Source organism: Limanda limanda, chromosome 17 (genome assembly GCF_963576545.1).
Source record: "Limanda limanda chromosome 17, fLimLim1.1, whole genome shotgun sequence".
Lineage (NCBI taxonomy): Eukaryota > Metazoa > Chordata > Actinopteri > Pleuronectiformes > Pleuronectidae > Limanda > Limanda limanda.
In genome coordinates, this window is record NC_083652.1 from 13,505,344 (window position 1) to 13,980,729 (window position 475,386).

Sequence of the window (475,386 nt, forward strand, 5' to 3'; positions counted from 1 at the left end):
GTGAAAAAGGACTGGACTGTTGCTCAGTCGTCCAAAGTCCTCTTTTCAGATGAAAGTAAATGTTGCATTTCATTTGGAAATCAAGGTCCCAGAGTCTGGAGGACGAGTGGAGAGGCACAGAATCCAAGTTGTTTGAAGTCCAGTGTAAAGTTTCCACAGTTGGTGATGATTTGGGGAGCCATGTTATCTTCTGGTGTTGGTCCACTGTGTGTTATCAAGTCCAAAGCCAACACACTTTATGCTTCCTTCCACTGACGAGGTTTATGGAAATGCTGATTTCATTTTCCAGCAGGACTTGGCACCTGCCAACTCTGCCAAAAGTACCAATAGCTGGTTTACTGACCATGGTATCACTGTGCTTGATTAACCAGCAAACTCGCCTGACCTGAACCCCATAGTATTGTCAAGAGGAATATGAGAGACACCAGACCAACAATGCAGACGAGCTATAGGCTGCTATCAAAGCAACCTGGGCTTCCATAACACCTCAGCAGTGCCACAGGTTGATCGCCTCCATGCCACGCTGCATTGATGCAGTAATTCATGCAAAAGGAGCCCAGATCAAGTATTGAGTGCATATATATATATGAACATACTTTTCAGTAGGCTGACATATCTGTATTAAAAATCCTTTGTTTTATTGGTCTTATGAAATATTCTAATCTTCAAAGATACTGAATTTTGCGTTTCATTAGCTGTAAGCCGTAATCATCAAAATAAAAAGAAATAAACGCTTGAAACCTTTAACTCGGATCTATATAATATATGAGTTTCACTTCACATCAAAATAAATGAACTTTCCATGATATTCTAATTTATTGAGATGCACCTGTATAGTAGGGGGTCCCTGCTCCATCAGGTTGGGGTCCTTGGCCTGAAAAGCGTTGAAGACCCCTGTACTTTGTTATAGAGGGGTCAATGGGAGTCTGCCCCTTGCTGGTCAGTATGGTCTTTGCTGTGACACGTACACACTCAGCCAAACTCACACACACACACACCGAGAGAGAGAACATGTTTTACATATCAGAGTCACTTTATTTATTTCTCATCTGAGACAGGAACTGCCTCCGGCCCAAGATGGTGTTTCCAGATGCACTCTTGCCACTTCCTGCTTTTCCCTCTCAGCCTCCATGGCATGACACCAGGGTCCATGAGCTCCTCCTTATCTGCTGAGGGAGGAAACAGAGATTTTGAGATAAACTTATTATAGATTACCTGCAAACCCTCCATCGCCTCCACCCCCTGCTGCTATTTCTCCTGGAATTACACAAAAAACAGTGAAATCGAAAGTACCTCTTATAACAGAGGAACCTTCAACAAGTTTACAGAGAGAACCATTTCCCCAAATCAGTTTTTCAGAAACATCCATGTCGTAAGTGCAAAACTGCTTCAGCTAAGGGCTAGCTTAGACTCTGAGCTAGCCCTTAGCCCCCAAAGAAACTTCCAACGCACTAAATTAAGCTAACTCACATGTAGCTAACACCATTGCTGCCATTAGTTAGCTAGCGTGTACGATTTGCGATTGACCTCTCTCTGCTTCCTTGCCTCTTTCCTAGCCTTCCTCGCCTCTTCCTCTCTCGACACTGCCTCCTCTCTCCTCATCCCTGCCTCTCTCCCTGACATCTTGTCTTTTCTGTACTAGAGATGTTCACCCAGAGCAGTCTGGCCGGTGCTGACTCCTGCTAGTTCCTCGCTAACCAATAAAAGAGCAAAGAGGAGACTGACGAATGAGTGAATACTAACAGCTGAGCCACGCCTGCAGAGCTCAACGTTACCTGGTTAGCTCAGGCTAACGAGCAGTTGTTAACCCTTTATCACTGTGTTATCACCGTTCGTGTGTCAGTGTCTCGTTTCCAGAACCATCCATGTCAAGTTAGGGTAGGAAGTTAATCCCCTTTCGTGAAACACTTAAGCTAAGGGCTATTAACTAAAGCTGCAAATCCAAACTGTGGGCGAATCCGCTGGGACAGATATATTAACATGTTCTTTTGTGGTCCTGTTCTTTCTCCTCATTCAATAACTTCCCATATTTGGTTGTGGCTCCTCTTTCAATACATAATTTTAACGTTTCTATCTTATTTAATCACAATCCTTGCTGTCGCTAAATACTGGAACTTCCCAGTTCTGCCATAAATCTACTAACACAGTTTACGTGGCACCAAGCTGTTGTTTTCTAGGAGAAGTTCCTCCTGATCGACCTTGTACGCAGCACCGACAGCTTTTTGGTTTTATATTGGGTTGAAATGTTTGTAGATTCCAACGAGCGGACACGTTGAGACATCTCACACACACACACACACACACACACTCGCAGTTTGATTTTGATTCATGTACATTTTGTGTAATTCATCCTCAGGCTGGATTTATATTCTGCTAATAAATCAGCTAAACTTCTTAGTCTAGTGTTTGTAAACATATGTTAAAGCTAAGATAATGAAGATGAGGACTCCACCAACACTCAGTGATGAAGGTAGCGACAGCAGTGATGATGGTTTTCACAGAAATGGCTTCACACTCAGTCAGGAGTCTGTATCAGTGTCTTGACTGTCATCACATCTGACACCAGTTTATTCTTCACACTGATAATCAAGACTTAAGTTCATCAGAACAAGAAAGAAACTCACAAATCACAAAGAATATTGACAAAAAGTCAATTTGTGGATGTTACGAAGTTGTAATAACAAAATGATGGATCACAAAGAATACATGAATGTAGACAACTCAAATAAACACTAAGGAAATAAATAATATGGAATTTGATATGGAAGTTAAAACAATCACTTTTTATCTTTACGAAAGTCACAGTTCAGTTATAAAAAAAAAGACAATATGTAGACTTCACAAAGTAGTAATAACAATGTAATTTATTACAAATACAATACATGGATGTGGACAACGTGTAATTTGATATGTGAGTTAAAACAATTTCTATTTATCTATACGTAGTTCGCTTCAAATCTATTTTATTTGAAGTAGAATATAAATAGATAAATATATCACCTAAGTAAAACAAAATATAATATATTTATAGATACACGGTATCATGAATGATAATATATATAAATAAGTTCATTTTTATTCACAGTTATAGAATTAAAGGACCACAGTGGAATAGACAAGGGGGAGGAGTCTGTGAGAGGCAGCCTTTAAATAGAGGAGCCCTGATTCTCCTCTCTCACTCCTGCTCTGAACGTTGTAGTGGAAGGACCTCACAGCTCAGATAGAAATAGTTTGCTTTTTCAAATGCCTACTAAGACCTGAAGAAGACCCAAGAGGGTCGAAACGTCGTCGGGAGGCACGCAACAGTCGTGTGTTTTCAGTTTTTGAATTTATTTTCAGTTTGTTTTTTTGAGTTTTTGATTTAATTTCATGCAAAAAAACAATGGTTCCAAGTTACATTGTGTGCTTTGTTGAGTATTCTCCTCACAACCCCTGAGTTTTTTTCCTGTCATGCGGGCAGAGCCATCAGTTGTGATACTGACGCACATGTCCCAGCTTAGTCCTACTGAACTCAAATACAAGTCCACGGAGCTGAAAATGTCCTCTGCATTCGTAGTACTAGGAGGCTCTCTTGTGTAGAGAAATTGTCCCTGCAAGTCCCTGTCCCACACATGTTTCACGTATAGCTAAAGCTGCAAATTCAAACTGGGCGAATTCGCTGGGACAGATAGATTAACATGTTGTTTTTGCGGTCCGGTTCTTTCTCCTCATTCAATGACGCCCTGCACACACGAAATTTACGTTATTTTATAAAAATGGCATCCATGACAAGATCCTCAGCTCTCCATTGTATCTGACATCCCTACTAGTTTACCTGCAACGAAATCCACCAATTTTCCCCCAAGGGAAGCCCCACCAGCAGCTACCAAAGGAACAGTGATTCCAAACATTGTCCCGACTGCCATGCCCTGTGCTCTAGCAGCTAGAATGATTTTTACTTTCTCCAGAACCTTAGCAGAGAGCATAGCCCAGGGTTGCCAGTTCCGTTGCCATACCCCCCCCCTCCCAACCCGAAATTTACGTTATTTTAAAAAAATGGCATCCATGACAAGATCTTCAGCTCTCCATTGTAAACTATCACACATGGAGATACAAACAAAACAGGACGAGAAAAGTCATTCAAATACTTTATATTCTTTAGTGCTCATTTGACTGAAACAAAACTCATTAACACTTTTCATATATACTGGCAGGTGAAACACAAAATAAAACACAAGCCAGTATCAAACTTTAGGATTTAAAATCCTGTCTAATACATCAAAATACATACATGCAAGATGAGTCACAACATTAAAATAACCGATTCATATAAAAATGTGCTTGGAATATCACTTTTTCCAGCGCATCTCTAAAGATGAACTGGGTTTAACTGCTGGAGAGTTGATGTGTGACAGTACAGGTCATCTCCATAGTCAAGCATTCAGATTGATGGAGACGGACAGTATTTCATCCTGTAGAGCAGTGGTTCCCAAACTTTTTACAGTCCCGTACCCCTTCAGACATTCAATCTCCAGCTACGTACCCGCCCCCCCAGCGCACATATACAGCCTATAACACTTGAAACTGTGAAATTGTCAGGGATTTCAGGATAAACTGGCAGGTGAAACACAAAAAAACACAACCAAGTACCACACTTTAAGATTTAAAATCTTTTCTTATACATCAAAATACTACAAGATGAGTCAAAACAAGATGAATCACAACAAAGAAACTGATTCATATAAAAATGTGCTTGGAGTATCACTTTTTCCAGCGTATCTCTAAAGATGTTCTCAGAGTGAAGTGTTTGATCTGTTTTTGTGCAAGATCTGACTAATTCCCTCACAACTTTCACTACCAGACCCACAGTATTGAGGCTTTTTGCTGCTGAAGCTAATCCCCGTTGAGCTGCAGACACTTTGGTCGGATCTACTGATGCCACAAGGGCTGCTCCCTTCAGAGATGGACCCATTGTCACGGTTTGGATGGAGAGATGGACCCAGATGCAGAGATTTCAAATGAAAGGGTAATTTAATTAAATAAGTACTTTAAACAAATAAACAAAACATTAACAGGTAACAAACAAAAGGAAGCTTACACGAGGCTCAGGAGATCAGGAACGCAGGAATGGAAAAACAGGACCAACAAACACCGCAGGAAAAACAGACAATCCGACAGAGGACAAAGGGAAGACAGAGGGTTAAATACACAGGGGAGGCAGGGGCAATAGAACACAGGTGTAACACATGAGGGCAGAGGAAGACAATCACCGACAGGAAGTGAAGACAGAAACAACACACAAGGAACAGACTACAAAATAAAACAGGAAACAGAAACAGTGCAAACATGAAAACTCAAAACAACAGAGAACTCCCAAACAGAAAATACTTTTACAATTAACTAAAACATGCACTAAAGTGCCAGATCCTGACACCCATAGCAACCCCAGCTCCCAAGGTTACTCCAAACAGTCCTGCAATTGTTGACATACACCACTCTTCACACACATACACACACTTTAACGTGTAGTCAGATACACATAGCGTAAACACACAAACATAACACATAGTTCTTCTCCTGCTTCTCAACCTCAGAATGTTTCATACTCCTTAAAAAGGGAGTCTGGCATAGCGGACAGATAACAGGTTTTCAAACCTCTGGCTTCATGAATCACTTCATTATATTAGTTCTGAGACTCCCTCACACACACACAGCGGACAGATTAGACTAGAGGTTTTCATGCCTTTCTCACAGTTTTCTATGACCTCACTTCACTTCACACACACATAAAATAAGCACACACACGAGGCAATATGCTCATGAACTCTAGTAACCGCGACACGGCTTGCACGTCATCACGCAACGCCAGGAGGAAGACCAAACGACGCCAGGAGGACGACCCGACGAGATCCGACCAATCCCAATCCAAGAAGAACCTCTGTCATGCCCAGTATCAATATATAAGCTTTCTGCGTACTCTGCCTCAGCGCCATTTTTCCTGTACAGGATCAGTGGACCATGCATGATCATTTGCTAGACACCGCAGTTTCCTGACCTGTGACCTCTGAATAAACCTGCTTAATTTTAACTTGAGAACGACGCCTCCTGCCTTTGATTTCCACACGCAACAGTTTCATACAGTTGTGAGATAGTACTTTTGCACCTATAACACACTGTAGCCGAGTAGATGAACCAGTACCAATACAAGTGAACCCCAAAGCAATGTAGTTCTCATCATATTTGCGTCTTTTTGACGTGTGCTTACTCATGTCAGGGGGTCGAAGATCTGCATCAGACTCACTGTCACTGTCAGTGGCCAAGCTAGTAAGATTAGCTTGGCTAGCAACAAATGTAATGCTGCTTGCACCCTGATCCAAGGACTCGTAAGACCAACCCGGGTTGCTGGCACCGGCAGGTGCATCCTCGATTGTAGGCCTACTGGTAGAAGCCGATGCTGTCTCTCTGGACAGGGGATTAACTCTTTTCAACCACTTGTCCATGTTCGTGCAGCAATCAGAACGAGCTCCCTCCCCTCCACAGGGCATCAGCAAGTGCAATTCTGACGAAGGAGCTAACCGTTGTGCCAATGTTTTGACTAGGGACCGGCAAATTGTCTTGATCAATTGTCGGGAGAATTAACGATCGATTTGTGATTAATCATTAATATATTTATATTAAAATTCAGTATTTATAGGCTATATAAAAATGCAGTGATAATAGAAAAAACACAGCGTGTTTCCTCTTTGAGATCTTTATTACAAGATGAACAACTCTTGTGGCACTTAAACGGGATCAGTTCAATGGTTACACTTGAAAATATGTGCTGCTGTACTCTCAAGCCCCGCAGAGAGCAGCTAGCAGCTGAGAGCTAGCTGGATTTGATGGTTCTCGACCTCTCAGTCACACCCTCACTCCCGGAACCCCTCACCCAGAGCTGGCTCTGTCCGGGTCCGAAGGGGCTATCTTTGGATTCTAGATCCGGAGGCTAGCTGCGGAGCTCGGCTTCATGTCTGCACACGGACCCTCAGTCCAAGGGGAAGGGAACCCGGACAGAGCCGGGTCTGGGTGAGGGATTCCGGGAGTGAGGACGTGACTACAATTGGACTGAGAGGTTGAGAACCGTCAAATCGAGCTAGCTCTCAGCGTCTAGCTGCTGCTCTCTCAGCGGGCTTAAGAGCATACCTCCGGGGTGCTTTCTCGTGCTGCTAACATCCTCACTGCGCTGCGTTCCAGGCAACTCGGATATTCCGACCTCCTACTTGAAGAAGAGCAGTGGACTCCTCATGCGCTCATGAAGACGTATAGCTTCGCAGTGTTGGCAGTGAACGCAACAGAATTACGTCGATGACAAAATAATGTCATGTATTCAGACTTTTTAATATTGCATGATTATTTATAGCTCAGTTTGAAAATGTAATGGGCTTTTTCACTTTGAAAACGCAAATAAAATGTTCTCCCCGCGTACCCCCTGAACCACTTTTTGTACCCCTGTGGGATATGTACCCCAGTTTGGGAACCAATGCTGTAGAGCCTTTGCTGCACCACAACTATAAAACACAGATAAGACAAGATGTACTGACATTTAAAAATTTATAAAAACAGGACCAGAAAAGTCATACAAATGCTTTATTGTCTTTAGTGCTCGTTTGACTGCAACAAAAGTCAGAACACGAGTGAACTGGTGATACATTAACAGCAGCTGGTGCTGGATGTTCAAAACTAATAAACACTTTTCAGATATAGTGGCATGCGAAACACCACCTTTACTCTGTCCAGGACTTTAGGAGAGAGCACAGCCTCCTGTCTCATACGAGTCAAGAATGAACGGCGAAAGTGTCGCCTGCTGCTGCTGCTGTTTCCCCCTTTTTCTTCCACTTCCCCCTCGCTTCCTCAACATCCTTTTCTGCTCCTCCCTGATGGCAGGATCCGCCTCTAAACACATTTCGTTGGTACAAAACCCTGTGGTGGTCTGCCTCACCATCATGTCCACCTTCATCAGGAGTTCTTTCACTTGCTCTGAGTAACTTGGGTCTTTATTGTTGAGGACATGGTACCTGCTGCCACACCTGTCAATCAGAGCCTTGAGCCCGTCAGGCGCAGTCTTCTTCAGGAACTCTTCAAACCCCATCCCCTCCAGGTCATCACCTCTGGTAAAAAGAACCAGAGTGTGGTGACGGAGTGCCTCCTCCCCAAATATTTTTGACATCTCACCAACAGCCTGGTTCACGTTGTCTGTGAATCTTCCTAATGGCACCACCAGGAGGAAGGCATGAGGCCCGGGTCAGAGACACACACACACTTGGCTATTTCTTCATTAATCTCCTCCCTGCTGAGGTGAGTGTCCCCAAAACCTGGCATGTCCACCACCGTGACTCTCCTCATCTTCCTCCATGTGTCAGCCTGCTCCTCCTCCTCCTCCTCCAAATCCTCCCACCCCTCGTCCTCCTCCTTCTCCTCCTCCTCCCCCTCCAAATCCTTCTGCTCCTCCTTCTCCTCTGTCTCCAACATTTGGCGTCATCCTCTGGAAACAGCTGATGCTACATGTTTAGCTGAAACTCCACCAAAACAATAACACTGGACTTTATTATAGAGGGTTCAGTGGGAGTCTGCCCCCATTGTGGCCGGTGTGGTCTTTGCTGTGACACACACACTCACCCAAACTCACACACACACACTCTCTCTCTCCAGAACACACACATCGACACAATCAGAGTGGGGTGAGGTAAAATATTTATAGATATTTGACAACCACCCGTATTTGAAGCAGTTTGGACACATTCAATCTAGACCAGACACAGAACACTGGGGGGGGTGCAAAGTTCTGAAGCTAAATTTATTGAAATTTCTTATATTCCAAAGTACAACAATACTTTAATCGTCAAGTTATCAAAAATGTGTTTACCGTTTTTTTAAATTTAAAACTGAAGTGACTGGATCCTGTGCTGTGTGTAGTGGTTTTAACAACAGAGCTTTATAGATGAATAACACCAGATGACCGTCTCTGGACGTTTGTTATGACGTCCATCCAACCGAGTGACACTCAGAACAATGGTGTGTGTGGGACTTCTGCTTTGTGATAAAGCGTAGTGCACTGGGATGAACTGGGTTTAACTGCAGGAGAGTTGATGTGTGATGGTACAGAACATCTCCATAGTCAAGGATTCAGATTGATGGAGATGGACAGTGTTTAATCCTCTAGAGCCTTTGCTGCACCACAATTATAAAACACAGATAAGACAATAGATGTACTGACATAAAACAAAACACTAAATACAAAACAGGAAGAGAAAAGTCATTCAAATGCTTTATTGTCTTTAGTGCTCGTTTGACTGCAACAAAAGTCAGAACACGAGTGAACTGGAGATACATTTACAGCAGCTGGTGCTGGATGTTCAAAACTAATAAACACTTTTCAGATATAGTGGCATGTGAAACACCAACAAATCCACCACCCACTGTCCCCCTTTAGGATTTAAAATATGATTTAATACTTCGTTTGTTCTTTTCTTTATTACTTTAATAAGATTCTGTTTCCAGCAAGGCCTTTAGAAAGGCCAAAAGAAAACTTATAACATTTCTTGTTCTAAACCAGCCAGCTGCAAGATGAGTCACAACATTAAAACAATCCATTCATATAAAAATGTGCTAGGAAAAAATGAATCTCAAGTGTTTAACTAATATCCTTCACCTGTCATCACACCAGCCTTTCACACGTTTAACACCACAAAGCTCCAGCTACTGAATATTTTAGGTGTTTTAATAGCAACACAGACTGAAGTTACTTTGATGTGCAGGATTTCATCAGGAGAAAATATAATTATACATTTATTAACTAGAAACAGCTCCACTCTCGGGCTGTATTTATTTGATCTAATAATGCTCTTGCAGCAGCACCATGAGGTTCTACATTGGCCAGCACATGCTGCCCTACTGCTGAATCTAAACCACCCTGAGTTACAGACGCGTTGGCTGCATCTACTGCTGCAGTTTCAGCTGCAACAAGGGCGGCTGTGCCAACAGTTGCTCCCTCTAGAACTGCACCTAGAGCAGCCGTAGCTCCCGAGAACGCTCCGAGTCCTGCTGCGATCCCCACAGCAGAGGCCCCGAAGAACCTAACCAGCTCCAGGGCATCCAAAGCACCCTCCATTGAACTGGCAGCCCCAGCACCAACAATGGCTCCCACAGAACCGCCCATGGCCCCACCTGTTGCTGCTCCCAGTGCCAGGGCCGTTTTCCCTGAAGCTGCTGCCACTATGGCCCCCACAGCTTCCCTAACCCCTGTGCCTCCCGCTACAGATATCCCTGCTAGTTTACCTGCAGCGAAACCCACCAATTTTCCCACAAGGGAAGCCCCAGCTGCAGCCGCCAAAGGGACTGCTATGCCAAACACCGTCCCGAATGCCATGCCCGTGGCTCCAGCAGCTACCATGATCTTTACTCTCTCCAGGACCTTAGCAGAGAGCACAGCCTCCTGTCTCAAATGAGTCAAAGTCCCCCCTCTTTCTTCCCCTTCCCCTTGCTTCCTCAACATCCTTTCCTGCTCCTCCCTGATGGCAGGATCCGCCTCTAAATACATTTCGTTGGTATAAAACCCTGTGGTGGTCTGCCTCACCATCATGTCCACCTTCATCAGGAGTTCCTTCACTTGCCCTGAGTTACTAAGGTCTTTGTTGTTGAGGACATGGTACCTGCTGCCACACCTGTTAATCAGAACCTTGAGCCCGGCAGGCGCAGTCTTCCTCAGGAACTCTTCAATCCCTGTCCCCTCCAGGTCATCACCTCTGGTAAAAAGAACCAGAGTGTGGTGACGGAGTGCCTCCTCCCCAAATATCTTTGACATCTCACCAACAGCCTGGTTCACGTCGTCTGTGTATCGTCCTAATGGCACCACCAGGAGGAAGGCATGAGGCCCGGGGGCAGAGAGACACACACACTTGGATATTTCTTCAATAATCTGCTCCCTGCTGAGGGGAGTGTCCCCAAAACCTGGCATGTCAACCACCGTGACTCTCCTCATCTTCCTCCCTGTGACAGCCTGGCCCTCCTCTTCCTCCTCGGCTGCCTCTTCCTCTGCGAGCACGACGCTCCCGATCTCACAGATCTTTGTGACGGATCTGCCACTCATCTTAGACAGGAACTGCCTCCGGCCCAAGATGGTGTTTCCAGATGAACTCTTGCCACTTCCTGTTTTTCCGATGAGGACGAGCCTGAGCTCTTGGCTCCAGCTGGTGTCACAGTCATCACCTTCCCTCTCAGCCTCCATGGCACAAGGGTCCATGAGCTCCTCCTCGTTTGCTGAGGAAGGAAACAGAGATGTTGAGATAAACTTATTACAGATCACCTGCAAACACATAGAAACATGCACATGGACTTCCTCATTACTGTAGCTTCTAGATGGCTGATGAAAGAAACAAACTTCTATGTGACACGTGACGAGCCTGATGAGGTGGTCAGAAAGGTTCTGCACAGAAATACACGTGAACAGCTCTTAACTCCATGCAAGAGAAATGAGGATCTACAGTTACACAGTTCTAGTGCTGCAACTAACGACTATTCTGATGGTCGATTAATCTATCAATTATTGAAACGATTAATCCACTAATCGGATTATGAATAAAAAATTCTCAATTGCTCTTATTTAGCCATCAGCTTTTAAATTTAGCTTCAGATTGTTCGCAGCATGTGATGATTGAAGATAAAGACAATAAAGATCGATACTTCACTCAAAAATGTCTTTTAATAAACTTTGCTGCATATAAGTTAACTATTGATACAAAAACAAAGAAAAATCAAGATTTTGTCCATTTAAAACCAAGGACAGGCAAAGTGCTAATTAATTTAAATTCAAGTTTCACTTTTTTCCTGTGAACCAAGAAGAGGCCAAGTGAGGATACTAAAAATTATTTAAAAATCAGGTATCCATTTTTCTGAAAACAAAAGACAGGGAAAGTATCAGCAATAAAAACATCACCCAACAAAACTATGGTCTTCTTCGGACTGCAAAACGGTGATTAAAAAAGATGTTGTCAGGCAATCGGATAACATCACGCATTTAAACTGGTTAAAAAAAAGTTCCAAAAATCTGTATTCAAACCATATTTGTGTAATGGATTCTAGAATCCTGCACATAGGTATTGAGTGAGTAGATCAGTGGTTCTCCACTGGTCTGGCTTCGGGACCCACCATCATCCCTTGATGACAAGCCGCAACCCAAATCAAGGAACATGTTCCACTTCTCAATTTTTATTAATGGAAAGATAGTGCAGTTTGAACCTGAGATAGCACAGAATATCACAGTATGCCAGCACATTAATACAAGTTTAATGATAAACCAAAACGACCAGCAGGTGGCGATGCTGGAGAGAGAAATATTCCCTTTTAAACTCAAGTAGCTGAATTTTAATAAAGACCAAAAAGTGCATCTTAAGGACACAAGGTAATACAACATACATAACAACTCAGTAACTTCAGTCTTTTTTAACAGACTCAACAGTGCTTTCATGCACAAACATGAAATGAAAAAATTAAAAAACTACTGAGAAGTAGCTTTAAAAAGACTCTAAAAGAAGTTATGCAGCTTTAGCTGAGAACACTCACTCACTGAATCTATGACAACCAAAACTGCACTATGGACAAAATTCAGTGTCTTGAGTTGCAGCTTTTATCCACAAACTCAAAATGAAATAAACAAAAATTCAATTGCAATTCAAAAATATTCAATTAACTTTTCTTCTGATTACCTTATCCCTTTTAAACTCATTTAGCTGCATTTTAATTCAAAACCAACAAGTGCATCTTAGAGACACAAGGTTATACAACATGCTGATGGCACTCCGCTTCATAAAAATTCCTTCAACGGACGCTGACATTGTGCAATGTTATGTCATGTTATGCACATGCGCCACTTTCAGAGATAGGAAGGGTGCGAGATGACTCACTCCTCAGCTACTTCCATCAGCACTTCCAGTAAAACGACTTTTAGCTCGGCAAGAAAAAAGCGCGCTATGACGTAACCAACGAATCATCGGCGACTACTTTTGTTAACGATTTTGGTCAAATAAGTCGATTAATCGTTGCACTCCTACACAGTTCCACAAAGTTATTTAAAACAAATAACGACACAAAGACAAAGCAACACTGAAGGATCAAGTATCACGTTTTAACCCTAAACACCTCGCTGTCATTTATAAGCCGACGTTAGCAACTAACTTTAACTTTGACTGATTACCCTTTAGCCAGCTAGCCTTAGCATGTTGCTAACTTATAACCTTATGACAGAAACGTCAACAATCACGACATAAAGAGTTGATCTCACCAGACTTGATGTTGTTCTCTGGTAGTTTCAGTTCAGCTGCGGGTTCCTCAGACTTTAACTAAAACTCCACCCAAACAATAACACTGTACTTTGTTATAAAGGGTTCAGTAGGAGTTTGCCACCTGCTGGTTGGTATGGTCTTTGCTGTGACACACCCACACACACTCTCAGACTATGACTAAGACTAAGACACACGCACACACACACACACACACACACACACACACACACACACACACACACACACATACCGAGAGAGAGAGAGAGAACATGATGTACATATCAGAGTCACTTTATTTCTTTAAATCTGATAACAAAATGGCTTGTTCATTCTGCAGCAGTGATATTCTGTCTCTGAATATACATATAGTCTGATAACAGTCGTTAAAATATTTTATTACCAATTTCCAGCAAAGACGAAACGATTATGATAAAGAAAAAGAAACAGAAACGGTAGCAGGGAGCCGCAGCGGGTTGAGGAGTCACACAGCGTGTCGTTTACGGATCTTTACAAAAAGAAAATCTGATTAACTAGTGATTAATAAAATAACTGCAGGGATTGGTCTGAAAATAAATCACAAATAGAATCGATGTGAAAAGGAAACATGGCTGATGATCCACTCAGACAAATGTAAGAGACATGATTACAACTCGGAGCAGCAGCAACAAATCTCACTTCAAAGAAATGATGACAAATGTCAATAACATCTTATTCCATCAAACTGAACCTTTTCAGAAACAGGCTGCATTTCAATGAGCTGAGGTCAAATATTTATAGATATTTGACAACCACACGTATTTGAAGCAGTTTGGACAAATTCAATCTACACCAGACACGGAACACTGGGTGGGTTTGCAAAGTTCTGAAGCAAAATTGATTGAAATTTCATATATTCCAAAGTACAATAAGGTAATCCTCAAATTATCAAAAATGAGTTTCCTGTTTCTTTAAACTTTAAAACTTTAAAACTTCTGTTTAGACATGATGTCTAAAGTGAAGAAGTAACTGGATCCTGTGCTGTGTGTAATGGTTTAAACAACAGAGCTTTATAGATGAATAACACCAGATGATCGTCTCTGGTCGTTTGTTATGACGTCCATCCAACCGAGTGACACTCAGAACGATGGTGTGTGTGGGACTTCTGCTTTGTGATAAAGTGTTGTGCACTGGGATGAACTGGGCTTAACTACTGGAGAGTTGATATGTGACAGTACAGAACATCTCCATAGTCAAGGATTCAGATTGATGGAGACGGACAGTGTTTAATCCTGTAGACTAGAGCCTTTGCTGCACCACAATTATAAAACACAGATAAGTACTGATATAAAAAAAAAAACACTTAAAACAAAACAGGACAAGAAAAGTCATTCAAATGCTTTATTGTCTTAAGTGCTCGTTTGACTGCAACAAAAGTCAGAACACGAGTGAACTGGTGATACATTTAGAGCAGCTGATGCTGAATGTTCAAAACTAATAAACACTTTTCAGATATAGTGGCATGTGAAACACCAAAAAATCCACCACCCACTGTCACCCTTTAGGATTTAAAATATGATTTAATACTTCGTTTGTCCTTTTGTTTATTACTTTAATAAGATGGTGTTTCCAGCAATGTGTTTCTTTAAAAAAGCCAAAAGAAAAATTATAAAATTCATGTCACTCATTAAAAATACCTTACAAGACTTTTTCAGCAGCTGTTTCCAAAAGAACTTTTCTCTTTGATATATTTCTATAAAAATACTTAAGTTCATGTTCTAAACCAACCAGCTGCAAGATGAGTCACAACATTAAAACAATTGATTCGTTTAAAAATGTGCTTGGAAAAAATAAATCTCAACAGTGATTAACTAATATCCTTCATCTGTCATCACACTGAAAATATCACTAAACTCTCGCACCAGCCTTTTACCCGTTTAACACCACAATGCTCCAGCTACTGAATATTTGAGGTGTTTTAATAGCAACACAGACTGAAGTTACTTTGATGTGCAGGATTTCATCAAGGGAAAATATAATTATACATTAATTAACTAGAAAACAACTCCACTCACAGGCTGTATTTATTTGTTCAAGGAGATCTCATAAGTCTGTTTCTCTGAGTAATTTGTTTCTCCTGTTTGTGTGTCAGATTTGACTTTTTCCTTTACCACCTTCACTACCAGACCCCCAGTCATGGCGATGCTTGCTGCAGCCTTGCTTATATCAGCCACTGAGGACAAAATACGAGTTGTTGCCCCCACAGTTATCAAAGGGTCTGATGGGACCGTGCTGGCACCTACTGCTGCAGTTTCAGCAGCACCCTGAGGTGCTACAGTCATAGACAGTGCTGCTGAAGCTGAACCACCCTGAGCTAAGACTGCTCCTGCAGCAGCACCCTGAGCTGATACAGTGGTAGACAGTGCTGCTGAAGCTGAACCACCCTGAGCTACAGACGCGTTGGCTGGACCTACTGCTGCAGTTTCAGCTGCACCGAGGCCGGCTGTGCCGACAGCTGCTCCCTGCAGAGCTGCACCTAGAGCAGCCCCAGCTCCCAAGGACGCTCCAACTCCTGCTGCCAACATCACAGCAGAGGCGCCAATGGAACTAACCTGCTCCAGAGCATCCGAAGCACCCTCCCTTGGACTGGCAGCCCCAGTGCCAACTATGGCTCCCACAGAACCGCCCACAAACACACCTGTTGCTGCTCCCACTGCCAGGGCCGTTTTCCCTGAAGCTGCTGCCACTATGGCCCCCACAGCTTTCCCAACCCCTGGGCCTCCCGCTTCAGACATCCCTGCTAGTTTACGTGCAACGAAACCCACCGAGTTTCCCACAAGGGAAGCCCCACCTGCAGCCGCCAAAGGGACTGTTAGGCCTATTATTGCACCGATTGCCACGCCCGTGACTACAGCAGCTACCATGATCTTTACTCTGTCCAGGACCTTGGAAGAGAGCACAGCCTCCTGTCTCAAATGAGTCAAAGTCCCCCCTCGTTCTTCCCCTTCACCTCGCTTCCTCAACATCCGTTCCTGCTCCTCCCTGATGGCAGCTTCCGCCTCTAAATACATTTCGTTGGTATAAAACCCTGTGGTGGTCTGCCTCACCATCTTGTCAACCTTCATCAGGAGTTCTTTCACTTGCTCTGAGTTACTTGGGTCTTTGTTGTTGAGGACATGGTACCTGCTGCCACACCTGTCAATCAGAGCCTTGAGCCTGGGAGGCGCAATCTCACTCAGGAACTCTTCAATCCCTGTCCCCTCCAGGTCATCACCTCTGGTAAAAAGAACCAGAGTGTGGTGACGGAGTGCCTCCTCCCCAAATATCTTTGTCATCTCACTAACAGCCTGGTTTTCGTCGTCTGTGTATCGTCCTAATGGCACCACCAGGAGGAAGGCATGAGGCCCGGGGGCAGAGAGACACACACCCTTGGCTATTTCCTCAATAATCTGCTCCCTGCTGAGGTGAGTGTCCCCAAAACCTGGCATGTCAAGCACCATGACTCTCCTCATCTTCCTCCGTGTGCCAGCCTGGCCCCCCTCCTCCTCCTCCTCCTCCTCCTCCTCTTCCTCCTTGAATGCCTCTTCCTCTGCGAGCAAGACGCTCCCGAGCTCACAGATCTTTGTGACGGATCTGCCGCCCATCTGAGACAGGAACTGCCTCCGGCCCAAGATAGTGTTTCCAGATGCACTCTTGCCACTTCCTGTTTTTCCGATGAGGACGAGCCTGAGCTCTTCGCTCCAGCTGGTGTCACAGTCATCACCTTCCCTCTCATCCTTCATCACACCAGTGTCCATGAGCTCCTTCTTATCTGCTGAGGGAGGAAACAGAGATGATGAGATAAATTTATTATAGATCAACTGCAAACACATAGAAACATACACATGGACTTCCTCATTACTGACAGTTAGCATCTAGATGGCTGACAAACTTCTATGTGACACGTGACGAGCCTGATGAGCTGGTCAGGACGGTTCTGCACAGAAATACACATGAACAGCTTTAAGCTCCATGCACGAGAAATGAGGATCTACAGTTACAGTTCTAGTGCTGCAACTAACAACTATTCTGATGGTCGATTAATCTACCGATTATTGAAAAGATTATTCCACTAATCGGATTATGAATCAAAAATTCTCAATTGCTCTTATTTAGCCATCAGCTTTTAAATTTAGCTTTAGGTTGTTCGCAGCATGTGATGTCTGAAAATAAAGACAATAAAGATTGATACTTCATTCAAAAAGGTATTTTTATAAACTTGTCCATTTAATACCAAGGACAGGCAAAGTGCTAATATAAAAAAAATTAATCTAAATTCAAGTTTCCCTTTTTTCATGTGAACCAAGAACAGGCCAAGTGCCGATACTAAAAATAAATCAAAAATCAAGTAGGAAATTAGCAGCAATAAAAAAAATCAACAAACAAGACTATAGTCTTCCTCAGACTGCAAAATTGTGATTATTATGAAAATTATTTGTCAGGCAATAGGATAACATTATGTCTTTCAACTTGTTAAAAAAAGTTCAAAAAATCTGTATTCAAACCATATTTGTGTAATGGATTCTAGAATCCTGCACATATATTATTGGTATTGATGGAGTAGATCAGTGGTTCTCCACTGGTCTGGCTTCGGGACCCACCATCATCCCTTGATGACAAGCCGCAACCCAAATCAAGGAACATGTTCCACTTCTCAATTTTAATTAATGAAAAGATGGTGCAGTTTGAACCTGAGATAGCACAGAATATATGTAGCTTTCACTGAGAACACTCACTCACTGAATCTATGTCAACCAACACTGCACTATGGACAAAATAAAAAAAAATTTAAATAAAATAAACAAAAAGTGCAATTCAAAAAGATTCAAGTATACAAAATTAACTTTTCTTCTGATTACCTTATCCCTTTCACACTCATTTAGCTGCATTTTAATTAAAAACTAACAATCATCTTAGGGACACAAGGTTATACAACATGCTGTTGGCATTCCGCTTCATAAAAATTCCCTCAACGGACGCTGACATTGTGCAATGTTATGTCGCTATTGCACATGCGCGACTTTCAGAGATAGGAAGGGAGCGAGATGACTCACTCCTCAGCTACTTCCATCAGCACTTCCAGTAAAACGACTTTTAGCTCGGCAAGAAAAACGCGCTCTATGACGTAACCAACGAATCATCGAAGACTATTTTTGTTTACGATTTTCATCAAATAAGTCGATTAATCGTTGCACTCCTACACAGTTCCACAAAGTTATTTATAACAAAAACCGACACAAAGATAAAGTCACACTAAAGGATCAAGTATCACGTTTTAACCCTAAACACCTCGCTGTCATTTATAACCCAACGTTAGCAACAAACTTTAACTTTGACTAATTACACTTTAGCCAGCAAATCTTAGCATGTTGCTAACTTATAACCTTAAGACAGAAACGTCAACAATCACGACACCAAGATTTGATCTCACCAGCCTCGATGTTGTTCTCTGTTAGTTTCAGTTCAGCTGCGGGTTCCTCTCAGACTTTAACTAAAACTCCACCCAAACAATAACACTGAACTTTGTTATGACACACACACACACACACACACACGCAGACACAGAGCAAGAGACATTGTTGTACATATAAGAGTCACTTTATTTCTTTAAATCTGATAACAAAATGGCTTGTTCATTCTGCATCAGTGATATTCTGTCTCTGACAGTGTTGGGGAGTAACGGAATACATGTAACGGCGTTACGTATTTAGAATACAAATTATGAGTAACTGTATTCCGTTACAGTTACAAATTAAATAGATGGTATTCAGAATACAGTTACATTGTTGAAATCAGTGGATTACATGACGGTACTTCTCTGTTTCACGAGTTTAATCACTGTCTCGTAAATCCACCAGAGACAAAGCCCCCAGGAAGCAGCTGGAGCAGGGGCTGCCGTAAGAGCGCCCGGACCCCGGCGGCGTGAAGAATCCTCACTGCGACCGGCTCGGCACCGTTACAGGCCCGGGACCGTGGCTCTGAGAGAGTTCCGTCGCTACCAGAAATCTACGGAGCTGCTGATCCGCAAGCTGCCCTTCTAGCGCCTGGTGAGAGAAGACCGACCTGCGCTTCCAGAGCTCCGCTGTCATGGCTCTGCAGGAGGCCAGCGAGGCACGCCGGGTTCACACCGGACGCTGAAGCGACGCTAAAATAATATCACCCGTTGACCCAGTAGTATAAAAGCATATGGTCACTTGTTGCTCCAACATTAACTGCAACAGCGTCCCAATTTAATGTCATCCATCTTCAAGAACTTCTCCGCTGTTTGCTCCGTTCAATGTCGGGTGTCGAGGGTAAATTACGTATTCTCCGCCCCCCCCCCCCTCTCTTTTTATCTTTATGACTGCTTGTGTGTCTGTATGGAGGGGGGCATTTAATAATGTGATCGGTCAAATTGGTAAATTTAAATCTCCAGGACAACAGAAGGGGAATACAAACTATGGGATGCATGCTTTATCATTTATATCATATAAAATATGTCATCAATATCGTTTAAAATCATTTTTCAGTGTGTTTCCTGGAGCGATATGCTCGCGTCAAGCGCAAAAAATAGACCCGACGCCGAAACGATCGCTGCACGATGCGAGGCAGCCTTGGCGCAGGGGGGGGTTCAGCCTCCGGTGGGACCGTCACAGAGGTGGGAGTGGATGGGAGCCGGACATCCAGCTGGCCCGCAGCATCGGTGGAGAGAGAGTTTAAACTGCTGCTGCTCCACTGACTATAACAACGCCGCAATCATACACTTAAAAAATGCAATACAAACCGGAAGTATTCCAAGTATTCAGAATACGTTACTCAGATTAGTTACTGTAATGGAATACGTTACAGATTACATTTTTGGGCATGTATTCTGTATTCTGTAACGGAAAACGTTTTGAAAGTATCCTTCACAACACTGGTCTCTGATAATACATATAGTTTGATAACAGTCGTTAAACTATTTTGTTACCAATTTCCAGTGAAGACGAAACGAAAATGATAAAGAAAAAGATAAAGAAACAGAATCAGGAGCAGGGAGCTGCAGCGGGATGAGGAGCCACACAAAGTGTCGTTTACGGAGCTTTACAAAGAGAATCTAATTAACTAGTGATTAATAAAATAACTGCAGGGATTTGTCTGAAAATAAATCACAAATAGAATCGATGTGAAAAGGAAACATGGCTGATGATCCACTCAGATAAAGTAAATTATTCAGAATGATTCAAGCAAACAAATATAAGAGACGTGATTTACAACTCGGAGCAGCAGCAACAAATCTCACTTCAAAGAAATGATGACAAATGTAAATAACATCTTATTCCATCAAACTGAACCTTTTCAGAAACAGGCTGCATTTCAATGAGGTGAGGTCAAATATTTATAGATATTTGGCAGCCTGGCGTATTTTAAGTAGTTTGGACAAATTCAATCTACACCAGACACAGAACACTGGGGGGGTTTGCAAAGTTCTGAAGCTAAATTTATTGAAATTTCTTACAATAAATTAGTACAATAATGTAATCGTCAAGTTATCAAAAATGAGTTTTCCCGTTTGTTTTTAAAACTCCCGTTTCATCTTTGACCCTTTCACACCACGTAAGATTTTCCGATTACAAATGTGTGTGAGAGCACAGCGACTCGGACCCTCGTCAGACTCACATCCACCTGGGTTCTACTGTGTTGTGTCACATCGAGGTTTCCTCTCTTCTTCACAACAGAGCACCAGGCTTGTGAACCAGTGACGCGGCTTTTATTTCCGTCACTGTCATCTGAGTCTACAAGTCAAGCTGTGTGGACTGTGCGGATGCTCCTTCCTCTCCTCCTCCTCCTCCTCTTCGCCGCTCTGCACAGGCGCCGAGGTGCAGCGCTATAGCTCGGTGCGAGAGCGTGATATACGAGGCCCTTTCCTGATTTCTTTCCTCTTCTCTTCCTTCCTCCTCCTCTTCTCCTCCTCCCTCAGGATCTTCTGGAAAGCCTCGGCTGTGTGAAGCACCTGCAGCACATTAGAAAGGATGAGAGAGGCTGTGTGGGACAAAAACAAATCCATCTCACAATATATTTCCATTACAGGTTGGAAGGTCCTGACCAGGAGAGCGTACTCACATCGTCTCTCTCTGTGTGGTACGGGTTTAAATAGTCTGGCGTTTTATCGATTATTCCCAGCTCCTGTGACATCTGAGAGAGAATTTGTACAGACAGAGGACGAGAAGAAGAGGGAGAACGTCATCATTCCATCAAGAGAGAGACGTGGAATGGAAACAACACACCCTATCACTTATTCTACAGCTTTAGAGAAATATGATGAACTTTGGCGAGCAGGCGCAGATAAAATCTACATTTCCTCTCATTATCACCACATATTTCCTTGTTGATGCTTCAGAAAGCGTAGTGAAAGTGAGAGTTAGGTGACTGAGGCACAGAGCGAGGGCAGGATGCACGACTTCAGGGTTCTAACTGCTTCCAGTCTTTGAATTAATCCACTGTTTAATCCTCTGGGCGCGTTGCTGATGTCACAGATTAATCCTGCAAGAGTTAGTTCATCAATTCCCACTTCAAACAGGGAGACCCGACTCAGCTGCTTAGCTTATTCTTTTGAAGGCAACAACCCTTTGTGGATAAATGTTACGATGACTTGACACATTCTGCAGCGATGAAAGACGTATGAGCTGACACTGAGAATTTATTGGACACTGACATAACAGAAGATTGCTCTACAAATCTACGCACCTGTCACATTTACCTCACCTGTGATCTATACCATTTAACCCCCTGCACTGAAGAGTATTTATGTATTTCAATAAGGACATATGTTGAATTCTGAACTATAACTATTCTATTTGTCAATGATTCGGTTTAGAGCCACAAGACCAAACTGTGTTCTGTTGCTGTAATAAACATTTAAAATGTTAGTTATTTGACTGTACTAACATTTTGCTCTGGTTTTAATTACAGAGAAAATTGCTATTATTGTTATAATTACTCATAAATCAGACAGCTAAGACCTATACTTTGATCCTCAAACCAAATTAGCCCTTAATTGTGTTCCGTATTTTCAGCTGCTTTATCCCGGCAACAACCTTTCATCGTTGAAGAATTCAGTGGATTGTGATAAGTCAGTGTCTTGTCTTACGAGAGTGAGGACATGCTGGTGGGCTCCTCCGGTGAAAACCCCCGTCTGGTTACAGAAGTTCAGGCCACAGCGCAGCAGGTCCCTCCAGTCCGAGTTCCGGTCGTAGTAATGGTGGACGATTCGGGGGAAACGCAGCGCCACGTCGCCGAAAAACGCCGTGGGCTTAATATGAAGAAATGAAACAGGAGGATATTTTGATTGTGAGATACATGTGTGCATAGAAAACACAGAACATGGTGATAGTATAGTATATTTATTCCAGAGATCTTCTGAGCATGGTTATAAAATACAGTGATATTTTGACATCTTAGGCGTGATGATTCTCAAATTCTCAGACTCTTTGAACACTATCCCAGGTGTTATTATTTAGCTCTCTCCCCCAGAGAATACTCTTTTGAACTATAAAATGAAGAAGCCTTACACTACAATATACTAAACATGTCCTTATTTAGGTAAAAGGCACGGTTGTGTGATGTCATGTTATCTCTAGTTTTGGGCTCCCACCTCCCCCATAAGACTCCTTGTCCTGCAGAGGCAAGGCAGATTTTCACCATTTGGCTGTGTGATGTCTCTGAGTTTCTAGAGCTCGTACTGACCTGTGAACTTCTTGTAATAAACATTGTATAGTGGCAGGACAAGGAAAGGCAGAGACGCAGGTACTGTTTACTGTCGTTTATTCCTACTCAGGAAGAACAGACACATGTTCCCCATACGGGAAGTATATATAGCTACAGCCTTAACATTACCCATCAACCCACTGGGTGAGAGGACACACCCAAAAGTGCACGCCACACAGCCCCCCCCCCCCCCCCCCCGAACACCCAGAGGGAAAAAAAATAAAATGGGACAAAAGTCAGTACCTCTCAGGGGGTTTAACGAGGCAACCATAACCGCTACGCCGATCCCCGTCCGCGAACGCAGGGGTGGAACAAGCAGAAGGGACATCATTTACAACAGGCACAGGAATCAGGAGGCACAACTGGAGAAAACAACACAGGGGCCTTAGAAGGGGGGCGACCACGACGGGGAACCCGGGCCGGTAGCACCTCTTCGCCGGCCAACAGATGAGCTGGCTTAAGTCTGTCTAACGAAACACGCTCCCTGCGCCCGCACCCTGCCTGTCGTTTGTTCTTCCTGACTTATTCCTAGTCAGGAAGAACAGACACATGTTCCCCATACGGGAAGTATATATAGCTACAGCCTTAACATTACCCATCAACCCACTGGGTGAGAGGACACACCCATAAGTGCACGCCACAGTATACATGTAAGTACTGGGTCTGCGGTCTCCTCTCTTCAAACACCGACTTCGACAAGACATTGCGGCTTGAAAGACACGACAATAAACAGAGAAGGAAGAGGGATGAATAAACCTGAAAAGAAGGTGAAACTTAAAACTCAATATATTCCGGAGAGAGCTGATATTATTGGCCCCAAAAGAGGATGAGGTGACAGAGGTGGAGCTTTCACAGACGAGTAACAGACAAACCAATCAGAGGTGACAGAGACAGAACCAAGCGTGTGGGAGAGACGCTGACCTACATCAGCAGAGACCCAGAGAAAGGGGAAACGATGAAAGTGAGGTGTGAGTGTGAAGCAGACCTTCTTTGATCTTGCCGTCCATGGGGAAGGGGTCGTCCGGCTGCATGTTGGCCGTGACCAGGATTTGCTTCGAGTCCCCCAACACCTTATACAAGAGACATAGAGATGAGAAGTCAGGTTTATTTGTTCTACGCCGGGAATTCAAGTTACTGTGGTGAGGACGGAGAAAAAGAGAGTCAACACAGATGCTATTTCATATCTCATGGATCCTGATGGGACTGACATTTATGAGTGAGTGCCACTGAGTGCAGATCTAAATATAAATCCAGATTTGTTAGATTTAAATGGGGTGTGTGTAAGGCGTTGGTTGTTTTTGAGCCAATGTGGACAAACAGGTTGAGGCAGATTGAGAATTTGTTCCACTTTCTTGAACAAGCCAAGATAAACTCTCACCCTGAGCAGAGGTGTGTGCTCTCTGGGCTCCTACATCCTACTGTGGCACTTTGCACACCACTTTATGTTCACTTAGGTAATAAGGTTTCTTCTGAGAGCAGAGATTTCGCAGTTTATGTTTTATATTCCAACAATCATGGCTGAGATCAGAGTCAAGGTCTGTGGAGGATGAATAAAGAAGCCACATGGGCAGAAGCTCTATCTCTCACATTCACAGAGCGGCACAAGAAATGCTGACAAGGTGATTCAGCCTCCGAAGGTAGACTGTGCTCGTCGTCCTCGTGAGAGACGCACAGTCCCCCCCGCCCCCCTTCCCAGTCAAGTTATGATTTTACATTCAAATGAATGCGAGGAAACATGCTGATGAATGTGATCGCTGGATTTGAAGCCTTTGATTCTCTTATCCTTCTATCTGCTTCCAGCACGAGAGGCTGGAGCTGAACTGGAGTTGTTAAAACGTGCTGGATTTCACTGGTGGCCACACACACACACACACAAACACACACACACACACACACACAGGTCCTACCTTGAAGAGTCCTTTGAGCATGATGTCTATGATCTTGTACTGCTGGTTAATGTCGTTCAGCTCCACCAGGTTCTTCAGCGCGTTCAGCTGATCCTTCCTCTTGGTCTCAAACAGCCACTTGTCTGACAGGGGGAGATCAGGAGGGCACACACTCTTCATGAGGGCATAACACACACACACACACACACACACACACACACACACACACACACACACACACACACACACACACACACACAAATGTGTTCATGAGCATGCATTAGTTCACACAGACACACACAGACACACACACAGGCATGACTGTGCACCGGGCAGCAGAAGGATACAGATCTCCAGGTGGGAGTCATGTCTGTGTCTGTGCGTGTCGGAGTCGGCCGAGCTGAGGGCGACAGCAGCAAGGGCCACGACCACGGCACAGAGACTCTGCATGGTCACCAGGGGGCGGCAGAGAGGCACTCTACGAGACAGATGACAAGTCATGAGACACATCTATCATCACATTGTTAAATCTCAAATTAGTGACACAGGATGAATGAGTTCAAACCATGAGGGTGAATATCACATTTTCTTTTGATACAGAAACAATCTCGGCAGAAAACTAGACTTCCACTGAAATGATCTTTTTCTTTCAAAGCTGCTTGGAAAGGTTCCGTCCCCTGTGATGCTTGTGGAATGTGTGAAGTAAAGGGACATGCCGGGGATGTGTGAACAATATGGGCTCCTTATGTTCCTTCTAAAAAACACATCAGAGGAGCATTTACAGTCTCTGCAGCAGACTGGCTCTCTGCTCTTTGCTCTCTCTCTCTTCCCCCCCACCCACCCCTCTCAATCCAGAGCAGTGGCCGTCTTCAACCTTTTCCCTCAGAGGCCGTTTTATTTTATACATTCGAAAGGGAAGCATGAAAGCACGAGGAGAGATACAACAGCTAAAAATAGGACCTCATCAAATTAAAATTTGATGAAAGCCAAATTTTTAAGAAAAACATGAGTGGAAAACAGGAGCAACTCGAGGGAGGCAGCAGCCAAAATGTTGATGAAAAGCTACAACACATAATTCACATAATTCATGCATAATTTATCAAGAGCTCCATCAATACACAATCAGAGGGGTGCAAATGGGGGGGCACGGACGTGGAATGGGAGGAAAGGAAGAGTCAGATTGTGAAGCAGGAGGAGGACGGGAGGGAGAGGGGCGGGGGGGTGGAGGTTGGGAAATCGGCGAGGAGAACCTGCAGGAAACAACAGCTTTCCTGGTAAATATTTCATCTACTTTTGCTGAGACAAAGCGATGACAACAGAAAGACACACAGAGAGGAGAACAAGCGGGAGGATAATGAGAGGGACTTGATTCTGCTATGATGAAATTAATCTTTACAAGCTCTGCGGCCAAATCCTGAAAGCTGCCGGATGAGGAAGTGAGCAAACCTCGCAGGGAATGAATGTTAATTTGTCCGCTTAAGGATCTCACTCAAATCAGAAATATTGAGAAATATCATTCAGAGCCTGAATATACTGAGAACAAACTCCCTGACGTTTGCAGAAACTTGAATTTCGTCTGTTTGTGGTCGTCAAAAAAAATCGACTTTTAGAGTTTAGAGTCAGCAGAAACAAGTGATGTCCCGAAGACAGCTGAGCGAGGACAATGTTCGATTAAAGCCAATTTGTGCATTCTGGGAACATCTTTTGGGTTTTGTTAAAGGAGACATATTATGCCCATTTTACCACAAGTTGATATGGTTCCTTGGGGTCTTAATGAAATGTCTGTGACATTTTTTGGTCAAAATACCACAAGGATCATTTGAAACAGCAGTCTTTTTACCCTGTCTAAAACAGCCCTCCTCACATTGACCTGTTTTGAGTGCCCCCCCCCCCCCCTCTCACCACCCCGCCCCCCTCTCACCGACCTGCCCCCCCCTGTCACTCACACACACACATACACACATCCACTTTCACGTCTTAAATCTCTCCTTAGCATATTTAAGGTTGTTAAAATAATAAGTCACTGTCCTTCACATATATTTCTGTATTTGTTTGTTATGTTTCTTCATTGAAACTACAATTTTCAAACTACTACACCTTCTGATAAAGATGTACATTTATTTAAATACATGCATTAGATATGTGTGTACAGTATATAATTGCAGGGTTTCCCCCAGAAAACTTGCTAAGCCTGGTGGTAGGGCTGCTAGAAGGCACCCGCGGGGGGGGGGGGGGGGGGGTTGAGTCGGATTTTGAGCTGGACACCATTGTTTCTTATACTCTATTATTACTCTATTATCTTATTTTGATAAGGGGTTAAATAGAAACTTTGATATCTTTTTGAGTTGCACTGCTGACTTAACTTATAAGCCCTCTTTTTTATTTATTTTTATCACGTTGGAGTTGCTAGTTTAAACCTACAGTTTTGCACTTTAATATTTGAGCCTTTGTTTACATTTTGTTTTGTGCTGCATTATATGGTGACATACAGTTTGTTGTTATCAAAATAAAATTAACTGAATTGAAATGGTCAATTTGATTTTTTGGAGGAAAATTAATCTTTAGATTAATCGACTAATCGATAAAATAGTCGTCAGATTAATTGATAGAAAAATAGTCGTTAGTGGCAGCCCTACTTAATATTAAAAAAAATTCAAGTTTGCTGTGAACATAGCAGTCAGGCCTCTTATTTCAGAAACAATGAACCGTAACAGTTTGGTTACCAATAAAAGATAAGCGTACTACTTCTTTGCTTTCAGCCAGCTACTCAAACAGACAAGCAACAAAATAACAAACAAACAAAATACACAGGGAAGTGTCGGCCTACTTTGAAATAAATTAAACACAGAACTTTGTAGGGCTATTTGAGTCCTCCTCATATTTGTGGAAAATGTATGAAATAAGAAGTACCCTATTTTTAAATAAATAAAACCAAATAGCTGCAGCCTAATCGTGTAACGGACTAGGTTTATGTTTATGTTTGGTTTTGACTTATGTTCAGTAAAACACTGTGTTGAAGGAGCGTTCTGATGTCTGAGGGTCAGTGAAGGCGTCTGGGTGGGACATGTGACTGTTTGGACCGATAGGATGGTTGCTTGGGGATCGGGGCTCAATGAGGAAGTGAAGTTGATGTGTGCGAGTGACGGATTTTTTTTTTTTTTTTAAATAAAAAAAACATGCGACGCTTAGCCTGGCGGGGGGGAGAGTAAGGCCCGCCAGGCCTATACAGCACTGGGGGAAACCCTGAATTGTATGTGTATATTTATTCATACAGGGCATATATTCTGAGCGCGCGCACACACACAGACACACAGACACACACACACACACACACACACACACACACACACACAATAGCTTTGGAGGCTAACACTGCTGCAACTTTTGCGGCGAAATGCACTTAAAACCCTGGTATGAGTCTATTTTAAAGCGAGCGACGGAGGCGGCAGTGAGCTGCTGGTGACCGGCACCGGTTCGTGGAGCTTGGGCCGCGTGGAGCAAATCTGTACGAGCCACAAAAGTTATAACACACAGCGCAGCTCTCTCCACCACCCCTCCTCCGCTTCGCCATCCGGGCATCACAGGAGAGGCTGTCCGCTGAGCGAGCGCCCAGGCACGGGTACAAGCCCGAGACCGGGGGGGGGGGGTCCTGGAACACGTTCCGGTGCTGTATTCTGACAAAGACAGACACACACAGAAGCTACGAGTCAGGTTAGCCTCCGAGTGCATTGTTTTCTATGTAAACCTGCTGCATGCCCGGGCCGCCACACACACACACACACACACACACAAGCTAGACTCCGAGAGCATTGTTCCTCCACTCCCGACCCTGGGGTCTCTCCCCCCACCTCCAAGTCCAATGCTTCCAGGGTGGGGGGCCACATGCAATACTGCTGTAAATACGTTCACAAGCAACCATTCCAGAAAGTGCTGCAACTCTAAACACAAACTAGCAGCTAGCTAGCATTAGCTCCCTGCTGATACACGTAAAGCATCTAAGTGGCCACAGCGGCAGAGACACGGTCCCCAACACCGGGACGTCCCCGGAGCTAACACCTCCACGTCCCCGGAGCCGACACCTCCACGTCCCCGGAGGTGCACGTAGGTGCCGGTGCCGGAGCTAACGCTAGCAGCAAGCTAACGTTAGCTACCGACAAAAAGCTGTTTTCTATTTATACATGCCGCTTCTACCGGGGCAAAACACACACACAGAAGCCAGCGTTAGCTGCTGCTACCCGTAAACAAACACTGACACACCCAACAACAGAGGCGCAGCAGTCAAACAGAGTCACATAGTGAACAGCATCAACACAGCTCCGCAGCTCCTACCTGGAAAAAACACCAACAGCTCACGGTGTCTCCCGGCTCCGTGCTCTCGTCTCCCGGCTCCGTGTTCGCGGCTGCAGGCTTGCGGCTGCCGGGCTACGCGGCTCCCGGGCTACGCGGCTCCCGGCTACGGTGGTGGCTGCCGGGCTCCGCGGTGGCTAGGTGGTGGCTGCCGGGCTACGGTGGTGGCTCCGGGCTCCGGGCTACGCGATGGCTCCGGGCTGCGGTGGTGGCTCCCGGGCTCCGCGGTGGCTAGGTGGTGGCTGCCGGGCTACGGTGGTGGCCATCATATATGAACTCAATCCATCTCAAGCTAGTGTCTTCTGAAGCTGGAGTCACATGAAGAGTTTTGTGCTGATTTGTGCAGCCGAGCACTGAGCATCTTGGGTGAGGAAATCGACTCATGTTGCTAGCTTGCTCATCCAGCTGCTTCCAAGGCTTGCAAGAATTTAATGGCGGCCGGCCGTACACCGATGCACTGAAAAAGTGGGTGGGTCGAGTGTTGGTTCGAGTGGTGGTGGGGGGCGTACTACATGGGCATTTTTATCTATTACGTAATAGTTTGGTGTATTCCCATTCGACGCCATCTAGAGTATAGTTTCTGACATAGAGGAACCACAACAAATCGCGGGAGTTGTTTTTTTCCAGAGTTTTTGGGACGGTAGACACGCCAGATACCCAAATTAACGTGTAGAAGTACTACAAAAGTGGAATTTTCATAATATTATGATCTGTATTGTTTCATCTGCATGGCATTCGGTAAGAGAACTGATAACAGTCTGTTCATCAGTGGAATGTCAGATTGGAGGCATATACACCAGCGCACAGAGGAGCACGAGATAAGCAGTGCACACAGAAACTGTGCTGAAGCTTACCTCTTGAAATCAGCCAGTGCTGATATCAGCAGTGTGTTTGATGGCAATCAGAGGCGGCAGGTTTTGGAGCGCATCATAGATGTCATACAGGTTCTTGGGAAGAGGGGGCTTGCATACAGGAGGTCAGAAAATGAGGCAGTATATACCCTGGAAGACCACACAGTTGATCATGGTAATTTTTTGGAACTCATACTTCTACTGGGGAAGAATGATTTCTGTTTAAAAGAGCACCTGGACAGCTGCATTGAGAACAGCAAAAAGTTGCATTTGTCTGGTGGCACAAGAGGCAGAGGCTCCCTTGTAACTTTACTCTCCAAAACCACAGTCAACTCAGTGATGGATGCAATTCACCATCTGATTCAAGAAAACTTCTCCTGTGATATCAAGAAAGCAGGAATGTTTTTAGTTCAACTGGACACCACACAGGACATAACCTCTCAGGATCAATGCTCTATAATTGTGAGGTATGTTAGTGATGTTGTTCATGAGAGGCTTGTTGCAGTGCTGAAGTGCAGTTCATCCACTGGACAGGCCTTTGTCGACATGCTGTCAGAAGTTCTGGACAAAATGGGCCTCAGCAAGACCATGTGCATTGGAAATGCAACTGATGGGGCATCAAACATGCAAGGCCAATACAAAGGATTCTCCTCACTGCTGTCTGCACAATCTCCAAACCAGGTGCATGTATGGTGCTACGCACATGTACTAAATCTGGTGCTTGCAAACACAACCCAGATTGTTATTGAGAGTGGGTCCCTGTTTGCGCTCCTCAATGGCATTGCAGTATTTATCAAAGAGTCATATCAAAGAATGAATGTTTAGGAAGAGACAGGCAGAAACAAAAGACGTAAACGCCTTGCTCCTATTGGCGAGAAACGCTGGTGGGCCAAGCATGAGGCACTGAAGAAGGTGTTTGGCTCCTTTGGAAAGCCGGAAGATGAGCTGTATGTTGGTGTGCTGTTGACATTATCAGCTTTACAGAAACAGGCAACAGTGAAACCATGTGTCCGTGTCATGGCCACAGGATATGCAGAGTCATTGCTCAAGTATGAGACGATCATGACGGCTCAAATCTTCATCCGCATATTTGAACATACCTCTCCATTGTCTAAATACCTTCAGACGGCAGGATTGGACATCCTCTCTGCTCACAGAATGGTGGCAACGACACCGCTGAAAAGCTTGGGAAGAGATTTTAAATCTGTAAAAAAAGCAGCAGACACATTTGTCAACTGGACAAACACAGAAATTCAAGAGAGAGATGACACAGACATTGAAGTGGAGGCCACACTGCCACAAAAGAGGGGAAGGAGGAAGAAAGTCTTGCCTGAAGAGATGGCTCAGGATGAGACCCTGGATGATGCAGAAAAATCCTATGAGGTGAATGTGCATAACCGGATCATGGACACAGCAATTGAAGCCATTCATAGGCGCTTTTTAACACACGGAATATATATGCTGACTTGGCATGTCTGGATCCCAGAAACTTCCCTCAGCTCACCAGTGCTCTTCCCCAGTCTGCCCTTCAAGACTTAAGCAAGTGCTTGCAAGGATTTGACAGCAGGGCAACCAAGGAAAATATGCAGGCTGAGTTGAAAAGCTTTGCACTCCAGTGGAACAGGCTGAAGGCATCCCCATTGGCAGAGTACAAGGCAAGAACAGTAGAAGATGGATCAGGTGGTGAGGAGGACAACACAGAAGAGGTTGAGATAACTCCCATAAGCTGTTGCTCCTGCAAAGATTGCCCTGTGTGCTGCTACCAGATACTTCGCTGTTTCAACATGCTAACAGATGCATACCCTGTCCTAGGCCTTGCTTATAAATACCTGCTTACATTATCCCTCACGCAGGTGGCTTGTGAGCGCACATTTTCCACACTAACTAACTTAGTTTGCAGAGATGCAACATTTGCTCAAGTCGTCTTTCTTCTTTAGTCCCGATCACCGGTGTGTCTCAATCTGAATTCGTTTTAAGGATTTGTGCGTCACAGACTTATCTGTTCAGCCAAGACTCTGCACTGTTTAGACTTATTGCTGTTACAAACAACATTTGTTCATTCCCTTGATTAACATTGCTTTGCCGTAACCCCTCATTGCCTCCCAACAACACTACACATATTATTTTTACCTCCTTCTCCTCTCCGCACACTCAAAATCTATATCAATAAACAGAACTTGTTTGTTTTTTTTAACAATCTGTTTATTGAATTTTTTACATAATTAACAAACAAACAAACAATACTGTTCCATCAATAACAATTACAGATGTGATTTAAACATACCACAGAACAGATACTATCTCCCCACCCCCCTCACCCCGGCACCTAGCCCCAACAGATGAGCAAATATAGTTGAAAAATAAAGAATTGAAAAGAATAGATTACATAAAACATAATAATAACAATATAATAGTAATACTAAAAATAAATGAATGAATAAATAAATAGGTACATATGATCAATACTAAAAAAAAGTAAAAAAATAAATAAATAAATAAAAGAAACACAAGTTCAGCAAGGCAGTACTTAGCACACAGCGATCCGACAGCTTGTGCTATTGACATAAGACAAAAAGGGATTCCAAGACTTCTCAAAAGAAACAGCCTTACCAATCAAAGTCAGTCTAATTTTTTCTAGTTTAAGAAAATAAAGCACCTCCTTAACCCAGTGAGTATAGGTGGGTGGGACTGGGGATTTCCATTTTAGCAATATCAACCTCCTGGCCAGCAGAGTTGTGAATGCTATCAAGTCCTTAACAGCTGGGGAGAGAGTAAGTGGGAAAGGCCATAAACCAAACAGGACCGTTAAGGCATTTGGAGACACATCCTTTCCAATTACCTTGTATAAAGTACTAAAGATCTCAGACCAAAATCTCGCCAGAGAGGAACAGCTCCAAAACATATGTGAATAATTTGCTGTGGCTTGTTGACATCGATCACATAGGGGAGACACTGTATCAAATATTCTTGCAAGCCGAGCTTTAGTGTAGTGAGCTCGATGGAGGATTCGGCATTGCATAAAGCTGTGCCCAGCACAGATTGAAGATCTATGTACCATCCGTAAAATCCCCTCCCAAACATCATCTGAAATCACCTCTCCAAGATCTGTCTCCCAAACTGTTTTAAGTACAATAGAAGAGCCTTGACGAAGGTTATGAATATTTAAATAAATAGAGGAGATTGCCCCCTTTAATGAAGACAGAGGCTTCAGAAATGCTTCGAGATCTGAAGACCTAGGAAGAGCAGGGAATTGTGGGAATGAGCTACGGACAAAGTTTCGAACTTTAAGATATCTAAAAAAATGTCCTTTAGGAAGCAAAAATGTATCTGTCAATTGCTGAAAAGAAGCAAAAATAGAATCGACATATAGGTCTCTAAGAGTTTTTATGCCCAGCTTAGGCCATATAGAGAAAGTGCTATCCAATAACGATGGGGGAAAAGTAGGATTAGCTGCAAGTGGAGCACCAATAGAAAGTGTTTGCAGGCCAAAATGACGTCTAAATTGAGTCCATATTTTAATACTGGAGGCCACAATCACATTGTTAGTATAACCAGAAATAGAAAAAGGCAAGGGAGAGTACAGTAAGGCTTTCAATGATACCGGATGAACAGAATTTGCTTCCAGGATCAACCATGATGGAGGGACCTCAATATCTTCATAATTAACCCAATAGTTCAAATTTCTAATGTTTGTTGCCCAATAATAGTAAAGGAAGTTTGGCAACACCATTCCTCCCAGAGCATTGGGCCTCTGTAAGACTTGTAAACGCAACCTAGGAGTTTTTCTGTTCCAAATAAAATCAAGAATAAGACTATCTACTTTACGAAAGAATGAAAGAGGAAGGAAGATCGGAATGCATTGGAATAAATATAAAAAGCGCGGGAAAATGTTCATTTTAATTGCATTGATTCTGGCAGCTATGGAAAGATTAAGTAGCGACCATCACTCAAAATCTTGTTTAATTTTGTGAGCAGAGAGAGATAATTATTCCTATAGAGATTAGCCAACGTTTTAGTAACATGTGCTCCGCGATAGACAAAGCCAGAGTTCACAATCTTAAATGGTACATTTTGGAGTTGAAGTGAATCGTCATTAACCTCTCCATTAACAGTAAACATTTCACTTTTGCCCAGATTAAGTTTATATCCTGAGAATCTACTAAATTCGTCTAGGACTGAGAGGGCTGCAGGAATAGAACGTGACAGATGAGACAAAAACAACAAAAGATCATCTGCGTACAGCGCCACCTTCAACTCTACACCATTTCTGGCTATACCACATATATCAGGATGAGACCGCAGAGCAATTGCTAGAGGCTCCATCACAACGGCAAATAAGAGCGGACTTAAAGGGCAACCCTGCCTTGTAGAACTATGTAACTGAAAATATTCAGAATTGGTGCCATTTGTCCTGACCAAAGCCTGAGGAGAAGCATATAATAACCTGACCCATGAAACAAATTTTTCCACAAAACCAAATTTCCCTAAAATAAAAAAAAGATAATCCCACTCTACCCTGTCAAACGCCTTCTCGGCATCCAAAGCTATCAGAGCTTCTGGGAGAGCGATTGGAGAAGGATTACAAACCACATTAAACACCCGTCTAAGATTAAAAAAAGAGTGTCTGTTACGAATAAACCCAGTTTGATCCAAAGATATAATTGAGGGTAGGACAACTTCTAAGCGTCTGGCCAGTAACTTGGACAACAATTTAAAGTCAGCATTCAGCAGGCTAATGGGACGATATGAACCGCATGAAAGTGGGTCTTTACCTTTCTTTAAAAGCAAGGAAATGCAAGCCTGGTTTAGGGTGTGGGGAAGTGTGCCTGACCTGTAAGACTCAGTGAACATCTCTGATAGGTGCGGGGCCAGCTGTTTCCAAAATGTTTTATAAAACTCGGCTGGAAAGCCATCTGGGTCCGGACTTTTACCACTTTGTAATGATTTAACTGCCGCTTCAAGTTCAATTGCTGTGATGGGACGTTCCAGTTCCTCAGCAACAACCCGATCCAAAGAGGGAGTGTCAAACCTATCAAAGAAGGAGATCACATCCGCAGAGGTATTACGACAATCAGATGAATATAGTAATTTATAGAATTCCATAAAAGTTTTATTAATTTCCAAAGGATCAGATGTTACACCCGCGCCAGTCTCAATTTGAGGAATTTACTGAGATGCAGAAATTTGACGTAGCCGGTGGGCCAAGAGTTTACTAGTTTTATCTCCCTGTTCATAAAATTTAGATCTTGAATGTAGCAAAAGTTCAGTAGTGTACTGTGACATGACAAGATCATAATCAGCTTGTAAAGTAATTCGCTCCTTATAAGTATCTGGCAGTTTTGAGACTGCATATAAAGAATCTAGTAGTGTAATGCGTTGGGATAGCTTGGCTAACTTATCTCTTCTAGATTTCCCCTGATGGGCCTTATAAGAAATAATCTCCCCCCTGATAAAAGCTTTCATTGTTTCACATAACCCAGAGGCTGTTATTTCTGGAGTTTTGTTCAGAACTTGTTTTAACAGGTTATCTGCTTACCTTATAGTTTGAGTATGTGGAGAATCAACAGGAGCAGCCTCGACCTTGGGGTCTCCGGTCTTTCTTGTCAAAAGATTCTCTTCAGGATTACGTCTTAAAGAGCTTCTCTTAAAGAATCACGTCGGGGTCACCAAATTGTTAAAGCGTGTTCTTTTATTCTTTAAGAGAAGTAGAGCCGAACTCAGTTTAGTCAATCAAAGTATTTATTTAGGTGAGCAATGAACAGGTTACAGCAAAAGCAATGGGCTTCCAGTACATTAGTTGTATCAGAGCGCCATGAACATCCGGCATCTGTCTATTTTATAGTAGTAGATCTTCGTTCCTCCTCCTCGGAAGTGCGCAGGCGTAGTCCATCCTCCTGGCTTTTGGAATACGGAAGTGAAAAGGTAGACACTCCCAATGATGCTATAGTTGCTTGGCAACCTGTTTACTTCAAGAAAGGCCTTGAACTCAGCAGATGCAATGTGGGGCAAAAGTGTTGTCCAGCGAAGCAAAGAACATTATGTTTCAGCTATATCAAAACAAACCCAAAGACTGTGTAAACATTCGGATCCTCGAAACCAAAGCAACGAAACAGAATTAAATCAACAACGTCACTCTGTCTGACCTCCTATCAAGACAGCTGTGAGACTACAATATGACGCACACATTTATAATTTGTAGATTAAACATTAGGAAGGAAAAGGTTATTATTAAATCATTTGTACAAGGCATAATGTCTAGCTAAAACTACTCCTATCTTTATTTGGTTAAAAGTTCAGTCAGACACACACTATAGTTAAAAAGTTTTTAAATTCCAACAGTTTCGTCCCAGCCTTCTGAGAAACGCTGCTCTAAATATCCTTAAGTGCCGGTGGAAAGCCTCAGTATTTCAACTAAATATATACAAACGTAGCTCTGACAAATATTTATGAGCAAAGAGGTTGTCGTCGCCGCCGCTACGATTTAATGCAGACATTATATTTCAAGCAGATGCTAAACTTTTCATGTGGCGAGGAAAAAAGTGCTGAGACCTTAAGAAGCAGCGCGAGGACGTTAAGGAGAGGATCAATCATCTAATGCATCCATTAACTGTGAGCAGGCCAACCTAATTACACCGGCTGATCGCTGTAGGAAATGAAAGTCAGAGGGAAAGCCACCGGTGGAGCTCTTGGGTTTGAGGATCAGGTTTCACGAGGAGAAACTCTGACAAACGAGATGATACCAAGTTCCACGTGAACCTCCTCCTGGGCTGAGAGGGAAATAAAGAAGGGATTTGACTGATTAACCAAACATCATCACTTCATCCTGTACCTTTCCTCAGACACACCAGTCCAGCTCACTCTCCATCAACACAGGACATGTCCTCTCATAATCTGGGGACAGACTCCCCATCATGTGTCCCAGGTTGGGGAGGGCCTGGTTCAGATCTGGCTCCATCACAGGGGCACTCCGGTTGGGGGTGAAGGTGTATTCGCCGCAGGGAGGAGGTCTGGTGAGGAGCTGCAGAGGGGATGGAGGAGATGTGCAGGAGGGGGAGGGATCCAGATCTCCCTCAGGACTCTCTCTCTCTCTCTCTCTCCCTCGGTATCGATGGTATGTGTGGGACTTCTGCTTTGTGATAAAGCGTAGTGCACTGGGATGAACTGGGTTCAACTGCAGGAGAGTTGATGTGTGATGGTACAGAAGTTCTCCATAGTCAAGGATTCAGATTGATGGAGACGGACAGTGTTTAATCCTGTAGAGCCTATGCTGCACCACAATTATAAAACACAGATAAGACAATAGATGTACTGACATAAAACAAATCAGGACGAGAAAAGTCATTCAAGTGCTTTATTGTCTTTAGTGCTCGTTTGACTGCAACAAAAGTCAGAACATGAGTGAACTGGTGATACATTTACAGCAGCTGGTGCTGGATGTTCAAAACTTATAAACACTTTTCAGATATTGTGGCATGTGAAACACCACACAATCCACCACCCACTGCCCTCCTCCTCCTCCTCCTCTTCCTCCTGGGCTGCATCTTCCTCTGCGACCTCGACCCTCCCGAACTCACAGATCTGTGTGACGGAGCTGCCGCTGATCTGAGACAGGAACTGCCTCCGGCCCAAGATGGTGTTTCCAGATGCACTCTTGCCACTTCCGGTTTTTCCAACGAGCCTGAGCTCTTCACTCCAGATGGGTTCCAGGTCATCACCTTCCCTCTTAGCCTCCATGACACCAGGGTCCATGAGCTCCTCCTTTATCTGGAAACAGATAAAAAAAAAAACCGTCACTCGCACACATCAACAACACTTCACTTCCTCATTGAGCCCCGATCCCCAAGCAACCCCATCCTATTGGTCCAAACAGTCACATGTCCCACCCCGACCCATTCACTGACCCTCAGACATCAGAACGCTCCTTCAACACAGTGTTTTACTGGACATAAGTCAAAACCAAACATAAACATAAACCTAGTCCATTACACTATTAGGCTGCAGCTATTTGGTTTTATTTATTTAAAAATAGGGTACTTCTTATTTCATACATTTTCCACAAATATGGGGAGGACTCAAATAGCCCTACAAAGTTCTGTGTTTAATTTATTTCAAAGTAGGCCGACACTTGCCTGTATATTTTGTTTGTTTGTTATTTTGTTGCTTGTCTGTTTGAGTAGCTGGCTGAAAGCAAAGAAGTAGTAGGCTTACCTTTTATTGGTAACCTAACTGTTACGGTTCATTGTTTCTGAAATAAGAGGCCTAATCGATTAATCTGACAACTATTTTATCGATTAGTCGATTAATCTAAACGATTAATTTTCGTCCAAAAAAATCAAATTGACCATTTCAATTCAGTTAATTTTATTTTGATAACAACAAACTGTATGTCATCGTATAATGCAGCACAAAAGAAAAAATGTAAACAAAGGCTCAAATATTAAAGTGCAAAACTGTAGGTTTAAACTAGCAACTCCAACGTGATAAAAATAAATAAAAAAGAGGGCTTATAAGTTAAGTCAGCAGTGCAACTCAAAAAGATATCAAAGTTTCTATTTAACCCCTAATCAAAATAAAAAAGTTAGGTCTGCATATTAAACAAAGTGCAACATGTTTAGAGTATAAGAAACAATGGTGTCCAGCTCAAAATCAGACACAACCGCAGGTGCCGTAGCTGAGGTGACCGCGAGAAGGCTTCTCTAGCAGCCCTACCACCAGGCTTAGCAAGTTTCCTGGGGGAAACCCTGGTCAGTGTCTCGTTTCCAGAACCATCCATGTCAAGTTAGGGCAGGAAGTTAATCCCCTTTTCGGGAACCGCTTTAGCAAAGGGCTATTAGCTAAAGCTGCAAATTCAAACTGTGGGCGAATCCGGTGGGACAGATATATTAACATTTTGTTTTTGTGGTCCCGTTCTTTCTCCTCATTCAATAACTGCCATTATTTGGTTGCGGCTCCTCTTTCAATACATCATTTTAACATTTCTATCTTATTTAATCAAAATCCTCGCTGTCGCTAAATACTGGAACTTCCCAGTTCTGCCATAAATCTACTAACACAGGTTACGTGGCACCAAGCTGATCGACCTTGTACGCAGCACCGACAGCTTTTTGGTTTTATATTCGGTTGAAATGTTTGTAGATTCCGGCAAGCGGACACGTTGAGACATCTCACACACACACACACACACACTCGCATTTTGTGTAATTCATCCTCAGGCTGGATTTATATTCTGCAAAGAAATCAGCTAAACTTCTGAGTCTAGTGTTTGTAAACATTTGTTAAAGCTAAGATGATGAAGATGAGGACTCCACCAACACTCAGTGATGAAGGTAGCGACAGCAGTGATGATGGTTTTCACAGAAATGGCTTCACACTCAGTCAGGAGTCTGTATCAGTGTCTTGACTGTCACCACATCCGACACCAGTTTGTTCTTCAGACTTATAATCAAGACTTAAGATCATCAGACCAAGAAAGAATCTCACAAATCACAAAGACTATTGACAAAAAGTAAATTCGTGGATGTTACGAAGTTGTGAACAACATGATGGATCACAAAAAGAATGCATGGATTTAGACAACTCAAATAAACACTAAGGGAATGAATAATATTTAATTTGATATGGAAGTTAAAAAAATCACTTTTTATCTCTACGGAATTCTCTTAAAATCACAAGTCACAGTTCAGTTATAAAAAAAAAAGACAATTTGTAGACTTCACAAAGTAGTAATAACGTTATTTATTACAAAAACAATACATGGATGTAGACAACGTGTAATTTGATATGTGAGTTAAAACAATTTCTATTTATCTATACATAGTTTGCTTAAAATCTATTTTATTTGAAGTAGAATATAAATAAATACATATATCACCTAAGTAAAACAAAATATAATATATTTATAGATACACGGTATCATGAATGATAATATATATATAAATAAGTTCATTTTTATTCACAGTTATAGAATTAAAGGATCACAGTGGAATAGACAAGGGGGAGGAGTCTGTGAGAGGCAGCCTTTAAATACAGGAGCCCTCATTCTCCTCTCTCACTCTTGCTCTGAACGTTGTAGTGGAAGGACCTCACAGCTCAGATAGAAATAGTTTGCTTTTTCAAATGCCTACTAAGACCTGAAGAAGACCCAAGAGGGTCGAAACGTTGTCAGGAGGCACGCAACAGTCACGTGTTTTCAGTTTTTGAATTTATTTTCAGTTTGTTTTTTTGAGTTTGAGTTTTTGATTTAATTTCATGCAAAAAACAATGGTTCCAAGTTACATTCTGCGCTTTGTTGAGTATTCTCCTCACAACCCCTGAGTCTTTTCCTGTCATGCGGGCAGAGCCATCAGTTGTGATACCGATGCACATGTCCCAGCTTAGTCCCACTGAACTCAAATACAAGTCCACGGAGCTGAAAATGTCCTCTGCAGTCGTAGTACTAGGAAGCTCTCTTGCGCAGAGAAATTGTCCCAGCAAGTCCCTGTCCCACATGTTTCACGTATAGCTAAAGCTGCAAATTCAAACTGTGGGCGAATTCGCTGGGACAGATATATTAACATGTTTTTTTTGTGGTCCCGTTCTTTCTCCTCATTCAATGACGCCCTGCACACACGAAATTTATGTTATTTTATAAAGATCCTCAGCTCTCCATTGTATCTGACATCCCTGGTAGTTTACCTGCAACGAAATCCACCAATTTTCCCCCAAGGGAAGCCCCACCAGCAGCTACCAAACAAGACAGTGATTCCAAACATTGTCCCGACTGCCATGCCCGTGGCTCCAGCAGCTACCATGATTTTTACTTTCTCCAGAACCTAAGCAGAGAGCATAGCCCAGGGTTGCCAGTTCCGTTGCCATCCTCCCCCCTCCCAACCCGAAATTTACGTTATTTTTAAAAAATGGCATCCATGACAAGATCTTCAGCTCTCCATTGTATCTGATGTGTGATAGTATACAAATAAAACAGGACGAGAAAAGTCATTCAAATACTTTATATTCTTTGGTGCTCAATTGACTGAAACAAAAGTCAGAACAAAACTCATTAACACTTTTACTGGCAGGTGAAACACAAAAAAAACACAGCCCAGTACCACAGTTTAAGATTTAAAATCCTTTCTAATACATCAAAATACATACATGCAAGATGAGTCACAACATTAAAGAAACTGATTCATATAAAAATGTGCTTGGAATATCACTTTTTCCAGCGTATCTCTAAAGATGTTTTCTCAGAGTGAAGTGTTTGATCTGTTTTTGTGCAAGATCTGACTAATTCCCTCACAACTTTCACTACCAGACCCACAGGATTGAGGCTTTTTGCTGCTGAAGCTAATCCCCGCTGAGCTGCAGACACTTTGGTCGGAGCTACTGATCCCACACGGGCTGCTCCCTTCAGAGATGGACCCATAGCAACCCCAGCTCCCAAGGTTACTCCAAACAGTCCTGCAATCAACACAGCAGAGGCCGGCGATGATGCTAACCTGCTCCAGGGCATCCAGAGCATCCTCCCGTGGACTGGCCGCCCCACTGCCAACAATGGCTCCCACTGATGAGCCCAAGGCCCCATCGGCTGCTGCCCAGAGTGTCAGGGCCGCTTTTCCTGCAACTGCGATGTCCACTGAATTTTCCAAGAGGGAAGCCCCTTGAGCAGCTACAAGAGGGAACGTGACGCCAAATACAATCCCAAATGCCATCCCTGTTGCTCCAGGGGCTAGCAAGATCTTAAATTTGTCTTTGGTAGAGAGCACAGCTTCCTCCTCCTCCTCCTCCTTCTCTTCCTTGGCTGCCTCTTCCTCTGCGAGCACAGAGATTTTGAGATAAACTTATTACAGATCACCTGCAAACACATATTAACATGCACATGGACTTCCTCATTACTGACAGTTAGCTTCTAGATGACTGATGAAAACAACAGAGCTTCTATGTGACACGTGACGAGCCTGGTGAGGTTCTCAAGAAGGTTCTGCACAGAAATACACCTGAACAGCTTTTAGCTCCATGCAGAAGAAATGAGGATACAGTTACACAGTTCAATTCTAAGTTATTTATAACAAACAACGACACAAGGACAAAGTCACACTGAAGGAGGAAGGAACTTTTGACCGATTACTTTAGCCGGCTAGCCTTAGCATGCTGCTACCTTATGATGGTAACGTCCACAATCAATGAAATGAAGACTTCGATCTCACCAGCCTCCATGTTCTTTGTGGGTTGTGGTTGGGCAGCAGGTGTCTCTCCCTCTCCAACATGTGGCGTCATCTTCTGAAAACAGCAGGGGACCATAAACACGTCGTGGTCAGTTATTAGCAACCGTTAGCAACGAACTTTAACGTTTGACAGATTACCCTTAAGCATGTTGCGAATGTAGCGAGCTGGAGACTATGGGTAATATTTTGTTGCCTACAACGCCACCTGAGGAGTCTCACCTCAGGAATATTATTAAAATGTGGTGTGCGTGAAACAGCGCAGGTTCGGTTAAATCACTGGGCAAGAGACGTGTTTAAATCAATATAAAACTACTTTAATAAACAAAAGGCATATAAACAAAAAACAATAAACACACAAAATAAACCAAACACAGTAAAAAGATATATAGTCTTTGGACGGGGCTGTGACTCACCGCGGCGACGAAGACCAAACAAAAGGGGAAAAAGGATTAAGAAAACAAACCACCCGTGACACAGCACACCAAACAAAACGGGTCGTGAAGAAACTCCCTCCACCAGGAATTGGGTCGCCGCCTCCGGGCCACAGCACCTGGCCACAACAAAACAATGATTAAAACAAGTCAAGGTTTAAAAACGATATAAACAAACAAAAACAAACAAAATAACACTTACAAAACTATCTAAAACACAGTAGTCAAAGGTTAAAGGATATTAATAAGATGCGGGCGTCCCCCTGGACGTGTTGCTCTCCGCACACCGTGAAGGTGTGGGGTGGAGTATATTGTCTTGTATTCTGTTCTTTATTGGTAATATTAAAACACAATATTAAAACCGAAATCCTGAAGAGGAGTCCCAAATTCCAGGTTTCACCAGAACAGCAGGTTAGTCGGAGATGAGGCACGTGGCTACTGGTGTCGATGAGGGGGAAGGGCCTCACCCACCGTGTCAAGCCAAGGGTGCGTCTCCGTGGCCCGGAGGGGGGATATCCTTAGCGTTTTAACCGAGTTAAGTTGTACCGCCCGCTGGCGCGCTACTGTGCTCGTCTCTCCCGGCGGAGCGATTCCGTGCCGTTCGTCGGAGGTGTAGGAATTACCGCAGTGGATGAGGTGAGCAAGCTGATGTGCACACTAAAACCACGCTAACCTCCGCTAGCCAACCGAAGTCCAGGAAACAGGCAAAGGGCCGGGGAGAGAGAAAGAGGGAGAATATGCTGCAACCTTAAACAGGGGTGCTAGCGCCCCTATTGGCGGGGAGGACGCATGCAGGTACAGCGCTCCTAGTGGCATTCGGCCACACTAACTTATACGCTTATGACAGAAACATCAACAATCACGACATGAAGTTTTGATCTCACCAGACTCTGTCTTCTATAACTAAAACTCCACCCAAACAATAACACTGAACTTTGTTATAAAGGGTTTAGTGGGTGTCTGCCAATAAAAGAGCAAAGAGGAGACTGACAGTGAAGACTGACAGCTGAGCCATGCCCACAAAGGTCAATGATACCTGGTTAGCTCAGGCTAATGAGCAGTTGTTAACCTTTTATCACTGTGTTATCACCGTTCGTGTGTCAGTGTCTCGTTGCCAGAACCATCCATGTCAAGTTAGGGCAGGAAATTAATCCCCTTTGGGAAACGCTATTAACTTAAGCTGCAAATTCAAACTGTGGGCGAATTCGCTGTGACAGATGTTGTTTTTGTGGTCCGTCTCTTTCTCCTCATTCAATAACCCCCCCCCCCAATGAAACGTTCAATGCACTAAATTGAGCTAACGCCATTGCTGCCATTAGTTAGCTAGCTTGATGGCTAATTGCCCTGCACACACGAAGATCTGGACTGTGGCAATCATAGCAAAAGACAGAAAAATACAAATTAGTTGAAGCGTTTCACGGACTTATAGCATGATGTATATTTAAAGCAGATGTATGATTTATTAGCTCCTTGGTGGTCGCCTAGTGCCGTCCAGGTGTCTTCTCAGCTCCTACTGCTGGAGTTTAGGCCGTGTGCAGAGCACGCACAGCTACTGTGCCCAGGGTGGCCAGTTCCGTTGCCATCCTCCCCCGTCCCAACCCGCAATTTAATACAAAATAATGGAACTTCCCAGTTCTACAAACACAGTTTACGTGGCACCAAGCTGCTGTTTTAAAAAAAAATTTAAAGCACTTTTCCAGGCCTGAAAATAAGCATTTTACAATTCCATGACTTTTCCAGGTTTTTCATGACTGTAGGAACCCTGTCCTGAATATTTGAGGTGTTGGAATAGCAACGCAGACGGAAGTTACCGTGGAGTGTAGGATTTCATCAGGAGAAAATATAATTACACATTTATTAACTAGAAAACAGCTCCACTCTCAGGCTATATTTATTTGTTGCAGTAGATCTCATAAGACAGAGTATGTCTTATGAAACAGAGATGTTGAGATAAACGTATTATAGATCACCTGCAAACACATATAAACATGCACATGGACTTCCTCATTACTGACAGTTAGCTTCTAGATGGCTGATGAAAACGAGGGGGTGCGTAGCTGGAGATTGAATGTCTGAAGGGCTACGGGACTGTAGACGGCACTTGTAACTTAAGTGTGGTTTTAAGGGCGGGTACGTCAATGGGCGCGTTGCTCTGAGAGCACCGGAGCGTCCACGTGACTGCCTCTTGTCCAATCGTGCATGCGTGATGCAATCTACCCACACTTCCTTTGCGATTGTTGCGGGTGGAAATCAAAGGCAGGAGGCGTCGTTCTCAAGTTAAAATTAAGCGGGTTTATTCAGAGGTCACAGGTCAGGAAAATGCGGTGTCCAGCAATTGAATCATGTATGGGCCTTCAGTTCTACGCAGTTAAGCTGCACAGGAAAAGAAAAAAGGCGCTCAGACAAGTGCGTACATAGTTTATATATAGATATACTGGGCGTGACAGAGGCTCTTTTTGGATTGGTCAAGACTAGACGGAAGCTGCTGCATTTACACGGGGCAGTGCCTCGTTGGTCGGAGCACAAGGCAGTCCTGCCCTCTTGGCTCGTTGGGTCGTCTTCCTGGCATCGCGTGATGATGACGTTGTACGTGCACGCCACTGTTGTGGCCACCAGAGGTCATAAGCATGTTGCCTGAGTGTATGTGCTCAGTATATGTGAAGTAAAGTGAAGTGAAACCAGAGGTCACAGTGTTCCGGCCACAAAGCATTCCAAGACTGATACAGGAGGGAGGATGTCTCAGAATTAATACAATGAAGTAATTCATGAAAGCACTGTGAGAGAAAGCCTCCCCTCAGTCTAATCTGCTGTGTGTCCCTGCTGATAGGAACATGAAGTTGAGAAGCAGAAGAAGAATGTATGTGTGTTTACGCTCAAAGGACATTATGTGTATCTGACTACACGTTAAAGTGTGTGTATGTGTGTGAACAGTGGTGTATTGTCAATACGATCGACCGGTTGATCGCGATCGACGTATTGGGCACCCCTGATCTAGAGTTACACAGTTCAATCCTAAGGTATTTATAACAAACAACGACACAAGGACAAAGTCTCACTGAAGTATCACGTGTCAACCCTAAACACGCCGCTGTCAGTTATTAGCCGCTGTTCGCAGCAATTCAAACTTTCGACCGATTACCCGTTTAGCCAGCTAGCCTTAGCATGCTGCTACCTTATAACGGTAACGTTGTAAAGGTCACCGCAGTGCACTTTATGGATCAAAAAAAGTTACATATGTCATTGGTCAGACACCTTAAAACTATAGGAATGAGGAAATGGATCTATGTATGTATTTGTTTATTATTTGTGTGATTGTTTATTATTTGTGTGATTATGTAAATATGGGGTTTTTGTAAAGGAAATGTGTTAAATATGTGGAAGTGACGTCCCGTCGAGAGGGGTGTGTTTTTTTTGGAGCTGCGGGCGGGCGGTGCGGCCAGTGGTTCGAGGAACTGGATATATCATTTACAACCGAAAGGATTTTTTCTCTGGAACGGGATTATTACCTGGGAGATTTTTGTAATGGCTTATATCGTGGACTGAACATTTTCTGGGCACTGGAAGGGGGTGAGAAAGCGTGGACTTTGATTTGTTTGCGGCACTCACCTCGCCACACCTGCAGACATTTTTGTTTTGGACGTTTGTTTGGGGATTATGTTTGGACCTGGGGTGGGAAAATATTGTTGTTCGAGTGTGTGTAAATAGCTTGTTTATGTTCACGGGTCCGCCAATGTTTGCGGGCACGAGCGCGGGGGGTTATTGGTGTTTTGTGTAAATACAGTATATAATAAGCAACCTGTTTGAGTGTTTTCCGTTTATATATATATTTAGTTAATTTTTGGTAAGACCGACAAACACAGTGGGTCGGCTCCACCCGTGTCCTTTAAATTTAATGCGTAGTAACTTTGCCCTGGGGTTGAAACAGGGCGATTTGTTACAACGTCAACAATCAATGACATGAAGACTTTGATCTCACTAGCCTCCATGTTGTTCTCTGGTGGTTCGGCAGTGGTTTCAACAACAGAGCTTTACAGATGAATAACACCAGATGACCGTCTCTGGTCGTTTGTAATGACGTCCATCCAACTGAGTGACACTCAGAACGATGGTGTGTGTGGGACTTCTGCTTTGTGATAAAGCGTAGTGCACTGGGATGAACTGGGTTTGACTGCAGGAGAGTTGATGTGTGATAGTATACAAACAAAACAGGACGAGAAAATAAATCACAAATAGAATCGATGTGAAAAGAAAACATGGCTGATGATCCACTCAGATAACAAAAATTATTCAGACGTGATTACATCTCAGAGCAGCAGCAACAAATCTTACTTCAAAGAAATGATGACAAATGTAAATAACAACTTATTCCATCAAACTGAACATTTTCAGAAACAGGCTGCATTTCAATGAGGTGAGGTCAAATATTTATAGATATTTGACAACCACGCGAATTTGAAGCAGTTTGGACACATTCAATCTAGACCAGACACGGAAAACTGGGGGGTTTGCAAAGTTCTGAAGCTAAATTAATAGAGATTTCTAATATTCCAAAGTAAAATAATTAGAGCTGTCAAACGATTAAAATATTTAATCGTGATTAATCGCATTTTGTCATAGTTAACTCGTGATTAATCGCAATTAATCGCAAATTTGTATCTATTCTGAATGTTCCTTCATTTATTATTTTTCCATAATTTTACTTTCGTTTTAATGCTCTTATCAACATGGAAAAGTGGATTGGCTTGCTTTATGCAAATGTTTTATATTATTGAAAAACAACATTGCCAAACAGGGCGGTACAAAATAAGATTATAAAGTGCACATTTCAGGTAAACAAGGACTCTCCCTATAGTGCAGTTAAACCATGGCTTAATATTTTCTTTTTTTCAAGTTTGCTGTGAACATAGCAGTCAGTCCTCTTATTTCAGAAACAATGAACCATAACAGTTAGGTTACCAATAAAAGGTAAGCCTACTACTTCTTTGCTTTAAGCTAGCTACTCAAACAGACAAGCAACAAATAACAAACAAACAAAATACACAGGCAGGTGTCGGCCTACTTTGAAATAAATGAAACACACAACTTTGTAGGGCTATTTGAGTCCTCCCCTTATTTGTGGAAAATGTATGAAATAAGAAGTACCCTATTTTTAAATAAATAAAAACATATAGCTGCAGCCTAATAGTGTAACGGACTGGGTTTATGTTTATGTTTGGTTTTGACGTATGCTCAGTAAAACACTGTTGAAGGAGCGCTCTGATGTCTGACGGTCATGAAGGGGTCTGGGTGGGACATGTGACTGTTTTAACCAATAGGATGGGGGGATCGGGGATCAATGAGGAAGTGAAGTGTTGATGTCTGCGAGAGACGGAGTAACAGCGAGAGGTGCACATGTTCGTGTAGAGGAAAATACCAGTTACTAAACCACGAAGAAGTTCCGTGTCCTGTGGGACGCTACAATAGCTTTAAAATATATATTTTAGGTGGCGAAATATTAAAACAAAAAGCGAGAGCAGGTCAGACTGGAGGCGAACACAGATACTGAAGCTGCAGTTGCAGCTCTGCTTTAACTCGAGTTAAAAAAATTGACGGCGTTAAAATGGGTTTGCGTTAACGCCGTTAATAACGCGTTAAACTGACAGCCCTAAAAATAATGTAATCCTCAAGTTATCAAAAATGAGTTTACTGTTTTTTTTTATTTAAAACTGAAGTGACTGGATCCTGTGCTGTGTGTAATGGTTTTAACAACAGGGCTTTATAGATGAATAACACCAGATGACCGTCTCTCGTCGTTTGTAATGACGTCCATCCAACCGGGTGACACACAGAACAATGGTGTGTGTGGGACTTCTGCTTGTGATAAAGCGTTGTGCACTGGGATGAACTGGGTTTAACTGCAGGAGAGTTGATGTGTGATAGTATACAAACAAAACAGGATGAGAAAATCATTCAAATACTTTATATTCTTTGGTGCTCATTTGACGAAACAAAAGTCAGAACAAAACTCATTAACACTTTTCATATATACTGGCAGGTGAAACACAACCCAGTATCACACTTTAGGATTTAAAATCCTTTCTAATACATCAAAATACATACATGCAAGATGAGTCACAACATTAAAACAACCGATTCATATAAAAATGTGCTTGGAATTGCTGGCACCGGCAGGTGCATCCTCGATTGTAAGCCTACCGGTAGAAGCCGATGCTGTTTCTCTGGACGGGGGATTAACTCTTTTCAACCACTTGTCCATGTTCGTGCAGCAATCACAACGAGCTCCCTCCTCTCCACAGGGCATCAGCAAGTGCAATTCTGACGAAGGAGCTAACCGTTGTGCCAATGTTTTGACTAGGGATGGGCAAATTGTCTTGATCAATTGTCGGGAGAATTAACGATTGATTTTTGATTAATCATTAATATTTTTATATTAAAATTCAGTATTTATAGGCTATATTAAAATGCAGTGATAATAGAAAAAACACAGCGTGTTTCCTCTTTGAGATCCTTATTACAAGATGAACAACTCTTGTGGCACTTAAACGGGATCCGTTTAATGGTTACACTTGAAAATATGTGCTGCTGTACTCTCAAGCCCCGCTGAGAGAGCAGCTAGCCGCTGAGAGCTAGCTGGATTTGATGGTTCTTGACCTCTCAGTCACGCCCTACTTCCCGGAACCCCTCATCCAGAGCCGGCTCTGTCCGGGTCTGAAGGGGCTTTCTTTGGAGCTAGCTCCGGAGGCTAGCTGCGGAGCTCGGCTTCATGTCAGCTACACGGACCCGGACAGAGCCGGGTCTGGGTGAGGGGTTCCGGGAGTGAGGACGTGACTATAATTGGACTGAGAGATCGAGAACCGTCAAATCCAGCTATCTCTCAGCGTCTAGCTGCTGCTCTCTCAGCTGGCTTAAGAGTATACCTCCGGGCTGCTTCCTCGAGCTGCTAACATCGTCACCGGGCTGCGTTCCAGGCAACTTGGATATTCCGACCTCCTACTTGAAGAAGAGCAGTGGACTGCTCATGGAGACGTATAGCTTCGCAGTGTTGGCAGTGAACGCAACAGAATTACGTCGATGACAAAATAATGTCATGTATTCAGACTATTTAATATTGCATGATTATTTATAGCTCAGTTTGAAAATGTAATGGGCAAGTAAAAATGCAAATAAAATGTTCTCCCCGCGCACCCCCCGAACCACTTTGCATACCCTTGGGGGTTATTGACATACACACACTTTAACGTGTGGTCAGATACACACACACATCTCCAGCTAGTTGCAAGATTGAACATTCTCATGCTCCGTATCAAACAGGGAGTCTGCCACACAGCAGATTAGACTGAGAGGAGGTTTGCATCTCACAGTATTTCATGAATCACTTCATTATATTAATTCTGAGATGTCCTCTCCTGTGAAATTATCAGTCTTAGAATGCTTTGAGGCCGGGACACTATGACCTCTGGTTTCACTTCACTTCACACATGTAATGAGCACACACTCAGGCAATATGCTTATGACCTCTGGTAACCATAGCAATGGCGCGCACCTACAGCATCATCAACATGCGACGCCAGGAGGAGGACCCAACGAGCCAGGAAGGCAGGACTGCCTTGTGAACCAGCCAATGAGGCTGCCAGTATATCAATATATAAACTATGTGCGCACTTGTCTAAGCACCATTTTTCCTTTGCAGCTTACTGTGCAGGATCAGTGGTCCATGCATGATCATTTGCTGGACACCCCAGTTTCCTGACCTGTGACCTCTGAATAAACCTGCTTAATTTTAACTTGAGAACGACGCCTCCTGCCTTTAATTTCCACCCGCAACAGGGTACATGTACCCCAGTTTGGGAACCAATGACGTAGAGCCTTTGCTGCACCACAATTATAAAACACAGATAAGACAATAGATGTACTGACATAAAAAAATTTAAAAATTTAAAAAAACAGGATGGGAAAACTCATTCAAATGCTTAAGTGCTCGTTTGACTGCAACAAAAGTCAGAACACGAGTGAACTGGTGATACAGTTACAGCAGCTGGTGCTGGATGTTCAAAACTAATAAACACTTTTCTGATATAGTGGCAAGTGAAACACCAAAAAAATCCACCACCCACTGTCACCCTTTAGGATTTAAAATATGATTTAATACTTTGTTTGTCCTTTTGTCTATTACTTTAATAAGATGGTGTTTCCAGCAAAGTGTTTCTTTAGAAAGGCCAAAAGAAAAATTATAAAATTCCTGTCAAAAACCTTACAAGACTTTTTCGGCAGCTGTTTCCAAAAGAACTTTTCTCTTTCATATATTTCTATAAAAATACTTAAGTTCATGTTCTAAACCAACTAGCTGCAAGATGAGTCACAACATAAAAACATCGATTCATATAAAAATGTGCTTGGAAAAAATAAATCTCAAGTGTTTAACTAATATCCTTCACCTGTCATCACACTGAAAATATCACTAAACTCTCGCACCAGCCTTTTACTAGTTTCACACCACAATGCTCCAGCTACTGAATATGTGAGGTGTTTTAATAGCAACACAGACTGAAGCTACTTTGGAGTGCAGGAATTCATCAGGAGAAAATATAATTATACATTTATTAACCACTCTCAGGCTGTATTTTATTTGAGCAAAGACTGCTCCTGCAGCAGCACCCTAAGCTGATACAGTCACATGTCATTTTGGCTGACGCTTTCGTCCAAAGCGATTTACAATTAGTACACTCAACTGAGGGGCCATTTTAGGGGTTCAGTATCTTGCCAAGGACTCTTCAGCATGCAGATGGGGAAGAGTGTGTATTGAACCCCAAACCTTCTTGTTGGAGAATGACCACTCTACCCCCTAGGCAACATTGCCGCTAGTATAGTAAAGAAAAATAAAGTCATAGACAGTGCTGCTGAAGCTGAACCACCCTGAGCTAAGACTGCTCCTGCAGCAGCACCCTGAGGTGCTACAGTCATAGACAGTGCTGCTGAAGCTGAACCACCCTGAACTGAGACTGTTCCTGCAGCAGCAGCCTGAGCTGATACAGTGGTAGACAGTGCTCCTGCACCAGCACCCTGAGCTGATACAGTGGAAGACAGTGCTGCTGAAGCTGAACCACCCTGAGCTAAGACTGCTCCTGCAGCAGCAGCCTGAGCTGATACAGTGGTAGACAGTGCTGCTGAAGCTGAACCACCCTGAGCTGATACAGTGGAAGACAGTGCTGCAGTTCAGCTGAACCACCCTGAGTAACAAAGGCTTTGGCTGCACCTACTGGTGCAGTTTCAGCTGTACCGAGGGCGGCTGTGCCGACAGTCGCTCCCCCCCGAACTGCAACTATAGCAGCCCCAGCTCCCAAGACTCCTCCAACGCCTGCTGCCACCCTAGCAGCATAGAACCCCCTGGAACTAACCCGCCCCAGGGCATCCAAAGCACCCTCCTTTGGACTGGCAGCCCCAGAACCAAAAATGGCTCCCACAGAACCGCAGACGGCCCCACCTGTTGCTGCTTCCAGTGCCAGGGACGTTTTCCCTGAAGCTGCTGCCACTATGTCCCCCACAGCGTTCCCAACCCCTGTGCCTCCCGCTACAGACATCCCTGCTAGTTTACCTGCAACGAAACCCACCGAGTTTCCCACAAGGTAAGCCCCAGCTGTAGCCGCCAAAGGGACTGCTATGCCAAACATTGCCCCGAATGCCATGCCCGTGGCTCCAGCAGCTACCATGATCTTCACTCTTCCCCTCGCTTCCTCAACATACTTCCTCAGAATCCTTTCCTGCTCCTCCCTGATGGCAGCTTCCGCCTCTAAATACATTGAGTTGTATAAAACCCTGTGGTGGTCTGCCTCACCATCATGTCCACCTTCATCAGGAGTTCTTTCACTTGCCCTGAGTTACTTGGGTCTTTGTTGTTGAGGACATGGTACCTGCTGCCACACCTGTCAATCACAACCTTGAGCCCTGGAGGCGCAGTCGTCTTCAGGAACTTTTCAATCCCTGTCCCCTCCAGGTCATCACCTCTGGTAAAAAGAGCCAGAGTGTGGTGACGGAGTGCCTCCTAGCCAAATATCTTTGACATCTCACTAACAGCCTGTTTCACGTTGTCTGTGTATCGTCATATTTGTACCACCAGGAGGAAGGCATGAGGCCCGGGGGCAGAGAGACACACACACTTGGCTATCTCTGCATGAATCTGCTCCCTGCTGAGGTGAGTGTCCCCGAAACCTGGGATGTCAACCACAGTGACTCTCCTCATCTTCCTCCCTGTGACAGCCTGGCCCTCCTCTTCGTGTGACGGAGCTGCCGCTCATCTCCGACAGGAACTGCCTCCGGCCCAAGATGGTGTTTCCAGATGCACTCTTGTCACTTCCTGCTTTTCCGATGAGGACGAAACTTGAGCTCTTGGCTCCAGCTGGTGTCCTTCATGAAACCAGGGTCCATGTTCTCCTTCTTAACTGCTGAGGGAGGAAACAGAGATTTTGAGATACACTTATTACAGATCACCTGCAAACACATAGAAACATGCACATGGACTTCCTCATTACCGACTTCTAGATGGCTGATGAAAACAACAGAGCTTCTATGTGACACGTGACAAGCCTGGTGAGGTGGTCAGGAAGGTTCTGCACAGAAATAAACCTGAACAGCTTTTAGCTCCATGCGAGATAAATGATGATCTAGAGTTACACAGTTCTAGGGCTGCAACTAACAACTATTCTGATGGTCGATTAATCTATCGATTATTGAAACAATTAATCGACTAATCGGATTATGAATCACAAATTCTCAATTGCTCTTATTTAGCCATCAGCTTTTAAATTTAGCTTGAGGTTGTTCGCGTAAGTTGATGACTGAAGATTAAGACAATAAAGATTGATACTTCATTCAAAAAGGTAAACTTTGCTGCATATTAGGCAACTATTGATACAAAAACAAAGAAAAATTAAGTTTTTGTCCATTTAATTCCAAGGACAGGCAAAGTGCTAATATAAAAAATTAATTTAAATTCAAGTTTCCCTTTTTTTCCCGTGAACCAAGAACAGGACAAGTGCTGATACTAAAAATAAATTAAAAATCAAGTAGGAAATTAGCAGCATAAAAAAATCAACAAACAAAACTATAGTCTTCCTCGGACTGCAAAATTGTGATTAAAAAATACATTTGTCAGGCAATAGGATAACATTACGCCCTTCAACTCGTTCAAAAAAAATTCAAAAAATCTATATTCAAACCATATTTTTGTTTTGGATTCTAGAATCCTGCTCACAGGTTTTGAGGAAGTTGCCAAAACAACTGTGTTTATAAAGCAAACTAGATCAGTGGTTCTCCACTGGTCTGGCTTCGGGACCCTCCATCATCCCTTGATGACAAGCAACCCAAATCAAGGAACATGTTCCACTTACCTTATCCCTTTTTTAACTCATTTAGCTGCATTTTAATTAAAAACCAACAAGTGCATCTTAGGGACACAAGGTTATACAACATGCTGTTGGCACTCCGCTTCATAAAAATTCCCCTTCAACGGACGCCGACATGTTATGTCTATTGCACATGCGCGACTTTCAGAGATAGGAAGGGAGAGGGATGACTCACTCCTCAGCTACTTCCATCAGCACTTCCAGTAAAACAACTTTTAGCTCTGCAAGAAAAACGCGCGCTATGACGTAACCAATGAATCATCGATGACTATTTCTGTTAATGATTTTCTTCAAATAATTTGATTAATCATTGCACTCCTACACAGTTCTACAAAGTTGTTTATAACAAATAACGACACAAAGACAAAGTCACACTGAAGGATCAAGTATCACGTTTTAACCCTAAACACCTCGCTGTCATTTATAAGCCGACGTTAGCGACTAACTTTAACTTTGACTGATTACCCTTTAGCCAGCAAACCTTAGCATGTTGCTAACTTATAACCTTATGACAGAAACGTCAACAATCACGACACCAAGATTTGATCTCACCAGCCTTGATGTTGTTCTCTGATAGTTTCACTTCCGCTGTGGGTTCCTCTCAGTCTTTAACTAAAACTCCGCCCAAACAATAACACTGTACTTTGTTATGACACACACACACACAGATCAAGAGACATTGTTGTACATATCAGAGTCACTTTATTTCTTTAAATCTGATAACAAAATGGCTTGTTCATTCTGCAGCAGTGATATTCTGTCTCTGAATATACATATAGTCTGTTAACAGTTGTTAAACTATTTTATTACCAATTTCCAGCGAAGACGAAACGATAATGATAAAGAAAATTATGAAGAAACAGAAACGGGAGCAGGGAGCTGCAGCGGGATGAGGAGTCACACATTGTGTCCTTTACGGATCTTTACAAAGAGAAAATCTGATTAAATGGAGCTCAGCGTAAGTTCAATAAGGAAGACTTAACCTGCATTCAGATCAGCTAACCTGCGTCTGTCAGCTGATCAATCAATCATCCAATCAGGCCCACGCGGGATCCTTCAGCCAGTCACACAGCAGCTGTCAAACTTTAAAAATCCCTTCTCTTGTCTTCCTCAGCAGTGTCACTTCAGCGACGAGCACTACTACGCGACTCGCTAAACAGCAGGCTTGGTAAAACCTACTTATTTTGCTGATCACCATCATGTCGGACTCCGACTCCAATGATTCCCAGGAGGTCTTTGATCCTAGCGCGGATCTGCTCCTAGAGATCGCCTCCAACTCATCTGGCGGTTGGCGCAAGAGCCTCCGCCTAGCCGAACAACATCCCGGATCCCGCACAGACGAGGCTGACATGCTCATCGCACAGCTACGGGACCAAGGCATCACACCAGCCCCAGGCCTGCTTCCTGCCCAGCTTCGCGAGCTAGCAGACTACATGTCCCTTCAACCTGGTCCCAGCTCCGTTCCATCTAACCCAGCCGACTTTTCCGCCGCGCCTGCCCGCGGGCGCAAACGAACCAGAAAAGCGGCTCCATCCAAGGCCCCCACGGCTAAGATAAGTAACCCACCAACCCGTTCTCGCGCGCCGGCACCCACTGCAGCTCCAGGCGACATGCTGACAACCACCCTGCAGTCCCTGGCCTCAACTTTACAAAACATCGACAACCGGCTGGAGACGCTCGAAAACGCGGCACATTTCGCCTCATCCTCAAACACCAGCGCTCCGCAGATCTCGTTAGCACAAACAGCCACTAACGCTCTCCCTACCCAGCGAAAACACCCAACACACCTTGGCCTCAGCTGTCCCAGCCCCCGGTATAGGTAGGCCGTACATCCCTCAGGCTGCAAACATTTCAGCACGCCTCCGATCTAAAATCCTACAAGGCAAAGACATAAACTTAGTCAGCCTCATCCTGCCATCGCCAGAGTGCGATAAAACAATTGCAACAGGAGAGAACCTAACCGCGGTGTTCAAAACCACTGATCCACGTCTAATCAGAGATCTGTCAATTGGACAATTCCTTATTGCCTTCAGTATCTTCCGCGACACCATATGCTCCGTCTCCGGCTCCGGAGAGAGGAATTAGACGCCTACTTGGTGCTAATCAGCGATCTTAATTTAAGATACGGGAGGAATGTATTTTTTCAATACCACAAAGCCTTCTCCAGCAAGGCCGCACTATACATAGCGCAATACAATACACGCCTCAACTGGTCCGAACTGGACACAGAATTGCTCCTCCTGGTAGCCGGAGGCGCTCAGGCAATTGCTTGCAATTCCTGCGGAAATATGGGTCACACGCAGCTCTTCTGTCCTTCAGTTCCATTTCATAATAACATTTTCCGTCCATCCGCATCTCAGCATTACGACAGCCCGGGCCAGCAGTATCTGCAAAGAAGCACATTCCAAGTCCGTCTGCCCCAGACCCCAGATCCCATCCCGGAACCCACCTCACATGCAGAAACATCGTGGCTGAAAGCTCTTTTGAACACTCATCCCTCCACACCAATTAACGTACAATATCTAGCAGCAGAATTGCGCACCCATCCCGACTCCGTATTCGTGAATTATTTAATCACCGGACTTTCCCAAGGCTTCCACGTGGGGGTCCCGTCCTCTCCCACAGTCACATATGTGGCAAAAAATCTCCAGTCCACAATTAAGGAACCAGGAATTGTTTCTCAGTTGCTCGAGAAAGAAGTGGGAAAAGGCTACATCATCGGTCCATTTAAATCATCTCCATTCGCAGTGTTTCGCTCAAACCCCATAGGCATAGCCACACGGAAATATTCTGGAAAAAAGAGATTAATTTTCGATCTCTCAGCCCCCCGATCCGGCCCCTTCGCAAGCATAAACAGTACCATCCCGATAGAACAATTTTCTCTCAATTACGCCACAGTCGACCACGCAATAAAATTAATAAAACTCGCAGGGCAAGGAGCCTGGCTTTCAAAAGCAGACATCACAGACGCGTTTAAAATCATCCCCGTACATCCCTCACAGTGGAATCTGCTCGGCGTCCGATGGGAATCTAAATTCTACTTCGCGGTACGCCTGACTTTCGGGTGTAGGAGTAGCCCAAGCATATTTAACCACCTGTCCGAGGCGCTGTGCTGGATCCTGCTGAACAGAGTGAGAGTCCCCACTGTTCTCCATCTCCTGGATGATTTCTCCTGGTAGATCCCCCGCAAGACAGCTCAGGCGCGTCTCTCCTTAAATTGAAATTCTGTTTTCAATCACTCGGTGTACCCCTGTCAGACGAAAAATAGGCCCAGATACACGGCTGGAATTCCTGGGCATCACATTAAATTCCATCGATATGAAAGCGTCCCTCCCATCAGAGAAATTACAACGCATTCGCGAAATCGCAAAAACATACAGCGACGCTAAAAACATTACCAAGCAGCAGCTGCTCTCTCTCCTTGGTCACCTGAACTTTGCAATGCGTGTAATTCCCCAAGGACGCTCCTTCATCTCCCGTCTTCTGGAAACAGCAACCTCCGTTCCAAATCTTCATGACAAAATATCGATTGACGAAGGATGCCGATCCGACCTGCGGTTCCAGTCCCACCTGCTCGACCATTGGAACGGCGTCACTTTTTTTTATGAAGTCCTGGTTCACTCCTCCGACTCATTACAGTTATTCACGGATGCTGCCCCATCCGTGTTTTTTTTTTTTTTTTTCCAAGGTCAGTGGTTTCGCCAGCCGCTGGCCTCCCTCCTTCCCAACACACAACTTATCTTCCGCTTTATCCGAAATCTACCCCATTGCCGTTGCGTGTCACATCTGGGGACAGCATTGGGCACGTAAGCAAATTTCGGTCCTCTGTGACAACCAAACGGTGGTGAACATAATCAACAAAGGGCGGTCCTCGTGCAAAGTCATCATGCCATTCATGAGAAGTATCACGTGGTCTGCCGTTACACATAATTTCATTTTTAAGTAATTTCATAATTACTCATAATTTTCAGACATTCCGACGTCTCTGTCCAGAAGCCTGCTCCAGCCCAATTCAAGTTCCTCCTCTCCACGTTCTCTCTCTCTATTAAAAGACGAACCCCTGTTTAAATACCTCGAATCAGCAAAATTCTACATGAGAAAAGGATTAGCAACATCCACTATAAGAATATACGATTTCGCCTGGAGGACTTTTTCTTTGTTTTGCATCTCCGTCCACATAACACCTAAACCTATACTTATAAATGTAGTGTGCGCATTCATCTGCTACTGCACGGACGTTCAGCATTTCAAACCATCCTACATCCGAGGACTAGTAGCAGGAATCCAGTTCAACGCTAGATGTCACAATCCTTCTTTTCCCAGTCTATTTTTAAATCCAGCCGTTAAATTAATACTTAAAGGCATCACAAAAGCTTCTCCTCCCCTGCCAGACCGTAGACAACCCATCACGCTTTCTGTCCTGCACAGGATGCTGTCAGTACTGAGAAACGGCGTGTTTTCTCCCTAAAGAGACTTACTTCTAGAGGCTGTACTGGAATTTTCATACAAAGACAAGCAAAAAACTGCAGTCGTGGCTCAAAGCTCATACCACGGTGACAGATATGAGGCAATGGCAATGAACAATGGGAAATGCATACATTTATACTGGTTTGACTCCTCCTCACACATCAGAATACAGCAGACCAATCAACTCTCTCCATGTCCTGACAGGATGTTCAGACATTCGGTCTCTGGCGGTCTCTTTGAAGTTTGAACAAGATGCTAAACGCATCTTGTTCCAGACCCGTTGAGTTACCCCTGGTCTGGGAGATCTCTCTCAGAGATCTCCTGTCTCTGCAGGTCACACCTAATAACCTTTGAAGCTTCCTGCTGCAGAAGACTTAATTGGCCCCTGTTGAGAAACCTTTTGTTCACACTAGACTGAGGAGGCCACATCTAAAGACTATGAGCTCTGAACCACATAAATACATCTTTCAGTAAACTTCTTTCTATATAAATGTAATCTTTACATTTAAACATGTCCAAATTCAAAATTCCCATCACAAGGCTGTATGTTTACTAGCTTTTTACGGATTTCTAAGGATTGGGGAGTTTACTATATGCTCCCACACGTTTAATCCCGACGTCGACATCTCTCTCAACGACCTAAATTTCCACTACGCGCACTACAGCCTCCAGCTCAAACACTCCAAATGCAAAGGCGCTTGTTCCATCATTGTGACCCGCAACGATTCATTTTTTTGCCCTTTTCAGTCCATGATTAATTTTCTAAAAATCAGGCCACCAGCCCTCTCGGGCCCCCATTCCTCATCCCCGGATATAAACACCGTCCTTTCAAATCAAAGATCTCTGAAACCTTGATGTCGGTAAGTAATTCATATAACTAGTGGTGGTTCATTTTTTGCCTCACTTTCTGAGTCTCTAAGCTATTTATAACTTTTCATTTAATATACACATCCAGGAACTCCACTCACACACTGAGACACGGTCTCAGCCTTGCACCACATCTGGTCGGAGGGACCCCATACGTGCGAGTGGCGTATGTGCACCCTGTATTTTACTTTCGGTCCAGCGGACCTTATTTTCAGTTCGTCATATGACTTAATTTCTGTCACGGTGGTCGTGCCGATTTGATTTTTGTTGACATTTAATTTCAGTTGGTCCTGGACCTTATTTTCTTTGGTCAAATGACCTTTTTATTTATGTTTGGTCCTCGCGACCGTTTTTTAAGTTTACATTTTGCACTCACCATGGCTTGAACCCGGTCAGTGGACCTCCATTTAAGTTCGCCAGGCCATTTAATTTCTGTTGACGATGTGCCGAGCCGTTTTAATTTCTGTTTGTCATGAGACTTAATTTCTGTTACGGTGGTCGTGCCGATTTGCATTTCTGTTGACATTTCATTTCTTTTGGTCTTGGACCTTAATTTCATTTTGGTCAAATGACCTTCTACTTAAGTTTGGTCCTAGTGACGTTTACTAAGTTTGACATCTTGCACTCACATGGCTTAACTCGGTCCAGCGGACCTTCATAAGTTTCGCCATGCCACTTTATTTCCTTTGATGGTGTGCCGAGCCGTCTTAATTTCTGTTTGTCATTTCGACTTAATTTCTGTTGCGGTGGTTGTACCGCTTTACACTTTCATTGATATTTTATTTTATTTGGTCTTGGACCGTTATTTAATTTCGGTCTAATGACCTTTTATTAAGTTCTACATTTAAAACCTGCACCCACCACGACATTTCACTTTCAGTCCAGCAGACCTAATTTTCAAGCAACCAAAAATTTCGTAGCGGTTGCTTATCGATACATAATTACTAGAGATGAGCCGGATACTCGGCTGAAACGAGTATCCGGTACGGATACAGCACTTTTGCTGAGTATGATTATTATACGAGTAATCGGAGTCATTATCTGTGCTCGGACTGAATGAAAATCCTCACACAGCGTCACAGCGCTCCTTGCCTTCACACACCGCTGTGCTCACTCACTCACAGAACAGCTCTCTGTCTCTCAGTCACTCAGGTTCACTGCGCATCGGGACTGTTCCATAGGCTCAGTCAAGGAAGCAGAAATGATTCGTTCATTTCCCGACTGGGTCTTCGGGTACGAGTCTTTGGAAAATTTTTCACGAGACCTGCATTGGCTCAGTAGAGGAGCGCTGGAGATGCGAGGGACGTTCACTGTCTCCCGGAGAAATGAACACTCTGTGTTTTTAGTATATAAAGACGTGAATTATATTTGTTCACAAGTCATAATGACTGGTTTTGTTATTTTCACTTTACATTTACACTTACTTTACAGTAAAGTAAACCTCTATTAAATACAGTACAACATGACAGTTTGTATGGTTTGAAATTGTCATTTATTATCACACTGGCATTTAATTATCACGGCAAACAATTACACTGCACTAAACTTTAAGTGTTAATGTAAAGTGAAAATAACAAAACCAGTCTGTATGATATAATTCACGTCTTTATATACTAAAAACACAGAGTGTTCATTTCTCCGGGAGACAGTGAACGTCCCTCGCATCTCACTCACACACACACACACACACACACACCTGGTGTGGAAATAGATTTAAAAAAAATAAAAATAAAAAAATCATAAAAAAAAATTCAAAGTTAAAAAAGAAAGTTATGTTGAACCAGCCCACTTCCGGGTTAAATCACACCCACTTCCGGGTTAGGCCCCGCCCACTCCGAGTACGGATACGGATAATTCATATGGTTAACAGATACAGATACAGATAATGCTGTACTTGCTCATCCCTAATAATTACTGTCATCTATTATTGATTTAATCATGTTCTACATTCTAGATCCCTGATTATACTTGCACAAACCTTTTTCTTTTTACCTCTTATCTCGTCCACTCGAGGGTGTAGATGCACTCCAAACGAGTCATCTTCATATTCTACTAGATAAATGTATAAACGTCGTTTCCAAAGCATGTATCCTCTTCTAGAATACTACTACACAAGGTAAGACTCACCAGTATCTCACTCCCCCTGATCTATACATTCCTCTTGTTTCTTTTGGGGGTGTTTCTGTGGGGTGCTCTGCTCCGCCCCCCTCTATCCCGATGACATCACACTGGGGTCTAGGATGCCAAACACTATATATTTTTACATTCTTGTAAATTGTAAAAATAAATTTGTTAAAAAATTATCAAGTCTCTCCTGATTGAAGTGGAGCTCAGCGTAAGTTCAATAAGGAAGACTTAACCTGCATTCAGATCAGCTGACTGCGGGCAGGCTTAAATTTCGGGAACGCCCTCAGAGGGCTTAACCTGCGTCTGTCAGCTGATCGCGGGCGTTCCCAATCATCCAATCAGGCCAGCGCGGGATCCTTCAGCCAGTCACACAGCAGCTGTCAAACTTTAAAAATCCCCTCTCTTCTCTTCCTCAGCAGTGTCACTTCAGCGACGAGCACTAACACTCCTCCAACCCAATCTCCTCCAGTCAGAGAAGATCATTCCTCACCCCTTCCGGATTCAGATGACATGGATCACGGGCCAAGGCGGCAACTACAGCCTGACATCACACCGTTACTCGTGGCATCCATTGCACTTCTGTCCGTCCTGGAAGAGGGATCCCTTGCATGCGGCTCTTCCTGAGGTTTCTGCGTTTTCACTTCAAGAAGGGTTTTTCGTAGTTTTTCCTTACTCTTGTGAGGGTTATGGACAGAGGATGTCACACGAGGACAAAACCCATATATGGGCCATCAAATCGACGATGAACCACCACCAGTGTCTAGACCCGGGGGGGGGGGGGTGTTTCTGTGGGGTGCTCTGCTCCGCCCCCCTCTATCCCGATGACATCACACAGGGGTCTAGGATGCCAAACACTATACATTTTTACATTCTTGTAAATTGTAAAAATAAATTTGTTAAAAAATTATCAAGTCTCTCCTGATTGAACTAGTGATTAATAAAATAACTACAGGGATTGTTCTGAAAATAAATCACAAAAAGAATCGATGTGAAAAGAAAACATGGCTGATGATCCACTCAGAATAAAAATTACTGTAGAGCCTTTGCTGCACCCCAATTATATAACACAGATAAGACAATAGATGAACTGACATAAAAAAACAACACTTAAAACAAAACACGACGAGAAAAGTCATTCAAATGCTTTATTGTCTTTAGTGCTCGTTTGACTGCAACAAAAGTCAGAACACGAGTGAACTGGAGATACATTTACAGCAGCTGGTGCTGGATGTTCAAAAATAATAATAAACACTTTTCAGATATAGTGGCAAGTGAAACACCAAAAAATCCACCACCCACTGTCACCCTTTAGGAATTAAAATATGATTTAATACTTATTTTGTCCTTTTGTTTATTACTTTAATGAGATTCTGTTTCCAGCAAAGTGTTCCTTTAGAAAGGCCAAAAGAAAAATGATAAAATTCACGTCACTCATTAAAAAAACCTTACAAGACTTTTTCAGCAGCTGTTTCTATAAGAACTTTTCTCTTTCCTATATTTCTATAAAAATACTTAAGTTCTTGTTCTAAACCAACCAGCTGCAAGATGAGTCACAACATTAAAAAAATTTATTCATTTAAAAATGTGCTTGAAAAAAATAAATCTCAACAGTGTTTAACTAATATCCTTCATCTGTCATCACACTGAAAATATCACTAAACTCTCGCACCAGCCTTTTACCAGTTTCACACCACAATGCTCCAGCTACTGAATATTTCAGGTGTTTTAATAGCAACACAGACTGAAGTTACTTTGGAGTGCAGGATTTCATCAAGGGAAACTATAATTACACATTTATTAACTAGAAAACAACTCCACCCTCAGGCTGTATTTATTTGTTCCAGGAGATCTCATAGGTCTGTTTCTCTGAGTAATTTGCTTCTCCTGTTTGTGTGTCAGATTTGACTTTTTCCTTTACCACCTTCAGTCGATGTCAGAGTCAATTTTGTTTACCATAGAAACGGTCAGGGCCCCGCCTATTGCTGCTGCCACTATGGCCCCCATACCTTCACCAACCCGTGTTCCTCCCTTAACAGACATCTCTGTTAGTTTACCTTCAACGAAACCCGATGATTTTTCTACAAGGGAAGCCCCAGCTGATGTTACCAAAGGGGCTGCTATGCCAACTATTGCCACGAATGCCATGCCCGTGGCTACAGCAGCTACCATGATCTTTACTTTCTCCAGGACCTCAGCAGAGAGCACAGCCTCCTGTCTCATACGAGTCGAAGTCCCCCCTCGTGTTTCCCCTTCCCCTTGCTTCCTCAACATCCTTTCCTGCTCCTCACTGATGGCAGCTTCCGCCTTTGAAAACAGTTCATTGGTATAAAACCCTGTGGTGGTCTGCCTCACCATCATGTGAACCTTCATCAGGAGTTCTTTCACTTGCTCTGAGTTACTTGGGTCTTTGTTGTTGAAGACATGATACCTGCTGCTACACCTGTTAATCAGAACCTCGAGCCCGGGAGGCGCAGTCTTACTCAGGAACTCTTCAATCCCCATTCCATCAAGGTCATCACCTTTGGTAAAAAGAACCAGAGTGTGGTGACGGAGTGCATCCTCCCCAAACATCTTTGACATCTCACCAACAGCCTGGTTCACGTCTTCTGTGTATCGTCCTAATGGCACCACCAGGAGGAAGGCATGAGGCCCGGGGGCAGAGAGACACACACACTTGGCTATCTCTTCATTAATCTCCTCCCTGCTGAGGTGAGTGTCCCCAAAACCTGGCATGTCAACCACTGTGACTCTCCTCATCTTCCTCCCTGTGACAGCCTGGCCCTCCTCCTCTTCCTTGGCTTCCTCTTCCTCTGTAAGCACGACGCTCCCGAACTCACAGATCTTTGTGATGGAGCTGCCGCTCAACTGAGACAGGAACTGCCTCCGGCGCAAGATGGTGTTTCCAGACGCACTCTTGCCACTTCCTGTTTTTCCGATGAGGACGAGCCTGAGCTCTTGGCTCCAGCTGGTGTCACAGTCATCACCTTCCCTCTCAACCTCCATGGCACCTGGGTCCATGTTCTCCTCGTCTGCTGAGGGAGGAAACAGAGATGTTGAGATAAACTTATTATCACCTGCAAACACATAGTAACATGCACATGGACTTCCTCATTACTCACAGTTAGCTTCTAGATGGCTGATGAAAACAACAGAGCTTGTATGTGACACGTGACGAGCCTGGTGAGGTGGTCAGGAAGGTTCTGCACAGAAATACACGTGAACAGCTTTTAACTCCATGCAAGAGAAATGAGGATCTACAGTTACAGTTCTAGAACTGCAGCTAACGACTATTCTGATGGTCGATTAATGTACCGATTATTGAAACGATTAATCCACTAATCGGATTATGAATCAAAAATTCTCACTTGCTCTTATTTAGCCATCAGCTTTTAAATTTAGCTTCAGGTTGTTCGCAGCATGTGATGACTGAAGACAAAGACAATAAAGATCGATACTTCACTCAAAAGTTTAATAAACTTTGCTGCATATAAGTTAACTATTGATACAAAAACAAAGAAAAATCTAGATTTTGTCCATTTAATACCAAGGACAGGCAAAGTGTTAATTAATTTAAATTCATGTTTCCCTTTTTTTCCTGTGAACCAAGAAGAGGCCAAGTGCCGAAACTAAAAATTATTTAAAAATCAGGTATCCATTTTTCTGAAAACAAAAGGACAGGGATAGTATCAGCAATAAAGACATCACCCAACAAAACTATAGTCTTCTTCGGACTGCAAAACGGTGATTAAAAAAGATGTTGTCAGGCAATAGGATAACATCACGCATTTACACTGGTTAAAAAAAAGTTTAAAAAATCTCTATTCAAACCATATTTGTGTAATGGATTCTAGAATCCTGCACATAGGTATTGAGGGAGTAGATCAGTGGTTCTCCACAGGTCTGGCTTCGGGACCCACCATCATCCCTTAATGACAAGCCGCAACCCAAATCAAGGAACATTTTCCACTTCTCAATTTTAATAAATGGAAAAATGGTGCAGTTTGAACGTGAGATAGTACAGAATATCACAGTATGCCAGCACATTAATACAAGTTTAATGATAAACCAAACGACCATGAAATAAACATGAAATAAAGTCCAACTACTGAGAAGTAGTTTAAAAAAGACTCAAGTTATGTACCTTTGGCTGAGAACATTCACTCACTGAATCTATGTCAACCAACACTGCACTATGGACAAAATAAAAAAAAAATAACAATAAAATAAACAAAAAGTGCAATTCAAAAAGATTAAAGTATACACAAATAACTTTTCTTCTGATTACCTTATCCCTTTCACACTCCTTTAGCTGCATTTTAATTAAAAACTAACAAGTGCATCTTAGGGACACAAGGTAATACAACATGCTGTTGGCACTCCGCTTCATAAAAATTCCTTCAACGGACGCCGACATTGTGCTATGTTATGTCGCTATTGCACATGCACGACTTTCAGAGATAGAAAGGGAGCGAGATGACTCACTCCTCAGGTACTTCCATCAGCACTTCCAGTGAAACGACTTTTAGCTTGCCAAGAAAAACGCGCGCTATGACGTAACCAACAAATCATCGACGACTATTTTTGTAAATGATTTCGTCAAATAATTTGATTATTCGTTGCACTCCTATACAGTTCGACGAAGTTATCTATAACAAATACTGACACAAAGACAAAGTCTCACTGAAGGATCAAGTATCACGTTCTAACCCTAAACACGTCGCTGTCAATTATAAGCCGACGTTAGCAACTAACTTTAACTTTGACTGATTACCCTTTAGCCAGCAAACCTTAGCATGTTGCTAACTTATAACCTTATGACAGAAACGTCAACAATCACGACATGAAAATTTGATCTCACCAGCCTCGATGTTGTTCTCTGAGTTTCACTTCAGCTGCGGTTCCTCTCACTTTAACTAAAACTCCACCCAAACAATAACAGTGAACTTATAATATATATAAAGGGTTTAGTGGGTGTCTGCCCCCTGCTGGTTGGTATGGTCTTTGCTGTGACACACCCACGCACTTACACACGCACACACTGACGCACACACCTAGAGAGAGTACATGTTGTACATATCAGTCACTTTATTTCTTTAAATCTGATAACAAAATGGCTTGTTCATTCTGCAGCAGTGATATTCTGTCTCTGAATATACATATAGTCTGATAACAGCCGTTAAACTATTTTATTACCAATTTCCAGCGAAGATGAAACGAAAATGATAAAGAAAAAGATAAAGAAACAGAAACAGAAACGGGAGCAGGGAGCTGCAGCAGGATGAGGAGTCACACACCGCGTCGTTTACGGATCTTTACAAAGAGAATCTGATTAACAAGTGATTAATAAAATAACTGCAGGGATTGGTCTGAAAATAAATCACAAATAGAATCAATGTGAAAAGGAAACATGGCTGATGATCCACTCAGATAACAAAAATTATTCAGAATGATTCAAGCAAACAAATAACAGAGACGTGATTTCAACTCAGAGCAGCAGCAACAAATCTCACTTCAAAGAAATGATGACAAAAGTAAATAACATCTTATTCCATCAAACTGTACCTTTTCAGAAACAGGCTGCATTTCAATGAGCTGAGGTCAAATATTTATAGATATTTGGCAGCCACGCGTATTTTAAGCAGTTTGGACAAATTCAATCTACACCAGACACAGAACACTGGGGGGGTTTGCAAAGTTCTGAAGCTAAATTTATTGAAATTTCATATATTCCAAAGTACAATAATGTAATCGTCAAGTTATCAAAAATGAGTTTTCCCGTTTGTTTTTAAAACTCCCGTTTCATCTTTGACCCTTTTACACCATGTAAGATTTTCCGATTACAAATGTGTGTGAGATCACAGCGACTCGGACCCTTGTCAGAATCACATCCACCTGGGTTTTACTTTGTTGTGTCACATCGAGGTTTCCTCTCTTCTTCACAACAGAGCACCAGGCTTGTGAACCAGTGACGGCAGCTTTTATTTCCGTCACTGTCATCTGAGTCTACAAGTCAAGCTGTGTGGACTGTGCGGATGCGCCTTCCTCTCCTCCTCTTCGCCGCTCTGCACAGACGCCGAGTTGCAGCGCTATAGCTCGGTGCGAGAGCGTGATATACGAGGCCCTTTCCTGATTTCTTTCCTCTTCTCTTCCTTCCTCCTCCTCTTCTCCTCCTCCCTCAGGATCTTCTGGAAAGCCTCGGCTGTGTGAAGCACCTGCAGCACATTAGAAAGAGTGAGAGAGGCTGTGTGGGACAAAAAAAAAAATACATCTCACAATATATTTCCGTTACAGGTTGGAAGGTCCTGACCCAGAGATCGTACTCACATCGTCTCTCTCTGTGCGGTACGGGTTTAAAAAGTCTGGCGTTTTATCGATTATTCCCAGCTCCTGTGACATCTGAGAGAGAAGTGGTACAGACAGAGGACAGAGGACGAGAAGAAGAGGGAGAACGTCATCATTCCCTCAAGAGAGAGACGTGGAATGGAAACAACACACCCTATCACTTATTCTACAGCTTTAGAGAAGTATGATGAACTGTGGCGAGCAGGCGTAGATAAAATCTACATTTCCACTCATTATCACCACATATTTCCCCGTCGATGCTTCAGAGAGCGTCGTGAAAGTGAGAGTTAGGTGACTGAGGCACAGAGCGAGGGCAGGATGCACGACTTCGGGGTTCTAACTGCTTCCAGTCACAGAAATTAATCCACTGTTTAATCCTCTGGGCGCGTTGCTGAGGTCACAGATTAATCCTGCAAGAGTTTAGTTCATCAATTCCCACGTCAAACAGGGAGACCCGACTCAGCTGCTTAGCTTTTTCTTTTGAAGGCAACAACCCTTTGTGGATAAATGTTACGATGACTTGACACATTCTGCAGCGATGAAAGACGTATGAGCTGACACTGAGAATTTATTGGACACTGACATAACAGAAGATTGCTCTACAAATCTACGCACCTGTCACATTTACCTCACCTGTGATCTATACCATTTAACCCCCTGCACTGAAGAGTATTTATGTATTTCAATAAGGACATATGTTGAATTCTGAACTATAACTATTCTATTTGTCAATGATTCGGTTTAGAGCCACAAGACCAAACTGTGTTCTGTTGCTGTAATAAACATTTAAAATGTTAGTTATTTGACTGTACTAACATTTTGCTCTGGTTTTAATTACAGAGAAAATTGCTATTATTGTTATAATTACTCATAAATCAGACAGCTAAGACCTATACTTTGATCCTCAAACCAAATTAGCCCTTAATTGTGTTCCGTATTTTCAGCTGCTTTATCCCGGCAACAACCTTTCATCGTTGAAGAATTCAGTGGATTGTGATAAGTCAGTGTCTTGTCTTACGAGAGTGAGGACATGCTGGTGGGCTCCTCCGGTGAAAACCCCCGTCTGGTTACAGAAGTTCAGGCCCCAGCGCAGCAGGCCGCTCCAGTCCGAGTTCCTGTCGTAGTAGTGGTGGACGATTCGGGGGAAACGCAGCGCCACGTCGCCGAAAAACGCCGTGTTCTCCACCACATGGGAGTAAGCTGCAGGGAGGAGACGACAGAGAGGCAGGGGGCTTAATGTGAAGAAATGAAACAGGAGGACATTTTGATTTGTGAGATACATGTGTGCATAGAAAACACAGAACATGGTAATAGTATAGTATATTTATCCCAGAGATCTTCTGAGCATGGTTATAAAATACAATGACATTTTGACATCTGAGGCGTGTTGATTCTCAAATTCTCAGACTCTTTGAACACTATCCCAGGTGTTATTATTTAGCTGTCTCTCCCAGAGAATACTCTTTTGAACTGTAAAATGAAGACGCCTTACACTACAAGATACTAAACATGTCCTTATTTAGGTAAAAGGTTGTGTGATGTCATGTTATCTCTAGTTTTGGGGTCCCACCTCCCCTACAAGACTCTTTGTCTTGCAGAGGCAAGGCAGATTTTCACCATTTGGCTGTGTGATGTCCCGGGTTTCTAGAGCTCGTACTGACCTGTGAACTTCTTGTAATAAACATTGTATACATGTAAGTACTGGGTCTGCGGTCTCCTCTCTTCAAACACCGACTTCGACAAGACACTGCGGCTTGAAAGACACGACAATAGACAGAGAAGGAAGAGGGACTAATAAACCTGAAAAGAAGGTGAAGCTAAAACTCAATATATTCCGGAGAGAGCTGATATTATTGGCCCCAAAAGAGGATGAGGTGACAGAGGTGGAGCTTTCACAGACGAGTAACAGACAAACCAATCAGAGGTGACGTAGACAGAACCAAGCGTGTGGGAGAGACGTTGACCTACATCAGCAGAGACCCTGAGAAAAGAGAAACGATGAAAGTGAGGTGTGAGTGTGAAGCAGACCTTCTTTGATCTTGTCGTCCATGGGGAAGGGGTCGTCCGGCTGCATGTTGGCCGTGACCAGGATTTGCTTCGAGTCCTCCAACACCTTATACAAGAGACATAGAGATGAGAAGTTACTGTGGTGATGAAGGAGAAAAAGAGAGTCAACACCGATGCTATTTCATATTTCATGGATCCTGATGGGACTGACATTTATGAATGAGTGCCACTTGGTGCAGATCTAAATATAAATCCAGATTTGTTAGATTTAAATGGGGTGTGTGTAAGGCGTTGGTTGTTTTTGAGCCAATGTGGACAAACAGGTTGAGGCAGATTGAGAATTCGTTCCACTTTCTTGAACAAGCCAAGATAAACTCTCACACTGAGCAGAGGTATGTGCTCTCTGGGCTCCTACTTGCTACTGTGGCACTTGACTTTACACACTACTTTATGATCACTTAGGTAATAAGGTTTCTTCTGAGAGCAGAGATTTCGCAGTTTATGTTTTATATTCCAACAATCATGGCTGAGATCAGAGTCAAGGTCTGTGGAGGATGAATCAAGAAGCCACAAGGGCAGAAGCTCTATCTCTCACATTCACAGAGCGGCACAAGTAATGCTGACAGGATGATTCAGCCTCCAAAGGTAGACTGTGCTCGTCGTCCTTGTGAGAGACGCACAGTCCCCCCCCTCGCCCCCCCTCCCAGCCTACAGTGTGAGAGAGTGGCACCGTGAGCAGCCGAGTTTCGATTTTACATTCAAATGAATGCGAGGAAACATGCTGATGAATGTGATCGCTGGATTTGAAGCCTTTGATTCTCTTATCCTTCCATCCGCTGAGAGCACGAGAGGCTGGAGCTGAACTGGAGTTGTTAAATGTGCTGGATTGCGCTGGTGGCCAGACACACACACACACACACACACAAAGACACACACAGGTTCTACCTTGAAGAGTCCTTTGAGCATGATGTCTATGATCTTGTACTGCTGGTTAATGTCGTTCAGCTCCACCAGGTTCTTCAGCGCGTTCAGCTGATCCTTCCTCTTGGTCTCAAACAGCCGCTTGTCTGAGAGGAGGAGATCAGGAGGGCACACACTCTTCATGAGGGCATAACACACACACACAAATGTGTTCACGAGCATGCATTAGTTCACACAGACACACACAGACACACACACAGGGGTGACTGTGCACCGGGCAGCAGAAGGATACAGATCTCCAGGTGGGAGTCATGTCTGTGTCTGTGCGTGTCGGAGTCGGCCGAGCTGAGGGCGACAGCAGCAAGGGCCACGACCACGGCACAGAGACTCTGCATGGTCACCAGGGGGCGGCAGAGAGGCACTCTACGAGACAGATGACAAGTCATGAGACACATCTATCATCACATTGTTAAATCTCAAATTAGTGACACAGGAATGAATGAGTTCAAACCATGAGGGTGAATATCACATTTTCTTTTGATACAGAAACAATCTCGGCAGAAAACTGGACTTCCACTGAAATTATCTTCTTCTTTCAAAGCTGCTTGGAAAGGTTCCGTCCCCTGTGATGCTTGTGGAATGTGTGAAGTAGAGGGACATGCCGGGGAGATGTGTGGACAATATGGACGACCAGAGGGGATCCAGCAGTTGAAGAGGGGCGGGGGGGGGGGGGCTCCTTATGTTCCTTCTAAAAAACACATCTGATGTCTGGCACTTGGAAAACCCCAGAGGAGCATTTACAGTCTCTGCAGCAGACTGACTCTCTGCTCTTTGCTCCCCCCCCCCCCAATCCAAAGCAGTGGCCGTCTTCAACCTTTTCCCTCAGAGGCCGTTTTATTTTATACATTCGAAAGGGAGGCATGAAAGCACGAGGAGAGATACAACAGCTAAAAATAGGACCTCATCAAATGAAAATTTGATGAAAGCCACATTTTTAAGAAAAACATGAGTGGAAAACAGGAGCAACTCGAGGGAGGCAGCAGCCAAAGTGTTGATGAAAAGCTACAACACATAATTCACATAATTCATGCATAATTTATCAAGAGCTCCATCAATACACAATCAGAGGGGTGCAAAGGGGGGGGGGGGGGCACGGAGTTGGAATGGAAGTAAAGGGAGAGTCAGCTTGTGAAGCAGGAGGAGGACGGGAGGCGAGAGAGGAGCAGACGGGTGATGGAGAGGTGCGGGGGGTGGAGGTTGGGAAGTCGGACGGCGAGACCCTGCAGGAAACAACAGCTTTCCTGGTAAATATTTCATCTACTTTTGCTGAGACACAGCGATGAAAACAGAAAGACACACAGAGAGGAGAACAAGCGGGAGGATAATGAGCAGCAGGGACTTGATTCTGCTCTGACGAAATTAATCTTTACAAGCTCGGCTGCCAAATCCTGAAAGCTGCCGGACGAGGAAGTGAGCAAACCTCGCAGGGTATGAATGTTAATTTGTCCCCTTAAGGATCTCACCCAAATCAGAAATATTGAGAAATCTCATTCAGAGCCTGAAGATACTGAAAACAAACTCCCTGGTGTTTGCAGCTTCTTTAATTTTGTCTGTTTGTGGTCGTCAAATAAATAGACTTTCCGAGTTTAGAGTCAGCAGAAACAAGTGAAGTCCCGAAGACAGCCGAGCGAGGACAATGTTCGAGTAAGGCCAATTTCTGCATTCTGGGAACATCTTTTGGGTTTCGTCCCAGCCTTCCTAGAAACGCTGTTCTAAATATCCTTAAGTGCCGGTGGAAAGCTTCAGTATTTCAGCTCATAGCAGCTCATCGGGTGAGTTGATGTTCCGAGCCGGCAGCTATATACACACGTAGCTCTGACAGATATTTATGAGCAAAGAGGTTGTCGTCGTCGCAGCTATGATTTAATGCAGTCAACATTATATTTCCAGCAGATGCTAAACTTTTCATGTGGTGAGGAAAAAAGTGCTGAGACCTTAAGAAGCAGCGCGAGGACGTTAAGGAGGGGATCAATCATCTAATGCATCCATTAACTGTGAGCAGGCAAACCTAATTACACCGGCTGATCGCTGTAGGAAATCAAAGTCAGAGGAAAAGCCACCGGTGGAGCTCTTAGGTTTGAGGATCAGGTTTCACGAGGAGAAACTCTGACAAACGACACGATACCGAGTTCCCACCGTGAAGCTTCTTCTGGGCTGAGAGGGAAATAAAGAAGGGATTTGACTGATTAACCAAACATCATCACTTCATCCTGCACCTTTCCTCAGACACACCAGCCCAGCTCACTCTCCATCCACACAGGACATGTCCTCTCATATTCTGGGGACAGACTCCCCATCATGTGTCCCAGGTTGGTGAGGTCCTGGTTCAGACCTGGCTCCATCTCAGGGGCATTTCGTTTGGGTGAAGGTGTATTCACCACAGGGAGGAGGTCTGGAGGCAGAGTGGTAAATCTCTTGGTCGGAGGAGATTTTCCTCTCGGCTCCAACGGCACTGTCCTGCGGCACGGAGGCTGAAGTTTGATTTCCTGTGTGGCAGATCCAGTTTCCAGCTTCGGGCACCGATATCTAATCAGGGTGAGACTCCACGCTGTGAGAAGGTATCTGCATCTCCTCTGCCTCCAAAAACACAAACAGAACAAATCCAATCCGCTCCCTGCTGCTGACCGACCGACTCCGAGGGAGGAAGCGGCGGAACCCTGGGTGGGAGAGGAGCTGCAGAGGGGATGGAGGAGGTGCAGGAGGAGGAGTGGATCCAGATCTCCCTCAGGACGCCTGCTGAGGAAGTTTGAGGTTCTCTCTCTCTCTCTCTCTCTCTCTCTCTCTCTCTCTCTCTCTCTCTCTCTCTCTCTCTCTCTCTCTCTCTCTCTCTCTCTCTCTCTCTCTCTCTCTCTCTCTCTCTCTCTCTCTCTCTCTCTCTCTCTCTCTCTCTCTCTCTCTCTCTCTCTCTCTCTCTCTCTCTCTCTCTCTCGCAGAGTCAGAGCCACGGGCATGCGTAATGGTGATGATGGCTGAGTGAAGTCTGGCATGTGCACCATCAATTACAGACATGACTTGATTACACGTCCCCTGCATGACCCAGGACCCCCCCCCCCCTGCAGACACCTCGTCCTTCTCGTTTCACATCCCATAATTTCACGTTCATTCACGCGCTGTGACGTGAGACACGTCCTCAAAAGCTGACGAGCATTAATGTCTCTCAGCGTTATTTTATTTTTTACATAAGGTTTCCTCCATGGGGAAGTGTTCGTTCCTCCTTCCCTCGGCCAGCCCCTCACACCCGACCCGGTGGTGGTCGTGGATCAACCCGCGGATCACTCACCGTGTTGCTGCGGAGAAAGGGGCACGATGCACGGCGGCGATCAGCCCGGTTCGCCCCTCTCTCTCTCTCTCGGTCCCTCAGGTGGAGCTGCTCATTCACACCCGGCTCTCGCTGCTCCAGTCCGCCCGCGACACGATCTCTCCGCCGGCTGCGACCTGGACGAATGACGGCGGAGCACGGAGGAAGGATGTGGTTTCCGCACGGAGGGTTTAGAGGGGGACACACAGGCAGAGCGTGTTTCCTCTGCTGCAGGAAGACTTGAAATACAAAAATATAAACATGTGAATATTAATATTAATATAAAAGCGCGTGAGCTTTGAGGCTGAATCACCACCTCAGACCTGGGGCTGAGAAATATACAATAATATATATTATACAATAATAATCATCATAATAATCACAATAATAAGAATAACTTTATTTGTGTAGCACTTTTCGGGAACAAGGTTACAAAGTTCTCACAATGGGGACGTTTGCAGTATTACAGCAGCAAGAGTCAAAAATAGGTATCAGTAAGTAATACTCAGTAACATGCAATACCTAAGTGTAAGGAATATATACAAATATGAAGATAATATAGAATATATAGAGTTTAATGACATGTACAGTTAAAAGACTGCACATGAACCATTGTTATGCACGGACAGGTGAATATAGATCAGTTAAGAGAGTAAAAGTCCATAATAGGTGCATGTAGTTTTACTGGGAGCAGAGCTGGTTGTTCAGTCTTGCTGCTGCAGGAAGAAACGTCAAAATCCTAACGTAATAAGGTCAAGACTTTAAAATGTATAGAGAGGAACCCAACAGAGAAAAAACTCCTCATTAACTGGAAGAAACCTGTAGAACCAGACTCAGTGTGGGCGACCTCTTCCTCGACCGGGATAATAGATGTCACATTATTATTTATTTTACATTTAAATACATTTTTTTTCGTGCTTCTAAACTCTTCCTTTTTGGGCAGAGAATGACCAGCGCTTGCTAAACAATAAAACACTTTGGTATTATTATTGATCTTGTTTTATTGCCCAGCACTACTTGAGTACAAATTAACTCCCTTTGTTTTCTTTCATGGAAAGCTGCCAGGTAAATTAAAGGTCATCTAATACCTCTTGCACCAATATATCTGTTTTTTATTAAACGTGGGCAAACCTGCTTAAATTGAGTCGTTTCCAGTTTCCAGTAGAAACGTTTGCCAGTTTTTCATCATGTTCAACGTACCAAATGCACCGAAAGCTGCGGCGCTCTCTCACCTCGCTGTCTCTGCAAATTAACACGTCCGCTTGGGTGTCAAGTTTCTAGCACCGGAGGCAGAGCCGGATAAAAACTTGTGTCAACGGCAGAGTCAAGAGTACAACCCCCAACCCTCACTGGGATCAAACCTTCCCCCTGGGCACAGGACTGGCGTATGGGGTGAAGCCAGAAGCCAACAACTGTAATTACCAAGTCAATTACTTCTTTTGCTGTTCTTTCATTTCATGTGTCGCATGAGTCACAGAGATTCAAACGTGTCCCCTCCTCCCCTGCTCACAGCCCCCGGGGACCCGAGGGATTCAGCAGAAAAACAAGCAGTATTTTAATTTGACAGCTTTTTATTTCAATTTGCCAGAAAGGCCACTTAACAGAATCCATGAACGAGACTTGGTACATTAACATTGATACAGTAACGGCAGGTTTGACCTTGTGCTGTCACTACGCAGCTGTAAAGTTATATATTAAGCAACATTTTTATGAAGATCGTGTCCTTCAGGTGGTGAAGGAGAAGTAGAGATCGTCTGGTTCGGTGAAATTAATTGTCATAACATTGACGTCGGCCTACAACAAAGGCACAAACTAAATCGGACAACGACAACGAACAACTCGTCTTTAACAAAACCTGTAAATTCAAAGTACTTTCAAAGAAAACAAGTCAAGGCTGTGAATTATGTCACTGTGGCACTACAGCTAATAACGTGCTGCTTAAAGATGAGAACAGAGAAACACGAGAAGCATCAAAGAACTGTAGGGATCAAAGAAACTTAACAATAAATTAACAAACTGTTAAACTCATCATTTATAAACTCCATGTTTAGGTTCCCTGGAACATCAGCCGGTGGTCAGAGTGAAATCCGACAGGCAGACGAGCACATCTCCAACGTGTCTGCAGAGAAGAGTCAAGGAGACAGAGGAAGGAGAAGGTGTTTTCACTTTTCGGAACTGGCACTGAACTGTCTCAGTCGCAGGCGGTCGGGTTCTGCTGGTTTCTTGTATTTGTTTACTATAAATATCATACGACAATATCGTTTTTATATATCACGAAGCAGCAGCTGTGCTAATATTAAACTGTGCTGACGTTCACAGAGTATATGAGAGTGTGTGGGTGGATGACAGGAAGAGTGCATGCCTGTGTGTGTGTGTGGGGGGGGAGGGAGGGAGTAAATCAGGATGACGAATGTAGAGCACCTTTAAGTAGTGACTCTGAGTGAAATACAGTTAATGACTCTGTTGTAAAACATTGAGACTAAGTGAAAAGCACAACACACACGATAAATCGCCAGAGAAAATCCATGGGGATGTTCTGCTGACTCGGAGGAACAGAACGATTGTGATGATGACGTGTTGCTGCTTTAATAAAAACCCTGTCAGACGTACAAAGGCACGTTGGAGGTATTAGCAGAGTGTGAGCCGGAGTTCCAGTACATGTGAGAGTCAGTGTGTGTGGTTTCTACAGATAAGAGGTTGTTTCACTTCAGCTGAGGGATACAGGACGTTGCTGGGCAGACTGGGAGAGCAGCTCTTTGCTGGTGTCTGGACGCTGAGGGCCTCCATCATGTTCCTCACTCTCTGCTTGTGCTCCTCTGTGGGCGGCGGCTGCAGGACGCTGCTCTGGACCTGAGTGGACGAAAGAAGAACGAGGGGTTTATTCTGTGGTGTTCTAAAGGAGAGGAGAGGCCGAGCGGTGTGAGGAGGGAGAGATGAGTAATGGTTTGGGAGGTGAGAGGATAAAAAACCCAAAATACTGAAGAATAGATTAAATAAAATGTCTTCAGAGAGGAAATGGTGTTAAAGTCCTTTGGCTGGACCAACAGCTGACTGAGTGATGAAGTTACACCATTACTCAGCCAGAACTTTTCAAATTAACTAATGAACTAACCCTAGGCACATTTACTCACTTTATAAACACTTCAATCTACTTTTATTGGTATTAATTTCCAATAAAAAAGCGTGTAGCTACAAATTAAGGATAGAAAGAGTCATCACCTTATCAGTCTAATAGACATTAGGATCTTGACCTTCGACCTGTAAAATCAAATTACTTCCACACATGTTTCCACCACGTACAAGCTTTTGAACTACTACATTTTTAAATTTAACCAAAGAGCCATTTAGAAAACATAAGACCTGAACCCTAACTACCGCTTTCCAAAGCCTTAACCTTATCTTACCTTAAACTGGCCTCACAGTAACAGTCAATGATTTATGGAGTAATACAGAGACTAACTTCAAACGCACGCCTACACACAGGGGATTTACAAAGTGCTGAATGAGGAAGCAAGACAGGAACCGATTCTACGGCAAAAATGAAACAATTTATTTGAGCTGTCAAAGGCACAAACAAGAGATAACATGTGTGCAAATGGAGCTGTACTGTGGATGAAGCTGTCTACTTCCGACAATAGAGAACAGAGAACACGTGCCATACGCAGCATAAAGGAAATGAAAATTGTTTTCTCATGGAGAAAACAATCAAACGACCAGAGGAGGCTTTTCAAAAGGTCACAGATCTCGGACGGCAGCTATGAGCAGCAGGGGAAGCAGAATCTGAACTCAAGAATCCCCCCCCCCCTGCATGAAGGTCACAGACTACCTGAAGGTCACCTAAAAGCACCTGCATTCGGACAAAAGAGTGCATTCGGACTCCTCTTAATAACCACTCAAGGGGCTTTTCAGTAGAGTCGACATTCACTCATTCACACAGCACCTCCACATCCAGCACTTTGTCGGTCACTCAAGCGACTCAGCCACATGCTGCAGGCAAAGCCATCAGGAGCAATCTGCGGTTCAGCGTCTTGCCCAAGGACACTTAGGCAAGAAGACTGAGCAGTGTGAATGGAACCAGATTAGTGGAAAGACAAGCTGAGCCACGGCAGCCTCCCTTCACACCTCCCTGTGATCTTCACATCCAGCCTGAAGATCTGATCCAGTCTGAGATGAGTGAGGATCAAGAACATGGAAATAAATCTGCTTTATGTAGGAAAAGAGCAGAAATGAACTAATAAATGTCCTGGAGGTCGTCATGAAGGTCGTCAGCGTCTGTTAGGAATCACCGAGTAATAAAAGAATACAATATATAGATACAATACTGTTGTGAGCTGCATCAGCACAATTATTGGTATAATAATGTCACCAGTTTATCATAATCCTCTTCACGGTCGTTATAATGAGGCAGCTGCACTGACGGCTGCAGGGATCAGAGACTGCTGGTATCTCTTGGTTTGAACTGGTGCAGGATTTAAGTTGGAGTGCACGAGAGCTGATGGTATTACAGAGGATAAACAAATAGACGGGATAAAGGCTACGTGTGATTACATCAGGCAAAGTACTCACCCACACCCCCGGAGTCAGAGCTCACTCATACGACTACAACAAGAGCAGTTTCTGGATCCAACAAGGCTGCAGCAGAAGACTACAACAACTTACATACTGTTAATTCATCATTAAGAGAGAAGCAGCATTTGAGATTAACACCTGAACATCTGTTTTTATTTAGCAACATCAAGCAAGTGAGTATTTTGAGGACAAGGGGCAGAATACAGAAATGCCTCCAACACTGTTCAGTAATTGAAAATAGCCAAAGGGGCGACAGGAGGTGAATGAAGTGGTGTTAGTGGGGTGAGAACAATTTGCAGTGCAAAGAGAAGCAAGGAAACAGGAGGAGAAGTGAAAGGTTGGGCATTATTAGCAAAAATTAAAGTCATGGCTGAAACATTCCCTCAGGACTGGGGGGGGGGGGGGGGGGGAGTTATTCGAAGTCAGCAAGCTTTGGAAATTATGAGAAGAGGTTCTCCCCTTTAGATCAGCTGTGATCTGACAAGCTACAGTTTGTGCAGAGCAAGCTGCAGCAGCTTCACTCCGGCTTCTACTCAACACCGGATCAGACTCGTCCAGTGAGAGAAACATGCACATGTATTCAGAGGCGGAAATACCCAGAGGCTGCGAAAGCAAATGATGCATGTGTGCTCCCAGTGTGAGTGTACACACACATACACAGCCTCAGATGGTGGTTGTGTCAGAACTTGGGGGGGGGGGGGGGGGGGCAGATAGTGATGTGATACTAGCTCACTGACAAATGTGCTCAGATAATGTCGCCATAAACTGAGATTTCACTTCAGCGCAAAAGCAGTTTGACAAAAGCCATGAAAACCGTGAAGTGTGTATGTGTGTCTGTGTGTGTGTGTGTGTGTGTGTGTGTGTGACAGATTGAAGCAGAGGATGACAGGAGAGAAAAATCATACTGTCAAAAATGTTGGGAGAACATTGAACCCTGCCTCTCTTTAACTGCCTCAGACACACACACACACACACTCACACACTCACACACACACACACACACACACACACACACACACACACACACACACACACACTGACACACAAGCCTTCACACAGTGCATGACTCCCTGGCACACACCGCACTGTGAGCTGCAGCCATCATTCTGTCACTCCTCTGATTCTGAGCCACTAGCAGAATACTAAATGCATTTCTGGTCCTGTACGTTAGGAATCTGATGGAGCTGCTGCTCTTCCGTCTGTGTTTAACGATTCTTTGAAGCAAACCCCGAAGGGCCTTTATGCATTCGCTGCAAAGCTGCTGTAGGTTGAACAAGAAGGACACAAGCAAAGAGCACTTTATCAGTAACAACTGCACATCTGCTTATTCAGAGAAGCCAAAAACATGTCAACACTCCCGGCTGTTGGTGATGATCTAATAGAGCGGGGGAATGTTTTCTTGGCAGACTTTGGTTTGAATGCCAAAGTCCATCTGAGTGTGGTTTGGGACCATGGGCATCGCTGTTTGATGCCAGGGCTGCTACGGTTGTGGATTTGACTGGTGTTACACAGTGTTCAAACATGCATCCACTATATAACAAGCCCACTTTATATATAAAACTGATACACAGAGTAGAGTTTCATGATGCGAGGAAAGTTCACCCACTGACGGAGGATTTGGTGTCAAAGCGAAGGGAAACTGAAAACAGTAATGAAGCAAACCTGCAAACATTGTCTAGAGAAGCTGGCAGCATCCAGAGGCAACACTTCTAATCAACACACACTTTAATGTCAGGAGTGAGGCTGCCCACAGATCACTCTTATGTTGAAGATCAAACAGAGCCGCCTCCAGATACTGAACCGACAAATCTATCCTTGTAAAAATGTCTGGTGACACGTGGTGTGAAGATTTCCACTCCGCTGCATCTCTACTTAATTTATTTTCTAATTCATTCATTCCAGGAGCTTAGATATTCATAGCTGCCAGACAGAGGCCTGTTGCTGGGAGAATCTACACAATGTCCTCAGTATTTCATGTGTGTTTGTGACCCTGCATGTGTGTGCACAGTGTACCTGGGTGAGGAGGAGCCTCAGGGCCTGTGCTGCTTCTCGGCTGAGCTCATTCACCCCCGTCCTCTCCTCCGCCTCCATCACCTGAAGCAGGTCAGGATCCCACAGGACTGACGTGCTGCTGTGCTGCAGGAGCTGGAGAAGACACAAGCACGTACACACACACACACACACACACACACACACACACACACACACACACACACACACACACACACCACACACACACACACACACACACACACACACACACAGGTAGATATACACATAAGAATGCACAATCATGCACAGATGCAGTCACAAGCAACACACAGGAGAATTAGAGTGAGGATGTGAGAGAGGAGATGCAGGTAGAAATAAATACACACAAACAAATCACACAAACATGTTCATCTGCTGAAGTAATTGTTTTTTGTCGTGGTTGATGTTGAAGTCAATTAAACCTGCTTTAATTTTGTGAGAAAATTAAAATCAAGAAAAGGTGCGGAGCTGCATTATTGACCAAATCCCTCAAGTGTGGAGTAACGTGTTTTTGACGTATTCATTCCTGCTCACAACCATGTCCAAGATATCATATTCGATTTGAGTGGCATGGGTGTGACGGTGTGGAAGTTCTCACGAGTTTGATGAGTCCTAGAATGGCAGGATGCAGAAGGCAGCTGTCTCCTGAGTTGAGCAGGCAGTAGACGAGGAATCGAGTCCATGGCTGGCACACCGCATGTTTCACTACACACACACAGACACACACACACACACACACCCGGGGGAGAAAAATGACAAGTGAGGATCCCTAATTCAGATGAGTGCTGCTTAATTTGGTCTATTCCTCCGCGTGCAATTAATAAAAATGTTTAATGACTGAAATCTTGCCAAAAGCCACAACATCAAGACATTAGGAGCACGTAGAAAAACAAACATGCATCCTAATGTGTTGCAGACAACAATAATATAAAAAGAGAATTAAACACAACATAACAGACACAGCGCTAACACTCTGGAATATTATTTTAATTTTGTCTCTGTGTCATTTACACGTGTACAGATACCGACACTGTCTCCCTCTGTCCTGATACCTGAAGTATCGCTCTTCCTCTGAAGGAAGCCCAGCAAGGAGCTTAGACAGTTGACAGAAGCTCTCAGCAACAGCTCGTGCTTCTAAAGAGAAAGTTAACACATGAGAGCAAAGATGAGTGTTCACACAACAAAAGGGAATCTTAAATGTCTAAAATGTCAAACCATTGAGTCACAGAGATGTGCCTGTGTGGATTGTCGGATTTCAGCACAAACACAGCAACAAATGAACAGAAGAAGACATGAACAACCCCCATCCCCCCACCCACAAACAGACACACACACACACCCACGGACACATGCTCGCTAATGGACAGAGATGAAGGAAAGAGAACAAGGGGAAATAAGCCGGAGAAAACTCAGATATTTGGATCACGCTCGTCTGTCTCGCAGAGTCGGTGCTGGCAGTGAGAACAGTGTGGTGTCCAAAAATACTAAAGTAGGCCAGGGAGATTTAACAGAGGACAGTGGAGAGTAACAATCTGATCTGGAGGCAGAGAGGAGATGGGAGAAGAAAGGTTATGAGTGGGAGGGGATGAGGGAGCAATGGAGGTGAAGTGGCTGGAGGTCGGAGGAAGGACAGACGTAAAGAGGGTGGATGAGCACATGCACATTAAAAGGACAGGTTTTAATAAGAGAATAAAAAAGAAAGTGGGACAGAAAGTGAGGAAATAAGGAGAGGAGAGGAAGATCCGCTGTGATGATTCCTCCTGCTACCAAACCAGAGGATCAAGAGAGCACAAAAACGAGGAGAGAGGAGGGAACTGTTCATCATATCAGCTTCTGCCCAGCCGACGACAGAGCACTGAACCATAGAGCTGGAGCTCAGTTCAGCACTGGTTTTAAAACACAGAGGAAATGCCACTGGTCTGGAACCAGACGCTGTAGCACAGGCCGAGGATACAAGAGAAATTCAACATGCACAACACCCAATTATACCAGTTTAATGTTTTATCCAGAGTATTTTTCAGATTGTCAGAAATGTATTTATTTTGTAAATATATATATATTATTTATATATATATCTATATATATATATACATATAATATTCCACTTCTCAGAATCTGGCTTCAAATACACAAGATGGTGGCGTTTGCCTCTGGGATATTTAGGTTTTATTCATGGATAGTTGGAGGAAGTGGAGATGCTTGGATCATCTTTATATAGATGATATATAAATACACAAGTTTACTCTTGACCTGTATCCAGACGACCTGTGAACATCAGTCCTGGAACTGAGCACCTCACAGTATGTATCTCACTGGCCTTTTAGGTCAAAATGTATAACCACACACCAGTGCTACTCCTCCTGCCTTGGAATTCATTGATTTAAAAGATCTTTGCTTCATTCATAGACCATTAACTGATGTAAGCAAAGATAGGATTCAATCTGCTTGGTTTGTGTGGTAGATCATTTTAATGTCGCACTGCTATGAACTGTGTGTATGTTCACTGCACAGCTGACGCTATGAGATAAGATACGTTATGATCTATTCAATAAACAGTCTATAATCTACCTTATTTTCTTGGACCTATATTTTGCACCATGTCTTTCTCTGTGCTGGTTTTCACCCAGAAGAAATGTTTCAAACTATCAAAGTCAATAAACCAACTACATATTATTACATTTTCTGAGACACCTGCTATTGCTCTGTGTGACATTCCGTTATGCTAACTGCTAAATCAATTGCAATCTAGTTTTCTGCAGAACCTTGTTAGTGAAAGGCAGGTTCAATGTCATGCTGTCGAGATTCTAAAGATTACCTTTTGAATGTCTCTGCTGCAGGAGACATAGGATGGAGTGAACGCAGAGAAAAGGAGAAAAAGACCTCCTGGTATCGTTTAAGGCTGCAGCTCTGTGAGCAGATGGTTGTGTTCATGTATTTGAGGAGAAATTGATTGTTATTTACTTTCATTAGAGTGCAGAAAGTAGTATTGGTTGTTCCTGCCTCCTACGAACAGGAAATGTGGAAAACGTAGACTCAACATTTTCTTTTGATGCTAAATAAAACATTATGTTTAAGAGCGTTCAATATATTATATTATAACCCCAGAAGTAGTACAACCTGCAATAGAAGTCCAGTGAGAGCAGTTGAGAGGCACTGGACCCCCCTGGAGCTGAGCGGGTACAACGCTCTGTCTTGGACCCCCGGGGGTTCAACCAAATCAGAACCGGTGCTCACACATACGATTGCTGATACCAGGTCAACGTCAAGTAGAGCCTGCAGCAACCTCAGGCCGCTGACTGGAAAGAAAAGTGAGAGAAGAAGGTGAGTGAAATGATTGGAATCAGAAGAAAATGGAATGCATAAACACACAGAGAGGAAGTGAAGAGAGCTAACGAAAGTAGAGGGCAAGGCCACAGAGAAAAAAGGTGCACAGCAGAACAGAGGGTATAAGTGAGAGAGTGAGTGAGTAAGTGAGTGAGTGAGTGGGAAGTGGAAGTATGAAATAGAAAAAGATATTAAAAGCCGGCAGCAGAGGGAATAGAAGCACAGAAGAGCGGCAGAATCACAGATGAAAGGAACTGAGGGAGAGTTTTGAATAGAAATGTGACAGAAAGGGAGCGAATGAAGTGAAAGAACCCAGAGCCGAGTGTTAAGAGTGTGTGAGGTGGTGAGAGACGGGCTGAAGGAAGGGCAGCAAGGCTGAAGGATCAGAGTAGTGATGGAGATACAGAGAGACGTGGCCCAAGTGACTGCTAAAACACAACTACTTGAATTCCACTTATGCCGTGTACACTGAGATTAGAGGTCACTGAGGGACGGAGGAGTCGATTAGCAGCAGCAGAAGAGAGGAAGAAGAGGCAGAGCATAAAGCAAATGATTAAAAAAACCCAACAGATAGAAACACAGAGAGTAGACGAGGAGGCAGAGTGAAGGAGTGAAGAGAGAGAGACAGGCAGGCAACGAGAGGGGGAGCCAATACATCACAGCGATCGTGACAGGCCACTTATCCAGCTGACAGATGGAGACACAGGAGCAGCAGGGATGATCTGTCTGCGAGTGCTGCAGCAGGATGTGGGCCACTTTATGTAATGAAATTGTGTGTAATGCAAGCCCAGGGTTTTTGGGTTACCTCCCGATGCATAACATTAACAGTCCCTGTCCCCACGGAACATAAAAACCAAACAGTGGTGAATCTAATTAGTCTGTCCTGAGGTTTGTGCACTGTATGGAAGGTGGCTTGCTGCAGTAATCAAAGCTGCTTGACTTTGCTCAAATCCGAACCCAGCTGACGTGCATTGTGGTTTAACACATGCGCTCGTGTGGCTGCAATAGAACGGAACAGGGGGGATTACGTGAGGAAAATACTATAGAATATTTAAAACAAGACAAAACACAAGCTGCTGGAAAGTCACGGAAGTATTCTTAGGTTACACGTGCGTGCTAATCAGTCAGCATGATGAATTGTTTCAGCTTCTGCTGCCAGCATGAAAAGAAAGTCTTTCAAAAAATAATCATCAGCTAAAAAATTCAGAGTTTTGTCACCCAGCAGGAGATTGTCTGTGTGTCTTTTCCGAAAGAGCAGTCGCTCCACAGCTGCGTCCAGACTCCAGCTGACGCTCTTATGGACCTTTAATAATGACGAAAGATCAAAAGGAAGCAGACGGGAGAGAGGGGACAGTAAGAAGAATAACACAATTAGGCAAAAAGCTTCAACAGAAGTAAGAATTATTATGTCTGCAGTGCCAGCAGAGAGCCGAGAAGAAAGTGCATTTTAAACAGATCCAATTTGTGTTTCATTCTGCGCCCCACATCTGAATCTGTGCTCTCATTTATAGGTTCTGTGTCTCGCCCTTGACTGTGGGAAGTTTTGTCCTGAAGTTGTGATAAGAGCAGAGCTGAGCTGCAGCGTGTACCTGAGCTGAGTGAACATGCTGCAAGGTAATGAGGGAGGACAGGAGGAGCTGGCTGCAGCACAGTAGGGAGGAAGGAGGACAGGCTGATGGAGAGAGGGATGGAGCAGAGGAGGAGGAGAGGACTGTCTGCAGCTGGTCCATCAGTCCACTGTTGGAGAGCAGCATGGAGACAGCTGGGGAGGAGAAGGCTCTATATCATCACACTTTGATGGGATCTGCACTGGTGCAAGTGTGCGTGTTTGTGTGTGTGTGCGTGTGTGTGTGTGTGCATGAATAGCAGTTGGTCTGGTATATACGTGGTGACACACTCCAGGCAACCACTCACATTTATTATCCATTTCTGTGGCACCTGAGACACCTTTGGGACGTATGTCAACTTTGGAATGTGTGTTAAGCTTGTTTAATATGACACACACACACACACTCTCACACACACACACACACACACACACACACACACACACACACACACACACACACACACACACACACACACACACACACACACACACACACACACACACACACACACACACACACACACACACACACACACACTGACACAGGTGCTCAAACCTGAATGCAATGACTTTCTCACTTTCACTTTATACTGCAACTGGAGTCTGGCACCCCAGCCTTAACCACACAAGGAGCAATATACACAAATATATGTACAGCCGCCAATTGTAAGAATTGTAGAAAAACTACAGTTAAGTTTACTATCTGACTGTTTGCCTTGAGTGTGAGAGACTGAAGAACGACAGGGGAATGTGTTGCTACTCTGGTGCAATACACCAACAACTATCCCGCCCAAGGTTGAACCCCCCCCCCCTGCATAAAGCTCACCACCAGGGATGCAGATGGTGAACAGAGGTACAGGCTGCAGCAGAGGCAGTAAAACGATGCTTTGGACCTAATTATCTCCACCTCCCAGTGACACCACTGCTCTCTGGCCACTGGCCCTATTAACAACAAACGCAGCTCAGTAACCTCCACTGAGGCTTGTTCTTCTCCAAGTCGGCGCCGGCAAATCATTTAGGGTGTAATAAAATCAGTTCCAATCAAAACGCCATGTCGTATAATTGATGTTGTTGATATGAGGCAGTGGAGCATGTCTTGATTCATCGTGTTGATTATGTTGACGGCAGCTCAGGGTAAATTATTCATTAGCGAGTTCCACAGAGGAGCCATTTCTTCTGTATTTCGGCTCATTAATTCCAATGTTGTGTTTGTTGGATTCTGTTTTGTTTCCCCTGGAACAGACATGTGTTAAAATCATAAAACCTTCACCTGATAGATTCCCTTAAAGTTCCTGTTTCTGTCTTATATGCTTAAAAGAAAAATGTATAGTTTTTGTGCAGCGTTTATACAAGACATATACATCTACTGACCATGTTACTGCACAAGTGTCTGTTTGTCTGTTTTTGTTGTTTTGTCTATGTGTATACAGTTGTTAGGTCTATCAAGGTGTCAACACATCTGTGTGAGAAGCTTTCAGACATGACTGCAGAACTACATGTGCACAAGTGCATAAGTAATGTCCGGGACTGAGCCACAGCCTGTGCATCATAAAGATGTACAGCAGGTGTCAGCTTGTGTGCTTATTATTTCCTCTGTGTCTCAGTGCTGCACATTGTCCAGGGTCAGCCGCTCACCTCTGTCAACACAGGGCAGGAGAGAGACGCTGAACCGGGGGGGACAGAGGGAGCGAGACACAGACACACACACAGAGGGTGAAGAGGGTTTGAAAGATGTCAGGATAGTAAGGAGGGTGAGACAAATATGTGAATCCAGAGAAGAGCGTGTCTAACCTCTGTCAGCGCAGTGTGCAGGACAAAGGCTCAGGCAGCAATACAGGAAGCTGAACGCAGGCAGCAGGCTCTCCACGTTGGTCGGTGTCAACTTTCCTGCAATATTACTCACTGAAACACAAAAACAAAGAATTGTAGAGTCCAGAGGGTTAATGAAGAGGGTTCTACACTTAGAACCCGCAGCCCGTTTGGACCTCACCATGGTAGAGCAGCTTGAAGTGCAATTCGTCCGTCTTTCTGTAAGAGGTGGATGAAGACGAGTCACTGGCCTGCATCACAGAAAGCAGCTTCAGCACCAGAGGGAGCGAGTTCACTGCTGAACAGAAAGAGACAAAAGACAAAGTTTGAGTGTAAACAAAAAATTTAAACTGAGACAATGGTGTGAGAGATATGAAATTATAAACTCGAACAAATCAGCGCAGAGGAAGAAAGCTGAGAGACAGCGGTGTGTGTGTATGAGAGAGAGGAAGACGAGGGTGCAGCTAAAAGACAGACACTCATCCTGAATTAACCTTTTATCTCGCCTCATTACTGAGACAGAAACCTGTGATCTTCCCCGGGTAGTTTTTAGACATTGTCCAAACTGACACTGCTGATTTTCGGAAACAAGTGAGGTAACATGAGTTGGCTTGAGCATTCGGGACAGTGTTCATGAGGAAGAAGCAGAAAGAAGAAAACTGTTTAAAGGTACAAGTAGACAAAGTGCACGGTTACCCTAACAGGAAGGAGACTGGAGAAGGATCAGGCAGAGCATTCATCTACATATCCCTTTCACTGATGTAGTGCATTGCATTAAAACATCTCCCCTCGGGATGCTGCTGCATTAGACACTGATATAAAGTATATATTAATGCAAATTACAGAAGGCTCAACTGGAGCACATGCAGCCGAACGGTCTGTAATCCCCACAGGGGCCGGGGATGAGCAGAGAGCATGCAGAGGCTAACCACTGCAACAGATTCTCATCCCAAGCCAGGCTCACGGGTGTTGTGCCCTTTAGCTGCGCTCATTAACCTCCTCGAGTAAACAGATAGAACGATGACACCCCGCCCAGAGGCGTCATATTAGAAGTTCTAGAGTTTTAATGTGTGATATCTTGAAAGTTTGTTAATTCTAGCAGGCAGTAAACAGGAGGCATAGCTAGTTAACAGTGTATACCCCTTGCATGCACTATTTATACACACAAATATGGCAATAATAACTTGTATTTTAACAACGCCATCTCATAACCATGTCAGCACAGTGTCAAAAAAGCTGCCTGGTTTAATGGCCCGACAAACATAAATTGTCACAGGTAATTCTATTTAATGATCCAGTATATGTGAAGAATTACTTCTAATTTTTACAAACATATGAGGTTTATTTTACTAATGAAAAACTTTCCAGTCAATATGGAGACACTGGCATCTGAGACAAAAATAGCTTGGGTGTGTCTGATGAAGTTGGCTCCTTATAAAACTGAGATTTAATTAAGTAACTTTCAGAGTTTGCTGTGTGGGGAGAAAAAGGACTGGCAGGCTGGATTTGTTCTGCTGCGTCTCCCAGTGCAGGAGCCCAGTGGGAAGACTCATATACCCGCGTGCCCCCGTGGGTGTACTATTGGTTTTGAGCTCGTACAGAGTCGAGACAATTTCATTTAAAGCTTCCGTTTGCTAAGCAAAGTCTTAACGTGTTTGTCTGAGGCACAAACACACAGAGGAGGAAAACAGAACAACGTGCGTCACATCAGAAAAAAAACTCAGCCGAGTAAACAGCCACATCTATCTCAAGTGAAACAAGCTGAATCTGGTCTTTAACGATAAATATATAAACGTAAAAATAGAACTAATGTTCCAATTTTCATCTCCTCTGATAAAAACACTGCCTGAATGATTATGAAATGTCCTCATGTCGCTCCTACAGGGTAATTGCATTTTTGTCTCAAATGCATGCAACAGGAAATTCAATAACTTGTAAAGAATGGAAAACTCCTTCTTGCAGTTAATTGTCTGTTACCTTGTGTGGTGTGTCCCTGCCCGAGCCCATGACCCTGAACCTCCACACTGAACCTCTGCAGTGCCTGCAGGAGCCTGGGTTTGGCACACAGATCAACCTCGTAGTCTCGTTGACCACCCAGAAGCACTTGTAGCACCCCCAGGGCTCGCTCGGCCAGGGGGGGCTCCCTGGTGCACAGCATGTCCTGTACTCATACAAACACACAATCAAACACAAAGACACAATTGCTAGAAACGAAAGTGTGTTTCTCACCAGAAGGGTCAGAACGACAGTCGGGTACTTCAGAGTCAGAAGCTCCACGGTTTCTATGTCTGGCTTCTGTTCCGGCCTTTCTCCTGCATCACCTTCTTCACCTGCCTAGACCCAGCAAAGAATTCCAACCAACTCTTCATCAGTTCAGAAGAAACTATGAAACAAATTCTAAAACATTCTATGCAACACAAATGAACATGTGAAACTCAAAGTTCTGTCTGAGACAGAAGTGGAACGACGGCCCCCTCACCATTGACGTCCTTGCATCCGCCTGCTGTGTTTGCTTGGTCAACCAAAGTTCCAGGACCAAGGCCCCGAATTTCTCGGCGAGCTCGGGATAGCGACAGATGAAGTGGAGGAGTGCAGGATGGTGAATGTAGAGGGAAGAGAAGCTTTGGCACGACGACAGCGCCTTGCTGATGCAGCTCAGAGGAGCCTTTGAGTAGGTTGATGAAGAGAGATGGATGAGTACTTTATTTCAGATGACCCCCCCCACACACACACACAAGCACATTTTTTTCACAACTCCAATGTAAGACTGCTTTCTCCGTAGCTGTGAAAAAGGTTGATCTATAGTCATCTGCATCACAATTTATTCTGCATCAAAAGATAAAGATGAGTCGCCTGGGTTTGATTCTCAGTGTTGGGTGGCCTCTGGTCTCAGCACATGATGTTCTCGTCATCAATGGTGAACACCTTCATCTTCACAAAATCTTAAATACAGTTTAATGTCTGTAGGTAAATGTGTTGCAAAGAATATGGCAATATGAGTACCTCAATAAGTTCAACAAAATACGTGAGGCTGTGATATTGGTAAGTGTGAAAGATAAGGTAGGAATAGTAAACCAGTTCAAAATACTGTTAATCAATGCAAATGTATTGATCCCTGAGGCATCAGAATCTCTAAAATGGTAATGCAGGTGGCAAGGTTTTACTGAAAAGCATAGAAATCAGTTCAAACTTTTTCTAAACTGCACTTTGATACTGCACCAGTTTACACAAGTGACAGAATGAGTTCTGTTTGCTGAGCTGCTCAGTTACCCTGTCCAGGCCGGGGCTCTTGTCCTGTGTCACCGCCAGCAGGTAGAGGGCAGAGCGGAGCACCGAGCGAGGCAGGACGCAGCTGCCCTGCTCCTGCACCGACTGCAACAGCCACAACACGCTGGAGAACACTGTCTGCTCTGGGAGGAGCCTGACACACACACACACACACACACACACACAACACACACACACAGACACACAAGAATGATGACACTGACTTATTTCCAACACTCATACGTGTGGCCAAACGTTTACATATGAATGTACACAACCACGCAGACATAGAATGTACTTGAATGTCAAACAAGCATCAGCAGACACGTCGGGGGTGTGGGTGACAATGTGGACAAATATACAAACTCTGTGTGCAAAGCAAAGAGCTACAGGTGCGTGGTGATGTCACAAACCTCATATGCTCTCACGCACACATACATACACAAACACAGTGAGTTGGAATGTGTACCATCACACAGACAGAAAATCACCACACTGATGCTGCTTCGACTTTCATGAGCCCAGTCTCGTTATTTAATAGCCACACGTCGTATCCACAGATCTTATCTCAGACCACACGTCAGCTACACACTCAGTCCTTTGATGCTGTAAATCTCAGGCCACGGCTGCCACTGATCTTGATGAGACCAGATAGTGGCAGGGAGAAACTTTCATCGCCTCCCAAAAGGTTAATGCAAAGCCGAGGTTACACTGAAGGACAGATGAAACTTTCCAAAGAAGCTGATGTATCTCCGAGGTCATAAAATAAGTACTTTTAGTAAATCCTCACAGGGCCGTTGCGCTGCTGCTAAAGTAGGGAGAGAACAACAGCCACATGCAAAACCAACTAGTTTCCTGGTAGAGCAAAGTGTTATCAGAATAAATAGATGCTGTAATATGTCAGTGCAGCGAGTCTCTCATTCGCACTGTGGACAATGTTTTAATCAAGACATTCAGGTCCTGTGGCATGCAGAAACGATATGGGAGTAGTAGCAGTACAGGGAGCAGTACAGCTGAACACCTACCTGTCTCCCTGCTGCATGGCAAGGTGCAGCATGATCACCACACAGTACTGAGTGGCCCTTGGCCCTTTGTGTTCAGACAGCTGGAGTCCTGGGGCCTCGCACAGCAGAGAGGGCCAGTCAGACAGACGCCAACACACAGAGGGAAGGTTGTATAGCAGAAGATTCTCCACCTCCTCAACATCTGGGGGAATGACTGAAGAAATTCACGAACGGAAAAGAACTGACTTTAATCGACACTAGTAAAAGGAGGAACAGGACAGAGTTATAGAAAGAGGGAGAGAGAGAGATAGGAGAATTAAGCAAAGAGAATCTGGAGGAAGGAGAGAGATGAATGATATAAAGTAAAACACAGCAGAAGAGTCCCTGAGGCCTCATTTAAAAAGGACTATTACTAATCAATGTTATGTTTACGACTAAAGCCAAGCCAAAGCCGTGGTTATGAAAAATTCATATAAGGGCATAGTACACTGATTTCACACTATTCCAGTTATCTATATTATAACCAAACATAAAACCAAAATCCATCATTAACCAAGCTATGACTGTCATGGACAACTCAATTAAATTGGAATATTCTGAGCAAATGTACTCTAGGAAAGTTAGAAGAACATTTCTTTTTTTCTTAGTAAATGAGGTCCCTGAAGAATAGGAAGACAAGATGAATAAAGCACGTGGAGTGATTTGAAGAAAACAGTAAGAAGGGACGTGAAGCTGCGAGGGAAAGATGAAGGAGGGACGGTGATGAGGAGGGCGTGGACGTCTTCAAGGACGGGAGGAATGAACGGCAAAAGACAATTATGTGAATAATACGATATAAGATGGGAAGAGAGAAAAAAGAGAACGACAGAGGGTGGTCTTTGAGGAGAGTGAGGGAAGCAGAGAAGAATATGAGATGCAATTCAGACCGAATTGAGAGAGAACCAGGGAAAATGGGGCTGTGCAGTGAAGTCTCTTGCAGGAAAAGACAGAAATAGTAAGAAGGAAGGATACAAATGTAGTGTACAGTATGAGGGAATAGAAGTTAAGCTGGGCTGCAGCACTGAAAGGAGTCACACAAAGAGATGAGTCCCTGATGCATCACTACACACTGACTGTAAAGCCAAAGCTTGGTCTGTGGGGAGTGAGACTTCTAATCAGCCAGTGAGGAAAATACAGTATAGAAGGTAATTGGAGTTCAAGAAAAAGAGAGAAAGCGGACAGGAGATAAATATAGACAGGAATCGAACCGGGAGATGGCCGCCTGGCCGGCTGCAGATTGATGGCAAGACAGAGCAAAGAGGTCTGGATCTCCACTGTGGAGGAATAGTGGGAAATAAATGGCACTGAATAGAAATCTAGGGACCTTCTAGGATACCAAAGTGGGGACTAAGAGAAGGTGAGGGGGGAAATTATAAATGGGAGGAGAGGAGAAGCATTTTCTATAATATTCATAGAGCTGTTACGGGCTGCAATTACAGAACTAATTAAATAAATCCCAACAATGAATTAGCTAAATAAACATATTAACAAAACCCAGAATCAGAACACTGACAGAGAGGCTTTTGGTTGGCATGGCGACCTGCCGCTGTCCGTGATGACGTACTGGATTCTGTCTGAGCTTCGCTTCGTGACCAGCCTGAACTACCGTCTCCTTCTGTGGTTTTAAATACAACCTCCACAGGTGTGATGTGAAAACTGCCGGTGCACTGAGAATAGACTTTTGTAGGTGACTTCAAACCAAAGTATTGTTATTTATTAAATACATTTCTGGATGGGATCTTTAGGCTATTAATAATATATGATTTAAACTTCTGACCTGATATTCTTTCCACAAAACTGTTTAACCTTGATAATAATCAGCAGTTTCCTCACCACAGCCGCCTCAGGTTAGTGGTAGCGTCACACAAAACTGACAGGATTAACAGGGTTTTCACTGGTGCAGCATGTAGCTCTGTGTGTGGTGCAAGAGAGTGTTTGTGCATATTTGCATACCAGACTGGTAAGAGCCAGAAGCAGGGTCTGACTGGGAAAGTAGACACATACTGAGTTTCTGTAGAAAACCACAGCAAGACGTATTCAGATCTGGGTTCCTGCGAGACGGAGAGAATAAACATGAATACAAAGAAAAGACAGACAGATGTGAGCAGGAACACTGAGATAAAGAATAAATGAGGACACCTGAGACAAATACAACACAAATCCACCACAATTCACGACCATCAGAAGGAGAAAAGAACTGTGAGACCCGGGATAAGCTCCGACTTAGACCTTTCAAATATGAAACAGAGACACGGCACAGTTCAGTTTCATTACAGCTCAGAGCAGAGGGGCTTAAAGCCTTCAGAGGCAGCCACACTTCTGACCACACTCACACACACAGAAGGACAAACAGACACACTAACACAATGCAACCACAAAAGCACATTTGCTCACATACACTTAACAGTGAAATCTAAATACATGCATAAAGAGAGACGGTGGCTGTGAAGCTGCAGATCTGAAGCTGTGAGACGAGGCTCACCGCTGAGAAGACGGCTTACTGACAGATGCCACAGTTGTGTTATCTGTCTCAATGTGCTCCGACAGAGAAGGATGAAAAGAACTTAACTCTCACAGTGGTTTAACTCACACACTGACACACACATTTTTTTTACACAACAGTGCTTTGTTAATTTCCGTGTAGGGGTGCGTCTGAGTACGTGTGTGTCCCTCGAGGTTATCCTGTTACAGTTACCTGTTTCCCGCACAGAGCAGGCCTTTGTGTTCAAGAGCCAGCCGGAAGAAACCAGAGGATGCTGCAGGGAAGAGGAGGAGAAGAGCAGAATAAAGCGAAGGGGGGGTACGGAAGAGGAGAGAGACAGTTAGATAAAAAATGTTATTTATGTAACACAATGTTTGAAACTCCTTCACAGTGGAAAGGAAATAAAAACACGACAAAAAATGTACCTATTGTAAATCAAATTCTGCGGCTGAATACCAGAATATTAGGAAAAGCACAACAACAGTTCAGTCTAAGGACAAAAACAAAGCTTGGGTTCGACGACTCAGTGATTTTAAATCTAGAGGAAGAAGATGCCTCCAGTGAGAGATCAGCCACATGATTTAGTCTCAGATCGTGACCCCCCTAGAACGTCACATTTTGATTTTACACAGGTTTTAATGCATCTTCCTACACACATTAATTCTAAAAATAGACTAAAACATCAAATAATAAAAGCTCATCACATACATCACAGTTAATGGGACATCCTGTTTTAATTCAATGGGGAAAAACCATGTCATAAAACTGTATTTAATGCCTTTTAGTGCTGTAGTGAGAGGGAATGAAAATGAAAGAGAGAGAGAGAGAGAGAGAGAGAGAGAGAGAGAGAGAGAGACAGAGAGAGAGAGAGAGAGAGAGAGCGAGAGAGAGAGAGAGAGAGAGAGAGAGAGAGAGAGATTTTTAATCTCATTAAGCTACTAGCTCACTTTCTTCTGGAGCTGTGTCAAGTAGCTGCTCAGTCAAATCTGCAGAACACTGTTTTAGCGCTTGCAGCATAAATATAAAGATTATGTTTCTTTTTAATGCCGCTACACTTCTTGTCTAAACGCCCTGGGCAACAAGTTCCCTGTCAATAATTCAGGCTCTTCCAGTCAACTGCCAGTTTTTTAGAGAGAATTGCTTAGTGCGATGTTACATTTAATCAAATTATTACCTTTGATGAGAGAAGGATCAACTGTTGCTGTTTTGGAATAAGTTCTAATTGCACAAAATATGGATTTTACTTTTGTAAACACTAGCGAGCAATAGAAACAGAACGGTTCAGTGGCTCAGAGGAGAACATTGTGTGATGATGAAACAAATGAAATTTACTTCTTGTTTGCATGATTACATTGGAACTGAAATTGCTTGGGGGTTTTTCATTATTTAGTTTAGTTCGAAATTTAAAATTAAAAAAAAAGCAAGCAACATGCTGAACTGAAAACATAAATCTTGTTTAGATGGACTGTGTGTTTCTCTGAGGTATATATATGTCGCTGGATAGCCCCAGTTTGTGCTTAGCCAGCAGTAACAAGACAGAAAGTGGGGCCAGTGTTCCAGTCATCTCAGATACTGGTTTCATGAATCTCACCACAGTTTAACAGAACTCTATATGTGTGATTCTAGATTTAAAATTCAAATCATGGAATACAGCGTTTCTCACTCACCTAGCTTATTTGCAAAGTCAGGCATGAGGGGCGGGAGGAGGGTGAACTGGGAGGACAGGATGGAGTAGAAGTACTGCAGAATCTGAGCGTTGGGTGCGCGCTCGTACATCCTCTACACACACACACACACACACACACACACACACACACACACACACACACACACACACACACACACACACACACACACACACACACAAACACACATATACACAAACATCAAATCACAGACAAATGACCAGGACTTCAACTGTAAACTAACATTTTTCATGTCTGATAGATTTTGGCTGGAAGGGAACAAAGAAAGACTCAATGATCGGTGGATCAAAAGTCCCCTTGTACAAATAGCTAATGAGAGCAGAGTCTGTGTGGCTGTGTTTATTAATACAGTCGTTTAGAGGAACAGCCGGACAGAGCGCGATAATCACTGTGACCTATTTCTCAGAAAGGAGAGGGGGGGGGGGGTTCCAGTATACATTTCTCATGTGTCTGGCTACACTTGTGTGTGTGAAGTTTAAGGTGAGATGATGAGTTGGACGTGTGCACGTGTGAGTGTCAGACTCTCACGGTGACAGTGGGAATCCAGATGGAGTCACAGCAGTGAAGCAGACAGCGACACAGAGACTCCAGTGAATCCTGAGTGGAGCCTTGTCTGGACGGAGCAGTGAAGGCGTTCTCCTTCAGAGCAGGGTCTGAGGCACACTCCTCCGCCAACCTTGGATACACACACACGCACGCATGTAGACACACACGCACACCGGTATAAATTCAATGTCCTAACTAGGGCAGATTATAAACCTGCCTGATAGAAAAGGCTGTTCTTGGCCTGTGGTGATGCTGGTTTCAGTTTTCTTTCAGTAACTGTAAAAGTGACCTGCGGTAATTAAGCCGCAGCCAGTAAAGACCGGCAGCTGTACCATAGAACCCTGAAGCCACGCCCCCCCCGCTGCTGCACAGAGAGCTGTTCACCTTTTTATTTAATGTAGGCGAATTAGAGTGTGTGTTTTGATATGACAAAATAAATCTTTAAATCACATATTTACAACTTCAAAAAAGGAAGATCTACTTTAATAATCAATGAAGAATGAATAGACTGAACACTAAGTAGATCAGTTTTTTTCGCTTCTGAACTTCCTGTTTAACTCCTTGAACATGTGACTTGACAGCATGCTGACCTGCATGCAGCCTGAAAACAAACCAGGGCCTGGAGCAGAAATCCCTCGGACCTGGAAGCCTGGCTGCTGAGGCTTGACCTCCTCACGATCCCCTGGAGAACAGCAGAGAGAGACGGGAATGAAACAGGACAGGGGGGGAGAAGAGAGCAGAAGTAAGACGAGACACGAGGAAATATGATTACATCATCGAGGAAATTATCATTTTATCAAAGCATATCATCCAAAAGATTTCCTCAAGGAAATCATTAAAGATTTATCTAAAACAACAACATTTCTTTCTTGAGACCAACACCAAGAAACGCTGAAATCTACAGTAAGTATCTGCCTTTTGGGTCCAATTAACAGCCAGTGAAGCTTAATCTTTAATCTGCATTATGCCTCATTATAAAGTGAGTGCGATTATAGAGAAGCCCATTTTTTGTTTAAAGTTCAATGATGTCAACCAGGCATATCTTGATAGATACATAACTTTCCTGTCACGAATGCAACTGTCTTCCAGTTAAGAAGACTTTTGATAGGTATCAGAAAAGGACATTCAGTCAAAATATTAAATGTTAACCACAGGAAACAGTATTTGGAGAGTTTATGCATGAGAAGGGAGCAAACAGACATTTCTTTTCACCACCAGTTTATGAATGCTGTTATCTGCTGACTTACAGAGCTTCTCCGCTGAGTGGAGGAAAGTGGGGACAGCTCAGGGAATCTGTCTGTGATGGCCTCCACCAGTCTTCCTACCTCACTGTACTGTACTGGTCTGGCCTGGTGGTTCAGTCTGGAGAGTTCAGAGCTGATTGTTTATAAAGAGGAACAACAACACATCATTGCTTGAGTGTCCTTGACAGTATGTGAGTCAGTAGGTGTGTTTGTGTTCACCTGAAGAGGGCGGAGGCAGCGCTGACTCCCTGTGTGGCCACCAGGAGGCAGGAGGAGGAGACTCCGGCTGCCACGGCCTCTGACGCCGCCACGAACCCGGGACCACTGGGGAACAGACGTACGCTCGGTGGCTGCCTGTTCACAAACACAGATAGACACATTTCAAAAATCACAGTGCATTAATTCAGAGATCATTAAGTGCATTGTTGCTGCAGCCCAGCAGCAAAGAAGAATATATCCTAGACAAGACAGAGAAAAACAGTGACAAATTCTACAAGAGCCAGTAAATATGTAATGTTAAATAGTGTTGTACTGTAATGACACTGTAAGTACAAAGAAAGAGAGCTAACTTTTAGAGAGTTTTGCTGATGAATGTTTTCCACATTGACGTCAATAAAGGCCAAAGAAAAAGCAGACAGGCTGTTCTTCTGCCTGATACCTGTCATTGTTTGGCTTGATGTGCCAATACCAACAATGACAGTTTGCTGAGTCCTGTTGAAGCCTCTGTCTCACTCACCTGCAGAGAGACAGACACTCACTCTCTCTCTTGCACTGCAGGTTCACATAATAAACAAATAGTGCTGACCTATTGGCGTTACAAAGATCACCAGTTTATGTCTCTGGTCCATGACGCAGCGCTAGAACATCTGTTGTGCGGTTGTTGTGCTGACTGGCTCGCTGTTGCCACAACACAAGTTGCATACGACATCTTAAATAACACATCCATGCACATAAAGGTGCGCGCACACAGACACACACACGCTGGTTCAGCACTTTAAGAGCTCTGGTCGAGAAACATTTTCATTGTTCCACTCAGCGTAAAGGACAAATTTCTCCTCGCCATTTGAAATCTCTTATCCTCTGTATCCTTGCCGTGTGCCGGGTGGAACATGCCATTAAAATGATGTCAACCTTGCAGAAATATGAGAATGTTTTACAGGCTTGTGATATACTTTCATCTGTGAGCCAGCAGACAGTTAATTCAAATCTAATTAAACTTGTAAGTGCACCATATTTAAAATATAACTGTGTGTCAGTGAAGCTGAAGCTGTCCACGCTGTTCGCTTTTTGTATGAAATGAAATCATCATCATAAATGTGTGAGGTTTTGTAGATATTATAACAGATAATGCTGATTGAGTCAATGGTTCACTAACCACTGCAAAATCAATAGTCTACATATTAACTCCTTTAACATATGATCATTATTCCAGATCAACAACATAACTTTGCAGGGTTCAGTTTAATTTCTTTGCTCACTGACTGAAAATCCTGTTTTTTTGGAGCTGCACATCCATCGGAGTGGAATCACTGTGGCAGTGTTCCAACAGACCGGTCTCACCTCTCCAGTATCTCAGTCAGGAGCAGCAGACCTTGTTTCTGCACCTCCAGGTTGGGCAGCCGCTGAGCCTCCTTCAGACTGCGCACCAGGGATTCAATACCTAACACACAAACACACAAACACACAAACACACACTGCGTCAAATACATTCTAATAATCAACTTTACACACAACCAGACATGCGTCCCCCTCTCCAAACACTCACATTAGTCTGATCTTGCTCAGTGCCAGAGTTATTAGAGTGGCTTTACTACAGTGGAGGCTACGGCAATTTCCCATCTCAAAATGAATGACATGCGCATGAATACAAATACACGCACAAAGGCAAACCAACACACACAATAATGCACGTTTAACAAAGTGGCAGTGGTACATGTTTCTCATTATCTGTAACACAAGGCTACACAAGATGCACTGTTTCCTGGTAAATTGGCTCTGCACTTCAAGTGTGTTTGATAATTTTATTGAAGTTGAGGTGCTGCAGGATTAAAAAACGCCAGTGGAACCTCAAATACAACATCTAATGCAAAGGTGCACAACAAACACAAAAACCCACATAACACATCTGTGTGTCAGAACAATGTACATTATGTTTTGTTGGGAATGATAATCACTCTTTGTTATTGTTATGTTTTGTCTCATTTGTTGGATGTGTCAGAGGTGTTGCCCAGCAGCAGAGTTTACATGAACCCTGCAGTAATAAAACGTCAGAGCAACACAACTCTAAAAACTAAATATTGCAGTAAAGTGTGAAACAGGAGCAAATGACTCCACCACCACCTGGAAGGTTTCATACAATTTTATGTTACTGATTCAGACTTTTCTGTGTGAGCTATAAGTCAGCAATAGTTTCCTGAAACATAAACCGATATACCACCAAACATAAAATGTACGTTCTATTGGGAGACACACACACACACACACCTACACATTCACACACACACAAACACACACACACACACACACACACACACACACACACACACACACACACACACACAAACACACACGATGATGCCTCATGAGTGTGAGATCTGTCTGAGTTCTCTCACCATAGACAGAGTGACACTGGGAGAAGAACAGCGGGTCCTCGGTCAGTAACACCAAACAGCTGTAGACTGACCACAGCAGCATCTCACTGTTAGTACTGGCCAGACGGTCAAAGAGAAACTCTGTGAGTGAAAAAGAGAGACGGACAAAAGAGAGAGAGAGTTTAATAAGGGATGACAGAGAGAGGCAGCTGTTGGATGTGTGTGTCTGTGTGTGCACATCACCAGGTATGTCCGCCTGGATGAAGGGGGCGCTGTACTGACTGGGAGAATGAACCAGCACAGCGGCAATACACTTGGAACTGGTCACCTGCAACATCTCATCCCCACTAATCAGCAGCTGTAAGGCAACACGATTCATGGGTTTAATATGAATCCACCAATCAACTGAAGACATGGTTGCATTTAAACAGTGTGCCAAAGTTTCATATTACTAATGACAGACATGAAGTAAATGGAATCTGAAAATTCGTTTGATTTATATCATTGCTTAGTTTTAATGTAGAACTGTTCTTTGCCTTTGCAACTACAAAACCATTTCATTTTCTTTGCCAACAGTTTATAATAGCTTGTAGTTTTCCGGCAGACTGATTAACAGTGTATTTATCTGGTGGAATGGATCCTAAAGACAACATGTTAATTATGTTTTAGGATGTAACTTAGATTTGGGTGATTATTTAGTCAAGAGTTACTGATCTACAAAAAAAGAGACACCTCCCACGTCATGAGCTCTGCTGTAATGTGAGTCATGACCCAGATAATCTAACTACACGTGGATTTCCCAGACATGAAGAGCAAATATTTGTCCAAAGTAAAACCCTCCTAAATCCCCATTCAAAGTCCCATTAATCCAGGATCTGAACTTCTTGTTATGATTACAGTCAGAGCCAGAATGCAGGTTTTGGGAGTGGGAGCAGGATGTTTAGACAGAGACCTGTTTCAGTATGAGAGGCAAATGGCAGCAGTCAAGAGATTGTTGCTCTTGGTTTTGGCTGAGGATCTGGCTGTTGTCGGTGTGGACGCTTTGGTTCTCATGGCACATGATCTGACTGTCAGTGCAGTTCATCAGAACCGACACAGCCTCTGCCAGCTGCACCAGCAGCCACAGCAGGCCTGAGAGATCAGAGACAAGGAGAAAGAACAGCATGCATGTTCAACCCTGGAGAAACTGAAAATAGGTACAAATCCTAACAAAGTAAAATAAGGTTTTTCTCACCAACACAGCTTCTGATGAGCTGAGGGGAGCCTGCATTGGTCAGGGTCTGCAGCAACAGGACACACAACCTGTCTCTGATGGCAACGGGCAACGACTGGGCTGCAGATCCCCTGAACAGTTTGAGCCACACATACAGGACCGAAGCCTTCAGGCCTTCATCTGGATAAAGCAAAGCTGAGCACAAGCTCCCCAGCAAGGACCCTGGTGGACAGAGCGGGGAAACAGATAAGAGACAGGTAGAGGTAGAATGGCGGAGTGAGTAGAGGAGAGGAAATCCAGAAGATGGGAAGACCGGGAGGGAGGAAAGAGGAGATTGGTAAAAAAGTGACATTCAAGTTCAAACTAGAATCGCCATCCTGCAGTTTTATGCCTCCGCCAACAAACCTTTGACCTCTGAAATCGAATCAGTTCATCTGTGGGTCAAAGTGACAACTGGTCAAAATGTTAAGAAATTCCATAAGGGCACACTTGAGATTTCACCTTCAAGATGCCACTGGGACTTTGACCGACATGGATTCTTAAGATCGCGTCCCCAAAAGGGTTAAAAGGGGTTTGTGATGTCACAGTGAGCTCGAGATTAATTTGACCTTGATACAAATTAAAGTAAATTAACTTATAAACAATATCTGTCTCAAAATAATGACGAAAATACCATAAATACCATAGTGAATGAAAACAGGGGACATGACAACCACATACACAAAATACAGATCAGATTATAGACCTGTACTGATAAACTGCATGAATATGCAGCCGCACAGAAGGAAGAATAATTTATAACCAGGCTCTTTAGAAGAAGTATCTTTACACGAGTGAAATAACCTTGAGTGTTCAGATGGCAATTATAAAAAATAAACTAGTGCATCAAGCATTAAACTTATTAGATTCATTAGAAGCCACACAAGATGGAAAGTGAGCCATGAAGACAGGAGGCTTGAGAGAAGAGAAGGCAATGACTCAATCAGTATAAAGGAGTGACTAAATAAAGAATGTTTATATTGGCAGGCGGCACTGGAGCTGGAAGGAGACGGAAGAGACAGAACCAGGAAGACATGACAGAGTAGGACAGGCGAGCCCGAGCCCAGCTGCCCCGTGAAGCAGATGAAACCCAATGAGAGGCAGGAGAGGCTCCCAGACATGTTTGATTAAACCCAAATGTATGAGGCGGCCGAGATGAGAGCCGGGCGTACAGAGAGGAGGGAGAGGAGGAAGATAAGACCTCCACAGACAGAGGAGGGAAATGGAAGGACTGCGTAAAAGTGGTTAGAAGGATGGGTTGGAAATAAAAGCCTTACTGTTGTTTAGCACCACATTAAATGACACTCACATTCAAACACAGAGAACTGAAACATAAAGATTAAACAATTTAATGTTCCTTTCTTTGAAGGAGAAAAACAAACAGCCCTCTTGATTTTCACCCTGCTTGGCAAAACCCCTCCGTCTCTTCTCAGCTTCCAGTGTATATATTCTTTTGACCCACCTGAATACATAACCCCAAGTCCCAAAACAATTCTCTACGTATTTATTTTCAGTCTCTGCATAGATATATAGTTTCAAAGTACAGAGGGATCTGTTCAGAGAAAGAAAGTCCTAATCACTGATCTGGTCTTCCTGGCTTTATCTCTGTCTGCCTTCCTCTTTCTCTATCTCATTAAATCTTCATTCTGCCTCCCTGCCTCCTCATTTTGTCTGTATCCACTCCTCCGTCAGAACCAGAGGGAGTGGGACACCAGCAAGGCAGAAGCAAGAGAGGGAGGGTGGAGGAGAGAGAACGAGAGAATGCAAACAAATGCAGGCAGAGGAAGGATGGTTTGAGACCAGCAGAGGGGTTAATCAGTTTGATAGGCAGACAGACAGATCGAGGGAAATGCACAGGGTGCTCTGGGCTCGTGTTGTCATTGCCGCGCTGCTGTCGTTAGTGCAAACAGCCCTTCAGAGACATGCTGAGTGACAGACCACAGACAGGTGCACACAGTCAATAGTGGCCGCCCGCATCTCGCATCAGCATCACAACAACCCGCCGCTACCTGCAGCTGCTCGGGGGGAAGCATGTAAAAATACATGGGAGGTGGACACACACAAAGCATACTGAAGTGAGGCCGGCTTATTTGGCATGAGGCTCACAATTACTCTTGCCTGTGAAGAGAGGCACTCAGGCATGGCACAAACACAATACAACACACACAGACGCCTGCAGTAGTGTAATGGTTCAGTGAGGAGACAGACATCAGGCGGCTGTGGCAGAGATCAAATCGGCGAGTTTGCGTGAGAGGGGCTCGTTAGGGTCACCGTCGTTCTGCCTCACCACACCTCAGAGTTATACACAGATCTATAGACACACTATACATATGTATCTATGTAGTGCGTGTGGGGAATTCAGGGGAACGGTTGGATGAGTGTGTGTTTGTAACTTTATATTTTTCTATGTGGCGGTGTGGACAGAATCTTAAGTGAGCCGGAGTGAAACTGAAAGGTTAGAACAGCTCGAGAAATTGAATTGAGAAAGTTCAGTGCAGAGGATATGTAAAATAGAGTTTTGTTACTTCTCATAATTTCACAGAATCAGGGGGTCTGGAATCAAGTGCAGCCTACAGGAGTGTTCCAACTGTGCAGTGGATTCTGTTTCTATGCAATTAAAATCTAAATATGCTGTATTGTCACATATTGCTGGATCTCAGCGTCTGAGGTGAACGGACCCTGAATTAACTTTGATTTGAGGTGTGACAGCTTGCTGAGCATCGGACATGAGCTGACATTGTGTCACAACTGGATTCTTTCTGTGGATCATCTGTCTTCCCTTCAAGGCAAATGTATGTGCACAAGGAAGTCAGAGATCTGGGTTTGCTACAGAGCAGTCGGCTAAAAACTGATAAGGTTTTCTTGCTAAAAGACGATTCATCGAGGTAACTGCAGCTTAACCTGGGTCCATTATTCAGTCTCCCCACTAATAACATCAGTTTCTTCATCCATTACGGAGAAAGTTAACAAGGCATGGCTGTGGATGCGGAAATCATTTGCAGAGTTCATCAGCTGAATGCGCTGCATATCAACTACCCTCAGTTATTGATATGAGCTTTAAAAATTCTAAATTCACATGAAAACACACTAGTGTTCTTGTTGTACATCAGATGCTATATGACTGAGACGTGATTGGGTGTCTGCTGCATCGTCTCACCGTACTGAGTCACCAGAATTTGGGCCACGTTGCTGCCGGCTTCCACCAGGGTCCCCAGGAGGTTGAATGTGGGCTGGAAACCTTTCAGGCTGGGCTGGTCACTTAGCTGGACAAAGAACGCACACATTTAAAAATCAATAACAACAGACGCACAACTCTTTCTCTCTCTCTAGTTCTTTGTTTGGGTTCAGCTGCTCTTGTGTTATTTTCTTTGTTCGTTACACTTCATCAAACACCCACTCAAACGCAACAATCCCAACTGTTGATTGACATACTTTAGTTTGATAGGTTTCATTTAATTTCTGTTAAATAAATCAAGATTTCAGATTCTCTAGATGGATGCAATCGATCAAATCAGATACTATTTGAGTCCTAGTGAACATTTCTACCAGATTTGAAAGAAATCCCTCTGCTGCTGTGTTCCCAAGACCAAACACATGTCCAGTAAGGTCACAGCGACCTTGACCTTTAACAAAATACAAAAACTAATACAAAAGAGAACATTTCTGCTACAATTGAAGAAATTCCCCGAAGGCGTTCTTGCGATATTGTGTTGATAAGAACGAGATGGACAGACACGCTGACAGATGGAAAAGCAGAAAACATAATGCCTCTGGCCTCTGGCTCCTGCCGGTAAGGAGGCATGAAAATGTGCTTTCAAGGGAATTCATTATTTCTTGTTTACTATATGTTGACAACAAATGCTGCAACTACTTTAACCATCAACTCCAACACTCCTGTTTATTCTGCAGGGCCACTCACTTATTGAATTCACACTCTCTTTGTAAGAGCTCAGAGGACAAAGCTGCTTCTTTTTCCAGCTCTCAGTCATTAAATCTTCGTGGAGTCGATGGAGGGTTCTTTAAATACATTTCCCTTAGAATGGTCTAATTAGGCTCTTTTCTAGTAATGTAAATGAGACTTGTCGGCACCTGTACTTGGTCCTACACCTCTGTCATCATCAATATACAGAGCCCTACTGTTTACCACCTGCAGCATCAGCTGCTAAGGGAAGCTTTTCCACTACTCCCCCAGAGGTGTCACAACAGCAGCAAGAGGGGGGGGCACACGCTGTCTGTTTACTAAACAGCCCTCGGAGGATACGCTGCTAGTTACACAAGTGCCATTAAAATTTGAAGATGTTGAGTGTGTTCCCGTGCCTGTATGTGAGGATGGTGTCTCTCCATGTGTCTGTGAATGTCTCACCTGTTTGTCGATCTCGTCCAAAACAAAGCGAAATGACTCCTCGCTCTGGAGCTCTAACAGCAGCTGGACCAGCACTGACACACGCATCACAGACACACACATCAAACAGAAACACACACATAAGCATTCATTAAATAAACATCTGAGTTTAACACAGTTTCACACTTCTAGGAAAACCTCTGCAATCTCCTGAAAAGCAACACGACAGTCTGAGGTGCATATGAAATAAAAAATGATGAGTAATCAGTTTTTTAATTTTTGTTTCATTTAAGGATTTGTTGAGTCAATGTTATGACAGGGACATGTGTTTCTTACTGACAGTTACTGTGATAACATGTGTTGCTCTTCACAACTTCTTGGCCTCGTCCTGGTGTTGTTAATCTGTATGCTATCAACAGTTCATATTATTTATTAACATAACCACTGACGTCATCATCACAAGCACCAGGTCAATCCAGGTAAAACCACACATCTCATTTTGCTCACTAACTGCTTTGGCTACTTCATTGATTCTCAGAAAGCGTCTCCTCACACACATAGGGATATTAAGACTGCATTATTTATAGAGCTCAAATTTGGTTCACAGTATGTTCTTCCCATGCACATTAACTGTGCATGAATCAAAAACAGAGTCAGATTCAAAACACTGAACTAACTACTGCAGCAAAGTGATCCCTCAGGCATTTTAAAACAGCTACCATAAAATCATTCTGTCATTTGACGACTTGTTTGCTGGGAAGCCGACATAAAGAGAAGATAGAGACAAATCTGCACATAGCAGCATAGAGAAAAGTAAGTACTTCAGCTGTGCATGGCGCAGAAATGGAAGAATATCAGCATGAGAAAAGGAGGTCAAAGCCTTCAAAAAATGTAATTTTAGATAATGGTAGTTTGGAGTCAATGCAAAATTACCTTAGTTACCAGCAGCAACCATTATCCCAGTCACAAAGGGTGTGTGCGTGTGCAGGTCTCAGAAAACGACCGGGTGCATGTGTGTGCACTTTCAAATGTCTGCATCTTATATATTATCTGCCCAGAGAGTCTGTGCGTGTGAATGGAAGAATATGAGGAATGTCTTCACCTTGCTGAACTTTCTCCAGGGCGGTGACCTCCTCCACGGAGTGAAGCATCCCTGGGGACAGAACAAGAAGGACACGCTTAGATTTAAGCAGCAGGCTTCACAGACACATTGAAATGTACAGAGGTGCCATGGAGGTATAATAAGAAAAATTAGGTTACAATACTGATACAGGAAAAGGGGGCGAGCAGTAGGGGTGTGGCAGCTTCAGAGGATGCAAGGTACAGACACATTAAATGGGGAGGGATTTAAGTTGTGGAGCTTTGAGCTTTAACTGATCCTAAAGAGTCCTAAAACTACAGTGTGTGAAACAGCTGTGTGAGAGTCACAGATGTTACATAGTCGGTGTGTTGGATGAGATTTAGACAAAGCGAGTTCCCTGCAAGCATGTAAACAAGTATAATGTGTAGTGGGGGGATACAAGCGATATTTTAAATTGGATTACGCTGCAGCTGAGTTCAGAACAACATCCCACAAGCACTTTAACGGCTCTTTTAATGTTTTGTCATATTTGGCCAGAGTCTTTACAGACAAAGCGTTTTACCCCATATTCGCTCATTGCACTAATTTGATTAGAAGTAAAATTGTATTGGCCCAACTACTTAATGCAGCAATAACGTAGAGAAATTCATCAAGTGACGGGAAAGTATCGGCAATGTCCTCTAATGATGCCAAACCACAACAAACGCACTGTGGAATAATCACAGCAGCGGTGGAGAATGAGTTCTGTACTGATTCATTCCCTGCGTAATGGCTTAATGTGATGAGTTTTATATAAAGACTTTTTCTAACTGTGCCATCGGCAGCGTATTCAAATGCATACATAACAAGCACAAAGAATAATAGCCAATTCCTCCCAAAGGCTTTCAATTTATGTTTCAATTGAATTCCCCTTCTATTCTATTTCTAGACTTATTTCGGTTTTATTTGACAGTCGCTGACATTTTGTGACAGAGTTCCACAACTTTACTGTAGCTTCTTCAAACATAAGATTATTACTGATAACTTTTATAGAGAAAAGCATTTAAACACAAACAAAACATGTCCATATGACTATAATCCACACGAATGATTTAAGTGGGTCGGTTATTATACTAAACTATAGAAAGGCAACACAAATTCACCTCAGATGTAATGAAGCTGTCATAAAAACAAAGTGTGCTACCCAGTAACTAATGAAGGCCCAAATATCAGTTAAGTCCTACCATGATAATGCCCATTACATGGAGGAAACAGTACATTTCTTTGTTATTCATCGGAATCTTTTTTCTATTGTTTTGATAAACTAGAATTACATTTAATATTGTGAACAACCCTGCAGCTTAGGCTACTGCTCAGGTAAAGTGATAAGACCTATCTGTCGATCTCTGACCTGGCAGAACAGCAAGGTTCCAAGAATGAGGTAGAGATCCAAGAAGACGGAAACACAAGCCACTGAAAGGTCAAGGGTCAGATGGAGAATCTGTGTTTCCTGTGTTTCCTGCAGATGCTTCTTGATTTCTAACTAATAACTGGTTCTCACCCATTAGAGAGGCTGTGAAACGCATCAGGACTCGCTGGTCCTGCTGCAGCAGCTCCCTCATGGCCCCTGGAGAACACTTCAGCACCTCAGTGATACCAGACAGGGCGAAGGACTTCCTCACTGACTGGACAACACAGACACACAAAGAGAGAGAGTTTAAATAAAACCAGTACAAACAAGTGACTGGGAGAGGACGTGTTAGTGGACAACAATCATATTTAGCTTAACATTCACCATCTGGCCAAATGAACATAGTGGAGTGATACACTTATATGTCAATAAGACGAGCCGGGCTCTTACTGCCGTGTCGTCACTCTCGATCATCTCCATGACACAGGCCACACAGACCAGCAGCGCCCCCCCCTCTGCGGTCTGCAGGCTGCGGCTCCATTTGGGATCGTGTCTGAAGTGGATCTTGTCATGGACGATTTCCCTGCTCGTCATTTCTGTCCCGTCACCTGAAGGAAGGAAACGCACAACGTGGCTGATCAACACATGTTGAAAACTTACACAGGTGAAAAACAAGCTAGCTAGCTAGCTTGCTACTGTCACAACATCACATGGAAGCAGTTTGTTTGTTAGCTCGCTAATTAGCCGCTGATTAGCAACTTACCTGTCCTGCTTTAGAAAAGTTATGATGACACCATCAGCTACGATATTTCAATTTAATTTACTTAATTTGTTTGATGGATAAATTTATGAAGATCAAAATCACATGAGTGATGCAAAATGGCGCCATTAGCCTACAATCCCCCTTTTCAATCAAAACTTTATTGAACACTTTTGTTTTGACAGAATGTACAAAAAAATATATCTTGAGGGGTTAGGTAATGATATATGTAGGCCTACATGCTGTATATTTTTTTTACATAATTTGAAAGTGATAAAGATGGTGCATTCAGTCTTTGTTCTGTGGACCTCTTCAGATTAAAAGGTTAATTAAAGAGCTAAACTGAATGAGGAGGAATGTGAAGTTGTTTCCAAGCCGTCAGGAAAGATTCAGAGAATATGAGACTTTTTTATTTTCTTCTCAATGGTTTTTTCTTCCACTGCAGAGTTCATTTATTTATGCAACAGTAAAGTGGAGCAACAGTTCAAGGGTAAAGCTCGTTATCTCACATTTCAGCCAAATGTTTATATAATTCACGTCCAAATAAAGTATCAGCACCAGTTTATACTCTCTAATGAACGTCAGGGGTGAATAATAAGCTGTGAGTGTGCGGTGGGATGCATGAGTTTGTTTTGCAGTATCATTTACTGTGAAAGCCACGATTCGGTTATCGCCATGACAACAAAAGCCTCTCGGCAACTGAGAGACAGTCTAATGATACGAGTGTGGGGGCGAGTATCAGCCACGACCAACATGTCAATGTATCATCTCTCTGTGCTTAAACACAGTTCTGTGCAGATCAAAGCTGCGCACGACATGAAACGAAGCTCGGTGTGAGTGTGTGTGGTGCAGTGTGTGTATGAGTGTGTGCATGAGTGTTTGCATGAGTGTGTGCACGAGGCTAAACTCTCATAGTTCTTCAGTGTGTGACATGAGTTGCCTTTGACAAAACGGCTGTGCTCCAGCAAACCTATTCAAGGCGCAGTGCACTATGCGTGTGCAGGAAGTGGTCAAAGGCTTGTTGGGCTGACAGAGAAGAGAGGCAGACCCCTGACAGCAAGGGGGAAGATAATAGCTTCTAAAGTCTCCATTTGCACTTGGACAGGAGCTAAATCCATCAGACTGTGCTGGTTTATTGGCCCCTGAGACAGAGAGAGAGAGAGAGAGAGAGAGGAACCGACAGACAGAGAGACAGACAGAGAGCCCTCCTCAGAGCTCAGGTGGGAGCCGATGCATATATCTGTCAGCTTTATTTGACAAGCGTTTCACACAGATAACTCTTCAGGGGCCAGAGCAGCACATAGAGAAATGGATTCAGCTTCGGCCCGAGCACAAGCGGAGACGACTTAATAAACCGTAACATGCAAACATTTTCCACTCCATTGCTGGCCCACTGATTTCCTGCCATTTCACTGCATATATCTTAAAGCACCTGAGTGTCCGTCCCTACACAGTGCACTAACACACACACACACACACAGACACACACACACACACACACACACACAGAGACACACACAGACCCCGAACAGTTCAACAACAAACTTTAAAACCTCTAAACCACACATGTTCATCACCGTGACCTTTTAACCGTCCCCATGTAAACACAGAGCAAGAAGGAACCAAAAGCAAGGGGAAGGGAAATAAGAATATAAAAGTTATCCAATAAAGTACACATGCATACTTTTATTGTTCCGTAATTCTTTTTTATGTTTTTTCATGTATTTTTAGGTTTTTTATGTATTTTTACTTTTGTTTTTATTTGTGACGCACTTTTTAACAATGTTTAGAGATGTGCTATATAAATAAAGATATTATAGATATTAATAGGATTGTAAATTCCTTCTGAGATATTACAGAACTGAATATACAACAGTAGTATTAGTAGTATAGTATGTATATAAAAACAAGTATTAAGTTGTAATAAATAAAAACAACATGTCTACAGTAACTAAGGTTTCACAAGTTTCCAAGAAGAAGAAGAGAAAAGTAGGAAGAGGGCGGGACAAGGTACGTGCGAGCGCGTTCATGCATGTGCGTGCACGTACACATACGCGCGTGTGTGTGTGTGTGTGTGTGTGTGTGTGTGTGTGTGTGTGTGTGGAGGCAGTGAGTCTCTGGTGCTGCGTTCAGGTGCGTTTCACCCTCAGAGGTGAACACTCCTGAACTCGGGACGATGGATTAAATCCGATCTCAGGTTTTGATCTCTGACAGAAAACAACATCGAGGGAAAGTGACGGTAAGAAAAGAAGGAAAGTTTCACTCAGTATTTGACTTTTCAGGGCGAAGTTTTATTTCCATTTAACCTGGTTTTACTTCATTGTATTTTCACTCGGTCTTAGTTTATGTTAGTTTATTATTTGTTAAGGATTTTATGACGTAACGGTATTCACATAGCATTCCTCAGGACTACAATGATTCAATTTGTTCCAGGATGTGTTGTATCTTGTTTCTCACTTTTGAGTTGTGTTAGTTTGTTGTGTGTGTGATGCTAAATCATGCTCTTGTTGGTTTAATGTAGAAAGAGCATCTATGATAATCTGTTTTTTAATTGCTTTAATTTATTTAACTGCAGATACAAGTAGGTTATATTTTCCATAATCCTTCACACATATGGATGTACTGCATTATTTCCTGGTGCATTCTTAGAATTACTCATCAGATGTTTCCAGGCACAATTTATGAGAAGTAGCATTTAGCAGTGATAAAAAAAACCTTCACCACAGTGTGAGATACTGACGTGCAACAAAAACCACAGTGAATCAATGAGTCTATTCATATATCAGCTCAGTTTCTTTTTAATTGTCCACATCACCGCCCTGCTCTCGTGGTTGTTATTCACTCAGCTGCAAACCCTTCTCCTCTCAGGTGTTTTGCCTTGTCACCTTCTTGTGTTGCCTCAAAAAAAAAGCTAAACACTGAAGCTGATCTCCTCTTTTCAAATGTCTCGTCAGCACTTTCCACGACTGATGTAAGACATAACAAACAAACAGGGCATAACTGCACCAATAACACGGGCTGGTATTACCCCCCATATCCCAGCATCCCCCCTATAGACAGACACATGCACTCTGCAGGCCTCTGAGTCACACAGTGAGGTAGCATGTGCAGTGGTAATGTGTCACTTGTGAGATGTGGCGTCATTGTGGCCGGAGACATCTCATTGTGTCCTCAGATGGCACCAGCAGCCAGGGGACTATTCAGTCTCACTCAGGGACAGGGCACCACTCAGGGTCCGGACTGGACTTGATAGAGGGAGGAAATTCTGAAAAAGCCCCCGAAATTTGAGGCGATCCACTTTCCCCTTTGGATTGGAAAGAGGTGACGAAACAGAGAGATGATAGAGTTTTATTATCCTGGGTTGTGAAAAAGATGCTCTTCAGATGTGAATGCTTGGGGTGTCTGTTCTGAAGGGCTGTGAAAAGAGAGTGGGAATGAGAAGGAAGACAAAACATGAGAGAGGACACTTGTTGTCTTTGTTAAGGAGACTAAAAACTGTTCCACATTGATACGCTTCACGTGTTGAATAGGAAAAATTGTGAAATGTGAATTATCACAGCAGTGAAAATGCAATGGAATAGTAGTTGTGAGAATGTCTTTTTTATTCATTATATGAAGAGATGCCATTTATTTGACTTTGCTACATGAGAAAGTTTATGTGGGGTTGTTGGCTCTGTGGCACGGAGAGATTCCATTCAGAGCAAATAAAAACCTGGGCCACATCATAGAAAAGTAGAGAAAAGGAACAAAAGGCAAACTAGTAAATGCTTCAAGGCGTTTTTTCATCTTGCAACTTTTATCCATTTATCCACCCACACAGCAGCTCCCCATGTACTCGTCCTTCAAGTCAGTTTGCTTTTAATGTAGAATAATTGGTGTGAGTCTGACTGTATATTTTGTGCTTTTTTATTTCCTTCATTCTACCTCTCGTTTCATTTTCACTCCTCTAGACTTGTAATGACTTTCACCTTTTTCCACCACCCTCCAGTCTTCTCATCTCGTCTTCCCTCTCCAGTCCTTCTTTCCATGAACTAACAATCCGTCACACCTTCAACTAGTTCTTCATTCTCTCCAGCGTTTCTCCATTGTCCTCTTCTTCCTCTCCTCTCCTCTCCTCTTCCTCTTCTGTCATGTCTGTATCCATGAGGAACCACCCACAGCGGCGGCGCTCTCTGGGTCCCGTCTCACCTAAACGTTTATACAGAAACCTGTCCGTCAGACTGAGGGGTGGAGAGTCATCTGTTGCCGGGGAAGTGGACAAACTAAAGCTCAGCAAGTCTGCAGACGCTGTAAGATATATTTTAATTTTAATTTTGAGGGGAGGTGCAGTGTCTGAAAGGAAATGTCATGTCCTCTTGACTGGGTTTTCATTATGGCTGAAATATAAAGTATTAATGTTATATCCCAGGCGATGCTTTGATTCATGATTTGATTTATGGTTATATGTCCTAATTACTGTCTCAACCACTCCCTCCTCCTTTGGAAAGTAAACCTCCTTCCTCTCCGGTAAAATAAATCTATGAACCCTCTCTTTCTATCTGTCTCCCTCACCCTGCCGTGTCCTCCACTCTCTCTCTCTTGCTCCCTCCTGCTCCCCATAAGTACACAACCCTTTGGGAGGCCGTGGAGAACGAGGACACTTTGGCTGTACAAAGCCTGCTATCCAGAGACCACATCAGCAATGGAGGAAGAGGAGGAGTAGCAGCAAGCCTGTGGGAGAGGGGAGAGAGGAAAGAAAGGGACTGGGAGAGAGAGCGGGTGAAGGGGGTGAACAGGATGAGCGAGCAGGGCCTGGTGCCTCTGGACGTAGCGGCCCTCACGCACAACTCCCCTCTGCTCCATGTGCTGACAAAGGGCGGCGCAAGGCATAACCCCGTTTGTAAGTCTTATAAAATACCAAAAGTAACCAAAACTTCTGTTGTTGAATGATGTCACAAGTCCTTGTTCAATGCAAATCATATTCAGATCTTTTTTTTCCTCTCAGTGTGCCGGCCGGCCGAGTGGGCAATTAAGCTGGACTCTCTGGTGGCACTGGCAGGTAAACGGGTGGAGGAGCGTAAGAAGGAGTTGGTGAGGAGGACCAGCACCGGGCCTCAGGCGCAGGCGGACATCCAGAGACACATCCGCCTCTGGAGCCTCCGGCTGCAGCTGTACTGCCGCATGAGAGAGAATTTCCAGAACACAGGTCAGTGGTGTTGGGTCAGCTGGTGGAGTTTCTGGAACCCGGGGCTTCAGACACAAACTTGGTTGTTTTCTTTCTGTCAACACACAGTGATACAAACATTTTCTGTCCTCCTCGAACTCTGTCTCAACAAGTTAGAGCTATTATTTTTCTAAAGTCCTGCATCACTGCTGACAAAACCCGCAGTCATCAGGTATTCAGCCCAACGACTTTCTTAAGTTTCAGTGACTTCTCGACTGAACTCCTCGGTGGCTTCTCGAAAGTCTCACTTCACCTCTTTTCACCTCATTCAAAATTCAGCATACTGCCTTGCTTCAACCTTTCTAAACTCTTCCAGGCCCGATACACCTCCTCCACCAGCTGCCTGTGGCTACACACATTGAATAGCTTGTTGTAAGTGTATATACACAGTCACACACACACGCACACAAACACAAACAAGTAAAAATCCCCCTCTGCCTCCAAGAAGAGGTTTGATGCAACCTCTGTTCAGCTGTAAAAAGCTCAACAGGGTGTTTCCAGTAGTAAATATCCCATTAATTATCATCAATAATATTATAACCATCCAAGGTAGATTTACCAGATTGTGAAACGATGTTAGCCGCTGCATAGAGACCGTAAGAAACACTACACTACCCATAATCCTCAGTGCAATAGCAACATTTGCTGTTACCATGGAAATGTTTACACGAACAATCATGTTTGCCACGATCAGACCCAGTCATCGCTTTGCGTTACGAAAGAGCAACCAGGATTTCCCATGATAACGAAGCCGGTACCACGCTCCATTGGGCCTCTAGGTTTCCCTGCTCCAACCGGCTCAACTCATCTCTCCATTGGTTCAAACCCATGTTTTGTTTTGTTTTATTATGTGATAATGTCCCCCTCTGCACTTACTCTAATTGCTCCGTATAAACATCTCTGCTTTGCTCTTATTTCATTTCTGGATAATGCACTTCCAGTTTTCTTCCCTGACTGCTTTATGATGACAGCGTTAATGTTGAGAGGCGGCTGAGCACAATAGCTGAATGGCTGTTCACCATTAATTACTTTAACGACCAATATAAACGTGTCATCTGTCAGATCTGTGTGAGGGCAACTATTTAATAATCAAATAACAACAGCGGTTGCCGCTGTTTGAATCAGGCAGAGTTCATCTGCTGCACAGTTGTCGGCGGTTGATAGTTGATACAATTCATCACCGCTCAGTTTGAACTCTGCTCTGTCTTCTACATGTCTCACCCAGAGCTCCCCGGCCCCCCCACTCACGTGTCCATCGTGGTGACCAGCACGTCCTCCTTGTTTGTGACCATCAAGGAGCCGGAGGGTGACACTATGGGGCTCATCACACGCTACAGAGGTAGGTGATTGATAACAAGAGTTTTGATTTACAATGGAGGGATAGATAAATGGCTGCATTGAGCTTGAAAGAAAACTACCAGAGAACAACCCAACCTGACCCAGGCCCCCCCCAGACATGTGCATTGCTAAGAAATCCAATAATTTCAAAATTTGAGTCTGAACATGGTCCCGATCGAGTTAAGCCGGAGAATAATCTGTCCGTGTGTTCACAGTGGAGTGGAGCACCTCAGACAGCTTCAAACGTATCCTGTGCTCAGCCCAAGTTACAGAGACCAAGAATCCCTCCTATAGTGTCAAGGGACTCATAGCGGTAAGTCACGCAGTACACAAACACACACACACACACACACACACACACACACACACACACACACACACACACACACAGGAAAGCAAACAGCAGGGCATCCACAGATTCTAGCTGCAAACACACAAACACACACACAGATATACAAACGTATATTTAAATAGTTTGGTGACATGTAATTATACACACACACACAGGATAGCTCACACACTGTATTTATCTCTCCAATCATCATCCATTGTGCTGAACCACTGAGAACACTTGTCCCTCTCAACTTAACCAGATGAATTCATAATGAGAGCAGTGTGTGATTTGCTTTGTCCCGGGAACGGAGGATTCATAAGGTTAATGCATGGTAATAATTTGGCGGTCTGGTGCTTCTCTAAATGCAGGGAGTGCATTACTTTGTAAGAGTGAGTGCCTACAATGTGAAAGGATGGGGTCCGCCTCAGTGCTCCGCTCCAGCCAGCGCTGCCCCCTCCAGTGAGTATACTGAACTGCAAACTTGGATGAATGAGTTTCCACCGAGAAGGGGCTCCGTTCTTTCTTCTCTTTGTCCCTGTGTCATGAAATCATTTGTGATGTGATTCCACTCATGGCTGCTAGATAAATAAATTATTAAAGGTGGCTTTGTGAGTCATTGGGCCTTGTATCCATGACACTCAGAGTCAGAATTCAGCTCATAATCTTTCTTGCTTGGCAACTTTTGAAATTGTAATTTCATTTATATAGCACATTTTATTTACAGAAACTCACAAACAAACAAGAAAATAAATATACAGTTTATATAGAAAAGCAGATGTAAAGGTGTATACTAAATGTCAGCCCCTCTTTTTTATTGCATTACTTTCCTCTTTATACTGTGATTTGCTGAAAGACATGTCGCATGATATTCTTGAATTTGAGATAAAGACAAAAAACGTTAAAATAAGTGCAAACATTAGTCAGAATTGAGGCACAGTAGTGATATAAGTGATGTTCTGCATGTTGCACTCAGTTAAAATAACCTAAATCTAACTGGAAATTCATGTTAAAGCAGACAGTCTCTTGGATAAATAAAGAGTCAGCACTCGCCTGCGGACGAGTTCTTAATGTATTGGATGGTTATGACTAATTGAAAAGATGATGAAAGTAATGGTTTTTCTCTTGCTTCCCCTGCAGGTTGGAGGGAGTGCACCGGTGTGAAGTCACAGTTCAGAAACCACGAGGGTCTAGTGAGGAAACTGCTGGAAGATGCCAGAGAGCCACAATACAGAGGATACTGCATAGGTAACACTGGGTCCTCAGATTATAAAGATCACTTATATCTAGGTTCTGACTTTATACCGTAAACATTCATATTTGTTATTGTTGTAGTTTTACACTATTTGCTGTCAGTGTAGTATCACTGAATACAACAATCTTAGTTTGTGTATTTAAATCTATTACACTTCTCTGTGCACTTTGCCAATATCTCAAGTTTCTAAAGGAAAATGCATGAAAATATAAAAGTCAGATGAGCTTCAAAGTGTGAATTGACGCAAGTATTATCACCGCACCAGTGTGTTTTGTCCTTGTTTTGTCTGTACATGAATAAATGAATACACTGAAATGTCAGAAAACATAATGAATATCAGGAACATTGCAGCATATTTGTTGTGATATTCCTTATATGCTAATTGTATGGCAGTTTACTGTACAGAGCTTTATATACATGTTCTCCATGTGTCAGCTCTTCGCACTCCAGAGAGAAAACCTTTTCACCGCCCTCACCCAGTCAAAGAGTTTGCAGTGAATCTATTTTGGCAGATTAAGTGATTCTCCTCCCATGTGATCCTCCTCTCCTTCTCTCCACAGAGAGCTCGAAGCCCCAGAGTCCCAGCAAGCGTCTGTCTGTGTCTCGAGGCATCAAACAACTCTTCCAGTCTGCCACCAAGTTTGTTCGCCTCCTACAAAGGTAGCGCTCCATCTGTCTTACCTGCCCAAATGTGCCGGGAGGGTTTGGGGGATTAGGGCATTAAGTGTGATGTGATTACAGCAGGAAAGTGAGTCCCAGCTTCGAATCTGTTCAGCTTATTGAAGAAAGAGCAGAGGTGGCATTGAAGTTGCTGCAGCCGCAAGATTGATGATGATGATGAGTCGCAAGTGACAGGTCAAGACTGAACTGTCACTTACTCTCAGTGGAGAACACTTAGCACGTCACAGTAGATAAATGGGACGGCTCTGACGGAGGAGACGGGAGCGCAGCTGTTATAGAGAGAAACTACAGCAATGCTTTAAATCAAGAATAAGTTAATAAGACACACGTGGAACTAATGAAGATAGGAAAGGTAATCAATATAGGTTAGAAACCAGACAATAAAAGAAAGACCATATTCAAAATCAAAGTACAGACATGAGCAGAAATGAGTCCAAAAAACATAAATTAGAAGTCCAAAAAGTCTTTATTCAGAATATGGAATTACCTAATTAATTTGTCTGTTGATGATTTTATTTCATCTGTGTGTTTGGTCTCTTCTCATTTTGATCGGTATAGGGGCGTGTACTTGGCAACTGTGTTCTACCACAAGGAAAACATCCTGGTGACGGCTGAAGATCAAATCCCACTGGTGGAGATCCAGTGTTGCTCCTCCTCCATCACACAGGACTTCCTGTGGTTTGCTAAGGTGAACTCTTTGTGTTATCTACTCAGTCGTTTTGTTATTTGAATTGCAGTTTAAAAATGATGTTAACTGTACATTTCCTCTTGCAGTTGTCCTGTGCCTGGCAACAAGTGCCCTGGCTCCGGCAGGCTCTGTTCTCTGCACACTCCTCCCCCTCCTCCCTCCTCCAGAACAGGCACAACATTTTAAGAGCCGTTTCCCAGCTGCAGGTAGGAAGTTAAGCGGCTTACTCGGCACGATAAGAATTATTACAATGGGTTAATTGCTTTTTTAATTACCTCTTTACATCACTTCGTCTACTCTCCCGACCGCTGCCTCTATCTCCGGCTGCGAACCTGTGCCCCCCACAACATCAGATTCACTGCATTAATCCCTGATATCCTCATTTCTATTCATTCATTTCATCCTCATGCTTCTGTTTCACCTCCTCACACCACCTATCTCTACCCTCAGTCTTCACTGGGAACGATGGACCTGGGCCAGGTGCACTACGAACCAGTGAAAGACCGGCAGGGCAACGTACTCCTGGTGACTCTGAAGGAGTTCCCGAGTCTTCCCAGGTGAGACTGAGCCTTTTGTTTCATTATGTTAATCCCTCAGCTTTTATTCCCTCCACATAGAGCCCATGAGAATTCTAACTCTAACTCTAACTCCCCTCCCAGTCCTCCCGACCCTCCGCTCCACTGGATGCCCTTGACCCGTCTGGAAAAGAACCGCAGCAGAACTCCCCTCCTGCCTGAGCCCACCGCCATGGACATGCTCTTCGAACAGCTCAGGGTGAAGCTGGATATTTTATTTGTGTTTGTGTATGTGTGTAAAACGAGAGCAGAAGAATATATTGAACACTCAATTCACTTTGTCTGAGTGTTTTCGCCACTATATTATTCAGATATGTTTTTGCACAACTCAATCAACCCCAGACATGCACTGGAATTAATGAACCCACAACAAAACAAAACGAGATGAGATGAAGGAAACAGAAAGGCCTCTCAACACTACATCAGAATAATGTATTTTCAAATCAGTAACAACATGTTTCTTTCTGTTGTGCAGGAGAAGCTGTCCCTCCACAGGCACAGCATCCAGTGGGCCCAGCCGGGTCTGTACGTGGGCATCCTGAAACTGTGCAGCTCGGTAGAACAGATCCGGGTCCTGGTGCCTCAGAGGCTGCCCAATCTGCTCTGCCACACGCGAGTCCGACACAACGCCCACGTGTCCAGGTAACACCAGCACTGCTGATCCCATCCGAAGACCTCTGGTGCAAATCATACTTTTATCATTGACTTGGTTCTCCAAAGCAAACTGTACCAGGGGTGTAGAAAAACTCACATGCTTTAAAAAGGATAGTTTAAAGTAAGTAGTTGTGAAATTACAAAGGAAGACAGCAGCCCCCACTCGCATGATAAAGGCTCAGTGTGTAGGATTTAGTGACTTCTAGTGGTGAAGTGGTATGTGGCAGCTGAACACCCCTCCCCTCACCCTCCCCTTCCAAACATGAGAGAGAACCTGTGGAAGACTCAAAAGGTGTTTAGTTTGTCCAGTTTGGGCTACTGTAAAAATCATGGAGGCCTCCATAGAGAGGACCCGCTCCAGATGTAAAACTATAGTATTTAAATATAAAAGGTATTTTCTATGGTGAAGAAAACAACAATTTTTACAATTGAATATGAATTTTACCCTTTCACCTAAATCTCACACTGGACCTTAAACATGTGAAAATGTGATGAATAATACACAAGTTAATGGGCCCCAATGTGAAGAATACAGATGTTTTCTACCTTGATCGTCTCACGAGTCACCTTTGGTCTTTTCATACTGATGTTTAATTCGCTGCATTGTTGTGCGACAGAGACGAGTGGGCGTGGCTTCAGAGTCATGTTTACACCACGACCAGTGGCAGCAACCAGAACCTGTTCAGCGGCGACGACGAGAGCCTAATGGAGAACAGTGGACTGGTGGAGTTTGTGAGGTCCCTGAGAGCAGCCATCACTCATCTCCTGACCAAACTCAACATCCCCCTCTACAGGGTGAGACTCCTCTCAAGCAGCCGCCTTCTACACGCTCCTTTATGCCGGCATGTTGATATACCGTTGTGCCGTGTCCCCCACAGGCCTACCAGTACGGCGTGTTCACTCGCGAGCTGCTGGAGTTTGGAGAAAAACTGTCCGTGCTGCTGCTGCTGCCTCCAAGTGAGGACTTCAGCTCCAGTTACTGGCCCCTGATGGGCACCAAGGAGCCCGGCCTCACCATGCCTCTGCAGATCTTTGAGCTCGGTGGGACAATCGACCACGGTCCATAGATGGAAGTTTTCTTTGACTCGTTTTCTCTCCTTTTTGATTTGGAGATTTCTCTTTCTTTTTCATCCCCAGTTCACTTCTGGACGTACGAACGCGACTTCCTGTCCCAGTACTGCCAGGTCTGGGTGAGGCTGGAGCTGGACACACATCTGGCCCAGCAGGCTCTGCGGGAGGCGCTGGACACCAAGGAGGTGCAGGAGGCCCGAGAGCGGCTCAACCGCATCACCGAGCTTGCACATGTGAGATCATGAAAGTGTATATAGCCTCAATGAGGGAGTTTAATAAGAGATAAGGCTTTAACTACGTTTGACCAATCACTGAGGCCAACCAATAGATTAAATAACCTGTGTCTTTTTGCTTTGTCAGCGTCTGGATGTGGTGTGGAGGGACGCCCGCTGGATCATGGACTGTCTTCAGTGCGTTCGGTCCAAGCAGTGGGTGGGGGCGGTGCCTCTGGGTCTGGTGATGGGCGGAGACCCACCGCCACGTCCTGATGGTGAAGACGAGGAGGAGAGTTTGACCGTCAGACTGACGTGGCCCAATCGGATGCAAGTACAGAGAGCCAATACAGGTACGATGATGATGTGGGTGTAGATAAGTCTTTTATAAGACTAGTGTAGAATATTCATATTCCAGCACCACGTTAGAGACTGAGGCTGGAAACAGTGAAATCATATAATCTCTTGCTGCGTTAGACTGTGGAGACAAACTCCAGAGAATGTTTGTGTGAATGTTTGACCTTGACCTGAATGATGCTATAAATCCAAGACTAAGACTTTTTTCCTGTTTCCCTTTCAGAGAGTTTAGTCAGTTCAATTCAACCAAACCTCGTCACTGCTGAAGTTTCCCCTCCAGCAGGAATCACGGTTGCTACTGAAGGGTTTGCCAAACTGGCGTCAATGGAGGGCGTGGCAAAGGGAGGTTACCCTGTGGACATCACCGGCCAATCAACTGCGGACTTGACCAACATTGGCCCGTCTGAAATATGTGCAACCACTTTAATCGAGTCTGGACTGGAGCCTGGTGCCGTCGCACAGATGGACGTAGGCTTCACGGTTCTGGACGCGCAGGAGGCCTACAACAATGAACAGGACTTTCCTTCCAGCATCACTGAGGTAATCCGGCCGATGGAGATGTCGGAGTTAGTGGACATCCTGCCAACACTGAGTCTCATCGAGGAGGAGACCTCCAGTGGTCCGCCCACACCATCAGTCATGGACGTGCTGCAGAGCTTTGGGCTGGGGATCGATGAAAACAACACGTTGATCGACTTGGGGAACTCCGGCTTGATCAGCGGAGCCGGGACTCTCTCCGAACACAACCTGCACTGTAACAACAGCAGCGGGGGTGAGGCCCACGGTGAGGACGTGGCGTCACAAGAACAGGATGCGTCGGCTTCTCGCGGCGTGTCCAGAGCCACCGGTGGTGACTTTCCAGTGAGAAACCAAGTGGAGTGGGACAGACCCTCCAACAGCTCGTCCTGATATCGACTCAACCAACAACTACTTTGAACTTGTGTCCTTTTGAAATGACAGTGAGCTGCGCGCCACTGGTTGGTAGAGAAAATAGAGTTTTAGGTTTGGAAATTGCTTGGATCAGTTCCAGTTTATCTGGATTTCTAAGGCCCCTTTAGGCTACATCCATACTACAACGTTTTCCTGTGAAAACTCTGCTGCAGTTACACCTGGCGTCCACACTACTCCGGAGTTTTAGAGCCGCTCAAAAAGAGAAGTTTGGAAACACTGCTGGCGCCTTTTTAGTTTAAAAACTCAAGGGCTGCATCAGAGTCTGGACGAGCAGAAACAGAGATGTTCGGAGAAAGAAGTTGTAGACATAACTTGCTGATTGGGTCTTTTCATTCACTCCATCCACACTACTATTATGAATAAAACGTGGTAGTATGGTTGTTGCCGTAATGAAAGTGGAATTTACTTGATCATCATCATCGCCTTCCTATAGCTCAGCAGAGGTTTTCTTTTACTAATTCGTTAACACTTTTTTTTACACCCTCTTTGAAAACAGTTTCTCATGCAAAGACCAAAAATCTCCCTTTTCACCTGTGCTAGATAAAAGTAAAACATCTGTTCACAGGTGTATGCATCTCTGATTGAACTGTGTGAGGCTCTTTTGCAGAAGTCTTCAGTCACTCTTCATCCACCTGTTTTAAAAGATGCCACGTCTATGCTGCTCTTTGAGAACATGGAACAAAATGCATTAATGCAGCACCAAAGCTATATTCCAAGTCCACAATAGTCTAACTTACATCATATATACAGTGACTTGTCTTAATAATGGATCCTTAACAGGGATTCAGTGGCCTCCAGGGGTCTTCAGAGGTACTGCCAAATTACTGTCTAAACATTAGAAAAACTAACTTTGCTTGTAAAGGCAGAAACTGGTCAGTTATATTAAATAGTAATATTTAAATTTAGATTTTGTTTTTACTTTGCATGTAGTAGAGGGTCCCCCTGGCCTGAAAGACGTTGTGGACTTGAGGTCTAGATGCTCAAAGACATGGACACACGATGACCTGCAGACAAGATTCAAATAAATAAAACTTATTCAGAAAAAATCTCTGTTTTTATTGTTTTCAAGAGATGCTCTCGAAACTGTGTAAAACCTGCAGGTGCAGAACAGCAGGGTCACATCTCAAGTTATATCATACATCTCTTCACTGTGATGGTGAAACATGTAACAGACACACAAAAGAAGTCTGAACTTCTTCATGTTGATGTTTTGTATTTTGTTGTTCACTGTGTAACTATTGATTGAAGTGAAATTGTGATGTTTGATATTTGCTTTTGTCGCAGGTGTGGACAGCTTGTGTTTCTCTGTGTTTTAAACGTCTGGAAAAAGGGACGAGTGGACAAAAGTGTTGAAGCAATTGAGAAAAAATTGTTACAGGAGGAAAATCCAAGTGTATCTATAGAGACAACCTCATCTAACGCTTCGTCACAGCTGATCTGAAAATGGAAAGTGAAAAGAGAAAAACGCTGTTACTCGACTTATAATAATAATATATGTGGTTTGAACTTCTCTGGACCTGTAGCTGATCGTTTCTAATGTCAGACTTAAGTTCTAGTGGCAGTTCTATCACATGACAATCCATCACACTCACTACAGCGTAAGGGGGGGGGGGGGCACGTTACAGATTTTTGGGGCTAGTAATAAAAAACAACTCAAAGATGAAACACTGTGATTGTGATTTGTTTGACTTCCGTGAGTTTTTAATTGTTAATTGATTTTTTTAAATCCTGCTCATTAAACAGTGGCACACACAGAGTTAGATTATACCGCCCTCCAGTGGTCAGACTAGAAACTGCAACAGCCAATTCTGTTTTCTTATAGCAGGACGTATATTTCACCTACGTGAGATTATCAGAACTCGCAGTGAAAAGATGAGTGCCCAGTTAGTCACTGGTGCAGAAACCAGTCTCCTCTAATCAATAACTTCTTTGGAGTTGTAGTTTTTAGGTTTTTGTTTTGGAGGCGGAGTGGAGCATCTCTCTCTCCTCACAGGACTGCGACAGATGCGTAGCTGCTTCTAGCGGTTTGGTGAAAATAGATGAAAAAAAAGATAATTCAAAGGAAAGGTGCATCTGAAAACCCACGAGGTATTTTATAGTCTTCGAATCGGCGTCAGGACGAAGGTTGTTTTTTTTAAATCAAAGCTCGTCTGCTGGGATGTCGTCATCTGGAAATGCTGCGTCACATGAAGGTATGTGGATTTACTGTCATCACTGTCATTAAGACTGGACTGTAAATGATGACAAGTATTTAAAAAATACATCATACAAACCAAACAGCATGTAGTCCTTAAAATGTCAAATAAATAAAAATAGCCCAAATAACAAATATAATAATAATCATTGAAAATGTACTTATATAAATATTTACAACTGAAATCTAATCCCTAAATCCAAGTGACAACTGATCAACATGTAAAGATAAAGGCTGACTTGAGATATCGTGTTCAAGAGGCTGAGTATATGTTGTGTGAGGTCACAGTGACCTGGACTTTGACCTTTGATCACCCAAATACAAATCAGTTAAACCGTGAGACTAAGTGAACATTTGTCACATTGACCTTTGACCACCAACATCTAATCAGTTCATCCCTGAGTCCAAAAGAACATCTGTACAAAATTTGAAGAAATTCCCTCATGACATTCTTGAAATGGCCGGATAACCTGATAACGTCCGAGCACTGTCTGTCCCCAGAGGCATAAGCACATCATCCATGCTATAACCAAAACAATGATTATTATTATTTGCCCCACAGTCTGTGCAGCATCATCCCCAGCACCAGAGGCCGAACCCCTGAGGCTCGTCCTGCTGGGGAGGACGGGGAGAGGCCGGAGTTCCTCGGGCAACACCATCCTGGGCAGGTCGGCGTTCTGGGCCAACGTGTCCCCCTCTTCTGTGACCTCACAATGCAAGAAGGAGACTGGGACAGTGCACGGGCGCAGCGTGTCTGTGATCGACACCCCGGGGTTCCTCCACACCCGGCTCCCCCCTCAGGAGGTCATGGCGGAGGTGGGGCGCTCTGTCCTCCTGTCCTCTCCAGGGCCTCATGCCTTCTTAGTAACCCTGCAGCCCTGCAGGTTCACAAAAGAGGAGAGGGACACCCTGGAGTGGATCAAGGCTGCGTTTGGTCCTGAGGTCTGCAGGTTCACCGTGGTGCTGTTCACCGGGGGGGACCAGCTGCAGGGAAGACACACCGGAGACTTCCTGAAGGAGAGCAAGGAGCTGCTGGAGTTTGTCAGCAGCTGCCGTGGAGGGTATCATGTCTTCGATAACAGGGACAAGACAACAGAGTCACCACAGGTGGAGCAGCTGCTGAAGAAGGTGGACAAGATGGTGGAGGACAATGGAGGCGGTTGCTACAGCAACGGGATGTTTAGGGAGGCAGAGAAGGTGATCAAGGACGCACGAGAGAGGATTCTGGGAGGACAACTACTGGGGTCTCCTCAGAAGTTTGCGGAGGTCAAAGAGGAGCAGGGACTAGAGTTAGAGAGGAGGAGGAGGAGGGAGGAGGAAGAGGCGAGGAAGAGGGAGGAGGAAGAGGCCAGGAAGAGGGAGGAGGGACTTTTCTGGTGCGAGCTGGTGACTGCGGTGGGGAAGGGAGCTGCAGAGGGGGCAGGAATCATGGGGGAGGACGAGGGGAAAGGGAAGGTCGTGAAGAAGGTGAAGGTGATGGAGAGGGCAGCGGCTCTGGCAGCGTCGCCGCTCTCCATCACCTCTGCTGCCAAGGTGGTGGGGGGGGCCGTGAGGGAGGGAAGCAAGGTGTTGTACAAGCACCGGAAAACGTTCCTGCACTGAAGGAAACTGGACTGCATTCACATGTGGGGGGGTTATGGTCTTTATTCAACAACTCACTCATTCCACTGGGTGTCATACATCGGATTTGTCTTTAGAACGGATGCACCAGCACTTTCAGCTCACACTGCCAATGCATGTGTGTGTGTGTCTGTGTGTGTGTTGAGGGAGTTTACAGAAAGGTAAACATCCTGGTGAGTTTAAGTCTAAAGAGCAACACCACACCCTTTAGTTGACTGAAGTCATGTGTTGTAATAAAATAAATGTCATAGCAATTGTGTGCAATTCGCCTCTGTGTCAGTAACACGCTCTACAGACATTTTACAGAAATTGAAAACGCTTTGATGCCCGTTTTTTACCCTCAACACAACAGGACAGTCAAAGACTCGAGAAGGACAAAAACATTTGTTTCACTAAAGCGTCTCAGCAGCTGTTGGTTCCATCTTTGGTTCCATTGAGGAATAATTACAAAAGAATTAAGCCCTTTTTTCTCCCATGAAGAAACTTTACATGTTTGATACAAAAATACAACGATGACAAAAGAGGAAACAGTCAAAGTTAACATAGTTGGCAATAGGAAAAATGATGCTTGCACATCATGGTTAGTAAATAGTGTGTAATCACATAATCAAAGAGGAAGACACTTTATGGACGATTACAGGGTCCACATTTACAAATACGATAATATGTGTAATTACTGCAAATCCTCAGGAAAGACCAGTGGTGTCTAGAAGTGTTTGGGAACTCTCCAACAGGAAAAACTGGATCTGTAGCTACACTGTGTGGAAACTAAAGATCCACGTAATGTGAATCTGAGAGCTGTACAAAAAGGCTACCACAACTTTCAGGCACATTATTTTGTGGATTATCTCTCTGCAGCTAAAGAGGGGAAACTAAAGACCGACACACGGTTTACATAGTGTTACTCTTCTCAGGGACACAGCTCAGGTGTCACATTTCCATCTTACAAAAACAAACAAAAGATACATTGCTAAGTTATAAACACACACACTCGCAAAACGCACAGTCGCAAACACAAACTACGAGTCGGACAGAAATTCAATTTCAAGAGTTGCAAAACTTGTTTTGGTCTAGAGAATCAGGGCAGACCTTTAGTCCCAATATTGAAAAACACGTGTACAGTTAAATGGCTGTGTCGAAACGCGGCGCCGTCGCAGGCACAGATCGGTGGCTCGCCGCAGACTTTGGCTTTAAATCGGCATCGGGAGGCTCATCTTCCCTTTTCCTCGAAGTACTGCGCGCAGGGTGGGGGGGGGCAGAAAGAGAGGACAAACCAGTTAGGATTAAAAAAGTGGAACTCTTCCTCTATGTGCTCGGTTTAACAGTTGAAATAACACCCAACACTATTCACACTCATCTCTTTATCTACTTTGTAGAATGAAATATGACTTCCTCAACTGGACAATCAGGATTAATAACTTAACAGCTCACAATAGACAGACAATGCTATTCACACATTATAACTCATTAATCAACTTTTACAAGTACATTGACAGTCCAGGGGTGATTTATTCTTAATATCTTAAATTAATCAAAGGTCAGGCAATAAAACATAACAACAGAAATTCAGGTAAAAGCTTCTAGATTCCTATCACTGATCTGAAGGGACCACAGCCACAAGCCTCCACAAAAAGTCAAAAGTGTTTATACTAAATAATTAACATTTATATATCTACTGACCTCTTGTGACGTAAAGGTAGAAGAAGTCGCAGTAGAAGATGGTCTGCACGACGCCGGACACCACCGCAATCTGGTCGATGAAGCCCTCCGTGTGGTAGCGCCACACCCAGTTGGCGATGTAGAGGGCTCGATAGAGGCCCAGGAAGAACAGGTAGTGGGTGGTGATGGACTCCGCCTCGCCAGTTTTGGTGATCATGAAGAGCTGTGGCATGATGGCCACCGCCTCCAGGAAGATGGAGAAGGTCCAGAGGATCTGGGTGGAGGCAGCAGGAGGGAGACACGTGAGTTTCACTGTAATCGATCTTTCAGTGGAGGCATTATGAATAAAATGAAGACATAACTGTTGATTCAGCAGAGTGATTGTTTACCTCCATTGGGGTGAAGGCGTAGTTCTCCAAGAAGGACAGTCCGATGACGGGCACCAACAGGAACTCGATGCGGAACGTGTCATTCTCCGCGTCGAACGTGTTCCTGAAGCGCATGTAGATCAGGTACACGGTGGCGTAGGACATCGCCAGGAACACCACCTGAGACCCGGGGCCACATGGAGGAAGCCACAGTGAAACAGTGAAGCCGACACATGCAGACATATTCAGGTTCTTAGAGTCAGCAACTAACTTGTAAACTTTAAATTGAAACCGTGTGTGTGTGTGTGTATGCAACAAAGGAAAGAGTTGCAGTTATCGAGGTGACTTCTGTTTTTTTTTAGCTGCTGACATAAGAATTTCTCACTTTACTGTCTCCTAAACTCTTTGTTCCCCGTCGGGATCCTGTAGATCAATGACTCAGGTTACCCAGCGATCTGAGTGTTCAACAGTTTAATCTTTTATCTCAAGGTTACCATGGTGATTTACCTCAGTAAGAAGTGAGCCAACTGAACACTCTGACTTAAGCCTGAAGCTACCCTGATAACCACAAATCCTGCTTCATAGCACAAGCTGGTGGTGAGAGTCACACACAGAACAAATCTATGTTTTCCCCGGGGTTGTTTTAGGGACAGGAAACGTGTGTGTGTGTGTGTGTGTGTGTGTGTGTGTGTTTAACTGTGTGTTTGAGATCTCCACACTTACCTTCATGACAGTGTTGTAAGGAGAAATGAAGACAGTCAGTAGGTCGAGGTACCTGGTGGTGAAAACCAGAGCAAACAGCACCTGGGACTTCCCGGAGATGCCTAAAGATAAAGAAAAGAGATTATCCATCACAACACAACCTCTGCAGATGACATGAATCTTTCACTGCTGGTTTCTGGATTGAATCAGAGCAGAAAGCAGCTGAGATGCAGACTGAGTTTGTTTTAAGATGAAGTCTGATGTGTAGAAGCTGGAGCAGGCAGCAGATCGCCTGGTTAACTTTGCCACGTCGCTTCCACTCCTGCAGAACTTCTACAGATCGTGCAAACACCAAACAACACACACATCTGCAGCAGGTGTGTAACGTGCATAGTGTGTCACATGTGCACATGTGTAATGTGATGCAAATCCCAGTGATACCAGTAGTGTAACAGAGGAGTGGGGGGTGCTGCTGTGGTGTGTGAGGCTACCTGCACAGGACCTGGACTTCCATATCTTCAGGAGCAGGAGGATGATGGCCACCAGGTGCGACGTGTCACCCGCCAGACGGAAGACGTTCATGTTGTTTACGTTGTACTTCAACAACAACAACAACCAGAAAAAGAGTCTGGATACAACAACAACAACAACAACAGGCCTGACACGTCCCCAGGAGTTAGGGCAAAGTTAGTTAGCCTCCACAGAAACCAGGCCAGCTAACAGGCTAGCAGGACTTCCGGTTCGTCCAGCAGCGAACACGTCGATCCTCTGGAAGATAAAGTGAGAGACGGTGGAGGTTCGGAGGTTTCTGGACTGAGAGGCAGCAGGAGGTGCAGAGGAGAGGAGATCCAGAGGAGGTGACGTGGCTGACAGCTCACACAGCAGGAGCTAGCATCAAGCTTACCCGGATCCGGCATGCGCGCTGTGGTTCCGGCTCTAGTTTTTCAAAGTAAAACTCGCGCCTGGTCGTTACGTGCACTTGCATTTGTGGGTTTACCTCCACGCGTCTTTCTGTAAATGTGCGTGAGTCCCAGGTGAGCTCCATGCGTGTTTAGTGCCAAAAACAAGTCATAGAGGGGTTTTGTTAAATTGTGATATTGTTGTATTTTGAAAAGCAAAATCCCTGCGTGTCCGCCGCTGCTTGATCTTTTTCCGGTTAACTTCAGTCATCTTCAATAAGCTGATGGTAACAGCAGGTGGCGCTAGACTGCAGGCAAAAAGCAATTAGAAGACGTTTTCAACAGGAGGTACTTTATTCTATCTATCTATCTATCTATCTATCTATCTATCTATCTATCTATCTATCTATCTATCTATCTATCTATCTATCTATCTATCTATCTATCTATCTATCTATCTATCTATCTATCTATCTATCTATCTATCTATCTATCTATCTATCTATCTATCTATCTATGTAGATAGTGAATGTACTTAATCTCAGATAATAGATTCAGTGGATGACATCAGTGTCTCCTGGTAAATGATGAACAATCATCAGTAACATGTAAATATCTCCTCATGCACTCAGAGGTTGACTTCTCTCCAGTGACGACGTGCAGCATTCATGATTTCCAGTGTTTTAAAATACTCTCTGTCTCTTCTCCTGATGTTTCTCCACCCACCTCCCTTTCTTCCAAACCCTGCCCAGTGAATCACCATCAGAAACCACTCTCCCTCCATCTGTCATCACCGTGGTGTCTCCCCTCAGATCCCACCTCCTCCCCTGTCGTCCTCCTTCTCACAACAACCTACAGGTTGGTGATTCTGGGTTTGCACACATCCCACCGCGCCTGAAGCCTACTTTCATGTTTGATCCAGTAGAACCGGCACAGGGCACCTGAGGTCACAGAGGAAACGCTCTCAGCCTACTCAGAGTGCATGTGCGGTGCATGGTGCGGAGAAGTGAGGGGGCACCACACAGCACCGGAGAGCACCGGGCTCCTTCTCCACTCCTGAAGCTTCTGAACACAGAGCCTGGGCCCTTCATCTGCCACTGGGCTGCTGTTCCAGCAGAAGTGTTCTTATCTTTTTAAAGATTCCGCTTCATTCGGCTCCTATTTGTGTTTTACTTCAGAAGAGCATGTGGCTGAAGGTAGATCAGCAGACAGGAAACGTGCTGTAGAGAACATCCTGTGGACAGAGCTGACCCATATGTGCTGTAGTGATGAGGGTGTTCTGAGCAAAAGGTTACGGGAACCTAATCTGACACCCAGGCCTGATTAGTAGCTATTAATACACACACACACACACACACACACACACACACACACACACACACACACACACACACACACACACACACACACACACACACACACACACACACACACACACACACACACACACACACACACACACACATATATGTGGCCTAAGGAGTGTGTCCTCCTGGTCATCTCCTCCCTGGACTGGACGACCGTCTGAAACCTTCCATCTCCTCTCGTCCTCTGACACAACCCGTCTTCACCTCTGCTGAGGAGATTCAGGTTTCCCCCCCTGAGCGTTTGTTTGCAAAGCAACATTACACAAAAACCTCTGAACACATTCGAGGTCAAGGAAAAACCCATTATATTGTAATTAAATTACATCCCTTTCTTAATCATTGATAGATTAGAATATTCCGGCATATTTACAGGACTGAAATCTAGGAGTGTGTGAAGTTTCAATTGAAGCGGATTGGTGCCATGTCTGTTTGATAATCAAGCAAAAATGACCCAAAATGACCTTGTGCATCATTTTGATTTTTAAGGCTCTATATTCTCTCAATTCGCCGCTTGATTTTTGCATAGATCTGATTTTATTATCAGCCTTTTACCAGTGTAACAATGAGGAAGCTGTTCAGATTCACACCGTGGATTTTCCTCCCCTCGGGGTCGGCTGCATCTACAAAGACACATTTTCTTCTCATCTGAGAAAGAATTTAGAGAAGCCGCTCGATAACGTCACCACCCTCCTCTGTTGTGGGTCGACTGCTGAGTGAGGCTGAGCTGCACCAACCAGCAGACGTCTTCAGCCGTCTGTCCCAAGTGGAGACAGTGACGCAGACCGACCTGAGGACAAGGAGTACAGGGCTAAAGGGGACAGGCTCTGTGAGACTGGGTTCATATTCATATTCATATATTATACATGTGGATTCTGGATGAAGACGCTTTAAAACCACACCAGTAAATGTGAGAGATGACAAAGTTGTTAATGTAATTTATGACACTGGTGGAGCTGCACTAACAAAGAGTTGAAAGGGAAGGAGAGAGGAGACAGTTACATTCTGTTAGTAATTAACAGTGGAAATATCCATATGTCTAATGATGTTATCAATAATACATAGATAGAAGAAGTAGTAGTAGTAGTAGTAGTAGTAGTAGTATCAGTCCTGCCTGGTACAGTAACATGACAGTTGTGAGTACACCTGACGTAAAATACATTTGTCACATGACTATTGTCTGACTGAGAATTTGTGTCAGTTCAACAGCAAAACATATAGATTGTTTTTTTTTTAAAGGATTTTATTTCACATCAGGGAGTCTTTGTGTGATATGACATAAAATGAACAAGTGGCTGAATGTTTATTTTCATTTTTAATAAACACACAGAGAATAACGTGAATGTTATAATTTGGTTAATTTTATGTGCAAACAATTATTATATTGTACTTTTTAAATAAAATTGTGTAGAGGAATCACAATTTACTCATTTTACATTCTACGTCTTTCTAGGTTGTGTCTATATGCTCATTTTCAACTTTGCAACTCTTGCATTAAATTGTAGATTTTGCAATCCAGCTCTGGATGAGAGGAAACAGCCTTTAGTGCTCACAAAGCTGTGGGACTCTGTAATTTTCACTGTGTTGTTGTTTCCATGCAAAGCTTCATCGAGATCCCTGTATTACAATCAGTGTTTTTAAATAACGTTGGCTACTCAATCCCTTCATTTCCAAAATGTCATATTTCCTTTGTCTTCCACCTCGTCTGCTTCATGACTCAATGGAGTTCTCACTGGCTTCCACATCAGGCATCATTCAACACCTACACATGCTGGGAGAGCACAGATAAAGTGGCAGCCCCTCTGTTGTCTCATCTCCTTTTTCTTTTCTCTCCTCTCCCTCCCTCCAAAACCCAATCTCATCTGCACATGGAAGATTGACACAGCATTTACAGCTGGGGGGGGTGCATGAGTACGCACAGGAGAGTGCTCACAGACAGGATTATATCAAGTGAAGGAGGCGGCGGAGGACAATGCAGGATTAAAAAGAGAGAAACAGCCGGGATGGAACGATGAATAAGCAATGAAGGAGAAACTAGAAGGAGAAAGTGAGGGGAGAATCGGAGACAACAAACCGTGAGGTGTAAGGATGTGGGACCACGGCCCTGGACTGTGAGGGGGGGGGATTTTGAGACCTGCCAAGGAACTGGAAACACAAGCGAGTGACAGAAAACCACAACAAACTCGAGGGAGGTAAGTATCATTTATAACAAGTTTTTTATTTGTTGATCAAAGTGGATTTCCTTACATCTCTGCTCTCCAGAGCTGTTCTAACTTTGCACACAGACAATCGTCGATTTCCCAGATTCCACAGTGAGATAAGAAGCTGCGTCAGAGAAACTAAAGCTCAGGCATCATGGAAACTGCTGAGTCGTGTGTGATCAAGTGAACAGTCACACTATTCCTTCTCATACTGTAAATCTAAGGCATGACATCACCTGGAAGCAAATGAGGACAATATTCAGACAATGGTGCTGATTGTGATATGATTTGTTACATAAAAATAACTCTCCTCCCACTTTTCCAAGCTTTTGGTCGGTTTGTTTATTAAAATTTGTTCGTCATGAAATCAAACCAAAAATAAATATCCTATCTCAAGGTGAAGCCTCATGATGCCTGAGGGCGGGAAAATAACAGATAATAACAGCTTCTTACACAACGGATTAAGTTTTGAAAAGGGTTGTGATCTCAGTTTTTGGTACAAACTGTATACAATACCTATAATTCACAGAAAATATGCTCAAAAAAGATTATATTTTAACACGTACACTATAAGAGAGGAGCTTAAAAATGTGCCAAGTGTTCATTTGAGAGCATAGCGTAAAGAAATTCATTGTTGAGGGTTTAAATCCCCCTGACCTGAAGTTGTCTTGCATTCAGATACTTAACACTGACGCATTTAACCCCAGAAACTGACCAATAATACTCATAACAGTGCGTAGCTGCAGGTTAAAGCTGTGACGAGCACAGATGAGCTGCAGATGATAAGATGTAATAGGATGTGGTGGGATGCTTTTAAACCTGTCCCTGATAAAGTGATAAAAAGTGAGCATGTGGTCCGACCGATATAAGCAACTGACCTGTCACCTCCCGGGGGGAATACAGTTTTACAAATATGAAAATAGGACACGCTGGAAAAAGACAAAGTGAAGTGAAACCAAGTCTGAGGTTGTCTGGGATGTGATGATGGTGTGGGAAAGATGGGCTGCTCTGTGGGCCGGCCCATGATGAGCAGAGGTGAAGCCGTGCAGGAGAAGTATTGATCTGCTCTCACGTGTTTGTTTAACACGGTTTTTTGACGCAGGGAAATGAACAGGGAAGTGCTCAGGGGAATGAGGATTAACATATCTTCACTAATGATTAATAAAGAGTGTTAATCTTATCTAATTTTGTGAGAGGGATCCTCATCTGTGGGGAATTACATCACCAATGTTCTTCCATTAAGAGAGTAAATTAATTTTAGAAGCTTATTCTTTGCTTTTAATTAACAGAAGGACTAAAGAGTAATTAAGTCAGTAAGTAAACGATTTAAGACAAACTTGAATGAAAACAGGAAAGAAAACAACAAATAATATATTAAAAACAAACTAGGAACTACTGGTAAATGTGGTAAATCTCGTCTCCAGTGAGAAAGAGAAAATGAGCCGATCCACTCGAAGCCACATCTGTGCACAGAGATCAGGTATTTACACTGGATGCAAAACTTGCTGATGTAATCGTGTGTCATCAGGCGTGATTACCAAAGGCTTTAGGGGAATGGACACTTCTTCATCTTAATCCCGAGGGATTACCAGTCAGGAGATGACCCCCACTTTCTTATTTTAGTGTGGGAGATTATTAATCTGTGATTTACAAGGTTAGGAGTCAGTCATGCAGAGAAACAGTAAAAGAAACTGCAAAGTCAATTGTTTTTTAATTAAAAGAAGACAATTAAAAGAACAAACTAATAATGTTTTTCAGTTAAATTCGGACCGAATCAGTTGGAAAAAATCTTATAAAGCAAACAGACATATTGTCTCTTTTCCTCATTTACATTTCTACTCAGTGAAAAACATAGTCTCCATTAACTGTCACCTCTCCCCCCCCCCTCCCATTTAAAATCTACTTTAGATCGAATGTAGATGTCGTGTTGCTGCTCTCGTGCCCTTTCAGTCCCACCCCCCCTCCTCCCCCCTCTGACTCATGTGATAAGAGCACTTAATACTCCATACTACCCCCCCCCCACACACACACACACAAACACTGTGTCTGTGATGACTCCCTCCTCTCCATCCCCCAAATGCCACGGGAGACGGGTTCCCATGGAAACCAGCTTCTGTGAAAGTCCAGTTTTACCTGGTGACCATTTACTGGTTTGCATCGTGTGTCTCATCTCTGCTGCAACAGAACCGAGGCCACTAGACCCGGATTTATATCTGGATCTGCATCACCTTGCTCTCACACACATAGATAGATACCAATCTCTTTAAATAATGAAGAAAGTCCTGAGTCCTGATCCAGATCCGCATCAGAAGTAATGATGATCCGTTCTGTAGCTTTTGCATAAAACTGTTAACAATCCAACGATCGAAACGTAATAAACCTGTTGCTCCGACAGTGAATCATCCCCCGATGTCGGATTCTTCACTGGTTCCTTTTATAGACACAGCCTGAAGGTGGAAGATGCAGTTTCACAGCTGAGGTTGTTGGTTGGAAGCCGAGCTCACCTGTGAGGAGACACACACACACACACACACACACACAACACATAATTATATAAACCTCATACACAGTATTCATACATAAAGATGCAAATTGTTTTAACCTGAGCACATTCATTTCTTTGAGATGATTTTAAACACATGTGTCGTAGAGAGAAGTGACAAAAACAAACAGCGACAACCTAGTTGAGTTTGTATTTACCGTCTGATGGAGAGATTACGTGAGAGGATTTTCTTTGTATATCTGGACAAAAATAAGTCCTCAGCTCGACTCGTGTTATTTAATATCCGGGGTCGTGCAGGAGAAACGTTGTTACGCAGTTTGTGCTTGTGTGTAGTGGGAAAGTTGTATAGTTGGAATGGAATCTAATGATATTTGGGTTTTTAGGTGTATCATGGAGCATATGTGTCACATGAAATAGGCTCAGATGCGTCAGCGGAGCGGGAGACGGTGACGTTTACCATGTTTGTGCAGCTTTTACAATCAAAGTGCACTAGCAGATGAATCACACCCACACACACGTGCAGGATTTCAGCTCCAGTACATTTCTATCTCTGTTGAATAACACATCGAGACTTAAGACTTATTATGAAAAGATAATCCTTTCATAGCTGTATGGTTTCTCAGGGTCAGACAAGGTCACTGCTCCTTAAGACATTTCACAGAAGCAGATCAGGATTATGTCTTAAATCCGCATATTTAATTTAATCAAATAACACAACACAGGCCTGCAGCCTGATGTTTAAACACATCATGAAACCAGAGTAACATCAGGTTTAAAAAGAGTTCAAGACAGTTTTGTTCTCATTAAACCTCTGGAATTAAATAATCCCATTTTTCTGAAGCTACTTGTTCTTCCTGTAGTTGTCGGTCACTTCACAACCAGAAGGTTCTGGGTTCCAACCTGACGGCATCAGGGTCCTTCTGTGTATGTGCTTCCCATGCAGGTTATTTCAAGTACAAGTGGTAAAGAACTGATATGTTCATGTCTTTCTCCTCAGTGGTCTTCACACTGACTCCAAACCCCCCTCGGTGCTGGAGACCTGGTCTCTGGGAGCAGGACAGAGTCTGGCCTCCGACCCTGCCCCCCCCAAACCAGTGATCGTTGGTGCCATGGGATCAAGTAGGTCCAACAGGTGAGGGATTAGGATGAGGTCAGGATTCTGTCCTGAACTCTCTAGCTGATGATGTGTTCCTGGTGAGTTTTATTAAAACTTGAATCTGGTCCCGACACGATGCACCGGAGGAACACAGACATATAATGTGTTGGAGGGACACTGTAGAAATAAAGCTGCAAACTAAATACAAAATCAGGTTTGCAAAGACTTAAATACTGTTCCACCAATCTGAAATGTTTCAAAATGTTATTATTATGTTAATTTTGGAAAGACGGACACTGACTCAGATATAATCCAGTAATCTGTGAGGATCCTTCTCACAAGGCTAAACTGAACTCACCTTCCCAGCAGGTAATCCTCTGTGTAAAGGAGAGCGACAGGTTTGTTAGATTCACATCAGGATCAGTCTGAATGAATGTGATTGGTTATCAATAACCCTGAGGTCAGAGTGGAGCCTCCCTAATGTCAGGGGTGGAAGACAGGATAGGTGTCTAATAAAAGACGACCATAAACTGCATATTTCTACCATTTCTTAACTCCTCCTCTCTGCTGTTGACAGGTACAGCATTGTGTCAGGCATTTTGCCGGTGGACGAGCGCCAGAGGATCGCCAGCCTAGGTCTCTGCAACGGCCACAGTTCCACCAACATCCAGCTGCGCCCAGTCTGCGACACAGAGACGGACGACAGTCGGAGGAGGTCAGGAGAATCTGTGGTGTCCAGCACGACGACACACGGAGGGATGAACAACTACAACGGAAAGATTCTGACAAGGGGCTCCAACCAAGTGCGGAGCAGGTTTGTTAAGAAAAATGGACAATGTAATGTTGTGTTGACCAACATGGAAGACAAGAGGCAACGCTACCTGGCCGACATCTTCACCACCTGCGTGGACATCCGCTGGAGGTACCTGCTGCTTATCTTCTGCACCAGCTTCATGGTGTCCTGGCTTTTCTTTGGCCTTATCTTCTACACCGTCTCCCTGGCACATGGAGACTTTGAGGAGCAGCCCACAGGGAAGGGAGATGGGCTGGTGGCCGGGGGCTTGCATGGACCCGCCCCTGGACACACAGCTGGAGGGCCGCCACAAAGGATGCCCTGCATACTTCATGTACAGGGATTGGTTGGGGCGCTCCTGTTCTCCATGGAGACCCAGACCACCATTGGTTACGGCTGGCGCTGTGTAACCGAGGAGTGCCCGGCCGCGGTGCTAACAGTGGTGGTCCAGTCCATCGTCGGCTGCATCATTGACTCTTTCACGATTGGCACCATCATGGCCAAGATGGCGCGGCCAAAGAAGAGGAATCAGACCCTCGTGTTCTCTGAGAATGCCGTCATCTCCCTGCGCGACGGCAAACTCTGCCTCATGTGGAGGGTGGGCAACCTGCGGAAGAGCCACATCGTGGAGGCTCATGTCCGAGCACAGCTCATCAGGTCGTACGTCACCGCTGAGGGAGAGTTCATCCCCTTGGAGCAGATGGACCTGAACGTGGGCTACGACGAGGGCACCGACCGGCTGTTTCTAGTTTCGCCACTGGTTGTAGTGCACGAGATAGATAAGGATAGCCCCTTGTACACTTTAAGTCGAGCTGATCTGGAGTCAGATGACTTTGAGGTTGTGGTGATCCTGGAGGGGATGGTGGAGGCCACGGCCATGACCACCCAGTTCCGTAGCTCCTACCTGGCTCGAGAGATCTTCTGGGGTCACAGGTTCGAGCCTGTGATCTACGAGGACCGCGACCGCTACAAGGTCGACTACTCTCGCTTCCACAAGACCTACGAGGTGCCGTCAACGCCTCACCTCAGCGCCAAAGAACTCGGCGAGACCGCGAGTCGAGCCTCCTCTGCCGCTTCTCACGTCCCCGCATGTAGATCCACTAAAGACTTGATTCCCAGGACGCTGAGCGCCTTCTGCTACGAGAACGAAGTCGCCCTGAGCTGCGGGGAGGACGAGGACGACATTTTCGACTCCACTCAGATCGTAGAGAAGGAGAGGCCGGAGGAAAGGCGGAGCTCAGTTTCAGTAGACTTCCAAAATATGTTCCAGGACACAGCCAACATGACACCAGGCAGTCACAGCGTCATGTGTGTTCTGGACATGGACAACAATGAGATGGAGTTTGACATCATGCAGACGGCCATTCCTCTCGACCCTGTGACCTACAAGGGAGAGCAAGAGATCTGAAGAGCGGCGGGGGGGTGGGGGGGGGGGGTGGGGTTACTGTCACTTGTCCCTCTTCACCCAATAAACTGGAGCTGCATGTACAGATATTTGAACCCCTTTGCCTTTCCAGTGTTGTTTTATATTCGTATTTTGCAGACCTTCCTCTGAGAGCCACAACAACCAATCAAACTGATTTATCAAAAACTGAAAATGTGCAGCAACTTGAATCTTGTTTTAGACTCTACGCTAATTTTTCATAGTTAGAAACATACTTTAGTTAATGTCAATGTAAACATGAGATTCTATGATAGCAACAGCACTTTTGACGTTACTCCCTTATGAAGAGGACTGAGTCAGGACGAGGTTCAATTTATAAGACTCTTTTATCAAAAGTGGTCCATCAATGCTTGATAATCTCAAGTTGTGTGTGTATTTGAGGCTCGTCCCGCTCTGCAGTAGTTCTATGCAACGCCTGATTTTTCAGCTTTTATTTGCTGGTCTGTTTCGTTCAATCTTCCTCAATCGTCCCTGAAACTCGCTTACTTTTATCATATAAGTTTCTAAAGTTTCGAACTTGATATTAACTTGCTTGACTGATCTTGTTTGAAGGATTTTGAGTGGCAGTGAACAACAGCTGGTGTTGAATTGTGTATTAACTCGACCTGACAAGAGGAAAACGATGTTGGTAAATGTCCCTTTGTATAAAACACATAGTCGTTTGTTTTCTCTGCTGCAAAGTCTTCCTGCTTTGTATAAATCAGAAGATAAACCTCCCTCTGATCAGTGATTAAACTGCCCTGAGATCCTAATTGAAAAGCACTGGAGAGAAAATGATCCAGAACAAAGCACTTGACTCTTCCTTCTGTTGATGCAAATAAATATTTCTATCATTTTGTCTGTTTGTCCTTTTGTTTCGGTAAATTAGTCCTGATCAGAGAAACAGAAGCTGTGAGCTCATCTGGAGCCACTAGGTGCCTCTGCTGCCACTTCTATCACAGCAGGGTTCAAATAGAGCAGTGAACCAGGCCGAGACATTCAAACCTGGATCACATGTCTTGAGTTTCTGAAGCTAGATATCAATGTCCCATTAAAATAAAGTGAGTTTGTTAATAATCGTCTTTCTGCAAGCTCGAGACATCATCTCTTGTCTTTTCACAAATCCTGGAAACTTGTGTTCGTCTTTTACTTCATGTCAAGAGATGGAAAAGTCATTTTAAAGAACAGGTAGTGAGGATTTGTCTGATCTCTTTCTGAACTATGAATCTCTTTTAATCATATCATTACTTATATCGGATCTTTGACTGAGGAGAAGTTGCATTTCACATTCAGATAAACACTCCCGTGTCATTTCATCTTGATTTACAACGTGTTTATCCTTATTTCGTGTCATTTTCACCAAAACATCGTAATGAAAGGATTCACAGTGTTTACAGGCAGATTGTTCAGGATCTCAACATAATACAGAACTAATTGATACTGTAAATATCACCATTTAACATTTCATGACAAATCACTAATCTCTCAGTGCCACTGATAATTTTGTCTGTGAGCGATGATTCACAGTCGGTTGTCTGTTCTGCTTTGTCACTGTGATGGATCAACTGTGCAAAGCGGCTGCAGGAGCCAGATGAATATCAGCAGACGCAGTAAAAGAGCTGTTTGAGAGACGCAGCTCTGGTCTGATTGATATGCTCTGATGACCTTTACGTTAACAAAGCATTCAGAGGATTTCAGGGGAAGAGCGAAACCGCAGGAGCTCCGAGAAGAGCAGGGAACACTCCGTCCGTCTTCTCCTCCACTTTGGTGTTTCTCATTCCAAAAACCATGCGTTTAATTAGCTGCTAATTCAGGTCCTGCACACTAACAAGGAGGTTTTAATTTACCAATGTTCCCAGTTGAGTCAATATCTATAATTTTCACGATAAATGTCACATTATCATTTCTAATATGTCTTAGGATCAGATTTTTGCTCCTGAGAGTTGGTTGTAGCTTTAAACTCTTCTTTATGGGCAGAATATGACAAATAAACTGCAAAACACTTAACATATCTGAGGTTTATCAATTATATGTTTTACTCCTACCTGTGTTTGATCAATGCATAGGCAATATATCAATATATCTTGGTATTTTGTAATATTTCTATCTAGATGTTGTTTTATTGCCAAGCCCCACCCGATGTAAAATAATGCCGGAACAAGTGAAGACACAAAAAAATACAGAAGCACTTATTGTTCAATGCTTCTGCTTTTAAATTAGACAAAATAATCTTGAATTTAATTCATATAATTAATGATAATCTCTTAATGTGCTTGTATTTTGTCCATTTGCTTGTGTCTTGAGTTTCAGTGTAAAAACATAATTAACAAAGGAGACAACAAGAAAAATGGACGACTGCAGAAGTCGAAAGAAACCAAAACTAGAATGTGACTCTGAGAACTCAGGCCAAACGGTTCCCTTGAATTCAAGTTGCACCACACTGCTCCCATTCACAGATATTAGTTCCCTAAACGTGCTTTGTTTTCTTCATCCAGTTCCAGGAATTATTCTCTGAGAAATCTAAAAAAAATGTCAAAAAACATTCCTGGATCTGCACCAAAACATAACGAGTTCTCCCCTGACCCACATCACGTCCTTCCTCCCAGTTTCATGGAAATTAAAGAAAAACAGATCTAATCTCCAAAACAGACTGAAACACATCGGGTGGGTTTTTTATAAAATTCTACATTTTGTACATGAATTATTTTTTTTAGTGAGACGTGAGTTGACATTAAATTCACAAACTTGATTTATGATTGTACTGATGGAAAACTTCCACACAGGAGGAATCCACGCCGGCGACATGCAACACATCTGGTTTTGAGTCTAGTCTTTTGGGAAACTCTCCAGATGTGTTGACATCAGGATGAACTGGTCATCAGGGCCTGCAGAGCTAATGCAGGGGAGGTCAGTGCCCCCTGCTGGCCAATCATCAGGAAACTGATATAGATCACAGATTTGAAAAATTAGGTCAGATTTTTCTTAATACTTTGACGGTGTAATGTCGAAAAAAGGAGAAAAATAAAGTGTGTTGTGTGAAAATATATCTTTTAGCATATTTAATTATATCTTTTATCATATCTTAACTATATCTGATCTCTGACTGAGGAGAAGATGCAAGTGATGCTTGGATGAGTCTTCACAAGCATCTTGTAAATTCTCTATTCTAAGGTTGTCCTTTTTTTCATAGGAATATTGTACATGTCACAATTTAACACTTCATGACAAATGACAAATAATAAACTACAGTATAAAGGTGTAGTAAGGGTTGATGTTGTACTGCTTCCATCAATCTGATCGCAATCTGATTTATTTTTCATTCTGTGATATGCAGCTTTTCAGACCTGCAGGGACACGTGTTGAAGTTTGGATAAAAACAAGAAGAAAAATAATCGCAGAGGGAGAATGTGTTAGATTAATAAAAACATTGCAAATCTATGGCGCTCAGGGAAATATAAAGTCTATGAAGTGCATAGATTCTGCAGGTTCCTGGTTGTTCAGGGAGGTTAAACCTCAGTGCTCATCACCAAAGGGTTCCCATCATCTCTGACATAGAGTTAGTCTCATCACATCGCCATATTAAAGTATTTCACTTCTTCATGCCCTACATGTTCCTACACTCTTATTAAATAATTGCCCACCATCTCCGCTTTGTGTTGTCCGTCTAGAATTTAATGAAGTTAAAATGACTCACTAATAGTGTCACTAATGAGAGACTTCCCCCTGTCAGCCCTCTTCCTGGTCCTGTCATGAATTCAGCTTAATTATTAAGTCGAACTTTTGCCGTTCCCACGCACGAGAGGCCGACACGTCCGGAACCTCTGAACCTGCAGGAGAGACGATCCTGTCGGAGGATGAAAGGAGGACAAGGGGGGGGGGGGACTCAGTGGCTGCAGGCCTCGGGGCTATCATCTTTTCATTAGTGGGCCAGAGAGCAAATGAGTGAGTGTGATCGGTGGGACGGTAAAGGAGGAGAAGTCGTGCTGGGCCACATCAGCTATTAGGGTGATTTGGGGGCTTCCACTGACTCCTTCTGTGTATTGTCTCCACACAGAGCTCAACAGTGAGTCTTTGTGTGGGACATTTAACTGCCTGTTAGCATGCTAATTATGGTGTGTGTGTGTGTGTGTGTGTGTTCGTCATCGTCTGGTCTTTTCCATCCCTCCATCTCCCTCCTGAGCTGTCCTCTCCTCCTCTCCTCCTCCCCCTGCCGCACCGCTGATCCCTGTGTTACGGCTCTGACCTCTTTACCAGCTCCTTCCCCTCGGTTTTGATCTGGGATCTTGATTCCTCAATCTGTGTGTGTTCTCCCCAGTGTCCTCTTTGGTCTGTGTCTTTTCTTTTTCATAATTAATCAGCTGCTTCTGATTCTGCCACGCTCTGATCGGTTTCGCTTTGACTCTGATGTTTAAAGATTCGCTCCCTCTCACAGGACATTTTCCTCGCATTTAGTGATGGAACAAGCTGATTTCAGACATGCAGCTCTTTCATCAGGGACAAAACTCTGCAGCCATCGCTGAGCCTGTGCTTCCTTTCCACCTGACTCCTTGCTGCGGGATTAGAGGTGTGCGATTACAGATTCCCGAAATATTTCTGGCTGTAGAGGACCATCCTAGGAGAGTTGATCACAATATTAGAAAAACCTTCGTCAAGTGAAAATAAAGTCCTCAACTCTCGCAGCTTACGATAACTTTCACTCAGTCACTCAAACAAACCGAGTCTTATTTCTGAATTGTACTTAAAGACGTAAAATTCACGATTTCCACTTAACAGTCTCTTGCATTGTGAGATAAAACAACAACAGACATCAGATCTGTTCATTTCATCTCCTCCCCAGTAGGGTTGGGTACCGAGAACCGGTTCCAATATGGAACCGGTTCCAATACAACCGGTACCTACCCGGACCGAAACGCAACGGAGATTTCGGTGCCTCATTTCGGTGCCTGAGCCAATGGAAGACTGAGGTCTCCGCTCGTCCCGCCTCCTCACACTTCCGCTCCTTCCTTCACGGGAAGCGGCGGCTCCCGCCGGGCCCCGCGGCTGCCGGTGGACAGACTCTTGTCCCCGCGCTGCCCGCACCCCGCGTGCGTCAGGACTCCCGTGCAGGTGTGGGGGGGGGGGGATCTCCTCGTGAGACCTCTCCCCCGCGCATTTCCTCCGTGGCGGTGCGCCGCGACCGGGCTCCGGGACCGGGCTCCGGGACCGGGCTCCGGGACCGGGCTCCGGGACCGGGCTCCGGGACCGGGCTCCGGGACCGGGCTCCGGGACCGGGACCGGGAGGAACGAAGACCACGCCGAGAAATGTTTCATAAAAGCGACCGCATTTTAGGGGGACGAAGGCGGGGGGCCGAAGCCTGCCTGCGACAGCCCCAGCCGCGGAGACACGGGGGTCTCCGAGTGATGGAAAAGCGACCCTCAGTCTTCATTTGGCTCAGGCACCGAAGGCAGAGTCACGAGTCAGAGTGTGTGTGTTTTGTATTTATTTTTATTTATTTAAGTATAGTGTAAACTTTTGTTAACAGTTCGTATGTTATTCATAGTTTTGAGTTAAAAAGGGTTTTGTATTTATTTATATTTATAATCTACTTTAAACAGTTAATATATTTGGCAATAAAAAAAGCCTTTCTTAGTCAAGCATCGTTTTGTGCACTTTTTTGAAAAAAGTATCGGTTCAGGCACCATTTAGGCACCGGTATCGTTTTAAAAGTATCGGTTAGGAACCGGTATCGGATAAAAACCAAACGATACCCATCCCTACTCCCCAGTGATTGTCCGTGTCAGACGAGCGATAATTCATACTCCTGCTCTTCTTCTGGAGTCGTGTGTTGATCAAATAAAATCAACAGGCCCTTGATGTCGGTGGAATAGTATCATCACAACTGATCATGAGGAAATACCATTGAACACTGAGCAGCAACACACATTTCTCGCCGACATCGACAAGGCCGGCTTTGTTGGACGGACCAGACTCCGACACTGATGTTATATCTGATATGGACGCTCCTGACTCAATGTGAGCAGTGGAGCTGGAGAGAACGTCCATCACTCAAGACGACATGAATGACAAGAACTCTGCCTTTTCAAATATGTGCGTCCATTTTCCTGTTGGTTTCACTGTATATGTTTACATCTGCTGCATGTGTAGTGTGTGTGTTCTTTTCTGTCAGGCCCTTGAATTGAAAGATCTTCTCCTCAACTGAACTACAACTGTCTGATCATACTTGTGTCCATTGTAGTGTTACCAAGGAAGCCTTTGAGTGTTGTGCTCTGTAGGTCGCATTAATAACTTTAACATTGTGTACACTCTATATATAACAGTTTATTATGAGTGCAGAGTTTGAGCACAGCCAAGAGAGAAGTTCTAGAAGTTTATTGTCCCTGTTGACCTCAAATAGCAGCTTCAATGGGGCAGTAAAGTTTTTGAGTATTTGAATATTGGCCGGATTTGTCGTCCATAGTGTGTGTGTGTGTGTGTGTGTGTGTGTGTGTGTGTGTGTGTGTGTTCAACTGGACCTATGGATGATGCACACACATGTGACTGACTGTGTTTGTGTAGCTGTAAGTGTGTATATGTATTACCTTGGTATAATACCCTAGTATTATATCTGTGAACAGTATTTTCAGCACATATTTTCAGATTTCTGGTAGTTTCCAGGTTTTATTTAAGTGCATGTTTGAGGGCATGCGGACGTGTTCATCCACGTATGTACTTCTCTCTCTGTGTGTGTGTGTGTGTGTGTGTTTGAGTGCATGCGAGCAGCTGTGGGCCCTGTGTTTGAACTCTAGCTCACATGGGCAGAGTGAGGGAGGGCCGCAGGGCGAGGAGGCGATGGGAGAGGGACTGATGCCCGACAAACTCTCCATCTCCCTCTCCCCTTTCATCTCCCTCTCCCGGCACCAAACAACAAACTCTTTCATTCAGGCATCTTTGCGGCCAGCCGCCCCCAGACCCTCCAGGCCCCCACCCCTTCACGCTGCTTAATTCAATGTTCCGAGAAAAACTCATGATTGGGAAGTGACTTTTCTTGTCCTCCCATCTTTCCATATCTCCCCTTGAGAAGCATCGCCGGTCGTCTTCTTCTCATGAAGTCTGTTTTTAATTTTCATTGCAAAACAGCTCCTGTCCTGAAAACAGCCCCCCCCCACCCCCCCTGAACTGGGCAATGCATGATGGTAGATGAGCAGTCAAAGGGTTCGATACACCTAAGACAGCAGAACATTACATTACAGGCAAGGTTATAGTACTTGCTGTAGTTCTTTGAATGAACACCATTCACTCACAGTGATTCCAGACACAATGAGTTTGTCTGTTGAGTGACGAGGACGTAAACGAGTGAAAATCAGCTCTTTAATTTGAACAATAACGTAACTCAGAGACAAACGTTTTACCGTCCGGCTCCCTTGATGTACAATCAAATTAAAAAGTGAAATAATTCATTTTCGACTGTCAACTAGTAAGATGTCAGATTTAACCAAACAGAACTGGTCTCTGCTCTATTTTTACCTCCATGAAGGAGGATGTGTGTTCACCTCTGTTCTTCATTTCTGAGAGTAGATTCAATATTAGATTCTCTCATTGCTCTCTGTAAATATTGCAACAATCACAAAAGCATATTCCTCTAACTTAAGCCTGAACTGAGCCATTTGCGATCAGCTACAGTTTATTATATTTAATTTATATGTGCAACATTCACGGCCTAAGGTACATACAGATTATTAATACAGATATTTGGGACGTGCACACATTCAAGCCTACTGCAGTTGCAAGGAATGATAGAAAAGTTTTTAATTTACTCAAATATATATGAATGTACCAATACATGTACTCAACTCATATCCAAGAAGGATCTGAAAATATAAAAGTACTTATCCTGCATGATTCAAAATGCAATAACAGTAATGTTCGATCATGTTCAATGATCAGCTATGTGTAATGTATAAGATATATAACATATAAAACATAACAACTGTGAATTGTATACTACATTGTATTTATCATGAATTGTGCATTAATTGATAATGATATACAGACATATATATATACTGAGTACATTTACCCATGTGCTATTTATATATAGTACATGAGTAAATGTACTCAGTAATATTCCATGAGTAGGTCTCCATAGTGTTGTGCCTGGGTGCCAGAAGTTAAATTAGATGTTTAATGAGAATTTAGTTTTAAGTCCAAGGGGAAAAACCTCCGGAGATAGACAGAGTGAGATTGAAGAAGATCTGCGAGAGGCCCATCAGTGCTGCGTGATGATGTCCCGGACAACACGCAGCCAGACAAGCTGCAGCAGCGTCCAAACAGAGGACGCCATTGTTGCCGGGCCGAATTCTTGAACACCATTTTCTGCATTTTCCTGCAAATGACTCAATCTCCTCCTCCCTCGCCTCTCATTCCGCTCAATTATCATTTCTCAGGCATGTTCCCTTGTCCTACAGAGACGGGCAGTTTGGGAGTTTCCAACTCTCACCGTGAAATCTGCTTATATGTTTAGAGATGTGCTTTAGTGCCAGAAAACCACACACATGTACACACACATCCAAAGTGCATGGCAGACGAGGAGGACGCTGAGGGTAAATGAATAATGTGACTGATTTTGCTCGGGGTGGGGAGACAGGGGACAGTTGAGACGGATACAAGGCACCATTGAGGATTCGCTTTCTCTTATTCCCCCGGCATCATCCCCCCCATTTTCCTGGTGCCTCTTGCTGCTGTCACAGCTGCAGGGTGCACGCCTCAGAACGCCGCAGCTTTACGGCCTCGACACAAAAGCCTGTGACACACGACAGTGTCGGCTCAGTGCGGCCTGAATATATACGCACAACAAAAGTACATTGATGCAGAGCCGAGCATAAAAGTCCTGCAGCTGAAGTATTAATGCAGCTACGATGCATCAAGACATTTTGACATATTCACAACTAGTGACACGTGGTTCAAATCTGATTAAAGTCAGTGACTTGATAACAAGTGGCTTCAAAGTGTTGTTCAAGCAGAACCCCAGCTGTAGATCTGACAAAGTCGTGTGACAGGCTGAGACACAGTGGGGCTTTGAGCTCAGTGCTAACTTCACAATGATATCATGCTCTGGATCGACTATATGGCCTTGCTGACTTTAACTAGATATGATTTTTATTTTTGTTTCTTCGTCTGCTGTAAACACAGACTGACGCTGATGAGATTTAAAATCCATTTTGCAGGCGTTTGGTCAAAAGACAAAGTTTCAGCCAGACTGAGGATGGGACCTGGTGTCGGTGATTCAAAGTCAAACCATCACCAACGGCAACAGGGTTCATCCTCAGAGAACCACGAATATCTGTATGAAACTTTGAGCCAATCCTGGCAATGCTGAATTAGCAGGGAGGGTGAAAACTTATTAGAGAGTCAGAAATCACTTAGGTATAACTTTATTTACTCTCATTTCCAGTCGTTATTTCACTACAGGCCAAAGATGTCAACCTGCTGGTGGCCCCAGAGTAAAAGGGATTCATCCTCTGGGGACCATGAGTCTATGGGAATCAGCCTGAGGCTACATCCATGTTTTCAAACTAAGTTAGTCAGGACCTCAGCAGCCATGATGTTAGTCTAACTAAAAACCACTCAGAGATGTGTGTCCAGATCATTTGTACCAACTCAACTCAACAGTTTGAAAAATAATCTCTGAATCATTTTAATGTTGTTTTTTCAGAAACTTACTGAGTCAACACAACTAAGGAGGAAGAATTAATAAGCTCAGAGGTCACAGCTTCCACCCGACACTGAAATCAGGACATATGAGACACCTTCCGAAAAACAAGCGGGAGTTTGATTCCAGAACAGCAGCAGAGCTCAGCCGCAGGTAACTGAACTCTCCATCCCACCAGGGACCCTTCCTCTAATACCCCCCCCCCCCCACCACCACCACCACCAACACCCGCTCAGCCCCCATATATCAATTTCCTTTAGATGTCCCCCCTCACACAATCGAAGTAACTAGATTCTTTCCTTTGGCTTGCAAGCGGAGATATGAAGCAGAACACACAATGGGCTATTCATTAAGGTAGCCACACACACACACATACACACACAGACACACACACACACACATACCCAGAAGTTCTTGCATATAAATTCACATACACACATTTAACACACAGCCGGTACCCCGACTCACTACCCAGCTGCAGGGAGAGCCAGTCCAAGCTCTTACAAACCCCTGAAACACAGACACACACACAAACACACACACACACACACACACACACACACACACACACACACAAACGCACACACACACACACGCACACACACACGCACTAACACCAGTCACTCAAGGACAGGCTAACACTAAAGAATAGGAACTTCGATGCTTTGAGCACAAAGGCAGGATTCTCAGATGTTCAAAAGGGGGACCTTTTAAAATGTAACACGGCTGCGTTAATTTACTAAGGAGGAGGAAGAAGAAAAAATAAAGCATCAAACAGTTAATTATTTTGTTGCCTGTTTTAACTGGATATATAATTCATAGTAATCACTGCTGAGGGATATTATATGAATTATTGAAGCTTATACATTTAAAAGGGCTGAAACTTCAAAATCTCTGATTTGCACTTACGCCCGACCTTCGACCTCCTGGAGGAACTCAAGCTTGAACAAGGCTTTTATGGTAAAACTATGAGACAGAGTTGATTACATTCATAATAACTTAATAACGGCAATAACAGCAGCTCCACCGGATCCTTGTGCAAGCTTGACCGAGTCACTTCACTCAGGGAGCGGCGACAACACCTGCTCTGTCCTGCACAGGTGCATGCAGGGAAATGAGAGAGGAGGAGGAGGAGGAGGAGGAGGAGGAGGAGGAGGAGGAGGAGGAGGAGGAGGAGGAGGAGGAGGAGGAGGAGGAGGAGGAGGAGGAGGAGGAGGAGGAAGAGGAGAGTGTGTCTGGGATATTAACCTGCTTTTAAAATGATATTCACTGAAATAAACACATGCAAGAAGACACCAAACTTCAACTTCAACACGTGCATTTTGAACTGAATTTCAATTCTGTCTCACAATCCAACAAAGAGGGAATGGAAATGAAAAATAAAGATAAAAAGGTGATTTCTGAATAGATTAACTTTTGTGAAGAGGATTTTTTGTTGCACTGAGTTCGTCCTCTTCCGCAGCTGCAGCCTCAGCGCCGCCATTTTAGCTCAGATACAAACGCTGTGAATTTCAAATGAGCTCTTGGCTGTCAGCCTTGTGACACAGATGTAGCCGCTAGCAACCGTTTCCAAATCGAGTGCTACAGACGCATCCAGGCCAAGATGTTCTCATCGATTCAACAGAAAGTCTCTCCAATTAGACCGTGACGGAGAAACTCCTTAAAACAGAACAGGGGAGAAACATGGAAGAGAGGAAAGATGTGATATAAGAGTTTCATAAAAGCAGAGCACCAGTGTTTTTAATCTAGTTAAGTGAACTGTAGGGACTCAGCTTGGTGACCTTTCCGATCAGGGATCAACCATCGACCTTTGTATACCCCCCAGTCTTTTGCCAGGGGTCATCTGTATTCTCTGACCTCTCCCGTCTGCAGGGCAACATTTACACAATCACATATTTGGAGATTTATTTTATTCTTGCCCCATTCGGACGCGTCCCGGCCTCCTATGGGTCAGCAGGAGTCACCACGTGGGGGGGTTTGCCTGAACCAGAAAACAAACAGGGCGCCGCTCCCTTTGCCGAGGAACGCCGGGCCTCCATAACACACACAAAGTAAACCCGGCTTCACGTCGGACAAGAGCATACATCCCACAAGTATACGTTGGACGTTATACAATACTCAAAATAACTATAGCAAGTAAAAGGAATTGTTGATTATAAATGTAATGACCAGCTCCTCCTATTTCACCTAAATCCACTGTGCCTCATGTTAAAGTTGTTGAACAGTTGTGTATTGTTCACTTCTTGTCGATAGTGATGTCATCGGGCCGAGGTCAGCTCAGTAACGTCCTGTCCTCTGTGGGTTCACACAGGATTTGAGTTTCAATTTTAATCTGTTTTTTGTTCTGTGACTTGATTCGTTTTTTTCCTGCAGCGTTGTGTTATCATGAATCTCCAGTGATCGAGATCGTCTCCTACAGAAACAGAATCTGTGGATTTGTGACATGTGACCTGAATACATGAAGTTAGTGTGTTTACGGATGTGAGGTGACCCAGGCGCCCGTGGGGGGGGCCCCGGCCTCGTGGTCATGTTGGGCTTCTGCAAACCCACAACCTGCTGACCGTTAACTGTCACTCAGGCTGTTGTTCGTGTCTGTGTGTGTGTGTGTGTGTGTGTGTGTGTGTGTGTGTGTGTGTGTGTGTGTGTGTATGTGTGTCCAAGTCTTCTTCAAAACAAACTACATCATCTCTGTCACATGACAGGTTGTACCATGTTGTTCCTGTGTATGTGTGTGTGTGTGTCTTCATCTCTGAGTTTGTCAAAATAACACAATTTGTCCTTTTCTCTGTTCTTTTTTTTTATTTTGTAATTTTTTATATTATACATAGTTCAGTCAAAAGTAATTATTGTCTCAAATTATAGAAAATTATTTACTTAAAAAAAAAAGTTTGAGGGTCAGCAGTTAAATGGATTTTGGTAAATCTAATTTAGATAAAATCCTGCTTGTTCTTATGGATTTTTCAGTATAGTTTTCATTTCCTTTAATAAAGTTAATTAAAGATACTCAGTGGCAGCAGGTTACTAAAGTATGTATCTTAAAATTAATATAAAGCCCTGATGTTTTTGTTTCATTTTTTGACACGGTTACAATGTTGATTTATCTAATTTAGTTTTTAAGTTTATTGGAAGTTATTGAATTATTTTTATAAGAAACCTTAAGTCAAATGTTTAATATCAATTAGTTAAAAACATTTCTTTTACTCTAATTTCAGCAGCTGCAGAACAAGTTAAATAACATTTGTCCCATTTTTCATCAACACAAACAGAAAACAAATTAAAGACTTTAAAAAAAGTCTCGTTAGTTTATTTGTTTTTTAAAAAGCTTCATCTCTGTTTGATTAATTTCTGTATGATCGAGCTCTTGTAATTATTCGGACAAACTGAATGTTTGAAATGAAAGAGCAAGAATAAACTAGATCTTATTTTTCTCAGTTTTCCCACTGAAAGTTCTCATAAAAAAGAGAAAGTCTGAATAAAAAATATTTACATTTTTGAATTATCAGTGTAAATTATTTCAATAAAGATCAACACTTAAATAAAACCTTCTCTCTTTACTCTCTTTTAAACTCCATCACTTGACTGTAACTCAGTTCGGCCTTTTCATACCCTTTACTTTCTCTCCACCTTCATTAATTGTGCACACACACGCACACACACGCACACAATCACACACACGCACACACGCTCCAAATCAAACACTCACGTCAAACCGAGGCCCGGGCCGTAAATCCTCCGCGGCACAGGGAGGTGAATCCCCGGTGTGTCTCCCTGCAGCTCCCCGGGTGAGAGCTCCAGGAGGCGGCCGCTCCTGGAGCATTTCTCTCGGTATGTCAGTGTGTGGACCCGGGTGAGAAGTGGCCGTGCAGGGGGAAGACACGAGCCTTTTTGCTGCTTTTTCTTTTCTTTTTTATGTGCACAAAACTGCTGTTTGTTCCCCCCATCTTCTCGTTTCAGGGGGGTAGGGGGGGTGCTCGTTGTGATCACATGATTACACTTCACCTGAGATCTCCTAAAACAAAGGGCGCACAGAGCAGGAGGGGAGAGGAGGACGGGAAGAGGCCGAGAGGCGGACAGAGAGATGCTCTCATGGCCGGGACGCCCTCATCACAGTCGACATTCATGGGTCGGGGGGAAAAGTGGAGATTTTTCTTGGGATTGGGCGCCAGTGTGTGGCATGGGGGGGGGGAAACAAGGGGTCATTGTTGTACAGAAAAGCGTGTGTGTGTCTGTCTCCGTGCGGCCCGATGTCCCCTGTCCTCCGGAGCTGCTCAGTCCGAGGAGAGGATCCAGCTTCATGCATCTCCTCTGAGACCTCTAATCCATAGTCTAAATATTACAAAAATACAAATCAATATAAATCATCCACCTGTAAATTGATTCGTGCCATAACTACTTTAAAAATACCTTATATCTGTTTTTAAAATATTGGGATTTGAGACTGGCCTGTAAAAAATCGACATTTTTACATTTCACCCTTTAAACAAAGTGTAAAACTCACTTTACACTTTTCACTTCTTGGCCCTTTAGTAATGTTTAGAGATCATTCAAATACGTAAAATCTGCACACCTTTATTACAATGTGATATTTTCTCCTCTAAGCACATTTTATTTGACACCAACACAATTTGATAATTTCTGTGTTTTCAGACTTCAGCTTCTGATTGACTCCGAGGCTCAGAGCCCCCCCCCCCTTCTTCTCTCAGGCCTCTATAATCGAGTTCTCTTGATTTTTGTGGATCAATCAGACAGAATCTGGTGCTGCCTTGTTCCAGTTTCTGGAATCTGAAATTTAACTTTTATTTTCAGCTGAAGTTCAAATCTGTCGAATAGATTTTTTGGTCTTTAGAGGCTTTTTAAAAATGCATTAAGATGCTGCAGGCACAGGCTGCAAATTCAATGGTCATGACGTGATTTCAGAGTTTACATTTAAATTACGGCCTTAAATAGTATTGGTGGCCCTGCAGAGCTCAATGATCTGCAACTAACACAATATTTATATATTATAATTCTCATCCACCCCTCATTGTCCAACACACAACTTCAGTGACTTCGATAAAGTCACAAATTGTGTGTCATCCCTGGATTGTGTCCCCGGGAAAAACTTTTATCACCTTGCAGGGAGTTTGTGAATTTGGATGTCGTGCATATGTGTTGTAGAGTTCGTTCTTTAATTTTGCATTCGCTTGTGTTGTCTGTGTTGTGTTGAGCTGTGTCGAGCTGTGTTGAGTTGTGTTGTGTTGAGCTGTGTTGAGTTGTGTTTAGCTCCCTCAGCCACCATATAAACTTCCTCTCAAGTTAACTGAGGCCTTTACTGTGGAACTACACAACCTCAAATATATCCTACACATGTTTAGTTAAAACTACAATGAATATATATATATACATGTCACTATATGGAAAGTAACCACAGCAGGGATTGAATCTTACATAGCTGGCTTTGTGCTGCTAAGTGTTTCTTTATCATATTTTGTTATGTTGTTGTCAGTGTAGTCAAATAAAAGAAGATTTTGTGTTTATTGCCGTGTGTTGTGCTCTCTCCGCACCATATGAACACACTCAGTTGTGCAACTACAACAACAACCTGTAACAGAATATGCATTCAGCTGATGTGTGGATTCCCCCTTTTGTAACACAACCACATGCAGCAGGCGATGGTGTTAAAATGCATAGAACACAATGTATGAACACTGGAACCTCGTGTTCAGCCTCAAACCAATTTGAGAAAAAACTAAAAATTTCCTTTAGATATTTTTACACTTTTCTTTTAGAGAGAGAGGGAGAGAAGGGAGGGGGGGTGGATGGATGAGGGGGGAATTACATCCCTCAGCCAATCAGAACTATCAGAATCTGCATCATGTCGTTGTACTGCTCCTTTAAGACAATTTTTTTCAGGTCCCAGCCTCATACAAGGAGCTCTTTAAGCCCCGGTGCGACACACAGAGCAGGCATTCATACCCGGCTGGGGATCGAGCGTCACTTTGGAAACTCGGGAACTCACGGATTCTCGTGCTGAACCGGCGACCTCCTTTTCTCACTACTGAAGTAAGGCGCTTAGCATTTCCAACTCTTTCCTCTCTGCTGCCTCTCACTCCGAGGGTTTGATGAATGAAGCCCGGCTCAGAAATACACCTTCGCCATTAGAATTATGATTTTTATTGTTGTTGTTATTGTTGTTTCAGGGTGTGTGCGTAAGGGGACTGGAAAATTACTAATTTGTTTATTGTGAAACTTCAATGTCAGATTTTGGGATCATCTGAGAATAACCTGTTGCTTTCACAGTTTTTTAAATGTAAAACAAACTCTTTTAAATTTGCTTTCACTGTTTTTTATTATAGCGAATTTGCCATGAGTCGATTTCTCAGATGATTTCATTTTGATGTGTTGCTCATCATCATTTGTCAACACTGACGATTTTCCTATAACCACGGATCTTTTTTCATAGGATTCAGCCAAAGCAAAACTTATTAGTGGATGAAGAGGTTTTTACAAATTTGAGGAGATTGATAAACAATCTACAAACAAACTTTGCGCTGTTGTAAAAAAACTAATTGAAATAGGAAAAGTTTCTAACAAGCAAATTAAGGCCAACTTATTGTCAAATCGAGCAGCGGTAATGAGTTCACAGAGCCGGAATTCATTACACACAGTAAATATGCTCTGTAATGAAAATACTGGAACACAAAAAACATGTCTTCAGATAATGATTCACATCAGATTCGCTTTTACAAACTTTATTTGGTGAGTTAAGCGCAGAGACGAGTCGCTATTTTACATAATTTCAGAAATAACTAAGTTAACAATATATATGTTCAGTGACAAAAGGAAATTACCACCACTCAGTCCATTGACTGTTGACTTTGCTCTTTTTCATGAGACGTAATATGTGATTACAACTGAGTCTTGCAACCACAGAAAACACGTGCGTAAAAAGGCGTTCGGTGCCAATTGCGCACGAGGTTTTACGCACGGTGCCTCCGCGTTCCAAACCCGATGACAGCCTGTGACGTGTCCACGTCACAAACCAGGTGGCGAGCGACTGTCATTTATCATTAATGCGTCTCAGACAGAAGGTGAAGCTTCGACCACACGAAGCTTAATTAAACAGATGTTGGACTTTTACTTGTTGGAGCCACTGAAAAATCATTGGTTCGTTCAAAAGAGTGTTTTTAAACCAGTAGATGAAACAGAAATGTAGAAATTAATAATCATGTATGTTCATGAATGTTTTGTTAAAAGTAGATGACACAAACATGTAGAAATTAATAATCATGTATGTTCATGAATGTTTTGTTAAAAGTAGATGACACAACCATGTAGAAATTAATAATCATGTATGTTCATGAATGTTTTGTTATAAAGTGGTGAATCCTTTTTTATCCTCAAATATAAAAAGATGCCGTGTGAAGTGAGTGAGTTCCACCACTGAACCGACACAAGAAAACACAAACTCGGTTCTGTTAGTGTCACTGATTCCCCTGCAACATGATCCCGGAGTGGGGGGGCGAACCGGCGCCGCTGGTTCACGGGAATTTCGCTGATTCACGTCCAGGACGTAAAGCTCAGGGCACCGGGTGTTGATTTAATGGGTGAAAACAAGGACGCATTTTGCAGCCGCCGGTATAGACTCGCTCCTGTTCCACAAACACACACTGTGTGTAAGTCACACGCACGCGCGCACATGCACGAGGTTTATGTTTCCAGCGCCAGGTTGTGTTGATCCAGGGACTGAGGGGTATAAATCCAACTCTGTGCTGCCCATTACAACACCTGGTCCCCGGGGAGCCTGGGATCACTGCGGGCCCTTAAACAGTAGCTGTAAAGGGGGGGTGGGTGGTGTTGGGTGGGGGGGAGCTCTGCAAAGATCCAACTTATATAAAAAACCCAGACACTGAACAAAAAAATTGGAAATAAACTGTTTTGAAAAGGAGTTTAAACAATATTTTGCATTTTACTCACACATGCTGGATTTGCAGCCGAGGCCTCAGTGGAGCTTTTGTTTCCTTCCTTATTTCAGAGGGTAGTAAATGTTGACATTTAAAAGAAAACCACTGGAGACTCTTCTCATGACTGCGTGAATGCAACAGGGAAAATAATACAGATGCAAAAGTCCCTCAAAAGGCCAATGGGTTAAAACATCTGGGGTGGGGCCATCAAGTCAGTTTTTTGGGTTCTATTCCTCTGTGGCTCCATCCCTGATCCCACTGATCCAGTGATCCCAGTGATCCCAGTGATCCCAGTGATCCCAGTGATCCCACTAACCCTCACCTCTCTGCTGCAGGTCTCTGCTGCTGAAGTCCACTCGCGGGATCCCCGGAGGAGAGAGAGAAGGGGAAGTCAGGAGGGAAGCGCGTCCGTGCGGGTGAGTTTGGCGCAGAGATCTGTGCATCAGCAGGTAAACTGGGGTCCAAGGTGCGCACTGAGCCGCCTATGATACCAACCACCCGGATGGAAAGAACTTTAATGTGGAATCCTCACAGAGTCTTGCAACGGAGGCTGAGAGTAGAGACAGACTGGCAGTTTATATTATAACTTAGAGGAGCCAGAGAAGAGACAGGTTCAGATCAGCAGTCAGAAGACCCTCCGCACTCTGTAGGACCACCAGCAGCTCCAGGGACCCGAACAGCCACAGATCAGCTTTACAGGACCAGGCCTCTGCGCCCTCTGCGCCCCCTGGAGGTGTGTGTGTGTGTAGGAAGATGTCCAGAGACGAGCAGAGCCTGTCCGAGGTGGAGCTCAGTCCCGGCATGTCGGACGACAGCCGGTCCCTGTCCCCGGGGGTGTCCTCCTCCGGGGCCGCGGGGACAGGGGACTCGCAGCTGGACGACGCGTCGGCGGGCTGCTCCTCCGTGAGATCCGAGGACGAGGACGACCGGTTCCCCGCTGGGATCCGGGAGGCTGTGAGTCAGGTGCTCAACTGCTACGACTGGACCCTGGTGCCCATGCCCGTGCGGGTCAACTCCGGGGGCAAGAGCAAGCCGCACGTCAAGAGGCCGATGAACGCCTTCATGGTTTGGGCTCAGGCGGCTCGGAGGAAGCTGGCAGATCAACACCCGCACCTGCACAACGCGGAGCTCAGCAAGACCCTGGGGAAGCTGTGGAGGTGAGGAGGCATCTTTACTGTGATGGGTCACCTACTGTCCCCTTTGTGTGTAGCTAGGAGACGAGGACTGGGGGGTTGGAGGAGATCAGGACATGTAGGGGACAGTGGAGCTGGAGACACTCAGATATCTACCACATAGGCTTTTATACCTCTAATAAAAAGGGCTATATGAGTATTTTGGGGAAAGGGGTTCAGGAGAGGTAGGGGTCAGAATATTAAGTATAAACGGACAAAGCGTCTCTCTTGTTGTCCCCAATATTTCCCAGAAAACATGTTTTCCACGCTCTGAATAGCAACTCGATCATCTGATCTCTACCACCTCACCCCCCCCCCTTCATCATCCCCACCTCAAAATATCACCCCCTCCCTCACATGGATTTAACTTGAGGCCAGCATCGTGCTCGTAGACTCACACCTACACCGTGGTGATTAAATAGATTTCACAACTGCAGGCCCTTGTGCACGTGGAATATTCATTCCTCTACTTTTGTCTTAAGTCTTTCTAGTTTTTTCCTAATGTAATGATGGCTGTCATTTTCAAAATGAGTGACGACACAACACCCCCCCCCCCCCCCCCCCCCCATGTAAGTGTATCTGCGGCATAATGTTTTCTGTAAAATGTATCTGCTGTAAATTACTTAGTGTGACTTCTGAAAGATAAGTCTGATTTTCCTGCTTTTGGACACGGCTCAGCAGCTGAAGAGCCAGAGTCTATGTAGCTGCCGTGGTCACATGTCCCCGAGTCCAGACTCATTTCATACAACGTTTACTTATTGGCCATTTGAATGGAGCGACTGCGGCTTCCTGAGGGAATAAGAGTCGTTTTCAGAGACGCTCGGCTGAAAGTACAGCCTTCACCTCTGAACGTTAAAAGCACTAGAAGACTTTTCACATTATTTAAACTCCAATTTTATATTTCAAATATTCCCGAGTCAAGAATCCAACTGAATGTGTAAACTTCAGTCAGAACTCTTTGCTTCAACACTCACCATTTCCTCACCAGAAAGGTCAGAGAGGTTCAATTCATGAGCGTTGTGGGGATCCAGCATTAATTAGATGAAGACTCGACCTTGGGCTCAGGCCTGATTGGTTAATTGGCTCAGAGCCACGATGAGCAGGGAGGCTGAGGAAGGTCGGGGGGTTCTCATGCCATCTCCAGCCATCAGTGGTATTAAGTAGCTCAGGTCAAGTTTTCAGACAGGAAGCTTCTATGGCCTCATTAAGTCATTAGTATCCAGAAGTCAAAACCCCTGAGGCTGACATCAGATACAGCTGTGAAGAGGCGACCTGCTGCAACACGTACTGCAGCAACTACATCAAATAAAAAGTTGTAAATGATTAAATCCTCCTGTTTAATACTATATTTACAGCAGTGTGCGGCGTGTGTTGAGTTTTCTTGTCTTATGTTAACAAACGCCTCCATCTTGGTATCTTCTCTCCTCCACAGACTCCTGAATGAGAGCGACAAGCGGCCCTTCATCGAGGAGGCTGAGCGGCTGAGGAAGCAGCACAAGAAAGATTATCCCGACTACAAGTACCAGCCCCGGCGCCGCAAGAACGGAAAGCTGGGCTCCGGGTCCGGGAGTGAGGCCGAGGGCCACTCGGAGGGTGAGGGCCCCCACAGCCAACCCCGCTACAAGGGCCTCCACCTGGATGTGGCCCTGAGTGGGGGGGCCCGATCCCCTCTGGCGGACGGGCACCACCCACATGCTTCAGGTGTGTATGAACCTGGATGCAGCTGGGCAGTGGTACTCAGACATTTAATGCTTTTGTCTGCCAAGCTAAAGAGCTGTAACTCCATCTGTCTTGTGTCTACAGGTCAGAGCCACAGCCCCCCCACACCCCCCACCACGCCCAAGACAGAGCCTCAGTCTGGGAAGGTCGGAGACGGGAAGAGGGAGGTTAATGGGAACGGGGTCTCCCGTGGTCCGACCGGACCGGAGGGGGGCTCGGGTGCTCCGGGGTCTGGGAAACCTCACATTGACTTTGGTAATGTGGACATTGGTGAGATGAGCCACGAGGTCATGGCCAACATGGAGCCGTTCGATGTCAATGAGTTTGACCAGTACCTTCCCCCTAATGGGCACCCGGGGGTGGGGCAGGGTGCTGGGGGGGCTGCAGCTGCCACAGCCCCCCCAGCCTCAGCGTACACCTACGGCATCTCCTCCGCTCTGGCGGCGGCCAGCGGACACTCGGCTGCCTGGCTCTCCAAGCAGCAGCCGCCGCAGCAGCATCACGGCTCCAGCCTGAGCTCAGACCCGTCCAAGGCCCAGATTAAGAGTGAGGCTGGGGGGGCCGGGGGCCACTTTGCAGAGGCCGTCACAGCAGGGTCCCATGTGACGTACGCGCCCCTCAGCCTTCCTCACTACAGTTCTGCTTTCCCCTCGCTGGCCTCTAGGGCTCAGTTTGCTGAGTATGCTGATCATCAGGCCTCGGGGTCGTACTACGCCCACCCAAGCCAGGCCTCGGGGTTATACTCCGCCTTCTCTTACATGGGGCCCTCCCAGAGACCCCTGTACACGCCCATCAGCGACCCGGCCAGCGTGCAGCAGTCGCACAGCCCCACACACTGGGAACAGCCCGTCTACACCACCCTGTCGCGGCCATGACAGATAACGAATCCAGAGGGCACAGGTGCAGGTTCGGTCCCCAGGTCAGACCCACGGAGCTACGGCGGCCACAGCAGCAACAACAGCCGAGCTGCTGGTGTGGACGGTCAGAGCGCTCTGGGCTCTGGGGAGTGGGCCGGCACCGGAGGAGGAGCCTGGGGAGGCCCGAGGGGAGGAACCCCGTACGGCGCATCCCCGGACGCAGAGATGCTGTCGCAGCCAAAGTACGAGCTCGGCCCGTGGTGCTTCCGGAGCGTGGTCGATTATTAGGGAGGCGGACAGAGTAGAAGTTAGAGTGTGTGACTTTGACGGAGCAAAGTAAAAAACAAACACTCACCGAGCACTGCAGAGTTTCAGGTTAGATTCACAGCAGCACAGCCTTTGGCACAACAACACACAGGAAGTGGTCACAGGTGTAAAAGGTCATTGGTTTGTTGACTCACTGCGAATCAGAGGAGGCAAACTGTCCACCAGGGGGCCGGCAGGGACAATGGACCCCAATGAAAAGTACATCTGAAGATGTGATGAGGTCAGAAGCTTGACCTTCGTAAAGTAGAGTGGACTGTAGGGGGGGGGTCACTCTCATCTACATACAAGGAGAAATGGGAGAGACACTCATTTGACTGTGGCCCATTAACTTCTCCTTCATCAAACAGATGTAAGTTTGGTATTGCTTTTGGAAAACAATACAACAAATACATTCTGTTGGATTCTGAGGAACATTTGTCCAGATTTTATTCAAGTTATTGTGCCGTGTTCACTTCAAAAGACTTTTGTGCACGATAAACTTACATGGAAGAAAAACGCTGAAAAACCATGTGAACTTTTGTGAAGTGACTATTATCAGGATAGTCGATAAAATGTACTTGAAATAACTAATGTACGTGTACTGATGCATACAAATATGAAATATTTGTAAAACAACCAAAGTTTTGAAACCAAAACTTCATAATTAGAGAAGAAACTGACGTTAGAGAAGCTCCTCCCAACGAGACACTTAACACCACCTGACGTAGCTTCTTTCTTAGATCAACTTCTCCAACCTGACGGATATAAAATTCTTTAAAGTCTTTTGGTGTCAAATATTCCTGTTGCTTTTTTATTTCTCCCAGAAAAGCACTGATGACAGAGGATTCAAGTTTGTATTTGTGGAGAAGATTCATGGTCAAAACAATTCTATTTATACTTTGAATCATGTTTTCACTGATTGAAATGTCCGAATTCAGATTATATGATAGAAGCTTTTGCTTTGTTTTCACTTTTTAGACTGTGAAGATGCCGTCAAACGCTTTTTGCCATTATTATCTCTTTCTGGAATCCTGCACCGCTGCTTTCCTCTGCCACAGATACACTTCTTTTTTTTAATGTCACATCTTTGTAATACAGTTTTTGTATCTTTAGAAAAAGCTATTTTCATACAGTTTCAGTTTGGGTGATACTCAGCCAACACTGAGAAGCAGTTGCCAGAGATTAAAACCAGCAGAGTTTAAACGTTTTAACACGGCCTAATATTAAACATAAACTGGGCCTTGTCCTTAATAAAACTTGTGACTAACACATTGAGCAGTGAAGAGAAAAACTGTTTTTGTTCAATCCTGTTTGTGTCTTTTTCTATTTTTCTTTGTAAACCATTAGTTAACCAGTTTTTTTCCATAATGTCTTTTATAATCTCTCTTTAATCTCTACAGTGAATAGTGTGTTTCCAAGTATAATGTCTCTCCCTCAACACAGACGTGTTCAAACAACATTTATTTGCCTTGTTTTCATGTATATCAGATATATACTTATTAATGGACACAGATGTAAACGATATGCATGCAGCACTGCTTGTTTTTAATCACAGTCCATCGGTGCTATACGCTCATGTTTATTTAACCATTTACCTCCAGCACAAGTAGCCATTTTCACATCTGTGTTGTTGTAATGTTGCTTTGGATTCGACATTTTACTATTTGTATTTCTTCTGTTGCTTTGTGTGTGTGTCAGTTCAATGTTTTTCTCCATTTTGAAGAAAATATTTGACTGTTTCTGCCATTTTAGTATCTAATCTTTTCCTTCTTGTATAACTGTCGCCACAACTTCTAAATAACAGCGGGACCGCGAGCCGTATCATGTGATGATGACTAACGATCTTTTACCCTCACTTGCAATAAAGCTATTATTTCTGCTTTCATACGAGTCGGCCTCTTGAAACCTTTGCACAGTGGAACAAATACACCTCAGCAGCCTGAACCACAACTGCAGTACGACAACAACAAACAATAACCTGAACAAACCCCATTTTCAAACCACTAATTGACCCCATTATAGAAATATTCCTTTTGTTACAGAAGCCCTGGTCTTGTCGTCATTAATCACACAACAGAAGCACATGCCTCCGTGGCTCAAAGCTCTGCTCACATTCTCAGAATAATCTCTCGAGCTAATGGGTAATTCACTTTAACTGCAACTCAGAGCTTCAGCAGTCCACCACTGACCATCAGCAGTGTGTTTGTGTGTGTCTGTGTGTGTGTGTGTTACATTACAATAGCAGAGGAAGTCTTCATATTCACGTATTGTCGATCGCAGTCGTTTTCTGCAGATGAAAAAGTTCCCCCGACAGAACCTGAGCTAATATGATTGGTTCTACTTGCCTTTATGCATATCTCTAGTTAGTTATAGTGTGCATGTACGTGTGCGTGTCGCAGGTTAAGCCCGACTCCTAATTCCCTCCCTGTAATCAGCTGTGTGATACTTTGCAGAGACAAAGAGAGCCATTGAGGGAGAGCTGGGCCGGGAGGGGGGGGGGGGGGGATCAGGGCAATGAGGCAGCCTTACCCATAACTGCCTGGCCTGTAGCTTCACTGGGATACAAAGGGACTCTCATACACTCCATGCACATAGACCCTGCTACCCCCCCACCCTCCTCTCTCCTGCACACTCACCCCGTCCAGGGAGAAACACACTCTTCAGGTTGGAGCGGCAACGAGATTCAAACATTCCTCAGCGAAAGAGACCTGGAGAGAAGACGCAGGTCGAAGCAGGTGTCGACATCGATCGTCAGCGCAGCACCGACCAGGGCAGATTCCCAGCTGTGTGTGTGTGTGTGTGTGGGGGGGGGGGGGGGGGGGGGGGGGACACTGACACATTGAAGGCCTTAAAATCTGGTTTGCATACAGGAGAATACTCAGTTGATCCAATTCTGTAAAGTGATACGCTGGACAGTCGGTTCTGACACAGACCCAAAGCGCTGGGAAGCAAACAACTCATTAGAAGCATGAGCAGACATTCTGCTGATGGAGAACTTTATGAAACCATAAGAAAAGAAAGTATGTCCTCAAACTTATAAATGTACCCATGTCCCAATGCATTTTACTGCATTGGGAGTCATTATTCTCAGCTTTTCTCTCTCAGAGATACAAACCAAGGCCCTGAGCTCATATGTAGAGGAAAACAGCCTCAAAGCTGGAATCATAATGGACCAAAGCTTGTAAAATCTGTAAAGAAATATACAATATGTGTGGAATCATAAGTAAGAGTCCACTTGATTTATCAGAATGTATCATGTAGCTGGAATCTGATGTGAGGAACTGTCAGGGCTCAAAAGGTAAAAGAACAGAGTTGCTGGAAAAAGACAGATCATAAAGTATTTGTGTGAAAACCAGAGTTTACAAAAAGATATTATGATATTAAAAACTAAAATCCAATGAGGTAGATAGTAAAATAAGTCAGAAACTCAGTCAAATCCTCAGCAGGGTTAAGATCGACCTAATGCTGGCCTCACTGTGGTGGGTGCTGCTGAGTGTCACATGGGCCAGCCCCCCCCCCCCATCCCGTGAAAGGAGTGTAACGCCACCCTCAGGCTCTGTCTCACAGATTAAAGCAGTTTTTTTCCAGAAATTACTAACATGACTGTGGCTACACCCAATTATAGAGACCAGTACGAACTGGCTGTTTGATAACGATGTTTTTCATATTTGTGAGACGGGATGAACACGAGATTCAAGCCTCCTGCTGCGTCTTTATCTGCCACCAACTGAAAACATCAGATTGTATTTCTGTTGTGATGCCTTCATATACAAAGTGTAAACACTGAAAGTATAACACAGAGCATCATGACAGCTGTAACACTTGATCAGATGCAGAATTCGTCAGGCTGTCACAGTCACTTATGCTAATAAAAGACAGGGTTGTAAATAACAAAGAGGTTTGAAAGCTCATAAAATTAGTTCTTATTTAAGTAAGAAACCAGTATTTGACCTGATTAAAGCAGAATGGATTCAAATCCCCGTACATCGAAGATCAGTTTGCAGAGTTTGATGTGACAAATACAAGATATGTGGATTTTTGACATTAGTGTCGTTATCTGTTTTCTATATAACAGGAGTAACATAAATAGCTGCTGTTGAATCTTTGAGTTTGGTTGTATAACACAATGTCCACTTGGAAATACTGTGAAATTATTTCATGTAGAGCTCTAAAAATCACAATAACCAGCCCTTTTATCAGTATAACAAAAATTTAGGTTGAAAATAAATAAATTAAACTTCTACCTCACATTAACTTCTTATTACCAGATTTTACCGTTAACTCCTGTGACACAGAGAAGAACGAGGAGTGTTAACTTTAAACCGCAGTGAGTGAGAGTCGAGTGTCAATGAATCATGTGAATAACACAACGTTTTTTATACAAAAGTGTTTATTCTAAACTATAAAACAGTTTTTTTTACACAAATCACATCTTGTCTTCAAAACAACAAGTTACAACACAGGAATATTTTTGTAAAACAAAGTAAAAATTTGACTTGAGTTACATTTCCCCCTGGTGGCTGTTAGTCAACACGCAGCTGATATAACAGATGGAATCTAACTGAATTTCACCATCGGTCCGATCGTGAGATTTCCAACCTACATTTCAAAGGTTTTTATATCAACAGAGTCACGTTGAAACGTTGTGGCTCTTATGAAGGCACGAGCGACCGATGCATCAGTCTAAAGCCTCCTGGGGGGTTTGAGCAGCTGACTGACCTGGAGGGTTTGACTGGATAATTTAGTTTAATCTGTTATAATGAGCTCGTCACAGCCCCAGTCCTCGTAACTCCCGTCAGGAAGATACCTGCGGATGATGATGGGAATCTTTCTGCATCTGTTGTTGGGGGGGGACGATAAGAAAAGTCAGGGTGAGACACTGAACAGTGGAGAGGCGCTCAATGCTCTGATCTTTACAGAAAGATAAATTGAAACCAAAAGGAGAGAGAGATATTTTAATTTAAACAATGGAAACGATCACTTACTTTAGTTCTTTCATGGCAATTTGCAAGGGGTCGGTTTCTCCCTCCAGCTCCACCATGACTGGAGCGCACATCCTGTTGGAAAACGTTCATATCAGTCAAAACAAACATCCTGACCATCCTGCAGTGCAGCGACGGCACAACAATAAAGATATCAACTTGAATAAATCATGCACTTGATCCTTGAGTAGCTGATACATAAGACACATAAACTGTTTATCTGATCATATAACATAAACTGTTTCCTATCTGCTGCCTTGTTTAACATCAAAATATCTTTGACCAAGCAGCTCAGTATTTACATACACATATTTTACATGATCAAATTAAGGGATGGTTATCTGAGGTTTTGCAAGAAATTCACACACAAGGTCTTTTTCAAAACATGTTAATGTAAAGTGAATATGACGACTGAACATTTAATTTCCTGAGGAGTTCATTTCTTATGGCTTGATGAAAATGATGATTTTATCTGCCGTGCTTGGGATAAAAAAGCTGAATATTTCGTTTCAGGCCAAGTTATGTTGAAGTAAAAACACAATAAGTGTGTAATCACGGGTTCTGTGACACACAACACTCACGCGATCTGAAGCGCCCGTGTCCCCAGCACTCGGGCCCTCTCGTACTTGGTCATGTACGGTGTCGTGATCCTCTTCAGGTTCGCCAGGTGTCCGTCTCCGGCCGGCAAGATCTGCACATGCTCCCGGTCCTCCTGCACACATAGATAACAGGTAAGGCTCATGGATCATAACAAATGGGATTATGGACCATAACACATGGATTATGGATCATAACACATGTGGAGCTGATGGCGACAACAAACTAAATGTACTTTAAGTTGCCTAAGTTACACAAAAAGCAAATATCAGATTAAAATATGAGAAAAAACAACTATTATCTATGCTCTATTCATATTTTCACATTGTACTCATTACTTATTGGTCGTTATTGTATATTTTTGTACAACAGAATTGACTTTTTAGCACCAAACACCAAAACAATATGTGACACATCTACTTGATCTGCTCCAGGACTTACGTCTTCCGGGTTTTCCAGATCATCTAACCCCTCGTCCTCTTCGGCGTCATCGAAGTCTCCATCATCGAAGCTACACACGTGACAGAAAGTTTGATAAGTTAAATATCTCAAGATCCAGGATGACGTGAGAAACACCAGAGCTGCTAGCTAACAGGCTACACGTTAGCCAACAGGCTACAACGCTAGCTAGCGATGACATACAGCGTTGTGTTAATACGTAAATACATGAAAATAAACACATGTGTCGTTACTCACTTGTCTTCGTTGTCGGACATGTTTGATGTTGAAGCTCGTGTGTGTCGCTGTGAATCTTTAAACTGCGAATTAGCGAAGAAACTGTTTGTTGTCAACACGAACCCACATGAGCGGTTGGACTTCCGGTGGCTGAGTGCAGCGGGGGAAAGTTCCGGCCGGCAAAGAGGACACGTGTGATTCGTTCCGCTTGTTTTCCAGTGTGATCAGCTGTGCGTCACAATATAAAATGTCTCATGTTGTAAAATAAAACTAGTCTGATTTTGTTTCTTTGTTTCACAACCTTGATATCTGGTGTTAAATGAGCAGATAGGAATATATATATATATATATTTGTATACACAAGAGAAATAATTACTAGTCTTTATTTCAAACCATTATATCGGAACTAGGGCTGGGCAAGTTAACTCGTTTAATCGAGTTAACTCAAGTGATGAGTTAACTCGATTGTTTATCCGCCAATTATTTTCTTTTTTCCTGTTCTGCAGCAGTCAGCAACAGACTTTCACAAAATAAAAGCCTGACTTTCACAATAAAACAATAAATAATCAAACCTAAGTTAATGCGAGATAAAATAATTAATCGAGTTAACTCATCACTTGAGTTAACTCGATTAAAACGAGTTAACTTGCCCAGCCCTAATCGGAACCAAAACCATCTAAGAGCAAAATAAAATATTATCTGCTATTAGGAAAAATGTTGTTTTTAGTCATTCAACTCAATACAAGTAGTTTTTTCCTGTTCTAAGTGAATAAAAAAAATCACCTTTTTTAGCATAGTTGATCTCTCATTTCTCTAAAAACAGAACGGTTTGAAATAAAATAAAGTTCTTTTCCATAGACAACACACAACAGAACTTTCTCAAATAAATATTTTATTGCTTACTTCTACAAATACAAGTATGTAACAAAATAAAGAAACATTATTATAGGCTGCATACAGCAACATAGAAAATGTACACTGATACAGTTAAAAAATTAGCAGAGATAGAAAATTAGATTTCATCTTGTCTACACTACTGAGCTGCTCTTCTTGACATTACTATATTATTATTATCATATTTCATATGATAATCATCGTCTGCGGTCAAAATAAATATTAACACCTTCATAGTCTAAAACCATAAAATGACTCTGTTATTTATGAGAACTTTGTATCTGTAAAACATTTCATGTTTGTAAATCAGCTCTTTTTGTCCGTGGAGCCCTTGATGCTTTCTGCTTTATGGTTGAGCATCTTAAACACATTTGTGGGCTTGAACTTTCCTTTTGACTTCTTCAGATCCTTCAGCTCCTTCAGCTCGTCACTCTGGAGCGCTGAGGAGGAACAGCAGGAAAACACAGGGGCGTAAGAGGAACGGGGGAAAAGTTAGAAACTTAAACTTCACAGTTGTTTTCTCACCTTTGTTCTTCTTCTTGTCCTCAGAAAGTTCATCTTCTTCTCTTTCCCTGTTAAGAAATCTAGAATTATATTTGGATCTGCACCAAAATGTACACACTCCTCTTTACCATTAGCATTTAAAAATAATTCCCCTTCATTTAAGTTTCATGTGAACCTGTCTTACGTTGATCCTTCTCACTAACAAACAGGCAAACTCAGATTAAAATGAGTATGATAACACTGTGTATCGTCTTTTATTTCCCTCTGCACCTCTGCCTGTCCACATCCAAGCTGCTGATGATCTGGTTCCTCTGCTCGATGATGGCTACCAGCTCGTCCATTAGCCGCTGTTCTCGCCCCCGGTCCTCCTGACTCCAGTCCGTCTCTGAGGGAGCAGGGAACAGCGTGTGAACGTTCAACCGACAGTGATATAATAACACAACATACATCCCCTGTTCAAGGTTAAATCCCTTACCTAACCCTAACCCCTTAATAAAACGTAAATAGCATCATAAACAAACCAGGTCTATTCAGGATGCATCTGAGCTCATACTCCACATCCGCCTGTCTCTCCTCTAACTTCTGCTGCTTTGTCCTGAGGAAGTTCAAAACAAACACAAATCAGGGAAATCCCCTTTACACTTCTGAAGAATAAGGCACAAATCCAAACCAGGTTTAATTTATCTACAAAAAACACATTAATAATCTGAACAAAACAAAGGCTCCTGCTAAAGGGGAAACAGCAACATCCTCAGGGGGCTAAAAATAAACCACTTGACTTCTGCACTTACAGATAAAGCAGCTCGGTATCTCTGCGCACCAGAGCTTGTTTCTCATGGAGCAGAGAGAACCACTCCATCAGCATTCGTTCCTCCTCTTTATCTGGAATAAAAAATGGACAAACACAGTGAGTGTTTACGCACAGTGCATCACAATAAGAGGGATTTTGTGCCGGTGAATAATTGTCTGCACCGTTCTGGCAGTCTCTCAGATTCTTCTCCAGCTCCACTCCTCTGTGCTGCAGAGCCTCCAGACGTTTCTCCACCTCTGTCATCTCAGTCTGCAGCGCTTCTGTAGAAACATGTTGATCCGACTGCACCTGTCAGCAACAACAACAACAACAACAACAACAACTCAGGAAAATCGTGCAGAAAGAAACCTGCAAAACCATGTGTGAATTTACATTTTGTCCCTAAAGACTGAAGCTTTCAATGAGAAACATTTAACTTAATGTTGGACGCATCCCTTCTATCAAGAAACTATACACTTTTATCAAGTATTATTATTATCAGCTGCCTTTGGAGGTTTTTCATACCTTCCTCTTGATGAGAGGGAAGCCGTGTCCAGGAGCCGGCGCCCTTTGAGACGGCAGCGCCTGGAAAGTCTTCGATTTGATCATCGTGGGATTTCGATCAAAAGGATTTTCTCTGCAGGCCGGCTGCAGACCAAAGGGATACATGTGATTATCAAGTTGAGATAACATCACAGAGAATTATCCCCATCTCCTCCAAACCTGTTTAACCTGATGTGTTTACATAGCATTAACATCCCATAATAATCCATGCGCCGTGTAGCCTGAGATGACTGTTACAAAAACAAAGTGATCGTGTCTGTTTGTCTTTCCGTTTTTCTCAGCAACCTCCCATCTCAGGAAAAGTGACAGTTACCTCCTTCTCCATTTATCTACCACTATGTGCTGCGCTTGCCGTTACCATGGTAACCACATGGGAGTTGAGAAACAACCCTTTGATAACGTGATCAGTGACATAAGAGTAATAATTATCGGTGATCTCTGGTCGTACCTTACTTTGCCAGCCTGAGGCCGATTCACTCCCTAGACCGGCCGGCAGCGAGGAACCTTGAGAGTGGACCGACGTGATGACGGGAACAGAGAGGCTTCTGGGTAAAACGGGACTCTGGCCCTCATCTGGTGCAACATGTGGCCATGCAGCTGCTTCGGTCACATCTGGGAGGGAAACACCCGTCTCTCCATTTTCTCCCACATGTGTGGAAGTGATTTGACCTGAGTTTGCAGCTGGTTCACTGGACATCTCCACACTCGCTCCCCCTGGTTGAGCCTCGTTGTAATCTGGTGTCTCAGCTGGAATGTCTTCATCCAGCGGGTTTACATCTGATTTAGTATTTTCATCAGATAGAACAATCACCTCTGTGGCTCCGATGATCTTTACCAAACTGCCCTGACCCTCTGAAAGGAGCACCTCCACCGAGGGCTCAGGTTTCGGAGCCTCCTCCTCCTTCATGTACTCTTCAAATGGATTGGGGGGTGTCACTTTGGATCCGTACCAGGGACCCTGCCGTTTAAACACAGACTTGGTCCGAGGAGTGGGCACCGGGGGGGGAGCAGGAGGCAGCTGGGTCCAGGGTCCTGGGTGAATGATGGTCATCCACGGATGGCTGGGTTTCAATGTAGAGCTGGTTGTGGTCTGGGAGGTTTTGGTCCTCGGTGCAGGAACAGGGACCACGGATGAGTCGGACTTTTCTCTCGGTGCTGGAACCTGCCAACCGCTTCCTTCCGTCACTCGTACACACGGCGAGGAGCGCTCAGACGGCTGGTGAGTCTCTGTGGCTTCTTGTTGAGTCTCGCCATCTGTCTGAATAGGTGCAGCTTCATCTTTTCCAGCCCCTGCGACCGACCCGTCACTTGGTGGAGGAGGACGAGGTGGAGGAGGATGAGGTGGAGGAAGATGAGGAGGTGCTGGCGTCTTCAACATGTTCTTCAGTCCAGCAGCTGAGTCTCTGTTATCTTTGCATTCCACCAGGCTGCTCCTCTCCTTGGCCTCTGCTGCTTCCCAAACCGGTCTGTCCTGTGACTCTGTTGTCTCAGTGTAATAAGGGACGCTGGAGACAGCCAATCCACACAGAGACACATAGCCTGACTGAAGGGCACGCCTGGGACGGTCTTCAGCAGATCCACTTTTCTGTTTGAGGTCAACATGAGTGTTTTTACTGTCTGTGAAATGGTCGCTGCAGATGAAGGAGACAGCGTCACTGCCCTGTGTGTACGACTCTGGTAAGAGAGTGCTGTGGCACAGTTTGCACCTGGAAGACAAACACGTTGTACTGTGAGAGTAGTTTGAACACAGAACTCTGACGTGCACAGATGTCAGATAATCTCACACGATGATAACTCAAATATGCTGAAGAGAACAAAGTGAGACTGGCAGTCGACCTTCTATCCATCAAGATGCAACAAATCTCACACTCATACATCTCAATTCTCTAAATGTGCCTGATTAAAAAAATAATCTGCATCTATAAATGACTCCCTGGGAAATTAGAGGAAATAAATGCTCCATCTCTCAATGTTAAACCAATTGAATCCTGGATCTGCCCCCTGTTTTTGCTTATAATCCTCGCAGCAAACAGACGAAGAGAAATGAAAACATAATTCTGCAGAGGTCATAGATTCTCACGTCTGTCTCTCCCAGGTCTAAAATAAACACTGGTGTCACAGTGTCTCACCTGAAACAGCTGCGGTGAAAAACCTTCCCGTCGATCAGATGTCTCTGGATGAGGTGGACGGGCTTGAAACACAGATTACACACCGTCCGAGGCCTCGTGGATAACCGATCGGTTTCCAGATGAGTCAAGCTCTGAAACCAGAAGAGGAACAAGCAGCTCAGACAGAGAAACCCACAGCTGAGGCGACCAGGAGCGTGTGAAAACAGGATCCAGGATGATTGTGTTGAAGCGACGGAGACTGATTTACCTTCAGGGGTTTAAGACCATCAGGAGTTTTACTCTTGTTGAAGACGAGCGATGATCTCGAACCAGAGGAACCTGCTGCTCAGTCAAGAGAAGACAAATGGAGAACAGCACAGTTTGATACATGAGAAGTTTTACATGAAAACGTGTCTTGACCTCGAGAAGACGTTTGAGTCCCACTGTCCCCCCCCCCTCAAGGACTCACAGACTTTCAGGCGTCTTCCTCCTAAATCTGAAATTGTGAAGTATGTGAAGGCTCTCAGCGTTGGGATTCAACCACTGCATCATCCTACAAACCTGTCAGAGACCTTCACCCCCTATCTACCACCGAGTCAGATAATAAACCTGCTATCAGATAATACTGCTGCAAGCTACTCTAAATAAAGAAAAGGTCAAGAGCTGAAGGTCTGTAGAAAAGTACAAACCCTGAGTGTTCCTGTTGAAGACGCAGTAGAAGTATGAAAGGTACGAGATGATGCTCAGACAATCAGGGACCCGGGTGGAAACCAGTTCTTTTGGGTCCAGCAGCGCAGGGATGCCCAGCTTTGTTTCTGCAACTTGAAACGCCTGGACACCACGAATAAGGAGACACAGACAACAACAGAACATGACTGATGCAAAATAAGAACTTCATAGGTTTTAGCTTTGGTAAGAGGACATAAATACGAATCACATAGGTGAGAGAGACATTCCAACAACATGGAGGTCAATGACTCACCAGTTTGTGATTGAGATAAACATCATGTTTGGAGAGGGAGCGGAAATCTCTGGAGAGAGTGGAAGGGAAAATTCAGGGATTGATTAAATTGGGATGAGTAAAAGCAAGCAAACTAAACAGATGACTTTTAATAAATCGATGCTTAACAAAGCAAAATGGAGTTGAAGATCACAGATTAACTTGTAAATGAGATTAGAGTCAGGTTCAACTATTGTTTCTAGGAGGTTAAAACAAATAGACTAATCCCATTTAAAGGCCGAGGAGGGAGACAGAGAAAGATTAAGCAAATAGGAGCAGATTAGTCTGAGTGAACCGGTTGTCACTCTGCTGCAGATTAGACTGTTAGACAGGAAGCAGGCTCAGGACAGAACCAGTCAATTCAATTAAACTAATAATAAAAATGTAGAATTAAATTTTAACAAATACAGAGACAAAATGTAAATGAAATAAAATAAGAATTTAATAAATTGAATCAAATAGAATGTAATAAATTAAATAAATAAACAATCCAAGTCTGAAAAAAGTTTGAAAAAATATTAAAACGAAGATAAAAATAAACATTTAAAATAAAACAACAGATCGGGCCTCACAACGAGGTGTGACTGAACTGGTCTGCAGCTCTAAGTGAAACGTGTGGTCCACTCACATCAGGTCCGGTCTGTGCTTGTGGATGATGGCACAGAAAGCGAGTCCATCTCTGAACGAGGTGGACATGTTGCTTATGTCCACGGAGGGGTAACTGGTGCACGTGACTCTGCACCAGTCCAGCAGAGTCCTGGGTGACGGGATGAGCTCAGACATGATGTCTGCACGGACATGGCACTTGATGATTCACTCAGATCTGTGCAGCTCTGACTCTGAGGAGGAAACAGGAAGCTGAGCATCCACCACACATGCAAATACTTTTCCTGTGCAAAATAAATAAATAAATAAATCTGCAAAACGTGCGCATCACAGCAGGAAGGACTTGACTGGTGTTAGATTAAAAAACACGAGGGTTTTTACATCGCCTCATTGTTTCCATCCACAAAGAGTCGCACGGATCCTCAACACAAAACAGCACGAACCAGCAAATCACTTCCGAAGGAGACGTCGATCATCCGCGTCCCGGGTATCCTGGAGTGGATTTGTTAGAAATAAAAGTTTTTAAGTTTTAGAATCCGTTACTTTGCTGCCCTGTGGCTCCTGGTTGTGCTGCACTCTGTGGGTGGGATGCACCATAGCTGCCGCTGGAGGGCGACACCGAGCTGCTGCTCCACTATAATTAGGAAGGGAGGAGGTTTCCGGTTTCAGGCACCTGACAGAAAAACTTAGTTAAAACTTTTTTTAAAATAGTTTTTTCTGTGATTTTAGAAGTGATTGTTGTTGAATTGTATTCTTATTCAAATTTAAATTGTATGCAATATATGATCGTGTATATCTTGGCAGGTAGAAATTCATATGAAAGTATTAAAGTATGATGAAGACGATGAAGACGTTCAGATACTTTTTCTCATCATAATGTATTCATTGGTTCAGTAAGAATCACATTAAAAATGTTTTTAGAAAATGTCAGGTAAAATAATGTAGAATAGTAATAGTTTGAAAATTATGCTTTTATTTTGTAAAAGTATTTTCTGTCCACTCTTGTTCAACGTCACATCCGCCTCTACAATCCCCCTCGCATTCTCTCGCGAGACTTCCGCTCCAGTCAAATCTCGCAGTGATGGCTGCTCCTCCCGACGCGGAATCGCTGGAGTCTCGGATCAGTGAGTATTTTAAACTTGTGTCTGCGGGCCTGTGGTGGGTTGAGCCCCGGGTCCTCGCCCCGCGCCGCCCGGGGGTCGCTGTGGAGGACCTGACAGCCCGCTAGGGGGACCGGGCCCCGGCGGAGGGGACCCGGAGCCCGCCGCTACATCCAGGATGCTAACCTAGCTAGCCTAGCTCCCGGAGCTGGAGCTGCTGCTGTGGCCGGCAGCTGTCAACACAACCCGGGCTGCAGGGCTCCGGCTCCGGCTGCACAGCTCCGGCACACACCGGGGGCCGGGACCGGTGTGGAGCCATCTGAACCACACAGGGTCGATTTCCACTGGGTTAGGGTTAGAAAGTCCTAGAGACACTTAGCAAGCAAGCAAGCTAGGTGTGTGTGTGTGTGTGTGTGTGTGTGTGTGTGTGTGTGTGTGTGTGTGTGTGTGTGTGTGTGTGTGTGTGTGTGTGTGTGTGTGTGTGTGTGTGTGTGTGTGTGTTTAAAAACAGAGATATTCTAAACTCATTATTCACATCTATAAAAAGAAAGTACTACTGTACACAGTGTATGAATATTGTGTAACACTTTGTACTTGTTGTTGTAGATGAGTTGAACTCGGGGGCCGGGGTCGTGATGACTCATTTCTCAGAGGAGCTATATGAATAATTCACAACTCGCTGTGATATAGGTCACCATGTTTTTGTTGAAACTGCTGATACATGATGGTCCTGTGTGGAGGCTGCAGTTTGTGTGTGTGTGTGTTGCTTTACTAAGGCCGACACAACACGCACAGAGCTCACGTGTATTAACAAAGGCATTGTTAATGTTGGGATCAAACATTAACACTTATGAATACTATACCTCTAAAGGAACATGAATCAAGACAACCAGCATTTAGGTATATATCCTCTATATGCATTTTGTTAAGTGATGAAACTAATCTTTAAATTCATTAATAAACCTTTCAAAAGAGGACTTGAACTTTCTCTGCTTACTGCAATGAACCTTGATATTTACCCATAAGGATTAATCATGTTAACCATTCTGACGTCCCTTCACTCACATTTCAGACACAGCTACCAACCCGCTCAACAAGGACACAGACTGGAGCAGCATCCAGGCCTTCTGTGATCAGGTCAACAATGACTCAAAGGGGTAAGACCGATGAGAACTTCCTTTCTGATGCTTTCCTCATTGATCTTCTGGTTGTTGCAGATTTCTCTCAACAGTTATTTTAGGCTTCTCTCCAGTCATTCACTGTCGTCTGTATCTTGTGTCACAGACCCCAGCTGGCCACCAGGCTCCTGGCCCACAAGGTCCAGTCTCCACAGGAGTGGGAGGCCATGCAGGCTCTGCTGGTGAGTTCACATCTGATCCAGAGTCAGAAATATCCATATGCATCCCGATCCTACATGGACAGAATGAGCTGTTAGATTTTCTTACAGGTTCTTGTTCCTAATACATTATATTGCTTTGCTTGTTTCCCCTTTTTTATTCTGTTTCCCCACAAGGTTCTGGAAACATGTATGAAAAGTTGTGGGAAAAGGTTTCACAGTGAAGTCGGCAAGTTCCGTTTTCTGAATGAACTCATCAAAGTAGTTTCTCCAAAGGTAAGACTTTACTCCCTGTGTGCTTGTATATGTCATTTATATATTTATTTGTATACGCTTGTGTGTGTAAATCCCTGTTGTCGTCCTCCATCCTTCACTCAGTACCTGGGCTCACGGTCACCAGAGCCAGTGAAAAACAAGGTTCTGGAGTTAATCTACAGCTGGACTTTAGGGTTACCTGACGAGGGAAAGATCACAGACGCTTATCAGATGCTGAAGAAACAAGGTGAGAGGCCACTTGTCCTCAGAGGAACGGAAATATAACTTCTGAAGTTGTTGGGAAGCCCTAGAGGAGAAGCTCCGATCCATTCTCAGCTAAACTCTGATAACACTCTTTACATGGTAATAAACTCTTTGTCTTTTTCACATTGTGTTTGTAACCAGGTATAATTAAACAAGACCCAGAGCTTCCACCTGACAAACTACTGAACCTTCCTCCACCCAGACCCAAGAACCCCATTTTTGAGGATGAGGAGAAGTCAAAAGTAAGATTTTTACATATAACTGTACAATTTGCATAAAACTATCTTTTGCAGTATGAAGTCTATATGAGACCTGAGCCGCTTTCTCGATCTTCTCAAGATTTCTAAAGACTGTTGACTTATATTTCACTGTCTGAACTAAGGCTGTTTCCCTTCTTTCAGACGCTGGCTCGTCTGTTGAATAGTTCACATCCTGACGACTTGAAAGCCGCCAACAATCTTATCAAGGAAATGGTCCAGGAGGTAAAGCTCTTTCCATCTCCTTTATACTCCTTATAAGCCTTTTCGTGTGAGTTTAAGAAAAGGAGAGTAAAATCTGAACAATGCACTCATGGCAGGAACATACGCTCAATAAGGAAATGGGTTGGCTGCCCTGAGGGGGGGTTGTGTGTTGCTGGCAGAGTGACTCAGCAGAAGTTGAGATTAAATTAGTCCTGATTTAAAGGGATCTGCTCTTTGCTCTTATTGCTGATATTTTCAAACGATCTCTCCCTCTGACTCTGGCTGTTCTTCTGCATTCCTGCCATTCCTGCACGCCTCTGTGGCCACACCCCTCTGTTGATGAATGTATCTCCTGCCTCCCTTAGGATCAGAAGCGAGCAGAGAAGGTGTCGAAGCGAGTCAACGCCATTCAGGAGGTGAAGGAGAGCGGCGCTCTGCTGACTCAGCTCCTGCAGGACTACGACAGCACAGCGAGCGATCCGAGCAACGCTGAACTCGTACAGGTGATGTGTCTGACATGTGCTTTCAACCTGAAGGAGATTCCAACTGCTCCTTCTGTGTTTACAACTGTGGCCTGAGCTGTGGATCAGAAACTCGATTGCAAGCTTTTAATTCTGTCTGTGTGCTGTGTGGTCAGGACCTGTACCAGCGCTGTGAGAAGATGAGGCCGACACTGTTCAGACTGGCGAGCGACACAGAGGACAACGACGAGGCTCTGGGTGAGGGTTTGTTCATCCGTCTAAATATCAAGCGAACAGGGAAAAAAGGGATGAGCCTCGTTACTCAGTCATTTCCTCTGATTGATATCCACACGATGCAAAGGATAAGGAGGATTTTCTTGTGTGTCTCTGCAGCGGAGATCCTCCAGGCCAACGACAGTCTGACTCAGGTCATCAACCTCTACAAACAGCAGGTGAAGGGGGAGATAGTAAATGGCAACAACACATTAAACATTCAGAAGCAAACAGGTGGGTGAAGCTTCAAAAAATGCGTTTCATCAATTTAGCTTTTCCTGGTTTCAAGCATTTCACTTCTGGCTCGAACCCATTCTCCACAGCCCTGCTCGATCTGTCAGGATTGGACACGTCGCCCCAGTCGCCTCCTTCCTTCCCGGAGTTTCCCACTCCGACAGACAGCTTCACCGCCCCCACACAGGAGATGGGGATGAGTCTCCTTGACGACGAGCTCATGTCCCTCGGTAGGAGCACGTCAGGCCTTTTCTCTTGAGTGTTTATTTGAACAGCGAATGAACCAATCTGGGTTTTAAGAGCAACTACTGAGGATTGTTCAGGTTTAAATTGAAGATGAAACATTTCTGGAAACCCTGTTATTTTATTTGTGAATAATGCCGCCTTGTGCATCCCACAGGTTTAAGTGAAGGAACACACACCTCCAACCCTCCCGAGGACTCCACAGCCTGGGACTCCTTCCAGGTGAGAAGAGGGAGAATTAGAGTCTTATAATGTGAATGTGATTAATGTCGTCTGTAAAACAGATTCTTCTTCTTCTTCAAGTCTTCTGACAGCATAGAGGCCGACATCCCTTCAGCACCAAGTCTCCTCCTGAGTCCGGACCCCCCCTCCCACCCTCAGCCCCTGTCATCTGGCTCCACCCCGGTTAACTCTGCCCTGGACGAGCTGGACATGCTGGGGAAGACGCTGATGCAGCAGTCCCTGCCTCCAGAGGGGCTGCAGGTCAAATGGTATTCACCTCAAATTATACTTACACCTTCACATTGCTGCTAAATCTATGGAAAACAGTCTTTTATTCATAAATAAGCGGAGATTTGTGTTCTTCCACTTTCTCCTCTGTCTTGTGTTAGAAACATTCACTTTCCGTCTGTGAATCCTCCAGATAATCTGCTATATTTTCACATGAGCTCACTCTGACACCATCCAGGGTTTTTACTGGGGTTCTAGCAGGAGAAACTCCAGAGGAAGTCTGCAGCACCTGACTCAGACAGTAATCCTGAGTTTAGTTTTACAGATGGTTTGAATATTTCTCTGCTTTCAGGGACAAGCACCAATTAAAACCAACACTAAGAGACCTCCAGAGCAAGTCCGGGCCCAACATCCTCCCAACCCCAATCCCAGTGTTCTCTTCCGAACATCCTGCACCGCTCCTCAACTCCCCCATCCTGGGAACGACGTTGCTGGATCTTCTACCAACTCAAACAGAGACGCCTCCTGCTGAAATCACCCTGACTGATGTTTTTGTACCATTAGAATCCATTAAGCCCAGTAAGTAAACAGAGGTCACTTGACAGCTTGATGCTTCTGCTATCTGAGAACATGTTTATGGATTTATCACATCTGCCCTCTCTCTCTCTGTTCCTTCTCTCTACAGGTAGTCTGTTACCTGTGACCGTGTTTGACAAACACAGTCTGCGGGTTCTCTGTCATTTCGCCCGTGACTCGCCTCCATCTCGACCTGATGTGCTGGTGGTGATCATCTCCATGCTGTCCTCGGCCCCCGCCCCCGTCACCGATATAAACCTGGAGACGACCGCTCCAAAGGTCAGCCCTGAGAAAAGCTGACTGCCTTTGTGTCCTAGTGTGAAAACACTCGCGTCACCAGCTGATTTAGCACTTTACATTTACTTATTTTTTATTTTATTCCCTGTAGTCTATGGCAGTGAAGCTGCAGCCTCCATCAGGAACTGAGCTCCCGGCTTTCAACCCCATCCTTCCTCCTGCAGCCGTCACACAGATCCTGCTGCTGGCAAACCCAAACAAGGTGGGTCCGGATTTTAACTGTCCAGATACAGGATGGTCCATTTCAAAAGAAACTACGAATTGAGTCTGAAAGTCACAGTTCAGTTACTTTCAGTCAGGTGACACCACAGACTGTGTAGAAAATAGACAACGTGCTGCATTTGATACCATTATTAGCATTTCAACAGAAGTTTTCCATCCAGCTGAGTGTCACTGGAAGTTTAACAATCTCCTCTCGTGTGTGTGTGTGTGTGTGTGTGTGTGTGTGTGTGTGTGTGTGTGTGTGTGTGTGTGTGTGTGTGTGTGTGTGTGTGTGTGTGTGTGTGTGTGTGTGTGTGTGTGTGTGTGTGTGTGTGTGTGTGTGTGTGTGTGTGTGTGTGTGTGTGTGTGTGTGTGTGTGTGTGTGTGTGTGTGTGTGTTTTTCAGGAGAAAGTGCAGCTCCAGTACAGATTGACCTTCAGCTTGGGAGAGCAGCAGCACAGCGAGAGCGGCAGTCTAGAACACTTTCCTTCTCCGGACACGTGGGGGAACCTATAGCATTTGAACGCAACCAGACAGACTCTGCCTTCACACTGAAGCTTCCTTCTAAAACAAACCCGACACTCAACTTTTCCTTTCTGCTGACTTTCTTTGCTTGGTACTTGATTGTTTTCCCTGGATCACGCTCATGCTCAGTCTGTTTAACGTGCGTTTGCTTTGCTCTAAATGAGTCTTGTCTGTTGTTTGTTGCGGATTCAAAACAAACCTGGAACCGCTTCACCCCCTGAAGCTGTTGCAGTCTTGTTATCTTTTTAACAAACAGTGCTGAGAAAGAAGAAAACAACAACGTGGGGATATTTGACAACGTTGTTTTTGTTTGTTTTCTTTTTCAGCCAAGGCACAGAGTCAATTAAAAGTTCTGTTTACGTTTCTCTCTGCTTGTTCTGCAGACACAATGAAACACACAATGCTTCACACAATCCAGAACACCAGGAGGGAAGTCATGAGCTTTACATTGACGCAACTCCACACAATCACACCTCCTTCTTGTGACGTCTGTTTTTGTGATGAGTGAAAAGTTCTGAACACTTTTTCATTTGCACAGAGAATGTTTTTCTTTTTCTTCTTTCTTTGCTTGAGATTATATGTAAAGAACAAAAAATACCTTAACATCAGAGTTGTTTATTATCTGCCACATGTGCCTATTTTTCAGTTCAAACTTTAGCGTTTAGTCATTTGGATGGATTCATTTTTTTCCATCCGTTACTTGTCAGTCATATTGGTTCTGTAGTTTGTCTGCAACTTTATAACCTTAAATTGTTAATATATTCAAAGTGTTCAGTGATATGAAAGTCAAATTTAGTCAAATCTTTACTTTAGCTGGAGATTGAGGTTTATGATTTAAACATATGCAAACTGAGCTGCAAACGGGTGCTTCTCCCGCTCAGCGTCTCAAACACCAACTCTCTGCGATGCATGTCGCTGAACACCCCCCCCCCCCAGCTCCCCCAATCACGACCCACTTCACTAATCTCCAATATGACGGCCTTGTAAATACCAATGACAGTTCTGTTGTGTACAATTGACTTGTGCAAAGTGCAAGAGTATAACAATGGTAAAAATATTCCAAATGGCTAATAAAGTTTTTTCTTGGTGATCGGACTGCCTTTTCATTTATTTATCCATTCCATCCACCTCAAAGAATTTACACTGACACATGTTTATATTGAAGAACTTTATTAAACATGAAAAACAAACTGTAAAAAGGACTCACTATTCACTAGGAAAATCTCAAATATCACTGCAGGAAAAGACCACACTGGTGATTAACTGATTAAGGTTTGTTAGCAAGCAACCTTACAGAATGTGAAGGAGCAGCTCATCTACATGCATGTGGCTGCACAGTCAGCTCTGAGGCCTAGATTAATATCTATGTCCTGAAATCACTAAGACAAACGTCAAGAAAATGTTCAAATGGGAAAAATCACATCAAGAAAAAAACATTTTACCTTTTTTCAAGATATATTTGGGATCCCCCATTTTCTTTTTAGACTCAAATGATTGTGGCTTACAAAAGCTTCACATCCAAAAAATAAAGATATTCAAACAAAAACAGAATAAGCTTTAATACAAAAGTTGACCTACCTCTGATTAACCTAAAGAAAAAATAAGATACCAACTGGTAGTATAAGAACTCTGTAGCAGCTCACAATACAAAAACATAATTTGTATAAGACAATTGTTAAGTGACACAGAAAAGCTTCAAGCTAAATAAACTAATCCTGATTACTTTGACTTTAAAGGGTCAAAATTTACAAATTGTGTTGATCACTTAGTAAAAAATCCAGGCACCGGTCTGACTGTTTTTACAACTGTACTGATACTGAAGATAAGAAGTCATTTTAAACACAGTGAACGGACGGGATGCAACCAAACAAGCTCATTCTCTAAATGTTGTAATATAGACATTTCTGACTGTAATGTGTGTGTGTGTGTGTGACTGTGGTGCTCAGATCACATTACTTTCTACCTGATGGAGGAGGGGGAGGTGGAGGAGCAAACTGGAATGGCGAGTGCCCCATCAGGCCCATCATGGGCTGGGGGGGGTTGAACTGCTGGGCCATCAGAGGCTGGGGAGCTGATGATGCCGTGGGGCTCTCCCCTGAGCCAGTGGCGTTCCTGGAGCTGCTGGTGTTGTTCTGGTACTGGTCATGTGAGTTGGAGCTGGAGCTGCGTCCTCCGTCCCTGCTGCTGCGATCTCTGTATGAGGAGGAGGAGGAGGAAGAAGAGCGGTCCCGGTCCCGACCGCTTCCACCACGACTGTCTCGATTGTCGCGACTGTAGTTGCTGCTGCTGCGACTTTCCTTGGAGCTGCCACCGCCGCCGCCACTTACAGAACGCATTCTCCGCTCACACTCGTCCTGGTACATCAGGTTGGGATTGTTAGAATTTGACGTGCAACGGAGACGGAGACGGCCACCTGCAAATGATGAGAGAGGACAGAGAAGGTAAAGAGGGGGAATTCATCTCACTCGAAAAAAGGTCAATAGCATTTTACTGTATGATAGATTGATCTGCCTGAATCCACCTTTCACAAAGTAACAACTGATGCCACATTAAATCAATCCTAATCTTATCCAGCAGGATGCGTCACACCTCCTCCTCCACGTCCAGTGTCCACCATCTGCAGTAGTTTGGGGTTGATGGCCTGTCGGGCCTCCTCCAGCACCCGGAGCAGCTCTCGGGCCTGGCGGAGGTTCCCTGGAGTGAAGAAGGTGTAGGCTGTGCCCTTGTTGGTGCTGCGGGCTGTACGGCCGATGCGATGGATGTAGTCCTCCGATGAGTTGGGATAATCGTAATTGATGACAAACTTGACATCCTCCACATCTTGACATTGGAGGCAGCAGGGGGGGGGGATCAGTCACAGGGACGGAAGAGATAAAAAACAAAACAAGTCAGAACAGAACTAACACTTGCTGAAAACTGAGTCAACCAATTGAGTTGATTCATGAATCTTTAGGTTTTGTGCTTTTGAAAGTTAGAGCATTCAGACAGACAATACCTGCAAGACCCCCATCATCTTCTGAAAGCAACACTTACCTGTACAGTCAGCGGCTGTTTGTCAAATATACAATTAGAAAATGATTTCACTTACCATGCCAATTAGTACTGGGTCTGGTATAATTATTAAGTACTTGCAAACAGTGAATATGTTACATGCAGCCAAAGCTCCTGAGTTAAGTGATGCTGAATAATTTAGAATATATTAAGAGAAAGTTTGAGAACCTAGTGGTCCAAAACTGAACAGCTGATTCTTCAGTAAAGGTTTTCTAAGCAGGTGATGAGTATTGGCTCAAGTATCAGAATCTACTGAGAAAGTTCATTTCTTTCTTTGAGGATAAAAACAGATCAGAGGTCTGTTTCTCGTTTAGGTCGACAAAGGTCTCAGAGCAAGCTGATTAGAGAAGAAGACTTTGTTTTGGAAGCGTAATGATGACGACTGGCAGAGGAGAAGATGGGGAAAGGTGTTGAGGTACGGTACTTACCCTGGATCAGAGATTTAGTGATTTACAAAGTTACCGCTCTGTTGCCCGAGCCATCACCAGTCCTGGGAGGTCTGCAGGGGAAGGAGGAGAGCGCACGGGACAAAGCAGTCCCTTTTCCAACCTCCTCCACAACACTCCCAAAGCTGGAAACTGTCAGGGCCAGAGCTCCAGCTCCACTGGGCTGGGATGGGGTTCTCTTTGTACATATTCATGTCCCTAAGCCTTCTAGTGACCTGGAGACGAGACTGCTGGAAATGGATGGGGAGGACTTTACTGAATTATTTTTATCTGAACTTAAAAGAGCTCAAATCTTTGTCAGACACTTATTCTAGTAGCAGAGTTGCTCTTTGAGGAGTTTATGGTCTTTCATTAGTTTGGCTTGTTCCAAATGTCTCCCAGGTAACTTCCAATAGATATAGAGCCCAGCTGTTTCGAGGTTAGTAAAAAGAAACAGACACCAAGAAGAAGGCATGAGGAAGTGGGATTTGAGAGAGGGCTCTAACATGGACATTGTGTCCGTCCTTATGGAGCAAGTCCTCAAACGCTGGTGAGTTATTCACAGACATAACCAGTGGTTTAGTATGATGTATACTAAGAAAAATTTAAAGAGGGACACATGGTGGATTTCGGGACAAAAGGATCAAGAAAATAACAAGAAGGAGGAGAGCAAATGGCAGGCGGTTAAAGGGAAAGGGTGGTAGAAAGAGAGGAGAGGAATGAGAGAAAGATGGAAAACATATAAGAGAAAAGAGATAGAGAGAGTGAAAGACAGGACAGACAGGACAGACAGGACAGACAGGACAGACAGGACAGACAGGACAGACAGGACAGACAGGACAGGCAGGACAGACAGGAAAGAGAGGGAAGTCGATTATAGAGAGGTGGCTCCTCCAGGCCAGGACTCCTGCCAGCCAGGACCAGACATGACGTCCGCAGAGGGAGAGGCCGGCCGGCACAGCCAGTTGTGGGGGGGGGGTGTCAGGGGCTGGCATCAGGGGGCAGTTTAGAGGGGAGCCTCCGGCACAGCCGTCCATGTCCGGCTGCTTTCCATCCTCACTTCCTGGCAGTTGTGCGTTTGTCTTCTGGTACCACACCACTGCATTTCACTTTCACCCAACTTAAGCATCATCTCTTTGGGTGTAATATCTGCACAACTGATTTAAGTTTAAGAAATTTAAAGTATCTGGGATACTTGATCAGGAGAAATTGCAGATTTTGAAAACTTGTTGGGTAAATGTGAGTTGATCTAATCAGGAAATGCAGTGGTGTGTCCCTGTGATGATGGCATGGCCGAGGGGAGTCCAGCCTCCACCGCACCCCCGTCTTTGCCCTCTCACCTGACAGCTGCCCCCGACCAAATTTGGAAGCCCAGCAGCAGCATCCCCCACTTGACCCCTCCCCCCGACGCCCAGGAAGCCAGTGTCCTGGAAGGGGGGAGAGTTTTGTTTGTGGGCACTGTTTTGGGTTTTCAGCAGGGATGGCTGTGTCTGGGATTGATTAATCAGGCCGTCTCTCTCCCCAAGTCAGCTTTCGATTTGTCATGCCTAGGTCCGGCTGCAGGCTCCCGAGGGCCTGTGTGTGTCTAGTTGCCGGAAGAGAGACTTGGAAACACAAAATAAACAAAAACAAAATGAAAAGAAAACAAATGAACATAGAATTAGGTTAAAGGTCGATAGCCATCCTGCAAGGGGTAACTTCAGGAGCCTCACCCCTTACATCTTCATTCAACATCATTCCTACGCTCAGTGTACCTCAGAGTTTTTCAGTAGAGCACAGTGGATTCAATCTTCACAGGAAATCCTGCTTCAAATATGATTCACCTTTTAGATACACCCTTAATCTGAGAAGTATTATATGTTCTATGTAAGAAAAGCAAATATTTATGTGTTTGTGGTTGAACAGGAACATGTAGTGTAAAGCGTGTACTCATCATTGCTCATATTATTCTACACTTTAAATGGTCAAATTAACCGTATCAGTGAATGGTTATACTGAGGAAGGTACACATGACATACCCAAACCACGTGAGGCCACATCAGTAGCGATGAGGATGGGAGCTTTGCCGCTACGAAACTCTGTAATACAAGAGAAAGACAAAATGATTGAGAGCAAAGAGACGACGTGCAATCACTGATGTTCACATGTCGGTGTGTTTGTTGTACCTGTCAACACCCAGTCTCTCTCTGGCTGGCTCTTGTCGCCATGAATACACATCGCTGGCCACCTAGAAAGAAAAGAAATGTGATTTTAAACAGCTTGATAAAAACTGCACAATCTAAACGTTATGGAACCATATTAAATCCCTGATGACCGGATGAGTTAATCTAGTATTAGTCTCAGGAGCTTGTTGTTCTCACCCATCACGTCTCATCCTGCGTGTGAGGTCATCACATCTCTTCTTGGTCTCCACAAATATGATGGTCTTGTTCTCTTTCTCAGCCATGATCTCCTCCATCAGTTGGATCAACCTGAGGGAGAAAAAAAGAATCACTTAAAAAAGAGACAAGCAACAATAATCGAATTCAAGTTGACAGAAAAGAGAAACAGTGAACAAGAAAAAGTACGAAGAGTTAAGAAAGAAAAAGCATAAGAACACAACGCAGGAAAAGAAAGTTCTGCTCTGTGACCAGCCTCTTACTTCTGGTCCTTCTCATTCTCCATACAGACATCAACTATCTGCAGGATGTTGTGGTTGGCGCTGAGCTCCAGCGCTCCAACGTTAATCTGGACATAGTCTTTCAGGAAGTCCTCTGCCAGCTGGCGAACCTCTTTGGGCCAGGTAGCACTCCACATGAGGGTCTGTCTGTCCGGCTGGCAAAGACCACATCAAATACACAGCAATTCATGACAGATACATGAAATTCTAATAAGAATAAGAATATGTATCTGTTGCTAAAACACAAGATTAATTGTATAAAAACATGTTTTCTACAGCCCTAATGTAGCTTTACCCGAATCTGATCCACAATTTTGCGGATCTGTGGTTCAAAGCCCATGTCCAGCATGCGGTCAGCTTCATCCAGAGCTAGATACGTGCAGCGCCTCAGATTGGTCTTTCCAGCCTCAAGGAAGTCGATCAAACGACCTGGAGTAGCGATGCAGATCTCAACACCTCGGAGACATTAACGGGAAAGTTATTTATGTCACTGTCAAAACTGTGTTTGCACTAATCCAGACAGTGGAAACTCCTCACCTCTCTCCAGGTCTCGGATTTGCGGTCCCTTAGGAGCACCCCCATACACACAAGTGGTTTTGATGCGGGAGGACTTTCCATAGTCATGTGCCACCTGCTGGACCTGCTGTGCCAGTTCTCTTGTGGGGGCCAGAACCAAACACTACAAAGAATACAAAAGTCCAATGTTTATTGTGTTATACACTTAAATTATATGACAAGATGATTTTGAAATATTAACGCAGTGTATTTGGTTTCTCTTCACGTACAATGGGCCCATCTCCTCGCTCCAAGTAGGGCTGATGGTTGATGTGAACAATTGCAGGCAGAAGATACTGAAGAGAGAAAAAGAGGAGAGCTCAGTGGATTGTGTTGCTGTACAATTCTTAAGTTAATGATATATTAAGATGTGCATCTCACCGATAAGGTCTTCCCAGAGCCAGTCTGAGCAATGCCCACCATGTCTCTCCCACTAAGGGCCAGTGGGAAACCTTGTGCCTGAATGGCTGTGGGTTCCTTGAAGTTCTGCTGCATCAGCACATCCATTACGTACTCTTCATGAAGTGAGGAAGAATAAAGCATTTAAATATTTATATTAGGAGTCAGCAGATGTAATTGTTAATGTGCTGATGTAATTCTGCACAGGTCTGCAGATGTACATGTCAGGTGCTTACGGGGGAAGTGTGCCTGGTGGAAGGTGGAGACCGGCCTCGGGCAGCCTGAACCTCGAATGGTGATTTCTTTCTTCCTGCGATACTCCTCAAGATCATACTGAGAGCAGAAGAAAACAAACAAGGATTACAACACTGAACATTACTCTGATGTCTCTGTATCAGTGTTACAAGTTGTATCAGAAGATCAGACTGTGATAGTACCTGGGTCATTCGCTGCACTTCAGGGTGCTCATTGTAGAAGTTCTTCTCAAATTTGGGAAGCTCCTCCAGGTCCCACTTCTTCTTTCGTAGACGCTCCCCGGGGTTCCCAAACTTCTTCCCCGGCGTTGGACCACCTCTGCTGGACCCGAAACGAGGGCTGCTGCGAAAATACAGAGACAGACTTTGTATGGGATAGTTTTAGGAGCACTTCCTTGTTTACATCACATCGCACCTGTATTATTGCTTTTACATTTACTCCAAGTTTGTACATAGCTTCCTGAATTTACTTGAGGACCCAGGAAAAGGAGGCTATAACTGCAATTTGAACTCTGTCATTGTTTAATACCATCGTTATTTAGCTGTGTCTTTCTGTACTTTCACAGTATTTTGTTTTATTGTCGTGAAGCACTTTGTACTTTGTGTTGACAAGTGCTCTACATGTTAAGTTCTTATTGTAATTATTATTCTCCTGAATTTTGCGTAATAAGTATTATTATTATGACATATACAATACATTAATGCAATGAATATGAAGTAATGGTAATATTTAATGTAACTATTGGCTTTTCCTTGTTTACACTTTTGACTAATTCACCATAAAACGCATCAAAACAATTCATATTGACAATATCGTAGCCATTAGCCAGTTAGCATTAGCTCCCATGCTAACTGGCTGTGGTTCTTACCCCCTGTCCCGGCCGCGGTCTCGGTCTCTGTCCCCGTTCGAGCCTCTCATCCTGCGGACACACGGACCAGCTCCTCTCCGCAGTGACTGTCCAACAGCCGGAGCTTTTATTTATCTTAAATATTTAATAAGGAGCGTTTTGTCTCTTGAGGCCTAGCTTGAGCACGACGAGATAACTGCAGCTGATGCGCAGTGAACTCGGAGGGAAACTAGAGAAACTGTCGCTTGATCTCAGGCTTGTTGAAAAGCTAAATGTCACGTTGAGATGAATATTTCAATTTGGAAATATAAAACTTCAGCTGAATTAACTGACAAAGCAACAAGAAGCTACAGGCTGAGATGTTAGGTTGTTGTTGTTGTTGTTAGCATGGTAGCCGTGACAGCAAGCCGCTCTGATTCGCTGACTGCTGGAAGGCCACGCCCACACGTATGAATCACTTCTTCCTATCAATATTATTAATAATATTATTTTAAGTGTGTTGCAGCTATTATACTGTTTGAGTACTAATTAATAAAGCAGTTACCAATTTGTAGGAAAATTAATCTTCACAAAAAATATGGATTATATCGTTTGCTCATCACACAGGCAAATATACTGTTATTTTTCACAGGATTGTTGCTATTAAATATACTAATATATAAGCAGCAGTTAATTTACTGTTGGCCAATTAAATTAACATGTTTATGTGCAATGTACCCCATATGGTAATCATAATTACAACTAGTGGACTACTGGCAGAAAAAAGGTCTCTTGTTCGATGCTGGTTCAACTCCACGGTTCGACTCCACGGAGTTTCAACAAAAAGTTACCTGGATGGAATAACAACAAAAAGACGGACCTGGATCTGTCCAAAAAGAAGACTATTCTCCCTACCCTGTCTAGTGCCCGTGAGCAAGGCACCTTACTCCCCCAACTTCTGCTCCCCGGGCGCCGAACATGGCTGCCCACTGCTCTGTGTGTCCTGCATCAGATTGGATAAAAGCAGAGGTTAAATTTCCCTCAATTGCAGTAGTGTTATCTTAAAAGAATATATGATACTACAATACCATAAAAACCTTTCATATTGTTGTGTCAGTGGTGTTTACATTGATGCTAAGAATCAAACTCTCAATAACAAAACCATGGCAGGAATGTCTTGTTTCCATTTGTCTTTTATTTCCTTGTCAACACCAACAGAAAGCGATAGAGCATCAAAACACAAGAAAACGTTACCAATATACAAATGAAAAAGTACACAACAGAAATAAAACAGAATATATGAAAAACTTAAAATATGAAAACACAAAAAAAATATGAAAACAAAGCACTATACCAGGCAATGTCATCTCAGTCATCATGAATGTTCCGCAGTGCCTAGTTAAACTATATTTACAACATTCTTTCCATTCTGGAATAAAACTCCTGGTTTAATATATTCAGCTTTTAACATCCAGCTTTAAAATCACAGAGTATCAAAACTATCATCTGATAGTGTTTTGAATAAAGACGCTTGAGTTGGACAGACTTGGTCCCTAGAGGTTACAGCATAAGGCAGTGAATGTCACTTTTTTCAATACCATTAAGTTAATGTTAAGTAAATAGAATAAACTGACGTATTTAACTGCAGGCTCAGCAACGAATAAAGTGAATGCATTAATTACTGAGTATAGGAGGAGTTTGGAAGGATTATGGCTCAGCCGTCTCAGCCAGAGACCCACTGGTGGTGGGTTCCACCATTTTATTATATTTCCATTTTAATCAAACACAATCTTCTCCAAAGTAAACGATTGTGCACGGTTGAGGATGAGCATGGCTGTTAGTTTGTTTAGTCTGACTACATTCATAACTCATGAGGGCTGTGTTGTACTTTGTGTTTACCTGCAGTCGATAGAATCTGTTTGGATTCTGCTTTCAACATAAACAAAAAACGCCAACGTACATTACGTCACCATTACACCTGTTACACCAGTGTCCTGCGATCAAGGAGTCTCGCTCACAACCTCATCATCACCAGTCAGTGCTAAAACACATTAAACATAATCTGATAACAGCACAAACCATCAATTCAAATACAGTTTCTTTTGTCTTTAAGTTAAAGACAGATACAAAACAAATAACTGTTCATATTCTCTTTTCCCAAAAGAAAAAAGAACAAGAGAATATCAGACAGGCAGATCATTTTGCATTTTCCAACTTGTAATGCCCATATGTTCCCATTTTAAACGTGAGTTCAATCAGATTGAATGCCTTTACATGTCCTTATCTGTCTGTTGTGACCAGTGTCCTGACTCACTTCCTGCTGCTATATCAGGGATGCCATTATAAGCAGCACCAGCAGAGGCAGGCCTGATCTGCACGGCCTCTAATGCCATTAATTAGGGAATATAATCCACAGCACATCACAGCTGGGCGGGCTCTGTAGTGTTGTTTCTTCAGTAATCTGTAATCTGTGTGGGTGTTGCCCTTCCGTCAGTCCCTATGCCCACGCTCAAATCTCTGCCACAGCTGTTCACTCCGTGTTCCACACACACTAACACTGAGCAAGGAGCCACACTGGGCCAACAGCCGCAGTTACACTAAAACCATTTAGATTCGCTTGTGCATGTGAACCCACAGGAAATCCAGACATACACATAATGTATATATACACACACAACAGGTTTCCCATCGCTCTCGTCTTTAAATGAGTTTTACCTTCATCAAGGTCATAAAGCATTTAAATAAAAAAAAATTTTGCGTTTCAATTGCTTTATATATTAAAACGAAGCACTGCAATTCCAAGGCTCCTTTGTTATCTTGACTATAAATCAATTCTGAATCTTAAGACATTGTGTCTCAGTGGCTGAAGTACAGGGGGCTGGCTGCTCTCCCTATTTGGCAATGTTTCGGTAAGAGGCAGAGTTGGCAGAGGGGGGAGGAGGAGTATGGTTTAAGAAACAGTATAAAAACTAAAGAAAGGAGGAGGCCGTGTGTTTCAGAGGAGGATGGCACTTTGTCTGGCAGACACCTTATATTGACATCTAAAGTCTAAAGTGTAGCATAAGCAGGCATTGTTAATTGCACTAATCCATAATCAGCAGATTATTGGAGATACTGTATGTCTATCAGTTTTGGGCCTATATAAATAAACACAAATTCCCCACCTCTCTCCTCCTTTACTTTATAACGACACACTCGTCTTTCTTCAAACTCCCGTTCTCCCCTTGTTTCCTCCTATTCCTTGTAAAACACCCTTTCCCCTGTTGGAGTCTGCTAATCACAAGTGTAACATGAATCTGATCTTTCATTTCTCTCAAAATGTGATAAAGAAAAGACAAATACCAGAATCTAATCTTCCACATTCAGGCTGAAACAAAAGATCAGATCTGTCTGTCACACCTTCTAACAATTCAACAGGGGCTACAGGAGTATCGTGACTTTCTGAGTGTGTGTGTTTGAGCTCTAAAACTCGTCATCTGAGCTGAGCAGCAGGGTCTTTTCATTATCCGCCCGGGTGCTGAGGTTACTGTGGCTGCGGGAGAGGGCTGGCCCCCCACCTCGCTCCAGCGTGGACTGCTGGGTGTACTGTTGATAAGCTGGAGAGAAGTTGTGGATGGCGTCCTGTACCATGTCGCCTGGATTCATGGTTTCCTTCAGGCTGCTGGAGATGCTCTTCATTGGGGCACAGCGACCTGGAAGGGGGGAGGGAAGGTGAAATATTGATAAAGAGACATGAAGCAGTACGGAAGGTGAGTGAGGGATGAAATGACAGAAACTGTTTTCGTCAAATTGTCAAGTGAATTTCCAGAATAAATATTTGAAGTGTCTGCAAAAAAAAGAAACTGCTTATGCAAAATTTAAAATCAGCAGGATGGAAGCAATAAATCTGTTATTAATGGATTATACAATAAAGCAACTGCAGTTTCATTAGCAAGCAGTGACTTTCCTTTTTTTACAAGAGAGTGGGGAACATACAAAACACAAAATTATGCCAGAAGAAACAAAAAGGTAAAACGTTCATAGCCTGATTTCACTGACAAAAAATGAACACAAGGAAACAAAACAATAAAGAACAACACCAATGAGTCTAGAGGCATCAACTGAATTCATGTTGAAAACACCAATCAGGTTGAAATAATGGATATTTAAGCACAATGAAAACACAACAATAAAAAGCACTGGAACAAACTAAACTGCAGATACAGAGGAAAGGCAGCTGACATCAGACCTACCGTACTGTCCATAGATAGGAAATGAGCCTGTCAGTGCAGCACAGTGAAGGAGAAGAGAGGAGAGAAGAGAAAAGGGGGAGACGAGGAAGACAAGAATGAAGAAATAGAAAAACAGAGCAGAAGAAAAGAGGAGGACTAAATATTAAGATAGAAATCAAAGTGCAAAGATCGAGGTCACTTGTGAAAGAGTCAGACAGTATCAAGAGTCCTGTAGGTTCAGATTAAATTGAATATTCAAATAAAAACACTAATAAGTAAACAGTTGTTTTCATTATTTACACAGTTAAATTTACCCCACAAACACAAGCACACACACACTTCTTTTACCATATGAGTCCAGTCTTTTATCCATGTAGACTTTGTAAGTGAAGGCATGGCGCAGAGCCACAGCAGCAAAGAACATCTCGATACAGATGATGAAGTTTTGGTAACCAGCAGCAACCGTTCCCTCGCCCACTGAAAAGTCGGCAGAGTTGATCTGAGGGATGGCGCCGCACTTCTCCAGGATGGCCAGCAGCATCCCTAACTCAAAAAAAGAGGATTGGAGTTATGGCAGGGCAGCATCTCAAGATGAGTCATTAGCTTCACAGCACAAAACATAACAAATTAAAAGAGAAATTGAAGCAGCAGCAGTGTGTGTGCGTGTTTTTTCCTCACCTTGCCAAAAGGAAAGAAAGATGACAGACTTGACCATGAAGAACTTGAGCACGGGGTTGTACGGGACCAGAAGTTCACGTGTGGCAAAGTAGAAGAGGAAGAGAGCGTAGAGCGACAGGCTGACGGAGATGTTGTAGATGATGGTCACATACAGGTAGCCGCTAGCCACACTGGAGGAGAGAGGGATTCCATTTTAAAGAGCCATAATCAGCACAGTTAAGAAGAGACTTGAGTTTATATCTTTGAACAAAGATCAGTCATTACTTTAGCCTTAGCATAAGATAGCTAAGTTTCTGTGGAAACATACTTGAAGTCTCCATCTTTGTATTTCCCAAAGGCTTGAAGAATGACAGTGATCACCGCCACCAGAGGTTTCACCACACAGAACTGGAGAGTGGCCTGAGGACAATGAGAGGGAATGAAGACATCAGGAGGAAGACGGGGTCAGCACAAGGCAGCAGGGATACAAAAATCCTTCGCTCATAGTGTCGTTTGATAAAATATCTAAAGCTTCTGTCAACATCCAGTTTTCACTCAAAGATCTTTGTTAAGTGCAGGTTATTATGAGCCATGATGGTGTTTGGTACCTGTTTGCAGAACCTGAGGAAACCGATGGAGTAGGTCTTTCCCCACAGACAACAGGTCCCATACATACAGCTCGACCTAGAGGGAAATAAACAGGTTATACAGGTCAGAATAGATTAGAGAATAGAGGAGGAGAAGTATAGGAAAGAGGACTAGGAAAGAAAAAGAAGAAAGAGGGAGGACAATGGGTAGAAGTAGGAGGAGAAGAACAAGAATAACAAGAAGTGGAGCAAGAAGAAGGAGAAGAAGAGGAATAAAAAGATAAGAGGAAGAGGGGGAGGAGGAAGGTGAGCAAACCAGACTTACTCAATAGGTTTCCCTCTGATCTCAGCCATGATGGCACTCTCTCCTCCCAGATACTCATAACACAGACTCAGGAAGTTGTAGATGACAAAGGCTGCAGGGTCACACATAGAAAATAATGTGTTTAAGGTGATGAAAACACAGGAAAGTTATGATTTGCTGATTCTGGTTCAGAGCAGCTGACTCGCCATTTCAAAGCATACAGGTGAGTCATACCCATCAGCAGTCTGGGAAATGACCGGGTCGTGGTTGTGAAAGAGGAATAAGCCTGAGCACATAATGATGAGGTATGGTTCTGTAGTGTTGAGAGCAGAGTGGAGCGGTGTGATCACAGACAGGATCATGAGAGGAGGGCAAACGCTGGAGAGAGCTTGAGTCACGCTGCCACACCAGAGTGTCACATAATACCAGAGAAACATTTTCACACAACCAATAAGGGTCTTACACAAGTGGACTACACATTAAAGTGGGGCTTTAATTATCCCCTCATGTAATGCATTGGATAACTACAACTAATGAAGAGTCACACAAAGCTTCACGTGTGAATACGATTCAGATCTTTATCAGCATCATGGGCCTAAATGTGAAGCTACAACAGGTGTGTCCCTAATCCCGTTCGGTTTTATCCACTGCTCAGATCTCATATGTAATCATCCTAATAAATGTGGCCAGCTACACCAAGCGCTTTACTATGACACCTGACACGCCAATGGGAACAACACATCTTTTTCAGATGGAGTAGTGTGCACTTTAATCTGCTGATTGTTTTTATAGCATTAAAGAGCCAAGTAAAACAAAACTTTAACAACACTTGAACAAACACCAGCATGATAAGAACTATCTCAATAAATTTGGAGAAAAATCTAATTTGACGTGTACTTTGACTTTATTTTTTGTTCCATGTCCCATCCACCAACATGGAAAAGGCGGGTTTATGACCTGTACTGCTGCCCCAGGTGTTCTCAGCTCAGGGTCACCCACAGACAGCAGCTCCCAGTGCCCCGGCTCTCGTTACTGTTCAAAGTGACTGAGTTTAAAAGGTAAGCCTCTTATTCCAGCACTCGGACAATCTGAGCCAGAACAGCACAGCACAGCAACGGCTTTGTTGATGCTGCATTATAACAAACACTGTATTTGACTTATCTTAAAATTCTTTATAAGACCAACAGTTCAAAACCAAAATGTGTTTATTCAAAAAGCAGCTTATCATAATTTAGTAAAATGAGGCAGATTCACTTCCAGTTGCACTTCAGCACCAAATACACATACAAGCAGTTATTAAGCTCATTTGACAAGGTTTTAATAAAATTAACTAACAATAGCATGTTTTGGCATCATATTTAACTGCTGGTTTTATATTTCTGCGAGAAAATCCAGTAACAGTATTTGCATTATATGCTTGTGGCTTACAGAACAAGGTCCAGGTTTATCTTCTCACAAGTGAGATGCTTTAAAAAAAAAGAAGAAAATCTTCTCAGGGATTTGCTCGTTTTCATATAGTTGCTAGGAAACAAGTCTCCCCCTCCCCTGCAATCCCAACAGGCCAGGAAGACATGAGAACAAAGATGGCAACCTTTGTAAATGAAGACACTGCAAAGGCCGCCTGCCACTGGGGTATCACAACACATAAATTCTCACAGCATTATTTCTACTGGGAATCGAGTTACACACACTGGAGCACAAAACGCTCACTCTTAACACTGTGGTGAATATTTGCCTGTAGTGTGCATGCAAAATATGTCAGAGTGCAATCCAGCCTGCAGCAGAAAACGTTCCTGTACCAGATGATTGCTTTTCACTCGTCTGTCCACTCACCTTCGTAGCAGTCTCGCACCGTGTCAAAGTAAACGTAGTACTCCTCATTGGTGAAGAACAGAAGGCTGAGCCAGGAGTCGAAGGCGTAGATGGGGACAATGAACAGGATTCTCACGATGTGCCTCTGTTCATTTGGAGAGCTGTAGTAACGTAGGTGCATGTAGATCTAAAGAGGAACAGACAATCAAATGAGATCCATCAAAATAAGTGATAAGGTGAGAAATATGAGAACGTTGTGCAAAAAAAGTCACAGATTTCATGCAAAATCAGCCTGAAAGTGATGCACCTCATGACAACATCACACTGGTCTTTTCACTTGACTTCTAGCTTGTCTACAACATCACTCTTCTTTCTGTTGCTGCATAATTCTGCTGACAAACAAACCAACCAACCGACACACAGGCAGGTGTGAAAACAACCAACTGGTACCTCATGAAACCTGTTTGTGTGTTATCAACAATGCAGCCAGTATAAATGGGCCTGAGTTGGATACTGGAGTACTGGTGTGTTTGCAGAGTGTGTTGTGTGTGTGTGTGCACCGACAATGGGGTTGCCACAGGTAATGGATACTGGGCTTTTGTCACAAAGCAGCAGAGAGCAGGAGGAATAGGGGGGGGCCTTGTCAGCAGCACCTCTGTCGGCACTCTCCGGATCCTTTCCACTTACACAATACCCCACCTATCACCTTTCCTGGTCTGTAAACAGACACACACCTGGGCTAAAATAACAAAGAGTTGGGGACAACACACCAAGCCAGATAATGCACTTTGCTCATAGAGCTTGTTGCTATGGTGACCCTCATCCCTCCCCTCTCTCTCTCTCTCTGACACACACACACACACACTCCCTGATCTTTGACAAGGTCCTAGTGAAGCCAGAGGCACCTGTTGCCAGATTGACAGCCGGCTCCTCTATGCATGTGAAGGGCATCAGAGCACAATTGGAGACAAATCATTAGCCCAAGCATCAAAAACTCCACTTTAACATGGAGGCTGACAAATTGACACAAAGGAGGGAACAGCCCTGATCCTCTGTGCTGCAACACTCGAACTAACACACTGATGGTTTTCAACTCAGAGGTTTATGACGTGTTACTACGCAGACAAGCAGCCGTTAAGGAAGCGCTCACTGAGGTCCTGCTCCTCTGTGTGTGTGTCAGGGGCATCATCGAGTTCAGTCAATCAAATTTGACATAAAAAAAAGAAGGTGAACAGTGCGTTGATTTGAAAAACCCATGTGGAAGAATTAGGTTTTGTACTCCAGCTTAACCCGTATGCCTGAAGGTTGGCAGCAGGGCAACAACCAGATGCAGCCTCAGCCTCATTTAGACATTGGTATTAAGTCTTACCCAGAGTGACACATGACCAAGCACATAGGGCTTTAGCATCTTGCTTACAGATACTTAGACTGTTCAGACTGATGGTGCAGAGTGTGAATAAAACACATCCTCATTCATGTTAATATGACTACAACAAGTTGTCCCATGACACAGGGCTAGAGCAAATCTTAGGTGTGGTATTCTAGCCTCCTACCTCCTAGATCATCATCATCAAAAGTACAAGTACGAAAACCTGAATCCTTGAATTTCTAATTTAAGTTTCAACCCTCTGACGATTTGACGACCTGCATCCACCAAACGATAGGAACCTCTTACCTGATGACATGTGATGAGAAGAGCCGTCCAAACAAAAAAGCCTGATACAGTTTGGGCAGTGGCGGTCATGAGGAAAAATGTCTGTTCTGGTGTGACGACTGGGGCCACCGGTACCAAAGAGGAGTTGGATCCTTGTGGGGCCACAGTGGCGGGCGACCCCGGGGCGAGGCCGACGGGAGAGTCATTCCCCAACCTCTCGGACAGGGGTATGTCCCGCTGCCAGAGCTGACTCATCTGTATGAAGAAAGGATGAAGAGGAGATTCAGCTGCAGAACCCTGTGATGCAGATTGTTTAAAGCCTGGATAATAATCACCACAGGTCTGAACAGTCAAAAACCTAAATCTCTATCCAACATACGCTGATTTCAGAATGAGAAAACAAAACCAGACACAGAGCAAAGTAGGACAGTGCACAGCTTAAGTGTTAAAGAGACTGTGTGGAAAGACAGATAAAGTGAGATCAAAACAGAGGGGAAGTGAAAAGAGGAGCCATAAGGTAGGTGGGTGGGGAGAGGCTTATAAAGAATGAAAATAAAATCAAAACACGCCAGCACTTGTCCGGGGCAGAATCACTCAAACACAGCAAATCATAGTGACGGCAATGAGCTGAGCGCTGCTGACCCAATTTCTCCTCAATTCTTTCTCTGTGATATACTGACGAGGGATGAAAGAAGTGCAGTGTGGCTGAAGAACGCTCTAAACAAAAACATGTACGTTTCCACAAATCAGCACAGTGCATGAGAGCTCTGCATAAGCTATAGATGTGAAAGATGTGAGAAACTGTGAGACTTTAAGTATCATATTTATGCTCTTTTCTCAACATTCATTATCATAAAAAGGAAACTGTACAGTACTGGATAAACCAGTGAGTTGTCTTCAGCACAGTTACACTGACAATCCTAATATGTGCACTGCAATTATGCCACGTCAGCAGAATGGGGAAGATAGCACACCCACTGGAAAACCTTGAATTATCAACTATGATCAATAAGAAGAGTAAATAAGACAAGTGGGGTTGAACACACAGTTACTCAGCAGAGATTTGCAAACATTAGGAAATGAAGACAAGATTCTCCATGTGCCACCCGACCCCCCCCATCAAATCACTGCAGGTCTCTTGAGTGCTGTCATCTCTCCGACTGCGTCACCGTCGAGGTGTGGATTCCAGGAAGACGATAATCGAATCAGTCACAGTGAAAACTAATTTCAAGAGGACTTTTCAAGCTCCCCAGTGCACCGGCTAAATATAAGCTGGCGCACCGTCTGATCATGGATGACTCATATTGCTCAACCAAGGCCTCGGTCACTAGTTAGGAACACATCAGCATGTAACCAAGGCAATTACTTAAGGGCCGTTGGAACTCAACTTTCTAAATTAATCTCCCTTTTAGAACAAAACACCAGGAAGACAGAGGTGGTGATGAGGCCAGAAGAAAATTATACAGATAAAGGGTCCATATCAGTAAATATTGACAATTATCAATATAAATATCACATTAATATTTTTGGAACATGTAAAGACCGATTTGTGTTCGTCCGTGAATGTTGTGGTTTTAAACTCTTCTTTATGGGAAGAGAATGAAAACCAAAGCATTTAACAAATTTGAGGTGGATATATTATATGTTTTACCTCCTCACTATGCTGATGCATATATATATTATATGAACATATTGGACCTTTTATTGTTATTAATGAAAAAGATACTGCAACAATTATCAATACAGTTGTATTGCTTTGCCCTAAAGCTAGAATATGAATTGACTATTTTACAACATTTTTAACTGATGCAATTAAGGGCTAAAGAATAGAGATATTCCCCCTTTCATATGTAATACAAAGAAATCCCTTAGTGAATCATCTTGCACTATGATTTCTAATGCAGCAGTTTTAATTTACAAGCATATTAAAGTGATTAACAACAATTGGACTATTCCACTTTTCCCCCTTTTGCCTCATCTGTTGAATTAAAAATGGCACTTTGCAAATAAACAGTTCTTCTGCCAACCATAGAGTTAGACATTAACACAAGTTAGTGAGTGAGGTGAGGCCTGTGTGTTTAAACAAGCACCAGGTTGCACACGCACACACATACACACAGACAGACACACAAAGCTCATGCATCCCTCAGGGCCGCAGACAAGAGACAACTCATCAGTCCTGTGGACAGGTTTCAAAACATGCTTTGTACTTCGACCTCAATCGAACCAGCTCTTTGTGAGAGCCCATCATAAGTGCACGGGGGGGGGGGGGGGGCATATACAGTAAAGCATCAGTGAATTGAGGTCGTGTTCAACCAGAGACCACAACACACTCACACTGTGCTAAGTGAAGCTACAACAAACCCTCAATAGGAGAGAGGAAGGGGGGGGGGGGGGTTCAACCTTTAGAACAGTGCACATCAAGCAGTGCTGCGTTTTAAACAGAGGGTGACATCATCATCATCATCATGTTTACTGGGAATTTAGCATGGAGGATATGGATAAACCCATTTCCCAGTGGTGGTGCATCACTCACCTCTGCAGTTGTTAGATCTGCGCTGGGTTAAGTCCAAGCATCGATTTAGATCATCTTCTAGTCGACAGTAAAAAACCTTTTCGGGAGCAGCTCAGCAAAGTAAACACGAGCGGGTGTTACACTCCAGACATCCAGGGACTCATCTACCCGGCACCTCGGTGTGTGAAGCCCCGGGAACCTGCCTCCTCTCCCCGCACACAGCTGCTGGATGTCTGCAGCTGAGCTAGCTTACCCGGAGCTAGCTTCGTTAGCCTAGCTACCCTGCGTGGTGTTAAAACTAAAAGTGGAAGAACAAAAACCCGGATCTTTCAAGCAGCGACGCTCCGGTGATGGACCGATCAACTCCACCCGAGGAACCCGGAATTATCTGCTCCCTTCCCGGCCACAGCTACCGAGCAGAACCCGTTACTTCCTCCACATCAGCAGCAGCTGCCAGCGAATACTCGGCTCCCGGCGCATGCGCAGTTCCGCCGCTCTGATTTCCCAGGGTCGTGATCATGATGCAACTGAGCAGAAGAAACCACCCCCTCTTCCATGAATAACAAAACAGCAGCTGCAAGGTGTGAGCAACGTTATTCATTTTTATTACTTCATAAAATATACACAAATACTGTTGTAAATAAAGTGTGTTAAAGAACTGTACAAGCTATCAGTACACAATACATAAAGTGAAACCCCCCCCACCCACCCCCATCGCCTCGGCCTCTTCCAGACCGACAGTTACGCCGCCACTGGGTCACGGTGGCCTGTACAAAGTGATTTACACACAGTACACTGCTATTTACACATCCCTGCAATTGCATCGGTTATGTAGGTTTTCTTCTGAGTGACATCATCGAGGCTGCTGGAGGTCAAAATCCAAAAGAAAGGTGACATCAAACTAGCAGTATGTGATTTTTTTTTGCAGGAGGAATATTGAGAGTCCCATGCGTCGTGCTGGGGCGGAACAGAAGAGCGAACGTGATCGGTGGAGGAAAGAAACAAACGGAACAAAAGGTCATTCTAATAAATTACAGGAGGATGAAATGGAACAGAGACGAGAGAATAAAAACAAAAGGTTGTTACAGACAGATAAAATAGTTTAACATAAATAGCAGAGAGGACAGAGATAAAAGCAATCTGCATACAAAGACAGAATGAAATTGTGTTTTCTTAGCAGGGATTTTCTGTATCATAATTATCATCATCTCTCACACACACATGCACACACACACACGCACAGGATGACCCAGCTGGCAAAGCAATAGTAGCCCATCCCACCATTTTAGTACTTTAAATACCTAAACTTCTGAACCCAGCCCCTACTTGTCAATAGTATGCATTATTCTACTTTACAGTATTAAAACAAAACCACATTTTGCCTTTACATCAAAATAAAAAAAAAATATTTACAGTGGAGTAAACATAAAAAATAAAAATCATTGGATGCCCCACCCCCCCACCCCAATGCTAATCCCTATCAGATCCTACCCCCCCCCCCCTCTCATGGCCTCCAATAATAAAAACAATAGAAATAAAAAACAAAGAAAGGTAACATTAAGAAATATCATAAAAATTGCAGCCACTATTTGTTAGCCAAAACGGGCAGCCATGGTCTCTGGTCAAATACAATGAGAATTTCCTGAGGAGCGTCCCTCAAGACTTGGGAGTGTGTCTTTGCAATATCTATGGTCATTCTTCACCTTACCCACTCGCATTAAAACCCAAAAGAAAGCACACAATTAAGAACAGGCAAAAATAAAAAAGGGGTGGTGGAGGTTTTGGTGGCCGAGTTTGAGGAAAAGAACATCGTCACAACATGGATGGATGAAGGGCAAGCAAGGACCACTTCCTACTTCACCAGAAACGTTACTGTACAACAGCTAAAACATCACTTACTTGTCCTTTTCAAAGTTTCCTTTCTTTATGTGCTCTACCCCTCTCCCCGCCTACCTCTTCATCATTTAGCAGTTACCTCTTTGAAAAAATACACAGAACGTAAACTCAAAATAAGGTTCAATTTAAGATGTCTTCACGAAAGAGACAACATTCATTTCAAAGTTGTTTTTGCTGATTGAACTGAAAAGGATAAATCTGTACTAAGCCTATATCATAACATGCGTGTGTCCCTGATACCATTTTGCTTCTTTGATGCTAACAGTTCACATTTGTCAGACAGAGGGTATTGAGGGAATGCTTTGAGGAAGAGGGGAAACAGGTAAGAGCGGGAGTAACAATGGCTAAGCACTGTCTTTCATTTATTTAGTTGTTTTTTTGTATAGTGGTGGTGGTGATCCAGGGATCAGCAAAAGGGTTCATGAAAGAGTGCATGTCGGATGCTGTAATGTACTTCTCTGGATCCTTTAAAAAATTACTGTCCTTTTCCAAAGATCCACGTGTCCATTGGCAATCATCTTGTAATAAGACAAGGTAAAAAACAAAGGAAAAAAAACCAGAGCGATGGACTCATCTTGCAGCCCTGCAACAACAAGTGGATGGTCAGTTATTAAGAAGGCCATGTCTTGGTGAGAAGTGAAAGTTTGCATTCAGCATGAGTGAAAGTAGAGCTTACCTGTCAATTCCATGTGCATGCAGAGCCAAAATAGTTCTACTTCCCCAGGTGCTCAAATGGCACACTGACCTGCAGAAGAAACAGATTTAGACTTAAGAGGAAGAATTTCCTGTCTCACAAACCTGTGACACATTTTGCAATGATACATCTCACCCAATGAAATTATTGTTTCGATAGCTTCATACACGACAAAAGGAGCAGTGCGTTCTCTCACCTGGGAAGTGGAAATTCTGGACTGGTCGTGACGGGCCGTGAGGTCAGAGGACGATACGTTGGCAGGAGCTCCACGATGGAGGCGCATGCTCACCTTCCTTTCCCTCTCTGCACGAGAAATTGCACGTGGCGACGTGTTCCCTGAAATGATAAGTTGAGTTGAGAACTGACCGTATCTGATGCTCAGAATAGAAAACACATCTGCTACAGTCTTTTAATAACAAATACAGTTTATTAAAAGACAGACAGGAGATTGAGACCCGGGAAGAAAACTCACCAGACTGTGGGACCCGTGAGGCTGGGTTAGAGATTGCCTGTTCTGGCCCATTCCTGACTCTGTTGGGAGCTACTGGGGTGGGCCCCGGGGGAAGGCCTCGTGTTGCAGACCCCCTGGGGACTCCTCCGATCCGCTCATCCCTCTCATCTCCCGGCCTCCTCTCCCGATCTCCATCCTCAGCTGTCCGACTGGCACCCTGACAGTTAAAACGGCCTTATTAAACCTTTTCCATTGACAAAAATAGCTTTTAATTATCTGTATTACATCATAAGCTGTTTAGAATTGAGACTTTTGTGCACTGATAAAGTAAATAGAAGCTTTGCATCTAAACAAAACAAACACAATTCAATACACCTGATGTAAACTTACAAATTTGAGCATGTTCCAGTCAAAGACATAATCATAGGAGAAGCCCTGTCGGTGGAACAGATTCCTGAAGAGCTGTCGTAGGTAGGAGTAGTCCGGCTTGTCATCAAAACGAAGTGAGCGGCAGAAATTCAGGTATGTGGAGAACTCAGCTGTAGGAGAACAAATCAGAGGATCAACATCACTGAATGGATTTTAATTAGATAACATTTGTTGTTGCACAAATACATAGAGGTAACACAGAAACGTCACTTACAAGGGTAACCTTTGCAAAGAACCTCAATAGGTGTGGACATTTTCTTCTCGCTGATTCGTTCATACTTCTGTCTCTTGGTCGCAGCCTTGAGGCCCTGCCAGGGGAGGGAGCCCAGGTTGAAGTACATGAGGACATAGCCCAGAGACTCCAGGTCGTCACGTCTGGATTGCTCTGTGGACAGAACACGAGAGAGAGGGGAGAGGAGTGAGTGAAAGAGCTCAGGGATGTCTGACTAGTCTTACAAGTCACAGTTTAGAGTGCTTTGAAAATTGGCGCCATTAATAGTCACCAATGGGTCAATAAAATACAGCTTATGTTGTCTAGAAAGAGGACAAAAGGCCAATGAGTTCCATTAAGTAACTGGGCTTGGAAATGTGTCACAGCCTGGCCAAACTATTTATCATGCTCTGTATGACTACATAAACCTCAAAAGAATATGGTGGTTACTACATTAGCCATATGTGGCTCAACTATCTTATTCAGCATCAGTGGTTAACCAATATCTACATGGGACAGACAATGGTGGTGTGAGGAGTTGTGGGTAGTTTGTAGTTTCACTGCATGTCAGCAAATCTCTACTGCATCAAGAAAGCATATTTCCACGACCTAATATGAATAAAAAAGGTGTTCATGTGGCACTTCTTACTTAGAAGAAAGCCTTTGTTAATAATTTGTGTATTTCATTTCATACCAAGATTAAGATTAAATATTAAAACAGTGAAGGTTCTAGCCCCAAATGTTTAAAAATCTATCCTACACTCACTACATTCATCTCTCCAGTTGACATCTAACCTAAAACCAAAATACATAGCAGATAAATAACCTACTGAATCTACAACTGTTCAGCTAAAACACTGTGAACCACAGACTATCTGATAAAGCACGAGATGACAACAGCACAACATTCCATCCCAAATGGCATTTCCTTCATTTTCCATTCTCGTGAGAGCTATTCCCTTGCATCCTCCAACCTTAAGAGGGTGTGTCAACAAAGAAAGGAGGAATTTTCAACATTTAGGAGAACAGATATAAAAGTTGTTCAGTAAGAATGAGTTAGACGATTTAAAAAAAAAATCATCCGTAGGGAGAGGGGATGTTACAGATTTAAGTAAAAGACTTCTAAGATAAGTGACGGGTATAATCCAGCCCATAATACAGTGCATTACATCTCCATGCTCGGGATGAGCTCTGAGTAGAAGCAGATATCATCATAAGCCAGCTCTGATGAATCACATTAACATGATGTTTAGAGGCAGCTGATAAAGTGGAGCGAGGATAAGACCCTGATGGAGCAGAGGACACCTCACCATTATGAATGTTCCTGTATGAATACAAGTAAATGTAACTCTAATTGGAAATCCCTGAACACGTGGCATCCTGCTGTATTTAGGTTTGATTAAAACATGACTGTTACACACAGGAAGTCAACACATATGAATCACAACAAGTCTAAGTGAAGCTTTCTTGTACTAACAGGACTGCCTGAGAACATGGTGAGTGACACGCTCAAGTAGCAACACGAATGAGGAGAAGAAAAGGGACCTTACCGATACCAAGATGTGTGTTGATGGAGGCGTAGCGTGCCGTGCCAGTCAGGTTCTTGTTCTCCCTGTAAGGGATGTGCTGGTGCGTGCGGGCATCACGGTATTTTTTGGCCAGGCCAAAGTCAATGATGTACACCAGGTTGCCTTTCTTGCCGAGCCCCATGAGGAAGTTGTCAGGCTTCACATCCCGATGGATGAAATTCTTGGAGTGGATGTACTCAATGCGGCTGATCTGAAGAGCACAGGGGAGACGAGGAATGTTGAAACTTTGGTTTTCTGTATATATAAAAAGGATACACAGGAGTTTCATGGTGACATGAACACAAGGTCACTATCACATTAACATGTCGTTCAGCCAGCATGTGAAAACCGGACACCAGAAGGTGATGATCCCAGGCTAAACGTGGAGAGTCAAACCGCCACACAAAGGCCTGACACAGCAAGTTGGCTGCTAGAACAAAAGGTGAGATGAATTCTGCTTGGGCGAGCAATCCATGAAATTAAATATCTAGGCCAGTTTTGTCTAAGCAGAGGCCAGAGTTGTTCGGTGCAGTGGATGCACCAGATTCATGGAGACCAAGTCATCTACAGTCTTTAAACAAGCCTCAAGGGATTTGTGTGTGATGTTTATATACGAGCATGCACCAACAAGCAGAATTCATTGAGCTCAAGCACATGACCTAGATCAGAAGTTTTACGTCTGTGCCTTCTGCTCGTGAACAGAACAGCTCCACATGGTGAGATATTAACTGAGACTCCGTGAAACTGTCTTACTTCTATTACCCCTGACGTTAGAGACATGACGTACCATCTGGTCCGCCAGAAGCAGGACGGTCTTCAGGCTGAACTTTCGGGAGCAAAAGTTGAACAGGTCCTCCAGACTGGGCCCGAGCAGTTCCATTACCATCACGTTGTAGTCTCCCTCCGCACCACACCACTTTATAGATGGAATACCGACTGGAATGCAAGCGTACGTACACAATATTAAGTTTGTGAATAACATCTTTTGCATTTTACACAACATAAAAGTTCCTTTTGAATTGTGAGGGCTCAGTTATGATCGATTCATATTGCAACAATTTGAAAGATAACAGTCCGTCAGACTTTTGTGATGTAAGAATTCAATTTGTTTTCAAAAGGGACGTGACGATGTCAAAGCTGTATTCACTTTCTTACCTCCTCCTTGCATCATCTTGTAGAACTTGCTTTCGATGTGCAGTTGTGGGTGTTTGGTCTTCACACATTCCAGCTTGATGGCCACCTCCTCACCAGTGGCTATGTTGGCACCTTGGGGGAGACACCAAAAACATCACATACGTAAAAAGCCATGGCAAATTCACCACTATCAGGGCAGACAGGTGATTAGAGGAGATTTTCCAGTACAATTTTTTATCAAATTTCACTTACCAAGATAAATGTCACCAAAGGAGCCACTTCCTATCTTTCTCCCGAGCCGGTACTTGTTTCCCACTCTCAGCTCCATGGCTGCAAGTTGTGTCTGTCACAGATAAGACAACAAAGCTTGGTTGAGAAGACAACACATGACACATGACACCAGGCTCGTCTGTGCGGCACTTCTCTTCTATCACCACCGACCCTGAAACACTACAGGATGAGCCACTTTAAACTGAACATACAAAACAGGAATAGAAGTATTTTCTCATCTTCCCAAGTGACAGATGAGGCAACAAATTCCGACCAGAGACGGCAAGCCACTCACATGATGATCGTCAACCCCAGACATGCAGAACTGCCCACGTGTTTGTGTGAGGATGTAACCGGAGAAGGGCTTGTTGATCAGCAAACAGCTGTCTGGCCTCCAGAAACACACGATTAGATTTGTAGGATAACTGGGAGGGGGAGGTGGCTTCACTGGGATCAACAAACACAGGAAGAGAAGGAGAAAGACAGACAGCAAAACGAAGGCTACACACAAACGCCAGTTGCAACTGAGAAGTCGAGTGGATCAGAATCAGCTGCTGCAGACTTGTCACACACACAAGGAAGTGAAGTGCATCTTCTGAGCCGAGCCGCACGTGACGCTGGGGCAGGATCATCATTTATTTAGCACTCGCTCCACCACGCCACATTGTGCAGCCACTGCAAAAGCAAAAACTAAGCTCTCTACTGTTCTGTGCCGGCTCTGCCAAGGGAGGGAAGGCATGAGCAGCCCTGCGGAGCGCTGGCTGGCTTTATGTGTGTCAAGGCCCTGAGACAACTCCACAAAGCAGAGTGCCGCGCAGAATGCAGCAAAGCTTTCATCACGCTGATTTGCTTCCTAACCAGTAATTTGGGAACGTCATGTAAACAAACTGTGCTCTTTATAGAAACACTGGACCCCAGTTCCAAATGTAGCACTGGTGTGTGTCTTCAAATAACCTTTCCACTCAGGCTGGGAGTTATTATGGGAGTTCATGTCATGTGCCCGGTTGGCAATTCAATAGGACAGTACGTGAAATTGACTGTATCATCAGTATGGATTCCTGCGCTCCACTTCGTGTGACCTCGATCTACAAACTCTATAGGAAACGTGAAACAGTCTCATGACCACCCAGAAATCCTGGGTTGATGACTTCTGCTTTTCAAACAACACAGTCATCTAATCTGCAGAACCAGTCCCCTGTATCGACTTTGTTTCCCAACCGAACATCCTTTACATCAACAGAAATCCCCTCAGAGGTTACAGAGCTGCAGGCACAAGCCAGTGACTTTCAACAGTTATGTCTGCTATGCTGCCAACGTGGATCACCTGAGCCTCCAGAGAGGAATCCAACACAAACAAGTCCTCATTTCAATCCTCAACATACTGGAAGATAAAGGTGAGCCATAGAAGTACAGGGGTAAAAGTTATGAATAAGGATGAATTTGGGTTTAAACCATCGATATGCTTATGGCATTGTGAGTGATGACAATTGATCAGCCTCAGACTTTTACACTTTGTTTGGCTGTTTATCAAGAGTTTGACATTCTCTGCTCATAAAGATTTTAAAACCACAACCTGCACTAAAAAGCAAAAATCCTGTCTTTTACACTTGTACGTAACATGACATGTAGTGCAACACACAACTTTAAACCAGTGTTGTCATTACATATTTGTTAGTGTCACTGGGCAAACACACGGAACCTCAAACGCCCTCCTGGTCATCCACACAACAAATGTACTTTATTCTAAACGCATATTGCAAAATGCATATTGTCAAACTGGGATTGCAATGCTACTGGTTTTCATATGTGGGCCAGTGTGTGAAGGGACTCACACTCCATGTAAAACAACAGCATGTGCCCTGATGGTAGTAGTCTCCCACAGGAAGCTGGCTGCTGGACACAGGATGTTCCCCGTGCGAAATAAAACGTGTATTTCTTGAACTTGAACACAACCACTGGTGCAAAACATGACACAACAAGAAGAGGAAAAACACATACACACACACACACACAAGTAGCCAGAGGATTTCACAATCACAGTGCAACGCCTCTCACACTGTGGCAGCTGTCACACACACACACACTCAAAGACACAGAAACACACACTCAAAGACGAATACACACGTTAACACAATATCTTACGTTAAAAAAAATACACCTTACGGTAGAAATCACACTGTGGATCGTGTGGTTATTAACGTAGCGGCAGGTGTACGCAGCTTTCCGTGGTTGTAATTCGATGAGAAGAAGAAGAAGATGGAGGAGGAAGGCTTTGAACAAAAATCTACGTTAACAGCTTTAATATGAAGTTTAAATAAACACGTTAACCGCGGTGGTGCTCAGGAAGCTAACTGGGTTTAATGGTCACACTGGGAGGAACGTAGGTTGAAGCATAGCAGCGGGTAGTGGGGCGCTAGCGGCTAGGAGCAAGCTAATGGAAAGACCGTGAATATTCATGAAAACGGGTGAAATAAACCCGGGGAATGAGTCGTGGTGTCCCGGGCGGACATGTTGGACGGTTCCCCTCCCGCCGCACCCAGGTTCGGATCCCGGGCGGAGAACCAGGCTCGGTGCTAGCCCCATCCCCCCCTCTCCTGGAAGCCGTGATACGAGCCTCTCCCTCGGCCGGAGCGGGCCGCTTGTCCCCCCCTGTTTCCCCGGTTCCCCGGACCCACACTCACCCGATACTGGGTTCGTCCGAGAGCTGCTTCCGTGGCGGTGCTGATCCGGCGGTTGTCAGTGGGACTCGGGTCCGGGCAGCGGAGGATGGGAGCGGATTCTCGCGGCGGTCATACCCCCGGCTCCTGGCTCTGTCGTCGGCTGCTCCCTGCTGATCGTCCCCGAGAAAAAGCAGCAGCGGGCGGCCCTTCTCCGGTCGAGCCTGTCTCCTCCCCCCGTTACGTAACAGCAGCTGGTGATGTCACCGCCCGCATGACAGGGCACAGGCAGCACGTCACCACGCAACAATAATCATAACACAAAATATTAAAATTATTATTATTATTATTGTTAGTATTAATAATATTGTTGTTGTATTGTTCAAATATTCTCACACTGTACATATTGTTATTATTATTAAATGTAGGTCATTGTTGGCATTCTTATTATATTCATATAATTGTTAGTATTTTTATTATAATATTATTAATTTGGTTCAATTTGTTAAATTGTTCTCACACTGCAATTAGTACTTCTTGATTTTATACTCGTTTTTATTCCAGTCATATTCATAATACAAAAAATTAATATTATTGATATGATTATTGTTATTAGTATTATTGTTGTTGTATTGTTATTGTTCAATTATTCTCACACTGTACATATGTTGTTATTATTAAATGAAGGTCATGGTTGGCATTTTTATTATATTCATATTATTATTATGAGATTATGATTATTGTTTAATTTGTTAAATTGTTCTCACACTGCAGATAGTGCTTCTTGTTTTTACACTGTATATACTCGTTTTTATTATTATATGAAGGTCATTGATGGCATTCTTATTATATTCATATTATTGTTAGAATTTGTATGATATTATGATTATTATTGTTCAATTTGTTCAATTGTTCTCACACTGCAAATAGTACTTCTTGTTTTTACACTCGTTTTTATTCCAGTCATGTTTTTCTCATTACTTACTCTGACCCTTGCTCCTGTAATACTGCATATTTCCCCATTGTGAGACTAATATAAGATTATTTTATCTTAAAGCCGTAATAATTCTTATATCAACACCTCTTTGAGTTAGTGACAACTGTATCTTATAATAATTTATTTAAACTTTATTTATGTAGTACCTATAACAAACACAGGTACAAGGTGCTTCACATGTTGTCCTGTACAGTTTATTTTTATTGCAGATAGTGGTTGTGTTTATTCTGCTAGTTTCTGGTAGTCTGATGTTATTAGTTTGTTTGTTTAAGTTCACTGAGCTCAACTACAGCAGAGTCAAATTCCTAGTTTGTGTGCTCATGTCTGGCAAGTAAAACTGATTCTAAATATTTAGAATTTAAATAAAACAAAAGGGAAATTAACAAAAATGTTACAGATGAGAGTAAGATGGAATAGCATCATTGATGGGTGTTCTATTTGTCCTGCAGTGTTTTTAATTTAAAATGTAATAACCTCTCATTTCCCAGATGACTTCCTCAAATAGTATTTAATTATTTCCAGGTTTAGCAGCGTCATGAGGTTTCTGAGCCGATCCATTCCAACCCAATTATACAAAGTATCAGAAAAGATGCATTATTATTTATTTTAAAATTCAAAATATCCGAATTTTCACAAGTTTTTATTCAGTTTATAGCCATTCACACATTCATACAGTGAATCTATTGTGCAGCACTTTGTATTATCTGATGCACTGATTCGTGTCTGTCACAGAAACATGACAAATTTCTTTCATGAATTCTTCTCTGAAAAAAAATCAAGGAATATGTGAAAAGAAAACAAATCCCTGGATCACTCACCAGTATTTAATAGATTCTTTCCTGACCAATACCACATCCTACCACCAAGTTTCGTAGTAATCCGTTCAGTTGTTTGTGTGTAATCTTGTTTACAAACCATGGCAGTTGTATATATACACAAACCCTCCCTCTTACATAATGGTTGTTATTATTGAATCTGATGATTGTATTATCCCTATTGAGGTTAATATCTGTGCTGAAATACCTGATATCCAATTTCTAGGAGTATATTTTTGAGAATGGTGCCATCACAGTGTCAGAGCTTTTATTTCTGGACATTCGTGGTTTATTAGATTGTTTCTGGAGAGTCACGTCCACTTCACACAACGACAGCTCACAGTCATTTCATTCAGTGAGCAGTGGCTTACTGCAGAATGACGTGCACGTTAAATAGGATTGGTGTGTGGATGGTAATGAGAGGTTGACAGATGGACACACTGGCTTGTTCCACCCTGGCCCAGTCCTCGAGCTGCCATTCCACCTTAATGTCAGGCTTAGGTTTCACATTTGCATTAAAGCAGATTGTCACAACAGAGGAACAGATACGAGGCAGTTTGACTAGTTCAGACTGGAAATTACTCCACCTGAAAAACTCGTGGGTCACTTTTAACCAAACTCCACGAACTTGACTTTAAAAAAAAAAAAAAAAACAGAAATTATCACGAGGACAAATGTAGAAGCCAATACTTTCATCTTTATTAATCTTGTTCTCATTGTTTAAATAAATTTTTCCTTTGTAAAATCTCAAAACGAAAACACTGAACAGGAGTGTTAAAGCCTGTCTTAATTTAAAACGAATACACAACAGAATATTAAAAACGTACGGTAACTCTTACTCTGCATCTGTAAACAACCCGTCCCACCCTTCCCTCCCGCTCCACACAGTTGATAAGATTTGGCATGTCCGTTTTCTCAACTCGTATGCCTTCAGCTCTTTGTGTCATTAAAATGTTCTTTTTTTTTTTTTATTATTGCAGGTCGGACAATAAAAAAGACAAGTCTGCTAAAAAAACAAACAACTTCAAATGAGAAAAAAAGCATTAGTGCCAATATTTCTTAACACAGTCAGCAGTATACCGATAGCACTCAAAAAACATTTTTGTATAGACCTTCTGTATAGTAAGCAGCCTTGCCCACATAACGACAGGCATTAACATGCACACACACATTTTTCTCACATTCACACGCACGCACACACAAACTGCGGTGGTGTAATCCACTTACTTGGTCTCAGTCTCACTCATACACATGTCAATATCGTGTGTATGATACTGCGCGCAGCATCGACACGTGGAGAAATGCAACATAGCCGCAAACTGCCAGCAATTTAACATTTATCACTGCAACAGTAACAAACATGTTCAAGAGAGTATAACAGAGAAAGAGTGCGTGAGATACAACAGTAGGAGGTCAGCATTTTGAAAACAGAACAATGACATTTTTCAATATTTTCACTGTTCAAAAAATTAAAACCATACATACAAACAAACAGAGAAAAAAAATAATAAACTGAACATACACAGTAAGATACAGTTCTGCTGTCAGTCAGAGCTGTTTGCATGTGTTTGGATTCCGTCTCCGTCTTTAAGGGGACACGAATACAAACTGCACTTTAACCTCACATCATGTAGTAGTTTTAAGTTCTCTTATACGATGAAGGTAATGCTGTGTACAGTGCCCAACTGTCTGAAGGCTTGTCTGTATTTGGTGTGTGCATGTGTATGTAAATCTGTCGAAAAGTCCCCTATTTACTAAGCACATTGCAATCCAGTCAAGTCTTTCAGACCAACTGACTTTTCATTCTTTTTCAGGTTTCAAGTCTAAGCAGTTGAAATCTTCATCTGTGGAAAAAGGCTGTATACACATCTAACAGTCCCTGCATTTGTTTATATAATAGCTTAAGTCTGGCCACAAGAATGTGTGTAAGCATGTCTCACATTTCTGCTTTATGTGTGTGCATGTCAATATGCATACTGAGTATATGTATGCACATGTGGTATATGTGTAGTACATTAATTAATATGCATACCATGTAAATGTGTTTGTGTGTGTGTGCTATAGTAAGTACATATGTAACCCAGTGTATGTTGTATCAGTGTGTCCAAACCTACACATACAAATGGAGGGGCCTCATCAGATGGAGTCAGCTCCTCCCCCCAGCAGGTCGCCAGGCAACAATGCAGCAGGGCTGTCCATTTGGTGCCTTTCCTCCATTTGTGGTGCCCCCCACATGCTGCTGCTGGGGTATCCGGCAGACATGCCACCCCAGAGGCCAGACCCCCTCCCACCCTCACCTCCCCCGACACCTCCTCCCTCCCCTGACCCATTCGTGCTCCACTGGGAAAATATCCCTAGCCCGGGTCCTTGGGCTGAAGAGGTGTCTGAAGAACTGCCAGTACCATCGAGACTTTGCCAGCCAGACCCGGAGGACCTCACACTACCTAGACCCGCTGTTCCACTTTCCCCGCCTCCTCCATTTCCACCTGAAGTTGTACCCGCTGGCGCCCGCTCACTCCCGGGGGAGCTCCCACCACTGTTGGCCACAGAGGTGCCTGTACCAGACGAGCCCTGCATTCCACTGGCCGGGGGCCCTCCTGAGCCGGCCCCCTCTGTCCCTCCGGCCTGGGAATGTGCAAAATAGCGAGCAACTTCCTCCTCACTCACAAACTCCGCCAGGATTGTGGTGTTGCCCAAAACACACCTGAGAAGGAATCACAAGACAGGGCTCGTTAGATCAACAGGAGAATGATCGATTTGAATCATGTCTGTATTAGTGAGTGCACAGGTTAACCTACATGTGTAGTGCACCCTGGGCCTTCGCTGCTTCCTGCCGGCTGCTGTAGCGAATCAGAGCGCTGCCCTGGGTCAGGCCAAGATGGAAGGTCAGCAGGGGGCCATGCTGCATGCAGATAGTCCTCAGTGTGGAGCCATCAATCTACAGGGAACCAAGAAGGAAGGTTACGTCTTAAAGATTTAGAGAATGTAACGATGTAATGATGCTGGAGTTATTGTCTACAATCTTGAGTCATCAATTACAGTTAGAGTGAAATGTCAGAGCATCGAGGGGATTACACAACCACAGTTATGTGTATGAAGAATCCAGACTTAATAATGTGGTGAGTCTTTGGCTTTATTGTGTCAGAGTCTGCCACAGTTACTCTGAGATAGACTCGTGCACAAGAGCACTGACTGAGGCCTAATAGGTTTTTATAAAAAAAAAATCTATAAGGCACAAAATTATTGTGTGCTTCGACTTATAATTAAACATTTTCATATCTAGGCTCGTCACAGAGCAGTGAGACGCCAGTGTCATTTGCGCAGACTCTAATTGATTAAATGGCTCATCCAACTTCACAATCCAATTACAGATGGGTCACGCATCATTCTGTCTAATTTACATAAGACAGACTGAAGGAGAATACAGATGAATGAGCACAGACGTTTAATGCTTCGGATTCTAAACCCTGACCACTCTGTCTGGGCAGGTGTTCTACTTCACAGCCATGATAAACTCTGATAAACTGAGTTCTACTTGTTGCACATCACACTCACCCTTCTACATATTTTAAGTGTACAGGTTTACTGGTGGTGAAACTGTAACTGTCTAAATTCAATGTTTTCTTATGTTTACATCCTTACCTGCGGGGTCAAGTTGCTCAGCAACAACCAGCAGCTGCCCCTGGAGGCCGTGCCATCGCTCCAAGCTGAGCCTTTAATGAAAACAGACAAGGAGGGAGACAAACCGAGAAGACGACAAGGATCAAACAATTAGAGGGAATGTCTTAGTTGACAAACAGAGATCACACTGAAGAGAGCGTATCCACATGAAGAGAATGTGTCTGCTAGGATTCATGATATTTTACTTAAAGCAACATTTCACTGTAAAGAAGATCTTCCTCTACGCAGCTTATAATTGAGAAGTAAGCTGACAAATTGTTGTGAAATAACAAGACTTTCGTCTGTACCTGGCCCATATCTCGACTCTTGATTCATCCCACCTCCTCCCCAGCTCCGGGCCAACCGTGGGCCCCCACCGCCCCATGGGGAGGGCGAGGCCTGCTTCTGATTAGTTAAGCCAGGAGGGGGGCGTGGCAGATGCGAGCTGTTGCGATTGGTTTTCCAAAACTTGTTTTGTCCGATGGGCTCTGGGGGCCAGCTGGGCTTGTACTCCGAGTACTTTCCTGGAGAGGAAATGGAGAGGGTGGGAGAAGGAGGGGGAATATGAGTTTTGACAAAGAGACCACAGAAATGGGAGTGGAGACGACATAGTTCAGCCAACTGCTTAGGCGTCTCTCCAAAAAAGACATAACTTGTGCACCAGTAAAAAAAACAGAGATTATGAGATGAAAGTGAGTCTAAAGGTCAAGTTACGAAAACGATATAAAGAAAATAAACATTTACCTGTGCTGTGTGCATTGCTGATCAGGCTGTCTGAGGCACTGTAGGGCCAGGCACCAGGTGAAGGCAGTGAGGTGTTGAGGGAAGGGTTTGGCCCTAAAAAACATTACAGGGTTATAAACACATTCTGTGATAAACAAGACAGGGCATCCAAAGTTCAGCTGGACAGCAGACAGATTGTGAGGAACAAGACTTTGAGCCATGACTTACAATAAAGCCACAGGAACCAAACGTAGGTTGCACTATTAACAATGCATATAGTTTAAAATGTAGCAGAAGTTAAAATAACTTGAACACAAAGTGCACAAATACCTATGTTGTCTCGTAGTAACTGGTGGTCAGAGTCATTGAGGCTTGGGGGTCCTGGGGAGCCAAGAACACTACCAGGAGTCATGTAGGGGTCAGACTCAGGGTCTCCACCACTCGGGATTCCCTTCCAGGGCACACCAGGCTGGAACTCTGTGATAAGACAGGAAACTTATTGAAATTATGTGTTGTCATGGTTATGGCCTTGTTTATTGTTCAAAATGTATTAAGGAACAATTTAATAATATAAGGAGCAAATGTTTTGCAATTAGTTATTTTCTTTAGATTAGGTAAAGAGCTCTTGTCCAAAACATTTGTCCCATGCTGCATATTATTTGTGTTGGAATAAACGTTTTCTCTTCATTGCTTCTCCGACCTGGACTCAGGCAAACTCACCTGGAGGCCAGCTGGATGTGGCAGGTTTGTTCCCCATTTTACTACCGGGAGTTCGATGCCAGTTGTCTGCAGGGCCCTGTGGGGGAATCCCTAAACCATCACCACCCAGCATTTCATACTGGGAGTAAGGGGATCCTCCTCTCCCCTTTATAGAACTGGGTAACGGGCCTTCAGAATAGAACACAAGGGAGAAATCAGGTCAAACAGATTCAACTGACGGTGCTTCATACAGATACATTATGATTGAGGGTGATTATCAGTTCAGTCAACAGCAGACGGACAGAAGCCCGAGAGGTGAGCTTCCCTGAAATGTGAAATTTGTCAGCCCACCGTTCTTATGAAGGTTTGGGTTGGGTGGAGAGGGAGCTGGGGAGTGTCCCTCCATCATCCACTTGAATCTGGACTGCTGTCCTCCAGGGTCCTTCATCCCTCCCATCATGGGACCAAGCTCCATCCCTGACATGTTACCACCAGGGGCAAGCCCTGAAAAGAGATCAGTGTTTATAGAGAATACACATCTTCAAGTTGCTGTTATTGGCTCACCTAGAAGATCACACAGACCTGCCACCAGATATACTTTTTAGCACTAACCAACTTTATTAACAGTTACATTTACAACAGACTCGATTAGTCTAACTGCTAAGATTTTGCCTGTTGGACTCACCAGAGTACATCCCTTGTGTTTTGGCATGATGGTCTGATAAGGGCCCCCCCATTCCAGGATGTGGAAGGGAGTCAACCATGGGCTGTTTGGAGAGGCCTGCCAGGTGAGAAGGGGACAGTTTGGAGCCCCCTCCTCCTGTTCCAGGGCCACCAACCCCACCTTGCTGATGCTGCCTCTGCTGCTGCAGAATAGCCATAATCCTCGCCAGCTGAGGAAGATACAAGAAGATGTTTCTAACATTGTTGACATGTAGTTTCAGCAGAGAAATACAGAATTGTTGAAATCCTGATGACCCTGAATGTGGTATAACAAAGATTGTGGAATATAAACATGTTCACCTGCTGTGGGTCAGCTTGCTGCCTGAGAGGCTGAGGCTGAGGGAACTTCCTCTGGTTCTGCAGGAGCTGCTGTTGTTGCTGCTGCTGCTGCTGTTGCTGCTGCTGCTGCTGTAGAAGGAGCTGACAAGCCTGTGAGGCGGTGGAAGAAAAGGACATGAAGACATGAAGGTGAACAGCATATGTAAGACTGTGCTCACACAGACACTGCAAGTAAGTGAACAGTTGGATTACAGTTAACCATCTGTCACTAAGATATTATGCACAAAGGACAGTATATTAAAATGTCTAGTCCATGAGTCAATCCATCAATTAACAATCTAAGATTGAGGCACATACCAGATGGAACTGCTGCACATGGGGGTAAATGTTGCTGAGCATTGCTAGCTGCTGTGGGGAAAGTTGAGGAGGGATCATCCCTCCACCAACACCACCGACCCCGCCGACACTTCCGACGCTGCCGGCACCTCCCACTCCACCAACCACTCCACCCACACTGCTACCAGGAGAAGGCATCTGCTTCAGCATAGGACCCGGCACCTGCACACCACAGGGATTTACTTATATAGAGCTCCACTTAATGGAGGAGGAGGGACACTCCATTATTCCAAATAAATGATTGACTTCAAATATTCAAATTAAATTATTTTTAAACCATGACGTCTTATTTTCTGTAGATCGATATAATTTTAATTATCTTGTTTTTACAGGCTTATATTGTTGTAGTTAATCTTGTTGTGGTATTTTACTTGTTGATGTGAAGGATTATTTAGTCGCTATTATGCTTTTTTCCATTTTTACCTCCACAAAGGTTGATATGTTTGTTTGTAAGAAAGATTTGGCAAAAACAACTTGATGGCTTTCCACGAAACTTGGTTAAATTATGCGGTATTCGTCGTCAGGGAAGAACCAGATACATCCATGAAATCCTGCTATAAAAATATCAGGCCAGAGTGTGTGCAATTTGCTGCAGATCCTGAAAAGAAGATGACACCACATTTTGTGATATGTAACCCACAGGTAAACTTCTCTTGTCCCATGTTCCAGGCCTTTTTGTGATGTGAGGATACTTTCTATAATATTGGTTAATAACCAATTAGTACTTACTTACCCAGAACACAGCGAAATGTTCATTTTTATATTTGACCTCAATTTGTATGCGCCCTGGAAAGTGTGGTAAGTGCCGGACCAAAAGGCAATCAGGCAATAAATAATTCATTTCAACAGCTAGCAAGCCCAACCAACAACATTCACGTCTACAAACCAAACCAACATACCACTACAGGCTTCAATGCATATTGCTTTGCCTCCAACTATTTAAGATTAATATGAAATATCATAAAACCAAATACAGCTGTTAGTGTCCATATAGGCTCTCAGGAGACCTTCCAGCTCTCATCTTAACTTATAACACCTGCAACTGAAGACAACAGACCTGTGCAGAGAGGAACTGATGAGGCACTTGAGCACGAAGCCCCTGGGGGTTCAACGGATGCATGCCCGGTTGGTGCATCCCTCGAGGTGGAGCCATCCCTCCGCCACTGCCAGCAAACCCTCCATGGCCACCCATCTGAATTGCAATGAAAATCATAAAAAAACAGAATTGTACTACTGCTGAATATTACTACCTTCAGACCTGAAGTTAGTGCATGGAAGGTCTGTGAAGTGACTTATAAACAGACTCCTACCTTTTCTCCATATGGCCCCATGTCACCGGGACCCATGTCTTTGGAACTAGGCATGCGGTAACCTCCTCCGCCTCTTCCTCCCCTACGCATCTCTCCGTTATAGTCACTCATTCCTCTCTTGTCTCCTTCCATCTTTTTGTCATCACTTGGATCATCACCCTATGAAACATCAATATAATTTAGTGGCATTACATAATGATGCTATCGATATCATTCATTACAACCATCAAATAGACAACTCACCAGAAGACCCATGTTTGAAAACTGACGTGAAACTGGGTTCATCCAGCTGTCCCCAGCTCCACTCTTTGGGAAAGAAATCAAAATATTATACTCAGTCAATAAATTTATAATAAAAGTACGTGAAATTGTTAGTACTGAGGAAACTGTTTTGTCTATTTTGTAAAATGAAACAAGAGAGACTATAGATCAACTGAATTGTGTCCAAACTCTAGTTTCCTACCTTCATGTTGCCTCTCTTGCCTCCATGACTCTGACCCCAGCCTCCAGAGTTGTAGGAGGAGCTGTTGCCCTGGTTGGTGTTGGTGTTGTTCCAGACCCCTCCACCACCATCGTCTTCCTCATCCCAGCTGGCATGACGGGAGGCTGCAACGGAGGGCTCTCCCTTTCCACCCCAGCTTTCCATTGACTTGGGGCCTGCTTTAAGAACAAAGCAGATGGTTATGATGTTAGACCCTTTGGTTTGAAAAATGCTGAATACCAATCAAACTGAGAGCTGAGTGAAAGTTCTTCTCTGTAGTTCTTCTGCTCTTACCAGGTTTACCAGGGTTGGGTGGAGGGCCCCCCCAGCCAGAAGATTTGCTGGGTTCCTCTTGATCCCCCCAGCCCGTTGATGCATCCGGCGCCTGGCCCCACGTAGTGTTACCATTATCCCCAGATGGTGCACCTCCTCCCCACATACCCGGACCTGGAGAATGATGAAATTGAACAATAGACTTTAGAAATGTGCCGCAGAAAAATATCAAAATGAATGTGTTAGGCTGAAAGCAAGAGATTGATTTTAATGTATGAAATCAGGAACATAAAAAGATAAATAAGATGCTGATGAGCAGAATAAAACTTGTAATACTTGTAAGAATTTAAAGCCGGCTGTTTTATCTACTTTGGTCGTGACTTGACAAATGCATACTTATTATTCTGCTTACCCGCTGCAGCACTGCGAGAGTTTGGGTCCCTGCTGTGCTGCATCCCTTGCTGCCTTCTGGGGGGTTGCTGCTGCTGCTGCATGCCTGGAGGCGGGGCCTGCGGAGCGTGGCTTTGACTAGGGGGAGCACTGTTCTTGTCCCACAAGTTCACATTCTTGCTTTTGTAGCGGACAGGGTCTCCCCAGGCAGAAGTGCCATCATCGATTTCCATCTTACGGCTGATGGACTGAGGGGAGGGTTCTTCCCAGCCACTGGTCTCCAGGGCATCCCCCCCACCTCCAGAGACTTGGGGGATTGGGCCAGAGGTCCAGCCCGAACTTTGGTTCTGATTCTTGGATGGTGGACCTCCACCTCCATCTCTCCCTCCAACATTGGACCGGCTGTTCCACCCACCTTGCATGGGACCTCCTGGTGGCGGCTGGCCCTGTGATTGGTGCTGCTGTTGATTTGGGGCTTTCATTGGTGCCACTTGGCTGTTTGGTATCTGTGCTGCTGCTGCTGTGTGGGGTTTGGCACTCCCCCAATCTTGGTGGGATTTGCTTGCACCCCCATCCCCCCCTTCCCATCCTCCTCGCTGAGACCCTCCCTCATCCATATTACCCCAGGAAGATCCCTCATCAGAGTTGCTTCCACCTCGGCCTCGCCCATCTCCTCGCCCATCTCCCCACCCACCTCCAGGCTTGGAGTCTCTCTGTCCCCAGTCTCCTCCCCCTCCAGCCTGTCCTCCCCAACCACCTGTCTCCCCTCTTCCAGTCCCCTTCCATCCCCCGGTCCCTTTTTCCTCTTGACCATCGGTCCACTCGCTACCCTGATTTCCAGTGTCTCTCCTGTTCCCTCCTCCTCTGTGATCCCTCCATTGTTGTTGTTCGTCAGTCCCCCATCCTTTGCCCTGGGTTTCGGGTGGAAGATCACCCCAGCCTCCAGCTGCCTTCCCTGGGTTGCCCTTGATATCTTCTTCTGGCAGTCCTGGCTTCCTTATAGTGCTACCATGCACATGAGTACCACAGGTTGACTGTGTGGCATCACCATCGCAGCCATCCTTAACTGGAGCAGGCCCAGAGTTTAGGCTGGCTGTGTGGCTGCCAGAGGACGGATCATTAGTCACTGAACTGGTATTAGAGGGGTACCCGGGACCACGACTGGTGGTCGTGGTTGCTGATGAGAATGCAGAGGAAGATGAAGTACTTCTTTGCTTTCGGTTTCCTCCTCCTCCTGCTGCTGCTGCTGCAGCATCCAGGTCCCAGGCCACATTCTGTCGAATCTGGGTCTGCCCCCAGCCCGTGTTAGACAGTACTCTGGGGTCCAGGTCAGATCGATTGAGCATGCCAAGTAAGGCCACTTCAGCATTGGAGGTCTGGGGGGAGCGGTCGTCTACAGGTGAGGCTTGGTCCTGCTTGTGACTGCCACCAGCCCCTTCTCCACCGCTTTCAGCTGTGGACCCTCCTCCGCTAGAGGATGAAGGTGCTCCACTTCCAGTGCCTTCCGGCTGCCCCCCTCCCCCTCCTCCCCAATCACAAACTGCTTTGTCGCCACTCTCCACCCCTGTCTGATTGTCCCAAGCTTTTGTCATAGTTTCAAACTTTGGTGCGGCAGAGTCCTGCAGAACACTGCCACCAATACTGCCTCCACTACTGCTGCTGTTGCTGCTGCTCACATCTCCCCCTCTTCCACTTCCTATTGCTAAGTTAGTCAAAGTTACACTGCCCCTTGTTCCAGCCCACTCTGGTTCTGAACTGCCTCCATCCCATGCTCCCTGAGATACCACTGGGGTATTTGAACCACCGTCATTTCCCTTGCCCCAGCCTGCCTTCTCTCCCTGGCTACTAAAGCCCCACGCATTCCCTTCCTGCCCCTGAGCTCCAGAGCCTCCCCCACCCCACCCATCGGTCGGTGACACGCCTGCACTGAGGTCAGAGGACACTGGTGGCATGGATCTCCAAGAAGAAGAGGCAGGTAAGGAGGAAGACGAGGAGCCAGAAAGATTACCACTCCCTTCTTCCACAATACTAGCAACCCCACAACCTTTCTCATCACCACCTTCTTGATTTGGTCCTGCTCCTCCTCTTGCTCCCCCACTTGAACCCAGCTCCAGGTTTCCTAAGTGCTGCGGTTCTCCACTTCTGGCCGGAACAGCTATCTCAGTATGCTGCTGATGAAGACCAGTTTGATTCACAGATGAAAGAGAATGAATGGTGATGGGGGTGGTGCTGGCAGAGAACGAGGAAGCTGAAGTAATGGACGAGTGCAGTGGAAGGCCTTCGCTAGCCGAAGTTGATGTCCCACCTTGCACCAGGGCAGGCCAGGCAGAGGGGTTCATGTTAGGGTTAAAATTGGCACCAGGGACACTGCTGCCACCCACAGGGCTCTCCTGGGGCCCAGGTAGAAGATGGGAGACTTTGGAATTGTAAAATGCTGCTGATCCTAACCCTGCCTCCACCTGAGAGGAGGTGGAAGAGCCCCACGCATCACTTGACTGAACACATTCATTAAGCGAGGAAGAGGAGGAAAGAGGAGGAGAAGAACGAGGTGGGGAAGGATTGTCCATTTTCCCTGCTCCTCCTCCTGCCGTTCCTCCCTTCTGCTGGATGCTTCTCTCACTCCATGAGGCACTACTGTTGTTGTTACCGGGGCAGTCTTGCTCCTGCACCCCTCCTCCAGCCACGTCAGAACTCAATTTGGCCCCGCCTAGGATGCTTGGCCAATCCTCCAGGTCAGTCCCATCCACAATCACCGTCCCGCAGCCCTGAGAAGAGGACTGGCTGCCAGAGCCCGCCCCCCATGTGGAATTTGCATAAGTTGAAGTAGTAGTAGTAGAAGAAGACGACAGAGCAGCAACACATAATGAAGATGAGTTGGGGGGTGAAGGGGAGGATGGACCCAGGTTGGAATCTATAATGACAAAATTAAGAGCATTGATATGATTTGCAATTGAAAATAGTACATCAATTCAATACGAACAACATGTCTAACTGGTGATACCAATTCTGTGACCTTTTGGTCACTACAATACATGCATCTCATTGACCTGAGGAAGTTCACAGCGGAAATATTGGTGATATTTATATTGTAACATCAACCGATGGGTTGTGCTGAGGAGCTACCCACTGAACGTCTTAACTTCTTTAGTTTATTAGCGGATCAAAAGCCAAGATTCTTTAAACCAAGCATTTTTATCTTCTTTACGGTCAGTCAATGTGCAGCTACCTCCGGAGACATTTTGGTCAAAGTATCTGAGCATCTTAATTAAATTTAGTCTTTGACTTTTGTCATTGTTTGATAGTCTAAGTCAGCAACAGCCCTTATGGACTGCTGTTAAATCTGTTCCTTGTTCCTCCAAAGCATTGTTATTATTCTAAACATTATTAAGTTCCTCAACTGTTGCTGCGTGATGGCAGGAGATCACTTCTATATGTGGCATGTGACACAATTAACATGAAAATCAGTTTTGTTCTTTGACATTGACGAACCTGCGCCTCCAGCTGTGCTTGCATTGGGGTTATCTGCTCCCTGTGAGGACATAGGGGGGGTGGCTGCCCAGCCACTGCCTCCTCCTGTGCCTCCCTCCCCTCCTCCTCCTCCCCCCAGCAGCATGGAGGACAGCGGTGGCTGGCCTCTCTTCAGTAACACTTTGTGGTCCTGCTGGCTGCGAAATCTTGGTGGAACCTCTCTGGACATGTATCGCTGCTGCTGGGAGGTCTGGCTTCCAGAAGGGGAGGAGGAGGGCTGTCCGTTGGCCACAGCAGTCCGCTGCTTTGCATTGTTCCCACCACCAGTAGGAACTTGTGCAGAAACCCCAGCGGCACCAGGACTGGGGGATGAGGGGGCAACGGGGCCAGGGCTGGGGGACACGGAGCCTGGGGTGGCGAGCGGCTGGGAGCAGGAGGGTTTGGCTGATTCTGGCACTAAAATACACAAATAAGAGGTATTAATCACCAGTAGACTTCAGTGTAAAGACAGTATGTGCTAGGTAGGTTCAGCTACAAACATGACAAACCAAATAAACAAACGTACCTTTGATTTTCTGATCTGGCCCCTACAACAGAAAGAAAAATTAAGTCAGGTATTTGGAAGAACTGGTAAGATGGTAAAGCAACAAGACAATATCATTAATCCATTAAGACCTACAAGTTTACTCTTCCCAGACTTTATTCTTGCTGCTGAAACTAAGGAATACATGAGCAAAAAAGAAAATCTACTTTTGATACTCTTTCCTAAATCAGTACAAGAAGCTAAATCTTTAAAAAATAGGTTCGAAATGGCAAATTATTTCTAACATGTATCCGATCCAATTCAACTTAAAAGAAAATCCTGGTTAAATGATATGGAACCAGGAATGTCTCTCGAATTATCTGCAAAATGCAAAAAATAAAGCACAATCAGCTGTAAATATTTGGTAGTTTACCTTCTGAGAGGTTTCCCTTTTCTTCTTATCTTCTTTCTTCTTTTTCTTGTCTTCCATGAACTACTGTTCCCTTTCTTGATTCTCCTGTCTGTGGAAGAGAAAAGTACACGTTTAGTTATTTGCAACACCTCAAGTAGTACGGAAAGCAACGCAATGCACGCAGACACACACACAGATAACATGCACTTCATCAGACCAGTGCCAAGTTCTACTCCCACACAGTCCAAGTTGTAAGGGCTGTAACGTTAACCAGGGGCAGACAGCTTGACAACCGCCTGTGGTAGCCTAGCTCCTCGCTGCATAATTCATTAACCAGAAAGCGATTGCAAGTCCAACCAAGAGACAAACAGCGGGCACACAAACTGAGAGACTATGACCCCTCTACTACTCTGGAAACTCCAGATTCTCCTGTATTTCAGTAGATGAGTCTGTTTAGGTAGCATGACTCATAGCATGATTTAGAAGGCTTCAAGCTTTAATGTGATAACTTGACCCCCCTACTCCATTAACCCCATCCCCACCAAAAGTAAATATGTGCATTGGGCAAATGCACAAGTCCCACGAGGCGGTTTCTGTGGAAAACAAAACCTGCCACACAGGAAGCTGAGGGCAGAAACATGGACAGAGTAGTTTGTAGGAAAAGTCTGTAAACACCACAGGGCCCCGAGCTAAGCTGTGGATAATCAGCATCGTGTCACACAACGCTAATGTGAGCTAAGTGGACAACTCGCCCTGTGTTGCATGTAAACACAGCAGCTGACGTCCCAGCTCACAGCCAGCTGACGTGTGGCCACAGGTCCAGATGTTTGCGTCCTGCACGATGAGCCCCCGACCCGCATTTCATCTTAATAACAGGCCAGCGAGGACCAGCTGTGTAGCTGCGAGGGGCCCCTGAGCTAACAGCTAACGTATGCTAGCCGCCTGTGGAGCAGCGGGTGACCCGGGGGGCTAACAGGGGGCCAATACGCACGTCACCTCGGATAAACACATGCCCCTTATCCCTCGAGCACCATTTTCCATTCACAAAATTTCATGTGGCGTTTTTTCGTAAATGCACATTTATAAATAAAACACGCAAAACACGCTACACGAGCGGTGCTAATGGTGGACGGGCTCCGAGCTGGGGTTACAACTTTAATAACGCTTCGTCCACACAACAATCGGGAGAAACACACAACCGCTGCACAACGACAACACACATTAGCATTAGCATTAGCACACACGGTGGTAGTGGGGGAAAGGTGCCCGGGGCTCGTTTTCACGCCGCCGCTCGACAACACTCACCTCGGGAATCACGCAGGACATAAAAGTGCGTTTGTGCAAAAAAAAAAAAAAATCTCTTGCAGAGCTAGCGCTAGCTGGGGGCTAGCTGGGAGCTAGCTGCGGAGCTAGCCGAGCGAGCGGGTTCTTCGAGGCTTTCAAGGCTGAAGTCGAGTGAGAAGTGACATCACCGAGCGGCGACGTGTGAGTCGTAGAAAAAGAATCCGAGGAAAGGCGAGTGTTCGTTTAGTCCTGGATCCGCAAACAACGCGTGAGCCCGGGGTGACTGTCAGACGCTGTGTGGTCGCTTCGTTTACTGGCGGCCATTTTGCTTCTGAGCTGTGAAGCGGATGAAATCACCAGGCTGCGATCACAGAGAGGGGAGGGGGGGGGGGGGGGAGGAGGAGGAGCCACCAGAGGGCGCCCGAGCACTGGGGACGTGACGTCATGCACACGCGAACCATGAAAGTAGTAAACAACAGCTGATTAGAACAAGAAGGAAAAAGTGACCTCCAGTGTTTCCACGGGACGACTGGTTCTTCACGTCATGTCCAGTTAACCTGTTAATATTCACCAGTGTCAAGTTTTACATTAAATTATTTGTCTTTAGGTCAAACTTGTGCATTTGCCTTTTTTTTTATATGTCCTCTTCCTGTTGTGTGTTGGAATGACCATAAAGTTCACTTTGACTTTGACTGCTGTGAATATGGAGAATATGTGTCATTTATTGTGAAAAAGTGACATCCACATGAGCTAAGGCTGCGTTTCAACACTTATTGTTCTTACTGTATATCGTTGTTTTATGTTCGATTGTTGTTTTATGTCCAATGCACAAACCACACCAAGGCAATTTCCTGTATGTATAAATATACTTGGCAATTAAAATAATTCTGATTCTGATTAGGCCGGTATTTGAGTATTTGTATTTGATTCGGTGTTTGGAGAATTACAATTCGTGAAGATGGGCAGACATGCAACTTGTGTAACTGAACGCACCTACAAAATAACATTGACTAGAAGAAATAGTTTGTCACATAATGGAGAAGTGTGTGAATGTTTAAAGTATTTATACATAAGAAAAGGAAGGGAGCAGCACAAATGAATCACAGTATTGCTTGCAGATGTAATGCTACTTCCAATACTTCTACTAATACTAATAACATATTTTTATCGCGCCTTTCAAGGTACCCAAGGCTGCTTTATGTATTTAAGGACACAAGTGAAGTAAAACTCAATTTTTCATTCTTTTATTCTTAAACAAAATGAAAATGTCAGTCATATAGATTCATTTTGTCACAGTGAAATAAAGCTTCTGTTGTTGTGTAAATAAAAACACGGCACTCGCTGACCTGCAGTCTTACAAGTTTTCCTTTAAAAATATATTCATATAACCACAGTTCATCTGTATACTTTGACATGATCTGAAATATGGATTTATATCCTAAAGATTATATCAGCAAAAAAAGGACAGTTTATACAAAAAATTCAAAGTGTGGACGAGAAGATTTTTACCCTCCCTACATCTGTTCCTACAACAAACTCCTTCACTTGAGCCTTCATCCTCTCTCCGTCCTCACAGCTTCACTGTCTTCATGACTTCTGATGCATGTGCTGTAAAAATTAGCACCTTGTGTGATCCTCAAATCTAATTTTGAAAGTGCATGTTGGTTATATATTATAACTTCACATGTTTGAGAAAAAAAAAAAGAAACAATACATAATTCATGCTGATTAAAAACAACTGATCGCAGATATGTCTGTCCTAAGAGATAATTACATTTTTCAACTTTTAGACAATTTAGACAGTCCAGCTGGGCTAAATACATGCACCTATGTCAGTTTCACTCACTTAGAATAGTAAGGAGATCTAACAGCTAATGTTAATCACTAATATTAATCCTCTACAGAGACTTGACTGTGGTTTGCTGCCAGATTCTTTATTCAAAGACAGGAGAGTCTGCTTGGCACCGGTTTGAATCCTCAGCACACAGTCATCTCTCCTCTACTGCAGCCTGTCCAGCTCCACCCATGCTACTGCTTTCTGCTGGCTCTGGATGGCGTTGCAAATGGCTGCCAGCAGCTCATCGGTGCAGCTCCAGGAGCTGGGCTCCAGGGTGTAGAAGAGCAGGGGCAGCGTCTCCAGCTGCAGCTCCTCCGCCTGGCACACCTCCTCCATCATGCTGTCCTCCCCACAGCGTGGAAAAAACTTCCTGTGTCCAGTGTTGGAGAAAACTAATAGTTAGATATTTTTTAAAAAACAGGTGGTTTTTGAATATTTGGAAGGTATGAACTAGATTTACCATCCTGTGGTTGTATGCCTGCACTAGCAGGTGCAGTTTTCAGTCTACATGCATTTTTTAGATTCATATGAGGTCACCCTGACCTTTGAGCACTGAAATCTAATCAGTTAATCTTTTACTCCAAGTGACAAGTGACAAATTCCCTGAGGTCAGATGACACGATTACAAGGCAAAAAAAGTGTTTTGTGAAGTCCCTGTGAACTTGAAATTTGTGTGTAAGTGTTTAGTAAACCTGCATGAGCCTGAATGGAGTATTATTCTGTATAATAAGGATCTGATGCATGCTTCCTACTTTCAAAGGATCGAGCACTTACCTCAGCTTCTTGTTTTTTTTGTTCTTGGGGCGGATGTGGATGACAATTGGGTAAATCCCTTGTCTCAGTAATCCCTCGACACTGGTCAGCCCCAGCTCCAACAGACAGTGCTTATCCTAAAACAAACACACAGGGAGATTCTTCATAATACACAATAATCTGCATTCATTAGTTTTACCACGGACATCCTCTTTCTCCATATACGTGAAGAAGTGATGCAGGTAATTGATATGATGGGTTATTTATTTCACTAACAAACACCCGTCACACTCTCCCCTGAAGGAGAAAGATTGTTTGACCCTGTTTATTGAGATGAATGAGACAGTGATGTATTACCTGACTAATAACTTCCTGTATTGACTCCAGCCGTACACCCAGAGCCTGGTCTGGACTGCAGGAATCCAACAAGAACACGCTCTTGTCTTGTCTCTCTGACTCCTGGACGGGCTCTGCAAACCACAGAAAACACAGGAAAGAGAAGAATGTGTTGGGCAAATGAAGAATTGTCAACCATTTTGTTCAAGCTTATCAGTGTGCGTGTGAGTTTGTGTGTATGTGTGTGTATACCTGGCGGACAGGTGTTGAAGCTCAGACCAGAAGTCGCTGGCTGCAGCAGCCGCTCTATGAGACCGCGGGAGAGCAGAGAGGGGGAGAAGATCACCGGCCTCTTGGTCTGAACCTGCACCGGCTGCACTAAACTATAAGGGATCAAGTGCTCGTCGTGACCTGAGGGGACACGTGCAGATACGTGCACATTAATACAGAGTGAAATATGACTCATCACACAGATTTGGTGTCGCTCTTTGAGAACACGGCGCCCGGGTCTTACGTTTGCTGAGTGTGTAGAAGACCTGCTGTGAGGAACCGATCCCACGACAGCTGGGGTTCACTGCTTTGACGAGTCGTACACGGCCGCACGCTTTCTTTGAGAACTGAGTGTAGGAATAAAACATGAAATGGTTTGGTTAACTCTGGGAGCCCATTGTGTAAGAGTCTGGATACTTGCTGTTCTTGCAGACTTACCATCTTCCTCTTGAAATCCTTTTGCTCCAGGGCCATTTTCCGGAGCCTCACAAGTAACAGCTGTTGTGCCCTGATATAGAAAATAGTTCAATTCAGAATATTGACTCCAATCTACATAGTTAGAATATGTTCCCCGGGGCTTATTTTTTAACATAGACACACACTACACCCTATTATCTAAATCAGGCTAATATTGTTTTTTCAGAGCTATACAGTCAATATTTCTCGAAGGCCAGAATTTGAGGCATTTTAGATTAACAGTCAAATCGAGGTCTGATTGACATACCTGTTATAGTTGGGCATGGATCCTTTCTGCAGGTGCTTGGCTGTCTGTGGGTCCACGAGTGAACAGTTCCAGTGGTATTTCCCCTTGTACCTGGTGTCTGTGACGTGTATGATGTCATCACAGGCCACGCTCAGAGACGGCGGGTCACCGTGAGCTTCCATATTCAGATTCACACGCACGTAGAAGGAGTCGGCGCCAATAAACGTTGAGGACTGGAGCTGGGAGCACAGCTTGGAGTAGGCTGATGACAGGAAGCAGAGAAGGGGACACGCGTAAGTCTCTTCTGTCGGAGTTGTGAGTTAATATAACTTCTTAAAAATACAGTATTAAAGTTTTATATTTTATCTTAATTTCTCTGAAATAGACTCACCCTCTGGGTTGACCTGGTGTTTGAGTGTCAAGGCCTCAGTCCACCACTGCAGGGAGAAGTGGGCGACCTCAGCAGTGCACTGGCCGAACTGGACACTGCCCCCCCCGAACAGAACCCGCTCCAGCTGGACGACACAAGGAGTAAAGACTTGATGTTACAACCTTATCTTCTTCCAGCACATCTTTCATCTTTCATCTTTCATCTCCCTTGTTCTTGTTTTTCATTTCCACTTTCCCTCACTTGCAAAAAATGCACATCTGCAGACTGTTGGTCCCAAGAATTCACAAATCTTCATGCAGCTCACAATAACACAAACAGTCGTCACACACCTCCAGCAGCTCACTGCCCTCCTTCAGTCCACACTGCTCAGCTGGGGAACCGGCTCTCACGTAGCTCACAAAGATCCCCGTCTGGTTTCCGCCAACTATCTTGATGCCATCAGCCAGACTGGCACTCCCGTGGTTCCGCGAGGGGGGGGGACTTGAAGATGGCGAGCGAGGGGGTATCCTGAACGACGGCGAGGACACACAAAAGCGTACATTAATTAAACAAGTTTTACAAATGGGATTATTCATCAATCATTTAATAAATGTAAACCACCCTGTCTGTTTGTTGGCTGGTTTTAATGTTTGTGTGTTTTTTCGTAGGATTACACAAAAAAAGACTGGACTGATTTCAATGGAATGTAATGGAAGAATGTTGTTTGGGTCAGAGAAGCATCCATTGAATTTGAGTTTACAACGTGACCTCAGCAGAAGGTATAAAACAATATTCCCTTTCCCGTGTGCTCACTCTCATGTATTTGAATGTGTTGTGAGTCCATCTAAAGATGTGGAATTAAACCACAGAAAGTGGCCTTATCGGCAGGATCACTTGTACAAGGTACTCTATGCTGCTGTGCACATCTAACAACAGAAGTCAAAGCTTTGAGGCTGCACCTGGGAGCTGTGGGACTGGGTTGGTGTGAGGAGGCTGACGGCAGGTTGACCAGGTCTGGGGGGAAGAGATGAGATTGAAGCGAGTTCCAGGAATCCCACAGGGAAGGTTCAGTCTGCTCACCTGTAAAGTGAAATGGAGACCAGACAAAACCTGAGCCACAGTTTGTTTCTGCTGCAGAGGAGACACTGACGGTTGCTTAATTTAAAAAACATGTCAGAAACAAATGTACCTGTAATATTCTCATTCTCATCACTGCCCCACGAGTCCAAGTCAAACCTTGGCAGAACAGAAAAAACAAGTTATCACGTTAGAATAAGCAAGAGCTGGAAATGTGTATTGACGAGTTTACGGCTGATCCACTCACTCTGTGGTGGCTCGTCGGTTGATGGAGTTCATACAAGGAGGGAAGGGGAAGGTGGAGAGACGGTTTATTTCCTTTTCATTGTCTTCCGTCTGAGGATATAAGTAAATAAAGTGTGTCTTTCGTTCCATATTTCTTTCCTGTGTTCATGAGTGAGTCCATCTTTTATAACTCACCGACAACAGGACATTCTCCTCTGAATTGGAATCTGTCCAGGAGCAGAAAGCAAAGAAGATATATATTTAAAATGTTCATTCATTCAAAGAAATCCTCTTCCGGCTGCCAGTGCTCACAACTTACCCTCAGAGTTTTCATTGGTTTGTCCTCTAGATGGCATCTGTGGCACAGGAAGGACGAGTTAATATTGTGGGAGCTCACAGCTGCTGAGAGGTGTTGTGCAGGTAGAAACTCGCAAAGAGTTTCATAACGATGTATTACAACTTCCCATAATCCCCACTACAATAGACCTAGCTGTAGGAATGCCCCTTGTAGTCAAAAAAGCTACATTCCTTGCATAGCATCATTACAACATGAGAGAACACATGAGTGGTGCACAAGCCACCTGGGAAATGACAGAAAGCAAAGAAGCAGCTACAGCTCTTATGAATGACAGCAGGTCCTCACTCCTACAGCGAGAAGCACTGGTTCTGATTCTAATCAGTACGAGGACCATGTGTAAAGCCAGCGCTGACCTTTCGCCGCAGCTTGTTGGTGCTGTTGATCCGGGGGCTGAGGTCCAGGCCGAGGGAGCAGCAGGGGCCATAGCACTGGTCCTCACTGCACAGAGACAGGTGGGACTGGGGAGAAGGGTTTGCATGAAATACTCTGTGGTTACAGTGGAAATCGTCAGACTCTTAACGTGAACTCACACAGTGCAGACAGTGGTCGCTCTGCTGCATTTGCTCATGGCTCCTCTCCCTCTCGATCTCCAGCTCCCCCTGCTGCTGCTCCAGGTTGGCCTGCAGCTCCGCAATGCGTTTACGCAGCCGGTTCTTGTCCAGCAGACAGTCGGTGTACTCCAGCTGCAGGCTGTCACGGCTCCGCATGGCCTGCAACCAAAAGCACGGACGTTAATGTGACACATGCTGATGTGAGGGAAATTAAATCTGCAGCAGGCTAAACACTGACTGGGTCAACTGTAACCGAGCTGACTACAAAATACACAACTACCTCAACAGCCTGTAATCATGAAGATGGCTACACACAGGGGCATTTAAAAGGACAGGCTAAAGGGTCCCGAGGGTCCCTACATCAAATTAGGAGTTTAAAGGTAGAGCTGGTTTCACACTGACCTGGTCTCTCTCCTTCTCCAGTTCCATGATCTGGTTGAAGTAGGATACGCTCCTCTTCTGCTCAGTGTCCCAGTCCAGATGGAGAGTCCTCAGTTTCAGCTGGAGCTGCTCACACTGCGACTCCAGCTGCAAAAACATGAACGATAATGAAAACAACCCCTATCTGCATTATCTCTACCACTTATCCTATGAGGGTCATGGGGGTAGATGAGCAGGGAGGGATACATCATGGTCTATTCATAATCTCTTTTGAACCTAAACCCAAACTGCATTTCTTTGAACTGTGGGAGGAAGCCGGAATATAGTTTGATGAGTAATCTGATTACCTTGTCCCTGTACTCCTCAGAGCTCTGCACCTCTCCCTGGAGTCGAGTGATGATGTCGCAGAGCTCCTCTCGCTGCTCTGTGGCCTCCCTGCGGTCCTGCTGCAGGATATCCATCAGAGCCTGAGGTCAACAACAGAAACCACATTTACACAAAGTAAAGAAAAGACTACAGTAACTTATGTGATGGGAATTTTGTATTTAGACATGTTCAAATGTAACAGATTACATTTATATAGAAAGAAGTTTACTGAAAGATGTATTTCTGTGTTTAAGACTCATAGTCAGAGTTTAGCTCAAGTTAACACTATGCATAATACTCTTGAAGGGCCTTATAGACGTGGCCTTCTCAGTCTAGTGTGAACAAAAGGTTTCTCAACAGGGGCCAATTAAGTCTTCTGCAGCAGGGAGCTTCAAAGGCTAATAGGTGTGACCTGCAGAGACAGGAGATCTCTGAGAAACTCACAGGGTCTGGAACAAGATGCGTTTAGCATCTTGTTCAAACTTCAAAGAGACCGCCAGAGACCAATGTCTGGTCTTCCTGTAAACGACATGGAGAGAAGCTGATTGGACAAATGTATTTTACTGTGGAGAGGAGGGATCTGATTGTATAAATGGAGTGTACTTTTGAGAGCTCATCGCCATTGCCCTCATATCTGTCACCGTGATGTTTGAGCTCTGTGCCATTGAGGTCAAGTCTGTTGTCGTGACTTGACCTTTGTAAACCGTCCGCAGACGGTTTGAATTAAACATCCAGAATTGATAATTGCTTGTTGTGTCATGATATGTAATAATTTTCCATTACATTTGGCTGTTGTTGGCAGTGACATCCACGTGAGCGACTCTGGCTCTCGGTGCTGAGGGTAGGTAATTGCGCCGGGGCAGTACGTTTGGAACTAAACCTTTATTATTTCAGTGGGCCTGATGTTCTGAGAATCCGGAGTGCTCACTGAGGTGGGCTAAAGAACCGACTGGGACAGGCAAGCAGTTTCATTCTGGTAAAGTATAATTCTTGTTTTTAGATCTTTTAAGGAAAAAGGTCCAAAGAAATTCACTCATTCAGGGAAGTGAGTTACAGACGTGTATATACTGAGGAGGTCTTAGAGACCGGTATAGGATTCACAATAAGCTTAATAGGTTAAGATTCTTTTCAAAAAAAGATCAAAATGTTAAACAGGGTTTAGCGAAAGAGTTTAATGCTAAATTACTTTAATATTGGGCGCTGCGGCATGCTCATAGTTATTGTAAACAAGCAGAAGAGTAGAATATAAATATATAATAGTATTATTATTTTGAAATGGAGGAAAAGCTGTGACAGAGAGACCTAGGCCAGGTCTGTATCGTCTCAGCATAATAATCTGTTTGAAAATCTGATAAATTCCCATACATTTTATACCTACATGTGTCTTGTTTAAGAGAAATGTGAAATGAAGTTTTCTCTAAGGCGATTTGATTCATGCAGAGTTTTAGAATTGTATTAGAGGAATTAAAATTAAAACTTAGTAATTACAAGAGGTGATTACAGTGGCAATATTATAACTGAAGGGGTTTTTCTCATTGTCTCTTAAAAAGTGTTTTGAAGGTGAAAGGTTACTATCAACGTTACACAAATGTTGATGATTTGATACAAGTAACATGCATGATTTGATGAGACTAATCTGAGAATTACAGCTGAAAAAGAAAAAGTGAGGAGTGAGTGAGAGAGGATTTCTTGGAATTCTCAACACTGGAATAAGGTGAGTATAATTTCAATCATATTTGGGATATATGTGTAAGTTTTAAAGGCTTATATCAAAAGAAAAAGAAAAAGATTCAGATCAATCTTAAAACGAATTTGAAAATAGACGTTTTTTAAGAAATAGGAAAATAATTGGCTTTAGAAATTAATTCTGAAACATTAGGGTCTTTTCCATATCAGTAGAACTTAAATTCCCAAAAGATTCGTATTCTACTGAATAAATCAGAGTTTAAATTGATAAACAACCATTACAGAGATGAATTTACCACAGATTTCTTCTCCTACAGTTCAAGATATGGTTCTGAAGTATGGTCATTATAGTGTTACACAGTTTGGCTTGTGGGTAAAAAACTATGATTTTCCAAACACAGGGAACATAACTTTAAATCAGTTGAAGCAACTTAAGATCAAATTGCTCATTGAACAAGAACGAAGCAAAGAAGCAACAAGAGGGAGAGATGTGGAGCTATTTGTGCCAGACTGGAGAGCATTTGAGTGTTGGTTGACTGAAGTCAACATAAGAGACAGAATACAGGATGCTGTAACCGAAATAATCTCCAGGTATCAGTCTCTCCAAATAGGTTCTGATCTGGATACATTTCCACTGAGAGGGAGATCATGGAGACAGAGCAGCCATCAAGAGCAGACCATGATGGAGAGAGAGAAGTTCAACAAAACTTCATATAAGTAAGAACACAGCTGCAGACACCATGTGAATTAATGTTACACATAAAGCATATGGTTAACATTATTATAGTTAAATTAGAAATCAATAAAACTAATTGCTAAAAACACACAAATTAAATCTATTTTTAGGTTCAGGAACTAAAAGCACCAGTAAATATGTGTGAATAGTGTGATATTACTCTTAGAATGAATGTTATATAGCTCATAATGATAGAAAAACATATGCAAAAGTTGTAGATAGATCCATTTTTATCATTGGGGTTTAATAATGTGGTTAGAGGCTAAATGCAAGACAAACATTTATCTCTGTTGTCACTTTACTGCTGGGTAAAATTTAGGGGGAAGATAGAATAGTATGCTAAATTTTGAAACAGCAGGGCAGTAGTGGAAGACAGAGTTGAATAACATCTGCATTTATTTAAACGAGAAAGGGGGATCTGACACAAGCGTATCAATGGATGATCCGAGACAAATTTCTCACCTCTAAATTAACATCCTCTTGCAAAGAGCAAGGGGAGAGATCAAATTAGAGCACAAATGGTATTTACTTAGATTTATCTAAACACTTGGTAAGACAAATTTAGTTTAAAAGGTTATATAGTAAGTAAATTAAGGATAAAATAAGTTTGGTTGCATTTAGAATAGTAAATACGGTGTTGTCTCAGTAGTTTTTGATAGATACATTGGCTATAAGAAAAGAATATCTACATTTAATCAAATTAAAAGATTTTAAAAGGAAGGTTTAAAGTTAATCGCAAACGATTTTCTTTCATGCTAAATCACATTGGGGTTTCTGAACACATTTCTGCATGAAAATGTATTTCTTTGATGTAATTGATTGACATTTTTAGTTTGTTGTAAACATTATTGATTTTTCTGAGTTGATAACAGGTACTATCATGTTTGTGAAACGGACACATATATGATTTTGGTCTGATCAGAAGAGCAGACGCAATAGAAAAGAATATCTGAAATCTTCTTGTGGAATATGAGTAATCTTTTGTTTAAACAGAAAAACTTTTTCCTTTAGGGGAAAAGCAACAGATGCAAAGTTTCAAGCAAGTCTCAGAGCAATGGCAGCTTCTGAGAGAACAGAGTAATGTGATATGTGTGATACTTTGAAATAAGACTCTACTAGTGTCATATGCTGTAACAATGATATTTGCTGGAGAAAATAACGTTCACTTTTCAACAGCTAGGAGGTTCAGCTATGATACAGTATTGTTTTGGATGATAGACATTACTATTTACAAATAGAAAGTTTTTAACTAGGAAACTCTTAACTTTATCAGTAGAGCAGATTTAAATGGTTAACAGCTGATTACTGTGAAACTGAAGTGTTTGATGACAGGTTTTCAGCATCACAGTGTGATAACGAATGACAGAGGGGTTTTACGACTCTGTTTGAAACAAAGGAAAACCGTCCCCATCATTACATGCATGAACCAAAGAGATGCAAATATGCTAGTGGCGAGAGTGTCAAGATTTACACTGATAGCTTGTTTGCATGGGGGTTCTGCATGTGATTTGGGCTGAAGAAGAAATTCATGAGATTGACTTCACACCATTGTCTTGCCTTGACTGTGTTACTGGTTGCAAACAGTATGCAGTCTGTAGAGGACATGGAAGGCATTTGAATGATTCTTAACACTGACATTTAATGTGGGTTACAGGAGCGGTTAGCAAGACTACATCGAACTAAATTTTTTTTAGAATGCAGATTTGGGTTTATTAGTTTAGGAATTAAGTAGTCTTGATAGACTGTGTTTTGTTTGGTGGTCGATGGACTTTTGATGTGGGATATGGATGATTTTGTTCAACCTGTGTATGTTTTCTCATTAGGTTGGATTGACACATGACTGGAGTCAGTGTGTCAAGAGAGAGGAGTAACATATGCTGGATATAGATGAATTGGGTTATTGGGTGTACACAAGAAACACTCTAAATAATATTCAATAAAACTTTTTTAACAGAGTTATGTAATTTGAGTTACAAATAAAATAAGGACATCCAGATTCTACAAGATTGACATCCACCTCAAAACAAACGGTTTAATCATTTATAGAGAGGTTTAATAAAGATTAAGTTAAATAAAGTAGGTTAGGGAAATAAATAAATACTGTTTTGTTTTATGACATGATTTCTATGCAAGCAGAAGTGTTTCCCAAACATCTAAACAGGATTCTCCAGCGGTGAAACAGATACTGTTCGGAGAACTCATTCCATGATGGAAGATTTCAAAAGGATGTCCGCTGACAAGGGTAACATATTCATAAGTATAGCTTTATGGATACTGGTGAGTATGAGTATCAACACAAGGCAACATCATGCCACATCCCGCCAGGGATGGGACAGTGGAGAGAGAAGGAAGTAAAAAACAAACATAACAAACACATTGAAAAACACATTGAAAAACAAACTGGTAGATATTGTTTTAAACTGTTTCCTGTACTCTTTAAAATCCACAGGCAGACGAGGAGATTCTATCTAAATCCATGGAGAGAGGACTGCGTGACCTGAAACCAGGAGACTGGATTGTGCTTAAGGACGTGTCGATGGAACGAGTGCAAGCCAAATGCCTCTCAACACAGATGACAGGAAGGTCGCAGAGGTCAACCTGGAGATGAGGGCCAACGCAGGAGGATTTCCAGAGCCAGGGGTGGATCTACAGGACGGGAAGTGCTTTGTGCCAGTGTGTGAGCTTCAGTCTGAAATTTTTAGGTGTTGCAAGGAGAGGCAACACATTTGAAGAGCTACACGCTGAACACAACCGCACCAACAGGAGATCAGCAACACATGATTATACGACTGAGAAGCATTCAAGGGAAAAGAGATGGTTTCCCTGCTCACGAATGCTTGGCAGGAACAACATCAAATTTCTGATCATCAAAGTCAGAGCATACAAGATGTCTCTGAAACAAGATGTTCTTCAACAAGGAGGTGTTCGACACACGATCAGGACGAAGTGTGGCACCAATACAGTGAACATTTTGATAATATGATGATCATCATTTTAATAATTGTAAAATACGTTATTGAAGTTTGTAGAAACTGATCATTTTCAATTGTGTAACTCTGTTGTATTGTTTTTGCGCTAAGACTAGTGTTACTTCTTTAATTCACATATCCTGGAAAATTCCCAATCTAAATGATGAGATGTTATAAAGATGTTGATCCCAGATTGATAAAAAGGGAGGAATTGTGATGGGAATTTTGTATTTAGACATGTTCAAATGTAACAGATTACATTTATATAGAAAGAAGTTTACTGAAAGATGTATTTCTGTGTTTAAGACTCATAGTCAGAGTTTAGCTCAAGTTAACACTATGCATAATACTCTTGAAGGGCCTTATAGACGTGGCCTTCTCAGTCTAGTGTGAACAAAAGGTTTCTCAACAGGGGCCAATTAAGTCTTCTGCAGCAGGGAGCTTCAAAGGCTAATAGGTGTGACCTGCAGAGACAGGAGATCTCTGAGAAACTCACAGGGTCTGGAACAAGATGCGTTTAGCATCTTGTTCAAACTTCAAAGAGACCGCCAGAGACCAATGTCTGGTCTTCCTGTAAACGACATGGAGAGAAGCTGATTGGACAAATGTATTTTACTGTGGAGAGGAGGGATCTGATTGTATAAATGGAGTGTACTTTTGAGAGCTCATCGCCATTGCCCTCATATCTGTCACCGTGATGTTTGAGCTCTGTGCCATTGAGGTCAAGTCTGTTGTCGTGACTTGACCTTTGTAAACCGTCCGCAGACGGTTTGAATTAAACATCCAGAATTGATAATTGCTTGTTGTGTCATGATATGTAATAATTTTCCATTACACTTAGGATGAGAAATCTTTAAGGATAAAATCACAAATTTGAGAAAAACCTACGATGACTCCATTGGCAGGAGCTGAGTCCTTCGTGTGAGTCTCTGCGCTCGGGGCCCGGTGCGGTGGCTTCTCTGGTAAAACAGGCGGAGAACCATTGACTCCATTGGAGAGCAAACAGTTTATTTTGACTGGCGATGAGTTCTCCACTGCTCCGAGGGTTTGGTTCTCTGCCTCTGTCAACCTGGACTTTAGCTCCTCTACCTGGATGGAGACAGAGCAAATAAAGACTTAACCTGACACAGACATTGATTTGAATTATAAATAAAAAGGCTAAAACCTAGAGTTGAACGTGTTGTACCAGTACTTTTATTTTTTTTTATTTGCTTTCTTGCAATGCCATCTTGTTTTTATGGCTTTAATGTGTTTCTGTTTTCTCATTGCTTTAATTTATTCATTATGTGAATGCATTTTTGAGTATCCTGTGTCTGTCAATGCACTTTGTTAACTCTCTTTTCAGGGATATAATTTAGTTAAGCATAAAATAAACCACAAATATTTACAGGTATTTAGAACGAAGTGTTTCAGTGGCAGGGTCGACATGTTTTGACAGCGCACAAACTAAATACAAAAGGAGGCTGATTGCATCTACACAGATGGTCTTGAATACGGGTTTGAGCTTGGATGTTGCAGCTTCATGCCCGCTGACGTTCCACTGTAACCACCCGAGGCACGCCGCCCAAACATGTAGAAATGTAAACATTTATTTTCCTCTCACCCTCAGTCTTATAAAACAGAAAAATATCTCTCCCTGTCTCTGCATGAAATCACAGAAATGTTTTTCTAGCAACAATTTCTCAGAAATGTCTGTTGCTATCGATTTAATCACCAGCAAGTCTTTCTAGGTAGAAAGGAAACGACTCATGGTCAACAGTTAGAACCTGTTTCAGAGTTTCTCAGAATGATTGTGCTGGAAAAACATGTAAAAAAAAATACACAGTAACTCTTTTAAGTTAAATTAAGTTTAAACAAAACATAAAATGAGAGTTCATACCCACTGTCACTTATAAAACCACACTTAAATTCCTTAGATCCAGATCTTTATTTGGATCAGTACCAAATTACACACACAGTCCCCGTCAACATTATGATCCAGATCAATGATTCATTCTATGAGAAATTAAGGTTCTATCAAGCAATGTTAAAGAAAGTAAACAACATTTCCGGATCCACGCTCTGATCCCTGACCCAGACCACATCCTCCCACCCAGTCTTGTGGTAATCTATGCTGTAGACGGGGGTGAAAACATAACCCCCTTGGCAGAGTTCTGGTTTAATCCCCCCCCTGCTGCAGACCGACCTACCTGCCTCAGCAGTTCTCTCTCTCGGGTGGAGGCCTTCCCTTGCTCCTCCAGGGCCCTGGAGTACTTCACAGCCTGCTCCAGGTGTCTGTCCTTCAGGTTTCCCAGCTCCTTACTGGACGACTCCCAGTCCTGACGCAGCCTTCACATCACACAACATCCAGAGGACACATTCTTACTATTTCTGATTGATTACATCGGTAGAAAGACACAATAAACAACATATGGATGAATTGTTTTCTTTCTTCCTTCTTCATCTTCAAATAGCAGGATTCAAACTGGGAACCAACCTCTCCAGTTGCAGTTTGTTCTGACATAGCTCCTGCGCTTTGCGTTCGGCGCGGCCTCGTTCGTCCTCGGCCGTCCGGCAGCGCTGGGACATGCGACGCTCGCCCATACGGCTGTTTCGAAGCTGCTCCCTCAGTTTACGCACCTCCAGGAGCAGAAACTGGGTCAAACCCTCCGGACCTTCCTCATCTGGGGAGAGAGAGGCAGGAGGAGGAGGTTACTGGTTAATGTATGGAGATGGTAAACATGAATCTTCATCTTTGTCTCAGAGGCCGTAGAGCCAAATATCAGGCAGCCTTCATTATACTGTGTTTATTTAACATGCACTATAGTGATTAGATGCACTTGAGCATCAGTATAGTCAGACAGTCAGACTGTATAACCAGCTGTGACCCCATTAACACACAACACAATATTTGTAATTTAATTTATTTAATTATTTAATTTAATTATCTAATTATTTAATTGTATTGTTCAGTTGTTCTACTACTTACTATTTATTTGCTTATTTGACTGTTTACTTTTTCTTTTTGCTCATTGTTGTTTTTTTGTTTCTTACTTTGTTGTTTTGCTCTTTCTTTTGTTCTTGTTGCACTTTGCCTGCGCTGCTGATGTAAAACCCTCAAATTTCCCCACTGTGGGACTAATAAAGGATTCTATCTATCTATCTATCTATAACTTTATCATAGAACACGTGTGTTCGAGCACTTAACGACTAAGTTATTTCTTTTTAGCCTACGTCTCATTAGTGTTTGTTATGTAACGTGTAAATATAAACCTTTTCTCAATCCACAGTTTGAATATCTTGGCTCTAAGTGTTTTAACTGTGTTCCAGTAAAGAGACAATCACACAATTATCAACGTAGGCGTCCAGCAAACAGAGGTGGGGCCAAGGCATTGTTGCAGATGTAATACGTCCCAGATCCTAAACTTCTTATTTGACTTTCAAATTTAATGCAGCTTTTCATTATGCAATCATTAGCACACATTGTTGTTGGTGGCATTTTGATAACATTAAAAAATATTCCATTGAAGAACGTGGAGAAACACGATGGAAACACTCCAGAGAAAGTAATTTTTCCCATCAAATCCAAGTTTCATTCAAAATCTGCTACTATCGCTGTCTTTTGTCTGCATACCTGCAAGTTATTGTCCCAGACACACACGCAGACAGACAGACAGACAGACAGACAGACAGACAGACAGACAGACAGACAGACAGACAGACAGACAGACAGACAGACAGACAGACAGACAGACAGACAGACAGACAGACAGACAGACAGACAGACAGACAGACAGACAGACAGACAGACAGACAGACAGACAGACAGACAGACAGACAGACAGACAGACAGACAGACAGACAGACAGACAGACAGACAGACAGACAGACAGACAGACAGACAGACAGACACACAGACACACAGACACACAGACACACAGACACACAGACACACAGACACACAGACACACAGACACACAGACACACAGACACACAGACAGACATCCCTACTGACCCAGTATGAGGGAGCATCGATGTGTGGGCTGCTCCCCGGTCAGCTGTGTGTATTGCTCCGGGTGGTAAAACTCAAGCGACTCCATGAAGGCCTGAATCCCTCGCTGGCCCTGACCCCGGAGAATGTCCAGGAGACGACCTGTTCAACAACAGACAGAAACATGGTCAGAACTAGAACTACCGCCCTGCAGATGTAGGGTCAGGATTTGTTTTGTGAGGCTGCTGTGGCCTTTGACCTTCGAGCACCCAAAATCTTATTCAGCAAGGTGAGAGCTCCTCAGTTTTCAGTGTGTTCCAGATGCAATGTGGGAAAAAGGAGAACTCCTCTACCGGTGATGGGAAAGGAGTCAATTTATTTAGCCAGATAAAAAGAAAACCTGCGTATACTCACTAATTTCACTAGAAATATCATTTTTAAGGTCCCAGTGACCTTGACCTTTGCCCTTCAACCACCACTCCATCAGTCCACCCCCTAGTCCACGTTCATAACCTACAAACAGGATGCCTCCTGTGTCTTGCTGTCACTGGTGAGGAGCAATAAAAACTGTAATAATTCTCTCCAGGACACAAAGCAGCAATGTTTTTTTTAAAAAGCAATAAACTCTGGTGTCATAGTTTTGGTTATGTAAACAACCACATCTGAAACAGAGAAACCTCAGAATAGCCTCCTATTTGATCTGAGAGTCTTTCCCTCCTATGTCTGTATTTCAAACATGGAAATGATATGAACAAGCCTGAACTCAGACACTGGCAAAGAAACGACACTGAACTGGACCAGCTGCTCGTCCTCATCCCGTCTTTAACGTCTCTCCTTCATCTTTTTCTTCTTTCCGTCCGTCACACTCCCCTCTACTTACAATCGTCTTTCATCTTGCTCCTGCAACATTCATCTTCACCACACGTTCCCCTCTGACAACCTGATGCATGATCATTCAGACATAATGTCACTTCTTTAGGAAAGTGCTATGTAAAAGAGTCTTATAGATTTGCTTCCTGTCTTCTTCCCTTCTATCTATCTATCTATCTATCTATCTATCTATCTATCTATCTATCTATCTATCTATCTATCTATCTATCTATCTATCTATCTATCTATCTATCTATCTATCTATCTATCTATCTATCTATCTATCTATCTATCTATCTATCTATCTATCTATCTATCTATCTATCTATCTATCTATCTATCTATCTATCTATCTATCTATCTATCTATCTATCTATCTATCTATCTATCTATCTATCTATCTTGTTTTTAGGACACCATCTTGACCCTTTCACCTCTTACAGGATATTTGCTTCTTTAAACCTGATGAATTAGCTTGAGGTGTTAAATTCTTTTGATTAATCCACGTTTTCAAATGAATTCTTCCTCCTCTCACCGGCCTTGCTGATGCGCAGCGGGTACTGTGTGGAGTTGAGCACCTCGTCCTCATCCTGCTCGTCGATGACCTTGCACTGCCGCAGGTACGGCGTGACTTTAGCCGGGTTCAGGATGCGCGTGAGCTTGTGTCTCACTCCTTCCACGCGATCCCACAGCTCCTCGCAGTGCTCCTCCGTCCAGGGGGCCACAGAGCTCACCTCCTCTGGAGCCATGTCCCCATCGTCCATCCAAACGGTGACACCTGCAGGAGAAGAGCCGTGTCCAAAGATAAGACGTCAGGAAGAACGATACTTTGAACGGACGCACTTTGTTTTTACTGATAAATCTTATCAGTGAAGAAATGAGAAGATGCTCCAGACTGGAAACTGTCCAAGGCATCTAAAGAGATAAACCCCCTATAACATAAGATCATGACACAAAATTTGGAGAGACCACAGATACAGAGTTGAATGTAAATCAGGTAAAAGCTGATACATGTCTGCATGAATGAACAAGTGTGGTAGCAGCGGTTTTCGTTGTGTTATCTTAATTGTTGTAGAGCACAGGGTCTGATGTTATGAGGGTCATAAACCAGTGGGAAAGACACTTTGTGGGCTGGTGCCTCAGAGCCCAGGAATGAAAATAGCGGCATGACTCATACTGCGCACCCAAAAATCACAGAAGGGGACAACAGACAAAGACTCTTCTTGGTCCCATTCACTTCACACTGGGGGAGACGGGGAGAAAGTGAGTAAACCAGACACTGCAGGAGTCATAGTCCTGTGTTATAACAAAATACCAACTTTCCAAATCAGCAACGCAAGCCCCCCCAAAGCTGAGGCCCGGTCTCAATTCTGTTGGTTTAACATCTGTTATCATCACAGAGGAAACCAGGTCACTTACCCTGGACTGCAGTTTCATTTAATTTATAATTCCGTGTTTTCTGAATGTTAAGAATATGCAAACACATCTGGGCTCGTAACAGTGATCATATTTAAACTAAAGATAAAATGAAAATGAAAATGACCCTACAAGTATTTAACCCCAGTGTCTGTAGGTAGAGTGAGTTTCTGCCGCTCGGGGCAACAGGCAGGTCAGGGCAGGTCTGGAAGCTCTGGAATCTCAGTCACTACCTTTAAACAGTCTATTGAGCCATTGTACGGAGGTGAGTGCCTCTTCACTCCCACGCCTGAAACTCAAACCATGAGTTCTATTCTTAATCTACCATCACCTTTTCCTAGAAGGTTACTCATAGCACCTACGCAAAACGAAAGATAAAATATATAACCAGAAATAAAGAGCCGAGAAACACAATTCCACCGAGATGAACGTCAAAAGCTGTTGACACAATACAATATCATTGAATGTCATTTCTCACACATGGTACAGTGTGTGATGAATAATCTCTGTTTTTAATCTCTACAAGGTTGTATGTGTGAAGCATAAACAAAATATTAGATGAATATTTGTATTTGGCAAGGCTTTTTAAAATTTACCAGGACTCTAGATTATTGTGTTAAATGTTTTGAGAAATATTGGAGCAATGCGCAAAATCAAACAGTAGAATATATTTAAAAAGAAAAGAACTCGAATTATGGTTTTTAAAAGTAATATCACCAATAATCACTCACAGGATCCTTTATATCGAGAGGAAAGAAGAAGACATTATAATGGAGACCCACAGGACTTCGTTTTGTTGACCCAGGGATAATCTGATATTGACCAGTGTAAAGACCTGCTGCCTTATAAGGTGCAGTTAAATAGTAGTGACTGATTGATAGAACAGCTGCGGGTCTAGACCGTTTATCCCAGAGAACCACTCAGCTGAATGTGCCCTAACTTTGAAAAATTAGAAAACAGTGATTTACCACTCATGCCTCCGACCTGCGTGGATCTCCTGTGACAGTGACGTGCGTGTAAATCTCAGTGTGGTGAAGTCGTCACATCCCGCTCCGCTCCACGGACCGAGAGAGACTGAGGAGGAAAGAGAGTGGGCGACACCTGACTGGAAACAGCAGCTCCACCTTTACGCACGCAGCTCCTCCACCCTCAGTCAACAGCAGGCGGCCAATCAGTGTCTGAGGGAGAGAAAACAATCCACACTTATCACTTCACCACTTTGAAAGAGCGATGGTTGACCAGCCTCCAGCCAATGGGTCGAATACTTTATATCGAGTCCTCCAGCACTAGAGGGCGCTTTCAAACAAGGAGTGACCACACCGGCTATAAACAACCTTTAAACTCAATGAAAATCTCCACTGCTATAAAACTAAATCCAAAGTTTCAATACTGTTAAACTGAATAAAGAGTTCCAATACTCTTAAAATGTATAAAAAAGTCCCATTACTATTAAACTAAATATAAAGTTTCGATACTATTAAACTGAATGAAAAGTTCCTATACCATTCAATTAAATAAAACGTTCCACTACTGTTAAACTGAATGAAAAGTTCCAATATTATTAAAATGTATAAAACGTTTCAATATTATTAAACTGAACAAAAAGTTCCAATATTATTAAAATGTATTAAAAGGTTCCACTACTATTAAACTAAATTTAAAGTTCCTATACTATTAAACTAAATAAAACGTTTCAATACTATTAAACTGAATAAAAAAAATTTGATAATAAGCTCAACGGCAAGTTCTTATATTATTAAACTGAGCAAAAAGTTTCAATCATGTTAAACTGATTAAAAAGCTCCAATACTGTTTAACAGAATAAAATGTTTCACAACTCTGAAAAAGTTACAATACTATTAAATAGAATACAAAGTTTGAAAGAAAATCCAAAGTTTCAATTAAACACCGGATTGAAAAAGTTCCCCTGCTCACCCACAGAACTTTTTTTTAGATGTCAGAATCTGATTAGGATGATGAAACAAAAGAGAAAATGACTGAACTGAGTGACTCACCTTCCAGGTGTTTCCCTGCAGTCGAGCAGAAAAGTGCTGAGGAGCTTGGTGTTGTCAGACTCTCGGGCCCTGAGGGCAGCAGGTTAGTCACCACGTTCCCAGGAGAAACCCGTTGGACCTCATCAAAACACAGTGAGTTTCATATTTACAATTAAATATATATATATATATATATATATATATATATATATATATATACATATATATATATTATTTCCAGTAAATTGTAAACTATCCTGCACCTCCCACAGGATGGATGTCTGTTAAATCAAGCTCAATATGTGTCTCAGCTGACTCACACTGATGACGTAAGTAAAACGATCAATTCACTCATCCCTTGCTGATGACTTCCAGAGAATAGAGATTAAAAAAAGCTCCAAAACGTTACGGTCATACTCAGAAACCTATGGCAACAGATAATAGAGATGAAGGCCCTGATAAAGAAAAAAGGATGTTATGTGTCACTTGAAAATTATGTTCAAATTAGTGTATAATACAAATAAATAATTGGTTTATTAAGTATATACTCCTCCTCCTCCTCCTCCTCCTCCTCCTCCTCCTCCTCCTCCTCCTCCTCCTCCTCCTCCTCCTCCTCCTCCTCCTCCTCCTCCTCCTCCTCCTCCCGTGTGGGACTGGACGGTGTTTGCTGTTGTGTGAAATGTGTCTTTCACTACAGTAAGAAGCCAGACAGGAAATATGAGGTGCCCGGCAGAAGAATAAGTCTTTTTCGTGGCCTGTGGACAGGAAATGTCAGACTGCCCTCTGTCTGTCTCGGGGCCTCCTCCTCTTCCTCCTCTTCCTCCTCTTCCTCCTCCTCCTCCTCTGAACGAACAGGGTCAGAGGTGAAGATGCTGGAGCGAATGTCCTCACATTAAATCAGTGGATATAAATATAGTCTTTAACATTTAGTGTGTGGTGAGCTCTACAAAAATAGTGTTGGTGATGTTATTTTACACAGTCAGTGAAGGACGTATAGTTGTGTGTTATTAAAGTAACTGTGTGTAACTGATCTGTTCATCTTCTGGCCCATTTTACATTTGAGTATTTACAGACAGGAAATGTACAGTACAGGTAATAGGAATAATTCAATTTCCACATCTTTCTCTTGCTCTTTCTTCTCCTCTCTGTTCTTTTTATATTTGTTCTTTTCTCCTCTCTGCCTCAGTGTCTGTTGTTTACTCTCTGCTGCTTCGTCTTCGGACCGAACAGTCCTCCCTCCAACAGTCGGTCAGCGGAGGGAGGGAGGGAGAGAGGGAGAGAGGGAGAGAGGGAGAGAGGGAGAGAAGGAGAGAGGGAGAGCTGCAGTGGATGAGCATTCCTGTTGTTTCTGAGGTGACAGCGATACAGAGGGGCCATTGAGAGCCACACTGGACCCCCACAGTTGGCTCATGCTGGAATGTGTGATGTCGTGCCGGCTCGGCCCAACAGAAATAGAACGTGCAGAATTTACTCAAATGCATCATCCACTTTCATTATTGAAATCTTTTTTTCACCTGGATTGATTTGTGAAGAGTGTGAGCAGGTTTCAGAAAGATAACACTACTGAACACTTTAACTGCTGTAAGGGACGGAGAGTCAAACCAGTGGAGAACAGAGATTTGGCTGAATGATGAGTCTTTCGATCCAGTGGCTGTTTCACCTGCAGCTTCAGGGCAACAGGAGCTGGTTGGGACTGAAATAAACTTAAATCATTCTGGGAGAAAAGCTTTATGAAATCAGAAAGCTTGCATAAATGTCCACCAGTGTCTGTGAGCTTTGTTTCTATGTTTGTTCCAGTCCTCTCCTGCCCTGCACACAACAGGCCGGGCCCTCCACCCGGCAGCTGACCCCCCATGGCTCCGTCTATGACTCAACTCTGGCGGCTGCACAGAATCGTCTCTCTGTGTCCGTGAAGAATGTGTCTTTTCTGACCGTTATTTTGGAAAACAGAGGCAGAGAGAGAAAGAGGAGGGGACGTCAGTAAATGAGACATGTTATTCATTCTTCGTTTGTAGGACATCATCTTCCACTACTCATCAGACTGATGGTCCTAAAAGTAAACTCCAGATATTTTTAATGAAGTTGAAAGTTAAACAGTGTCGTCCCATCCCCAGCTCTGTGTCTGTGTCACGTGGGGCAGTGAGTCTTAATGAGATCTTGTAACTATCCCAGAGTAAAACCCTGCAATTTCCTGTTTAACATTGAATCAACTTTAATAACATCATGACGGTCGGGAGTGAAGAACCTAAACCTCAGTGAAGCAAACAAGAAGCTTGGAAAAACAACGACTGAGACAAATTGTTTCAGAAAAATCAAAGCGGAGGCCACTGAAGTGGGAGAGTTTATTTATTGTATGAGCTTAACAAAACTTTTTCACTACTCTGTGTATTATCTCTTAGTCCAGAGCTGCTTTTGGATATTTAAGTTTCCCAAGCATGCACGCCCCTCGTACAGGGAAACTTGGTAAAACCGGGGACAACCAACAAAAATGAGAAATCAACACCAACACTCAGTGTCCCTGTGACTATGGACCACATCCTTAGTGGGTGCCCTCTGGGTCCCATTACCTCCAATAAACACCTGAGGGAGACATAGATTGGATACGGCACTGATGTGATAAGATGAGATGATGCTGAGGCCTGAGTCCTCCTGTGTTGGCTGTAGATTTAGATCTGACCCGGCCCTTTGCAGCGTGTCCTCCCTTTTAATAATTTCCCAATTTAGGATAAACATCTATCTTTCTTTCTTTCTCCACATTTCACACTTGAACTGACCTGTTAATAAGGTGAAAAGCCCCAAAAACATGCTATAACCCACAAATACTTATTTTTTAAGTACAAAAATGCATTTGAGTGCAGACACAAGTCAGCTTTCGCCCAATAAGCCTCTGTCTCCTCAACGTCGAAGCGTGACATGTGAACTGTTGATTGAGTCGTCAAACTGCTTCGACTCTGTGTTTTTCACATCGGGACACACCTACCAGGCAAAAATGTGCCCACATACACAACTTTGGGTGCCAGTGAAAACTGAGGCCCCGGCCCTTCCTGTCACTCTCCCTCCAGAGCGGCGAGGCCTGACTCCATGTTTGAATTACAGGGTGGAGCAGAGCTGTCTAAATCTGAGCTCCACCACACACTTGAGCTGCAGACATAGACATTTAATCAACCACAGCACATCAACTTCCAGATTCATAAACAGTTTTAAAAATGCGTCCATTGCCAACTGCACACTAAAAGTCGCCCTAAAACAGAAACAGGGTCACGTATAATGTTAAACAAAACACTTCAGGCCTCAGCGCTCCACATGTCTGAGTAGTTTGTGTGTTAGGTTAATTTAAGTTCACATCTCAGCACATGTCCTGGACTGCGGGTGGAGGTTTGCACTAAAGTGAGATGACCTCCACGTTTTCAGGTGAGGGTCACGTTGGCCACACGCCTCCCTGCCACTGCTGCTGCTTCTGCTGCTGCTGCACATTCCCTGGGTTTTTAGGGATTCCGGTTTTAACTGGCACCAACTACACAAACATAAGCAGGAAAACCAGCTGTCTGCAGAATGAGCACGATGAAATAAGAGAATGAGACACTTAAATAACTCTGCTATGTTTCCTTGTTGCTTGTCTGTGCTGAAAGTTCTATTTTTTATGAAGTATTTTCCTGGGAACTATTCATGGAAAAATATAGAGCTGAAGGGAAATCAGCGTCTGTTCTGGATCGTCAGTGATTTTCTGAAAAACCTCTTAAATTCAGACCAGGCTTCTTAAGGCAAAGAGTCGCTGTCCAGTAACTGTCAAAAATAAACATTACAGTGTGTGTGTGTGTGTCTTTATTGCAGCCTAGAAAGCACAGAGCTCTGGCATTACAGAGCTCTATTGTCTCCGGGCCAACACTCAGCATCCTGGTAAAACAGGAGCAGGATCCAAACAGAGACTCAGAGGTCGACTTCTTTCATGTTGCTCTGGACCCAAACCTGCACATTTCAGCGTCAACACATTGATCTTCCTCCAACTTCAACTCCTCAGCCCCATTTCCCTGAACCACTGGTTTTTGAAGTGGATTCATCTTATACCTACTTGATGTTTTAAAATGTGTTTTTCAGGGACGAAGCTTTTTGGTGTGAGAGGCATTGATGATGGTGATATTATGAGTATTTTTTTCTGACCTTTCATCCTGTTTCCCTGCTTTTCTTTCCTCTTCTCAGCTTCATATTTTGCTCCTTTGGTTTTCTTCTTATCTCTGTTCTGTTGGTCACTGAAATCCAGTTGAATAACACACAGTTCTCACACCACGCTCAACAACAACAACAATATTCCTAACACTGTATCTGTGTGTGACTTCCTGTTATTGCTCTCTCCTTTTTTTTTATCTCTTCCTCCTTCCTCTGGTTTTCTTTTCCTCACCCCCTCATTCTCTGCTCATCACAGACCGTCTGATACTTTGCAGCTGTCGACATCAGGAGCTGCTCGTCCTCCCAGAGTCACATATAGACCCATCACTCCATTTCTCATGTCCTCCTCTCCTCCCCCCCCCCCGCCTCCCCCTCTCCCTCTTCTCTTTTATCTCACCTCTATCTCTCTCTGTCTTGTCTTATTAACTCTTTTCACATGCGGCACAAGAAATTCATTTTGGCTTTCACAATAAAAGATTCCTGTTTCTGTCCAAGCTGCATCACAGATGTTCAGTTGGATGTTTCAGGCGTCGGTTCGAAGGATCACTGTCCTGTGTTCATCCTGGAGAATCTCTTCTTCCACCTCCTCCTCCATCAAGTGAAACCACAGATGCACATGGATCATTGGAACGAACTGGAAAACTCACATTGGGGAACTGAAGTTAGGTTTAACATGTTCATTCAGAATTTTTGGAAAAGTTTTTTCTGTTTTACTAACATAAATGTCTGATGTTCTAAACATGTGAGAACAAACTTACTTTGGTATGCTTTTATATTTAGTATTATTACATTTTTTCGCTGGTTTTATATTTATATTCTGAGATTTTTACCTTTTAAACCTGTTCAGTACTTCATCATCTGTGGCAGTTTTAAACACAGTCTATAAATAAACTTTGTACATGTGTGTGAAGATGCTCACGCCATGTCATCATAAATCTCTGACAGGTGGAATGACTGATGTGAATGTCTTGTCCTGTTGTGCACATACATGTGTTACACACACACGCACACACAAACATACACACTATTGTTGCATGCCCAAATGAAAGCCGCAGTGACAAGTCTATTTTCGTCAGGAGGAGGTCAAGAGGGAGGTGAAGAGCGAAGTGAAGAGGGGTCCCGGGGAGAAGAAAGGTAGATGAGACCCACAGGAGCTTTTAAGAGATCATGTTTAAAGAGCTGAGCATAGGTCAGGGATAATGTCTCTTTTTGTGTGTGAGTGTTTGTGTGTGTGTGTGAGTGTTTGTGTCATCATTCCATCATTTACTACATGTGCAGGCTCATGTTACACAATCCAAGTTGCTGCCCCATCTTCTAGGTTCCAGAACAACCCGCAGAAACAACAGATCTTTAGTTGGAGACTTTTGTCAGGCAGCTTCCTTCTCCATTTCTTCCCAGACCTCTGCTCACTTCTCAGAGATGAACTTGCAGCAGGATGTTGCTGTTGGCTTCAGCTTCATCCATCATTATTTAGCTATTCACGTTTTTCGAGTCCAGCCTCCTCCTCCTGTTCCTGTTCCTGTTCCTCCTCCTCCTCCTCCCCCTCCTCCTCTTCCTCTCCATCTCCCTCCACTTGTCAGCAGCAGCTCGGAGCCGCCGCATGTCTGAGCGGAAACGTCCGACTCAGCCCGAAGAGGATGAGAGCAGAGAGAGAAGCAGCTCGTCTGGAGTTTCCTCTGGGGTGAGGGTTCGTAAATCACTTTGTGTGACGCATGTTTCTTGAGATGTGAAAACTGTCAAACGTGCGTGAAACCGACAGCAGCAGATATTCATGTTCACTTTAACTCACCGCACAGTCTCAGTTTAATTCTATCTTCTAGAACAGTTCTGCGTAAAAGGACAACGAGAGTCTCAACTTTTTTACGCGCGTACTTTACGCACCGTGCGTCTCCGTGCGGTTTATGAATCTGTGTTTCTCATATTACTGCAAATACCCGGTTAAAAGTTAGTTCGCGTTTCTCTTGAGCATTTAAATAGTGTAGATAAAGAAAAGAAAAGTTACAGAAACTTTTATAGTCAATGCAATGTACTTGTATATTGTATTAATACACAAGAGCAAATAAATGTGCGTTTCAGAAATAGAAGAATCTTAAATGTACAGATCAGATGCATAATAAAAACATTAATAGAAACAGTAGAAATAGTATAAAACCATAAATTATATAAAACAGGAAACCTCTAAATGGTAAGATTAAGTGATTCAATTAATGCTAGAGAAGTTTTTAAAGCAGCTTATGGTTGGATCAGATTTTGGGATCTGGTTCCAACACTGGCACCACAGTGTCTGAATTCCATTTTAGTTTTAACGTTGGGCACAATGAGCTGAGCAGCTCCTGCAGATCTGAAAGACATATAAACATCAGACATTTTAGAACTGTGTTCATGCCTCTGTAGATAATGATTATCAAGCCTGAAACTAACTGGAAACCAGTGTAAAGACTTGAGGATTCGATGCATTTTATCGTGAGGATGTCATCTGAAAGCTTTTGAAAACAATCAGAACTCTGAAGAGGCCAAACTCTGCTCATATATGTTCATACGTTAGAACACAGCCTCATTATTCAAGATAAACTCTGTGAAAGTGAAGAGACGAGTAGAAAACCAGCTGCGTCGTTGTGAATGAAGAAGCTTTTCAAAATGCTGCAATTTGGAAGCAGCCGGTGAAAATCAATTGGTCACTGTGCGTCTCCAGTGAAACCACAGAACAACTGTTTCAGGGATCAGATCAGTGGTTTGTCCGCTTGTCAGGGAGCTGACGTCACAGAGGGACACTGTCCTTCACCCGTCCCAACATCTGGCTGGCTTCAGCAGCTTTGTGGCTCTTCAGTGGACGGATGTCTGTCCCATCTGGATTTCAAACAGACTTTATACAATTCACTGTGAAGAATAGCTTCCAAATATGATTCTTTTAAAGAGGTGACAACTATATCACTGTGATAATACAACCAAATTAAAAATAATGAAAACGTTCATTAGATCTTTAAAGGTCACAGAGGCCGTGCCCCCCGCCCCCCCTGGCAGCTTCTCCTTTGAACAGCCACTTTTATGTTTCATTAACAGCACCTCCCTATTTGCTTGGTGGAAGTTTGGAGAGGTTACGTTTCCTTATGCTCTTTGTTCAGCTCAGCTTTGAAAGAATTGAGATATGTTTGCACTTCACTGTTGCTCGGCCTCATTTCCCCTTTGCACTGTTGACCCGAGTCCCATAACACAAAAAAAGGAATCTGTGAAACCAGTGGATGAGGTTTTAAACCTGACCACAGAGATTAATGTGTTTGCTTCTCCTGCTATTGTTTTGCAACCTTTTCTTTCAGATCTTTGCACGTCGTATAAGAAGCCATTGAATTAGCTGAAGAGTTGTAATGTGCAGTGAAATCTTATCTGGAATGTTTCCTCTATGAGTTAATCTGTTGACTCTGCTGAACATTAAGGAAAGTGTGAGAGTTAAGTGGAAGGTAGTTCACAAGTCACAGAGCTCATATCTGTTTGCTCTGATACCGTGAGACACCATCACAATCAGATATCTGAAGATCTGTTATCTATCCAGGGTGGGTGAGGATTGGGTGAGAGGGGCTCCACATCCTGGACAGTTTGCAAACAACCTTTCACACTCATTGTCAATCAAGAGTCTCCAATTAATCTACCTGTCTTTGGACCGTGGAAGGTGAGAACATGCACATTCCACCCACAAAGGCCCGGGATTCGGACCTAAATGATCACAGTCACATCTGTGCCAGATGGAGTGGGCAGGCCTCGGCGTGCTTTGCCACGTTGCAGCAGCAGATCCTTTAAAGTGCGAGTGCATGTTGTGTTTTGTAGCCGGCACAAAGGTCAGGGTGTTCCGACCTCAACCACAGTTCTGCTAGTGCCGCGCTGAAAAAAGGACTGTGGCCTTCTGGTCCAATGGAGGAAGCGACTTCAGAGCTGAGCCACTGCAGCATGGCCTTGTGTACTGGTTTTTGTGTCCTCACTAGGACCTTTGTTAGCATAAACACAGACCCTGTAAGGAAGAGTGGACCTGACAGGGACCAGATCTCGGTCCTGATGATGCAGAACATCATCTCTGATGTCCTGGTTCACTTCAGTAGAAGGGGGTGACTTGTGGTTAGGTTATGGTTTGGGTTTGGAGTGAACTGGTTAAGTTTGGGAGAAGGTTTTGGTTACGTGTTCGTATGTGTAGTGGCTCATGTTCACATGTATCAGCTCACTTTTGATTGAGCGCCATCACCAGTGTCACCGGAGCCTGATCCTACAATTTGTGGTGCCGTGGCTCCAGATGTTTCACTGAGTCTAAATCTTCTCTCAGCAGGAAGAGTAACAGCGTGTTTCACTCTGTGTGTGTTTGTGACCGAGGGAAAAACAGAGATATAAAAGCCTGATTGAGGGAAGAGTCAGAAATAGAAGTTTGGAGGGAAAAACACTCGTAAAAACCGGAGGTAAAAATGTGTTTCCCATCAGGGTCCACAGATCCTTTATTTGATGGCCATAGATGGCGTCCGGTCTGCTCTCTGTTCCCACTACACTCTCCAGCCCGTCTGTCTCTGCAATCAGTCGACCTGCTCACGCAAACAATCCTGTTTGTGGACGTCTGCAGGTCCAACTTACAGATAAATAACTTGCTCAGCAGATCTAAAAGTGTCTGTGTGCATCTAACGAGGCAAAGTTCTTAATGTGCACGGAGAGATTCGAGTTGAGCCTCATTTACTGCTCAATAAGAAAGAAGAAACCAGAGTAAAAAGACTGATGTGGGCGTGGAAGCTGTAAAAGCAGAGAACATGTCAATTACACCACGAGAAGCTGTGACATCAAACGGGACAGATGAAATAATAACATGCTTTTAAGGGATTTAGGGATGGAAACTGTCTCTAAAGTGAAATGAAACTTGGTTCTGATAGGATCTGGTTATAAACCCAGTGGCTGTCATCATCACACACGGTGGATATTTGTGTCCCTGCTCTTGTTTATCTGCCTCTCACCTTCTCGTGCCCCACAGGCCCTAATCTTCCTGTAAGCTACGCGTTACGAGCTGAGGGATCAGCAGGCGACAGCCACGGTCCAGCCCCCCCTCCTCCATATTCAACGCCACCTCTAAGTTGATTACTCCTGCTGTCACACACCCACACCTTCATCGTGTGCTCCTCTCCGTCAGGTTAGGCAGTGAGTGACAGCCCCCCACAGACAATTGCCCTGGAACTGTTGAAAAACGGGGATTAGTTGGTAGATTTACCGATGGTAATCTGAGGCCGGGATGCTGCCCGTGCAGAAAGGTTGGCACCACATCACCTTGCTCAGGTTGTTATATCACACGTCCAGATGGCCGCGGCCTCGGAGAGAGTCTCCAGCCGCCAGGGACATTAATCCAGAACCTGGCTGTGGTTTGAGAGAGGTCACATGTTCGGTGCTTACTGGTTTTCCCTTGGACCCGGGGTAATTTCCTCAGCAGCCGGTGGTCCAAGTGTATCCAGGAAACACAGACAGGAAAAACTGTCTCTGACACGTCACATCATGCAATCTTTTTATTAGATTAATAGAAAAATTGAATGTCTAAATCATAAGAACCAATTTTCCTGAAATCTTGTGGAGGGATGGGATATGGCCCAAATCCTGGAGCAGATGCAGGTCTTTCTTGGTCACTCTCTATTTTCATGATGAGATAGGGAATTAGCCTCGGCTGCGTTACATTCTCGATTATTGCTCTTTTATTTTTATATTTTTGATAAACCAAGCAAATGCTCGGTCTGTTAAATGTCAGAAAGTAAAAAAAATGCCAGGCACAGTTTGTCAGAGTCAAAAGCACAAAACGTTTGTGTGATGCAGAAAGAAGCGGTGGAGTCAAGTTTTATTTGACATGTTCGATCCCCTGAGAAGCTGCTGACTCCTCTGGCAACAGAGAGAGAGAGAGAGAGAGAGAGAGAGAGAGAGAGAGAGAGAGAGAGAGAGAGAGAGAGAGAGAGAGAGAGAGAGAAGGAGAAAACCTCCCCAGCATCACTCAATCCCACATTAATGTTTCCTGGGTGCTCCGGCCTCAGACTCTGGCCCAGTGTGTAACTCACATCTCTCTCCCTCTCTCTCTTAGCTGGCCTCAAGTGAACTGAAAGAGAAGAGGAGAAACACAGACGCCCCCCTCTTCCCGTGGACGCCATTGGAGAACTAAGTGGATTGAAGAGGGCAGAGAGCAAGTGAGGGAGTCGGGAAGGTGGGGGGGGGGAGACAGAGGAGATTATCAGCTAATCCAGTGCGTGGACAGTCTTGAAGGAGCCTCGTCGTTCTTCCAGGGTGATGCAGAAAAAACCGTTACTGGATTACCCCTCTTCTCTTTATTGGCCTTTTTGAGAAGGAGTTGTTCTTCTTTCTTTTTTCCTTCGCTCAGATTGTTTTTCTCTGACTGGTGTCGGGACCGGGGGGAAAGGGGGGGGGCGCAGGACAAAGAAGTTTGGGACAGAGCTGGTGAGGTCTACAGGCAGCGTGGTGCCCACATGGACAAATCTCTTTAGAGCGAGACGGTGCATGGTGGTGGAGCCCCCCCACCCTGTCTCCCGTCCCTCCCTCTCTCTCTCTCCCTCTCTCTCTCTCTCTCTCTCTGCCTGAACCTTGAGGAAGAACAACTCACCGGATGAGACACAAACAAGCTCCTGTCAGACGCTGGTGAACACAGGAGGAGCCACGTCCAGTAAGAAACACTGTGTTGACCCTCGTCTTTTATTTGTGTTTTACTTCCATTTAAAGGTTCTTGAAGGTTAAAGGAGAAAACTCATGATCACTGATTTAAACTCTTTTTAAATTAATGTTTCAACGTGCAGGTGTTGCATCCCCACAGCTGCACACTTGTTGGATGCTGAAGTGACGTTGACAACCACAGAACTGAGTATCTAAGAAAAAGCTAAAACAATAATGAGAAGAGAAAACACGTTCTTGTGAATAAGGGGCGATTATAATGCAATTACATTTCATATCACAGAGTTAGTTATAAACCTGCAACGAGCGTCCCGTCTTTAAAAAGCTTTGTTTACCAGGTTTAGGTCAATGAAACAGACTTTGGTTTCACACGTCTTCCTGCAGAGGTGATCCTCTTAGACTGAGGAGGACACATCCCTGCAGGTCTTACGTCTCGATGTATTCTCTGTTTTGCGGCTGGATTCTGTTGCTCTGCCCCAAAACTCTCCGGGCACATGAGCCGTGGCAGCCGGAGGAAACCGAGTGTGACCTTGTAATTCATCTTGTTTGTTATTTTGACTGAAGGCCGTTGCTGTGCAGAACAGAGACAGAGTAGAGAGAGAAAAGAGATGCAGACTGGGACTCTCCATCCATGCTGGCGTCTCTCAGTGTAGATCCAAGGGAAGCATTAACCGATGAATCGTTGGCTCCGGTCGTGTGGAGAATGGATTATTCGCACATTCCCTGCAGACTAAACGATCACATAGTTGTCTTGCATGTCCTCACTGTCATCTAAATTTGTTCTTTCTCTCCCTCTCTGGTTTCACAGTGGATTCAAACCTGACAGACATGCACCTGTACGCTCCCATTTGAATTAAAGGGAGATTTCACAACTTCTCTGCCACCATGAGTCTGGGAAAACTGCCAGGGATTAAGGGCCTTGTGTCCAGCTCGCAGGGGAAGAGCCGGTTCAAGAGCGACCTCTCTGTGGACATGATCAGCCCTCCGATGGCCGACTTCCGACACACTATGCACGTTGGCCGCGGCGGAGACGTGTTCGGTGACACTTCCTTCCTCAGTAACTACGGGGGCGTCAAGGAGCCTGGAAGTCCGGATTCCACGAGCAGCTCCAAGACGACGGGTTTCTTCACACGCACCTTCAAGCACGTCCGGAAGAACTCTGTGCCACGGCCGCCGCGCAGGGGCTCCCGAGACCTGTCCCCCCCGCCGGACATCTCACCCATCATCAAGAACGCCATCTCCCTGCCCCAGCTGAACATGGACCCCCCCAACGGGTGCATGAAGAGGATGATGTTCCCCAGCTCAACAGAGGACTCCCTCTGCACATATGGTGAGATATCACTTCCAGAAGGGGTTTATAAAATAATACTCAGAGTGTGTGTGTGTTTGTGCACAGATCTTTACCTAACAGAGCAGTGAACACACCAGTTAAAGTTCAAGTTAAAAGGAAACATGAGAAACATGAGCAAAATTAAATCAGGATATTGGCTGATTTCCATGACAACAGATGAGTCTGTACTTTTATCACTGCTCAACAAACAGTTTGAAGCTTTTTTAAAGACGACCTGGACTGATTTATTTCAGCGTTGTCTTTAGAAACTTTAATAGATTCTTTGGGTCATGTCCCGTCCACAAACTTTCATTGAAACTGATTTAGTAGTTTTATAACAAACAAACAAGGTCAAACTGTCCCTTTATGAAACCTCATTTAAAATCACTAGATCCAGATTTTTATTTGGATCTGCATCAATCACACATGAATTATTCTCTGAGAATCAGTGAAAACGTTGAACATCTTCCTCCCAGACAAACATAGAACATAACCTCATTGGTTTCAGGCTCAGGACGTAACCTTAAATCAAAAGGAGCATTTGTTTCTGATGTGGTTGAAGAGCTGCAGACTACAGCCAGTACACTTTCTCTTCCAGTAAACCAAGAAGCAAACACAAAGACTAAACACTCTGATGTGCAGCCATTCACCTCCTCATGGTGCTTGTGTTAGTCAGCAGGAATCAGGAAAACAAAGACGACCTGGTACAGTGAAGCATCGGCCCGGCCTCTGTTCTTACTCTTCTCTCTCCTGCAGACCAAACAGCAGTAAGAGCTGCTGAAAAGACTCGACTATAAATGTCCGTGGACACATAAATAGAGCGAGTGAGGTTGTCCTCCTTTCAACATCGTTCCCACATTCCTCCAAGACGACCAGCAAACACACACGGCTTCTTCTGAGTCGTCTGGGATCACCTAGGAGACACCTGTACAAAACTAGGTCGACACACACACAAACACACACAGCTGGTTTGAGAAGGAGAAAGATACTTAGTGGGCATTTCCTGTTGTGTGTGTGTGTGCAGCGGCCTGGATGCACAGCATAAATGCACCATTCATTATAATCTGTGGACCAATCAGAGCTGATGAAGCAGCCCAGGGTCCCGGCTGGAAATCCCCCTCTGAGGCTCCAAATTCTTTACCCAACTCAGGAGGAATGTGCCCGAAGCCCGAGGGAGCGAGTCGGTGAAGTGAGGGAGGAGGCTGGATGCCAGTGGGTTTCTCTCTTTGCCACATATGTCATTATGTCATCCCGCCCACCTTTTTACAGTCTGCTCATCCAAGGGCCGATTTCAGTCTTGGAATGTAGGTCACGAATAGAGTGTATCCCAGTCAACTGGGTATATATCTGATATTAATATGATTTTTGAAAAGGTGTAATTCTTCGAGAAATGTTTACAATTCAGATTACAGTATTGCAAAGACAGTAATTAAGAAATCCACTACTTCAGTTTGGCAGAGGGAATCACTACAGGGTGTCACGTACTGCCATCTTCTGGTGAAGCAGGTGCATTGCTGGCATTACAAGCTTCCTCATCCTTATCAGCTCTGTATCATTTTATCAGCTTCTTTCTGTGTCTGAACGTTGTAGAATTGTGTATTTGTGTATTTATCTTCTGTCCTGCAGCTGCTCTATCAACACTAACAACAACCAGACACTCGGTGGAAAAAGTTTACTGCAATAAAGGAACTTTGCAGGTTCATGCACATTAAAACAAATCAAATAATATATCATTAAGAAACTTTGTGAGCGTTACAGTGTCCACCACCTTATTTACAACTTTGTTAAAGTTGTTTGTGTAACACAATGAAGTTGTCCAGTTACTTTAAATCCAACAACTCATTATCCCACATGTCCAGTGAACAATGGTGTCACTCTTATAGGGTTTTAAGTCTTTTTATCATTGTTCCCGTGTAAGAATGTGTTTGTGTTATTTTCTTTTTGTTGTATTATCAGTTTGGTTCATTTGATTGACGTCAGTGTGTGTTTTTCTTGCAGGTCTTCAGTCTGGATTCGTCACCCTGCCCCGCCTCTCTCGCCTCGACAGACAGTTTCAGGACGGGGACGTGCAGAGAGGATCTCTAACCGACGGCAGCAGCGTCACCATGACTCGCTCGGACTCGCTGGCCTCGTTCACCGTGGACCTCGGGCCGTCTCTCATGTCTGAGGTGTTCAGCTTGATTGACGACCCCCACTACTTCCAGATGTCCAACCACAGCCCGGCCGCAGAGGAGGAGGATGAGGAGGCAGAAGAGGAAGATGAGGACTCTCTAACAGAGACGCCTGTGCAGAGCCCTGAGGCCACGTCTCCCAACCCGTCCATGAGCAGCAGGTCGTTCAGCAGGACGAGGGACAGCATAAAACGGTCAGGCAGCTCTAACAGGGACGAGCAGGAGGAGGACAGGGGGTCTGTGAGGACGCCGGACGCGTCCACTGGGTCCCCACAGCGAGTGGAGCCTGTCATGGAGGCAGAAAAGTTCCAGAGGGCAGCGGACGTGCTCTCTCGTCACTACGGCGGGGGGTCCTTCTCGAAGGGGACGAAGACGAGCAGCACCACCCCCTCCCCTGCTCTGTCCTCCAGCCGCAAGACACCGTACGGCATCACCGAGGAAGAGGAGGAGATCAAAGTGTAGATGTTGAAACTCGGACTGAAAGACAGACTTCAAACTTAACTTTGGTCCAACAGAACTGTGGGAAACATCGAGGGATCTGAGGGTTCTTTTAAAGTCAGACAGGTTTGTATGATGTTCTGTTCTTCCTCTGCAGAAGCATCACTCCTCTTCCTCCTCATCTTCCTCTTCTCACATGCATCACTGATCAGCGTCCAGATCCTGGTCAGTGTCTGCAGGAGGAAGGTTTCCATTATTGACCTGGATCCTGGACGTTCTCCTCTCTTTTTTAGATTATTTATAACAGAAACTATGTTATACAGAGTGAATGAAGAACACGCAGAAGAACAGTGGTTTTTAAAAGACTGCTCATTTCTTCCCAGCAGATCAACACCTAACACGACATAAAACATGATATGATTCACATGAATAAAGATCACGCAGCATCGGGACTATATTCTCATATTAATAAATGTTGTAAACGTCTGCATACGTTGGAAATAAGTTAACCGTCATAGGAAATAAAATGCTTTTTTTACAGTTGCAGCTGTAATATACTTTTTGTTCATCAAACTTTTGTTTTACTTTTACAATTTTGTCTCACATTTAATGATAATCCAACATATGAAGCAGTTTTTTATGGAGATAATTCCTCTAATTTTGATAAAATCAGATATAGTTTACAAACCATCACAAAATAACAAATGCAATATTCCAGTGGCTTCTTTGCTTTCACTTTATTTGAAGTATTTGAAGACAACATCATTTTAGGTTGTACTCATATGTAATCCTGTGTAAACAACAGCATTTCAAATAAACACTGGTGAAGGAAGAACTCAAACTTAAGTACACTTTTGCATTTAATTCCCATAAGTAGAAAACAAACATCCATAAAAACATTCTATGTAGTTTATTACAAGTCACAGCAGCTGTTTCTATTGGCTGATCTTGAAGGAAGTCAGTTTGATGTCCCCGATGACTCGGACGTAGTTACAGACGCCCATGGAAACACGGTTAGGGAACTGGACTTCATTCCCATCAGGGAGTTCCACCTCAAACATGTCTCCGGTCAACTTCAACACGATCTGAGATAGAAAATATGTTTTATATTTTAGGTCTGAGGCAGATATTTCAAAACCAAGTACGACTGATACTCATACAGCTTGAGGTAAGAGAGGAAATCATTGTACAGAACTTTCCACACAGATCTCCTCCTCCTGTCCCTCACCTTGAGTTCTGCTCCCCTCTGCAGAGGGTTGTGTATGTCCCGCTGCTCGTCGCCCCAACAACCGTCCGACTTGGAGTTGCACACAAGCACAGCTCCGTCGCTGTCGTCATGGAAACGAGGGTTGAAGTGCAGCGCCAGGTTATCTTCATCGCTGCCGAGGTCGATCTGGAATCTGAGTTCAGACATGAAATTATGGTAAATCCAGATGTTTGAGATTGGAACACAACACAGACATGTAACGAGGGGAATAAACCACAATGTATCTGCATATATATTAACATATTATTTGAAAGATTATAACAAAGGTGTTTGGTTATATTACCTTTCAGCATCATGCAGAATTATTCCTTTTATTTTAAGCTGATCGCCAGTTTGCAGATTCACATTCTTCATTTCCAGTTGCTGGTGTTCAGGGTTTAAAAACAAGTTATTTTAGAAAATGAAAAATCATACGTTGATATCTGCCAACAGATCACAACTTACAGGCGTCAGGGCAGTGAAATAAAAACTTACCAAGCTCATGTTGGGTCCTGGTGTGTGTGACGAGTCCTGGAGTTACAGTGGAGAAGGAGCAGCTTGGTTCAGTCTTGAGGGCCAGCAGAAGTAAAAAGGAAAGTGTTTCAGTTTCTCTTCTTTTATAATGAGAAGGAACAAAGTGTCTCAGTCGTCATCATCACAATCAAAAGCCGATTCAATGCAGACGTCCTGCTCTGATTAATCACTGCTGTTGAACTCATCCTACGAATAAAAGATCAACTGTCTCTTTAATCAGTCTTCAAACTAAAGGTTTGGATCAGGTGGTGAGGACACTGCTGATTGCATCACAGGGAAACAGACTTCACTGTATTCATTCATCTACTTAAACATTAAAAATCAAACATGTTGACATGATTTCTATTGATATTATGACATTTGTTCTCCTTTTAAAGCATCTGTTAGTGACACTCTGCTCGTCTGTGTCCTCGTACTGATCGGAAAGGAATTCAGATTAAAAGAATTTGATAATTAGCTCCTCATATTTGTATTTAACCTCATCCATTAATTTAGGAAGAATCAGTTTTTAAAAAAAGAAGGAAGCTGCAGCAGCACTTTTGTAGAACCCAATGTATTCTTTACAACAACAAAAAAAATGGTGGCCCCAGTAGACAATGTTGTAAATATATACTATTTAAATATAAAGGATCCATTCTAGAGTAAAGCAAATAACAATTAGTACAATTAAGGTGATTACACAGTTTTTATTTTATATTCAATTTCTGTCAGTAGATCCCTTTCAACTGAATCTTACACACTGAACCTTTTAAGGTAATGAACAGGCAGATGTGACAAATGTATACAGCAGGAAACTGTGGAGCATTTATTTTTACTCTGTCCACAACAAAAGAAACAGACACTTAAAAACTCACCACAAAGAAACAGTTTAACATGAACTCTAAGATGACTATTACAGAGGGACTCGGGTGAGGCAGAAAACAGGAAATATTCAGGTTTGTAAAAAACACAGGAATGAATATCCATCATGACTTCCACTCCTTTCCAGACAGTGGCGGCTATGCACCGATAAGTGGTTTGCCAACCGCCATTAAACTCCAGAAGAAGAACCCCAATCACAAGGAACTACTTCCGCTTCGTTGCCGGAAGTGACAAAATAAAGTAAACAGAGCAGCTGTCAATGGCCTCGGAAATTCACACAGTTCCAGAATAAAGGGACAAAAATATATTTTTACTTTTTATTCATAACATCTGACGTTTTTATGAGAAACTGGTGTGAACTCTGACGAAGGTAAATCGTGTGTTGACGTTTCTAACCAAGTGGAGCCTGCTGTTGGCCTAGCAGCTAGCAGCTAATTAGCCGGCGTTAGCAGGCTGTTTCCCTGTAGCTCGCTCCCGATGAGTGGATTTATGTTAATATCTCAGTTTGTACCAGTGATGTCATCGCAGAGAGTTTGGTTTACTCCGATTCAGACTCATTTTACAGGCTAACCACAGGTAGTTATCTTAGGCTGCTAGCTACCAGCTGTGAGTTCACCTGCTGCAGCAGCTGGCGTCTCCTCTTCCTCATTCTCATCCTCCTCTGTCCTGATGAAGGGCAATCACCTGCTTCTTTTCTTGCATTTCATAGATGCTGCATTTCCCCACAGGATGATCAATCTCCTCTCACTTTAAACCACTGTGTGTGTTAGTGGTTGCTCATCACGTCAGTGTGTGTGTTGTGTTCACCCACAGGGACAGGAGCGACTCTGCCCTGAGATGTTCACAGACATGGACTATGAGCTGGAAGAGGACAAGCTGTGAGTGTTCACTTGTTAATGATCTCTGCCAGTCAAGCAATTCACTGTTTTTAAATCTATATGAGTCTTTAAATCATCTGTTCATACATGAGCTATTTCTCTCTTTATTTAATTATCTTATTATTTGCATTATCTGGTTAGATACTAATTTGTATATTAAGATTAAATAATAGTTATAAATTTACATATTTCTGAGGACAAATAGACACAGCACTTGTTAATACAGTGAGCTATCCATCATGCTGAGACACTAGTAAACCTAACAGCACTTAATAGAGCCAATTTAAACCTTGATATGAACTTTCTACCCATTACTCTCTTTAGTGACCCTAATTGTTGCTTGTTTGTATATCAAGGTATTAAGAGTTGCATTCTATAAGTCTGTACTTGTTAGAATTGTCCAAGAACAGTGTCACATATATCCTGCACATCTCAGTGTTTCAACTTTTCTCCTGAATAGAGGGATTCCAACAGTACCTGGTACTGTGTGTCTGAAGAAAGATCCCAACAACCTTATTGGCATCAGCATTGGTGGAGGGGCGCAGTACTGCCCTTGCCTCTACATTGTCCAGGTCGGTACAGAACCGGAACAAAAACAATATTTGGTTAAGTCAGATACTCTTGGTCTTTGGTACCTTTTATGAATGTGGTTTGTGTCCCAGGTCTTCGATAACACCCCAGCAGCTCTGGAGGGGACACTGGCAGCAGGCGATGAAATCACAGGTGTGAACGGGAAACCAGTAAAGGGGAAAACTAAAGTGGAGGTGGCCAAGATGATTCAAGTTGTCCAGGTACTCGAGCTCTGGAGTTCACAGTTCATAGTTAATAATAGTCCTGAGCACCATTAGGATACAGTCAGGTGTATTATATGGATACACAGACTAGAACTTGGTCGGCTATATAAACACCTTTCACTACTTGATTAAAGTATGTGAAGAATAAGTAAATAAATATAGACAATGTAGAAAATTTGTATTTAGGTCAGTTTAACCAGTGAAGTACCAATTAAACTGTCTAAATCTGTTCCACTGGTGATGAGTGTCTGAATGAATGAAATAGTATACTGAGCACATGTTAATAGAAACCTTAAAAATCAATAAAACATTACTCACATTTTTTTGTATCCCACTCTGGTTGTAGATTTATCAGTGAACAGTCCCACACTTTACTGAATGAGTGCACACCCGCCACTGGTCTGTGGAGAAAAGGGACTTAACTGCCCAACGAGGCCGAAAAGAGCTCATGACAATAGCCGGCAGCGTTTGGCATAACGTCACCAACAACAGAGCGCCTATGTTGTGTTAGTAGCCATTGTTCACAGCCTTAAAAATTCCCTGACTTCCTGCTCGAGGGATTAAAGAGAGAGTTCAGTGTTGGAATTAAAGGATTAGATTGTGCTGCTGTTCCCCAGTCAATGCAGATACCACATGTGAATTTCACCCACAGCGTCATGGCGCTGGAAAAGTTTGCACAAGTTTAGTTTGACCACATGTTATAGTATAATTATACAATTAAACAAGTGGGAGAGTTTTTTTTCTTTTCTAGATATGATCTTTTAAATGTGTCTGGTTCATTTGTTGATGATGTGCATCTGTGTTCAGGGAGAAGCAACGATCCACTACAACAAACTGCAGGCAGATCCAAAACAGGGGAAGTCTCTGGATATAGGTATCTCCTCCAAATACTCACTTTGAATCCCTAACCATGACTTTCTGTGTTTTATAAGTTCATGTATTTTAATGCAGTGTTTGGACAAACGCACATAAACACATACATTGTGTGTTTCAGTTCTGAAAAAGGTCAAACATCGGCTGGTAGAGAATATGAGCTCAGGCACTGCAGATGCTCTGGGACTCAGCAGAGCTATTCTCTGCAATGGTGAGATTATTATCATGATCATTATGAGTTTTTTCATATAGATTAAAATAATGCTTATGTAAATGAATGTTACTTTGCAGATGGACTCGTCAAAAGACTGGAAGAGCTGGAGAAAACGGCAGAGCTCTACAAAGGTAAAGAATTGTCTAATTAGAAAACTAGACTTCAGTTACTAGTCTAATTAGATGTGATAACAAACTCGAACATAAGTTTTTCCAGAATCAGTTCAGTTGTTCTTTGTGGAAATCGGTGTGATGTTGTTCCTTTGTTGGCCTGCAGGGCTGATGGAGCACACAAAGAGGCTGCTCAGAGCTTTTTTTGAGCTTTCTCAGACTCACAGAGGTGAGTTACACTGATCAGAATCAGAAATTAAAAAATAACAATGTGTTTTTCAATGCATCTTTTCTAAAGAGACAGATCTTCCTTGTAGATATTATCAGAGTGTTAGTGTCTAATATGTCTGATTGGTATTTGATCACATGTCTTTTCAGCGTTTGGTGACGTGTTCTCTGTCATCGGCGCTCGAGAGCCGCAGGCGGCGGCCAGCGAGGCGTTTGTGAAGTTTGCTGATGCTCATCGCAACATTGAGAAATATGGAATTCAGCTGCTAAAGACCATCAAACCCGTGAGTACAGTTTAGAGTTGGGCTCTAATCCGGTGTCTAAAAGATGAAAGTGATTTTAGAACTGTGAAGAACTAGAAAAAGATTCAAACATTATGAATTCAAGCACAAAACAGATTACAAGTGTTACTCGAAGACTTCATTATGTCTCGTTGAACAGATGCTCCATGACCTGAACACGTACCTTCACAAGGCCATACCGGACACGAAGCTCACCATCCGCAAGTACCTGGATGTGAAGTTTGAGTATCTGGTAAAAACACAGCTCTGTTCTTCTGGTTCAGTGTACGACATAGAAGATCATTAAATTACTAAACAAGTTCCCTGTCAGTTAACAGAATAATTAAATTAATCTTGCCTCTTTCAGTCGTACTGTCTGAAGGTGAAGGAAATGGACGATGAAGAATACAGCAGTATTGTGAGTAAAGATTTAAAATATTCAGTCAAATGTTAAAGCTACAAAACCTAACTGAGCACATGATCTGTCTCATGTAGTTTTTTTAATGTTCTCGAATGCAGTGTGAATAATGCGCTTGTGTCTAAAGGCCATCGGAGAACCCATGTATCGCGTGAGCACCGGTAATTACGAGTACCGCCTGGTGCTGCGGTGTCGGCAGGAGGCCCGGGCCCGCTTCGCCAAGATGAGGAAGGACGTCCTGGAGAAGATCGAGCTGCTGGATCAGAAACACGGTCGGTTATCACGTCAGGATGTATTACAGATCTAAAACAGGATATGTGCAGTGAAGAGGTTGTTGAGTAAACAGGCAACACATGAGAATCTTTTAGATTTTGACTTTATATTTGTCATTAGGGACATAATATCATACTTACCTATTTTTTGCCAGGATAATCATAGTATAGTATTGTTATATTGGCACAAATGCATCATTAAAATGTATGATTAGTAAGTTATTGCTGCCATGTCACTGATACAATCTCACGATTTCAGCACCAGATCACAAAACATTTTTAAAAGTTTATTTCTTTTTTGTTAATTTGCTGCTTCTCCTCAACAAGTCCATTTTTAACACCGTCTTTCATTCTCTCCTCTTTCCTCCACAGTCCAGGACATCGTGTTCCAGCTGCAGCGCTTCGTCTCCGGCATGTCGCATTACTACGACGAGTGCTACGCCGTCCTGAAGGAGGCGGACGTGTTCCCCATCGAGGTGGACCTCTCCCGTACCATGATCAACTACTGCAGCCAGTCGCTGACCTACACGGAAGATGAAGAGGAGGACGATGACGGAAGAGGCGGAGAGGAAGGAGGCGGCGGCAGCGCAGGCGGTCAAACGGAGAACGGCGCCGAGAAACTGGTCGATGACGAATGAGAGTGTGTGTCTTTGTGAGTGTGAGTGTGTGTGTGTGTGTGTGTGTGTGTGTGTGTGTGTGTGTGTGTGTGTGTGTGTGTGTTCTTGTGGAGATGAAGTCCAACATTTCCCCCAGCAGTGATCTTTGCAGTGCAATACGGCAGCAGGAGTGGTTAGACGTGTTCTGGAAAGGTGAAAACTACTGAAACTAGCTGTTATCACGTGGTAGGTTTGTCTGGTGGCGTTTTACCAGAACACATTTTGATTCTCTACTTTTCTCCTTTGCTTTGTAACATGACTGTCTTTCACAAAATAAGGTCAAACAGAAGGAAACTGTATCTGAAGCCGTGGAGTGGGATACAATATGAGTTGTGCCTTGGTAGCTCTTAGTTTAATGATGTGAAATGGATCTGAGCTGTTATACTTTAACATTTTGATTTTATTTTTTCAGCTTGAAAGTTAGAAGGGTTAGAACAGTGTCACAACAAAGAAAATTATTTTCTCCTCACCATATCAGAAACTGGTAAATGAAACTAGTGTTGAAATAAGTGACTGGCGCAGACATGGTGGATTGTAGGAAACAAACACTACATGTAAATACGAAAGCAGAACGGCTTTAAAAATCACTGGTGTTGTATTTTTTTCTCTTGTTATTCCAACTTTATTTATTATACTTTTCAAAATATACTTGAGAGTTCTAAAGGGAAAAGATTGATTCTATATTACAGAAAATATAATTATTCAATCGTGTGTAATCTGTCTTTTATTTTGTCTTTTTGTGATTACGATGATTTTGTGCATTCTCATGATTTGCTGTGTAGTTTGCGGCGATCACCGGGGGGGCAGCCTCACATCATGGGAAGGATTTAAAAGGATCGTTTAATGTATGTTTTTTGTTTTTAACTGGAAAAGAAATGCATCAAAGGGACCTGCTGTGTGTTGATGTCTTCTGTTGCACAGGTTGGCTCATTAACGGCTAAAGCAGATTTGTTTTGTACCACAAATAAATAACTGTAACTTCCATGTTTGATCTGTTTGACTGTGGATTCAGAGTTAATGGGAAATGTGTGTATTATAAAACAACACACACACATTTGTGATGTCCCCGTGAGTTCAGACGACATTACATTGACTTATTTTTATTTCCAGGACACTAAATCAAACCTTAAAACGTTGAATTTACATCACAGGAACTTGTTTTTGCTCCCATAAGGAACATGAGTCATTCAAGAAGATGTATTCACTCTTCATAACATGAGGGAACTTGAGAGAAGAATGATGAGCAGCAGTGAAACAGACTCAAGAATATAAAAACTGAGCAGAAGCAGCAAATAGATACAATGAAATAAGAACATCAAAGCCACAGAATCTCAAACTAAACAAGGGTAAAAAGATTAAAGGGAGAGTTCACCGAAAATTGAAAATCTACTCATCTACTCACCACTATGCCGATAAAGTGTTGACGAGTATTATTGACCAGTCTCAGGTGTGTGTGTGTTGTGTTGCACGCATGTAGGTTGCAGGTTTAACTATGATTTATACTGCAGAATGTCTTACTGAGCCCCAGTGGCCTAATGGATAAGGCACTGGCCTCCTAAGCCAGGGATTGTGGGTTCGAGTCCCATCTGGGGTGAATCATTTTTTTCCGCTGTGTTAAATTATAATTTTTTTGAAAATGATTTATATAACCACAGTGTGTCATATATAACCATATATAGCCATATAAATCCATAATTAACCACAGTGTCCCTGTCACATGTATCCATATATAACCACAGTGTCACATGGACGTTTGTCTTCTTCCCGTTTACTCTGACCTGCAGCCAATCAGGACCCGCCCCTCTGCTCCTGCATCAGGCTTTAACTCCTCCTCCTTAAGACGAGACGAGTGGTTTCACTCCTGAATCACTTTGTGTCTTCAGCTCCCAGTTCCACTCCTCCGTCTCCTGCCACCTCCTGCCGCCTCCACCGTGTCAGCCATGCTTCAGGCCTGGAGTGTGTGTGTCCTCCTCCTGCTCCGGGCGAGCCTCTCTGCTGCAGACAGTAAGTAGGTCGAGTCCAATAAACGGTCTGTGGTCGAGTCCCTGTGAGGTTGTTGTGTAAGGACTCCCTGTTTAAACCTGCTTGGATTCAAGGAGGTGTGCTGTTGATACAAGACTCCTCCTCTACCAAGTCTCTATTTCGTTTATAAAGTAAATATGTGTCAACACAGGATTTACATTTACACCAATAAAAGTATTTTCCATGTGCTCAAATGAGACACAAATAAAGCTCTATATCTAAACCTTGTTGTTCATTCATACTGAGGCATCTGCAGATCAGCACAACACATTATAACTTTAGTAATCTCGTAGGCAATTTGGATTCAGGGAGGTGTGGAGGTGACCTTTCAAAGTGCTGTTGATACAAGAGTCCTATCAACTCTCTATTTAGTTTATACAAGTAAATCCGTGTCAACATAAAATTTACATTTACACCAATAAAAGTATTTAATTCATGTGCTGTATGAGTGTTTGGTTATTTTATTGATGTGTGTACTTTCTATCACATGTCAAGTTCCTACACGTTTTACATAAAAGCACATTGATTCTCCCTCTGTCTGAGATGTGCTGTACAAATTTAATGATTGGTTAATACTTTTGTGATTCCCTCTCAGAGATGACAGCAGCCACCATGTACTGGGATCCGCTCCAGAAGAGCGTCCTGCTGAAGGAGGGGGTTCTGGAGCTGGAGGGGGACGCGTACGGTTACCTGAACAACACCCTGTCCACGACAGGCTGGAGCGTCCTGGAGATCCGGGCCGGCTACGGAAAAACCCCCGAGACGGACGAGGTCACCTTCTTCCTGGCCGGATACCTCGAAGGCTTCCTCACCGCCCAGTAGGACCCGTGCTGTCGTGGTCATTTCACACAACAGCAATATAGTACAATAATCATTTAATTCATATTTATGTCCTCTCCCTCCACAGGCAGATGATGGACAACTACATCAACATGTACCCGCAGCTGATCCACGACCCGGAGATCATCGGCCCGGTTCAGAGTTTCATGGAGTTAGTCTGTTCCCTTTTCCTGCAGTTCTTTAGAAGACACAGTCACACGGTCACATAACTGCCACCATATTTCATATCCTCTTCTCAGAGAGATGCGGTTTCTGTCCAAGCTCAGAGTTTAGCTTCCCTCTTGACTTCAGCAAGAAGAGGAGAGCATATACGTTTCGAGTGGTTCAGAGGATCCATATTTCTCTCCTTCTCATTCAAATCAATTTATAAACATCATACAGATATTTCACTTTGGGAGCTCAGTGTTTTGAAAAGGTTTTTCAGTGAATTATGAGAAGATAAAACGTGGTTCTTGTGCTCGTAGGAAGCAGGACTCGTGGGTCAGGGAGCAGGTGAAGTCCAACAAGAGCTCGGATCCTCTGTGGAGACACGCAGGCTTCATCGTGGCCCAGATGGACGGACTCCAAGCCGGAGCCAGAGACTGGGCCAAGAAACAAGGGAAGAAGGTGTGGAGGCCCTGAGACATTCATATTATTTAGCGAGAAGATATTAAATCTTGTTTTTGTGGACTCTAATATATAAGGTGTACAGGAGTTTGGCTTCAGGAACCACTTTAGATTTAATAAAACAGAGAGAAGCGTGAAAGCCGACAAGCAGCTGCACGATTTCAGTGATTTTGAATATTTTTTCTTTCTCATTTCATTCGATCAGTTGTTTTGCAAAAGTCTTATTTCCGTGGCTCTCACTCTGAAGGTGTCAGTACTGGTTGTTTCTCATTTTCAGACTAACAGCTGTTGATCTGGTGTCTCTTCTCCCCTCAGCCACTGTCCCTGTTCGCCGTCCAGTTCCTGAACGCGGTGGGAGACCTGCTGGATCTGATCCCGGCTCTGGTCCCCGGCTCCCGACTCAGAGACTTTAAAATGCCGGGGATGGGACATTGCTCTGCGCTCATCAAGGTGGGAGGTTAACACATGTTGTGGTGAAAGGCCTGTGACACAACTCACATAACAAATACAAACAACACAAAGCACAGGGTTTTATATTTATATTTTAATCTGGATTTACTTTGTTGTTCCCGAACTTGTAGTTTGGCTTTTTTTAATTTACTGGATTATTGCTTTTCTGGGTTTGTTCCCTCATGTATGATGCACTTCTTGTAAGTTGTTTTGGATAAAAGCTTCAGCCAAATGAAATTTAATGTAATGTTCCATTTCCTTGTTCTACATTTGCAAAATTCACAGAGTTTCAGTCTGTGTCTGTTTCCAACAACACGACATTTGACACTGAAATCCAGTATGGTTGTTATTCATGGTGGTTTTGTATCATTTCATCCACGCGTCCCTGTAATGGAGCCTAATACTTAGTGAGTTTTTTAAATTCCATGGAATCCAGTTTACAGATGTGCAACAGGAGCCTGTTTCTCTCCCCTCTCCACCCCTGAGTGTTGTGCTGACGTGCTGTGTCAGATATTTTCACTTTCCTCTAATCGATGTCACATTGACTCAAATTCCAAATCATTTCACAAGACACACAATCTGCTGTTCTACTCAGAATCTCACCCCCTCTTGTCTCTGGTCCTCCTCAGATGCTGCCCGGCTTCGAGAACCTCCTGTTCGCCCACTCCAGCTGGTACACGTACGCTGCCACCATGCGCATCTACAAACACTGGGACTTCCACGTCGCTGATCCCAACACGGCCACTGGGAAACTGTCGTTCAGCAGCTACCCGGGTGTGTAGGTTCTTCAAAGAGTGAAAACACAGCCATTCGTTTCTTAAACAACAGCAGGATTTCTCCAGAAATAAGGGAAAGGGTGGATCTTTATCTTCAGTCTTTTTTAGTTTTTTACAGTGGGCCCACATTCACACACACACACACTGGATTGTGAAGCTTATTATCCTCCCGCAGGTTTCCTGGTGTCTCTGGATGACTTTTATCTCCTGGGCAGTGGTCTGATGATGACCCAGACCACCAACAATGTCTTCAACTCCTCCCTGTTTGACTCGGTGTCCCCACACAGTCTGCTGGCGTGGCAGAGGGTCCGGCTGGCTCACAGTCTGGCTCACACCGGAGAGGAGTGGGCCCAGATCTTCTCCAGGTACAACTCAGGTGAGTGGATCTGATACAAACTGGTAGAACAGTAACAAGAGAGATGAATGTCAACACTGAACACATCTTTGAAACACAATTTTTTTTATTTAGCAAGCAGAAAAGGTCCTTTAGCATATTTTTTAACAATAATTATATACCAAGCTTTTCCCAAAAATGACCAGTGTAGATCTGGCAGCGTTTTGGTCACGTTTATTTTACCCCAGAAGTAAAATCAAGTTACAGAGACTCAAAACCTACAAAACGCAAACACTGAGATCTGACCCGCTGAATCTCAAGGTTCAAGCTAGTTTCCAAGTCCGGATTTGAGGTTGGTAACGGATCCCCACTCTTCCAGGAACCTACAACAACCAGTACATGGTGTTGGACAGGAGCAAAGTGAAGCTGGGCCACAGTGTGGAGGACGGTGCTCTGACGGTGGTGGAGCAGATCCCCGGCCTGGTGGAGTTCTCCGACCAGACGCAGGCTCTGCGCAGAGGTAACGACCGCTCATCTTTTCCCCGTCTCCTTCAGTATTTATTTAGTTTGTTGAGTTTCTCTTTTCCCTGTTAACATTTAGGTTACTGGCCGTCCTACAACGTGCCTTTCCACGAGAAGATCTACCTGCTGAGTGGCTACGGTGAAATGTGGAAGGCGCATGGAGACGACTTCTCCTACGATCTCTGTCCCAGGGCCAAGATCTTCCGCCGGGACCAGGCCGACGTCAAGGACCTTGACTCCCTGAAGCACATCATGAGGTTCAACGGTAAATAAATATCCAAATCAAGTGAAGATTTTTTTTTAATCTAAAATTAGGTAAAATAATGCAATACAGAAAAAAGCATTGATTTAATACAATTCAGTAAAGATCTTCTTATCAGCCTGGACATCTTTGTGTTCACTGTCGTCTGTTTGCTTGATTTCAGACTACAAGAAGGATCCATACTCCAAAGGCGACCCCTGCAAGTCCATCTGCTGCCGTAACGACTTGAGGTCGGAGAAGCCTTCACCAGGAGGTTGCTACGACACCAAGGTTCGATCCCGTCCACACGTCCTGCTTTCAGCGGTCACGTAGCATGTGTCAGGTCAGAGCTTCTCATGTTTGCCCGTTGTTCTCCATCCAGGTGACAGATTTCCAGATGGCCGAGGACTTCCGGGCGGAGGCGGTGAACGGGCCGACCACGCAGGGCGGACTCCCGCCGTTCATTTGGGACAAGTTCAGCAGCATCAGCCACCAAGGTCTGCCGCAGTTCTACAACTTCACCTTCGTCAGAATGCAGCCTCTGCTCTTTCAACCGTGAGGTGTGAGTGTGTGAGTTTCTGTGTGTGTGTGTGTGTGTGTGTGTGCTTTCTAAAGGTCTTTTGTGATTCATATATCTGCTGCTGCTGCTAAAACATCAGATCGACGTCCCACCCGCTTGTTTTCACTGTAATAAATACATTCATACACAACTTCCCTCCGCCTGATAAAATGCTTTCGATCTGTTAAACTGCCATTTCGATCAGATTTCTCAGGTTATGATGAATGATTTGAAAAACAGTAGAAATCAGTGTTGTTTTTGTTCCTGCTGCCATTTGTGCGTTGATCAATGAGTCGCTTTGTGAGTTTTATGAAATGCATCAATGCATATTAGTCATGTCTTCCTTTTTCTAAGGGCGTCCACGTGTGAAACACTATCGAGTGAATAAAGACGATCAGTCAAACTCAGGGAAGTTGATCTTTTCTGCTGAACGATTTAAGAGCCTCTAATTTTCTACCCTATATTTCAGGTTTGTATTTTTGTATCATCTTGTGTGAAATGATGCACATTTTTTTCATGCTATGATTTCATCTGTTTATATGTTTAATAAAGTTGAACTGCTGCAACTGTGCCGTCCTGTCTTAAATCTTTTTACCGTCACATCCCTGCTCTGATTGTATCACTGGACCAATCCCCCCCCCTCTCGTTATTGATCACTGATGAAAATACAGAAACCAACGTGAACATGTCTTGTTAAAATGTAGTGTTGAGTAGAAAGTACAGAGTATTGCTGATATACACTCCTGATCAAAATCTTAAGACCAGTTAAAAAATTGCATGAATTTGCATTTTGCACTGTTGAATCTTAGGAAGGTTCTAAGTAGAGTTTCAAAATGCAAAAAGAAGAAATGGGAACAAGAGCCCAAAAGTTGTGAGCAGGCAATTTATTGAAAACAACAATTTAACTGAAGTAGGCTGTTCATCAGCTTATCAAAAGTTTAAGACCACAGCTCAAAAAAAAAAAAAAAAAAAACTCTTTTTGTAAACTTCCCTTGCCATCCATCCCCAAATGTTCTCAATTGGATTAAGATCAGGGGAACACGCAGGATGGTCCAAAAGAGTGATGTTATTCTCCTGGAAAAAAGTCTTGGTCAGACGAGGGCCCTCAGTCATGAGGGATGCCCGCTGCAACATCTCCACATAGCCAGCTGCTGTTTGACGCCCCTGCACAACCTGGAGCTCCATTGTTCCATTGAAGGAAAAAGCACCCCAGATCATGATGGCGCCCCCTCCACTGTGCCGCGTAGAAAACGTAGAAAACTCATGTGGCATCTCCTTGTCATGCCAGTAACGTTGGAAGCCATCAGGACCATCAAGGTTACATTTTTTCTCGTCAGAGAATAAAACTTTCTTCCACCTTTGAATGTCCCATGTTTGGTGTTCCCTTGCAAAGTCTAAACGGGCAATTTTGTGGCGTTGAAGGAGACGTGGCCTTTGAAGACGTTTCTTGTTTTTGAAGCCCTTCCTTCGCAGATGCCGTCTGATGGTTATTGGGCTGCAGTCAGCACCAGTAATGGCCTTAATTTGGGACGAGGATCGTCCCGTGTCTTGACGGACAGCCATTCGGATCCTCCGGCTCAGCGCCGGTGAGATTATTTTGGGTCTACCACTTGATTTTTTTGTTCCATAACCCTGAGGATCTTTTAAGAAATGCAAAATGACTGTCTTACTGCGTCCAACCTCAGCAGCGATGGCACGTTGTGAGAGGCCTTGTTTATGCAGTTCAACAATCCTACCACGTTCAAAGACGGTGAGCTTTTTTGCCTTTGCCATCAAGAGATCTTCACAGTGTGATAACTTGACAGGAAATGACATGGAATCCAAATTTTTGCACAGATTTTGGCTTTTAAAGGCTGTGGTCTTAAACTTTTGATCAGCTGATGAACAGCCTATTTGAGTTCAATTGTTGTTTTCAATAAATTGCCTGCTCACAACTTTTGGTTTCTTGTTCCCATTTCTTCTTTTTGCATTTTGAAGCTCTACTTAGAACCTTCCTAAGATCCAACAGTGCAAAATGCAAATTCATGCAATTTTTTAACTGGTCTTAAGATTTTCATCAGGAGTGTATGTTAGAGAGTTTAAGTGAAAAAGTACCTGGAGATAAATCCACTGATGCATGATACATGAAAATATGCAGTAAAGAAGTAAACATACTTTCTAGCATCCCACTGTCAGTAACACATAACCAGTTATACAATATTTAATCCAAACTAAGGAGCTTGAAGGTCAGGACCCTGGTTTTCTTAAAACAGACACAGTGAGTTCTCTGTGCCCCCAGAGACACAGAAAGATTCACCCCCTGTTCTGAAATGGAGGAACTGAAACATCTGTCAGGCCTTCGTTTCTCAATCCTCTGAGTCTCAGGGTTTTTTCTTGCCTGAGTCACAAACAGAAGCTCAGAGGGAGGTAACGCTGCAGCAGCCTCATCCTGCTCCCCCTGACCAGCCATGGCCAAGAAGATCTGCCCCGCTGGACGCAAGTGGGACAACCTCATCGGTTACTGCTTCCCCAAAGAGACGGAACCCAGAGCCAAGACCCAACCATCAACAAGTGAGACCTATCTCTCTCAGAGGTTTTTACTTTTCCCCTGATCAGAGCAGCTTAACCAAAGTCTGGTTCAGTCTGGACATCTCTTTGTATTTCTTGGTTTTAGACCTAAATGGTTTGACCTGAAGCTCCTTCAGTCCACGTTTGAGATGCTTATGTTCCTCCCGACTGTCACAGCTGTGTTGTTTTCTTCTCCTGTTTGATGAAACGTTTTAAGGGAGTCAATTTTTTCTATAATTTAGTTAAGGAGGCAGGGAGTTCCCATGTTTTCAAGCCTGGATTCTCTACGCCTCTGCTCCTTCAGGAACAAACTGATGTTGTGAATGTTTGTGTTGATATCCCGGGTGTCACGGAAGCTAAGAAACGTTCTTGTGTTTCCCGTCAGAGCCGCCTCTGCTGGCTGTGGTGGACCAGGTGAGGGACCCGGCACTGAGTCCAGGGCTCTGGATCTTTGTGATGCTGGCCACAGTGGGATCCATCTTGGTTCTGGTTCTGTGGCTCATCATATACAGACGAACCAGAACCAGAAGAACTCCAGGTAAACACAACTGGACTAAATTAGTCATGTACTATTATTCTTTTAAGCTTTTCTGCTCCTACAGAAGTGAATGGTATTGGTAAGTATTAGTACTGCAGTTTTCTTGTCTTGATGACCACTCAATATTATAATATTATGGTTTCTTCCTCAGCTGAGACGCCACCCCTCCACAACATTTTATGGCAATCTTTTATGTGACAGTTAAACCAAGGGATCAATTAATTCTCCATTTCCTCAGTGAAGTGTTTTATATTCTGACAGCTTGGTTCATCTGGTGGTGAGTGTTGTGCAGGAAGTGGGGTCACAGGCAGGCAGGTGATGGAGTGTGACGCTCGTCACTGTAGAAACTCCGTTGTTTCTGTTCTCGTCTTCTCGCTCGTCCCAGGGGTCGGCCCCACCGCTCTCTCACCGGCTCTTCTGGTGTGAACACACATCCGTTGGTTACGCAGGAGGAACAACGTCCCCACGTCACCCTGAAAACAGATAAACTGACAAAAAGACACACAGGGTTGATTGAGCCGTCTGTCAATAGACGTCTGTCCACAGCACCAGCAGGAATGTGAAATGTAGATTAGTAGAGTGAAGGAATTCAGCTTCGTCTGCTCAGCTGTTGTGAAACATTATTTTTACTCGTGATGTAATGAAGGAGACTGATGCTTGTGTCATACATACTGTCTGAAAGGAAAATTAACCTCCCAGTCAAATTTTGATTTCATATTCTGTATCATTTAACAAATTGTGGTTTGAGATACAAATATGCCATCCAAAAGAAATAATCTGTAAGTATTTGACTGTTTTCAGTAGTAATACATTGACATGACCAAACAGGGAACATGTATATGTTAAAACTATTTAATTAATTTGTATTTAAATGTCAAAATGACCCATTTAATTATAAAATTGACATAAATATATATATATATATATATATATTTATCTGTATCATATACTGGACAGAAAGGCTATATCTTTATATCCAGTCTCTGATCAGTACATGGATCCATCGCACAATGTTCAGTATAGATGTTCAGAGACACTCATGTTTGTATGGTTTGTGTTACAGATCCTGAACCAGGACATGAACCTCCTCAGAAAGTAGATCCTCCAGCCTCAGGTCCCCAGCTGCCGTCAGAGAACTCCGGTCTGACAGAGATGTTCCAGAGCGCCGCAGAGGCCTCGGCCCCCTGTGCCCATCTGCACCCGGGGGATACAGCCCACCCAATGTGGGAGCAGGGCTTCACTGCATGTAGGGGCTCTGCAAAGCATGATGGGAAAGAGGAGGACAGAGGGCTGATGACGAGGGGGCACAGGATCCCACTTCCTGCCACCGAGCTGGGTGGAACTGTATTGGTTACAGCTAAAAGTGTGTAATGTGTGTGTGTGTGTGTGTGTGTGTGTGTGTGTGTGTTAGCGTATGTGTGCGTGTGTGTGTGTGTGTGTGTGTGTGTGTGTGTGTACTTTACAATGTTTTCCTGACTGCATGCAATATGCACACTGAACTGAGATGTGATGCAATATCCTTCTTTCTTTCCTCTTGACCTAAGTTTTGTATTTTTATTATAGTTTAATGTATTTTACTGCAAAGACAAGAAAACAAAGAAACTGCTGTGGAACCGTTGCCACGTGTCAAACATCATTTAATAAAACACAGAACAAAAATCATGACAGAAACATTTCCTGGTGTTGTGGCGTAGAGGAGAAATGTTCTTGACACATACTGAGTGGATCCAGCTCCACTGTCTCTGCAGCAGAAGATTCTATTTACACGGTAAATAATTTAGTTTAACTTCCTCAATCAGCGAGCGTCCAGCAGAAAACATGGTAACAACAACGGAGAACTTTTTAAAGTAAAGTCAGCGAGAGTCCATTTGATATATATTGGATTCCTTGTTTTAGAGAGAACTGACTTTAACTGATTACGTTTTTTGAGAATTAGAAAAGTTGTAGTATCGAAAATAACTCTATGGTAGACACTGTTGAGATATCCATGTTTTACCTATATCCTATGAATAATATCAGCTGCATAGTATATATAATCAATAATGCATAATACAAAGTATAAACTGTCACTGTAGCCTGTGTACACTGAAACAACATGTATATGATAGTTGGTTCTTCAAACACACTGTGTGCCAGAAAGGTGGAACTTAATACCCAGACCATACTTTGAATAAGCTTATAGCTGCAACTGTAGTACACAAACGTGTGTCAATCTGATAATAAAATACAGTTTGGGTAATGTTGTGATTATATCAAATGTCATTTGCTTGCGCGCTCATATTCGCTGCATTAACACACACACATACAGGATGTAGAATGAACTTATGGGACCTGAAGTATCGCTCAACAGGACAGAAGCCTGCGATATCTAGGCAAATGTCAAACTGCTATTACTTGCATAGATGAGTGGTGTCCGTTAAAGGTTTTCACTCCACTAGCAGGTATTCAAATGCTTAATATCTACACAGAAAAGACGTTGTTGAACTTTCATTACGGGGTTTGCATGTAGGTAGCGTTGCCACATCTCAAACACCCAGTGGAGGACTCAAACCTTCCCACCTCTGAGGTGCACGTCTTCTATTGGACTCAAACCTTTCCTCATGCCAGGTGTACGTCTTCTATTGGACTCAAACCACCCTCATGCCAAATGTACTTCTCCCATCTCAGGCCACACCCAGTTTCTCTTTATATAATGTGTTGTAATTTGTCACTCTGGGTTTCTTCAGACATGATCCAGAGAACCTGGTGACGTGTCCGGCAGAACCCCAGAGACTCTGTAAGTATTGTTCTTATACAATAAACTTATTACTGTGAAACTTTTGAACATGGAACTTGTCTAAACTCATTAAACCTTTCCCATTTGAACCTCGAATCCATTAACACGACGCTGTCCGGCCCAGACGAGACAGGGCTCGACAACAGTAAATAATAAAGTGACGAGTCTGGTTACAAAACAATGGCCTGTTCCACATAGTTAAAAATATACATATATATTGCCCGTGTTTTCCTTTTAATGTCCTTTTGGTTGTTCCATTCTTATTATAACAGCAGGTCTGTGTGAAACTGGGTCAGTGCCACAGAATCAAAGAAGAATTAAGCTTGTCTATGACATGGATTTGTGCTTTTAATGAAAAACAAGACAATGTCATGAAGTGGTTCATTTCTGGTGACAGAGGGATGGAGGGAAGGATGTGGGGTTTGTGAGAAGTGAGAGGAATCGATGTCGGGGTAGAAAAAGAGACACGAACCCTTTGGCAGCTGAGTTTATCGCGACATGAGCACATGAAAGTCTCACCTTCACCAGTCCTGCTCGTTCCAAAACTGCTCTCCAGTCACTCTGCCCCCTGGTGAGCGGAGCTGGCCTGTGGAACCAGCTGATTCAGACAGGACACACACTTTTGCAAAGTCTTGTTCACGGGCAGATGAAGGGTTCCGGTGGAATCACAGGAAGGTGCTGGGGTTGTCAGCGACAGCCAGGTGGAAGTACTCGGGCTGGCCGTCGCTCTGCACGCTGCCGCTCGTCTCCCGGCGCCGGACCTTGGTGGACAGAGTCTTCCTCTTCTCCAAGCCCTCCCTCCCCCCGCCTGCCTTCTCCAGGCCGGACACTATCATCTCCGCCAGGTCCTGCTGGAGCCGCTGGAAGTTCTCCCTGAGACAGAAGCAACAGGATTAATACAGATTAAGGATGTACATGTGGGAAGAGGCGACTTTTCACATTCCCTTCAATAACAAGGCGTTCATTAGAGTAGGTAGTAATGATAAGAGGATAAGGATTGTAGCTCTCAGCTCTTATCATGTAGTAGATGTGTCTGTAGATGTACTCACGCTGTGGGGGGTGTGGGCAGGTTGTATTTCCCCCCAGTCACCCCAGTCAACCAGTACGTCATCTCTTTACCTTTACCCTGTAAGTCATTTACACAAACACACAGGAAATTAAACCAGGAACCGCTATCTGCACAGTTTACACTACACACATAGAGCCAAAGCAAACCTTCAGGTACGTCTCTCCTCTGGTTTCATATTCAAACTCGCAGTCCGTCCTCTGCAGGATGCTGATGGTGGAGTGGCTCACGTGAATCCTCAGAGCTGGAGAAATATAACAAGGAATCATCAGAGAGTCAGAATCTCATCTTTCTTTCCTTCTGTAGGGAAAGAAGATCAGGAGCTGCGACTACATCACGAATACAGTGTGTGTAAGAGTGTGTGATTGTGTGTAAGTGTGTGAGAGTGTGTAATTGTGTGTGTCTCTTACGCAGGCCTGTGGACTCCATGCGTGAGGCCGTGTTCACTGTATCTCCGAACAGACAGTAGCGAGGCATCTTGTTTCCCACCACTCCTGCCGCACAAGGACCTACACACAAATGCACACAACCTTCAATCACCTCATTGTCCTGTTCACTGATAAATGTTGTATCTTTTTAAAACACATTTCCATGTTAGCATCCTTTCTAACGGCTGTGGCAATCTGTTTGCTGGAGTCTGATCTACTATTGGCCGATCATTATTATAAATGAGCAACTACTTGGTTGAATAGGAAGGTTATAGTTTGTATTAAACCAGATAAAAAGCTGTTACCTGAATGCACACCAATACGGATCCACAGAGGGATCCCAGGCAGGTGCTGCAGCTCAAACGTCCCCACAAAAGACAGGATGTCCAGGGCCATGTGAGCGATGTCCACTGCGTGCCTGTCTCCGTTGCGTCTGGGCAAACCTGACGCAACCATGTACGCGTCTCCTATCGTCTCAACCTGAGAGACAGAGGAGGAAAAAACATTTTTAAAAATCCACCACATACACCGAGTAACCTCCACTTCTTCATTCATCCATTTCTGTCTGTGATAACTATGCCTCAATAACCTTATAGACGTCGTGGTGGTCCAGGATGCTGTCAAAGTTCTTGTAGATGTCGTTGAGCATGTCCACCACCTCCATGGGAGTGCTGTAGTGGCAGAGCGTGGTGAATCCCACGATGTCGCTGAAGTAAACAGTCACCTCCTCGAAAAGCTCTGGCTCCACTCGGCCCGTCTCCTTCAGTGATCGCACCACAGGGCTGAGGAGAGAGAGAGTGACATGAAGACTGCTGTCAGGTACACGCCTGGGGGGGGGGGGGGGAATCATGGCTTTTATAACCAAGGGGACATCTTGGCATTACGTATATCTTTTAGCTTTTTCACTTAAAAAAGTCCTGAATATGTATTAAAATATAAACTAGAGGTCTTATGCCTCCTCCAAACAGGGTAGTTTCAGTCTATGCTTGAAAGATCTCCAGACTCATACGAGGCCACTGTGACCTTTGACCTTTGTCCACTGAAATCTAAACCAGTTAATGTGTGAGTCCTAGTGACAACTGGTTAAAATTTAAAGAAGTTCAGATATCGTGAGGCCACCGTGGCCTTTGACGTTTGACCACCCAAATCTAATCAGTGAGTCTAAGTGAACATTTGTGCTGAGTTGAAACCTAAAAGAGTTTTTAAGATAATGTTTTCACAAAGGAAGAGAGGGGTTGTGTTAAGGTCACTTTGACCTTTGACCTCCACATTCTAATGAGGTGTTCCTTGAGTCCAAGTGAATGTCTGTGATGGATGTGATGGGACTTCTACGTTTGTTGAGAAGAAGCTTAACCTTGAATCTTCAACCACCAAAATAAACCTTTAGATCAACATTGGACAACTATAACTCAAAAAGTCTTTCTTGCTTAAAAACATTCTCTTTAGCTGCTAAATTGTCCCTTATGTCTTGAAGTTTGTCTCTAAATATGTCTGTCAAACATCTGGCGCTGGGAAGGAAAGATAGAAGTGGGTTTGTCACACATTTCTGACAAAAAACTTGAAAATAATGCTCATGATACAAGTTTACAGGTTTGAATCAGTCTAAACTAAAATGCTTTACACAGCTGGGGGACCTTCAGGGGTAAGAGGCCTTTTCATTTCAACATGTGACCGAGGTCCCTGTCTGCAGCCACGCTCACGCACCCGGGCAGTAACATGAAGTTGAGGCGATCGGCTCGGTCCCTCTCAGCTTTGTACAGACACGTCCTCTCCTCCACCAGACGCTCCAGAGTCCTGGAGTAGTTCTGCAGGCGACGGATCAGATTGTCCATGTACGTCTCAGTGGCTTGGTTGTGCAGGTTACTGAGAAATACAATACATTTATATAAATATCACTACTCACATTCTTCATATTCCTCATTATGCAAGAAGAGAGCTGCATTAATCAACATTAAATTATGGCCAAAAATATGTGGACATCCCTGTCTTTTCTGCCACGGCACGAAAGACTGGCTTTGGAATGAGATGATAAACAATCATGTGTTGTATTTATATAATTAAGCATGTTGTATGTTAGGAATAATGAAAACACGCTAAACAAACGTGTGGGTTTGACGTACCTGAAAATCTTACCCAGAGTTCCCTCTATTCTTTTAAAATCTGGCCTCCGTTCTGGGTCTTCGTCCCAGCAGATCTTTATGAGCACATACAACTAGACACACACACACAAACACACACACACACACACACACACACACACACACACACACACACACACACACACACACACACACACACACACACTCCAATTTAAATAATTTATTTGAATCCAGAGGGAGGTTGTTCTCAGTGAGTAAACATCAGGCTCAGTGTGTGACGCTGCGTCCTCGTCCGTGTGTGTGTGTGTGTGTGTGTGTGTGTGTGTGTGTGTGTGTGTGTGTGTGTGTGTGTGTGTGTGTGTGTGTGTGTGTGATTGTGTGTGTGTGCGTACCTCGGTCTCATTCCCTGACGCGTTGTCGAAGTTGAGGTGAGGTCTGAACATGATCACATCGGTTGGATACTGAACTCTGTGGATCATCTCTGAGGAATCAGACCAACGTCAGGTAAACAAGGTGAGTGAGATGTTGTTGATCAGCTGGAATAGTCTTGTGGTTTATGGTAGTATGATATGATATGATAGTGTGATATACCTATAATATCCGAGCAGTTCTGTGTGTAGAACGGGTCTTTCCTCATAATGATTTCATGGGCAATAATAGCGTAGCTGTAGACGTCACCTTTTTGAGACACCCCCCCTTTACGTAGATGCTCGGGGGCCGTCCACACATCTGAGAGGAGGGGAGGAGAGGAGAGGAGGAGAGGAGGAGAGGAGGAGAGGAGGAGAGGAGGAGAGGAGGAGAGGAGAGGAGAGGATGAGAGAAGCTCATGAGAGAATGAGCAGTTTGTTCTCAGTGTTTACAATCTTCCATCTCGATGATGGAAGGCTCAGTCTCACCTCTGCCTGGTCTCAGGATGGTGTGGCAGCCGAAGTCGGTGATCTTCACCACCATACGGTTGTCAACCACACAGTTGGTGGACTTGAGGCGTCCGTGCACTGCAATATTACTGGAGTGGAGATAGGACATTCCCTGCAGGAGAGAAGAAGCATGGAAGGACTGAATAAATAAATGCTGAGGGAATAATAAGTCCTGTAAAATAACGTGAGAGTGTAGTTAGTTTCCTATGCTGTCCGTCATAGAGAGGAGCTAAAGGAACACACATATAAAAAATTAAAAAAAACATTTTACAAACCTTTGCTATGTCATACATGACTGAGATCTTGAATTCCATATCCATGAAAGTTTCGTCAGGGTAGGAGATCATGTCGTTCAGAATTGTCTGGAAAAAAACAGATAAAGAAAATGTTTACTACTGTGCTGTGCTTAGTTTATGGATCTGTGTGTGTTCTTTAAACTGTGTCCATCACTCATGTGTGTGTGTGTGTGTGTGTGTGTGTGTGTGTGTGTGTGTGTGAGCTTGTGCTCTCACCCTGAGGGATCCCCGCTGACACAGCTCAAACACCCCAAACACTCCGTACTCAAACTTCACCGTGCCATAGAACTTGGTCAGGTTGTAGTAATCGATGCGCAGCAGCTGAAACATGAAGACGTGGCAGGAGAGGAGAATCAGTGAGGAGGAGGAACTACTTCCCAGTGCTGTGCTTTGTAACAACACGGAGGTTTTCTCACAGTGTTGAGCTCGATCTTCTGGTCCTCGTTGAAGTCGCCGTCTAAGTGCTTCAGCTCCTTCAAGATCACAGGCTGGAGAAGAGAGAGAGAACACGGTCACACTCTGAGAGAACAGGCTCGACAGGATCAGGTCCTTCTGCTGATGAGGTTGGATGCCGGTACCTTCTTGTCATATCGGCCCCGATGGGAGAAGTACTTGCTGTCCTTCCTCTTAACTTCATCTATCTGTTGTATAAATACAAACAAAGTACAGGAAGAGAAGAGAAGAGAAGAGTGTTACTCACACAGTACCGTCTTTATGGTGACACTGGGGAACTATTCAACGCATTACACTAGAATATTACTGGGAAGTACCTACCTAACTAAAGTAACTATAATTAAAAGATATTTCAGAGGGAGCCGTTACATTTTTCTCCACACTATTTAAACAAGTGGTTCCCAAATATTTTGTCCTGTGACCCAAAATAAAAGTAAAATAAAATATAAAAAGAGTTAAAGAAAAGTCATGTCTGCTTTATACTGCTACTACTACTTATAATAATAATTATTATCATAATGTTTGTGAGTGATGCCATCTACCTTCAGTGAGACTTCCTTCTCATCCAGTGGACCAATGAGGAGTGGGTTGATGTGAGACCACTTCTTCTGCATAAGTCGTTCTTTCCTGTTCTGCCTTAATAACACAGACACACACACACACACACACACACACACACACACACACACACACACACACACACACACAATGAGTACGGGAATTACAGAATTATGTGAAAGCTCTGTAACAAATGTTCACTAAATCAACATCAAATTCACAATTTTTATTGATTTCTCAGAGAATAATTCATAAACCTTGATAAAGAAGTCAGACACATTCAGAGGACTGATATTTATGAGTGTGTGTAACTTGCTGCAGATCCAAATAAAGCCTTGTGCTTTGTCTAATAAGAATAAAGTGCAGGTGACACATGTCTCCTCTCTACCTGTAGAAGATGAGAGCGATGGCCGTCACCACGATGACGCTCACACTCAGCACAATCACAATCACATCCTGCATATTCAGACCTGGAATCAAACAGTGACCTCATCAGCACAACATCCACAGTGACTCCTGGAATAAAGAATATCGCTGTACCATCACGTTTTTCTAATTTTCATTATATTATTGAATATTAAATTGTTATTGTTATTAAAAATACAAATGCAAACGTTGCTGTGAGGTTATGAGACAGTGTGTTTTACTGGTTGGTTGTTCTGGCTCGTCTTTAGGCAGTCGGTTGTCTTTCCACGGCAGGACGGGGTTGGGGTTCGTGACTCTGGATTCATTACGCGACGTATCAAACGCTAACAGGGTTTCATACTGGAGGTGAGACAGAGCAGAAGAACAAACGTTGACCTTCACGCCGAACTCAGGCGAAGTGGTGACAGTGTCCACGGCAGGAGTCTCACCCTGCCAGTGATGGGGGAGGTGTAGAGCATCGAGAAATTTACATCCCTGTCGCCGTATTCATCAAGCACGTAGTGACCTCCCATACCTGCAAAAACCAAACACACTCTGATGTAAAACCACCGAACTTAAATCGATGTGTACAGAACCTTTAACTTATCTTTGTAATGGAATAAATGACTGCATATGTTGCAATTGTTGTCACTTTATAATAGTGATCTACTGCACCCCTATCCTGCAGGCTGTGCCCCTTTACTTTCAACCTCCACATGTGTTTAGTTTGTGTTCACTCACTTCACTTTGCATCATAACTCAGGTCATGTACGTACCGTAAAAGGAGGCGTTTCCAAACGGGTTGAAATTCAGAGGCACGTCTCTCGATGCCCTGTTGTGTCGCTGTTCGAGCATTCGTTCTCTCAGCACTTTGCCAAACAGCAGCGTGCCGTCGTGATACCCGGCCACGTAGTCATTTATCTGCTCATCCCAGTGGAAGAGAAAGAGTCAGAGGCCTGCACCATAGTGGAAACTCTTTCCTTCCCAGAGTTGTTTGTGAGTTGCAGCTCACCGTGTTGTTGTATGTTGAGTTTGATTCAGAACTGTAGTTCCTCGGTGGCAGAGTGATCACCAGCACGTCCTTCATGTAGTTATTGGACATCGTGTTGATATAATAATCAGGACTGGAGGACGGGAAAGAAGACAAAGGATTCATGTAGGTCCACGATTTCAAAGGCAAAAAGGCAAAAAGGCAAAGTCGTGACCAGGCTTACTTGTAAATATCGAGGAGAATGAACATTATGTCCTTGTCTATGTGTTCCGCCCTCGTCTTCGCTGAGACGATCTCCTCACGGCTCCCACACAAGATGAAAACTGAAATAATAAACCAGTTTCATGTTTGAGCTGTACTGCTTTTCCAGTTTCTGTACAGCATCTGCGTTCCGCTCTCATTACAGAGGAATATACTGTTTTCAGGTCTTCAGGGATGAAGCTGACATGTAACTCAAACAACCTAAACACTACCCACTGTTGCTGAGTCTGTTCGGGGACTTGAGGGCGTCCCTCAGCTCATCTTCACCACGCAGCATCTGCCTTTTGGTCCCTGTGGCAAAGTTGGCCGAGGGGGCCTCCAGAGCGTTGATGTACCTGCAGAGATAAAACAAAAAATACACTGGTAGATGCTGGAGAGGCGAATGAACCTTGGTCTCTGAAGTGATCTGCAGACCGTGGCCTCTCACCAGAAGCAGTCCTCGGTCACGTTGCTTGTAGGCTTCTTGTAGACGTACACGGTACTCCACGGATCTTTGAACGGCAAAGTTTCGTTCATGAAGTTTAACAGCAAGTCTGAGATTTTGCGAGCCGGAGGCAGGATCCGGGTCAGTTTGGGCTTGTAGTTGCACGAGAGGCCGAAGCTCCCAGCGGAGATGATGGGGATGCTCAGGCTCAGGCCAAGCTCATCACTGAGGCAAATGACAAGGGGTCGTTAAGTGTGGGATACAAACTGTGTGGTTAGGGTTAAGACTGGGGTTAGGTGGTCCCTGAAATGGACCTATAGAGAGAAAGGAAGTCATACTCACTCCACTAACTGGAATGTGGCGTAGGTGCACGAAGGCCCCAGCATGACGCATCCCACTTCGTTTTTATCCTGCGTGATACATGTAGTTATCGTTTCATCAGAGGTTTTATCAGTGCGTCACTCAGGGTTTAATAACAGCATGAATCATCTGTGATTTCAGTGGAGTTGTTCCACCTTTAGTTGCCCAGAGGTCTCACACAAGCAGATGCAAGAGCCACAACACAACTGCAAAGGTGACAACACAATGGAAAACACAACCACAATGAAACCAGCGAGGTTGATACTTGTCACATTTAGGTTTTACTCTACAGGTGATTGGATCACAACCTGAACCGAAACAACTCAAATAGACAAACAAATTGACCTCACGCTTCACCGCAGTCGCAGAAAGTGACTCTGCTCAGATCAGAGTCAACATCCATTGTCCATCCCTTCCATTGTGTCTGTGTTTCCATTGTGTGGCTTTGGCATTTGCGTGTTTTCCTTGTGTCAGACGTTAAAACATTCAAATGACTTGTGTTGATTATACATTTAAATGCCACAGATCAAATAACACCTGAGGAGATTAAACTTTGTTATTCGTGTCCACTTCTCTGTTCACAGAAGCTCACACAATGCCACCACACTCACATGGAGCCTCTTGAGGATGGCCACTCCCTCACAGGTGCTGCTGCCGCAGCCCTGCCGGTTGTACACGGTTGTGTCCACGCCGCTGAAGTTCGCCGTCAAAGTGAAATTTAAGTCTGGAGTTATGGGAACAAGATAACAAGAGTTATTAATGTTTTTTTTAATGACCTCGTTACACTTTAATCTAATCTTTGTTTAGATTAGATTAAAGTGATGTATCGTGCTCTGGGGGGGATTTTGGAAATGAAAAGAAATAATGAAAGTCATAGTTTTAGGATGTTGATTTAAATGCTCGACTAAAACCAAAGTCTTCCTGAAGACTCCTCTAGTTCGCTGGTCAGGAATCAAACCTACACACTTGTTTTGGTGTTCACCTCAATGAACTGAATTGGTCCGTAACGCTGAGTTTGGAAAGTTACATTTAAGAAAATTGTTATTAAACCTTTCAGATTTTCTTCTGGTTTTGTTCTGATCTCATTAACCTGAACACAGTTTATTATTGATGCTGCTGCTGTTTGTATTTAGAGAATATTTAAAAACGTGCTAATTGGCTGCAACATCTGTGGTTTCGAATCCGAAAGGAACTTTAGTTTTATATCAAATGTCTCTTTTCTCTCTGTCCTCTATGCATGTTTCTTATCTGCTTCCTCTCTGGTAATACCAATGGTTCAGAAAGCTCTCAGATTATTTTGGATTTCAAAAGGCTGCTATCAACAAGCTCTTGATGGAACTGGACAGATGTACAACCAGAGCAATGGAACATAGTGTTTCCCTTAAAGCTGTAAGTGCAGTTACTTCCGCCTTTTAGAGGAAATATACCATTTAATTAGTTTTGTACTTCTCTCCACATCCTCGTCAGCCATCTTGGTGGCTTCAGTCATAATATCAAAACTGCCATTGATAAAAATAACTCAACCTGTCTGTGATTCTCTAATTTGATCTTTATCTAAAATAGGAAATAGTCCAAAACAGATCTCATCCATACAAATAACAGTTTGGGTTGCATCTTGACTGACGACCTCTTCTCACTCACACACACACACAGTAGATTAAGAATTAAGAATTGTTATTATCTGTAGGATCCATTGAGATTCATGCAGGAGCTCTCAGTCCATACCGTTGGCAATGTTCTCCTGCTTGTCCGCCTTGATAGCGTCTTCCACAGCCGCCTGCACCAGTGGTCGACTCCACTCGTACGTGTTGTCCTCCAGCAGAACCACATTAATGGTGTATTTACGACCGGATGACAAACAGTCGTCCAGCATCTTGTGGCCGACCACCCCCCCTCCTATCAGCACTGCCAGGTGAAGTAAACTGAGTGCTCTGTGCATCTTGATCCTTGGGATTTTCCTCGTCCGCTCAGAAGTCTCCTCCACCGTCTCTACATGTCAAGAAACAGATAAAACTCTGCTCAGATAAAAGAAAGCTGCTCCTTAAGTTCGTCCGCCTGAACAGATCCTCTCCATGGACAACGTACGTCCAGAAACAGAAGGGAACTCTTCGTGGACTAAGCAGAAGTCAATTTGATTCAGTCGTCCAGCATCCACAGGCGAAAGGACATAAACTTCAGTGTCAGATAAATATTGATTTGAGCCTCTTTCAGTAAATATGGCCGGAGGAGAAGAGGAGCAGACTCCACAGTTGCTCCACTGCTGCGAGACGGAGATCAATAATCCTCCACCTTGGTACGAGCTGGTCTACCTGTCCTGCATGTGTTAATGAACAACTGGGAAGTGTCCATGCACCAGTCAGAGGGAGGGTGGGGCAGGAGGAGCTCCCACACCCCCTCTGGATTGACTTCTCTTTTAGAAATTCACGAAGATCATAAGAGTTCACTGTGTTTCTCTATGTTACATCATCTAACTGAATAAAATCAGGGATCATTCCCAAATATCCATTCATGACCAGGTTTGTCTGCAAGTAAGTGTGAGAATAAAACCCCCTCTTTAATATCTTTGCAATGACAAGAACAGATCAATTCTACTTTCACGACTCAAAAAAACCATATATGTAGATGGTAGAATCAGTGCTGACTAATATTAAGCCCTTAAACACAATCAGGTTTGTTGTAAGGACAGACAGAGGCGGGGGAGGCTTGTGTGGTGAGAGGAGCAAAGGTCAAAGGAGGCCATAAAAGTGAGGGCTTGTGTGGAGCTGATAAATATTGTCTGTAATAAAAGCAGGGCGGATTAACTCTATAAAAGTCAGTATACCAGTCACACCTCGTTCTGAGGAAACCAGCTTTGATCCTGACTATGGAAAACTGCTGTGTTTTGATCACAAACATCCACTGAAAGCCTTTTAATCACTTTCCTTATTTTTCATTAACTCTTTGGCCCGTGCCTCCTGTAAAAATTGTGTGAAAATAAAAGGTCTGACAGCCTGAGGTGATGATTCAAAAACCTTTAGAACCAATGAACCAATTCTCAAAAATATCATATTTACTAGTTGTAGTGAGTTTCAGGAAACAAATGTCTTGCTGAGAGGCTGACGCCGGGAATCAGGAAGAGTTTGAATGACGCACTAACCAGAAAGAATCACTGACATGCGAGAAATATTTATTTAACCTGGGAGGGGGGGGGGTAAACCAGGTAGGATGAAGGTTTCTAACTTCACGAGTCAGTATAAACTGAAGTAGCAGTGTTGAAATACACATATTGTTATACTGGTTAAAAGTATATTGTTATGTTATTGTTGTTTCACAAACTAAATGTCCCAGCTCTCAAGCAGGTGTAGCCTCACGTCATTTCACATTTCTGGTCAGATAATTCACAATCAGACTTTTACCTCTATCTGTTTTTGTCATATGAACCAGTTACACGTGTTTGTGTTTTATGTTTTACAGTCTTCACTCTGAAGTCCTGAACCTTGCTTGTACGACTCGTGACTGAATCCTCTGTCTCACACTGTTCTGATGCTTTTCTGCTGATAAGACGGATTTAAAGGACCAGAGCTGCAGATTTAATACAATATGCAAGTAGGAGTAATGCAGGAACGTGAGCGTCCATCTCTGGAGCCAGTGTTTGGTTTGTCCAATCCCGGCTTCTGTAGAAACATGGCGGTGCAACATGGACCCGCTCCCTGAAGGGCTCATTCTATGCTTAAGAAAACACAATAATCATTAGTTTCAGGCGTTTATACAGGGATGAAAACATGCTTATTGATTTTATATTTCCTTTCTGCCAATAGATCCCCCCTGAATCCTTCACGCTGGTCCTCTGGAGAGTTATCTTCAAGCTTGAAGCCACAATCACATGGAATTCCCTTGTGAAGTTAGATATTTGTCAGAAATAAATTACCCTCCGGAAGCTCTGCAGCGAACAGTGTGACACATGTATCCTGTTGGATTTCCTCATTCAACACCAAAAGCCCCGACATTATCATACAAAGCAAACAAATGAAAATGGTCTAATGCTCAACGTTTCCTCCAGAACCTCCCGTCCTCTCAGTGTCATCACAGCGTTTCCTGTGTGTCCACCACCTCACGGAGTCGTAAACGTCCTAAACAAACACGCCGTGTGACGTTGTAATAGCACGGTGGGTAGAGGCACAGCCATTTAAACCGTTTATTGAGAGGAGGCTTTCCATCTCAGCAGAAGCTGTCGTATTATCAGGCAGAGGAAGTGAAAACATCTCAAATGGGACAAAACTCTTAGTTTTATTGTCTCTGCGCGGCCGTTTAATAGCAAGTGAACGCTGTTAGTGTCGCTCTGCAGCAAATGGGTCCAACTGAGCACTTTCACCCTCAAAGGGAGATAAGGTTATTTCCAGTCAACTCACACGTAGGCCACACACGCACGCACACACACACGCACGCACACATACACACACACACAGGTAAGTTGATGTGAAAAAAGTATTTTCTGTTACACCCTATTGAACCCATTACAAACTTGGATGCCAAAGATTTCACAGAGATTATATACAGTTATAAATATGACATGTGTAACTAGAAGGTCATCATTCCTCAGCCAAGGCTTACCAACTTTCACACACTCATAGTTATCAGTTCCCTAAATGTCCCTAGAGGTGCCAGATCTTTTCCATCAAGATCCAAGAGTTTTTCCCTGGGAAAGTTGTTTTATTTCTTCTAATCTACGTTAACATAAGTCAAAAAAAGTTCCTGATCCTCCCCCTGATTCGGATCCACACCAAAGTTTTAATTCCGTGAGTTGTGTCAAAATCCGTTCAGTACTTTTTATGAGATCCTGATGACAAACACACAAACCAACCAACCAGCTGGAGGAAGAACAAAACCTCCTCTGTGAAGGGAATTAATAATTTACTGTTGTTTTAACAATCCTAAATCATGTCACAATCATTCTAAACTCCGAAATGTTGAATATTGTGAGGATTTGAATGTTGGCCCCGATGTCTATTTAACAATAACTAAAAACAATTCCCACACAGACACTATTTATTCTTATATTCATCCAAATCAACAGTATAAAGCTGAGTTACCCACTTGTAAATGTTAACACAGGAACAAATGCAACAGAAAGTCAGGAAGTGTTGAAAGACAGACAAACACTGTGTTGTTTGGGTCTTAATCTTGTGGTTTTTCTCGAGGACAGATAAAAGAAAAGGTTCTTATCCTCTCAATAAAGGTTAAAGTTGAAAAACCCCGTCTGCCGGAGCTGGAAGAAACAAGCTGATGATAAAGTGGCGCCTTAAAATTTCAGAAGCTAATGATTAGTCTGTTTATGATAAGTCCGGCTGCCTCCTTGCTCACATCAATTACTAATTGCTAACTTACTAATAAATCAACAGCCCGTAAATGAGAGTCCTCGATGACACCGAATCGTTCGTGTTTCGTCACAACGAAGCGACTCTGAAGCTGAACACGACTCTGAAGCTGAACACGACTAATCACCACGAGGTCAACACAACCCGATACCCTACATCTGCCAAGACACACAACATGTGTGTCAACTTCTACGCCGAAAGGGGTCACACAACTCCGAGTTGTGATACTTGTTTAGATTTATGAGGGCTATGAAATGCAGAATAGATAAAAAACATACCAGTGATTTATGGTGCCAGTATTAATCCTGTTCCCTGTTGCAAAACTGCCACAGACCTGAATTTCCACCAACAATCAGCAGAGAGAGTCCAGGTGACCAGAGGAGATCAATCCACCGACAGACCAGCCCGTTATACTACCGCTGATAAAATGTATAACTCAACCCATCGGAAAAATTATAAAGATATAAAGTACAGATATTCTAATTCAAAAAACATGTAACAAACAAAACAACGATAATAATAATTATAATACACTGCTGTGCCTGGTATTTTTTTTGTATACAAATTGTGGTATAGAGTAAGTAAAGTGGTAATTTAATGGTTTAAAATACTGAAAATTATGATATTATGATCAAAACTAAAAAAAACAAGTCGTTAAAAGTAATAAAGTTTTAGGGAGGAGACATTTTTGTCCCAAAGCTGCTGCCAGGAAGTTTCTTTAACAAGCCCTGGGGGTCAAGAAGACATTTTTAAAAGAAAGATGGAACCTTTTAACTCTTCATGCCATAATTTGACATTTTTAAAACTGACAATGTTACATATTAATCTTAATAAGTTGTGTTAACGTGTCGGCTGTGTTTCCTCGACTGATGACGACTACAGCAATTTCCACTTCTGCTTTGACAAACTGAGGTGGAAATAAATGTTGACTCAGATACTTGTAAAGCAAATATTTGGGTTATTGTCATATGTAATGAACTGGAGGGCTGTTTGTTAAGATCATCACCTTAGTGAACACAGTGACACAGATGTGGGACATGATGTGCACAGAAATGTAATATCTAACTTGGAGTTCTGGTTAATGGCCTGACACAGCAAATCTGTCCCTGTGACTTTTGCTTAGATCGTTTCTGTGTTAAAACATCAAAAATCAACCCTCTTATTGTTTTATGTTTTCACACAACTTACTCACTGAACCTGAATAGACCATTAACATCTGAAATGTGAACGAGCACCTCTCCCACATGGTTCCAGCTCGCCCTCTCTCCCACTCTGCCCCCTTGTGGATGTGTTGGCTCGGTTGAGATGGGACCATAAGGGTGAGACACTGCAGGGTTGTGGTTGAAACCAGGACGTCCATTCATACATTGTGTTTTTATGTCTTTGGTTTGTAAAGAGTTTACGTAAAGAGCAGTGTGATAAAGTTCTATCTTATCTCAGATAGGTTCTAATCTGAACTGCAGATCATTTTAAATGATCTAATCTAATCTCATCATGATCTTACCTGGAGAGAGAAAGGACAATAAACAGAACATATCTATTCCTTATGTTTCGGACGTATCTGAAAATCTCAGGAGGCTCCCGAACAAAAGTTACATTCTCGTGCACTTTGAAACTTTCTGTGAATGATGATAAAACACATAAGTGTACGCAGGTCAATGCAGGAACACACAGAGTTCCACAAACACACAACACAACACGGTAAAGTCACCTCCTCAGGTCTGGTCTCCTACGTCTGAGGAACATGGGACAGTAACCTGAACATCCTGAGCTGGGACAAAGAAGCTGAACACATCCAACTGAATAGAGGAGGTGGTCTGTGACACCAGTTAAAACCAGTTTAACAAGCACTCATGTGAGTTGTTGGGGTCTCGTTAGTAGGTTGAATACACTCATGTGACTCCATAGACTCAAATAAGACCCAAACTACTTTAGATGTGTGAAGCCTCTCTATGTGCTGTGGACACACCCAAGAAACAGACTCGTTTACAATGTGAATGAACTCTGCAACAGTGGTGGATGCATGTTTCCATTGAAAATAATGAATTTGTGAGCACAAAAGACACAACATCTGATCAACGCAACCACAAACAAGTATGTTTCTGTGCTCGGATCCACTATGTAGTGTACATGAGGCCTGAGAAGTCAAGCTAGGGGGTAAAAAGTGGTGATACGTCTTCAAGAACCTCAATCCGGGCCAGTGTCCCTCTGAATAATAAAGATGTCCACCTTTGCATTATCAAGTGAATCCAAAGCATCTCGATCGCCCCCTAGTGGCTGGCAGCAGTACAGCTCACAAATCCCACCTCCTTAGGAAAAAGGCTTCTATTCCAATCTGTGGAATGGAGGTCAGTGAATATTACTCCGTGGGATATAATGCAATAACCTCAGAAAAGTGTCGTTGAAAGTCTTTTGTAATTAAGAAACTATAACAAACATAAACCTGCAAACCAAATCAACATCTGAGCAACATTCTGCATATTTATTTATATAAACGCTATTATATATTCAGGTACAGACTTGAACCTCTGTTCTTATTACTTCACTTACTCAGGTTTATTATTCATGTTTGTCTTGCTCTTCTCTTGCTCTTCTCATTGGTAAATAAGTTCTTTACATGTTGTGTTTGTTTCCTGTTTACTTTCCTCTGCAGAGCCTTCTCTCGGTCCCGCCCCCTTTACCGACGTCACGCCCCGTCCCCCGGCTGTGATTGGCTGTCGGCCGGTCTGCCCTACACTGTTGCAAAAGCGTCCTACACGTCGTGCACGAGTGTTTGTGTCGAGTGATCCGAGCCGAGCCGAGCCGAGCTGAACCGGACCGAGCCGAGACAGCTGCAGCGGAGAGACGAGCAGGAAAGAGGAGGAAAGAGGAAGAAGAGCAAGAAGAAGAGGAGTCACCGACATCTGTTTGATTTATTCCTTCACATCAGCTGATTTCTTTTTTTTCCTGCTCGTGAACGTGATTAATTTCATTCAATTTTGTTACTATTATTATATTTGTCGCTCGTGCACCTGAAAGACTTTGTGATCAGAGGGGACATCTGCACACAAGGACAACTCTGCAGAAGAAGAGGAAGAAGAGGAAGAGGAGGAAGAAGAAGATGGAGAAATCAAACGGCTTCTCCTCGGACAGAACCGTCCTGTGCCTGTTCGACGTGGACGGAACCCTGACTCGACCCAGAGAGGTGAGTTCTGCTCATTGTCACAGTCCTGGGGACCGTGTCCCGACCTGGTTACAGACTCTTAACCCAAGAGGACAATGTGTCTCCCTCACCTCACACTCGGTTTTAACTCCTTACTGCAGCTCCTTCCATTCCCCTGCACCAGCACCACACTGTGTTTACTGATAGAAGGTGTGTGATGTGGTCATGTGGGTTGATATCTTGTTTCCCATCTAAATACACACAGACTCTGACCTGAAGTGACCACCTCCTGTGCTTTTATGAATCAATATATATATATATCATCAACAATCTATTAACTTAGGTTTTTTCCCATTAATGTTGTGTCTTAAAGGAGAGAAATCATCTTTATTTTTGTGTGTTTGTGTAATAATTTGTGTGTCCTCCTTGAGTTTGAATGCCTGGGTTCACCTTAGGTAAGGTGTGTGTCTGTGTCCAGATATTACATAACGCAGCCTCCTCCTGTGTGTAGCTCACACTCTTTTCTCCCACATGGTAGTAAGTTATGGATCTGTTCCAATAACCAACACCTCCCTCAAGAGGAACCCTGCAGCTGTGTTCATTGTTTTCTGTGTAAGTTTAAATGTGTGTTCTGACTTGTGTATTCTGCAGAAAATCGACCCCCAGCTGGACGAGTTCTTCCAGACTCTGAGGAGGAAGGTAAAGATCGGCATCGTGGGCGGGTCGGACTACTGCAAGATCGCAGAGCAGCTCGGGGAGGGAGACGATGGTGAGCTTCCTGCTTCCTGTCTAAAGAAAAACAGATGCTCTACACACTGTCACTCACTAAGCTGGATCACACCATGTGACCTGACACTTTTTACTGTACGCTCTGAGAGCAGAAGGGAAAGAGAATGGAACCCGACTTCATCAGACGATGATTACACAACAAGGGAAATTACTTCAGCCTTAATAATCCTCCCGTTTCCTGTGTTTCATCTCATGAGGCTGCGTAAGAAATTATTTCATGGATTCCTAGAAGCGGTTTCCCAACAGCACGTCCATAGCCAAAGTTCAAAATAACCAACACACTAAATTTAACCCCCCGTGCCTCTTGCTGACATCTGAGCTCACGCGACTCGACCCCAGTGGTTAAGTTAACCGTTATTTACCAGGGACCCGATCACGCTGGCACAGTGACCCGTCCGCTGCAGTGCCAACAGCGTTCCAGCTGAGTTAACACAAACACACAGGCACAGGCCGGCTGAAAACCTGTGGGTCAGTAAATATGAGGCAGTAATGTGCCAAGAGAGAGGCCGGGATGGGGGGGGTCATGCCAAATGTGCCAAAGGTGAAGCTTTTCATATTTCATGATGCTCCCAGTCCGAGTGGTTGCAGTTTCCCAAAGGCTTACTCACAGAGCAGTATAACAAAATGATATCTTATCTCGACGTACAGAGACAAATAACTATTCACTCCCACTTTCACAACAACAGTCTATTAAGGACTGTGGGAGGAAGCCAAAGTACACAAAGAAAACGCACACACACAAACACACACACACACACACAGGAAGAATGAGTAATTTGGGATTTGAACCAGGAACCTCAAGGAGCCCTAATTTAACTTCAGAGGAGAAAATAACAATACATGGATAAAGTGATCATCTATCAAAACATGTTTTAAAGCGAAGAATGAAAAGTTTTCTTACGTCGTTATGTAGTAAGAGTTATGATAATAATAACTAATGAGGAATCAGTTAATAAAGTGTCACCATCTACTAAATAATCCCAATTCAGCCGTTATTATCGTCTTCTAAATCCTGGTTCAAGCTGAAGCAGCTTGGTGCTGATTGGCAGAGAACACACAGGCCTCAGTGGGAAGGTCACACAGATTAAAGCTTTTCCAGGCAGTGTAATGTTCAGTGTAACGTGCACCCAGGGAAATATAGTGTTCTGTTTCTGTTCCTCTGTATTAATAGCTGAGGTCGGACGCTGAGTTTGCAGGTTGTTAAAGAGCCAGGTGAGAACATGTAGTTTCATCTCTCTCCTCCCTTGCAGTGATTCAGAAGTTTGACTACGTGTTTGCCGAGAACGGGACGGTGCAGTACAAAGACGGGAAACTCGTCACGAAACATGTAAGTGCACGCCGCCCACAGTGTCTCCGGGTGTGGAGAAGAATCCGTGGGTCTGCATGCACGTAGGCACTCTGCATCTGATCACACACAACGGTACAGAGCCGAGCATTCCATCTTTATTAATGATGCTTGTTTTCATGTCGGCAGGCGATTCAGAACCAACTCGGGGAGGAGCTTCTGCAGGACCTGATCAACTTCTGCCTCAGCTACATGGGGCTCATCAAGCTGCCAAAGAAAAGGTGACACTGACCAAACCCACACGACACATCCTTACCTCCTTTTCGTTTTTATCGTTTTTTGCGTTGGTCACGTGTTAGAAACGTCAACAACTCGCCCACTCGCTCACTGTGAATCCTGCGGAGACTCTCCTGGTGTGTTCTCACTCAGAGATTATCCAGAGGTTTAACCAGGGGCCCGGCAGGAGAAACTCTCACATCTCCGGAGAATGTCAGGAGATTATCTGGGGATCATGCATGTGTGAAAGCAGCTCTCGTCACTTAATGCCCTCAAGTGGACACACACACCTTCACCTTCACACACACACACACACACACACACACACACACACCTTTATCCCTGGAATGCTTGAATACCAAACCTCCTTATCAGCACTGATCTGTCGAAGCAAAACAAATGTTTCTCTTTGGTTCACCTGGAGTAAACCCAGCCTGAGTTATTTTAAACTGTCTTTATCTTCATTTCATTTCCAGTAGACCAGGAAGAGCGAGTTGCTTCTCCTGTCAATAAAAAAAACCCACGTTTGAGCTTGTTTATTTTAATATAGAGCAGGAAGTGAGATCAGATCAAAAGAAAGCAGTGAAGTGTGAACTGTCATTTAACCATTTCAACTCCACCTGCAGGGGGACGTTCATTGAGTTCAGGAATGGAATGCTCAACGTTTCTCCCATCGGTCGGAGCTGCTCGCCGGAGGAGCGAATCGAGTTCTCTGAAATCGACAAGGTAAAACATTTTGTCATCAGCACGTTATTTTGTCTCTGTGAGAGAGAGAGAGAGAGAGAGAGAGAGAGAGGGAGAGAGATCTAACAATGGTGAGGTTTCAGCTCAGCAGGTGGGTCATTGATTGCCCACAGAGCCGATATGGAGGCAGGAGAAAGCAGCAGAGGAAGCAAAGTTTAAACGGCCATGTGCTTATATTTCATAAGATCAATTCAACAAAGTCTATCAGTGCCAAAGAGCGTCAGAGCCAAAGTGTTAAATAATCACACGTCTTTTTCTTTCTCTCCTCAGAGGGAGAAGATCAGGGAGAAATTTGTTGCAGCACTGAAGGTGAAGTTCGCTGGAAAAGGTCTACGGTTCACCAAAGGTAAGAGAGTGGAAGAATGAATGATCTTTTACAGAAGTTTTCTGTAATGCAGTCGAAAAAGAGTCGACCCCTGAAGTCACCAAACGTCATTTCAATCCGGAGAGACTCTTTCAGACCTGCACTGAACTCCTGACTTTCTCCAGAGGGGCTGGATGCAGATCCTCCAGAGGTTTCACTCCAATTTAACAGGCGTGTTGATGACGTTTCTAAGACGTTTATGAAAATCACAAAAACACAAGAAGCTGCACAGAAGGAGATAAACACAGAGGGAGAACAACAAATAGGTTTCAATCTCTACATCCTCCACAGCAATGTCACCAAACCCCTCTCAATATGAACTCTGTCATTAGATATGAAACAACGTCCTCATCCTCTTCTCTGCTAAAGGCCGGAGATCATTAGACGCCTGAACAGCCTGCAGCACCTCACAGAGCACGTAAGCAAACATCCAGTCTCCCATTCGCCTCACTGCTGCCGTGCTGCCAAACAGGAAGAGGGATAATAGTTAACTGACAGCTCCTCACGTCCGACACGTCCTCCTAGCAATCGTAGAGAGCGAGAGGCAGCAGGGCCTTCTCCTCCAAAGCACGAAAAACTGGTTTGTCATTTAACTGAGCTGCTGGAAAAACAAGGCCACCTATGAGCTGGTTTTACCTCCTCAAGAGACAAAGTTGAGTCTCAGTCTGTCTCCGGAGAACGTGAGGAGATCATCCGGAGTTCAGTGCACGTCAGAGAGCAGCTTTATACGACCCCAAATCTGCATGTCCATCACAACATACATTATATTCTGTGAAGCACCTTGTGATCTTGTTTACCACTGGCGTTGGGTCATGGGTCAGCTGGACGCCATCGATACAGTTATCCTTGAAGCGGACAGTGAACTGTTGTTGTGAGCCGCCGCCTCTCAGGCCTCAGTTCTTCTCCCTCGCTGACGCACACACAGCAGTTTGTGCTGCGGCCTCGCGGACAGAACAAACTGGAGGGGGGGGGGGCCGACACCAGCACAGAAAAACTCCTTGTCTGTAGTTAAAGAGAAGCCATTTGAAACGTGTGTGTGTGTACATGTCTCATATAGTGGTTTAGATAAGATAAGATATTTTCCCATATTCAACTTGTTTCTGTCTATTTTTCTCTGGTATTTTCCCTCTATTGTGTCCTTGAACACAACATGTGTAGCAATCTTTATGTATTGATTTATGATCGGGTTGAGTAATAGTGGAGTACGCTCACACACACATATGCTGTGTCAGCAGCTCTGCTCAGGTAAAGTCAGGCCCCTGCAGAAGAATCAAGATCTTTCTGTTCTGGGTTTGAAAGCTTCTGGGACGGAGGCGTGTGTGGGGGCGTGTGAGGCTTTCAGTCCTATTATTGGCTCTTTAAAGTGTCAGCTGAGAGACAAAGCAGTGGAGTCGGAGGAGGGAGGACGAAGTGCATAGAGGAAAGGGGGCGGGGGGGGAACTCTGCAGGAGAGCTTCAGCCTGATTCCACAGCTGAAAGGTCGCAGCTATCATCGGGCTCAGCTGAGCAACAACAGAGTTTTTAAGTGGCAGAGCAGGATGAGCTGAAATCACACATTGCAAACTTGTCTTTGCTCGGTCAAACATTAACACACTGTTGTTTTCATGCACAGTGTGTCTTTGTGTGGACACGTCCTCAGAGCTGTGTGTCTCTGCTGCAGCTGAAAAGCCTCCATCAGCTGCTCGGGGGGTAAATAACGTTTGTTCTGCAGAGCTGAAGGGGAAGTAGTCACCAAGATATGGAAGAGACTGGTTGTAGAGATATACTGTAAAGTCAACATGTCCCCAAAACAACTTGATGAATGTGCATTACACTGGTCCTTCAGAGGTGGAGAGTGAATATAACTGTGGTCCTCTGGTTTCAGGTGGACTCATCAGCTTTGACATTTTCCCCGAGGGCTGGGACAAGAGGCTGTGTCTGGAGAGGCTGGAGAGAGAGGGCCTGGACACCATCTACTTCTTCGGCAACGAGACCACAGATGTAAGTTCATGTTGAGAAGTGTAGAGCTACATGCTTCCCTGAGGACTCAGCTTGGGTCCGGACACAAAAAACAGAATCCCTATCGGTTTTGGCTCAGATAGTTCTGAAAGCCGCGGCCCGAGCTGCACTCCTCTGTGAACACTGAGGTCAAACAATGAGGCCTCTTGATGAGTGTTATCACATTCTTCCACTGCATGACAAAGATGTTGGACAGGGCCGAGGTCAGGGAGCCGATGAGGGAGTTTGCAGAGTGTTACAGTGTTTGTCCAGGTCACATGACACAGTGGTAGATGACTGAAAGAATGCTGCTCTGATTCTCTCTGCAGGGAGGAAACGACTTTGAGATCTTCAACGACCCGCGGACCATCGGTTTCACCGTTTACAGCCCGGACGACACGGCCAGAATCTGTCGGGAACTTTTCTGTGACGCTGCACCGAACGAATCCTGACACGCCCCCCCCTTTTACCCACAAGCCCCTCTGAACTGTGGGTTTCTGCCCATATGACTGTTTTTTTTATGAAACACTAAAAGGTACCACTACTGATTTTTTTATTATCCTTTAAACTTTTGGGGTGATTTGATCTCCGGGGTGATTTGTGAAGTTTTGTTTTTAAAGGGACAGTAACTCAGTAAGTGTTACGTGAAGAATTGTGTTAATAATGTGCCAGAAGACGTGTTGGAATGTGTGTAGCATGCGACAAGCTAACAAAACGCTTTGAGATTACGAAAGAAAAGTTAATACTCTAGTAGAGTTTAAAATGATGTTTTGCACTAACGTTGAGATAATATTATACCAGTAGTTGTTGAATTCTACTGAAGCACGAAGAGATGATATTAAACAGGTGACTTTTGCGAGTCTGTTTTGGACGTGAGAAGAAGGAAGCGTTGAAGAAGACATTTCCTCCTCGAGAGTCGAGGACTAATGAATCATTCCAGATGTTGTGTCGTGTCTGAACTGGAGGTAATTTATTGATGGTGCAATCCCCTGAATGTCAAACGAATGTGTTCACCTCACAAAGCTGCTGGAAATGAAAGAAGCTTGATGTTGTATTTATATTTAAAACTGAAAATTACTGACTTAATTAATTCATCTTATCCAGGGAATTAAGTTACTCTGACTCTGTCAGGCAGTAAGACCACTTTTAATCTTTTCTACAGCTGTACCAGGATCTGCTCACTGACTGTTCTGATGACTGTTGCTATTTTTTATTTCAAGCTGTGCTGTTTCCAACAACAGCGTAAAGGGTCTTTGTGAAAATACCTTTTTTAATGTTTTTAAAACTGCTAGTTTCATTTTACCATAACAAGTTAATCGTCTGTTTTTCTGTTGTTTGTCAGAAAAGTAATTTCTGTGAATAGGAGGCTTTTGATAAGTCGCCTGTAAACACTCCATCATCATGTAAACACAGGCTTCACTTCTAACATGTCACTGATTCAAACTCATTTATGAATTAAAAAAATATTTCAATTGACTGTAATAAATCTTTTTTGATAACATCTCACTGACTTCAGTTCTTCAGCTTCTTTATAAACCCAGTTAAACCAAACTTTACAGCAGGGTTAGGCTGTAGAGTCTCCTCCCCATCTCACCACTGGAGGGCAGCAGACATGTTTACGTCCTGTCCACATAGGGTCTGGAAATACATTTTAATTTTGGACTTACAGGAAATCCATCTAGAGGAGGGGCTAGAGCTGATCCCAGCCAAAAAGGGGCGCAACACACAGAGACCAACATTTAAAATATATAAAAAGGTATTATGTGTTTGTTTATAATTAAGACTATTTTGAATCCTGTGATTTTGATGCCAGTGATTTTGATTCAAAAAGAGACATTACATCCTGATCGTTGGGCTGATGATATCACTGTGACATCATTATGGACAACATTTAAAGACTTTGAAGGAGTGAAGATAATAAGTTGTGATGTGAATTAATGTTTGAATTTGTAAAATAAATATATAATCATAAAGTCATAAAGAGACATTTCATCATGACCATGGGGCTGATGACGTCACTGTGACCTCATCACAGTGGCATCATCCCACCTGACAACCTGAAGAAAGACAGGGTCAACGAAACCTGTGGATCTGAAAATGCTTTAATGTTCTTTCAAGGCTCACCCCCCCCCCCCCCCCACCCCCCACCCAACTGTGGCTCGCCCACTAAACAAAGTGCGGTCTCTGATTGGACAAACCAACCGAGGTTCATGTCAAACTGATTCACAGACAGATAAGATGAGATGAGACGAGACTCCATGGGACAGACGGGACAGAAATGATGTGAAGTTCACAACCTGAATGACAAACAACATTTCTGAGACAGTGACTGTATCGACAGCAGATATCAAGTAATGCAGCTCATCGTCCCCACGACTCACACACAGACTCAACTTCTTTCCAACAGTAGAAAAAGAGATTTAGGAATATTTTTGTTTTTCGTGGCTCCAGATTCTTCAAAAACAGTTCACAGTTCAAATTCCCGACGTGCAAGCTTTTCACTGTAGTTCCCAAAACATAGAGCTTGTTATCTGAGGACACACAAATACATATTTCAAATAAATAAACACAAGCAAGACAATACAACCATGGATATGCGTTTTCTTTCCAAGGGGAAAAATCTCTTTTCCATTCACAGGAAAAACTGAGTACATTTCTTCACGTTTTTGAAACTATGTTAACTTATCATCATATGGTTTATTCTCTTCAGGTCCTGCTCTCACTTTAGGTTTGTCTGGATTCCCAACTTCTAACCTTCAAAATAAAGCTTCTAAATCACCCCAATATGGTGTTTTCATCTGGTGACCTGCATCTCAACAGAAGGAGGTCACAAGAGGGTTCAACGTGGAGTTTAGCATTTGTATTTCTATGTTCTTCATCCACTAGCACGTGATTTGCTTCTCTACGGATCATCACCCTGATATTACATCTTTCTTTTACTTCCATTATCTCTGTTGTTTTTATAAAGACTGTAACATTTTCTTTCCAGTTCAGTGTTGCAATAACAAGTCATCTGCCCCTCACATGAGAACCTGGAAACTCTGTTGAAGTAAACAAAGTCAAGAGAAGGGAAGTGAAACTGAAGTCCCTCTCCATCCTGTTCGTAGACTCAGAGGTCACGCCCCCTGTATTCCTACAGTAACTGTATGATTCCATCTGATATTTGACTTTGAACAGAAAGTAAAGATAAATTAAACATGTGACTTTTCCCCCCCGACGATGAATGAATGGTCAGTTTCACGTACACAGCAAAGTCTTCGGTGTCGTAAACCGACAGTTTATCAGCTCTGTCGTCGCCAGCCACCACGGAATGAATGATTGGCACTTACTAACACTGCCCACTGTGCTGTGTAGGTCAAACAGAATGATACCAGTCCCAGGGAACCTCTAGCACCCCCCCCCACCCCGCCCACCAGGCCCGACACTTCTACGAGCTGATGATCTGCCCGGACCAGGTCTCGTGTTTCGTCCCTGGGTTGAGATGTGTGATCTTCACATCCACTGCCTGCACCTTCAGGTTTTTGGGCGGGACCCGGCTCACTTTGTACGTGACCTCATCGCCCTCGACCGGGACGTACTCGCCGTCGATGCTGGAAGAGAGAAAATCGGGAAGATGATACATGAGGAGAAATATTAGGATTTTCATTGTGTTCTTTACTGCAGTTAAATAAATTGTGACTCAGGAGATGATGAACAGCAGCAGATTTATGTCTAATCTCTATTTAATTTGTCCCCAAACTTCAGATGATAAATAATCAAGACAAAAGTATATTGTTTTCTTTATTCTCTACACTGCTTATCCTCTGAGTTTCGCAGGGAGGAGATGCAGCCAATTCCAGCCGAGTCTCCAAATGGATCTAACTCCAGTCTACATGCCTTCGGACAGTGGTAGGAAGCTGGAGAGCCCATAGAAAACCTGTAGAAAGACCCTGGCCATGCTGGGATTCGAACCGGGGACCTTTTTGCTGTGGGGTGACAGTACTGTCCCCTTATTAAGTTGTTTAAGTTATGACAAATTGCCTCATTGCTTCGTCTTTCACACACAGACTGGAGAGACTTTTATTCTCAACAAATCAACTATTTGGGAAACTATCAAACTACTCTTTTAAAGGAGGAGACAATTTCCCAGAGTGCCGTTCTTCACGTGCACATATACTAGAGAAGCATAAATCAAAATGTTTGGCTCAAATAGAACTGGATCATCAACTGCATTTGCAGATATTTCGCAAATTTGCTTTTGCTGAGGCTGTAAGAACATTTGATGAATCGCCTGTGCAGAGAAGTCGCTGTGCTCTCTGTCCAGTTGCTGCAGGTGCAACTGTGTCCTGGGAGAGTTGGGTAGAATAGCCATCCCTTCGAAAAAAGTACCTGCTGTACATAAAACACTGTTTCTGCTGAGCTCGTTCACTTCATCAGGAGGTTTTCCAGTTGGTGTGCGCTTCTATTTGTGCCTCAGCTAATGCTTGTGGTTGTGTTTCTCTGCTGGGAGATCTGCATGGTTTTGTGTTTCTTGCCACTCACTCTGAGATGTGAACAAAGATGTCTTCGCCGCCGTGGGAGGGCCGGATGAAGCCGTGACCTTGTGACCTGCAGAAGTTCTTACACACGCCCTTAAACGCTGGACCTGAGGTGGCACGTACTGTGCTGCAGGCAGAGGGGGGGGGGGACAAGGAAGAGCTCACGTCATTAACCATCACATTACTCATCTCACTGTGACTCACGGGCACATTGTTCCAGCAGCGAATAGAAACAGGCAGAAAGATTTACGGTTACAAATCGTGGTTCAGGCCCTTTTCACAGCGAGAGGAGGGTTTGTAACGGAGGTGAGAAGATGAGAGCACTAATCTGCTGAGTCATTGTAAACAGGACAGAGTTGAACCTTTCATCACTGACGAGGAAAAACAGCCCGATAGAAACTGTCAGACACGACCGAGGATGAAGGAATATTTATATTAAAGATTTTAAAGCATCAAAAGTAAAAGGACTCATTACGCAGGAAGATGAATCAGAGTCGGACTCTTGTTCCTGATGATTTGATGGACGATGATAATTACTTTACAAACTTTTACCCCCCCAACCATTAAGGCTTTCTTTTTCATCAGCGTCTGTTAGTTACCAGGATTAAACTAAAAACTTATGATGAAACTTGGTAGAAGGATGCGTTATGGGTCAGAGGAGATCCACCTACATTCTTATTTATTTTACTCCTTCCTTTAAACTTTAGGCTGTTTCAACATTTTCTCAGTAAGTTCAAACTTCCTCCAAAAGCCAAACATCCCCGTTTTGAAACCACATTTAAATATCAGTTCTCTAAACATGCCTGATGTTTTCGAGGACTGTTGGACTTTGGTAGAGGTTTGAGTTCTTCTCAGTGCCCTTCAGTATGTCACCTACAGCAATGGATTGTATTTTATGAGCTTATCATTTATGTTATATAATCTGCAAAGCAACTACAGCTGTCAGAGAGAGTTGTACAGCTCCATAAAAATAACATTCCATATCTTTATTAGCTGTAAATCAATTACTAATGATTTATATAACGATTGTCCCAGAGTTTGTTTGGCAGCTGAGATCTTTCCATATGATAACCTCTTAAAACTGATCTATAAACAATAGTAAATTATGTATTAAGCATTGATTAATTAATTAGAATCCATTTTTGTGACGTACAGATGAATAAAGAGAAAAAATACAATGTTTTTTCTGTGAAATATCTCAAGATTTACACAAGGGACAAAGTCAAATAGTAAATTATTTAGGTGCATTTCTGCCAAGCAACTACCGCTGTCACAGAGAGTTGTACAGCTCCATACAAATAACTCTTGCAATGTTTATTAGCTGTAAATCAATTACTAATGATTTATATAACGATTGTCACAGAGTTTGTTTGGCAGATGAGATCTTTCCATATGATAATAACCTGTTGAAACTGATCTATAAACAACAATAAATTATGATTTAAGCATTTATTAATTAATTAGAATCCATTTCTGTGAGATGCAGATAAATATACATATTTTTTCTGTGAAATATATCAAGATTTACACAAGGGAAAAAGACAAATAGCTAATTATTTATGTGCATTTCTATGCTTCAACATAAACTCAGTGATAAATAAATAAATACTTACGCTGAATAGGTGCGATTCCGTTTGGTTGGCAGCGGGCTGGGCAGGTCCCGTGGCAAAGGTGGCTCCTTCCCTTGCTCCCACACCCGGCTCCTCTCCCTCAGGAAGGGGAAGGACAGCGTGAGGGAGGCGCTGGGGGAGCGCAGCGGGGTCCCAGAGGGAGACGTGACACCGGGGTCCGCCATGTCGGCTGTGTCGAAGGAGGAGGAGGATGGGGGGAGGATGGAGGGGATGTCGGATGCTGATGCTGCTCCTTAAGGCCACCGGCTGCTGATGGGTGCTGTCTGTCCTCTGCTGTGGCTGTGGGTCCTGGAGGAGACGGGCTCAGTGTGGGACGCAGGCTCGCTGGTTATCCAGGTCAGCGCTGTCGCTTCAAGTCTGCTGGGAGGAGGGAGACCACAGGGAGAGAACAGAGGAGGATCAGAGAGGTGTCATGTGGATTTAGATCTGATGTGGGGACAGAGAGATGAGAGGAGGCGCCTGCACAAAGCTGCAAGTCAGAAAAGCAAGCAAGTGAAGGGATTTACTGAGTCAGTAGCATATAATATATAATATAGATGAATGGAAGGATGGATGAATGGAGGGATGGATGGAGGAATGGAGGGATGGATGGAGGAATGGATCTAATCCAACACTAACATATACAATACATCCCTTCTAGTCAGGTGACCTTGCTGGTACAGTCTGTACAGTTTTCCGGGACATAAGCACATAAAGGTGAATTCCCACTGTGTGTGTGTGTGTGTGTTTGTGTGTGTGTGTGTGTGTTTGTGTGTGTGTGTGTGTGTGTGTGTGTGTGTGTGTGTGTGTGTGTGTGTGTGTGTGTGTGTGTGTGTGTGTGTGTGTGTGGGCGTGTGTGTGTTTACGCCCACTCATCAAGAGGCAGAGATGGAGCACCACACGCGGCGTGACGTCAGAACAGCTGCAGCACGCCTCCATGGTGCGTTCGTGACGTCAGCGCCCTATTCCCAAATGAACGGCTACAGCCTTTTATATGTTTTATACATGTTTATATATGTGTATGTATGTTGTATACATGTTTATACGTGTTCCTATCTGTTCTATCGCTACACAAGTACAGCAGAAATGATTTTATCAACACTATGATACAATGAGACACTGCAGCGGTTGTGTAGTGGAGATGATTATCTGAACAGCCCGTGCACTGCGAGGGGACAGACACGCGCTCACACGCACGCGCACAGAACAGCAGCATCAGAACATCTGGATGTGCAGAAATAACGATAAAGGAATTAAGAGGGTCATGGCTCCTCTGGCCCGGGTCAGGGACAAATCTCCTCTCCTGTCCCATGATGGCGGAACACACGACTGTCTATGAAACACACACACACACACACCCACACAGACACACACTCATACTCACACACGTATACACACACACCTGTTTCTTTAAACAACATCTGATCCATTGTTTCCATTCCACCTCTTTGTGTTTATAGTGTAGCAGACGGATGAACATGTGCTGATAGTAGCGGTGAAGGTGTGAGTCCGTGTCTGTGTGGGTGTTGGATCGTAGAAGTTGGACAAAAGCAGGTGTGAGGAGCGTGCGTGAGGAGCGTGCGTGAGGAGCAGACATGCACATCTGGTGAGGCGACATCATCTGTCCTTCAGTCACACAACACGTGAATACGATCTATTCGATAGCGGTTGTGGTGTCGAGCATGGAAATAACACAACGGTCCCACAACAAAGACACACACACACCGACACACACCCTGCAGCCTCCTCAACAACCGTATATTCCCATAAAACGCTACTCACTGTGTTAGATGCGCTGGTTGGTGGAGGACGATCCGTGTGAGCGACACCGAGAGCGTGTGTGTGTGTGTGTGTGTGTGTGTGTGTGTGTATTAAGTCGGTGTGTGTTATATAACGACTAATGAAATAAATAAATCGTCTTCAATCCGAGCAGCGCGACGGAAAACCCTGATGTGACGGTGAGAGGAGGAAGCTGCGTCTGCGCAGCTGGCGGAGATTCCTCTATGTGCGTGTGTGTCTTTGTGTGTGTGTGTGTGTCTTTGTATAGTTATGAGGGACAATATTGGTTCAATCCCATCATTTTGACTTGGTGAGGACATATTCGCTGGTCCTCACAGATGCAAAGGGTTGTTTAAAGGGTGAAGACTCAGGTTTAGGTTAGAATGTTTAGGTCAATATTTGTGATGGTTAAGGTTTAGTAAGAGTTAACAACTATAGAGAGACAAATTGAAGGAGTGAAAACATTGTGGTCGGTCCCCACCCATTTTTTAAAGGGATGTTATAAGTAAAATACTATATGTGTATATGTATGTGAGTGTGTACTCCTCATATCTTTGTGAGGACCATGTTGAACTATAGAATAATAGGCTACTTGTGATGGTAGATGTTCTAGGGTAGCTACAGGATAGCCTAGCCCTAGATTATTCCAGATAGAAGGTCCTGGTAAAGTTTAGTGGTAAGGTTTGAATTGTGGTTAGGTTAAGGTTGGGGATTAATTGGTCCAGTTAAGGTTAAGGATACCGGTTTACTTAGGCTGTATGTAAGGAATGTAAATCAATGCAAAGTCCTAATAAGAATAGCTCTGCAAACTTGGGTGTGGGTGAAGTGATGAAGGTGAGGACGATCCTCCCTTTTTCAAATTGCTGTTTGAGGCACTTAGCTCAGGTTAAGAGAAGAGGAACATTATGCCAATGAGTTTCCTCACTGGGAGACAAGATGTGTATGAGCTCACACTCCTCATTCCTCACCACATATGTAATGTGTTGGGGGAACAGTGAGCTCAGTGTGGAGTCGTCTCTGCCTCGTGTTTACAGGATGTTCATCACGATGTCACTCTCCCAATGCAGCTGCTCTCTCTCTTTTTAACGTTCTCCACTGGACTCCAGCAGTTCTGTGGATTCTTCACTTCATCCTCCGTCACATACACGTGGATGAAAGGTGGATGAAACCCTTTTTGCGGTGCAGGGAGATGACAGAGCACACCGGGACACACCGTTCCCACTGAGCCTGCAGCAAGATTAGTTATTTATATGGTGACTGATTTCCTCCTGTTCACAAGCTCAGATTTCTATAGGCTGTGTCTCTGCAGGGTTTGGAGAGAGGGTGCAGAGAGAAACTCTTTACAGTCTGACCCAGATTCACAAAAGACAACCGAGACAAACATCAACTTGCCACGCAGTTGTCACATGAAACACAACTCACTGCGTCTCTGCTTGTACAACAAACACAACAGTGTGTGCACGAGGCTGGAGACTGAACGCGACTGCTGACTCCACCCGGTGCAGAGGGCAGAGGTGTTATGAGCGGGTGTGTCCTTCACTGCCCCTCAGACTGAAGGATTTAAAAGGCTAATCCCCTTTTCATATACTTTTATAATCACACAGAATGACAGACTCTCAGGTCACAACCACTCACGCTGATGACACGTCTCTTTTACTGAGGGATGAAAAGACAAACTCTAAATATTACAAAGCTGATCAACATGTGAAGAACAAAACATGAAACCCATATTGCATAAAAAAAAACATATTACTGTGTCCTGTTATCTTGATTTTGAAATTCAAATGCCACATACATCTATCAAATCATTTCATATCAACAAACATGTCACTGCATGATTTCTCTCATTTCTAAACTATAATTGTCCACACAAGTGTTTTATCTCATATCAGCTTCAATCCCCGTCCACACTGGAGCTTCAGAGCGTAGATAATCACGTAAACAGGAAATTAACTAATAACAGCTCATCGGCTCTAAAACTCCAGCGTGTGGACGCCAGACGTGTCCGCAGCAGAGTGGACACTGAGTATTGAGCTCAATCCACTGAGCTTAGAGTGAGATTTGGTGATCTGTGTATGTTGGTCACATTTAAGTCATCATGTCATTATTAAATCAGTTCTTGCTTTCTTTTGACTTCAGGGTAAGAACCTCATGTGAATTATACCAACTGAACAGTTTCAGAGTTGAACGTGAAGCTCAGTATTTACTAAACAGTCTCGGTATGACGGTCCCGGTGCAGGTGCATCTCGGCTCGGAGCACCTCCACTTCATGTCTCCTGACAGACAAGAGTTCTGTGTCTCCAGCTGAATGTCCCTTGTCTCTCAGATGAGTCCATTTCTCACACACACACCAGGTGTCCTCTCCTTCCTCTGCCGTGCTAATTGTTCCACCACGACAGGAGGCCCAGGCCCGGCTCACAGATGGTTCCCTGAATCAGCAGCACAGGGAGACAGAAGGATGTGAGTTGGATGAACTTTCGAGAGACTACAAAGACTCTGAGGTCGCAAAACTGGAAATACACTTTCATGCATTTATCAAAAACATGCTGCAACACTTCTAACAGGTTTAACTTGTGCTTGTGTTGAGGTGGGCTCTTACAATCAGAGTGTACGGAGCCTCTTTCTTCACGTCTTCTGCTGGAGCTGCCGCGGCCTCTCCTGGTGGAGGCGGGCATTCCGGCTCCGCTGACGAGGGGCCGGTCGGCGACGTGTCCACGAAGATCTCGTCTGTCACACGGAAGCGGATCTCCTCTCCCTGGTCCATGTAGAGGTCGTGGGCCCCCTCGTCCGTCTCGTACTCCCAAAGCCAAACCTGCTCAGCTTCATCGCTGATGCTGCAGCTAAGGAAGACTCGACCAATCAGGGGCTGCAGATACTCGAGTGAAAGTAAGATGTGGAACAAGAGCTGAAGAGGCCAGATCCTGTTCTCGTAAAAGTTTGTATAAATATGATTATAAAGTATATCATTTTTAAGGTCTGGACCTGACCATGAAAAGTTCCTCGACTAAATTTCTAATATGATTTGGCAGGATAAAAATGAGTTTAAAATGAATTGCTTTGGCGTCTGCTTCCATATCAGGATGATGACGACTCTAATTTAAAGTTAACATGACTGAGGAGGTGCAACAGTTCTATATAAACGTAATCAATTGAAGGTTATGAGAAAAACTGCACTTCTGATGACATCACAACACTTGAGGGCAGGATACAACTTGGCCGGCTGCTGAAGAGACTCTGGTGGAATGAGGATGTCGTCGAAGAAGCCCATCGTCACTGAGACACAGAGAAACAAGAGGAAACCAGATCGAGTTTCTCATCGTTAGGAGATTGGATTTGAAAACACATTTATGGAGATTTGTTTTAAAAAACAAGAAAGTTACCGTGAACTCCCTCCTGACTGCAGTACTTGATCTTGCCCACCAGGATCTCATCGAGGAAAGGGTGAAAAACCACATACCTAAACTGAACTGGAAGAAAGATGGAGGGAGGAGGGGAAGGAAATCAGGGGTTAGATCTAAATCATATCCTCATAATCCTAACACTCACTGTAAGATATATACAGATTTGATCTTATTGAACAATGTGCAGGAGAATGAGATCTCAGCCCTGCCATGTTACCTTTGGTGTGTGAGGCTCCGTCTCCAGGGAAGATGTAGGAATCATCCAGCTTGATGACGTCGAACAAGCAGATGCAGAGACCGACGCTGTAGACGACCTGAGGATGTGACAGAAGTTCACAGCTCAGCAAAGAAGGTGAAAGTACAACGATCACAACTTAGGCTCATTAAACTGAAAAACCCATTTATTGAGGCAGAAATCCCAAATCATTCCCTGGTTTCAGCTTCTCAAACATGTGCAGCTTGTTCCCTTTACATCATTGTGACTCCAGATGTGTGATGTGTTTACACCTGCAGCTATTTGCACCTTGTTCTCCAGCATATTTAAACCTCAGTTCATGATTTAAAGACAGAAATGAAGACGTGGGGCTGAGGACCAGAGGAAAACTGTCAAGTGTGTTGTTACAGATGAGCTGGTGGAGGATTCAAACGCACCTTGTTGGCCAGTTTCTTGTTGAGCTCCTCGTCGATGGCCTCGTTCAGTTGTCGCTGAAAGTTCCAGGGAGGGATCCTGACGGTGTCGATCATCTCCACCAGCACGAACATGATGCAGACACACACACAGACACACACACAGACACACACAGAGAGACACACACTGCACCTGTGCTCCAACAACCTGTGTGTGTCTGACAACAACCGGACGAAACTCTCCTGTTTCACCACAACTTTCACTCTGTAACTTTCTCTACAAATCACAACGTGGGACAAAGTGGACAAATGTCAACAATCGCTCACTCAGCAGGAAACAAAGCCGCAGAAACTACACTGCTCTGCAGCAAACTGACATCGCCATGTTGTCTCCATGTGACTGTTTACGGCAGCGGGTTTTACGACAGGTCGAAAAACTTAAAGGCGCAGTGCACGTTTTCTATCATGTTTGTTATTGTTGACATTTATGTTTTTTTCTTTCTTCTCCACAACATGATGTTTGGATTATATGTATAACTTAAAACGTGGTTGTCATTGAAAATATTTTTAAAGTTTGTATTTACAAATGTATTCTTATTATTTGACATCAATAGTCCCTCCCAGTTCTTGTATATTACTGCTTCAATAATTGTTATTGTCTATTATCTGTTTACATTTTTATCTTTGAACAATTTTTTTCCCCATGTGGCGTTATTTGAAGTATAATCATACTCAAATTCTATAAATATATACAATAATCTTAGGTGACATACTGCACAGGCAAAGCTGTTAAATATACCAAGATGCTTAATAAAAAATAACTGATATTTAATAGACAGGTTCATACAGGCATGTTAATATTTCTTTATTGAGTTACAGTTTTGAAAGTGTAAGTGAACATGGCTGAATAAACCGATGGATGAACTGTTACTGACTGATTGTAAACTGACCTGAGATCAGCTCATTAAGAGAAACACATATTCTTCAAATCAAATAAAGAAAAAGACAAAGACGTTTACTTCAGAATTTTAATCTTTATTAATTTTCCATTTATATTATATTTTCAATCTTGCAAGCTACAAAACTGCATTGTGAACCATCTACAAAAATCAGGTTTAATGTTGAAACAGGAGTGTGAGGGGGGGGGGGGTCACAGCTGAACATGAAAGAGTTGATTTGAAAACAACCTGATTTGATTCATCCATTTACAGTAGAGCTGTTTAAACTGAACCATAAAACCAGTATTCAGTCTTTTGTTAGGAAACAACACCTGATACACAATCAACTGGTTGTGGAGATGGTGATATTTTTGAAATGAGACATGAAAATTGGTGATTTTTCAAAAATAACTCATGGGTTTACTTTTAGTTCTTAACAGTGTCATTAGGCATCTTTGGTAAATACGATAATACACTGATTAGGAGTGTGTATGAGCTTAGTTAGGCCATGAAATAGGTTTTGTGATGATTCTCAAAGTGTTGAGCAGTGGAGTTAATTTACAGCGAACTTTTCAAGGAGTCATTTATGTCCAGAAATTCCTTAAAGTTCAAAACCTTTTCACCTTCAGAAGAATGTCAAAGCCCAGCAGCGATCAACAGCTACAATCCAACGTTTGTGCTTTTCATTCAACAAACAATTCACAAGTCAGCTGATCTGAGAGAACATCAGGTTAATGTTGATTCTGGTTAAAGAACACCACTCACATGTTTACATAAATGACACTACAAGAGGTCACCAACAGAGGCAGCAGACAGCATGTTACTTGTTCTCTATGCTAATAAGGGCTCATTATCTATGTACACATCTCTATACAAAGTGCAGCTATAGATCACAAACATAGTGATTCTGTAGTACATAGGGATTCACCTCAGGAGCTGTATCAATGTCAACGACAAGAAGTGACAGATTCAGACTCTGACGAGTAGAGATATTCTGAAACCAGAGTAGAAAAAAGCCAAATACCAGGTTTATTAGTTTCACCCAAATAAAACTGCTTTTTTCTTATTCCAGAAATCACTTTGTCTTCATCGCTCCAACAAAGCAGCCGTGCTGTACTGCCACTGCAAAGTACTGTTTACTGTTTACTTATCATGACATTGAATTATTTCTGTTTTGGGTCCCGCAAGTAAAACAGCGAAGTCATCGAGATGGGGGGGGGGGGGGACCAGTGTTGCCAATTACAACACTAGCAATAGGTCAACCATGATAGGAATCGTCACTCCCACACAGGGTTAGTAGTATACAGCTGTTAAAATACGTTACAGGAGTTGATGTTTTTTAAAAGCACTGGTATCGGATCAGTACTCGGTCCAGTATCACAAAGGGAGGAATGGAATCAGAATATCTGTTCTGATGACGACGACTAAACCCACAGGAGAAGCAGTAACCCATAATTCATCATAGCAGTAATGACCTCAAATATCCCTAAAACCACAAAAATATATAATCTCATTGTTTTCAGTAGTGCACATTAAGTATGCATCATGGCAAGACTCTGGTTTAAATATGAGAATGATCATAAGTCTAAATATTTCTACTGTCTGAACACGTGTGTATGAATAAGGAGCTTTACCAGCTGTAAGTCATTCTCATGGAGTCACACACAGCAGAGGTACGCTGAAGAGGAAAACGACGCAGAGCAAAGCACATCTAAAAACATCACGATCTCTACAGAGTGCTAGTGGACAGGCAACTGAACACTAGATTGTGCGTTAGTTTGTGTAAGAGGACCAAAGGCCGTCCCATGCTGCGGAGGACCAAACCCCAACCTGAAACCACATTCAGCTCACAGACAGACTGGCTCCTCCCACCACAGACACACAAGCCATTTTACACTGAGTGCTGATGTGAGGACAAACTGAAAAACTGGAACACAGAGAGGATTTTGTGACACAGTCGCTGCTTTTCTTGCTCCTGGCACAGATGTTTCCTCGTGTCCATACACCAGCATTAACATAAAATCTTCCCTGTGCAGCTTTACTGGATCACAAACTTAATTACAGTCAATGTTACAATGTTAAACCAAATATCAGGTTGTGGTTTAGATTGCATGAGCCGGCCTGGTGAATCCAAAAAGAGAGGAAGCAGGCGCTAAGAGGGACAGACAGATGCCAACAGACCAGTGTTAACCAAGCATGCGCATGTGCACGCACACACACACGACAAATAACAGATGGAAAGGAAGAAATGGCAGGATAAGTGCGAACACAACAGCAGCATGTGCTCTGATGTGTTGTCCGAGTCTGAGAGAGGCGACACAGAAGTGTTTCACACAATAGGGTGTTAAGTCGAGCCGTAAGACGGAGGGACGAGCATGAGAAGAGCAGCAGCAGACGCACAGATTCACATGTTGAATGTTGAGTGAAGAACCCAAGACTGAGAGAGAGCAGGGGGGGGGGGGGCTGCAGTCGTTGGGTTTGTTACAGTAAATAAAAGTGCGTTTAACAGTATGGCTCAAATCCACAGTGACTGAGAAACACTTGTTTAAGTACATTCATGGGAGTTGAAGAACTCAGCTTATTGAGCTGTTGGGATGGAAACATGTTAAAGGTTTACTGGCGTCTGGACTGGAGGTGAATTTTGAGTTTTGTTTGTCACTGATTCCAAAAGCATTTTCAATAAAAATCTGCGTGAATCAGGTTTGTATAAATCTCAATACGCTCCTCGCATAGCTGTATCATCTATTCACTATAGATGATTAATTATGTTAACGCTTCCCACAAGCCGGTTTCTGCAGAGGTGAACAACTTTAAGGAAATACATTAGTGAAAGTATGAAAGGACCACGTGGATCTGTGTATGAAATGGTGGCCTGCTGCTCGTAGGAATGATTCAGTGCTAAGCTTCTGTTTAAGTCTGCCTGTCGCTTTCTTTCACAGTAATCTGTCTGTGCATGCATGTCTTTGTGTGTGCGCTTTTCATCTGTACAGCGACCTTGTGAATGTGTGAATGTGTGTATGTGTGTGTGTGTGTTTGTGTTTGTGTTTGTGTGTGTGCGTGTGTGTTTGTGTTTGTGTTTGTGTGTGTGTGTGCATGACTGCAGCTGTCCCCAAATCCAGCCTGGTTAACATCTACTGTTAGAATCGTCTCTCTCTCTTTGCGCAGCCTCTCTCTCGGCCGCTCTATGTTGCTCCCCTTCTTAACCCACACCAAGGCCTGTCATTGGCCCCTACAGGCCCCGCCTTCACCCTCGCCACCCACTACTGGAGGTCCTTCATCCTGTTGAGGGCAGAACCGGCTTTGAACCACTCGATCTGCGTCTCATTGAAGGTGTGGTTCAGTGTGATGGACTCCTGGCTGCCATCGGCGTGCTTGATCACTGCTGTCAGGGGCTGGAGACGGACACCAAAGGCAAACACATCGTCTGTCATTTATCCAGTTTTTCTTTAACATAATGCTAGGGGGGTGGAGCTGTCCGTTGGATCAATGTTTCATTAGTGCAGAATATTGCTCACCGTGCCGGGGGATAAGGATTTCAGGCCATTGATCGAAATCTTGTCGGTGGGGAGAATTTTGTCGTAGTCGTTGGGGTCGTCAAAAGTCAGAGGAAGCAGGCCCTGCTTCTTCAGGTTGGTCTCTGTGAGGGAGGAGAGAAAAATAAAATAAAGAATAACTGCAAGACACTGACTCTTTCTATCACGTAATGAGAGACGGGTTCTGCCAGGATTATATCTGACGCACAGAAAAACAAGGTCAAAGAGAATTAGGCAGTGTCTCTTTTTCAGGGTCATTGATTAGCAGCACTTCTCATGATGAATTAGCTGTTTCATTTACACAAAATCCATATTGTTGTAAATCGTTTTCCCACCGAACAGCAAATGATTTTGAAAGCTCTATTCTGAACAGTCAAGCTCTCATCTATTTATTCACCCATAAACCTCCATCCAACCTCCTATATACAGACAACTGGCACTAATGTACTGTAATTATAACTTGGACAATCTCTTAGACACGGCTGTAGATATATTTATTCTGGCAGCCTGTAAACATGCCACACTTAATACACTAATGCATGATTTACCGTGGATTCTGGCGAAGCTCTTGACGATGATGGCGCGTCCTCCCAGGTGCCGTGGCTCCAAGGCGGCGTGTTCCCTGCTCGACCCTTCACCGTAGTTTTCGTCTCCAACCACCACCCAGTTCACTCCATTGGCCTGGTTTGTTCAGTGAAACAAAGATCATGGAAGAAGTTAAACTGCTGTCAGGAGAGGACAGAGTTAACAAGTAAAGACAACAAGGTAATTCAAAGAGCATAAGACAGAAACAAATAGAAGTACTAAACTGGATACCATGTTGTCTTTTTTAGTTTATTAGCAGAAACACAGTTTGCTATTTTAACATTCAACTCACTGAAGCACCCAGAGAATATAAAACCAAAACTTAGTAGGAACTATTCCCCAGTGGAGCCCACCTTGTAGTCACGGGCCACATCTGGAACCCCCCCGAACTCTCCTGTCAGCTGGTTCTTGATTTTGTTGACGGCATCGTTATCAATGTTGACGGCACCAATCAGCATATTGTTAGAGATGTTGTCCAGATGACCACGGAATTTCAGCCACGGGCCGGCGGCACTGATGTGGTCAGTGGTGCACTTTCCCTTCACCTACAGCAGCAGAGGGAAAGACAAGGAGGAGGAGGAGGAGAAGGAGGAGGTGGAGGAGGAGGAGGAGAAAGAGGAGGATGCCCATGTTCGTTATAATCACGGAACATGTATGTACGAGTGTTGAGCTTGTTTTTATATAATTTGTTGACAATAATAATGTTATTGAGTATGGTTTCCTTCTCTTTGTGCAGTTACTAGATCACCCGACTTTTACATCCCTCCACTTCCTTCTCACCTTGATGAGGACCATCAGCTCCTCCAGGTCTTTTCCATGCCACCTGTCAAAGGGCTCCAGAAGCTGCAGACGGTTACTGGCGGGGCTCACGTCCACCTGGAAACCAAATCAGGGAGTGAGACAAATCAGTTCTTCAAGGTGTAAAGGCAAAGCTTGCTGAGAGTCAATACAAAAAGAATGTACAAAAAGAATGACCTGGACTGAGCCGCCCTCAGCTGGAGGGTGCTGGTAGGTGTCCTGTCCCGGGTCAAAATCTCTGGATGGGAGCTCATCACCAGTGGGAGGTTCCAGCTTGAATTTCTCCCCGGTTGGGCTGGTCAGGTAGTCGGTCTCGGGGTTGAAGTCGAGGGTTCCAGCGAGGGCCATCGCGGTGACAATCTAAAATGAATTACAGAGTAAATAGTAGTGAAATGAGTTTAGTTTTGTACGAGGAAGGACAGATCCTGTGTGTATGAGCTCCTTTATTTCTCTATGTGTAGCTGAGCTTTTACTTTGCTTGATGTGAAGCCCTTCTTACCTCAGGAGAGGTGACAAATGCGTGAGTAGCCGGGTTAGCATCATTCCTGGCTGTGAAGTTCCTGTTGAAGGAAGTGACGATGGTATTCTTCTCTCCTTTTTTCACGTCCTTCCTGAAGAAAACAACATGTCACACATGGAGGAGATCTAAAAGTGTTACCAAACAAAAGGTCTCCAAAGTTTAAAGAAATCATCTTCCGGGTAATATTTAAACAGTGTGGACAGTAGTTATCAAATATTCTGCCTTGGCAGTGTTTCAGAACAGAGAAAGTAACGAACAGAGAAAGTAACGACTTTGCTGCTAATGAGGTTAATTTTTACAAATGAGGATCGTACCTGTCCCACTGTCCGATGCAGGGGCCACAAGCGTTGGCCAGAACGATTCCGCCAACATCATTCAGGATCTTGGACTAGAAGAGGAACCACAATGTCTTGTTGAAATAACTTCCTACATATTTAACACACAGGATGGGTCACATACTAAAATCAGTGAGTTTTGTTGAGATGAACCGGACTCACATATCCATCTCTCTCAATGGTGGCTCGGATCTGCTCAGAACCGGGTGTGACAGTGAACTGGGCCTTGCACTTCAGACCTTTATCCAGAGCCTGCTTGGCCAGAGACGCTGCTCTGCCCATGTCCTCGTAGCTGGAGTTGGTGCAGCTGCCAATCAGACCTGCAAGAAACGAGTTAAATGTTATTAACAGGAGCCAGAGGAAACTGAAGGAATATACAGTTACAGCAGCCAGTTTGAAGAGCTCATCTATTTGTAATAACACAAATTGAAAACAAAATAGGAGGAGAAGACGAAAGACAAGCAAGTCTCTTATTAAATAACCAAGTCTCTCTGAAAGTTAGAGCTGTAACGTGATCTGATCAATAACACAGGTAGAGCGAGAACAAAGAAAGAAATATCACATTCCATTAGACAAAGCAGAAAATATGTTACAATGGTAATGAAATATGTCTGTGGCAAAGATACTGACCCACTTTAACCTCCAAGGGCCAGCCGCTCTTCTTAGCTATGGCCCCGATCTCAGACACAGGGTGGGCCAGGTCAGGGGTGAATGGTCCGTTGATATGGGGCTTCAACTGTCAGAGGAGGAAGACAAGGTACAAGGATTATCTTTAGTCATTTTTATATTCTATAAATATTATTTAACAATTTAACAATTGTTGTGCATTGTGTAACTAATGTCAGGGCTTTAACTCACCTCACTCAGGTTAATCTCAATGACCTGGTCGTATTCACAGCCCTTATCTGGGACCAGGTCATCCTGGAACTGATCAGACACAGAGGCGATTTCTGAGAGGGAATGGAGAAGGAGAATAAGTCAGAGTTGAGGCACATTGAATAAAAACTAAGCAAACAGAGACTAACAGTGAGTGACTGACCTCCACGGCCGGTTTTCTCCATGTATGTCTTCATGCGGTGGTTGTAGGGAAAAACAGACGTGGTGGCTCCAATCTCAGCACCCATGTTACAGATAGTCGCCATTCCTGAAAGTCATAGCAGCATTTTAACCAAATTATGTATCATTTATTGAATCAATATATGGTAGTTTAAGCTTCCATTGTTCTTCCTCTCTTTGATGTTCATGTCTCAACATAGATATGGTCTCTCACCAGCAGCTTAAGTCTTGTTATGTATCTTGTCTTTACCAGTGCAGGAGATAGAGTCCACCCCGGGACCATGATACTCCACAATGGCTCCAGTGCCGCCCTTCACAGTCAGGATTCCAGCCACCTTCAGAATGACGTCCTTCGGAGAGGTCCAGCCAGAGAGGGATCCCGTGAGCTTCACTCCAATCACCTGAAGGAGAAAAGCACACAGTCTGACACGAGACGCCCTAAAGATTCATATAAATATACACAACATCACTTGATACCAAGAACTCACATTGGGGCACTTGAGCTCCCATGGAATTCCAGCCATGACATCCACAGCATCAGCTCCACCCACTCCAATACATATGGACCCCAGGCCACCGCCGTTGGGAGTGTGGGAGTCTGTGCCAATCAGCAACACTCCAGGATAGGCATAGTTCTCCAGGATGATCTGATGAGAGGATATTTCAGTTACACATTTTCCCCGTGGAACTCTAAACATTCTGGACTGCTTTAACAAAGGCACATTTCCAGAAATATAAGCTTCTATAAGCACTAGACAAGATGTTACATTAACTACTCTGCCACAGATACTCTGAGTACTGTTGACAGGGTGTGATGGTGCAAGTTCACTTACAGGATTTTAATAAGGGATGTCTGGATATAGAAAAGTCAGAAAAACCATCATGGAGTTGTTATAGATCAGTTCACTCAACCTGATGGATGATGCCTGAGCCTGGTTTCCAGAAGCCGACTCCATACTTGGCTGCAGAAGTTGCAAGGAAGTTGTACACCTCCTCGTTGACCTCCTGTGTTCAGAGTTATAAAAGAGATGATACAAATCATTTATCTTATTACTTTAATTGACTGTTCTGTAAAGATGTTTACAATCAATATGATACTCCTTACCTTAGCCCTCTGCAGGTCCTCAGGCCCTCCGGTCTGAGCTTCAATCAGGTGATCACAGTGGATGGTGGAGGGCACGGCCACCCTGGGCAGACCGCTGCTGATGAACTGAAGCATGGCCATCTGCGCGGTGGCATCCTGCATGGCCACGCGGTCCGGACGCAGGCGCAGGTATGTGCGTCCACGGCCAATCTCCTGCCCCACGGGATCGTCCAGGTGACCATACACGATCTTCTCCGACAGAGTGAGAGGCCTGCCAAGCCTGTCGGGTGGATTAGAGGAACGATGTAAATATTGTGTTGGGTTTGTAGAATCAGATAAAGAATGTTTTCTGTTGATAATGTTTGTATTCAATGAGAAATGCAAACTGACACAGGACTGGAATAATGTTTCAGTTAACTACATTAAGAGATCTCACTATCATGCATGACCCATAAACTCTTCAACATACTATTTCTGAACAGCTGCAAAGAATCAAAGAAAACCCTTAACCCCAGGAATCATGACTCATCAACACAGGAAACTATTCCTTTAATAGTGAGTGAGACAAAAGGTCTTTCCTATTCCTGGATTACAGCACATGGTCCTAAGGGGAACAACAGGTCATCCAAAGTTAGCTGCTGGACCCTGCTGGTTGTGACAAGTCAGAGATTAACTGTGCAGCTGTCCCTGACACCATATATTCCTCCATGTGTATGTGCGTGTGAACTTTGGAAAAGGCTGCTGCTGACCTCCTGCGCACAGTGTTGATGTTCTCATGCATCTTCTCATAGTTAATGCAGGAGCTGGGCTCAAAGCGGCTCATGGCCACCTTGGCCTTGGCGCTGAAGGCTGCAGAGACATGAAACCGTCTCGCACCAGTTCCATGGGCCAACTAGACCAGGGGGAGAAATAATACAATTCAGACATCGTAAACTAAAGTTTTATTGTGGAGTTTAGGACCAACATATACAAAATTACTATAGAGCGGAAAGAAAGGCAATTAAACTATGAAACAATGAGAGCACATAACCAGCAACCAAAGCAGCTGAGGTAAGTTAAAACCTAATCTTACACAGGAAGTGGCACCAATGGAAATATGGCCAAAACAAAGACTATATAAAGATCCACCATTTTGATCACAAAGGGCTTGAAAGCTTGTCAGGATTCCTGCAAGATTATTACTGCCCACAAACAAACTATTTCACTAGCTGTGCTCCAACTATTTCAGCTGCCAAAAACGCTCCACTGTTAAATTATTAGAACTCTTACATATGACCTTGCTATGTAAATAAAAGACAATATGCTTCAGCAAACACAGGCAGTGGAGACAATACGGTTCAGACTTTGTGCATCGTGCTGTGTAGAAGAATCAATAACAATATACATCAGAATTCTGTCAGAGACTCATTATTGGATATAATATTTGATAGTTTAATTATTTTGTCTGAGTATTTTAAGAGCTGGATAAAGCCTGTGATGCCAGTGGGTGAGGTTATGTAGAGAAGGAAGTAAATCTCTAAAGCAAGCAGCTACGTTCAGTTGCTTAATATCGTCCTTGAGTCACTGTGAAACTGGGTGAAGGTTTACACAGCTCATGTTGCAGGAGTTAGTCTCGTCCACTGGAGCGTTTCTGACAGCCCGACAGTCCGGCTCCTACACTGTTAATAATGTATGAGCACAAGAGAAACACAAATACTGTCTGTACACCAGTATCAGAACCATTATAACCCATCAATCTAAATCTAGTTTTAAAGTGCTACCTCTCTGATCTTGTTTTGATTCAGCTCAAGTCTGTATTATAATTGTGATAATGCCAATAATTATTTCATTGCATCTATGTTATTATAAGTAATCTGTTCTTGCCTTTTTGCTCTGTTTTCCATTTTGACAAATTGTATTCTTAACAAAGAACATTGTCTCTTTTCTAACCCGTGCTTGTGTTGCCATGACTGTAAAGCTTTGTTTCAACTTGAGCCTGTCTGAAGGTGTACTTTGTTTATAATGTCAAGTCCAAGCAATGAACAATCATAGTATTTACCTCATATTTACCCTATTGTGACATATGACAAAATAAATCGAGCTTAACACCCAAACTCTACTATATAATTAAAAGAAAAGTGAGACAATGGTTTTCCTTCAGATAACTCAGATCCAGAAACTGGGCACAAGTGTTGGGTTCATTGTTGACTTAAATTCTGCAATTCCAATAGTTTAAGAAGAAAAGAAATAATGACGAACTTGATCATAACAAATAACCTAATTAGAGGATGTGTGCATCATCAGTCTGTATAGAAGGTGTCAATATACAATACTGATCAGCTGAAAAGGAAATATGTATATAAAACAATATATATCCTATCCCGTCCTCCCTGAAGCCAAGGAAGTAATTAAGCCAAATTAAGATCTTTAATGACATTTATCCAAACAATCATTTCTTATGTTAAAGATTTAAGTACATGTATTTTCTGTGAGAGGGACATTGAGACACATTTTCCTCTAGTGTGAGAAGTTTGGTCATATTTTGCAAGCTGGCTGCAATCAAGATATTGAGATAAACCCTAAGAGTGTGAAGCTGGAGTAATGATCACAATTTAAATCTGTTAGGTGAGCATTTTATCCATACATGCAAATATTTAAGTCATATCAGCAGATGGTAGAATGAACTTAAGATATTGGCAAAATGTCTTTAATAAATAAAATTCAATAAAAAACATGTTTATGCTGCTTGAATTGCAATGTTGATCTATATATTAAAATGGTTTGTACTCATCATTTAAAATATTTTTATTTATTTTAATTGTTGAGTTAAATAAAGACTCTGCTTCACAACTCTATAACCTTGTGATCACCTTGTAAACACCAGCCCGCTGAGCTGTGTTCACATCAATGAGGGGGTTACCAACACGGACTGAATTAACCCGGGTAAGTATCAGTGAGGGTGATTTAACCCGGGTCTTCCTCCAGGTGGGACTCTGGCTTCGAACCAGCTGCACCGGAGTCAAACGGGGACACGGAGACCTGTCGGTTCCTCTGCTCCACGTTTACCGGGCCCGGGTCGCACATGACGGTGTGTGTCCGCGCCACACGACCGCACACACACGTGGTCACTAGTGTGTCTCCACAACTACACAACTCTACTCTCTGCGAAAGGAGAAATAACGTTTTCTTACCCGCAGCCTAGTGACAGTCAAACAGTAAGACGCCATTTTGTTCACTAACAACAAGAGAGTGTCGCCTGATTGTGACGTCACGGGGCGAAGGAGCCTGTTATTTTCATCACCGATATTTTTTATATCTCGCTTTTATTATGATAAATAAAAGTTATTTTTTTTTACCTCGTTTTATTATAGTAAATAAACATTTTTTTACTTTGTCTTATAATACATACTTGCTTTTTATTTACTTTTTTTTTTAATACATACATTTATTTACCAATTCTTACATCCATAATTATTAACTTTTTTCAGATCGTGAACTATGATAACAACAATACTGGTTGATATACAACATGTCTAATTATAAATTATTCCATTATAGTCAATAACTCCTCCACTCATAAGTCATTGCTGCTCCCTTCATCTCGATCAGACATTTTCTTATTTAAATTTGATTGATTGATTGATTGATAAACTTGCTCCAGAGTCAATAACTTAGATTTGACATCAGGTGTAGAATTAAAATGAAACACAAACACACACACTTAGAGGCCATTAACCCTTTGATACACATATGCAAACCCCTTCTAATGCACAACATGGGTAACAAATAAATTGTTATTTCATGCATGACTGGGTGTTTATTTGATATTTTCTTTTAGAGCGTATTCATCCTTCTTCATTTAGGAGAAGGCTCCTTGGATGACATTGAAGTTGAGTCTTGAAGATGAAAGTTCAATGTCATCAGCGGATGAGTTTTGAAGATGAATCTTCATAGTCATCAAAGGAGCCTTCTTCATATAAGAGAGCTGCATTCAAAGACACACACACACACACAACTTCAGCTTGATCCTCTGGAACAAAGTTCAAGTTATCAGCACCAGAGATTTCCGACTCAGAATCAAGACCAATAATTAGCTGCTCATCATCTTCCTCATTCTGATCTTCTTGTAGCATCTTCAAGACCATTTCAACAGTAAGTCTGAAATGATCGTGACCAACCATACTAACTCTCTGGATAGAGAAAATCAAAAGAATATTTACAAATGCATATCGATCAGTCTGTAACGTATATACTGTTCTATTTTGACTTTTATTTTGTTGATCTATCTATGGCTAGGTAGCCAGAAAAGAAGCTAACTAGCTTACGGCTAGTTAGTATTGTACATATTTCTCTTTGTCACGCGTAATGGATTTTAAAATAAGACTTAGATGCATCAAATGTGCAAAAGCAATTGTGTGAAATGAATGGCAGGTGTTCTGTAATTTATAAATCCTTTACAGGTCATTTTGTTTATTTAAGTAAGAAATAAAATAGGAGAATAAGTTTTGTGATGATCAAAAACAAGTTAATTGGCAAATACCTTAATACTGAATGAGGAAATTCATTCACTGTAAAGATATAGAAAATACAAACTTTTGACTCATGTTGTGTATTTTGATACACAGCAAAGGGTTAAAGCGATGAGAACACCATTACCCAGAAGCCTCTGGTGTGTGTGTGCGGCTGCTGGGATTGGCTGAGCAGACGCTCCTGTGCGGGTCCTCCCCCAGCTCAGCCAATAGGAACTCTGTTGCTATCACCGCTTATATTTTTAGCAAAGTGTTCGGCACCGTTAGAAAATACAAATGTCCTTCCGCCAAAGAAACTAGAGCCTGCCAGGTATTGAACATCCGGGACAAAAACATCCGCCTGTGTATATTTTTTATTTATATTGAAGTTTCTAGAAAGAAGATGAATGCAGGAGTTGTATGTTTTATTGTTTATTTTGTTTTTTTTAGTTGTTTTTTAAATTGTTTTTAATTCGTTTTTGATTGATACAACGAGTGATACAGAATATAATAACATGGCAGCACATGTTATAATTTATTATATCATATATAACGGTAAATAAAAACACACACACACACACACACACACACACACACACACACACACACACACAAACACAAGGTGACGAAAGTAGTGCCCGGCGTCACGGGGGTGTGGACGAGTGTATAAATACGCCGGGTTGTCAAACAGTAAAGTTTCTGAGGAGCCTCCACGCTGACTGTCTCCCTGAAGCTCCTGGAGGAGAAGAAGCTGCAGATTAAATCTGGAGCTGCCATTTTAAACACACGCACCAGCACCGTGCAGAGGAGAAGCTGTGAGGAGACGAGTCCTCCCGGGGACCTGAGGCCGCACAGCGGGGGGGATTTAACCCGAGAGCACGCAGGAGCCGGGCGGTGAGAGGAGGTGAGTCAACCCGGGTTTAGCAGCTCCATCCCCGGCCTGCCAGGTGACAACCCCTCGGTCCGGTGCTCCGGTGCTTCCTCTTTGCTCGGGCATTAAAATGCGCTGTGACCGTGTTGTTTATGCTGAGCAATGGACTCTCCTCCTCCTCTCCTCCTCTTCTTCTCCTCTTTGCTCAATTACCCTAATCAGTTAATTTAAAGTCGTCGGTGATCCTCCACCTGCATGTCAGCCCCTGCCCCCCCCTGTCCCTCCTGCCCCCCTGACATATGGCAGTGATCCCCAGGTAGACCCCCTGCTGCCCGGAGAGCCACAGCCTCGTCAGCACAAACCTGGAGGATCCATCTGCTTTTTAATTCCTGCAAACCAGCTTTTAATTCCCACTCCTTTTCAATGCATCTTAGTTTAATCACCGAGCAGGTGGATGTGCAACATATTCCTAATTCAGTGTGTGAATATCTGGATTCAGGAATCAACCAATCCCTCATCTTCTCCTCCAGTGAGGTTATTGCATTATGGCCAGGCCTCTTTCTGTTGCTCAGACAATTATAATATTTCTAACTGGGAATCTGCTGCCATCTATGTATTGAGTCCTGTGTATCTTCCCAGATCCCAGTGGCCCTGCTGCTGTAACAGTTAATCCCTGACTTGTGGATGCTTTGCAGCACACAGCCACATTCCCAGCCCTCATAATGAGTCCATGTAAACAAAAGCAGCAATGTGCGTCCTGCCGTTGCTTTTGTTGTGTTTAAACAAAACGTGCACGTGCAACTTATCATGCAGGTGAAGGATGCACATGCACACACGGTGAGACGTGGCAGATTTCTGCTTTTTAATGAAATTCCAAGCAGGGGTTTCTGATTTTAGATGAAGGAATCGCTCCCCCGAAGCAGTTAACCTGCTCATATTCACTGAGTTCTCCCTCTTATGTCATTGAATGACATTGGAGCTTGTGTATGTTGCCTATTTTGTAACGAGAGCAGCAGAACGCAGTAGGAGCTGGAGGTAGCTTAGCTCTGGTGTGTACCCATGGTTTTGAGTTGTGATGGCTGCTGCAGGTGATGAGCCAGGGGATGCTCCTGTGCTCCAGGCTCCTTTTCCTCACTTTAACTCAGGTGGCACAGGGAGGATTTTGCACCACAGATGATGCAAAATGGGCTCCTATTTATAGCCCATAACCAACCCCCATCTTATCCCTCAATGTCACCTTTTTCATGCAAAAGGAAAATGTAAAGCTGGTCTTGGGCTGTCGCTGCCTCGGCCCTGCGTCCAGCTGCCGCAGCTTTATCTGTCATAACGTTAGAATTGTCTTTTAATCAGAGGCATCTTTCTAATCTTAGCTACTGAATCCCCATCTGGCAGGGAATGTGAGTGAATTGTTTGTGTGTGTGCGTAGGGGGAGGGGATGATCGTGCGCACTGCATGGTGGGACATGGTGTTCTGTGGAGTCGATTAACTGTCCTGCCATTTTATACTTCTTCCTCAGGGATTCTGTGTTGTTGTTGTTTTCCTCTTGCATAAAGTCTCTCAATTCAGCATGACTCTGCGTGGGGATGCATGGCCCCTGTGACTGTGTTCCAGCATTAAGCAGAACACTCTGTGTGAGATCGCTTTCAGATTATAAAGGATTTATGAAGCCCACAACACAGCATCTGTTACATCAATCAGTGCATCCTGCTGTCGTGAGAGCCAACCAATAGAAAACATAAAACATTTGAAATTGCTGTGTGTTGCTCACTAAAAATAGAGGATAAGTAAATAAGTCTGTGCACCTCTAACAAACAAGATACAGCATATATTCAGTTAAGTACAATACTTCCCCTTCTACATAACTCGTACTAGCCATGCATATATTGTTTTGTTAGAAATATTACTCCTTATGAAGACATTATATTGGGTTTGCCCTGAACGCTGTGAATCTATTTAAATGGCTTTAAAATCATTTCACAATAAATTGGACGAATGTCAGGTTTATTTTTTTAATCAATGTTTGAACAGTGACATTTCCACTAGTCTCATATTTGCAAATGTGTACTACTAGGGTCAAGGTGTACGGAAGCAGAACCGTGCCAAAACAAATTAAGGCTTCATTCATTCTACCAGGCTTTCAACTGTTTATTAGATTGTTCGAATAATAGCTCGTCTCCCTGCATGGAAACAGTTGTATCCTTGTAAAATACAGAATTTAACGGCACAAAAGCTGTTTATCGAAGACTACAAAAGTCAGCAAGGCTTGTAATTGTTTGATTGTTGATCCATGTTGAGTCTTCACTGGTAGCTGAGGCTAATGTCAGTTGGGGGTCATGTGATAGGGGCCTGACGAATCAGCGAGTGGTTGTTGGTGTCGAAGTCATGGTTTCTGAACATCTCCATTTCTGTCCGTCCAGACTAATACACTTCCCTGGGGTTTCCAAACTTCTCTGTTTTAGCGGCTCTAATACTCTGTTGTAGTGTGGAAGCTGTAGCAGAGTCGATGTCATTTTCAAATTAAAACCTATTTATGTGGATGTAGCCTAAGTGTTCGCTTAACTGATATATTTATTTAATTGCTCCACCACCAATCTTGTAAATTTAATAATTATGACCCGTTGTGTGAAAACCATACTATGCAACAAGGACAAAAAACTGAAATGAAAACAATGACAATCACTGAAAGTCTATTTATTGCGATGGCACTTTCCTGCCCCTGTTCGACTGAAGCTGTGATCACCAGTCTGCAGCTAAATGACAATGACATAACAACAACAGTCCTCAGGTCCCTGCCAAGTGAAATGACTTCTGTTTTCTTCTTCACAGCCTGCAACCCGCTGCCCTCTCCTTCAAGGTGCCTTTCCCATGGTGACACCAACAGAATCATACATTTTACAATAAGCCAGAGGAAAAGCCGTGTTTATAGTCTCATCTCTTCACTGGCAGCACCACCATTTTGAAACACTTTGGTCCCAAGACGGCGCTACGACGGTGCAGCCATGCATCTAGAAGTGAAGGTCGCCCTCAACTTCATCGTGTCCTACCTGTACAACAAGCTGCCTCGGCGCCGAGCTGACCTGTTTGGCGAGGAGCTGGAGAGGATACTGGTGTCTCGTTTTGAGGGACACTGGTACCCAGAAGCCCCTCTTCGGGGGTCCGCCTTCCGCTGCATTCACCTGGGAGCGCAGAGGGACCCCGTGGTGGAGCTGGCCGCCAAGAGAAGTGGACTGGACACGGAGGAAGTGCGTGCGAATGTTCCTGCACAGCTCAGCGTGTGGATTGACCCGTACGAGGTGTCCTACCAGATCGGAGAGAAGGGGGCGGTGAAGGTGCTCTACCTGGAGGATCCTCCCGGCCTCGGCTGCGATGGCGAGCGGGCCGAGGGGGGGGTCAGAGAGGGGAGCGGAGACGCAGAGACAGAGGAGGCCAAGAATCTGGGCTTCAACCCAGATGCTCAGGTGTTTGTGCCGATTGGAAGTCAGGCGTCTCCTGCCCTCATGCCATCGCACTCCAGCTCTCCCACACCTCTGTCTAACCAGTCCTGCCCCGGGCTCTTCAGCTACCCCAGCTCCAGCCCCCCCACCGACCCTGCCGCCCACTCCTCCAACACCTCCACCCCCTCCCCTCCCAGCGGCGGGCTGCCCTACCTCGCCGCTCAGCAGCCGCCCTCCGCCCTGCCCGCCGCCCGCCCTCAACCCATCACCTTCACCACCGCCAGCTTCGCCGCCACTAAATTCGGTTCGACCAAGATGAAGAAGTGCACCGGCACCGGGTCGCCAGCCGGCTCTGGAGTTGTCCTCCCACCGGCCCAGAGGATGCTCTCACGCTCTCCTACCACCATCTCGCCGCCGGAGCTGCTCAAGCACAAGCCGCTCTCTCTCTCCTTGCACTCGCTCGGCGGTCCGATCCCCAGCCAGCTCTCTCCCAACGCCAAAGAATTTGTCTACCCAGGATCCCCGGGCGCCCTCTACTTCGATGCCGACTCCCAGCCCATGCAGCCTCACGCCAGCCCCTTCCAGCCCCCCCACACTGTCAACACCCATCCCTCCTTCGATCCCTTCTCCAGCCCTCCTCCCCCCCAGAGCGTGGGCATCATCAGCAGCAGCGGAGGAATCTCTTACATAGAGAAGCCGCCGTTTGTGGAGGGTTTAGGAGGCTACAACCTGCAATATCCCAGCCAGTCCTTCCAGCCGGTGGTGCTGGCCAACTAAGCCTTTCATTTGTACCGAGTTGTTTGGTGTTAGGACGGTGACGCTCCTGATGTTTTCAGTTTTTCTAAGAAATTGTTCTAATACTGATACAAATTAAAAGTTAGTTTTACTACAAAGATTTAAAATTTTTCATTTAATTTACTGAGTATTTCGTGTGGTTTATTGTTTTAGTTCGTCCACGACCTCTAACCCCCCCGCCCCCTGTGTCCATCGCTGTTGCTCGTCATGTCCCATATGTTGGCTTCGCTGTGGGGGGGGGGGGTGGGGGTGGGAGTGAGTTCCTTTCTACTTTGAGTCCTTCCCAAGCGCTTACGTTTATTGTTTTGCATTGAATTCTAATGCGAGAGACGTTTTTTGGTTTTCTTCTTCTTGACTTGTAGTCTAATGGACCCGGCTTTAGTATAGCTCCATTGTGCCCTGCACTGTCATGCTGTGGAACAGGACCTGGCCAAGACCTGCAGGGAAAGAGAGCTGTGGAGAGCTCAGCACTCTGCTCTGCGATCTGCTCTGCTCTACTTGCCTCACACACGGGGAAAGAGGGTCTCTGGTGTCTCTGTGCGTGCAGCTCTGTTGTGTTGTGGCTCAGCGCGATCAGGAGACTCACTGATTGTGCGTCGGGGCCATTACCCTTGAAACGCACTCGTGCAGAGGCATATTTTGAGCTGTTGTAAGCGGGTGTGTTCTGAAAGCAGTTTATCGTCAGCTGGAGTGTGTACATGGCAAGGGTTCAAATGAAGTGAGGGCCGGGGGGGGAAGCAGAGAGGGAGCATTGGTATGTTAGGGGGAGTAATGAAGTGGAATGTATTGTACCTGTCAGGGGAAATGATGGTGAATGTGAAGGGCAAACTACGTGCTGATGCCTCAGTTATACAGACAGGGACGCAGGTTATGGTCTCGTTCATATTCAAATGGGCGTGCATGTAAACAAACATTCACATTCACAGTATTCCAGTCAGCAATGTGTGAAGGTGAACAGAGAGGGAAGGTGATGGAGGGAGGGAGGGGGAGGGATGCAGCAGTAGCTCAGCAGTGGGGATTGTGATAAATGGCTTAGCATGACTTTGACTATGAAGGAGAGGTTTTCCTCTGCATGAGGAGCGAGGGAAGACGGGAGGAAATGAGAGGGCGAGCAGCGGCTTCGGGTTCTGTTGCCTCGGCGGCGTCCGGCGTGTTTTGGCTTAGAGAGCGAAGCTTTAGAACCCAGAGCACGTTGATGCTGAGCTTAAATGGTATTGAAGCCAAAGGCTCACACTATTCTCTCCCTCCTCTTGAAATTCTTCAGTGATCTCTGCTTCTCCGGCTGCTACAAAGGAAAAAGCAGAATCCTACAGCTCGGGTTGCTCCGTCTCTTTACTTTTTTCTTTCTTTTCTTTTTCCAGTTGCAGTGAAGTGAACCAAGATGCAAAGATGAATGTTCGTTTTTGACGTGTGGCTTTCGTTGCTTTATCAGATGGCTCATCAGATCACTAGAGGTCTGTTGTTTCTAACGTCTGTGAACCGGGTCCGTCTCCCCCCCCCTCCTTCCCATGTGTCCATTTGAGCTGTCCAGCACTTTATTATTGGGCTTCTGATGCTCCGTGTCTCCTACAGACGTGAGCACCACAACCATTCCTTTGCCCTCTTGTTTGGTTAAGACACTTTGGATCCAGCGGTCGTGAAACGCTTTAGAGATTCAAACACGAACTAGATTTGTATTTAAATGCATCACACCGGTGTGGAGATGCTGTCAGTCCTGTCCGTTGATTTAAGTGTTTTCCTCGTGTCCATAAATGGTTTTTTTAAATGACCCAGGACCCTTGACTTGTGCTCACACTGGTATTGCGATGTCACAGCTTGTCATATGCATGGAATATTTCTTTTCTTTTTTAAGGGGATATAAATATATATATATGTAGGGAGTCTCTGTAAATGTGGCTGTGAGGGAAAGAAGAATTTCTAACTTTTTGTTTTGTAATTTATTTCCAATATTTCTATATTTTTGTTTTTCTTTTGCAAATTCTCACTTGCATTTGTATGAGTAAGAGATGACTGCAGTCCAGGAATATGTGTATATACAAAAAAGTTCTTATGTTGAGATTCTTTGTTTAGTTTCTTACACGCCGAGGTTATTTTTTCAGAAAATAACGTGAATATATGCAAACTGAGGAAAAAAAAATAAAGATGTACAGAATAAAGTATTGAATGTTTATTGTATCATGTAAGCATTTGTCTAATAAAGACGGGTAAATGTATTCATTCTTCAAGTTGGGTTTGGAGTTTAAAGGCACGAATGTTTACAGTGGGTTTGTGTAGGAAAAGATTGCGACAATATCCCACAGGCAGTTCATTCAAACCAAAAATCTTATTTCAAATCCATTTGATTCGCAATATCCCCCCCACACCCCCTCCTCCTCATGTGAACTAACTTCATGTTGTTATTTAAGAACACTGACAGTGATTTCCCCCTCACTTCCTCCCTGGATTTCTTTCTTTTTTTAAGCGTTACTCCGACTTTATTTAATCACCGACTTCATATTTAATTTCCCAACAAACTTTACTTTATCTCCTCTGTTTTTGTTCCCCCCCGCCCCCCCCAGCCTGGTCCTCTGGTCCTGATACTATAGCCATATCAAAGACTGTCTTTGCTTACACAGATGCTCACCCTTCTCTAGTGCAATGTAACGCCATAAGTTTAAAATTACCCTGAAAGATTCAAGGGGTTTCTACCTCTCTCTGCACCCTGGGGAAAGAATATAATCAATATATGTAGATCTCTTCAATAGGAAGACAGTGTTAACGTCAGGTTTGGAACAACGGTGGAAATGAATGTGCTCGGATTGAGATTCTGATCTAAGTCAACCCTGGTTAGGAAGGCCTGTGTGAAACAGAGTGAACTGCTTCTCTTATTGTGTGTTTAAAAGTCTTTTGTGTCAGATTATTCGGGGTCTTGTCACTAAATTTCCTCCGATCTGGCTCTTGAGGTGAGAGATGTGTAAAAGCTGGTTTGGGAAGAGATGAGACTTCATTTCTCACTCAACACAAATCCACAGTTCTCTTCTACTGGAAACACGGGCTGTTCTACAATCAGGGTTGATCATTAACGAAGTGGGAAAACAAGAATTTTGTATTCTGATGTCCTTTTTGCTTATATCGATGTGTGCATTTTATTTTGCACTTTGGAGAATTTCATTGTCATAAAAGAAGTTTATTTTCTATGTAAGATTTAACATTTAAGAATAAATGGATATAATTAAAAGTTCAGAAGATGTATAAATATATTGCTTTTACTTTCCTGCCTGTATTTTATTATTTTTCCTATTTTGTATCAGATCTGTACACGCTGTAGATGTGTAATGAATCTTTCACTACTGAAATGCAATGACCTGTTTTCTGTGCTGCCCCCCTCAGGAATGGGGGGAGTGACTATTGCAGTTTTTCTTATTGTATCAGATTCTTTTTTAAGTTTGTAATAAAAACAGATTGGCGAAAATAAGCATGGAAAATAAGCTAATTGTGTCGTCCTCATTGTTTCTGGGTTGTATGAGCCGCCGTTATTTGATGGAGTGAATCTTCAGGTTTGTCTCAGATAAAATCTTACCCCCCCCCCCCCCTCTCCACTCCTCTATACGTGCGTCACACACTCAATTTGTTGACCATGTTGCAGATCAAAGGATTTTGAAAAAGCAGACCCCTCCCACCCCCCATCCCCATGTTCCCATGAAAAGCCTCAGATGGAAAATACCGGAGCAGCGTGTCCTCCTCTCGCAGTAAATAAATTCAAGTGATGTTTTGATCAATAATTCAAAGCAAAGATGAAATTCTCAAATGGTGAAGAGCCAGATTGCTCACCACCTTCCTCAGCTGGACCCATCCTAGCAGATATTACTTCATATGTCATCATCCAGCCGTCTGTCTGTCTGTCTGTCTGTCTGTCTGTCTGTCTGTGTGTGTGTGTGTGTGTGTGTGTGTGTGTGTGTGTGTGTGTGTGTGTGTGTGTGTGTGTGTGTGTGTCTGTCTGTCTGTTTGTCTGTCTGTCTGTTTGTCTGTCTCTGTTTGTGTGTGTCTGTGTGTGTGTGTGTGTGTGTGAGGCAGGGCTGTGCTTCTTATAGTAACATGGAGTCGTGTGACATTAACATGCGAGGCTGGTCTCCTCCTTGGTTCGTCTTCTACTTCTCCATCGCCCACTCGCTGCATCCACCCCCCTCCTCTTCCTCTTCCTCCTCCTCCTCACATGTCTACAGCTGCATCCCTCTTCTCCATCTTTCTCTGTCCATCCCCTTACCGTCTTCTTTGCCCCCCCCCACCCCTCATCCTTCCCATTCTCCTTCAACCCGGCTCTTCCCTCTCTCTCACGTCAGCATCCTTTTCTCTCCCATCTCCTTCATCGTTCAATCCACCCGATCCTTTCTTCTCCTTGTCCCCCCGTCCTGCTTCCCAGAGCCCCTCCCTTGCTTCCCTCTCTCCATCCTCCCCACACACACACACACACACAGACACACACACACCCATCCCGCTGCTCTTTGAGGCTGCTGCTGTTACGCAATGCTGCTCCTGTGTGTGTGTGTTGATGTGATGATTATGCAACATCTCCTACTCCTGTGGAATACTGATGTGCAGCAGGACAACAAAGGGACAGCAAGGAACAACAGAAACAAAATCACATTGTGTGTGTCTGTGTGTGTGTGTGCGTGTACATGTGCACAGCTTCTTGTGATCCATTGTTTCTTTGTCTCTCGGCACCGTGTTAACCTCCCAGTTCAGACACGACTTCACATCAAGACACCGGAGCCCAAATGTCATTAAATACCAATTTATTACATATTCATGATACAAGATACAGTTAGGACATGGCACTGCAGCTGCATGTATCCTATACAAGGTTAGGACGATACAAAAACACCCAACAAAAACACCTGTTTATATAAAAAGAGGAAAATAAAGCAAAACATCACATAACAAAACTTTAAAAAACGTTTTCAATAGAGACGTTTTGATATTTTCGATCGTTTTTCATTGTAGCTACCTTGAATAGCAAGTATAGAAGAATAGTGTCAGTGATGCATAAAGCACCTGAAGCCAATTCCATCAGTTTCAGACCTGAGCCTGAAGACGGTAGTTTAGTCCTTCAGATGTGCCCGTGCTAGCGCCATCTAGAGGCAAAGAAAATAACTGCACTCTGACTTTTGCCAGTTTTTATTCACGTTTTTTTTATGTGCGATGCTGATTTTGATAGAAAGACATTAGTTATTATCACTCTGGACGGATTAAATAACGTTTCCACGCCCCTTTTTCTGATGGATAATATGGTGAAGTGTGACTGATACTTCCTCTTTTTTCAACAGGTGAAATAAAACACCTGAAACAAAGCTGCTGTAAAGGATTAAAACGCTGTAACTTGGTCTGAAGGTGGAGACACGTCTACATCTGCAGGTCTTAACCACTGCTATCGTTATTCCCAGTTATCGCTGCAGGCTGGCATGAGTGTAGCTGAACCTGCGACCCACTGAACCCTAACAAGCAGCAATTACAAGCCAGTTTCATGAGGAACTTTGCATCAGTAAAATTGCTACACACTGAATGCTGTACCATAAAAGATCTGGATTTATTGCCTCCTAAAAAGGCTCCATTGGCCAGTTCCCTCAGTCTGCCTGCAAGTTTTGCATCCATCAACTCCACTGGTGTGGAAACGGGACAATGCAGTCGATGTTGAGTTTGTAAATAAATGACACGTGTCAGTTAATTCTACACCGTTTGGAAACTGAAAGACAAGAACTATGGAGAAGACACAGAAGCACCAACTGAACCAGTGTATCTAGAGATCGATCCGAAGTCAAGACAAAAACAATCCACACAGTGATCGAAAGATGCTGATTCCAGCTCGTGTTCCCCGAGCGCCGGCTGCACACGCTGGTACACAAGCTACAAACAAGACATCGGAGCTGAGATGTTCATTTCTGACAGAACTGTACAACAGGCCATCAGCCCGACCATCCAAAAACACATCCAGTTTTCAGTGATGGTTTACAGACGTAAGTACACTTGGTGTATAATAGTCAAGAATAAAAAAAACACAAGTTTACTGGGTTTCATGCATTAGGATCCTGGACTACAGAGGATCTAAACTGGAAGCACGAAGGACATAGGGGCATTTCTATTTAGTACATCATAGCAACGTCTACATACATCATCACTGATATTAAACGAGCATTACATAACAAGAGTATTATTGCCTTTTTTATTTTCCTTCACAAGTTTATGGCGGTTACAAGCACGAGCCGACCGACCACAACATCTGCATCAGTCCAAGACACTTGAGATATAAAGTCCCGTAACAGTCTGTGATGTATTTGCTGATCCAAACACAAACTCAGCCACTTCGGCCAAAAAACAACCTTGAAGTGGGATTCGAGGTTTTGCCAAATTAGAGCTGAGCTGCTTTGTATTTGCTCTCTGCTTCAGCGTCCTCCTCCCTGCAGCCATGCTAAACCTGTACCCATTCTAAATAAAGAGGTGTTGGATGAGGTAAATAAGAGTGTGTCTGTTTCTTCTGCTGTTCAGACACTCACTGTATGTAAAACCCTTTTTAACGATATAAATCTGTTTTCAAAATAAATATCCAAAAGCACAGTTTACCCATTTAAATCCCTGCTTTGTCATTGGTTTCATCAATGTAAGTATTGACTCTCAAAAGGAAGTGGAATAATCTGACATATTGTTGTACATCACAATCAACAGATGCATTATTACCATCAGAATAAATACAGCACTCATTGACTATTTGGCAGATATAAGGAATAGTATTGGGTTAATAAAGACACAGTCTGGATTCCTGTCGTAGGAAATAAAGACCGTGAGACAATCATTTAATTACAAGATTTAGAAGCAGTCCACCTTGGAACTGGCTAAATGTTTGTTTTTTAAAATCCATCCAGCCGTCAGAGGCAGTGGCTCTAGCGCCCTCTACTTGCAGTGTGCAGTATAATAAACATCCCTATATATGACTGTACCCCTCCAGCGGTGAGGAACCTGGAGATCATCGGACATTCGCCTTTGTGCGTAAAACAGGATCCTACCGCAAACCCCCCCCCCCCTCTCCATCGCTCCCCTTGTGAAACCACCGTCGCCCCAAATCTGTCTTCTTTAGTAAAATATAGAGTGAGGCTCTGGAAGCTGATCTGAGGTCAGTAGAAAAGGAAACGGTAGCTTTAAACTGAAGGTCATGCATGTTTTTGTTTTTTTCCACCTTATAAGCTACCAAGTTACCAGAGACCTGCAGCCACGAGAAACCTTTACACACCTGCTGTTTAAGAAAAGGTGCAAAAATGGATTACACACGTTTGTATGTGGTGCTGGTAGATGAACATATATACAAAGTTCTTTCTTAAACGGTATTTGTGTGTGTGTGTGTGTGTGTTTGCAGATGTGGATTACAAGAGGGAATGAATCTGGCCCCTACCTTCTCCTCTCCTCTCCTCCTCTGCTGACCTGAGCTCTTTGACTCGTCTCCCTCTCCTGAATGCCTGTTGTCATGTGTTCCTCTCCTCCCCAGCTTTAAACCTCCTTACTATGAGCATCAGCTGCAGCATTTTAAAGGAAGTACAGACACAAACGTAAGTGCAACACAAGGAAACACGAGGGACCGCGTGCCCCTTTTTCTAAATACACCACTTCTGACTGACGTTACTCATGCTTTGGTCCTCTAAGAAGAGCTGTTCTGTATTTTGGGAAATGGAAGTGTGTGTCGGTCGTTTTTTTTTCCCAAAAAAAAACGTGTGACTCTTTTGTACCAGCCTGCTCTATTTTCTTATTCCCCAACTTCTCTGAAACCGTCTCGGGACAGACCTTCGACCTTCGGGAGTTTCCACCATCACACACCGGGTGAAGGAGCCAGGCGCTCTCCACAGGCCGTCCTGTGACCACCGCTCCCATCATGCCTCACTGCCTGCCAGTGTGGATCCAAAACTCCAGCATCAGGTTGAAATCAACAACAACAACAACTGGAGCACAGAACACAGTGACTGGTGGCCAGCAAAGACAAAAGTGCAAATTGAGATTGCCTTGGTATTTGTGTCTGTGTTGATATTTGCGGGGAAGGGACTTCTGCTTTTGTCTCATTGACACCTCACGGGTTCTAGTGGGAGGGGCTTACAGCGGGCCGTACTTGGCCTCGTACCGGGCCAGGATGTTCTTGCAGCGGCCGCAGTCCTTCCTCATCTCGGCCACCTGCTGCCTCAGCGCCGCGTTCTCCCGCTCCAGGAAGGAGGCGCGCACCGTGATCTGGTTCTCCTTCAGGCGCCGCGCGTCACGGGAGCGCTTCGCCGCCAGGTTGTTCTTCTTCCTCCTGGACCAGTACCTATCATCCTGAGGAGGAGATATTAGAGGTGAAGGAGAGGAAGCACACTGGAGAATCTGTGCAGTCACTATGTATTTTGATCTTGTCGTAGCATCAGATCACTACACACACACACACACACACACCTTGTGCTCGTCAGGAACAAACACTTTCTTGGCCTTCTTGATCATGGGCTGCGGTTTCAGCTCCTGGTCGGAGAACTTGTGTTTGCGAGGGTTGAAGAGTTCTCCTCCCGGGACGCTTGACAGCACCAGGTCTGTCGGGTCCGGCTGGAAGTTGATGTCCACCTCCAGTGCATCTGGGTCAATGGGGGAGGGGGTGCTGCGCTCTACAGGTGCAGGGGGGGGTAGAGGAGGAGACAGTGAATCTCATTGTAATGGGCTTAATGGGAAGGATCATAAGAGTTAATTGAAATCATTAATTAAGAGGAAGTGAAAAACACAAACCTGCAATGAATCAAATCCACATAAATAAATATTAACCTCCACTGATCTAAATGACTCACCTTGTTTCGTCTCCTTCACTTCTGCCTCCTCACACTGAGATTCCTCTTCTTCTCCTTCCTCATCTTCTTCGTCTTCCTCTTCTTCCTCCTCCTCCTCCTCTTCTTCTTCTTCTTCCTCTTCCTCTAGTTTAGCTGGTTGTAAAGTGGTGATGGTCACCGGTTCCTCTGGTTCGGAGGTGACAGTGGAGGTGGCGCTGGAGACAGAGGGGGAGGAAGCTGAGTCTGAAGCAGCAGCAGCAGCAGCAGGAGGAGCAGCAGGAGGAGGAAGAGGAGGAGGAGGAGGAGTAGCAGCAACAACAGTGGCAGCAGGAGCAGCCACCTTGGCGATGGATTTGCCTTTGCCCTCCACGGAGGTCAGCGTCTTCTGCAGGCCGGCCTCCAGGCTGACCGGGATGCCGTTCTCCAGGAGGAACTCGTCCAGGTCCATGTACTCCAGGTGGAAGGTCTCCCCATCGTAGGGAATGGTCTTATCCCAAAGGGCCGGGGTCAGGGAGGCTGACACGCCTCCTCCTGCTCCTCCTCCTCCTCCTGCACCCCCACCTCCTCCTGCTCCTCCTCGAGAACCTCCACCAGCACTGGCTGACTCGGCCCCGCCTCCTTCCACATCCTCAGTTGAGCAGAGCTTCTCCTTCTCTATTTCTGCAACAAAAAGAGGAGGGAAGAGGAGTTTAACACACGGCTCACACACTGTGCACATATATACACACAACAATATTAATATAAATATACATGCATAAGAAAAAATCGAATAAATACACTGTGGAAAATATGTAAACAAAGATGGGTCGCAGACAAAGAAGCAGTGAGTTTGACAGAGAGATGGAATAACAGACAGGAGGAGGGGGCGTGTTCTGCACATGGACCCAAAAACACAACAGCCCCCCCCCCCAAACAGACACACACACACACACACACACACACTACATATCAGTGAACCCGTGTGTGTGTGTGTGTGTGTTTGCAGAGCAGCGGACTGAGAACTTCTTGTTCTTTTGTTTCTTCCTCGGATCCTCGAACCAACACAAGGCGCGTGCGCGTGCGCGTTCAGAACCCGCAGTCCCCAGACCTGATAATCAATTATCGATTGCACGCGTGCACCTGATGCATAGGGGGGGGGGGGGGGGGGTGTCTGGATCTTACCGTCGTCCCCCTCCTCCAGGATGTTCGGGGGGGGGATGTCCATGATCTTCTTCAAAACAAACGGAAACGACTTGTGCGGTGCGACCCTCACGACGCGTGCACGGGGCTGAGGCATCGTCCGCTGTGGAGCTCCGTGCGCGTGAGTGGGTGGGTGGGGGGGGCGGTGGTCCACAGAGAGCGTTACCGGGGGCTGCTGCCTCCTGCACCGGGGGAACCTCCCGCTGTCTCCCGCTGCAGCTGCCGTCCAGGGCCCGTGTGTGAAACTCGGACACACAACACAACTCAACACAACTCGCGACCCCGCGGATCTACGCGCACACCGCGCGCTCCTGCTGGATATTCATGAGTCGCACGCCCCGCCCACTCGCAGGATAGTGCACGCTGGTTGGCTGTCGGTTGAGAGGGGGCGGGGCATTGGAATATGTATTGCGGGCTACTGCAAGTGCGCGAGTGTACGTGCACGCGGCGGTTTACTTGTGTGTAGTTGTAGACTGTTCACACTGTGCACGCGCACACGGAGGAGCACGGTTTGTTCGTGCACGCGCGCAATAAGAACACATGCAGCCCAAATATTGCAAATGACACACAAACAGACACACACTCACAGACACACACACATATAGACAAACACACACACACACACTCACAGACACACACACACACATACAGACACACACATACACAGAGACTATCACACACACACAGACTCTCTCTCTCTCTCGCTCTCTTTTTCTCTCTCTTCTCTCTCACCCTCTCTCTATCTCTCTCTATTCTCTCTCTTCTCTCTCACCCTCTCTCTATTCTCTCTCTTCTCTCTCACCCTCTCTCTATCTCTCTCTATTCTCTCTCTTCTCTCTCTATCTCTCTCTATTCTCTCTCTCTCTCTCAGACATTCTCACAGACTCAAGCCCCGCCCTCCGCGTTGAACAGGAAGACACTCGTGGCCAAACACGTGCCCCCCCCCTCCCCTCACGTGAAAGTACAAAGGGGCGTGGAAGCACGTGCGGGCCAGGACAGGCTCGAGCGTGCACGCGCACATCGCTCTGCACGAGAACATTCGACCGATCTGTAAATATTTACACTAACACCTGTGACAGGATAAATGCTCTGATGATATATATCGTTAATATAAATATCTGCACATCTGTGTGTTCTAAAGGTGAAGTGAAGCTTTGATCTTTATTTAAAAGACGTCACTGTTCCTCATTGTGTTATTAATCTGTTATTAATCATTACAACGTTACGGAAAACGGTTATTAATCACATCCTAACACTCGAGAGGTCAAACAAGAGGTCAGCCCACGTTCCCATGCAGGACGCACGAGTCCCTCTTTCTCTCTCTCTCTCTCTCTCTTCTCCCTCTTTCCTTCCTCTCTCTCTCTCTCTCTCTCTCTCCCTCCCTCCCCTTTTCTCTCCTCCATTTCTCTCTCTCTCCTCTCTTTCTCTCTCTTCTCTCTCTCTCCTCCCTCTCTCCTCCATCTCTCTCTCCCATCTCTCTCCCTCCCTCCCTCCCCTTCTCTCTCCTCCATCTCTCTCTCTCTCTCTCTCTCCAGCAGGATGTTTGGGTTCAGGAACACGATGTTCAAACCGAGAAACCCGTTCACCCTTCATCTCTTTTCCTTTTTTTAAAAATCCTTCAGCAGTAAACAAAGTGCAAGAGGAGGATTGTCACACTCCTGCAACAACAACACACACACACGCACACACTCACAGACACACACACACACACATATATATAAACACCCAGGCTTATCTCAATTAACAGTGCAATAAGTCACATCAGTCTCTTTCACAGTGAGGGTACATGTTTACATATAGACAGTTGATTATGCACCATATGCATGAGCTGATTTTAATCAAACTGATGTGGATGCACATTACTGTCACAAGTGTACATTATCTGCACATAGCCATAAAGTATTTGCATTGCTCAATCTATTTTGCACATCTCCTGTTTGCACTACAATCCTACACTGCAGGTTATTTACCCATGTACTCTTCACTGCATGCTGTGTACTCTATACCTTCCCATATATTTACATAGGGAAGCAGATCAGCATTACTTCCGTGTCCTGTCCACAGCAGGAGGAGCTCTGCCTTCTCACAGACTCACAACACAGAGCGTGCAGCGAGTGACAACATGCAGCACAAACACTTGCAGGGTAACAACGACTCAAGGCTTTTCTCGCCTCAACTGTCCTCTGACATTGTGAGACATAATCACAGGGAGAAGAATGGATGATTGATCTGCTGGTGCTGTTCACATGATGATTGATTTCAGTGACAAAATGAATAATAGCAAAGAGAGATTCATCCTTGTTCTGCATGTTTGAGTTAAATAAGCAGCACTAAAATGCAGCTTTAAGGCAAGACATGAAGGAAAAGGTGCAAAAAGAAATATCGTTGGAGAATATGAACGTTATTGATCGCAGCTGAAGGAAAGGGACAGGCAGGTGTTTCAACGGTCATTCCAGAGATACATGCACCTTCATGTCCTAATCAATAATAATAAGCCGCTGCTCTGAAGCTGAACCTGACCTTTGACCTTGCTATGTGAAGATAGTGGTTAAAAACTGAATTTCTACAGCAACTTATCGCAACTTTGGATCCAACAAACAACAGACGACATTGTGAGTCTGAGCAGGCGTCTCCCTGCAGGAGCCTGATGATCAGATTCATCTCACCTGCTCTGGCTGCTCTGTATGAGCTGCTGCTATTCAGCCTCTCTCTCTCTCTCTCTCTCTCTCTCTCTCTCTCTCTCTCTCTCTCTCTCTCTCTCTCTCTCTCTCTCTCTCTCTCCCTCTCTCTCTCTCTCTAATGGCTTCCACAGCATTTGGTTATAATCTGTCTATAAGTCTACATCCAGTCAGTTAAAACTCAGGTGTGTTGTTCCCTCCTTTATCCAGCCTCCAGCCAGTTGGTGACAAAGAGCCAAAGAACATAATAAGGTAAGTTAGCAACATGTGGTCGTGTGCATAGAAACTGGTTGTGACCAAACTAGAATAACTTAAAGTCCTGGCATACATCTCGACCAGAGACCGATTCTAACGTGTTTCTGTTGACACCTGCACAGAGCAGGCAGAGACACGTGAGTGCAGATTCGTTTCCGAACCCATCACAGCCGAGGACCAACCCGTCGTCCTCCCTCTCGTTGCCTGTCTGTTCACGTCCCAGCTCTCCTCTAAAGGCTCCGATCGAGACAATAAAACGAGGCGGACAGTGTGCGTGAGGCAGTGAGAGCACGGAGAAGCTAATGATCTGATGAAACCCTGAGAGAGGGCAGTTTCAGTGCTGTTGCATCAGGCTGCTGTGTTGTGACTGAGCAGAGGAGCAGCACAGACACATGATGCACCTCACTGCTTCTCAGCATCTGTGCACGTTTCTGCTTGTCAGGACAGTCAGACATGTCCCTAAACACTGGGTCACTTCAACATACAGGTGCTGTGCAATACAGGTGAATGTAGTCCCCCCCCCCCCCCATCTTTATATTTTTCTATCAGCCTCCCTAACCAGTTATTTTAATCTGTATACATATATTTTCTATTTCTGTGTCACGGAAATGCATTTGGCCCCTTTTTAGGATATCAAACACACATATCTGCAGTATTACATGTACTGTACAAGTGTACAATCTATATGTAGAACAGTGACTAGTCACATAAATGTAGTGTAATATTTACCTTTGTAGATTATTTGATCCTTTGTTATAACATAACATTTATGTATAACATAGCTTATAAGCTAAAATACTTATGTTTAACTGTTTCCTATTGTATTCTCTTTCATTTTGAACGTGTGAGGCACCTTGTAGCTGTGTTTTTAAAGTACACATAAAGTTTGTTATTGTAGTTTATTGTTATTTTCACTTCTATTTGTATACCTAATACTTGTTGTACTCTATTGTGTATTGTACTGTTACTCTGAGAACTTCCTTCAGGATTGATTAAGTATCTTATAGTCTGACTGGTAAGATAATACTGTATTGAAGTAAAAATAAGGTAGAACAAAGGTGATACAACAAATGAACAAGTACTTCACAAGGGCAAGTGTACAGTATCAGTGTACTTGTACTGTTGACAATAAGTTTATTCTAACAAGCGTCAACAAGTAGTTTCTTCTTACCTGTGTCATCAAACGCGGGGAAGGAGAAAGGATAATCCGACAGAGACTTGAGGAGGTCGGGGACGTCGCTCCTGTCCTCGAGGAAGATCTGGTCTGTGGACATGATGGACGGTGGAGCTGTGGAAGTGTCTCCTGGAGTCTGCAGGTCCCCGTCCAGCTGAGAGAGGAGGACTCGAACTGTGACAGTGTGTGTGTGTCTCTGTGTGTGAGTCTCTGTGTGTGAGTCCCTGTGTGTGAGTGGGTTCTGTGTCTCTAACTTCTCAGGTCTTGTCCTCACGGGGACTCTCGCATGTGTCAAACACTAATAAGCACTCTAATAAACCCACGCACCTCGCTGATTGGCTGATGCACACGTCAGTCACACCGAGGAGCCAATCACAGAGCAGGGGGCGGGCTCTGGAGGTACAGGTCCAAAACAACAAGCGCGTGCAGCACATTGCGCCCCACGCACGGCAGCACGTGCGGGACAGAGGGGGGGAAGACACAAGCCGGCGTGCGCCACCTAGCGACGCGATTAGGAACTGCACCAGAAGATGGGGGAGCATTTTGAAAACAAACCGGATGAACCCGAGAATCTCTTTCATTGTTTCTCATTGCATCGATTCAATTACTTTCTGGATTGGATTAAGGGATTATTTATTGTGTATTATCTAATCTATACACTGAGGATGTATTTGTGCATTAGGAGATATTGAAATAGACATATGCATATATACTGTATTATATGGGCAAGTGTGGTATACAATATGAATAGTATATAAAACTTATAGCACGTAGTATTTTTATACAAGTATTCACACCTGCCTATATACTTACAGTATGTATATACGTTTGAATATTTTATAAATACAGTATTGCACAAATAAGGTTTAGATCTTTCTGCAATCATCCCATAAAACTGCACTTTACTCAAGTACATTTCTTACACATAATATTTCTAATTTGATTGAATATTTGATCTACTTCTTTACTCTTACGTGTTTCTTTGTTTATCTCAGTCTGACTATCTGCTATTCATAATAATTGTAAAAATGAGAATAACTTGACTCCATTATTGATTCTGTTTGGTAAATTCCACATCCATAAATGTGGAATACCCCTGATTTCACGAGGTTTCTATGAAAACATATCAAGACTCTCCAAGTTACAGACACTGAAAAACAAACAAAAATGTCCAAATGTACGATGAACTCTTCAATGAGCAGCAACAGCTTTTGCCCCTTTTCTTTCCTCTCTTTTATATGAATACTCAATGTAATTTATTGACATGTATGTGAATCAGAAATTAATTAAAAAATAAATGAACGGTAACAACTTTATTTGCTTTGCAGGTTGAGACTTTGACAAACATTTGTGGGGCGTATCTTAATGTGATAATGTAAACAGCCTCTCTCTGACTCTGAAAACACTCTCCTCAAACAGAAGGGAACTTGGTGTGAACGTCATGTGGATCAGAGAAGACAATAAGCTGCTTGTAAGGTTAAATACAAACCATCCATGAAAGTTCAGTGATAAACAACATGTTAGTGTCTGCTTTGTTTTTCAATGGCACCAACATACAGTCTTACTTTCACAGCACTGAGTCGTATTTGTCCTGAGCTTTTTGCTGAACAGAAAATACTATGAAGAACTTACAGTCATATTTACACATGTGATTAATATCTTTCAGTTGAAAAAGTGAAAATTCGGCAAATTGGACAAGTATCTAGTTGGATATCGTCCCCTCCTCCATTTTGGTTTGGATTTGAAACTCTTGATATGTGGTATTTGTTAGTTTGGCAGTTACAAACACTCACTTTGTGGCTAGTGAAGACAAATAAACATTAATTCCTGTCAGTCCTTAAGTAGAAAGTTGTACATCCCGAAGTCGAACTCATCGAACATGACGAGCATATCTTCCCTGGCTTTGACGAGCTTCTGTCGTAGGAAAGCCCGTCGCTCGGTCCACTCCTTCAGCTCCTCCTCACTGTGGGCGAAGTCACAGCTCACACCGTCTGCACAGCCGCCAGCCGACCTGTCAGTCAGGAACAGCACGTCAAACGTTTAATCAGATTTCATCATTTTCATCTTCACTTTCTTCATTTTGCTCTCCACCAGCTCAGGAAACGGATTCCAGCAGAAAGGTCTTACTTGGGGCAGAGTTCAAAGTTAGTTCCAGGAAAGCGGTAGATCCACGTCAGAGCCTCGTCTTCTCCTTCACAGCTGAACACTCGCTCCTTGTGCTTCTCACTTGAGATGTGGTTCTGCCACTGCCGCTCGCTGTTACTGTGTTTACCGCACAGACGGCAGTGGAAGCCGCTCTACAAGACAAAGAGGAAGGATTCTCATCAATCTTTCTCTGGCTGATGACTTTATTGAACTGAAAAACAACTGTAAAGTCACCATAGGTTCAGCAAAGTCAGTCGGCATGACAATACATTTCTCTTCTGGGACGGACTGGGAGGCCGCAGCTCCACCTGCTTGGCGGTTTGGGCTGTTTGATCTCATCCATGTGTCATAGACCTGCTGAACGTCCTGCACTGCAGACACAAGGAAAACATCTGATCTCCAGAGCTACATTCACAAACCGTTCACATGATCTAGTTTCTACTTTAATAACTCACAGTCATTATTCTTCATATACATCCAGATATCCCTCTCCTCTTCGCTGTGAGCAAAGCTGCAGTTCCCGATGTAGTTACAGATCTTCTTCTTCAGAATCTGGGCACACATCTGCAAAGACACACAAAGACTCACAAAGTGCACAATAGTGACACTACACTCACTGACAATATAAAGAGAGCAGCAGCCATAAAAAGACAAGAAATGTGGAAGTGTCTATGATGGATGACGAGAGCTTGTCTAAAAGTACATGTTGTACTTTTCAAGTAGGAATCACACCTACTTCATACTGCAAAGGGATGTTCTTGTTGTTCGGCAGTGGTCGGACCTGAATCCATTTTTGTCTCATTAAGGATTTGACCAGCAGGAAGCGTCTGTCTTTAGTCCATCTGAAAAACAGGAGAACAGAAGGACGACAGTTACATGTCTTTTCTAAGCTATGACAAAAGCAATATTAAGGCTTGTTTTAAATATTTTTATCAACTGGATATCGGATCATGGTTAACTTTTAAAATTTAAGAAACTGAATTTTTGTACTAAAATGAGAAATCCCTCTGACTCACATGTGCCGGGCCTTAGCGGAGCAGTACTTGAAGTTTTTGTCTGGTTCGCTGATCAGACCGTCCCTCCAGCACTGAGCGCACGACAACGTGACTTTCATGTTCAGACTCTTTCCTCCTTCTCTAGGTTTCATACCTTCACTCCCAGGAGACTGATTAAATTAAATGATAAATAAAAACAAACAAGAGTGAAAATCAGTGAACAGCATTTTTCATCTCGTTTCACTCGTGTGCAAAAACAAATAATATAAAAGGCTCAAGTTTAAGGTGTAAACAAGTTGAGGGACATAATGTTGTAACGTAGTCAGAAGCAGTTTAGAAATAAATTACACAAATGGTTTCTTACTTTTATCCGTTTCTGTATGTTTGAGTTCTGCTCCTGGTTTTTGTGATGCTTTGTGGCTATTTTCACAATCTCATCAGGGCTGATACCTGGAAATAACACAAACATTAACATTAAGTTCCAATTCATATTGAGAGAAACATTACAAGCTGCTTCTGTCCTGTGGGTTTTACCTACACAGTGTTACTGTCAACAACAAAATACCCTTATCCAGTATTAACAGTAGTTAGGAACTTCTTGGCCACTTGAGGGCAGCAGATTGACATATGAATACAATAGAACATCGATATAGAAAACACCAAGTTTAGAATACACAGCTTAAAACTCATCGGATCAGAGTCCAGTTCACGGTACACAACTTTCTGTCCTGTGATAGGGGGTCAAGCAGTGGATGAGGGTTCATACAACTGACTACAGGGTCGCACACAACACAATGTTTCACTCCAGCTGCTTTTAGACAGGCACTGAACTCCACCTGTGTTTCGCTGCACCCTCCAGGTTTTGAGCTCTATGAGGGAGTGGGCGTGGTGGCAGCTGTCCTCTTTCTCGCAGCCGTACCGTACGGCTTGGTAGCATAAATCCAACTGGCGCAGGCCGGTCAGCGGACGCACCTTTCGGTAGTTCACGTTGTGGGTCCTCACCACAAAGGCCAAACACCTGACGGGCGCAGAGGGAGAAAAGAAACCTCAGTGCGTGTTTAACATTGATTTGCAGGGACACGCAGGTTGTAAACAAACTCACTTGTTTGCATCAAAGCAGTGGTGGACCTCCAGGTTGGAGCAGACATTGTCTCTGCAGCGATTACTGATGATTCTGGGTTTACCGTCAAAGCACTTCTGCAGAGACAGACGAGAGTGAAAAGAGATCAACAACACAGGACAAAGAAACATTTGTATATTAAGAGGAGCTTTTCCTCAGTTAATTCATAATATTTTTTCTTTATTTTCACTAATATTCTTGTGACATATGTATTTGATTTTAAACAGTTATATTTTTATTATATTATGCATCATAATAATAACAAAAACAACAACAACAAAATGTATATATAATTGTTAAATGTTCAAATGTTTTGCGTTGGACTACATGATGGCTTTTAACATCTCCATCCCACATTTGTTTATTTATTGTTAGAAGTAAAATAGTATGAGACATATGGGATTTAAAGCTGATGTGAATATGAGAACAAATTATAGAACAATAACAACATAATATAAAATAAACTAAGAAATATGTAACAATTTGACAAACCTGCTCTTATATCAGAAACATTAAAAGAATTAAATCAAACTGATATGAGAGCAGGTTTGTCCCATGATAGTAAGTCAGCGTATCAAAGCTCGAACCTGGCAGAGGAACACGAACGTGCCCTTGTGTTCCAGCTGCAGGTGAATCACGCTGTTGATTGGATCCAGTTTGACGGGTCCTTTCTCAAACAGCAGGTTCCTGTCCAACGCTCCCTTTCTCTCTTCTGTCCAAACATCGATCTCCAGCTGGTTGTAGGCAAACGTGCATTGTTCTCTGTACTTACACAGGCCGGATTCCGAGTTCTGCACATCTGCACGTGCACGAAAACACACAAGATACTCACATTAATACGAGCATGTCACTCAATCATCTTTACTGGAAGCTCCATCTTTAATCTTTAACAGCGGTTTGAGTCAGAGCAGTTTCAAAGTGGCCTGACTCATCACAAAGAAAGTTAATGGGTTCTTCCCTGATCTGCCGTGTTTAGAACAGGCACTGCACTAAATGTTTGAATCTAATTAACACCTTCTGGTTTGGTGTGTCCTAACAGGGGATTGCCACAAACAGAAGATCCTGATGATTGTCCAGACTGTTAGATGTGGAGATTCTTACCCCTGCAGAGTACGAAGCGCCCCCTGAAGGCCGTGAACGGAGGCATCGGCCGCACTCTGGTCCACTCTGAAGGAGAAGCTGCCTTCCGTCTGCACAACAGAATGTCTCGGTTGCAGCTGTGCACCAGGTCCGGCTTGTGAACAAAGCTGTATATCCCTGGACCTGAAAACAAACACATCATCGATGTTTCTATCATTTAAAAATAGTGAATATTTGCATATTGTCAAACAAAGCAGCATGATTTTATTTCCGTTTCAGATTCAGCCACATCGCTAACGTACCTTCCCGAGGGAAACAGGCAGAGCAGGCCTGCAGGAACTCATGGGTGGAGGAGAGGGGGTTCGAACAGGAAACCAGTTCTGTGCTTTTCCTCTTCTTATGTGCCAAGGTACAAAATTAGAGTTCAGTTAATTCTTAAAAACTGATTTTAAAAACAGCTGGGAACAAAGGGCAGACAATCAGTCTTACTATGTAGTTTTTCTTTGGAGATGTCATTAGTGGAGCGACAGCAGAGTGAGAGCCTGGGAGACCTGAGGAGCAGGAAGAGACAGTTATCTGTGATATGTACACGCTGTGATAAATGCCCTAAAATGTGCACAGACATCGGTTTGATCTCTAAAAAAGAGGAAATGATCACAGGATTTGTTTGAAATGTAAATCGACTGTGTGGGTTTCATATTTCCAACTGCACTTGTGACATGGTCAGTGTGAATGTGGTTTCATAAGGGAACTGTTGGGCCTTCAGTGTCTATATCTATTTATAATTCCAGTATCTATTTGCTAACATCTTGTTTAGCCAATTATATAATGAGTCACAAGAAAAACATAATCACCAGCCAGGCTGAAATCAGAGATCGAGTCCAGGCCTGTTCTTCCATTGACTGCTGGCAGAGCCGCCCCAGCTCCTTCCACTGAGGAGAAGGAGTCCAGCACATCGAGGGAGTCGAGCCGCTCTACAGCTTTCACTCCAAATGTCGGGACATCATTGAACCGAGCAACTGGATCACGCACAGTCTCCAGGTCATCGAGTTCATCCAGCAAATCATCAAGGGACCTTCCCCCTGTGTCCAGCACTGTTTTGGACAGATTGACTCCCTGAGTAGCAGCAGCAGCACATGGCGATGCATCCAAGAAGTCGTCCAGGGAATCGAGGCCATTCAGGGTTTGTAGAGTTGGGGAGGTGACCCCTGAAGTTGCAACACCTGCGACAACTCCAGGGAAGTCGTCCAAGGCATCCAGAGCCTGAGAGGTCAAGAGGGCGTCCAGGGTGTCCAGTTCTGCGGACGTAGTGCTGTGCCCACCGCCTGAAAATGAATCCGGGGCTTTGAGTTGGCTGACGGCCGAGTTGAAGAAGGCCGGAGGCAGCCGGGGGGACGGGGCCGGCAGGGCCGAAGGAACTGAGTGTGTGGAAGTTGGCGTCCTGCTGGAAACCAAGTATGCTGCCTGGATACTTATCTGGAAAACACGGACGAGAAAAATAAAGTTTTTTCCATGTATCTAGAGTTACAAGCAAACGCAGCAACTTCCCATCGCAGCAGGATCAACTTTTTATGTTATCTGGCTGTAAACGCACAGATCTAATTCTCAGTTACCTCCTGTTCGGGGGAGAAGCCGTCGAGCAGACTGTCCAAGTCGTCTCCAATCAGCTCGGAGTCCTCCACCGTATCCGTCTCAACCCTGTCAGGCATCGAGGGGACGACAGGTTGGAGGAAGCTGGGAGACATGGAGGGAACGGTGGACTGAGGCATGCTGGGAAAACAGACTGAAGCAGAGAATAAATCATTTAGATCACACCTGGAATTTATCTCGAACACATTTTTATGAAAACAAATCTGGACACATGCATTTTTCCCGTATTGTTCATAGAACTCCAAATTAAGTCAGAGGCAAGTTTTCACACCTGGTGCAAGACCACGGAGAGGATTCACACCATCGCCTAAATCACCAACAGACACCTGCAGGTGAGAAGGAAAAAATCTGAGATGCTGCTTGAAACTGGAATAATGTCTTGTGTTTTTTATGAAGTATGGTGGTGAGCGTTAGAGACCGTGTGGAACTTGCCTTGGTGGCCTCAGCAGACATGTTGCCATTAGAGACACCAACAACTATTTTGTGTTCCTAAGAAAGACACAGAAACAAACAGGATGTGAGATACAAAGCAAACTGAGAGGAGACAAGAAACTGGATATCTACACCATGTCCACATGAACACATCGTGTGAGAAAGAAGAAATTATGTTTCCAAATATCTTTGGATGATACCAGTCTCTTACTCTGTGTATTCAATTTCAAACTAAAAACTATATTTATAAAGAACTTTTCAACAAAACGCTGCACAAGAAAACAAATGGCTGCAATGCAAAAGGAAGCACTTAATTATTAATAATAATAATAATAATAACAATAATAGAGATAAAGAACAAAGTAAATTCAGGAACATGAATGAATTTACTTGCCTTGCCTCAGATAGTTCAGTAAACAGAACTAAATATGAATAATTTTACTAACCTGTGTGCTGATGTAGGGTTTTCGGTTTTTTAGTCCCAGGTGGACGGCGAGCTCCTGAGCCAGCTCGTTCACATCTTTATCCTGTTGACAGTCAAACACAATCACATGAATTCACATATTTCCAAGGCCAAAGACTGAACTTCTCCCACCAACTTCCCTCTATTACCACCACCAGCTCTCTCCTATTACGTTAATCTCCCAATTCTCCCTCTCTCTTACCAGGCGAGAGATGAGCAGACAGTCCGTGGTGCAGCTGTAGGCCTCCTTGTATTTCCCAAGCTCCTTCAGACACAGCGCCTTCCTGTACAGGGCCCTGCTGCTTTCCTTGCACAACAGTAAAGCGTTGTCGCAGTCCGTCACACCTCGATCAAACTCCCCCTTTGGAGAACACAGACGGGAAAATAGATCACACGAAAGGCAAGTTAATAAAGTACATGCATGTTATTTTGATTCTACAAGTGAATCAGTGCATTCCGTTGAGACAGATAATGAGAGGAGTGTTTCCTCGGTATGCAGGTTTACGCTCGGTGGCCTTGTGCTGCTGATAAACACGTCCAGATGATTTAGTGCTGGTCGCATTCTTTTCCCGGTGGTAAATCAGATGGGTCCTCTGTTGCCGTGTTACTCAAACTTTTATTTCTAAACGTATTTTTCATTCAGTACTTTGTAGACTGCTGATAATTGTTCCACGTGAAAGTTCTAGTTTTCCAAGCTCCAGAGAACTGAAATAGATTCTTGCTTTCATGGATATCAGCTAAATTACCCAAAGATAAACTCAGACATCCTGTGTGGAGGAGTGTGGAGGAGTCGCCCCTGATCCTCACAGTTTCAGCATCTCATGGCCGAATGTTTCTCACCATTCTGTGGTAAGCAGCAGCCCGGTTGACATACAGGCTCTGCAGCAGGGCTTCGGGGATCGGGATGTCCTCTCCTGCGGCGTAGCACGAGACGTTCAGGCCTTCACTGAACTCTCTCTCCGCCGCCGCCCACTCCCCATCTTGGAACAAGGTGTTGCCCTCATGGAGCAGGTTGCACACCAGCTGGGTCAGATAGTCCTGGAGGGAGGAAAATCAAAGGAGGAATATATTCTTTAAACTTATGCAGTTATCTTGATTTCTAATCTCATTGCTTCTTGAGAAACTACGAAGTCTGTTTGAATAATGTAGTGGAAAAACAACTAAGTGTGGTTGACACCTATTTTGTAGTTGAAAAGTAAGTTTTTGCAGACCTGTCTAAATACTTTTATGACCTGAAGTGTATATGGTCTGAACTTTTATGACCTTAAACCTTTATGACCTTTTTTTCACTTATTTACTCTCCAAAGAACTGAATTTATGTCTGCTCTATCTCTAAAGGAAACATATGTAAATCAGTTTTCTGTGTTTTGATTCCTGTTCTCAAACTGCGCCTACAGAACCAGTCTGAACTGGCTCAGACAAACAGCCTTAGTTCTCCTTTATAAGATTCTTATACTCCATCTTTACTCTGAGATCCCTGTGACTCTCTGTTAATCCCTTCTGCAGAAAGCCTCGATTAAAATACACAAAGACTAATTTGGTGTTCCAGCCTCTTGTATTTTCAGATTTCCATCACAATAAAGCAGCTGTATCAAATAAAATCCTCACAGTCGACCACAACATTTACGTCTCGAAGAAACCTTCTCCATATCTGTGTGTTTATCTATTTAAAATATCCTCTGTGAAACTTATACTGCAGTATAACTCCACAAGATACTGAATATTCCTCATTTTAACACATATTCTAAAATGACACGTAGCCTAGAACAATGTCTTCATTCTCATAAGATCATGACTTTATTCTCATAATATTACGAATTTATGTGCAGAAGGATAAGGATAAAGATATAAGTGTCAACACTTTGATTTAAACATGAAGGGAGTTTCATGGAGAGACACAACAGAGAGCACACTAAGAAGAGTTCAGCAACAAGTTATGACCGAGATCATTTTGGTGATAAGAATGCTTGAAAGACAGAAAGCAAAGGGAGGAAGTCAGTGGAGACAGACATGACAATGTGTGTGGTGAAGACAGCCAGTACCTGGTAGCCCTCAGGCTCTGGATAAGCCAAGGAAGACCTTCAACGAGAGAGGGAACGTTGATTAGAAGAGGAGGTGAAACAGCAGAGTTACCAAAGATATGAGTCAATCACAGAAAAAAGCCTAGTTTCACTTTAGAAATTAAGACTCATTCACCAAACTGAAGGGACAAAGAAATCCATCCCAAAAAGACATAGACATTGAATGAATTATTAATATGATCATTTTCAACACAAGTAAATCTCTTGGATACACAAACAAACTAATTAAAATACTTTTTTTTAAATGTTGGTGCAAAAGAAGACCCATTTACGAAATTAGAAGGAATCCTTCCCAAAAAGACAGAGTAGAAATAGAATAAATTATGATGATGATTATTATTATTATTGTGTATAAACTAGCTGTAATTGTAAAATTAATAAAAAATGTATTTACTTTAATGAATGATGACATATTTTTAGTTTATTTTTAGGCCGGTTTCACTTTGCAAATTAAGACCAGTTCGCCAAATTAGAATAAAGAAAACCGACTTAGAACTATTATTATTATTGGTGTTGTTATGTGCATTAACATCCATAAAGAGACAATTCAAACTACAATGTATTAACTTAGCAAACTCTTTTTTACTTTAATGAATGATGATGAAATAAAGCACATATTGACATATTGTACATATATTTAAACACGATTTGTTTTTATCTTTAGGCTGGTTTCACTTTCACTGAGGCAGAAATGAAAATGATGAAGTAACTCACTGTATAAACGTCAGAGCTTTGCTTATCTCCAGCCTGCGGTTGTGTCTGTCAGGGTCCATACTGGGAAGAGGAGGAGGAAGATTAAAGAGCACAAGTAGATGAGTAACACACACTGAGGACATGTTGACAGAAGATTCCCCCTGAAGAAGAAAACAACAACAACAACACCTGTGTCCCAGGCATGTCCCAGGTGATAATCAACCCTCCAGGACAGGGACGGGGCCTGAGGACCATGCAGGGCTGAGCTCTGCGGCCCCTGACCCCGCGTGTCTTCCCCCCCGGACCGGAGACATGCTTTCAGACACACCTACCTGAGGGGGACAAGGGACCATGGAGCCGGGACGTCCGGAGCACAGGGTGAGGACGACGAGACGAGGAAAGACAGGAGCTAGAGCCGAGCTGACAAACACAGGAAGGAAGTGAAGCAGCGGGACAAGAGTCGGTTTAAGTTTCGATTCTCAGCAACTGTCCACAAATATCTACACTGGCCCTTTAAGAAACAGAACTGCAGGAGCCCGGAGTCAGGTCTGACAGGTGCAGAGTCCTGCAGGTTCAATGTATATTCATACTGTGAGCGACCTTTAGGCCCTGAGTGAGGTCTGACAGGCACAGATTAACTCCTCCTACAATGAGTTCAGGTTCAGACACAAATTGAACTTTATCTGACACCGTTTTTTATGGGAACTGAACAGTTGTCATCCTCACCGACAACACAACCCCCCCCAGTCATAAAAAATATAATAAATAAATAAAAATACAATAAAAAGATATATTAAATTGAAATATATTTGATTAAAATACATTATTATTGATATGGTGTGTCAGCACAAGCATCCATAAAGAGGTATCCTCTGTAACAACACAAATACCCTGTTGATAAACAACTAACTAACTAATTAACTAACTGAATTGATAACTAGTCTACATATACGTCATTGGTAAACTAAACTGAATAAATCATGTTTACATTTAATGCATTAACAAAAAATTATACTAAAGAATTAAAATTAAGACCCATTCACCGAATGCAATAGAATGTTTTAATAACATTATTATTATTAGTGTTATATTATTGTTTCATTACAAGCTGCACTGAAATCTATGGGAAAAGAAATGTGCTCAACCCAGTTAAATAAACTGTGGATAAATAAATAGATATTTAGCAGAAAATGAACCTGTACATACTTACAAAGTGGAAAATAATCTATATATAGCATTAATATAAAGGAGATTTGCACTGTCTTGATATACATTTTTTTTAACTCAAATATAAACCCAGTGAAATCACGGTTATAAACCACAGCGCGTTTCTAGTGAAGTGTGTAAATTCCCACAGAAGAAGCAGCAGCAGTCCCGTGAACGCACCGTTGTAGTCTCCCCGGACTCCAGCTCCCGTGTCCCCTTGCTGTGTTGTCGTCACTCCGGGCAGAGATCCGCTGGTTCTGTGTTTGAACGTCGGGGACGAGCGGGAGCGTGACACCGGACAGAAGCTCAGGTAATGTGTCGGTTGTCCGTTGGTCGCGATCAGACTAATCAACGTGTCTGTTTTACCACTTGTGACGCCACAGCCGGAGCTAATGCTAACAGCTAATGCTAACAGCGGGGCGGCGGTTCCCCGGTGACCGAGCGGAGAGGCCGACAGCGCGGCCACGCTCCGTGTCATGTTGCCCCCAAGCTAGCTAGCGGGCTGTCACGTGTTACGGTCGCTGCCCACCGGGACTACGGGGGGGGTTTAGTCTCCAGGCCCCGGGTCGCATGTGCGTGAAGCTGCTGGCTGTTGTCTGTAAAGAACCGGAGGAGGCTTCACGTTGTTAAACAGGATAATGTCCGGAATGCTCGGCTAATGCTAACTGCTGCTGACGAGGGTGAATCTACTGTTACACTCTGGAGCAACGAGAACAACACTCACCCTCCTCTGGTGCAGGTTCGAAACCCCCCCTGCGTGACTGCCTCAACCTGTAAACCCGAAAGAGAACTGTTTTAATATCTTTTATTCTCTGTCGACATTGATGACGTTTATTCTTTAGGCTCAAGGTCCAGATAAACTAAACAACAACATGGATTAAAACACGTACCTGAGCTGGGACAAATGTTGTGTATATCTATGAATGGGCCTTTCATTCACTTCAGTAGATTCAAGGTGCTGAGCAGGGACATTAAAAGAAGAATAACACAGATAAAGTTACAGGAAAACGATTTAAAGGTGCAGTGTGTAGACTAGTGACACCTAGTGGTGAAGTTGAGTTGCATGTTGCAGCTGAAAACCCCTTACCTCACCCTCCAGTCTGTGTTACTGTAAAAAACAACATGGCAGAGTCCGTAGAGAGGACCCGCTCCCGATGTAAATATTAAGTTTTAAAATATAAAGGTCCCATTCTAGGGTGAAGAAAACAACATCTCATACGAAACGCACTTGTGTTTCGTAGGATTATTTCAAACTGTTTCGATAGATCCATTTCACCCAAATCTCACACAATCTTATCTCATTTGTTTTGTTATATATTGGGAGTTACTGGGGCAGCTCTGTCCTTCAGCACAACTGAACAAAGATTATTTCAACACAGAATAAATATTCAAACATGTGTGTGTGTCCAGATGGCGTCAGACATTGTTGCACAGTTGGCCGACTCTCTGGCCAAGGCTGGAGTGGAGGACGGAGAGCTGAGCTACAAAGGCCAGGGCCGGAAGCTGGATGACGCCCAGTCAGGTGAGTGTCCGCTGTCGATCTGCTGTGAACAAGAACACGTGATCGAAATCTAAAGTTTTACATTGAAGCTCATTTCCTCCCTGTTCCTCCTCTCCAGTGGAGGAGATAGTGAAGGAGATCCAGGACTTCGAGGGTCTTCAGGCCCTGAGGTTGGAGGGAAACACGTTTGGAGTGGAGGCTGCACAGGCCATCGCCAAGGCCCTGGAGACAAAGAGCCAGTTCCAGGTCTGAAGTCTGAATCTCAAGTGCATTTGTGATTATATATAAAATATTAACTGTGTTCTGTAAATATGAACATTGTTAAAACACAGTTACACTGCCCATCATTATTCTTTTAAACCCAAATTGACATTAAAAATGTTTAATGTAAAAGATCACTTCAGATCTTATATATTTATATTAGATATTATACACTCCACTTGATTGAACATGATTAGTGTTGATTTGTCTTTTGTAATGTGTTCCTGATTGTCTCTTGGTTGACACTGACACTGTTTTCAATCTCTGTCCTTCAGCGCTGTTATTGGAGTGATATGTTCACGGGTCGTCTGCGCCCTGAGATCCCTCCTGCTCTGGTAAAGCACTTGTTCCGCTACATTACTGTCAAAGCAAGTTGAAGCTTCCAGAGCCAGTTGCTGTGTAGAACACTTTCCATCTCTTGAATTATTACATATCTGTATCTTGCAGCCCAGTGGAAGCTTTGTTGTGGTCCGCTGCCTCATGTTCATTTTGTCCCTTTGTCTCGTGCTGTAGAATTCACTTGGTGACGCTCTGATGCTGGCAGGTGCCAGGCTGACTGTTCTAGACCTCAGTGACAACGCCTTTGGGCCGGATGGGGTGAAGGGCATCGAGAACTTGCTTAAAAGCACCGCCTGCTACACACTGCAGGAGCTACGGCTCAATAACTGTGGCATGGGCATCGGAGGGGGGAAGGTAGGAAGTCACATGACGTAATTTGTCATCATTAGCTGGAAAAATTAACTTAACAGATGAAGATACCACGTTGTACACTGAACGCATGTTTTTCTGGATTCCTCAGATCTTGGCCGCCTCATTGATCCAGTGCCATAAAAAGTCCAGCGCTGAAGGCACCCCCCTCAGCCTGAAGGTGTTTGTAGCAGGGAGGAACCGGCTGGAGAACGATGGAGCCACTGCCCTCGCTCAAGCTTTCAAGGTACAGATTCAACTGACAGAGCGAGCTGGGGAAACATAAAATACCACATGTCAGGCTACATTTTTTATTCCATCAGAAGAAGCTTTCAGCCCATGGATGATATTTCACCACAGCTCATATTGTCAGTAGGGCTGCAACTAACAACTATTCTGATAGTCGATTAGTCACCGATTATTGAAACGATTAATCGACTAATCGGATTATGAATGACACAAATTCTCAATTGCTCTTATTTAGCAAGCAGCTTTTAAATTTAGCTTGAGGTTGTTCGAGGCATGTGATGACTGAAAATAAAGGCAATAAATATTGATACTTCATTAAAAAAAAATGTCTTTTAATAAACTTTGTTTCATATAAGGGTACTGTTGACACAAAAGCAAAGACAAATCAAGTTTTTGTCCATTTAAAAGCAAGGACAGGCAAAGTGCTAATAAAACAAATAAATTAAAAATCAAGTATTCATTTTTCCTGTTAACAAAAATGACAGGGAAAGTAACAGCAATAAAAACATCAACAAACAAAACTACAGTCTTCTTCTGACTAAATAATTGTGATTAAAACAAGACGTTTGTCAGGCAATAGGATAACATAACGCTTTTAAACTCGTTAATAAAAAGTTTAAACCATATTTTTGTAATGGATGCTAGAATCCTGCGCGCAGATATATACGTGTATATATAACATCTGACAGAGGCGAGTCCGCATCGTCTCCGTTACGAAGTCACACGTGCCTCCTCCTCACATGCACGTGTCCTGCTTCCATGGAGAGCAGGTCCGCCGCACAAATACTGCAGGTAGATTTTCTCGGGCCATGTTAAGAGTGAAGTTCTCCCGAACTTTTTACTTCCTGGTGCGCGACTGCGCGCGGCAGCGGACGCCGACATTGGTCCATGTTTCGTCGCTATTGCACATGCGCGACTTTCAGAGATAGGAAGGAAGCGAGATGTCTCACTCCTCAGGTACTTCCATCAGCACCTCCGGTAAAACGCCGTTTAGTTCCGCTGCGCGGCACGAGAAACACGCGCTATGACGTCACCAACGAATCATCGACGGGTAAATTCGTCGGCGACTATTTTGGTCATCGATTTTTGTCGACGACGTCGACTAATCGTTGCACCCCTAATTGTCAGACAGTTATTTATCCTGCTTGACCATTGTTATCTTCAGAGATGTTAAAAGTTGTTACTGTCAGCTTCTGCCTTTCTCTGTGTAGAGCTGCTGTGTGACTGTTGGCCCAGTAATCTTACAAGTGACCCTTTTGTTCCCAGTTGATGGGCACCATGGAGGAGGTTCACATGCCCCAGAACGGCATCAATCACCCGGGGGTGACGGCCCTGGCCTCAGCCATGCAACACAACCCAGCACTCCGCATCCTCAACCTCAACGACAACACCTTCACTGAGAAGGGGGCTATCGCCATGGCTCAGGTACGGAGACCACCGGGATAACTACCATGACTGCTGTTGAATGAGATCAGCAACATTTACAGACTGTGGCTTGTTCTCCTCCACATGGGAAATAGGCAGTAGATTGGAATAAGTTTTAGAAAGACCATCCACCACCTTGTCCTTCTCGATCATTTTGCCTGGACTAGTAATGATCTTCTTAAGGTTTGATGTATGTGAAGCTGTAGCAGTTAATGTGTGTGTCCTTCACAGGCCCTGAAACACCTCCGCAGCATCCAGGTGATCAACTTTGGAGACTGCCTGGTGCGGCCAGCGGGGGCTGCAGCGATCGCAGAAACCGTCTCAGAGGGTCTTCCAATCCTCAAGGTGAGGGAGGGCTTCCGAACTGGGCTCTCACTCCCGCAATAATCATGTGTTGGCAGAAGAAGCCAAACTACACGTATATGTCCTGATCTCTTTCTCTATGTTTCTCCTATATTCTTCCATTTTATAGGAACTCAACCTGTCTTTTTGCGAGATCACAGAGGAAGCTGCTCTGGCTGTGGCACAAGCAGTGACCAACAAGGATCAGCTGGTGAAACTGGACTTAAATGGTACAAAACTGTGAAGAACCTTTTTGCTTCACACATATCTGCCTGTTTATGTCAGATCTGGGTTGATCTTAACTGGTGTAAGAGCTCAAATCGGTTTGATTTCATGTTAATCAGTGAAACATTCGTCATTATGAAAAATTACAAAGTGGCCTACCTACTCAATGTGACACCCAGTGGTAACATGTGGTATACCAGTACAGTGTGAACCATTTCAACAATTGTATATATTCATTTGGATGATGCACTTTTAATTAGGATGCTATTAACCTTTATTATTCTTTAATTTGACTCCTCTGACTACGCTGTATAAGATGATCTCTTTGGGTTTCAGGTAACTGTCTCGGAGAGGATGGCTGCAAAGCTCTGAGAGACGCTATGGAAGATATGAACATGGGGGAGATCCTTGGATCCCTCAGGTAATCCTGTGGTGTTAATGAACTCAATCTGTCCTTTCTCTGCACCTCTCTGTCCTCGTGTGGAGGCCTGGACGGACAGATCAGTTAGTCTCACGTGTCTTTGTTCCACCACAACCTTCCCTGTGGTTCATGGTTCCAAAGTAAAACCTCACTAATGAGCTGTGATTTTTTTATTTGCCTCAGTGACGACGAGGGTGACCAAGACGATGACGACCAGGACGATGATGACGATGATGAGGACGTGGATGAGGAGGAATTAGAGGAAGAAGAAGAGGAGGAGGAAGAAGAAGAAGAAAGCAATGACAACAAGGTAAGATAATTACCTCAGCAGGCATAATAGGCAGATTTGTTTTCAATAATGGAAATGTTTTCGTAATTCCACCTGATACATAAAGTTTCATCTGTTGAGCATATTATTGATATTTTGATGCCTGGACTTTCTGTATCGGCCGATACAAAGTACACTTGGTTGTTTGTGTGACTCTTTTCTCTCCCCTGTCGTTCTAAGCTGTCTACTCCTGTGTCGGCGCCTCGGCCACCAGATGTGTCGTCCTTCCTCAGCTTTCCTTCTCCAGACAAACTGCTCAAACTGGGAGCCAAGAGAGCGTTGCTGATCGAGCAGCAGGTAAACACAACAATGGTTCCAAAAACAAATCAACACCAGGGATCTGATGTTAAGAATACAAATAATCTTGGTGATACAGGAATCAATCTGTCGTCTTTTCTCTGTAGGTGGATGTTAGCGATGCAACAAAAACAGCTGAAGCTTTCCTCAAGATAGCGTCTGTGTACAAGGAGGAGAATGATGACGTTAAGAACGCAGTGCTGGACAGTATCGGTGAGACACTTTACCCACTTTGTGTTTCTATGTATAGAGGAATATGATTTTTTTTATACGTTTGTGTTTAACTCGATCTGTTTCGTCCCAGATGCTCTTCTGAAGAAAGCGTTCTCCACTCCTTCCTTCCAAGGCTACACCTTTGTGTCATCTCTGCTGGTGCTGCTTGGACTGATCAAGGTACGCTTTAGTTGGACCTGTATTCCTCACTTTTGTTTCATTACGTTTCCTTTTTGATTTTTTAACGTCTTTTTCCTGACCTCCCCCATCGGTGCTCCCTCTTGTTCCTGTGGACTCGGCTGCGCAGAGTGAGGACAAAGTGAAGCCTGTGCTCGTGGTTCCCGGCCACCTCATCACCTTGGAGCACGTCGTCAGACAGGACTACTTCCCCAAAGAGAACGTGGCCGTCCTCACGGCCTTCATGTCCCGGTAAGGACGTGAACGAATGAGCCAATCAGGAGGCATCTTGCAGGTACAAAATGCCAGGATTATTCATCCCATCATTAGGAGTGAAGCACAAATGTTTCTTACACTTGGATGCACGTAATGTTGGTGGTGAAATACTGGTGGTTGAATAGGTTTGTTAACAATGTTGAAGTCTCTGTAACTATTAGAACAATAAGGTAATGTTTAGTGCTTAGTGACATCTAGTGGTGAAGTTGCATGTTGCAGGTGAATACCCCTCACCTCACCCTCCAGTTTGGGCTCCTTTAAAAACAAACATGGAGGCGGGGACCCGCTCCTGATGTAAATATAAAGTATTTAAATATAAAAGGCCCATTCTAAGGTTACGAAAACAACAAATCATGGCTCCATCTCCTGCCGATAGATCCTTTCATCTAAATCGTACACACTGAACCTTTTAATTCATTATGTGTGTTTATAATTCACAGAAACGACAAGGTCCTGGACTCATGTGGCAACGCAAGAAACGGCCTCCAATCAACACTGCATAGAGTCGGGGCTGACAGCTAAGGATTGAGGAAACACACACAAATTCACGGACTGAACTTTGACATGATGGAACCCAATCCGATGCAGACTAGCACATGTGAAGGAGACTCCACTTGTTCTTCAGCAGCTCACCCTTCGAGGACACTCTTATGGCATTGAAGTACTTCAAGTATCCTCGTCTAACCACAGGACAGCAAAGACAACCTGGGCTTCACGCTCTTTGTTTTCTGGTGAAGAAGAGGAGGCGGATCTAACGTCTGGGTGTCGTGTCCGGGTTAGTGACACGTGACTGAAGCACATTGGACTTTACTGCAAACTCAAAACGTTCTGAGCTGGATTGATCTGGACATGAAGCATCAGCCGTTGTACATTTTTTATTTCATATCTACCTTCACAGGGCTGTTTTTATATATATATATATCTATCAAAGGTTTTTGAAATTCGATAGAAATATGTGCAAACAACGGTGTTATTAAATATCTATTGAGTGGTGAATATAGAAATAAGACTAAAGGTAACTTTAACCGTCAAAAGGGATTAGATGGCTTTAAAAGTTTCTTCTGCCTTGAATGAGGCTGAGTTGTTGGGAGTTGTTTCAAAATAAAACTTTTTTTGAATGCTTGATGTCTGTTTACATTATTAACTGCGTAGAATTTGTAATAACCTTGACCAAGCAGGTGGTGTTTTCTCCTCTGTCCGTCATTTGGTTTGTTTGAGTGTGTGAAGGATTACATAAATTACATTTTGATGCAGATCGGAATCAGGGGCGCACATTGAGTTTTTAGTTTTTTACTTTTCACTAATTTCCCAGGGAATCATTAATTCTTGATAATACAAATCATGCACATATAGGGAACTGATACCTGATGAGTTTGTTCAATTTTATGCAGCTCGATTCAACTAGAGTGGAATACTGGACCTGACGTGTCCTAGTTTATTATACTTTAATTACAAAAATAAAGTTGAGCTTTGATGAAGAAATGTCTGGAAGCCAAAGATTCAAAAAGCATTGACGTACAAACCAAAAATAGTCTGTTAAATGTCTTAAATTAATAAACGCAGTGCAGTCAGCTTCCCTCAGGGTTTCTGCCTCCAACGGGATAGAAAATGTAAAGCCATGGTGTTAATTTGCAGTGGGGGGGCACAGGGATCAGGGGTCACTGCTGAAGAATCTTTCAGAGCCTTGTTTGTTTGCCTTCTTCAACCGAAGCACTGGACTCACCGAGGGAAGTTAAAACAGTCGCTGGTGGATAACTGGAGTGTAAACTGACCGATTCACATAAAATCCACCCGAGCTGCGGCTGTGGCGTTCTGCTGGAAGGTAAACTGTGTGTGTCTGTGTGTGTGTTTTAATGTAACTGTCTTGACATGGTTTTTCACCAGAAGAGCTGACACTTGTGGTTCTCAAGATATCATTGAGTACAGATCCAGGGTAATCCAACATGTTTTAATTTATACAGCCATTTATTTTAAGAATTGTGAGTGTTGGAACAAAGCCAGTGTCAAATTCCGGGATGAGTTTTTAACAGTAACATTAGTAAATTGTTGTTTGAACAGTACAACATCCATTTTAACTTGTGAGGTTTTTATATTTGTAGTTTTGACGTCTAACACACGTTTTCCCGGCACAGATGCGTTTCTTCTCTGCTGCCATCGTCCTGCTGGTTTTAGCACAGAGTTTATCCACTGAAGCAGGGAAATGTCCGAAGGTTTGCAGCTGTGACGGAGCCAAACTCACAATCGCCTGCGTCGGCAAGAATCTAACAATGGCTCCCCCAACTATAGACGAGGTGAGGAATTCAAACCTGAAGAGCAGTACCTCCTTTTCACTCCACACAGCTTTCAGAGGAAGGAACATGGAAAGAAAACTGATGAATTTAAAATGTTTCTTCTTTTTAAATCTTTACCCATCCAAGCAGGAGCTGGTAAATGACATGGTTCACTTTTTATGAAATGCCATTCATACATACCTCTCTCAGAGAAGAATGGTTTCCACTTCTGTCTCCGATACATCCTCCATTCAGCTGCATCTCCCTCACAGATTACACTGAAACTCGACCTGAAGAATAACAACCTACAGGTGCTGCCCAGGGGCGCGTTCGTGCTCACACCTTACCTCACCCACCTCAACCTGCAGCGCTGCAACATCATCAGTGTGAAAGAAGGAGCGTTCCGGACTCTGGGCCGCTTGGTCTCCCTGAACCTGGCCTTCAATAAAATTGACATCCTTTACCAGGTGACAGAACAAGACTGACACTGTGAAAAACTGCATGTCCGACCCAAGACGATAAAGCTGAGAGCTTCTCTCATTCTGGTCTGATTGTTGCAGGAGTCTTTCGACGGCCTCTCGTCCCTGAAGGAGCTTCATCTGGACCATAACCGAATTGAGGAGGTTCAGCCTGGAGCCTTCACACAGCTCGGCTTCCTCAACCTGCTGGCCCTCACCCACAACCAGCTGGTGTACATCCCCAACATGGCCTTCCAGGTACTCACACTGGTGCTTGTTTGACCATCAGAAACACTGACAGGGTTTTCACAGTCAATAGAGCAACATGATTCCACAGTGCTTCTCTTCCAGGGCCTGCTCAACATCAAGTGGCTTCGTCTGAGTCATAACTCCCTGAACAACTTGGCCCCCGAGGCGTTCGCTGGCCTGTTCACCCTCAGCCGCCTCAGCTTGGACCACAATGAGCTGCAGTTCTTTCCCACTCAGACAATGACCAGGTGGGACAGTCAGAAGGATTGTTATGTTCATTGTGTACAGAACTTTACCTTATGACCGCATTTTGGTCGCTTATAGGGACATGAACTTAAATAATTGTTTTATTTTGTTCTAAATGTTTGGCTTTGGGTTATTAGTACAAATATGTCCAGTAGCAGAGACATTAACACTCCATTTAAGAGAGTGAAAGAAAGAAATGACACATAATGAAATACCCAACAGCCTTGATTTGTCAGAGGGCGAATGAGTCCCTCTGGTTTTGACTTTTCTCTCTTTCCCCTGTAAAGACTAAGCGAGGTCAAGCGTCTGGACATGAGCCACAACCCCATGACTTACCTCGGGGAAGAATCCGTCTCCATGGCAAAGCTCACACATCTCTACCTGAACCACATGTCCCTGCAGGACCTGTCTGACCAGGCTTTGTCCCGGGTCCCCCTCCTGTCCCACTTGGATCTCAGCCACAATCAGCTGCGCAACTTGGAGCCGCTGTCAGGCCCCAAGAAGCTGGGCAGCCTCAACCTGACTGGTACACCTGTGTTCAGACATTTTTCATTAACTCAAATCCTGACATGAAATCTTAATCAAGACATGTAAGGATGAACATGCTCTAACATCTTTAACACATCATGAATTTTCTTGAAGGCAACCCAATCTACTGTAACTGCTACATGCGGCCCCTGAAGCAGTGGGCGCGTGTCGGGCGTGTGAAGCTGCTGGGAGCTTGTGCCGGACCCCCTCACCTCTCAGACGAGCCGCTGCAGACGGTGGCTTCTCTGAATCTGCGCTGCCGCAGCCGGGCAGAGATGCTGAAGGACGAGTTTGAGGAGGAGAGCAACAGCACAGGAAGCTCTCCACCCACAGCCAAGCCCAAGCAGAACGCCAAGTGTCCAGCGAACTGCGACTGTGATGTGAGTGCAAATCCAATCCAAGTGCCCAAAAAATCCAGTTAGGGTTCAAGTAAAATATCTGAAACCTTTTTTGTTCTTATGTTCCATGCACCTTTGCCAGATTGAATCCCAGCATGCCACATGTGAGGCTCAGGGTCACACCAAAGTCCCGAGAGGCTTCCCCGCCAAGACGCAGATGCTCGACCTCCGCAGCAACCACTTCCACTTCCTTCCTGCCATCAGCTTCCCCGGCTCCAGCCAAGTCGTCTCCCTTCACCTGGATCTCTGCAAAATCCACGAAATCGAGAGCGGCGCCTTTCGGGGGATGAAGAAACTGTTCTATTTGTATCTGTCTGACAATGACCTCACATCCTTGGACCCTGGCGCCTTCGCTGGAGCCCCCGAGCTGACCTACCTTTACCTGGAGGGGAACCGGCTGGCTCAGTTCCCTGGAGCAGGTCAGTGGTTTGTCAAATCAAGTCTCTCTGTGTGTGAATTAAATTTAAAAGAATTGGAGATAAACGCTAGAAGCCTTAATGAGGATATTGTGTTTCTCTTGTAGCACTGGGACTCTTACCAAGTCTGATTGTGTTACACCTGGAACGAAATGCCATCTCTAAACTCGAGCCCACTGGTTTGCTGTCTTCAGTGACCCCTAAGCTACAGGAACTTTACTTGACCAATAACACCATTACTGCTATCGCCAAGGGGGCTCTGGACTCTGCCTTCCTAGCTACACTGCACCTGGACTCGAATCATCTGACAGAGGTGCCCACCAGCGCTCTGTCCCAGGTCCCTAATCTGGAGGAGCTGAATTTATCCCGCAACAAGATTCGCTGGGTGGGACCGAACTCGTTCCAGACCACTTCCCAGAGTCTGAAGAAGCTTTACATGGATGAGATGAGTTTGGAGAAGGTACAAGAGACCGTAACATTCAATCCCAAGTGTCCTTAGCTTCCATGTCTGTGTCTTCTTTTTACTTTTACCTTAAAATTGTCTTAGTTTTTTAACTTAAACAAATATATTAATAATAGCAGCAACCCTGGAGCCATATTTATGCTAACAGCTGTAAAAGCAGGACTTATCGTTGATCATCTCTCTAAACTGTGTCGTGGTTCAGATGTCCCGGGACGCTCTGGCCGGGTTGGGCGCAGCGCTGAGGGCTCTGACTCTGAGAGGAAACCAGCTGGAGGAGCTTCCTGAGCTGAGGCCGCTCACTGGGCTGGAGGTGGTCGACCTGCAGGACAACCCCCTGCTGTGTGACTGTGCTCTGCTGCCGCTGCGCAGGTCAGTGCCGAGTCTCTTACGAATATCCCTTGAGTTGTTTAATGGTAAATGAAGTGAGAAAATGTTGTTTTAGTCACTTCAGCGGGGGTGGCACAACTGGTAGAGCGATCAACTTCACAGATAGCACACGGATGTAGGCCACTTCAGGAAATGATGCTGCACTTGAGCCTGTAGTGGTGACATGTCAAAAAGCAAATGTGAACCTAGAGTGTTCCACTTCTTAACTGGTGATTATGGCCTAAATAGCACAAAACTAATTTGGCAAAGATCTGGCTCAGTCAACAAGGGATAATCTGGTTGAGTCATGCAAACCTGGTCCATGTATGATCCAGTAAAATACAAACAGAGCATTGGGCAGCTTTAAGTATGTGGCAGAGTCCCCACCACTGTGAGCCTAGAGATGCAATGCAGCAAATGTTGGCCAGTTCTAGTTTGACATACCAGTGCCACTTTCGGCAAAGATATGGCACAACCTGCTCTGAGGCAGCAGATTGAATCTAACAAGAGAGTAGCTGCAGGGATCAGAGCTAACTGTTGTTCTACTCACTATAATAATGTGACCCCACGTCTCCCTCTGTCTCTTTGTATCTGTGCCCCAGGTGGATGGAGAATGTGAGTCTGGAGGTGACGGCCACCTGCGGCCACCCTCCTGAGCTCAGGGGTCAGAAGGTCAGGGACGTCCAGGTCTTCGTGTCATGCCCAGGAAGCAGCTCGCCCTCCCACCAGCAGGTCGTCGTGGCAGCCAGAGCTGCAAAAGTGAAGAAACCCAAACCCAGTCTCCTGAAGGCCACGGGGGTCAAAGCTAGACCCGCAAAGCCCAAAGCCAAAGGACCCAAACCTCCCAAGAACCAGCCTCAGAGGAAACCTGCGTCAACAAAAGTGGCCAAAAAGACCAAGAAGGCTCCGAAATAAGAGAAAACAAAACAATCTGATTTAGTTTAGAGACGTGTTCATGAGTTTGTTCTTGCGACTGAGTGTTTTTATTAATTAAAGCTCTTCAGATAACAACTGTGTGGAGGTGAAGTGCACTGTTTGCTACATGAGCATAATAAACACATCATAGCCCAAAGCAAAGGGGAAAGAAAGGAAAAGAGAGAAGTGACATTAGTCCTGTGTGTTTAGTAATGTACGAACACGCCTGACATTATTGACATCCAATTAGTAAAGATGGTTGATTTCAAACTCTACAGACGTTTTGTAGCGCGTGTGGCGTCAAATTGATGAAGTTCATTATCATTGCATCATTTTCTCACATGACAAACAACATGACTTGGTGTTGAGTGTGTAATTCCACTTGGTTCACCCTGTCCTGTGACATGTGATACAGTATTGTAAGTATTTCGGGAGTGGAGCAGCGGTTCTATGGTGTAATGGTTAGCACTCTGGACTCTGAATCCAGCGATCCGAGTTCAAATCTCGGTAGAACCTAACTTTTTCCCCCTGCTTCTTTTATTTAACATTAAAAAAACAAGAATCATCTCTTTAAACATTAGATCAACTTCACCTCTTCTTCACAATCACATCATAGACACAAACCGTGGCTATAATCCGTCTTTAACCCGCCAATGCCGGCGGAAGCTGCATGCTTTCTACTTCCGGGTGGATCGCATTAAAGCTCGGCTCTCATGATGGCGGCAGCTATGGATGTGGACACACCGAGCGGAACGAACAGCGGAGCCAGCAAGAAGCGATTCGAAGTGAAGAAGGTAAAGATGGAGGAGGAGAGTTCGTGAAGAACGTGTCCGGTGTGTCATGGTGCCCGGTAACACGGCTCCATGACACCGGGCCGGATGTTAGCATGCTAGCGCCAGCTCGTTCAGGCGTTTAGCAGCTAGCGCAGATTAGCTGTCGGCATGAATTAGCACATCTCGTTGTGGAGGGGCAGGGGGGTGGGGGGGTGTAGCAACGTGTTTAAAAAAACAACAGCTCATCGGGGTGTGATGAAGACCACCGATCACCCCCCCACCCCGTTGTAACGGAGACCGGAGACTTCATGTATTGACGTCATGGACCGCAGAAGCTAAGCTAAGCTAGCCTAGTTTAGCTCAACTTCCTTTCCCAACATGCAAAGAGTCAAAACAACAGCGTTTCCTTGGAATAGTGCAGGATGGGGAAATTAACCAAACTCATTATAAGATGTCAATCTGTGATAAGAAGAGAAGGGAAAACTTGTTATGTATTTAAAAGTATTACACATGATTTAAGGTATTGTGTTTTGACCAATGTCTGTTAAAATCATGACTCTTGATTATGAACTTGAACGATTTAATGAACGAGTCGTGTTTTCGTTGTGTGACTGTGTTGTGGTGGACACCTCACACTTCAAACTATATGTATGATATAGGCATTAATCTCTGAAGCTTTACATGGTCTTCCAATCAAAACAGCATTGGTCACATACTATCTCCATGTTGTTTGTTTCTGAAGTGTGAAATGTAACTTTCTTTGTTTCTGGTTTCCAGTGGAATGCTGTGGCGCTGTGGGCCTGGGATATCGTGGTGGACAACTGCGCCATCTGTCGGAACCACATCATGGATCTCTGTGAGTTCACCTTCACACAGCTGTGGAAGGACTTGGCACTCTTGTCATGGTCCATAAAGTTGTGACTGTCCACACAGACAGTCAGACCCATATCTATGGTCAGACCTGGTAGTTTCAGCTGTAGCTCTGGTTGTACCTCTCCCTTGGGCTCTGTTGCACTGCTGCCACAGACTGAATCAATCCACAGAGGAATTGGGATGATGTCGCTTCCAATGTGTGGCCATGCTAGATGTTCTACGGCACAATGTCTATTTGCCGTAGCTGTTTATTTAACCGGGAAGCCAAATACCTTTCCATTCATGTGACTTAAATGATGCAGGAGGCTTTTCCAATTCTTCCAGTGTCCATGACTTTCACGGTCAGTTATTTTAATATGCACAGTTCAGGTTACACAACTGTTTTGATTTAACTGCATCACTGGATTGTAATTTAAGCAATTATTACTTTACAAAGTCACAGTAAATATAGCATTTTGGACGTAATCCGCTGTTCACCTAAGTTCGTATTTCTGAAATCACATCTGTTGACTCATTTGTCTCGTCCCCCCCCCAGGTATCGAGTGCCAGGCCAACCAGGCCTCTGCCACCTCTGAGGAGTGCACTGTAGCCTGGGGTGTCTGCAATGTGAGTTTCCATACCTGCCTCCAACAAATCTCTAGTGCTGATTTTATAAATGAGAAATGTCATTGTAGTTCAGTGTGATTGCAGAGCATGTTGAGGTCATTTCCAATCAAAAATGTAGTAAGTTGTGTGCAAATCATGTGAGATTTAAAAAAACATAAAATAAGTTCTGGCTATGGTAAACCAGACAATGAATACAGTATATTCACTTGTCCTTCTACCCTGTTTTTCTTTTTCCATCTACAGCACGCCTTCCATTTCCACTGTATTTCTCGCTGGCTGAAAACCAGACAGGTTTGCCCTCTGGACAACAGGGAGTGGGAGTTTCAGAAGTGAGTATCATCAACCTTAGGTTCAGGCGATGTTCCTGAAAGCTTAGTACAGATGTACGGCTCTGGGGAAACATATGCAGATTATTCTAACGGTGCATAGAATCTTAGTTTGGTTGCTCATCGTTGCCTCAGACTGTACAAGTAGTTTATAATGTTTGTGATTAGCAGCTGTATTTACAACGCATCCTCACAACTTCATGTGTTGAAAAAATAACATGAACAATAACAATGTAAAAAGCAATTCTTAATAAGATGAAATAATTCTCTCTTTCTCTCCCTTCATGTTTTCACAGATATGGACACTAGCAGTATTATTGCTAAAAGCTTCATTGCTTCAGTTAGCATCTTTCATCGTTCAGCCTGCATCCTTATTTCTTTCCTCTCTGATCCCGCCCACTTTTAACGCTCACAATGTTGTAAGTTCATAATAAACGTAAATGTTCTCACGATACAGAGTTGGTTGTTTTTTGTGTATAGTTAGAAGTGTTATTAGCTTAACATTGTTCCCATATCCAGTTTTACATTTCACCTGACACGTTTTCAAAACATGTATTTCAGTTAATTGTGGAATAAAGTGAAGACAGAACTTAATGTTTATATTTTTATATTTTATTCCCAAAAGAAATGGGGAAACTGGAGCACCCAGAGTAAACCCATCCGGTCCAGAGAGTGCACACACACATGCATACATGATCATACATACACACTGGCTCACTATAGTTGTGAGGACACTCATTGACATAATGGATTCCCTAGCTCCATTAGGATTTTGGTTAGGGTAAGACCTTCATAACCATCATAACTAAATGCCTAATCTAACCCTACAAGCCTTTTTAGTTTGTAAGGACTAGTCAAAATGTCCTCGCAATGATGATATTGACACAGAATTGGCCCTCGTAACCATATATAGACACGTGCACAGTTGGTTCTATGGAATCCAATCCAGTAAGTGGAGGAGCTTCAGTCCGACCATAAACAAAACTCCTAGAACCACACCCACCCAGACGGCAGCACAGTATCGTAAACGATGGCGGCGGGGCCCCTCTCCTGAGTGCTCTTTGAGTTTGCAGTGAAAGCACTCGACTAGGGGAGCACACACCTCACACACGGGGGGGACGTGTGGGTAATGACTACGAATCACACGTTTCGGCTTCTTGACGAACACACGGCACATCTCCTCGTGCACCGACTGAGCCATCGTCTCGGACTTTACGTTGGGAACGAGGTCCTTCGGGAGTTCGTCCATGATCAGGTTGAGCAGGCGGTCTTTGTGCCAGGCGCTGTCCTCCTCTTGGTTGTCCCTGTACACGCTGCACCTCTGGAACACCTGGAGGATCACCGTGCCGATATACTCCCTCAGGGTTCTCTCTACCTCTGTGAACTCATAGTCTGACTCCATGTCTGAATCTTGTTTGTCCGACGTCGTCTCTGTATCAGTTTCGTTCTGGAGTAGCTCTGATGCTTTCCTCCTTGTTATCATTTTGATTTATTGGCGGGTGGCCACCAATGGTCAAGGGGAGAACAACCTGTTCTCATATAAGCTATCATCCTTGTATCTAAACACCCAAGGCTTTTGTAAAGAACCAAACTGATTTCCTTTTTTCTCACTTGCATAATGCTGTGCAGGGCCATCCATTAAAGGCATTCATTCGCCTTTAAACCAAATCAGGGTGACGCAACTTTAAATGTGTTGCCGTGACATCTAGACCCCCCTCCTTATTTGGATCTTCAGTAAACCTGATTTCTTTCCTCTCTGATCCCTTCCACTTTTAACCCTCACTGTTGGTAGTGGCGTCTGATGATTCTGTGTGGTTCGTGAAACAGAAGCGGCCTTGAGCTTCAATGGAATAATCTAATGGTTTTATCATCAGACTACAGGCAGCAGCTGATATGCAAAAGGTTATAATGTAGTCTTGATGCATCAAGGAGACCAGAAGGTGCAACAGTATACAAACGTCAATAGAGTAACATGAGCAATTGTCACCCCCCAGTCTCAAGATGTCTCCCACATCCTCCCAGTATCTCTCCTACTTGCTTCACCCATTCTAACAGCACATCCATGAAAGGCTAGCTTAGCTGTCACTCTCAATGTTACATGGAGGTGTTCACATCCTATTGGACAGTTAAGTCTAAAGGGTTAGGGTTCCTAAATTGATTCCTAAATCACATTGTGTCCTTACGTCTTGTCCCTGGTGAAATACTCAAGAGAGTAGAAGTAGGTGAGAGTTGAAGTTGGTGTTTCTCTGTCTGGAGAGTCTGAGTTAGATATGAACGTCCTTGAGCGTAGACGCTATAATGTCCTGTTGGTCCTTTATCTAGAACCTGACCTTGGTTCTGCTCAGAGAGAGAAGAGAGAATCTCTGGAATGAAACAGGCACTATTCTCCTGTACAGATATACTGTAATACACATCATATATATATTGGCCTGTACAGTAATGTGTAAGGATGGTCAAAAATTCCTCAACAACTATTCCACTTTGTCATCGCTGTTCTCAAATGGTGTAGAGCTGTCTCAGTGGTCGATGAGGCATCTACTGTATGTTCATATGTGCACCTCTGTGTCTGGGCCAAATAAACAGCACAAGCAGAACCTGGCTGTAAAGAATACGGTCAAATGGGCCATGCTACCATGTCTATAGTAAATTCAGTTTTTGTAGCTACTTAACTACCAATTGAATGTGTGTTTGTAGGATTTATTCGGTTTTGGTTGCTTAAATATTGTGTTGTTATTTAGGTGAAACAGTCCAGAGGGCAATGTTTACTACAAAATAAGTCTCTACCCTTTTTATACTTAAACCACCTTAAGTCATATAGTTGTTGATACTCATGTACCTTTACTTCAGTAGGATTTTATATGCAAGACTTTGACTTAAAATTAAAGTTTTACAAATCTGTAAAGGAGTCTTTCGCTCATCTGGAGTAATCTAATCAACATTAAATGTTCTACCTCCTGGATTTGCAGGAATTCCCCCCCCTGGCCTGTCAGTCCCACGTAACCACGCAGGACTATTACTACTACTATAATTTTATCACTTATATTAAACATTTTACAACTAATCATACTTTTTGATGTTATTTTTGAAACATTTTCATGACTTACATCATGAGTTCACAGTTAGTGATTGACGACTGTCGATTGAACGCAGATTAGATCTGATTTGGGCTTTTGTCTGAGTTCCAAAGTGGGCAGTGAGTGGAAAATCAGACAAAGAAATCAAGTAGTGTGAACGAGATCTGTCACCATTAAATAAACACAAGTCCTATTGCTTAAAAAATGTGTGAAGGAGCAAAAGCTTGTTGGCAAAATTGCTACAATGGTGATCTTTACTCCCCATATCCAGTTTTACATTTCACCTGACAAGTTTTCAAAGCATGTATTTCAGTTAATTGTGGAATAATGTGAAGACAGAACTTTACGTTTGATATATTGATTTATTTTTAAACATTACTATAAATAAATAGGGAAACTGGAGCACCCAGAGTAAACCCGTCTGGTCCATGCAGTGATCCAACACATACATACACACTTGCTCATTACAGTTGTGAGGACACTCATTGACATAATGGATTCCCTAGATCATTGGGCAGGTGTGGCCCAGGGGGAAGAGTGGTCGTCCTCCAACAAGAAGGTTGGCAGTTCAAACCTCACTCTTCCGCATCTGCATGCAGAAGTGTCCTTGGGCAAGATACTGAACCCCTAAATGGCCCCTCAAAGATGTTGAATGCACTAATTGTACAACGCTTTGGATAAAAGCATCTGCCAAAATGACATGTAATGTATAACCCTATAACCTTCACACAAGCCTTGATTTAGTAAGGACCAGTCACAATGATGATAATGGACCAAGATTGGCCCTCGTAACCAAAGATCGATATGCGCACACAGTTGGTTTTACCGCATAAACAAGGTGATAAGGACCAAAACTGCAACCATAACGATGACTCCCGCAACTATCCCCCCGCAGATGGCAGAGAAGGGTGGACAGCGAAACTTGGAGGGGGGCTTTCCTGCGTGCTTTTTGAGTTTCATCTGAAATGTAACAATTATGGAGGTCTCCTCATTTGGGTCTTGTTCACGAATCCTGGATTTCAGCCTCCTGCCGAACACACGCACCAGAGCTTTGTGAACAGACTCAGCCATTTTGTCGAACTTAATGTTGGGAACAAGGTCGTCCGGGAGTCCGGCCATGATCATCTTTAGAAGACGCTCTGTGTCTCTGGCCATAACCTCCTCTTTTTCGCCGTTGTAGGCTTCGCACTTCTTGTAGACCTGCAGGATCACCAAGCTGACGTATGTGTTCAAGTTTTTCTCGGCTTCGGTGAAGTAACAGGCTTCCCCCATATCTTTATCCTGTTGGTCCGGCATGGTCTCTGCTTCACCTGCCTTCTGCGTGAACTCCGACGCGTTCTTCGTCTTCTTAATTGTACTCAGTTCGGTTTATTGGCAGCTGGCCACCAATGTCAAGGTGCATTGACCTATTCTAATATATACGCTGACTGCTTTGTATCTATGGGTCAAAGCCTGACATCCCAAGCTGATTTCCTTTGTTCTCGCTTGCATAGAGGAGGAATATGTACGCAAAGGCCTTCCATCAAAGGCATTCATTCGCCTTTGAGACAAATCAGGGTGTTTTCACTTCACTGGTGGCTTTGCTAGATATATTGCAATCAAATGGCCCTTTGTTTGCTTTGGTTAGCATCATTCAGCAGGCATCATCATTTCTTACCTCTCTGTTCCCTCCCACTTTTAACTCAATGTTCTCAATATTGTAGGTTCAAAATAAACAAATTTTACAATACAGAGCCTGGTTTGTTTGTACGTGTTGTACAAACATCCTAACACAACATAGTCTGTTTAAAAATGCTAAACATAATTTCATTAGATAAAAGTGCAACCCTTGTCCTCTGCAAAGCGTCCGGTTTGTCATGGCTAAACCGGCTTCCTGGAAGAGCCAGATGTTGGGTGAGGGCTGGACTGATGTGAAGTGTTTGAAGGGTTTGGTAGCAGAGAGTAGAATATGCCTTCTTCAGGTCTCAGTGGGGGGTCTGACAGGTTTTATACTCTCTGATTGCAGTGATTTTTCTGGATCAGCGCATCATTCTATTTATTATGTTCTTGAGATATCAGGTGAACGAGAATAGGATGGACCGAAAACACAAAGCCTCCGGCCACCGGCTGTCGAGGGCATGGAGGCATACAATCGGTTTTGTATACAACATATAACATAAATAGAGATCAATGAAAGGAACGTCCAACCAGTTTGCAGGAACAGAGGTTTCAGTATTTTATTATCGTGAATCATTTTCCCAATAGGGTGAGAAATTAAGAACAGCACATTTTTGCATTTATAATAGATCTGTTAACAAAACGTTTCTCTGTTCAGAGGAAGAAAAAAAACACAATAGCTAAACCATTACCATGTATTAAATGCCTGTAAAAAGGTTTGAGAGCTAGCGTCAAAAAGCAGGGCTTTCCAGTTTAGCTTCTCCAGATACAGGTTAAGAAATATCAAACTGTGGTTAAGTGAGGTGCCAGCGGAGAAGCGTCAGAGACCTGACTCCTAACCGATTGGTTGCTTGGTTGAGACATCACTAAGTGCTGAACGGCTGATGCAGAACATTAAAAAATAGCCCCACCTTCTGGACATTACACCAAATAAACTGCCACCCACTTCCCCCCCCACGTTTGATCTGCACACAGTGGAATAATTGTTGGCTCCCTAGATTGTTTCACCACGTATTCACTCTCCCCTTCTCCTCTCCACTCCTTTGGTGTGTTTCTTGTTTATGGTTGTGGTGGGGCTCCAAATTTGGCACTGAGCTTGGTGACGAGTGCCATGATCTTGGGGTTGCTCTGGTACTTGGAGATGTTGGCTGGATTCTGCGCCACATCCTGGAAGGCAATCATCACCTCAGGGTCCTAGAGTTGAATATGGAAAATGTCATCTTTATTCACATAGTGCATTTCCCATTTGGTTAAAGAGATTAAAAATCCACAAGTAAGGACAGTTTTTGTTTTGTTTCACATCTCTTCTTCTCTATCTCTCACATAAATAAAAGGCAAAAATGAAAATAAACCCCCCTTCCTCTTTTTAATCTCTTTTAGTGAACCACATCTAAGTCTTTATCTGCGCTGCGCTATCAAAAGGCTCAAATACACATGATCCTGTTTGTGGAATCAACACACGTCCCTTTGTTTCCTGTCTCCTGCCTTCCTCTGAACTCCACCTCCACAGACCATCACCTTCTCATCAAACACAAAGAACTAAACTTTCCAAAATAACAGCATATTTCTTTAAGATGTAGAAAAGGTTTTGGGGTGAACTATCCCTTTAAGGTTCTCATCATACCTTCATGGCATTGAGAAGCTCGGGATCCTTCAGGAGGTCACCAAGACCGCCCATGCCGCCCATGCCGCCCATGCCAGGAGGGCCTCCGCCTGGGAATCCACCCGCACCTCCGCCTGGCATGGCTCCTCCTGGGAACCCGCCTGGCATGGCTCCGCCTGGGAATCCACCCGCACCTCCTGTAAAACAATGAAAAGATTCACCTTTTAACTATATGATGTGACTAATGCTTTTTCCCCCCATAGGGTACTATGCTCCCATGTCTCCTATAATGGCATTTTGAGTGTGTAGCTTATCCCATCATGCAATGAACCAGCTCGGTTCCAGTCTCCTACCTGGGAAGAATCCTCCTCCAGCCTGTCGTGCTTCTTCCTCCTGTTGAGACAAAAGAATGGGACATGTTTCACGAGGCTTTCAGGAGTCAGCAGCGGTTTCTTCTGTTGTTTTAAAAGGGGCCTACAGAAAACTAATTGTGAAAACTAGTGCAGTGCCTGTTTCGAATGGGCCGTTTTCTTGGCCTGTGATGATGCTGGTTGCTGATTCCTGAGCATCTCTAGTCAGCCATTGCAGTTCAACTTTGAAGGACCATTTATAAGCTTTTCCAGATATGAAATCCTCCAGAACAACTCACCCTCTGAGCCTTTGCGTGCTCCTCTCTTGCTTTCTTTACCCGCTCGGTTTTCTCCTTGACATCCTTTTCTTCTCTCTTGCGCTCATATTTGCGTCTGTGCTCAATAAGCTTGTTCGCCTGGAGAGAAAAGGTAAGAACAACACATGAGACAAACTTGATTCCCTCTCTGTCAGTGCCGGTTTCTAAAGACCTCTGATCAAACTGTTACTTTGCAACAGGAACGTGAACATTAGCAGAGATCCCCCCCTATTTCCCTCTCCTCTCGGGTGACCTACCTTAGGCTGGACCTCCTTCAGCATGGCACTGGCGTCCTCGTCGTAGTCCAGTTTGCAGGCTGTGGCCAGGTCCTTTGCTGCCTCCTCCCAGTGTCCCAGCAGCCTGCAGACACACACACGCACAATACGTTACCGTCAATCAGCGAGCAGAAAGCAGGAGCAGACCGGATTAAGTGTTCCCCCACAAACAGACCCCTCTTTGGCAAGCAGCCCACATAGATCAATGGCAGTCAGAAATAATAACTGATATAATCCTAGTTGCCAAAGTTGAGGTGTGTTATTCCTGGGAGTTTTTACACTGATGGTTTGGTCGTGTCATGCGGATGTGAGGTGTGACCTCCCTGCCAGGCGTTTGTTCACACACTGGGAAGTGTCTGGCCTATAGTAGAGTCTTTAAGTAGGAACTCACCTGTGAGCTTTCCCCCTCCACTTGTACGGCTGTGCAGAGTCTGGGTTGATGCTGATGGCTCTGTTGCAATCTCTGATGGCTGCATTTGGTTTCTGCATCTTGATGTAGACACTAACACACAAGAGGACAATCGGATTACACTCATTCAGGACTAAAGAGTAGGTACAAAGCAGACAGCAGACTGAGCCTTTATTATTATTTTATTTTAAAATACACATGTGTCTCTCACCTTGCCCTCTTGGCGTACAGGATGGCTAAGCAGGGATTCAGCTTGATGGCTCCAGTGAAAAGATCCAGAGCTTTCTGTAAATCACCTGTAAAAGAAAAATGTGTAAGAGGATGAATCTAATCTAGTTCAGTGCTGTTTAACTCATCTTCCCAGGCCCGATATTCTGAATCTCTACCTACCTTCTCCCAGAGCATTGATGGCCTCCATCTTCTTCTCATCGGCCTGGTCCATCATCTCCTCTGTGACCTGAGGACATTTATAGACAAGATTACCTCACAAATCCTGTTTCAATGGTTGAAATTACCTTGAATCTTGGTTTGTATTAGAGTAAATTAATTCCTGATTAGTAGACGTTTTACCTCAGCATTTTCAAAGTCTCCCATCTCCTGCGGTTCATCGGTGTCTGGCTCGATCACTCCCTCGTCGTTGACTTCTGAAAAGGCCGACAGATAAACACAATGTTTATAATAAACTTTGCTTCAGTTCACGTTCTTTGCTCGGGTTTAGGTGTCTGGAATGTTTAGGTTTTCATCAGGATCACACAAACAGCACACTAAGTATTAATAAGTGAGATTGAGGGGTGCTGGTAGGATCGTGGTTCCAAACATTTACAGACTAAACTAACCAGCGGCCAGATCTACTGCCTCCTGTGTCCAGAGGTGTGACTAAAGAAACTGTTGAAGGTTTGGATGGACAAACCTATTTCACTCTCCTCGCTCTCGGACAGTGTCGGAGGCTTGGGCTCAGAAGAAGGAGCTGATGCAGGGGGAGGTCCACAGGGACATCCACCCTACCGGTCAGAGAGTTACAGCATGATGTGACCATCAGGGACACATAACTGCCAATACTATTAATCTCCACATATTTGTACACATGTTCGGTTTCCAAACACACATCAGAGTATAAGACTAACATACATAAAATCGAATCATCACACAAGAAGAATAAAAAGCATCTCACGTGGCATGACCCCTCAGTCGGGGGTGCAGGAGGGATCGTTGCTCCCATGCTGCAAAACAAAATCATGAGAGTAATTCAGACAGAAGCCCAAGTCCCTTGATCTTTTCCAGTTCTTAGATTCCTGGATTAGTTAAAACAGATGCTGTTTTAATCTTTAGCTTCTTTCTAAAGGCCGTGAAACGTCTCCATTGTGCTCTTGTGAATGGAAATAAGGTTATTTACACCATGTTTTTTGTCTGAATGTCATGTTATTCTCCTCCAGGGCCAAATGTACGTGTGGATCAGACATTAAGACTTAAACATGGGGTAAATGACCTCGTTTCCATTCACAGGAGCAGTTTGGAGGCATTTGATGTGTTTTTTTACCTTTGACATATCGGTCAGCATTCAATTTAAATCGTATTGGGTTTGTCTGCAACGTTGTTCACCCCTGAAACTCCAGAAGTGTTTAGTTGACTCACACCCCCCCACCACCACCACCCCCACCACCTCCCTCCATCATAGTGGTGAGTGGATAATGAGTAAATTTTCATTTTTGGCTGAACTATCCCTTAAATCTAAGAACACACGTGGCACAGTGACAGATAGAAGAATTCCCTGTGGGTGTTTCGCTCATTAACCAGCTTGTTTAATTAGTGTGTGTGTGTGTGTGTTCGGGTGTGTGTGTGTGTTGACGTGCAGCACTGACCCCAGCAGCCAGGTCCGGAAGAAGCTCATCTCCGGCAGGTGCAGGATCCCCGGGTTGGACTCGCAGCTCTGCACGAAGCCCTTCAGCTCGAACATCTTTCGTGGGTCCATGTTGCTCTGTCACGTCCCGCACACGGCGCGCTGCATGCCGGGAAAAAGCAGAAAGAGAACCCCGTAAACATCCTGGTCATGTTTGCGGTTCTTAGCGGCTAACCACGGCTAGCTATGCTAACCCGGCCGGGGCGAGTGGAGGTCCGCCACAGCCCCAGCGTGACCCCCTCCCCGGATAAACCACAATGTGCAACAACACAACGCGAGCCACTGACTCGATGTGCAGCAGCCTGGAGTTTCTGTTAATGTGAATCCGTCAGTGATGTCATGGCCGCTTGACGCATGATAGCATCCGGAGCTAGCTGCAGCCTGCACACCAAGATTAGCGAAAAACACGGCGGAGCAGCGGGACACAGAATCCTCTTATCCGAGGGAAACGCACCTGTTTGAAGATCTACGCCGATGGCGGCCGGATAGAAACCCCACGGAGGACGAGGACAATCGACTTGCAGCACGGCTACGCTTCTCTGGAGGCAGCGGGGCTTCGGGTTTTCATTCAGGCAAGTTGTGGGACAGCCCGAGAGGTCACGCGCATTTGTTGCCCTGCAGTTAGTCTGTCAGGATCAGGGGAGTTTACAGGAAATCAACCCCAAACCTTTGGATTGTGGTTTTAATGTGAAATTTGACTGTGGAATATTATCACATAATAAACTTAACTCTGTGTGAAAGATTTCACATCCATATATGGGTAAAAGCAAATAATACCCATGATTTTACAGGAATTCTCTGCAAACTGACATGAGACATAGCGTATGAATTCCGATACGGGGATCATGGCTGTGTATGAAATCTTCCATCCACTAACCTTCACTATGAAGTGACTTCTATAGAGAGAACTGTATACTGAGCTCTTATGGACACTCACTACTTGGCAGATTTCTTCTGTGCCCTTGATTACGTCATTGTTACATGCTGGTGGAAAAATTCCATAATACATTTTAAATGCTTATTTTACTCCTTTGTCTCTGCTCTTATTTAAATTGGTAGGAAAGGGCGGGCGCAGTGCATAATGGTATATTGCTCGGTGAGTGACCATCGATTGTAAACTACTTTTCACAATGCATTGTGGGAAACAATGAGTCAACTGTATTGAGTATTGAAAATGAAATGCAACATTTTGTTGTTGCCTTTGCCTGCTGCACCATCTGAAAACATTTACCATTTACCGTTTATTGGATTCTATTGAAACGCTGAGCAGACCTGAAACTCCAAAAAGGTAATTTTTGGTTGAACTATCCCTTTAAGCCAAAAGGGGGCGGGATCAAGCGCCTGGGAAGCCAAACTCCGGGGAACCGAATCCCTCTGCACCAATGAGCATGGGCAGCTGTCAGCTAGCAGCGAGCTAACCTGAAGCTAACCTGAAGCTAACGCTAGCTTCTGACAGCCACAGACAAACAGGGCCGTTTTCACGTCTGTGTTTCGCAGCCACGCACCGCTGCGTGTCTCTGCGTGCAGGCCCCACGCTGCTTGGGACTGTGCGTGACTCTCCACGGCCGCACTGTGGCGCTGTGCTGGGACGCAGCCGTGTCCTCGAGCTGTGACCATGTTGCCCTCCAGCAGCAGAGCCTGGTTCCGCTCCGCTGGGAAGCTGCTGCCGCCGGGGAGCAGGAGTCCAGGTCAGTGAGGAGCTCCAGAGGTTCATCCACATGTTCTCACAGCTGATCACCTCAGGATCACTGGGCTGTTCTATCAGAGTGAAGTTACAGGAAGAAACTTTGCATGCTCAGGTCACTGGTATTTCATAAGAGCAAGTTATAGGATATATAATGAAAAAGAAGCAAATGTTCTCCAAATTTCTACAGTAAAATCTTTTGAAAAGTGATATACAGACAGGGAGAGTCAACACGAAGAAGAGTGAGGAGAAATATCTGTGTCACCTCTTCAGGATTATTTTAAAACAATATTCAATAGGAGCAAGATATGAGTGATATAAAGAAAAAGTTGTCAACTTCCCTTTGAATTTTCTCCAAATTTCTACAGTCAAAACTTATGAAGTTATGGGCGATGTAATTAAAAAGAAGCAGATTTTCTCCAAATTTCTATTGTAAAATATCCTAAAAAAGTGATAAAAAGACAGGGAGAGTATACAGGACCAAGAGTGAAGAGAAATATCTGTGTCACCTCCTCAGGATTATTTTAAAACAATATTTAAAAGCAGCAATATATGAGTGATATGATGAAAAAGTTGTCAACTTCCCTTTTAATTTTCTCCAAATTTCTACAGTCAAAGCTTATGAAACTTGCCACATGGACAGTGGGCTTCACCATGAAAATTAAAAGTTAGCAACTTAGTCTCCCTTTTCTTTTTTTCTTACCTGAAACTTTTATCCTCTCCTTCAGTAAAGTTCCTCTCTGACATGATGGTGCCTCAGTGGATGCTGGGAACCAGTGTAAGAGTGTTTGTGTTGTGTGTCTGTCTCTAGGATGTGTTAGGTGCACAACCAGAAGTGTTTCTCTAAAGCCCGGAGGTTTGAAACCAAAGACGGTTCCCCCGCGGTACCTGGGCCAGCCGAGCCCGTTCACCCACCCACACCTCATCAAGCAGGGTGAGTCCTGTCATCTCACCTGTGCTGAACCAGTACAGTTACACTTTTAAGGGAAAACCTGCAATTAGTCACACAAAGCACATATTCATGTCACATTTAGAAATAATAGTCTAGTTTTGGTGATGATCTTGTCACAATATCTCAAAAACTCTATGAAAAACTCTATAGTTTTCTTGATTTCACAAATGAACTGATGAGATTCTAGTGGTTGAAGGTCCAGATCACTTTCAGCTCACAAAACAAGATTTTGGCCTTGGACGGTATTTTTTATCTGAAAGGTGAAAAGTCAGCTTTAATTTTCGGTAGAAACTCTTTTCTCTTCAATATTTAACACCAAAACATTGATTGTGACCCTGTTTCTCGATGTATTCAACCTGAAAGCCGATCTCTTCCCCCCCCAGGTGACGTGACCCCGGGCTTGAGCCAGACAGAGTATGAGCTCCGGAGACTCCGACTGGCCTCGCTGATCGAGGCCCAGGCCGACCGGCTGGGACCCTCTGCGTCCTCCAGCAACCACGTGGTCATCGTTCTGTCCCACCCGACCCGCTTCATGACCAACGACATCCCGTATCCCTTCCACCAGAACCAGGTGCCGTTTGATTTCATGTTGCATTTCTTCATCTTCACTTGAATCATCTTCTTCCTCTGTGGGTTTTTGTTATCAAGTCTTCCCCAATTAACCAGGAGTCATGTATTCCCCAGGATTTCCTTTACCTCAGCGGCATCTTGGAGCCGGACAGCGCCTTGGTTCTTCACGGGAAAGGGCGACCGGATCAGGCCATCTTGTTCGTCCCCCGCAGAGACCCGGGGAGAGAGCTGTGGGACGGGCCTCGCTCAGGGAAGGACGGGGCGGCGGCTTTGACCGGCATCGAGAGAGTTCACAGCACTGAGGAGCTGGGTGTTGTGCTCAAGGCCCTGAAAGGTTGGTGTCCAGCCTCTTAACAGAACTAACGTTATGAGATAGACCTCAAGGAAAGCTGACGTTTGACCACTGACTCTTTCAGATCTTAACCTCATAGTTCTGTCTACTCCCTTTCAGGCACCGTGCTTTGGTACGACAGCTCTCAGCCGGCCCACCCTCGGCTCCACCAGGCCCACGTGAGTCCTGTGCTGGAGCCGGGGCCGATGCCGAGCTCTCTCAGGCCCCTCATCCACTCGCTCAGGGCCCTCAAGAGCTCAGCAGAGGTGGCGCTCATGCAAGAAGCCGGTCGCATCACAGCACAGGTTGGTGTTTAACGGACTTCCAATACTCTGAGGACCCATTCTGTCCTCACACCTCACTGCTGCAAATCTTATATTCATTATTGACATAAATAATCAAATGTTGTCTTGTAGATAATAAACATTATAGTATTATTATACTATCAAATTATTTAACATGTTTTAACACCACTTTAGCACAAACTCTAACCCTGAAAGAAAATTGTAACCCTCAAACAGCCATTTGACACACACATACAAACACAGAGTAACACTGATTTCCTAGAGACACACCCTGACCGGAACCTAAACTTAAAACATGCGTTCACCTTCAAATATAAGGTGATTTTCGTCCTCATAAGGAAGGCAAGTCCCCATAATGTGACTGTTGAACCAGATTTAATCCCCCCAACATGAGTATTACCTGGAACACACATACACCTACTTAATCTATCCTCATCTATAGTTCTCAACTCTTAATAAAATCATTTTACACATAAATTACTTCCTAATGAATAGTACTTCTTTACGTTATGCTGTTTGTGTATTTGTTTGTTGTATGATTTCACCGTCAGTATTATTACTTCCAAATACTTGCAGTATTTCTCTTTTCCTGTATCGTAATGTACTGATGTCCCTCAGCCACGCTGTCTAACACGTGTAGAGATTCTTTTCAACACAAGCGGGTCACCAACACAGATCCTTGTCTTTCAGGCTTTCAGGAGGACGATGGCTCTGTCTAACGGAGACGTCGATGAAGCTGTGCTCTTTGCGAAGGTGACTGAAAATCTTTCTGTGGCACTTTACAGGCTCACTATCACATGTGGCCCTTACTGATCTCCATGTCTGTTATTGATCAGGCTCTTTAATATAATTACCGGGGGCATAAGTATCATACATTGATTATTCAGTACCTGCAGATGTTAATAACTGTTCCTCATTAGCACCTACAAACTGACCGTAACATATTATATATAAAAGGGACAGAGGTTGATTGAGATGTTTTAATGAGAAAAAATAAATCATATGAGTCGATATTGGTATTAATCAAGATGAAGTTTAAAGACTGGTTTTAAAAATATATCCATATATAAAGGCCTTTTTGTGTAATGTGTTATTTCAGTTTTTGTTTAAAAGAGAGAGTTGTCAACGATTGTGCAGTTATAATCCTATATACTACTTATAGTCATTATAAATTATATACTCATACTCTGAAAAAGCATATTAATAGTACAAAATACTCCCCTACAGTTTGATTTTGAGAATCGGATCCATGGCGCCAACTTCCTGGCGTATCCTCCTGTGGTCGCTGGAGGAAATCGAGCCAATACTCTTCACTACATAAACAACAACCAGATAATAAAGGTAACGGAAGGTGCTGCTTGTAGGAAAGGATCAGTCATGTGATATCAGGTGCAATCTAATTCCTCCGGAAAAGATAAGTTGTACAACCGTATGTAAAGTAATCACTCCTTGTATTTCTCTCCTGCTCTCCTGCATCAGGACGGTGAACTGGTGTTGCTCGATGGTGGCTGTGAATACTTCGGTTATGTCAGTGACATCACTCGGACATGGCCGGTAAATGGAAAGTAAGTTTAACAAAAGGTTAAAAATACAAAGCTTTTTCATTCATTAAGAAACTCTAGCAGGTCAGTGGACGTCAGGAGACACAAACACACAACTGTAATGTGCTGCTCTCACCTCCTTCCTGCAGATTCAGCGCTGCCCAGGCGGAGCTGTACGAGGCCGTCCTGGAGGTCCAGCGCTCCTGTTTGTCTCTGTGCTCCCCGGGTGTGAGTCTCGATCACATCTACAGCACCATGCTGGCTCTGCTGGGACGGCAGCTCAGGCGGCTCGGGATTGTTAAGGCCAGTACCAGTGATGCCGATGTACTGAAGGTAATAATCAGAGAAATAATGTAGTGTTTCAAATTGCAGTTTGAACAATAATAGATTCTCGATGATTATTCCTGTGCTGTACACCTGTTTGTAAGCGGCTCTTAGCTTTTAGGATACAAAGTTGTAGCTGAAAGAAACAAAATGTCTCAATATGCCTCTCAAAAAGTTGTAATTTCCCATATAGTGTAGTGAAGTGTCCATCACCCACACCAGAGAGTCATGACAGAAATGATACAGACACTGTTATCATGTCAGTCGGGTATTAAATACATTTTTAATATTTTTACTTCTGCCAAGGTGGTTATGTTTTGTTAAGTTGTAGATTCAGGTTCTTCTCCACAACATTGTAAGACAGGACATTTTGGGATATTTCAATTTGTTAGGAAGTGATGAATGGATCTTGTTGTAAAAAATAGACAATTATAGATTTGAGTATGTATTTTTCTATCATAAGAGCCATACAGAAGTAGGTTTGGCAGAGGTATTACTTCCAGTGAATGCCACTTCTAGTTGGTATATGAGTTTATTGATGTCCTCATCCCTATATTTCTTGTCATGCTCGTCCCAGGCTGCTCGACGTTACTGCCCTCACCACGTTGGTCATTACCTGGGCATGGATGTCCACGACACCTCTGAGCTGTCCCGCTCACAGTCTCTACAGCCGGGAATGGCCATCACCATAGAACCAGGTATGGATAACCTAGGCTTTTACATACTTTCTCACCATCTTGATTCTTACTGAAGATGTGCAGATGTGGCTGTTGATCGACAATCTGTGTGAAAACAGGTTAAAAAACCCAAACACTCACATTCTCTTCTGTAATAACTTCCCATTTCAAATGATGTATCCCTCTCTTCCTCTCCGGCTCATGTTATTCCTGCTTTCACACATGTCCCCCTTTTCTCCTTTTTTTTTACAGGTTTGTACATCTCTGAAGACAGTGACCAGGCGCCAGAGCGTTTCCGTGGCCTGGGCATCAGAATTGAGGATGATGTGGTGATCCGAGACAAGGGAGGCCCTCTGATTCTGTCCTCTGACGCGCCAAAGACCATCGCTGATGTAGTACAGGCCTGTGCCCAGAGATAGGGCAGCGAGAGACAAGTGAGCAAGTAAGGCACAGAGTTGACAGGAGGTCTGTGTGCTGTGCTGCTCAACTATCCCCGTGGTGATGACGTCTTTGGGCTCAGGGCTCCGCTACATGACAGGAGGGGGTGCTCTGCAAGTCTCAGATTTTTGTCAATTTTGGAAACTGTCGTGGAAGCTCCTAGATTTTGCAGAAAGTCCTGTGAAAACATAATTTAAGAAGACGATTACAGTCAATTTGAATCTTTAAATCCACGACTGTTAACTATGCTGTAACTGATGAGTTCCTCTTCAATGTAACTGCACATCAGGGCAACAGTGGTCACAGCATACCACACGGAGCCCGACCCTTATCATATACAACCGATTTATCCTGTATTGTTGTGGTGCTATCGGCAGGTGTCAACCATGGAAGTGTTTCATTCTTAAAACCTTAATATTTATTTTTTATTTCAGAGTAGCTTCCATCATAGCATGCCGGGTTAAACACTTTAATTTGTCGTCTTACTCAAATACACACATTTTTCTGTTACACCCAAATATGCATCATTTTGATGTTGCACTTCACAAGATGAAAACACCAAATGTTGAATATGCTTTCGTTGTACTGTAGGAGGGTCAGGAAGGACCAGAGGAAATCAAATCAATACAACACCATCATGGGATTGATCAAGAAGAACCTGTTGAAAACTGCTGCTCCTTATGAATCAGGAATGATTATAGGTATTACGCCAATGCACAGGAATATGACAGTGTTTGTGAACGTGTGTGTGTGTGTGGGAATTGTGTCTTTTTAGCAGAGAGAAAAATGTGATATCCTTTAGGGAAATTGTGTTTATATATATATATATGTATATTAAAAAGATCTTTCTTTCATAACTTATCACTTTTGTTGGTTTGACTCAGGTCACTGATGATGGACAGCATGATGGAAAAAAATGATGCTAATGGTAATAGTGTCTGCACTGAATCAAGTTACAAAACCTTGACTGTGACGCAAAATAATATGAACGTATCTCCTCATGGTTACAAGGTCACACAGACAAAGATCCCAGTCCTGATATGGAAGTAAGGTCTCCCTCAATATGGTGTTGTGGATTACTTCTCTGACAAAAATATGTTTTGCAATACAATAGAATTTAAAATGTATATACTGTATAATTATTGTTCAAGTTTCACGCTAAAGTTTTTGTGATTAGTGATGGGAGTATTTGTGAATACTGCTCCTGACTGTATGTGTAGTATTTGTGAATACTCCTGAAAGTATGTGTAGTATTTGTGAATACTCCTCCTGACTGTATGTGTAGTCTTTGTGAATACTCCTGACTGAATGTGTAGTATTTGTGAATACCCCTCCTGACTCCTCCAGAAAGTATGTATAGTATTTGTGAATACTCTTCCTGACGGTACGTGTAGTATTTGTGAATACTCCTCCTGACACCGCCTGAAAGTATGTGTAGTATTTATGAATACTCCCTCTGACTGTACATGTAGTATTTATGAATACTCCTCCTGACAGTATGTAGTATTTGGATGAGATCAGTGAGTTGCAGTAAAACACAGAGTTACTGTCACTGAGCATCATGAAGACTCAAATCTACGGTGCCTGTTTCCGGACAATCCCGAGCACCTCCGAAGACTCCCTCCTCCTCCTCCCTCCCCCTCCCCCTCCTCCCCTTCACGCCTAATGTTGCCGTACCTTCAACCCTCCCCCCGTATCAGAGGAGTAGAAACAACAAGCCGCCATTTTGTTTGTGCGGACAGAAACAGGAGGAGATAACCGAGAGAAGGAGCGACTCCGGCTGCCGAGGTCTGCCGCTCCGGGAACCGCCGGTGGAGGAGGAACGCGCGGCCACATCCCGTCCGTGTTACCGGGGACAGAGAGGAAGGGTCGCCGGGGAGGAGGACCAGAAGACGGCGGCGGCGGAGGGAAAAGCCAGCGGGTGATAAATAAATATCAGTATCTACATGTATGTCTGCATGAGAAGGAAATACTCCGAGGAAGGGGGTGTTCGTGCGGGGAGGGCAGGCGGAAGAGCCGTGTGTTAGAACCAGGAAAACCCTGCGGGAAACGAGGGGGGAAAGACGGGGACATGAAAAGCCATTCTGTGTCCGTGGCGGAGGAAGAGTCCGCATCGACAATTATATAAATAAATCGCTGCCGGGCCGGAGGGAGAGGTGGGGGGGGGCAGCCTCCATCACAAAGAGTCAACCCGGGGATCTGGAGACATTCTCCGGGGGTGTCAACACCATCGTGCCGATCCGGAGCTTTCTCCGCTCTTCCGAACAGCCATCACCCTCCCGCCGCCACATTTTATCACATTTTCTCCCGTCGCCTCCGCCGCGCTCCTGTGCTTTTTTTTTTGAGTAATTTTTTTTTTATTACGCGCTTTTCTGCATGACCAAGACCTCCAGCGACCGACCAGTCTATAGACCCATGGTTAGTGCTCCGGAAGAGGGGGGGGTTTAACTGTGTTTTAATAATATCTGGGAGTTTTACATCGAGCGGAGGAGGAACCTCATCTGGAGCCCCCCCACACGCCGTCCTCTGCAAAATACAACTAATTGGATCAATCTGCCCGGCCACTGATTGCCAATTAGCGCTGCGATTTATTTTCACGTTATTGCATCAACTGCACAGGAGCAGTGATTTCTTATATATGTATTTTGTTTTATGTTGGTGTGCAAGATTTTGTATTTTCGACCCCCGCTGGCTGCAAAAGGGGGTTTGCAGTACCAGTGTGTTCTCCCTGACCCGGTGCCTTGCATGGTCCAACACCAAGTGCACATTCTGCTCTGCATGCACATGCAACTGAGAAACTCCCCGTCTGGGAGAAGACATCTGCAATAGATGCTCTTTCTACCCGAGTGATCGCAACGCGTGGGACTCCGCTGGTTTTGTCCTGCTTCCATCTCTTTGCCAAACCAATGTAATGAGTTGTTTCTCGGTGTTTTGCACATGAGAACCCCGCTTACTCTTTTAACTGTATTTTAACTTTTGTGGTCTCCTCCAAACAGACCGACTGCCTTCTTGGTCTGGGAACATAAAGGAATCTGTGGCAGGGAGATGTCTGCTCAGGTAAAGAAAAGCTCCACACAGGATCTCATAACTGTTGCATGAGATATCTGCCTCCAGAAGTTAACACGGGACAACTCCTGGCTCTTTTTTTTCTGCGATCACAGTTTCCATTTTGCAGCGACACACTCCTGGAGCGGTTCAGGTGTGAAGTAGAGGGTTTCTCCGCCGGCGATGGCGGGCAGGACTGCGTGCACCATGGAGGACGGATCTTGGGACAGTCTAGCGTCGTAGAGGAGGCTACATGAGGTTGTCAGAGGGCCGCACGCTTGCCTTTTTGCCGACTCCACGTTCCCACCTCCTCCACCTCAAATCTGTGAAGAAACGAAATCTCCGCCAGGGGAGGGGGACTGATATCTGCAGAGAGGACTGAACCGAGAGGGAAGGAGTCCAGTCCCGCTGTCTTCTCCCCTACCGTCCCCCGAGCGGTGGGGGACCGATCAGAAGACCTGCTTTCAGGCACAAGGAGACACAAATTAGGGGACATACGTTCGCCCTCCGTGGACCTACTGCATTTTTAATTCGTCAAAAATATGGCCGATAATGTCCTGGATTCCGGCCCGCCTTCAGCCAAGAGGCCCAAGCTGTCCTCTCCGGCTCTCTCCGTGTCTGCCAGTGATGGAAATGGTAAATATACTTGCATGCATTCTAAAAAAAACAACGTAAAATACTAACTTTAAGTGTGTTTGTGCATGAATTGCTGCTGAGTGGCCGAGGAGCCTGCAGAGTTTCCCTGCAACTTGTGAAACAGAGATGCTACATAATTAATGCATTTTAAACGTGAGTGGGTTGGTGGTTTGGTGGAAAACAGAGTCGTGTGGTTAAAGATCTGTGTCGACATGTCGATCTCTACGAGGAGAAACACGATGTGGGGCCGGTGCTAGCTGCAACTTTCCCAGCAGCGGTGTTTTGATGCGTTAGCCTCAACAGGCTAACTAGCTCCCGAACTACAACATCCACCTCCAAACAATGGAAGAGTCGAGTCACCCCAGTTTGCTCCAACTTCCCCCGCTGCGTCGAGAGTAGATCGAGTGGAAGCTCGAGGGTGCGAGCTCGTCGAAAGTCCGGTTTCACACACGATCCGCGAACAAAGGGACGAAATGCGATTTCCAGAGCAGCTTTAGGAGAAAGTAACGGAGCGAGCTAGCTAACATGCTAGTTGCTGGACCGGCTCAGCTGAGCTCGGTAGCTGCTAGCGAAGCAAATAAGTCACGATTATCAAACACTGATCATTGTGACATTTTTTCTACGTGTTATTAACTCATCCTGTGAATGTGAAGCTGGATATGTTCGTGGTCACCAGTTCCGTGTACTTAACGTGTTGTAAACAGTAAAACAGAAATGCTCCGTGTCGGTGACCGGTTGTGAAAGCAGCTAGCTATTGTTCGACACTTCGTTAAAAGTTGCGCTAAACGTCGCAGAGCTTCACGTGCGGCTGCGTGTGAATTCAAAGTGTTTCTGCTTTTTCAAACCGAAGAAGTGAAAATTCAATTCAACCGTGGACTCAGAAACGTGGGATTCTTTTCGTGTGTTTCGATCGAAAGCTTCTACTTTCTCAGTATTGTTCCCCCGTCGAAGCCCATTCTCTTTCAGCCTCCATTGTCTGGAGCTGCTCGTCGACCCTGCGCTGCACTTTACTTTTTTTTGAAAGTCTCCACCGAGGCAGAGCACTCGAACGCCTCTCGTCTGGATTGTGAAATAAAGTATTACTGCAAACCAATGCGTTTGCACATGTTGAGCAAGAAGCTGTAAACTCCTGCCACCATCCCCTTTAGTTTGTATCCTCTTAGAAGTAGAAACCGAGTCAATAAGCAGGGTGTTTGGACCGAAGCTGTAAATCACACTCTATATATATTTATATAAAATGGCAGAACAGAAAAGTTTATAGAATGGTGGACTCTGTAGAGATTGGGAGCCACAATTCTCAATGCTCAACGCTGTGAGAAAACAAACGAGTGTGAGTTTCAGGCTTGATGTGTGTTTGATTTCCCTCAATATCTTCAAGTCTAATGCAGTTAAAACAGAGACTGTTATGTGGTTTTCAGGAGAATTTAGTGAGACATGTTAAAAGCCAGCATTAAAAAATAAAAATAAAACATTCATCCAATGTATTAACAGCTTTCTGCGTCTTGACCGTTAGAGCGTACCCCCAAATGGCTTTTCATTTTTAATCTGTGGAAAGGACTTCTGATTGCTGCGTTTGTGTCTTGCTCTACACAACATAGCTGTACAGTCTATCCAATGCACACACCTCCCTAGGTACTGTAGTGTTTACCCCTCTGTGGCTTCTCACCCTGACCCTCCTGCATTCACTCTCCATGTTTGGCTCCATATCAAACCACAGACTGATGCACGGGAGGCTGTTTGAGGCAGTTACTTATCCACTGGCTGCCTATCTACGGGCTCCAGATGGGTGCTTGATAGTTTTCAAACTAATATCTGAGCTGTATATTGAATAAATCTTGGCAAAGTGTCATATGTAGTACAGATAGTAGATGTTTTGCTTTCCTGAGCTGTGAAGTCTGTGAACCAAATCTTAATTTTTGCAGTTGGTAGGATTTTAATACGTCTTCCCCCCCATGTCTAGATTTTGGTTCGTTCTTTGACCTGGAGCACGACCTCCCCGATGAGCTGATCAGCTCCTCGGACCTGGGTCTGACCAACGGAGGGGATGCCAGCCAGCTCCATACCAGCCTCGGAGGTATCGGAGGAGGGCTTGGTTTGGGAGGAGGCCAGGATGCAGCTGCCAAACACAAACAGCTGTCTGAACTCTTGCGAGCTGGAGCCCCAGGACAGCAGGGTGGCCCCAATTCCAACAGCAACGCACCTGGGGCTTCCATGGGGATGATGGGGGCTTCCCAGGGTGGACCTCAAGCCATGCCCCCCCAGGGCCAGCAGCAGCAACCTGGATTAATGCAGCAGGTTGGGATGGTTGGAGGGATGGCCGCTCACAATCGAGCAGCTTCCATGATGGGTAACCAGAAGGGTAACACTGGACAGCAGGGGCTGATGGGGGGGCAGGTGATGAATGGCTCGCCGAGAATGGGTTACCCTGGCAATGGAGGCATGGGCAACAGTAGTAACCTGTTGGCTGAAACCCTGCAGCAGGGGCCAATGGGACCAGGGGGTCAAGCAGGGATGAGACCACAGCAACCTGGAGCACTGAACAAGGTAATTACACTCAAAGCAGCAGCCAACACACTCTTTCCACCTCGCAGCTACATGACGGCAAATTATCAGTTCTGTTAAAACACATTTTAAAATTGAAAACGTAATAATTATCTACTTAAAATTATTATTATTGGGTGCTTCTTTGTCATAGTCCACTGCATTGTGTAGATGCAGAACACGAGGAAGGATATTGTTACTTAAAATCAATGGGAATTTGTGTGTGTGTTGTGAATGAGGTACAAAAAATAATTATTACCTGATGAAATTTCTATATATTACTCTGACTGCATGGCATGGATGCTTTAACCTCTGTTTGGCATCACAAAACAGCAACCACTGTATTTGTTTGGCGATGTCCTTTAGTTAAGAAAAGCACAAGTAAAGTATGAATTATTAGTATTGGCCACATTTTTAAGCTCAGAGTTCTTTCTGTTCTGATGCAGAAAGGAACTGTTTAAAGTTTCTCTTGGTCCTAGAGCAACAGTTAATAAAGCACTTCCTGTTGTTGCTGGTGTTGGAGCATCCATATTGGATTCCTTCAGCTTCTGAAAATACTTTGGTGGGGCTCTAAGGCCTGAGCTGGTGGTGACCAGTAGATGGTGTTTTTAAGTTCCTGCACAGAGCAAATAAGGCAGAGACGAGACAGAAGTTGGATTGTAATTTTACGACTACAATGGGAAGTTAGCGTGAAAGAATAAATACCAATAGAGTTTGAAAAGTGATGTTGTCCTAGAATCGTTTTCTCTGTGACATTCAGAGTCATTTTAAAACAGTCCAATTTGTGTCAGAGGACATTTAAAACCTCCGGCATTTCTTGAATGTTTGTAAATCGGCTGCTTAAATTGGCTTTCGTGCTTACTGTCTCTCATCCTAACTGATTCCTCCCCTCATCCTCCTTTCCAGATGAATATGATGGCCAATGCGGGCCCCTATGGTGGTCCGTACGGCCAATCTGCTGGCCAGGGGCTGCCTGGAGCCGGGCTGGGCCCGCAGCTCCAGAATAAGGCAGGCCTGCCCAACAATATGGCCAATCAGTTCAACATGGAGAAGAAGGGGCCACCGGGCCAAGGCATGCCTGGGATGGTAGGATACTTTTGTTTTTATTGCTCTTTTGTACAGGTAGACAAACTCTATACAGTCTTACAATACTGTTGATTAAGCTAACATTTTAGCTGAAGTCCCTTGAATGGTTAAACGGAGAATTATACATATTTTAGCATCGCAAACAAGCCTTTTGACTAGCCATACCTTTTTACATTCAGAGGTAACAAAAGGGAATCCCAGTTCACAGATATATCTAGGGAAGACCCACTGGCATTCCTGGATCAGTTACAAGGAAACTACAGTTTCTTACTCTCTCTCACACATTGTCTGTGTCAATAGGACTAATCATCAGCAGAAACAGGACAAATCCAGCAGCGTCAGTGGTCCAGATAAAGTTTAACACCTTATACTGCACACACGGCCTTAGACTACTGCATGGATGTTCAGTGGGCAATCACAATAATCAACCATATCCATAAATAGCAACATGTCAACATGTTATAGGGTTAGTCTTGCCAGCAATCTTTTAACTGGGAGACCTGTCTGTACCTATAGCTTTCAAACCTCTGAGAACTTATTTGGGGGCATGTTTAGTTATGTGTGTGCGAGAGAGAATTAAAGAGGTAGCCAAACCAGTTTCTGTACCAACAAAAGCCTGAAAAGATGTAAACACTGTGCAGAAAAAATAATAGTATATGCTCTAATGTCGTGTGTCATTTACTGCCTCCTGTGTGTATGTGTATCATGGAGTTCTTGCATTTTGACTTCATGCCAAACCGTTTTCCTCTTTATGACTATTGTCGTTCAGCTCTTTGATGACAGTGTTGACAAATGATGAAAATTAGTCAGACCCCTTCCATGACTGACACTGCAAAAATCCGTGTTTTTTATGATGTATCATGGCAGAGACGTGACAGACTGCATGTTGGTCCCCCCCCGACCAGTCACACCTTACTGTCTTTTTTATGACGTCATCGGAAGGTTGCACACTTGCGGGGGCCATTATTTAAACACGTGTCGTCTTAACCCATTAGGAAATATTGTGCCCATTGCTATTTGGCTTCAATTTAACACAGACTTAATGTCATTTTTTTCAACAGAGAGCAGCTTCAATATAGTTCTGTTTTTAATTACAGTTTTGCTTGAAGCGTCGTTTTTAAACAGATATTTGCTTCTTTCTTCACAGAGCACTTAAGTGTTTGATTGTTGAATTATGCATAATTCTTTTCAGGGAAATAAATCTGCTTTACATGTATCTGTATTCTCCTGCTATAAAAGTACAAAATATTGGGAAGAATTGATCATTAAATTGATTAATCTCTTCCTAAATTATTAATTGGAAGCCCCTGATGGTTGTCTAATGGCCATGCCTCCTCTCTCTTCTCAATTACAAGCCCTCTCAGCAGCAGCAACCTGGAGCAGTTGGCGGCGTCGGTGGAGCATCAGCAGCAGTGGGGGGGCCGCAGGTTGGGCTCAATGTTGTAGGGGCAGGTCCCGGCGCAGCGCCTCCTACTGCAGACCCTGAGAAGCGGAAGCTAATTCAACAGCAGCTGGTGCTCTTGCTCCATGCGCACAAGTGCCAGCGGAGGGAGCAAGCCAACGGCGAAGTGCGACAGTGCAACCTGCCGCACTGCCGCACCATGAAGAATGTGCTGAACCACATGACTCATTGCCAGGCTGGCAAGTCCTGCCAGGGTAAGTCTGCCGAATTATGCCGATTCTGATACAACGCAGGCTGGTAGGATAACAAAGTTGGACATAAACAACAAACAAAAACAAGAATTAGTGCTAAAAGTTGTAATGAATCTGCACAAGTTTTTGTTTGTAGTTTATGTCCAACTTTGTCATCCTCCCAGCCCTCGTTGTATCAGAATGAGTTATTCTCTCTTTAGGTTGCTGATCCACCATTTTTCCTTGCTCCTACCCTCAGTGAATCGCCATCTGGACATAGTTTTATTGAACCAAATGACTCATACAATAACGTTCTCTCTCCCTTTTCTCATCCTTTTCTTGTTTCATAATTTTTCTCCCTACTTCACTCTTCATATTTTAAAATTTCCTTCCTCTTCTCTTTTTTCCCCCCACTTCTCTTCCTGTTTGCGATACTTTCTAAATGTTTGTCTTTTCCTCTGCAGTGGCACACTGTGCCTCATCCAGACAGATAATCTCTCATTGGAAGAATTGCACGCGACATGACTGTCCTGTATGCCTGCCATTGAAAAACGCTGGAGACAAGAGGAACCAGCAGTGTGAGTGGTTCTTACTGTGTCTATGTGTGTGTGTCACATTTTAAAATGATAAAGAATCCTGTAACTATCCATTAAAATGCTTGATAGATGACTTGAATCCACCAATCCTTTTGACCCTTTCTCTCTTTCTACCGTTAATCCTCTTTCCCCTCTCGTTCTCTTCACAGCGCTCCTCAACAGTGCAGGGGTGGGTCTGGTGAACTCTTTAGGTTCAGGGGTGCCAGGTGGACAGTCCAATACGCCCAATCTGAACCCCCCTAACCAGATTGATCCCAGCTCCATAGAGAGGGCCTACGCTGCGCTGGGTCTCACTTACCAGGGAAACCAGATGCCGCAGCAACAATCGACCAACATGCCAAACCAAGGGCTGCAGGGGCAGCCTGGAATGAGGACTCTAAACATGGGTTAGTTTGTTGCTGACCTCTTCTTTACCTTGTTCTGATCAAAGTTTCTCATTAAAGCAACTGTAATACACAAAGAATTATATTTCCCAATCACAAACCACATTCTTCAAACTCTATAACTATGACTTTCCAGGAGCAAACTCTATGGGAGTGAATGGTGGAGTGGGAGTGCAGTCCCCCAACCAGTCGACACTACTGCCAGATGCCATGTTGCACAACAACATGAATGTACAGAGGTATGACTGCTTTTCATTGGTCAGTTATTAACTTCAGGATACAGGCTTTCTCAAAGTCAAAAATAGTTCTGTGTTGGCTGTAGTCTTACACCTCGTTTCTCTTCTTGTCTGTCGTTTCTCTCAGTTTGATGAATGATAGTTTGGGGAGCCTGGGATCCATGCCCACAGCAACCCCTCCTTCGTCTGCAGGCATGAGGAAGTCCTGGCATGAGGACATCACACAGGACCTCCGGAACCACCTTGTCCACAAACTGTGAGTTTGCTGCATATTACAAGTTTCCCCCCAAAATCTCATCATTTGTATATGAGATAATTTCAACATTGGGCCTCAATTGACTTTTTTTGTGCCTCTATGTGTGTGTTGGTATGTGTTTGCTTGTGGAAGCAGTGTACAGGCCATCTTCCCCACTCCCGACCCAGCTGCACTGAAGGACCGGCGGATGGAAAATCTGGTGGCTTACGCTCGAAAAGTAGAGGGTGACATGTACGAGTCAGCTAACAGTAGGGTAAGAAACCAACAAGTACTGAACGAACAATTAGTAATGTAACACAGCTATCCAATTTTTAAAGGATTGCGGCAAAAAATTGCATTTATTTTTATGCTCTGTTGAAATATCCGTGTAACATTGTCCCTCCCTCCAGGCGGAGTACTACCACTTGCTGGCAGAGAAGATCTACAAGATCCAAAAAGAGCTGGAGGAGAAGAGGAAGACGAGGCTCCAGAAGCAGGGCATGATGCCCGGCCAAGCTGGACTAGGCTCCCCAGGCCTCCCACAGGGGCCTCCAAGCATGGGACAGCCGCCCATGATGCCGGGGCAATCCCCAAGTAAGTAAACACACAGTTGTTTGTTTAACCTCCACTCTCTCACACACTTCTTAGTGTACATGGGCACACATGAATGCATGTGTACAGTATGCTGGCATGCAAATTACACAAGGAATTGTACATAATAACTTCTTCACACTTTTCAAAATCTTCAGGTGAAATTTAGGTGATGAACTGAATAAGAGAACAAACACTCCTTGAAACCAATTGTCTAATTACAACAAGTTTGCCTCACTTTCACATCCTTAAAACATCTGTATTTATTCTGTGATCCCGGAGACAAGATTTGTGATGTCTGTGACTCTTCCCACCTTCTCAGATGGTCCTCACATCGATCCGTCCATGGTCCGACCAACCGGACCAAATCAGATGGTCAGCAGGATGCAGAACCCAACAGGTACATCTACTAACTGTACATTAAACTATTATTAAAGTGTCTTGCGCGAACAGACATAGAAAAATGTTTTGTATTTATAGTCTAGTTCAGCAATTTGAGATATGTGCTGTTGCCCCTCAGTACAAACACAAACATTTTCTGTCCTCTGTCTCTTTAGGAATGAACCAGTTTGGGCAGATGGGGATGCAGTCGATGGGTCAGAGGTCGACCCCACCTCTTGGTTCTCCAATGAACCAGGTTAGTATCACTGTCTGTGATGTCAAATCATTTTCCAAAAGTAATATTAAGACCAGATTCCAATAGTTAAGATGATGGAGTAAGTGCTCACCTGAGTGCACAGAAAATCGAAAGGAACCATAGTTAATGAAGTTCTAATTGACATTTACGACACGTAGATTTGCCCTGCAACAGTACATCTTTATTCAACTACTGTAAGGTTGTCTAATCCGAGTCTTATTTCCAGATGGGTATGGGTGCAGCAAGAATGGGTCAGCCCAATGCCACACAGTTACAGAACCAATACCTCCCCCAAGGCCAGTTCCCCGGGTCCAGTCCTGGACACGGTTCTGGTCCTAGTGGCATGAACCAGCCTGGGCCACAGACTACAGTGCCACAGGTGAGGATTGAGTGATGCAGTGACTGCACTTTGTTATATATAGATACGTTGGATTGTCAAGAGGAACTTGGGTCTCTGTAAACGTGAAGGAATAGATGGGTAGTGATGAATAATGTCTTCAGAATTTTGAGAAGATTCATGGCCACTTTGAGAGATCTCATACAGTTGTTTTAAATCTTATCTTATATTCTGCTTGAATGAATGAGACTCCTAACTACTGTGTCCTCACCTCTGTAGCAGAACCAGATGTCAACGCCGCCTTCACTCCCAGTCAGTAGTCCTGCACCACAGTCTGCCTCTTCTGCTCCGGGCTCTGGAACCCCTGGAGGCTCCATGGGGCCTGGTAGTGCCACCGGTGCTGGGTCTCTACCCAACTTGCCTCAATCCTCCACCCCCACCCAGACCAACTCCTACCCGCACTGCCCGTCCATCCGAACAAACTCGCCATCACCAGCTCGCAGCTTAACGCCTCAACCTCATCAAACACCCCCCACGTTACCTGGTTCTCAAACCCCGCAGCCACACACTCCGAGCACACCTCAGCTACCACCGCAGCAGCAGCAGCAGCAGCAGCAGCAGCAGCAGCAGCAGCAGCAGCAGCAGCAGCAGCAGCAGCAGCAGCAGCAGCAACAACAACAACAACAACAGCAACAAACTTTACAGCAGCAGCAGCCGCCATCAGCACAGTCAGTGAATTCTGAGAAGGCCGGTCAGCATCCACAGAAGACACTTGGGGGTGTGGCTTCCTCAGGCCCCCAAGCGGGTCAGCCTTCTTCAGTGCCCAACCAGAATACTCATGTGCCACCACAGCTGCCCAGGACCCCAGTGAGTAGATCACCCTGCTTTCATTAGTTTGTCCTCTTTCTCCAACACAGACACCACATGTTAAAGCCTTATTCAGGGAGGCGCTTGTCTTCCCAGTTACTCTGGTTCTATGAGCCCTCATTTTGCATTGGGTGCTTGATCCCAGTTACGCTTGAATTTAAGTCTACTTCTTCTTTCCCAAGCTTACTCACATGTTATAATAAAGGAAAACTTATAATTTGACATGGCGACAGAAATTTGTGTTTGGGAATGAATGGATGCAATTAAAACTACTTGAAGGATACATTCATTTGAGGGATAATTAAATTACCAAAAGTCCTTAAATTCTCAAAAGCAGTGAGTGTGGGAATCGATATAAAGCTTCCAACTTTCTAAACTTCTAAGCCTTGATCTCTGTCCTTCCAGCTATCTGCGAAGCCTTCTCTGACAGGAGATTGTCAGGTATCGTCCCCAGCCTCGGTCAACAGCAGCACTGATGCCAGCTCCCAGCCAGCTCCATCAGATGGCCCTGCTGCCAGCCAGGAAGACGTTAAAATGGAGGTGAAGAAGCAGGAGGAAGAAGAAGATGAAGGGACTGACTCGCAAGGAGAGGGCAAAGGGAAGATGGGAAAGGGTCAGGCTGACGTGAAGAAAGAGGAGAAACCTGAAGTAAGCTTGTCCACGTTGAGTTAATGATATTGTCAAAAAGTGCAAATTTAAGTTGTTTAGTAGTGAGATCAGTTTTACAAGTAATCACATCGAGGAGGAAATCATTATACTGACACTTCCATCTTGTTGTCAGATAAAGAAAGAGAAGCTCTCGTCAGATGGGTGTAAAGGCGAGCCCATGGAAACATCTTCGTTCTCCACGTCGTCGTCGGTAACAACGGGTGAAGACAAGAAGCCGGAGGTGAAGAAAGAGCCCAAAGAGGAAGATGAGGGGTCAGCGTCCAGTACCAGCTCCCCAGCCAGCTCCCAGTGCAAGAAGAAGAGTAAGTTATGAGCCTTCAGATGAACGTCAAGTATTTATCTATACCACTCGTCCTGATCTCAACTGTAACTGTTGTTAATTGAATGATTGACCATGTAGTCCAACCATCGTGGTTTATTTGCAGTTATTCATTGTAAATAACAAACTCTAGATCCGTAGCCCCAACGTGGACACAAGGTCCATCAGTTTCACTTCACAACTTCTGTCTAAACCCATCCCAACCTTCAGGTGTTAAATGCTGCATGATGAAGTCAGTGCAGTTAGACCAGCAGCCATCCTCAGGTCCGGCAGAGAGAAGAACCACTCCTGCCCGTGTTTCCTCTTTCTTCTTCTTTCACCTGCCATCTAACAATCTCATTTGTTTTACAGTCTTTAAGCCGGAGGAGCTGCGTCAGGCTCTGATGCCCACGCTGGAAGCTTTGTACCGGCAGGACCCTGAGTCCTTGCCCTTCCGTCAGCCGGTGGACCCCCAGTTACTGGGAATACCCGTACGTATTCGAACTAGTAACAAAACTAACCTGGTAAGGGACTGCACTGGCTGCCATTTTGCTTCAACTCCTCTTAAAACGTAGTTTTTTTTATTGTTTGTTTTCCTTTGTTTTCTCATCTTTATTTTTTCTCCGCTTTGTCATAGTTGTCATCAGAATTTATTTCATATTTCTGCTTACAGTACATTTAACCATTTTAGTTGATTTTTCCCATTGCATGGCAGAAGTGAAGAAAATGAGATTTCAGAGTGTGTGATCGAGTGTATTTGTACGTATGTTTGTGTATGTGCGTGTGTGAAGTTGTGTTCTCTTTTCTGAAACTTCTTGTCATTTGTAAATCAAAGCAATGACTCTTATGAACTTTGCCTTTACTTTGAAACTATAGTAAAGGTCAAAGTCAATGTTATCGTACATGCAAATCAGATTTTTGACAAAACAACAAACATTTCAGGTTTGTGTTGACAGCTTTTAGTGCAAGTCGACTTTATTTAAATTATAAAAACCCTAATGAACAACTCAATATTCCAGGACCCATTTTGCCTAACTAATAAATCATGGATTGTCTTATAGATTTCCAAATCCAAAAAGGAGTAACCTCATTGGGACAGTCAATTGAAAGAACAGTATTTGCTTTCACCTCTAAAAACTCTTGATTGAAGAACTCATGATTCAATTGCTTTCATTTAATACATAATTTATCATGTTTGACTTTTACCTTTTATCATACAGTTTTAGCTTTTAATTTGACCTGCATTTTATTTTGTAGTTTTCATCCTCGTGTTCCATTGCTAGCTTTCTAGTTCAGTTCCTCACCAGTAGCAGTAGTAGTGTTGATGTTCATGTGGGCATTGTGTAGAGGTGGGACAGTAACTTTACCCTCACTGCATTCAAGTCATGCGGAAAAGAGCATTTGATTAGACCACTGATGCACTTGAATAAAATTGGAATTATTGTATCGATAACAGAGTGAGTGTGTCGGTTCCTTCACCGACTTCTATAATGTGAGGTTTTGATTTAGGCCATTTTTCGAGCAGTGATGAGCGATTGGCTCTCCTCTCCTTCAGGAACCTTCACAGTCTAGTGATGCAACTTTCCACGGTTGTACAATTTGTATGACGCCATTTTCAGATAAACATCCGGCCCCCTTATTGCAAAGTAAAGTTACTCCCCACCCATTGAAATACTCTGATATAAATTTGTGTCTGTAGGTTTGTAATGCTCTTATACATCCCTTGTTTGTTAATGTGAGTGGTTCCATTCAGAGATGAGGGTCTGTTTCCTAACTCTTGTTGCCACGGTGACAAAGGGATGGACCCTGCTCTTTTAAAGTCACCATTCCCCCTTTATTTGAATCTCCAAAAGGCCTTTTCTTTTCCTCGCCCTCTCCTCTGCTCCTTTTTCAAATGATATTGTTTTTGGAAGAGAAGCAGAGCGCAGACGACGAGAACAGAAAAGCAACTTGGAGACTCAACCGCCCCTCTTACATTTGCTTCACACTGTTGGCTTTAACTCCGTCATCATATTGCTCCTCGCACTGCTGCCGTTGTTAACGCCAACTGCTATGTTGCTAAAAACAGTGAATCTCTGTCTGCCTGTTGCTGTTGCCACTGCTCTGTTCTTCTTGGTTTTGCACCCTGATCAATACCCAGGCCTGAAAGCTTTCTTTGCTCCCAAACCTCAGCAGAGAATCATTCCCGTGGCGGTCAACAGTGTTAATCACTTTGTGGGAAAATAAGTTAACGAACTTGTTTGAAACTAAAACCCCGCCTTGTGATCCTGTAATCATTATTTATCAGTGTGATCGCATGAAATGCACCTGTAGCCAGTTTTTAAAGGTCTGACTGTGGTTGCACGAGCAGCAGGGGACTGGGCAGACTGGTGGTGTTGGTCTGGTCCCAGCGGCTCATCTCAGATAGGGACTTTAACTGTAGGGTGCAAAGCAGAGAGCTGGAGGGCAGAAGTTGTCATGTCTCTCTGTTTGCACGTGAACCTTCTTCTCTGCAGCGCTCAACAACCTTGTCCCCCTGCACCCTCTTCTCTCCCTACTCTGGTCCCGCCTGGTCGACTGCGACGCCTTCATCAACCCCTGACGGCCACAACGCTGATGATGACGATTCTCTTCCTCCTTTTCTCTCTTATCCTCTTCCCTTGGACGGCCAAACCGTTCCACCATCTCGCTGCTCTTTCTTCTCTCCCTCCTCACCTTTCTCTTGACCCTTCACTTGAATCCGGATCGGCCTCGTTCCAATCCTAGGACTACTTTGATATTGTGAAGAACCCCATGGACCTGTCGACCATCAAGAGGAAGCTGGACACGGGACAGTACCAGGAGCCGTGGCAGTATGTCGACGATATCTGGCTGATGTTCAACAACGCCTGGCTCTACAACCGCAAGACGTCACGTGTATACAAGTACTGCTCCAAGCTGGCTGAGGTGTTTGAGTCGGAGATCGACCCGGTCATGCAGGGCCTGGGATACTGTTGTGGGAGGAAGGTGAGGCAGCACTAGGTGTTTTCTTTTTCACATTGTGTAGGTGTAGAAACAGACATTAAATATTCCCATCAGTGAACACATGCTTTCTTTTATCAAAACCACTTTCAAGTCAGGATTAAGTTGTTAAGCTTCAGACTCACGCTAGCTAACTTAACTAAACTTAACTCAGACTGCCAACAAGTGGAAATAAGTGTTTTTTTTAGTTTTTGTGCTAAGCTTGACTAACCACCTGCTGACTGCAGGTTAAAAAAGGAAAGATATAGCATTTAAATATAAAGTTCCAACTATGAATCATGTATGACGGATGTAATATGTTCAGTTCGAGTCCAACAGTTTTAAAAAACGACTTTTCTTTTTGTGTCTTTTCTCATTGCAGTTTGAGTTTTCCCCTCAAACTCTATGCTGCTACGGAAAACAATTATGCACCATCCAACGTGATGCTGCGTACTTTAGCTACCAGAACAGGTAAGGGCTTTCGAGACGTTAGACCACTAGCATGCACACGTCACAGACTAACAGTATTTACAAACTATTATGGAAATTTCCACATTTTGCAGCCAATGAGATCAGCTTCTTTGTGTCTTGTTATATTTTGCACATTATATTTTAGTATATTTCCCACAGCATAGCATCTTTTAACCAGTGCGATCACAGATGAGTTTTGATTTGGCTTCAAATATCCTGGCTCCATCTCCATACTTCGTTTTAATTTTCATTATCATTGTCGTCATTCATAAAGTGGGCTCCTGTCTTCTTCCTCAGCAGCTAGTCTTTGTTTCTGGCACAATTCTTTCCATGACACTGTTTTATATATGCGTGGGGGGGTGAATCCCTGCTCACCACAAGAAGAAAGGTTCCCACTTTATAAATGACCTGAAAGGATGATGGGTCTCTGTTGCTCTACCATTTATGTATTATTTTCCTCATCCACCCTTTCGTGTATGGAGACTTGTATCCTCGCTCCCTTCCTCCTCCACAGCTCCTAGTGGAATCTCATGTTGCTGTAATGTTGTTGTTGTTTACCACTGGACGTCTGACGCTAATCTTTGCTTTGCCTTGGCTCTCTGTCCTCTGTTGGTTGTTGTTCACATCCTGTCCGTCCTCCCCTCCTCCTCCATGACCTCCCGCTCCCTCTCTGTCTCTACATTGTCTCCGTCTGACCTGTAACGATTTATTTCACGCTTTTTTAATATTCATTTTGACTCCCCCCCCCCCCCCCCCTCCCCCATCTCCCTTTGCCCCCTTCCCCTTCTCTCCCTCCTTTTTAACGCTTGTGATGTCTGCATTGGCCTGCTTTGGTGTGACCAATCATCCACTCCAAAATTTGCGCGCAAAATCAAAACACCCGCCCACACAAAAACCCTGCATCACGATTGGCTGCTTCCGCCTGGCGACGACCTACCTTGCCCTCTGCCTCCTCCTGTGTGTCCTGCCCTGTCCTGATTGGCGGCTGCTTCTTCGTGCCCTCTCTGTGATTGGCTGTGATGATGACGATCGGTGTAGTTCACCACAATATGGGCTTCTTGCTGACAGGTACCACTTCTGTGAGAAGTGTTTCAATGAAATCCAGGGTGAGACCGTTTCCCTTGGGGACGACCCCTCTCAGCCTCAGACGTGAGTACACTTTGCCTCCTCTTCCCACACACAGTAGACTAATGCGCTTACATATAAAACATTGTATCTCAAGTCGTGCTTCTCCGGTCCTTCACGTCTGATGTTAGAAGTGTCAGTTAATGTCTTGGTTGTTCTGAAAATCATCTTATTCCTTAGTCTTGACAGTATCGTGTATATTCAGCTTGTATCAGGTTGTAGTAACTGACCCACCAGCAGCTCAGTGAACTATCCGATGGAAGATCACAAATAGTTAAATTTTTTTATTGATTTTGTTTTATCTGGCAGGTTGAAATTTAAGCCTTTAAATACTGAGAACTTTTTTGGAGTCTTAAAAGACAGAAGAAACATTAAAGCAGAGCGGCAGATGTAAGATTTCCTGACTTTTAACTTCTATTTCCAGCCTTAAACCCAAGTCAAGATATTACCACTGGTTGTTTTATCTTTCTGACGACATTGTATTGTTAATTGTTTCTGAAGTAACAGCAATAGGCTAAAATTGATGGAGTTCCCCTTTAAAAACACATGTATTCCTTTGTTTTCAGTATTTCACACATCCATCTTAGAAAGTACAAGTTAAATCAACAGAAGGATTTCTTCACTTATCTTAAATGTGCTCTTAGTGTTCAGTTTACCGTGTTGGGTCGGTTACAGTATTTTTGTTCTTCTGATATTTCCCACAGGTCTATCAACAAAGAACAGTTCCAACGAAAGAAGAATGACACACTTGATCCCGAGTTGTACGTCCCCGTAACATTTTAACTTCCTTTTTCTTTGTCATGACCATGTGGATATTGGTGAATGAGTGCTGTGAGATAAAAGACGTTATATTCCATGTGTTAAAAATGTTTTTGCAGTAACTGTGCAGCTCCTGTTGAAGAACAAACGATAATATTGTGTCTTCCTTTTGTCTTCTCTCTGCTTCAGGCTTGTGGAATGTATTGACTGCGGTCGTAAAATGCACCAGATCTGTGTCCTGCATCATGACACCATATGGCCTTTAGGGTGAGCCAGCATTCATACGCAAACTGTACATTCTGTAACATGAGCACATGGGTCTGGAAAATGAATTTTGCCTTTTGTGTTTCTCGATTCTTTCTTCACTGAAGCTTTAAAATCAGGAATAACGTCATGAAGGTGCAGGAAATATGTCTTGAAACATGTGACGGCACATTTCTGTGTAGCTGTAGATGTTTCTGTTTCAAGCAAATCACAGTTTCATCATGTTGACGAGCAGTTTGGAGAAAAAGTTTAGAGTTTTGATTAATTCTATCAACAATGTGTCCTTGAGCTTGAGTGAAAAGCGAGTCTTAAAGTTTGATTTCCCTCCGTGTAGGGTCTGTTTGTAATTATACGTGACAACAGACTCATCTTATCATTTGAGGAAGAAACGACTGACATTAAAAAACAAAATGTCTATTGATTAATGCCATTTTATCCCTGTCACCGGTGCCTATTGTGACAGGGCATATGGTTTCCTGCAAATTTAATTTGCTGTTTGTTTCCTCCCCAACTCCAGCTTCACATGTGACAGCTGCCTCAAAAAGGCAAACAAGACACGGAAAGAGAACAAATACGCAGCTAGAAGTAAGTGAACACTGCCTCTTTAACACCATCTACACCTTTTCCTATTTTGTTGAAATACCAACAATTTGAAAAAGGAGCTGGACTCAGAAAGTGAACACATGTGTATCATCTAAATCGCTCCCCCAGTGAAAAAGACACTGCAGTAAAGCTGTTTTGGATCATAGCCAATCAGAAGGGACAATAATTAAACCATAATTAAAGACAGATGTGAGGAATGGACGAAGGAATGAGGCTGATAAAATGTTGAAGGCTCACATACCAAAGCAAACGAGTACAGGGTACAAGTCTTGTCTTATATGACCACTTCCCTACAAAAGGCCACTAGTATGATGACATAGCAGCCGGTTCTCTGAAATGTGAAGAAATCATCTGAATAATGGACTAAATGATAATTTGTCATTAATCCAACCTACTTTTCTTCCTCTTGTCTCTTAGGACTTCCGCAGACCAAGCTGGGGGGTTATTTGGAGTCGCGCGTGAACGACTACCTCAAGCGACACGGCCAACCCGAATCTGGTGATATCACCATCCGAGTCGTCCACGTCTCGGACAAGGTGGTGGAGGTCAAGCCAGGCATGAAGTCCAGGTGGGAGGTTAAACCTGCTGCTGCACATTCTGTGTGTGTGGTGGAAGAAGCTCCATAAAACCGATTTAGAATCGTGGCATATGTTTGATACCACAACCTCATAGGAGGTTATTTAAGGGGAGAATCTGGTGCTTGTCCAGATGGATGTACGTGCTCTCAAGAATGTCTGGACCCAATTTTGCGGACATTCCCTGGAGTTAATTTCTAAAAATGGCTTTAGCACTAGTGTGCCATCATGTCTTTGTCTCGTAACTCCATTAACAAGGAGAGGAGTTGTGTCTAAATCTGAATGAAGCTTAACAAGTGATCATATTATAGATTTGCTTTAAGGCAACAAAGCAAATCAAATGACTTTTCACAAGGTGGTAAAGATGGAGACCAGCACCAGTAGGACACGCATTAGGTTTGATAAGTATGAGCTGGTTTAAAGCGAAGGGAAGGGGATGGATTTCATGGATTTCACAGCTGTTTTAGATGACCAAGCTTTCTGCTGTCTTTTTTTAATTCCAGGTTTGTGGACAGTGGAGAAATGTCGGAGTCCTTCCCCTACAGGATGAAAGCCTTGTTTGCATTTGAGGACATCGACGGAGCAGATGTGTGTTTTTTCGGCATGCACGTCCAAGAGTACGGCTCCGACTGCCCGCCTCCCAATCAGAGACGAGTGTACATCTCTTACCTGGACAGCGTGCACTTCTTCAAACCTCGACACCTCAGAACGGCTGTCTACCATGAGATCCTGCTGGGCTACCTGGAATATGTCAAGAGGCAGGGGTAAGATCAGAGTTTAGATCTTCGGAAGCAGGTGGATAAAGAAGGAAGTTAGCTATCTTCTTTACAATAGCTTCAACTGATGCATGTCTCCCTGTCTAGGTATACAACGGGTCATATCTGGGCCTGTCCACCAAGTGAAGGGGACGATTACATCTTTCACTGCCATCCAATGGACCAGAAGATCCCCAAGCCAAAACGCCTGCAGGAGTGGTACAGGAAGATGCTGGACAAGGCCGTGGCTGAGCGCATTGTCCATGATTACAAGGTGAGACACACTGTTGGAACAGCAATGTGATTGAATGCATTTATCACCAACCCCCAAGACCTTCATGGACCTAATGCACATGTCATTCACTGTCTGTTCTGGTGCTTTCAGTTAAAGCCACATGTTCAGGACACTTTTTATTCATTTGAACCGTAATGATTTTTCCAAATTCAACATATGCAGCCTAGTTTCATATCAGACCATCTGAAGTGGTTTTCGTCATGATCCAGCAGAGGGCACTCTGTATCAACTTGATGTATTACATGCCCTCATGACTTATCATTAAAGTAAAGCTCCTTTTCCACTGGTTAAAAAACTCACTAACCCCTGTTAACATCTGGCTTCTGCCAAAGATCATGTGACATGAAACAGGTTCTTAATTGTCTGTGTTGTGAGATTGTTTCGAAGACCGATCATCTCAAGGATGTGATTTGTTATTGACATCAACAGTGAGTATTTAACGCGTCTCTCTTTGTCCCTCAGGATGTGTTCAAGCAAGCAACAGAGGACCGGCTGACCAGCGCCAAGGAGCTGCCATATTTTGAGGGCGACTTCTGGCCCAACGTGCTGGAGGAGAGCATCAAGGAGCTGGAGCAGGAGGAAGAGGAGAGGAAGCGAGAGGAGAACAGTACCTCCAATGAGAGCATAGATGTGAGTAGAGCAAGAGTCCACGTGTCGTCATCACTGTCAGAATCTTAACGTTTGTTAATGCAGTGCTATGTATTGACACATTTATCTAAACGTGCACAGGCCACAAAAGGAGACAGCAAGAATGCCAAAAAGAAGAACAATAAAAAGACGAGCAAGAACAAGAGCAGCTTGAGCCGAGCCAACAAGAAGAAACCGGGGATGCCCAACGTTTCCAACGACCTTTCTCAGAAACTCTACGCTTGCATGGAGAAACATAAGGAGGTGTGTGTGTGCAGCAATACATGCTTACTATTTTAATTAAGAATATGACAATTACTTACTGCATCGAATGTAAAATGTATTTAATAGAGCATCCACACACTGTTGGAGGAAATTAACAGCTGACCACCACTTGTATTCCCAGGTCTTCTTTGTCATCCGCCTCATTGCCGGACCCACAGCCAACTCGCTGCCCGCCATCACTGACGTGGACCCGCTGATGGCCTGTGACCTGATGGACGGCCGCGACGCCTTCCTGACTCTGGCCAGGGACAAGCACCTGGAGTTCAGCTCTCTGAGGAGGTCCCTGTGGAGCTCCATGTGTATGTTGGTGGAGCTGCACAACCAGAGCCAGGACCGCTTCGTTTACACTTGCAATGAGTGTAAACATCACGTGGAAACACGCTACCACTGCACCGTCTGCGAGGTGAGAATCCAGAATTGCTTCAATCTCCCTTTTGATATGAATGAAGAAGGCTGTGATCTTGTGAAGATTTTAAATAATATGATGGGTATTTCATTAGTGACTGGTGGAAACTCTGCAGTCTTTGGGTAGGAGAAATAATAAATACCTGCACATACAGTTGAGCGCTGTGTGGAAGTAATGTAAATTTTTCACTTAATTTTTTAAAAAGTCCTTCAAGCTCATCCTACAATTATTTGTAATTTGTTCCAGATAGAGCGAAGACCTCAGACATGAATTATATTTTAGTTGCTTAATTTAATTACTTAATTTTATATTTGTATATAATTTGTATATATATGCAAATATTATATTTGAACGCATAAATGCAGAGATTTTTTCTTACATTAAGTGGCCGCTGAATAAATAAAGAGGTGTTAGTTGAGAGCAGACAACAGAAGCCCGCTGGATAAACAGATGTGCCTTTCTGTTCCCCCTCCAATTTGGAACAGCTGATTCTGTTGTTCTGCAGTCAGTGTTTCAGCAGCTCCACTCTGGCTCCTGTACTGTCTTCCAGTCATTGCTAGTCGTGTTCACTGGGCTGTCCAGCCAAGTAGACTGCTTCTGCAGACTGGGCCTCTGCAGACTGGGCAGCTGTTTTGTATCCGGTGGCACCAGTGAGCCCAACAATAGCTCTTTGGCTGTAGTGTTCGTTGTCAGCATTCCTAGTTGAAAGTATGAAACATTCATGTGGGAAGAGTAACAAAGACTCGCTGCTGTTTCTTTAAATGTTGAACTTGCAAAACTGCAAGAAGGCGAGTGTGAAGATAACTGTTTATCAAGATGAAGCAGTTATGGATTTATCAAAAGCCAATCTAAGACACGACTTTATATAATTTTCTGATTGTGTAATTTAAAAAAAATGGATTAGTAACATTTAGGTTTAACTTATTTTAGTTATTCATGTGCTTGTATAAATTTTCCCATCTTTCTACCTTTCCCTCCCCCTGCAGGACTATGACTTGTGCATCACCTGCTACAACATTAAAGGTCATGAACACAAGATGGACAAACTGGGTCTGGGGCTGGACGACGACAGCAACAACGCGTCGGCAGCAGCTACTCAGAGCCCTGGAGACTCCCGTCGTCTCAGCATCCAGCGATGCATCCAGTCGCTGGTCCACGCGTGCCAGTGCCGCAACGCCAACTGCTCGCTGCCGTCCTGCCAGAAGATGAAGCGCGTTGTTCAGCACACAAAAGGCTGCAAGCGCAAGACAAATGGTGGCTGCCCCATCTGCAAGCAGCTCATTGCTCTGTGCTGCTACCATGCTAAACACTGTCAAGAGAACAAATGTCCAGTCCCGTTCTGTCTGAACATCAAGCAAAAGCTGCGGCAGCAGCAGCTACAGCACAGGCTCCAGCAGGCGCAAATGTTACGGAGAAGAATGGCCAGCATGCAGAGGGTGGGGCAGGCCGCTGTTGGGCCACCCGGAGGGCCTGGGGTCGGACATGCATCGCCAGGGAACAATGGTACCACAGCACCAAGTACCCCAACGTCTGTAGGAACCCAGCCCCCAACCCCCCAGACACCAACTCAGACCATGCCTCCAGGCCCCCAGCAGGGAATGGGTCCAGGACCTGGAGTCCAGCAGCAGCAGCAGCAGCAGCAACAGCAGCAAGGTGGGATGCCCTCACAAGGTGGCATGCCTCCTCAGCACCCCCATCACCAGTTTCAGCAGATGACAGGTGGAGGTGGGGCTGGCGGGATAATGAGTTCTCCCCAACACCACCAGCAGCAGCTGCAACAACAACAGCAGCAGCAGCAGATGCAGCAGCAGCAGCAGCTGCAACAGCAGCAGCAGCTTCAACAGCAGCAGCAGATGCAGCAGCAGATGCAGCAGCAACATCATCAACAACAACAACAGCAGCAGCAGCAGCAGCAGCAACAACAGCAGCAGCAGCAGCAACAACAACAACAGCAGCAGCAGCAACAACAGCAACAGCAGCAGCAGCACGGTGGAGCAGGGACCAACCCTCAACAACTCCAACAGCACCCGAACAATTTGCCTCCATATGCCAGCAGACCTCCAGGCTCCTCCCCAATCCACCAGTCCCAGGGCAAACCAGTTCTTGGGTCTGCAACACCTCCCCAGCTGCAGCCTGGTGGAAGTGTTGGGGGCCAACAACCTCCTAACCAGGCCCAGCCTCCCCTCTCGCAGCAGCAACAGCAACAGCAGCAGCAGCATCCTTCTGGCCCTCCACAGGCAGCAGTAGAAATCGCAATGAAGATACAACAGGTAGCTGATGCTCAGAGAAAGATGGCTCTGCAACGACAAGCCGCCCAGGCAGCTGCAGGCTTGATGCCTCCTCACCCGCACCATCCACAGGGTCAAGGTCAACAGATGAGCATTGGACACCCAGGGGCAGTGGGGATGGGTGGACCTCAGGGCATGCCACAACAGTCGGCAGCAGCGGCAGCTGCTCGTGCCCACATGGAGCAGCAGCAAAGCGCTCAACCGGGCATGATGGTTGGTGCTGGGGGGCCCATGCAGCAAAGCCCTCAACAGGGAAACCTTCCCCAAGGCCCGCTCCCCCCTCAAGTGCAGCTTCAGCAGCAGAGGATGGGTGCACCGCTTCAAAACCCGCAGCAGCAGTGGGCAGGCCAGGGGATGCCACCCCAGCAAAGACAAGCTATGATGAACCAAATGGGCCATCCAGCCATGATGGCAGCTCAGCAGCAGCAACTTCAACAACAGCAGCAGCAGCAGCAGCAGCAACAGCAGCAGCAGCAGCAACAACAGCAGCAACAACAGCAGCAACAACAACAACAACAACAGCAGCAGCAGCAACACCAAGCTCAGGGCCATGCTGCCTTGATAAACATGGCACAGCAGCAAGGTGCTGGTGTCCCAGGGGGGGCCGTCCCTGGAGCTGCTGGTGTCCAAGGAGCTATAGCTGCTGGTGGGAACATCCCCCAGGCCGCTCTCCAAGACCTGCTACGGACTCTCCGCTCGCCCAGCTCACCGATCCAGCAGCAGCAGGTCCTCAACATCTTGAGGTCTAATCCACAGCTCATGGCTGCTTTTATTAAGCAGAGGGCTTCGAAATACAAGGGGGGGCCGGGGGGTCCAGGTGGACCAGGTGGACCAGGTGGCATCCTGGGAGGTCCTGGTCCCACAGGAGGTCCTGGTGGTAATGCCATGGCTGGAGGGGGACCACAGGTGAACATGAATTCTGCAGGTCCCGGGCAGCCTGGGATGCACATGGCGGGTCAGGGAGGGACGAATGTCAACATGGCCACCATGGCCCAGCTACAGCAGCAGCAACAGCTGCAACAGCAGCAGCAGCAACAGCAGCAACAGCAGCTTCAGCAGCAGCAGTTACAACAGTTACAACAGCAACAACAGTTACAACAGCAACAACAGCTGCAACAGCAACAACAATTACAACAGCAGCAACAGTTACAACAGCAGCAGCAGAGGCCAATGCTCAGTAGTTTACAGCAACAACAAGTGGCAGCTCTCCAGCAGCAACAACAACAACAACAACAACAACAACAACAACAGCAACAACAGCAGCAGCAGCAGCAGCAAGGGGGAGGAAGGCCTATCCAAGGCCAGGGGTCACCAATGGGAAATCTCAACACTACCCAGTTTAGAGAGATGCTCATGAGGCGGCATCTCCAGCAGCAGCAGCAACAGCAGCAGCAGCAGCAACAACAAATGGGAGTAAATCATGGTCAGTTCCAGCAGCCTCAGCCACCACAGGGGCAAAGCTACATGGGACAGCCCGGGATGCAGCCTCCAACAGGGCAGGGCCAGCCTGGGGGTCCTCCTCACGGCCCCCAGCAGCCTGGTGGTCCCCCGGGCCAGCAGGGGCAAGGCTACCCAGGATCGGTTGCCCAGCAACAAGCTTCAGCGGCTCTGCAGCATCGGATCCAGCACCAGCACAACCTCCAGATGCAGCAGCAGAATGCCATGGCTGGTCTGCCAGGGGGTGATGCAGGGCCAGGTGTGGGGGGTCCTCAGCAGCCATCTCAAGGCCCTCAGCCCAGTCAAGGTGGTCCCCAGCCTCCATCTTCTCAAGCCCTGCTACAACAGGCCCTCCACCAGAGATTGCTCCAGCAGCAGCAGCAGCAGCAGCAGCAGCACCTGGGCCCCGGCGGGTCACCGGCCCAGCACAGCAACCCCATGAGCCCCCAGCAGCCGCAGCAGATGGCCCAGTCCCCCCACCTGCAGGGCCAGTCGCATCCCGCATCGCTGGCCAACCAGGTGCGATCTCCACAGCCCTCCCCCCGACCGCAGTCGCAGCCGCCGCACTCCAGCCCGTCCCCGCGCATGCAGCCCCAGCCCTCCCCCCACCACATCTCCCCTCAGATGCAGACGGGCTCACCACACCCAGGCCATCTGAACCAGCACCACCCAGGCATGGGGGTCCCTCCACAACAACAGCCAACCACCCAACAGCAGCAACAGAACTCTATGGACCAGTTTGGGTCGGACCAGAGCGCCATGTTATCTCAGCTGAGTGGCATGGCCAATCTCCACGGACCAGGGGGGAACAGTCAGGACCCGCTAGGCCAGAATATGAATCACAACCCTTTAGACATCATGTAGGAATTCTACTAACGTGTCATGTTGAGCTGAAACGCTCCGTGATTCTTCGCACAAACTGCACTCACCCAGGACAGTGTTATTGTTATTACTTAGCCTTTCTTTTTTATACTATTATTAAATGTTATTTAAAATGTTTTCAATAAAGATGCATTGAACTGAACTTCCTATGGGAGATGAACAATAAATCAAGCAGTCGTTAAATAAATTAGAATAAATGAATTGTAAGTTATTGCTGTTAATATATTTTTTTGCCAATCGTGGACATGGAGGGGGGGGCGGTTTCTCGGCAGCCTCCTCACCTCCACATCTTGCTGAATAGAAGAAAGGTCATATTTTCGGGGGTAAATAGGAGAACTTGCCTTTTTTAAGAAATGTTTTTAAGGTTTTAAACGTGGTCAAGATTAAAGAGGAAATGATTTAATGCAAAGAACTTTTTTTATCGGTTTCGTTTCCCATCATTCAGTCTGTCTATTTCTGTTTTGCAGAGTGATGTGGATTATTATTATTATTAATATTATTATTGTGAATCCAAACATGATGCATATCCTCCTTTTCAAATGTTTGGGTTTGCTTTATTTATTGTTTTCTCTTGAGGGGGTGGGGCGGGGGTGTTATGTACCCTGAGACTGCTTAAATTTGTATAGAAATATATTTTTGTTATTGACTGTCGGGGGGGGGGGGGGGGTCTTTAGTTCTTGTTTCATTTCGCTGTAGACGTCTTTAGTTGGGTCTGTCCAGGTGGGGAGGATGAACTGTCAGTGTTGTACCGCAGCGGTCGGGGGTCCGCTGCGAGTCCGAGCCGTCGGGGGGGACGCGTCGGGACGTCTCCTCTGCGTTGGACAAGTTGTGCTGGAAGGGACGAATCCCTCGCGAACATGCAAGCCCTCTCCCTCGAATGTGTGTGCACTCCTTCCTTTTTAAAGACACTTAATATGGAGCAGTGGAGGCTTGGGGAGGGGGGGTGCATACCTGTGTGCCTGTAACATTTTGAGTACATGAGCTGGGACGTGGAGACAAGAAAGTGGGTGGGGTGGGCTCCTCTTAGTGTTTTTAGGATTCTGCTGTTTGGAGTAAACAGAGGATTTTTGATCCAAATGAACTGTGTTGCACAGAAATGAGGAGAAAGTCTCTGAGTCTTTCTGCCTCGGCGCCGTTGCTGCTTCCCTCGGACGTTTAAATCCCCCCCCTCCCTCCTCTTCTACGAGAAAGTCGATCTCCCTTCCTCCTCAACTCCATCTTTATCTTTCTGAACTTTGGGATTTTAATTTAATATTTTTTACTGTACAAAGAAACACAAACTGTGGACTCAAATACTGTTTTTTATAATAAAATGAAAATTACCAATAGTGGCGTGTCCTGCATGTTGCTGTTTGTGCGACCTACGGTTGGGTAGTTGGTGAATATGAGAACTGCTGTTACAAAGAGCTGTTCTCCAGAGGATTGTTTTTTTAATTCTCTACTAAGGACAAAGCTGAACGTAAAATGAGAGAACTTCATAACGACAATTTGAAATAAGTAGATTTCTTATTTTCATCTTGCACAAGCGTAATGTTAAAAGTTGATGAGGAGGTTTTGGTCACTGGGGTTGAAACTGTTGTTTTTTTAAGGTTCATTATTTAAAGTTATCCGAGCTGCGTGCGACACTTAAAGTAAATAAAATGAATATACTCCTTGAATGAGTATAATATGAAGTACAACTAAGTACTATTACTAAATAAGCTCAACACTTTTACATCTGATTTCTTTGGGATATAAAAATCAACCTTTATATAAAAAGTTCATTTTATTCATATCAATAATAAATAAATCAAGTAACCCCAAAATTAAACCAAATAAATTGAATAGACACTGAGCCCTTGATCCACACGCAGTCATTTTCTCTTTCCAGGAAACATTGTGCTCTCTAGTGGTGATTCATGGTGATAGTTTTAAATAAAGTAAATGCATCACTCTTACTGGTTTCTACTGATACAGATGAGATGAGATCATCAGTGTTATATAGTGTTATGATCTGTTACCTCCTCAACTCTCTGCTCACTGATCAATGTGAATATTCACTGGTCTCAAGTCTCTTCTCACAGAGGATTCAGACCTTTTGCACACTTGTAGATTTAACTGTCAATTGATGAGCCAGTGAATCTAAAACAGGAGATGTGTTTCTTTGCCAGACTAATGTCCAGAGGTTCACACACCTTCTAATACAAACATCCCACAGCAAACATTTTGGTCTAATTGGGGTTAAGAGGTGTAATTTGTGTCAGGTGTGACCCTGGCTCATCTGGGATTCGAACCGGGAACCTTCCTGCTCCGAGGCGACAGAGCTGCGAGTCAATGTAAAAAACATCACCAACGATAAACCCTTAAAAACGTATTGTCAAACCCAAATGTTAAACATGCTCCAGGAGTCAGTTTCTTTAGTTCATATTTATTGGAAATGCAGTCAAAATAAAAATTAGATTGTAAGAGACATGTTACCTTTGTCAGATAAGAGACTGATCCACATACATTTAGTGACATAAATTACTTTAGCTTATACATGTGACATGCAAATAAATAATATCCTACCGGAGTTTGACCTAACGTACAGTTTCTTCCTTTTCTTCCTCACCCTACACAGCGCTGACAGCGGCAGTGTAAACTGATATCTCCTCTTTTGAAATGCACAAAGGCGAGTGAAAGAGCGGACTATCAATTGATAATACAAAAATAGAACCAGATAGCACTTTATAAAGTGAAAGACAGCAGACAGCAAACACAACTGTGTACTTCTTCTTTTTTTCTTCTTCTCCACCTCACTTGAAATGCAGAACTTCATCTAAGCAGGAGGCATTAATTCTATCTCTGTGTTTCATGTCTTTTGTGACAGAAATAAACCTCTTCAATAAAACACAGGACAGTGCTTTGTGCACGCGTGGCACAGACTGGCGGGTCATGCGGTTCAGCTCTGTGTGCAAACTGAAAACAACAAAGAAGAAAACAAGAGCAGTGTCTTTACAAAAACGTTTTTCCGTAAGAAAGAGGAGCGACTGAAACAGGCCCCGGGAGCAGCTGTGAGTCTGCCTGGAAATTACTGAGGGCGACTAGAAAAAGTAGCTGCGTGGAAGTGAGTGGACTGGAACGTTTGTCGGGCCGCCGCCTCGCCGCGCTCTGTAAACCCAGCGGCCCCGGGAATGGAAACCATTGTGATCGATTTATTGCAACAGATGATTTTTGGGGGACCTCTTGTCTGATTAATGAGCAGCACTGATGAAAATCACCGCTCACTCCTTTTCTTCAAAGGGAAAAAATGTCTTCATGGTACTCAGTAGGAAATGAGTGTAGTTCTGTAAACGTGGAAATCATTTTTACATACACGACTATTTACACGTAGAAAATGAGTGGTAACTCTGATCGTGGTGGGTTGGGATCTCTGGGTTCAGCTGCTCTTAAAGAAGCCTTCGGCCACCGTCGCTTCTTTAAAAGTCACCGTCAGCGCGTTGATAGTCACGTTTGTCACAATCACACTCCCGGACCTCTCTGTGGTCGTCGTGGTAACGCTCTGTTTGTCGCCGCCCACCTCCTCGGTCCTCGCCTCAGGAGTGGAGTAGGCGGCGTCGGGGGGTGCGGCGCACGCCATCATGCCGGTCTCCTGAACGCTCACTATCACTGAGACCGTGTCTTTCCCCTCTAATATGAGACATTCCGACCCTGACTCCACCTCCACCTCATCCTCCCAATCTGACCTGTCGCCCACGGTTACTGCATCTTCTGGTCGGGCCACCATCCCCGAGACACTATCCTTGGATTGGCTGCACGTTGACGTTTGGTCCTCTTTAGTTTCACATGCATCTGGTCCGTCAGTCCATGCATCCGAGTCGGCCATGGTCAGGTCGGTGTACACCTTCTCCTCCACGTCCATCAAGTCCTGTCGCTGCAGCAGCGGGGGGGAGCTGCACTCCGACACACCTGAAAGACAGAAAACTTCTGTTTATTCACAAAGGTCAAAGGTCATCGCTGTGCCACTGAATTTCTAATTGATCGACTTGCTAAAACAAACCATATAAGCTGTCTTCCTGCTGCTCCTCTGAGGGGCTTTCAGACTCCTCCTGCTTCTCTTCTTCGCTGGTGCCGCTCCAGTCCTCCTGCATAGGCTCCTCCTTCTTGCTCAGCAGTTGGAGGGGTTCGTTCGAGGGCAAGTCCGGCCCCCGCTTAGCCAGCCTCTGCTTGCTCCGCCTCCTTAGCGGGTGGCGGTACATTTTGCTGCACTCGCCCGTGTCCACGTCCGTGCTCATGGCGCGGGTGAGGGAGAGACGCAGGCGGGGGGGCGGCTTCACTGCCACCTTGTGGGCGCTCCGCAGGTCCATGGCAAAAATGTTCTGGGTCAGGGCAAAGGTGACAGAGGAGTCACTCCTGTGTTTGTTTGCAGCTGTGAACAGCAGCATTGAGTTCTGGGAAATGTAGTGTTAAAGGTTAAACGCCGTCATTTTGTGTATTTTTGTTGATGAAAAGACCAAAACCAATTATGAAGTGATGCATCATTATTGTCATTGACAATACAAAGATTCCACAGTGATGCTAACAGTTGAGTACGGCGGCTTTGAGTTGAATGCTAACAGCAGCGTGCTAACAACAGTGTGCTAGCATGCGCAGAATAATAAAAACGGCAATATTTAACTAAACCACTGAACGTTTGTAAAGATTTACATCGTCAACTATTGACAAACTATATACAAACTATTGAATTTTGGAATTGTACAATCTGTTGTTTTTCTGTGTTTGACCCACAATAATGGACTAAAAGTTAAGAATCTTCTTCACTTTGATCAATTTTACAACTTCAATGAAGTACAAAACTTAATTTAAGGAAAAGTCCTTACATTGTATCACACTAAACTTATATTAGAAACGATGCACACTTTTTTTTAAATGCCTAAACTTAAAGAACTCATCGTCTGAGGATTATTCAGAAACGTTCCTAAACAAGCAGAAGTTACAGTTACTGAGCGAAGTAAAGCAGAAGAGAAGTTTCTTTACCCTCAGCAGGAGTCTTCTGGGTCTAAGACCTTTCCTGCGATAGGCCAGAGCTCGAACCTTCTCCTGACTGGAAGAGAGGTGGACACAGAGGGACAGAGACGGAGGGACAGAAAGAGACGGACTGTGAAACCGGAGAATGTCCAGAACAAGATGAACAACACAGCAGGAGATTCTCCACTCAGACACAACAACAGAAGAATCTAACGTATGAATTCTGTAGCAGAGATCACGTCTTTTTGGTTCAATCAACAAAAGCTCTCTTGACATCTGCATCTGTTTCTACTGAGGGGCTGACTCTGAAACTCCAGAGAATGTCCAGAGCGTCTCACTGGGACATTTGTGTCCTCTGGAGAATGTCAGGAGTTTCATTGCAGGTCTGAAAGCAGCTCAAGCGACGGGACTAAAAGAAAAAACCCAGAAAAGTTTCTGTTATTACTCACTTCTCCTCGTAGGCCAGGACCAGGCGAGGATCCAAAATATTTTCCTCCGGTTCCCAAGTGCTGTACCTGGTGAAAACAAAAAACACGTTCAACTCTCATCCATCAATTCCACATAGATCTCCTCATGTGTCCATCGATCTTTTCCAGGAGGCGCTGCTCGCTCCGGCACCGACACACACACACAGACACACACAGGTTATAAAAAGGCTCCTGAGTTTATATAGAGGGAATGAGGTCACTGGACGATGACTCGGGGATTACTCACTTCGGGGGCCATCCCTGCCATTTCAGTAGATACTCCACATTACCCTGAGGAGAGGGAGGGGGGGGGGTAGAGAGAGGGGAGGAGGGTGAGATACAACACACACACACACACACAACCTGCACTTTGTAATCTGCACTGTAGCCACGTGTGTCTGTGTGTGTGTAGTGTATGTAAGTGTGTGTGTGTAAGAAGGAAAAAAGGGTGACTGTCACTTTAAGATGAGGAATGAAGGAGGGGGGGGGTCATGGACGTAGTTCTCGGTGCTTTTCTCGGGAATGACGTCACTGACAGCATCTTTCTCTTTCTTTTTTTTTTATTCACGCGCGCCGCGGTGACGTGACCGCACGTGGACACACAAGCCGGCTCCGGACACGCACGCGCGCTCATGCTCGTGTAGGTGGGGCCACGCACGCGAGCATGTAAACAGTGGCCATTGCGCAATGCCACCCCCCCCCACACACACACACACACAACAACAACACACACACACACATGCACACAACAACACACACAACAACACACACACACACATACACACAACAACACACACACACACACACACACACACACACATAACAACACACACACACAACAACACACACACAAACACACACATACACACAACAACACACACACCAACACAACAACACATACACACACAACACACACACACAACAACACACACAACAACGCACACACACACACACACACATTAACACGTGTTTTACAAGTTTCATTTCTTAACTTTTCGGGCTCGGGTTGAATGAAGCTGGTGTCACGCGCGCTTCCTCCGGATGCCAGGACGTCAACCCCCCCCCCCCCCCCCAACCTTAACCCGTGCGTGAACATGCGGAGCTCCGTGCGCAGAGCGGCTCCATCCTCTGCTCCCAGCCCCCCCCCCCCGGTCCACGCACAGCGGCGGGAAGCATCACGCACGCTGCCGTAACGCAGATAAAGTGCGCAGCTCGTTTCCAGAAGACAAGTGACCACGCCCCCTTCTCCGGGTTACTACAGCTGCGTAGGCACACGGGACACACGCGTGTCGCAGCACCGCAGCTGGAGCTCCGCGCGTGGAGCAGGTCACGCAAACAACACGCACAGAGAGAGAGAGAGAGAGAGAGAGAGAGAGAGAGAGAGAGAGAGAGAGAGAGAGAGAGAGAGAGAGAGAGAGAGAGAGAGAGAGAGAGAGAGAGAGAGAGAGAGAGAGAGAGAGAGAGAGAGAGAGAGAGAGAGAGAGAGAGAGAGAGAGAGAGAGAGAGAGAGAGAGAGAGAGAGAGAGAGAGAGAGAGAGAGAGAGAGAGAGAGAGAGAGAGAGAGAGAGAGAGAGAGAGAGAGAGAGAGAGAGAGAGAGGAGGTTGTTTTGCGTGAAGTGCACGAGGGTGGGTGGGGGGGGGCTGCGTAGCCTAGTTCTGTAAGCGCACGAGGACAGGATGGCACATCACGCTGGTTATAGAATAAGTTGTGTGAGTTTGTGCAGAGTGTGTGTGTGTGTGTGTGTTGTTGTGTGTGTCCTCACCTTCCTCATCCTCTTCTTCGTGATGGACTCCACCGCGAACACCTGCTCTCCGATGGATGACAGCTCCATGGCTCCACGCAAAATAACAACACACACAGAGAGAGAGGAGGAACACAAAGTTCTCTCTCTCCTCTCTCTGACTCTCCCCCCTTCCTCTCTCCTTCTCTCCTCTCTCTGGCTCTGACTCTGACTCTCCCTCCCTCCCTCTCGAACTTTCTCTCTCTCTGTCTCCCTCCCTTTCTCTCTCCGCTCCTTCTCTCTCTCTGCTTCCCCTCCTCCCTCCCTTTTTTAAAATCTGCGACACATCAACACCGGACAAGTCGCTGCTTTCAGCGGGCGCGCCCCCTTTTCCATTGCGTAGGACCGAGCCCCCATTAGTGTGCGCGCGTCCTCGTGGCCGCGCACGCAAATTGGAGCAAAGTGCAGGAGAGGGGCCGAAATGAAGGAGGAGGAGGAGGAAGCGGAGGAGGAGGAGGAGGAGGAGGAGGAGGAGGAGGAGGAGGAGGAGGAAGATGGACGAGAAGGTTATTGTGTAACAAAACTGATTTTGTAACGATTTTAAAAAGATACATTTAATTCAGATAAAGATTTTAAACACAAATCTACTAAATTTACTCGTTCTTCATTTCAGGCGGGAAGTTTCGACCACAAAGTCGTACGATTATGTGAAAAAAGTTGAAAAAATGAAAAAGTCTCAAAGTTGTGAGAAGGAAGTTGTGATATTGCGAAAATAAAGTTATAAATAGTATAATAATAATAAATCCATGTGGTTCCTTCTTCAGGACAGACTCAGTTTCGTGATGAAAACAAAACATGAAGTATTTCATTATTTCATTACTTTAGAGAATAACTTCACAAGATGCTTGACTTTATTCTTGTAATATTACAACTTTTTTATATGAATTAATAACAATAACTTTATCTCAACTTTCAGGGGAGCCAAGGACACTTTACATATTTGAGGGAGAAGGACACATTTAACTTGAAATCTCAGATCATCGTCATACTTTTAAAATCAGGTTGTTTTGTATTTTTACAAATCTGTGAAACCAATTCATGCTTAGTGTAAATTTAGCTGGAGAAAGCGGCCTGTTAGCTTAGCTTAGCATAAAGAACGACACCAGCAAACCTGAGTCCTAACAAAACTAACACAATTGTAATTGTTCTTTAAAAAACACACACGTGAGCTGGTGCATGTTTCCCTACATTTCCCGTCTTAATGCTAAGCTAAGCTAACTGGCTGCAGCAGATAAGTATTTACCAAACAGCTCAGTTATAACTCCTGTAATTGATCTGAAGGTTTCCTGTGAAGAGGTTGTGTGATTACAAACCCTGAAAGCACCGAGCTGCAGCCTGAGAGCGAAACAGAAAGTGAACTGGTGTCTTTTTATGTAACAGTTTCCAAGGCAGGAAAGATCAGAATCTGCAATGGAAATGAAAGCTTTGCTCGATTCTCTGGAAGAAAAACGTCCACACCTCCAGCTGCGTTTGATCCAAATATGGAACCAAACAGCTAAACACTGCTGAAAGTATTAATTTTACATCCTGAGTGCTAAGCAACCGCTGCCGAGCCGAGAGCTGGACAAAAGCTGGAGCACGAGAGAGATCTCCGTGACGATAATGATCCCTGATGTTGAAGCCAACGTTTCTTCTTTTTAACTTAAAATCTGGGCTCGGCGGTGTGATCACAGCTGCTGATCACACACTTATCTAATTTTACACCTGAACATCTACACATCCAGGCCCCGTGTAGGAAGATCTGACAGAGGGAAAGTGACGGCTGTGGAAAAAAGGCCTGGAGCCAGATTCCTATTATCTTTCACTGAGGCTGATGTGGATCAGTTTACAATAAAACTCTATGAAACCACACACACACACACACACACACACACACACACACACACTAGCACACGGTCCGCGGTCTCTCTCTCTGCACCTGGAACACTTGCATCACTTATGGGCATTGGGTGTCATGGCAACTGTTTCTACAGCGACTGCTGAAAAGCTGGATGATGGCGATGAGACAGCGGGAGTTGATGAACAGTTCAGGGCTGAAAAGTGATCCATACCCCCACTGACCCGACGTTAACCTTTGACCTCCTGGCTTTGAGGTCATAAAAACAGCCCCGATACGACAATCCCATAATAATCCAATCGGATTCTCATATAATCCCATGTCGCCTGTCATCGGGATTTTCAATCAAAGGAATTTTTCGTAGATGTTCACAGCTGCTCTGGTTGGGTTGGATCTAAATTAATGACAAATGATGATTATCACTTAATCCTCGAATTACAATTAATAATCGTTTAAAAGTTAAACATAAAACCATCATATTTATTTTTCGACAGTTGTTTCCACACTGACTTAAATCACCGGGATTCATCTGTTACGATGACGCCATATTTCTAAAAATAAAAGCCTCACGGTGTCTGATGATGACCTCACTGGTGTTCAAACTGATGAAGAGCAATGGAGAAGAAAGAGAGAAAGAAAGAGAGAAAGCAGCGGAGGTTAAAACCACTTTCCCACCAAAATTAATAGGTATCTGCAACTTTTTTTAAATAACGTTAAACACAATGTTTCCATTGCAGGACAAGCACAGTACGACTTTCATTGTTCGGTGCGACAACTGTTTTCATTGTGCAGATGACAATTAGGAGTCTTTTTGTTTTTGCCTGATGACTCATGTTGGACGTCACAAACCACAGAGGCGCTCTCTCTCCCCTCGCTCACACGGGCGTCATGTTTCCTGCTGATCTGAACCCGAGGCGGCTGCAGAGTCATTTGACCCGGGAGTGAACGATGATTGACTCCATTCACACATCATGATCGAGGGTTTTTTCCTGACCAGAGGAAAAGAGGTTATAGATATCCAAACTTCTACTTTTGAGTTTTCTCCAGTAGACGTGTTCGTCGTTGGTCAGAAACCATTTCTGTAACTTTCCAAAAACCACCAACACAACATTCACACCCAGTTTGAGCCATGATGGACGTTGTGTTGTGGTGTGAACTTTACTCATTCTTGACACAACAACAGTATTTCTGCCACTTTCCTTGTCAACCACAGAGTTCAGCATCACGAACGTGTTTCTGCACAAACAGCCTGAGAACACACGACCTCCCTCCATGACGTCCGGCCCCTCGCCTCGTCGTAACGTCCAGTGGGAACACAGTCGACTTACAACACATCGTACAAACCAGTTCTGATCAAGTGTTGTATGTTGTTGTTTGTTCATTTTCATGTGTTTACACGTCATCAACACGCCCACTCGCTGGCAGGGAATCCTCCGGAGGACCTCCTGCTGTGCAGTGGTGGGAAGTTACGAAGTAGAAATACTTTGTTACTGTACTTAAGTAGATTTTTCACATATCTGTACTTTACTTGAGTATTTATTTTCCTGACGACTTTTTACTTTTACTCGTTACATTTGAACAAAAATATGTGTACTTTCTACTTCTTACATTCTCAAAACTGGCTCGTTACTTGAGCAGCTGAGGTTGGCGCACCTCTCTCATCATCTTCATATTGTTGTTATAATTTTTCAGTCAGTTGAGATAAATCTTGAGGAGAAACATTTTGGGTTGTTTTGTGTCTGTATAGGACTACTATAAAAAGCACTTTGCATTTTTAATTTTGGTACTTGTACTTTTACTTTTGATACTTAAGTACATTTCAACACCAGATACTTTTGATACTTAAGTACTTTTAATATCAGCTACTTTAAGACTTTTACTCAAGTCATTTTCTGACGGGTGACTTCTACTTTTACCGAAGTCACTTTCAGGTAAGATATCTGTACTTTTACTCAAGTATGGCTTTCAAGTACTTTGTACACCACTGCTGCTGTGTTCTCACCTGGACTCACACAGACTTTCTCCAGAGTTTGCACTTGAACATTAGTGTTCTCAGACCTGAACCCCTCCTGAGGAATCCAGGAGAGGATCTGGAACCAGCTCTGATTACCGTTATTTTATCTGTCATCACCTTCAGAGAGTCATCGGCTGCTGCTGTGAGTCACTGCCTGTAAAGTGTGATGATCTAACTGCACTGAGGGGTTTTCATATCTCCACCAGGCCTGATGTGCCCAGCGGTGAATCACATATCCATGTTAATTGACACGGGAGGAACGAAGAGCTTCTTCCATGAAAAGGAGGAAAACAAAACGATCACATGACCGGCGGATCTGCCTGGAAACTAAAGAGAGGAGTTTAGGAGCCGATCACAGCTCGAGCACACCCACGTTCTGTGACTCACGCATGACTCACCAAACGTGCCAGTAAGCGCCTCACACACACACACACACACACACACACACACACACACATAAACACACACACACACACAGAGGCGCACACAGATTTAAGAGGAAAAACATTAGGGTAACTTATCACAGCCTCATACCGGGAATCCACGCGTTTCTGGTTTATTACCTTTTGTCCAAAGTCACAGTTTCATTCCCGGTAAAGTGAAGGAAGTAAACGCACATCTGGGAAAACACAACCATTCAAATGCAGCGGTGAAACCCACAGCTGCACAGCTTTAAGATAAGATATATCAAAAAATATAAATGAAATAAAAAGTAATATATAGTGTAAAATTAAGAATATGCGCAGTGAATGAATTGCACATGAAGCATTGTATTGCACAGACAGAATGAATACAGCAGTTAAGACAGTTAATAGTTTTGTCCTTGTAGTGTAACTTAGCCTGAGAGGAGGGTAACATATATTTTCACTACACACACAGATCAGTGTTTCTGCAGGAATCTTTCAAACTCAATTATATTGCGATAACTATTGATATCGTTTTATCCCCCGGAACTTTACAACAGTTCCAATTTATAACTCAGGTACTAGTTTGCTTTGATTAAATCTACTGCACCACGTTGCCAAATTAAAGTGCTTTTCACTCCACTTCATTTATCTGACAGCTGTGTGCAGGCTGCAGTTTTATGTGTAAAACATTTGCAATAAACTACGAGTAGTTGAAATCAGCACAGACTCGAACAAATAGAACAGAAAGTGCACGTTTTAAAAGATAGTCCAGATTTAGTAGTAGGTAAGGAGATATAAATAAATAAATAAAACAAATTCTAGAGAGAGGTTTCATTCTTCCTCTTTATGTTTATTGTGAACAGCAGCAACAGAGACGTTCAACCGGCAGAAAGTCTCAAGATAAAACTGAAACCAAAACCAGTTGAACACAAAAGACTAAAGATAAAACCAAAAGCAAAACTCTGTCATGACTGTGAAGATGTTATCAGGTTTCCATCACAAGAAAGTTTATTAACACCAACGTTCAAAAAAATACTGATGATTGTGGTCCTGACAGTTCCTCAATCCACCCACTCGTACATTTACATATTTCAATGTTTCCTCCAACAACACTTCAGAATCCAGAAATCTACATGTGTATTATTTATTGTTAAAAAACTGTGTGCAAATACGTTTTTATTTAAAATACACCTTTTTATTTAAGACACTACTGCTTCTGTGGAAGAGTCCTCATCCTCCTGCTGATCTCAGTCAGGACCAGGAACATTCAGGGTTATTAATCTGATCCAGGACCAGCTGAGCAACTCTCTCATTATCTGTTGAGCACTTCCAGGAAACCGCAGCGACAAACTCAGGCAGCAGGAGACTGTACCATACTGCTGAGTTTATTATCTTCAGACATGAAAGTGAAGCCTAAGTGTCTCCATCGCCACCTAAGGGCGGGCTGCAGTGTTTGTAGAGACAGGCAGGGAAAGACAGAAAAGGAGCCTCAAGCTAAAATTCACAAAATCAATGGATCAGAGAGAAAAGTTCCTGTTTCTACTGTTTTACGACATTCCCCTTTTTTTAATACAAGTTCTCAACGTGTGGCAAAAATCAGACAAGGAAAAACAAGTTTTGATTTTGTTTAGAGCCGTAGTTGTTGGATTTTCTTCTTTCCTTTTTGAAACAGTTATTAAATACAACTTTGGGTAAAGTGGTTGCATCCCAGAGAGGGAGTTCCAGCCCAGTGAAGAGGCACTTACAACCTGCAGCATATTTAAGAAGTAAAACCTGACTCCACACTGTTGAGTTAGAAGCTTCGATATGTCCGTTCAGCTCCAGAGCAGCTTCACAGTCTTTGCCCCGGCCCGGCGGTCACCGCTGCGGACACGTGACCCGGGTGTGTCCTGGCATGTGGCAGATGCCGCAGGTCCGGGGTTTCTTAGCAGCAGGAGGTTTGTTGGGGTTGGCTGATCCAATTTTCTTCCTCCCTCTTCCCCCTCCATCTTCACGGTCTCCTCCACCATTAAAGCCACCACCAAAATTACCTGCCATGGGGGAACAGGTCAAACACAACATGAGGTGGTGAGATGCAAACTGCAAACTGAGCACTAACCATGTTTCTGTGAGCGGCGCCTGCGAAGAGGAAGCTTCAAGGTCTCAGTAGGAGAGTTAGAGAGTCGTGACAGATGTTCTGTAGCATTAAGTCTTTTTCTCCTTCTCCTTTGTTGGATCTGACTGTACATCTCCTCGGATTCAACACTCGCATTAATACGGTTTTAAAAATTTTACACAGCGCACAGAAAACATGAGCTGACACTGAGCTCATGGTGCAAATTATTAAACAGGCACTTTGTAGAAGTAAGACACTGAACTGTGAGAAATTAAAGTCAAATGTTTGTCTTTAGTTCATTGTGAATTGTTTTTACGTGAATGCATGATTAGATGCTTGTGAAGAAAGGCAATTTTAAGAGAAATCTAGTATTTTAATTCAATCTAACCAGTGATTTGAAAAGTTATAGGATTAAATACAAGATTTGGTGAGAAATATTAGCTTCAGCCAGAAAATTATACAAATCTTGAGGCTTGCATCCTTTTTTTTTCATTTAAGGATGGAGTTTGGAATTGGAGTTCGGTATTTATTGGTGATGGTTGAAGTTAGGGTTATGGGCTTTAGAGCATCATGGCAATGACATCCTAACAAGGTGTGTGTGTGTGTGTGTGTCAGCCTCACCTGGTGGGGGTGCGTTCTCGTCTGCCCATACGAAGAAGCCACACTGTTGCTCTCTAGGTTTCCCACAGGTGTGGAACATCCGGCCCTTGTTTGGTCCGTCCTTCTGCACCGTCCGTGTCACCGCTGTCTCATTGCAGTTGCACATCGTCTGTCCCACTTGTCCTCCGGATCCCCCTTCCTGTCCTTGGCTTCCTCCAAACATGTTTTTGAAGCCCAGCGAGGGCCTCGGAGGCTGGGAGGAGTTCGGTGCAGGCAGGGGTCGGGGGGGCCCTCGGCTCTGCGGTGCCTCCGGCTGATTCGGTTCATCCGACCACAGGAAGAAGTTGCAGCTCCCAGCGTTGCACTTGTAGAACTTACGCCCTTGGTTGGGGCCGTCTTTACGCACAGTGAGGAGAAGTGCGTCCTGACCGCAGTTGCACACGATGGCGTCGCTGTTGGGGTCTCCACCACCGCCCCCCCCTGGTGGAGAGCGAGGCTGAGGGGTCCAGGAGGGGACGGGAGGAAGGGAAGGATGGGGATTGGAACGTGGGGGTCTGGGTGGGTCTGGTCGAGGAGGCCGTGGAGCTGGTGGCCGAGGGGCACCTCTTCCTCCACCTCCTCCACCTCCCCCACCTCCTCGTCTCCCAGCACCTCCCACTCCTCCACCATCTCCTCCTCCCCCTGCTCTGAGGTACTTCAAGTCCAGCACCTCTCTGAGCGTCTCATCACATCCACCGATGCAGCCGACAAATTCTAGAGGCATCATGGGAGGCAGACTGCCTCTGCGGAACTTAAACCTCAACCTGGTGAATGAAGGACAAACAGAGGACAATGGTCAAATCAGAGCTGAAGCAGCAGCCGTGTCACTATGAGCCAAACAGAACCAGGAAACACCGGAACGTGAGTGTGAAACTACCAAAAAGTGAAGAACGACACTTCAAGATTCTGAGGAGACGCGAGCCGACGACATTTCAGTCTAAAGTTAAAAACCCCTGAAACTCTTCTGTGTTCCTCAAAATTACATATTCAAAAGATTTGTCATGAAAAAATCCCTCTCATGACCTTTAAAGACGCTGCTAAACAAGTTTCATCCTCCACATTGAAGATGGTTTTATATTTTGCACCATGAGACTGGTCTTATCGCCCTGATTATACTGTTATTTAAATAAAACATAACGGCTTTAAACCGGGCTAATAAATAACTGTACCATCATTAAACACAGCGATGCAGAAATCTGCGAGGTAAAAGCTGTGATATTATATCAAGTTGCCGTGGTGACCAGCAAGGTGGCAGCAGCAAGCAACAGTTTATCTCTGCACTGACTGATGTGAGAAGAGACGCTGTTTTTGAGTAAGTGCTGCAGTTCAACTTTGAGCCCTGTGCAAGGCCGGTAGCTATGGTAACGGATGCTGTTACGGGGCACTTTGGCTCGCTGCTGGCGAGCGCGCCCTATATTTGGACTGAGCTGAGGCACGTGCTCAAGGGGTTAACGCCCACTTGTGTAAACAAGAACTTGACGAGTTTCTTGTGCTGATGAAGAAACTTCATCTGAGTGTTGAGCACGGACAGAAGAAGAACACACAGACTTCTTCTGAGCTCCCACATACGCTCATCAGCAACACAACAAGTATAATGTGGTGTGTTCACCGGCATCAAACCGACCACTAAGAAGTAGTGAAGTAACTGTGGAAAAAAGGACTAAAGAAAGCAAAGCACAGTCAAACCAAACCAAACCAGTAAAGGAAATTAACTATCTTTACTGCGTTAATTTAATCATCAGGAAATATTTATGAATGTGATATGTAAATATCCTGGTTGTATGAATATAATGTGTTTTCCTTCAGCATTTTTTTCAAAATAGAAGCACAGCTGAGTCTGATGGGAATGTCTGGTAGTTCTGCAGGCTCACAAATCATGACAACCCGTCAACAAGCAGATCTTTGTGTAATGTTATCATTCAGAAAACAGAGCCGTGTTCAGCTTTGAGCATCAACTAATGAAATGTGGACGAGTATTAAACGAATACTTACATGTGAATGGGGCGTGGCTGACAGGTGGGACAGATGCTGTCGTCTCTGCTGACCTCCAGCACTGTTTCAGGGAACCACACTGCTGTCTTACAGGCAGGGAAACCCACGCAGGACAGGTACTTGCTGCAGGGGGACGGACACACAGAGGAAGGGACAGGACAGAGGACGCAGAGTTTTACACAGAGAGCATCTATAACTCAATGTATCATATAGATTTAAAGTTGTATCAGTAATAAGGTTTCTAGCTTCATGTCTCGCCTCACCCGTTTCCCTCCCTCTTCTTCTTCAGCACCATGTCCTGTCTACAGTTGGGACATTTCCGGACAGGGAGCGGGATCTCCATGTCCTGCTGCTCTTCTTCAGGGATCTCCTGAGCTGCACCCAGATACAGCGACAGGGCTTCATCTAACCTGAGGCGACAACAGACAATGACTTCCTACCAGCAGCCTGCAATGATTACACCCGAGCTACAACTATTCAGTATACGACATGATTTCAATAAATCTCATTGACTGACTTCTTTGCCTTCCTGACAGACTCAATGAAGACGGTCTTGTATTTCTGGATGTGTTGCAGCAGCACGCCCCGTTTGTCCTTCCTGCCCTCGGACACCAGCTTGAGATCTGCCTCCAGTTCAGCACGCAGGTTGGGTTTAGACATCTCATAGCCCATGGAGTTGTATCCTAAACAAACAAACGCTCATAAGCATTTGCGTCATAGCTGATAAGCCTACGTATAAAGCCCACAGTACATTGTAGAATGCATTGTGTTGTGCGTGTGTGCAGTTACCCTCCACCAGCCCCATGCCGAGCTCTCCAGGGAGAAACCTCTGGTCATCTGTCAAGCCCACGTACATGCGGCTCTTGATCGTCTCAATGTGATCTGCATGGGTCGCGTCTGTGCCTGTAACACACACAGCTTAACACATTCAAGCTTTCACGACACACAAAGCAGTTAATCTTGAACAAACAAGGTCTGTGATGACTAAGTCGTTCCTGGATTTGTTTTGTTTGTGGAGAAAGGTTTGTGAGTCTGTGGGTTGCTACACACACTCTGCCTGTGTGTGTCTGTGAGTGTGTGTGTTTACCGATGCCGTGCTTCTCCATCAGGGATATAAGGTCAGCTTCCGTGAGCAGCTGCGGAGGACTCGTCTGTCCGTCCGCCATCTCAATCGCAGAGGGCTGGAACTGGGAGCCGTTCTCGTACACTGGAATCACCTGGAACGTACACAATGAAGGTTTGACACAGGAATTACCTGAAGCCATACCTGAGCATACAACTGTTTAAAAGTGTATTTAACCGTAAAGTATGTGACTTCAGCTCCAGGAGGTCTCACAATCAAAACAATACAGAAAAAAGTGGTTTGATGACATGGTTATTCAGCTAGGGATCATGGGAATGTGATGTAGTAAAAGCAACAACGCAGAAACACACAAACTACCTACCTTGGCACTCCACCTGTCGAACGGGTAAACATCCAGGTAGTTCCTTGCAATGATCATGAGTCCCGAGGTGGAGAACTTCTCCTGAGCTATGTCTATGTCCACCACTGTCTCCTGCCCCAGAGCATCTTGGGACACGCAGGCGAGGAAGTGACGGACAATGAACTCGTAAACACGTCCTTCATTTCCCTGGACACAAGAAGAAATGGAAAACAGTTACGACATAGGTTCAATGTGTGTTTATACATTTATCTTAAATTAATATTTATTCGATCTTTGAGCCCCTTGTTTCCCTTAGATATCGTACCGGTTTTGCACAGAAGGAACTGATGCTAATTGTTTATTATGATGGTTTACTATTGATTTGAGAAGCAGAAACCACCGTCAACATGAAATACGAATCTATTATTATTTTTAAGATGTTCCCACAGGTAGAGAATACCTATAAACATCACATTGAGACTAATGAACTATTTATGCAGGAAACTGATCTCTGCTTTCATACCTGCAGTGTGTGAGTGAACTTGGTGGGGTGTATGGGGGGATGGGCTTGGTCAGATTTCTTGCCCTGTCGCGGGTTGGGACCCCCGGGCTGGTCGAGCACCCGCTGGGCGAACGCCCCCCAGGCTTGGCTCTGTGTCTGCAGCCCCACCAGGGGAGTGAGATCCAGGTTTTCAGGGAAGATGTTTGTCTCAGTGCGGGGGTAGCTGATGAACCTGAGAACACACATGAGTAACCTTCACTGCAAAGAACTCAATATGGAACACCGGGGAAGTTTGACATTTCTTTCAACGGCCAGATGGTGGACATCTAGCACATGGACCAGAACAACACCAGTATGTGCTGCTTGTTCAACTCTTAACACTCACCCTTGAGTATAGAGTTTTTCTGCGATTTTCATGGTCTCTTTGGCGTTTATCCTCAGCTTCCGAGATGCCAGTTTCTCCATTTCCTGTTGGTCAGATAAAAAGTTGACGTCTGATCACAAAAGGGACAAAGATGAGACCCAGGATACTTGAGCTGAATAAACTTGATTTGTCTCTCATGCTTGAATACAGCTCTTTATATGCAGCACATGTGTGTGTGTGGCTTCATATTCTTACTACAGTGTCCAAAGGCAGCGGTCTCCACTTGCTCTTGGGTTTGCTGGTTACTGAGGTGACTGTTGCTATGGGATCCTGGAAATGAGTAAAATTATATTATTGTGTGTTGCTTCTCACATACGTGGCTTAAAGCCAAGTTTATTCAGACAGGTTAAAAAAAACACATTTGAATTTGAATTTTCTGCCGTGTCCTTCGGAGGTAACAGCTGAGGGGAGAGGAGCGGTTACACACGAGTGGATGCACTTTCAGCACAGACCAGAAACACACACACAATCAAACACACAAAACATAGTTGTGTGCTGTTCAAGCGCACAATTCATTTCTCTATGCACAACAACCATCAGTGTTTTTGCTTTATACTGAATAACTAGTTTGCACGATCAGATAACAACAACAGTGTTGAATATCTTCTCCTGTGATTCTTTGCTGTTGCTGTGTTTCAGTATTAATATATTTTGAACCTGTTATGTAAGAGCAAAAGTTAGGCAACGTTTTTTTTCTTTTTTACTTTCCCATGTTTTATTCCATTTTACAGTTTAATAAAATGTAAAAGAAACACAGAAGACTAAAGATGCTGAGGCAGGACCAACAACATGTACCGACACCGACCAAAACGAAATAATGTAGAATTTCAAATTTGTCACTTTAAAATGTCTAAAGACAGAGATGACAATAACAACATCAGCTGACTTACAAAGCTCACAAGCTCCCGTGAGAGACCATGAGCGTACACACATTCACTGCCCGACACACAGTGTGAATCTTACACATGCAACAGGCACGTACCTCCATGCAGATCTGGTAAAGAACCAGGCAAGCCGTGTGGTGGAAGAGACGGTTTCTTTTCCAGTTGAACTCGACAGTGTCCTCCTCAACTTCATGGAGCACTGACACACACAAACAAAAACTCAGTTTAAATCCTCAACACTCTGCATTTGATGTGTGGGCCTGCGCATGGATCCATTTCTACCTTTGATTTTGTAGAAGGTTTCCGGTATAAACGCCTGGATGGCTTTGAAACGCTCCACCACAAAGCCCAGAGTGGGAAACTGACAGCTGCCGTATGAGATCAGCTGATTGGCCAGAGACTCTGGAAAGATCTTCTGAAGGCGAAGCGTCTGGAATCGAGTGAAGGAAGCACCTGCAGAAGATGAGCACACACGGGTGGACGGGATCATGTTAAACCTACTTTCAAAACTACTGTTGCCATGCACTAGCGTGTGGAGTACGACCTTACCTATCCGCAGGTCGAGCTCCTGACGCACATCAACAGCATCACTGACGTTAGCATCCGGCGCTGTCAAAGTTTCACAAGCTCTCCGAATGGAGTTGGGGGTGATCTCAGAAAACTTTGCCCGAAAGACTTGCAAATTGTGTTTAACTGAAAAACACACAGACACATACAAATGAGCAAAGTAACTGTTATTCCCTGGCTTTACACTTTCACAGAAACATGGGGAAATCATGCTTATCATACCTGCTTTACAGACGTCTATGACTTCAAAGCCAATGTTTTCTCCCTCTCTATCACAATCAGTCCAGATGACCAAGGCCTGACACTGCCTCACCTCTTTCTCCAGAGTCCGCTACAGAGACAGAGTAAAGGAGAGAAGAGAAAAGGGGTTTGATGAACAGATGAGTCCTAAAGATCCAACTGGTTAATTCTATCACAAAATGAAGATTATAGAATGAGAGCAAAAGAACATACCTTGATTTGTATCATGTTATCTGGACAGTACTTCTCTACCTCAGCATCAAATAACAGCTGGGGATTACAACTGTGCCTTTGGAGAGAAAATATTCACATGTCATATTTTATAACACTGTGAGATGCTGAATTTACAGTAATAGTAAAAAAAAATTATTACCATTTCTTGTACGCTGATTGAAACTCCAGACCCAGTAAGTGACCAGATACTGATGTCATTGATACTGAGACATTCTGGAGAAGGAGACAGAACAACAACAACAAAATCAGAAACAGGAAAAACACAAGAAGAACAGACACTTAAGTCCACGTGTGGATAATCAATTATCTCTGTGTATTCACTCACCTGACCAAAGAGATGATATTCATACTCATAGATTTTATTAAACTTTGACATTCCTTCCCTCTGAAAAGGAAAACAATTCAATCAATACAAGAACAACTGAAGAAATGTGGGATAATACACAGCTAGTTCATTCATTGTGATTAACCCAAAACAGAATTAAACAACTTCTTAACTTATATCTTAAAAAACATGCCAGTGTCAATTATAATGTTTTACTAATGTACAGTAAATCTCTCCCCAAAGTTAAAAATCAACTTATTTAACATCAAGTTTATTGTTCATGTTATTTGACCAGTTGTCATAACCACAGAGGGAGAGGACTGAGAAAACAACCAAATATTCACATGTGAGATCAATTAAGATCTGATCTATATTCTCCATTTCAAGAGGGTGTTTGTGGATCATGGGATTCAGCGAACACTAGATAAAGTGTTTCTATTTAAGATGAATCCCTGTCATCTAATTGAATGTTGTATTATAGACCCGCTGCAGCTGTTTGTTATTGTGTCGTGAAGGGACAACAACCTGACAGATACTGATCCTAGACCTACTGATTCAGGGCTACAAAATCTGCTGATTAGATTCAAAGAGAGGAAGAAACTGTCTAAAAGAGGTAGTTAGAGACCAATGTGGTTTGTTTAAACAATCAAATACACAGGTACTCAAATTCTCACGTCAGAAAAGCACAGAGAAGAACTTGAGAAACTCTAAACGTCAATCCCTTTGTGTTGTAGCCTGATTAAAGACTTTTGGCACAATCATTATGTCCATAAAGAGTAAAACATGGCCTATGGGACGTGTTTATTCTGTTCTCCACTGACCCTCCGGGCTCCGCCGCCGGACATGATCTCCGCGATGCCCTTGGCCGCATCGTTCTTCTCGGCCACGCAGAGGACCCGCTTGATCTGAGCCCGGCTCCGGTTCATGTCTTCCCGCAGACTTGTGTCCGGACTCCGGCCACTCTGCTCCGCACAGAGCCGCCTCCACTGGACCCCGAGGAGCCGCTGCAGTCCCGGTCGAAGCAAGGATCTTCCGGGTAGGTTCGCTATGAGCATGCCTGGTGTGGCTCACCTGAAGCGGCTTCTCCGCCGGGCAGCCCCGCTGCTGCTGCTAGCATGCTAGCTGCGGCTAACAGCTAAAAACATGGTCTAATCTCCCGGAAACAGTTAAAAAGAGCTAAAACAATCCCCACTGGTTGTCCATCTGCATTCACAATAAAACGACACCCGGAGAATACAACTTAAACACCAAATACACAAGTTAAAACTTTGCTAGCGGCGGAACCGAAGTCTGAAAGCAAACCGCTAACTCTGTTTACAAATTGCCGCGTCCGCCTGTCAAACGCTGCCGTAAACAAGGTCGTAAAACTGTCGCAAAACCCCCCAGGAACTGCCTCGTTGCGGAACACGACATCAGGCAGATTTAAACAACAGTAAGTGTAAAGCTTTTTAATTTTTTACACGGTTTACATCTGTAAAACGCGCTGTGTTGTTATTAATAACGTTTAATAATGATTTAAATAATATAATCTCATGTCACAGATAACGGAAGTACACCCTAAATCAGGAATGTTGAAATATAGACTAACCGAGATGATATTACTAATACCACTAATAAATGAATAGTCAAGATCATAACACGATAACAATACTGGTTATAAGAATCTGCAACAAACACCGAAAGTACTTTATTATATTTTTGATTATCACATCATGTACTGCCATTCATCCCGGAGAGTGACTGTGTGTACTTTGTGTTTTCGGGTGTACTCCGTGCAGGAGGCGGGGGGGATGGTCACCTGACACAGGACTGTGACCAGCTGGGTAAACATGGCGTCTGTGTCTGGACCGAGATGACATGTAGCGGTCCTGTGTGTAAGCGACACCTCGGAGGAGGAGCAGGACGCGAGACAAGACGAGGCTCAGGAGGAGAGAAGCTCTTCACTGATGCTGCTCCATGTTGAATCGTCTCCGTGCTCAGCGGGAAGAAGCTGATTCCTGCCCGGACCCTGTGATTGGCGCAGATCATTCCTTTTGTTAACGCTGCCTCCAGTTCATGTGGAGGGGCTATACTTGTATCCAGTCTGACAAATATCGAGGATCCTGCCCTGGGGACCGGCTCCTGCTGGGATCAGACTGGGGCCCACCCTGCTCTGCTGTGGGACCCTCTTTTTAAACGATATGAGAGCAGGATGATCAATGTGTCTGTTGCTCTCTGACAGCTGGGTTATGACTGTGAGTGGTGCTGCAGCGTGTGTTGTGTTTCTCATGCCTTCCTCCACAACACCACGATGATCGGCTCACCTGACGTGGTGGCTTTCACTAAAGAGGATGAGTTCGGCCAGAACAGCCCGGACCCCTGGGCTCTCCCTGAGGAGTTCTCCGTCCCCCTCCATCCTTTGGGTGACTCCAACCCCTGGGCCAAAACCTCCTTCGCCAAGTTCACCAAAGACTTCATCCTCATCTCGGAGTTCTCCGAGCAGGTGGGCCCTCAGCCGCTCCTCACCATCCCACCCGACCCCAAGGTGTGCGGCACGTTCGATCTCAACTACTTCTCCCTGCGCATCATGTCAGTGGACTACCAGGCCTCCTTCGTGGGGCATCCCCCAGGCAGTGGCTACCCAAGGCTCAGCTTTGTGGAGGACTCCAGGGTGGTCCTGGGCGACTCGAAGGAGGGGGCGTTCGCTTACGTCCATCACCTCACGCTGTACGACCTGGAGGCGAGGGGCTTTGTGCGCCCGTTCTGCATGGCGTACGTGTCGGCCGACGAGAGGAAGATCATGCTGCAGTTTCAGGAGATGTCACTCCGCTTCCTGCAGGCGTCCGAGTGTCTGAAGGCTGGGAACAGGAGAGCCTTCGCCAAAGAGCTGCAGAGGAAGCTCCAGGACCTGGAGTAAGATTTAACTGCTTTCCCACATAGAATTCCTTTTAAATTCTTCAATTTTATATGTAAATAGGTAATTGTTCAAATCAATGTGACAAATTGTACCAGTAAGACTCTGCTTTGGGCCCCTGCTAATCCCTCAGCCTCAAGTCTACTGCTCAACATTTTACATGAGTGCTGACATTAGGCAAAGCTTTTAGCTATGAAAGAAAATATTGTGATTTTGACCTCAATAAAAAGTCTGACGAAACATTTCATCCAGAACCAAAATGTGAACTTCATGGTTGCACAAGAGGAAAAGTCAGAGGTCACTAAAGTTTTTAGCATTCATCCTCTCGGGACTTTGAATGTTGTACAGTATTTCTTGGCAATCTATCCAGAGATATTTCAGTTTGATGTGGTGGACTGACCAACAAACCCACACTTATACCCATGTGGGTTCTTAGAATGGATATAAACATAACTTTCCAACACTAATCTGATAGTTCATGAAGTTGTGCTGAATGTTGTTCCTGGTTTGTTTGTGTAGTAGTTTCTCAAACTCCGTTCAGACACTAACATCCATCCTGAGTGATCTGATCACATGTGGTCAGGACACATTTAAAAGCCAGGTGTGAAGAGATGAACAAAGATCTGTCCACTTGTGATCAAATCTCTCAGGACGAATGTTAAAACCAGGTCTACATGAGGCTCACGTTACTCTTGACTCCTCTGATTCCTGTTCCCTGTATGAACACGTGCATCAGTAACCCGTGTTGTCTTCCCCTCAGGTACACTCACTCTGTGTTGCAGAAGGAGGAGGGCCTGCAGAGGGAGGCGGGGCCTCAGTGCATGTACTCCGCTCACGCCGTAGACAAAGCCAATGAGCTCGCTAACGTTGAGAAGAGCATCTACGAACACAGGGACCTGCTGAGGCAGATCAGCTCCTTCCACTGCCGCCCGCGCAGAGACCCGCACGCTGTCACCTGTCCCAAGTGTATGACACAGTGCTTGAGTGAGTGTGAAACGCTTTTGGAAAAATACGCCAAGCTTGCCAACCCCTTCTGTTACACGGACAAAGAAAAGAAGAGGGACGAAGGGCAGGGTCCAATCAATGATGAAGCAGGAAAAGAGGGAGTGGTGGAGGATGACGAAGAGGGCGTTAAACGAAGGCCGTCTTACACACCACAGCTGATCAAAGCTCGGTCCGCCAAGTGTTTCGACAAGCGGCTGAAGACCATGCAGGAGCTGTGTGATGACACTTTCTACGAGGCCACCATGGGGCTCCTGAAGGAGACGGAGAGGAGTTTCCGTGGCGACCTATGTTACCTTCACACACGCCGCCTGGACAAGTCTTTACGCAGGAGACAGATAATTACCAACTTCCTGTTTGAGGAGGACCTGGGTGATGATGCTGAGGATGAGGAGGGGGTACCAAGACCATTCTGTGCCGTGAACCATGCTGTCAACAACTTTACACTCTTAAATCCTCCTCCTCCAATTGTGCTGGGACCAGAACCTCTAGAGTTGGACTCACTGGCGCCCCCAGATCCCCGAGACCCAACTTCTGAGACCAGCCATACTCAGGAGAGTGAGCTCGGGCTTGGGGAGAGTCATCTGGATTCCTCCCCCTCAGACCAGACTCTGGAGACCCAGGAGAGCTCCGAAGGGACCAAAGGAAGCTTTAGCAGCGATAAGAGCGGGAAGGGCCCGGCAGAAAAGCAGCAAGGCCTTGCTAGTGTTAGGTCTGAACCTCCCGATCCTGATCCTGATCCTGATTCTGACTTGACCCCTGACCACAACACTGACCTGGAGAGGGAGAGCAGCAGTGAAGATATGGAAACCACTGCAGGGGAGGATGAGGGTGAGAACGGGGGAGACGACACACCAGTGTCCTTGCTGGAAGTGGTGTCTGAGCTGGAGGCCAGCAGGGAGGACGACTGTGAGAGAGCAAGTGAAATTGAGTCTGACTTGTTGGTTCCAATCGAAACAGCATGCTGTATGTCTCAAGAGGGTTTCCTTTATGAGGCATCTGCCCCAGAAAAGAACCATCATGAGGACCAAAGCTCCCACCATCAGTCCTCTCCAGCCGCGGTGGTCAACCAGGAGCCTCAATCCCTCCCCCTTCTCCAGGACTATTACGCCGTGGGCTCTCTGTGCTCGGAAAACAAAGCATCTGGGCTGGAGCTGCCCGTGGGGCTCCTTGGAGATGCAGTCTCCCGTACGTCAGCAGAGGACGGCTCAGACTGCACCATGAGTGCTTCAACCGGGTCAGATCGTGCAGCCTCACCTCTCGGCTACGGGGCGTCGATGACCCTGCGTCACAGGAAGAAGGCTGGACAGGGAGCCCTGAGGTTTGTGCGACAGTATCCCTTTGCCATTCAAGCTCTGTGGTGCCTGCTGAGTGGCAGAACCCTGGTGGTGCTCGGGGCAGATGAGGGGAGGGTCCGACGGTTGGTTGCTGCTCTGGCCCTCTTCGTTCCCGGCCCTGGGAAGTGCAGCGAGAGGGTTCAAGCCTGGCTCTCCTGTCCTTTCACCCTTACTGACCTGCAGAGGTGGAAACTCATTGGTTTGCAAAGGTATGTCCAATCTGCATTTACATTTTAGACTTTTTTTTTTTTTTTTTTTACACATTAGTTTTTTCGTTCACATACAGCAATAATTTACACATACAGTGTATACAAAAATTCTTAGAGGTAGAAAATAGCGGTAGGATGTCCTACACAATGTATGATGATAACAACAATAAGCTTAAACTGAGCCAGAACGGCTTCTATGTACATTTTAGACTTTTACATTCCAGTGCTATAAAAAAAAGAAGCTTGTATTCAGGGCGAGTAGAGCAAGACAGATGATGTAGATTTCACAGATTTACTAAAATATTGAGTTTGATGCTCACAGAACCATAGAACATATTAATCAATGTGAAATATGAAGATGATGATAGACTCCTCAACAGAGTTTGTATCACAATCGCTCCACTATTAATCATCTGCTCTGACTCAGTCTGCGATGACGCACATAAACTATTCACCTTCCAGCCTCTCGACTGTATTGGAGTTTTACAGAGAGGGAGCTTTAGCTTTATAAATTCATGCACTTGTTGAAAAGTCAAAAGGTCAACAAAGAAGATTCAAAGCTGCAGATCAAATTACACATTTTATTTATCTTAAAAACCACAAATGTCCTCTTGGTCGGAACTTCTTTAGGATCCACCCTCTGGAACCATGAATCTCTGTATCTGATGTTTTGCAAATGTGTCCGATAGATGTAGAGATATATAAACCAGATCCTTATAGCACTAACAATTAAATTATAATAATGATATATTACAATAAAAAAAAAGAAAGTATACCTCTATGTAAAGCTTTCTTAACCAACTGACAACTATGGTATCTTTCTGCCTCACACAGAGTGGCGTCCCCTGTTGGTTCCAGCATGCTTTACTCGCTGTCCCGCTACAGTCGCTATATCTCCATCCTCGATGCCGACCAGAAGACCTTGCGCTGCCCGCCGTATCGCGGCCAGCTGCTCGCCAACATAGCCGATCATCGCACCTACATCCGCCGCGGCTCCACCTACTTCCTCCATGTACAGAGCACCCTCTGCCGCCTGGCTGCCAAAGCCTTCCTGTTTACTTTCACCCACCACCTCCACCTGCCGGTCAGCTCCACGGAGGGACCCCAGGTCGTGGAGGGCCGGCGCCGGTGCTTCCTGCAGGAGCAGCTGGGGCTGAGCGAGGAGGACAGCCAGATACTGCTGTGCCTCAGCCAGCTCGTCGCTCAGCAGTACCTACAGCCCGCCACCGGGAGCAGCGCACTCGCACCTTGTTTTAGTTTTAACTACACCACAAGCGTTTTATACAAAATCTAATTCCCTTCTGGGAAAAAGGATTTTCATGCAGGTTTTAGCAGAAATTATCTGTGACTATAGTTTTTAATGGACCAAAGGTGATTGTTACAAGGTCTAAAGTTATTTAAGTTTCAGGAAAATCTGCACTGACTTTTATTTTTCTCTGCCTTGCTGTGTTTGTCTTTGCTCTGGCTCTCTCCTCTGTGTGCAGGGGAAAGGGGAATCAGAGTGAGTGTTTACTTTGGTTCAGAGCAGGTTCACACACAAAAACATGTCCATGACAAACAAGTGTCTGCTCTACCCTTTGAGCTTGTTGGGGGGGGTTCCCCTTCCGTGTTTATGTGCTTGTCTGAGGTCAGGGACACTTTTTTACTGTGTATGTGTGAGTGTATGTTTTCTTTTACAAAATTTAAACCAACATGGCTGTCTGTGTATTTAAAGTGCTTCCCTGACCTCAGCCAGCTCAGTAACAGGTTCAATCACAGCTCTGCGTTAACACCCATCAACCACTGAGCAGTTTGTCAGCGATGACTTCATCTCAGCTACATGTAAACATGTTTTTCAGGAAAACTGTGACATTTTGTGTGGTGAACAGACGTCCCTGTCAAATCTGTCCATGACATGGTTTGTTACAGCTGGTTTGTGACACGCCTCTCTACCTACCACCACAAAGCTTCCAAAGGCCAAAGCTTTTCTGAAGCCGACACTCGTCATATTTCTGTCTCACTCGACCTTACTTTCTTTTTTTCTCTTTCGTGAATGAATTGGAACACATATCTCTGCAGTCGTGGTTGAATGTCTGTTTTGTTTCCAGGAGAATTGATGTTTTAACCGGAGTAGATTTGACCTTTGAGAGCATGAAGTAAGCGTTCCCAGAGGCTGCTTTCGGGTTGTGATGCATGAGGAAGTGTATTCGCCGTGTGAATTGGAGCCAGTCGGCTTCCACGTGATGTTGCATGTCCAGAGAAAAACTGTCATCGCGCACATACTCACCAATGTAAGGCCAGCGGCAGCCAAAACCTGTCCATGTTCACTGCTGACGAGCATCTTCATGGATATTACTCAAACGGTCAGTGGCATTTTAAAGCTACTTAACCTAAATGTATTGAAATTCACTGTTGTCTTAAAGTTGTGTGCGAGTGTTGTGGTGTCAGCATGAGACTGTCTTGTGTTGGGGTGAACCACCGTGTTGAAGATATTTCTGTTTTTGTTACATTTGAACGAACTGACTCGGACGAGATGCTGAACACATTGAGATGTTTGCTGGGAGTGACGGTGACGTTGTGTTTGTATAGATTTTATGAATTTCCTGTGCCATCAAAAGCAAAACTCTGAAGTTTGACACTTTATTTAGGACAGTAGTGGCCTATGATTTTTATCCCAGCGACCCTTGCTGGATGTGTGCTATGAACAAAAGGTTCTATTATTTATTGCTTCAGGACCACAATTGAATCATTATGCTGAGAATTTCTGTTTTGGATTAAGCTGAAGAAATGCAAAAGAAAAAATAAATCTCTGAAGTTCTGTCAGTTCGGCCAGTGAAATCGCACTGTTAGTATTTTAGATTTTCCTGTTCCTAATTCTGTGGCGTCGGCGTTGGAGCTTTGATTCTGTATCTAAGGTGGTAACTGTACTTGTGACTGCATGGTCAGAGTTTTAATGTGAAAGGTCAAACAATGTGGGATCATGGCTGCTGTCCTTCCTGCTACGATTTAAAAAAAATGTTTTTAAGGCAAATGCTTTAAACTACTAATGACAACCTCACTTTTAATTGCACCTAATGTTTTATTTCCTTTACTTCAGGTTTCTGTCACATGTGATGTCTTTATTTTTTTAATGCTTCAGTTTTTCTGTTCGGACATTACAACCTTTTTTTTAGCTATTATCCCTCTAATGCAAAAAGGTGAATGTAATTTTAATAAGCCATACCGCAGTGTGCTTAACACGTCGTCACTCAGTGTCCTTATGTTGCCATATCACATCCACCTTTTGTATCTCACCACGAAGCGGGCCACTGTTAACTCCAGCCCTGTTGCCATTTACTTTAATAAAGCACGTTGTGAATGTCGTGACGCTTTTATGTGATAATGAAGATCAACTTAAAATCCTTTTTGCGTCAGTGCCTGGTTCCCACAGGATCATGTTGATGTTGCTGAATCTCACTGTGAGATACTGAAGGAGCACATTTCTCACATTAAACATCCGATACCCAACAGACTCTTGTCTGTGTGACTTGCTTTAGCGATGACGGATGTGCAAACATTGGAGGTGTCATGAATAATAAATACTTCTCTGTGGGCTGCCTCTAATTGCCCTGCTGGGTTTCCAGAAGGAAAAGGTGGTGGCCTGCCTTGGGAGAAAGTAGCAGCGGGTGAATGATTTACAAACACTTCACAACAATACAGTCGTGTTCAGAGTTGATTATCGTTGGTATACAGGAGCTGAGTGTGTGGGCAGCGCTGTGTTTCTCAGCCATTATGAAAACATGTGAGATTCTCTACCTTTTACTGCCGTTACTCTTGAGTATTTGTAATCTCACAGTTGAGCAGACACCTCACACGCACACAAACGCCTGCAGGCGCGAACACAAACACACACTCTCCTTCTCCTGTCAGCTGCACTAAGGATCAATTACATCATCGACAGGTGAGGATTTCATTAGGAGTTAGTTTCACCTGCAGGGTTTATGCCTGAGATGAAACAAACCTCTGCAAAGGCTCAACAGTTCCTTGAAATTAATTCAAGCTGCACCAAATTTCAAACACTCAGAGATATCAGTTCCCTTAATGTGCCTGTTTTTTCCCCCATCAAGATCAATTATGTTTCCTGGGAAAATTGTATAAGCCTATTATACTGTAAATGTTTTAAGTAGAATTTATATAGTGAGCAGGGAAAGAGACGAGGGGTAAAATTCAGTATTTCCATCTCAAAAATATCACAACAGATTCGTTGCACAACACAGTCTCTTTCAGGTCTTCAATCTTTGAGAGCTTTGAAGACGTCCGTAACTACAGCAAATAATTAACTTCACGCCATGAGATGAGGAAGAATAAAAACACAAAGATAAAAACACGAGAGCAAGTAAATCAGAATCGCTTTATTTAAAATTATACTACAATAACAATGTTGAAAAGGTTTTCAGGTTTAAAACAACATTCAAACACAAATCACTTCCTCCCAGCCCCCCCCCCCATTCAATGAAATGAAACACAGAAGCATTGAAATTGACCTTCACAGTGGAATAACAGGCCTGATCCAGAATCAGCTCATCTCGAGCTGAGGTGAGGCCAGGGCTTCAGTTTAGTGTGTATTACAAAAAACAACAGCACAGAGAAAAATAAGCGTATTTAAGATAAGATGGCCCCTCTCAATGCTTTCTCCATTGCCCACCCATGTTTAAAAGCAGAATATTCAATACTGATCCCAAATCAGGTCTGCTGGAGTCGTTGGTGAAGATGTTAGCGAACTGTTTCTAAAGCAGGCGACTGAATTAAAGAAACTGTGACGTCAGGGTTGTGAGGGAGCACAGATGGAGGATTGATGAGCCCTGATGTCCAACAGAAAATAGATGTCCAAAATCTACACTTAGCCAGAGCAACCTCTGCAGCCACAGTGGGTGCATTCAATGATCCGTCCCTGCAGAGAGAGGAGAATCACAAAAGGACAACAGCATTAGTCACAAGATTTTACTGAATATACTGTCACATTTTCTGTGTTGTATTAAAGTGTTTCTAAGTATCTACACTGCTCAAAAAAATTAAAGGAACACTTTGAAAACACATCAGATCTCATTGTGAAAAAAATTATGTTGGATATTTATACTGATATGGACAGTTTAATGTCTTGGGAACAAAAGGATGCCACATCTTTGATGGAAATAAAAGTTTTCAGCCTACAGAGGGCTCAATTTTATAGACACCCCGAAAATCATAGTGAAAAAGTGATGTGGCAGGCTTGTCCATTTTGCCAAAATTCAATTTCTGAAACTCAAAATGCTTCTCAATATCTTGTGTGGCCCCCACGTGCTTGTATGCAAAGTCTGAGGAGCAACCTGGCGGCGTCTGATGGACCGAAACATAATGTCCCAGAGGTGTTCTATCGGGTTTAGGTCAGGTGATCATGAGGGCCATTCAATTGCATCAATTTCTTCATCCTCCAGGTACTGCCTGCATACCCTTGCCACATGAGGCCGGGCATTATCGTGCATCAGGAGGAACCCAGGACCTACTGCACCAGCGTAGGGTCTGACCATGGGTTCAAGGATTTCATCCCGATACCTAATGGCAGTAAGACTGCCGTTCTCTAGCCTGTAGAGGTCTGTGCGTCCCTCCATGGATATGCCTCCCCAGACCATCACTCACCCACCACCAAACGGGTCATGCTGAACGATGTTGCAGGCAGCATCGCGTTCTCCTTGGCTTCTCCAGACCCTTTCACGTCTATCACAGGTGCTCAGGGTGAACCTGCTCTCATCTGTGAAAAGCACAGGGCGCCAGTGGCGGACATGCAAATTCTGGTGTTCTATAGCAAATGCCAATCGAGCTCCACGGTGCTGGGCAGTGAGCACAGGGCACATCACGTCGCGCCCTGAGGCCCCCCCCATGAAGTCTGTTTCTGACTGTTTGGGCTGAGACATTCACACCAGTGGCCTGCTGGAGGTCATTCTGTAGGGCTCGGGCAGTGCTCAACCTGTTCCTCCTTGCACAAAGCAGCAGATATCGGTCCTGCTGATGGGTTGAGGACCTTCTACGGCCCTGTCCAGCTCTCCTAGAGTAACTGCCTGTCTCCTGGAATATCCTCCATGTTCTGAAGATTATGCTGGGAGACACATCAAATCTCCTTGCAACGGCACGCATGGATGTGCCATCCTGGAGGAGTTGGACAATCTGTGCAACTTCTGTAGGGTTAAGAAATCGCCTCATGCTCCCAGTAGAGATAATGACTCTAGCTAAAGCCAATACTAATCAGTTAAACCAGTCGAAGTGATCAAGAGGGAGAAACTTGAAAGGGCCTCCACATGCAAACCATTTTGGGGGGCGTCTCATTGTTGCCCCTCTAGTGCACCTGTTGTTAATTCCATCAACACCAATGAAGCTGAAACTGATTAACAACCCCCTCTGCTACTTAACTGACCAGATAATTATCAAAAAAGTGCAATTGAATTAATTTTTTTGAGCAGTGTAGTTTGTCAAACCCGACACCTGAAGAAAAGGGTGAGATGCAGGAAACATCCTCAATAAATAGAACTGCCCTACAATACTTAACCTCTATCAGGGTGGCGACACTGATGAACAATTGTTTTTCAAAATAATTGTCGACAAATTTAACCCTTTCAAAACACCTCCGTCTCATATGCTCAGATTTATCAATGCACATCTTGGGTGTGTGCCCGTTTTCTCACTGTGAAGTCAGACTTGATCATTCAGCAGCAGCATGTTGTTCACCACACCAGCTGGCTCCATGAGAACCAACTTGAGAAGAAATACTGAAGTGTATTTTGTCAACATGTTTCGCTTTTCATAATCCTTCAGGAGTTAAATCTGGTGATTTTTCCCAAATAGTATTTTCTATGTTCACTTCACTACATCATTTATAACAGAGTCTAAATTTAAAAAAAAAAGGCAATACAAAGCATGGCGATGATTATTAAATACTGACTATAAAAGACCCTGATATACTATGCGAGTCTTTGTTACAGTTACAGGTGAAGTGTTAGTGATTTGTAGCTGTTGCAGTACAGAGTCCCGTCTGTACAAAACTCAGCAGAAATAATGTAAATCTGATGACCAACTTCCGCCTGTAGTACATATTTAATCAAAAACTTATGCTAAGATTGTCTTTTTAAAGTATTCGATGTCAGACTTACGACTTCCAGCTTTCCCTTGGGGACTCTGCAGATGCAGTTGGTTCCAAAGTTGGTGTCTCTCGTTTGGATGCAGCGCAGACAGCACAGGTTCTCGTAGCCCTGCTTCTTCCACTTGGCAATCAGGTTCTTGTCTGCATAGCCTTCCTTTATACAGTAATCATACAGCTCTGCCAGGGCACACACACACAAAGACAATTAATACTCAACATCTCATACACAGATTAAAGCTGGAAATAGGTAATGTACTGTATGTTTGGTAATGTGCACAATAACAACAACACAAAGGGTAACTTGCATGAGGCAAAACCTTTAAACATCTTAAGTAAAGTCTTAAGAGTCGGGTCAGACTTAGAACTAAGTGGCAGAGTCCAAATGAAGGGTAAAGAGATAGTTTGGTGTAGTTTGTAAAATACTGAAGTAGACAGAAGAGGAAGTGGACAACATTAGATATCAGGTGGTTCATATGGGGGGGGGGTCTGCTCACCTCTGCTGATGGCTTTGCGTTTGTGGAAGAGGTCGAAGATGTATCGACTCCTCTGATGGTGAAGCCGGAAAATCGGCCACAGGGACTCGACCTTTCGTTTTCCTTCGTGAGGCTCTGTTTCAGCTGAGAAGAGGACAGAAAAAGTTGGAGTTAGAATAAATGGATTTCAATATGAGGTGATGTTATAGATGATATGATGCCTATATTTCAGACTCGTAGGTCAACATCATTATAGAAAGAAGATGTGCACTCGTCAAACTTTACGAGTTCACAGGGATTCAACCGGATACGTCCGATGCTTTCAAAGACAAGATGAGTCTCTCCGTGTTGTCTCGGTTATGGAACTACTACTAGATGTTGGCTGTGGTCACTTAACTTCCAGTAAGGACCCGGGATTGGCAACTCTATTCAGGACATTGTTTTGAGCAGTCCCCCCCCCCCCCCTCTCCCAATCCTCCACGGAAGTCTTCCCCACTTGTGTTAATCGACATATGCTGCCGCCATTACCAAAAAAGCCCTCGTGTCACCATCACCCCCCAGTGTTAAAACCAAACTGGACAGTGATGGAACCAGTAGGTGAAGCGACTGAACTGGTTTCACCGAGCTCCACGCTGCGGGTCCGCGGGGGCACGACCGCCATCCCCCGGCTTTACCTTCTCTCATCTTCTGGTCCAGCTCGTCCAGGGTGGGCTCGATCAGCTCCCACCCGTCCGGCGGCGGCTTCCGGCTTCTCTTCACTTTGGGCATCTCGTCGTGTTTTTGTACAAAGTGCAACAAAAGCTCCCCCCTTGTTTACGCAGTGAGGGCAAGCTCAAATAGTGGCAGCGGTAACTCGTTGAGGCACTTCCGGTGTATTGTACTTCCGGTCTGAGGCACTTCCGGTGGAAGTGGCAGTTTCTGTAAACTGCCACTGATATGTGAAGGCAGCTGCTTTGATGCCACAATGTTTAAAGAGAAATGCCTTTGATGCCACACGGTTCAAAGGCAGCTTCCTTTGATAACTGCCTGAGTAAACTGTGATAAGCCAACGCACAATTGTACATTTGCATCTTTCCATTAATTTCTACATTAGATGGTGAATAACTCCATGATAGCATTAATGCAAAGAGGGTAATCTAGTAATTTATGGACGACAACTGTACCAAAGAAGATGAATAAAGGTAGGTAGGACCAGGCACACTCTCCATTTATATTTCTGTTCTCTAGGCTGAATAAATGTATTCAGAGTTTTTACAAGACAGCAAAGAGAGACTCACAAAATGTTACTTTCCAGTTGCCTATAAACCATTTACATTTTTATTTACTCTCATAAGTTGACCAAATGTTCTCTTTATGACGGGATTCAGAGGCATTCTCCAAGGACTCTTAGTTAAATACACTAACATCAATAAGGACATTTAAAATAGACTTTTTGTTACTCCTTCAACTTCAAAATATTGTTTATGAGTTATGAACGTCTTTTAACAGTAACCAAACAGTAGATATACTAGACAAATGAAAAATGAAGATGTACACAACAAACAGCTACTGACCCGCTACTTTTTAAACATGCTTTATTCTCATGTCTTCAGTATTTATATGAATTCAGTTAACTGACAATTACTCCATGGACAGCAATATTGATACAGGCTGGCTAATCCTGTTAAAACAAAGTGAATGATACTGATATTGAAGCAAACTGTTATTAATAATTTCCTGGCTAACCAGTAATTTCAAGTACATCTGCACCAAGGTAACCAAGTACAAGAGACATTCAAAATGTATAAATGATCTCCTTTCATTTTTTTTATGTTTGAGTAATTTGTGCAAATGCAGATCATAGTAACTAAATTAAAGCATGAAATTATAGCAGTGTATATTGTAATGACATATTGTGTCAGTGATGGTAACTGTTAATAATGGAGTCTTCAAAAACAGTGTGGCACAGGCACATATCATATTTTTTGCTGCCGGAAGTGCCTCTACGAGCTGCCGCTGCCACGATCTGAACTTCCCGTCTCTTCGTTTCTGATGCGGTAGATATGTGCGAACCTGTTTCGGGCGCGAAAATTAGACGTCATCAAGGAAGGGGGGGGGTTCTCCCTTCTCCCTCTATCGTCGCTCTGATGACGTCGAGGCAAAAAATAAACTCCGTTCATGCACTTTTTTAAAAAACTCTTTAAATTTCCCCCAAGACGAAAACACGACATGTGTTTATTTAAATAAAGTGTTTTTCCATATAAGGACGTAAACTGAGATAAAACCAAAACAGACTCACTTTCTCTGTGAATTGCATCACTTTAGTGCTCTAGCAAACTGCCTTAAGAAAAAACAACATAAAGTGTGTTTAATTTAATTTATAACTCACGTTGCTTAGCTCAACAGCTGGACATTATATTCAAATAAATGTATAATATAGATTATAACGACAGACAGGATTATCAAATGTTTTAACAAACGTGTGTTTTTAAGATTTGTGGACAGGCACATCCTCGGACCACTCCGCATATCACTGCCGTGAGTTTAGTCAGCTGTCAGATTGTGTTGTCGCCTGAACATTGTGTGTTTTCTGACCGTGTTCACGTTTTTAAGAGTTTTTAATCAAGGCCTCGTTTGTGAAAATGCCCAAAGGAGGTAAGAGTGATTCCGGATCCAGCTGCATGTTGTTGACAGCTGTGTTTTCCTGCTGATCGCCACACTACGCCACAGGCTGCTTATAGACACTGTCCTAACTTTCACTTGTTACTAAACAACAATGTTTATAAACCAGCTTTTGTTTCTCTGCTCTTTTCCCATCGTCGCAGGAAAGCGAGGGAGCCACAAGGGCCGCATGAGAACTTACACCAGCCCCGAGGAGATAGATGCTCAGATGAAAGCGGAAAAGGAGAGGAAGGAGGTTAGTGTGCTACGTATGGTCATGGTAGTTGCTCTTGCCTACACTTCCCATCATGCAACAGTTTGAGTGAGCTGATCCAGAAGTTTGAAGATTTCACTTCATGTCTTTACACAGTGGGGATTCCCTCAAACAGAGTTTATCAACAGTATGTTATATATTATCTTACACAAATTTAAGAAAGTGTAAACAATTTTTTATTTAAAATATTTCTCTTATTCAAGTAAAGTTTTCAAAAAAACAAACAACATATCAAATAAAAATATAAAAAAAAAGAACAATAAAAAAAGTGAAGAAGCCAGAAATCACATTAGCCTATAGAAGTTGGCACAATATAAATATATAAAACATCATAAATAACTTGAAATATAAATATAAGCAAGGCCAGTGGTTTAATAACTGGTGTCTCATATGAAAAGTCTTAAGTTTCAATGCTGTCTTTACTACTAGGTTTGTTTATTTTTCCTCATCAACTCGTTTCTCTTCCCATTTTCACCATCATGTAGATAACTGCTCTTCATTTTCCTTTACTTTCATTTTCAATTCAAACTTTGATAATGTACAGAACTGTAGCTCTGACGGGAGTGACTAGGGGCCCTTAGGGAGGTTTCTTACTGAGAGGTCGTTGCAAATAAACCATTATTTTTTTAAGAGAGATTATTTAAATACATTAACCGATCATGTTAATAATGGTCTGTTTTTGGTTCAACTGTTTGTTTGTCATTTATGTTTTATAGCAAGAGGGGGTGGAGGGTGCAGCTCCGACTGACGTGGCAGAGGAGAAGTTACCAGGATCAGGATCAGAGGACAGCGATGATGACGACTCCCTGGTACTGCCACACTAACTCTGCCACTCTGTCTTATCACATATACAGTTGCCTCAACATGGAGTACAGTAATTCATTCACCTTATACTGTACGAACTGTTGTGATATGTTTGCAGAGAAAGAGAACAGGTACGGAGGGCCTCATAGAAATCGACAACCCCAACAGAATTTCACAGAAGTCCAAGAAGGTCTCACAAATCGAGCTGGATGAGCCGCCGCAGTTATCAAGGAGAGAAAGGTGTGTGTCAGTCCGTCGCATCTTATCAGTGCTTCATGAGAACTTCATTTTTTTTTAAGTTCATTTTACATACAGAAGTATTTGAAGGACAGAAATGACACAATTAGAGTTGTGTGGGCCTCTGATGTCCAATTCTATTGTCTTATGTGCTGGAAATTTCAAAATGCTACCTGCATATTCTGAGCACTTTAACACCTTATTTTGAAATTTACTTTCTGTGATTCCAGTCAAAAAAACATTTTACACTAACTTTCCTAATGTCGCTCTCGTCACCTTGACTTGCACCAACTCGTGCACAGAGAAGAGATCGAGAAGCAGAGGGCGAAGGAGCGCTACATGAAGCTGCACTTGGCCGGGAAGACGGACCAGGCCAAAGCCGACCTCGCTCGCCTCGCCATTATCAGAAAGCAGAGAGAAGATGCTGCCAAAAAGAAGGACGATGAGAAGAAGGGTGAGCATCTAGATCTGGTCAAAACCATTGGATGTTTTTGAGATGTTAGTGGGTGTCATTGGGTTTTTTGACCAGGGAAAAATGTGGTTTTAATCTTGTCAAGCTGATCGTTTTTATCCTTTATTTTCTCTTCAAAGCAAAAGTAGCAGCGTCAGCGGCAACCAGAGGAATGAACTCCCTCACGCTGAAATGATGCAGAGTATTTATCTGAGGCGTCTTCACATGTTTCTGGACTGGTGCAATATATATATATATATAAGACTATTTTTTAAATGAAGAGCTATGAAGAATATTTGACTTTACTGTAACATGACCATTTGAAAAATGGTTGTGGAGACACCAGAGGGGTTGTGAATGTTTTGGCATGGAATAATGGCCTTGTTGATCCCTCCAGCAAATACAGCTACTAATAAGATTACATCAGTTTTCACGTACACTTGGAATGAATCCCTTCTAACCATTTAGCTTGTACATGATATTTATAGTTATACTTATCACTGTACAATTTCAACTTTGCTAACTGAGCTTTACCACTATATTTTGGGGGATGTTACATTGTATATAACGGACTCATGAAAATATTTCAGATAAATATGATGAAAAAAGACTGTTCGTTTCTTTATTTGCTGATTTGCCCTGTGAGAAAACCATCTTGTATTTTGGAGGCTTTCCCAACCTCAGGTGAAACAGTCCATGTTGGACTCACTGATATAAAAACGAATGAGTCAACATCACAGCTATTCAGTTTAGAATAGAAGTATTTCAGAGAATCCTTCAAATCTTTCAAATACTCTTACAAGACAGAGACATACATTCAAGCTTTTTGCTAACGTTCCGTTTGGATGTTTGGATGAAAACTTTTATATATATTATATATTAGTATCAGGTTGGTAATTGAATATTATAGAAATTTCATTTATCTCCTTTTCTGTATTTGTTATATAGTTGTCTACATCATATGCTCCCTCTGCTTAGAGCTTAAATTTATATGACACCATTGAACTGCCATTCATTGTTTTAAAATTCAATCTTCAACACAGAGATGAAAAAGGAAACAACATGGCCTAGCATTAAACACCATCTATCTAACCTAACGTTAATACTAATATAGAATTATTTAGTAATAGGAAATTAAAGAGAGAAGTAAAATAAATAAATCTAAACAAAAAAAAATATAATGAATAATGAGTCCGTCAGTGCCCCAGGAAATCATCGCGGTCATTCACTAAATATTTACACTTCATCATAAGCACTCACCTGAGGAGTTTTATTTGAATTCATTTTATTATATTTTATTCTGGGGGATGATACAGAAAACAACCACATTAACAACCTCGACCACAGGGGGTGCTGTTGCAGCCACACTGAACAGCACAAGAAGAAGATGGAGCGCTGTGATTGGTGCATAGTTTGGCGGACTTTCCCCCTGGGTGGTGGAGGCAGTGGGGGGGTAGTGATGGGGTGGAGGTCTAGCGGGGATCTGGTGTCACTACAGCCGGACTCACGTCTCCAGCGGCCGGAGCCTCTTCTCCACTGGCGGGTGAGCAACCTCCACGTGTAGCCCCTCCGAGCGTCACGTGGCCGCAGTAACTTTGTAGTTAAAGTAAGTTTCTAGTGACCGGAAGTGATTTAAAACAAATATAACCAACCACTTGTTATGAGTTTGATTTCCCGCGGTGACATAACGGAAGCTCGGACACAATAACAAGCTCAGCTGCAGGTTGAACTCTTATTTAATCTGTTAACATTAGAGTTAGAATCATGCGTCACTTTAACTGTGCAGGTTTATTTAAGTTTGTCCTTTTGTCCACTTCCTTGTTGGACTGTCCGCTCCGCTGCAGATGTTTGTGTCTCGGTCGAGCCGAGCAGCCACCCGGTAATAAAGGTCATGTGCTCGGCTGACCTGGACTCAACCCCCCGCTGACTCCCTCCTGTCCCTGTGGAGGCTGTGGTATCGAACTGTCTCTAACCTGGAGGGTCGAAGTTCAACCGATGAGACCACATCAGGCCACAGACCCCCAGAGTTACATCATGTGTCTTTGTCTTTGTGTGAGACTGGAATAATAGATCTGATGGAGATGGCGAAAGAGTGTCCTCACCAGCACTCACTCACTCCACTGGTTAGATATAAACCTTTATGACTGGGAGAGTTTTATTATTATATGATTCACTTCACTGTCTTCTGCTACAGTTCAGATTTGATTTTCTAAGTATTACTGCTTTAAAACAGACCCTAAGTGTTATGGCTCCCAGATTTATTTCTGACCTGCTCACTGACTGTAGCTCAACCAGATCCCTCTCCAGATAGAAAACAGATTTGGGCCCCTTTGGTCAATAATGTGGATCTTGTGACCCGGACTAAATGGATTTAAACCTAAAGTGGCCTATGCCTAAGTGTAAATGTTGCCCAAACAGCACAAAACTAATTAAGGCCACCTCTGGTTGACATGCGGTACAGCTGTGGATTATTTGTGGCCCAGATCTGGCACACAGGAGCAGATTGCACAAGTCTTCTCCTTCCACACAGGATGACAGTGTGGCAACATGGGCCAAATCAGGGCCAAAACAAATCTCTATGTGGGTCAGATCACTAAACAAAGAAACCATAACCTTTCTCTTTTTAAGATTTCTATCCCGTGTGACCAAAGAATCAGCTGCCATGTCTGCAACCAACGGCCACGGTGTGAGCAAGGAAACATGGGACTCGCACAACAAGATGATGCTGGAGCCTCTGGGCATCAACGACTCAGAGGTTTGTTGTTCAGTGGATCAGTTGATCACATCCATATATACATCACAACTATAGATACGATCACTCACTAACATACCTTTTAAAAACAAATTTTATAGCTGCAACTTATTAAAATTGTCACTACAGTTAGCTGAGGGATGATCTGATACCAGTTTCCTCATACCTGGACTTTGCTCATCAGCCGACACAGAGTAAACATCAGTAGTTGGCAGTCATAACTGTAAAAGAACACAAATACAACATTTACATCCTTTAACTAGCTAAACACTAACTTGCCCCACCCCAAAGCTGAAGTCTTGCATTCAGTTCACGTCTCTGTTTTACTTGTGGGACTGTCCAGTGTGTAATTGCTGACATTTTAGCTATAGCTCAGGTTAATGCTCCACTACAGGAAATCACTTCTTCTTTGCTGCTTTAAATGCAGTACTTGCTATTGGCAGTACAGTGCAACTACTGTTTTATTGCAGTGCAGAAGAAGTTATTTATGGGAAAAGACAATTGCAGGTTTTATGGGTGAAACTAAAGTACTAAAACATTCTGCAGTTTTTCCCTTTTTAAGAGCTTGTGTGATAAATTGTCACTGTACCCCTCAAGGACACAGCAGCTGTGTATGTCTGTGTTTTCAGGTTTTCTCCATCATAAAAAAAGAGAAGCACCGGCAGACGTATGGTCTGGAGCTGATAGCGTCTGAGAACTTTGCTAGCAGAGCTGTGCTCGAGGCGCTGGGTTCCTGCATGAACAACAAGTACTCTGAGGGATACCCCGGACAGAGGTACAGGAATTCATTTAGTTTGTCAAATTATTTTTAAAATTCTTGCACCACACATGAGAAAAACAGTATAAAACTATTAGCTGTAATAATCATTGAGATCCTTGTGTTCAGGTATTATGGTGGCACAGAGCATGTGGATGAACTGGAGAGACTTTGTCAGAAGAGGGCGCTGGAGGCCTATGGTCTGGACTCAGAGAAATGGGGCGTCAACGTGCAGCCATACTCAGGTATCAAATACTGATTCAAATATTACTGATGTGACCAAACTCCTCTGTTGTCCTTTCTCTCAGCTTGGTCCTTGCTCACCTCCTTCTTGTTCATTCTTCTTTGTTCAGGGTCGCCTGCTAACTTCGCGGTCTACACGGCCATCGTGGAGCCACACGGCAGAATCATGGGACTGGACCTCCCTGATGGGGGTCACCTGACACACGGTTTCATGACTGAAAAGAAAAAAATCTCAGCAACGTCCATCTTCTTCGAGTCCATGCCGTACAAGGTACAGAGCAAACTAACACATTCTGTCAACACACACCCGTCACGGAATCTATATACAAATTTCTTCATACATAAAAATAACTTTGCATGGTTTCTGTTAACTTTTACCATAATAATTGTGAAATACATGAGAATCAAGGCACAATGCTCTTATTGTGAAGGCCTTGTTTCTCATGTTAATTCAGTTCTACACCAAATAAGGGTTGTTTTCCTGGGTAAGATAAACTAAATCAAGATAAAGAATATTTTTAATGTGGCTGTCTGAAACACATTTTATATTTTGTCTAGTTTATTTTTGACTTTGGAGTCAGAGTTTAGCAAGATTCATCTTTATCATGTCCATATAATATTGGCCGGTTGTTCCTGATAAAAGCTGGAACTGTTCATACAAAGACCATAATTTGGCAGAGTTGTTGGAGTAAAAATAGACAAAATTAGCTGGATAATAAATAATATATACATAAATAAATAAAGGAAATTTGATATAAAATGTGGGGGAAATCAAAAACCTAACACAACTGAATATTTATTAATTTGTAGGTGAATCCAGAGACCGGCTACATTGACTACGACAGGCTGCAAGAAAACGCACGTCTGTTCCACCCCAGAATCATCATTGCAGGTCTTTTATAATACACACACTACCACACACGCAAACTCACAAAGTTATTTCGCCACAGAAGCTGAACGTTCACCTCGTCCTTGTTTTGCTTCACTAGGAACAAGCTGCTATTCCCGCAACCTCGACTACGCCCGTTTGAGGCAGATCTCCAACGAGAACGGTGCCTACCTGATGGCAGACATGGCTCACATCAGCGGTTTGGTGGCTGCCGGAGTGGTGCCCTCCCCCTTTGAGCACTCTGACATTGTTACCTCGACAACGCACAAGACACTGCGTGGCTGCCGCTCTGGACTTATCTTCTATAGGAAAGGTAGAAATGGAGAATGATGCTTCTTCTGTCCAAACAAACCTCATCAGCACGTATTTCTCTCTGTGTTGGTTCTTTGTTATTTATCAAATCATATAATTTTTCTCGTCTGCGTTTCCCTCCTCCAGGTGTGCGGAGTGTTGATGCCAAGGGGAAGGAGACTTTGTACAACTTGGAGTCTTTAATTAATCAGGCCGTGTTTCCTGGGCTGCAGGGAGGACCACACAACCACGCTATTGCAGGTATCATACTTTTTCTCCCTTTGACTTTCAAGTAAACAGCCAATTAATTTTGTAAGCAGCATATATGTCAGGTTTGTCTGTGGCCGGTTGTCCTCAGGTGTTGCTGTAGCTCTCAAACAAGCCATGACCCCAGAGTTCAGGGCCTACCAGGAGCAGGTTCTTGTTAACTGCAAAGCTCTGTCCAGTGCTCTTATTGACTACGGCTACAAGATTGTCACTGGTAAGAGACACTCTGCATGATTACACTTGTTTTCTTACGTTAATGATATAGCTGTTAAAGGAATCTAACATTTGTAGAAGCACTTAATAGCTCTAGGGTCCATGTAATGTCCTCTCATGCCGTGTTTCTCCTCTTGTGTAGGCGGCTCTGACAACCACCTGATCCTGCTGGACCTTCGCAGCAAGGGAACTGATGGAGGACGAGCTGAGAAGGTTCTGGAGGCCTGTGCCATCGCTTGTAATAAGAACACCTGTCCAGGTAGAGTTTATGTTTCTATCATAAGCCACCATTAGAGAAATATCAGGCTAAAGACCGGTTAAATAGAGGTGACAGACATATATACAGCTTGCATTTTATATTATTGAAGACATTGGTGTGTGTATAATTTAGTCTATTCTTTCTTTCTGTGGATGTAGCTCCTTAAAAGCTGTAAATGTCTTTTTTCCCTGGATTGCAGAGTGCAATTCTTAATTTGTTCCTTCCTTTTAGGGGATAAAAGTGCTTTGCGCCCGAGTGGTCTGAGGTTTGGATCCCCAGCTCTGACCTCCAGAGGCATGGAGGAGGATGACTTCAAGAAGGTGGCCGAGTTCATCCACCAAGGTAAACTCTTAGAGCCCACTTTTAAAAAAGGCAGTATATTGAAGATGTTCTTTGAGAGATGTTTGAAACGAACCACAAGCTCTCTCCTTTTCCCCTGCAGGCGTTGAGCTGACCTTGGAGGTGCAGAGAAGCCTGGATCCCAAGGCCCCTCTTAAGGAGTTCATCAAGGCCTTGGGACAGGAAGAGAAGTTCCAGCAGCGGGTGGCTGAGATCAAGGCTGAGGTGGAAGCTTTCGCTAGTCAGTTCCCCATGCCCGGCCTCCCTGAGCTGTAGGGGGCAGCAGTTCACACTCTGAGGTGCAGCTGCACTGATGCTTACAACAAACATTGTGTGTCGTGTGTATATTTGTTTTAACGGTTAAATCTGTCTCTCCAAATCAAGATGCTTCTGGCAGCCATGGATACACACATTATACCAATGCTTGGAACTGTAGTTGCAAAAATTCAGTTTTGCTACATTGCCTTTACTGTCTTTGATGGCTTTTCTCCACTGTGAATTCAATCTCTTTTGTTACAATTACATGGAAGCTTTAATTATGTCAAAATCTTCTTTTTCTTTTGTATTCCGTTTAAAAATCCAAAGTTTGTTTTCAGCGGAACTGCACATCTGAGTGCCAATCATGATTATTGCCTTCATGCATGATCATCCTTGTGTACGAGACGTGTTCAATAAAATCTGTGAATTGTAAAACTACTGTTGTTACTTTGTTTGTGTATTGTGACACTTCCAAACATCCATCCATCCATTTTCTATACTTTTAGAGTGTCACTGGGGAGCTGAAGCCAATTAAGTTTTCTAAATATATACAATTAAAGATTCAAACACTAAGTGAAATTAAGTGGAGTTAAATTAAGGGAAAATCAGACCAGATCTAGTTTGTATTTTTCTTTTTTATAATTTATAAATTATTTCTCCACAGAATTTCATTGATAATCAGATTCAGAATCAGAATGTATTTATTGCCAAGTAGGTTTACACCTATCTGGAATTTGCTCTGGTTGTTGGTGCATACAATGAACATAAAAACATAAAAACACAATAAATACAACACACTTAAGAAAAAAAGAAAAAAACAATATATAAAATAAAAATATATAAAAGATAAAAGATATAAAGAGTAAAGTGAAATGCAAAATGCAAAACAGGAGAGCAATGTCAATTTGCAATTTGCAATGTAATGCAATATAATATAATACAATATAATATAATATAATATAATATAATATAATATAATATAATATAATATATGTTAATGTAAACCAAAGGAAATATCAACACTCTATTATATCTCAACATGTTTTTATTTATATTAAGCCTTTGATCTTCATCCAGATGTGATTTGAGTGAATCGAGCGCACGAGACACCTTCGATCGAGCTCTCGACGATCGTTTAATGGCGCCTGGCCCGGGGTCAGAGGTCAGTGTGCGCGCCTCTCGGCTGCTGTGGAGAACAAGGGGCCGCTCGGTGACAGTTTACCGGTCGAACACGGATCTCATTCCGGGGCTTTTTGTCTGAAACGTCCGCTCCACGCACCACAGGAGCTGCGGCTGCGGCGCTGTGTCGTCAGTGAGCCCGCGGACTGTCGTCGGGAGTGTCGGTTAGCCTCGGCTAGCCTCGTTAGCCACGTTAGCTGGCTCATGAAGAAGAAGTACCTAGCTACCTAGCTTAACTTCAAGCTAGCTCACAGACATTTCTCCGGCCGCAAACACTCCACCACCCTCCCGCAGACATGCAGGACTTACTGGCCAACGCGGAGCACATCAAGTTCGACCTGGAGCTCGCGATGGAGCAGCAGCTGGGGGCGCAGCCGCTGCCTTTCCCCGGCATGGACAGTAAGTTCCTCGGCGTGCTAGCTGGAGCTGTAGCCGCTGCAGGTGGAGTGTGCTTCTGCAACCCGCCACTGGTGTCTGCTGCTGAATCTGAACGATTTGTTTGTTTTTCTGCAGAATCCGGATCTGCTGTGTGCGAGTACTTCATGCGAGCGGCTTGTGTGAAAGGTGAGAAACACACAACATGTGCACGTTTCCTGTGTCCGAGCTGCACGAAGTGGTTCCTGCAGCATGTAAACAGGAAGCAAGCTTCAGTGCAGATGAAAACAAGAACACATCAAACTTCTTATCGTTTCCCTCGTTTTTTAAATCAAACTTTAGATGACTGGAGAAACTGCAGCTGCTGTCAAATCTAACAATGCTGCAGCTGTCTGTTACCTGCTTTAATATAAGAGTGAATTTACTAAGTTAAATCCTTTTCTCAAATATATAAAAATGGAGGTGCAGCATTGGACTGTGCTTCACATGAGCAGCTTTCTAGCAAATCAAAAAACATTCATTCATTGTGTTTTAATCTTTTTGTGGTGAATTTGTCAGTTGGAAGTTGATACTGTGAAAGAAAGAGCAACAGGAAGTGATCACTTTAACTTAACAGTAACCGAGGACCCCTTAAAATATGGCTATTAAACTACAGGTGTAATTAAATAATGACTCAGGAAATATTGACACATAGAGCTGTTCAGGTCTGGACTCTTCATCATGAGACATACGTTTGGTAGTGATAGGACAATGCAAGTGAAGTTATGACAACATCGTCTCCTTTGGCGAAGGATGAACCTTCGCCGTACCTCAATGTTTACACCATAGATTTATATTTCTATGGTTTACACGGTTTGAGGAAATGTCCCAATTCTGAGAGAGAGAGAGAGAAGTCACCTTTGTAAGACAAAGATTCCTTTGATATTTGACCACTGTCACTGCAGTAGTGGAGTCATCCATATATGTACAGAACATTGTGTTTTATTGGCCAGAAAATCGTGTTTTCATGGCGTGTAATCAAACTTTGACGCCACTCCACGGTCAAACTGTATGACGGAAAAAAAAACCCTCAGTCAGTTTTTATCTCCATCTTGTTGTGACACTCATCTCAATTTGAAGTTGATCCGATGAAAGCCCTGGTACAAGTACATCAAAGTAAAAATGTGGAATATGGCCAAAATGGTCACTAAATGCAAAATAGCAGGCTTCCTGTTGTGTTTTTCCATTTGCACCTACAGACTTTTTTGTTTGTCTGGGTGAACATGTTCCAGGGGTCTCGGGGGTCACCGTTGAGCCATTTTGCGATGCCCATTGAAAATTCCTTCAGAATACGTAAATTTTCATCACTTTCTAACTTTCTGCAAATTTTGGTAGGAAGTTGAGCATGGTAAAGCCCTCGAAAAGCGAATTCATTTGCCTGAATAATAATAACAATAATCCTTACAATTTCAAAAGGGTCTCACCTGACCTTTGATGTCAGTGCTCGGGCCCTAATAAATCCTTTTCTCAAATATATAAAAATGAAGGTGCAGCATTGGACTGTGCTTCACATGAGCAGCTTTCTAGCAAATCAAAAACCATTCATTCATTGTATTTTCATGTTTCTTTATTTTCATCTTTTAGTGAGGGAATATTTCAGTTGGAAGCTGTTACTATGACAGACAGAGCAACAGGAAGTGACCACTTTAACTTAACAGTAACCCCGTTAAGATACGGCTATTAAACTACCGTCGTGATAAATAGGTTAAAAAATATGAAACCTGATTCGAGACACATATTTTTTTAAAGGTGATCCATTACCACGACTGTCCAGGGGCATGAATTGATTGTTGTTTGTTTGTTTGTGTTTCCTCTCTCAGGTGGGATGTGTCCTTTCCGTCACATCAGTGGAGAGAAGACGGTGGTGTGTAAGCACTGGCTCCGAGGCCTGTGTAAGAAGGGAGACCAGTGCGAGTTCCTCCATGAATACGACATGACCAAGATGCCTGAATGCTACTTCTACTCCAAATTCGGTTTGTCCCCTCTCTCCTTACTGTGTGTTGTCTTGTGACTGTTGATCAGCCTCAAGTCCTTTCAATTACCTGTTGTGTATTTCTTCCTCCTCTCTGTGCTGGTTAATGACTCGACCCTGTTGGTCTCTGTTCTCGATTGTTGGTTTGATCCTTGCAGGCGAGTGCAGCAACAAGGAATGTCCGTTCCTGCACATCGATCCCGAGTCCAAGATCAAGGACTGTCCCTGGTACGACCGGGGCTTCTGCAAACACGGTGGGTCCCACGACGCTCGGTTTCAGGCGCCAACCAAAGCTCATCAGCTGCATCTCTTCCTCTGTGTCTTCTATAATTAAGTCGCTGATCTTTCTGTCCATCTGTCTGTCCATCTGTCTGTCTCAGGTCCCGACTGCAGACACAGACACACAAGACGGGTGATCTGTATGAACTACCTGGTCGGTTTCTGTCCCGAAGGAAAATCCTGTAAATTTATGCAGTAAGTTATCCTTTTTATTTTACTCCTACATCATATGTCTGTCTGTGTTACTATCAGAACATGATGAGTTATTGTTTAGTAAGCTGAGAGACTTTCCTTGACAGTTATAGATTTAACAGTGAGATGTTTTGTCCGCAGCCCTCGTTTTGAGCTGCCTATGGGAGCCTCTGAACAGCCGCCTCTACCGTTACAATCCCAGAACCAAGCAAAGGTGAGAGGATACGATTATACCCGGTCATCTATCGACACACTTGACAGTTGCTTCCTCGGCTTCTCCCTCAGTGCTGCGTGTTAATCAATAATCTGCTTCCCCCCCTTGTCCCGCTGCAGCCGGTGCCGTCCATCGGCCGCTCGTCGCTCTCTCTAATCCAGTTGACCCACTCCAGTCCAAACATGCGGCCGCAGAACAACCATTCCATGGGCGGTTTCCAGCAAAACACCATGATCGGCAACAGAGGGCCTCGTCCCCTGGACCAGGTCACCTGCTACAAGGTGAGACTTGTCTTATGTGGCCCGGTCGCTCACTGCATCGTTATTATCTACAGGGTTCGTATGGTCATAATGTGAAAAAATGTGTTTTTCCAGGCCTGGAAAAGTCATGGAAAAAAATAATCTCCCAAAAGTTTTGGAAAAGTCATGGAAATTTGTATTATTCATATTTTCATGTCGTTCATCATTTACGCTGAGTTTTAAATAATTCATATGCTTTTAAAGAAATACGCTCAGAATATAAGCAGGCATTCTTGGGTTTGTACCATTTAAGGTTTACTGCATGCCTTGGAATTCTCATTGTTAGTTTCAATACTACATTTTGTCACTTACGCGTATACACCATGATTTCACAATGTTCGGTCATGGAAGTTTGGTTTAAAGTTATTGAAAAGTCATGGAAATCCATTGGTCAAAATGTGTATGAACTCTGTATCTAGACAAGTCATCTTCCCTACATTGTAGCGGACCAACATACTGAACATCCAGTTATTATTTAAACTTGTTATTCTTCTAAGTCCCATCTCGCCTGTGTCTCCCTTGTCTGCAGTGTGGAGAGAAGGGCCACTATGCCAACAAATGCACGAAAGGCCACCTCGCCTTCCTCAGTGGACAGTGACCTTCAGTCCTGACCCCACAGTGCTGCAGCCAGCGCTCCACATGTGAGCAGAGGAAGCTAAAGATGAACTTTTTTTTGCCTCTTACAAACTCTGCCACTGAGGTGACACCTGTGGCTGGACGACTTGGCTCGACTCGACCCCGGGACCAGTCTGCAGCGTGCATCTCCAGAGGGACCGCGCGTCTCCTCAGGTCACGTGACTTCATCTGTGACGGCAGACCGAGTGCTACAACCTGCTAATCCTTTCAGAATCTGTTGACCTTATATAAAGAAAAGTTGTGATAAAAACCAGCAGGAATTTTTTTTACTCAAAACTACTGTGATCCATTGGAGCCCAAATCTATTTGCCAGAAACAGTCACTGTCGAATGTTACTTTCCAACTATGACATCTGTGGCTTCGTGCAAACATTTAAATCATTTACTGTTAGATCAACATTCAAAATCAACTGTGTGGTGTAAAGAACTAAGTCCTAATTACGTTGAAAGGATAAATTTCACTTGTTTGGGTGGATGTGAACATTTTTACAAACTGTACGATGTGTTCAAATAAATGTTCTTGTTACTGATTCACCTGTCGTTTATAAATAAATATGTTTACAGCTGATAGATGTAGACGTCCAAACATGACACAAGTGTAAATCTTTATATTGTTTATTGGTCACATATTAACAAGAGCTGAGAGTAGAAAGAGCCGGGGGAGTGAAGAGATCCACCGTCAACCCCTGAAGGTCTGAGAGCTGCTCAGTGGTACTTCCTCCAGCGATCGTGTTCTGGGAAGAAAGGAAACGGAAGAGAATTATAATTTTCTTCATCACCAGGAGTAGAATACATTAAATAAGAAGTGAGAAAAATGTCTTACTGATGTGGTCGTATTCCCACACGTAGCTGAGGGTGACGTAGCCAACCAGCAGCATAGCGATACCGCCGATGCCTCCCTTCTTCACATTGATGTACTTGTTGTAATATCTGTCATGACCTGGAAGAGACGGGGGGGAAACACAAATTGAGAGGAAGTCTACAGCAGAAAGTGTGTCTAATATCTGCTTGTGACTTAAGAGTCATTTGTCATCTTTTAAATTCACCTAAAATCTGAACATTTGTTTTGTTAAACTGCAAAGTCAACAAAAACAATTAACCAGGAGACGACAGAAAGAGATTTTTATCCTGAATGAAGTTTCAGTCAGAACAGGTTTCCTCACCCCCGCGGATAGATGAGATGAGACCATTAGGGGTGAAGTCCCGGCCTCCGAGCCACTTGCCCAGCTCGCCCAGCTTCACATCCATCAGACGCTTCTCCACTACGGCAACTGGTCACAAAGAAGAAACAACAATTAAATGACTGTTGGTCCTGAAATCTGCTCTTCAGCTTCCATTTCTTTTGGGGTTGCCACGCTTCAATACATGAGCCCAGAAGTACTTTGTTTGAAACACTGAAATTAGGGCTGGGTGATATCGCTTAACATTTTCATATCAGTCAATATGGATAATTATCACGACAAATGTCATGTTATTTCTTCTACGTTCTCCTGAGTGAAGGTTGTGGTTTTAAACTCTGAGCAGAGAATGACACTTGTTAAAACGCTGAAGTTACTACAGACTAATTAAATATTACACCTCCACACTGTGCTTGTAACACAATGCATAATAAACATGTTTGTGTCAATAATCTGACAAGACATGCTTTACTTTAACTTGATCTTCAGACAATATTTATTATTAATATATTGATTCCTCCACATTTCAAGGTGCCTTTTCCTGCAAGGTGGTCACAGCCTGTAATTCTGCAAAGTTCACAACTTTGCACTTTGGACAGTAGCAAGACAAAAGTGTACAAATACACACGTGAAGCTGCAGTGGCAAAGTTGAAAGATTCATTTAAATCTGTAAAGTCACTGAAGCAAACTTCAGCCTGTGACACATTTGACATTTAGCATGTGAGTGTCGCTCCGGATCAGCTTCAAATGAATGAAGTTTAATCAGTCAGCTGATATAAAACCACTGAGAGGAAAGTGAAGGTTGTTGGTTGTTTGTTTATTTGTAGTCAAGTTCTTTTTGTTATTTGATTTAGACCAAGAAGAGCGTTTAGAGGCGGACACCGGGTTAGCACTGTTAGCATTCTAGCTACACGAAAACGAATATACAAGTAAAATACAACAACACAGCTCGAGTGTAAAGACTTCAAACAAACAGAGACACACAATCACACACTTTGGTGACTTCAATAAATCGGTTTTACGTCTGGAAACGTGTCCCGCAAACATTTAAACCGCAAATCGGCCAATGACCCGCAAAGTCCTTGACGTGACTCGGGTGAGAGATCGCGGCCTTCAGGGACACACGGAGCTCCACGGACTCACAAACACAGACACACACAGACACACACTGCTACTGCGAACTGCAAACAACAACAGGCAACACACAACGAGACACAAAACACAGGCTGAGTGTTATAATCTCTGCAGAGGACACGTTACTGTACCTGGTCTGTCCGCCATCTTGACTGGTACGAGAGACTCACCGCAAGGGCTGATGGGAATAAAATGAGGCAGTGCATTGTGGGACGGATGTAGTTTTATAATGTCTCTACCAGGGGGCAGCAAAGGGTACGTCACCAGATTCTGGCGATCAATTAACAATTTACACTTTTCTGCTCTAAGGTTATAGAAATAAATAGTTCATATAGAGAAAAAGTTATTATAGAAACAGTTCATATAGAAGGAGCTCATATAGAAACAGTTCAGATAGAAACAGTTCAGATAGAAGGAGCTCATATAGAAACAGTTCAGATAGAAACAGTTTTTATATAAGGAGCTCATATAGAAACAGTTCATATAGAAATAATTATTATAGACAGAGTTCATATAGAAATAGTTATTATAGAAACAGTTCTTAAAGAAACAGTTTGTTATGGAAAATTCCACTGACCAGTGTCTAAGGTAGTGGAGCCCTTATTTGGTTTCTTATAACTGACGCAGCAGATAAGATATAGATGATGATGATGTCTTTCATGGCTTTGATGTCTTCTTTTTTTAATATCATGTCTTATGTAACGCCTCTTTGTATAAGTTCTGGCTTTTGTGAACTTGCGGCCAGTTGTTCCATTTTGAGCACCGTGCTTGTTGTATAAACTCTGCAGAGCTTATTATTATAAAGACTCAAAAGCAACACAAGTCTGAGAATTTGATTATTTCAAATCTCAAGATGAATTTCCATCAGCAGTTCTTATAGAAATAGTTCTTATAGAAACAGTTCAAATAGAAGGAGTTCGTATAGATACAGTTCATATAGAAAGAGTATACATAGAAACAGTTCATATAGATAGAGTTCTTATACAAGCAGTTTATATAGAAATAATTAATATAAAAACAATTCATAAAGAAACAGTTCTTATAGAAACAGTTCTTATAGAAACAGTTCTTATAGAAACAGTTCATATAGAAATAGTTTATAAATATGTGGGTACTATTCACATTTACTTCATCTTGTGCCATGTTGAACCTCTCTCTTATTCAAATAGCCCAGTGTGAGTCAGATCTCAAGTATTTTGAAGTAGTGACCTGAAGAGTTCCCTCCATCAGTCTGACCAATGAGCAGCCGGCAGCAGCCGTGTCCATAAAGTATCTGAAGATGTAGTTAAGGTCTCGGACTGAAAGTGTTTGTGTTTGTCTGTGAGTGGCAGAGGTGGAGCTGTGGTAGTTCAGGTCCCAAAGTTCGATCAATACGCTCAATACACAACACAGAGAGAGAGAGAGAGAGAGAGAGAGAGAGAGAGAGAGAGAGAGAGAGAGAGAGAGAGAGAGAGAGAGAGAGAGAGAGAGAGAGAGAGAGAGAGAGAGAGAGAGAGAGAGAGAGAGAGAGAGAGAGAATTAGGGTGCAGCAGCGGTTTTGGCCTTCATCCAAGACTGAGCAGATACCTCTTTCCTTTATTAAACTGATTTCCCTGCTTCCATTTAACGGCTCTCAGTAGACGATGACTCGTACAGATGTCCGACACCCACGCTAAACATGGGTGGCCTCATGAATACAAGATGAGCATGGGTCTATTTTAGTGATTAGGTAAAATCAAAACAATTGTAAAATCTTCTTCTTAGATTTCACTACATCAAAAGAAAAGGTCTAATGTTAAGACTTTCATTCCAGAGCTGTAACTTTGAAACTGAATAATAATTCTAACATGTCTAATCAATATTTTAGTGGTGAGAAACCCACAGAGAATCACACGACTACACAGTTTCCCTCTTTCATTGCTTTGTGTTTTGGCCTGAAGCCGTTTTGTTTCAAGCATTATTAACATGTTTCAAAATAACACAGAAAATCACAGATACAGAACATTGTATTTTGTTTTCGTATATATTAAATAAACTGGACCCAAATTGTATATTAATCCTTCAGTTTACATTTGACAGTGTCATTTGTCCATCCAGTGAAGTGTGATCATCAGCCGACATCATTGTATATGAACAAGATAACTAAAAAATTATTCATGAACATATTTTTACCAAACTTGGTTGGATTATTACTTTCTCCAAATGATTTTTTAAGCTGATCGGTCAAAAGTCAAGTTCAACAAAAAAGAGGTCAGAACCTCTAATCCAATCTCATTGGTGCCTTTGAGCACACGCCTCCAGGAGTGGCATACTGTCACACACACACAGACACACAGACACACACACAGACACACACACACACACACACACACACATTTCATCTGGGCTGTAGAGGTTACCGACAGCAGTGTAACCTAATCTCATATATAGACTGAACTCCTGAGCAGAAATAACCTGTGGTCCAGGTTCACCTGCTTGTTTATTGGTTGTGTTTGTCTGTGCATCGCCTGCGGCCTCAGTGCACTTCAGACGAGTCTGCACCGGCCCCAGCTGCACACACCAGCACTGGGGGGGGGGATTTTATTCCACCTCAAGAGGCCGATGCCCCCGAGGTCGACCACAGAGAGACAGGTCTTTGAAGCTGATGGAGAGAGATAGAGGGAGGGAGGGAGGGAGGGAGGGAGGGAGGGAGGGAGGGAGGGAGGGAGGGAGTCGGTCTGTGCAGAGAATAGAAAGACGCTTATAAAAGAGGACGAGGGAAGAAAAGATGAAGACCTTAATACAAAAGGATAAACTGGCAGCAGTGAGAGAGAATGATGGAGGGAGATGACGGATAAAGGAGAGAAAGGAACTGAGCCCATGTCTCTGCACACGGCTCCACAGCTTCCATGACCTTTGAGCAGCCAGTCGCTCCCTGTGCAGCTTCACGCTCCACATCTTCTCTCCTCTCATTCTGAAGGGTTCACTCTGTGTTTCTCCTTAAAATCACCACTTCTTCTTCTTCTTTTTCATTTTCTTCTTCTTCTCTATCTAACGTTTACCTTTTCCTCCCACACCAACATTTTAGATCTACTGTTATTCTCTTCTGCCCTCTACCTCTCTTTTGCCTCCACTTGCTCCCTGTAATGAAATGTTGCTTCCTCCTCCTCCTCCTCCTCCTCCTCCTCCTCCTCCTCCTCCTCCTCCTCCTCCTCCTCCTCCTCCTCCTCTCCGTGACTTTATGTTTCTTCGTCCTCATTGCTGTCCTGCCAGACAGTGAGACAGACACACAGACAGAGGGACAGACACACAGACAGGCAGACAGGCCCAAGGTTTATTAACTTCCCTATTAGTCCATCTCATTAGAAATATGCAGATCCCTAGGGGAGCAGTTAAAAGGAGCTCGTCCTCCCAGAGGAACATGTGTGTTTGTGTGTACCTGTCTTTTCTACCTTTGTGAGGACCAGTTATAGACCTGATATAGAGGGAGGACATTATAACTGGTCCCTACAAGATCTACGGCCTTCACGTGTTCGGGTCATAGTGGCAGAGCTGCTGTTACACATCTAGTTGTGATGGTGAGGGTAGAATAAGGGGTCGAGGATGTATTAGGTCAATGAAAGTGCATGTGTGTGTGTGTGCGTGAGAGAGAGAGAGAGAGAGAGAAAGAGAGAGAGAGAGAGAGAGAGACATGTAGAAAACGCTCCACAGGGACCATTTTATTAATCGCAGCGCTAATGGCTTCAGCTACTAAATCAAACTTTCCCTTTCACGTTCACTCACACTTAAACGTAACGTCCGCTAATGACTCACTGACTAATCGAAGCTGCTCTTGAAGCAGAATACAAAAGATCACAAAAGAGGGATGGAGTGAGTATTTGAAGGAAAAGATAGAAGGGGGGGCTTTCAGTATTTTTAAATCGCCAGTATATTTTTTACAGAAGCAGCAGGGAGGATGGTGCATTAATCACTGACCCAGTTTAATCTTCTCTTTACCTTGAATTGAATGAAAAGCCTCGTGATTTTATTTAACTTTAACTTCACTGTGTTATCGGTCTTTGTCAAGAAGAAGCTACAATACTTTACTTTCTTTTTCTACTTTTTGAAGCCAAAATCCACCAATTCAACCTCAGTGATTTCCTTCATTAGATTTGAAATTATATATGTGTGTATTCAGTGTGGAGCTAAAACCAGGAGGTGAGTAGATATGCATTTTTCAAGAATATGGAAAAAGTGTACTTCTGGAACATGGCTTTCAATACTACAAGTAAAAC

At 44.0% G+C, this 475,386-nt stretch overlaps 43 protein-coding genes, 2 non-coding genes and 1 pseudogene across 59 annotated transcripts; 22 read left to right on the forward strand and 24 right to left on the reverse strand.

Moving 5' to 3' along the window:
• Positions 1 to 20,816: 20,816 nt before the first annotated feature.
• Positions 20,817 to 25,395, reverse strand: LOC133023548 (coiled-coil domain-containing protein 134-like). Its single transcript, XM_061090614.1, has 6 exons — positions 25,270 to 25,395; positions 24,944 to 25,065; positions 24,009 to 24,106; positions 22,420 to 22,588; positions 21,393 to 21,464; positions 20,817 to 21,282 (listed from the first exon to the last, which is right to left on the reverse strand). Exons 1-6 carry the CDS (start codon positions 25,370 to 25,372, stop codon positions 21,157 to 21,159), a joined length of 690 nt encoding a protein of 229 aa, XP_060946597.1. The 5' UTR covers positions 25,373 to 25,395; the 3' UTR covers positions 20,817 to 21,156.
• Positions 25,396 to 55,352: 29,957 nt separating this feature from the next.
• Positions 55,353 to 59,069, forward strand: LOC133023668 (uncharacterized; annotated as a pseudogene).
• A 4,468-nt stretch (positions 59,070 to 63,537) lies between these two features.
• On the reverse strand, positions 63,538 to 64,632 carry LOC133023669 (GTPase IMAP family member 4-like). The gene has a single exon (XM_061090742.1). The coding sequence runs from the start codon at positions 64,630 to 64,632 to the stop codon at positions 63,538 to 63,540; it is 1,095 nt and encodes a 364-aa protein (XP_060946725.1).
• A 2,047-nt stretch (positions 64,633 to 66,679) lies between these two features.
• On the reverse strand, positions 66,680 to 74,408 carry LOC133023543 (coiled-coil domain-containing protein 134-like). The gene is made up of 7 exons (XM_061090609.1): positions 74,225 to 74,408; positions 71,177 to 71,307; positions 70,909 to 71,030; positions 69,985 to 70,069; positions 68,975 to 69,156; positions 67,939 to 68,010; positions 66,680 to 67,826 (listed from the first exon to the last, which is right to left on the reverse strand). The coding sequence occupies exons 2-7, from the start codon at positions 71,277 to 71,279 to the stop codon at positions 67,701 to 67,703; spliced, it is 690 nt and encodes a 229-aa protein (XP_060946592.1). The 5' UTR covers positions 71,280 to 71,307; positions 74,225 to 74,408; the 3' UTR covers positions 66,680 to 67,700.
• Positions 74,409 to 75,832: 1,424 nt separating this feature from the next.
• On the reverse strand, positions 75,833 to 109,122 carry LOC133023497 (meiosis inhibitor protein 1). Its single transcript, XM_061090547.1, is given in 32 exon segments — positions 75,833 to 76,361; positions 76,965 to 77,092; positions 80,825 to 80,956; positions 81,441 to 81,547; positions 81,895 to 81,976; positions 83,960 to 84,138; positions 85,385 to 85,469; positions 85,756 to 85,928; positions 87,567 to 87,677; positions 87,766 to 87,882; positions 89,562 to 89,745; positions 89,814 to 89,918; positions 89,989 to 90,249; positions 90,855 to 91,005; positions 91,877 to 92,057; positions 93,848 to 93,945; positions 94,590 to 94,650; positions 96,044 to 96,155; positions 96,611 to 96,758; positions 97,219 to 97,310; positions 97,876 to 97,990; positions 98,092 to 98,226; positions 99,433 to 99,532; positions 100,485 to 100,604; positions 100,707 to 100,821; positions 101,416 to 101,594; positions 101,698 to 101,898; positions 104,873 to 104,978; positions 106,079 to 106,152; positions 107,160 to 107,210; positions 108,679 to 108,802; positions 108,973 to 109,122. Coding segments are annotated over 32 exon segments (4,032 nt in total). The 3' UTR covers positions 75,833 to 76,306.
• A 4,146-nt stretch (positions 109,123 to 113,268) lies between these two features.
• On the forward strand, positions 113,269 to 122,821 carry LOC133023502 (ankyrin repeat and fibronectin type-III domain-containing protein 1-like). Its single transcript, XM_061090557.1, has 18 exons — positions 113,269 to 113,577; positions 113,891 to 114,167; positions 114,273 to 114,473; positions 115,717 to 115,830; positions 116,045 to 116,142; positions 116,532 to 116,622; positions 117,301 to 117,408; positions 117,976 to 118,075; positions 118,655 to 118,784; positions 118,871 to 118,990; positions 119,235 to 119,341; positions 119,444 to 119,558; positions 119,835 to 120,001; positions 120,631 to 120,808; positions 120,892 to 121,054; positions 121,151 to 121,317; positions 121,445 to 121,649; positions 121,877 to 122,821. Exons 1-18 carry the CDS (start codon positions 113,419 to 113,421, stop codon positions 122,560 to 122,562), a joined length of 3,186 nt encoding a protein of 1,061 aa, XP_060946540.1. The 5' UTR covers positions 113,269 to 113,418; the 3' UTR covers positions 122,563 to 122,821.
• Positions 122,822 to 124,762: 1,941 nt separating this feature from the next.
• LOC133023534 (GTPase IMAP family member 9-like) lies at positions 124,763 to 126,400 on the forward strand. The gene is made up of 2 exons (XM_061090601.1): positions 124,763 to 124,796; positions 125,361 to 126,400. The coding sequence occupies exons 1-2, from the start codon at positions 124,763 to 124,765 to the stop codon at positions 126,398 to 126,400; spliced, it is 1,074 nt and encodes a 357-aa protein (XP_060946584.1).
• Positions 126,401 to 126,424: 24 nt separating this feature from the next.
• Positions 126,425 to 130,055, reverse strand: LOC133023545 (ER lumen protein-retaining receptor 3). Its single transcript, XM_061090610.1, has 5 exons — positions 129,639 to 130,055; positions 129,169 to 129,269; positions 128,467 to 128,625; positions 128,099 to 128,351; positions 126,425 to 127,652 (listed from the first exon to the last, which is right to left on the reverse strand). The coding sequence occupies exons 1-5, from the start codon at positions 129,727 to 129,729 to the stop codon at positions 127,609 to 127,611; spliced, it is 648 nt and encodes a 215-aa protein (XP_060946593.1). The 5' UTR covers positions 129,730 to 130,055; the 3' UTR covers positions 126,425 to 127,608.
• A 7,162-nt stretch (positions 130,056 to 137,217) lies between these two features.
• kcnj4 (potassium inwardly rectifying channel subfamily J member 4) lies at positions 137,218 to 139,411 on the forward strand. The gene is made up of 2 exons (XM_061090602.1): positions 137,218 to 137,246; positions 137,788 to 139,411. Exons 1-2 carry the CDS (start codon positions 137,224 to 137,226, stop codon positions 139,409 to 139,411), a joined length of 1,647 nt encoding a protein of 548 aa, XP_060946585.1. The 5' UTR covers positions 137,218 to 137,223.
• An 18,403-nt stretch (positions 139,412 to 157,814) lies between these two features.
• Positions 157,815 to 160,824, forward strand: sox10 (SRY-box transcription factor 10). Its single transcript, XM_061090608.1, has 5 exons — positions 157,815 to 158,215; positions 159,663 to 159,931; positions 160,034 to 160,116; positions 160,159 to 160,318; positions 160,355 to 160,824. The coding sequence occupies exons 1-5, from the start codon at positions 157,860 to 157,862 to the stop codon at positions 160,822 to 160,824; spliced, it is 1,338 nt and encodes a 445-aa protein (XP_060946591.1). The 5' UTR covers positions 157,815 to 157,859.
• A 4,658-nt stretch (positions 160,825 to 165,482) lies between these two features.
• On the reverse strand, positions 165,483 to 167,515 carry polr2f (RNA polymerase II, I and III subunit F). Its single transcript, XM_061090621.1, has 5 exons — positions 167,388 to 167,515; positions 167,133 to 167,202; positions 166,676 to 166,806; positions 166,098 to 166,169; positions 165,483 to 165,949 (listed from the first exon to the last, which is right to left on the reverse strand). The coding sequence occupies exons 1-5, from the start codon at positions 167,405 to 167,407 to the stop codon at positions 165,859 to 165,861; spliced, it is 384 nt and encodes a 127-aa protein (XP_060946604.1). The 5' UTR covers positions 167,408 to 167,515; the 3' UTR covers positions 165,483 to 165,858.
• An 833-nt stretch (positions 167,516 to 168,348) lies between these two features.
• Positions 168,349 to 174,344, reverse strand: LOC133023506 (MICAL-like protein 1). Its single transcript, XM_061090563.1, has 14 exons — positions 174,276 to 174,344; positions 173,855 to 174,065; positions 173,209 to 173,257; positions 172,916 to 173,057; positions 172,495 to 172,568; positions 172,248 to 172,378; positions 170,567 to 171,824; positions 170,080 to 170,202; positions 169,737 to 169,863; positions 169,556 to 169,646; positions 169,286 to 169,359; positions 169,035 to 169,149; positions 168,786 to 168,832; positions 168,349 to 168,700 (listed from the first exon to the last, which is right to left on the reverse strand). Exons 2-14 carry the CDS (start codon positions 174,007 to 174,009, stop codon positions 168,567 to 168,569), a joined length of 2,520 nt encoding a protein of 839 aa, XP_060946546.1. The 5' UTR covers positions 174,010 to 174,065; positions 174,276 to 174,344; the 3' UTR covers positions 168,349 to 168,566.
• A 550-nt stretch (positions 174,345 to 174,894) lies between these two features.
• LOC133023512 (ADP-ribosylation factor-binding protein GGA1-like) lies at positions 174,895 to 181,590 on the forward strand. Its single transcript, XM_061090569.1, has 17 exons — positions 174,895 to 174,956; positions 176,005 to 176,089; positions 176,217 to 176,292; positions 176,446 to 176,544; positions 176,647 to 176,770; positions 176,929 to 177,029; positions 177,189 to 177,269; positions 177,614 to 177,751; positions 177,886 to 177,967; positions 178,103 to 178,216; positions 178,306 to 178,446; positions 178,617 to 178,681; positions 178,763 to 178,950; positions 179,262 to 179,488; positions 179,595 to 179,764; positions 179,874 to 179,984; positions 180,389 to 181,590. Exons 1-17 carry the CDS (start codon positions 174,914 to 174,916, stop codon positions 180,497 to 180,499), a joined length of 1,956 nt encoding a protein of 651 aa, XP_060946552.1. The 5' UTR covers positions 174,895 to 174,913; the 3' UTR covers positions 180,500 to 181,590.
• A 71-nt stretch (positions 181,591 to 181,661) lies between these two features.
• LOC133023515 (probable ATP-dependent RNA helicase DDX17) lies at positions 181,662 to 189,090 on the reverse strand. 2 transcript variants are annotated; one of them, XM_061090573.1, is made up of 13 exons: positions 188,721 to 189,090; positions 188,035 to 188,191; positions 187,834 to 187,930; positions 187,580 to 187,713; positions 187,429 to 187,494; positions 187,181 to 187,322; positions 186,939 to 187,099; positions 186,626 to 186,798; positions 186,345 to 186,455; positions 186,150 to 186,211; positions 186,003 to 186,062; positions 183,098 to 183,328; positions 181,662 to 182,921 (listed from the first exon to the last, which is right to left on the reverse strand). In XM_061090573.1, the coding sequence occupies exons 1-13, from the start codon at positions 188,768 to 188,770 to the stop codon at positions 182,461 to 182,463; spliced, it is 1,905 nt and encodes a 634-aa protein (XP_060946556.1). In that variant the 5' UTR covers positions 188,771 to 189,090; the 3' UTR covers positions 181,662 to 182,460. The 2 variants fall into 2 exon arrangements, with proteins under 2 accessions (XP_060946556.1, XP_060946555.1); XM_061090572.1 differs by having other exon boundaries at positions 188,035 to 188,194.
• A 763-nt stretch (positions 189,091 to 189,853) lies between these two features.
• Positions 189,854 to 200,887, reverse strand: LOC133023525 (transmembrane protein 184B-like). Its single transcript, XM_061090588.1, has 9 exons — positions 200,440 to 200,887; positions 197,925 to 198,158; positions 196,271 to 196,436; positions 194,459 to 194,549; positions 194,155 to 194,230; positions 193,875 to 193,966; positions 193,568 to 193,737; positions 193,238 to 193,432; positions 189,854 to 192,370 (listed from the first exon to the last, which is right to left on the reverse strand). The coding sequence occupies exons 2-9, from the start codon at positions 198,156 to 198,158 to the stop codon at positions 192,141 to 192,143; spliced, it is 1,254 nt and encodes a 417-aa protein (XP_060946571.1). The 5' UTR covers positions 200,440 to 200,887; the 3' UTR covers positions 189,854 to 192,140.
• Positions 200,888 to 202,655: 1,768 nt separating this feature from the next.
• LOC133023526 (casein kinase I) lies at positions 202,656 to 209,928 on the reverse strand. The gene is made up of 11 exons (XM_061090589.1): positions 209,753 to 209,928; positions 207,054 to 207,144; positions 206,823 to 206,933; positions 206,455 to 206,603; positions 205,650 to 205,878; positions 204,103 to 204,273; positions 203,850 to 203,998; positions 203,481 to 203,676; positions 203,205 to 203,344; positions 202,991 to 203,059; positions 202,656 to 202,897 (listed from the first exon to the last, which is right to left on the reverse strand). Exons 2-10 carry the CDS (start codon positions 207,127 to 207,129, stop codon positions 203,027 to 203,029), a joined length of 1,254 nt encoding a protein of 417 aa, XP_060946572.1. The 5' UTR covers positions 207,130 to 207,144; positions 209,753 to 209,928; the 3' UTR covers positions 202,656 to 202,897; positions 202,991 to 203,026.
• Positions 209,929 to 212,219: 2,291 nt separating this feature from the next.
• LOC133023493 (trinucleotide repeat-containing gene 6B protein-like) lies at positions 212,220 to 226,491 on the reverse strand. The gene is made up of 21 exons (XM_061090539.1): positions 226,183 to 226,491; positions 224,899 to 224,986; positions 224,508 to 224,529; positions 223,964 to 224,398; positions 220,497 to 223,385; positions 220,106 to 220,258; positions 219,794 to 219,990; positions 219,574 to 219,636; positions 219,331 to 219,489; positions 219,078 to 219,212; positions 217,982 to 218,182; positions 217,646 to 217,774; positions 217,308 to 217,515; positions 216,974 to 217,126; positions 216,644 to 216,811; positions 216,254 to 216,400; positions 215,945 to 216,037; positions 215,509 to 215,724; positions 215,183 to 215,253; positions 214,339 to 214,478; positions 212,220 to 214,244 (listed from the first exon to the last, which is right to left on the reverse strand). Exons 2-21 carry the CDS (start codon positions 224,953 to 224,955, stop codon positions 213,677 to 213,679), a joined length of 6,204 nt encoding a protein of 2,067 aa, XP_060946522.1. The 5' UTR covers positions 224,956 to 224,986; positions 226,183 to 226,491; the 3' UTR covers positions 212,220 to 213,676.
• Positions 226,492 to 227,389: 898 nt separating this feature from the next.
• Positions 227,390 to 246,237, reverse strand: zmp:0000000896 (caspase recruitment domain-containing protein 10). 4 transcript variants are annotated; one of them, XM_061090559.1, is made up of 24 exons: positions 246,004 to 246,237; positions 244,155 to 244,397; positions 242,774 to 242,911; positions 241,256 to 241,442; positions 240,969 to 241,107; positions 239,668 to 239,868; positions 233,370 to 233,489; positions 233,044 to 233,169; positions 232,621 to 232,800; positions 232,444 to 232,548; positions 232,052 to 232,088; positions 231,928 to 231,959; positions 231,755 to 231,843; positions 231,620 to 231,666; positions 231,390 to 231,510; positions 230,781 to 230,958; positions 230,452 to 230,575; positions 230,082 to 230,322; positions 229,796 to 229,865; positions 229,602 to 229,704; positions 229,340 to 229,498; positions 229,109 to 229,221; positions 228,773 to 228,888; positions 227,390 to 228,368 (listed from the first exon to the last, which is right to left on the reverse strand). In XM_061090559.1, the coding sequence occupies exons 1-24, from the start codon at positions 246,008 to 246,010 to the stop codon at positions 228,161 to 228,163; spliced, it is 3,084 nt and encodes a 1,027-aa protein (XP_060946542.1). In that variant the 5' UTR covers positions 246,011 to 246,237; the 3' UTR covers positions 227,390 to 228,160. The 4 variants fall into 4 exon arrangements, with proteins under 4 accessions (XP_060946542.1, XP_060946544.1, XP_060946541.1 ...); XM_061090561.1 differs by having other exon boundaries at positions 231,390 to 231,444; positions 239,668 to 239,864; positions 240,965 to 241,107; XM_061090558.1 differs by having other exon boundaries at positions 239,668 to 239,864; positions 240,965 to 241,107.
• A 6,547-nt stretch (positions 246,238 to 252,784) lies between these two features.
• Positions 252,785 to 262,344, forward strand: cdc42ep1b (CDC42 effector protein (Rho GTPase binding) 1b). 2 transcript variants are annotated; one of them, XM_061090600.1, is made up of 3 exons: positions 252,785 to 252,874; positions 258,677 to 259,198; positions 261,197 to 262,344. In XM_061090600.1, exons 2-3 carry the CDS (start codon positions 258,754 to 258,756, stop codon positions 261,829 to 261,831), a joined length of 1,080 nt encoding a protein of 359 aa, XP_060946583.1. In that variant the 5' UTR covers positions 252,785 to 252,874; positions 258,677 to 258,753; the 3' UTR covers positions 261,832 to 262,344. The 2 variants fall into 2 exon arrangements, with proteins under 2 accessions (XP_060946583.1, XP_060946582.1); XM_061090599.1 differs by lacking the exon at positions 252,785 to 252,874 and adding an exon at positions 257,766 to 257,863.
• A 198-nt stretch (positions 262,345 to 262,542) lies between these two features.
• Positions 262,543 to 263,557, reverse strand: LOC133023670 (galectin-1-like). The gene is made up of 4 exons (XM_061090743.1): positions 263,549 to 263,557; positions 263,358 to 263,437; positions 263,036 to 263,207; positions 262,543 to 262,892 (listed from the first exon to the last, which is right to left on the reverse strand). Exons 1-4 carry the CDS (start codon positions 263,555 to 263,557, stop codon positions 262,743 to 262,745), a joined length of 411 nt encoding a protein of 136 aa, XP_060946726.1. The 3' UTR covers positions 262,543 to 262,742.
• A 1,124-nt stretch (positions 263,558 to 264,681) lies between these two features.
• pick1 (protein interacting with prkca 1) lies at positions 264,682 to 269,190 on the forward strand. Its single transcript, XM_061090591.1, has 13 exons — positions 264,682 to 264,818; positions 265,262 to 265,326; positions 265,787 to 265,898; positions 265,989 to 266,117; positions 266,928 to 266,994; positions 267,115 to 267,204; positions 267,285 to 267,338; positions 267,484 to 267,546; positions 267,696 to 267,829; positions 267,987 to 268,079; positions 268,194 to 268,244; positions 268,372 to 268,516; positions 268,889 to 269,190. Exons 2-13 carry the CDS (start codon positions 265,286 to 265,288, stop codon positions 269,152 to 269,154), a joined length of 1,245 nt encoding a protein of 414 aa, XP_060946574.1. The 5' UTR covers positions 264,682 to 264,818; positions 265,262 to 265,285; the 3' UTR covers positions 269,155 to 269,190.
• A 1,503-nt stretch (positions 269,191 to 270,693) lies between these two features.
• Positions 270,694 to 270,766, forward strand: trnar-ccu (transfer RNA arginine (anticodon CCU)). The gene has a single exon. It is a non-coding gene; the product is annotated as a tRNA-Arg (tRNA).
• A 251-nt stretch (positions 270,767 to 271,017) lies between these two features.
• On the forward strand, positions 271,018 to 276,079 carry plbd1a (phospholipase B domain containing 1a). The gene is made up of 11 exons (XM_061090581.1): positions 271,018 to 271,176; positions 271,790 to 272,012; positions 272,102 to 272,185; positions 272,499 to 272,640; positions 272,956 to 273,090; positions 273,720 to 273,864; positions 274,042 to 274,242; positions 274,580 to 274,720; positions 274,802 to 274,987; positions 275,148 to 275,254; positions 275,346 to 276,079. The coding sequence occupies exons 1-11, from the start codon at positions 271,113 to 271,115 to the stop codon at positions 275,520 to 275,522; spliced, it is 1,605 nt and encodes a 534-aa protein (XP_060946564.1). The 5' UTR covers positions 271,018 to 271,112; the 3' UTR covers positions 275,523 to 276,079.
• Positions 276,080 to 280,223: 4,144 nt separating this feature from the next.
• On the reverse strand, positions 280,224 to 297,604 carry gucy2ca (guanylate cyclase 2Ca). The gene is made up of 28 exons (XM_061090555.1): positions 297,546 to 297,604; positions 291,367 to 291,630; positions 290,253 to 290,365; positions 289,624 to 289,691; positions 289,285 to 289,506; positions 289,074 to 289,192; positions 288,820 to 288,919; positions 288,618 to 288,729; positions 288,382 to 288,526; positions 288,055 to 288,140; positions 287,848 to 287,965; positions 287,589 to 287,670; positions 287,185 to 287,278; positions 286,768 to 286,830; positions 286,606 to 286,677; positions 286,406 to 286,510; positions 286,169 to 286,255; positions 285,873 to 286,005; positions 285,568 to 285,705; positions 285,369 to 285,457; positions 284,998 to 285,089; positions 284,582 to 284,740; positions 283,467 to 283,659; positions 283,183 to 283,357; positions 282,860 to 282,958; positions 282,599 to 282,693; positions 282,433 to 282,509; positions 280,224 to 282,256 (listed from the first exon to the last, which is right to left on the reverse strand). Exons 2-28 carry the CDS (start codon positions 291,578 to 291,580, stop codon positions 282,049 to 282,051), a joined length of 3,258 nt encoding a protein of 1,085 aa, XP_060946538.1. The 5' UTR covers positions 291,581 to 291,630; positions 297,546 to 297,604; the 3' UTR covers positions 280,224 to 282,048.
• A 160-nt stretch (positions 297,605 to 297,764) lies between these two features.
• LOC133023540 (phosphomannomutase 1) lies at positions 297,765 to 305,073 on the forward strand. The gene is made up of 8 exons (XM_061090606.1): positions 297,765 to 298,179; positions 298,789 to 298,906; positions 300,177 to 300,253; positions 300,401 to 300,492; positions 301,114 to 301,213; positions 301,502 to 301,577; positions 303,460 to 303,575; positions 303,902 to 305,073. The coding sequence occupies exons 1-8, from the start codon at positions 298,096 to 298,098 to the stop codon at positions 304,022 to 304,024; spliced, it is 786 nt and encodes a 261-aa protein (XP_060946589.1). The 5' UTR covers positions 297,765 to 298,095; the 3' UTR covers positions 304,025 to 305,073.
• A 1,926-nt stretch (positions 305,074 to 306,999) lies between these two features.
• LOC133023551 (cold shock domain-containing protein C2-like) lies at positions 307,000 to 311,612 on the reverse strand. Of its 2 annotated transcripts, none has more exons than XM_061090618.1 (4): positions 311,482 to 311,612; positions 309,703 to 310,077; positions 308,094 to 308,216; positions 307,000 to 307,162 (listed from the first exon to the last, which is right to left on the reverse strand). In XM_061090618.1, the coding sequence occupies exons 2-4, from the start codon at positions 309,882 to 309,884 to the stop codon at positions 307,000 to 307,002; spliced, it is 468 nt and encodes a 155-aa protein (XP_060946601.1). In that variant the 5' UTR covers positions 309,885 to 310,077; positions 311,482 to 311,612. The 2 variants fall into 2 exon arrangements, with proteins under 2 accessions (XP_060946601.1, XP_060946602.1); XM_061090619.1 differs by having other exon boundaries at positions 309,703 to 310,080.
• A 1,497-nt stretch (positions 311,613 to 313,109) lies between these two features.
• polr3h (polymerase (RNA) III (DNA directed) polypeptide H) lies at positions 313,110 to 315,901 on the reverse strand. The gene is made up of 6 exons (XM_061090611.1): positions 315,531 to 315,901; positions 315,097 to 315,193; positions 314,859 to 314,945; positions 314,688 to 314,751; positions 314,078 to 314,306; positions 313,110 to 313,907 (listed from the first exon to the last, which is right to left on the reverse strand). Exons 1-6 carry the CDS (start codon positions 315,639 to 315,641, stop codon positions 313,857 to 313,859), a joined length of 639 nt encoding a protein of 212 aa, XP_060946594.1. The 5' UTR covers positions 315,642 to 315,901; the 3' UTR covers positions 313,110 to 313,856.
• Positions 315,902 to 318,918: 3,017 nt separating this feature from the next.
• Positions 318,919 to 327,562, reverse strand: LOC133023507 (aconitate hydratase, mitochondrial-like). The gene is made up of 18 exons (XM_061090564.1): positions 327,526 to 327,562; positions 325,105 to 325,247; positions 324,377 to 324,635; positions 324,184 to 324,276; positions 323,760 to 323,918; positions 323,522 to 323,672; positions 323,255 to 323,359; positions 323,074 to 323,165; positions 322,846 to 322,951; positions 322,378 to 322,535; positions 322,195 to 322,268; positions 321,860 to 321,971; positions 321,538 to 321,720; positions 321,343 to 321,438; positions 320,916 to 321,107; positions 320,526 to 320,658; positions 319,960 to 320,081; positions 318,919 to 319,836 (listed from the first exon to the last, which is right to left on the reverse strand). Exons 1-18 carry the CDS (start codon positions 327,559 to 327,561, stop codon positions 319,705 to 319,707), a joined length of 2,346 nt encoding a protein of 781 aa, XP_060946547.1. The 5' UTR covers position 327,562; the 3' UTR covers positions 318,919 to 319,704.
• Positions 327,563 to 329,533: 1,971 nt separating this feature from the next.
• Positions 329,534 to 334,171, forward strand: LOC133023530 (protein Tob2). Of its 2 annotated transcripts, XM_061090594.1 has the most exons (3): positions 329,534 to 329,746; positions 332,540 to 332,567; positions 332,660 to 334,171. In XM_061090594.1, the coding sequence occupies exon 3, from the start codon at positions 332,713 to 332,715 to the stop codon at positions 333,922 to 333,924; it is 1,212 nt and encodes a 403-aa protein (XP_060946577.1). In that variant the 5' UTR covers positions 329,534 to 329,746; positions 332,540 to 332,567; positions 332,660 to 332,712; the 3' UTR covers positions 333,925 to 334,171. The 2 variants fall into 2 exon arrangements, with proteins under 2 accessions (XP_060946577.1, XP_060946576.1); XM_061090593.1 differs by having other exon boundaries at positions 332,540 to 334,171.
• A 4,526-nt stretch (positions 334,172 to 338,697) lies between these two features.
• On the reverse strand, positions 338,698 to 348,295 carry tefb (TEF transcription factor, PAR bZIP family member b). Of its 2 annotated transcripts, none has more exons than XM_061090596.1 (4): positions 348,024 to 348,295; positions 342,762 to 343,400; positions 342,382 to 342,584; positions 338,698 to 342,264 (listed from the first exon to the last, which is right to left on the reverse strand). In XM_061090596.1, the coding sequence occupies exons 1-4, from the start codon at positions 348,124 to 348,126 to the stop codon at positions 342,049 to 342,051; spliced, it is 1,161 nt and encodes a 386-aa protein (XP_060946579.1). In that variant the 5' UTR covers positions 348,127 to 348,295; the 3' UTR covers positions 338,698 to 342,048. The 2 variants fall into 2 exon arrangements, with proteins under 2 accessions (XP_060946579.1, XP_060946580.1); XM_061090597.1 differs by lacking the exon at positions 348,024 to 348,295 and adding an exon at positions 343,902 to 343,977.
• A 1,029-nt stretch (positions 348,296 to 349,324) lies between these two features.
• LOC133023501 (zinc finger CCCH domain-containing protein 7B-like) lies at positions 349,325 to 359,171 on the reverse strand. The gene is made up of 23 exons (XM_061090556.1): positions 359,018 to 359,171; positions 358,707 to 358,766; positions 357,954 to 357,990; positions 356,752 to 356,949; positions 356,114 to 356,272; positions 355,895 to 355,975; positions 355,449 to 355,505; positions 355,288 to 355,342; positions 354,980 to 355,149; positions 354,221 to 354,842; positions 353,856 to 353,917; positions 353,669 to 353,762; positions 353,388 to 353,549; positions 352,874 to 353,085; positions 352,269 to 352,363; positions 352,003 to 352,184; positions 351,531 to 351,616; positions 351,188 to 351,336; positions 350,908 to 351,013; positions 350,627 to 350,735; positions 350,406 to 350,542; positions 350,154 to 350,323; positions 349,325 to 350,037 (listed from the first exon to the last, which is right to left on the reverse strand). The coding sequence occupies exons 2-23, from the start codon at positions 358,763 to 358,765 to the stop codon at positions 349,857 to 349,859; spliced, it is 3,183 nt and encodes a 1,060-aa protein (XP_060946539.1). The 5' UTR covers position 358,766; positions 359,018 to 359,171; the 3' UTR covers positions 349,325 to 349,856.
• A 942-nt stretch (positions 359,172 to 360,113) lies between these two features.
• On the forward strand, positions 360,114 to 367,413 carry rangap1a (RAN GTPase activating protein 1a). Of its 2 annotated transcripts, none has more exons than XM_061090577.1 (16): positions 360,114 to 360,201; positions 361,302 to 361,413; positions 361,511 to 361,638; positions 361,929 to 361,988; positions 362,167 to 362,346; positions 362,453 to 362,587; positions 363,856 to 364,014; positions 364,246 to 364,359; positions 364,487 to 364,586; positions 364,918 to 365,002; positions 365,186 to 365,312; positions 365,511 to 365,627; positions 365,735 to 365,840; positions 365,932 to 366,020; positions 366,148 to 366,269; positions 366,734 to 367,413. In XM_061090577.1, the coding sequence occupies exons 2-16, from the start codon at positions 361,302 to 361,304 to the stop codon at positions 366,813 to 366,815; spliced, it is 1,716 nt and encodes a 571-aa protein (XP_060946560.1). In that variant the 5' UTR covers positions 360,114 to 360,201; the 3' UTR covers positions 366,816 to 367,413. The 2 variants fall into 2 exon arrangements, with proteins under 2 accessions (XP_060946560.1, XP_060946561.1); XM_061090578.1 differs by having other exon boundaries at positions 366,148 to 366,312; positions 366,734 to 366,801.
• Positions 367,414 to 368,425: 1,012 nt separating this feature from the next.
• Positions 368,426 to 372,641, forward strand: chadla (chondroadherin-like a). The gene is made up of 10 exons (XM_061090567.1): positions 368,426 to 368,584; positions 368,836 to 369,030; positions 369,124 to 369,279; positions 369,373 to 369,518; positions 369,804 to 370,042; positions 370,159 to 370,430; positions 370,525 to 370,861; positions 370,966 to 371,318; positions 371,524 to 371,690; positions 372,290 to 372,641. The coding sequence occupies exons 1-10, from the start codon at positions 368,426 to 368,428 to the stop codon at positions 372,600 to 372,602; spliced, it is 2,337 nt and encodes a 778-aa protein (XP_060946550.1). The 3' UTR covers positions 372,603 to 372,641.
• A 405-nt stretch (positions 372,642 to 373,046) lies between these two features.
• On the forward strand, positions 373,047 to 373,118 carry trnaq-cug (transfer RNA glutamine (anticodon CUG)). The gene has a single exon. It is a non-coding gene; the product is annotated as a tRNA-Gln (tRNA).
• A 175-nt stretch (positions 373,119 to 373,293) lies between these two features.
• rbx1 (ring-box 1, E3 ubiquitin protein ligase) lies at positions 373,294 to 375,634 on the forward strand. Its single transcript, XM_061090625.1, has 5 exons — positions 373,294 to 373,396; positions 374,153 to 374,231; positions 374,784 to 374,854; positions 375,098 to 375,183; positions 375,477 to 375,634. Exons 1-5 carry the CDS (start codon positions 373,316 to 373,318, stop codon positions 375,487 to 375,489), a joined length of 330 nt encoding a protein of 109 aa, XP_060946608.1. The 5' UTR covers positions 373,294 to 373,315; the 3' UTR covers positions 375,490 to 375,634.
• Positions 375,635 to 380,444: 4,810 nt separating this feature from the next.
• On the reverse strand, positions 380,445 to 385,325 carry st13 (ST13 Hsp70 interacting protein). Its single transcript, XM_061090598.1, has 13 exons — positions 385,216 to 385,325; positions 384,724 to 384,863; positions 384,036 to 384,084; positions 383,775 to 383,865; positions 383,435 to 383,508; positions 383,255 to 383,321; positions 383,076 to 383,160; positions 382,847 to 382,957; positions 382,438 to 382,540; positions 382,163 to 382,279; positions 381,867 to 381,906; positions 381,535 to 381,710; positions 380,445 to 381,104 (listed from the first exon to the last, which is right to left on the reverse strand). Exons 2-13 carry the CDS (start codon positions 384,831 to 384,833, stop codon positions 380,970 to 380,972), a joined length of 1,158 nt encoding a protein of 385 aa, XP_060946581.1. The 5' UTR covers positions 384,834 to 384,863; positions 385,216 to 385,325; the 3' UTR covers positions 380,445 to 380,969.
• Positions 385,326 to 386,158: 833 nt separating this feature from the next.
• xpnpep3 (X-prolyl aminopeptidase 3, mitochondrial) lies at positions 386,159 to 392,444 on the forward strand. Its single transcript, XM_061090584.1, has 11 exons — positions 386,159 to 386,449; positions 387,257 to 387,379; positions 387,781 to 387,968; positions 388,082 to 388,301; positions 388,419 to 388,603; positions 389,294 to 389,356; positions 389,831 to 389,944; positions 390,083 to 390,168; positions 390,294 to 390,477; positions 391,046 to 391,166; positions 391,398 to 392,444. Exons 1-11 carry the CDS (start codon positions 386,377 to 386,379, stop codon positions 391,562 to 391,564), a joined length of 1,524 nt encoding a protein of 507 aa, XP_060946567.1. The 5' UTR covers positions 386,159 to 386,376; the 3' UTR covers positions 391,565 to 392,444.
• Positions 392,445 to 393,300: 856 nt separating this feature from the next.
• ep300b (E1A binding protein p300 b) lies at positions 393,301 to 419,265 on the forward strand. Of its 4 annotated transcripts, XM_061090533.1 has the most exons (33): positions 393,301 to 393,504; positions 394,580 to 394,640; positions 394,745 to 395,264; positions 397,225 to 397,808; positions 398,712 to 398,891; positions 400,247 to 400,547; positions 400,988 to 401,101; positions 401,269 to 401,505; positions 401,639 to 401,741; positions 401,866 to 401,994; positions 402,130 to 402,247; positions 402,384 to 402,567; positions 402,887 to 402,964; positions 403,122 to 403,201; positions 403,428 to 403,580; positions 403,818 to 404,405; positions 404,811 to 405,053; positions 405,187 to 405,376; positions 405,745 to 405,863; positions 408,118 to 408,357; positions 408,734 to 408,822; positions 409,891 to 409,971; positions 410,257 to 410,337; positions 410,652 to 410,708; positions 410,896 to 410,973; positions 411,488 to 411,555; positions 411,991 to 412,141; positions 412,652 to 412,912; positions 413,012 to 413,177; positions 413,661 to 413,828; positions 413,928 to 414,089; positions 414,232 to 414,513; positions 415,503 to 419,265. In XM_061090533.1, the coding sequence occupies exons 3-33, from the start codon at positions 395,171 to 395,173 to the stop codon at positions 419,103 to 419,105; spliced, it is 8,982 nt and encodes a 2,993-aa protein (XP_060946516.1). In that variant the 5' UTR covers positions 393,301 to 393,504; positions 394,580 to 394,640; positions 394,745 to 395,170; the 3' UTR covers positions 419,106 to 419,265. The 4 variants fall into 4 exon arrangements, with proteins under 4 accessions (XP_060946516.1, XP_060946517.1, XP_060946518.1 ...); XM_061090534.1 differs by lacking the exon at positions 410,257 to 410,337 and having other exon boundaries at positions 402,127 to 402,247; XM_061090535.1 differs by lacking the exon at positions 410,257 to 410,337.
• Positions 419,266 to 421,871: 2,606 nt separating this feature from the next.
• cbx7a (chromobox homolog 7a) lies at positions 421,872 to 426,550 on the reverse strand. Of its 2 annotated transcripts, none has more exons than XM_061089855.1 (6): positions 426,340 to 426,550; positions 424,824 to 424,867; positions 424,559 to 424,624; positions 424,119 to 424,185; positions 423,142 to 423,532; positions 421,872 to 423,050 (listed from the first exon to the last, which is right to left on the reverse strand). In XM_061089855.1, the coding sequence occupies exons 1-6, from the start codon at positions 426,406 to 426,408 to the stop codon at positions 422,521 to 422,523; spliced, it is 1,167 nt and encodes a 388-aa protein (XP_060945838.1). In that variant the 5' UTR covers positions 426,409 to 426,550; the 3' UTR covers positions 421,872 to 422,520. The 2 variants fall into 2 exon arrangements, with proteins under 2 accessions (XP_060945838.1, XP_060945839.1); XM_061089856.1 differs by having other exon boundaries at positions 423,142 to 423,460; positions 426,340 to 426,549.
• Positions 426,551 to 431,440: 4,890 nt separating this feature from the next.
• top3a (DNA topoisomerase III alpha) lies at positions 431,441 to 441,269 on the reverse strand. Its single transcript, XM_061090026.1, has 19 exons — positions 440,763 to 441,269; positions 439,942 to 440,001; positions 439,756 to 439,829; positions 439,596 to 439,671; positions 439,365 to 439,473; positions 439,125 to 439,268; positions 438,858 to 439,028; positions 438,674 to 438,774; positions 437,887 to 437,961; positions 437,653 to 437,735; positions 437,289 to 437,499; positions 436,787 to 436,972; positions 436,429 to 436,558; positions 436,131 to 436,244; positions 435,859 to 436,024; positions 435,605 to 435,751; positions 435,342 to 435,464; positions 433,332 to 434,113; positions 431,441 to 432,645 (listed from the first exon to the last, which is right to left on the reverse strand). The coding sequence occupies exons 1-19, from the start codon at positions 440,994 to 440,996 to the stop codon at positions 432,473 to 432,475; spliced, it is 3,159 nt and encodes a 1,052-aa protein (XP_060946009.1). The 5' UTR covers positions 440,997 to 441,269; the 3' UTR covers positions 431,441 to 432,472.
• A 441-nt stretch (positions 441,270 to 441,710) lies between these two features.
• On the forward strand, positions 441,711 to 448,723 carry smcr8a (Smith-Magenis syndrome chromosome region, candidate 8a). Its single transcript, XM_061090265.1, has 3 exons — positions 441,711 to 442,833; positions 443,595 to 445,382; positions 446,217 to 448,723. The coding sequence occupies exons 1-3, from the start codon at positions 442,232 to 442,234 to the stop codon at positions 446,674 to 446,676; spliced, it is 2,850 nt and encodes a 949-aa protein (XP_060946248.1). The 5' UTR covers positions 441,711 to 442,231; the 3' UTR covers positions 446,677 to 448,723.
• Positions 448,724 to 449,845: 1,122 nt separating this feature from the next.
• On the reverse strand, positions 449,846 to 453,859 carry bud31 (BUD31 homolog). Its single transcript, XM_061089770.1, has 4 exons — positions 453,659 to 453,859; positions 453,006 to 453,128; positions 452,522 to 452,688; positions 449,846 to 450,291 (listed from the first exon to the last, which is right to left on the reverse strand). The coding sequence occupies exons 1-4, from the start codon at positions 453,750 to 453,752 to the stop codon at positions 450,241 to 450,243; spliced, it is 435 nt and encodes a 144-aa protein (XP_060945753.1). The 5' UTR covers positions 453,753 to 453,859; the 3' UTR covers positions 449,846 to 450,240.
• Positions 453,860 to 455,497: 1,638 nt separating this feature from the next.
• Positions 455,498 to 457,980, forward strand: pdap1b (pdgfa associated protein 1b). Its single transcript, XM_061090011.1, has 6 exons — positions 455,498 to 455,618; positions 455,789 to 455,880; positions 456,615 to 456,707; positions 456,821 to 456,942; positions 457,242 to 457,393; positions 457,531 to 457,980. Exons 1-6 carry the CDS (start codon positions 455,606 to 455,608, stop codon positions 457,584 to 457,586), a joined length of 528 nt encoding a protein of 175 aa, XP_060945994.1. The 5' UTR covers positions 455,498 to 455,605; the 3' UTR covers positions 457,587 to 457,980.
• Positions 457,981 to 458,849: 869 nt separating this feature from the next.
• shmt1 (serine hydroxymethyltransferase 1 (soluble)) lies at positions 458,850 to 464,093 on the forward strand. 2 transcript variants are annotated; one of them, XM_061089452.1, is made up of 12 exons: positions 458,850 to 458,933; positions 460,019 to 460,145; positions 460,772 to 460,917; positions 461,029 to 461,144; positions 461,253 to 461,413; positions 461,953 to 462,034; positions 462,132 to 462,344; positions 462,470 to 462,583; positions 462,681 to 462,803; positions 462,945 to 463,061; positions 463,293 to 463,403; positions 463,504 to 464,093. In XM_061089452.1, the coding sequence occupies exons 2-12, from the start codon at positions 460,053 to 460,055 to the stop codon at positions 463,674 to 463,676; spliced, it is 1,449 nt and encodes a 482-aa protein (XP_060945435.1). In that variant the 5' UTR covers positions 458,850 to 458,933; positions 460,019 to 460,052; the 3' UTR covers positions 463,677 to 464,093. The 2 variants fall into 2 exon arrangements, with proteins under 2 accessions (XP_060945435.1, XP_060945434.1); XM_061089451.1 differs by having other exon boundaries at positions 458,867 to 458,996.
• Positions 464,094 to 464,816: 723 nt separating this feature from the next.
• cpsf4 (cleavage and polyadenylation specific factor 4) lies at positions 464,817 to 469,372 on the forward strand. The gene is made up of 8 exons (XM_061090024.1): positions 464,817 to 465,236; positions 465,351 to 465,401; positions 467,072 to 467,224; positions 467,382 to 467,477; positions 467,604 to 467,697; positions 467,836 to 467,908; positions 468,028 to 468,189; positions 468,737 to 469,372. Exons 1-8 carry the CDS (start codon positions 465,134 to 465,136, stop codon positions 468,803 to 468,805), a joined length of 801 nt encoding a protein of 266 aa, XP_060946007.1. The 5' UTR covers positions 464,817 to 465,133; the 3' UTR covers positions 468,806 to 469,372.
• A 69-nt stretch (positions 469,373 to 469,441) lies between these two features.
• Positions 469,442 to 471,327, reverse strand: atp5mf (ATP synthase membrane subunit f). The gene is made up of 4 exons (XM_061090107.1): positions 471,286 to 471,327; positions 470,006 to 470,113; positions 469,666 to 469,782; positions 469,442 to 469,576 (listed from the first exon to the last, which is right to left on the reverse strand). The coding sequence occupies exons 1-4, from the start codon at positions 471,299 to 471,301 to the stop codon at positions 469,548 to 469,550; spliced, it is 270 nt and encodes an 89-aa protein (XP_060946090.1). The 5' UTR covers positions 471,302 to 471,327; the 3' UTR covers positions 469,442 to 469,547.
• Between the last annotated feature and the right edge of the window lie 4,059 nt (positions 471,328 to 475,386).

Excerpts from the sequence above, each read along its gene's own strand:
- LOC133023548 (XM_061090614.1), bottom strand. The coding sequence starts at position 25,372 with ATGCAGAGTCTCTGTGCCGTGGTCGTGGCCCTTGCTGCTGTCGCCCTC. Across the intron at positions 25,066-25,269 it reads TGACTCCCACCTGGAGATCT|ACAAGTGGCTGTTTGAGACC; the intron begins GTATCCTTCTGC and ends TCCCCCTGTCAG. Across the intron at positions 21,283-21,392 it reads ACCACACAGAGAGAGACGAT|GTGCTTCACACAGCCGAGGC; the intron begins GTGAGTACGCTC and ends AATGTGCTGCAG.
- LOC133023669 (XM_061090742.1), bottom strand. The coding sequence starts at position 64,632 with ATGGACCCAGGTGCCATGGAGGTTGAGAGGGAAGGTGATGACTGTGAC.
- LOC133023543 (XM_061090609.1), bottom strand. The coding sequence starts at position 71,279 with ATGCAGAGTCTCTGTGCCGTGGTCGTGGCCCTTGCTGCTGTCGCCCTC. Across the intron at positions 70,070-70,908 it reads TGCTCAAAGGACTCTTCAAG|GTGTTGGAGGACTCGAAGCA; the intron begins GTAGAACCTGTG and ends CTCTTGTATAAG. Across the intron at positions 68,011-68,974 it reads ACCAGCATGTCCTCACTCTC|ATGTCACAGGAGCTGGGAAT; the intron begins GTAAGACAAGAC and ends CTTCTCTCTCAG.
- LOC133023502 (XM_061090557.1), top strand. The coding sequence starts at position 113,419 with ATGTCTGTATCCATGAGGAACCACCCACAGCGGCGGCGCTCTCTGGGT. Across the intron at positions 115,831-116,044 it reads GCTCATCACACGCTACAGAG|TGGAGTGGAGCACCTCAGAC; the intron begins GTAGGTGATTGA and ends GTGTGTTCACAG. Across the intron at positions 121,318-121,444 it reads GCATCACCGAGCTTGCACAT|CGTCTGGATGTGGTGTGGAG; the intron begins GTGAGATCATGA and ends TTGCTTTGTCAG.
- LOC133023534 (XM_061090601.1), top strand. The coding sequence starts at position 124,763 with ATGTCGTCATCTGGAAATGCTGCGTCACATGAAG. Across the intron at positions 124,797-125,360 it reads AAATGCTGCGTCACATGAAG|TCTGTGCAGCATCATCCCCA; the intron begins GTATGTGGATTT and ends TTTGCCCCACAG.
- LOC133023545 (XM_061090610.1), bottom strand. The coding sequence starts at position 129,729 with ATGAACGTCTTCCGTCTGGCGGGTGACACGTCGCACCTGGTGGCCATC. Across the intron at positions 129,270-129,638 it reads GAAGTCCAGGTCCTGTGCAG|GCATCTCCGGGAAGTCCCAG; the intron begins GTAGCCTCACAC and ends CTTTATCTTTAG. Across the intron at positions 128,626-129,168 it reads CTTACAACACTGTCATGAAG|GTGGTGTTCCTGGCGATGTC; the intron begins GTAAGTGTGGAG and ends CCCGGGTCTCAG.
- kcnj4 (XM_061090602.1), top strand. The coding sequence starts at position 137,224 with ATGGGATCAAGTAGGTCCAACAG. Across the intron at positions 137,247-137,787 it reads GGATCAAGTAGGTCCAACAG|GTACAGCATTGTGTCAGGCA; the intron begins GTGAGGGATTAG and ends TGCTGTTGACAG.
- sox10 (XM_061090608.1), top strand. The coding sequence starts at position 157,860 with ATGTCGGACGACAGCCGGTCCCTGTCCCCGGGGGTGTCCTCCTCCGGG. Across the intron at positions 160,117-160,158 it reads TCGGAGACGGGAAGAGGGAG|GGGGGCTCGGGTGCTCCGGG; the intron begins GTTAATGGGAAC and ends ACCGGACCGGAG. Across the intron at positions 160,319-160,354 it reads GCACCCGGGGGTGGGGCAGG|CCTCAGCGTACACCTACGGC; the intron begins GTGCTGGGGGGG and ends CAGCCCCCCCAG.
- polr2f (XM_061090621.1), bottom strand. The coding sequence starts at position 167,407 with ATGTCCGACAACGAAGACAA. Across the intron at positions 166,807-167,132 it reads ATCTGGAAAACCCGGAAGAC|GAGGACCGGGAGCATGTGCA; the intron begins GTAAGTCCTGGA and ends CTATGTGTGCAG. Across the intron at positions 165,950-166,097 it reads ATTGCCATGAAAGAACTAAA|ATGCAGAAAGATTCCCATCA; the intron begins GTAAGTGATCGT and ends CCCCAACAACAG.
- LOC133023506 (XM_061090563.1), bottom strand. The coding sequence starts at position 174,009 with ATGTCTGAGCTCATCCCGTCACCCAGGACTCTGCTGGACTGGTGCAGA. Across the intron at positions 173,258-173,854 it reads AAGCACAGACCGGACCTGAT|AGATTTCCGCTCCCTCTCCA; the intron begins GTGAGTGGACCA and ends CACTCTCTCCAG. Across the intron at positions 170,203-170,566 it reads CCTCAGGCTGGCAAAGTAAG|CCGGCCTGCAGAGAAAATCC; the intron begins GTACGACCAGAG and ends TTTGGTCTGCAG.
- LOC133023512 (XM_061090569.1), top strand. The coding sequence starts at position 174,914 with ATGGCTGCTCCTCCCGACGCGGAATCGCTGGAGTCTCGGATCA. Across the intron at positions 176,293-176,445 it reads AGGCCATGCAGGCTCTGCTG|GTTCTGGAAACATGTATGAA; the intron begins GTGAGTTCACAT and ends TTTCCCCACAAG. Across the intron at positions 177,968-178,102 it reads GGACAACGACGAGGCTCTGG|CGGAGATCCTCCAGGCCAAC; the intron begins GTGAGGGTTTGT and ends GTGTCTCTGCAG.
- LOC133023515 (XM_061090572.1), bottom strand. The coding sequence starts at position 188,770 with ATGAGAGGCTCGAACGGGGACAGAGACCGAGACCGCGGCCGGGACAGG. Across the intron at positions 186,799-186,938 it reads AAATTGTGGATCAGATTCGG|CCGGACAGACAGACCCTCAT; the intron begins GTAAAGCTACAT and ends GGTCTTTGCCAG. Across the intron at positions 186,063-186,149 it reads GAGAGACTGGGTGTTGACAG|AGTTTCGTAGCGGCAAAGCT; the intron begins GTACAACAAACA and ends CTTGTATTACAG.
- LOC133023525 (XM_061090588.1), bottom strand. The coding sequence starts at position 198,158 with ATGAGTCAGCTCTGGCAGCGGGACATACCCCTGTCCGAGAGGTTGGGG. Across the intron at positions 193,738-193,874 it reads TACAAAGATGGAGACTTCAA|TGTGGCTAGCGGCTACCTGT; the intron begins GTATGTTTCCAC and ends TCTCTCCTCCAG. Across the intron at positions 193,433-193,567 it reads CTTTCTTTCCTTTTGGCAAG|GGATGCTGCTGGCCATCCTG; the intron begins GTGAGGAAAAAA and ends TTTTTGAGTTAG.
- LOC133023526 (XM_061090589.1), bottom strand. The coding sequence starts at position 207,129 with ATGGAGCTGAGAGTGGGAAACAAGTACCGGCTCGGGAGAAAGATAGGA. Across the intron at positions 206,934-207,053 it reads CTTTGGTGACATTTATCTTG|GTGCCAACATAGCCACTGGT; the intron begins GTAAGTGAAATT and ends GTCTCCCCCAAG. Across the intron at positions 203,345-203,480 it reads CTCACGGGTCCCACAGTCTG|GGAACACGTCGCCACGTGCA; the intron begins GTGAGTTTTCTT and ends TTATCATTTCAG.
- LOC133023493 (XM_061090539.1), bottom strand. The coding sequence starts at position 224,955 with ATGGAAGACAAGAAAAAGAAGAAAGAAGATAAGAAGAAAAGGGAAACC. Across the intron at positions 220,259-220,496 it reads CTCTCGCAGTGCTGCAGCGG|GTCCGGGTATGTGGGGAGGA; the intron begins GTAAGCAGAATA and ends ATCATTCTCCAG. Across the intron at positions 217,516-217,645 it reads AGCAAGCTGACCCACAGCAG|CTGGCGAGGATTATGGCTAT; the intron begins GTGAACATGTTT and ends TATCTTCCTCAG.
- zmp:0000000896 (XM_061090559.1), bottom strand. Across the intron at positions 242,912-244,154 it reads GCTGCGCATCAGCAAGGCCG|GTCGTCTCCTGGACATTCTC; the intron begins GTGAGAGGAGGA and ends GTTGTTGAACAG. Across the intron at positions 229,866-230,081 it reads TCCATGCCCAACTATAACAG|GGCACAACAGCTGTTACTTG; the intron begins GTATGTCAATCA and ends TTTCTATATCAG.
- cdc42ep1b (XM_061090600.1), top strand. The coding sequence starts at position 258,754 with ATGAGTCTGGGAAAACTGCCAGGGATTAAGGGCCTTGTGTCCAGCTCG. Across the intron at positions 259,199-261,196 it reads GGACTCCCTCTGCACATATG|GTCTTCAGTCTGGATTCGTC; the intron begins GTGAGATATCAC and ends TTTTTCTTGCAG.
- LOC133023670 (XM_061090743.1), bottom strand. Across the intron at positions 263,208-263,357 it reads ATTCTGCATGATGCTGAAAG|ATTCCAGATCGACCTCGGCA; the intron begins GTAATATAACCA and ends GTCTGAACTCAG. Across the intron at positions 262,893-263,035 it reads AGAGGGGAGCAGAACTCAAG|ATCGTGTTGAAGTTGACCGG; the intron begins GTGAGGGACAGG and ends TTTCTATCTCAG.
- pick1 (XM_061090591.1), top strand. The coding sequence starts at position 265,286 with ATGTTCACAGACATGGACTATGAGCTGGAAGAGGACAAGCT. Across the intron at positions 267,547-267,695 it reads GCTTTCTCAGACTCACAGAG|CGTTTGGTGACGTGTTCTCT; the intron begins GTGAGTTACACT and ends ATGTCTTTTCAG. Across the intron at positions 268,517-268,888 it reads GCTGCTGGATCAGAAACACG|TCCAGGACATCGTGTTCCAG; the intron begins GTCGGTTATCAC and ends TTTCCTCCACAG.
- plbd1a (XM_061090581.1), top strand. The coding sequence starts at position 271,113 with ATGCTTCAGGCCTGGAGTGTGTGTGTCCTCCTCCTGCTCCGGGCGAGC. Across the intron at positions 272,013-272,101 it reads GAAGGCTTCCTCACCGCCCA|GCAGATGATGGACAACTACA; the intron begins GTAGGACCCGTG and ends CTCCCTCCACAG. Across the intron at positions 274,988-275,147 it reads GCACATCATGAGGTTCAACG|ACTACAAGAAGGATCCATAC; the intron begins GTAAATAAATAT and ends GCTTGATTTCAG.
- gucy2ca (XM_061090555.1), bottom strand. The coding sequence starts at position 291,580 with ATGCACAGAGCACTCAGTTTACTTCACCTGGCAGTGCTGATAGGAGGG. Across the intron at positions 289,692-290,252 it reads CCATCCTCAAGAGGCTCCAT|GATAAAAACGAAGTGGGATG; the intron begins GTGAGTGTGGTG and ends TGTATCACGCAG. Across the intron at positions 286,831-287,184 it reads AGAAGGAAGTCTCACTGAAG|ATAGATGAAGTTAAGAGGAA; the intron begins GTAGATGGCATC and ends TTTATACAACAG.
- LOC133023540 (XM_061090606.1), top strand. The coding sequence starts at position 298,096 with ATGGAGAAATCAAACGGCTTCTCCTCGGACAGAACCGTCCTGTGCCTG. Across the intron at positions 298,907-300,176 it reads GCTCGGGGAGGGAGACGATG|TGATTCAGAAGTTTGACTAC; the intron begins GTGAGCTTCCTG and ends CCTCCCTTGCAG. Across the intron at positions 301,578-303,459 it reads AGGTCTACGGTTCACCAAAG|GTGGACTCATCAGCTTTGAC; the intron begins GTAAGAGAGTGG and ends CTCTGGTTTCAG.
- LOC133023551 (XM_061090618.1), bottom strand. The coding sequence starts at position 309,884 with ATGGCGGACCCCGGTGTCACGTCTCCCTCTGGGACCCCGCTGCGCTCC. Across the intron at positions 308,217-309,702 it reads CGGAATCGCACCTATTCAGC|CACAGTACGTGCCACCTCAG; the intron begins GTAAGTATTTAT and ends CTCTGCCTGCAG. Across the intron at positions 307,163-308,093 it reads ATCTTTGTTCACATCTCAGA|CATCGACGGCGAGTACGTCC; the intron begins GTGAGTGGCAAG and ends TCTCTCTTCCAG.
- polr3h (XM_061090611.1), bottom strand. The coding sequence starts at position 315,641 with ATGTTCGTGCTGGTGGAGATGATCGACACCGTCAGGATCCCTCCCTGG. Across the intron at positions 315,194-315,530 it reads ACAAGAAACTGGCCAACAAG|GTCGTCTACAGCGTCGGTCT; the intron begins GTGCGTTTGAAT and ends TCACATCCTCAG. Across the intron at positions 314,752-314,858 it reads CAGTCAGGAGGGAGTTCACG|TGACGATGGGCTTCTTCGAC; the intron begins GTAACTTTCTTG and ends TCTGTGTCTCAG.
- LOC133023507 (XM_061090564.1), bottom strand. The coding sequence starts at position 327,561 with ATGGCGTCTTACTGTTTGACTGTCACTAGGCTGCGG. Across the intron at positions 323,166-323,254 it reads GGAGAAAACCGGCCGTGGAG|AAATCGCCTCTGTGTCTGAT; the intron begins GTCAGTCACTCA and ends ATTCCCTCTCAG. Across the intron at positions 319,837-319,959 it reads AATCCTTATCCCCCGGCACG|CCCCTGACAGCAGTGATCAA; the intron begins GTGAGCAATATT and ends GTCCGTCTCCAG.
- LOC133023530 (XM_061090593.1), top strand. The coding sequence starts at position 332,713 with ATGCATCTAGAAGTGAAGGTCGCCCTCAACTTCATCGTGTCCTACCTG.
- tefb (XM_061090596.1), bottom strand. The coding sequence starts at position 348,126 with ATGTCCACAGACCAGATCTTCCTCGAGGACAGGAGCGACGTCCCCGAC. Across the intron at positions 343,401-348,023 it reads CCCCGCGTTTGATGACACAG|AAATAGAGAAGGAGAAGCTC; the intron begins GTAAGAAGAAAC and ends TTTTTGTTGCAG. Across the intron at positions 342,265-342,381 it reads TTGTTCCTGACGAGCACAAG|GATGATAGGTACTGGTCCAG; the intron begins GTGTGTGTGTGT and ends TCTCCTCCTCAG.
- LOC133023501 (XM_061090556.1), bottom strand. The coding sequence starts at position 358,765 with ATGGACCCTGACAGACACAACCGCAGGCTGGAGATAAGCAAAGCTCTG. Across the intron at positions 353,918-354,220 it reads CTCTGATTTCAGCCTGGCTG|GTCTCCCAGGCTCTCACTCT; the intron begins GTGATTATGTTT and ends CCTGCTCCTCAG. Across the intron at positions 351,337-351,530 it reads ACATACAGAAACGGATAAAA|TCTCCTGGGAGTGAAGGTAT; the intron begins GTAAGAAACCAT and ends TAATTTAATCAG.
- rangap1a (XM_061090577.1), top strand. The coding sequence starts at position 361,302 with ATGGCGTCAGACATTGTTGCACAGTTGGCCGACTCTCTGGCCAAGGCT. Across the intron at positions 365,841-365,931 it reads CGCAGTGCTGGACAGTATCG|ATGCTCTTCTGAAGAAAGCG; the intron begins GTGAGACACTTT and ends GTTTCGTCCCAG. Across the intron at positions 366,021-366,147 it reads TGCTGCTTGGACTGATCAAG|AGTGAGGACAAAGTGAAGCC; the intron begins GTACGCTTTAGT and ends TCGGCTGCGCAG.
- chadla (XM_061090567.1), top strand. The coding sequence starts at position 368,426 with ATGCGTTTCTTCTCTGCTGCCATCGTCCTGCTGGTTTTAGCACAGAGT. Across the intron at positions 370,043-370,158 it reads GGGCAGCCTCAACCTGACTG|GCAACCCAATCTACTGTAAC; the intron begins GTACACCTGTGT and ends ATTTTCTTGAAG. Across the intron at positions 370,862-370,965 it reads GGCTCAGTTCCCTGGAGCAG|CACTGGGACTCTTACCAAGT; the intron begins GTCAGTGGTTTG and ends TTTCTCTTGTAG.
- rbx1 (XM_061090625.1), top strand. The coding sequence starts at position 373,316 with ATGATGGCGGCAGCTATGGATGTGGACACACCGAGCGGAACGAACAGC. Across the intron at positions 373,397-374,152 it reads AGCGATTCGAAGTGAAGAAG|TGGAATGCTGTGGCGCTGTG; the intron begins GTAAAGATGGAG and ends TCTGGTTTCCAG. Across the intron at positions 374,232-374,783 it reads GAACCACATCATGGATCTCT|GTATCGAGTGCCAGGCCAAC; the intron begins GTGAGTTCACCT and ends TCCCCCCCCCAG.
- st13 (XM_061090598.1), bottom strand. The coding sequence starts at position 384,833 with ATGGACCCACGAAAGATGTTCGAGCTGAAGGGCTTCGTGCAGAGCTGC. Across the intron at positions 382,541-382,846 it reads TGGAGGGGGAAAGCTCACAG|GCTGCTGGGACACTGGGAGG; the intron begins GTGAGTTCCTAC and ends GTGTGTCTGCAG. Across the intron at positions 381,105-381,534 it reads AGCTTCTCAATGCCATGAAG|GACCCTGAGGTGATGATTGC; the intron begins GTATGATGAGAA and ends ATTCAACTCTAG.
- xpnpep3 (XM_061090584.1), top strand. The coding sequence starts at position 386,377 with ATGTTGCCCTCCAGCAGCAGAGCCTGGTTCCGCTCCGCTGGGAAGCTG. Across the intron at positions 389,357-389,830 it reads AAGCTGTGCTCTTTGCGAAG|TTTGATTTTGAGAATCGGAT; the intron begins GTGACTGAAAAT and ends ACTCCCCTACAG. Across the intron at positions 389,945-390,082 it reads ACAACAACCAGATAATAAAG|GACGGTGAACTGGTGTTGCT; the intron begins GTAACGGAAGGT and ends CTCCTGCATCAG.
- ep300b (XM_061090533.1), top strand. The coding sequence starts at position 395,171 with ATGGCCGATAATGTCCTGGATTCCGGCCCGCCTTCAGCCAAGAGGCCC. Across the intron at positions 401,742-401,865 it reads AACAACATGAATGTACAGAG|TTTGATGAATGATAGTTTGG; the intron begins GTATGACTGCTT and ends CGTTTCTCTCAG. Across the intron at positions 413,829-413,927 it reads CCTCCAATGAGAGCATAGAT|GCCACAAAAGGAGACAGCAA; the intron begins GTGAGTAGAGCA and ends AAACGTGCACAG.
- cbx7a (XM_061089855.1), bottom strand. The coding sequence starts at position 426,408 with ATGGAGCTGTCATCCATCGGAGAGCAGGTGTTCGCGGTGGAGTCCATC. Across the intron at positions 424,625-424,823 it reads TGGCAGGGATGGCCCCCGAA|GTACAGCACTTGGGAACCGG; the intron begins GTGAGTAATCCC and ends TGTTTTCACCAG. Across the intron at positions 423,051-423,141 it reads GCAGGAAGACAGCTTATATG|GTGTGTCGGAGTGCAGCTCC; the intron begins GTTTGTTTTAGC and ends TCTGTCTTTCAG.
- top3a (XM_061090026.1), bottom strand. The coding sequence starts at position 440,996 with ATGCTCATAGCGAACCTACCCGGAAGATCCTTGCTTCGACCGGGACTG. Across the intron at positions 439,672-439,755 it reads CAATCAGCGTACAAGAAATG|GCACAGTTGTAATCCCCAGC; the intron begins GTAATAATTTTT and ends TTCTCTCCAAAG. Across the intron at positions 435,752-435,858 it reads TCTGTCAGGAAGGCAAAGAA|GTTAGATGAAGCCCTGTCGC; the intron begins GTCAGTCAATGA and ends TTGTCGCCTCAG.
- smcr8a (XM_061090265.1), top strand. The coding sequence starts at position 442,232 with ATGATCGGCTCACCTGACGTGGTGGCTTTCACTAAAGAGGATGAGTTC. Across the intron at positions 442,834-443,594 it reads AGGAAGCTCCAGGACCTGGA|GTACACTCACTCTGTGTTGC; the intron begins GTAAGATTTAAC and ends TCTTCCCCTCAG. Across the intron at positions 445,383-446,216 it reads AAACTCATTGGTTTGCAAAG|AGTGGCGTCCCCTGTTGGTT; the intron begins GTATGTCCAATC and ends TGCCTCACACAG.
- bud31 (XM_061089770.1), bottom strand. The coding sequence starts at position 453,752 with ATGCCCAAAGTGAAGAGAAGCCGGAAGCCGCCGCCGGACGGGTGGGAG. Across the intron at positions 453,129-453,658 it reads GGACCAGAAGATGAGAGAAG|CTGAAACAGAGCCTCACGAA; the intron begins GTAAAGCCGGGG and ends TCCTCTTCTCAG. Across the intron at positions 450,292-452,521 it reads CCAAGGGAAAGCTGGAAGTC|GGACGGATCATTGAATGCAC; the intron begins GTAAGTCTGACA and ends CTCTCTCTGCAG.
- pdap1b (XM_061090011.1), top strand. Across the intron at positions 456,943-457,241 it reads CAGTTATCAAGGAGAGAAAG|AGAAGAGATCGAGAAGCAGA; the intron begins GTGTGTGTCAGT and ends ACTCGTGCACAG. Across the intron at positions 457,394-457,530 it reads GAAGGACGATGAGAAGAAGG|CAAAAGTAGCAGCGTCAGCG; the intron begins GTGAGCATCTAG and ends TTCTCTTCAAAG.
- shmt1 (XM_061089452.1), top strand. The coding sequence starts at position 460,053 with ATGTCTGCAACCAACGGCCACGGTGTGAGCAAGGAAACATGGGACTCG. Across the intron at positions 462,584-462,680 it reads ACACAACCACGCTATTGCAG|GTGTTGCTGTAGCTCTCAAA; the intron begins GTATCATACTTT and ends GGTTGTCCTCAG. Across the intron at positions 463,404-463,503 it reads GGCCGAGTTCATCCACCAAG|GCGTTGAGCTGACCTTGGAG; the intron begins GTAAACTCTTAG and ends TTTCCCCTGCAG.
- cpsf4 (XM_061090024.1), top strand. The coding sequence starts at position 465,134 with ATGCAGGACTTACTGGCCAACGCGGAGCACATCAAGTTCGACCTGGAG. Across the intron at positions 467,225-467,381 it reads CTACTTCTACTCCAAATTCG|GCGAGTGCAGCAACAAGGAA; the intron begins GTTTGTCCCCTC and ends TGATCCTTGCAG. Across the intron at positions 467,909-468,027 it reads AATCCCAGAACCAAGCAAAG|CCGGTGCCGTCCATCGGCCG; the intron begins GTGAGAGGATAC and ends GTCCCGCTGCAG.
- atp5mf (XM_061090107.1), bottom strand. Across the intron at positions 469,783-470,005 it reads CATCTCATCTATCCGCGGGG|GTCATGACAGATATTACAAC; the intron begins GTGAGGAAACCT and ends CGTCTCTTCCAG. Across the intron at positions 469,577-469,665 it reads GTGGGAATACGACCACATCA|AACACGATCGCTGGAGGAAG; the intron begins GTAAGACATTTT and ends CTTTCTTCCCAG.